Raw genomic sequence first — 501,740 nt, 5'->3', positions numbered from 1 at the left:
GGTGCATCCTCCCCCTGATTTACTGCCGACGCTGGAGGAATAATAAGGAGACTTGTGCAGCAGTCGCGCGCTATTTTGGGCGCTTTCAAAAATAACGCCTTGCACTTTTCTGGGAGGGGGAGGTCCGGTCCTCCAGGGTCCCGCCAGGTGCTGCCGAGGTTGGGTGGTGGGCGCCGGGGAACCCGGGAAAGCCTGTCTGTGGCTCTTGGCCCCATCCTCTGCGTAGAACAGACCTGGAGCAGAGGCAGAACAGCTGAGCACCAGTAAGGAAAGTGCGGGTCCTGCGGGAGAGGGGCTGCCCTTCGCCGCGGCCGGCGAGGGGATCCCCGAGGAGATGGTGAGAAGCCAGGCATCGCTGCGCCAGGCTCCTCCTGCACTCCCAAAATACGGGGTGCATTCGGTATGGACGCGTTCCTTGTGATGGGCCTCGTCTCATTTACAACCTAACCAGCTCACAAAATAAAACTAGTCTCAGATGTGCCACCTGCTTGAATACTCTCCATCAGTGCCCTGTATTCCTAAAGACAAACACCATCTTCACTTATTTCTGCCTCTGGTTCAGAAAACAGTGAAAACTGAAGGCCCTTGTTATTTCATGGGAATGCCCAGGATGGACTTCACCTGCAAGGAGATCTGTTAGCAGAAGAACATTACACAACATAGACCTGTATGAGGCCTAAGAGTACTGGGAAAGAGGGAGAATGGAGGATTGTGATCAGATGTAAATATGATACTTTTAAAACTGTATATACATATATATGTGCAGTTTGAGGCAAAGTATAAAAGAACACAGAACACAATCTTAATTATACTAATCCTAACTTCTTTTTCAGACCACACAGCATCTCCCTAAAGTCAATCTGTCCTAAAGGCAAAAACTGACAAAATAAATTCTGAATTTTTGATAGTTTGGCATATAATTAAATATCTCTTAAAATGACTCTAAAATCTCAATACATCTTTTGTTAATTCCAGTAATGATCAACGACCAAGTTTTGTCTTGCTTTTATATATACTCCCTTCTACAATTACATTTCCAACTTTGGCCCAAATTACTAGAACAGAAATGATGATATGTACTAATAGGCAGCCAGTAATAAGTATCAGTTGAATATCAATAGAAGTAAATACAAATGACAAGACTAAGTGCAACCTGTTAGGAATTATGGATGCGTACTGTATTACCCTCTGATCCCCATGATGGGGACAGCATTGCACTGGACACAAGATAGAGATGCTCCATCTCTGACAAGACTTCCTAGCTTCAGCTTCTGTTCAGTAGAGTATTTACTTCAGAATGTGTGTTAGAATATTTAAGAACCAAGCTTGACAACTCTGCTCCCTTAAACTATGCCCATGTTAAAACAGTTCAGACAATCAGGCTTTTACTATACTATCTTGACAGTTTCTGTCTATTTAAATGAATTTTTTTTTCACACAGTAAAAAGGAGCTCATAGTTAAGTATTTGCAGAATTGGTGCCTAAGCAAAATACATTATAGTTGTTTTATTATGAGCAATGATGAGACTTCTCACACCCCTTCAGCTCAAATGCATCATATAGGCTGCAGTTTTCATCAATAAGCATATGTTCATTAGAAACTAATTACAGAAAACAGTATTAACCTAATTGTAATAATTAGTGATAACATACATTTTAACTCTTCTAAAACACAGATGCAAAAAATAGTAAAGGGTGAGAAAATTCCTACTTTCCACCAGTGAACTCTTACTTGAGGAAATTTATGTGTTAGAAACAAAGAATAAACTGTAACTGAAGTAATTCAGCACTTTTTTGAAAATTATTTCCCAATGTTCCCAATGTTCAATGTTGTTGAAATGTTTCAAGTCAGACAGTTGCCAGAGAACTAGATTATTCTATTGTAGCATTAAATTAGCTGGGCTCTGCAGAAGATAGTGAAAGAATGGTGCAATTTGGTGTTCTTTCAAACTCTTTAGGATGCTTGACCTGTACTGATTATTCTCCAGATGACAGTGATGTTTTGGGGGGTGGTATAACATACCCTGTTAAGAAAATACATTTCTAACAGTACAACTGAACTAGTTATCTTCCATCATTTTATTTATGCTTGAAAGACTTTGTCCCTTTCCTCTGAAAATCTTAAAAGGAAACATAGTCATATGTGTGAATGTAAGAATGTAGCCCCTTACAGAAAATGATGACACAGGTGGAAAAGCTGCTTGAAGGATGTATATTGGAAGCAGTAACTGAAACCAAGGATTTGAAACAGCACGTAGCTGCCTTATTGGATCAAACAGATAACTCTTTGATTACAATAAAAGGACATATGAAATTAATAAAGGTACCTTCTGTTCTCTGTCTCTTCTTCGATCCTTGCCCTAATCATAGTGTGTCAGCTCCTGATGTATAATAAACCCATTATTTTGTCAATAAAAATTTATTGAGTAAAAATAGATTAAACATTATTCACATATGCTCTTTAAACATTAGTTCTGTTGCCATTTTATTTAATACTAGAATTCCATCTGTATTCCAAAGGCAGAGAATTTTAAACACTTGTTTTCTATATGTAAGTATGGCATTTAATATGATTTTGGCAGTATGTTTAATGACAGATTTTGGAGTAGCTAAATTTGGTCTCTCTCTGAGTATTCTTGTAACTCGTTGAATAGGTGTTTGTGCTGTAGCCAAACACTGATTATTTTTCTGGGAGCATGTGCATGCACATCCATATACATGGCGTCCAAAATTCAAATCTTGAGTACCATTTAAGGGGGTGAGAGTAAAGTAATGTACATTGTCCATTCAGTTTGCATATTGGGTTGTGTGATCTAGTGGCTCCTCAGCATGTATCTACATAAACCAAGAAAAAGAGAATCAGTATTTACATTTTACCAAATAATTTGACATTTCCAAGATCTTGATTTCTATGATACAGATTAACATGCCTTAAAGATGGCCTTGTTAATCAAAAATAGCCTGCATGGGATTTTTTATCACACTTCTAATAACCTGTGCAGCTCATTGTGTGACCTTTCTCACCAGTGGCAGTCATCAGTCTGTGATGTGATTCTTCCCCAACCTGGAGGGCAGGAAAAAGGGTTTGAGGGCAATCACTGGGGAAAAAAAATTGTATATGTTATGTAAAGCTCTAAGCCAGGAAAATGGAAGTCTGAAAGCTTTAAGAAGTTGGGAATGAAGAGAGAAGGTGTATGTGGCCATTTACTAATTGAAGCAAGCATACTGTGGTCCGTGGTGATTCCAGTTCCTCTCAACAGTACTGTCTCCCTGTCCAGAGAACTTGATGTCCACACTGATGTTAAGAAATAATGACTGACTTATTATCAATAGAATCAACTGGCTTTGCCACTCATCCCAGAATATTTATCAAAGTTGATTCGAATGTTGTGCTAAACAGGAGAGCCAGTAATACCTCCTAGCTTTCAGATCTGTGTGCCTGCCTGACTGCATCCCAACTCCCTACCAGAGTGAGACTTGGGTGGGCAACAGTCCTTTTTTCCTGGGAAGAAAACTTGAGCATGAGTACTTGAAAGAAACTCCAGTGTTTTCTAGAGAGGTTTCAGCCCAAAGTGCCCTGGATGTAGGTGTAGGTACAACCTGGGAGAGCTTGTTTCTGGAGACATTGATGAAGCTTTTGAAAATTACTGATTTTATAAAGCTGCAAGACTACAGAACTTTCCAGAGTTGGTCTTCATCCTAAAGAAATTCAGAGACAGATAGGGAAGTTATGGGTTTGTCAGTTCAGGAAGGAATCCAGAGTTATGTTGCATACTAAGGGTTTGGGGAGCATTGGACCAGAATAATGAGTTGTAAAAGCAGAAAAAGTAATTTGCAAGGGTGAGTCAAATGCCAATTAGGAATATTGATAAGGACTCTTGAACCAGAAGAAGGCTGAAGTTAGAAGCTTGGACATGTGAGTTGGACACTAGGGGAGGGCTTGGAACACTGACAGATCTTATAAGAGTTGAAGGAAGCAGGAGGTGGCCCCAGAGACAAGAGGTATGAAGATACAGCAGAGATTATGTGGTCTGGAATGGATGATAGGCCAAAAGAAATGGGTAAGAATAAAGGTCCTGAGGGAGAGGAAAGAAGGGGATAGTAGGAAAAGAGACACACCACAGAGAAGTAGTGTGGAAAGCGGCAGAGTGTAAGTGGATCAAGAAGGGAAAGGGGGAAGAAGGGAGGGAGCCTGTGCCAGGCAAATTGGAAGTAACAGGAGATTTGCAGTCTTTAAAAGTGGAGTTTCCTAAATGTAGTTTTAAGGGATAATAATGAGCAATATCATGGTTATGAGTGGGTAGGAGGGTAACAACCACACGGCTTTTTTTTTGGCATAGGACTGTATTCATGCATGCTCTTGCCTAAGGTATGTGGGCACACTCTGCATATGAGGGCCATTATCATTTCCCACAGTAGAAGGCTTTGACCTCAACTGCCCATAAGATTATAACAGCCTTGCAGCTGAGCATTACTTTGGACACTCTGTTCAGGCTGGATACTCCAGACCTGTCATCCAAAAGCTAGTAGTCACTCTGAGAGCTAAGGCTGTATTTTTAATATGCACAAAGAAGGCAAGTTGATGAGGCAGCACAGAATAAACATCACTCTCGGGAACAGAAGCTGAATGAGAAAGGGTTGCAATCTTCACTTCTTAGGAGGAAAACAATTCTGTTGAATAGGCAACAAAAGCAGGGGTTATTTTAATAATTGTTTGTAGAATTTTTAGATCTATAACTGCTGCTGAAAAATATCTGGAAGTGAATAAATAGCTCATCCTGTGAGTCTGCTTGGACGGCAAAGCCTGACAGCATGGGGAAAAGAGGAGGAAGTCCCATCCAAGGTCCTTAAAACACAATGGCAGGGTGAGAACTTGCTCTAACTTGCTCTCCCTGGAGAGCAATGAACAGTTTTCAGAGCAACATGTGTCAGACTCAGTGACTCACAGCCACATGTGGACATTCCTAGTAAAATATAAATTGGTCCAGCAGTAGATGAAGAGGAAAGAATCCCAAATATTGCTTGTGTTACACATAAGAGCAAATGACTCAAAGTACGCATGCAGAATCTTCTTTCTTTATTTTCAAAAGTTCTTATCTATTAGTGTGCTCAAACAAGTAAATAACACCCTTTTTTCCCTGTATGTTTTAGTATTGGTGGTGTCAGATTACATATACCAAGCAATATATGCTTGATATGTGGGATAATAGAGAGGTTTTCTCTGAACAAACAGACCTCTCCTTGTAGAGGCTAATGCAAAAACCTGATGCCAATAGTTAAAGGCAGTAGAAGGAAACCAGAAATGCAGCAAACATTGAACAAAGCTTTTTTGGACGTTGATAAGAAGTTTTCCTTACCTGAGAATTCAGAATTAGGATTGCAGCAGAACAGGTATCCACTAGGCCTGCCAAATGTGACTGCAATTAAAGCAACAGACAAAGCATCTCCTGTTTGCTGTGAGGTCCAACAACCCACATAGAACAACAAGAAGTGAGTCCTTTATAACATTTTTCCAGTGCTGTTGTGTCATGTGGACACACAGCAGCAGCATTCCCCTCTTTGACGAGCAACGGAGAATATTAATGGAGCCTGTTTCTGCAACTGACAACGAATGGACTATTCAGATTCTGAGAAATTTATATTCCATTGCCAATGATCCTGAGTCATCAGGCTTTGTGGAGTCAACTCATACATTTCCTGTGCTGGCATAGTGGGCATTGTGCTCTCATTGATCTATATATGTAAGTGAATATGTAAATGTAAATGTAAATAGTAGCTTCAGTCAGTAAAAGGGAGTTTTTGTTCTGGACTTTAAAGCTATGTGCTAACTCCTTATGCTAGAAAATCAATCTGCCAAAATCTCATTTATTATCTAGAAAATAATGAATGTGCGAACTAATATTCTTAGTAAAATAATTACAGACAATAGTAGGAGGTGGGAGTACCTGTTTGCTGTAGAATTCAAGGTTTGACAAACACGTTTCAATGGAGAACTCGGTCTCCTGGCTACCACAACAAAGCAGGCAGGATATTCTTTTTGCTTTGAGCACAGAGCTGTATACGTTAGTAGTCTGTGCAGGCTGATGCCTATTTGTGGAAGAACCAACTCATGTTGGTTTACATTTGCAGTTTTCCACAACATGATTTGATTTCAATATCCACTGATAACAGAACTGATGCATGCTCTTAAGCGTTCAAGAGGAACTGAACTTCAGAAAAGATACTTTTGCTGAAACTAGTTCATTTTCACATGTTCCAAGATAAGCTTCACGTGGCACTTTACATCAAGCCCTTCTAGCTTCTTACCCCCCAGGGAATTCTTGCAAATCGAAATCCACTGTGCCTTAAATTTTAGAAAGAAAATGATGCAACATGGGAACATCAACTGTATAATCATGAATATCATTATAGTACTGTACTGGGAAGCACATCTGCCCTTCTTTGCATAACCTCCAAATATTTAAACTGGAAAAATGGAGTTAAAACTGAAGGACTTTTAGATTTGCAGTGCACAAATGCTGCATTCGGGGGTGTTGATGAGTTCTGAGGGAACATTTAAAAGTTCTAAGAAATCACCAAATGCTTTAGGATCATTGGCTAAAAATGGATGACGGACCTTTCCAGCTCCAAAGAGAAAGTCTCTTGTCCTTTCACCACTCATCCAGGGATGCATGGATGTAAGTAGCAGTTTCATAAATATATTTGATCGTCCTGAAAGCATCATGCATATTCTCCACCTTATAGAAACAATTACAGTGATGGTGTTGTGTAAGTGCACTGCTAGGCATACATCTTTCCTGGAGCTGTTATCAGTGGCTGAATTACGGCACCTCTGTTATGTGCTGAGTTTGGAGCTAAGGCTTTATAGAAAGCCAGTGGAGTCAAGAATGGTCTTTAGAGTGGGACTCAAACATGTACATGAAAAGTTTATTGCTTTTATTAAATGTACAGTGAATTCAGATATGCACCTTACGTTACAGCCTGTGTGAATATCTGAATTGCAATTCTCAGTTCGGAAATATTGGTCAAAAACTGTCTCCTACATTATGATGATATCTTTCCATTCATAATATTTCTGATGTCTGTTTTGGATGAGATAGTTGTAAGCATCAATCCAGTGAAAAGGAGATACCACCTAAATATATCTTAATGAGCAAGAATAGTATATACTCTCTCTCTCTCTCTCTCTCTCTCTCTATATATATATATATATATATATATATATTTATATTAAACAACTTACTCTTTTGGTAACTACTAGGGTTGTTCTTCTCTATGGAATGTAAGCCAAGTTTCAGCTGGGGACAAATAATTGCATTATATAAGCACACATAAAAATAGACTGACCCACATCTACAACAATAGGATCATATTATAATAAAATGCTATTTCTTGTATCATTTCCTGAAGGCAGAAATCACCTATATAAATGGACTTGTATAAGGAAAGCCATGTTATATTTGGTTTATATGCTGGTTTACATTCACAAGAGCCAAAACATGAACTGTTTCTCTTTTGGTGCAGTTCTGCTCTGTAGTGAAGATGGGTATTCAGGCCTGAGTATCATGATTTGCATTAGTATCAGAAGATTGGTATAAGATCACATCACCTGAGAAGAAGAAGCTGCATGCAAAACATACTATGCAAAATTGAAATGATTCATTTTTTTTTTTTTTTTTTTTTTTTTTTACTTCTGGAATAGGCCACAGTTCTCTACAGTTTTGTTTAGGTTACTACAACTCATCAGAATAAGGCTCTGCTGAGCACAGTTCTGCACACATCAGGGAATCAGCAGCTGCAGATTTAAATAGGATAAGAAACATTATATAAACTTACTGCACATGCTGCTTCTCCTGTTGTAGTAGCTAATATGTCAAGACACGCTTATAGAAACAGACACATGCATATGTGCATGGCAGACAAGGTAGGTGCTCGGCTGGAATTCAAACCAATGTGTATTTACAACTGCTGTTGCCACCCCTCTCTTGCACAGCTTGCAAATTCACAAGCTGACACGGTATATTCCAAATATTTTAAGTTGTAGTTCTCTTCAAAGCTAAAAGATAGAAGCATAACATGGTAATTGTGAATATTTAATACTTTACAATTCTTACAGACTAGTTTTATCAAGCAATATCTGTTCCTAAACCAACAGACTGTGTACAACAAGAACACCTTTCTTTAACTATAGCTGGCATTACTGGTGCTCAAAGCCAGCTTATGAGTCCTTAATGCTTGGTTAACTCAGAATTATTTTTCTTCACAATATGAGCATGATATATTCCAAGGTAATGAATATTTCTATGCCAATTTCTATTTTAAATTCTTAATTTTATTGTCTATAACATTTATTTATTTATTTATTTATTTATTTATTTATTTATTTATTTATTAATGTCTCAAGAATTCTTTCATAACAGAGAAATTCTCTCCACTATTCTTTCATAACTGCTCCCTATTATTCTAACGGATGAAAAATAAATGTTGGTAGAAGCTAAGTGTGGAAAATTTCAGCCTAAAATTCTTGATTAAGTAATAAGTCACTGAAAATAGGGAATTAGAATGAAAACCATTTCTAACCTTGTTGCATTTGCCTCCTTGTATCTCAAATATAGAGTTCACAATACGAAGGGTGTGTGTGTATGTTTCTGCAGCCTAGACCTGGTTGCTTAACCAATAACACTTAAGCCTAACCAGTCAAGTAGGGCATAGAAAGAGCAAAAAACTGGGTTTTTTTTACACTGCTTAGCTTCTCTGCATTAACACAGATGTAAAAGTAGCCACTTGAGGCAAACTTAGGCTCCAGTTGCTACCTGAGCTTAGCTGAGAGAGTTTCATTTCAGCATGCATTGACTCAAACTTATTTCAGCTGACTGTTAATAACAGCCAAACCCAACAATTCTCCATGGTGCAGAACACAGATCTCTTTAAACTGACCAAGAGCACAAGGTAATATTGCACTGGCACCATCCAAACAATTTTTTTTCTTGCTTCTGTTCCAAAGTGGACTGAATTAAAAAAGAATTTTACATCAGAAATTTGCAGTAGTTCAAGATCAGTAAGATATTTAGCAGATCAGTTCTGCATAACAACTGGTGATTAGTCCTGCTAGCACATAAGATCAGATAGATTGGGAAATCACACCAATATTTCAGGGGTTTAGTGGGTTAGATAGCAATGCTGATGTTTTAAAATAAGTGCAACACTACAGTCAGTAGGGCACTGATCCCTCAAACAATGTGACTGCCTTATTCTCTATGTATCTGTGTGAGATTGCAATGGTGTGGGTTTTATATATATTTTTTCAATTAAAATAAAATTCAGAAGATAAAATGCACTTCTAAGTCCACTCAGTGACTGGTCAGTCAAAAGCCCACAGAGATCAATAGGGCAGTAATTTGCAATGTGAACTGAGCTCAAAAACCTTTATATAATTTTGAAAATTTTGCCCAAGTCTAAAATCAATAGATTTTTTCTAGAGCCAAAATGTCATGTGCTTAGTGGATCCTCCTGGAACTCCAGGAAATATCTCTGACATTGAATGTTCAGAAAAATAAAAGTCATTGTGTTTTACACAGACTTGGCATCAGGAAAGACTGATCTCTGAGACCAGAGCTATGTGAATTGAAACAATTAAACAAAGTCACTGTAGTGTTTATACAAAACTGTTGAGTGTAGCTCTCTCTACAGACCCCAGCGATCAATAGAGATTCATCTGATCTTACACAGGTCTTTCCCATTACACTTCCTATCAATAGCTTTGTGAAACCTTAACTAACAACTTCCTAAAAGGAAACATTTCAAAAACTGACCTATAAGTGAAGTAAGAATCCTGTTGACAGATTTACCTTACCAGGGCATACCATTTGCTGCACTGATTTTAAATTCACCTGCAATGAATCCCATACCTGGCAACTGGAAAACATAGGAAATCTAGTTTGAAACATAATTTTCAAATTGCAGAAAGGAAGAAATCAATTGAATCAAAGTCTCAATAGGTGTTCACATGCTTTTGGGTTTTTTAAATGTAAGGATGGCCATTTAACAGCAGGGGTATTAAGTTGCAGATCACATAACAAAAGTTTAATTTCCTTGGCTATGTTTGTTCTCAACTTCCAAATGTTCTGGGGCATCATGTCAGCTCAAATGTTCCTTTGTTGGTCATCTCTCAAAGCTCACCCAGTGTGATGCAGCATAATGTCAGCCCAGGCAACTTGCAGAGACTTTGCACAACTGTGGAGCTTGTGAGAGAGCAGCTGAATTTTACCCAGGTCAGGAATGCACAGCTGGGAGATTTCCCCAGCTCCAGTAATGCTCCCATTGCCACTCATCCACCCCAGTCACTCCAACCACATGCAACTGAAGAGCGCCTGTAGACTCAGATAGCAAATTTAAAATGTCTGTGTCATCCACGTATAAAAGCCACTGTGGGCCGGATAACCCATTGGACATGAGTAAATAAGTAGCTTGCTCTAAGACCTCACTTTTTTGACTCCTGAACCCAGACTTTGCCTGCAGTTCATCTGCTTAGTAACTATTTCCAGCAAGCAAATACAAAAGTAGTTTTTGATAAACCCATTGGCGGGAATCGCTGCTTCCTGACAAAACCAAACATCTCTCATGCCCCTCTGGCAGTCCAAACACATGCTGCCTTGAGTGTGAGGATATGATATGAATCACCTGGTCTTTTACAAGCAAAAAAAAATAAAAAATAAAGTCTTGATACCCACAGATCCAAATGCAGGAAATATTGGTGTTCTTGGACTCAGCAGAGTCTAAACAGTGAGCTCTTCACTGCTGCGGTAAGAAAATACATCAAAGGAGTCACACAGGACATTTTGTGGTGACATCCACTGTATGGCAAGTGATTAGATTCTTTGAACATTTAGATTACATCATTCAGATATCTTGAGGTAAAAAATAAAAGTCATACTGAGTCTTGTCAAGTAGCTTAAAAATCAGCAGTTCTGATCTTCAAGGTGAGAAAACATTTTGCTTTTTCAATATGATAATCATTCATTCCTATGAATAGAAGCTGAATGAAAAAAAGAGTCCACTTTGACCTGTCTGGAACAGCTATTAAGAAACCTGGATCTAAGTGAGTGAGGAGTAATCTAAATTAAAATGGATGGGAGTATGACCTCATCATTAATATGCATATAAGTATTACATATATCAAAATATGTAACAGTTTTCTTATATAGCATAAACACTGTATTTTTTTGCAAACTGCTGGAAAGGTTTGCCTTAGCCTTGAGTAATTCTGTGATGATGGTAAAAAGGTAATTGGAAGGCACTTTTTAGGCATACATTTTTGTTTTAATATTATTCATCTTTTTGAGCACATAATCTTGAAGTTGCTTTGAGGTTTGGAATCTTGGAAGTTATTCCACTGGAGACAATTAATACACAGTACTTCCAACTGTACATAGTATTACTGAATCAGATAGCACAATCTGTAGTGAAGATGTCCCAACATTTTTCACTTCTAAACAGCTCTTAGAGTTACTTTGTCAAATGAGTTTTGGGCTGAAAAAATTCTTACTAGGTGCTTTTTCTTAGATTTATTATTTTCTTTCTTGTTTCTCAATTTACAGATATAATAATGTAAGATTTTATGAGGAAGGGGGTAGACAAAAAGTGTGTCATGTTGCCCATGTTGAAAATGTTCTGGATTTTTACATTGAAAGTTTTACTCCATCCAGTTATTTAGGTAAAAATATTAAATTTGACAGGAATAGAGGGCTTTATGCTAGAGAATTATTCATGCTGCTTCTCTTTAAATCTATTCACGTTTGAAAAATTTCATTATGCAAGTGTTCAGAAAATACTAGCTAGATATTTAGCTGAAAATTCTGAAAAGCCTGTCTGCTATGGACCCATTCAAGGCTGCAGTAACTTAATTCTTCCTATGATTACAGCCAAGCTCCACAAAAATATTTGCCTCTCAGGAACCTTTCTGTTGCCAAGGTACAGAGGGGAAAACAAATTAATTTGAATGCGGTGTAGACAAAAGTGAAATTTAGGAGTTAGTGGTTATGTATGTGCAGAAAGAAATGGAAGGAGTGTGATGAGCAAGAGGGTGGAACAATGAATTGCCAAGTATATATGCAGGAGACTGGGACTGGGAGCTCGTGTGGAAGATGAGATTTAGAGGATGAGAAACAAACATGGTGCACAAAGGAAGAGAAATGAGGTTAGCTGAACAAAGGGCCAGGACAAATATGTGAAGAGAATTAGATGAAGGTTCCAAGGGAAGAGGTCAAAAATTAACACCAGTTCTACTAAGGATTAAATAGTGCAAGAGGGCTAACCTGTGGTTTGGAAGTTGGTCAATGGTTAAGTTGAACTAATTGGGTAGGTAAGAAGACAGCATTGTAAAAGGCATAAAGAATGAGATTCAAACAAAACAAAACAGCATTTAAAAGCTGCAATGCAAGGTTAAATGTAAACTTTTAAACATAAGAAATGTGGGCATTGACAGTGCTTTTGAAACTTTAATTTGAACCCTTGGGCACAAGCATAATGATACACTCTTATGGCATGATGATAGACTATTTTTTGTACAGAAACCCAGCCTTACTCAGGGAACCCCATTATAAGAAATCTCCTCTGGGTTTCCACAAGGTTATATATTGAAGGTTACAAAGCTCCTGCTTCATTGACTCTGGCAGTCAGAAGGTGCGAAATGCATTAAGCAGTGGATTGCTAGAAGGAAAGCCACCTGCATGGAGATGCTGGAAATTAGGTTCTTTCTTTGCCTCTGACAGTTTTTGTATAATACTAAACAAGTAATTTCCAGATGGTCACTAATTATTCATTTTCAGAGAGCCACCCAAAGATCTGAGAACTAGTTTCAGATTCTGTGGGCTAGTCATAGCTGAATTCTACTGGAACAATGCTTCAGACATAATGGATTGAGAAGGTGTCCTTGGCATATTGGACCTTGGATATTACAGAACAGTTTTGAGATTAAGTTTTGGCTTTCCCATTCTATGGCAGTTAATGCTTCTCACCTCAAACTGTTCTACAGGTCCAGATAACCCTCCAAATAGAGAAACATAATTTAATTTGTGCATTCCAAGATATTTCAAGTTGAATGTTTCAATAAACAAGTGTCTTATTTATGCAAAACTAAATGGATTTGTTTGCTTCAACTTGCACATCTAGTTCAGTCCTACAGGGCTTTTGGCACTTTTTTGATTAGCTTGTGATTCATCTCAAAGGGTCAACTGTGCTCTTGAATTAAATACGTAAGGAGAAAAAAAAAAACAGTTTTGGAATGAGAAAATCACTGTATGTTGGATTTACTGAATAAAAACCTATGTGGTTAAGCTTTGTAACTAAAATAGAACCTCCACTTTTGGACAGAAACCAGAGTACAGTTTGGAGTTACAGTAGAATATCATGTAGACAAATTAATTTCAACAGAACAATAGTTTGAAGCATTGTATTAATTTTATTTTCAAGCTCAAGAAACACAGATTGTGATGCTTTCATACCCAAGAAGAGTTCATTAAATGACAGATAATGTAGGAAGATACAGAGCCAAAAACGTGGGTTAGAAAAGGAATATTTTTTTGTAGTAGCATGGGAGGATGAAACTCAGAAGAGCCTTTTATATCTTTTAGTGACTCAGGTATTGCACACTCAGATGAGTGGCTAACAGCACAACAGTTTGCAGTGCAAATTCTCAGGCTAGAGGACTGAAGGCAAAGAGTTGCATGAGGGAAATCATAAGTGTGCCTGGATCAGCTGAAATCAAACTCAGGGCGCCCCTAATCCTGACGTGATGTTTACATCTCAGGATGCTGCAATTAGAAAAAACAAATACACACACACACACACACACACACACACACACACACACACACACACATACACACACACACAAAAACCCCAAAACAAAACAAACAAACAAAAAAAAAAAAAAAACCAAAACAAACCAAACACCAAAAACCAAAAAGGCAAAACAAAAAAGAAATTCACTAAGTGCATCAGAGCTGCAAATAGCACAGAAGAATTTAAATGTAATACCCACTCAGAGTATTAAATGGTGGAAACTTAATCTAGAACCTGTCATTTTCTAAAGTCTGTCTAATTATTTTTCCTTTTCCTTTTTTTTTCCCATTGTGAGCATATGCAATGTGGCACCTTGCATTAACAGGTCTCATATCACCTTCCTCTGACCCAAACATCCAAAAAACTTCATACTACAGGAAATACTATTCTTCCACATAACTGTAGACTGATGGCAGATGCATAGGAAATCTAAGGCCTCCTAAATTACACAGAGAAAGTTTAAGCTACAAATAAGAAAACTCCTGAGACCCTGCTCTGCTTCTTAATACAAATGTTAGCTTAAAAGAGACAATCCTTCCTCTTCTAAAAAGGTCACTTGAAAATAAGGATTCTTTTAATTTTAAAAGTGTATGAGAATGTATGCTTACAATCTCAAAAAAAATCCTTTTTCATCAGAAAAGTTAATAATCTGTTACAGAAAAATTACTTCAGCCTTCTATACTGTAAGAATGCCACTGCATTTGGATTGCAGATCTGAAATACTGCAGGAGTTTACTCCAAGCAATTTTCCTTTGAGCAAGACAACGTCTTCTACTGAAACAAGTTCATGAAATCTAAAAAAAATTCCAAGACACTAAATAGATTCTTAAACATTCATTTAATTTTAATTAAAACAGCCCCTTCAAACCATAAATGGGATTATTTAATGCAAGAACTGGATTCTTTTACCTTCTACATTAAAGAAAAGCCTATGAAGGGACTAAATTTTCTAGAGTAGTTCATCTGCAAGGGGAAAACTCATAACTATATATTCAGGTCAGTGGTCTGGCATTTTGGCAAAAAACTTTGGAAACATTGGTTTTGGCATTGCAATAAGGTGACGTTGCAAGTTCCAGCAGGTATGATCTTTTGTTTTCACATCCTACAGCCAGAAGGAGCCATTAGACCCTGTAGCTTTAGATCCTGTAGGACACAATTAGGTTTGTTACAGACCTGTTACTGAATTATGTTCAAAATTAAGCTATTAATTTTGGTGAATAAGGTTGCAGTGCCCAAAAGAGTAAGAGATTTGTTGGCCACAGTCAGAAAACAGGACAAGGAAGGTAACACTTGTGCCCAAGGCTGTGGCAAGATCTGAGAGTCCAATAGGTGATGTGATCTTAGAAGATGAACCACACTTTACACAACACAGGAAGAAAAAGTTTTCTGTAGTGTTTGGCAAATTTAATGTGGTGGTTACTCTTTTCCACCTCCAAGTCTGGTAAAATCTGCATATATAAGGGAGACACATTACGAAGGACAAGAAAAGTGGAGATCCTGCATACGGCCTCAAAGCATGAACTGGTTCTGCCTGAGGTCCCATATCCCAGTGTGGTTGATCTCTGGTACTTAGAGAGCTATCAAGAAATTTGGGATAGCTTGCTTGCACATTGCTAATTGTTCACGAGGCAGAAAAATGCCGTGTTGATTCTTTCTAGCTAATAACTAATGGCCCTGTGCAAGAGATCCCATTGCAATGATTGCTTTACTGCACAGTTGAAATTTAACAGGCACACAGAGGGCAATGCCTACCACATCCCTGAGGCCTGTGGAGGGTGGCAGTAAACATCACTTCACTGGACACAGACCTAGCAAAACCAGAGGGAGCTGCACACCTATTCAGTCAGCCCAGTGGACCTGCTACACTTTTTCTCAGGAACTAGATTAAAACAAATATTTTTAGAATAAGTCCTGCTTGAGGTTCTGATGTGTCCTAAACCCTCTGCATAATTTTTTTAAACTGCTGACTTGCCACACCAATAGAAATTAAATTAGAACCCAAATTTTATTTTTGATATTGTGGCACAAGAAAGCTACAGTAGCATTTAAAAGATATCCCAAGTCAGAATTACCAGCCTATTTCCTTAAGAAAGTGACAGTACCGCTGCTGATCCTTTGTTCTTAAAAATCATTAAATCTCAAATAAGCTAATCCACAAAATAATGTGTGAAAACTCAGATTACAAATAAAAACTTATCAAGGAGGGATTCCAACATCAGTTAATGGCACTGCACGAACATAATAATTAGATATACATACATATATATATATATATATATATACATCTGAATTTTAGGAAATTAAAATAGGCAAGCAAGATAGTATTTGTCTAACTCCTGCTTTTAAATGGGATCTCTGTCTCTGACAGTTGATGTCAGACCAATGAACAATAGAGAAGTATACTAACAGTCACAAGGCCTATGCCAGTTGTTTCTAATGTAAGATCACAGAATATTTATTTCCTTGCATTATGATAGCAACAGTGAAGTGTCACTGGTGTGAAATGGATATAAACAAGATCTTGAGTATGTTGATGTGTTAATGAGTTTTTATAAGTGACCACAAATAGCACTTGTGTATGGAAATGTGCAGCAGCTGCTTAGAAAAGCCATCCACTATTGCAAAATTATGAGGCAAAAGGAAAGGATAACATCATAAGAGGTCCTGCCCCTAGCTGAGACTCTGTGTGAAGTGATGGATGCAAAACTCTCCAAATCAGAGATCTGTGGCACATGAAGGATTGGGCACTGTAAAATGTGAGCATTCACACGGGTCCTGTACAGCTGGGCACATATGGAAAGTGATTTTGGTTTTCAAGTCTCTTTTGTCTCTGTTGGCATGTGCCACTCACTATCTCTTGAGTCCCATGGAACATACCTGGTACCTAAAACTGAATGATGGGCCTGAACTCTGGCATTTTTCCTGTGTGATGTGAAGTTAAAAGGTTTAGTACAACAGACTTGATTTAAACAAGCAAACAGAAACAAATATGATATTTACTTACTGTAGGCGATTTCAGTACCTAAGGTTAAAGAGCCATCTGTTTCTCTGGTGTAGTTCCACTGGCTTCAACGGAATCAGGGCAGGATAAATTTGATGCAATACGTTCACCTGGTCACCTAGCACACAGCAGAGACGTTCCCTTTGTGTGGAAGGCTGCACACTATCAGTTTGCCATCTAGTGGCAACTATTTTGAACACAGACAGCAATTTAAACCGGTATGTGATTATTTTAGATAGCGGGATCTGTTAAATCAGCTGAGGTGAATGAAAACACACATTTTCAGGTAAAAACTATTTTGAAGCCTCAAAGGGTAACTGCATGTACAGCCAACATTGTACGTTCAGACAGGAAAAATATCCTGACTCAAGTTGTTTAACAAAAGCATTTCCAGTTGTGCTAATACTTTCTGCTCAGTGTGACTAGATATACATCACCTGTAGCATTTTACATAAGAGAAGATGGGACAACATACTGATGATTAGACACCTTCTAATTCACCCGTGTCCTGCTCCTGTCAATCTCTCTTTGGGATTAAAAAAATCCTGTTGCTGAAATTTTCACACAGTCAAACTGGCCCTACCTGAGTATCTCAGTGACTGGAGCTGCAGCTGCTTATGTGGGAAAAGCAATGACATGGCCAAGTCAGACTGTTTGTATTAAGGTTATGAGTTATTAATAGAAAGACTAGTCACAGCTAGAGATCAAATGCCATACCTCCAAACCCAAAGCAGCTACCAGAGTCTGCTCAGGAAATGCAAAAAAGATGTACTTTTCGGTGGTGGGTGGCCTGGTAGTACTTATGCATTTATGTGAGTGGGTTTATTTACCCTACTTGTAATGTTAATTCAGTTGTTCTTAAAAGTGACTGGACATTTATCTGCTTGTAGTACTTAAATGACCTTTGTTACTAGACTATTCCTTGACTATTAATACCGTATGTACGGTGACATAGGAAATGTACCTGACATAGAAAAATGCTATTATCCTTTTATAATTGCTTCAAGCTCAAAGTGACAAAGACTTCTGCACAAGGATTTCCACAAATTTAATAAGAAACTTTAAAAAAACATTGAAACCAATGTCAGAATACAATGTTCCTAGACTCAATTTTAAGATAGTAAAAAGATACAAGTCCTGCATGTCTGAGTTCTATTGAGAGCCTATTCCATAATGATGGAAATTTAATAGTCAATAAGCAGCTGATGTCAGTCTGTCTAGAAGGCATGCCAATAGCTAGCAGTACTTAGCCTCAGTGACCGACAGGAACCAAAGAGTGACAAAAGGTCAGCTATGAACACAAGTCCTCCAGTTTTAGAGTATCCTGAATTGGCAAGGGAATCCCCCCAAATGCTGGAAGCTTGAGCAATGGAGTGTAAAAGTTTGATTTAGGGAAGATTTTAGGCTGCTGAAATTCATATTAGGATATCATTAGCTATTATCAAGCAGAAAACCTTTTAATAATGAATTCTCTTAAACTAGAGTTGTACTAAAGAGCTGTTGACATGCATTTTGGAGATGTCATAAATACAATTTTGTTTGTTTGTTTTCTGACAAATATCAGCTGGATTTAATGTCAGAGGAGTACTGAAATTGAGTAAAAATATTTTAGATGACAACATTTATCATGTTTTAGAACTTAATGATATGTCTGCTTACACTGTAGTCATCAAAAATATAAATATACATGGATGTTTCATTGGGTTACTGCATGCATCTGTACTCAACCTCCTATTCAGTGATCACAGACAAACGCTCAATTCATTGAAAACAGACTTTAGCCCCACTTACCAATCTAGTTGTGATAAAGCGACTTGCATTCTGTTCTGGGCCATGAATCATGGTCACAAGAGTTAATTAAAGTTCTAATGGCAGGGTCAACAAGGTCAAGTGAATGAGTTTGTCTATATGTAATTAGGGCTGAACAGATGATAATGAAATGCAACAGGTGTAACCTAACATCAGAGAGCAGAAGCTGTCTGATGTATTGAAGTGCTTGACCTGAAGATTCAAAATTGCTTTTGGAGTAAAAGGTTGGGAAAAGTACCTTTTTACTTGTAAGTGGAAGAAATTTCTCTCTAGAACGAGACAATGCCCCAGCACCATCTCTACTCTCATTTTCAAACCTGCTGAACTCAAGCGTGTGAGTAATGCAACTGTTTCAACAGCACACATTTTTATTTTCTAGGCAAATGCAATGTAAATATGACTGCAGAAAAATCAAGATAAATGAGAAAATTTTGCAGGTGGAAATTCACCCTAGATGTTGTTTATTCCACATCAGATCGGTTTTAGAATTCTTCTATTTTCTCATATTAGAAGGATGAGTTCAAACTAAAGATGGCAAATAACAAAAATCACAAATTTGTGGCATTTTCAATGTAATAAGAAAATATATCATTTATCCTTACTCCTCTGTACATCTTTCTCACAAGCTTGCTCCTTCTAAAACTATCACTTTCCCCAGGTACTGATAAACAGAAAAAACATACTTCACAAAAGGGACAAAATTCATGCAGAACAATTTACTGCATAATCCTAAGAACCTGGTGCAAAAGCACTGGGGCAGGTGTATTCAAACTGCATCTTCAGAGAGCAAAGGGAAAGGTGTGAGCATGTAAGTGTCCCAATAGCCTTTCCCCAGCAATCGCCCAGCTGCAAATTAACAGGTTTATGATAGCTATTGGCAGTGCAAATTTCTTTCTGCTACCTTGCCCATGCTGGAATTAGCCCTTCAATCAGAAGTTACACTTCTGCAAATGAAAAAAGGAGTTCCGTTTCCATGCCCAGTCAATCCCAGTATGTCTCCTAAGAGCACCAAAAAGAGCTAATTTATTAGTGCCACATATTGCTATGCTGGGGACACCTTCCAACCACCAACAAAAATGAGACAGGTCATGTTGTAGAGGCTCTACAGTTACATCTACCCCAGTAAATTAAAACAGTGACATCTGTGACAGTTACATCCACCACAGTAAATTGAATCAGTGACTGGGAACATTCCTGGGCATAGAAATGGGATGGCACATTGAATTAAATAGTAACAGGAAAGGTTCTTGTCCATGCTGGCTAGCACAGCCAGGGAGGATGGCCCAGGCCCTGGTCATGGTTCCCATGGCTTGTGGGCAGCCATTCTCTCTGCTGGAGTGAGGCCACAGCACCCATGCTTGCCTCATGGCCCAGGAGCATCCATGGCACTGGTGTGTTACCAGTGTACACAGAGTGGTGGCTACTTGCTGAGATTTTTGTAAAGTACCTAAATCATAGTTGAATCAGCCATACGGCTGGTAGTCCCATTCCAAAATGGGACCAACCATTCCAAAATCAACTGTAATATCCTGTCAGCTAGATTTTGGCTTTTTTTAATGGTAGAAACCCAGGCATGGCAGCTGTTAGATGGTAACTACCTGTTGGCATACCCGTGAGAGAGAGCAGTGAGAGACAGTGTCAGAGAGGAAGCTCAAACAGAACCATGGTGGGCTAATCCCAGGCCCATCAGAGAGAACCACTGACCCATCCCTGCAAGCCCAGGGGAGCTCTGACATTCAATGGCAGGTGGGAACACAAATTACAGCCTGTGAGGAGCAAACACCTTCCAGGTTTTTATCAGGAGAACTTCAGCCCCTTTGCCCAGGTGTGAAACCCATCAAGATGAGTCACTTGGAGCTTCTCTCTGAATCACCTTTCAGGCTAAAGGGGTGGGACAGAGTATGGGATGCAGGGGAAGGGTGTTTTTTGGGTTTGCCCAGTATTTGTAATGAGATGTTTAAGGATAGAACCAAAGGCTTTAAAAGGAGGGATTTAGGTGACTGGTGAAGGAACAAGTGTGGCAAAGTGTGTTTGAGTGTGAGAGTCTGGGCCAGAAACTGGAGTGGGGTTGCAGTCACAGGGGTGAGTATGTCCTGGTCTCAGCAAGTGGACAAACTGGGATCAAGATGCCAACTACTGGGCAGAGAGCATGCTGATCCATCTTCTGGAGCTGAGTCACAGCTGCCTTTCCATGTGTATAAGTATGTATAAATCTTCTCACTAATGGGCTTCCAACCTACTCAGACAACAACAGGAGCATAATGAGACCACAGGTGTTGTCTATGTGTGTGTGTGTGTGTGTGAGCTCTGTGGTATCCATGTATACATGTACATATATACACATGTGTGATGTGTATGCATGTATCTATATGCTCTGTGTGTGTGTGTGTGTGTGCTTACACACAGCCTGGCTACTCTTTGATCTTAGGAGCATGGAGGTGCAGCAGCCTTTCCTATCTCCAAGTGTTTGATCCCACATGACATAACCATAGCAGCAATTTCACAGCTCCTCAGTTCTTGTGGGCTTAGTCCTAAACGGATTTTTCAGTGCTTCACTGTACCTACCAAAAATTCCCACTAACACTAGTGGAAATGCCAGAATATCTTCAAAATATGGGCTTGTCAGCAGGTTTAGCTTCTCAGCAGAAAGGCCAAATATTGATTTTTTTTTTTTTTTTTTTTTTTTTTAAATACAGACAATTAAACTTTCTTCTTAGACATACAGTGGGGCCAGAGTGGAAAGTTTACATTGCTGCAATTGTGTTATAGCTTCTCTCTGGATAAACAGAAGACTTAATTTTCAGTTCTATCAATCCCACACCATTCACAAACAATAAAATTAATTTCTAGTTTGAATAAATAAAGCCTATAAATTGGTTTCTTTGCCAATACTTTCAAGCTTTATGTTGAGCTTGTTCACGAAGCCAACAGTGTCAGTTAGCAAAACAAAAGATGTTTACTATTTTTGCTATTAATTAAGTCAACTCCTTAGATACAAGTAGCTCATTGGGGTTAATTATTTCTAAAAAGAATCCAATTCCTTTTCAGTTTGCTAGCCAGAAGGAATTATATCAGTTTTTGAGTTTAATTCTTTTGGTGCTATGAACATTTTAGAATTTGTAAGCTTTAACACAGAAATTCAAGAAGACAACTTTTCAGAAGCTGAAAGTTTCTAAAACTTACCTCTTATTTAATCAGTTATATTGTAAGTTCTTTTAGATAATACTACCAGGAATAGGGGCATTGTTAAAAGCAATTCAACAAAATCTGAAAGTAAAAATAGAACATACAAAGAACATTCCTGCTTCCACCTAATTCTCAGATTTCTCACCCCTTAAAATGTATCTATCTGCAACAGAGGTTGAAGAAGGAAAGAAGCTAATTGCTTTAATCCTCATGTGGTAGTCTAGACCTCACATGATTCTGTCTCCTCCCATATGGGAGTCAAGCTGTCATAGTGAGGCTGTACGATGCATATGTGACCAGTGCCAAACTGTAGGGGCTGCCATTAATATGTTCTTTTCACATGTTCCAAGTGAACAAATGTTAGTTCCCTTCCCTGCACTGACAGATTCTGCCAGTCACTTCCAGCCACAAAAGTAGTGGCCATCATTTATTTTTCCAAGCTCTTCTATCCTCACACACAATGTAAGTGTAGTTCTTCCCTATCAGCAGATGGAGACAGAGTACACATGTTTTTATGCCATCCTCCAGTAAACTAAAAATTTCTTACCACACAGTCCAGTCTGCATCCATTTGGTTGAGTTCTCTACTTTTTAAAGATTTCAGGATAATAATCTAAACTAAACTAATCTAAAACTTGGAATTTATTAATTTCTCTGATTTTAAAACTTTTTTCAAGTTTTGGAATTACCTAAGAAATGTGATTCCTGGTCTAGCATTGCTTTTCAAGACCCAGAGCTGTAGTGCAAACAATCATCTTAACAGTAACACAAATTACCTCTTCTTTTCCGTGAGATAGTCCTGTAGTATTGCTGTATGATACAGTTCTTCAAATTGTTTTTTATTTTTTTTTTTTTTTTTTTTTTTTTTTTTTTTGCAATACTATTTGACAGCATCACAAATTGTGGGTGTAAATGGTAACATTCTTAAAAAAGCTAAAACCCAGAAAATAAGCTTAGGCAGCAAAGTTAGCTGTAAGCTTTACAAAATTTTCCTCACGGTTCATTATTACATTTGACTTCTTGTTTTGGTATAGGTAGCAGATAGGAACTAGGTACTGCCTTGGTACTATTAGGTGCCATTATCATATTCTTAAGAATTACTGCCCTATAGAAGTATCCTTAATTTTATTTTCAGAAGGTGTTCTCCATTCTGCGATTTTCTGCTGTTATGGTTTTTTGGATGTATCTTGGATATTGTCCATTACATATCACTACAAAGAGAGTATATGTGTAGAGCCAATGTCAAAAAATAGTTTTTACTAACTATTGTCAAGCATGTGAGGATCGGGTATTGATATCCTAAGGAACTGTTTCCTGTAGGTTTCCACAAAGCAAACTAGCACAAACTCCAGGGCCTCAAAAGTAATGGAGTACTATTTTTTCCTCACAGTCCTTATAAAATTCTAAAGTGTAATGACAAAAAAAACCATATGTGTTTAAAAGTAGGGCTTGTTGAAACCAGATTAGATAATTTATTTTAACTTCCATTAAAACTTCTCTTTTGTCTCTCTCTGCTGAATAGGAGTTGCCATTTTTTCCTGCAGCTGATCTGGTAGATTTTAAGAAAATAAAAAAATACAAAAAAGTCATTATTCCATTATCTCAACACGTAGCTAATAGCATATCTTTATAGTTAATGTTCACCATTCAGTGACTTAGTCAGTATTTTGGGTCACACACACTTTCTGCCACTTCCAAGTTTGATTTACTCCTGTTCCCTGGGCTACCACAATTTAAGTGTTTACAATCTTGAAGCAAAGGTGTGACAGAAATGTTATCTGTTCTTTAGGAGTATTTAAGGTTTTCAAATGTGCAATAAGAATGAGAAGAACCTCTTAGTCTGCCCAAAAAATCCATGCCTACAGCTTCAACTACATTTCAGTCAAACTTGTTGATTTTGTTTCTATCATCAATCTGGTTAAATCCCTCCTTTGTGAAGAAGTCAGTGAATGTAAACTCTTGTTATGTTTAATCTGAGTTAATGCAATCCACTACTTTTCCAATTATCTTGCTAATTATAGCTACTGAAAAAGTTTCTGCAGATTAATTTTAGGTCATGGCTGGTTTCAGCTGATTCCTTGGGGTAGATAGTATGCTCTTTGAATGAATAATTTTGTTCCTTTCCAAATATTTTTTAATTATTAAAGCAAATATTTCTTCGTTTATTTGCTACCTCTGACTATTGCAATTATTCAAGCAACTTTGTTTAGGGTTTTTTATTTTGTTCCTTTGTCATCACTTCAGCCCCCAAAATAGGACTTTACTGATGTACAGATTTTCATGCTAGCATTTTTGCACAGGAAGGAATTTCACACAATACTACCAGTAATTTCCCTGGCAGTATTCACAATCTGGAGCTATCAAATCTATGAGTGAAAGCTCTTGTTTGCCGAGTGCAGACTGCATTTTAGAGCAGATAACATTTATTTTGTATGACTAAAAAGGCATAAAAAACCCTAATGAAATTTGCACATATAATGTTAGTGTCAGCAGAAAAAGAAGTAGTTCATTCTTGGTTCAGTTTCAGAAGCATCTTCTTTTTCCAAATAATACAGCATACTGAATCATAATGTGCCTGTAAAAAGTCAAATTTGAATCCATTAAGGAGTTGCTCACTAGAAGTTGGATGTGCTGTAAAGCACACTAAATTTCATTCTACTGAAGGAACAAAATATGGTTCAGGAAAAAAAGAGTCATAACACAAGTCTGGAATTTCTTAACTTAATTATACCTAATTTAATGTGAATTATACTTGATGTATTAAAGTGATAGTCAGAACAAAAATGTTAGCAAAGAACATTGTGAAGAATGTATCACTCCACATCTATAGTCAATAGAATTAATGCTAGAAAATGTAAAAGATAATTAAAAGTAGGATGTTATACTAACCCCAAAGACCTGTGAACACATGAATGCTGAAAAAAAAGCAATTAAAAGATGGAAAAGAATAATAATGTTGTGTCTAAATAGCCAAGTTGTGTTTTAGATATGCTTTGGCTGAGTGTAGCTCCAAAAGTACGAACATTGCATGAGCAAGCAGGATTTTCTCTTTGCTCTTTAGCGGCTTACATTTAGCTCACAGATGTCTTCTGTCTCAATTCAGCTTAATCCAATCAACTCACCTCATCCACCCTGTCCTATACTTACCCATTTGAATGGTTTTTGGGGTGAAAACCAGCTGCTTCTTCCTGCTAAATCTGGCATATGGAATATAGCAAGAGCACTTCCTTTCACTCATCATGTGTCCATGGCTCTCAAGGTCAAAACTGCTGAAACCAAGGTAAAGGGAATTGAGTTTATTTAGTGTTGTATGTGTCACCAGATAGTATTAGAGAATTAGACAACTGCTGCGGGGCTGGAATGAGCTGTTGCTTTCATTGTAACAGACTGTTCTTCAATGTTCTCTTCCTAAAAAAAAACCCCAAAATTAAAAAGATACTTTATCCTATAGTGCTGGCAGCAAGTACTGCAAAGTGCATCTTATAAAAAGAATTTCAAACTATGTGATGTTGTTCCACGCGTGAGATAAAATTCTTGGAAGTGTCATAAAATTTTATATTTGATATCACCAGAGATTTCCTAAGATTCATCTTTTAAGTTGTTTTAACATATAATGGATGATCCTGTAGATTTTAACTTGTGAGTTTTTTTGCTTTGAAATACCACAAGATTTAGAAAGGGAAAAATAGATTGAAAATAAAAAGTATTCTCAGATTAAAAAAAATGTATATATAAATTTCTGTGGCAAGGTCAAATGAAAAAATGAGGTAGAATGTGATAAAACTGGAAAATATTCAGTGTTTTTATTTTTGTGTTGTGTGCATTTCCTTGGCTTACTCAAGTAAGCAAAGCGTACTATAGCTAATGCCTCACTACATCCCTAAAACAGGGACTAGGAATGTTCTGGGTACAAAGAGAAAAATACTGTGCCTTTGAGGCCAAAGAAAGTTTGTCACTGACTTCAAGGCTGGGAACTCACCTACTGTAATTACAGGTCAATAGGTCATCGTCTCACAGCCCTCCTTCAGCTCTGGGATTTTCCCTTCAGTCCTCTCTCCCCACTTTTATTACTGTACCAATCTCCATCTAGGGCAGATAAGGCTTCACAGAGGCAAGAGGAAGGGCAATGGGTAAAGGAGAATCACAGGAAAATTGCAGCTGCCCAGAGCAATGAAACAAAAGAGATTTCCATTAAAATGTGCCAGACATTAAGCTTGCAATGCTTGAAGTTATGCTCAGGGGAGTAGGAGATATTATGGCTGCCAAACTTAACATGTGACTCTGTAGTTGATTACCATTACCACAGTGGTGGTGTGCACTGTGGAAAGGAAGGAATCAAATGGGTCATTTGGACAATTTTCATTTAGAATAAGAATACAGACAGCGCAAAGGACCTGTATTTAGCCCACAAACCAATGTGGATGAAGAGATTAATAGCTCTCAGTTTTTGCTTGGCTTTGTTTTGGTGCAGGGAAAAAAAAATATTTAGACTGTCCTGGACTTTTTGTTATTGACAAATAGCAGTCTCTACAAGCATGATGGGTTTATCTCCTGTTGCATTAGAAACTAAAGCTCTTTGGTCTCTCTTCTTGTGGCAGATAGATGCAGTATTCGGTATTTAACACTTTACAACATTTAGCAATATAAAAATAGGTGGTTTGATATATTCACAGTGTTCCCACTTCTGTCAATGCTGGATGCTTCTGTAAATGCATTACCTACCACACAACCACTCAAAGAACTAAGGCCAAAAATGAATGTTAGAGTTGAAGTTTCATCCTCAGAAGCATCTACTACTGCTTAGTAGGATCTCATTTCCAGAGGGAGTTTGTTCCCTTTGCAAGTCAAGATGTCCTTCCTGCATCTTTTGAATTTGTCTAGTTAGAACTTGTAGCTGTTTACTTCTTGTGTCTTTTTTGATAGATTAAAGACCCCTTAAGTACCTGGTATTTTCTGTGAAGGTACTTATCCATCATAATGAAATCATCCCTCGGAGCTAAACAGATTGACCTCTTTAGGGCTGTAGCCCTAATGAAGAAAAACCCCAAACATTTCTAGCTACAGCTCCCTTTTGACTCTCTTTGTACCTTCTTAATTTCTTAATAACCATCAAAAAATGTCCTTCTACTTTTAAGAACACTTGTATATTATATATATAGCACTTGTAAATTGTATATATAGTAGGTATATAACAATATATGATAGAAAAAAAGCCATACATTGTAGCAACACATTAGGAGCTGAAATGTATCAAAGAGCTTTTAGCACATTTATGTAATCAGCAACAGCAAAAATTCTGCCTAAATATTTTATTTTACACCTTTTTTTTCACATTATGTTTGATAGAAATCTAGAATTATTTTCTGAGAATGCCTTTTGTTAACATGGCTTTATGTTTTACTGTTTTATGCCTTTTTGCAGGTTGTTCTGGTGAACCTGTTGATATGCATAATAGTTTTCTACACTGTGTACTATGTGGTCCTCTCTGTGTGCTTTGCAGTATTCAGGTAAGATTTCCCTGTCTTTATTCTGATATGCTGGCATACTGGAACTCATGGGTGGAGATATGCCTATTTAAAGGAAGCATCCATACTGGAGGCATCCTGTCCTGGCCTGGTTATGTTCTCTGAACATAACCAGGTTATGTTCTCTGAACATAATTTTTCAAATTCAGTTAAATTGTTGTACCTGAATCTTCTTTCAAATTGGCAAGTGGAGACTCAAAACTGATATAAAATGTTGGTTCTAATATTGGTTCTTGCAGTTACATCATGTAAATTAATGAACTTCAAAGAAAAGATGACATGAAAAAAAGGAAAATAAAGATTTTATAGTCAATGAAAAAGACAAATTATAGCTCCCCAGGAAGTTATTGATTATCATGCATAGCACCAAATATCTTAAATAGAAGTGAGCAAGGGCAAAACCAAAACTCAGAATGGGACATGGAGAGCTTGCAAAAACCCAGAGTATTCTATTTGAAATACTATTTTAAAACATTCATAGTATGTCATGTAGTCTAAACTCTAAATACTAAATACTAAAATTCCCTGTTTAAATATATTCACTTTGTTTCCATAGGATTAAAATGTTGGATGGTTTGGCACCTTTTGATTTTAAAACAAATCCCTCATGGATTAACCCATATTATTTAGGTAACTGAAGTTTCTTTATCTTTTTTTTTCCCCTCACTCAACAAAATATATTGCATATGGATGTAGACTTGTCTTCCAAGGGATAGTACTTTAAAGCTGTTTCAGTAATGGTTTCTGTATTTTAACTATGCTGCAATTAAATGTTTATGCATCTTGCCAGCTCTTCTCATTTCTGTACTGCTATTTAAAATTCAAGTGATTTTTCAGCTTTTTGTTGATTCTTCTTCTGATCTTGCATCATCAGAAGAAAATGTCCTGCTTTACCAGTAAGCTTCATTTTCATTGAAGAACAATTACCTATTCTCCATCAAGTTCCTTCACAAAGCTGTTTAATTTAATTTTCTTACTGCAGCAAATTTCTTATGAATCACTGGATTCAGATCAGAGAAATGGGTCACATTCAACTAATGGCAATTTTGCTTTGGTAATGCTTGAATACAGTGGGCATTAAAATATCAGAATTTGATTGTAGCTCAGTCCCTAAAAGTATCTTTACATAGCCTAATACAAATTCGTGCGAATTTTCTTAAGCCCTCAAAATATATTCTTTTTCCTAAACAACAATTCCTAAAACATTACATGCATACATAAAATTTTACTAGATTTGTAATCTATTTAACAAAGGCAAACCTCATAATCTGTCAGTAAAATACATAAAGCTCAAAAGTAAATTGGTTTGTAGCTTAAAAGAGTAATAAAAATGCATGGATATTTGTACAGTGTTAATACTGATTTCATATGAAGAAAGAACATTTATGCTATGCCAGTGGGAAAAAATTAAAGCATATTCCATTAGAATTACTTTTCAGGGTCAAATGTAATTACTGTATCTCAATATGATTTTTCCACAAAATTTTATGGGTTTGATGAATATGTTTGTATGTGAAAGGCAGTAGCTATTTCATACCACCAATTATTATTGCATCCTCCTTTCTGTCCATCCATGAAAATGCATAACTCTCTCAGGTATTTTATTTTCTTATTGCTATTGTTTGGAATTTAAAAAGAAGTCATTCAAACCTGTGTTTGGTGAAAACATCCTATTTTCCTTTACAGTTCTTGTGATATCCTTGGAAATAACTTTCTTCCTTTGTGGTCTGCTGTTTGCTCTGGTTGTGGAAGAATGGGTTTGGGACTATGCTGTAACAGTTACTGTTATTCATATAATCATTACTTCAGTTGGTAAGTAGGTTTACTGCTAAATAGTATCACATAGTATCACAAGTTGAAGGACAAATCCACTAGGATTCATCCAATGTATTACCAGACTAACTTAATTTTCCCTAAAGCTAAATACGTATGTATCTCTATTTTCCATCCATTTGACTCATGCCTCTATTTAAATTCTCCCATTTTAAACCTAATTTTGGATCTGTTGCAGAATTTGAAAGTATTATATTCTTATGAAAAAATCAGAGCTTTAGTTCATATTCTAACAATTCATATCAAACAGATCCAGGCTAGATACAATTTCTGCATCTGGGAGATGTGAGTTTTTTTTGAAACAAGACATTAATAGTTGTTCATGTCTGGATATTTTAAGAACTACTCATTAACACTTTAGCTCAACTTCAGAGTAAAAACTGAGTTGTTCCTCAGCAAAGTCAGTGCAAAGGTTTTAAGTCAGATCATTTGAACTAAATCTCAGTGGGAAAAATGAAGCATTTTTCCACAGAAATGCCTTTCCCCCACGAAACTCTACCCCTTAAAGCAAAGAAAAAGAAAAGAATTAGCTGCTGTAAATGAGAACCATCATCTCTTTTTGCCAACACCTAGTAATCTGCTCCCTCTTCTCATGCTGTTTAGCAGAATGCTTCTATGGCTAATTAGGAAATATATTTTAACTGCATCCTTGCCAGACCCTATGTAGGATCAGACAAGATTCTTTTATTTTAAAACAATGTGTTTATCCTAGAATGCAGAAAAAGGGAAGAATTTTTGACAAATTAGGATACCTCTCTACTCTATAGAGATTAATCTTTCATTTTCCATTGCTTTGTCCATTTGTCTTTTAGCACTTTATACAGGTGAGAGATTCCCCAGTTCCCTAACAAATTAAGCCAGAGATCAACAGAGACTTTGTCTTAAAAAATTAGGCATATTTTCTCATATACCAGGTTTGGTTTTCTGGAATTTAAACTACTGTTATTCCTCATTAATAATTTTTGCATTTAAATAAAGGAATTTACAAAAGCTACCAACCCCCCCACGCCCCCTACCCCCCCNCCCCCCCGTTTGTACATAATTTTTACAGGGAGCTAGCTTCTATCAGATGATGTGTCTTGGTTTTCCAACAGCCCCAGATTTATCATTTCTTCCTTCAGATGGCCAGCCCAACCTCTGCTGGCTGACCCTCAGCTGTCAGCATATGCAGTGTGCTTCCCAGCCCCCTTTAATGCCCCTGTCAGCTTTCATTGGGGGGAAATATGGGGTCAGAGAATGGCCCTGCAGGTATCCCACAGTGGGGATGTGGGTCAGCTTGGGGGTGGCCAGGGCAGGTGCTGGTCAAGACCTAAAGCATTTGTCATATGTAAAAAATACAATCTGTGAAACATAACTAAGCAGATCTTTGATACCAAAGTGCACTGCTTACTTGTCCCCATTCTTGCTGTTTTAAATTTACATTTCTACTTTTCTTCTTCTTGCAGTTATGTCTGAATTTCCCCTGATGTTGCACTGGTGGCTGGCATTAGGTATAATTTCATTCTTTAAAGTTTATGTTGCTAAAATATGTGTAGAAAATTAGTGTTTATAATATGAATTGTTGCCTCACTCATTTGAGAATTGTCAACATTTAAAGAAGAAGTACAGGTATTTTGTTCATACTTCTTTTAATGACACTAGTAAATAATGCTGTACTAGGATTTTCCTCATCTAAGAAAAATTATCCTTTTTAAGGCCAGAATATGCTCATCTTACACTAATCTTGCAAACAAACAGCAGACACATGACTTGAAATAAGTCATGATTGAGTCCTGACTAATCTCAATTAGTCAGGACTTAATCGAGATTATTTAACCTATAATAAGATGAAATGTATCTCAATTCAGGTGTCAGAAAGACAGTTGTCCAAAGTTGTAGCCTTTCTTGAGACCCTTTAAAATCAATGAAAAAAACCAGATACCTTCAGAGGCAAGTTTTATAAACATTATGTACAAGTACTTACAATAGATGAGATGAATTTCAGTCATCACATTTCCTCAAAGAGAATGGCAAAACTACATTTCTGAATGTTTAATTTTCTGTAAAATTAGAAGCATCGATTTTTACATTAAAAGTAGATTATCTTGAAAAACAGTAGTTAAGGGAAAAGGATTGGCTTCTGTTCTTCTTTCTTATACTATGGATAACAAGGATCAACCACTGCAATAAATTCCTAAGTGATAGGGAGAGATAAATTCCCTGTCCTACAACAGATTTTGCATTAGCTGTTGTGGAGGCTGATATCTTTGTAAGTGGTTTAAGTCTTGGGTAAAATGTTGACGTAGGAGGGCTGTTTATTTTTTTTTTTTTTTAATTGAAGATAGAATGAATGTCAGTTTAAAGTTTTATCATAAAGTTTGTATTCCACTATAAAAATTAATACCAAAAAAACCATATCTTTTCTTTCAGGATCTGGAGTAATTTCAATGATTTGTGGAGGACAGATTTTGGCATATTGCTTGTTCAAAGACAACTTCATTTACCCAATTCTAGACGACTTTTGAAAAGGAGTATTAGAACTTGCCTTTATATCTATGTGAATTCTGTTGTTTCATTAATCAATGTGATTAAAATGAAGTTAGCAACTGCCTAATTGGAAGGTTAATATTTAGCTTACCAGACCTCTTGTATCTTATGTTTTTTGGAAATTTCATCACTTTCAGCTTTTGTATGTACATTTTTCATCAATCAAGTAATTAGATACGCTGTCTCTTTTTTAAAAACCAAGAAGCCATAAGGAGGATTAGAGCAATGGTGCAACATTCCTGCAAAATCCTACAAGTAGAAGGAAAACATTTATTTGAATGTAATGCTTTCAGGGTGCCTGTTATCTGTTGTATTTTATGAAATGCTGACTCTAATTTAGGCTTCTGTCTGACCTCTCACAAGCACTGAAAAACTTTAAAGTCACCCTATCTGGCATAAATCAGTGTAGGTTTAAAGCAGTCCTTACTGATAAACTCCTGGCAAAGAAGAATGGTTGGACAGCACATATCTCTGCACCTCATTCCGTCCTAAAGCTCTCACTCAGAAGCTGCCCAAGTCAACGGGAGGCAGAGGTACAATCCCTAATATTCGGTTCACCCTTTTTGCTTCCAGGGGTGCTACAGGCAAATGTTTTTTTACAAAAGCTTCAGGCTATTCTCACTTCCACTAATGGCCCATTTACAGTCTGGCTGTGCTGAAAGAGGGAAAGGCAAATGCTACTAACACACTTTTGGACATAGCCTTCTTTCTTCCCCAGCTACTGGTGGCCAAAGTGGGAGTTTATGGGTAGTGGTAATTGAAAACAACAAACAAACTGTAGTAGTGTCTTCAATTTACTCTTTATGTCTTTAATCATAATAAAGTTGTAACAGAAAAAGTGTGAGAAGGCAACTTAATCTTAAATATGAAATCCAGTGATTGGCTTTCAACTGCAGTTTGTTCAGAAGAGGAAGACTAAATTGCTGTTTGCACAGGAGTGCTAAATGTTGCATTTGCCTTAATCTCACTCAACAGATAATGCCTCTGAAGAATCAGTCCCCTGTTGATCTAAACAAATGTCTTAATATTTATTGCAAGTTTTGACATTTTCATTTATGTCTCAGTACTGAAAGTACATGTACAGTGGGAAACACCATTCAGAAGACTCCCAAAAGAAGGAGTTTGTTTCTCATGAATGATACATATGTATGTCATTTTAGAGAGAAACTCAATATGTAAATCCATAGCACTGAACAGATGTAGACTTTAGAAGTTTTTTCAGCATAATATGCTGCATACTGAAGTCAGAAGGGATAATTCTGGAGAGTGAATAAACTGACTTGCAAATCTTCAGAAAGATGACTGTGCAGATAACTGATACTATAGTTTGGAAAATGTTTGGGCACTTCTAGATTTGTTTAATTTCAGAATTATAGAAATAGATGGGAAGGAAGTAAGGTTTACCATAAATTTGTACCCTTTTTCTCTTCCCCACAGAGTTTGTGTGTGTAGGTAGTGTGCCATGTGGCAGAACATGAGTGGATTAGATATACAGTTAATCCATGGGTGGAACATGTTTCTGTTTTTAACCTGACAGGATTTTCCTCTATGTGTGTCAGTTCAGCTGTAGCTTTTAGTAGCTCTGCTGCCCAGTCTTAACGTTTTTAACTTTTATTTTCTATTTAAAATTTTAAATCTCCAGCAAGAAATACCTTTTGACTAATATGAAGAGTGCTTTAGTCCCAGTATTTCTTCAAAGCACATACAACTAAGCCAGTGTTGGAAAATTAATCACAGCAAGACCTCTGTCAAGGATTAAAAGCATTAGACCAACTCCTAAAGGGTCCTTAGGTTTTTGCATTACTTTTGGATATGGAATTGTGAGACAATTTCAACAATATTTGTTATGAATAAAAAGTTATCTATTTTTGTTTAAGGTTACAGAGCTAAAAACCGGTGGGACTAGTTACTGTTAAATTAGCTTAATTGTTAAAGAGTTCTTTAATTGCCCGTTAATGGTTGGTGATCTAGCCATTGTCCTCCCTGGTGCTTGCCCCGGAGCTACACCTGGACACGGCAGCCCAGGAGAATAGGAGTGGCCTGAGACCACGTATGCAGATAAGAAATGCACTGCTCCAAAATTTTCTCGTTTTCTAGGAAAACCCCTAAAAACAACGAACCAATATAGAATTAGGGGACCCTAGGTCATGTCTAAGGATGGGCGTGAAGTCCAGTTCCTGCTTGGATCCTTTCTGCTTCACACCCTGACCTGAAAGGATGTTCACTAAGGAGGGGACCGAGAGCGTTGGACTGAAAAGGAGGAATCTGCGAATCTCCCGTGAGGACGCAGTCCCCAGCTCTGCCTGCAGACCAGCAGACAGAGCTGCATCACCCTCCTCCTCCGTGCCACTCTTGGGGACAGCGGCGGTGTGGGCGCGACCCGTCGATTTCTCCCCACCTGAGCTGAATCTCTTTAATAAAGGCATTGAAAAGGAGAAAGATCTCCTGCCCTATTTATGTCAGTATTTATTTCATCTTTTCCATGATTTCTATGTTGCTTCCAATGATAAATATTACACCTAATGTGAAAGTGTAGGCAAATTTCATATTGTGCAAATAAATATTAACATATGAGCAACATGAGCTGTATCTGTGTGGCCATTACCTGGTTAGAAGCCTTCAGACATAATATCTAATACTGTGTGACTCCTAACTGAGGTACCAAAATAGTACTTTTGAATATGACAGACCTGGATGTTTCTGAAACAAAAATAGTGTCCCACTTGAGCAATTTGCGTGTGACTAATTGATAACAGTCAAGACAGTCGAGGTGGCAAAGAAGAGCTGCTGGAAGGGACGAAGGGCACTGTATATGCTTCCCAGCAGACTTGCTGAAGAGAGCAAGAAAAGAGAGCTGCAGAAAGCAGAAGGAAAAGAGAGAAAACAGCAACAGTGTTTGGAAAAAAGGCACGTGAAAGCAAGAAATGAGAAGACAGAAACAGACAAGATCGGTGAAGGAAGAATAAAATCTGCAGACTGGACTTTTAGCACTGGAGTCTCATGGCATGAGACTTGTATGCCACTTCTTCTCTTTCTCTGAAATTATTCTAGAACAGGTGGTCTCCACATCCATAGTTACAAGCATAATCTGTGATCTTGTGCTTGTGGTTCCTGCCCCAGGATTTTCAGAATTCTTTGCTGCCTGACTCAGCCAGTCACAGGAATATTTCTAATGTAGTTGTTGTGGGTTTAGTGCTATTTAACCCCTTGTGATACAGTCTAGCAGTCACAAGTTTGCACATATCCAGGTATCCGTGGGGGTGTAATTAATCTAGAAAACATTACAAGCAGAAGAAGACTTCATCCATTTACAGGCAGAGTCTGCAGGGAAGACGATTAGAAATTGCAAACAGAAATCAGTGGAACACTACACAAATAGCATACTTTAATAATACCATACTTAGAGTCATTTTAAGATTTCTTTTCAGAGGCAAGAAACTTCTTTTCATCATGTCCAACCACCTGCTGAGACAGATTATAGATCTTCTTGGTTCAGCCCTCTCTCTAAAGGGCCCTGCATTCATCCTTCTTCCAAATGGTGAAGTGTCTTTCTTGTAACAAAGAATGTGAGTGAAGTGGAGGGGGGAGGCGGGGGGGTAGTTGAGCCTCTAAACATGTATCCTTAGGCTAATTCCTAGGAAAGTGGCTAATGCCAAAAAAAGCCCACAAACCTTGCTCTGGGACCAATAAACTAACTCAATCACGTAAAAAACCCAAACAAATATTAAACCACAGAGTACAGGAAACACTATGATTTTTGGTTGGCATTTTTGCAAAAATATAGGTTAAATACTTATCATTTCCTAGTGTAGCAAAGAGTTGGTTATTACAAACTAAGCCTGTCATTTTTCCAGCTCTGTAAATTGCTTGATCAACATTTCCATCTCTTTTGTATGCAAACTTTAAAAAGCGAGCAAAACAAAACCTTACACTACTCATTATTTCTGTATTCCCAAAAATACCAACAGCTGAGCCACCAATAAATACAAGAAAACACAGTATGAATAATACTGGATTACCAGCAATGTAGATGAGTCACCTGCAGTTTCCTGCATTGGAAATACATGCACAGGATTCCTGTGGCCCACAGTCTTTTGACCAAGTGAGCTTTTTAAACTGAGAAAAGATATGAAAACCTTACACATTCTTTATTTCATCATCTGGTATGTATGCTGACACACCATAAAGTTAGATCTTTGTTTATCTCCACAGGTATTTAAAGATTTATTTAATTTTTTTTTTTTTTTTAATTTTCTAAATGTGACGTACTGGGAATGTTTATTTCTTGGCTTAAGATCCTGTGTAATCATCCATCTGCTCAGTAATGTCTAATACTCTAATCTCTCCTTTTTTCTGAGCTAATCATGGCCCCAGACAGCATGCACTCTCTCATTAGATGTCAGAGAGGATAAAGGTCTTAGGAATGGTTATAAAATTTGATGGTGTAATTAATACCTTTATTATTGGCTTTAAAAATTTTAGTGTGAGGCTGTGTCCCTGCCTCTCCTCTGCTCAAGGAGATTGATATGGATGCCTTTACAGCTGCTCTTCAGTTGTACCAGGATAATTATGACTGCTTTGTAGGGCAAGCTTGCTCTGTGATAGACTTAGGTCCTACTCCATCCGTCCACCAATTCAGGGGACAAAAGGAATACCTTGCAGTCGTCCTCTCCCAGTTTCATACACTCGGTTTTCCTCTGCCAACAAGGGTGAAAGAAGGGAAAGATATGTGCCTAGGGGTTGTCCTGACATGTAGCATGGCATGGGCTTTGACTGGGGATTTAGGAAGCAACACTATGACACCAAATTCCACAATGAAACCCTGAGGAAAGGCCTTGGCCCCAATTTTTTCAGGTGGCCAACCCCTAGAAAACAGTTGCATTCAGATGGAAGGATGAATGGCTGAAACTGGAGCCTGTGAGGAAGATGCAAATTATGTTACATCCTTGCTGTCACTGTCCTAAAATCAAGTTAGTTGCACCCATTTTTGTTCCTTGCATTCCAGTGAAAATAAATCCTAATAGGAGATTATTTGCTGTGCATTTGCAAAAAGATCTGTAAACAAAGGGCTGACACTTGATTCCAAAGCAAAGATCTCTATTGGAACAATATTTTATAAAAGGACCACAGTATTGAGATGCTCTCTCAGAGTAATCTTGTCACCAGATTTTCAACACCCAAAGAAGAACTGTTTAAAAAAACCAGTGGGTTATGGCAGAATGCTCAAATACACTAAAATTTATCAATGTCTTAGCAGTCTTCAGAAACTTTTCAATACAAATTACATCTAGATCAATAGCTTTTGAAATATACTGAAAAAAGTGCTTTGATACACTTTGTAAACCTTGATGGGGTTCCACACAAAGAAGTACCATTAAAATTGACAGAAAAGATCAATGTGCTTGATATCCCATATGGTATGAACTGAAAAAAAAATTGTAGATACTAGCAAAATCACACAAGCAAATTCAACAGCAAATTATATTGACACTAATTCAAATTAGTATTTAAAAATAATGTGAATTATAAGGGAATGTTTCAACACAACTTCTCTCTAGAATTAAAGCAAATCCTACAAAAGTCAGAGTACACTCCCAGGAGACAGAAAGGCAGGCAGTGAGTGGCAAAGGCAGAGGGAAGAAGGTGTTTCAAGAATGTAGCAGCTTCAGTACTGAGGAAGAATGAAAGAGAACTCAAAGGCAATGAGCCAAGTTACCTACCTCAGAGCAATTTTCCATTCTACTGGGAGATGTGCTGGTAGCTAGTCCTGGCAAAACTTTTCAGTAAATCAGTGATACACAAAAATTCATTTCAAGACACCCAAAACCATCAGTGAACACAGCTGATTGAGTTTTGCTTGAAAAAGAAAAAAGTGAAGAGCGTCAATGTTGGTTCATTTCAGTCCCATTAGGTCTCAGTCGTTCAGGACAGACCCACAAGGGTACAAGCAATGACAGTGGAGACATTCAGATCTAAACCAGTGAACTCCCTAGATCCCCTGAATTCATCAGTCAGTTTTTGGTATGCTATGCTTTACAGCAGCTTTTTAAGCATTCAACCCTTGCTTTAGAAATATATTTTATTGCCTGAACACTTGCCACTGAAACATTTATAGAAAAATGAAAATTGTAATTGAAAAGCAACTACAGTTTTTCCATTGTCAGGAAATGAAACAACATCAGGTCTTCAAGTTTTGAGCAAATAAAGTCAATTTGGAATAAAAATAAAGTTCTGTTGAACTGAAATTTTCTCACAAAAATCTGCTTAGACCAGAAGGCAATTTTATTGAAAAAAACCTTTTTCCCCCAAATGATAATGTTTCAGACCTTATTTGTTGTATGTATTTTTAGAATGTGTTATGTATCACTAGATAACATTTGCAGACTGTTCCAGTTGCCGAGGTAACTATGTTATTTTAATGATCAGCAGAGAGGATCATTATGTAAAACATTATGTTAATTTCAAACACAGAAAATTGATGTCTTGCTGTTACCTTGAAGCTGCACTTTTTTTTTTTTCCTTAAAGTGCATTTTTCCATGAAAATTAATGGTATAGCTAAGTGCTTGAGTATCCTTTTCAGAGTGATTCAGGATGGCTTTGAAGGAAAATAAGGCAAAAAATTACACCTGACAACCAAATAATGGCAGATGAAGAAATTCAAACCACTGTATTCTTTTACAGGAAGAGTATAGGAAAAATTTTTCCATATATTCTTAATAAACGTGGACAGTGTGCAGGAATTTTAGGAGAGCACATTTATAATTTCATTTTTAACTTTGAAATATATTATTGTTTAGTTAAAGAAAGGAAATTATAAAGCATATTTGAGTTCTGTTTGTGATGAAGTGTATTATCCATCATAGGGACCATCTGATGAAAATATTAAAAACATGACGTTAAATTTTTGCTGCTTTTATTCGATTACGTATCTATAAGATTACTAGATTATACCAACAGTACAAATGCCACACATTTATGATTCTACTGCAATCACAAATGCTCTTTCTGAGCCCGCAGAGAGAACCTTGCTGGTGTGAGTAGTTCACAGTGCATGTCTGTTCTCAACCCTCCTTTCTCCATTAAAAAAAATTTCAAAATTATCCAAACTATGTCTCACATAAATTAAAGGGTTCATAATGACAATTGCTGCTGTAGTACACCAGCCTTGCGGTGGCAAATTGTCTCAGGCTAGCAAATGTAACTCAATTTTGTCACCAGAATCTTCTTTCGCCTCTTCTCTGAAGTTCTGCCTGCAGATTGTGTTAAATTATGAACGCTTCATTCTCCAGGTGGAACTGGATGCTTTTATGTATCAGAACATGATATGCACAAGACATCTGAGAGCTCCTATATTCTCCTGACACTTCATCATAATCACCTGATGCATTTTAGAGTCAGTGAACTCTTCTGACAATACTCAAAGTGCATTTTGATGGAGTCTATATTTATACGGACTGTACCTCTTCATTCCATGGAGCTTACTCGAATCCTTTCCCAAGGATTTCCTCTGCAGGCAAAGCTCTGACTTCAAAAGGTGGTAGCTCTTTTTCAGATTCTTTACCCATAATTACACCTAATACACTGCTCTGGTGTTTCAACCTCACTACCCCAACATGCTCATCCGACACACTGAGTTTTGCCAATTTGTACACATCCCAACGAGGATTGCAAGTGGAAAATGCAAGAAAGGGAAAAAAACCTTCAAGAATTGTAATAAATCAGCTAGATACTGTAAAAAGAACATATGATAATCAGCTGGGAATAAGCCATCTATTAGCTAATAGGATTAGGAACTTCTTTCCTCCTTCCAACAGCTTATGCCTCACTTGTCCACTATGGGTGACCAAATACTTTATTCTGAAAAGCTTTCTTTTCATCCTTAGTGTGGTGAGAATAGTGAGCTAAATTTTTAGTCCTTTGAATTATTTAAAATTTTCTGATGTATAGCTTTCTGCTAGAAAATGCTGATTACTCAAAATCTAAAATTATTTTTGTAGAAATCTTCTGACAGAATATAAACAAAATATATGCTACCCTCTTGACTACTGAAATACACCTGAGCATAAGGCAAAAAAAAATAAGTTAAAAAATGGTGTAAAGTGAAGTAATACTGAAACAAAACTACTGACGTGTATATTTTATTCCAAACATTTTGGAAGATCTTTTTAGAAATTGTAAAACAGACTTTTCAGAATTTTTTTTTCATGGAAAGTTTAAATTCTTGCAGGCAAAAAACAGAAAAAAAAATTGAATATCTGAGATTAATTTTTAGTCTAGAAAGATGACAAACATTTTAGGGAACAAATAATTTGAATTTCAATAGAATTTTAAAGCTACATCAGATTGTTCATCTTTCTGAAAGAAAAAAACTACTATATGGATAAATACAAGCATGGAATTAGCAAGTAAGTATTACTTAAGGAACACAACTGAGACATAGCTAATTTCAAGAAGAAATATGAAAGTGAGATTATTAAGTACAAAAAAAAAAAAAAAAATAAGCCAACTATGCTGAAGCTACTAGAGATGAAACACTACCCCTGCTTCACTCCGCTGTAAATGGTGTAGAGAGCAGCACGGAGGATGAGAACAAGCTAGCAAGTGAAGGACAAATACTTTGGATTAACATGACCTGAGAAATACAGGAAGTACAGAAAGAATTTATAGAGAGTAAAATAATGACATTGATTAAACAACAAACTTGAGGATGTGTGATATAAAAACATATATACAATAAGACAAAAATATCTAAGTTGTAGTATTTACCTGCTACCAAAAAAAAACCCCCAAACCTATTTTAACTATCTACATAATCTCCTATATATTTACAGAATCTGTATTCTGTCTTATTCATCAAATCCCCCAAAATACACTTTTCTCACAAATCTGATACTGTCAAGAATGTATAGACAGAATGGATTAGAGACAACAGGAAACAACAGAGTTAAAATTCTGACTCTCTATGGGGATTTCCAAGTAGTTCTTTCTAGAAAAACTGAAATAAAATTGCTGTAGCCAGATAACTTCAAGAGATATGTAAATATAGTGAATATGTGTATATATATATGCATATGAATATATATATTATATATATATGAATCAATAATAGCTCAGAGGTACAAACTTCTAATTTATAGCAAACATTTAAATTGCATCTTTGTGGCACTAAGCTTACTTCCAAGCTGTCCAAAGACCCCATATACTTTCTGGTGGCTGGAAACATTTCAAGTACTGTGGCTTATCTGTGTTTATAAATTTCAGTACTTTGAATCTTATTTAGACAGTGAAATCCTTCATCAGAGTAAGTAATTTAATCTAGCATTTTGAGTCAGAAAATATGACATACAGTTTCATGTGCAAGCTTTCTTCATAAAAGGTAATGTGTGCTTATGAATGTCTTTGAGTTACACGTATCACGTACAACTTTCTTCAAGAGTCTTGTCCTGTTCAGTGCCCATGGCGGATGCACAAGAAGGGGAGAATAAGGCTGAAGGGATACTCTTAATTTGAAGTGCACCAGAAACTAAGTAATTGATATTCATATATTTGAAAACGTGGATCTACTGTTCTAATCACTGGTTCTGCGATCATTTAGGTTGATCTTCACAGCAATAAAGACGCCAGAATTTTCTCCACCACCCAAATCAAACAGATGGAGAAATTACTTATATGTGGCTTGTATGAGGAACTCATCCATTGTAGAGATGAAATTTCAAGAGATTCAAGATCCAGTAGTGTTTTATATAAGTAATATCGGGTTTTCAGTACCCTTACGGTAACACCAATGTTTTATTGCTCCCAGCCTTAATTCTGCTAATTTCTGTTCCAGTTCTTTCGGTCCTTACTGGTAGATTAAAGAACTATGACAAATCCTCCTGAGTGAACGCTAACACGCCATAATCAATCCACGTCTCCATCCCCGTCCCTTGCTGAGCTGAACGGAGCGCAGACATCGGTTTCGTACGGCGGGGCAGGCTGCCCAGGCCAACAATCACCTCCCCTGCCCCTCGCTGACTCTTCTCCCCCGAGCAGCGTTTGCGAGAGGCACCGTGCAGGTCTCAGCCGAGCCTTACGCTGGGACGGGACCGGCTGTCCCCTCCCGCGGGGCACCCACGCCGCACCCCCCGGCCCGTCTTCCCGCACGCTCCCTTCCACCTGCCCCTGCTCTCGGTGTTCCCGCCGCCGGCCGGCACGGAGCGGAGCGGGGGGCAGCGGGCGGGGCCCGCCCCGACGGCGGGGACTCGCCGCGCCCCGCTGCCGAAGATGGGCCGCTGGCCGGGTGTCCGCAGCGGCGCTGGCCGGGTGTCCGCAGCGGCGCTGGCCGGGTGTCCGCAGCGGCGGCGGCGCGGGCAGGGCACGGCCGGGGGGCGAGGGCGCTGCCGCCCGAGGGCTGGGAGCGGTGAAGCAGCAGCGAGGAGCCGCTGGCCGAGGAGTCCCGGGTAGCGGCTCCCTTCCCATCGCGTGTCCCTCCCGGCCCCGAGCAGCGGCGGGGAAGGTGACCCGCGAAGATGGTGACCGTGGTGACGAAGCTGGTGCACTACCTGCACCTGAGGTAAGGGCGGGCCAGCGCGGCCGCCGCGCTGCTCCTCCCGCCGGGCCCGTCACCGGCAGGGAGCCGCGGCGCGGTGCGGAGCGAGCGGCTGTGGCGGGGCTGTCACCGCGCCTGGCACCGTGTCCTGCCCCGGCCCGGCGCTCCCGCCGCTCTCCGCTCCGCTCCGTGTTCCGCTCTTCCCCGCCGCTCCCGAAGCGCGTCTTGCGGCACCGCAGGACAGCAAGGAGCGTTTGTGGAAAACTCCCGTTATCGGTTAAAATCTGGAAATGTCCCAATGTCCCTACCCCTCGTGTAGTGGTGTAATTATACTAGCATGCATTAGACGAATTGCATATTTAGTCTTTTTTTTTTTTTTTTAATACGACTTCTCTCAGGGTGCATTACTAAGCAGTTTTCCCCAGTATCATCTATTCTAATTCGAATTTAGCCGGCAAATACAAATATTTTTGCACTGAGTGGAGGGAAGGCAAAAAAGTTTGCACTCCTGGTGGTGTTCCACTTGTGTCTTGTTGAATCACAGTTTCTCCCCTGTGTATGAACACTTGATGTACATCAAAAGAGTTGATCGAAAACTTAACATGTATCAAGAATAGGAAACAGAAATAATGATATTTTAGTGTGGCATTTTCACATAAGGCTGCTCTGAGAGTTGATTTAATTACCTAACTTTTTTCAAGTTAGCAATAGGAATGAGTGGAAAAAAGGACAATCAATTGTAGTGTAACTTTTAATTGATATGATTTAAGACTTGATTCTTAGAATACCTGCAGTCTGTAGATATATTTTCAAAAATTAATGAAATAAAACCACTTTGACATGAATTGCGTGAGAGAAGTGTGTAATATCACCAGTTTTACTTGTTTGGTTTTTTTTTTCACTGATTTGATTGCTACAATTGTTAAACTTATTCTGTAAGTCTGACCAAAATCACAGCTCTAATTTTATAAATTTGTGTGGTTTTATACTGTGTTACTTTGCTGGGCAAATAGAGAAAGGAGTCCAGAAGGAAAACCCCCTGCCAAATCCTTACTCCTGCCTTTCTTCTGTTGTTCTTCTCTAACAGTGGTTATTTGTTTAAAGGAATATTCCTGCTGATTTTGAACCAGAGCTTCATGACTCTATTTGCTTTATAAACATCAGACTAAAAAAAAAAAAAATCTCAGCCTCAAAGACCTTATAATATAAAGGGAATTAGGAAACAGCAATTAGTGCAGACAGCTGAATGAATGCAGCAAAGCAAAAAAGTTATGTTCTTTATCCAGTGGCAGCATTGTCAAGTATTTTGTAGATATCATGAGAAAAGGTGTAAAAAGGCTGGCAAGTTCAATGAACTTTAAGGATGCTCTTCTCACACTGGATGGGCATCAAGGCATTGAGAAGGAGTGAAAAGCATATCTGAAAGTTTAATAAATGCCTGGTCAGTGCCCTGGCTGAAGGCAGAATTTGAGTAGTTTAGTACTGGGTGAAAGAAGTCAATAAAATAAGGGAAGATGTTAAGAAGTCAATCAATTTGCTTTTATATGAGAAGTAGAGCTGTTGGAGATACGGCCGAAAAGGGACACAGTAAATGCAACATTTGAAAGACTGAAGGTTATTAGTGCTAAATGAACATGAGTAAGGATAAATTTCCATTTGTCAGTGCTAAACTAGAGGATAGATACTTCACTGAGTATTGCTGGAGTGGTAAATAGTGGCAGCACCTGTCAGGATATAAATGAGCACAGGAGGTTTCCTAAAACCAGTACCCATCAGCAGGACAGGGAAGATTTGCACGTTTAGTCGTCTTTAGTGAGTCTGTAGGCTTAAAGTGTGGATTGATTTCATCAAGATCACTTAATACTTTTTTTTCCCATTCATGTCACAAAATCATGATAGATAGGGGATGGATGTTTTAGTCAATATCAGTCAGACATAAACAACTATTATCATTAGGTGTTACCAGGTCCTTATTATTTGCCTCCTTTGGTAAGTGCCCAGCAAGATAAAAATGAATCCAGAAAACAGTAATGTAGAAATGGGTGCATACATATGAAATTGTCTGACATATTCTTGAAATACTGTGATTTCTAGTTAAATAATTTATTAGGCTTCTGGATAGGCACACCATATTACTTATTTTACTACTCTTGAGAATGGAAGTAGCTGAAAAACCAATTAACAGCAAGGAACCCAAAAAAATTCGCTGTCAAACTGAGCTAAGAATAGTTATGTAGCTGGTGTGATGGGAAAAATGCTTCTCATCAGCATTATGCTTTTTTCTCACCCTAGGCAGAACTGCTAAGGGTAAGTTGTAAGTCCTGTATTGCGTGTAAATTCTTAACCATTGAGTCCAAGTCCATGAATTTAATTTTAAGGTTCTGCCACAGTTAAGTGAATAAATACTATGCTAATATATATTAAGAAAAATATATTTAAATATTAAAAATTGTACTTCAGAAATTTCTAAGAATAGAGTTTATGACAAGATTAGACTATGATAGTAAAATAGTACACTGGGCAGCCCAACAATTACTATAATAAGATCCTTAGAGAATAGCAACTATGTCCTTAATTCAGGTCTTACTGAGAAGTAGATAATTAATTCAAATCACTTTAGGACTTGCACAGTTAGCAGAAATGTGGACGTCATGGGAATGTGTCTTTGAATTTGACACCTTCCAAAACTCAGGGTCCTGAAGCTACAGGAGTAATATTAAAACCTTGGGCACTATACAACTATTCCAAAAAATCCCCTTTCTGAAAATCAGAAGTAAGCACACTGAAATGCAATGCTCACGGTGGTAGAAGAAATCATGTTACAGTGCTTGATCTTTTATACTTGTCTCAGCTAATTAACCCTCATGGTTCTGTACCCTGTAAACCCATTCTGCTGAGTCATAAACTTCTGATTAGTTTCAGTCAGACAAAAAGCAGGCTCACTGAATGGAAATGGATCAGCCAAGAAACTAATTGTAAAAATACTAAATTAGGTTCTCAGCAAGGCGAGATGCTTTCATATAAATATACTTAATGTAATTAGCTCTGTATAAGTAAAGATTGTGCACCAAGTGACAGCAAAGCAGTGCACAAAATAAAAAGAAATGAGCAGTGATTCTTGAGAACAACAAACAAAGGAGATGGCAGCAGATAGAGCAGTTTGCAATGACAACACCAGGCAGCACAAGCAAGCTGAAGACAAAGATGTAGACTTATGAATGTAAGGCATTCATGAGGAGAGTGAACATTCGGTGCTACCAAGGAGAGTTCCACAGTAAATTGTATTGCAGAAATTCAAACTGAATCGTGGCTGGTATAGTTCATTTTAGGAAGTGCAAATTCTTAAGCTACACATGTGGAAAAGCGCTGTCCCAGGCCTGAAATGCTATTCTGGAAGTTCAATTTTTTTTATCAATTAATTATTAGTTTTCACAACCTGTCTCTGAAAGTGGTCACATGAAATATAATAAGAGTTTTAGTTGAAGCAGCAACTAATAAGATTATATTAGAGCTGTCATGAGATCCCTGCTTTTTTATGTGAAATTTTTATATCTTTAAAAAGTCAGCAAATAAAAATACTTCTGCTGACACTGTCAGTTACATCTGATTCCAACACCTTTACACACGCCAAAAGTTCTCTCTTAGGTTGTACATCTTTGAAATGTATGTGAACTTAACCATCTGCTTCTTAAAAATGCATGGTTTGGGTCTGCATGCTTTGAGATGTGGCTGATGGACTGAATCCTGCCTGAGAAATTTTCCTAACTGGCCTGGCACATTTTTCCTAACTGAGCTTTGGTTCAAGAAGTTTGGACACGACACTGTACTGATTCCTCTCCCAACACCTCAGCATGTGGTGGTGCATGCTTATCTTGAGGAAGGAGCATTTCCCTTATCTTCTGTCCTGAGAGGACGAAGAAGCAGAGGAAGGAACACAGCAGCCTCGTGCTTAGAGGTCCAGCAGAGATTGAAGCTGCTGGTACAAAAGCACACAGTCTGGACCTTGTGGTTCTGCATCCCTGGCTACCATACTAGGGCAAAGGGTTTCCCTGTGAAATTTTTTCAGAAGTTTCATGTTTCTCTTAGAGCATCCCAGGGAAATATGATGATTTCTGAGCTTGGTGTGGCCATTTCTGGGCTAGTGTGGCCATCTCTGCTGGTCAAATAAAGGACACAGGGTTCTGCTGAATGCTGCTCAGAATTATTTTATGGCTCCTTATGCTCTTGCAGTAGCATACAAGTGGTCTGCATGGACCATTCACTGGTCTTTTATTCTTACCAGCCCCTCCTCTCCCCTCAAGCCAAAGGTATACTTGTGAATGATTTTGTCTGATTTGTAAAATTACATTTAAAAAAATCATTTTGGGACACACAGACCTGATGTTGTTCTCTTCTGAAGTTCTTGAATTCATTTTCTTTTGGAAGCTTAATGTGTCCTTAACATAAGGGTTGTTTTTTTTAAATATCTAATGTAGCCACTCTCTATTGTTCCTTATACACTGGTGTAGGAGCACAAGGCAAGAGGATTGAAAAGAACATTTTATCTGTCAGAGTGCTACCTTGCAGCTCATAAGAAAGCTGCTGTCTTAAATTCACTTCAGAAACATACCGAGCTCTTTTAAAGATTAGGCTGTTTGTCCTCCTTGATGGCTGTGCTGGAACCACACTCCTCTTGAAATTAAGAAATTAATTTCTAATTTTCTACCTACAGTTGCCAGTGGAAAGTTTCTACATATTTCTTTTGTATTGACGTTGTCCATGAAAGGAAATTGATTTTCCCACCCAAGATATATATGTTCATGAGTACTCACAAACAGGAATTTTATTGTTGCTTTTTAGCTGCTCATGCTGAGTAGACTCTGCTCTTTTCCATGTGATTGTCCACATTTGACCACATCTTTCTCGATTATGAGTGATTGGAAGTGTCACTATAATTTACTTTATGTGTGATCAATGCCTGTGATATTAAAAGTCTGCTCTCTAGCCTGATACAGCTAGATGTACACAAAACTGCCTATACCTTTTTATTGCTGTACAACACTGTGTTTGATGGCTGCCTTATGACCAGTTAGTATCTGTCATTTCAAACTGATGAGCCCCCTGGCTTATGGCATAAAATGTAGCTATTAAGTCTATTAAATTCATGCACTTGTGCATGATTTTTTATTTTTTCAGTCCTTTCCTTAATCAATTTTCCTGTATAATATCCTGGATTTTCTCTAAATTGATATCCCTAATTTTATAATATCAGTAAATTTCACATTCTTCTTTCTGTGCAAAGTTATGAATGAAAAAATCAAATAATAAGATCATTAGTTGGAGGGAACCCAGAGAAATCTTAATAGGAAGACTCCCCCAATTAATTGGTTTGGTTTTTAATGTAATGTATTGTCTCTTTTAAGATAAGCCTTTCCCTCATTTTCAAACTTGCACTGTTCCCACTGTCCTGTTTGTTTAGCTCTGCATGTAGTTATAGTCCTTATGTGTTCCAGTGTCAAATGCAATACTGAAGGATTCATCTCCTGCAGCCTCTGCTCCTTAATACATGTTATTTTATTATTAAAATCTGTATTTACCTTGGTGGAGGTAAATAATGCCTTGTATTTTATCCCAGTTTTCCATTTACCATTGTGTCTCAAAATATGCTTTCCTTTGGAGCTCTTAAAAAAACTTGCACACTGTCAAGCTCAGAGTAACAGGTGTAAAGTTGCCAGTTTTTCACTTTTTCTCTTTCTGAATTATATTTGTTAGGTTATGTTGACATAGCATCACTTGAGCTGACAGATTATTGTAATCACTTACTGTTGAATTCTTAGGGAAATTATTTCAATATCTAGGACAGATGATTATCTGTTGTACCTGCCTTAATTTTACCAAACCTTAAAAACTTTGCTTCTTGCTTGAATACAATGTAGTGTTATCCAGAGATTTTCAGGTCTAGTCTGGCTTTTGCTGTCATTATCTTGACAGAGTATTGAGTTGGGAAGTTTTGGGATGGCCATGCCATCCCAACATTATCTTTGATCTTAACTTCATTTTTACTGTGCAGCAACTTCATTGCTATTTAATTTCACTTTTTCTCTGTACTGTCAAATAATACTATACATAATTTAATTTATATTGTTAGGTGTCAAGACCTGTCAGCTGTAAGGAGCCTGCTTGACTTTTGGCAATTTTTACTTTATCCCTACATTTCTGTCTTTTAATAAAGAGTTTTCTTGCCATCTCCTGCTGATCCTCCCTCCCCCCTCCTTTCTTGTAGACTTTTTGCTCATACCTTATGCTGTGTTTAGATAAATCCATTTATTTTCTCAACTGAAGATGCTGCATGCTTGTCAGTGATCTTTATGGAGCTCCCAACCCTTTTCCTTCAGAAGATACTGAACATCTGAGAAACCTGTGGTGAGGGTGTGGAACAGAGAATACAAGGCCTTTAGGCTTGGGAATCATCTGTGTGTATGCCTGAACTCTTATTTTTATTTAAAACTGACATGCAAAGGAAAAAGCATGCACTTAGCAAAATGCTGTTAGTAACTACATGCTATTTAAAGTTGTCAATTCAGCTTGTTTTGACTAAAAAGGATCACTAAATGATTGTATTTCCAGCTCTGCAAAGAAGTCACACTCTTCCGTCAGCACTTTTGGCTCGAGAAAAGGAGCTTTGAAATGGCTTAAACCATTTTTCTGACCAATCTATGATAACTGACAAAAGAATTCTCAGAGTGAATGAACAATTTCAACCGAGCAGTTTTCCCTCAATTGAACTTAATTAGATCTTTGAGTAAAGGCCATCACTGATGTTTTGTTATCATTTAATTTCATGGGATACCTCCTGCAAACCATACAAAGGCAGAAGGATTATCAGAGCCCAAGGAACATGCCCTGAGACACTCACCATTTCAGCTTCTCACTGATGAGAAGGCTTGCCAGGTGCAATAGAAAGAGAGACTCTGGTACTGTTTGGAGGTGGAAGGGGACCTTTGCCACCATGGGGAAGGATGGTTGGCTGATATTTTCCAGACAGCATCTCCTCTCTCTGATACTACCTGGCAAACCAGGCATGGCCTTGGCTGCGTAGCCCACACGGTGGCTTTTCCAGCACTGGAAAGGAGATGGCTGCAGTAACTTTGGGCTTGTTTTCCTCATTCTTGTAGGGAGTACAACAGTATGTGTGGCATACACATAGATCTTCATTCCTTCACAATTCCTGCTCAGACACTTATTTCCTTCAATCCTTCCTGACGTATCATCTCAGCAAAACTGACTGCAGTAAGAATTGAAAAGCCTAATACTACCTTTTTCTTTTTCCCTTGCAAGAGTGATCAGCGGAATCAATGAACGCTTGATTTCTGTAATGTAATAATTTTTTATCAGCCTCATTCCTCCACTGTACTTTCAAAAATTCTTTCATAATCTGTGGATTGAAAAAAGAAGCCAGTATGGCCATCAGAGTCCATCAGCTTAGAGGGAAGTGTTGCATCACTTCAGTAATTTTTCTTTCTGTACCATAAAGATCAAAATAAGAAACAGTGCTGTATAAAGTAAGATTTGAGATGTCAGAGATTTAAAACAAGAGCAGTGAAAATCAATAGAAATTCAACTCAAGAAAACAATATAGACAAGCACATTTTACTAACTAGAAGCCAGAAACCCAGAAGGAGCTCTTAGGCACTGTGTGACCCACTGAGCTGCAGAAATTTAAATTTGAATCTGATGGAGGAATTAGAAATCCAGACATTTTGTGGACTTACTGATATGTAAGTCAAGCAATATCCTGGCAAGAACTTGGTGACTTTGAGAAAAAACAGTATATAGTTGCATTTGTAAAAATTATTCTTCCTAGGGAGCATAGTAATAAATGGTGACAGCAAAGAAATGCATGACAATGCCATTAAAAATGTCCACCTAGATTGAAAAGCAGAAAACAAGAAAAAACAAAAAAGGGGCAAGAATGCCATTTGTAGGCAAACTCAACAGGAAAATGTCCAGCAGAAAGGAAGTAGTCATAGGTATTCAATGAACTTAATGTTTTTAAGAACAGAAATGCTAATGCTTCATGTCTGCTGAAAAATAAGCTTAAAGTCAAGACAAATATCATTTATGGAACTAAAAAATCTGTTTATTTCTTCCTTGCATCAAATCTGGACAAAGATATTTTTTCTTACTCTATTTGATTCTGCGCTCAAAGTTGGAGTGTCTGTAGGTAGTGAAGTGGTCAGTCTCCTCATACTCATGGCAAGGGCATGCATTGACATCGTGGACTTTATCACAATTTCTGAGACAAAATCAAATGGCCGAGGGATTTACACAAAGTAATGAGAGCCAGACCTACATTCCCTTGTTTACAGGTATCTTTACCTTCATTTTGTTTTGGCAGAATTGACATTTCCTTTAGCAAAATGAGAGAATCCCTGCCCCTCTCTACAGGTGCAAGCCAACCCCATTAGTCCAATCTATAATGCTATCCAATTTTTAAAGTTTTCTCCAAACCCCAGGTTTGGGGACACTACAGCAAAGGGTGGGTGCAAGAGGAGAACTGATCTATCATGTATGTTTCCTGTAGGAAATTTTAATTCTGTGAAAAGAATTTTGGTCCCCTCTGTTCTTCCCAGCAGAGAAACATATGGCCCTGCATTTGGTGGCCAGCACTAGCAACAGATTAACATCTCCCATAAATGCTACATTTTGCTATTATGACAGTAAATGCTGTTAGACCTGGGCATAATGAGACAAGAGATTTCTTAGCCACAAAAAAGCAAATATTCTTTACAAATTAGGGATATAGTATTGTTTTATAATTACATGTATAAAATAGAATGGTTTATATCTCCAATAATCTTTAAAGGCTGCCATCTGCCTCTAGACAAACTTAAGAAGGAAACCTAATTTGGATAAAAACCTGCTTGGATAGTTAATTCAGTTAAGGGATCAATTTCTAATAAAATTCAAGGATTGGGCTGTGTGGTAATCCTTTGAACTACCTGCAGCAGCAAATCTGTCCTTAGTTTTTCTTTCCCACAGTGCCACACTGGCTCTCAGCTTTCTGATAAGTGAGGTAAAGGTGATTTACCCAGTAAGGTACATAAAAACTGACTGAAACAAAATGGAAAGAATTTTAAAATTACTTCTGTTGTAATATTAATAAGAGCAGTAAAACTCATCAAAATATAGATGATAATAATAAAAGAACATTAAAATATGTAGTAGTTATATGAGGTAAGTAGATGTTTTTAAGATTTATTTGAAAGTAAGAATTATGAATGCATGCTCATGTACATGTACTCACTGGAAATGGGATCAACAAAGGCCTTCAGTGTTATGGGACAGACAGACAGGAAATGAGGACAGAACAGAGGTGTTTAAGTAAATATCACTTTGAAATGTCTTAGTCTTTCAGAACTGTGTTTCTGCTCCTAAACAAAAGCAGTTTCCATGCAATTAACTCCCTGGTATTTACTGACTCCCCCTGCACTCTGTGCCCTTAGCAATTTCCCTTGAACTCTTTTACATAGCGGAGTATAAGGTCCAGATCAATTTGATAAATGGGAAATCATAATGAGCTGTTTATGATAGATTTAAGTGCAGTAAATGGTGTTATGTTTTCTTTCAAGATGTCTTTAGAGCTAACATATAAAAACCATTTTAATGTTCTGGGCTTCATGGTGTTGTCAATTTAATGCTTTACATCAGATTTGTAAATCCTTCATGACATTTTTATTAAAGGAAATATTACTTCATCTACTATGCTGCTAACAGCAGCATTTATTTTCCCTAGGTAAGTGAGAAGTTCAGACCAGTGTCAGAGCTTAGCTGCATTAGCCATTTGTGGTGAAAGAAAAGCCTCTATTAATGCTTATGCACTAGAATTAAGATGACTAGAATGCTGTAATCCTTCCTGTTCAACTATTGGCATCATGCTGCCATCTGACAACAGCTGTTTCCTTCTTAATCTGATGGGAAAAAATGGTGGTAGATTGTTACTTGCACCATTACAAGCTCAGTTGTTCCATTTTATGTTTCAGTAAATATGAACAGCGTTTCAAACAAAACCTTGTTTCACCCTCTTTAATGTATCCATGTGTTACACATAGTATAGTCTTGTTTATTTTTGTCCTCTGCTTCAATAAGTACCCAGAGAGCTGACAGACATTGTTCTGCACCAGCATTTTACTTTCAGTTCCGTAGTTAGGAACAGCAGCATCCAAAACTTGTCATGAGGAAAAAACCCAGGCATTTGGGGCGCTAAGGAAAATGAGTAAGCATTGCATGTCATGACACTTTGTAATCACCACTCTTGGCAGAAGGCCAAGCATGGAGTTCATAGAGGCTTTTGAAGCTACTGGAGCTGGAGGGTCCTGCCTTGGAGCTGGATATCAGGCTGACATCTCTGCATTTCCTGACACCTGCTACCTTCAAGACACAAAAATACATTTGCCTCACCTATTCCCTGAGCTTCAAATTATGAAGGTACTTAGGTAAATCTCGGCGTTCCAAAACTCATCTGTGAGAATCAGGTTCGAACACTGCTGGATCACAGTCCCATCACAGGTACTGGTGTGACTGACAGCTAGTGGTATGCCCACATATATTGAATATATTTAGTATTGGAGATAAAAGCTTGCTAAATTACAAACTATTTCTTGAAAGCAGGAGACTGAGCATTTTTGTTATTTTTTTAACACAAAAATCTCCTTTTGAGCTGGTGATACACACAATAGTGACCACTGTTGGTTGTGAAGCTGGAGAACTTAACTGAAGATCCTGTCCTTTATGTGTGTTTTCTGAGTTTAGCTTGGGAACACAATGGAATTCGGACACCAATAAAGGGGAGGAAAGAAAGGGTCACACTAAAAACCAGGCAAAATTAGGCAAATAATTCTCTACCTTTCAAAATTATGAACTTTATTTTAATTTCAGGTGAAATCCTTTGAATAGAAAACACAGATGTCAATATTTACAAGCACAATGGAAGCTACAGAAGGCAGCTGGTTTGCACCCACCATTACGCAGCACTGTGTGTACGTGTGCTGTAGATCACCCCAAGGGTAAAAATCTCTCTGATACACAGGAAAGGGGGAAAGGATTATGTGAGTGTCAGATTAGGAACTATTTTTCTCTGATCCAGACAGTTATTGTAAACAATTCTAATTATTGGTGGCAGAAATACTCAGAGTTGTCCCAGAACTTCCAGCAGCAGAAATCCCAGCTTCTGGGGAAAATGGACTTATGCCCAAAGTCTCCTAAAATGCACCTTCTCTAGCCCAGTAACTGTTGAAATTAAAGCTGCCGTATGTTTTGCAAAACACAAAATATTGTGACTAACAGGATAGAAAGGAAAAATGGTCTTAATCTTCTGTCTACTCTTCCTATCAGATATGCACTCTAAGAAACAAAATTCCTTAATGTTTGCAGTTGATGGTTCCTCAGGCTGGAACACCCACCCCATGAACTGGCTACACAGAGACTGAACTTCTCACTCATTTCTCTGGAATTTGTGCAGCTATTAATTTGTAATTCAGAGGATCTTTGAACCTACTCTTGTATTAGCTAAGAGCCACGCTGAGATTATTAGCTTAGCAAATCACTTGATTCTGCAGTTCTCCTTTGTGTTAGCTCCTTCCAGTAATGAAACTTTGCATGCAGATACAAATAGTTGGAGCAAAATTAAAAACTCTAATATAAAATTAAATATTGCAAGTATTTTCATGACACTGCAGAATGTGTGAACAATGATCAAGTGTTTAGGAATGAAATGGAAGGAAACAAAATATGGAACTCTTCACTAATATCAAAGATCTGCTATGTAAGCTGCATTTAATACCATCTTCAAAGAGATGAATTCTTGGGACTATTCTCCAGGGGATTTGTTTTATTTGCTCCATCTACCTTGGTTTAATCTGAAGTAAATAAAGTTTATTTAAAATACATTCTTAGGTTTCAGTCCTACTGACTCAAACATTACACCAAAACCAAACAATCAGCAGGACAGTCCTTGGGCATCAGTATGAGCTGGATTATGAGCTCTAGAGATGCCTCCAAAAGTAATTTTTCAGAGGATGTGGATCTGATAATATATACTGACATTTTACAGTGAGAATAGATTTTTTTAAGGAAGTGTTCTAATCCAGAAGTGTTCTAAATATTTTTACTTTTTGCCATAGCAAAATGCATTTGACAGTTTTTATTCATTAACTTAAAATATCACTTAGAAATTCAGAGGGATTCAGATGTCTTTCTCTTTGTCCACTGACATTTTTGATATTTACATTTCCAATCAGGGCATAAACACAACAGTTTCGCTGACTAAAGTGCACTGTTAAAATTTAAATGCATGTTTACTTTGTGAATACATAATTCACTAATTAAGATAACACTGAACATCCACTATGAGCAGGGAACGTGGCTTGCAATTTAGAAAGGGGCCTGTGTTCTGCAGATAAGTACACTGTCAGTGTTACTCTGTGTTTAAAATGTTTCAGCTACAGGGGTTAGAGTTGAAGAATTGCTTCATTTCTGCAAAGCTGGAGCAGGCCAACCTGTACATCACAAGATCCACAGTTGGGAATGAGTTCCTGAGAATTGCTTGTGACAGCTGCATGTTAAATGTGATCCAGATTTCCTTGAAAGGTGACGGGTTTAATCCTAATCAGGAAGTTGTATCCTCAGAAAGTTCAATAAATTCAATCATAAATGAAATAGGATGTGTTACTTAAAAAAAATAAAATAATGCAGTATAAGAAAGATACTTTTTTCTAGTTCCTATATACTGAATAAAAATTTCTATTTTTTGCCATTCACATGCATTTACACTACTTTCATTGTTGCAAGGCATAAAAATTATTTTAAATTATGGCCTATTTGAACATAAAAGTAGCTCTACTGATTTGGACAGAAAGTCCATCTCCCTGGTATCTTACTTGTTTAAAATACACCAATAAAAGAGTTTTAAGGAAGGGGCAATATTCCCAGTGCTGTCACCAGCTTGTGCTGCCAGGCAATTCCTGAGGCAGATGTTCTTTCTGTGTGTTTAGTAGTCCATGGATGAATTTTCCACAAATATGTCCAGTCTTGCCGAGAACTCGTGTAAGCTTTCAGCTTCACCAGCATCCTGCAGCCAGCAATACCACTGTGTAATGGCACACGATGTGGAATGCCACCCCCTCCACTTTGTTCTGAGTCAGTTTCTTCATTGTAATTACTGCCAATTCCCCTTAGTGCTGCTGCTGGAAGAGACAGTGAACAATCCATTGATACAGCTCTTTTTTCTCCCTTGAGGTTTGTGTCTCAGTAATTTAGTTCCCTGTCTTTACCTGTAGACCACCTTCTCTGCTCTCTGTAAATGTTTGGTGGCTTTTAAAAATTGATCCTATAATTACAGTAGCCTGCAGTCAAATCACCAGGATTGTGTGTATGAGCCAGGCATATTCAACAAAGTCCTGAATTACAAATGGTATTTAATATAGTTTAAATCTGAATATTGTTTAAACATAAACACAGCTTCCATTATATTGTGTTTGGGTGTTTGGGAAAATCAGCCTCTTAATAGAAAACCTGATCTGACTGTACAATTTAGGCCAATACTTATTTTTACTTATTAATGCACATTGTTTGCTTCTGTAAGAATGCTATGCCAAAAGAGTTTGCCATGTACTTTTATGACTTAAAAGTCTTTCCGACATACACCAAGCATAGTATAGTAAATGCTATTGGGAGATTTGTAAATCTATTCCCAGTATCCTTCTTTACTTTGCAATATGCCTGTAATTTGAAGAATGGTACTTAATCATCTATCCCAACACTTCTGCACTTTCAGACTCTAAATGTGAATAATACAAAAATCCAGTACACATAGTGGGTCCTTGCAAAGCAACAGTGATGAAGCTTTATTTTAAATTTTTTTCATGCTTTTCATTAAAGTACTTATCTGCAGCCAAGAGAATAGGAAATTAGGTTGACTAAAATAGCTAAAGTAGCCTAAACTGAATAGTTAAAAGTAGGGAATTCTACTGATTAAAACAGGGTACTTGAAACACGGCAACATCCTAAAGTTATAACTATTTCACAGCTTGTTGGCAGCTAAAAAATTATGTACCTGCTTCAAGGGGAAAAACAACATTCCAGTTTTGCCCATGTGAATAATATATTAGGCAGCACTTAAGACATTTTAAACTGTTCTGATTATATATTGTAATATATATTTCTCCATAATGTTGCAGCACACATTATACATTGGGCTGATTCCTTGTAAAAATATCTTCCTGTGATTGCTGTAATGAAATGCACTCTGGATATATAATAACCTGATGTTTCCACAGATAGATAACTCTGAAACTGGGGCTAGGAAAAAGCAAAATATTCCATTTGAAAACTGCTCCTATGAGCATCTGCTCTTAGAGTAGCAATAACCTTTTATAGCAATTTTGTCTTAATTTTTAGTGATGATCCAAAACAACTGAAGGGAAAAAAATCAGGCTAAGGAAAATAATAAAAAAATAAGTATTTTGGCAGGCGTGCAGCTTTTTTCCCCTTAACTGTTTATTGATGGCCAGGATCTCCAAAACTGCCAGAGAGATGTGGTGTTTGTCCTGTTGCTTTGGTAAAACTAAAATGTCTAAAGATCAATTTTTCTAATTTTTGGAAGTGCTTTTTGGGCTTTTGTGCTCTTGAAAACCAGCCTATTTCAGTGAGAAATGTGGATTTTTAGAAATAATACTTACACTAGGAAAAGCCCTACTGTGGCTGCAATAGAAAAGCACTTTGCCCTACTACAGCCACCCAAATACCTGAACAGGTATTAAATGTTACAAGTACTCTTATATTGGTAAAATTTATCTACACTAGTATGTTTTCTCTGTACCCATTCTGGAAGGGTCTAGCTGGCAAAATTAAAGCGTAGAAGGCCATAGTGAGAAAGCTTCCATTCCAAAATTCTCCTAATTCCTTCGGGATGTGCTCAAAACTTGTGTGCTGTTGACAAGTGCTCAGCCTGAACAGTAAATATCTTTCTGACCATGGAAGAGAGAGGGAGCTGACACCTGGTAATCTCATAATTTTGGTGGGAGCTGTGCAGGGAATAATTGTACATGAGTTCTTGTGGAATTTCACATTGCTGTTTCATTCTCCTCTCTCTTCTGGGGTTTTTTACCCGAAAGAAAGAGTGCTCTAATTTTTTGCCATAGTGCTATTTCGTAAAAGATCTCTCTGGTACTAAGAATGGTGTTGAAATAAATCAGAAAGTGATCTAAGAAAAAAATGCAAAAAGAAAGGAGAATGAGGGAATAGGAATAGGTTGTCCTATAATTATCCCCCAATGAAAAAAAAAACCCAACAAGCAAACAAACCACAAGGAAAATGCAATTTAAATACTTAAAATTGAGAATCTTTTATGAATCCAAAACTCATGCAGCAAACAATTCACTCATTGGACTATTTACTTGTTCCTCAGAAGAGAATTTACAAGCCCAAAGCCAGGCTGGTGGATCATCCAGCTCCAGCAGCACCGGGCCAGACTTCAGTCTTGGTAGGAGCTACCCTGGTGCCCATCTCTCCTGCATCAACTCAGAGATGAGTGTAAAGGAGCCCAAGTGTTGCAGCAGGTGCTGAGCTCACAGGACAAGACCTAGGGGCTGAAATATTAGTCCAGGAAAGTCAGAAGAAGCTTAGTCTCTGACTTCGGTGGGGTCATCATTTTGCTTCACACGCTCTGGCAGCAGAAAAACTTCAGTATTCTACTGCCCTGTCATTTATAACCCCATTTCCCAAGTCTTTTTCAGCCTTTGATGAAGTAAGGTGACCTTCTTCACAAACACTGATTATTTCAGCTATGGAATGATAACTTCTTGTTCTACAATGTAGGCATTTACCTTATATTTTATCATTTTGCCTTTTATCTATTCATCAATCCTTATCATCCATCACCTTAAAAAGAGAACCTCAAACAATCTATGGTAATCCTATTAGACAATTAGAAAACTAGGAGTGGTGATCATTATATATGTGCACGTATGGGCAATGAGGGAGAAAAAAAATACTTGAAGTTTTCTTGTTTATGGCCTGTGTGCTGGTTTTGCCATGCTTCTTGTTTGTCCTTCACCTTGCAACTTGAGAAAAGCTGCACAACAAAACACAAAAACCAGGATTTTCATATGAGTACTACTTGATTGTTCCTAACCAGCTAAGCTAACAGAAATGTGGTTTTATTGTATTTATCAATAACACTTATAATTCTGAGAAAATTGGAAAGACTTCTGGAGTGGAGGTACTTGTGTATAGCTGAAGCTTTTGTACATCAGCCAGCAGATGATGAAAAATCCTACAGATGATTATCCCCTTGTACTTCTGTAAGATGTTCCAAAACACAGGTAAAATAATTAGGTTCTAAATCCCCTCAAGAGCAGAAGTACTTATGGTATTAGAGGCATCTTCTTTGTAATATTTTCTACCAAAATTCTTTGTTATTCACGCTTACATACAAGGTGAGTCCTCTTCTCAATGAGAATTTGTGAAATGCTCAAATTACTGAAAGTGCTCACTTCTCATATTTCAGTTTTAAAGATGGTAGAAAGTGTGCTTGGAAAAGGTGGTGAAAGCAGAAGTTTATGCAGCTGATTTACTATACTGGCATTGTTAAACTGCATAATTGATGAAGAGATGTTAGTCTGGCTGGGAATTATGTGGCCCTTTAAAAATGTTACTTTTCATTAACACAAAATGCAATCTTCATCTCTTTGCTTCTGCCTGTCTCTCATTCACAGTATAGAAAGTAGCACAGCACTGTCTTTAATGGTCAAGAAAGAATAGAAAAGAGATGCTGATGATTCTTTGATATTTTAAATAATTTGTCCCATAATAAGAGATAGATGGAGTGAGTAATCTAAATTATGAGATGGAAATATTACTGATCAGATTATAGTGCCTTCTGCCAATTTGCTTTTATAATTAATAAAAAATACTCTGCTCAAAGGAGGTGATTGTCCCACTCTGCTCTGCACTGGTGAGGCCTCACCTTGATCACTTGAAACTGTACAGTTTTGGGCACCACAATATAAAAAAGATGTTAAGCTATTAGAGAGCATCCAAAGGAGAGCCATGAGGATGGTGAGGGGCCCTGATGAAGGCTGAGGTCACTTGGTCTGTTCAGCCTGAAGAAGAGGAGACTGAGGGAAGACCTCATTGTGGTCAGCAACATCTTCATGAGGGGGAGTGGAGGGGCAGGCACTGTGATGGTCAGTGACAGGACCTGAGGGAATGGCCTGAAGCTGAATCAGGAAAGGTTTAGGTTAGGTATCAGGAAGTGTTTTTCATCCAGAGGGTGTTTGAGCACTAAACAGGCTCCCCAGGGAAGGTAGAGATAGTGTATTAGGGACCGTGTTCCCTGATTCTGGGAACTGCTTTCTGTCCCTGAGAGAAATGCATTCTTCCACTGATGCAAGTTAGTAGCACTGCTCCCATTGATTTTTCAAGTGCCAAGATGAAAGCAAGGGCAGCCAAGAGCTGCAGATGGTCTTTCTCATCAAAGACCAAACACCAATGCAGCTGTACGTTGTTACTGCTCACTCTGACCCCACTTCCCTATGGCAGCCATATGGCTTGGAAGCATTCCCTGGGTACTCTTCCCTCTTGCAGGATACACACGTGCATCGTGCTCTGCAAACCAGCCCCGCTTCCCTGGACGGTTTTGTCTTTCACCACTGTTCTGGTTTTGCTTGTGACTGTGTTAATTTCTCCCAGTGAATCTGTAATTATCTTTGTTAGATTAAAATTTCAGGACACTTGGTCATAGATGTCCCCATTATATTTATGTTTGAATATATGTAAATTTGCATTGCTTTCCACATATGCTTCCTCATTGAAAAGTTTCTTCAGCTTCCCTCTTTTTTTTTCTTTTCTGGACATATGGTGAACAGTATTGTACATAGCGTGAGTTATTAAATAGTAAGATACTACAGTAAATCAAAGTAAATCTAACCACTATAACATAAATACAGTTTTTTTGGGGGTGAATATCTTCCAAGTGAACTGCAAATATTATGTTTTTCCTGCAGAAACTACACTATAATATCTTGATGTAGGCAAATGTTCAAGTTTAGCCTTCTGTAATTCCAGCAATTGTTTCCAAAATACACAGCAGTGGCAGTATATTCTTGCCTTGTAATTCTGCAGCTCTGTCTGAACCTTGCTCTACAAAACTATCACAATTTCTTTGCAATCAAAGATGAGCAAATTAATGCAGATTTATTAAATCTAGTCACTTGTGACTGTAACAAATGTAACAAAACTGCTTAGAGAACTGAAGCCCTGAAGGCTACAGATTTGACACTTTGTTTAAAATTATTTGTGACTTGCGTGTGTGGCTATGCATCAGTCTAGAGATACTCATGAACTTGATAGTTATTGTTTGGTACATGGTACTATAGAATATCTGTAATAGTGCTGAGTTTTTATTGGGGTATGACTGGTATTTTTTCAGCTTTCTAACTGGCTTTCAGCCAAAAAGAAACATAACCTCAAATATTTATTTCTTGTACAAATTTTTGCACAAGTATTCATGTACAAGTATTCCATGTAGTTGTAATTCATGAGAATTACTTTTGAATACCTATGAAGAGTAAATAAAAAGCATCAGAAGTACTATCATAAAGGATCTGTTTTTTCTTGCAGCTTATATTTGTAAATTTTTTGGTTCAAAATTTGTCCAAGCCTTGTTACAATAATGTTTCCAATCCCAAATATCATATACTTACATTCTTTTTTTTTTTTTAATTGCAAGTGCTAAATGTCATTGTCAGCTATTTTACACAAAAGATGTAAAAAAAAAAATTGGTTGTATGAAAAGCATGAAAGCTCATTATATGGGCAAGACAAGCAAGAATGTGGGAACTTCCATTCCTTCTTTCTGATTTGTCTATGATACTTGCAGACGTGGTTTTAAAAGATATTATCTCATTAAGTAGGTATATCTTAAACTGTACTCAGGACCTGACATATGGTTAAAGTGTGGTGGCCTTCTTTTGGATTTAATATTTCTGGAAAATGCTGTTCTCAGTTGATATGAACCATTTTTAAAATCCATATTGAATTAAGAAGATTGTTTCCATTCAAAATAGCAAAAATAAGACTGACATCTTGAAATATTCTGTATTAAGAATGGCTGAATTTGATTGCAGTGTAAAATGTGAGAGAAACACATTTCTAATATTCGTTTGGGACGAAAGAAGATGATACAAAATGAATATTTTTGTCAGTAAGAAAGAACTAAGAATATTTTGCATTGTGTTAACTTGAAGTTTTACTGGGTATTCTTCAACCCTTAAAGACAAGTGGTTTTATTTCTCACAGCCCATGACTCATGCAATTGTTCCATTCTTTGTTCTGAAGCATTTCTCCTCAGTGCATAATGACATTTCTGGATAGCTCTGGCTTGCTCAGCTTAGGATTGTGTCACAATTTTCATGAGCTTTTCTAACTGACTAAACTCTCCTCCTTTGTGGCTGCTCTGTTTTATTTCACCAGATGTTTTTGTGCTACAACTTCAGCTGTGATCAAATCTGCAGGCAACAGCAAAATTAGAAGGGTAAGGAAGAGAAGAGCTCCCAGTCAATGTGCTGACTGACAGTTAACACGTGTGGGAGGGAGCATGGTTTCAACTTCCTAGCCAGATTCAGACTGAAAAAAACTATCCCAAACCCTACTGAAGCCTGATCTAAGATGGGGGGTGGGGATGCTGACACAGACCCTGAACCTGAGCAATGGATACAGCTGGTCTGTAAAGCAACAAATCATATATTTATTTCCAAGTATGTCCTGTGCATTTGCTAACACCCCCCCCCCCCCCCCCCCCCATCTTTCTTGATGAAACTGTAGCTGATGGGTTCATAAATTCATGAAAAACCATCCCAAATTCTGGATAGAGGGGTCTGTTACCTGACCTAAAGAAGAAGATAGGAGGGGGTTGTTAGCTACTGGAGTCTTCTTCACTCCTGCCTCTTCAGTGGGTTTGGTGTTGGTTGCAATGTCCAAGAGAAGAGACAAACCCAGGATTTCTGGCCTTCATGACAGCAGCCTCTCAACAAGAGAGTAAATGACCCCATCCATTCAGAAGCGTAGAACATGAGGAGACCTTTCAGAAGGAGCTTCCTCTGTGTGCTTTGATGTGCAAGCCAGTCAGCAGGTCTGCTCCAAGTGTATCAGGCAGTGCATGATGTTCAGACCAGTCTCACCAGTGTGAGAAGCAGCCATGTGAAAAGCTGGTGTTTTCCACAACACTGTGCCTATGACACAGTGAAGAAAGTATCTGTGATGTACAAGGTCCCAGTTGCTCTACAGAGTTCAGGGTCCTCATGCTTAAGAAAAATCACTTCAAATTGAAATAGATGCAGAAAGAGTCAACAAGGAGTCAGGAGGATGGAAGATCTCCCTCTGAAAGAAAACCAAAAGTGTGTTTAACACAGAAAAAAAATCTTTTTTAAGGGTGTACAGCTGCCTTGTATAAATGTAAAACATGATTGAAAAGAAAAATGAGATACCATTCTCAAAACTTTTTATTTTACCTATCTTTATTTCATTTTCACATGCTAGTAGAGTCTGTCTAACTCTGCAGTGAATCCATTCAGTGTGCACCACATTTAGGTAATACTTTGGAACAATTAAGAAGGGGCAAGGTGATTATATTCTGAAAATACAACCACCTTTTCATAATTAGTGGCATATGTTAAGTCAGGATTTATAAAATCAAAGTAGTTCAAGAAAAAGGGGTCATTCAGAGTTACCAATGATAAACCCTTAGTCTCCAACACTCATGCTGACTTCCTCTTTCCCGAAGTGGCATGAAGCATCAGTTGTGGCATTCAGTTTTCCCTGAAAGTACTATACCTCATGTGAAGATGCTGTAAAGTGCACTAGATTTATCATCTCTTCTCTATGCCTGTGGATGCACAAATCCATGCCATTTTATCCCTATTAAATCATGCACCAAATGAAAGTAAATCTAGTGATGTAACAGGAAATAATTTTCTGCATTTTTTGGTACCTTTCAATGTAATTGAACATATGGTCAATAATCCTCATAAATAGCTAGATATTATTAGCCCTCTTATATGGATTCCTTGTTACAGGGGAAGGGAAGCAAGAATTGATATGAGGGCTTGTGCAAGGTCACACTAAAAATAGATGTTACTTCTACAGAAACAGATATACCTCTCTGGATAAAATTCAGCAGCTGTCTGACCATGAGCAAAAACATAAAACAGATGAGAACCTCAGCCGTTCAATCCCTGTGCTGTGATTTACATAAGGTAAGCAGATGGGCAGCAATGGGCAAGATCTAAATTTCTCCAGAGAAAGCATTCAAGAAAAACCGAACAGGATAAAATAGACTAAATTCACATGCTCATTAATCTTCATATGGATAATCTCAAAAGCAGCACTGGTAGTTACTGTTTCACCTTTTGCGAAGTCATGGAATTAAAAATTACCAAGGCAGCCACCAGAGTGCACCAGATACATTTTAGAGCAACTCACAGGAGAAGTGAACAACCTAAGAAGTGTTACTCCCTTTTCTTGCGGTCTTTTGTTTTTGTTATGGGAAACGAATCATCAGCTCTTTAAATGTGTGTGCAGAGGGCAGTGAGGAAGAAGGTGAAGACTCAGAAAGCTAGGAAAGCATCACTGCTTTCTGGGTACACGTGTGACTTCATCCCCACCTTTGCCATTTGGGGATGTGTAAGATGATCTGAAACACCTCCTACATATCAGTACTGTACATTTTGAACTACTGAGTACTCCACGCTGTGTATGCCATATGGTGCACATTGTAACTGAACATTGCATCTTCCGTATTTTGAAGGGCAACATAAAAGCATTAAAGGTGAAGTTTACCAGACAGATGTGCACATCTGCATGTGACCTGCTCATGTAGTCAACCTTTCTAATCAGTGGAAATAAATGGACAGTTCTGGCTCAGGATTTGTCTTTATGTGCTGAAGTGGAGGTCTTACGTAGGACAGAGGATTTTACCCTCTAAAAGATAATTTCTTTCATGGATCTCTAATGGAATGTAAAATCAGTTGTACAGCTCTAGGCATCAAGAGTTAAGTACCTGTAATCTACATTTTTGTATTATTCCTAGCATTGATTATTAACAGCTGCAGAACACTCTTCATGCATGTTGTTCTTTAGGTAGTGGAGTGCAGCAATACATGAAATATGTAGCATAATAAGGGTTAGATTTCATCTTACAGTACGCAAACAACGTTCCATTTCATGTATTTTCTGGCTGCTGGCTGGAACCCTGGAAATATAATTTGGATAATGGAAGCGCTGCCATTTTATTTCAATGTGAATTAGGTGAGTGAGCTGGTGAGATCTTTTCTGCTCAGTTTAAAACCCATCTGAGCAAATGCTGGAATAGATAATAGAAGGGAAAGGTTGAAACTCCCCTGCATTAAAAATATGCTTTAAAATCCAGTTGTACTTTTACTTTAGCACTACAGTAGTTGTCAAAATGCTCTTGGACAGGGGGATTTCTAGACCTCAGCAGGAACAAATCTATCTACTGCCATTGAAGTCAGCCTGTGAATTTAAATTTGTCAGCTGACCTGTTACTATTTCCTCTAGCCAATTCTTCTCAGTGGGTTGCATTTTTATCTGCTGATAATTAACATATCATTGGGAACTGGAATGTGAAAAATCACCTAACACATACTTAAAAAGAATAATCATATATTTATACAAAATATGAAAAACAGTGTGATTTTCTTTTTATTTGGGAAAATTTAAAAAATGATAATAAATCACTATGCAGTGAAGAGTCAAAAGCACATGTTGAACACATGCCTATTCAAACCCGGTAAAGCAGCAATGAAGGATGGCACTGCTGAAAAGTTCTTTTTAGCAGTTGTTTTGTAAAGAGAGCACTAAGCATGAGAACCCTGCATGGTCTGCTTGGCTTTGGTGACTGAGTATGTTGAGTGTAAAGGCAGTGCATGACATCTTAATCTGAATACTCCTTCAAAGATTCTTGGATTCTGTAGCAAGATGGACTGATTTGAAATCTTCTTTCTCAATGATATCCTCCTTTTAGCACATAAACCTATAAGCCTCAAATGGTGCATTCTTACCTAGTTGATACAGAGTAATAGAACAGTTTGAGTTGGATGTGACCTTAGAGATGATGTAATTCCAAACTTCCTGCCATCAACAGGGATGCCACTCACTGGCATCAAGTGGAACTTGATGCCACTCACTGATCAAGTTCCTCAGGGCCCCATCCAATCTGGCCTTGAACACTTCCAGAGATGGGGCATCTACAAGCTCTCTGGGCAACATGTTCACTACCCTCTGAGTAATTATTTTCTTAACATCTAATCTAAACCTTCCTACTTTCTCTCATTTTCCCTTGTCCTGTCTCTATCTGCCTATATGAAAAGTCCCTCTCCCTATTTTTAAAAAGCCTCTTTAAGGTACTGGAAGGCTTTAATGAGGTCTCCCCAAAGCTGTCTCTTCTATATGAATGACCTTACTTTCCAAATAAGTATGTCTGGACCTTATTAAGAACAAAAATATTAACTGCAAACTCAGGAATTAATGACTATTTAGTCAGAGTTAGGCAGAAGATATACCAGTGAGAGAGAGTAGTAATATTTCTGTCAATTTACAGCAATAATACATCTGTAGATCAAAATCATCTGTCTGTGTCTAGTGTAAACTGGGAATCATTTAATCAAAGAAAACCTTGCTGGTGGTATGCTGTCGTAACAGGACTGGGTTTGATCCTATCAAGTAGAGGAAAGAATGTGTCTAGAGTTAGCTCCTAAATTAACTTCTATGTTTGAAGTGCATCATAATAAAGACAGATGGAAGAAGGGAATCAGTATCTCTTGTGGTTTTATCACTGATTTAATCCCTAGTCTCATTTTTTAATAGGACCTTTTTTTTCTTTCTAACTCCTTTTCTCACTTTCCTTGTTACATGCTTATAAAAGCGTTCTTAAGCTTTCTTACTTCTTCTGTCCAGTTGACTGGTACAAACTCATTCTGGGTTTTGCCTTTCTTAATCTCCCGCCCACTCCAAACAAGGCAGGTTCTTTCCCTTGTCCATTTGCAGCAAGATTGTCTTTTGAGCAGCCCCTAGTGACACCACATTGACTACATCTTGTTTCTGCACTCTTCTTTTTTACAGTGAGGCTGCAGCATGTTGTGGTGTGCCTTCATTATGATGTGTTCTAAGATGCTTATCAAAGAAAAAGCTGTTTACATTTTTGTTCTTATAGCACCTAATATATATATATATATATATATATAGTTTGGGCAAAGGGCTTTGGAAAGCACTCATTAAACATGGAATTCTCTAAATCTTTTACTTTTATTTCTGTTTTATTTTAGTTCTATTTTAAATGAAGTTTTATAACTAAGTGGGGTATTTGGCATGCAGCCAGTTAGCTGAAGCTTTAGACAAGGCCAGGTCCTAAGGACCCTGGTATTTATGTTTAGTTTTTCTGGTTTAGTTTAAAAGAAAAAAAACCCCAGGTCCTTCAGAAAATAATTTTGCATTCTGCCTATGCTGTTTAGCAATTAACCACATGTGCATTTAAAGTAAGAGCCAAATGCACCAGAAGATAGGAGTGCTAACATACGTTAAAAGGATGTTTTCTCACCTCATGCTGATGTATTTCCAACCTGAGCTGTGAAAACAGAAGTGTTTTTTCCATGCTGGTGTGAGAAGTTAGGCTAATTTTTGCCTTTGGGACACAGCATGAGATGTAGAGAGAATGCAATACCTTTGCAGCGGGAGTACAGCGAAATCTTTTCACAGTCCTAAGTTTTGCAGTGGTTTCATCTACTTGTTTTTCTGAGTGTGTAGGTACATGCAGACAATTTGTCTCAGTGCTTCTGGTGCATACTGCTAGTTAAACTGTTGTAACCATAGTACTAAGTTATTGCTGAAGTGGCACTGAAGCTGTGCCTTCTCTTTTACCCATTCCCTTTGCAGAAGAAGAACATCTGTGGAGGTGAGGCAGCCTCTTTCCTATGCATTGTAAATATTAAAAAATTAAAGAATCACATACTTAAAAATTGACCTGTTCCTTTTTCTAATTTTGTATGCATAGTGTATTTGTTCGTACTAATGTCTTTTTAATAAATTGCGTTTTTAAATTTCATGTGAGAATTTTGATTAAAACATAACAGTACAAAAGATATTTTAACCAAAATATCTTGGCTAGCTACCTACAGATAAAACATCCAAAAACCCATGGAAGAGACAGGCTTTATCAAAACCCACCCCCCTTTCAATAGTTTATATGATTTTAAAACTAAGGCAGCACGTCACCCTCAGGTGTGTGTGTGAGAAATGAAAAGGGAACTCTGTAGTGGTTGGCCTATTTAACGACATCCAGGTTTTCCTGTGTTTCTAATGTTGGGACTCTTCTCAAAATTTAATGGCGACTTCACCCTTTTTAAAGAAATCAGGACTTCCTGTTTGGCACTCTGTAGAAGTCCATCATAAATGGCAAAATTCTGTTTGTCTGACTCTGATCCCTCCAAAGTCACCAGCTGTAAGTATCAAGGACTCTAGAGGACAAACTGATCTTGCTCAAACCTGACCAGAGTTCTGCCTGTTTGCTTTTCTGCTGCGACCGACTTCACAGTGGCCGTAGGACAAGATTTCTGTGCTGCTCCTGCATGGCAACTCTGCACTGCAGAACAGCTGCACAGAAAACTGCGTGGTCCATCCACAACCTCGCATGCAGCATTCCAATTTAGGTACAAGGTTAAAAGAGTGAAGGTTCAGAAACTGATACCTATGCGCTTCACAATACCGCACAGAGTCCACCACCGAACTTTGCAGATTTTAACTGCAAGCAAAGCAGTTGCATGATTTATTTGTTTTAAAAGGAAAAAAAGTAAACACAATGCAAATTACACTCATCTCAACTGAAGTTGATCCATTCACTTATAGAACAAACTGATAATAATTCAGACAAATCATATGCATGTGAAAGAGGGCACAAATTCCAAACAAATAGCATATGTGCATTTACATGTTGCCATGGAAAAAAACAAACAGGTTTGGGTGTTGCATTACAAGTCTTGCCTAGCAATTCAAAACTAATACCAAGGCAGTGAGTCCCATCTCATCAGAGCCTGTGCCGAGGCACAGAGGAGGATTTGCCCACCAAAAAGTCCTACCCAATGCTGCGCTCCTCTGGCTGTCACAGTTGATAGAGTGTGACCGTGGAGCTAATGGCATCTCGTTTAAGCCCAGGAGCTCTGCGGCAACTCAGTCAGCAGTGTCCTTGCTTTACATTATCCCTGGTTGTGATTTTTGTTACGAGAGCTTGTCATTGAAAACAAATACACCTTTTTTTTTTAGTGTGTGTATGAAAAGTTAAAGCAATCACCGAATACACTTGCAATTCAGTAAAATAGATAACGTAGAAAGCAAACGCTGAACACATTATTTTTTTTGCTTATTGCCGTGCCGCACTTGCTATACGGCAGCCTCGGGGCGCAGCAGTTCGCCCGGGGCAGCTGACCCGGGGCCGAAAGGGCAGCGACTCTTCTTTAATTGACAGATTTCCCGGCGACACCTTCACACAAACTCCAGCCTGCCCGGAGGACGCTGCTTTCCCCCACCCCGCGGCGTGAGGCAGCGCCCTGAGCCGTACAGCGGGCGCGGCGCGACTCGGGCACGGCTCCCGGCGGCCGCTCGCTCCCGCCGCCCTCGCCCGCGGGGCTCCCGGGCCGGGAGGAGGCGGAAGCGCTGCCGTCACCCGGCCCTGCCCCGCTGCGCTGCCGGCGGGAGGCTGGGCCGCGCCGGGCCGTAGCCGGGCCGCCCCGCTCCGCCTCGGTGTCTCCAGAAGGGATGCGGCGGCCAGCGCCATGAGCTGGCGGTCCGGTTCCCGCGGCGTGGTCCTCACCGCCTACCACCCCAGCGGCGGGGCCGGCGACGCCCCCGGCGGGTGAGTGGAGGTGCGGGCGGGCAGCGGGGAGGGAAGGAGGGCGCTGCCCGCGGCAGGTGCGCTCGGCGGGGGCGGCTCCGGCGGAGGAGGAGCGCAGTCGGCTCAGCGGGAACCTGTTGCCGGGAGAAGGTGTTTTCTCCGGCCCCGGGGCTAAAGGGTTTGCCCGTTTTTGCGCTGTCCCGCAGCTCCCAAACGGTTTTCCCTTTCTTGGTTAGTTGGTTTGGGTTTTTTCCCCAACCCTTTCTGTAATACTTTCCGCGCGTCGAGGAAACCCCAGGAGTTGTGCTGGTCTGCCTTGAGCCGAGTGCAAAAAGCAGCCAAAGTAGCCGCTGGCTGTTGTTAAGGCGTTTGTATCCAAGAAAATCCCGTGGCCGCCCGGGTGCGTTGTCGGTGTTAAACCCGAGCTGTTCTGGCCGGGGAGGGTTTGTGGCTCGCAGCGGTGAGTGCTGTCCCGTGGCCTCGGGGGCGCTGAACGTCAGTGTTTTTGGGATCAGGGTGGGATGCTGCGCGTCGATTTTCCTATAATCTCCTAATGTTTAAACTACTTTGTATCTTTGTAACTTGCTTTTTTTTTTTTTTTTTTGTGTTTTTTTTTTTTTTTTTTTTTTTTTTTTTTTTTTTTTTTTTTTTTTAAGTGATAAGCGGGACGAAGGTGTAGGTAATAGTGAGATAAACTTTTTGAAGCGTTTGTCATTGAAACTGATGACGGGCAAGAAGCCGGTTTCACATACATGAGGGCTGAGGACCTCCTAGTGCCTCACAGCACGTCTGATCTAGACAGAAGTTACTACTGGCTTTTCCGTAGCAATGACCAGAGAGACTGCTGTGTAAAGGACTGACTTTTGTCTTTATGGCCCATTCAGTCTTGCTTTTTCTTAGCTGAAATTGTCAACAAAGGTCCCATTGATAAAGATGGGACTTTTAATGATGCTGAGAAGCCAGTTGAAAGTGGGAAGGTATTGAAACTGGCATACTGCTTCCATGTGTGCATAGGAAGAGCATGTGTCATCAAAGAGATTATAGTCTGATTAAAAGAAGATAGCAGGCAGTACAGTGGGTCACCCTGGAGAAAAGATAACATGCACTGTGACCTATCGCACCAAGAGTCCACAACAGAAGTGAACTGAGAAATACCTCCTACCCCATGTTAGAACCACAGAGTTCTCTTTTGGTTGAGGTACTTCCTTCTCCATGACTAATGTTATTTATCAGCCTCATTTAAGTCCTGATGTCATCTTAGCTACACCTATAAGGCCCCTGCAGACCTGGCCATTTCCAATGGAATAAAAAATATGTATGTTTTTTCAAGAAGTCACAGAATCCAAAACCGCCTCTGTTAATGTTAGTGGTGTTTCTTTGCCTCTTATAACTCCCATCAAACTCCCCATGGACATGGAGAGATAAGTTAAAAAAATGCTTTCCCTGCTCCTTGGAATACTTCTCAGTAAAGACCTGTGTATCTGTAGACTGTTATGATTTGTTCCCCTTTTTTTACATGTAGTTGTCTGGACACATGGCTCTAAGCAGCAGACTCAGCCTCTGGAAGCCTGGGAGACATGAGCACAGTCCCTCTCTGTGTCTTAAGAAAGTTGTCTCCTGTGCTAATGCCACACCATTGCTAATGCAATCTCATGAGATTCCAGCTCCTCTGCAGCTGCTTCTGTGGACAGCCTCCTGGGTAAGCTGGGACATTGCCAAGCAAGTAATAGCAATCCTTCACAAATTCTTCTGGTTTGGGATTAAGAGAAGGGGAAATAAATGGGAAAAGTGGTCTCATTTCCGTAATTATAGCAAACAAATGTGCATGTTTCAGCTGTGCAGAGCAGAGGATTCCCATAGTTAGTCTGCCTGAGTTCCATCACAGCAGTAGTACAGCTTTCCAGCCCATGTGCATTTGCCACTTAGCTCATTAAACTAAAATCCTAAATACCTCTCTGCCTTTCTGCTGTGCTGCTCTATATTTGAACCTCAAATCTGTTTTTCCTGTTTTTATTAAACAGGATCTCAACTCCATGGTCCTACTCCCTCCTGCTGTGCATCCCCAGTGTCTTCCCACTTCTGAAGTGAGATTGGGAGTATTTTCATGGGAACAGAGAGGGAGGGGAGTGGCCACTTTTGGTTCTCTTTTGGGTCTTTTTAGAAACAAACAAACAAAACTTTCCTGAAATGTTGTAACATTTCTGTGGGATTTCTCTCCCATCCGCTCCCTCCCTTTATTCTAACTACATTCCTTCTTTGTCAACATTCCCAAGATGTGCAGAGCTGCATGATACTAATAATGCCCAAATCCATATAATTCTGAAATATTTAATGGAAATAAGTTCTTCCATTAGGCTTTTCATAGTGTGCAAGTGGACCAGTTCTGCAGTCCAGATTTTGTATTTTGCTGCTGATGTGAAATTGAGCTTATTTTGCCTTTTAAAAAAATAAAAAAAATTAGAACAACTTTCAATATCTAGGTTAGTACATCTTGCTACTAATTTGAAAACTCTGTAAATTTTACCAGGGATCAGAATATTAGGAAGCCGATGTAATACGGTACCAGCTGTAATGAAGCAGCCGTTTTGGAAAGATTATTCGAGAAACTATGTTGAATTATTTTTTTCGTAAGCATTTAAAACAGTGCATGTTAGAAACTGCTTTATCTTTGGAGGGAAGCATGACACTGGTGCCTCCTGGAAAAAGCGATATGTTGGCTGTGCTCCAAAAAAAGTGACATCGTAGGAAAGAAAGAGCTATTCTTCCTACCCATTTTTTTTCCTTCAGGCATATGAGAACTTTTGCTTCATAAGACTTAACATTTTACTGGTCTAATAGATTGTTGAGCTACTTGTCTATTCTGGGCTTTTTTTGGCCCTTTAAAGGCACAATAAGTCTGTGAAATACTTTCTTTGCAAAGGCTTACCTTACCATTGGTTCAGTAGGCTAAAATGTCAGTGTGATTACTTCCAAGTTTGTCAGTTTAGGAATTTTGCCATAACAGCAGTGATGCATAAAATAGCATCAGAGCTACTGTCTTTGCCATAGAGAAGTTTATTCTGCTGTAATGTAGCAGTTTATTTTGCTATAGAAGTTTATTTTGCTGTAATGTAACATCTATATGGTGTAGATAATTAGTTATGGGTGATTTCTGTGGTCTACCTAAATATTTATTAATATTTATTAAGTGTAAAACTTTCTTGGAGAAATCAAAAATGCAGGGTACACCATATCAAATTCAATTTTAATAACAGCTCTCTTTTCCATATTGCCTAAATTCACTTACTTTCAAGTTTTAACCTGTTAGATTCAGTAATGCCCTCTTGACTATCAAGCTACTTGCATTTTGGTGTAATCTCATTTTCTTCATGATATCCATGCACAAAATTTTAAGTAATTTCTGTCTTTCTATGTAACTGTTTGTTATTATATGGGCTGGGGAAACCAAGAGCGAATCAGATAGGTTTCAGTCCAAAACTGTTTCAGTGACTGAGTGTGTGTTACTCTTGTACATGAAAACACCAAACCTGTAAGCATAGGTGTGCAGTGCCATTTAGGTTCCTCGGGAATTTTACCCCATCTACTTTGGCAGAAAGCACCACAAGTCCTGTGTCATACTTGCCAGCCACTTGTAGGTGTTTTAGGTAACATTCTCCTCATATGGCTGTGTGGGCTTACCCTCAGGAATCAAATGCCATCCAGAGAGTCTTCTACACGACTATTTCTGTCCTGAAAAGTGAGAGTGTGTGTGTGTGTGTGTGTGTGTTCAAACATATGTATGTAAAAGTGTGTTTTGAATGTGATTATAAGGCTGAGACCAAGCCTGGGGTATTTAGTGCATGAGGAATAGATTTATAGAAGTGAATGCATGCAGTGTGCATGCAGAAGTAACTGAACTGCACCAACACACCAGTGCATGAGGCAAATAAACTTCTGCTGCATAGCATTTTCAAGAGCCAAGCCTAAATTGCAAACAGAGTAATAGATAAATGATTCTGAAGGTGCTGGCCACTGGAGGTACAGTTGCTTTCCTCTCCATGCCTGTCTCCTATTTGGGATGCTGCTGTTCATGTTGTCTCCTGTGCTACACCAGCTTGTCATGTGGCAGCCTCCCTGTATCGGTTTCCAGTGAGTCACCTGCTTGCTCACCAGCATGTGCACTTCTGCTGCCACTTCAGTGCACTGCATTAACTTACTGTGGAAGACCAGTTTCAGTTTGGAAGCTTTGCAAGCCAGTGCCTGTTTAACTTCATATATTTCCGAAGAGCTTGTAAATCTTTGTATTGCTGATAATTTAAGAAAGACTCCAATGTTTCACAGAGCCTAGGGACATGGCTGCTCCGCCTCAGAGGCTCTGTGGTTCTATACCCTCTCCCTTCTATAACTTTTTAAAATCTTGCATTTGGTTTGCTGATGCTCACTGCAAAATGAGAACAATGAGTGAGCTGAGTTTCCCTGAGATGGAACTAAACCCCAGGCCAGTTCTGGAAAAGAGTGTTGTAAAAGAGATTGCTGCCACCTCAGGTCTCCTCTTTCGAGTGGCACCTGCTATTCAGGGCCTGCAGCCCTTGAGCTTTACCATCCTGCTTTTTTGTTACTGAATCCACCTGGCTCTGGAGATACCAGCTGAAGCTTGGGTCTGTGTGGCAGTGAAACCAGGCAGGCTCAGTTGGGTTGCGTTTGTTGTAGAGAAGTGCCCCTTTTTGTGGGTTAGTGTATAAATCTGCATAAACGAAAGTATTTAATTTTATGTCTTTGTAAATATGGGCTTTACAGACTTAGTAGTGGTAGCATGCATTCAACTTTGTGGACAAGCAAGAGACATAAAATATTTGGCGTTTTCTACAGACAGCTGTGGTCTAAATCACTCATTTGCCGTTTGATCTCTTAGTAAGAAACTCTAATTACAGATGTCCTTTGAGCATGGAGAAATAACAGACTTCTGCTGTGAATTGCCCACAAGATATGCTTTTTTCGAACATTGACCATAATAGACATTACAGATCAACCATGCAAGTGGAGTTTATTCTTTCCTTACTGGAATAATCTGCCTGATCCTTTGTTCAAATGTTTGCTCAGTTTAATCTGAAGTCTTAATAGTTGGTATCTTAAGCCAAGAAGAAATGTAGTAGTAAGCACAAAATCGTGCCTTTTTCCAAGGCCATTTTCCATCTCCTTTATTTCAGAGAAAAGTTTTCATTCCTTTCCCCTTCTTTTTCTACCAGTGACTCACTCTTGGAATTGAAAACCAGTAAGGAGTAAAGTATTGTGAGGGATGTACAAGCAGCAAACTCACAAGCTGATTACTCACAACTGCCTAAAGTTGGCAGAGCATCCTGCCATTTCATTTGTAATCTGCTTGTACAGAAGGGATTCCAGGTCCCTGCCCCTGTCATCACAGCAATTATTGTTCCTAATCCCTGTAACCTTTCATGATGCTAGTATATGGATAGCTCAGCACAGTACCTTCCACGTGTTGCCTTGCTTCTATAAAAGCAGAAAAAACTATCTGCAAAGCAAAGATCTATCCCACTACAGCTGACTTTACAAAACAACCAAAATCTTTTTGTCTGCTACAGGTTTTGCATGAGCACAGTCTTCATCTGAATGCATTAGAAAAATCTTTCCTGCCTTGGGTTTGCCTGCTACTTTGAACAAAATTCATTGTCCAATGCTTACCAACATCTTCAGGTAGAGCTGACAGGCAACAAGGCATGAAGTTGCTTTATTTAGAATTGCTTTTGTGTCTTTTGTACTTCATGCATGTATAAGTATGGACTATATGGCAGACCCTTAATGTGTTGCTTGGTTACTGATGTATTAATCCCAGTAACTTGATCTACTGACAGCAAAATGTGGTATCCCAACATTTCCTGCTTCCTTGATTCTGGATTCCTGCTTCATGGGGTTCCCCATCTTCCAGTTTGCACTTATTTCTGCTTTGAATTTATCTTGCTCCTGCATTTGGTTCTTGCTATGTCTTGCCACACATTAAAAAGCCTTCCTAGTGCCTGTTACCTGTGGTCAGCTTTCCACTCATTTTTTTCTTGATGGGTTGAGCAAATGATTCTCTTTGAGACTTTGTTTCTTCAGTCTGAAAATCTTTTTCGTGACACTTTTCTTCGTCATTTTAGCACCCATCTTTATATTTGCCCTCCTATTTTGCTTCTCCTTCACCCCCAGCAGGAATTACATGCAGTACTTCAGTGTCAGTCTCGTGAGTGTCACCAATACAGGTAAAATCACCTCCTTGCTGCAGATTACCACTTTAGCCAATTGTGTGTACTGCAGTCATGTCATCTTGTTTTTCTAAGAATCTTGGTGCATTCAATTTGCATATCATTTTTGCGCCCTGGATCTGTTGAAGCTCTTCCAGTGCAGTCCTCATTGTGCAAACATGGTCACTGTTTCTTGCACTTAGACATCCATTCAGCAGCTGTCAGGATGATAAAACGTTATTTCAACAAGCCCAGTTCTGTAGGTGACTTAGATTATTTTATGTTGTGGGTGTGGATTTGATTTAATGTCCTTCACTAGCAGGGCAAACAATCTATTGAGTTCTATTTTGTGTCAGACAGACCCTTAAATAGATACAAACAAGAGTAACTCTGCTCAATCAATAGAGTGACATATCACAAAAGAGGGAAATCAGGGCCTCTGTACAGGCTTGCTTTTTTATTTTAATAACATACAGAGTATGAGATGTCATGGTTGTCTAACTATTAGGAATGGGAAACATAAAGGCCTTTTGTATATTTTGATTATGGGCTTTCTCTTTTTTGCTTGAGTGTGTACAAATCTGGATGATACTGAGCATAATGCAATATATTACTAGATGTGCTGTTATAAACATGTAGACTGTATGCAAAACTGGAATGGAACTGGTCAACAAAGTGCCAGAAGAGCTGTGTAAATCTGAACTCCAGCGTTATAAGTGTGGCATAGTGGAATAGTTAATTGTTTCTCTAGGTTCTTTCTCTTTGATGAGCAGAATTGTTAAATTTGTTTTTGAGTAAGACTAATGGCATTTTGAATCTGCTGCTATTGGCACTAGATAAAAAAAATGTTATAAGCTCATTTAGTCCTGACTCATGCTGTTCAGTGGTTCAGTCATGTGCATGGTCTTTACCTGCAAAAGGCAGGCTGTGATGTGAGAACAGATCCTTGGAATCCAGGTGCGTTGCACTGGAGGGAGCACCTGCCCTCCTCCTGCAGAGCTGCTGCTAACCTGCGTTCCCTCCTTGGCTGCACGTGTCACGTGCATCCTGCCTCACCGAAAGAAACAAAAGCCCAGCTTGGATTCGCACAGACTCTAATGAGGTAAATAAAAATGCATTTTCTAAATTATGGTTGGTCATCCACTGATAAGCTCTTAAAAGCTTGCTGATCTGTGCTTTGTTTAAACACACCTTTCTTTGCTCTGAACTTTGCACTAGAGAGATTGCTTTGGTTTCTTAGTGCCCAAGGTAGTGCATGAAAACAGTACTGGGAATGAGAAGTATAATCAGAATAGCTTGCATGATTTCCCAGAGGAAACACAACCTAACTTTGAACTTCAGTAATATTTTCTGGTTCGAGAGTAAAAAAGACTAAGATATTAAATATCCAGGACATTTTACAAATATAAATAATTTATAATATTATGTACTAATAAAAATATCCAAACATCTCTCCAGCACCTATCTTCCCTTTTCTGAAAAGGGTATTTACAGTGTGATGCTTGTTTTCCTTTGAGGTGAAAGCTAAGAAAAGGAATGTATTTGTTTGAACTCCTTACTGTGAATGGCACATACAAGGACAAACTAACACAGAATCTTTTTTTTTTTTTCTTCTAGTAAGTAGGTGCTGCTTATGAAAGTTTATGGGAAGTGATGAGCTTCATGCTGTGAAAGCTGTTATTTGGCACTTTGGACTTGAAATTAGAAAACTGCTTATGAAGATGTATGGTATTAAAAATCATGTGATTTGTCACAGTGTTTAGGGTTTTTTGGTCTTGCTTGAGTTTTTGAAGAGATCATTTCAGAAAGGTTTGCCATCCTGTATTCGGGAATATAAAGAAAACATTAACTTACATATTTTTGCTTATGTCTGTTTGCAGAACTATTTGATATCAATCTCAGTAAACACAGACCTCAGTATAGCTTGTTAAAATTTCTCTTTATTTCAAATATATGTGTAAACTTAATCTCTGGCATTCAGATTAGGCATAAATTGAGTTTTGGTTGTATGATTTTGCAGAAGTTGCTAACTCAACTTAGATCAAATTAGTTAGCTAGGGTGAAAAAATGCATCTGGAGCCAGACTGTTGGTCAGCACAGGGCTGTGCCAGTGAGACGTGGGGCATGGGACAGGATGGAACAAGATGAAGTGGGGTGACAAAGCACCCAGCATATGCAACCTTAAATGACAGTTTTTTCAAACGGAGTTCTGTAATTTCAGTTTGTGTGTAAAAGTTTATAGGAGCCTGGAACCAGACTCTTAGCTATCTTTTAGCAACAAGAGTGTTCCTTCATTATGAATGCTGGGTTGCCTCCTGGAAAACAGATTACTGGGCTGTGCTGAGTGGTGGCATATCTCCACTGCACTGCAGACTGTGGCCCAGCACCAGCATCACTCCGTCAGACAGCTGTGTAGCTGTGTTCATATGAGTTTGAGCCTAGGCTGAGAAACCTGCCCCTCATCCTACCTTGGTCTTTAGCTTTCTGATTTCATTTTTCCTCCCTGTGTGTGGGAGGGTGTGGACACAGGTGCACAGCCTTTGATTCTGGACGAGGTTGGTACCTTTTGTATTGTGCTCTGTTATGTTAGTCTCCTGAGGTTTTTTGAGCCCCTATTTCCTTCTCACCTTCCAAGTTGTCACATAAATATAAAAATGTATAAAGTATAAAAAAATATAAAAAGCATAAAAATATAATTCAATTTTGATCCAGAGGAACTTCAACATTTAAGAAGTATTTCTTCAGGTCGATTATCTTGCACAAATCACTAGGAAGAGATACTGTTCTTATTAAATAGAAGAATGGAGGTTACATCTGCTGTCCTGGTTTCAGCTGGGAGAGAGTTAATTTTCCTCTCAGTGGCTGGCACAGTGCTGTGTTTTAGAATCAGTAGGAGAATAATGTCAATAACACACTGATGTTATAGCTGTTGCTCAGCAGTGCTTACTGTAAGTCAAGGGCTTTTCAGTTTCCTGTGCTCTGCCAATGAGCAGGTGAGTAAGAAGCTGGGAGAGAGCAAGGCCACGACAGCTGATCTGGACTGGACAAAGAGATATTCCGTACCACAGAGTGTCATGTTCAGTATATAAACTGGAAGGAGTTGGCCAGGAGGGGCTGATCATTGCTCAGGCATGGGCTGGGCATTGCTGAGTGGGTGGTGATCAGCTGTATTGTGCATCACTTGTGTTTTCCATTGTGTTTTTGCTCCATTATACCACCACACTGTTGATATGAGAAAATATTCTCTGTTTCTATTTCAGTTAACATTACCTTACTTTTGAAGGACTCTGGAATTGCTAAACATGTTTTGTACTTTTTTTTTTTTTTTTTTTGGGGGGGGGGTTTGCTTTGTTGTTTTTTTTTATGCATTACTTATTTTTTAATTGAAAGATACATTTATGCCAGTATAGTCTTTGCATCCTTATGGAATGATTTTCTGTCTGGTGTTAAGAACTTTTAGTCACTTGCCTGTATTTTAAGTTTTAGCAAGATTCCTCTGAAGACTGGTGAAATTGAGTCAAAATACTAGTATGAAGTTAGACTTTTTTTACTTAAGGTGGAAACTTGAAACTTTTTGGGTAAACATATCCTAAAAGCTTAAGATGCTTTTGTAAGTAGAATGAATACTTTGCACAGTAACTAGTAAGGGAATTGTACTATTTTAAAGCTTTGATTTTTATTATTAACTATTACTTTGGTTGTGTGCCTTGTTGTTTGCTAGCCACAGATGAACCTTTGTCCCATCTCAAGCTGCTGCTCTCACAAGAAACCATTGCTAGTACTTTAAACAAGGAAATTACTTAAAATAAGTACCAACATGCCTTGTCATCTTCAACAAAAAGACTTTAATTTAGTGATATGTGAGCTGCCCTGTAGCTGACCTCACTGACTCTGGAGGTGTAGAGTGTGAGTTTCCCAGGTTTTTTTCCTGATCCCTTTGTACGATGTATCCATCACTGATAGCAGTCTGCCTGGGTCAAACAATAGCTTGGCACTTTTACCTCAGGAAGTCCACCATCACCAAAAGCTTTTCAAGCTTTGTTAGTCCATGTGTCATCCAGTTTGCTTCCAGCTGGCTGCCATAATAGAAGAATGTGAGAGTGGAACTACAGTAAGTTGTCATGGGATGTTCAGCTGTTCCAGGCTGCTAACAGGAGATTCATATCCATTTAGTTGCTTAAGGAGGAAGCTTGTGACCTTAAGAGTGGAAGAGGATATTGCTTTGTGTTTTTCCATTATGGAGGATACCTCATGCCACAGGTTTTGCTTTCTCAGAGCATCTGCTTTGCACGTTTGTCACCAACTTACTGCTGCTGCACAGGCAGGATTTTGCTTATCTGCCTGAGTGAGCTCTTCTTAACACTGAGGAAATTGTTAAAGTTAAGGAGATATGAGGACCATGTCTTGCATGTTCCTTCAGCCAGGTGCACCAGGGTCTGCTAGCCTTTCTGGCTTGATAGTTTGGAAGAAGGGCAAGGTGCCTGGCATATCCAGTTATGGCAGGCTAGTGGGCAGATGTGACCCTGTATACTGTGGTTCCCTTAAAGGATGCCTTGCAGTAGGATGCATTAGGATACTAATTACCTCTGGGATTAACTGGGATTAAGGAAAAGCTAATTACAAGGTCCATCCCAAGTCCTTTGTACGGTTCTGGGAACTCAAGTCTTCTACTGTGTCAAGATTATTAAGCAATATTTTTTGGGAAGTAGCTTAACTACTCAAAAAATGACTGTGTTACTTTGGATGTCTGCTGGGGGAAGAAAACCTAGCTATTGGCTGGAGGTGCAGTGCTGAGGTGAAGCTGATGCTGTTTCCATGGATGTAGACCCATCACTATCTCTGAATAAGGAGTTGTTCTGTGCTGTGGCCTCACAGAGTTAACTTTTGTGCTGGGCTGGTGGCATGATTCAGTTGTACATTTAGTTGGCTGTGCTCAGTGTTACCATGTGATCCTCTGCGAGTCCTGGTAGCAATTCCCCATTTAATCTCTTAGTAAAGAGACACCTTTGCCCTTCCCCTGGATTGGACTGGATGTACAACAGGCTGGCTGCCTTACTGCTTGTGCTGACTTGGTGGAGCCTGCTGGTAAGGATGGGGAGATCTGAGGGTCTGGCATATGGTTGGTTGGGTGTGGGTTTAGGCTGCACAGAGAAGTGTTGGCCTTATGTGAGGTGAGGTGTCGTGCTTGAGGGCACCCCCTGGGGCACTCTGAGTTTGCACAGGAGTGAAGCTTGTGTGACAAAGGAGAAACCGGAGTCAAAGCAGTGCTTTGGCACTCTTGGTGAAGAGGCAGCTTCGTTACGTCATTGTTTAAAACAGCAGTGTACATACTGGTAGTAAAGGTCATATTTATTCTGAGAGGGCATTGTACTAATAATTTTGATTTACTTCCCAGTGAGGTGCCATGAGGCAACAAAAAAGGGAAAATTTAGTCAGTTGCCTAGAGGGCACAGTCAATGAAGGTATCCAGAAATTCTTCACTGGACCTTCCTGACCTTCAAAGATGAAGGAGATTAGAGTGCACGTCTAGTGCAGACACTCAGCAAGGGTGGCAGAAGCTGTAAAGTACACACACGAGTTTTGCATTTAGAGAACTGAGAATTGAGAAAATAGTATAATTTAGGCATATGGGCATTTGTCCTTCTTTGCAAGTCTTCTTTTCATCTTCATGTTAAAATGTGTTGTAAATTTCCTGTTACAGAGTTTCTACATCAACTGCTATTTCTCTGTTGACTTTCATTGTAGGTTTTAAACCATTTTAATGCTGACAAGTGTGTGATTCCATTTCTGTGTCAGTCTGTCAGCACTTTTATAGTTCTTTACAAATGACTTTGTCCAGGTGCTTTATTTTGGCAAAGGAATTATTCTTTATCGTCTGAGATAGAATTGGCTACTTATATGATCAAATATTTCTTGTATCCACATAAAATTTTAAGACTGCAAGTGTGCATTTTCAGTGCAGATGGTATTAGAAAGGAGTTTACTTTTATACCTCTGGTAGGAAGGGACTTAACTGTGTCACCCTTTCTGAGCTCTGAGGATGTATTTGTCACTCACCTCTGGCCCAGAGGTGTTCAGTCCCCTCATCACCTCCCTTCACTGTTGCTATGTACTGGTTCCCTAATTTTTACGGTGTATGGATGCTCACTTCAGTGTTGGAAAGCCATAGGATGTTGCCCAGTGTGAAGGGGTGTCATGAGGGCTGAAGACAGGACAGAGTGGTCAGCCAGTGCAGCTGGAAACAGGGAGTGAAGGACTCTTGGGCCGCCCTGCAGCTTCTGCTCTGCTTTGCCCCACACCTGGTTCCCTTTGCTGCCTGGAAATGTCTCTGCTCTGTGCACCAAGGTCAGGCCCATTCAGGGTGCCTTCCCTTCCTCCACCCACCCACACCCTGCCCTTTCCCCCAAATTGCAGGCTTCGGTCACTGTCATAATATGCTATTTTCAATTTAATTGAAATGGGGTTTTCGTATATGACTTAATATTGCAGGCAGCAAATGTTTTTTATTTCCCTGTGTATGTATTATATCGTAAAAGAACATATGGTATTCATTTGTGGATGTGTCTCATAATGGGAAGTACAGCTGTCTAGCATGAGGAGCTTGGTCCTGTAACTAAAAGTCATGGATAGCAATACTCATGAGTGCTTTAACATTGCCCTTGTTTTTCTGTACACAGTGTGTGTACACATGGCAAAAGAAAATATGAATTCGTATTTATAGAAGCATCTGCACATGGATTGTGCCTTACTTCAGGTTTAATGTGCTATATGTGAAGTATTGTATTTCATTTTCCTTGATTATTACTGGGATCTGTAATTGTAGCTACTTAGTATTACAAATAGGTGCTATTTTTGCTCTGTTTATGCAAAGGAGTTAAAGGTGGGGATAGAACCTCTGGATTCATGGGGAAAGTTAAGAGTACAATGTCATTTTTACTTGCATTTTTTTGCTGGCGGTTAGCCCTCCACTGAAGTATTTTGTTTGGGAATGCAGGTGAGAGTTACGGCTAATATTACTGATGCAATGATGTTGAAAAGCCAGATTCATGGTGTTTCACATAACGGATCAATTTCTTTCAAAATAGACTGATGTTTTTTTAGAACATTGATCATGTAAAGTATTATCAGCTGAAAAACCATGTAGGCTGCTGCATGTTCATTTAGAAACCAATATATTTCATGTTTTTAAGATGTTGGTAAATAAAGGGATATTGGTTAGGGAGGAAAACAAAGAATTTTCCTAAATAATTTGTATTAAGGGATATCAACTAGATAATTTGCAAGTCTAAACAAAGAATTTTTTTTTTTTTTTATTTTTTTTTTTTACTACCTGTGTTTAATATAGAAATACCGGAATTCTTGCAGACTCTATTTGCATCCTCTCTGATGAGTGTAATTTAAAGTAAAGTTGGTAAGAGCTCTTTTGGTTTTCTTTTTCTTTTTTTGTCATTTTACTAGCAGCACTTTTTCTTTTCAGCTGCAGAGCAAGTAGTGACTGTCATATTTCTCTTCATGACCAGACTTGTACAATCCGTCTTGCTGCCTTAAAATATGATAGCAGTCTTCCCTGACTGTATTATGTTTTCATGCACGCTCTGCCTAGGTTCCCACCTGGAATGGAGACTGCTTACACCAAAAAAAAAAAATCACATTTAAGAGTAAAGAACAAAAAAATGGAATGCTGGTAGTGGAAATGAGAAACAAGGACTACATGTGTGAAACTGTGGTCAAATAATAATAAAATACATATGAGATGGGTATTTTAGAGTTTGTTTTTAATTTTGAATGGTTGTTTCTGTTAAATGATTGGATATTTAATTTGCATGTTTTGGGGTTTTTTTTTCTTGATTTCCAGGTTTCATTTCATGTCTGTTTTCCCTCTGTTGTTTGGTTTCTATTATGTCCTTCTTCCCCCCCTGCCCTTCTTCCTGGAACAAAAAAAAAGCTCTTTCAAATCCTTTTCGTTGAAATTTTGGTTTTGTGTTCAAGCCCTGGAGCTCATGGCTTGTGGACAGGTAGCAGTGAACCCTGTGGTAGGCTGCACATGAACACATCTGTATATTCAGACTGGTAGCTCTACATCTGTATTTTTAATTTGTAGGTGAAGGTACATACCTATGCATTCAAGTACCAGCAAATCTTTGCAGAGGCCTTGGATGAAAAAAATACACATTTTTATGCCTTTTCTGCTAATGTTCAGAAAACAGATGTAGCAACAGAGGGTGAGAGAGAAAATCTGTGATCCTCAGCTGCTCCTGCTTGCTTGGTTGCCTACTGACATTTAAGAACTACCCAAGAAAAATGAGGAGGAAAGGAGTTTATAAATGCAATTTTGTTTTGTTTAATGAGTTCCTTGCTTGGTCATAGGATGAGAAGCATAGGTAACAGGGCACAGGTTGGCATGGGTCTGCAGTACTCTTCTGCAGACAGTTCAGCTGTTGCAACCCTGGAACAGGGACTTCCCAGGAATATTTGCTTAGAAGAAGGAATTTGGTAGGGAAGCAGACATTGCAGAGACTCACAGCTTTAGCGGTTGCCCTGAAAGATAAAAAGTTAGGATTTCCACTGGGTGCACTTTTCAGCCTCTTTTTCTTTTGCTGAGGTGGGAATGGGCTTCTCTGCTGCCCTCTTTGTGGGTCTGTGGGGAGGGGGTCTGGAGGAAACGGCTGGATCAGGGCACATCTGCATTGCCCTTTGCTCCTGCTGTGGCACGCCCTGTCTGCATCCTATTAAAGGAATTTCTCAGAGCAGGTTTGCCTCATGTGCAGAGGCACGTGCAGCATGTGTGTTAGCTCCTCTGGCAGTAGTTGAAATCCCAGCCACCACTTTTGAAGCTGTTTGCAAATGCCACTTTCTGTATGCTGAGCCTGAACTAAACCGAGATGGTCCATTCCTTGCTGCATCCTTGAGGCCTCTCTGTCTCCTATCCCTTTGCTGTTAAGCATCTCTGTAATGTTTTGCTTCTGAACAGACCTGTGTCCCTCAGAATCCTGGAGTGCTGGCCCACCTTGCTCATGCTGCTCTCCTCAGCCCTTCCCGCTTCCTCCTCTCCCTCTCGTCCAGATTCTCTGAGACCAGTTTTGTCTGCTTTGTCTTAGTGGGTCTTTGTTGGTGGTTTGTTTGGACAATGAAAGAGGTTTCCTTACAAAACATCTTTAGATTCCTGCATGAATTTCCTCGTTTGGGAATGCTCATAAAAAATCATTTACAATTTATTCTGAATGTAAGGATTATATTGTAATAAATTGCCTGTGAATGCTTGCCAATTCCCTTCAAGCATAAACAAAATTACTGAGTTGTGCTGTAAGCCTTATATTTGCAAGTTACAGGGTTATAGGCCTAACTAAGAGGTCCTTTAAAATGGCGAGAGCTAATGATTTTAGAGAACTAATTGCTTTTAAGGGCACAAAATTAACTCCACTATAGTTTCATGGCTATAACCGTACTTTACTAAATGGTCTTGGTATTTGCCAGGATATCTTAAATTGGGCTTTGTTGCCATGCTTATTTTTTCCAGCGTGAAAAGAAAAATAAATTATTTAAATCTTTCCTCTCTGCCTCTCAATAATGGAATTACAAATACTGTATCTGTTTCACTTCCTGGTTTATTCTCTTTGATATTTGTGGAGCCTGAAGTGGTCTCACACAGGCTTTATTCTTTTCTTTGGGGTAAGATTAGTTCCAGTGGTTCTCTTGAAGATTACAGAAAAAAGTGTAGTTTTAAAATGTGTATTATATGCTTGAATATTTTCCCAATAAGCAGCATGAGGGTAGTTACAGGGAACATATTTTGCCCACATTTTTGTCATTGATATGAATTGTAGAGAATGAAAAGAATCAAAATTACAAATGAAAACAGCTGAGCCCATATGAAGCCAGGTGATATAGAAGGCATTTGGAAGAAACGAGAAAGGTAGGTCAGTTGACCATGGGACAGAGCCAAAAATGTGGCAAAGGAGATTCATATGAGGCCCTTCTTGTTCTTATTTTCCTAGCTGTAGGCAATTTTTTTTTTAACTATAGGTTTAAACACAATTAGGGTTGAATATAAGGGAAATATAATGAGTGTTTGTTGAGTTTGGAAATTGACTTCTGTTTTCATTGCAGTGGGACTTGGGACAGGGTGAGCTGTCCCAGCTTTTCCAAAGGTGTGCATGACTTGCAAACCAGCTCCTAATGTGGTGCCACTTTTGTGATTTTACCTATACAGGTCACCCACATTCCGTTGTCCTCTTGTTTTCCCTTCTGGATTTTGCTCTCCTGTGAATAGCTAATTTTCTGAAATCAGCTATTTTCAGAAGTGTGATTTGGAACAGAAATGGATAAGTATGTGCAAAAAATAGGAATGTGAATCCTGAGCCTCTAAGAGTCGTCATTCAAATGAGAATTAAGAGGGTCAGAATCTCAGGACCTGAGACAATATGGTTGACTTAATTTTTTTCAGTACAGAAGTAAAACCAAAATCAATTTCTCCTCATACTTCTCAGTTTAGCTAGATTGTGATTATTTCATTGCAGATCTGATAATACATTATGTCGTAATGTTTTTGGGTTTTAAATAATCTCCAAATCTGAGTCCTTGAGAATCACGTTTTTCTAAAAGATACAAGCAGGCTTCTGCATATTATGGTTGTAGAATAAAGATAAAAGGGTGCACTGAGTTGAACAGCTTGGATGCTGGAATGCTGCAGTATCCCCAACACCAGGGAAACACAGCTGATGCAATCATCTTGTGGGGAGAGGCTTTATGGCTGTACTTGTCAGTCCTGAATTCTTTCTCGCTTTGTGTAGAGTGGAACAAGGTCATGTTTTTCCTAAAACAACCTGAGATGGCTTAGCAAATAACTCCTTTGGCAACTGTCCAGATGTGTGGATGTTAAAGTTCTAGCACCTCTTTTCATTCACATCATATATGGGCTGCCAGTGATCTGTAACAGAACCACAGAATCACAGGATATGCTGAGTTAGAAGGGTCCCACAAGGATCATTGAGTCCAGCTCCTGGCCCTCCACAGAACATCTCCAATAGTCACACCCTGTGCTAGGGAGCATTGTCCAAACACTTCTCAAGCTCTGTCAGGCTGGTGCTGTGACCACTTCCCTGGGGAGCCTGTTCCAGTGCCCAACCACCCTCACCACCCTGGGTGAAAAAGCTTTTCCTGATACCCAACCTAAATCCCTCCTGACACAGCTTCAGGTCATTTCCTCAGATTCTGTCACTGGTCATCCCAAAAAAGAGATCAGTGTCTGCTCTTCCTCTTCCCCTCACAAGGAAGCTGTAACTGCAGTGAGGTCCCCTTCAGTCTCCTCCAGGATGAACAGACCAAGTGACCTCAGCTGCTCCTCATGCAGCTTCCCCTCAGGGCTCTTCACCATCTTTGATGCCCTCCTTTGGATGCTCTCTAATAGTTTAATATCATTCTTGTATTCTGACTGTGAATATATTCTGATTGTGGCTGAAACTGCACACAATATTCAAGGTGAGTTTATTATTCATTTTACATAGAGTATGTAAATTTGTTAGCTTACCATATAATTGTAATTTATGTCATCCAAAGTGGAAAGCAGAGTCCAAATGTAGGAACATGAGGTCCAGTCAAAAGAAATGTCATGAAATATTTTAATCTTAGAAGTGCTGCATATAGTTCAGGCAGATTAAGTTTTGGCATCGTATCTGGAATCTGCCATTTCTGGTGCAGTGGATTAGAATGTTAAGTGTAATAGCCTGTGCCATTGCCAAAATTTCTTTCCTGTTTTCTTCAGCGACAGGCTGGGGTTGGGAAAGTAGTAAGATTATGTGCATGAAGGTAAAAAAACACAATATATAAATAGTAATGAGGGTGTGGCTGGAAGCAATCTGGTGTATATACTTAACTTTTTTGACTTAGAGTCTGGCAACCCTAACTTTGACCTGTTTTGTATTTATTATTTATGGACGGGTTTAAAATGCCAGTTGGTGGAGTTTTCTGGATTTTTGATTTTGTTTGGTTTTGGTTTTCTTTGTTGATTTGTTGTTGTTGTTAATCTCCAGAGCAGTTTTGAGCAGGTATTAACAGCAGCTGATGGTATTACAAAAAATCCTGAGAGACCTTATTCTCTTTGCTCAGCCTTTTTTATGTTAATTTAGAAATTTAGTACCGTTTTATACCTTCTCTGCAATCACTTTGTACTCTTGGGAAAAACAGAGCTTTGCCTCAGTTCCTACTTCTCTGGCTTTTCTTTGGAGCTTAAGGGGGATTTTGGGGAAGTTTGATTGCATTTGACATTCAAAACATTCCATAAGGTTACAGAGTAGCCAAAATGAAATTATTTAATGTGGGAGAGAAGGAATGCTATGTATCACTTCATGAAAAATACTGTGAAATTATGTTGCTTCCTTACTGTTATTTTTCCATGTTCTGTATATTTCTCTTGAAAAGACTGAATTGCAGGAGAGTTTGCAGTCAGTCATCGAAAGAGCATATATCACAAAAGGTAGAAAAGAAAGGATGCAGCTGTTCCAATACGTGACAAGATTTAGGAGATCAAATGAAAAGCAGCCATAGAAGCCCAGACTGAGGTTCTCTAATGCCTTGTAAAAGCTATGAAGCACTCTAAGGGTGGTAAGAAGTATTTTTGCATTGTTCTGGACACCAAATGTCCAAACTTGGTCTTGCTCAAGGTTTGCCTGTTACTTGTGAAAGGTTGTGATACTGGCTTTTGTTTGATGGGAGGTTTAAACCATCAATTAAATTAAAAAACCCTCTATTAAGATGTTAATTCTTGTAAAAAGATGATATTTTCATTTTCAAAAACCAATTTATTTTAATGTGTCACTACTCTGTGGCTTTATGTAAAATCCAGTTATTTTAGGACAACCTGCTTTGATAGCCACATCAATTCCAATTTGATTTTTTTTTTTTTTAACAGAAAAAGACTTCGAAAAGTGCTCAAAACTCCACTGCAAAATGGTGGATAGTGTATGAAGGGGTGGCATGTCAAAAGTGTCTCAAACAGTGGGTTGAAACCACTAGGATAAGTGGTTTGGTAACAACTCTGCAGCTTTTCCTAGAAATCGTGAAAAATCAGGATGCTCTTCTGGTAGGCACCATGGCTGTAGGAAAGTCTGGCAATCGCTTCCCAGGTCAGTGATCCAGCCAGGAATGGGGGAGCTGCAGCCACGCCACTGCCGTAGCCATTGGATTAGAGCTTTGTTGATTAATTCAGTTAATATGTTTTTGCATCTTGTGGTGCTGCTTGGGTTCTTGAAAGGAGGGGAGGGATGGGGAAAGCTTTGGGTTTAGGAGCTTGACTTATTCCCACACTTCTTGTAGCTCAGCATTCAGAATGAGAAGTGGGACAGGAGATCACACTGCTTTCCTCTCCTTGTCTGCTTAGTTGTTTAGATTAGACAGGATTTAAGAAGTCTTGTATTTATGTTTAAGGGCACAGCGTCTCATGGATTGCTCAGTAAATAGTTTTCAGAATGAACCAGTACTAGTACTCAAAGGCATTTTTTTGGTTGTTTTAATTTAGCTAGTCTTTGTACTAACTAAACTTAAAATTACTTACACAGATTACTGTAGTTTGTAACTCCTATGTCAACAAGATAATTGTTCTGTGAGAGTGCTGTTTTATTTATAGCCGCAGTGCTGGAGTCGATCACAAACCCACAAAAGCAAAGCTTCCTTTTATCTGTCTTGCAGTATGCCATGGGGTCAGATCTCAATCTTTAACACTCAGTGGTCCAGTGGTGAAAGGCTCCAGAGATCTGAGAATTATTCTTGTTTCTGCCACTGATTTACACCATGAGTTTGAGCAGCACGCTTCACCTCTCTGAGCAAAGCACCCACCCCTTTTTTCTCCCCCTCTCTTTGTGTCTTGTTTATCAGGTAACACATCTAAGCGTGTGTTGGTGTGATGTCCAGAATCAGTGAACCTCACTATCAGCTGCAATAATACTGCTAAATAGCTTTTATGACCCTTTTTGCATGGACATTTCAGAAGCTGCTGCAGTAATGTAGCTGTAGTCAGATATGTTGGTTGTTGTAACTCTTAAGTAAAGTGCTAGTTTATTGCAGTGCCAGAAAATGTGTGTGAAGGGCAGCAGTGCTCAAGACATTGCCTGTACAAGAATTCCAACAGCAATGGTTAATGGCTAGGATTTAAAGACACTTTTAAGGCCAAACATTGTATTTTCAGTGTACAGTTTAAGGATATGTAATAGTTCAGTTTGACAAATAATTACATCACTTGACGTTGTGGTTTAAGCCCAGCCAGCAATCAAGCACCACTCAGTCATTCCCTCACCAACAGGACTGGGGAGAGAATTGGAAGCATAAAAGCTAGAAAAGTCATGGGTTTGAGATAGACACAGTTTAATGGGGAAAGGAAAAGCCATGCACACAAGCAGAGAAAAACAAGGCATTAATTCCCTGCTTCCTATGGGCAGGCAGGTGTTCAGCCATCTCCAGGAGGGCAGGGCCCCATCACCTGCAATGGTTGCTTGGGAAGGCAAACACCAAACTCTCTTGAAAGGTTATATTCAGATCCAAAACTAGTGGTTAGCACTACAAAAATGACAAAGATTATATTTTTTCTCATCACTCACTCTTTTAGAACACAACATAGTCCTTCATTCTCAAGTGAGAAAAATGGGATTAAGGACAAAATTAGCTTTCTGCAAAGTGAATTTATCTGAAATACCAGTGGAAGTGCACCTTACAAACTGATTCATCCCTAGCTGTTGTAGTTTACACGGGACAAATGTCAATTATGAGCTGCTAAAAAGGCAGTGGAACAGATGGGAAATATAGTTTTCACAGGAAAGAAGATAAGGAATAAAGACAGCTGCACTGTTATAAAATGATTCTTGAGGAAATCAAAATCAGGGTGACAGAACTGGGAAAAAAGCACAATTTTGTTATGGCATAAGTCAATGAATAATGTAAAGAGTCATATTTTCTTAAAGGAAAGGCTGAGAAAGGACACAGTTGGTCACAAAAGGAAAGGCTGTGAAGAAAACATTTTGATGCCTGAAAGGCTGGAAATAAATCCCCATAGACTCATGTCTGTAGAGCAGGTATTTGTTTATTGCAGCACTGGTGGTGAAGGGGATTATCTCCTCTTAACTCACCCACCCTTGTCAAGTGCTGTGGTGTATTTATACAGTAGGTATTGCTTGGTTTCACTGTGTCACTGCAGCATCATCACGCATGTGTCAGAAGTAATTTACATAGTGTGATCTCATGGTTATTAGATTGTATTTTTGCACAGTGCTTGCATCTCCCCAATTCGGGGTTGCTGGGGGTCTTTGAAGTCTTCCAAGGTCTTCTGCATATCTGAACTTTTCAGCTTTGCCTTTGGAGCATGCCCAGTTGTGGTGTTCCTTGGTCTGTCTAGTCTTAACCGGCCTAAGTTCTTTGGTTTTTGGTAATTGGCTTTGTTGCCAATTTTTCATTAGTACTACACTTACCTATGTCTAAAACAATCTACCTGGTGAGTTTTTTCTTCTTTTTTTTGTCTATTCAGCGTTAAGAAACTAGTTAACTGTATACTAGCCATTACATTGTATAAAAAGTTATTTATATCAGGTTATATAGGTATCAGGTTATATAGATATATAAAAAGCCGTGATTTAGGTTATAGTGATATCAAGTTATATAGATCTATTAGGTTATACTGATATCTTATAAGATACAAGTTATATAAGCACCTTGTAACTTTGATCTAAGTTATATAGGTATCAATTTGCACACAGTTCTTCTCCTTTAAGTACTTACCACAACATGGAGCACATCAGTACTTAGTAAAATAACCCAAATCTGTTTTTTCCCTTGTTAATGTAATGAATGGTGTTCATTACAAGAATTGTTTTCAATGGCTTCCTTCTGGAAGACCTGGAGTGCTTTGTCTCGTGTCCTTGATGTTTCCAATAAAAAAAGTATCTCTGGTGAGGGGGACAAGAATATTAAATCTGGTAAAACACTGCAATATATTGAAGAATGAGTTCTATGCCTGGGGGCTCTGTTTTGTACTGAGATAAACAGGCAAAAATCTCATTGGCTGCAAAGGTCAATGTCTGAGTATCAGAGGTCAGAACTGACTGTGCCATCTGGAAATGAGAGTATTGCACTGCTCCCTGTAAAGCTATTTGAAGAGTAAACTCTTTTACAAGTAAGTGGAAATAGATGCTAATAAGATTTTAATGGAGTTTGAGTGTGTTTTTGGTTATGACCTTAATAAAAATATGAGTTTTCTGGGGGTGATGAAACTGCTGGTGAGTAAGTTTGCTACTTAGTAATCTGAAATGCCTGAAAATTGCTTCAAGTGACTGTGTGTGTTAGCAGTACCTTACATTTTCTAGGGGGGAAAAAAGAGATCTCCTTTAAGATCCTTGTGAAAAGCAGCTGCATTTTTCAAATTTTAAATGCATAAACTGGACACCTGAAAAAAACAATGTACTGGAGAACTATTTTCTTCAACTGCAGTAATAACTTGGTTGGGGTTTTTTTTGCTTTTTTTTTTTTTTTTTTTTTTTTTTTTCATGAGCCGTATTTATTTCCTACTGATAGTTTTTTGGAAATCAGTTTTCTACAAAATTTCCAAGTTTGTAACATGGGGCATTTGAATTGCTTCTAAAATAATTTTTAATGAGTCTATAAATGTGGCACTAATAATATTTAAAAATATCTCTCAGATTCTTATATTATTACTAAGACTGATTAATTTTCCCCTTTTCTCTGTTCTTCTTGGCCTTAATGTTTCCACCTCTGCGTTGCTGTTGTGCAATATACAACAAATGCTTACTGAGAATAAGTATGGAGAAGGATTGAATTTCGTGGAAGGTCACAGCAGAAAACCCATATTCTTGGTCTTGTCAGCAGATATCTAAAAACAAAAATATTAATTGGCAGCCTATTTTCCCATATGCTATGAAATTTTAAACATATTTTTCTCTTCTCATCTACACCAAGGTAGATGAGGTATGAAGACTGTCCTCATTATCTTCAGAAGATCCTGTTTGTGCCTTTTTGTACCCAAGGGAAGGTTCATAGGAGAGACAGAGATGAAGGTGCCTGGAGCCATGGCTGTGTAGATTATGCACTAAATACTGCTTCACCAATATCTTTCTCTGGTGCAGTATGCAAGGCAAGAAACCTTGAACCAAGTGGAGTGAAAAAAGGATCTGATCCAGCTCTGTCAGCTGGAGCTTTAGCAGTTGTTCACGCTGAACCTGAGCCTTTCTCTGTCCTAGCCCACAGAAATGTAATTGTGGCTATGAAAAAATGCAGATGGCTTTGAAAAGGTTTGCAGTTTGAACAGATACTGGGGATAGGGAGTTGGTTGAGTCTGATGAGGAAAGGCAAGGAATCAGTGGGTGGAGTTGGAGTGGTATGGCATTTGGCTCGTGAGGAACTCAAGCATTGCTGGAGCCGGGGCTGAAGCTGGCAGCTGAGAATGGGCCTAGAGCACAGAGATTGAAGAAGAGATTCCAAGTTCACAGCAGAGTGGTGAGGTTTTTGTATGAATATTTCTCATCAGGATCCCCTGGTCATTGATGTCAAGCTGTGTCAGAGGGCTTTCATGAGAAGGCATGGCAGTACTGCCTGCTCAAAATTAGGAGTTGCTGTATTGGTTTGTTGAGGGGTGGAAAGGTCAGGCCAGGAGGAGCCTTGCAAGAAAAGCTGCTTACTTTTGAGCAGAGGAGCAGAGCAGCCCTGTGACCAGAGCCTGAAGGCCAGGACGCTGCCTCTGAGTTAATGGAGTGTTTGTGATGTACAGCAAATGTTCATAGGACCCTGAAAATGGCCTTGAGTGCTCTCTACTGAGTGTCAGCTCTGCATTTCAGGACACAGGCTTCTCTTCTCAGAGACAGAACTTAGTCTGGAGAAGGTGACAAGCCTGGCTTTTATAGAAGGAGTAGCTCTGCGCCGTCAGTGTGGCACAGAGCCACAGTATGTTGGAGTCTATCCCACCTCAGCCTGCCAGAGCTCCTCAAAGTGCATGCTTGTAATGTATTAGTCTGTTAGTTTTATTTTGTCATGTTGTGTGGTGGTGGTTAAATTTCAGCTGAGGTGGATCAGTGAGAGCAGGTTGCTCCAAAGGTAAAAGGCCACCCAAAAGCTGCTGAGCAGCTCCACAGGGTTAAACTGAGTGACAATAAGCTGAAATTTGACCTCCTTCAGGCAGCAGTTCAAGTGTCCAGAGTGTATTTTTGGGAGAGATCCAGTCTGCTCTGAGCACCTCCTGCTGAAGGAGAAGGCAAGGCTGGTCAAGGACTGGGATGTCTGTCCTGCTTTGACCACACTCAGCACCCCAGCTGCCTGCTGGGGACACTTCTGTGACTTCATGAACATCTTTCTGCAGTGATAAGGGTTGGGTTCACAGGCAGCACAGGTCACACACTTCTCCTGTCAGGAGAAGTTCAAGAGCAGAGGTAGCTACATGGAGAAGTTGTATTTATTGGGTAACGTGCACTATGAGCCTGATGGTGTTATTGCCAGTGATGCAAAAGCTGAACAGTCCTTAATGTTTTTGTTTTTTATTTCCCCTGAGCTTTAAAGTAAGGGCAGGTTAAGCAGTGGTGTTGAGGTGCACATTAGCTTGGTGGTTAATTGTCATTTATTAACTTGCACTTGGACCAGAGAGACAGGGTGTGTAGAAACTCAGAGTCCTTCCATAAGGCTCTTTACTTTTAAAGGCAAAGTCCATATGGTTAGTATTTCTTATCAGAGAATCAAGCATGTCTGGTGTGAAAGGATTTGTGGCTTGGACACACAAGGAGCTTATCTTCAGAGAGAAAGGCATGGCTGTTTTACCTAGGGGCAGCTGAAAAGCGTCAGTTGTCCTGAGATAAAATGTAAGGACAAGAGACTTTCATTTTAATACTATATAAACTTGCCAAGTCAGCTAGATAGGAAGGTAGGATTTAATTTACTGTGTTTACATTGTGATAAATCCACAATGCTTGGTTTTGATATGTTTATTTTTCTCTAGGAATGAATGGTATTTATTACCTAATCCCAAACTGTGTCTTCTTTTTTAGAATGTGGAGACAAATTCAGATATATAAGACTCTGAAGCTCTTCCTGAAATACAAAGAAATTGCTATTTTTTAATACAAGGAAGAATTTTGATACACTGTTACAGCAGTAGTTTAGAAAAAGATTACTGAAAATAATCAATGTCCAGTCTTACCTCTACAAAAAGTAGGGATAACTCTGAAGTTAAATCAGATGCTACTCATGTAATCAACTGATAATCTGAATCAGTTTGTGGCTTTTGATTTGGTATATTTAACTGCAAGGGTGACCTGTAACTTCAATGACATCACTGCAACCTGTGTCCTTTTTAAGCTGAATGCTTTACTAGGTCAGTGGTCATTTTTGCCAGTGACTTAATGAAGTCAAAATGACACCTAGAGGTTTCAGCTTGTTGGTTTCTTTTTTGTAGCTGCAGCTATACTTAAGATGAAAGATCCTTTTGGAAGCCTTTGCATTATATGTTTGGCAGGGCGAACCAAAAACCACTAACATCAAACTATAAGCTTTCTGTCAAAGAGGCAGCAAGATAGCAATAAAGAGTTTCCATGGTCTTTATTAAACATTTGGACTCACCAGTTTACTTAACAAACTGTAACTGCAGTAATTCTACATTGTCCTTTCCCAGCTGTAATTAAGGTCATAGATACCAGAGTAAATATTAATAAAAAATAAAAGCAGAATAGCAAAGGGAGACAGTAGTTGTACTGTTAAGCTGTAAGAATTTACTCGGGCAGAAAGGCACTTTTGAAAAATTCTTTAAGTGGTGAGTCTGGGAAGACACGTGCCATGAATTTTGTGAACCTGACTGTTGAGAGTCGAATTGAAGGTATATGTAATGAGGATTACTAGAATTTGGATTCATTTTTTCCTTTTTAAGACTGACTCCCCTGCTGTTCCAGATTGGGAGGTGCATAGAGCAGAAATATTAAACTGAAAATGTATTCCAGATACTAAAAGTAATTTTTTATATCTTGGTTTGCTTGTTGACAGTGGTTTGCTTTGATACTTTGACACAATTCATGGTGCCTTCACACTTATTAATACATCCTCTATCTTAAGATGTTAACCAAAAATTTTTTTTTGATTTATATTTATAGCCGTCGGTCTGGACAGTATACAATGAACCATGACAATTCCAGGAAGATCCCTGATGGAGCATCGTTTGACCGCTCAGGATCCCAGGACTCCTTGGATGAACTGTCTATGGATGACTACTGGAAAGAACTTGAAAACATCCATGAAACCAGAGGAAATAATCACGAGGAACGAGTAGCACTTGTAGTGAAAGAGCCAGATGGTAATGAAATCTGTTCTGTCAATGTTCATCAGTTTGCTGATTTAGGGGTTTTTCTTCAAGTCTTATTTCAAGAGATGGCACCTACCTAATGCAGATCAAAAAAGGAGGTCACTTGCCTGAACATCTGCTTTGAAAATTCTGTTGCCTCTGATGCATATCACCAGAAACAGGCAGTGCCCTGAAAGACAATTTTATCAGAGACAAGTAAAAGGCTGATTTTTCTTTGAATGGTACTTGCAAAATATCAGAAAGGTGCCTGTGCTTGCAAATCACAACTGAACTATTTGCAGTTTACTATTGAACTAACTTACCCTTTCACTCTTTGTGTATGTTGTTCGTTATTGTAGCTATTGTGGATAGAAACCTCATGCTTTAGAAGACAAGCCAATGATTAACCGATTTAAGTTTAGTGAGTAACTTTCTATGCTTGTAAACTATTGTGATTGTTCAGTTGTACTGTTTGTGTTTCTCAGAAGCATGAATTATGGGCCACTCCTTGGGGTATGGTCATGGACGCTGGGCAATTTTTTTTCTTTTTTTATTTTTGTGTCCTCTCGGATAGAGGAGGAGTAATGCCCTTAATTTCAGTTTTCTCTCAAAAATTGTTTTTTAACAATGCAGTAGCTGCCTCTCTCCCATTCTTACGACACCCACACTCTCAGTAAATTAAAATGGCGAATTTTGCATTTTGGTATGGCCTCCACATGAGTGAGAAGAATGCTCCGTGAGGTTTTACAAGGATTTGCTCTTCTGCCTCCCTAAGCACTTTGAAAAGTCACTGCTCTGAAGAGCATATAACAACGTGGCCCCTGGAGATAGCAGCAAGGCTCCCAACCCTTGTGACTGGGGAGCTGTGGGATTTTCTTACAGAGCCCTGGGGCTTTCTCCAGAGCAGTAGAACCCATTGTTCTGCAGTACACGAACCTCTTCTCTTACTGCAGCTCACTGATGTGGCTGTGACTTTAGGCTCTGCACCCCCAGCCCCGCCACTTCCATTGGATTGATATGGAGCCTTCTTCCCCCTGGTTACAGCAGCTGACTCTGGCGTGAAGCGCGAGTGAGCCAGCCCAGCTGAGTTATCAGCTCGAGCACGTGTGGCTGTGCCCCACACCTTGCCTAATGTGCAGCGCCTCTCTTGGGCACGGGTACTGCTGAGCACGTGGGATGCTGCAGCTGGTTGATGGACCTGCCTGAAACTGGCCAGGCAAAGGCAAGGCAGAGGAGAGAGTTTGCTCACAGCTGCTCTGGAGCATGGGTTCATGGCCCTTCTTTCCAGCCCTGATAACAAAACCTGAGAGTTTCATCAGAGGCTCAGGATGTGGCTGCACAGCCATAGCAAAATTTATATTTAAATTTTGGTGTCTGTTTTCTGGATGCTGTTAATATTAAGGTGCCCACTTGAACATGCTCTGGGTGCAGTGGTAAAATGCAATCAATAGTGAAGTTGACATGCCAGCTTTGGAGTATTTTTAGATATCTGATAAATGGAAATGTTGCTTGAACATCTGAGAGAATTGTTGCCATTCAGCACAACCTCAACTGCTACAGACAGAACTTAGTGTTTCATAGAAAATATCATTAGGGTGATACAGATTTCAGAAGCAGAAGTTTTGCCATTGGTTACAATATTTAATAGCTTTCTCTTCTTTCATGTGCAGTGATCTGTTAATAAAGGATACCTTATCAACTCTAAGACTAAAGCAAAATTGTTCTCTGGGCTGTCAGCAGGCTGGAGACCATGTCATAAGAACTGATGAAAAAATAGCATTAAGGTGACTTGTGTAGGCTGGTTTGTCCTTCATTAAATTGAGCTAGTGGAAGGCTGTAGGATTAATGTATCAAGAAAAGAGGGCAGAACCATGTCAGTAAGAGAGCTAAAAAGATTGAGTATTGAACTAAAAATCAGTGGAGCAGCAATGATCTGGCTTTCAGGCTTCCCCATACACATTTTTATTTAGGTACATTTATAAAACGGTATATGATTTTAATGGAAGTGCTGTAGATTAATATAAAGATTGCCACATGGCAATCTGTGTTGGATTAACTACTTTAAAAGCTTTGATATCATATATTAAGCCTTTTGAGGCTCTTCAGAAACAATAGCTTTTTTCCGAGTCATGACAGTGTAAGTAATTCTTAATTGTGTATCCCCTTGGTACTTTTCTGTGAATTATATTAACTGTGTCATGTCATGAAAATCCAATGTGCTTGGCAGTACTAGAAAGCCAATGTTTATGCCTTTTTCTCTTCAAACTGCTCAGAGGGAGAACTGGAAGAAGAATGGCTGAAGGAGGCAGGTTTGTCAAATCTGTTTGGAGAGAGCTCTGGCGACTCCCTGGAAAGCATGGTGTTTTTATCCACGCTGACCCGAACCCAGAAAGCTGCGGTGGAAAAGCGAGTAGAGACCGTCACACAAACCATGAGGAAAAGAAACAAACAGCACCAGATTCCTGATGTCAGAGATATCTTCAGGCTACAAAATGACTCAAAGGGAAAAGTGAGTTCCTGTCAGTTGTTTTGTTTGATTCTGGCAGAGAGAAGAGAGGGACATGTATGGATGGGGGGAGAGCAGAGTGGCACATGAAAGGGATATTTCCAGAAGATATGTGTCTAACTTCACTGATTTCCAAGGGAATTTGTCACTAAATTTTCAGGGATGGTGTTTGTCCAGATTTGATATTGCATTAAGCAATTTTAGTATTTAGGAAGAAGTGTGTATATTGGCCTCATCTTAAAGGTGATGAATAAAACAACTGCGCATTTTAATTGGAATTATTTTTCACATGGATGCAAAACTCATCACAACAATCACCCAAAGAGCTGCCACAAGCCTACTTTTACCTTTGAGTGGTTACCTGTTCCTTACTGGTGCTTTTGTTTGTTTGTTTGTTAAAAAAGGCAGCAAATGGGGCATTAGCCTAACCTCCTTGGTTTTGGCTTTGTGCCTATCAGCTGGGGCTGTAAACCCCATACTACCTCCCAGGGCCTATGTGTGTGTTAAACTGTGTATGGGAAGTTACTCTGACAGGCCCCAAAGGGTCCCAGTTTCCCATTGTGGGATATTGAAGAGAATTCCTTTCCCATATACAGGAAAGGGGAAGGAGGGAAATGGAGGCTATGATTAGAATTCCTTTTCCATGGAGAGGCGTGTGTGTCCTCTCTGCTTCCTCAGAGCACTGAGATCTTCAGCTGTAAGAATGAGACTTTATGGCGTGCCTGGGTTACCTGACCTCAGCTCTGTCCCTTGTTCTCACTGCTGACACTGCCTTTCAGTGTGGTGGTTGTGGTGATGGAAAGCACAGTGAATTTTGAGGGGATTTAGTTTCCTCCTTCCCTCAACAGCTTCCTCTCCTTCAGCAGCTCCTCCTAAACTCCTAAGTTGAAGTGCAGTGGGGGAAGTGGTGTGTTCTGGAGGCACAACTTCCCTTTCACTGTTCTGCTTTGCCTGTGGTTGTAAAAGATATATTAACTCCATAAAAGCTCTCTGGGATCTGATTTGTAATTGACCAAAAAATTACAAGATCTAATAGCAGAGCAATTTAGGTAAAATATAATGTAGCCTAAAGCAGTATAATTTCTCTTTTTTTTCTTTTATTTCAGTAAAGCACAAGAAATATTCATGTTCCAGTATGTAAGCTACATACTGTAATGTTTGAAAATCCTGTATCAAGTGTTCAATAGATTTTTCTTCTCTTAAACTACATGTTTTGATGTTGAAGACACCACTGAGAAGACAAATTATTTTAGGCATTTAAGATGTATAAAACGAATGGTTGTTTATTAAATATAGAAATACTGGGGGAAAAAAAATCCTTCTAAACTTGTCTCCTTGACAGAAACAAAGTAATACAATATAGGTCCTCAAACTTGTAATTAATTCCTTTCTCCAAAGCAAGATAATTGTTCAGAAATCATTGCTTGTGGTTATTCACCAAATCCATCACTGAAAGGCTGTGGGAAGTAGCTTCCACTACCTCCCTAGGTAACTTGTCTCACTGCTTTGTTACTCATTCATCATTAGAAAGCTTTTTATATAACAAAGAGAGGACTGAAGCCACCTGCAGCTGTATGAAGTCATTCCAGTTTAATAATAGTCTCCGAAAATCCTGTAGCCTCCCTTCATCTGGAGGAAAGCAGGAGGAAAGGTAAAACAATAGTGTTGATGTTTTGCATCAACACAACAATTGTGTTAATGTTTCTCCTGAATTTCCTGCCCTATTCCCAAAGAGAAGTTAGACTTTTGGTACCTTGACAGCTTCCCATTCTGCTTCTGCTGCTTTGTGAAACAGAGATTTTTTGTTGGGGGGCAATCTTGCTAACTTCTTCCTCCTCTTAAGATACCTGATTTAAAAAAAAAACCAAAAAAAACAAGAGAGAGAAGTGAAAATACAGATTATGCCAGTAGGATAAGTCTTTAAAACTTGCATTTATCTTCTCAGTAAGTATGGAGTTATAAATTGCTTGAATAAAATACAATTAGAAATAGAGTGTGTTAAGCATTAATTGTTAACCTGAGTTGCCAAAAAGTAAAAATGAAATGTGGGTAAAAATGTATATGAATCTATGTATACCTATATATATGGGCATAGATTTTCTACATGTTCTGAAATATTTTGTCTATAGTTATCCAGTTCACAAAATGTCACATCTTGAGACTGGGTAGGGCAGCGTTACAGAAAGGAGAGGATGGTTCAAATCCTTTCCCGTTCTTCATCTCTTCAAAGTGTCCTGGTTTCGTTCTGGAAATCTAAGCTGTAAGCACAGATAATGTCAGGCTGCCCTGCAAAAGGGATGGGATTGATCTCTAGAGGAGGCAACCATGTAAGCTTTTTCAAGAGAAAGGAATTTGGTCTGAGTCAGTCAAAACATCTCCAGATTCCCTTTCCATATTCTTTCTAGCGCAAACTACAGCTTCAGGTCAGACTGCATTTTCTTATTCTTTGCCACTCTGGAAAATAAAGTCATTCACCCATGCAGCCTTCTAGGAAGAAGAGGAATTGATTTAATTACTACTTTCTAAAATTACCTAGGTTTTAGATCCCCTTAGACTTTAGCAAGGGGTTTTCTGTTGAAACACAGATGTGCTTTTGCACACCCCTGCATTGCAGGAGCGTGCGTTTTAATCCTGCACAGAGTCAAAGGAGTTTCTACAACCATGCACTAGGTTTTTATAGTCATGCATATTTACTGTTCCTTTCTTAGGTCTGTGATGGAAGTGAACCTTCAACTGTGAGAACAAGTGAAAACAAAAATGAAACACATGATGGAACAAAAGGTAATGTCAAATTACTCTCTTCTTTATTCTATTTGTTTTTCTTTTGGTTTGTAGGTGTTAACTACACAGGATAGTACATGGGTCCATATTTTAAGTAACTTTTCAGCAAAATAAAATTAAATTATAATGAGAAACCTCTTCTAGGCTGAATTATTGATGTGTAAAATTTTAAGTGTGCCTGTAGGTCGTGTCCTTTGAGCCACCTGAGAAACCCTGTTTATTATCAGGGATCAGCTTATAATCAATCTGTCTGGGAGAAGTCTTCTCTTGTAGCTTATGCTCAGGTTGTTTCTGATCCTTAATTTATCGCCTCTGGTTTGTCTCTGCCGTACACCGCAGGAAATGAAGGTCTGTGCATAAACTCATCAGTGCATGCAAAAGAATCAAACCAAATGGACTATAAGCAAAAAAAAAAGGAGAACTGGTTGGACTAAAGCATAACAAAACCTTTGAGAACTAGCTATGTACCTGTAGCTCAAATTAAAGGGAAAACAGGGATTAAAGAAAAAAGGTTGTTTACCTTTTCAAGGAAAATGGAAATGAAATAGCGTTCTGTGTTACCTAGGTTGTGTTCAGTGGTGTGTGCTCACAAATGAGAGGTGAAGTACCCATGGAAGACCTTTTCCTCTTTCTATCAGGATAGTACATCACAGAAGCCCTTAGCTGACTCCAAAGTTTGTGTTTTGAGAGTATGATTTCTGATGAAAGACTTTGACAGGGCTTTCTGTTCTTCTTCAGGTCCGGTAGTAAAAGGATGGCTGTCCTGCATTATGTTGGGTTTCTTCAAAGTAAGGGTTGCACTGTGTCTGTTATACCAACCTGCTTACCCTTGTAGAGATCAGGTTATTTAAGATGCAGCTATTTAAGTTTTAAGCTGGCAGCTATTTAAGTTTTAAGATGCTGCACTGTTATTTTTCTTTGTTTATATGTTGGGGTTTTTGCTTCTTCTGGAGGACTGGTTACCACGTAGGTGTTACACTGAACCCTATACCCACACTAAGCAGGCAGATCAGTTACCTATTTCAAGTTAGTTAGCTGTAATTAAGCCACCAAATAAAAGTTCTGCTTCAGTTCTAGAATACTGACCAGTAGCATTTTGAAAAAATTGTTACTTTAGAATTAGACTTGGAAGACAGCAATGGACAATACAGAATGTGCATGGCAGTGGAAGTAGGAGACACGAATATAAAAAAGCCCTGGATAACACTGAATCTGTGTGTTTCCAGAAGTGTGTATTTCCCTCCCACCCTCTCAGCAAACCTCACTCCAATAAGAACAGTAAAAAAATTGGGAGGACTGCCAGACTGCTGGTTCAGCACAAGGGAAGGAAGAGATGCCTGGTGCTTGTGTCAATAAACTTCACTGTAGGATTCAGAGCTGGAAAATTACCAAGCAATTATTACAGAGTTTTTATCACATCTGGTTCTTTCTTTCTCTGTGGCCCTGATGAACCCTTCAGAAACGGGAAGTTCTGAAAGGCAAATCCCATATGCTAGCTCTCCTCAGCACAGATTGTGATGTGGATGGCAAATGCAGCCTGCTTACATCCTGGTACACTCCTGCTCTAGTCAACGTGCTTCAGTGGGCTCTGCTCCCAAGATTGGAGCAGGAAGGAAAACTCAGTTCAATCTGCAGTCAAGCCATGCAAGTTTGGTGGTGTTAAAAGCATGCATCTGGTTCAGTGCTGTGCTATGATCTTTTCTCCAGAATAAGCGCATTAGTGTTATACAAACAGTGAACGAATTTAAGGCAAAAAGTAAACAGTGCCTGATATTTCAGAGGTATTAAATATTTATGAAATCCAAATCCAAGAGCATTATTCTAAAATGGAAACCCTCTTTGACACAGAAGTAGTCCCAGTTTTACCTGAAAAAATATGAACGTCATCTTGGACATTAAAGACAAAAAGCCTAAATTGAGACATCTTAAAATTGTTATGGTAAAAAGACTCTTTTTGGCCATACTCCAAAGGTGGTGACTGTTCCTAATGGGATATTTGAATGCTGCATTCCCAAGTGCTTCTGCCAGACTGAAGTTGTTAATGGTTTGCCTTTAGAGCATGCCTGGGCTATGTGAACCTGTTCTTGTTTCTCCTTTCTTCTCCTTTCTTCTTCTTTCTGTGTGCAACAGACCTTGTTTTTTGACTAAATAATATATGCAAACTCACAGAATAATAAGTGCCTTTGTTTTATGAAGGTATGGAGTGTTTCTACAGGAAACAAAAAGAAAATTCAGAATCATGTATTAAGCTCTCAAAAGATATTTTCATTTTAACAATCCATGACACTTACTAAAGGCCTGCAAAGATAGGAATATGTTCAATAGATACAAAAGAAAAGTAATTTTCTTTGGAATCCTGTGAAAAGGAGTAAATAACTGTGTTGGTTGAGACCTCTCACAAAATAAAAAGGAAATAATAGAACATATGAAAAGCTAAATACTTATTAGCTTAAGTAGGGGAGTAGCAAAAGTCAGTTTACTATGACTGCAGTTTTTCTCAACTTAGGATTTGTTACAGGGGAAGAATAATAGATAAAACCTCTGTGTAAGGGTAGATTCAAAGCATAACAATCTAGAGAATGGATGAACAAATCGTGTGTACCATGTGTAATACAAGGGTAAAGAGCAGTAATGTTTGTTTCTTGATAGGGAAAAATCTGTAATCTGGTGGTTTTTAATTAAAGAGTTTGGTTTTGCTTTTCATTTTACATGATAAATGAGGATCCTATTGCCAAAGTAGTGCTGTCCGTGAAATGATTACAAGGTTTTTTATTTTCAATTTATAGCCATCTATGAACTAGCATTTTAAAGAAATGCTTTTTCAGTAAAGAAAAAAAATCATTCTGTCTTTCCAGTCATAAATTAAGATCTGTCAGCTTAGCTCTGTTGGTGTATACTCAAGATTCCCTTGCAAAACTGGGATATAGCACAGTTGATACTTGCAATGCTTCCTTGTTGTATTCCTGAAGAATTCCCATCATTTTATGTAATCTTTAAATAGCTCTGTGAACTAAGGAAAGGGTACAGAACTCATGTAAAATATGGCTTCCACATCCTCATAGACAATATTTGCATTTTTCTGTATCACACTTGCATTTCTCTCATTAAATATAGCATGTGGTTGGCAGGTTGGCAGAACACCAAGGCTGCTTCCTCTTACAGCTGCTACCCAGTTCAGAAATGTACAACAATGGGAGCAAGGCTGTACAACCAAGAAAAGACTCCCCACAGCAGCAGCACTTCCAGATCTTTAAAATGTGCAGAGCATTACTGAGATACCTGCTTTACACAACACCTTCGTAAGACCAGAGGACTGAAACAGGAGCTACTGCTTTTTGTTTGTTAACATCAGATCCCTCCTAGGCTGGTGGGAGGTATGTAGGTCAGGTATAGGCCACATTAGCATGACAAAAGTTTTGGGTGGACAGGAAACTTTTTTCATTCAGTATGGATGCATTGAACAGTTTACATGATGCATATGGATATATACAGAGAGATGCCAAGGATCAGAGTCAGGGATGAATTTGGCCTTGGATATGTTTGCTTACTGAGGACTCAGATATCTCTTTACCAAAAGGAGCAGCTCTAGTTTCAAGATCAGCTTAATCTTTAGTGTATGCCCTAGGCATTTTGGGGTCTGTGGAAAGTGAGCAGAAGCCACTCTGGAAAAAACAAGGGATGAGTAACACACACAACTGGCAGAATATGGAAACGTTCTGTTCTACTTCTCACAGCATTGCTTGGTTGTAAGTAGAGTCAAAGTATTAACTCAAACTTAGGTAAGTACTTTGACGTGGGAGTTGTGTAAAAGCACTGTGCCTTACCAGAAAGTGGCTGTGGTGGCTTCAACCATTTGCCTGTCAGGTCCCCTGAGTCTGACTCTGGCTGACTGAGGTTATTTTCAGGACTTGATCTAAATAATGTCAGAGAATTGTGTTTTTTAATAAGATACAGATGTAATTTGTGAAAAATTGTCGAGTTGCTGTAATTTTTTTTTAACTTCCTGCTTCATATGTTATTTGGATTGTGTGCCTGCAGCTCAGTTCTTTTACAGCCCACTGATACCATCAGTGTAGAGCATCACTTCCCTGACTCCTTGTAATTAGCTTCTCTGCAGGCTTTCCCCTGCTGCAGAATCAGCTTTTGCTGTACCTGTAACTGGGAACATTGTTCTCTCTTGGCTTAGGGTAGTTACTCTAGGCCACACAAAAATCTCCCACAGCAGTGTAAAAAAAATTAGTTTATTATGTTGCACAACATTCTTACACCAAAACATATCCATTGCTCATGGTTCTCCTTCACAACTCGTGCCTGTTTCCATCCAGTTTTCCTACACTTGTGGTATGTTAGCTTTGAACAGGCTGCAGTCTCGTGTGAGTAGGAGCCAGTGGCAGAATCATGGTCCCAGGACTAGGAAAGTGATTCTTCTTCTGTACTTAGCACTGGAGAGGCTACACCTCAAGTTCTGTGTCCAGTTCTGAACCCCTTAATTCAGGAAGAACGCTGAGGGACTGGAGCATGGCCAGAGGAGGGTAACAGAGCTGGTGAAGGGTCTGGAGTACACATCCTGTGCGGAGCAGCTGAAGGAGCTGGGGGTGTTTAGCCTGGAGAAGAGGAGGCTCAGGGGAATCTTACGTCTCTCTACAACTGCCTGACAGGGGGCTGTAGCCAGATGGGGGTTGGTCTTTCCTCCCAGGCAGCAACAGGACAAACCTCCCAGGCTGTGCCAGGAGAGGTTTAGGTTGGACATTAGGGAGAAGTTCTTCACAAAAGGCTGATTAGATATTGGAGTGGACTGCTCAGGGAGGTTGTGTGGTCCCTGGAGGTGTTTAAGGAAAGACTGGACACACCACTTAATGCCATGATATTGTTGACATGGGGGTGTTTGGTCATAGGTGGGACTCTGTGATCTCAAAGGTCTTTTTAAACCTTATTTATTCTGTGACTTTACTCTTCTGTGGTACCTGGAAACCTTCTGTGATTCCATAATGTCTTGCAAAAGGAACCTATTCCTTGATGTATTGTTTTGGATAGATATCATGAGAAAGATGGTGGAGAGACTGAAAGCTTTCTTAGACTTCTATGCTTTGTATTAAATACCGGTTTTTACAGTAAAATTTTCTTCTTACTTCTTTCACAATATATTTTAACTTCAGACCAAAAGCAGTGTTTGATTTACTGAGAAATAGGGAAGCTTCTTTTTCTAAAAGCAGAACAGCCTCTCCCTTTTTTGATTCTTTATTTTTTTAACAAAAAATGTTCTAAATTTGTCTAGTGTTTGATTCCTTTAAGGAACAAAGAAAGAGAAGTAAGGCCATTGTTGTGTACTTAGTCCTTCCCTGTGTCATGGAAACATGTCCAAACTGTTTTGAGGAATCTAGACTCTTCAGACTGAGGTGAGAACAAGAATAATGGAACAAAGATATGATCTGTGTACTCCCTGTTATTCCCAGATATTAATGCTTTGGGTCATGGAGGACAAATTCTCTATTGCTTTTGAAATTTTAACAGCAGAAAAATGTGCTGATTTGTTTGCAGGATGTTACAGTCTTTGAAGCTAGAAAGTGTTTGATGGCAAGAAACTCCTGATGCCAAAGCTCTTTGGCTTTGCACGATTCTGGGAGTCTGCTGTTTGTTTGAGGTGGATTGCTCTATCTTTTCATAATAGATAAATAGGAGAGAAGGCCCCCATGCCTTGGCAGAATTATTGAAGAAAACCTACAAAAGTTGAACCCTTGTCAATAGCTAAATTTTCGACTGACATAAAAAATACAGGAATAGTGACTTCGCAGTCAGAAAGTCCATTGCTTGCACAGCATTAATTCCTACTGAGTTTAAAACTTACTCTCATGCACAAGTGGTGCTCAGTTGTGCTGCTGTTGATTTTTAGCTTTTTTTTAAATATGTTTTCAGGTCCAAAGTTCAGTCTTGGAACAGATGAGCAGAAGAGCCTGCTTGAAGACATGCCATCTTCAGACACTGACATCAATTTGGAGATATCATTTGCAGAACAGGCAGCTAATCTCAAAGACAGCTTAGTAGGCAAAATGTACAAAGGTGGAGGGGGTGACACTCTTCTCCCGGTAGGTGTTTCTTATTTATTCTGCTTTAGTTTGTGCTAGAGGTAATGTTTCGGTGATATTTTTCTGAGACTGAGTGAATTAGATTTAGAAGAACATTGTCAGATTTAGCTTTGTATAGATAGAGGTTCTTAAGGTAGCTGATTTTTGGGAATAGTATGCTCAATAACATGAAAATAGCTACATTTGTGCCTGTTTATGTACTTATGTGTGTGGAAAAATGTGCTCTGTGTAAGCAAAAATGAACTTCTAATATTAAGCTGGAATGGTGGCTTAGTGGTGGTTGTACCACTCTATCCTTGCTTCATTTATTTACATCCCCTTTTTCTGTTATCTGAGGTGAGATGCTTTACCTCCAATAAAAAGCTCTGCTGTAATGTGAAAAGGGTTGGTGGATGCCTGTAGAAACCTTATGCAGTTGTCTGATACAGGTGAGGGATGAGGATGAAGAACAGAATTGTCTGTAAAAGTTAGAGGTCTGAAGTCAAATGGCAGGAAATTAAAAATTAATTTGAACTCAGTTTTTCTTTCCAACTCTTAATAAAAAAAGGGTCTTTCAGAATGAATCCCTATAAAATCAAAAGAAAGTCCTCTAAGGGATTTTGTTGTCAATCCTCAGAAATCTCTTTTTGGATCTCTCTCTGCCTACCAGTTCATAAACATGTAGCATGTACATGTAACCTGTAAACTAATGACTGGTGTGAAAACTGTCTTTTTTTTCTTTTTTTTCCTAACACTGTATGCAAACATGCCTGAGTAAACACAATATCTGAAATAATGTTTCCTAGTTCTTCAAACACTTAATTTAGATAAGGACTTGTGCAGTTCTTCAAGTAGTAATTACCCCATGTATCCTAGTTTAAACATTATAAACCAGACACTAATGGATATTTAGAGATGGATTCTAAAGTGTTTGACTCATGTTTCTCTAATGCAGCCTATTACAAGGAGATAAAAGCTATGCTCTAACTTCTGTAAATATGCATAATACATACATCAGCTCTACTTCTGGCCAGGCTTGTGAAGGATTGCTCAAAGACATGGCTATGGGATTTCTTCTTCAGTTACAGAAGGAGCTGCAAAGTGATAGGAAAAGGAAGGGAGTTACCTATTTAAATCTACAATATATTGGTTGCACCTTCATCATTGGCAGCTATTTTTAAACAGACATGTTTGTGCAAGTCAGTGAAAGCTCAAGGTGGGGAACTGGCTACTCATCTACCTTTTGTAAATTATGTTTATGTTTTGGTGTGTGCCCTTGTAGTGATGTACCATAACCAGCAATTCAGCTCTGCTATTGTTGGGTTTGCACAGGGTAAGGAAATAATTCATGAGTATAATATGTCTTTCCAAGTGGAAGAAAGTCTTGTCAAGCTTCCTGCTCTGAGTCATGCATACTTAGAAGCCTGCTGGTGAGAGATGGAGTTAGAAAGTTCAGTGAGTTGGGAAGTCCCTCACCCTTTCAGTGAAATTCCTTATATTGCTCTCTGACTGCAGCCTCTGAGTATCTAGTGCAGTAGCAAGGAGCCATGATTAAGTATCCCCCTTCTCTGAGAAGATAACTCCTTTATTATTATTTATATGGCAGCCAAATATTTTATTTTGTATGCACAAATGCAGAATGATTTCTATCCTATTGCATAGGATTTCTATGCAATTGTATGTGTATAAGATTGTTCATGGAAAGCCATTTCCACTGCTATAAACTGGAAAAAGATGCAGAAGGTGGAGGGGGAGTATGTGGTTGCAAGCAGGACAAATGACAAATCCAGACTCTTCCTGGAGGTGCCAAGTAAAAGCACAACAGTTAGTGGACACAAGTGACTGATGGTGAATTTTTTTTTGCATAGTAAAGACAGTCTCCATGAGAGCATTCCGCACTGAAACAGGTTCCCACAGGGGTTATTGGGAATTTTCAAAATTAGTTTGAACAACAACAACAAGCAATCCAATCAGACTTGGAATTTAGCCTTGCTTTGAACAGCAATTGAATTAGATGACCTCCAGAAGTCACTGGGAACCTAAATCTTCCTATCATTTTAAGATATCTGCTTTTTAACCTATTTGTGGGATTCTCCTTTGATTTAGTCAGTAACAGCAGGCTTCATGATGAAAGGTTGTACCCTGAAGTGCAGCCTTTGAGCTAAGTAATTTGTCATGACTTGGATTATTTATCCTGCTGCAATTCTCTGCTTTTAGAATTTCAGACTGCCGAAGGACAAAACAGGTACCACAAAGATTGGTGACCTAGCCCCTCAGGACATGAAGAAAGTCTATTCTTTAGCACTGATTGAATTAACTGCTCTCTATGACATACTTGGGACAGAATTCAAGCAGCAGAAAGCTGTAAAAATCAAAACCAAAGGTAAGTTGGTGTATTGTATTCTGAACCAATTGCATCTGTTTAATCCAATGAAACAAATGCACCAGTTTCTTTATGATCTTCCAGCAGAAAATTTATATATAATATACAAGCAATAACATAAGCCCTGAGCAACATGTAATTTTACACCTTAAGACAAGCTCTAAACAAGTTCACTGACATAATGTCTCCAGCTCTTTGTCTAAAATTAAAACTCAAGACAGTCACTGAGAAGATAATCTAAGGAGTGAAGGGTAACTATCTTAGTAGTATGCTGTGCAGCAAGAATTGCTTCAGAAGTTTGTATGTGCTGATTTATTCCCAAAGGGCATGAGCATGTTCTCTTTGTGGGTATGCTTTTCCTGAGGGTAGGTACTGGTCTACTTTCAAAATTGGACTCAGTGATCTCAAGGGTCTTTTTCAGCCTTTGCAGTTCTGTTGTTCAGGTGAGTCTACCTGACTTTCGTGCTGTTGTTGCCGTAGGTGGGAGATGCTTGTAGCCTTTGTCACCTGTTTCCTATTCTGTCTGGCACAAATGTTCCTGTGTCATATAGGCCGTGCCCATCCAGTATTTTCTTAGGCTATAATGCAGTTGTTATGATGAATGGCATCATATAAAGTGGAAGATTTAAACTGTTTCAAAGGAGGCAGAGACAGCTGCACGTGTCACTTTCCTCTGCGAGCCATCAGAGCATATGGGTAATCACAATGCTTACCTTGAGAGCATAGAAAGCATGGAAACCAATTTCTTGATGCTAGAGGTTTTCAGTACTTTGTTTGGTTTTTGTGTTTTTGGCTTCTGCTAAATGCTTTACAAGAGCTTGAGATGTGTTACCAGTTGATCACAAGCCTGCTTTGGCCAAAACTCTGTTGTCAAGGTTCAGTGAATGTGACAGTGCAATAGCTCACTGTAAATAATTGAAAGCAACAGAGGGCATAGAGAGATGCGCAGCAAGGTACAATAGATTCTTCAGAACATGTTCTTCACTTTACAGTAGTAGTAAACAGCTTTTTTAATGCAAAAGGCATACACAGAAACATCAACAAGACCTTGTTCACTTGAATGCATTTTCTTCTTGCAGAAGTACTTGTGCTGTCACTAATAAACAGAGACAAAGCACTTTCATCTCTTGTATTTTGGGTCTTATAACTGCTTCTTTTTACAAAATTAATTGTTAATTGAATTTCACTTTCAGCATTATTATCTGAATGGCAGGCATTCATAAAATGTTGACTTGATTGAAAACTTCTTTGAAAGGTAAAAAAAGGCTAGACTCATGGCAATGTGTAGGAAATGGACAACGAAATCAGCTTTTCTGCCAAGCTAATCTGCTTTTGCAATGTACTGCCTTCAGTGCCTTGTTGCTCTGTCTGACCCTTACCTCTTCATCCTTTAAGTGTTGTTTGGCCAGTTGATTCATACAGTGGTGGATCTATTAGTTTTCTCCTTTGTGCTTGAGTATGTAAAGATGATGAAAACATCTTTCTTCTGGGGAATGCTGTGCTGTGCCCAGCACTGCTTTTTTATTGACCCCCTGGAGTTTGTTTTTTCAACTACATTTCAATGGAAACTTTTATTATTGACAAGAACTTCAAGATAATAAAGCTATGGGCTTTATAGATATTGCTGGATATGGATATTGCCTGTATGTATGAGTCCCTTGTATTTTATAGGTAGATTTTTTATGCTGACAGAGATACAAGAACTTCTGGTTTGGCACTGAAATTGATCTTTCTTTGATGTATATCATGTTTTCTCAAGAGCTGACAGTTTTTTTAGTAATTGCATCTGTTCTGTGTTCAATATTGGCATGGTATCATGCCAAGCAGCAGATTTTTGACTACTTGTATTGTTATATGCTGCTCCAGAAAACTTGCACATACAGCAATTATCAGTACTTCTGACAGAGAAGTTCTGTCTCAGCAACTTTGGGTTAGTCATTATTAGCATAGCTCTCTTTAGATGGTTATTCACTTCTATTCAACTGGGCCATAACACATATAAGTCTCATTTACATGAAGACTAAGTTTGTCATCAAGGCTAAATTAACTGTGGCTGAATTCCTTTAAAAAAAAAAAAAAGAATTGCTTTGGCCCTATTGTAAAAGTTATTTTTTAACCAAGAATTAACTGTACTTTCGCTGTTTTTGAAAATGAACTTTTAGTGAATTGGTTGTCTTGCTGTTCTACTTGTGCTGTATAATTCAAAAGCACAGGAGTTGAAAAGCTGTTATTTCCAAACCCTCACAGAGAGAAGTGTTCAGAGAAACTCTGGGTGATAATTGCATTTGTCTCATTTTAGTGACCAAGTTCTGGATATTTTACTCATGTAATTTCCATCTCAACTATAATGACTTGCATTGAGTGGTGAAGATCTGCATTGCAGGGTCATTATCACATCCATTCTGCAAACCAGAACTATGCAGATGGTTCATTTATGCAGTTTGCTTTACTGTGCTCCAGAATATGTGGATGGCAATTTGAAGTCGAAACAGAAGACTCCTGAGGAAGAGATGATGAATCCTTTTAGCCAGAATGTTTTGTGAAGTAACTTGATTGGCAAAGACATTAAAACACTTTAAACAAAAGGTCAATAGCTCTGAATGCATTGAATAGACTTACTGCTTCAGAAATGTGGGTTTATGCCAGTATCACATGTACTGGAAAAAGATGTGGATAATATCTCAGTTTCTTTTGCTTTATTCTTCAGACTCCGGCTTGTTTGGTGTCCCACTGTCACTTTTACTGGAACAGGATCAGAAGAAGGTCCCAGGAACCAAGATCCCACTGATTTTTCAGAAGGTAAATAGGCATGAAGAAGTTAACATGCAAAATGACAAAACATAACATTTTGTCCTGGATTTATTTGCTTCCTGTAGCAGTTTTCAGTATAATACTCTAATCCATCTAAGTTATTCTAACTTTTAATTGCAGCTTCACTTACTAATTCAGTAAATGTGATATTTTGCATTGTATCAGACCTATTTTGCATTCAAGAAATTAACTCACAAGGCAGGTGCTTTTCCAGAAGACTTGTTGCTTTAGTACAAAGGAGTATGCCTTTGCCCATATCGTGTCATGGTAGTGGGGGAGATAATTAGAAAGAAGATGGAGACCCTTGATTTGCTGCCCATGCATAACACATCTCATTTCATGAGAAGAAAATAAACCACTGTGTGTGGACCTGTCCTAACACCTGTGAGAAACTCAGTGCTCTATCATCACCATTTCAGCCTGTTTGTAGAGGTGCTTGTTACTTTCTGAGAAACAGAAATCTCAAAGTAGTTTTGCATCATGGTCTGAAAACTACCACTGTGTCATTCATGCCAGAAATTGCTTTCTCAGGACCATAAAAACAAACTTCTGGAAAAGTTGCTATCTATAAACTAAGAAATCAAATTGCAAACAGTGATTGATCACTCTGCTATCCTAGCAACATTGAAAATTCTACATAAACATTAATATTTTATAGATGTGGTTTGTTTTGCAAGGTGCAGACATCATTTGGAATACAGTTTTATTTCAAATGAGAATATGAAAATAAACAGTTTCCCATTTCTTCTGCTTTCTTCTCAGCAGCACGTGCTTTCCAAGAATGGGGGATTTATATAAAGTGTAAGAGAGCAATTTTGTTCATTCTTTTAAATGTATCTTGTTTATTACTGAAATGAAACAAAGCAAGCTAACAGGAAGGCTGCTTAATTAAAAATAAAAATACACCTAGTTTTATTTCACTGAGGAATTTAAATTAAAAATAATGACATAATTTTGTTGGGGGTTTTGCAACTGGAAAATCTGACAGTAATAGCAATTCATGTGTTGTCATCAGAAGTTTCTGCTGACAGTAAGTCCAATCACTGGCCTGCTAATAAACTCATGCACGACAGCCCTGATAGAGAGGAAGAGGGGATTTCCCACAGGCAGGAGATTGGTGGTGACCAGCCACCTTGCTGTGTGCCAAGGGGAGCGAGTGTTTGTGAAGAAGTTGTGGCCACCAGTCGTGCCACCAGACAGGAGTGGTGCTGATGGCAGGTCACACACTGCCCACAGCATCTTTGTGCCCAGCAGATGTGAGTGGCAGGCACTGATCTGGTGTGAGCCAGGTACAGGGTGAGCTGGATGGGGCCAGTTAGCACTTTTTTTTTTTTAAACAGTGGAAAATGAACTAGAGTGACACTTCTAGTGCTGTTTTCTAACATTGTGGGGTTTTCTGTCCAGTCTTTTTGATGGCATTTAGCTGTTACATAAATGCAGTGGTAAGTAAACTCCCTTTAATTTCTGTAACTGGAAAAAACTCTGTTGCATAATTTTTCTTACTCAAGCACTGGTGCAGGGAGGCATGTAACAAAGGCACTGCCCTAGTTAAACATTGCGGGAACTGTTTGTGCTAAAATTATGTCATCAGCTTTTGACGTTTACAGATTTGTTTTAAATACTCTTAATTCCATCCTTCAGTGACTATTTCTAGGCATATTACTTACAGAAAAATTATTATATGAGTTTTAATTACTTTTATGGTATTTCTGCAAATTTATCCATGTGAAGGGTTGCAGACTTGAGTCTGTTAGGAGAATGTCAGAATTTGCAAATCAGAGGCTTCTTTAAAGCCTAGAAGTTCTTAGTTCTCCTCTTGTGAAGTCCTAGAGTATTCATGAGAATGTTACCTTAATTATTTTGATTTATTTTGATTTGGAGACATTTTAACAAGGATAGTAATTGGGATATAATTTTGAAGCCGCAGTAATTTTTGAAAATAATTCTTCAGTCTTCACAGGAGGATTGAAGAAGATAAAAAGCATACAGGTTTCTTGTTTAATAAAATAAACAAACTCCTCTTTAATAGGACTCATAAAAAAGGGTAAGAACCACAGTGAGGTTGTCTTCTACGAGAACTGTAATCCATTTGCAAACTGTGTTTGAGCCTCTGCTTGTTACAAATCTGTGTGCACAAATGCATATGCACAGAGAGAGAGATAGAAGCATAAAGGCTTCAATATATCAGAACTGTCTGCCAGTAATTTTTAATTGGCATCTTTGCTCATGCCAGTTTGGTTTGTGTTTGACAGCTGATTGCCCAGATAGAAGAGACAACTCTGGAAACAGAGGGACTTCTTAGAATACCAGGAGTTGCGACAAGAGTAAAGGTAAAACATTGCACAGGTTATTAATATCCCCCAAAATGTATGTGTGGTTCTGAATTTATTTTGTCATACAAATTATGTTTTAGCATCCCATTGTTATCCAAATCTTCGAAAACAGAAAGCAAAGTCTCTTTACAAAGAAAACTGCATTATATTAGCCAGAGAAATGATGCTTTCACTCAGTGTAGTTTTGGAGAAAGGCTGGAGTTTAAGTTCGAAGGAGAGTCAAAGCTATGTTTCAAATTCAGTTGTGCCAAAATCTCATTAATTCTTGGCATGAGCCCTCCAAGCTCATTTTTGCTTTTTCCCTGAACCAGTTTAATCATCTGAACAGTTCACACACGGTCTTTCTACCCCAGGAGGAAGCTTTTCCCTGGCATTGAGAGCCGTTTTTAATAGCTAGACTTAACCTGTGTTACAGGGCAAGGCAGGCAGTGTGCGCTGAAGAACCTCTCACATTTATTTTTATGAACAGCAATAGAAGTGCTCGGCTCGCCGAGCGCAATCTTGTTAGGCACGTCTGTGCACAGCGACACTTCCCAGGGTGAGTGCCAGTTGCATGCAGGCTCTTCCCCAGTCTTTGCCTTAATGCAGGGAGCTAAATACACAGTGTGATTCATGCCAAGGCTCAATGTGTTAAAAAGACGGTCTGAACTGGCCTTAAATTCTAAACAGAAAGGACCATTTAAGTGGATTCAGCTGCCCAAAGACGTCTGCCAGCCTCTGTTGTGTAGAACTTGGTCCAGCTGCTGGTTCATTAGAAACAACTAAAAGAAGGGAATATTGTGGAAATTGGGTTTGTTTATTTACTGGTAACTAGGATACAGATTTTTTTCCATTTTCCTCCATTCTTTATTTTCCATAACATTGGTTCTGCAAACTGGAGTGATTTCTTAGTGATTTTGTTTGTTTGTTTGTTCTTTGATTTTATTAGCTTAATACGATTTCCCAGACAGTGGATCATTCACTATTCGGCTTTCATTTATTTTTAACCACTCTCTTTGCAGGAACTACTTCTTTAAATTAAGCAATAGTTTTGTTAGCAAATATTTTAAGTTCTTTTACTTATACTAATAGAGAATTTTTAAAAAGCAAGGAATTTATCATACTAAAGGACTGAAGTTTTCCCTTAATTTTCTTAAACAGAAAAAAAACCCCCTATTTCCCTCATTATATAGGTTTATAGAAAGACACAGAAAAATACTTTGCTATCATGTTCTGTAGATTTTAGGGTTATTAATAAGGTCAAATACATAGTCAAATACATTTACTTTAAAATGTAGGCATTGGAGCACTAGGACACATAATTGAAATTTCTGCCTTTACCTCTCATAAAATAATTGTATCTATACATTTAATACTGCATTTACTGTAGTGATTTGGTCTGAATGTGGATGGGGAAGGTGATGAGTCTCTGAGGGAGAATTTTCATCTCTGTTTCTAAAGCTTGCTCTTTTTGATGATCAGGAAATCATACCCACTTGATTTTAAGCATCTGAATTATGACTGTTGCACATTTGAACCTCCAGTCAGCGGAGACAGAAGATCTCTCTGGAGGACAGCCGAGAATATCCAACTTTTATACCAAACTAAGTGTCCACATTTCCTTTGTAAATAGATCCATTTTCCATTTGGACAAAGTTAAATTTATTGAGAAGGGTATCTTAAAAATGTATCTAATATCCTCTCTTCAATTTGCCCTTCTTGTCCAGATAAATAATTATGGCCATATTTTTCCACAGCACATATTTTACAAAACAAGCCAGTGTCTCTGTCCTCCTTTTCTGTCCAGAATAACAGAGCTAGAAGAAGGGAGGGATCTGTGAGAGGTGCCTCAGGGCCTCTGGCCCTGTACTGGGATTACTTTTCACTTTGCCAGACTTGGTCTTTGCAGTGTGTTCCCATTTGCACATCTGTGAAAGGCCAGTAGTAGCACTGCCATGGCAGCAGGGCAGGGGTATGGTGATGTCTGCTGCCAACAGTGTCCCATCCTCTCCCAGCCCGAGAGTTATGACCTTCCACTGGGACTTTCAGAGCTCTTTACTGCCTAACCTCATGATTTGCGGGACAGGCCACTTCCGCACAGGGTGTGTTTGACACCCCATGCTAGGCAAAGCTGTATGTGCCCAGCAACATGGAATTCCATGTAGGTGGCAAGACATTCAGCTATTCAGTTACACAAATCATTCCCTGTGTTTTAAAAAAAGAACTAGCCTCACCTTAGTGTATATTTTGATAAGAAGCTGTGTGTCAACACTCATAATTGCCTTATTTGTTTATGAAAATGGCCGTGTATGCACTACAGCAACACCCTTGGGTAGCAGTTCCAGAATTGCTCTGTATATCAGACAGTCTTAATATTTGGGTGGAGGGAAAGTCATGACCCTTATGTGCTTCAGTATGATATCTGTTTCTTATTGTATATTTATTCCATATGGCCCTGGCTCAGGCCATGGGATTTTTTTCCCATATGATTTGACTGCTTCCTATTAATGTGTGTTTACTTGCAGTACTTCTGATCCCTCTCACATTTATCTGTTTTGTAGCAAAAGACCAGCAGCAACTGGAGTTAAGTGATATTTCAGATGTCCTTCCCCCCTTTTCAAAGTGTGGAAAGTATTGCTGTGTGTATAACGTGTGACTTCCAGCAGCCAAATATTACTGGTGCTCTCTGTATCCATTGCATTTCAGGGTCTTTGCCAAGAACTGGAAGCAAAATTTTATGAAGGGACTTTCAACTGGGAAAATGTGAAGCAACATGATGCAGCAAGTCTTTTAAAACTCTTCATCCGTGAACTGCCTCAGCCACTCCTCACTGTACAATATCTCAAAGCTTTCCAAGATGTTCAGAGTGAGTAGTGTTCTTTTTGTCTCTGCTGAAAGAGTTGATACCCGTGCAGAGAAGTGCCTCTTTGCTGAGAAACAAATTGAATAACAACAATATGAGTTCTCCTGAGAAAAGATGGGCATAATTTTGCTACTGTGCAAATAACATCTTTCATGTAACAGCTATTTTAATAGCTTACACATACTATGAAAGCACATTTTCACTTCCTAATGTTTCTGATAGTAGTTAAGGTGTATACAAGGGTTACACAGAAAATGTATATGACAGTATCAGTTTATAAATAGTGTTTGCTTCAAAAGAAAACCGCAACAAAGATAAGCAGTTCTTCAGGAAATACAACAAATGATAATTTATACTGGTTAGGGTCTTTTATCCATTTATAAGAGGAGAAGTTAGAGCAGAATAGTCAGAGCTGCTGATAGTCTGTGGTCCCTTGAGATCAGCAAGTTCTTGTGAAAATGTCCTCTTTGGCAGCTGGTTAGAATGCAGCAAACATACTGGCTGTAACTGGAAGAGAGTGGGCTGGTGATAATGAACCCAGAGTGAGAACCTACATACATTAACTCCCCAGTCAACACAGGACTGCAAGTTCTATTTCCCTTGCCTGCAGGCAGAGCAATGGCTCATTTCTAAGAGGGGCTTTAATAGAATTACAGAATATTTTGGGTTGGAAGGAATCCACAAAGATTATCAAGTACAACTTTCTGAATAGTCTGTATGGGGATCAAACCATCAACCTTGGCATTATTAGCACCATGCTCCAACCAACTGAGCTAAACTCAGCATCAGAGAACTCACATGGACAGGCAAACTGACAAATATTCTTTAATATTCTTGACTCCTGTCAAGTCTCCCAGGTCTGAGCTGCCTTTCAATGCTGTCAGGTTGGTTGGACTAGGGGGTTGGTGCTCTGGCCTGCTACACAGTGTTGTTGATTTTGCAGCATTGAGTGTCAAATTATAACTGGCCAGAGCACTTTCAGATGGTGCTGGCAGCTCCACAAGGTTGTTTCATTTACTGGATAGTGATTGGAGCCAGGAGGGTTTCTGCTTGTGCTCCTGAGCTGTCTGAAGGCTTATGTGGTTTTACTTACCCAGAAGTACTCAGGTGCCAGGATCCAAACTACTTTCTGTATTGAACCAAAGGATTTGCTTCAAAACAGACACAGCACTTCGTAGATTCCATTGTTTAAATAGTTTTACTTGTTGGTTACATGCAATAAGGTTAGGTGGTAGAGAAAAAGGACCATCTTTGTGACAGTAGTCAGTGTTTTTCATGATACCTTGACTAAGTAGTGTGGATAGAATTAAATATTTAAAGAACAATTTGAACAATTTAATTTGCTAATTTAAATAATGTAAGCAACTAAAATTCAATTGTTACTTAGGTGAGCAGACAGAAATTCTTCATTTAAGTAACGAATTTTAATTGTTTTGCAATTGTATTTTTGCTTATTTTCCTAGGAAAAGATTGATTCTCATTGCTTTTTGAACATTGTGACATATGGTGTTTTGAAACTAAATTTAAGCCTCACTTTTAATGTGTGTATGTAGATAACATTTCTCTCACTACTTGATATTTTAAATGATTATGCAATTTGCCACTCATTTATTCAGAGCCTTAATTTTTGGCATGGTAGAAGGTAGTCAGCAAGGTGGGTTTTTTTTTTATTTCATCAATGAACTTTTATTTTTGTTTGGTGCTCTCCCCTGAGTTGATTTGGATGAAATGTATTTGAAGTGTCAATTCAGTTGGAATCCCAGCAGGATGCATGAGAACAGCCCTGTTGAATCTTGAAATCAGGTGATAAAACCATGTTGAGTGGGTACCCCCTTCTTCACTTGTTTTATGTATGGCCTGGAGATTCCTTTTCATTAGGAATCTCCTGAGAAGACTTGCCAGAGAATGTCCTCTAAAGCATGACAGGAGAAAGTTTATCACAAGTGACAAATGTGGGGCTTTCTGCACTGCCAGAACGTAGGAGCTCTTCTAGGAGATGTAGGAGTGTAGGGATGCATTCATTGTGCAGCTTGGGTGAACGATGCACCGGTGAGCAATTGGTAAAAGGCAGAAGCAACGTTGCTTTTCTTTAATTGCCTTGTTTGGTGCAGCACTCTCTGCTGTAGATACATGTTAAGCTTCTCTGCTCTTGCTTTTATCCCCACTGGTTTGCCATTGCAGCTGCTGTTGGGTATGTCGCTGCAGACCTGCCTTACTCAGTTACATGTGGTATTCCTTCTGTGTGGGTGACTTGGGAGATCGTGCGACTGTGAAGGCAACCAGAGAAACTGTGAAAGCAGTGTTGGATATACCCTTTGGTGTGTGGGGCACAGGCTCAGAAAAGGAAGAACCGTTAGCTATCCCTTCTTGTAGCATTGCAAAATAAAGAAGGAGTCACAAGGCATCTAGAAAACAGTGCCAAAAGACTGCTGAGTCACACCAACTGAATCCTAAAAGAACATTTGGAAATGAGTATCAAAACCAGGATCTGCCAGTCCTTTGTCATACTATGATAATTAGCCATGTGTATACATTCAGCATTTTGCAAGAAGTTTCAACTTGGAAATCGTGCTTTTTGAAGAGTACAGATAACAATTTCAAAATACTGAGGTCTGTGTGCTTTATTGGCAGATCTCCCAACGAGGAAACAGCAACTGCAAGCTTTGAATCTTTTGGTTATCCTTCTACCTGAAGCAAACAGAGACACCCTGAAGGTTAGAATTGTTAATACTATTTTCCTGCATAAATGTTTTGTCTATTTCTGTGAATCTACTGTAATGAATGTCGTTTTATTTTGAGCATTCTTTTTTTTTCCAGTTCAAAGTTAATGCTGAAATTACTGACTCTTTTTATTCCCCCATAGTTCACATAACTTTGGGAGAAAAAAAACCCCAACAACTTAGGGCCCTAACTCCTCTCAAATGACTTTAAAGAATGTGACTTGACATTTTTCCAGGATTGCAGTAGTAATCTCCCAGTGAGCACCCTTTTTTCTTAGAAGTTTTTCTCCCTTTTTTTTTGCATCAGTCATTATTTTCAGTGCAAAAAATAAACAGTGTTAGAATACAATGTATGTGAGTTTCCCTTTATGAAGTGGGTTTAGCTCTTCATTTTTATTCCTCACTTTTCTCTGTGCTGTTTTTTCTACTCTCAATAAAGTAGACATTTACACTTCCTGTTGCTTTTTGTAGCATGTTACATGGATTCTTCCAATTTGTGATTGTCCTTTTGTAGCAAAGCTATTAATGTTTTTATCAGAATATGCTTACTGTTAAAGCTGTTACAATCAAGAATGAATGCAGGATTTGTGTAGGATGCAGAACATCATCTATTACAGTCAAAAAATCCTACTAGGTCTTATTGTTCAAACAAGACTTTCTTTTTGAGTTTGTTTACTTTGTGGAGGCAGTCAAGAAGGCTCCTGAGTTGAGCTACAAATATCTGGAACCAAATTAATTGAAAATTGCCAGTTTCTAACTGGCTACCTGTCATTCACAATGCAGTGCTTTACTTGTGAATTGCTTACCTTACAGAATTAGCCACTCCATGTTTCCATAACTGTGACAGCTGGCACTATTGTGTTCACTTTCAGTTTAACAAATGCCAGCAGTAATGTCTTCACAAGCATCAGTGGGATGCTGCTTATACACCTACATAACAAAGGTTTTGAAACAAATCTTACTGTGTAGGGCCTCAAAGTCACATGAATGCTTTTGAAAAAGCTAGCCACAAAAACAACAATAATGTTTTACTTCATTACTTGAAGGAAACAAAACTTGCATACTGTTCTGTGAATAAATATATTCACACTTCTATTATTAATTGCTTTTAATGTGGTTTTATTAGCAATTAAGAGCTCTTTCCAAAAAATATGCAACATTGTGTTTCACTGATATGTTCATTTTGAATTCTGCACATGCTTCACTTTTCACACGCAGGGTTGAGCTGAAAGTTCTGCTCTTATTTCAGGTACTGCTTGAATTCCTCCAAAGGGTAATTGATCACCGAGACAAAAATAAGATGACGTTGAAGAATGTTGCGATGGTGATGGCCCCAAACCTTTTCACGTTTCATGGATTTGGCTCAAAGACTATTGAGCAAAGCGAGTTTGTTATGGCAGCTGGGACAGCAAATGTCATGCGCTTTATGATTCAGTACCAAACACTTCTCTGGACAGTAAGTGTATTTTTAAGCGGGGGTTGGAGGATGATAAATTTCACAACAGGGTGTCTGAATAGAGAAGTCATGTGAAGTTACATCCATGATTTAGAAAAGGATCAGACCAATCCAGCTGGGTTCTTGGTCATAGGTAACTCTTATGGGAGCAAAACAAAAATATTACATCTAATTTTAAGCTCTGGTGGTTAAGAGTTTTACTATTGTATGTACTACAGGTGAACTCAAAAATAAGTCCTTGGGGATTATGTATATTTGTCTATCAGTATATATTGCTGTGGACAATTCTTTTTGCCTTAGAAATATGAGCAAGAAACACAGTGTTTGAACTCATTGCCCTTTTGGGCCGAACTTAATATTATATAAAACATGTTTTGGTAAAGCATAAAGTTGTGTCATGGTCTTAAGCAAAGCTCTAGCTTAGACAAACTGGACAAGTTGGATGTGTGTTGTTTGTCGGCAACTGAAATAATTTTGACCTTTGCTGCATGTGAGGAAAAGTAATTAGCATTGTTTTACATACTAAGTGTCAAGTGAATGTTTTTGGCTGGCAAAAGTAAAAACCCTGTATGATTCCACCTCTCTTTCCCTGAGAAATTACTGAATGGAATATTTTATCACAAATGGAGTGGTTTTAAAACTGTTTCACAATTTCATATTATTTGAATCTGTATTTATTTTTTTATAGTTACAGTTACATCATAATCTGTACTGGAAAGAAACACTGTTTTTGAATTCTACCTGATAATCTGGCCGCTTTAAAAATTTTGGTAAGAAAATTATGTAGTTATTCCTGCTTACTCTATATTTATCTAGATTCCAAAGTTTATTGTTAATCAAGTGAGAAAACAAACCGAAAGCCAGAAGAAGGAGAAAAAGGACAAAGCTATGAAGAAACTTCTGAAAAAGATGGCATATGACCGGGAAAAGCATGAGAAACAGGAGAAGACTCCTAATGATGTAAGGAAACATACATCTGAAATGCTTTATTAATAGGATAGTAATTTTTAGTGAAAAAGTGGATAGAGCAGAGGGGATATATATATTTTTTTTTAATTGAGAATTTCAATCGATAGCAAGTCAGTGTCAATTTCACAGTTCGTGGGTTACTGGCATGACACATATAGAGGATTGTACTGTTTTTTTTTTGTTTTCTACTGATTTTTCAGAATATTTCTGTTCTGAAAAATGATAAGCGCTGAGCTCTTTTTCCAGTGGTTAGCTAGAACATGCACCACCTGCCCAACTCAAGAAACCCCAAAGGATGAAACAAACATGAAAAACTGATGAACTGCTTCTTATGCTGCTATTGTCCAAGTGGCTACTGCCAGCCTACCCCAGTGTATATAACCCACACTTCAGTATCTCTCCTTTAGCTAATTGGCTTCTGCCATACCCATCAGTGATGTCAAGGCATAAGTTTCAGCATAACACTCTTCACACTTTTAAAATACAATAATCCTGTGACAATTGTAGTGTTAATTTTTCTGGTAGTTCAGAAAGATTTTATTTGAGCTGTTCCCATTGACATCAAAACCTTAAAAATATATCTCATGCATGTTGAAATTGTTGATAATTTTTATAATTACAATTTTTTGAAACTTTTTGGCCTATACAATATACTACCTTAATTATAAAGCATTTGAAGTACATTGTTCCAAAGTTAGTTTAAATACACGAGCAGGTAATACCAAATACGTGTATTCTGATACCATAATGAAAACGTGTCAGATTTGGGTGGTGTGAGAATCTCTCATTTGGGTGGTATGAAAGTACCCCCTTGTGGGTTGAAATCACAGTGAAGATTCTGGTGAGGCAGAGTCATCTTGTGGTCGCTGGTAGAAATGCAGTCTGCTCCGAGCAGTCCGGTTTTCTCACCAAGCGTGTGTGCATGTCAGACTGTTAGCAAAAAAAGGGTTGTCATATTCGTATAAAGACATTTTTTAAACTTGTAAGCCAAAGCAAATAGAATGTGGCAAATGAATATGCTATATATCCGGGAACGGCTGGAGACTTGTATTTCAGTGTTCCTACCTCATTTTTTATGCAGTATTTGACACATATCTTAATGTCCAAAATTAATTAATTCCCCAGGCATCACTTTGCTTACTTTCATCTTTGTCTATATGCAGGAATCTTTACACAGAATGATATACGTATGATTTTAAAATAAAGCTAATTAAACACTGGAATTTGTTTTTCTTGGTCTAATAAGAAAAGAATTCTTTGAATTGAATTCACTTGAGTAGATGTGATTCACTTAATGCTGCCATCCTGTGTTCAACACTGAAATAACAGCAAATACACTGAAAAAAGTAAATGCTGTTTCAAGTTCAGATATTAGATTTTTTTTATAATTCACTGCAAAGATATGTCTTTAATCCACTGGGGAGTTAGGGCTGAGGTCTTTTAGAGTAAATTATGCCTTTCTAATCCACTGGGGATATAGAACTGAAGCCTCGTGTAATATTCTTATTCAAATGTAAATGTAAAGTTACTATTCAATGATTTTCTTTAAGCCCTAGAATTCTGTGGAGATTTTTGTCAAAATTAAATGGTACAATTTTTTTACAAATCCTTCATGCTTATTGCAAGCATTCAGTAATTTTGGGTGCTTGAGAACATATTAGTCTTAAAATCATATTCACAAATTGATAAGGCTTCATTGTGAATGACAATTTATACATTTTTCAAGTAAAGAAATGTGTCATTTTTTTCAGGAAAATTTATTAGTTTGGGTTTTCCTTCTCCCTAGTTTTCAATTCATACTGCTTTAATTTACCTATGAGGTAAATTTCCTGTGCAGTTCTTGAATTATATTTAACTATCATGCAGCAAGTGAGGCACCCATACATGTGGTGAATTTCCCGCTCCATGGAAACTTGGGAAATGTTTGAAACTCTTTGAAACCTTCACAGAATTCACAGAATCACTAGATTGGAAGAGACCTTAAAGGTCATCGAGTCCAATCCATGCCCCAGTACCTCAGCTAAACCATGGCTCCATGTGCCACATCCAGTCTTTTTTTAAAAAAAACAACTAATTACCTTGTGTGCTGCTGAATAAAAGATGAGGAAAAATTTATATTTTCTAACACTTGCTGTGGCACCCTACATGGTTCAACATAGATGGACAGAACCTGAGTCACCTCCATATTCTCCAGAAATAATTCCGTATCTGCATTCTTATTAGCAGTTAATTTGGATAAAATTTCATCTTAGCTCTGATGAGGCCTCTCTATCAATCACATTTCTCCTTTTGAGACAGAGGTTAAAAAGCATTTACTGCAAACTACAGGTGCGATCTCTGTACAGTGTTGAACGTATTAGAGGGCTTGTGAGGGTTAATTGCTTTTTGGGATACCTATGCATACCTATGGCCCCAAGTCAGTGTTGGGGATTAAGTCTTTGTGTTGGTGTTGGGCTGAATAATGCTCTAGACAGACAAAGAAAGATGCCCTCAGGACTGGAAATTTACCTACTGCCTTTAACCACATTTCTACCATCTGTCATTGTATTCCTCTGCCTGGTGCAGTTGTTCCAAAACAGGGAGCTATCATGTGAGCAGCACAACGCAATGCACTGGGCTGAGCTACTGCAGGTTATAAAACCCATTGTATCCCACAGCCCTTCTGTTTGCATGAATTTACACAGAGTAACCTTTCTGACTCCTGCTGAATATGTCACTCATTGCAGTACCAGATTATTTACTAAAAAATATTGCTACCATTAAATAATTTCTGTGTACGGTTTTCTAGTTTTTTGTCCCAAACTAGGTGCAATATTTTGCAGCCCAAAGAGAACAACTGCTTTGCATTTCTTTCAGCCTTTGCCTTTCATGTAGCAAGATCCTTTTGAAAATCAATTTTGTTCTTCATAATGTTCATGCCCTATACCTGCTTGGTATACTTTGCACCTTGAATTAGTATGCATAATATTCCTTCATTAGTGAAAATATTGCATAGTTACATTTCTCTCTGCACCTAGAGTGAAAAATATTTAAGTGGGTCATGAAAAATGGATTAGAAGAAACTGGAAAAGATCTACCCCAGATCCTATAGCCAGGCAGCTGCTCTTCTCTGTGTTATATAGATTCCAAGCCCCTCTGAAAAGCAGGGGTTTGAAGAAGATTACTACCTCACAGGTGACTGCTGTGCCTGCTGCAGAATAAATGTTGTAGGCCAATGTATTTTCCATCAAGTAAGGATGTGCTGTCTTCAGGTGTTTTTAATAATGCAAGTACCTAATTCAGCCAGGGGTTGCAGTGTTTTAAATCTGACCTGAGAGGCTCTGTGAGGCAGGGAAGGAAACTTGCAAACTGAGTAGCATTGGTGACCCACTCTTCAGTGTGTTGTCAGTCCTCTTATAGGTTCATATCTTAATATGTTGTGATATGGAGCCCCTCACCTGGAGTATTTTGGACTGTGTTGTGCAGAGAATAGGTCCTGTTGTTCAGCTCTTAGAGGTTTTAGGCCACATTTTCTTTCATTTCATTTTCTTTCCCACCAACCTGAACAGTGCATGGGCTCAGTTTCTGTTTTCTCAATAGTTTGGCAGCATGAACATATTGTGCAGCTGAGCATGATTTCTCCTGGAAATGCAGGTGGTGAAAGTGGCAAAATGCATTAATTAGCTGAGCTAATAATGATTCTCTGTGAATAAACAAAGTATTCTGTTTGATCTGTGACCATAATGTTAGAGCTCTGTGGACATTCTTGTTCTTTTTCTCAAACACTCAAAGTAGATTGCTTTATAAATAATTTATCATATGCCTGCTGTGCAGCAAAAAAAAAAAAAAAAAAAAAAAAAAAAAAAAAAAAAAAAAAAAAAAAAGTTATCCAGCTGAAAGTTGGAGAAACTCCACTAAAATCAACTGAGACGAAATGATCAAGAACTGTACACAAAAAAGAAAGCTAGTTTAAATTTGCCCATTTGAATTTGATGAAAGACCAGATAGGGACATCTATAAACAATAATTTTGTCCTTACAAATGATTTTTTTTTTTTTTTTTTTTTGCCAGGATGCCAAAAGTTTGGAAAGTGGCAAAAAATTTTTGGCAGGATTTACTACCTAGCAGATGGCTATAGACACTGTTTCCATAGGTGGAGGCCTTAGAGAACAGATGTGACAAATTTAGAGTTAATCTAGGGGAAATCTCATAGAGATCTCTTGCAATCTTACAAGTCTTTGATTCCACAATCACTACGTAGAAAATTCTCAATATGATGATTCTTACTGCTTTAGACAGAAATAGTTACGATGTCTAGTGTTTTTAAATCGATAAATAATAAGACTGGACACAAAAGGATTGTTTGGTTAAAATTGCTTACCATAACTCATCATTTTTATAGTAACGAGCCTTCAGCTTTCTCAGGAAGCCGTTCTTCTCATTCTGCTCACGTTTGTACTTGTTCTGTACTCATTTAACTCTGATGGTTTCAGAGAAGCTATTCTAGATTCACAGGTGCCCAGATTTGTTCATTGCTTATGGAAGAAAAAATGTTCAGCCTTGCAGTTGGGTAAATATGGAAGGGTGTGGGGTGGGAAAGGAGACAATGAACTGTCATAATCAACCTTGAATACAGAGACTCTTATTTTCTTTTCCTATCAAAATGAGTAGGTTTGGGTAAATGATAATGTAATAGGAATAGAAATATTTCCAGGAACAAAAATTAGGACCTTATTCACAAATAAATTACGTCTTTTGTAACTTCAGATGTCATGTACCTGCAAGTGGAACAGAAAAGCTGCCCTTTGTCCTCCTTCTCTGTAGATAAAATGATTAATATTCATCATCAAGGACTTGTGGGTTGCAATAAAATACAAATCCATTATATAGTCAGACTATTATATAGGGAAGGTTGCCTAACGGAATATATTCTGGAAAATAAGAAATAGGGACAAAAACCTGCAGTAGTGAATATCTGTTTTTAAAAAATGAAATTTACAAAAAGGAAAGAAAAATTCTTTATAGTAGACTGATCTGTGAGTACTTTGTGTTTTCTATTTTGTTTGGTTGGGGTTTTTTGGGTCAGGAAGTTCAGACTAAATGGAACTGGGCAGGTTTCTTCCAGAAGTTTTGGCAGAGGGTTGGTGTGGGGGCACTGCCTGGTTTTTGTGCCTGCAGCAAGAATTTTCCATATCGGTGTCACATGCTTTTTATCATACCAAAGTGTGTTTTTAATATAGCATAATTGTTATTGTTATTCTTAACATCTTTGAAAAATAATTAAACACTACTGTTCCTTTGTTCTGAACTTCTCTCTGTTGTTAAAAAGAGCTTTGAAGGTCGGATGTAATTTACTGAACTGCTGCGTAGGTACCACATGTTTGTAGAGAGGTGTAGTAGATAGTGAAGTGCAGAGCACTGTACTTACTTATTCCATACTGTATTTTGAGAAGCTCATCAAAGCCAGCTGCTAGCAGCTTTGTTCCACCACTCTTATTGCTTTGCAGACTGATGTTCCTCAGGGAGTGATACGGGTGCAAGCGCCTCATCTTTCCAAAGTTTCCATGGCAATACAGCTGACAGAAGAACTGAAAGCCGGTGATATAGTAGCCAGGTTTCTCAGCCAGAAAAGGTATAAACACATCTTTGTTTTGTTATCATGCTGGGAGAAGTGCCTCTTCATTTATTATATCAAGAAAAAAGTTTTAAAATACTCAAAGTCTGGGTCAGTTTATGAACTGTTTGGCTGAATTTAGCTATCAAAATACATGCTTCAGGAATTAATGCTTTTAAATGTTACTAAAGCTCAGGAAACCTTTAGGAATACATGAGTGCTGTTAGTAAAAAATTAATTGCTATTTAATCTGATAGGTCAGGAATAGTTTTGTAATTTTGTGGGGACAAGTCAGAAGGGAACTCCAAGAAAATAGAGGAATGAGGAAAGAAGAAAGATTTTTTTTTTTTTTTTTTTTTTTTTAATAATGCATTTATGTAAATATATAATGCATTTATATATATAAATGTTTAAAATACATGCATCATAAAGTCACCCCAGGACATGCATTTCTATATAACAGTATAATAAGTACTGGAGTATAGTGATGTGAAAATGTCATGCACATTAAATTATTTAAAACAAAAGCTGCATTTTAGTCATTCAAATCCATTTAGAAAGGGAGAAATTTTAATCAATCTTTTGAAAAAAAATAAAATTAATCTATGTGTTCATCATATCTAGCTATTCATCTAAAGCAATAATCTGGTACACTAGTGGAGATTAAGAAGCTACTTTTTCCTAAATGCTGTTTTTGGAGTTTTACACCATTGTCGGAAAGTTATTTTCTGGTTAGGCTTTAGCATATATTATTACAAATAAGCAGTGAGAATAATAGAATCCCTTTGTAATACAGGGACTTTATTTTTCCATTCTATGTTTTTTACTTATTTTAGTCGCAGTACAATTAATTCCAGCAAGAATGTGTTTTTTCCCACCCAACCATAAGGCGTTTTCTGAAATATGGCCTATTTGAGGGTAATACTTATTTTTGCTGCAGCAGTAAAAGAAAAATCAGAGGGTAAATATCAATCTACTTGCTAATAACAATGAAATTCTTTCCTAAAAGCTGCAGCTTCTTCATATTTTTATCTTATTTTACCTTTTCAAGTGTATTGCTCACTTGCAGGGCTGTTCATTTGCACTAGCATGCAAGGGTATTCTTGTTCACTGATTGTGTCAGTAAGGAGTGCTGATTTTAATTAGCATAATTTCTTCCATAATTCCATGTCTAGGTGGCTGATCCACAAGCACCTTTGTAATATCATCATTCATTGTGTTCTGTTCCCCACAGTGGAAATGTCCAAACACTCAAGAAAGAAGAGGTCTTTCTTTATGAAATAGGAGGAAATATTGGTAAGAATGGCTTCTGAAGAACTTATTTTGCTAGAACAGGATTCCTTGGCACATTGTCCGTGGGCTTCACTGTGGTTGCATTTTTATTCATGTCCCTGGTTCTCCCTGACACTAAGGCAGACAGCTAACCTTGCGGAGAAGGCAGCAGAGATGTTGGTGTGATCATTATATTTGTAGTATCTTACTATCTGTCCCTGAGGAAGTTGGCAGCTGTAACAGATGTTCCTGATATGTATGTACAATGAATAAGCACAGAAAGGTTGGATACAAAGGTTCTTGAAGTTCATCTTCTTCATCTCTTTGTATTGAGGCATAATAAGTGAACTTACATTCCTTCATGTTCTGCATTTGAGTGTCACTTTGGGGGGAGTTCTTTTGGGGGGGAAAAAATGCTCAGCCAGAAAGATGACCATGTAATAAAACTTTCCAACAGTTAGTCTTCCCTGGTCTGCTTATTCCAGATCCTTTTGATTAAAGTAAATAGTAGATAAGCAAAGTTAATGCCAAGGATAATTCTGAGCACAGTTCTAAAATTTTCTTCCATGAATGCAAGAATATTTTTGCATTAGAAATCAGTTTCTAATCAAAGCATTTTTCATATGCTTAGGAAAACAAAAGGAGAAGTAGAAAGCAGTAGTAGATTGTAGTAGTAGCAGTAGCAGTAGTAGTAGTACATTTACTTTTTCCTTAACTGTGACCAGTTAAACTTATTTGGCATTATAAAATTACTTGCAGCACTTCTCTTCTTTGCAATGCCATATGTAAATTGCTACTTCTAGCATTTTTGTTTTATTCTAATTGCTATTATAAATGAATTTTTTTGCACGTTTGTCTAAACCAAAAGACTTAACTAAAAATAGCACTTACCTATGTTTCCTGCAACAGGTATGTTTTAGTGTTTTTACTAAGTCTGGTAAATAAGATAGTTGGGTGCCAGATGAATGTATTATATGTTCTCTTGCAAATCCAGCGTCTATATACATTTCCTATGCCCGTTAAAGCAGGTTGCAATCCCAGATGTAAGACTTTTTTAAAGGAGAATAAATAAATATCTTGTTTATTCTACAGAGGTGTAATCATTGCAGGAAAAAAGGTTTTGTAACAGAATTCCAATGAAACTGGAATAACTTACTATTACTTTAAACATGTGACAGAAATTGCATTTCTCTTAGAGAAAGTGCAGATTTATTTTGTTTTGTTTTGACATAGATTAGAAAGCTTAAGTGTTTTCTCTGTCTGAATGGTTTACTTCCAGAGGATTTCAACTTTAATCAGTCCTTATTAGACCTTATTAATAGTCTCAGTTGAAGTAAGAGAAACTCCCTGCCTTTAACCTGCCGTACAGGTTTAAGCAAACCAGCTGTCCTGACCTTTGCCATCTGTCTCTCTTCCCAATGTGGCTGACTCATGTAGAGGGAGCCCAAAACAAGACTTGAGAGGTTCATGACACTCTCGTGTCCTTGCACTTTATGCTCATAATTGTAACAATCACAGTGCTGTCATCTTGTCCTCCGGCAGATGCAGCTGCTGAAGTCTGCAGACATTTCTTTAGTAGTCAGTACACTGTAGGACTTCAGGGCACTGAATGGGACTTCTGCCACTGATTTGTGCCCGGGACTGGCTGGATAGGGACATGGCAAAATGCTGTCCCCATGCTCTCTCTGCGTGGACATGCTGCACTGTGCAGAGGAGAAGACCTAGTTCAGCAACATGGGCAGTACTGGTCACAGAGGTTTGGATTAAAATCCTGGAGAGAGCAGATGGACACTACACCTGGTTGAGCAGGGAGTCTTGCCTTCTTGCCTGCTCTGTGCAGGGAGTCCAAAGAGCTGGCTGACAAACTCAGCTGCACCATTCCACCTGTGTTTGCCTCCTGTCTCAGGAGTGCAAGTACTGGAAATGTCTGCCTGGCACAAGCCATCTACCCCAAACAGTTGCATAGCAGAATAGAAGAGAGGAGCTGTGATGCAGAGCTGCAAATGCATGAGGTAACGCTTTGCCTGTAGGAAAATGGGAAGAATGTGCAGATCTTGATGGATCAGCATATGCTATTTTCATCATTGCTACTAGACATAAATTAATTGTCTGTAGTGCACCAAGAACAGTGTACTACTTTCCCCTCCTAGGACAGCAACTATTACAAGTGCTATGCAGAACAGCTGACTTAAGAGTAGGAGGAGAGGGAGTAACACCTTCTTAGCAAGGAAAAACCTTGCAAAAACTTAGCATTTAAAAAGAGGAAAATAACCTGAAATTTTAATGGGCTTCTATGCAAATGTGAATGTAGTTTTTGATATAATCATGAGAGGATCAGGACATTGCTCCATTTTTACTTGCAGAGGGGAGTTCTCATCTGCATGGTCTGTGTGAGGAATCTGACCTAGAAAGTGTCACAGAGGTAGAACAGCCCCTTCTCTCCTTACTTCTTCCTCTTACCCCTTTCCTCCTCAAGGCAGATTAGAAGAGTAGGAGCATCTCCAACTTTTTTGTGCATTGTGCTTTGTTAAACACCATATAGAGACTTTGAAAATGTGCATGGAGTAAAACAGTAACAGGAACTTTGGAAGTTGTTTCATTTCTCTTTTGGTACTGGTGTAACCACATGTCTTTTCTGTTTCTAGGAGAGCGCTGTCTTGATGATGATACCTACATGAAGGACCTATACCAGCTCAACCCAAATGCTGAGTGGGTTGTAAAACCTAAGCAGAGCTAAGATCACAACTAATGGCAAAACCTCCAACCTGTGGACTTACGTTGTACGGCTGAATGTTTCAAAGGGATAGTGTGTCCTTTCAACATTCAACCATTATGTATATTAATAGAACTTTATCCAATTAAAAAAAAAGAAAAAAAAAAGGCAATGGTGACCCAACAGTTATAACTAGTAAACTTTCAGTTTTACTTGCAGTAAAATTTTGGAGATAGCACAGTTTTCCCACTCGTGTTTCAAACAAGCATAAGTACCTTATATATTTTATATATAAGTACCTTAAATATTTTAATGGCACTAAGCTACCTCCATCTGGTAGGTGTTGTTTAAGAAGAATTTATTTTTCAAGCAGGTGTTTAAACTCTTTATATTAGAGACCTACAAACTGTTTCTGTAGCATTTTGTGTTCGTATAGGTCTTTTCAATGCTAGTACAATAGAGAACCAAATCCTGATCAGCACTTCTGAATGGTACAGTATTAAAAATACCTGACCGAGTCATATGAATTTCCCAAATAAGTGTGAATTTCACAGGAGAAAACTACAATGCAATGTATTTTGTTTTTGGAAGTCCTAATTTAAAGTTTGATGAAAACTATTTAAAAACAACTGTGAAAATGCTTTCTATGCAGCTTTTTTGCTAGATCTTTTAAGTAATTTTATTTTTACTCCAGTTGATTGTGCTCTTGAGATTATTACCAAAAAAAAACAAAGGAAGGAAAAAAACAAAGAAAGAATCACATGACAAAGTGAGTCTTTTTAAAGCTCACTACTCTTGGCATTGTCCTTTCTGGCATATTGTCATGCACCAGAAAAACCTTTTAGGTATTTCAGCAGTGATTACAGCCACGTTACATACACCAATTTCAGGTTTTTTGGACATCTGATAGATTGAGTTTTGTGAACTGCCAAAACTTTTCAGTTACTAGCATAATAAAAACTTTCAGGAAAAATAAAATAACTGTGGAAGGAAACTGTAGCCTAAATTTCATGGGTAGCAAACCACTAAACCTTTCACTCAAAACCAGTGTAATGTTCTACTGTCGGTGTTACCTACCATTGGCTGTATATCTGGTTTATCCTGGACAAGGCTAGAAATGAAGTTCTGATTTCCCTGATGCTGATAGATGCTGTCTAAACCACTTTAAAAATTAGTGGTCCAACAGAGAACTATTGCAAGTCTGTCCCTTTTCAGGAAAGGACTGAAAGCTTCCCGTGGAATTCCCCATGGAATTCACTGATAATGAATTCCTGACTGAGGAGGCTTGTTGCAGCACAGAGCTGTGGCCTGGAGCTCCAGAGCCCAGTTCCACAGCAACACTTTAGGCTCACTAGCTTGTGCACCACTTCACAATTTATTTGTAGACTAGCTCAGCTGTGCTCAAGTGCTTACACCTGCGTGATGACTACCTGAAGTAACTACTGTGAAATTGTATCCTTGGAATGAAATACTTTCTTTCAGTGCACACAGAGATTTAAATTGACCTCATAGGGAGTATTCCACATGCAATCAAGGACTGAATTACATTTTTTTTACATGATCAAAGCCGATTAAAGGAATAAAGGACCTTTCTGCTGAGCTTTGGATGTGGGCCCTATGTTGACAAAGGAACCACTGGAACTCTCCCTTTTACGTACAAGCAGTGAAATAGAACTCTGAAAGGTCACAGAAAAATTAGACATCTGCTGATTAGTTATCCACAGCACATGAACAATTTTGGGGCCATGTATATTTATTGTTTCTTAAAGTCAAAGGCTGTCCTCATATGAAGAGGAAGCACTGCACTGGTTGATTCTGAAAAGCAGGATGAGTAAAAGAGGACATTGTTCTAATGTGACTGTATTGCCCTCGATGGTCCATCTAGCTGGGTATTCCCACGTGGTAGAGCACTGTGCCACTATGGGCAAATCCTCTAAGACAAATTACTTTTGTCTGTAGAACAAACTCCCTGTTCTTCAAATGGAAGGAATAAAGTAGCAAAGCAGTACAATGCTTAGGTAAACATTTATGAACCTAATGTAATAAATATAATGGGGTTTTTTGGACATGTAATACAAAATGATGTGTGTTTTTGTAATAAGTTATAGTTCTGTAAAAAATTACTTGTTACTGGAACTCTAGGTGTTATTTTAATCAGGAGCAAAGTGCAGATGATAGGAACAGCTGTTTCTAACAGTTTCAGTATAAAATTACAACCACCCTGTGGTTATGATCTCTTAAATAACTTTGGTTTTGGTTTAGTGCCATTGGTTTTTTTTAATTTAAAAAAGTTTCTTTTGTAATTAAATGTTGGTTTTTTTCTGACTTTTAATGACTTTCTCATTCAAATTCTTATATTTGTGCATAAAACATACCCAAATGACGCTAAGCAATAATTATTTTGTGATTTCACACTTTACATCTTTGTAGAGAGCTAGCAGTATTGTGTATGACAAGAGACATTGATAAGTTAAAGTCCTGCAAAAATGAATGCCTGCTGGAAAAAGAAATAACAGGCTAGAAGTTTAGAACTTTGCTGCAATTGCAATACACCTTTGCTAAATCTGTAATGCAACAATTACTGGGTGCATGAAAGGAACAGGAGACTTCTCAGTGCACATTGAAAGTACCAGCTCTTAATTCTTCGTAATTAAGTAATTAAATTAGGGCACAAGTGGGAAGCCCAAAACGCATTCAGGTAAGCTGATAAGAATCTTTTATAATTAAAAAGACAGTGCTGCATTAGTTGCTTATTTGGGGTGATTTGGTAGGCCACCATTGTTTGACGGATGACTTGGGAAACGCGTTTGCAGGAGTTTTTTCACCAGTTGACAGATTAATGCTGTGTGCAGCCCTGTACAGGCAGATCAGCCAGGACTGGGGAGAGGAAGGAGTCGGGAAGCAGGTGATGGTCCCTCTTACCACTGCCTGGATGTTGTGGAGTATGTAAGGATGGTTTTGTGCTCAAAAACCCTCTGGTGAAGGACGGGGAAGGAGGGGAAAGGTTCCCAATGCTTGTATGAGGTGTAGACACCTTTCTCACACTGCCTGTTCTTCAAAGACTGCAGAGTTTGCACTCATTTTCCATAGCCTTGTGTTCTTCCCCACCTTGTGCGAAGCACATGCACCATCCCTGGATATCTGGGAGTGCCAGGAGGAAAGGTGTCATCCCCACCAACTGCACCTTGTATGAGCATCAGCGAGACAGGTTTATCTCACATTGCAAGTCAACAAACAACACCTCTGAGTGTTCCACTGAAATTTCAAGAAGACAGTAGGGAGCAGGACGATGAATGGATCTGGATATCTTGTAAATATTGGCTGAATTTCTGGCAGTGGCATGACTGAGGTGAATTTGAGGATAAGGATATGCACTTTCTGGCAAGTGAGCACCAACAAAGAAGGAAATGTTTGAGAAAGACCTGTTTGAAACTTTTCCCAGCCCATTATTTCTTCATTCTTAAAAGCAATGTAACTCTCCAATGAAACACACAGTCTTCCTAAGTATTGAGTTAAATTGTAGCAGCAATCTAACTTGGTGAAAGATTGCTAAAGAAATTATTTCCTTGGTATCACACTTAAATGCATTTTAGGATTATTTCTCTTCTGTGCTTCTATCTTTAAAAGGTTGCAGCCATTCAAAAAGTCTGAAATGTGTATGTGCTAATCTTACAGCAATATTTATAATAATATATTTTTTTTATGTAGAACAATGCTTTAAAGATATTTATACCACTGTGTTTGCACACAGACCACATCTGACGTAGGTAAGTACCTACCATCCCCATTTAACAGATAGGAAAAGTGTTCCTAAGTGGCTGGCTTCTGGCTAGAAGGGGTGAAATTAATCTGATTTGTAGAAACCAAATAATGATCCTCGAACAATTGCTTTAAAAATCTGCTGTATTGCCAATAACAGTGGTATAGCAATCACATGTATGGCTTCAGGGGATTCTTTTAATAAATACAATGCTGTAATTTTTAGCCTGGGTTCCAAAGGAAATTTATCTGGGGTAATCTTGCTACCTTGTGTGTGTCTTCCCCTAATTACTTTTCAGTCTGTTGGCAGACTTCAGTAATTTTTGGCAAATGCAGTGGGAGGGAAGGCATGTGTCAAGAAAATAATTAAGCTTCTATGAGCTTCATAAAACTAGATAGTAGGAGTCCTTTGTTCAATGGGGAGATGACAGCATAAATTCCAGTTTTATTTAGGCACCAGAACAGAAGTGTGAGAGAAATCATACGCATGCTCTGGCCATGGAGGAAAGCTGTGCTTGGAGCTCTCAGCCAGCCATCAGGATTTGTCATCAGGCCTTTGGAGGCCTGAGAAAGCACTTGCTTGTGTTGCTGCCTGCTTTCTGAATCCTCTTTGTTGATGTGATGTGCATGATTCTTGCTGAAGCTGCCGTTGTTCTCCTGGGCTGGCTTTTGGGGTGCAGCTTATCTGCAACTCCTGGTTAGTACAATTTATGCCCATACCCTCCCTCTGCAGTGAGCACCTTTCCAGCCAGAGCTGTACTGACATCTGAAGGCATAGATGCCTTCAGAGGAGGTAGAAATACCTCTCCTCTCTCTGCTTGTACGGCTGTTGTGAATTACCTTCACCCTGGGGAATAATTGGATCGAAAACCGGGCAGTATCAAAGGACAGCCTGCACTTGCAGGTTTTAAACCAGCTGGGAATACAACTTGCCATTCATGAATCATAGGAAGTGGTGGTAGTCCAAAAGATACTATTACTCCTTGATAGTCCATTCTGGGATGACTGAAAGGATCCTTCCTTCCCCCTGTGGCGCTGTAAAACCGATAACTAGTACTCATTTGCACTGAGAGCCACAGTCGCTGGATTTCACCTATGGAATGAGCTTTGCCCTCTGTGTTACCACTGCGCCTCTGTAACGCGGTTACTCTTGAGAACAAATTGTCTTGGTTCCCGTGAGCAGTCTGCTCACATGCCGTGTCGCTAGATCAGGTTGTGGCAAGTCAGCCCCTTCTGTGCTCCTTTCCCATGGGATTCCCCACGCATTCCGAGCGGTGACACAGCCACCTGGTTATCCACACGCGGGGATGTGCCTTCGCCGTCCGCTGTCATTCCCCGCCTGCCGGGGACAAGCGGAGGGTCATTCCTACGGCACTCGCTTCTCTACTCCGTGTGCGGGGGCCGCCGTCGGGGACAGAAATCCCGCCACGGGAAGCTGCCACGGGGGACAGAAATCCCGCCACGGGAAGCTGCCACGGGCGGCCGTAGCTCGGTGTCCCGCCCCGCCGCGCTTTGTCCGCGCTCTCACGGCCGGGGCGGGGCGGCGGCAGGTGGCGGTGCGGGGCCGCGCTCCGCTCCGCTCTGCGGCCAGGTGACAGCGAAAGCGACACTTTCATGTAGGCTCCAGAGCAGAAACATGTCAGAGACCGTACCCCTGTTCTGGCCGGCCAGGGAGGAAAGCTGCCCTTGGAGCTCGCAGCCAGCCGGCGGGATTTTGGTGTCAGGGCGTTTGGAGATTCCGTTTGGGAAAATGGTCACCTTGTGTGCCTGTCTGCTTTCATGCCATCCATCCTGGCAGCTGCACCACGTCGTGTATTTAGTTTAATGCATTTTTCTCATGTCTGGTGGCTGGTGATGCAGTACATAACTCATGTATCTGAGGTGGTGCATGAGGCAGGGACAGCTTTGATGTCCAGTTCTCTGGACACAGCGAAACTGAGAGTAGACAAAGCTTTGCACAGCAGAAAATCACAGGCTTGAGTGTTTTACTGGATATCCCTTGCTGGTTATCAAGGTGCAGATGTACAACACACTCCAAATGATCCAGAATAAATGGAGGAACACGTAATTTCTTGGAAACATCTGAGGTGTCAAACCCTGAGCTGTGTTGGATTAGCAACTGGATACTGGTTTTTTGGTTATTCGCTTTTCTTCCTAGTCTCAGTAGAATTTTTTGGTTTAAATCTTGCTGCCTTCTGATTTTTGGCTTAGTTAAAATTTTTACTGTGTGTTACCTGATTTAGTTGTCTTGATTATATTCTAATATGTTCTCACATTTTGCTGTGTTAGTTGTAAGGCAAATGAGCTTCTGAGCCCTTGTTCTGGATGTTCCTCCTCTGCCACAGCCTGCCAGAAGCTGTCTTTATTCATAATTCCCCTTCAGCCTGCACAAGGAGAGTTTCCTCCAGCAGGAACCTGAGTAGGTGAAGTAGTGCTGAGGCTGTCGTGGGGCTTTGCGTGGCTGTGAAAGACAGAGCAGAGGGGTGTCCACTGCCGTATTCCTGTCTGCCTGCTGTGCATCAGCCTCATTCAGTGCAGCATTTTGCTTCCATGACAGCAAAATCTTACAATGCAGCCAGGTGATATCCATTTGGATTATTGTTGATCTTGAAATAAGCAGCATTTCTTGGGTTATGATAAGGCTGAAACCTTATTGTGCAACCTTGGAGTACTGGCAAAAATGTCTGCTGGTGCTTTTAATGTGCCATTGTGAACTGAAAAAAAATTTCTTTTCTTCTCATGGTGTTTAGCAATGAAAAAACAGACAATTCTGACATAGGAGTTCAGTTATGTTTTTGAAACAAAGTAGCTCAGAAAACATGTTATGCAGTTAAATGGTTCAATTTTTTCCACCAAGATTATGTGTTCTCATCTTTTATAGATCTGTGCTGAGAGGTTATCCTGATTTTCCTTATATTTTTGCCTTGGCTAGGTGGTAGAAGGAAATGTGAGAGAATTACTTTGTTGATGCTTGGGGTTTTTACTTAATGAAAGTCTTACTGTTAAAATAATGTTAAGATAGTGATAGGTCAGTATGTGAACATGAAATGGAATCCTTCAGAAGAGGATTTTTATTTATTCAGTTTGCTAGGAGTTGAGAAAATGTGGCAGTCTGTAGACCAAATATGTCTGTCATTCCATGCAGATAAATGTGTCTGTCCTGTTTCCTGTTTCACCACAGGTCTTCTAGGAAGAATCAGAAGAAAATACCCACATTCCCCACCCTGGAATGAGGAGATGATCTGTAGGTGGTGTTAGCAGCACTTAAAGGCAAGGAGAACAGCGTGAGACTGAGTGGGGTTTTATTTCTTTCTTTATTTTCTTTTAAATTGGCTAATTTTTTCTCTTTGAATGCTGCTGTTGTTGGGAATAATGAAAATTATTGTGAAAGCTCAGCATAAATAGTTTTTTTCTGTACAACTACAATGTGGGTGTTCGGGGTTTATGAATAGAATACACAGGATTGCAATACTCTGCTCTGAATTTTTTCCAAAGAATTTCTAAGTTGCTTATAACAAATCCTCTTGCATCATTATAAAGAGGAATGTAGTGAGTACAGAAATACTTGCTCAACCAGTGATAAATCATTGGTAATGCTAGGAACAAACTATTTTTTTTCTGCCAATGCACCTGTGGCTGTGGTGCAGTAAATTCTAAAAACACTCAGTTCTAGGAAAAATAATTAGTGTATAAACTGCACTAAACTAAACTGCATAATTAGGTATGCTGATGATGACAGGAGTGGGATCCCAGGTCCATCTATTAGGCACTGTCTTACAATAAGTGTAAGACACATTTGGTGTCTGGTGAGATGTCCTTAAGCTTACAAAATAACTTCCTGAAGGTTCCTTGCAGAATGTGAGCAATCCTGTTTAGAGTAGCTGTTCTTAGCTTGTCTATACTCTTACTTTTAGGTAAATTTAGTTCTCCTACTCTTTTATAAATCCCTTTAGCATTATTTGAGCAGTCAGTAAAAAAAGTCCGCCCTTATGGTGTTTCCATCTGTGCCAGTGTGCTTCACCTACATTATGTACAGAGGAAAAGGCCAGAGATAATATTCATCCATGTAACCCCAGAAGGCATAGCTGTTCCAAATAAGTATGCTTTAAGAGGACCTGATGTTCTCAAGGGGTGCTCCAAAAGGCGTTTCTGAGCACAGGAAGTCTCAGTCTGTGTGTAGGAGTGTTTGCTGCTGGAAGTGTGTCTGTATTCTGTGTTGAAGGATGACCCACTGCTTCTCCAGCATTGTTGAGTGTGAAGTGACTGCCTATTTTTGGAGAGAAATGACCTCATCCATGCCATTAGCAGAATTGGCAGTGTGATCGGTGCTGGCTGCTTCAGCATGATGTCATTGGACTTGGAAAGCTTTGTTGAAGTTTCAGCTTGTGTGTAGGCATGCGCTTTGACTTGCCATCCCACCCTCTCATCTCTGAATCAAAGTTGCAGTTTTTCAGCAAAACGTGTGGGCTGTAAGAAAGACTGCCTTTGGCCAGTTGGAAGGTCTGATTAGTTTTGTTATCAGCATCTCTATGATAGTAGTCAACAGTGAATGCCTGAGGAAGGACTGAAGCGTTGAAGAAGAACCTGATCGTAATTCCCCAGTACAATTTCTCAGTTAGCTTGTCACTTCCCTGTGTTCCATAGCCATCACAGAATCACAGAAAATCCTGAAGGGATCCACTAGGATCATCAAAGTCTAACTCCTAGCACTGCACAGGACAGCCCCAGGAATCCAACATATGACTGAGATTTACTGAGGTAGTAAGGTTTAATGAGATTTACTTCCACTTATTTTCTTAATTGCTTTTGGATCCTTATAAATTCATGGCATTCACTACATCCTATGGGAGTAGATTTCACAGTGTAACTGAATTGTCCTTTTGGCAGGGATTTCTTTGCTCAAGGAACAACCCTACATGTTTGCCTTTGCCATGCTACTTATGGTTTCACAGATCCTCTTAATTGTCCTTGCCTCTGGTCGAAGAGTAACAGTGTTTGAAAGCCATTGCTGAACTTTGGTCATTTTTGTTTCCCTTCTTAAACCTTTTCTTACTTTTCTTGCTCTGTTCTTACTCTGTATCTTCTCAGGTAAGGGGAAATCAGAAACATATCTTGCAGTCACATCTTACCAGAAGGTGGGACAGTAATTTTGTTTTTGTCTGTACCTTGATGACTTCTGGTACTTGTTTGGTTTGGGGGACTTTTTCTGGTGGTTTTTTGTGTATGTTTGGTTTTTTTTGGGGGGTAGTTTGTTTGGTTGGTTTTGTTTTTCTCCAGTTTTAATCACTGAGTCAACGTTTTCATAGTTATTAAAGCAGTGAACTTTCATGTCCAGTGGTAGTTCAGATTCAGTGACTGTGAATGCAGTACAAGACTTCTTCTCATTTTCTCAGTTGCTGTGTACTCAACACTGAATTTAATCTGCCGTTTTTTCACCAGTCATGAGGTCACCAGTATCATGAGGTCCCTCTGAAGCTCTCTGCAGTTTGTTTCTTTAAAGCCTTCAATAATTCAGTGTCAGTAACCTACCTTATCAGTTCTTTGAGATCACTTGAGATCAGGTGTATGTTGAACTGCGTGGGCTCAAAGTGCTTCACTGGGGACCTGTCTGCAATGTGACTGCATTCTTTCCTTGTCTTTTAAACTTGCTTATCCATATGAACACCTTTTCTTATTCTTTCTTTTTTTTCTTTCTCATGGCAAGTTAATTAGGAAATTTGATGTTTATCGTTTGTGTCTTCCTTATGCACATGCTTATAAAATTCCTCAGAAACTCTCCAATAGGTTCATAAGTCATGACTTTATAAAAGAATTGTGTTATCTTCTGTAATGGGTTACTAAAGTTAACATTTCAGCTGTGTCATACTTGAGCTCTGTTTAATTTGTGGGTAAAGACCATCTGGTGCTGGTAATTAGCCAGTATTATTTTTCTAAATTTGTGTTACAATTTTTTACTGAAATTCAGTGTGAGATAATTCCTCTAGAGTCACTCCTGTAAATCCTAAAGAGGTAATATATAATCATGGAATGGCTTGGGTCAGAAGGGACCTCAAAGATCATCTAGTTCCAATCCTCCTGTCAAGGGCAGGGATGTCACAGGGATTTCCAGGGATGGGGCATCTCTGACTTCTCTGGTCAATCTGTTCCAGTGCATCCCCACCCTCACAGTAAATAATTTGTTCCTAACATCTAATCTAAACCTGCCCTCTTTCCATTTAAAGTCATTACCCTTTGTCCTATGACTGTCTGTGCATATATAAAAAGTTCCTCTACCTCCTTTTTGTAAGCCCCCTTATGTATTGGAAGGTCTCAATAGGATCTCCCTGGAGCCCCCTCTTCTTCAAGAGCAGCAGCCCAGCTCTCTCAGCCTGTCTTCATCAGAGAGGTGTTCCAGCCCCTGATCATTTATGTATCTCCTCTGGACTCAGTCCAACAGGTCCATGTCCTTCTGCTGAGGACCTCAGAGCTGGATGCAGTGTTCCAGGTGGGGTCTCACCAGAGCAGAGGAGCAGAATCCTCTTCCTTGCCCTGCTGCCCATGCTGCTTTGGATGCAGCCCAGGACACAACTGGATTTCTGGGCTGCTAGTGCACACTGTTGTAGATGATACAACTGTGTGAAAGATAGATGCAGAAAATTAATTTCATTTTTCTGTTGTGGTCTCTTCTTCAGTCACTCCATTTACATGTTAATTATTGATCCTATGAATTTGGCAGACCTCCTACTACTGAGAAAAGAGTAACTTGGTTTTATGCCAGTGTAACAAGTTGTTCCTCAAAAGCCTTTTTTGGGTCACTGTGTGCTCACTGTAATCTTACATCAAGTATGACAGTGAATGTGTGGGCTTAGTTTGATTTTTTAATTATTTTAAATGTATTTCCTAGATGGACATGTCTTTAAATTATCAATGAATTCATCCTTTTGTTAGAATGATTGAATTTAAAAAGAGTTTAATATATTAATTCATTTAGCCTTTATTATAGTGTTTTTGCCTCTTGCAGACACTTTAACTGTTGACTTATATTTTTGAAGTTCATTTTTAAAAATAGCTGTTTTTCTTTCCCTTTGCATTTAGTCTCACTTAAAGAAAATGCAGTTGTATGATATTTGAGAAGGTACTGTTGCTGCTCCTGCAGTTTGGCATATCTAGGGAATAGCAGAATGATCTCTGCAGCATTTGGAACCACATCCTGCACATTCCTTAGAACCAAGTCAGGAATTGCTTTGCCTCTTGTGCATTTTCTGAGTAATTGCTCTACAAGGCAATTATTGATGTATTTCAATGTGTAGCTTCATATCTTCCACAGCACATAAGCTTAGGAATTAATGGCACCCTGATTGTTCAGTTTGCAGCCTCTGATCTCCAAGCCTCTTTCTGGACATGCCTCTTGCTGTTCTGCTCATAGATGGTCCCACGTACCACAATCTACTTCTCTCTCTACCTAGAACTTGAGTCCAATGGAATCTGTGGATTTTATGTGGAATCTGTTGTTTCTCAGTGCATGCATGTCCCACTCCCTTGTGCATGGAATTTTCATCCATTACTGTTCTGCAGCCTATTGGTCCCTACTTTCAGGTGTTCAATATACCTGTCTTAGTAATATCCTTCATCAAATCTGTGTGTGTGTGTGTACATGTACAAGTTAAGACTTCTAGTCATCTTTATAGAGGTCATCTCTGTCCTGTGTTCCTCTCAGCCTGGTCAAAGGGATCATCTTTTTTGTCTCACTTGGCCACAGGGCAGAAAATTTTATGAGTAACAGTCATGCAGATGTCTACATGGGAAACCTTTTACCTCTGGATCGACTTCCATCTTCATTTTGTTTTGTGTGACATCCAGCAGATGTATTCAGTTTCTTCCTCTCTTTCACTGTATTGCGACTGTGGTTTATTCATGATGGGAGGGGGCTGCAATCATGGTGACTTCTTGTTTTGCTGTTAGTGTCCAGCTGAAGAACTCTCTGAGCACATCAAGTGGATTCTCAGTTTCTAGCACGTGGATAAAGCTGCTGTGACACACAGGTTGCTGTTTATCTAAATTTTTTTGACCTTGGGCAAGTTGAGCCAGGGAGGTTGCTGGTGCTGATGCTGTCGGATTGCCCTGGAGTGAAGAAAAATAGCTATTTCATGCTTAGCCCAGCCTCAGCAGAGTCCTGGTGCCCTTGAGGAATCATTGTTACTTCAGGCCTCTGAGCTGTGCCTCAGCTGCTTTTCTCTCTTTTTTGCAGTGTACGGAGTATTTTTTTTGAGGCTGATGCCATGATTGGCGTTTTGGATATTGTTTGTAGGACCAGCAGATTTGGCCTTTTCCTTTGCACTGTTCTAGCATGTAGCACACAGTGAAGGGAGTAAAAGAATGTCCAGATCCCTGTCGTGTTTGCCTTTGAATGCAAACGCTTCTACTGCTACTAAAAATATATATATGTAAATTTTGCTTCAGCAGTGTCAGTGCAGCTTTAAGACCCTTCTATTCTCTTCTGATACCTTCCCTGCACTGTGCTACTCAAAGGATCTGATTGCCACAGGTGGGCATCTCTGCTTTTCTTTGCCTTTTAACTATTTTGCTTTTTAACTTTGCTGCCAGTCTCTGTTGGGCTCCTTGATGGAGTAGCTCCCACTTCACAAAAGCACATCAATTCTCTCTTGGAATTCAGGTAAAGAGAAAATGTCTGGGACTCTGACACCGTTGCAACCTGACAGTTTAATGTCATGGTGTGCTTTGGTAAACCAAGGTGGAGCATCTGTGCTCTCTAGATAGCATTTTATAACCATTTATCATGGTTAGCAAAGTACATTTTTTTGGTTTTATTTCCCTTCCCCCTGTTGTGCAGTTACGGTGACTGTGGAAGCGGAGGATTTTCTGGCTTAAAGGCTGTATTGGAAGAGCCAGAGTGAGTTTTGAAGCACTGACTCCTCTCACTCCAGTTCACATTCAGGGCCCCGGGTTACATTTGAAACTGCAGAAAAGCTTCCCACCATCCCACAGCTTGCCCCAAGAGCTCTTGCATAAGATCCAAATGTGCATGAGTGAAGTAAATGCCCGTTTTCTGACCAATTTTTCAGAAGAGCGAGTGTCTGTGGAGGGTCAGCGGTGTGCCCAGGAGGGTCAGTACTGTCTCCCTCCAGGGTGTGTGTGTTTTGATGGGGCACCTCAGTGCAGCATTTGAGAAGCTGAGTCTCATTGGACTGTTGGCTTTCTTGTCAAGGTTTTGCTCTGACACTGGTCCTCTGCTTCTCCACAATTTAATTATTAATTACTACGTAAAACAAACCCTGTCTAGGTGGAACGCAACACTCTCTCTTGAACTCTTTGAAACCTCATGTAGTATTTCTTTGTTCCCTTCCCATTTAGAAATAATGTATTTTCTTTCCCACCTGATTCTGTTTTCTATCTTTCCACCTCTTTTGTTGTGTTCCAGTCCATCCCTGCTGTTTCAGCACCCCAGTGACCCTGAAGGCAGCCAGACCATGTGAAAGGAGGAAGAGCAGCTGTTGTAATTCCTCAGTTAAGCTGCTACAGACATTCAGTACACTCAGAGACTGCAAACCATCAGCAGTCCTTTGCCTTTAAGCTTTGTCTCTTCATTCTCCTAAACGATCATCCAAAGACCTGCTTAGAAATGTTAAACAACTGCTGTAATTACCCAGGCTGTATTGAATCCTTTTTCCTCTGTGTCCAACTTCCCACAGATGCCATTCATTTCTGAACGAAACAGCACAGGAAAAAATGATCTGTCCTTGAGCTATTAATTTATTTCTCCTCTGACCTTCTGTACTAGTTTTAAGTATTTACGGTGTCAGGAGTGCCTTGGCTCACTGGTTTCAGTGTGGCTTTTATCTGCTTTTGGCTTCGCTTAGTTTAATAGGTCCCTTATCAATGCACCACCTGTGTATCCTCTGGCAAGGGCGTGTGAGAACAAGAAAAAAGTAGTTTTTAGTGCTGGATACAGATACTAATCTCAGAAGTTATGGTAATGGCCAGGTCTTCAATACAGACCCGTAGTTTTACCCTTTAGTTTAGTGTAGAAATCTGGTTTAACTGGGAGATGTGCAGCAATTCCAGAAGACTGAGGGCAATTTGATACCAAGTTCGAAGATAACTATTAAATCTATTTAAAATGCTCTTTCTAAAGTAGAGACCTCTGCAGATTTGCTCTAATAGAGCAAATCCTTGCCATCAGAGTGTAGCCAACTGCCTGTGAAAAAAAAAAACCCAGGAAAAAAACCCCAAACCAAATCAAAACCAAAAATTAATACCCAGAAAAAGTTGTTTAATCTTATATCAGAAGAACAGAAAACATGAAGTAAGCAGAATTATTCAACCTAGTCATCTCTGGGACTTCACTGAAGTTTATTAAGGAAGGGAAGGGCCAGTTCTAACTTTATGGGTCAGATATTCTAAAAAATTTAGTATATTACTAGCTATTTTCTTAATACTGGATGTGTCACACTGGAAACCTGGTTCTGACTGTATGTTTTGTCCCTGTTTTCCCTAAAACTATGATCCCACACACTCATTAAACAGTGACATTTAAACAGTGAGAGACTGTTTAATCAATTACTCTTTGTAGCAATCAGCATATAGTAAATAGCACTTTCCTTTTTCTCTCCTTGTTTTTAGCAAATCATCTGGCATAATTTTCTATTATGCTTTCATTAAAAAAGTTCAAACTTCTTATTCATTTGCTTTTATAGTTTTCATGTGGAAAATACTTCCTTTTTGTATTGTATTGGAGTGTCTTTGGGAGCTGGAGGCAACTGACCGGTCAAGCAATTTCTAAACATAGACACCTGAGCACATTTTTAAATGGTTACTTTTTCAAAATTTCTATGCCCTTGTTTGGACTTCACATTCTCACAGAATCTATTAAAAGCCAATCAAAACAAAAACACCCACCTGTACTGAACAAATATCAACCCTGCAGTCCTGAAATATGCACTTTGAATAGCATGCATGGCAGAGTAAGCTTCTCGTTTTCTTTCCTCAGCATTGTAGCAAATGAGATTGTCTCAGTTCTGTAAATCCAGAAAAGGTTTAAACAAAGTTTTATGCTGTGAAATGTAATCCACAATGAAGTAACCCCATTCCTTGTTTTATTTCATGGGCAGAAGGGAACATTCAGTGAAACCGAACACTGTGAAATCGATATCAATCAAAATGAGAATTTGAATGTTTCTAGAAAATAACAATTTTGATGTAGCAAAGGAAGGAAAATTTGAAATTGCTTATTACATGGTTTGGACTGAATGTTGGTTTGTTCAGCTGGAAGAGACAGCAGGCGGACATTGGACCCTTTTTGCTTTGAGGTGAACAAGAACAGCTTCTCTGCATGTCTCTGAAGAGGTAGAGATTTGGTGTAGTTTGTTCTATTCAGAAGGGGCTCTCCCTGCTCTCTCTGGGCCCCACAGACATATAAGGCGCACCAGGCTGGCAGAAACAACTAAGAAGGAAGTGGTTTTGGACAAAAGCTTTGGGCATAATGAAAATAGCTTGGAAAGGTGCAGATAGGTTTTCCTCTGTTTTTGCAAACTCTCTTGTGTAATATGTCTGTCCCAATGGGAATAATCCTTTCCCTGAAAGACAAAGATTTTGTTTTTTACATAATTTCAATATCTTAGGAAAAGTGGGAGGCAGGCCAGTCTGTGAGAAATTCTGCTGTGTTGAAAGTGTGCTGTGTTGAAGCTTCAGAAGAGAGCTCCTTCTCCTTGCTCAATTGATCTGGGCCATCCTGCAGTTGCCAGAGGCAGGACTGAGTCGGGTCATCCATGGCGACCCATGAGTTCTTGTCAGCTTTGTGCAGTGTCCTTAAACCTAACATGGATATGTCAGCAGCTGCCTTCTACATCCACTTGCAGATGGAGCCTGACTGAAAGTGACAATTCCTGCGTCCTAATGAGCTGCCGATGTCTCACACGCCAAGGAGATGACAGAAATTATAAACTGCATTGGCAGTGGTGACAGGGGAAGGATTAGACCTTTTGGAGTAACATGACCCAGGTACAGCATTTGTGGGGCTCTTGAGCTGTTGGTCTTGGAGGAGTTGCAAAGGGCTGGTGGAGGCATGAGCTGCCAAAGTCTCACAATTATGGTAGAGATGGAGCCAGCATCTTCTATTCAGCACATTGCAGGACTTGCAGCTTGGGGAGAAACATTCGGCTCCCCATCCCCCACTCCGCCAGTGGTGGAGCAGTGCTATTTATCTGAATACCTCAGAAGGGAAAATCATTCCAGCCTTCTAATAATAAAAGTATCTTGTAACAACATAATCTGTCACTTCTTACTTCTGCAGACAGTAGCAGCAATATGCATGAAAGAAAAGAGATTTATGAAATGCGCACTCAATAGGACTATGCTGAATATTAGTAACACTTCCAGATCTTCTTCTTTAGGCTGGATCAAGCAATAATATAGATTATGCCATCAATAACATCCTTTCCACTAGTGACACATGGTCTTGCTGCAGTTGTAGTGCAGGGTGGGTTGAATTACAGATTTCTCATCATGAAAGTGTTGGGATGCAGATTGAGACTCAAAATCTCTTCCTGCAAAGATTCAGAGACATCAGCTTGCATAAAAATGAATACAAAAGAGTTAGAGAGTTACATTTATTCAGGCTTTTAACATTTTTCTCATGAATAGAATATTTGCCGATGTCTGCCAACCCTGTACCCTTCATGGCCCTTTCAGATCCTTAGGAAAAAAAAGTTTTCTTAAGAAGGTAAGAAAAAAAATTCTGTTCAAGTATTTGGAACTCATTCACACAAGGGTTTGCCATTGCTTTAAAGAGATGAAAGCTGTGCTAGGCTTTAATTCTGCATCTGAGATGCCCTGACTTTCAGCAGGGAACAGAGAGACTGTATAGATCCATTTTTTTTTTGTTAATATGGAGATTCTCACCTGATACCACTGAACACCAGACTGAAAATCAACCATGGAACATCTTAAAGAAGGAGTGTCAGTAAAAGATGTTTCTGATATGATATTAAGTGGAATTACTTAAATTTAAAATTATACTGTAAGTCAAAGGCATTGAGGAGCATCTGCATCATTCAAATTGTTTTTCATTCATTCTTGATGTAGTCAATACTATCCTGTCAGTCTCTGTGGGTGTGGATCTGTAGAGATCTTTGTCATAATTCTTACTTTCAGCTGACAATCTGGTATGTTTATGGTACAACACTGAAGAGAGACAGATAACCCTATTTGCTGCTCTATATGTTAATTCTATTTTAGCAATGAAATATGCAGTGTACAAGTATAAAAAGATTTCTAGGAGCATCTGGCAGTTTCCAAAAATTGGGTAGGGAGACAGTTGGAAAAGAGTATAATCAAAATGTTTGTACATCTGGAGCATTTAATCTTTTTTTACTCCACAAATATGTTCCAGTCTTTTTTATCCTGCCACATAGTTATTCCTGTAGTTAGAAATATAAAGTATACTGAAGTGAGTTTTATTTCAGTAGAGTCTGACCACTGATTTTTCATACACTTGTAATACAACTCTTTCCACAGTATCTTTATGTCATGGTAAAATGGCAAGAAGTTTTTATCTTCTTTCCATCATTCAAATGAAGTTTTCAATGTATTAAAAAATTATTTTCACTTGCTCATAGTTACTTCTAGACAAATAGTATTAGAATATATAAAAGAAACATTGAGAAGATACTGCTTGTAGACTACTTGCTAGTTTGTTTTCTGCTGGTGAAAGAGATGGATCTTGGTTTTTTTAAATGCATTTATATTGCTTTTAACAGCAGCAGCAGCAGCAGCAGCAGCAGCAGTAAAAAAAGCCACTACTAATTACTACCTTGTCAAAAAGAACAACTTTCTTTCTCATTAGAAAATAATTTAATTCTCTTTTACCTAAAATAACTGTGTGCGAGGACTAACTAATTGTTCAAAACTTTCACTCCTGCACATTCATAATCCAGAAAACAGTTTCTTATTTTTTACTATTATTTTCTTCGTTCTAAATACCCATTCCACTGGGCTTGTGAGTCTGTTTGCAGAAATATTGGAGGAATATAGCTAATATGATGGTATTAATGCAAACTGACATGCACAGAAATTTATGTCAGAAAAAAGAAGCAGGGGACCTTACTGTAGGATTATATGGCAAGCAAATCCATCTTTCAAACTGTGGCTGAATTTGCAAAGTGTGGGTGGTAATTAAACTTGGCTGACTTGGTCCCCAAAGCAGGGCACCTCAGAAGGACATGGGTTTTCAGCAAAGCAGGGCCCAGGTGTGTTTTTTCACTGTTTTTTAATTAATAACTCTTGCTGTGTCCCAAGCTAAGGATCTAGAGGCAGTCACAGTTATTAGTTATTTATGAATAGCCTTATGCAGTCTTGGATCCATGAATGAAACCATTGTAGATGTGCTGAACTATGTTTGGTGACAGAGTAGGTGGAAACAGAAATGTCAATAATTTTGATGATGAAAGATGAATCTTCTCCATAATATGCTGGAATAAAGAAGTTTAATATACCCAGAACACTGAACCATTCCCATACGACTTTTATCTCCTCCTTCTTCTAACTAACCAGGATAGATTTCAGGTGATCAGCCCAGGAGACCTACCTGGATAGCCCAGGCTTTGGGAAAGGACAGAAGTGTGCCAGTGGTAGCACCAGTAAAGGCTCTCCAGGGGAAAAGTCAACAGAAGGACGTGTTCTCCTACTTCCCCTCACACTGGTACCACCCAGTTACAAACTAGAAGAAAAAGCCTGGTCCTGAGCATCTGTGGGATGGAGGAAATGAAGTTTCAGTTCCATCTTGTTTGTTGTGGCTTCAGCTTTGTTGCAGTACACTTGGAGAAGTGCCAGAATTTCGCTTACCCCCTTTGCCCTCCATTGCTCAAAGCCTGAGCAAGTACAGACAGGCAGATAGACAAGGCTTGCATTCTGCGTATCAGACACAAGATAAATTGTCTTCTCCTTCTGAAGGGGCTAAACTGTGTCTGATTTTTTATTAATAACTAAGAAGGAGAGATTGATCTAGCAATCTCTCTTGGCAGGGGAGGGAGAAACCAGGCTGTACTTCTTGCAGGTGGGTAAGACCCAAGCTGTGCAGTGCCTGGATGCACAGTTCCATCCTAATCCAGCCTCTGATGCTTCCAGAGAAAGAAGCACTGTGACAAGTTTAACATATGCTGTACACACAGTAATTGTGCTTTAGTCAGCTGGCATTACTTTAAACAAACTCTTAGAGAAAAATAGGGGGATTGAATAGAGTGTCTGATAGTGCACGGCAAGAGGACAATTTAGAAAGGCAGTAATACAATGGTTGCTACTGACTGGAGTCTTGCTCACAGTGAATTAATTCTAATATATTTGCCTCTTTATTTGATTCCACAGTGTTTCCTCTAATTGCATCATTGCCTTGGAGGGACAGTAGTTCTTCATCAGCTCCTTCAATTGGGTCTGGAGACAATGTGAAAAAATGCTATCTCCTTTACAGTGAAAGAAGCCAACTAGAAAAAAACCCAGTCCCTTAATGCCGTTGCTCGTTAGCCGTGAAGAGAATGATTGTAGCTGTATTGCTACAATGGCTGACTCCTCCATGCCCTTGCCTCTCCAGTCACACTAAATGGGCTTCAAGGCAAGGGAGTGAGTGAGTGATGAATATTTATTCTGTTTATTACTTTGAAACAGCTCTAACCATAAGCAGATCAGCAAGAGACAGACTGACAGTGTGTGTATGTGTAACTGCTGTGAAAAATGAAGAACATGCACCATGGCCAAATAAGTTTGTTCTTGTTTGTTGCTGTAGACACGGATGTCTGATTTTGAGGGAAGGCACATGAGGAAAGAGAGGGGCTGAATTGGATTTAATTAATTTTTTAAGCCAACATCACTATATACTGTACAAGAGAATTTGCAGGGTATGTAAGCCTTCACTTGGTTGGCAGCTCCCTTCCCACAACTGGAGAGGGGAACATGAGGTTACATTTAATTTTTGTGTCATATGAGGTTACATTTTTATGTGATGTCTGTGTGCTTGAAGAGCCTATGCAGCTGATGACAGCATGGTAATCTCGATGCTGGCAGCAGTCCAGATGGAATAAACAGTATACACACACATACACACACACATGCACCCCTCACTTGCTCTCCCCCTCACTCCCACACACATCCCCCCTGGTTTCAACCTCCTGAAATCTGTAGCTATATCATCTCTTTGATGAGATGGTGATTTTGAAGATGTACTTGAGTGTCTTGTCTGATAGATGCATCGCAGCGACAGAATATGCTCCTTTAGCAATTTCCAGCCTCATGATGTACTCGTAGATCACACAGCACTTTAGCCTTTAATAGGGAAGGTAATGCCAGTGGCATACACTCTGGAGGAGAAAAGGAAGTGATTAGAACACTACAGCTCATTTTTTTTGTTTCCTAGATCTATAGCACCCTTTGTGCTTCAGGTGAGCTGGTTTTGGACAGGGGACTTCTGAGAGTGGTAACTGGTTTTCTAGGATGGAACAACAGCTGATGGATTTTGATAAACCTCTGCCTGCACAGGAATTAAGGTAGTAACACTGCTCTGCTTTCTTTTTGGTTCTGCTGGTACTTAACATCACTTATTTCCTTAGGATACAGCAACTTAATGCATGAAATTCCCCTAATGCTCAAGCTGTCCTAATTGCAAATGGCATATATCCAGAATTTAAAGTCTTTGAGATGTGGGTCCATGAAAGATGTGATTAATCCTGGATTTATTCTAGGGGGTATATTCTCGTATAGTATTTACTGGACTATGATTTCCATATAAAGACAATGAAAAATAAGAAGAAAACTCAGTATAGAAAAGTAGTACAATTTCCTAAGAAATCTTAAGTGATTAAAGATACCAGGACCTAGACCCAGGAACTTCTACTCACATTATTTAGAAATCCTGACCTCCCTCATTTACCAAGGAAGAATCTTGCTGAGTAGCCTGACTGGGAGTTGCCTGATCTGTGTGCCTTTTTTTATAGCAATTATTAACTGCAAACTTAATAAACAAAATAAACGAGGAGAAGTGCTCAAACCTCCTAATTTTAGTGTTTAGATATCTACACTTTCAGCCCAGCAGACAGAATTCCCTCAGTGGCTGCTGTTTGAAGAGATACTTTCATGATGCTTTCTCTGCTGTCACTCAGTTTCCTCCCCCATTACCTCCTGCTCTCTCACCCTCCTGCCTTTGCGGCGTCCCTTTCTTCCCGCTTTTTATCTCAGTTGTTGGGCAAGGACCTGTCATATAAAAGATTGGCCATATATACAAATCTTTATAAGAAATGCTGCCTTTTGGCAATTTTTTCTACTGCCAAGGAAGGATGTGCATTAATCCTTAACAGAAGTAATTATAAAAGTAGTAGTAGTTACAAAGCATTGCTAATTCCCAGAGCCTTCATGTTCTTGTCATCTGCACTAGGGAGAGTAGAGAACCCAAACAGTATTGAATAATTTCTGTTACAGGACACTCTTTATTATTGTTTTTTATTATTGCTGTTCAGGGCAAATCTATATGCAGCTGCACCAGAGCTACTCAGGCATGTTTCAGGAAAATCTGTCTTTGGTAGATCTGTACATAATTCTTTGACATGTTATATTGGAAATCACAGAAGAGTCTTTCATTTTGCTTTTTTGATGGAAATTAGCACAAAAGGAACTGAAGGCAAAGTTTCAAAAGACAAACAAATAAAATTGAATGATGCTGTTATTGCATTGGGTAATTTAATTTCCTGGTTTTATGGGTTTGCCATAGGTATGGTCTTTGTAGTAAGCCCAAATTATGACATTTGGTTATTACTAGAAAAACAGATCAGTTAATATTTGTAAGGCATCTTAAAGACAAGTACTTAATAAATACTGTGATTTGTTACTATTTCGTGTTAAAAACTTAGTTTTAAAAGTTGTTACCAAAGCTAGTTTGCATGTTTAAGACTTTCAGTTCTAGCTATATATTTATTTTACACATATCAGCAAACAAATGTTTCATTGTCTTACTAATTTTGGTAGGACATTTTTCTTCATGACAACTAGATACCTAAAGTTTGAATTTTAGCTCAGAATGAACTTGGATGTTTAACTTCCCTTGCAAAATAGCTTGAAGGTGTGATCATGGCAGTAACTTCTGGTGAGAATACTCAGTCTAGCTAGTACTGCCCTGAGGTAATAATTCTCCATATCAAAACAGCCATTGGTATGTGAGGTATGTTATCTGCCACTCAGTTTTCATTCCCAATACTCACAAAACTTTAAATACTTTTAATCCAACAGAGATTTTCTCAAGATGATGTAAATACCAGATGCTGCCTTCCATTATGTTCACCCCCATTATATATAAATTGCAAAGCTACTGAATAAATTTAAAATAGTGAAATACTGGGGGTAGGCACTGGTGTAGTAAATCAGAGCCTTCAATCCCTTTTGGGCACCCTTCATAAAGAGGCTGAATGCTCTCCTGCCTGACATCAGTGTGTTAATCTTTTAAATTTCACAATTGCAAATCAATATTCTTTTCTAAGTACCAAGTCAGGGTCAGATCAGTTTGACTCAACTTATTTGCCCTGCTGTATAAAACATCTGGTGACACAATGATTTTATGACCTTTTCTACAAATGGATCCCCTGTGCTAGGTGGTTGAGATCTTTGTGATTGAAACTTTTGAGGCTGAGATTTTTGGTCTAGATATACGCATTAACAGGGATATTCAAATGTATCTTTCTTCAATGGTGCCTTTTCATTACACTGGAAAATGAGCTCTAGTTGCTTTGGTTGCAGTGCTTGATAAAGCTACGAATGCCTCTTGCCCTTACATTTAGAGGGAAAAAACATTAAAGCCCTCAGACTGGCTAATGAAATAGAGGGAGAAACACAGTCATTAGCTGAAGTGGTGGTTGGCTCCTGAGCCAACTCTTCCACTGCAAGGAAGCATTTGATGCTCTTAGGAGACTTGCTTATTTCAGTGGATAATGGTTCTGGTTATTGAGTTTGCGCAAATGCATTTGATTTAGTCAATTTAGGCTCTGCATTTAAGCAAATTACAACTTAGGACTCGATCAGCAAGAGGTAAATTAGTTTGAACGCATATAAAAGGATCTTGCTGAGGGTAAATTTACAGTCAAACCATTACATGGAAATCAAAATGTGCACTACACGTCAGGTTTGATAAATGAAGCAGGACTGTAAAATTGCCTTTATCTTCAAGTGTGCTTGCATTTAGCCAGCTACAGAGTTCAAGTGCTTGTTATGTCTGCTGTCTTGAACTGGCTCAGGAGAGAGAAATCTCTCCAAAATTGGAATTACGAAACTAAAAAAAGACGAGAAGAATCCTTGCATACCCAGGTCTTCTTCCTCTGTTCCTTGGTCTCCTGCTCACTGGAACACTTGCCTAGTATGAGCATGGGGTGCTGATGCCTATTAGGGAAAGGCATTATCACGAGAGAAATCTTGTGCACAAATAAAAATGGGGAATTACTGCCTAAGCCATTGCTCTGCAAATATGAGAGAGTGAACTAGGCACCCTCTTCAAGCTCTTTCTACTGTGAGGTGGAGAATTTTGATGGTTTGGGTTTTCTTTGCTGTGAGATTGTTTACCCTAGAACTAGTACCATCTGCACATCTTTTAAGAGTATCTCCCATGGTACAGGAAAACAATTATTTTGCTTCCTTAATTGCCTCAAATCAGCCACATAATAAATGGTAGAAAAATCAGGTAGACAAACAGTTTTTGATTTTTTGAAAAGATACTATATCTGTAAAGAAAGAAACCTGTCAATATTCTTAAGGTCACTGATTATCTCATTATCAGTGCAAAATACTACCAGACAAAACTTATTTTTTATATACCAAAAGGTGGAATATTACAAAGAGAAATGGTTTACTAAAAACACCATGGAAAAGAGAAAGGCCAACAAAACAATAAAAATTTTTAGTTTCATAAACAGAGAACAGAAGACCATCCATGAACTAGGCAGCTAAATGGTAAACCTAATTCTCCATCTGTTCTAGTACTTTTAACAGTTTCTAAGCAGCAGCAACATCCAATGTCTTTTATGGAATCACATTTTGGAGACTTCACAACCCAACATGCTACTGCCAGCTGGTGTTTGAAAGCACACTCCTGCTGCAGTTCAGTTTATAAACTGGAGGCTTAAAATAACAGATACCTTATGCACAATGTGTACAACGGTGTGCTTGTGCACTATGGCCAGGCTTGTCTCAGTCTTGCACTGAATGTATTAGCTCTTCACAAACTTGGCCTAAGAGTGTGGTATGGATGAACACTGAGGTTACAGTATCGCTTTGAACCTAACTTGTCAGGTTTAATGTAGGTATGTTGGATTTTCATCAGTGATGACTGCTTAATCCTTCTTTAACTATACTAGAAAGCAACACTGCAGTCTTTACTTCATATTTTCAAGTGTAATGTCTGCGTATAGGAGTTTTTTTTCCCCTCTCCATTTTCCCTTTGTCGGATGGCCAGTAAGCAACTCAAGAACATAGGAAGCAACCTTGAATTTTCTGGCCCACAGTAATTTAGAAATACTGTTGAAAACCTACCTAGACCTATAACCATTAACTGCTTGTTGAATGGTTGTAATCTTCAGGAGAGTAAACTGTCAAAAGTATACAGAGACAATGAGTAGAACTTTTTAGGGTTTTTTTACATTCTTTCACTTACATGAGAAAAGCCAGAGGAAAACCACAGTGAGCTATTTTGTATCTGGCCCTGGTGCAGATTTGCAGATGAATTTCTCCTATCTGTAGCAACCTTTTTCTCTGCCCTGCTGTAATGACATTCCTGACCTGCTTGCTTCACTGCTGTCCCTTTTGCTGCATGAATACTACTCTTGTATGGAGAAGTGATTTCAGCGTTTTGCACATTGTAACCTTTTCCTTCAATGTGCACCAGCTGGATGAAGCATCGGGTGAAAGCTGGGTTTTACAATTTAGGGCAACCCACTGTCGCAAGTAGATTTTGTCTGGGGATTTCACTCTTCTGCTCAGCTGTCCATGGCCTGGAGGAGATACAGTAGAATATTAACAATACCCTGGCCCTTTTGACCTTGAGACTTTGCACACGGCAGTGGTTTTTTGAGAGCAGTCAAAAAGTTATTAGATTTTCCTACTTGCCTCAGTGTCAGTGAATTCTCAACCAATCTAATCAGTTATTCAAGCCAAATTCACCTCCTTTGTTAAACTTCTATTACTTTATGGGGAGATTTGTTCAGATTGTCAAAATTGACTGAATAGTAGCAATAATGCAGCTATTAACAGAAAAAAATGGGCTTAAGGGAATACATGTGCAAGGTTTATTTTTCACTTTCTAAATGCTGCAGCTCTGTGAGAAAGATGTGAGAGGTTGTACTTGTGTACTTGCAGCTTAGGTTTAGTGAGTCCAGGTGCTGGGGTTTCTTTTTCTTTTTTTCTTGAGTTATTTTTTGTTTTGTTTTGTGTTGTTTTTGGGTTTTTTAGGTGGGGGGTATTTTTTTTTAAATTTTTTTAATTTTTTTTTTTTTTGGGAAAAGGAAAGTAGCTAGTAATGTTTGATATTACCTACATCTGGAATTTTTTCCCTAAGCTGGGGTTCCGCTGTATTCAATCAAGAGTAACCCTAATGCTGGGTGCTGTAGAGGATTGCAGCAGAGCTACTAAGCCTACTTGGGAAGAAAGGTTTCAGCGGTGACATTAAGTGAAACAAAACACCCAGGGTGGCAGCAGACCTGGGTGCAGCTTCTGCAGTGAGCAAAGTTTGCTGCTTATTTGTAGCTGCTGCAGTCAGCCCATGCCGCCCTGCTGTTCAGTTGATGGATCAGACTTATAATTTGAATTATGGGGCAGTGTGGGCCAGAAGAACTTTGAAGGTGGCATTTGCAGATGCAGTAAAGGACTGTAGCTTCCTCTGGTCATTTGAAGTAGAAACTCTAGTCTGATGGGTGTCTCAGTTACACAACATCATTTGTTTCTAAGCAGCAAAATTTTTTCACAGCTGAAGGTTTACTCCCCTCTCAACATAATTGTCCACAACGCAGATAAAGAACAAGCCAAGAAAAAATATAAGGAGCAATGACTTTCCCTTAAGCAAATATAGCATAAACCCAGAATCTTTAAATAAGGAATAAAATAGAGCTGTTGATTGAACAAGGTGCTAAATAAGAAACACTAGTATAACCTGTAATATTTGCATCTTTCCTGGATCTTCAAGTGATCTGAACTGATGCAAACTGTAGATATATCATGTCTTAGGCCAGTCTACACCTCCAGACACTTCAGTACTTAAGATGACGCTAACTTCATATAATTCAAAGTTGTGGAGAAAAGGGATCTGGTTTATTCCATCTAACCCTCTGCCTCTGGGGTCATAGGAGTCCACGTCATCCTACGTACTTCATTCCCTCAATTCAGAGAGATGGGCAGTTTTTCATCTCCCAGAGAGCCATTCTGTTGACATGGAACTCAGTGAAAGAGTGAGGCCTTTGGCTGTTTAAATGAAATTCACGTTGTATTGCAGTGCAGAATGATAATGAAGAAAACCACAGGAAATGTAGCTACTCTAGGGCCTCAACTGCCAGTCATCCTTCCTTGCTCATGCCAACCAGAAGAACCAAAGTTGTCACAATAAATTATGTTTGAAAGGGTAGATTTCACAGCAGATTATTCAGCCTTGCTGAAATTTTCGTAATACTGTACATCATAAAAAATAGTCTTTGAAATTCTAGACACCTACTTTCATTATTATCCTCATTACAGAGTGATAGATAAATGCTGGACAGGAAGGAAGCACCAGTTTAATTTTGTACTCAAATGCACTTTTAAAAAGAGATGGGGTAAAAGGAGGGGACTCTAGCATTAGGAGAGTTTTGTGCAGTTCTCTTCAAAATAAGTGAAAAGTCAAGTCCACAGTCAAGTGAAAACTGGGAGATGGGTGTTAGATTTGGGCTAAACAATGTTGATCCTGTGGGAGCATTAAACATGTATGAGAGCACTGACTGCTGGAGATTTTTCCCTACCTAGGGTTTTCCTTCTTTGCTTAAATTAGGTATTTTAGTTTCTGAAGTGCTGTCATTTTATGCTATGTTGCCCACTAAACTTGAACAGGAAAGGATTTTTTTTTTTTGAGTTAAAACAGATGGATCATATCTGGAATTATCTGGGACTTTTTGAAGAAATTATTTGTACTCTTGAGTATGAAGAATAACATCACAGAAATATATAACCTGAATAATTTGGGGTTTTGTTTCAATTTCATGACATGACACATTATCAGTGTATTTAAGAAATTATTTTCAAGAAAGGTCTGTATGGTTTTGTGTCTAGGTATGAAGCATGAAATGGAGAAAGTGATAATCCCTTCTACATATTTGCAGCAGAACTTCAGCCCATGTGTATGCTCTCAGACTTGATGGATGATTGAAGAACTGGTAGACTTTTGTCATTAGGAAATGCAGATGATAAAAAGAAAAAAAGGTTAGAACCACTGAGAATATTTTCAGAAGAATTTTATGTGCCTTCATAAATCTTAGCTGAAAACTGCTAGGTCTTCTTAAAAGTTGAAAAACTGGTGTGTTTGTAGGGATTGGGAACTTTTGGTGGTCCTTCAATAAATGTGTTCCTATGAAAGCTATGGAGTACACTTTTCTTGTTGGTCAGAAACAAGTCAATGAAAAATTTTACTTGCATATACTGAGAAACCCTTCAGTAGGTATCTCAGACTGCCCAGAAGCTGAACAAGGGAAGGCCTAGAACAGACATTCCTCGTGGTTTCTGATAAAAGAGAGATGGGAGAAATGGTTTGGGTTTTTTAGCATTTTAAGTTTTTCTTGTGCATTCTAAAGAAAAATACTAAGCCAGAAACATTTTCTTTACAAGCTTCTATAAAGAGCTGGAAGAGTGATTTAATAAAATGAAAAAGGAAATTATTCTTTGCAAAGAGTTTGAGAACTGTTGCCTTTAAAATTGAAAACACAACCTTTTTCAACATAGCACTTGGCCTAAATGATGGGGGATTTGTCTCGTTCAGAGTAACTGTCCATCAAAAATATCTAAAAGTGACAACCCTCAACAAGACCAATTGTAAAACAATTTAAAAACACCTGGATGTGAGTTTTTTGTTTTGAAGTTTAGCAGCAGAGTATTTAAAGTGTGAGGGGGGGAAAATGGCAGTAAAAACATCTGTATGCAAAAAAAACCCCAGCAAAATAAGATTTTAAATACTTGTGGCTTGTAAATGTGTATGAAAAGTTTGCAGTTTTGAATTGGAAAGGTATTGCATTGTTCCCAGCACAGTCAGCAGTGGCATAATCTCCAGCAGCTGCATATGGCTCTGAAGCTCACAACCTGCTAGTTTCAGGCAATTTTAGCCTTTATCTGGAATCTGACAATCTATTAATCTCTTGTATGGCAAAAGGGAGTAAGAGGGAGCTGGGATCATTCCCAGATGCTCTGCTGAATCTTCAAAGGCAGAAACTTTACTGACAGTACTTGGTACATCTACTCACTGATCTATGAAAACAAATTAGTCAGGTTTTTCTGTTTCCTTTTAGCTTATTTGCTGAAGTAGCCATTGTTTCAGCCTACTGAGTGTATTTCCTTTAGCAGAGGACAGCAGATGGTTGACTTTTTTCCACTTGAAAGTTCAAGAAATGTAGTAACGTGCATTGTTTCATTGTTTTTGCTGTGTCCCACACATTCCTGGAAGATCATGCAAGAGAGAAATAATTCAACAGAGCTAAGAATATAAAGGCCTCTCTTTTTCTTTTTTCCCATTCCACTTCTTTTACATAGAAACTACAGTAACCGTTTTGAAGGCAAAGACATATTTATGTGAAAGACCGTTGCTGATGCAGAACTGAGCGGGCAGCGGCAATTTCCTGCCTCTGAGGCTGGGCATGGTTTAACTCATGGAGCTCTAGGCTCAGTTGTTCAAATTTCCCTTGTGTCTTCAAGTCTGCCCTCCAAAAAACCCCAAAACCAACTCCAAAACCTTTGCAAGCATGTTTGGGTTAAAAAAGAATTGAACATGTTGAATTGACTCTAGAGGCTAGGAAATGTGCCGGGGTAGTGTAGTGGGCCAACAATCGGCTGTTGTGTGTTGTGAGACATTCATAACAATAACATTGTCTTGGGGCTTCCTTTGTTTATATTTTTTAAGACTTTCGGAAATACTAAACTGTGTTTGAAGTATTATGGCCTGCTTTTTTTGAGCTGCTCAAACTACCCTGAAACATTATTGGCACGAGAATAGGTGAATACATGAGGCATAAAGAATAACCCAGAAACGCATGAATATTTTACAGTGTGCTTGTTAAAAGCACAATCATGTAGAAGTTGAAGACAGTACATGTCCAATAATCAGGCTTTTTCAGAGACAAATGCATGCTTTACTAATTCTTAGCACTTTGAACACTGAGCAGCCATTAACTGTTCCTTAACATTAAAGGCCAGTTCCAACTAAAACAAGAATGCTTCCTGAAGGCAATTACTTCAAGACTTCACAGGAGTTAGATGTTTTTTCTTCAGGTGTATCTGATTGATGTAGACTCCCCATTAGAGTGCCAGTATACATATTTATTACCATATCTTTAATGCATTTTCCCAGTGTAAAGGTTTTTTTTTTCCTCCCATGGCAGTTTAAAGAAACATTGTATGCCAAAAAGGCCTTTTGTAAAATACAAAGCACTCCTGCAGGAATGCTCGCTGGCAAGCACAAATTTTGCAGCTAGCCTATGTACAAATTTTGCAGCTGCCTTTCTTTTAGAAACGTCAGAATTTCTGAAAATGTGTATTCAAGGCTCTTTGTGGGCAGAACAAAATAATTTAAAAAACATTTTTCATTTAATTGCATGGTTGTGATACCTTACTGTCAGGATTTTTAATGTTCTTTTATATTTTGAATAGGTAGGTGTTTTTACGTTCCTACAGCAGCTGTTCTGAAGGTCCAATCACAACCTTTGCAAAACTACAGTTTAAGAACTTGAAACGATCCACAGAAAACATAACCCACACTTCACTGATGATTTTATAGCCCTCTAAAACATACAAAGCATGAGGAAAATCACTAGAATTTTGCATTTTAGTGAGAATCTAGGAAGCAACTTTCTTCTCTCCATCTACAGTTAAACTGCTATCCAGCACCATAAATTTGCACATAGCACTATACATTTCATTTAAAGAAGATTTGGGGTGGCTTCTGCATTCATATTCCTTACACACTGACAATATGAGGCAGAAGCAGCAGAGTTGAACTTTGGAAGCTGCTTTTATGGTAAGAATTTCATTAACAGATAACAGCAGAGATCAGCAGTAGGTGTTGCACTAATAATCTCTGGGACGTTCTTGCTTCACCTCCATTCTGCTCCAAGCATCAAGATTTCATCTTCCTTTAGAAAACCGGTTTGTGATTTTTTGCTATGTGTAACTTTAGTATCATGTGGGAGAGAGCAGCAATGTCAAACTTTATCAAGGATCATTTAAAACTATTTCAAGGTAAGTAATAGAACCCAGTTCTCCACCCTCCATTAGAGATTCAATGTCCCAACACCAAACAATGTAACCTCTGTTAAAATTCAATGCTGCTCAAGTGATATAGCAGGGATTTTAGGTGCAACATATTTTCATCAATAATCCCAAATAAATTAAGTACTAACATTTTCCTTCCTGCACTTTGTTCCACAGCTGTAGCATGACAGCAGCCATATGGAGCACATATAATTTCTCAGTGAAACTCCATGGGAAATACTATGATCAGAAAAGTTTTGTAAAAGCTCTTGGGTGTGACGAAAGCATAATTTTTTGAAGCAAGTTAATATGCTAAAGAAGGAAAAGGTTGTGCATGCCCACAAGTGCATTGTATTTAGACTTGTAAAGGAATACAAGTTTAGAGATCTACCTCACCAAAAGCATTTAGTGAGCTTTCAAAGAGTTGGACTCCATGATCCTGATAGTTCCCTTCCAGCTTGAGATATTTTGCGATCCTGTGTTCCATAGAAAAGAAACAACCTGCATAATGTATGGTCTCACTCATCACAAGAAAGATGAAACATTTCCATTTCAAGCTATAAGGAAAGAGATAGATAAAAATCACTGCGTTACTCCCTTAATGAATGGGATGGGGGGAAGGGAGTAGCTCATGCATTCCTGGGAGGTACACTGAAAGAGCCATTGGACTATACCACAAACACTACTCAAATACTTGCACAAAGACATTTTATTATTAATGCAATGAAGATATAGATTTTTTTTTTTTGATCTGAGGTGCTTATATAAACAGACCCATACTGGCTGAGTGACCATCAGTCTGCAGGGCACGACAGTGGCTGGACACGCTTCAGCTCCAAAGCTTTGCTAAAGTTAATCTCTTGAGGTTTAGCAGTACCCTTGGTGAGCTTTAGAAATCGAATACATCCTTTAAAACGGATATTAGTCGTCAGCCCAAACTGTGCCACGCCATCTGAAGGAAGGAAAAAAATTAGAAGGAATTATGTTAGTTTGAGTTGATACTTAATTTTGTTCTTTGAGAGTCCTGCACGAGAACAGATGTCCCCAGCAATATATGAATGTTTTGTTATATATATTCATTATAAAAAAATTACAGACATTATGAGCAAATGTAATGAATGCTTATGTTCAATAGCAATCCAGAGTTCTTTTCTTTTTCTGTCCTACTATGAAAATGGTAGAATCTGAACACATATAAACTGCCATTGTAACCCATGTATGCAGCTTGCTACCTACAAATGGTGTACAATACACACATGATGCAGATATTCAGCTTCTCAAGCAGTTTATCCACAGAATAACAGAGGGGAAAAAATACACCAAAATGGATGCAAGCAATTCTCAGTCCTAACATCACAAAGAAGCCAGTTTCTCAGGATGGATTTCAGATGTCATTTACAGAATGGTTTTGATAGTTTTAAAGTATTCTTTTTTTCCCCTTGCTGACAGTAAAGCCAGGAGTTGGAGTATATCTTTTCCACTAATGAAGAAGGGGATGGAAGTGAGGATGGTTTGATTGGGAGGCTGGAAATATTTCTCTCAACTGCTTGAAATTTGTGGCTCAACTTGTTTCTCAGTGTTCTTCCAAGTGAGTTGCAGAAGTAACTTTACACTTGCAGAGACTATCTGGCCACAGCATTATTTTGTTTCACAGAGGATAAGATGGCTGAATCCATCTGTCTCTCCTTGCACAGGGAAAAGTGATACCAGCAGATGAATGCTAGCTTTTATGGGTACCCAGGGATCTCTATTCTTGTCCATACTATGGTGGTGAAAATTTTCACTACACAGAAAATTCTCCATGAGTTAATTCTATCTGATTTACAACTGTTTTCCTCTATTTAAGCAGCTTCAAGGGGACTGGAAAATACAAATACTAATTTTACAAAATCCCATGGTACTGTGCTTCAGATTTGTGATGCGGGTGTCTAGGTATTGGGAATGTTAAAACAAATCCTGGATGAGCTAGACTAGGCAGCAAAAGAAAAGTGTTTACACATGCAGTAGGTTTGTTAAATAATTTCATAACTTGCCATGTGGCTGAACTCATGAATATCCCTTCAACATGAGGTAAGTGTAGGTTAGTTTTGTACAGATAACTGTGTTACTGTGATTTGTATATCTCCTCTTGACATGCAGTCCAGAGCGAGGTAGTAACTCCATCTGCAGTGTTTCTTCAGTGCTGGCTCCTATGCTAGAATCTTGTTTTGTTATAAAAAGGCTGCCACAAAGCTGTTCTCCTTCTGGCACAAGGTTTTTGGTCTTTATTGATAGTCATTGTGACTAAAGTTCAACTCTCATATGTCAGTACCAAGGACAATTTTTTAAATGTTCCAAAGCTTGAGAGAGAAGGCTTTTTAGATGCACATTAGAATGGGTGAAAAAACAACTTCCAGAAAATAATTAAAGAATTAACTACCTCAGAGGTGTCTTGCCATTGACCTCAGTATGCACTAGAGCTGACACATACTGTAAACACACTTTGCTTTTTTGTTTTGGTTTGCAAGCTAGAGGGACTATTTATTACAAATGCAACAAAATTGGTACTTTGCAAATATATTAACTGTAATTTCATAAAGTAAACTGCTGTTCGAGAATTTATTGACTGTCTATGAAGAGATGAATACTAGCATTTATTATCAGCTTAGTGGAAGATAAAGCCAGCTACAGACCTCAGCCCAGTTCTCGATACTCTTCAATTACCTCTGCATAAAACAAGCTCTCTTGAAGGCTTCCAGAATACTGATTAGCAAATGTACATTATGGGGTTTTTTCCTTTAAAACCCAGCAGACCACAAGCAAAGGCATTAATTAGAAAGAGATGGTCTTCTTACCTCTCTGTGCATGCTGTTGTTCTTATTCCTCAGTTCCTCAGGTCTTACAGGCTGATTTACACATACACTGCCCTGCCCCCTCAAGGGCATATATACATTCTTTGGTTAAAATTTGCTGTTTCTAAGTTAAATTTAAATATGCCAAATGCTGTTACTACTGCAACATAACTATTATGCTATTGCTAAACAGAAAGTTTTAAGAGGGAGGCTGTGTGTGCGAGCAGCAGAAGGCAGAAAATCTGCCTGATCCCCTGTGACAGTGCCTACATTTGAAATGGGGCAGGGGTATCTGCAAGAGTCTCTTGTTGCAGAACTTCTTGTTCTGAAATACAGCTGAATGCAGAAATGAGCATCCACGCCAACTGATACAAACTCAACCTGTCTTATCAATCATCTTTGGCATACTAGTCCTGCTTACATTTAAGCCATCACCAAGGCAGCATTATTGGAACCTAAGTAAAGCATAATTTTTTGTGTGTTGCATGCTCACCGGGATAGCCTCCAACAAAGAGAGGGTTGTTTGTGTCTGCCGAGGTCGAGGCCCTGTTTGGGCTGTCAGTCTCCACCTGTGTGCCATCCACAGTCAGCTCCAAGCGGTGTTTGACCTTGTTTGCAAGAACCTTGTGCCACTGCCCATCACACAAACTGCCTGGTTCATCAGGCTCATAGACAGCAGAGAACCGGCCTGCACCATTGTCAACATGAAACATCACCTGAAAAGCACAGCATGGGCATCAGCAAATTTTCAAAACAGTTCAGTTGTTTTGTTAGTTTGTTTGCTTTTTTTGAAGTCAACATGGTTTGACTGTATGCACAAAAGACTGTGGATTTCTGTCCCTCTGGGATCTGGGTTCTATCACTGAGTTAACACAAGTGGAAGTATGCAAAATTGCTGTCTAAGTTGTCATTTCCCCTTTTTTTTTGTCTTAGTTTTAGGGTGTTTCACATCCCTCTAAAATCTTTATAGTGACAGAATTTCAGACTGGTTTTCCAGACTGTGAATCAAAAGATATCCAAGAGAAACTAGTATTAATAATGACAAAGCTTTTCCTCAAAACTTCTTATATGGTCACTAATTTAAGACCTGATTGCAGTTTTAGGAGACTCAGATATTACAGAATCTTTTAAACTATATTTTATAATAGTAAGATCCTCTAGATGTATGGGAAGGTGCAAGTGTGGCTCTCCTCCTACAGCCCTGATATTGTTTGAGACATCTTAAGATTGGGATTGTGACCTTGCATTTAAACTACCTATGCTGTCTAAAACCAGTTTATGAAGAAAAAAAAGGGCTTTGCTACTCACTTTTCCACCTACTAATTCGATGCCAAGCCCATCCATTTTCTGGCTGCTGACTCCTAGGAGAACACCGTTCATTCGCGTTGTACGGAATTCAAATTCCACAAGCAGATCTGTTCCCACTCTGTATGCACCAACTTAGAGAGAAAAGGGGAAGCACAATAAAATGAATATAAGCATCTAATACATTATTCCTAATAATCATCACACAAATTGTGCTGAGTGTAAGGCAAAGTAACTAACTTGGCATTGCTAATGCACTCCATTTAATGCGAAACTGCGTAAATAACTTTTATGGCAATTGTGCTTTGTGCAAGACCTTGCTAGGAAGTCACATAGTTTTTCCTCAGGCGGGATAACTAAAAATGATCAGCAAGAGTTTCAAGTACTGTTCTCACTTTGCTTCCAGCCAACAGGAGTTAGATAACACTGTGAGTTTGTGAAAGCAGAATCTCCTCTTTCTCTGTTTTTTGACTATCACCAGAATTGTTCATTACCTGCTTTGGCAAAGCCTGTTCCATCGAAGTATGTTCCCTTCTGTGCAGTGACAAAGCATTTTCCAACGTTGAAGCTGGAAGTTGGATTATTCAGGTCAACAGGTGATTCTGTCATTTTAAAATTCCTGATGCAGCCATCAATGCTATGGAGGACCTGCAGTCAATATTTCAAACAAAATGTAAAACTATGAGAAGCAAGCTTAAAGCATGCAATCAATGAGTGCATTTTCTCTGCTTCTCTGCTGGATTTATGGAGCTGAATAAAACTTGAATTTTACATGGCTAATCCTTAATATCTGATTGTAATTGGAAAATATTCTTAATCATACTGAAGATGAATTACATTACTTCTCAGGGATGTGATCTGAGTCACATCTATTTGGCTTACTGGAAAGGACATAAAATAATACACGACATAATGAAACATAGTAAATTACATCAGCAATGCAGGAATTTAATGGCCTATATTTTGCCTTTTTAATTGACTAGGTTATGGAGTTTGCAAGTAGATGAAGATAGTGGCTATAGTTCTCTGGACTGCTGGTAATTTTACTAGATGGATTTTCTTTTTTCCCTTCCTTTAATCACTTTACTGTGGGCCTAATGTTGCATGGTAAGACAGAGGTAATGCAGGTAACATCACTACTAAAATGAACAAAGCCCCTCTGGGAATGTTGTTGACTGTACATAGTCTGATGACTGCAGTGATGAGGGTCACTCAGTTGGCCAGAGAGGCAGGTGGAGGCAGGGAAAGTGCTCATGTCCATGGAGGCTCCTGTGCAGGGTAGCAAATTGCAGCTCCAGTTTGGCTCCTGCGCTGGGAACACTGAGACCCCCAGCCAGGGGTCTGGGCACACTTAGAATAGTGGTTTGATTGCCCACGAATCTGCCTGGGCCAGGGATTTTTCTGGCTGTGAGCAGGGCATCCCAGTGGGATCTCTGAAAGCCACTGGCATCTCCTCCAGAACTCGCCCTCTCTTTTTCTCTCCAAGGTCAGCATAAGCTGCATTTTGGTTCTCAGATTCAGAGAGAGTCTTTGATCTTTAACTTAAAGACTGGAAAATCTATCCTTGATACCAGTGAGACAGAGGAAAATGATACATCATGTACTTGCAGGAAGAAAAAGAAGATCTATTCATAAGCAGTGCAGTAGAAAGGAGGAAAATAAACACCAGTGTATAAAATTCAGCCTAGAAATACATACAAATACAAAAAGGATAAAGAGGCACACCTGCAGACAGAAGTCTTGACTCTGCTCACTACCCCCTCTAACAATATTCTGACCCGTAATTGGAAAGAATTTCCAAAAATTTATTTTCTTGTAAATCAAAGCTGTATGTACTATGAAATTATATAGCTTACTATATACCTGTACAATATTTTCATGAGAACATGAGCAACACCTGTGAATAAATTCAGTTCTGAGCTGAACAATTCTTTCTGTCAGATTTTTCATAAGTAATCCTTTTTGTAATTTCTAAGTAAGTAATCTCCAGATCAACAAATCTTGTTATCAAAAAAGAGAAGTGCCAGAGAACAAAACAAACTTTCACTGCAAGAATAATTCATAGAAATGCAAGATTTTTAGATGATTTGATAACATTCTCTAACTTTACAATTTTCTCTTCTCTATGGAAAAGCGAATCTGATTAGCATGGGAACAGCAATAGGACCTCTTTTGCTGAAAGCAGAGTTTTGAGTGCTCAAAATGCGACATCTGCTGAAGCTCAGCAAGCGGATGTTGGTCTTCTACACTGAAAAGGAAGCCAACCCACCATGGTTATATAATAGATTACTGTCTAAAAGGACTAATGTGTGTACAGAAGAAAGCCCTGACTAAGGTAATGCATCCTTTCAACTAGGTTTGCTTCAGAGCCTCTACATGAAGCTACAACCCAATAGTCTTATACATTGCAGTGTATTTTACTGAGCATGACTGGAAGGCAAACATCATCTTTTACATGACATTTGAAGTCACAGTTTCATTTAAATCCAACAGCACATAAGACTGTCAGGACTTGACATGACTGTTTTTGCCAGACCTGAGCCATTTATCTGCATGGGTTCCCTCCATTACCTCTAACAAATAGCAATAGGTAAGGACACAGTGTGATCTTTCTCCTTAGATTAGTAAGTGTAAATTGCAGATATATTTCAAAGAGCATAAATTGATACTACTAGGAATTATATGTTGTGGGTAAAGTATTGCTTTTGGTTTTCAGTGCCTCAGATCTGGTTTGGTAAATCCTAATGATATAGATTTGACTCAATTTGGGCTTTCTGCAAATCAATTATTTACTAAGAAACATGATCTTACAGGTCAGTTTTCTTTATGGAATACAACTCTCAGATGTAAAGTGATTACTCATCCTCTTCATTCCCTATGCATGAGTTTATACATGGACTTAAGCAGAATCTAGGAATTTCTTTTCTGTATTTATTTTGCCCACTCAAAGAAGGGAACTCTTTCCTGTCCATAATGGTACTGGACATTGGAAAATGGTATTTTCCATTCCATAGCCATCTTGGTATAATGGTATTTACTCATGTGCAGCTTCTTTGAGAGTCTGTTTTGTTTCCTTACCAGATTTGTGCTTTTTCTGATCTTCATGGATTCTCTGTACCTACCCAGGATGAACTCAGTCATAGTTCCTACTGACATCCCCTTTTTTTGTGTGTCTGAATTGTGCTGCGCTAGATGCTGAATTTGTTGCTTACAATAATTAAATTCATTCACATTCTGGCTTCTGCTTTGAAAGAACCATCTTCACAAAGAGGAAAAGAAAGCATAGAAGAGGTTTTTCTCCCATTCTGATACTGGTGTATCTTGGGAGGTTGGAAGGGCATCAGTGAGATGACTGGCATGGAGTTGTGCAGATAGATGCAGTAGATGCATCAGGGTGACAGAATATAGTGTTCCTAGTTAACTCTACAAAATTTATGACAAAATGACATTTATTTCTCTGGGTTCTCTGTCATCTTCCATGTTAGCATGGAAGCTGGGCATATGAACCAGAATAGTGATACATTTATATATGCACATTTAATTTGGAAACAGAAAGAGGACAGCAGAATTTGCATGGCCTTCCTTCAAAACACACTCTCTCCTCTTTTAGTAATAGCAACACAAAACTGATTATTAGAGTAAGCAGCAGTATACTGGCTTCATTGTCCAGGGTAATTTTGGCTTCTGCTGCTCCTTGTAGGAGATCCTTTCACTGTTTATTAGCATTTGCTGCTAGGTTAATTACAGCCAAGAGAAAGGGCAAGTGGTACTCAGGAATCTATACTCTAGCTGTGCAGTGATCCAAGTGGATACAAGCATATGGAACTTTCTGCTTTTCCAAAACTGTAAAAAACTCTGCTATTTCAATTTTTTTTTTTTTTTGCATTAATTGGATTCTGAATCAGATCTTTCCACTGACAGAATGCTGTTTACCTCCACTAAGGTCCATTTTATCCATATCCTTGAGCAGTCTGAGAGAAAAGCAAGACAGAACAAAACTGGGAAGACATTTGCACCAATCAGGACATACTTAAAACATGTGAAATAACTTAAACAAATTTGCTTACCGGACCAATTCTCCTGGTTGTGTAGTTAATGGGCAATCCTCCCACATACAGCATTCCTACAACATCCAGTATATCAGCCTTCTTGGGGCTCACAGTCCCGTTAGAAACACCATCTACTATGAGGTTTCCTTCTTGCTTCACTCGACTTACTTTTATCTAGAAGGACACAAAAATGTGATACAATTACAGTAAGTTTTCTGACAATCAAGTACTTTCAGATTGTAACTAGTGTTACAGTCCAAAATAGATAACAATACACAAGAAAGTAGTAGGAGTGGTTACAGAAGTACCACAGCAGCAGCTATGGATAATATTTATAGAACAAAGCTTCTGAGCAAGGTTTTGTACCAACATCTGACTGTGTTTTACTTACATCTGGGTCAGGAGGCATAATGAAAATTATTTACTAGAATTAATGAAAAGACTTGAGATGTCTTTAAAACGCTTCATTGTTATGTTATAATAGGTATGACACAGTATTTTTTTTTCTGGAATCAGACAGCAATTTTAAGCACTGAGAATAGATAAGTACTTCAGAATAAATGCTGAATGTTATGGAACCAGTTGCAAATCTTTATAGCAGCACATGTTTGTAGAAAATATGGAGTTTGATTTCACTAGCTTGGGCATGCCTCAGATCATAGTTCATGCTAGAGTCAACACAATCCCGAGTATGTTCTGCTGGTATTATGGCTTCTGTTCAGACAAGTGGACTGCGAATTGTATGGAGGGAGTGCAGTTGCTGAAGAGCTGAGAAAATTCTAGGCCAATGTCTTTCTAAAAGTTTATATTGAAATTTCTACAGCTACCATAATAATGGCTCTGCATAAAACTGAATAAATGCAAAATGCATCATGCATGTTAGCAGATTCCTAAACAGTGTAGTAGTTGGCTCATCAGAATAGCAGAGAGACAAACAGCATTTTTTAGCTTTTCTTTAACATGGCTGCTTCTGCTCCAGTGTGGCAGCGTATCTGTTACGCAGTGGGAATGACAACACTGACAAGGATGGCCTGAACTTGGTGTTTACAGGCAACTGTAAATTTGAGATGGATAACTACACCTTGGGCAAAAGGAAGATTGGTGGGTGAGACAGGAACTGGGAACAGACATTCTTATAGAGAACCTAAACAGAGAGCAGGATAGCGGCAGGACCAAGTGGCTTCTGTAGGACTGATGGAGATGTTTTTAACCTAAATCATTCCCAACAGAGAAAAGGTAGTCACTAAAGGATTACTTTAAGGAAAAGCCCCTGCTTTATCAGAAACAAAGACTGTGGCCTTTTCCTAAAAGCGTTGCCTTCCCTCCCTCTCAAATTTTTTTTTTGCTTTTTGGGAACCGAGACTTTGTCTCCGTTCTCTGCTATGGAAACAGGATCTACAAAAAGGAGCACTCTCTTGTGGAGTGCATGCCCAAAGAGTACAATCTTCCATTAAGAAATATATGCTCCACTTAGTTCTCTTAGAATAAAAAGAAAATTGGCTAAAGAAGCAAAAGCATCTCTTCTGTATCCACAGAGGGAGTAGCAGAATGGGGCCTTGGTCTGCTGCCAGTGCTTGCAGGCATTATATGAAAGAGATAAATGATTACTAGAACTTCATTTTTTCCCTTAATGAAATATCTTGGTTTAGAGGAGTTGCTATCATCAAAAAGTTCATGACTGAAAACCTAGTGAAAATAAAATTCCTGGAGAACAGAGTGGAAATGAGGCAATTAAAGTGTAAGAGAAAATGCAATTTGATTTTTTTCTCATTTGGGGATGAGATGTGGATGCTGAATTTCTAAATATCTGTACAAAATTCAATGTAACTGATAGCATATAAATTCAACCCACAGTTACATGTCTGCTTTGCTTCTCTGCCTTGAATGGTGCCTTCTATCATATCACCAAGTGAATATACTATGTGTCTGTTGTCCTTGGCCAAGTAAATAGTAGATTTCATGGCTGTTATGTCATTCCTTCTCTTAGCATCCAGGCATTGCATATAATGGTCCCTCATAAAGTCACAGAAGGTGCTGCCAAGTAAATCCATGAATATCATATTTATTCCCTACTGAATTTATAATCCAGGGAAGGTTTACTTACATGTTACTTCTTTTTTTTTTTCTTCTTTGTTCTCAGCAATCTGCCTTAACAATAGCATTATTAATGTAGAAAAAACTGGTTTTAATGATGTATTCCATCATCATGAGCTGATACTCACATGAGCCCTATTAAGCAGGAAGGAACATTTTCTGTCGTTCCTTACATGGCACATATTTTAAATATGTTCAGAAATATGTGTTTCCAGAAGGATAAATTTCTGTGCACCAGTGCATCTGACAAATTTTTTTGCTAGATTATTTTCTTTTTTTCCCCAGAAAATATTAGTTGTAAAGTTTGGCTCGTGTGGATTACATTTTGCAAATATCTCAAGGCAAAACAAAGCTCACTCTTACCATTACAAAGCATAATTTAGAATTAGACACTATTATACCTGGTGCCACTGGCCATCATTTATTTTGTTGGAAATCATTGTGCTGGTGTTTCCACTCCCCAGATCATAACTGAAGTAAGGCAGACCGTTCTTTATCTGAACTGTAGCAAAATCAGCATGGTTGATGCGGGCCATATAAAACAGCAAGCCAGAATCAGCTGTTGTTCGGACTTCAAATTCAATTGTAAGCCTAGAAATCAAACAAAAAGGAAACAGTAAAAATGGAAAAGACATTTGCAGTCAAATATGCACTAGGCAAATTCATCTGCTCTAACTTTTTGGGTTTTTTCTAAAACAATTTTATACTGCTAGTGGTTAATTTTACTTTTCCATTAGAATTCAAGAAAAATAATCTGGTTTTATGCAAATTACATTTCACACCTATCTGATCCCTGACATGTGAGCATTCATTAATTCCTTTGCTGTGGAGATACAAAACTACAATCCTGGCATAGAATTTCAAGACGTAATTCTCTGTTGCAGCTGTAGCAGCTAGAAAATCCCAGCACTTGTAAAATTCCAGCAGCGTTATCCATCATCCACACACATAATGCTCACAAAGAGGAGAGAGCTGTAGTGACAGCTGGCAAATGTTGAGTTTCTAATGAGTTGTATTGCCTGAAGACAGGTTGCAAAACTTTTAAAGATGCAGACAGAAGAGTTTACAATGAGGATATAAAACACTTATTCTGATCTCTCCCAAGAGAAAATGAGGCTATGTCTGAGCAAACCTAATGACCCCTTGGACAGAATGGTAATGTTCAGAACCTCCTCTACAGCCAAGAACCTGTGAAGAAATTATTTGGATTTTCTAATGCTATTGGACTGGCAACACATCACTAACTTTGCTCAAGCTGAGCTGCAAAGTCAGTACCTGAAAGCAACTGATAATATAAATGAAAAATCATTGCATGAAAATGATCAGTCCAGGATCATTCCTAGCTTTTTACTTTTCTAAAATGAGCATATGTGGTACAACATCTTTTATAGGGATAAATAAGTGTGGGGCCAATGGATTTGGAAACTATAAGCAGCAAAATTGCTTAGTGATGTGTCATGGCACATTTGTTACTGACCAAGTGCCTGCAGAACAACAACAGCAACAAAAACCCCAACAAATTCTATCTTCACAAATCCATTTAAAAAAGGTTTTATAAACAGTTCACGGAATTCCTTTGCATGTCAACAGCTAAATGTATATAGTATTATTATATAGTATTATACTTTGGGGTAGCAACATAATTTTTCCTTTTTACTGTGCAATATTGATTTTAACTATTGGAGGAAAGGGGAAAAAATTCCTTATTAAAAGAAATTATCAAGTTACTGAACAAAAAAATCTTTCCTCTGAAAACGCCATCTTTGAAGTCAGTTGCACAACCTGATTCTATTACTCCGGTTTTTAGGAAATCAGTCTGGGATCTGTGTGTGCCCAAAACATTGCAAACAAAGAGGTAAATTGTTTTTATGAGAGCTACTTAGTTGGGCATTTCATTACCTAGATTTTATGCTTTCATGCTTTTTTAGGTTTGCTTAATAAAATTAATTAGTTATGGCATGTGATCTTTTCAGATTATGTCCACAGTTTTGGGAGATACCTTTGAGAGAATCAGGAGGGGCATTTTATTTTGACACTATTCCATCAAAACTCATTGCTGAAACAAACAACATACCTGTTTTTCACTTTAGTGTCATCGAATGCAACTGCAATGTGGCTGTTCCTTGAAAGACCAAACTGCTTGCCACCTTCTAAAATGGCTGGTTCTGTGTCAGCAGCACAGGAATCCTGCAAAATATACAGCAATCATGCAAAGTTCACATTTTGTATCTGTCTCAGCTGTGCATATGCTGGGAGTCTCCCAGCTGCTCAGGACTGAGACTATTGTACTGAGATGAGAGACTGGCCCTGCAATTTTCCAGTGGGCTGGTGTCTCATCACACCAGCTAAAGTTATAAACCAGTCTGACAAGAACTTGGTATAAAAGCAGCTCATTAAAATAGCTGTAAAAGCAAATCAAAGTAATATATGAACATTGCTGCTTTCATGCTTTCACCAGTGGACATTTACAAGAGACTTAAGTGATTTCCAGGCAGTTCAGGCAGTACTCTTAGCTCACATAACTGAGTTTTACACAGTAGGATGCCCTCTTACAGAAATGAAACAAGATTTAACTTTTAAAGGGATGCTTTGTTGTCAACTTGAAATCCAGTCACCTTAAAAATAATGAGTTAAAAGTAGTTTCAGATCCTGCAGCTGTCAATGAGTCCTTCATTTTATTTCACTATATTGTTTTACAGCTGTATTCTTTGCTTAATGTGCTGTTGCTTCCCCTGGTGCTGTTGGAAGGCCCCCACAAACAATCAGGGAATCCGAATAACTGATGGATAGATGTAACAGCTGTTGAAATCCCCCAGCTGTCTAATGCAGAGACATTACCCAGCCTGTGAAGAAACAAACCCCTCCCTGTAGTTCCACTTCTATTAATCTTGAAGTGGTGCAACAATGCAAGGTAAAATATCTTCTGCCCACTATAATTTTCTTGTTTTAATTTCACCAGGTCTTTTAATCTCTGGTCCTAAAGCTCTTGTATAGGGGTGCCTGGGGCAATGTGAGACCATGGCAATTACCAGCTTCTACTTATGTCTGGCTTTTGCCTCCCACTGAGAGTATTGTGAGGAAAATACTCAAAGGATCTAACTCAACAAAATATCAGATAATACTGCTGGGAAAAAACCAAACTTTGATAGCTGCAAGCTCTGTTTTTAAGCACTGTGGCTGCTATCATTTTGGATTGGTGACAGACTTTTATTTGAGCCCTGACTCAGCAGGGGTCTGCAAAGCACAAGGTGCAGTGCCTTGCTGACAGAGTTCCTTCTCTGAAACATTTTGAAAATGTCATGAGTGACTTAAGCCCTGAGATTTCAATGCAAAGAGGAAATTTACTTCCCTCTCCCACTTAGTTTTTCAGTAATATTTTTTGCTTTCATACATCACAAAGATCTTCACAACTGTATAGAACACCTCTAAAATATAGCTTTGCATAATAAATGCTCTGGTTTGACTATGACAGAGTAGAACACCATGCATTATGACAAGAACAATTGATACATCAATATGCAATGGAGGGAAAAAACCAGAAAATTCACCAGGACCAAGCAGGGTTATGAATGTATAATACCAGACTTCCAGTGATCATCAAAAAGGAAAAAAAAATCATATTCCCATATAGCAGGGTAAAATTTTGAATTATTTTAAGCTTTACAGGCTTAACAAGAAGTCTAACAACTAAGCTAATGATAATACCATGCATTTAATTTAATTACATTTTAGCTTGCTAAAATTTGAAGACAGGGAATAACAACTGGTACTGGAAAGAACTGGAAAATACATACAGACACCTTTCTCTGGCACATTTTTACATTTTACATGGTAAAAGGATATATTATGACAGTAAATTTAATCCTAGGCTGGTATATGTTAGTAAGGGGTCTGACGCTGACAAGCTGCTCCTCAACATCAGTAAACACTGCGGTTTTTCTTCATTGCAGCAGGGTGACTGTAAGAAAGGGCAAGGAGTGTGGGAGAGTGTACAACACACCATGGTGGCTGGAATCATAACATACACTGATTGTTTACTAATAACTAGTAATAGTAAGCATTCATTAGGAAAAGACACCAAACGGAAAAAAAACCAAACGGCAGGGCATGTTTAAAAAACATCCATATTGTATTCACAAGCCTGTGCCCACTTTTGTTTCACCTAAGGACAGCCAGCTTTACAGCTTTCACCAGACTGTGCACTAAGTGTGGGTCACCAGCCTGTATTAAAATATCTCAGCTTTGCTTTTTGAGTAATGGCCTTAATGTGTCTTGGCTGCTTAATAATCTGCCACCTTACACGAGAGACTGAACTCTTCAGCTGCTCTTCACTTCAGTCTTGTAAGATGTCAGGAACTTGACTGATAGGTCAAGAAGTTCAGTGCGTATGGCAGTGGAAATGAAGAACAGAAAAGGCCACTGGTGGACTGTCACACACTCTCCATTTTCTCATTTGCTGTATTAGTAATTACAAAGAAAGCAATTAGTAGAGAAAGCACTGAAGCAGTGCCCCCAGTTCACTGGATATTGTTCATAACACAAGGCAGAAATGCATGGACCAAAAATGGGTGGTACCGTCACGGAGTCAAAGGCAGAAGGAAGGCTGGCGCTCTTCGTTTCAGCAGCAAGCGAGCCCTGAGGAGCCGGGAACAATGTGAGGCAGAAGCAGCAGTTACCCAGTGTTGAGGAACATTATGGCATTCACAGCAAGCAGCAGCAGACTGGGGGCTGGTGTATTTCCCAACTGTCCTACTCATGGGTCTTGTCTTGCATTTAGTACAGGGTAGGTTTTTTTCCTCATTTGGGATTCAACTGCCCTCCCCTTTTACATGCAGACAGATATATGTAGATAAAAAAGGTCCTAAAAGTACTCAAATAGAGCATAAAAGTTATTTAAGCCTCCTATGTGAAAATACATTTTTCTGCTGTACATTTTCCATATGCAGTCCTTCTACACTGAGATTCTCTATAATTTACAGTAGTATGAGTGCCATTTTATATGAGTGTTACCTCGTTACCAGACTGTAGCTACTTTTTTGCAATTGACCCCTTAAAAATACTTTGAAGAACTCACTAATACGAATGTAACAACTATCCAAAAGCTTGCTTTATTTAAAATAGTTTCAAGCCTTCAGCATACTAAAACAGTTTCATTATTTCCAAGAGAGAAGGGAAGTAATGGTGTTTTATTTAGAATTCTTGTTTTAAATTATCACCACTCTAGATATGTGACATACAAAACTCACCTAGCTGGAATGGGCCTAGTTTCTGATATTAATGAGCAGATCTATTCCTCTCAATTTTGCTATTTTAAAAGTTATGTTTATAGTCTTAGGAAGTGTGCACTTGCTCTTTCATGCTCTTCTGTGGTTTGATTATTTAAGGTTTGATCAACAGATACTACAACGGCATTCCTTCACAACAGTGAACATTAAACGGGATAACCTTTTTTACCTTGTTGTCTGGTTCCTTATCCTTTCTATAGTAGCCTTACTGTACTGCAAATTTGCTTTGAACTCCAGAGCTGCATGGGAGCCCTGGTGCTACAACTACTCCACCTTGTGGGAACGAGTCACAACCGCTGTCCCAGAGCATGAGAGGCCGGTGTTTGTAACTGCGGGGCTTGGGGCACGGTAAGAACTGAGATGGAGCTCGCCTACCGTGAACCCAAGGCTCCCATTTCCATGCATGTGATGTGGAGATTTCAGTAATACCTGATAAGTCCTTTTAGATAAAGCTGTGCCATATATACTGGCCAACAAAGGTGGTCATGTATCTCAAATAGAATTTTGGCTCTTAACTTCTCAAAACCATTTAATTGTTATTGAAGTGTAAATTCCACTAATGCAAATAGGTTCCTAACTGGGGAATGTGCAGTCTTTTCATGTATTTTGAAACCTCACTCATATTAAACTATAGCCTGCATAAACCTGTCGGTTGTATTCAGGTCTAAAAAAACACAAATAATTTTCCCTTCAAAAATATCTTCTGGTGTATGTATTATTCATTTTAATATTCAGATGTGTAAACATATGTTTGTGAATAGTAAAATGTTGCATCAGCTTATAAAACTACTACACTTGTGAGAGGAGGAGTTTCTTCCTTAAATTTTGTTGTATAAGACTGCTTGCCACTATCTCACTGTCTATTTCTGGTAACAACAGTTGAGCTCAGTTTAGCAGTGACTGGGGTTTCATTTTGTAATTCTCCAGACTGAAGTTATAAAATAGCAGTGGAGGAATTGCCATATTGAATAGGCCTCCTGGTTTATCTTTTCCTTCATCACGTCACTGCCGTGACTGTTACCATGTGCATCACAGACCAGCACAAGAAATATCATAATGAAATGGATTGCCCATGGGAAAATTTCCCTTCCAGCCCCAAGCAAATATTGCTTGGCTTACACCCTGAAGTGTAAGGGTTTACAGTTAAGCATGCAATCCAAAGATATTTCTAAAGCTATATCATTCTTTAAATTACTGTTGTGATAATCCAAGCAAATGGTATCAGCCAGTTTTCTATTATGCACAAGTTTCAGTGACCTGCAACACGGTGTTCCATTTACAGTATCATGCGGAATTGTCACTATTTTTGTGGCAAAATGCTTCATTTTTCTTCATGAATAGCCTTTCAGTTTTGCCTGGAAAAAACTTTTCAAACTCTGACTGAAGTGGCTTAAACTTACAAGTGCTGACGATAGATATGGTGTTGGAGGAGTAGAAGCAGGAGGGATTCTTGGCCCTTGTTTCTCTCCATTAGTGTCTGGTTCAGGTTGGACCAGAACTGTTGCACGAGTTGGTTTATCTTCATCCTCTGTTGGCCTAACTTCTGGTTCTAGTGTGGGACATCGGCCAATATCTGCATTTTCAAAGGACACGGGCTGAGCAAAGTCCATGGGGCTGAGAACACACAAAAAGAGTGATATCTGTTATTAGTTTTTTGCCTTTTTACCACCCATTTATAAAGAATAACTACATGCTGCAGTATAATTTCACTTCGCAGACACAAAAGCCAAGACTCATCCCACCCTGTACAGGCAGGTACAGGTACAGAAGCAAGACACTTAAACTAGAAGTGATAGTGACCACTGGCTTTTCTTCCTACAGTCAGTGCAGAGAGACAGGCAACCTCTTTGGCAAACTTTACAGGCCTATGTAATTTCGATGGTATTACAGAGAAGTCATTTACTCTCATGTGGAGTAATAAAATCCTAATTTAGGTATGTCAGATATGCAGAAGAAAGATTTAGATGGAAACTTTCTACAGAGGTTTTATTTTATTCACCATCGCCTTTCCTTTTACTCAAACGTTCCTTCCAGATTACTGCACTTTCCACAAAGTAAATTGATTCCCATGGTGGTTCTCAGAATTTTGACTTCTCTTGGAAATCACCCTTACCTAAAACAAAGTGTTATAGTACACCATAAATAGCTATCACTGATGTACATCTTACTGCAGCGTTACTGCTAAATTTCTCTGATTTCATGGATAAAAATGAAATCAGAGAAATTCAGCAGTAATGCTGCTGGCCATTGGCTTGTCTGTAAAACAGCTCATTAATTGCATAGCCTATGGAGCACATACTGTAAACAGAAAAATGGAATGGCATATAAAGAAAGCAGATAATCTAGGATTTGGGGTTAGTATGATTAGTTGCAACAGTAAACTTTCTTCTGGCAACCAAGGCAGTTCAAGCAGATCTCATTAACTGGAAGTTTCTTGGCATCGTTGATACTTACGTGGCATTAATGACAAGATTCCATATACAGCCCTCAAACGGTGGTATGTTTCTGAGAGGTGCAGTCTGAAACTGAGAAGATGTACCACCCACAAAGAGTTTCTTAACAGAGATGGGCTGGTCTGATGGAAACCTCTGAGTCTGGACTTTGTCTTCATCGACTTGAACACTGAACATTCTGTGGAAAAGATTTGAAAGCAAAGAAATATATATTTTATGCTGGTTATTGCTTGTATTGAAATCACCCCTTTGCAAGCCCCATTTACTCCTACACCAGCTGTAACAACGAGCAATTCAAATTATGTAATTGGCAGCTCACATTAAATGCATATTAACCACTAGAAGGGTTTCAGCTACTGCTGTGCTTCCTTGGTAGTTGTTTGACAAAGCCTGGCAAAACTGCTGTGTAGGGGTGATAATGTCAGACTGGCTGCATAAGAAGAAGTGGTTTGTGGCAATACAGACACTGTAAGGGCTGAGCTGGCTGTACTGTGATGGTAGATATAATCATCTAGAGCTCAGCAGGATGGAAACAGCACGGGGTCACGCTTTGTTAGGACTCCCTATTTCCTTAATATCTTCTTGCTGGGGCATAACCAGACTGCTCTGACTGCAGGATCAATGGCAGACACACAGTACACTTTTTAAAGATCTTATAGCTTCTTCTGTGGGAGGTGGCAGAGGAGGAAAACTGCTGATTGTTCACAATGTACCCATACAGGTGCTATAATTCATTCCAATGGGTATTTCACATGGTACAAGCAAAAGACAAAGCAGTCCCATGGTTACTGTTAAGGCTGAAGAGAGGAAGGTAGGAGCCTCTGCAGAACCACTGGCTGACTAATCAGTCTCTGGTAAATAAATTCCCTTTTGTCAACTGCAAAATTATATTGAACTCTGATATTCTTTCTTAACTATAATTACAACTGCAAGCAACTGAATATTGCAAATGCTTATTGAAAAGAGACCTGTTTTCAAATACAAAATGCTTGGCTCTGTTATTTACACACATCCTAGACAGAAATGGACAGTGACTTAAGCACCTGTACTATGTGTAAATTGTCCAGTTTCCTCATAGTTTTGGATTAATTAATTTGTTTGGAAAGCTGCAGAGTAAGAAATTTGATTAATTTTTCAAAGGGTAAGAGAAAGCAGTTACTAAAAGACTTATCTTTCAGGACAATCCCTATGATATCTCCCAGCCCCTTCAGCAGTGGAAAGAGGAGAGAGATTTCTCTGGAGGCAATTGAGAGAAAAAGATCAATTTAGGTTCCATGAAGTATCCCAGAGACAACATTTCCCTTCTCTGCCTTCAGAGGAAGTGTAGAGAAGTCAGAGTGCCAAGACTCAAATTATCCTTTTTGGTGCTGCATTTCAGCAGTGACTAATCATTGTAAACATTTTGGGCCCAAGCTGATTGTACCCAAAATCAGCCTGCAATGATGTACATTAGTCTTCAACAATATAATTTTTCATAATTATTGGGAAATTATCTCTCCGCAGAGTTTTCACAGGGTGTTCCTCACATTTAAAAAAAACAAAACTTGAGATCATGATGAACAGAGGAAGGGTTAATTAATTTGTGTCTTTTCATATCCATTTCAGGCTACAAAAGCCTCAGAGTTCAGGCATTTGTTCTGTAACAAAGCTATTTTGAAAACACAGAGGTCTCATCTGAACAAGCACCATCACTGGATGGCTTTGTACCACAATTTTGCCTTGATGTACTCTCACATGTGCCCTCATAAGGTCAAGCTAACTGTACTTGCTAGAGCACCGCATAAAATAACTTACTTTGTTGTTTAGAGCTGTTTATTATCATCTGCATGTTTGTGTTCTGTCACAGTGACACAAAATGTATCACAAAATGCAGTCATCCATTTCCTAAAAAAACTTTTTTTTTTTTCCCAAAGCATTTACAGTTTGACTTTGACCTAGTCATCGAAGTAGAAGAGTCTTATTGACTGGAGGCATTATTTGTGAGGGTTTCTTTAACAATAGAAATTCAGTCAGAAAATTATACAGAAAGGAAAGCAAATTACAGAGAGGACAGAAGGGCACCTGGGGACTAGACAAGAATGGCTGGTCAAGAAGGCTGCAGTGTTGTGGGGGTAAAAGGGTGAAGTGGATAAGTGCCTTTTGTAACATGCTGGATGTCAAACCTTCTTTCTGATTTAACAACACAGAACACTGTGCACAGTGCACTAATCCAACAAATGTCTGTACAGAATGTACAGATGTGTATGTCCAAATGTCCACAATAAACCCTGTTTGAAACAAGGGCCATTCCAGGCCATAAATATTATTGGCTGCCTCTACAGTAGAGCTATTTCTAGTCACTTTCTGAATGGTGAAGTATAACAAGAAAGTTTTAAAATGTCTGAAAAAAATCAAAGGAATTCAAGTGAAATTCAGTGTAAAACAACATTGTCTGAGAAAGTCTGTGATGGCTTTTCCAATAAGAAAAGTGGGACTGTGCTTCCACTGTTCTGCCCTATTTAGCTGGACACCACTGTGTCCAGCACATGGCATCTCAAAAAGGCTGCTGTGCTGCTGCAGTTTGAACCCTTTGAAAATGGTGTTTTTCTGTATGTCCTGAAAAGGAGATTTATTGCACCATGGCAGAATTTCTCACCCCCAGAATCTTTTATAAAATATATTTGCGAAGAATCAGAAGGTTAAAGATGCCATTTCAGGCAAACATAAGTCTCTGGAGAAACAAGCTGCTAACCGACAAAAGCCTATAAACCCAGCTCTTCAGAACAAAAATGACCATCAAACTTATTTCTAAGAATTTCTGGATAATGAATGAAGCTATTTTTTTTTGAAGAAGAAGAATTTACATGGTTTGTCAAAGCCATTAACATATTTGCTTCATTGAATTAGCTGTGCTGTGTGGTCTGTAGCACTTGTAGGTATTTGTTACCCTCTAGCTCGTTCTATCCGGATGGAATGTGCTCTGCCGTCGTGAAACTCGCCAGCCTCTGGTCTGATGGTGATTCTGTGTGGATCCCGGATCCCAGTGGAGACGTGCACTTCCAGCCGACCTCGGTTCAGGAACACGGCATAGTAGGCCTGCAAGGTACGTGTTGGAGTGAAAAGATAAGTTGCATTTGGAAAGAAATTATTTCACTTAGTTTTACATTAATATGTATGTTTTATTGTCTTACACTGGCTGTTAATATGCTCACCGTAGACAAGATACTGCAGTTTCAGTTCTGCTGCTATGCTCAGACTCCAGCATTTTTATAATGAGGAAGAGGTAAAATGAGGTCACGCTGGAAAACGTCAACAGAAGATTTAACTCTATCTATTTACAGGGAAGGATGGAGACTTCTAACCTATAATTCTTCTGATTTTTGTTGTTACAAGACCTGCTTTTAAACTCATCAAGCTCTGAAGTGCATTGACCTCAGCTTGAGTTCTTTGTTTGGGGGGCTGACAAACCATGCCAGTAGTTACTCCAGCACCAGCATCATATTGTGGCAGATTTCAGGATCTAAACTCCAGTTAGTATAGCAATAAGAGATCATGTTCACCTCTGTGACCTGAAGAGCTGGGAAATAATGAAGGAGCCCCTAACCTGAAGATAATGTCATCCAGGTTAAGGTTAGCCTGTCCCTGGACTGAGCTCTCTGCCAGAAAGGAGAATAATGAAATACCACTTCCCAGAAGTCCTGAACAAAGAATGCATCAACACAATCCGTTTATTGCTGCTGTAGTGTGCCTTTCTGTCAGGATTTTAATCAAAATTTAATCAAGACTTCAATAATTTCTAACAATTTCTAGTAAGTAATCACACTTTTACCAGTCACTCAGAGACTGTGGACTAATACAACAAATTTGTATTTTATGAGAGAGAAGGAGAGGCCAGACCACTCAAGTCATAAATTTCACATCAGTGATGCCAAACAAGGGGCTTATCTTCACTGTGTTCACCAGCTTTTTTTTTTCTTTTGGTCTCAGGGAAATTAGAATGATACTCATTTATGTCTCTATGAACAGGATTGAGATAGTGTCCCGGTATTAATAGTGCATAAGCAGCCCTCAAAATGAGTGAAGAACAGTATTTTGTAATATTTGGGTTTGGTTAAAAAAACACAACATGGAACATAATAGAAAACCAAATCTGCTGCTTAGCAACAAGCAATGGATACATGACTATAAATCTGTATGAGAAACAATTTCTCCAAGATAAAAAAAAACAATTCTGAGTTTCTATTAGATTCTTCATCAGATAAAGGATGACACTAGAAATAATTTATTCCAAATACCTGAATTTTAACTTAAGCATAAACATCTGACAGTGTCTTGAAACAAACTTGGGCAGTTCAGAAGAATTGTGGGGTTTTTTTAAATCTTTTGCCAGGCTCCTCTTACCTGTCCTGTCTGCCTGCGCTTTCTCTTCAGAGGAGCAGCTTTCCTTGCAGAGTGCCTGCGCTTTCTCCTGGGGGGGACAATTGTGCCACCTGTGCCAAACAAGATGATCCCAGACTCATTCCTGGTGCTGAAGGAGAGATTGATTTCTGTGCCCATGTCAAAGGAGACCGGCTGCAGTTCCACAAAACCTGGCTTGGAGAAACTGACTGTGTGAATGTTCTGTAGGAAGGAGAGGACAGGAAAGTGCATTAGCAGAATTAAAAGCAAGATTATGAATGCACAGGAAGATTTCTGAACTAAAATAATAAAACATGTAAATGTAACTAGTGTGAAAAGATGGAAAGTAATAATAAACACTGAGCAATTTACTCCTCAAAGTGTTCTGCAAACACTTTTAGTTTATCTGTTTACACCTGGCATCATTTGCATTTGTGGAATCCTGTCTTACAGGAAGGCAAAGTTCCAGTTTTATTTTGATATATCCTCTTGGATTAAAAATAACTGCTCAAGGTTGTTTTTATTTTATATGTGTTTTCCATTGAGTTAATACAGTTTGAACTTGCTTTTAAATCTATACAATAGGTAATAAAACCCAATATGAACCTAAACTATTATTTGTCAGATGTGCTGGGAAAATACTTTTAATGAATCTTTATTACTTCACTAAGCACCACTGCTTTCTTGGTTACTCAGAGTCGTAAATGAAGCACTTGTTGCACATGGCCTAACTCTTCAGACATTGATAGCCATTAACACAATTTCAAGAGTAAAATACATCATCAAATAATAAGTCAGTGCATACTCCCAAAGATTTTCTGTCATCACTGCCAATTCATGTATTTTTCCTGATGTGGAAGACCAATCTATAGAAACAAAAGACTTTTTCTAAAGTAATCACCATTTGCTCAGTACAGCAGAACTGTTTCCAGGTCTAGAGACAAATTATGTCAGGTAAAATCATTCCTGATGGTGCCCACCTTTCTCTGGAATCAGAGGACATTTAAATGACTGAACACATATCCAGTCTTTACCCTTTACTTCTGCTTCACTTCTTTCTAATTTCCCTACATCTTGTTTTGTACAATTAGACAATTTTATTTATTTCTTCAATAAAAGGATTAATCCAATTAGATTTCATACTCTGAAACCCCAACCTCAAAAAAATGTGAAAGGTAAAGTACTTTATAAGATTGATAACACCAGAAGAAAATGAACACAACTATCCTTCTTTCTTATTTCAGAAAGGATATACTATAAATAAAAATAAATATGAACCTCTCTATCAAATTTTTGCTGAAGCCAAATCTGTAAGATTTAAAAGCTTTTGAACAATCTGCTTGTCTACAATTTAGCTTTACCACAAGCTTGAAAATATGAATCTCATTACAAATCTAGTCTAATATCCCATTTGAGAGTCCTACTGTTGTGTAATTTTTGCTCTGATGAAGGCCAAAGGTACAATGGATAAACACAGCAAAATAGGGCCCTTGTCTTCATTTTGGCCCAGCCAAGTTCTAGTTGCTGTTCAAAGTAAAGTTTTAATGTTTTGTAGGAAAAAAAAATAAAATTGGAGAGCATTGGATCAACAACAACTCATTTGGAGTTACTGTAATGGCATCTGATATGGAATACCAAATATATGGTGTGTATGGTATCTATCAGATATATGATATATATGGTGTCTGATAGATATCTTCCATCTGCTTGCAAAACTGTCTTATATAGTAGAGATTTCCAGGGAAGAAATACAAACTATTTATTGGGACACAAATGTCAGTGGAAGTATTTTTTTTTTGTATAAAAAGACTTTTCCATGGAAAATTACTAAATTCTCTCCCAAATTTCAGATCAGATTCCTTGAATTCTATATGCACTGAAAGGCTGTTAATTGTAAGCAGCAACAACTGAAAATAGGTGCATTTAAAGCTAAAATAACAATTTTGCATATTCTTAGTGATCAGTAAGAAATGTGCCTTCCAGCTCATCACAATAAGTATTCATACCTGAGGTTTTATGCAGTGAATGACTTTATAATAACAATTAAAAAAAACCCCTGAAATCCTTGGTTTTTTATGTTAATCACTTTTTTTTTTTTTTTTTTTTTTAGTGTTTGCAGTGTTGTCAATGCTTATCCTCATTAATGTCAATAATTACCATTTTAGTCAGCTGAAACAATGCTAAACCATTGCTAAGCAATTCAGAAAATCCTACCCTTTAGGGACAGGGATATCACAAATGGCCAGGGATACTCTCCAAGAAGTCAGGAGCTGAAAAACTGGTCTATTTGCTGATCAGTCTTACTCATGTTTCTTTTAAATGTAACTGTTTGGATTTTAAGGTTAGATTCCCATCTAAGGAACATACCATATACAATTAATCTACTATGCCATAAAATCAGAAACCAGAAAACATTTATAAACATTAAGGCCAAAATACATGGAAATCAGACTAACCTCTAGTGTGCAGCCTTTGGTTAGACCAACAAAGTCAGGACTGCTCAATATGTTATAGGGTGTCCTTGAAATTTCAATGTCTTTGAGGCAACCTGTGTATTTCTCTAAGTTCACTTCAGGCCTAAAAAACATTTAGAAGTACAATGTGTTTTCAAAAATAGAATTTAGGGAGAACAGTCAGCCAGACACACATATATACACTTTCAGTTGCACAGATGCTTGATTTTTATTTTTATTTTAACTACACACACACACTCGAATACATGTTGCCTTCTACAATCTATCAGCACACATTGCGCTCTGCCTTGCATCACTCAAAGCTGTAATAAGAGGTTCTTCTCAACTCCAACTGACAACAGACCCCTTCTCAATTTTTTCTTTTTTTAAGGGTTTTTGGTTGGTGGTTTTGTTTTCTGTGTTTTTCCTTTGATAAAGGAGAGTTGTCACCTTTGGTGTTAAAACACAGTGAGCTATGAAATAAGGAAGTTGTTGTTCCTTAGGCAAAGAAGAAAGATGCAAGCCAGGAAATCATAACAGTAAGGAGAGACTTTAACTGGAAGACATTTTCATTCCTCTTTTTGCATGCTAGATCCAATGGAAGAATAACTTTAGCAGTGTAAAAATATTTGAAAAAAGATCTTGCCCACAAACTTCAGGAACGCAATCAGGTAGATTGACATTCATTTTATATTTCCAGTATCTTTCTTATGAAAATTGTTGCATATTTTCTTAGGACACAGCAATACATCTGACTTTTTCAGGCAGTTAAACAAAACAAAGCACTCGGGTTTGTTACAGAATGTAACTATCCATCCAAAACAGGAACATATTGTAATGGAAGTTCCACATTTGACTCATCAGCTGGCTGATGAGGGGAAATAAGAAGCCCTTTGAAAGTAACACCAAAACTATCATGTTTGATTGCAAAAGTATGATTTCCCATGCCTGGGTACACCAGAGTGAGACCATAACTGTTGGTAACATCTGAACCAGGCTTGCCAGAAGAAAAGCCTTATAAAGTCACTTAAGAAAAAAACCTGCCATTGATACCATGGAGAGTAAATCCAAAAAGAAAAAAAAAAAGGCACTATTTAATTCACTAAAAAGTATTAGCCATGACTTTACTAGAGTATCTAAATAGTATGGACAGCTCAAAGAGAAGAAAATTAATTTGGGAAATACATAAGGAGTTAAAACTGGGGTAGGGTGGGGAAGCAGAGGAAGCAACAACCACTTCAGTTCTCTGGAAGGAAAGAAAATATTTTAAAGAATATAAATTACAAAATAAAACAAATTTGCAAAGATACTAATCAGCTGCACGTTTTGGCACTGAAATCCATTTTTTGCATTATAGCCAACCGAGCAAGCGTGATGTAGTCTCTGGCAAATTAGTACTCTCTGCATAAGTTGAAGCAAGCATCCGGTTTACTAAAATGATCCATATGCTGCTTTATTTACAGTCAAGTAACCATGTTCAGCTTTCAGTTTCCCTTTTTTTTTTTTTTTCCCCCCCCAGCTCTTCTCCTTTATGGATTTCTCTCCCAGTGGAAGAACAGTTTTGCTGCTATCATTGTCACTGGAGCCCATAATCTTTGCCAGCCAGAAACCATTCTTGATACTACCCTTCCTGCCTTGTCCAGTGACAGACTGTCCTCATCCTGTCCTGTTACAAAGAGCTGCTGTTATAATTCCCAACCCAATATCACAGAATCACAGAATGGGTAAGGTTGGAAGGCAGCACTGCGGGTTGTCTGGCTCAGCCTCTTCGCAAACACTGAACATTTGCTTGATGTTTTCTTAAGCCTTTTTTCCCCCCTTTTTTCCTTTTCAAAATACACCAAATAAGGTCCAAGTTCACTAACATCTTGCATAATTCTTTGTTTGTTTTTTTGGGTTTTTTTGTTAGTTCTATTTTACCAAAATAGGCCAGTTTTGAGGGAAAAAACCCAGCAATATCTGGAGCTTGAGAGGAAACAATCTTTCTAAAGTTCAGGGCAGGAGTGTGGGGGTGAAGTTGTATTTTTCCAATTCAAGCCTGAATTGGCTTGAATTGGAAAAAATACAACTTCAAATAGGCTGCAAAACACAGTGAAGATCACTTCACACCTGAGCACACCAAAGCAAGAGCAATGGATACAGATAGTTGTAAACTGAGAACGCAGCCAGAAATAGCTGACCTCCCCTCTCTCCCCTTCATACTCCTGTTCTTAACATAAGAAGCGGCAAATTTCACAACACAATCTCCACCGTGCTCTCATGCTCTCCTCAGTAACTGCTTCACTGCCTCTGAGCAGGGCGCTCCGCGCCTCCCGTGGGAGTACACTGCTCCTCAGCCGCGCGGCCGGAGCCAGAGCCGGCAAGGCAGGCGGCGGGAGCTCCGCTTCCCGGGCACCGCAGCGCCGCGAGCGGCCCCCGGCTGAAGGGAGCGGCCCCCGGCTGAAGGGAGCGGCCCCCGGCTGAAGGGAGCGGCTGCCAGAGGAGAAGAAAAGTTGCTTGTGTAGGTGTGTGCAGAGCGTGGAACGAGACGGTGGTGAGCTTTGCTGGCTGTGGCAGGAGCAGCTGGCTGAAGGAAGAGCCTTAGCGCGGCAGCTGCTCTAAGCACTGCCCGTGCTGCTGCGGCTGCGGTGCCAGCCGTGCTTTCAAGCTGCACTTCAACTAGACACATGCAAGCCATGCAAATAATCTGATTGCTTTTACCTTGCCTTCATACTGGGGCGGGAAAGAAAGGCAAAAAAAAAAAAAAAAAAAAAAAAAAAAAAGAGAAAACAACAACATGGCATTAATTGTAGCAAGTGGTACTTCTTGTTTTGTTGTTCCGTTCAGCCGTTTCACAGTGAAAGAGGTGTACACCATTTACAGACAACATATAATTAAAGGTGTGATTCTAGGTACGCTATCAGGCTGTGAAAATTAACAGGTTTACTCCGCAGACAGCTGCCTTAAAACGTAACACATCAGAGGGTTTTGGTAACTTGATACTCTATTTGGTCACGAGCAAAAGCAAACCATGTAAAAGAATTTGGGAGAACTGACACGACCTGATAATTACAAAGTCATGGATACCTCAGTGTCTATTGTTTGCAGTAGCTCAGCTTTGCCCTAATCCCCCTTTCACTACTTTTGATTCTAATTTACCATAACGTTAATCTTGCCTCAGGCGCTGACAAATCATAGCTGTAGGCAGAACGGTTACCACAGGTCAAAGTAGCTGTGGTACACTGATTTTCTGGGCAGCCACAAAGGAAGTGGAAGATAATTGCTCTAGACGTTTTGTTATGCACTGGTGTGATTTCACAATTACATAATATAATGTTTTATTTCATGAGTAAAATAGATCTTAGATCTTTTTATTGCTGGGTGATTTGACATCAGAGGTCAACGATTATCCTAATAAATTAACAAATATGTCCATTCTTTTAGTGGCAGACGAGTCTGTGGGTTAAACACAACAGTTCCTTGTGCACAAGACCACTTCAAGGCTCTCATTATGCCATTTAGCTAAAGCTGACATAGATTAATGGGCCTGTTTCTGTGTTGCTCATCTGTTCATTGTACCACAGAATTCTCTTGTTCTTGTCATTGCAAAACCGCTGAATATTCATTTAAACTTTAAATAAGTTTTTTGGTCTATTTAAAGCCATGAAAGAAAGCCACTAAATTCAAGTATGTGTTATTATCCCATTTATTTGGTTTATTTATGTTGAAGTTAACATTTGTGACTATTACTATGCAATATTTAAAAAATAATTACTGGAAATTTTATTTGTGTAGGAAATTCAGGATCAGACTTCTGAAGGGAAAATATTTAATTCTGCTTACATTAAATAAATGAAGAGTATCGTATCATATTCTTCAAGTCCTGAACACAGGAGGAATTTGATCTAAGGAGACCAGGAACTAAAATCTACAAATAATTTAAAATAATATCTAAGAAAAATATTTTAATATCTATTAAAAGTACACTGATTATACAAAAACATGGATACCCATTAAACAGTAATTCGATGTGGAATAGTCTGTAGGTCAATTTTTTTACTCACGCACAAAGTAAACTTTATCCTTAATTTTGTGAAGGTATTGAGCCAATTCTCTGAATCTGCAGTCACAAATTCTGTACATCAAATAAAAACTTAAATAAACAGCTACATCATGGTTCTTGCACAGAATCTGAAAGATGTACTGCACTGCAAGTGTCATTTCCATTGTATGTGTGTAAGGTGAGCTGTGTGAAACAAAAAACATATGCAAATAAAGCACTATTCTGCTGTGGCAGTACAGGGTACATTGGGAATTCACCATTCACTTACTGCAAATGAACTTGAGAAGCAAATGCAGAGAATAAACACATTGTATTTACATTCCCTCACCAAGACTAAAGAAATTGGTTTGAGCCACATTACCTTAGATTTCTCAGGGTTGGCAATCCCCCAAAATATATTTTCTCGTGCCCTTTTAAGTTGAGTCCAAAGTGGCTGCCTGTAGAAGTTGTTGCTACGGTCTCTTCTTCATTAGTATCTATGTCTACAATTGATATGTTGGCTAAAAGACATTTGAGATTAGTCACAAAATATCCATCATGAACAATGATGTTTTAATGTCAGAAACCAACAGAAAAACATTTGGAGGGTTAGCAAGTGAAAAAAGAAGCAAGGAGGGCTGTATTTTGCAATTAAGATACTGGATTTCCACATTATCAATTATGGACAGGGGAAGAAAGCTGCACTTTTCTGTTTCCATAACAACCTGAAAAGCTATAGCAATTCTGTACACTTTATTTTTATATATCCTCTAAACCTGTTTCAATTTGGTGCCTTCTTTATGTCACTATAATTTGGAGCTAAAACTTCAGGACATAGTCATGACAAAAGACCATTTTACATTTAATTTGGCATCTCAGTCCAAAGATTACCTCTTGAACAGGATTTTTAGTGTAAAAGTTTGTTAAGCACTGTCATTATATGCCTTAGAGATTGGTGATCAGTCACTCTAAACCACTTACAAACCCAAAGCAGTCATTTGCTGTCATGTCCAATCTCAGTCTGCAGTCAGTGATGTGCTACATACAACCATCCTATTTAGGTGTCTGTTCCATGTATATTTTTAATATATGGATTAATACAGAATATGAAGTTCAATAAAATAAATAAGGCTTGGTGAAAATGCTGAGCAGCTCTCAAGATACATAGGGATGAAAAAAAGGATTTCTTTCTTTTCTTCCTTGAGAATTGAATAGAGTTTCTGCTACGCCTTACCAAAACCAGATTAATTTTCCTTTCATTTCTATACCTGCATCTTTTTTATAAACACATGGTGTTTGAATGCTATTGATAAATTACATGACATTGTATTTTATATTAATACTTCCTGGGTTAAGTATGAACTATGATAACTGGCTAGCAATAAGACATTCCTCCTCTAAAGGTGCAGCAAATCTGCAAGTGAGATCACTGAATTTCTTTGGTCACTGTCCCAACTTCCAAGTCTACTACAGCCAGGAAGAGGGACTGTCTGTGAGGTGTGAAGGCCAGGTAGAGAGCTGGCACTGCAGGAATATGTTTAGGGGCTTGTGGTGACCCTGAAGATTCAGAATGCAGTAAAAGTTCAAACTGCAAAAGAACAGAGTATGTCACAGTAGCCACAAGTAAAATGAATTTGGCTCAGGTAAGATATAAGCCCTATAACCAGACTACAAAACAAACAAAAGGGTTTTGCCAGCATGATCCAGTAGTCTTTGTGATCTTATCAAATTCCACCACTTCATATTTTGTGCCAGTAACATGTTGAAGAATTAGTAGAACTTCTGGAGATGTTCCCAGTTGTTTCCATGCAGATTCAGTTCATGACAAAATGCACATCATTAGGGAAGATAAAGTAGTGGTGTTTATCTAGTTAGATAGGATCAATACTGAAGTCACTGCGTCTTTTTAGGCACTTTGGTATATGCTGAGCATGAGAGGACTGTACAGGATAAAAGCTGTTGCTGTCCTAACAGGAATCATGTGTGTTTCGTGATTTGAGACAACAACAGGGACCTGATGAAAAGACTTCTTTTTTCCCCAGTCAGAAGAATTTTAGAATGCAATTTATGACAGTATAAAAAAATTATGCCTGAAAAATAGGCTACCTTCATAAAGTGCTGTTTGACAGTGCAATCACTCATAGGCAACTCAACACCATTATAATCTAAACAAAAGAAGTTGCTAAATCACCAGAACTTGTAATTCCCGCAGCACCATCCCTGTGATTAGATGGTTAGGTGTACTGCACAGATAACTGGAAAAGTCATGCTGCTGACACCACAGGAACTTACCTTGCTTTTGAATTCTTGACAGGGTGAAAGATTTCCACTTGCCATCATTGTGATTTTGGTTGCTGATAACTGAAGCTGTACCTGAACCCAGGTCATAGCTGACCTTTATATGCCCACCACTGAGTTCTACACTCATGAAATCCTTCTGTTAATGAAAAGGGTTAGATACACCATTATGATTCTTGTCCATTTTGGTAAGAGGCATAAGACATTAAATAAACAGTTTTTAATCCTGGATGACTACAGACAACATCTTTCAAGCTCTAAAAAATGCCACAACTTACGTAGTTACTACCCAGGACTCTCATGAACAAAAGTCTGCTGCCAAACTCTTTTTTCCCCTTACATTCTCTTCTGGATTGCTAATTTAGTTGGAATTTTGCTGGCATCTTAGTTGCATTTTTGATGGGATAGCTGCACTTTTATTTTAGATTGAAGATAAAAATGGACATTATAATTACCTGAAACTAATACTCAGCTTTGAGTGTATGTTTGTACTATAATTAGTGTATTTATTGCATACCTCAGCTAGATTTAAACTTGCAAGGTACAAAACAAAAATAGTGAAGATGGTAAACTGGGCATGTTTCACCAGATTTCCAGAGAGTAATCTATGGAAGCAACAGAGCAACAGAGAGATGGAGACAAAAAGAGCTATGAATGCTCTTGTTTTCATAAACCACTGGCACCAGTATCCAAGCAGCAACTGGAGATGGCTGACTGGAGGAACAATATATGCTGCACTACCTCCAGAAAAAGAGCTGGCAGGATAAAAAGAGCAAAACAAATAGCCAGAGAACCAGACAGCATGAAAGCCACTAGGTAAGGAATGGTGGAACTATAATCCAGGATGTAAATGTAGCAGAGAAATTTTTGTTATCATTCTGCTCATGGCCAGCTCCACCTCTTCTCAGAGTAAAACAAACTCAGTATTCTAGATGCTTAGGCATGTCTATCCATGCATCATTAGAAAGAGCATCTTCCAAATCTTTTATGTGCTGGGACAGTAGCACAAGAAACAATATATACCAGGGACCATTTGCTTGCATTTTTGAGATTTCAATTAAATATTTTTAATAGAAAAATACATAAATCACAAATAATGATATAAAATAATCTAAAATAATGACTTTAATTATGCTTTCAATATTCAATTATAAAGGTTCATTAGAAAAGCTACATAAATATTTCATTATCATAGTAAAATTCCAGCCTTTGCTGTAGTCAGTCAGGAGGAACACCCTCCTCCTTGATAATTCCAGCTATTTTGATAATTATTTCCAAAATACAGGAATCTGAAATAAGACTGATTTACACAAACATAGTTTTTTTAAAGTAGCAAATGCTCAATAATTCTTCAAGACATCAGTGAAAACTACTGTACATAATTTCTGCCCCATTTGAAAAGGATAAGGGAAAGACTCTGGCCCTTGTCAGTCATGCAAATCAATCTGGATCAGAGATGCCAAAGATGAGTTAGACAGATCTGGACAGGTGTCTTTATAAATAATTTCTCCCTGTTATCTACACACATTTGATACTGTGTGTCAATAAAAACCTTAAACAACTTTAAAACTAATGTTTCTATTCTCTGTTTTAGCTGTAAGAGACATCATTTGTAGATATTGGAAAAACACAATCACTATTACTTCTTATTTATTGCACCAGTCCCCCTTTAAACCCACTCAATAAAACATAAAACATTCTATTTATATGAGTAGGATTTCTAGATAAGACTCATCTTTTCTCATATACCCCCTTCTGTCACATGATGATATCTTAAACTATGAATAGACAAAACCAACTGAAAATGTTCACACACATAAACATCTGGGATAAAGGAAAATTAATTAATAATTTCAGAAAAGCTGGAATTCGGCCCAGAGTAACAATGATCCCCATTCAGTACACAATAGGTAGTCAACATGCACATTATAATACTGTCTTCATTTGGCCAGCAGTGAAGCATCATACCAGGATAGTGGTTCCTTAAATTACTAATTCTTTTCATGATCTGATGAATTCAGTGACTGCAAAGATGGTGTGAAATCTGCAAGGAACGTAGAGGTTAGTTGGCTGTTCTTACCAAGTCATCAGTAGCGAGATACATCAGCAGAGCATTTGATGAGAAGGTCCTGAACTTGAACATGACTGTGGAAATATTGGGGTTCCAGCGGATCGGGCGGCTCACCATGGCATAGCTGTCACCATCAAACTGCACCGTTCCTTCACTGTCTGCCACCTGTGGGCTGTAAAGGACAATTCCAACCATTTTCTTTGGCCATGTGAAGTTGAAACAAAAAAAGTGCAAGGCTAGGAAAATGTGGGCACATCTCCTGGGAGTCTTCCTGAACTTGGTTTGATCTCTTATCAAACCTCCCACTGACAGGGACAGCATTTCCCATTCTGTTTTAAGAATGCAAATGCTTTTCTTTTGTGGGGTCTCTGCTCACTACCCTGGTGGCTGTGAAACCCACCTGGAGGCACTGGACTCTGCTCCATGCCACACAGGAGGGCAGGCACCCTCATCACAGCTGTCCATGAGCCAGACTCAGTTCACTGTGGCTCTCATGCTGTCTCTCCCTTTGACTGTTTCTGGTTACTGCTGTCAGGAGCCCTTCTGTCACAGCCCTGTCACACCAGCTCACTTCGGGTAACTCAGTGACCACACCTAAACCCAGACTGGCTGCTTCCCCTCTCAGTGGAATTGCAACCTAACTCCTGTTGCATGCACATTGGAATCTGATGGCTGCTGTGGAAATTCCTGCTCCTCACCACCGAATGTAATGCCACTGCAGGCAGGTTCCCTAAAGAAGCACTAGAAACAGTCGGTGCTTTACCTACCTGACGGAACACCCTTTGCAGTCACCTTCGATATCCCTGAAATTCCAGAGTCCTATTGGTTTGCTGTCTAGAAAGGTTTCCCCCATACAACCAGTGAAGGTGGTGACTCTTACAGCATCTGACTTCTGCAACAGGGAACACAAACCTCCTTAGAATTGAAGTGATCCATTGCATCTTAAAACATAACTGGTACAAAAATTATAAAAACAAATACCATCTAAAATTCCATATAAAATCATAAAAAACCCCCATAAGATGTTTTGTAATATTTCAAATATCAAAAGCATTATTTAATCCAAGAAGCCCTCCTACAGAGCAACTGATCAGTGAAAAAGTGAACTGAACTTTGTATCAGCCCGAACGGGAAAGACCTTTTAGATTTGAGACTCTTGGGATGGCCAAGGGAGAACAAGTCCTGAAGAACAAGGAGCTGCTTTGGCTTCCACCTTTGGTTTTCCTAGCTGTTCAGAGAGCTGGCTGCTCCCACCTGTTCAAGGCCTAGCTGGGTTTTCATTTCACACTTTCAAGAAAAGACTATGAGCAATCTTTCCCACAATACAATAAGCAAAGTGTTTATCTTGTAATGTTTGAAACCCCGGAAATTGAAGGGTTTTTTAGCCACGGTCCAAGCTAAAAGACAGACTGAGAACTCAACTGTTTCTCCTGTAACAGTTCATGCTGAATTTTGGATGCAGAAAAAGTGCAGAGGGCAAAGCAATTAAAACACATTTCCCATCAGACCTCATTAAGCTAGGGTTATGCACATAGAGTAATGCTCATTAGAATATAACATGATACCATGATGAAGGTAGTAATAGTTGACAGTATAGAAAGTACTCCACTAAACATTATGCTTCTAAAAATACCCTGATTCATTTAAATTTCAGTTCATCAATATGAGCTCATTAAAAATCTATACACTTAGCTATTTGAGATAGACAAGCACCTGCTGTTTTTACAGCAATTACAAATATTAAGATCTTGCAAGAGAACATGGAGAAGTGCAATTTGAAAATAGTCAAGGAAAAGTATGACTCAAAAGACTTAATGTGCTACTGATATTTCCAAGGGTAATTGGATAGGTTTTAATTAGCAACAAGTATGAACTTAATGTCACTTCTAAGAAATTCATGACATCTAAGCATCATAGTCTTCTACAAGTCAGATGAAAGATCTTTTTAAAAACTGAAAACGAACTTTTTGAATACCTGCAGAAACGCATGCAAAAAGGAATGTGGACAAAACCACAGGACAAGTCTAAGGGATTCCAAACCCCAATAATAAGACATAGCAGATTTCTGAGTTAGCGGCCTAAGATATACCAGTAACCTTGATTAAATGTCCAAAGGGCTGCACAGTTTTAGAAAAGTCTTGGTTAAGTCTTCATTTTGTGAGCCTTACAACTGTGTCACATGATGACAGAAATTCCCAAAAAACCTGAAGTTATATTTTAATTCAGAGACTGTACTTGAACAAAACAAATCTGACAGTGTTTAAAACTCTACATTGCAAATATACCAGCCATACCAAACTTAAAATAGACTGCCTTCCTAATGTTGCCCCTGTCTTTATTTACCTGGAGAGAAAAAAAATTTGGGAAGATTTTCCGAACTAAAATAAAAAGCTAGGGAGTTCTCCACAAAATATTTGGACAACCATTACTGAGGTTGAAAACAGCTGTTCTGACATTGAGTTTTGCACTTCAATTTTTCTGCATATTGTGTTATTTTAACACTTGAGGACATATACAACTTTGAGAGTAAAAAAGTTCAGTGAGTTCACTATTTGGGAAAGTCTTGAACTTCTTTTCAAATGCTAAGAATATTGATCAGGAACAGAATAGTTAATTTAAATTGTTTTGTAAAGAATGACATTAGAAAATAAGTGCTAATTAGCTTTTATTGGAGAACGAGTTTTTCAAAGATTTCTGTCTATTCTATTTGGCATATATGTTCTATTCATTCCATGAAGTTTAGCAAGGTAGAAGATGTCACCAGAAAAATGAACAGACAAAAAGAAGAAAAAATATATCAGGGGTATGATGCAGATACCTGTAGGGAAACAGGGAGGGAAACTGGAACAAAAATAAAGAAAATAAAGCAGAAGCACCAAAAGCAGACTGCAAAGGAGGAGGTGAGAGTGTGGATACATGACGAAGGAAAAACTGCAAATGCAAGGGGAAATATACTCTTACATGCATTGTTAGGAGACCAGAAATGTATGGAAACAGAAATAAATTCCTGTCACTCAGGAACCAAAAGCCTGTCAGGGCAGCAGTGTGTCTAAGGTAAAGCATCCATCTTCCAGCAGGAATTAGTTGTTTGGGCTAAATGCTGCATCAATACAGCCAGCTACAGGGCTTCTAATCAGAAGGTTACATCGTGCACAGTGAAACCTCACATCTGTGCACCTTGGACTAGGCTAATCCAAATAACGTTTGAAAAGTGCAAGTGTACTACCTGCAATTAAAGCATCTACTACAATGACACCAGCATATGAAAATTTACTATTTCTGTTTTAAGCAATAACAAAATTTGTCCATACAAATGGCCAGCTAACACAGAAACACCAGAAAAGGCATTACCTTAATTTTTTCTGTTAAACCACCAACAAACAGCACAGCATTAACATCCACATCCAGAATGGTGTATCCAGGTGGGGAGACTGCACTGAATGTGGCTGGCACGATGCTGGCTTTAGGACCATCCAGAGCTCGCACTGATATTGTGCCATTTTTCCCAGTCCTAGAGAATAAAAAAAATAAAAAAATTAAGCATACAAAGTCAGCAGTTACACCAAACATAGGAAAGCTCTATTTTAAATGGTGCCTTTTAACAGAAGCACACATGACTGACCTGATTATGCCTCATTTTGATACAAGTGAACAGACACTTATGCCTGCATAAGCTAAAGACAAACCAGACCTTTTCCTCACCTGAATGTCCTTTTTGAACAAAATTCACTATACACATGATGTGGACCTTGCATTGACAAAACAAAGAATGTGTATTAGATTATATTTCAACTGAAATGAAGTGTTAAATCAGTTCAGTTTCCTTCACTGTGAGAAACAGAATTCACATCTCCTGCAGTGGAGTTGTCAGGCTGCTTTTCAAACAGGTACAAACCCCATTATGTTCAAGAAGATTACTTCACTGTCCTTTATAAATTACAGCAAAACAGCAATGGACTTTGCATTTATTAACTGTTTCTGCATCAGTTTGTTTTTTAGTCCTTTGATTATATTAATGTACTAACTGGCACGGAAGGAGTTAGCTGACATATTTTTACAACAGAAGGAACACACTGCGGAGAGCTATGATTCCTGAATCCTCCTTCTGAAACTTCTTATAGATGGGTCTTGCATTTACTGGTTTGCAGCCACCTGGGATGTCCCCAGCTGAAGAGGGCTGCTGGTATATGATTGAAAGTGGCTCCCTCAGTAGTCTTGGGTGGATTCCATTCCCATGGACTTGTGTGGGTCTAAGGTGCAACTGGTTTATAGCAGAAGAGAATAACTGATGGGAAGCCCTTTAAGGGATAAAAGTAATGATTCTTGAAAAATCAAGTCACCGAGCAGACTGACACTTTTTAGGATGTCTGATAATCCACAAATAGTATGGATGTCTTTCATCTTCAAACAGACTGAAATGCTCACAATGGAGTCTCTTCTATAAATAATTCTCTCTTATTTAGGGAGGACAATGGAGCTTGAAGAAAGATCTTGGCTAACTTGACAGCAAAAAGACATTGCTACCCTGTGCATGACAAGTTATCAGGTTATGACATATTGTTCTAGTGATAGTCAGCTCTGTAAAACTGGAGGATTACAGAGGATGTATCAGCACTATGTGGCTGATATGCAGAATGACACGGAAAGGACACTAAACTGAGAGAAGCTGGCAACTCCCTTGAGGGCAGAAAGGCCCTGCAGAAGGACCTCGACAAACCAGAGAGATGGGCAATCACCAACCGTATGAAATTTAACAAGGGCAGGTGCTGTATTCTGTACCTGGGATGGGGCTGTGTGCACAGACTGGGGAGTGAGAGGCTGGAGAACACCTCCATGAAAAGGGACCTGGGGGACCTGGTCAAAGGCAAGTAGAACATGAGTCTTGGCAGCCAGGAGGGCCAACCCTGTCCTGGGGTGCATCAGGCACAGCATCACCAGCTGGGCAAGGGAGGGGATTGTCCTGCTCTGCTCTGCACTGGGGCGGCCTCACCTCGAGTGCTGGGGGCAGTTTTGGGTGCCACAATATTAAAAAACACATTAAAGTATTAGAGAAAGTCCAAAGCAGGGCCTTGTTCAAAGCAAGAACGGTGAAGAGTCTGGAGGGGAAGCCTTATGAGCAGTGGCTGAGGTCACTTGGTCTGTTCAGCCTGGAGAAGAGGAGACTGAGGGCAGACCTCTTTACAGACTTCAACATCCTCACGAGAGGAAATGGAGGGGCAGGTACTAATCTCTTTAGTCCTGTGATCAGTGATAGGACTTGAGAGAACAGCATGAAGCTGAGCTGGGGGAGGTTTAGGTTGGATATCAGAAAAAAGTTTTCCATCCTGAGGGTGGCTGAGTTCTGGAAAAGGCTCCCCATGGAAGTGGCCACAACACCAAGACTGCCTAAATTCAAGAAGTGTTTGGACAACGCTGTCAGGAGTTGGGCTTGATGATCCTGATGGGTGCCTCCAACTCAGCATCTTCTACAAAATTTTTGTGTAATGACATGCAGTGTTTGCTCCTAAGGAGAGGCATGATATTAATGAGATGACTTGAGCAAATCATCAGCATTAAAAGATAAACTACCACATAGTAAACTCTGCTCCTTGACCCCTTGAAAGCACAGAAAACCTTCACTGAAAAGCACAGCTTATATTTGCTACAGTACTTTAGGACTGAATTCTTGCTGAACTAAACTGGATATGTCTATAGTGAACTTGTAATTCAGGCATCCTTTGTCATCAAAAGAAGGGCACTGCTTGAACTCTGTCACTAACAATCAAAACAATAGTAACACTCAAATAACAGTTGATTAAAATCACAACTAATCAAGTTCTGCTCCTAATTGAGACCTACTGAAGTTAAGTAACACTGATCTAGTGAGTCTCAAAAATATTCTCTCATCCATCTGACTCACAAAATTGACATTATTTGCATGTTGTAAATCTGCTTTAAATCATTTTGTCACATACTGTTATGCTAGTTTTTCCTTTGTTAATTGATACTTGTAATGATTGCATCTTGATGCCAATCAAATTTGCTTCTGTAAGCAGGTAAGTAACTTGTAAGTGACATTTGCTAAACTCCTGTACCAGCAAAGTAGAGGGAATTCCTTTAGAAAGTCCTATAGGAATAAACAAATCCTACTTCAATTCCATTAAAAAAAAAATTCAAGGTATTTCCATCATAACATCTGAATATACAATAAAATGCAAAAGATCAGTATGCTTTAAATAAAAAAGTGATGAAAATTAAAAGTGTCCCTGGAAAAATGATGCAGTAGTTATCAATTTAGTCTAACTGGAAATTTTGGGGCATGCATAAACCAACGATCTCTGGTCATTACTCAACAGTCAGATTTTTCATATTAAGATTTAATAAGATATTTTCATATTAAGATAATAAGATTTTATTTAGAATACTAAGTGAACTTGAGAGTTTTCAAACCTCTGTGCCACATCTTTTCTTTCTCAGGCCCTTTGGGATTCAAAGGGCCTATCAACCTATGGTGGGTTTAACACCATATCATTATTACTGTTAATCCCTGTCACCACTTAATGGTAAAATTCAGTAAGGTCAGAATTTCATCTTATGTCCTCATGCTAAGCAGGTGCCCTGTGCCAGCTGCTCAGGCCATTCTGTCGGGCTGAAAAGCCTGTGGCTGGAACTGAGCAGAAATTTGGAGAAAATGTGTGAGGGAATGAAATGAATAAAACACTCCAAAAAGTTAGGGAGTTAGAGTAGAGCCATCAAATGGACTAAAATGTTCAGAGCTAAAGATTCTTCCATAGGATATGTGATTTGTGAAGTCTGCCTTAAGAATGCAAAATCGGTCCCAAGCTCTTCATCTTAATCCCACAAATCCGCCTAATGCCTCTGTAAAGTAATTCTCCTAAACTCCACTCTGTACTTCTGATTTGTGCAGCTGTAATCATTCTAAATTGCTGATCCAGCACTTTGTTTGAAACTAATGGCATGCACATCCTATACATACAGAACAACCAGCTAATAGGTAATGGGCTTTTGTAGGATGTGTGAATTTTATACCATGTTCTGGCTACATATTCTGCTGAAGCAGCTTTCTTGTAAATGAAAGCCTGGCATTAGTGTGTCATGAAGCTGCTTTGGTATGCATAATGTGAACTGGTGAAGATTTCAACAATTTGTATTGCACCCCAGTTTGTATTTTCCTAGCAGTAAGGTTTCATTAAGCCAGCTTCTGGAGACCATGCTGTAATTTTATTTAATTCTCTGCTCTGAATGGCTGATTTCTGTGATTTCATTAAATTATTTAAACTGAATGCCATTTCCTCTTCTGGGAGCTATGCGTGTTACCAGAATTAGAGTGCTTTGTTTTCTTCCTCCTCCGTTCTCTCATTTTCTATCTGTATTATCCATTCTATGTTTAATACTACGTGAAATTAACTGTAATGATGCAGGAGAAATTACTCAGCTTTCTATCAAATTGTGATACAGCTGATGTTATCTAAATTACTAAGATCTATTCAAGATAAAGGCTATAGAGTTATGCAATCCTTCTGCTGTGATTCCTACACCATATGCCATGTGTTTGCTATTTGAATGAAAAATACAAGCTTCAGCTAACAAACTTGGGATTTGAATATTTATGTATCCATATTTTTAAAGTTCAAAGGCATTAAATAGCTGATCTCAAATTACAAAATATATTTTAACTTCTCAGAATTTCTCCTCCTTCAATTTTTATGAACTGTATCTTTCATAAATATTTCCAGTCTGATGAAACATTTTGCCCATGGGAATGGCATTCTGAATAAAACTCAAGATACAGCTGTGTGACAGACCATTCACTTGCAGTACAGTATCAAGACCAAAAATTCAGAAAAGCTGCTCCTCTTTAAAATTCAGGGAGAAAAGAATAGTAGTTATTTGAGTGCCAAAACCTGTAACTGATTTTAAAAGTAAGCTAGTTGAAGAAGACAATCAATAGAGTGATAGATAAACAAAAGGGAATAAATATAAGGAGTCATAGATTGTTGATGCTGGAGGCGAAATATGTGATTAAAGTAAATTACAGAGAACAATTGACATTTCAATAGAAACTATAGTGTATACACTTCCTGTACTGTACCGGATGCAGGTCCAAAACCTTTTGTCAAACCAGACTAGAATTTCTCACAGCAGCCATTTTTCTAGAATCTTTGAAATGAAATATTTACTTACCTAGAGGCTTCAATCCGGTACCAAAACCCATCATCAATGGTCAGATCTGGATATTCTACCCGTCCAACTCCGGATCCCACATCCCATAGGAAGCTCACCTTGCCTTTGCGCATCTCTATGGCCAAGAAGTCGGTCTACACGCAAAACATGAAAACAGAAGTGATCTCACACTTTAATTAAGGAAGTTTTCCAGAACTTTTCACACTTCAGAAGGTCTAATGAGGCATCAGAAACCCACACATAGACAGTAGAGAATTAACATTAATTCTCACATTGCTCCAAAATGAGACTCTCTTTTTCCTGTTTGTATTTGTTCAAACAAGGAATCTTAAGGTAAAGACAGCAAATTATTTCTCTCAGTGATACGCAGTAAATCACTGCTAGACTTACAGAATGTTAACATTGCAGCCACCAAGAGAAGGATTTAACTCAGAGGAACACTGAAACCTTCACTGGATGGCAGAAAGACATCAAGATACATGATGCCATCTAGCCTTTTCATTTTGCATTAGGAAAATAAAATACATGTTGGAAATGTTGAAAAATAGAATACTTTTTCCATTTACTGAATTATTATTGGTTGTTCTAGAAGTCTGTCTGCTATAGGCCTCATGGGAAACTGAATCATTCACCATAATTATGCTTGAAATTGTAGTCTTGACTTAAAATTACAATAAATAGGAGCTTTGACAGATGCAATATGATTAGCTACTTCATTCCCTATGGAAAACCCACAACCAACTCCAAAATTACTTTGGTTGCACTGTGAATTTTAAAGCTCTAATGTAGTTAATATACAAGCCTGCTATTTCATATCTAGTTAAAATAAAGATACATGTAAAAAATTTGCTGGTCATATTTTAGAAATCTCTGTATTAATACCAAAGACAGTAAATGTCTAGATTATTTTAGACTCTCTACTACTGCTTTGAAGCCTCTGGGTGAAAAGAAAGCCCTTCTCATCTGCTTTATTTGTCAGTAGTATGATTTGATCGAGCAACTCTGACATGAAAGGCAGGAGACAGACTCACAAACTTGGCACTTCCAAGGTAAAAAAGCAGATTGTCAGCAACTACAGTCTTCACATTGACAATGATGGTGTTGTATGTTCCCTTCTTTATTTCTGGTCTGTACGTGCGAATACAATTGCCTCCAGAGGACACGGACACTTTGATCTTCAAAAAAAAGCATAACAGAAAGAATGCAGTTAACTGATTATTATTCCAGAATTAACCATAGATGCTTCCAAATAATTATAAGACTATTACATTTTTTTCCTTCATATTTTTCTGTTACGTGTACCAGGGAGTTACTTGGATATGTGAAGAAGGTAGAAATCGATTTTTCTTTCTGGGATTGTTTAGTAAAAGGAAAGAAAATCTATTTTTAGAACTCACATTTAAAGGACAAACTGTGTAGATTAAAAATACATAGAAGATATACTGGTCTAATGCTAATAACAGTGGAATTCTATCAGTACAGATAGTCTGTACTTATGGCTGCCAGCCAGGAAAATAAGCAGTGCTCCTGAAGGAATTACAGCATATTGCTGTTTGGTAGTCATAATGATCTATTTTTCCCTTGTAATAGCTTTGATTGTGCCAATTTAAGACACCTTTTCAAAATTTTTAAAAACCAACAGTTATGTCTATCACTGCTTTTGCATAGTCCCTAATGGAGCTGGCATTCATAACTAAGTTTCATTTCCACAGCTGAGTGACACATGCATTTGGATTCATGAATTGGTTTCCTCAGGCTCTGAGCACAAATAAAAACACTTTACTGTTTGCTTTCATAATGCCAGCACAGACATAATGACAGTACAATGGTGTTTCAATCCCAGCTAGATATGTTTAAGCATTAGAGGAAATGTACATAATGGTATCACCTTATGCTTACGGCAAACTCTGCTAAAAAGGAAATCCATTATAGGACCAAACTCTTAATTTCCTTATCTCAGAAACGCTGAGAAGTTAAATACTTCAAAGCCCTCATACAGAAGATGAATATAACAGAACATATCATTACTGTGGCCTTTCTGTTCTGTACAGATTTCATCACATATGTGCTGAAAACTTCTTTCACCAGCATCCCACTATTTATCCTATCACTTCCTTCCCAGTATCCTATTATTGTGTTGATTATCTTTTTAAACTATTTTTCAACCATTTTTGAGGGAGATTTCTCAAGTACCATCTACAAGCTTCTTTTTCCCTTGCTATTTAAATCACAAGCTGAATCATCTCAGTATTAACCAGATGATCCTAGAGTTGACAACATTACTGAATCAGGGAGATGGACTCCAAACTCATTAACTGGACTAGAAATATATTCTTAAGCTCAGTGCTGCTACTGGACAGAGAAAAATAAAAAATATGGGAAAAGGAGATATACTCAGCAATTTCAGTGAATTTGAGATAGTGTCACTCTTGAGTAATGTAAATTCTATGAAATGAAATCAGGGGCTTAATATCACTGCTGAAGCAGAAAAACACATTTTTGTTTTCACAAAAAATCAATGATATTGTGACTCTTCTGTACTATCACCCACAATAGTTCTAAAAATAACCTTTTGAGATCCATTCCTACAGACATTATTCATTTAACAAGTGCATGTTTTAAATGAAGAAACAATTCACAGAGTGAGAATCATCAGAATATTCTCTTATTTTCTGAGAAATTATACTCCATTATTTGCTCTCTTTATGCATGTTTAGAATTAGGAAAGATTCACACTGTAGAAAAGAAATAAAAAGTAGAAAATAAAATCCCATCAATACTCAAAAGGTTGTTTTTGTTTTTTTTTTTGAGAAATGGGACTTACCGAATTGGCTTGTTTCCGAGCTTGGTTTATCAGCTCTTTTATCTGAGAAATGTTCTTCCCTAAGTTATCCTGGAGTTCTTTGATTGGCTTGATTTTATCTAGCAGGCGATCTGCTTCCTTTTCTAGGTTTTTAATACTGGAATCTGCATCAGCAACTTCATAAGAAAGAACAAGATAGAGCTTTAAAGAATAGTATCAGAGATGAATTAAACATTGCAATAACAAAATTCAAGAAAATTCTGCATACACAATGCTCAGGAGATTGTATATGCAACTACGAGCTACACACAGGCCAGGATGATACCTGAACAGAATAAGGCAATTTCAGAATGTTTAGAATCAAGTTAAAGTAGCAATAGCAGCAAACACTGGTGTTAAAGCAGGATTTTTAAGATGTAACTATGGTTCAGGTCAGGATGATATTTATGGAAAACATTTCCTGTAGCAAAGTACATTTATGAATGAAGTATTTGCTCTCTGCTTTAAAAAAACCCACAAATTCTGAAGAAAAATCCTGGATTAATGAAAACTGGTTGGTTTCCATAAGTAATTTCTGAAATTACTGGATTAAAATTAACTTGAAATGAATTCTTGAACTAACTGTAATGGACAAAATACGAAAAGGCTTTATTCTGGTCATAAGCTTAAAATTCTGTATGTGTACTGAAAGCAGATTTAAAAACTGACAGTAAACGACAAATTATTTTCTTTTTGTTTTTCAGGTGAAGTAAATAATTTTACCAAAATATTTTTGCCTCTCTTTTTCATTAAGCCTCAAATTCCTTTTTTGCCCCTCAACATACAACTAGTGAATATTACCCTCTCTTTGATAACTCATGAGCAGATCTGAGGATTGCAACCCTTGGCTTGCAAGAGGGTGTGGGTTTTTGTGGATGACGCTGAGAGGGACAAACACGCGTTTACCAGAAAGATGCATATTACATGAAAGTAATAGTAAGAGCAATAAAAATAATGCTTAGACAAAGTATTAAAAACTGCATATCAAATTTTTTTACCCAAATACTCATACCAAAACCTTCCAGATGCTTCTTAAGGTTTCATGTGAGTTAAACTAGCTGCCAAGTCACTTTATCTAAAAGTTCTCAAAAGGAACTATTTAGCTATTTCAATGAATGAGAAACATAGAGGACCATGCAGAGGCTTTGGTGGTAAGCAGTGAGCAATTGTTTACTGGAAAATGCACACTATAAGCTGCAAGTAAGAAAAACATACGTACAGATTTCTGCAGGCAAGATATGGAGACAAAGGAAAGAGAGATAACAGAGGATAACATAAGAGAGAGAAGATAGCATAAGATAATGTTTTGAAGATCTAAACAGAAATGTAAAGTAGAGACAGGATGAGTCTATAAATAACTTTTTACCTTTTAAATATTTCATATCTATCAAAATAAGAATTCAGCACCTGAATTTTGACATAGAGAGGCTATGTCTACTTTTGCATTTAGCCATGAGTGCCAGCCTACTCACTTCATACATCTGGAATGGTTCACCCTACATTACTTTAATCTCATTCTGTAATCTGAGTATCCATTAACATTTGGAGAATGACAGACGTGTACCTCTGGAGAACATCCCACAGTTCAGTTTTATCTGACATGAAACAGTTTGCAAGTGTTAAGACCACTCTTCAATGCAAACAAAATAATGGTGACTGGGGACAATCAAGAGATGAAATTTTAAATTCTCACTTCTAATCCCAACTAAAATGCTAATGTACACACAGGCTCAGAATACTTGAGCTGAGACAGGTGGCCTAGTCTAGATTCAGCAGTGCCAAGAAACAACTGCTTTAAGACTGCTTCTCAGTTGTTTCCCACTCCCCTGCAAGAGACCTTACAGATCTGGTTCTACAGCCTGCTGTAATCTAACCACGCCATTTCAATCAACAAGTCTTTTTCATATTGTCTAAACTTGTATGCACCCAATGGGAATTGTACTGGGGCTCACACATGTATCCCAGCTGATGAGCAACGGGGAACTTGCAATAGGCAGGCAGGGACAAATGGCCATTGGGATTAACTACTTTCACTTGTACAGCAACATTGTACAGCAAAAATTGGCAGAGGATTTTTGTCCACAGAATGACAGCCTCCTAAACTATATGTTTTTAGGTGTCCAGCTTCATCAAGATGACAACAATCTGGGGAGCCCAGAATAGCTGAGGAATTAGCTCTTCAGTCATTTCCTAAAGACACTCCAGTTTTGTGGCTGTACACCCCTATATGAGAGATGGTCTAGCAATCTACCATAAAATGTATTGTAATACAGAATTCATTTTTATCCATCCTAACCAAAGTGAAAATGCTAAAGTAATTGCCACATTTGATAACAGAATTCAAGGAAAAAAAAAAGAAAGAAAAAGAAAAAAAGCAGATAAAACCCCATTCCCAGAATCTTCTTTCTTTTTTTAAGTGTCTTCAGTATTCCACCAAAAATAGTAATGTTCATGAAAGAAGCCATGCATTTCTCCCAGGACTGATTATCTGATTGACTGAAGACAGATTTAGTGTGGGGTATTTTTCTTGAATCAGACAGTGAATTGCCAGTCAGAATCTTTGATTAGTCACCTCCTAAATACTTTAGAAAACAATCTGAGGAACAAATCTATCCATTACACATGCATCCTGCTGATATTAGCTTTTCTTGCAACTACTAGCACTAGTCTTTAAGATTTAAAATTCTTTTCACAGAATTGTTAGCGTTCAAAGGGAGGACCTCTGGTCCCTTTTCACATATAAGAACTCCAGAAAATAGAAGTTGATAGAGAGTCCTTTTATCCCAGCATACTGTAGTAATGCTATGTAAGTGAAATTATGGAGTGTCTCTGTTGCATTTTGAGATATGAAACGAAAAGCACAAACTGAAAAAAACCACCACCAAACAACCCAAAAAAGATCTTACTGTTCTTGACTGGATCCTTCACAACTGCATTTGTTTTGGCCACATCATCTGTAAGTTTACTGTAGTTTTTTCTCAAGCCCAGGAGATTCCGATTGAGGTCTTTAATCTGGGCCAGGACGTCATTTGCAGTATCGTTGGCTTGTCTTGCTTTGTCTTTGGCTGCCTGTACCTTTATAGCTGTATCTGCAGGAAGAAAGTGATAACAAAGTGATTGCCCAGAGTGCAGATGTAACTTTTTTGAACAAAGATATATGCCTGTGCTCCAAAAAACTCCACCTTTATTTCTGCAGTTTTGGCTCTGAAAAACCCCTCAAATACAACAGCATCTTAGAAATATGTCAGAATATTTAATAAACCATTATAACTGTCAGTGCTGACAAGAGACAGAAAAGAGAACCCTGACTGCCTTTCTTCACCATATCTAAGTAGCTCCTTTTGGGTCATTATTAGAGGTCATGCACCTTTCTGATTGAGTGAAAGTTGGAGTTACTGTGTTACTTCCCTCTATTAGTCCCACAAATTATTTTCAGCCGCACCTTAAATTATGCCACCCCTGCACATGTTTGTTCTTGTCCCACATGAGCTCTGTCAATCTCATTCTGAATTTTTCTGCTTTTATCTGACTATTAGTATAGCAGGGATGGAAAAATTATTAGTTTAAGCTGCTCTCTGCTCTCTCTCAAGTCCTTGAACAAGATATATGACAGGGTCATTTTCTCTCCCTTCCTCATTTGATAATTTTCCTGTTGGACAACTAATTTACTCCATTTTCTTATCCATGCCATTTATTTGCTCTGAATTTCATTCTTAATACTCATCTGCTTGTTTTTATGAGTGTCCTTGTGCCAAGAGTAAGCATCCTGTAATTTTAATCTGCCAAAAGTTTATTAGATTGCTAATGATTGCATAATTCAAATTACTTTTACTTGTTCCATATTTAGTATTCTATGTCCTAAGGTTAACAGGCCTTGGTTGACTGAGACATCTATCTGTGCTCAAGACAAATAACCATGTCGGTATCTTGACCAAAACCCAAGAAATGGCACATGATGAGCATGAAATATTAATCTATTTATTTTGTGAGTGCTTGAATCAAGGTTTCAATCCTTGAAACCAAAACTTTTCAGTTAGCTGGAGTCTTAAAGCCACAAAAATGTACAAGATGAATAGTAAATTGTTTTTTATGCTAAGGGATTACTAGCAATCTGAACCTTTTAAACCATCAGAAATCAGACAGAATACAGATTTTCTTCAGAGACTTTTCTTAAGGTAAAACATCAATTTATAAAGTGCTCCTTGGAAAAAAATTCATAACAAAATAGATTGATTTAAAACATTTAATTTTTTATAACATTCACTATTCATTATAATGAAAGTGAGATATAGCTCCCTGTCCCTTGCTATCACAATGGAATGTACCTAACATCCCAGGACTTTGGGATTTTAATGACTATTATGTTTAAAAATAAAAGTCGCCAGGGAATGACAAATGTGCATATGTGAGACACTGAAATGTTGAAGGCCAATGGCTCAAGCAATGGTCCATTGGTAAAAGCAGCAGGTTGCTATGCTGAGGTCAGATAACTCCTAAACTAAGGGGAACAGCAGAGTTTTTGGGTGTGTGGTGATGAAACCTCTGATTTGCATAAGAACAGCCCAGGTGTCTCACCCATCACCAGAGGATACCCAAAATAAAGCGACCTTTGTTTAGCAAGGAGTTTTTTTTTTGAGCGAGATTAGGAAAAAGGTCGATAAGAAGCAAATCCTGTGGAGCTGGGATAATGCTTGTTATCATGCCAATATCCTCCCTTACCCCACTGCCTGTGGTGTAAAACTCACCTGCCTGAGGGCATATGTTGGGACATTCACACACAGGTCTGAAGGTGTTCATCCCTTCTGAGAAGATGTCACTGGCCCAACTACACCGGTTTAGAAGGGGTCATAAAGCACCAAAAACCCCAGACTAATTTTGGGGCCTTCTGCCAGAGGACAGCACATCAGCCACAGTGTTGCATCAAGCAGTGCAGAACTCCCCTCCAGGGGAGGTACCTGGGAGTTCCCACCTGAACCTGAAGGTACCTTAACCCACTGAACTTTATGTTGTGTGGGGTTTCCCCCACCCTGGATGGATCAAGACTGTGACCATCACTTTGACCAAGTGACAGATAAATTGCAACAACCATGTCTTGTTGATGGATCCATATGTGTGGTATCTTTCCTCTCCACTAACTTTCTCTTCTCTCTTCCTTTTTTCCTCTCCTCTCCATACTTTTTATTTTGTCAGATTTCTATAGTTAATAACTGAAATGGCTACATACCTCCTTTCTACTGCAACCAAATTTTTCTAAAGTTAACCTGCCATATTTATATGTATATATATATGTACATATACATCTATCTATCTATCTACACTGGTCATTCAGTGTCATTTCACTCTAATCCACCCCAAAGGATCTATTAACAAGAAGCTCAGTCACTCTTGCCTTCAGGGTGGGTCACAAGAGCGCAGCACTTCCAAGTCCATTGAGGAAAACTTGTACCAGTTCTAAGCAATTTACAGGTGAAAAAAGATGTACAACACGAATAGTGGCTGGAAATGTTGAGAGTAGGGTGGAAAGGTAAAACAAAACCCAGCAAATTTTACCCTGCTTTTTCTGTAAAGTCAGTAAAGACTTATTCTTCTTGGGTTAAACTATACTGGTAAAATTATAGTGTTCCATTAAAGATTACCTTCAAAAAGACTTTTCACATATAAACAAAAACTATTTGTTTTGGAGTATATAATAATTTCTGATATCACAATTAATTTCTTTCAGAAACCTTCTGCAAACTGCAGATGCATGGTACCTTTTACCATCCCAAAATTCTAACTGATGTAAATATTTTCAGTTCAGTTTTCTCTCTCGCATTGCTCATCTTTGTCTTATAACAGCCAGTGGTCAAAGCAGACCCAGTGTGACACAGGCAAAAATTTATGAGACAAATGTTAAGTGATGGAAAAAGAGACAAAAGAGCATGACTAAGTCAAATGCTGCAACACTTTTCCAACTTACCGTTAGGAATGGCTGACAGCTTTCCTAAGGTTTCATTCAAACCTCTCAAGAGAATGGAATTCTTCTCATCAGCATCTTTCAGCCTGTTCTGTGTGCTGTTCAGATCATCACCCTTTTCTATGAAAAATGCATATGAAACAGATGCTTTAGCTCTTTACTTTCACTATCCTTTCTTTGCATATAATTTAAAATGAATAGTAACAAGCAAGCCATTTTTCATTAAGATATCGAATTGTGTAAATAAGGAAGTCCAGCAGAACTTGTGGGGTTCACTGATCATCTTCTCCAGTTTCTTTAAGTTCCCTACTTCCACAGTATCTAAATGCTTGAGTTCCTTGTACTGTTGTACATACTTAATATGGGTTTTCCAAAGGTGCGCTGAGGAAAGAACTTGTTATGATGTTATGGTTTAGGCAAGTTTACACGATGATCCACTGATAGATTCAAGAACTGTGATGTTAGCCATAGTTTTGATTCCTAGATTAAGCTAATGCCTTTTTTCTTAAGGTGATTGCCTGAGCTGAATGAGTCAAATATGGTGTGAAAGAACCAAGACCCATGAGGCCAGCTTGCTGTTGCAATTAGAGTGGTCAGCGCCTAGTTCTCTTGGATTTTCTCAAAGATGTTGACATAACATCCAAGGAAAATAAAAATCACTAATTGTCAATAAGAGAAGAATACAGTAACATATTTATTATTATGAAATAAACATTCTAAATTCTTGGGAAAACACCCACCTAGTAAAAAACATTCATAGTTAAGAATTGGTTCAAATCAAAGGACCAGTACAAATCAAAGGCACAGGTGTTTCATATTTAGTACCTCACAGTTGAAACGGATGTCCTGATTTAAAAGCAAGTTCCTATTTTTTTAGCATTTACTTTGAATAAAAATTATGCAGGGTCTTTTGAACTGTATCTGGCAGAGCAATGCAACAACTGTAAAACTGAGATCCCAGCTAAGCTTTATGGCTATGGAAACAGACAATATCCCGAAATTCAGAAGTAAAGTTTGACACAAAGAAATGTAGTTACTGCTTAAACTACTATTGTAGTGGACATTTCTCATTATTTCTCTGTATCAATATGAAACTCCTTGGAACAGACAGCTGGTAATTTCTTACCTTAAAGGCATATCCTACTGGGAAACTAATTTAACATCACTGAGCTTGATAGCCAGAAGAGAAGAATAATTTGTAGAAAAGGAGTTCAGGATGACAAGCTATGACTGTGACCTTCAGGTATGTGACAGGTTATTGAAAATAAACAGCTATGTGGTTCACATTCCAAAAATTCTAAAAAAAGTATGGTTTCTTAAAATCAGATGTGCAAGAAGCAATTTGTAAGGATAAAAATCAAACAAAATTCATATTGCCTACAAGAAATTATTAATTAAATTTTACAAGGCTAGAGCAAGGCTGAAACAGCACATGGAATTTAAATGAGAACTATACTTTTGTTGTTAGACCTTTTGAAATGTCATTGAGGAAGAAATCTGTTTGCTTTATTTAAATTAGAGCAACATGCAGGATTGTAGGAGTGCCTGGAGATAAGCCTTCACTCCTGCAAAATGCTCTGCAGAAGAACAGGACATTTGTGTGAACTGTGAGAGGCACAGTTAACACTAGAATAAAGGTTGGAAGAATGTAATATATTATATGATCACTCGTCTCCTTAAAAACAGCTTTATTTTTAAATGACAGGTTATGTCCCCACTGCTGAAGGAGGCTACTGGTAACATGATATTGTTAAACCAGGATGAATTAATGAGATTCTGGCCTTGTATGCCTTGAGATTTTATCCGAGTTATTTTCCCTTAAATAATAACACCAAAAACAAACAAACAAACAAAAAACAACAACAATAAAAAAACCTTTAATTTCCACCATTTAATTCTGAAATTATGGTCTGCCTGATAAAGTCTTGGTGTTTCTAGTGGAATGTTTGTGTTCATAAAGTGTGTTAGTATTTCTGAGAAGTTTGACTCACTTATGGTGGTGGTGTTCTATGGTATGGTGTAACTTTACAACATACTTTTAAATAATCTTTTTCTCCTCTCTAATCTGCCTATCCAGCATGCTAATTAACTCCTAGTTATATTTCTGAAGAATCATGTTTCCAGATTTCTGTTTTCAGCTTTGGAACCATAGCAGCAAACTGGTTTTTATGGAATTTAACAAAGAGATGTTTCCCTAGAAATTCTGAAATTGAATCCTGAAAGTCTACCTGTTTAATATTGTTTCTTTTAATTCCTCAAATACAGTTTTACTGTGGGTAGGGGTTTTTTTTTTAGTTACAATAATAAATAATAAATAAGTGCTCCTAGGGAGGCTCTTACACAAGGGGAAGTGTGGAGATTCTATGCCCCATGTCACCTTTTTAAGGAATTTGTTCATTTTTCACAGAGATATTAAGTTTTGTTTTAAAGTAATTTCTTATCTTGTAATCCAGATGGCATCTTCACTAAGCACTGGACTAATCTCTTGCATCAATCAAACTGAATTGACTTCATGTCAGCTTTCCCATATCCTTTAATTATTAGCATTTATAAAAAAAACTGTGGCAATGATTTGAAGGCCCAAGATCCTCCAACTGAGCGCTGAAGTTTGTAAAAATACAGGCAGCTACAATCTAAGTTTTTCCAAACTACAGAGCCTATCTGACTTGGAAGAGGTTAGTAGGTCTGCACTGACACATGCCAGGCACTGTCAACTGTCATTAAATACAGGTTGAGCAGTATCATGAGGAATTTATCTCAACCCTGTTTTTTTACTAGATCAGCTCTGCACAGAGATGGCACAAGATGCCAATAAATGCACTGTTGTTCAAGTCAGCAAAACTAGTCATGCATTGCTGAAACTAAACCCTAAAGAGTAAGCAGGAACCTGAAGGACTTTGCATGTATTGGCCTTTGCACTTGCTGGCTTGGTTAACATGAAGAAAGATATTCAATTTCTGTTTATATTAAACAAAGCATTACAGGATAAAGCATCACCCCTTATTCCTCTGCATGAATGGAGTAGTATGAAAACAATGCTGTGCACATATATTTAATCTTAAGATGAACTCAGGAATTTAGTTACTTACTGTTTATACAGAGTCATTTACAAAAGACACATGGTTTTACAAGTCTCTGCAAATCACATAAACAGGTGACAGTGGTTAATTGCTGATAGTGTGCCACCATCATGGTGGAACAAACATATAGAGAAACATTGTGGAAACAAGTACCTTTTGGCAGTATGGATAAATGCAGTTTTTCCACATGAAACTGTCCAAGAAAACATCAATAAGGCTATGCTACTAAATTCGTGTATCCCAAAACCAGACTAAAGTTGGAAATCTACCAAGGAGCCACAAATGCATCTGTTCTTATTGACTGGAGACTACAGAAATGAACTGTTACACACATCTCTTTCTGTTATCTTTGTGTTATTTCCAAATAGCATTCCTGCTCCCCACAGTCTCATCCTATAAAGAGGAACATGGATCACAAGCTGATTCTTTCTTTCCTAAACCAAGCAAGACTTAGAAACTGCCAGTAGGAACAAACAGGAGAAAGAGATGTAACTAGAGAAATGCAGCTAATTAAGTTTAACTTTTAAAAAAGAGTACCTTCAGCACTGACTGCCATAATCTGGTGAATACAATATGCCAGGTCAGCAGAAAGACCACTCAGAGGAGAATACACAAACAAGGGATCTATCAGCTGGATATGTTGCCTATCAGCTGGAAAATGTTTTAGCTAAAAATATTCACGTGTTGTCTGACAAGACACATCCCCTTCAAGTTGGCAATTCTTAAGCAGAAGAAATTACATGAGCAGAATTTCAGTAGCCACCTGACAGCAATCTCTAGCTGAAGATGAGTTTATGTATCTTATTTTCACTTTTCATTAATCAGCAGCATTTATACACTGGTAGGCCAAATTTCAAAATTCCTTCCTAGCCACAGTACTTCATACATATTTTTCTTCTCCCACCAGGGTTATTCTTTCTGACTCCTAACCCTACAGAGAAAGAAATGACTAAATCTTCATTTTAATAGCTTCTGCCACAAGCTTTGCTTTGTAAGGACTGTTTCAGCAGTCTTTGGTGGTAATATAAAACATTTTCATGATTAACAGCCATTTTATAACTCAGGTAATTGGCCACAAATCAGGGGAATGTCATAATGTAGGAACAAAACACTCCCATCTCTATCACGGCTCAGGCTGGATTTTTGGAGTGTATATTAGTTGAGTGGCTTATGGGTCTTCATTACTTTAACTAATGTACTTCCTGTAGTGCAGACAGAGAAATTTTAAGCTAGTGATTAATTCTGTCTACCAGATCTTTATAGAGTGCCCATTAGCCATCCTGCACTTCCAGCTGAGCCTCTAAAAGGGTGGCTTTATAAGGATTCTAAAAAAATATCTTTCTATTAGTTTGACACTGAACTCTCAATTTATCTCGTGGGAAAATCAAGACATCCAGAAGGAATTAGTTCATAATACTAATAACACATGTTCTATGTTATTCACAATACTAATAATATCACCACTTCGGTGCAGAGTGGGGAATAGAAGTCTGTCATTGCATTTTCTTCTTACACATCTGCATTCTGGGCACAAAAAACATGTTAACTGATCTCCATGGGTCTAGCTGTGGAGCATGAACATGTTTTATTAGATGTAAAAAGGCATACTGTTCAAGTTCAGAATGTTTGTCTTTATGAAGCACTTTAAGATGCATTAAAGAAAGCTCCATCTCATTACCCTTCAGTTTGGGGCAAAAAACATAGACAAAGATCTAGTATGTGCATTTTAAGCATGGCTGCCTGCTTGCATTAAGTTTGCTTTATGAATCTTTAGGCTGTCTGGACATTTTCTTCTGAATTATGAAACTTAAATTTTCACTGGTACAAGCTGGTACAATGGGAAAATAACTTTCTTCAAAATTCTCTGCAGTAATGGTTGTAATATATCTTGTCTCAGGGTTAAATGGAACAGTCACGTGGACACAGGGAATTCACGTCCATCCTTGTAGAGACACCATTTTAATTTGTCCTTGAAAACAGGGCACTGTGCTTTACTCCACTACTCCCGCCTGGGGGCACAGAGAGCTGTGGACTCCACTCTGAGGTGCTGAGTGTGCTCACTGGAGAGCTGTGGCAGGGGAGAGGTGGCACAGCCATTTTAGTGTCTCTTATACACCAGCCATGGCAAGCTGCAGCAGTTTGCATTCCAGAAAGCATCACTATTTTTTTCCGCTTCAGCCATGCTACTGAAATTGCACACTGGCCTCTTCCAATAGTCTTGTGATTTTTTAGAACATATTTCCTGAAATATGTTCCTCTGGTGCTAAATCCATACTGAATCTGGAAGCAGAGAGTTGCAATAAAGAAGACCCTAAATACACACCCAAGATTTACTAGTAACTCAGACACATTTCTTTCTCCTAGTTCACTACAAGAAAATAGTCACGTTTTTCACTTTCAAACAGTGTATGAGAATGAAATGCAATTAATGACCTTACAAAACGTTATGCTTTATGACCTTATTAAACATTGTGTTTACTTGTTAATGAGTTCTGCAGTTGGAAATCACAGAGCTGCCAACACTAAATTAAAGTGCAGTAATAGCCAAAAGATGACAAAGGTGTATGGATCACCTCCTTTATGCTGTATGTTCTTTTCAATGTATCTCCCAGGAGGAAAAGAGAATTTTGTATGCAAAAACATGGAAGATGGGGCTCTATTATGAAAATCTATCTTGATTCTAATAAGAAACAAGTTTCTTATTAGTTTCTTAGTTTAACTGAGCTAGCAGGATGGGGAAGATTCATGCATCATCTCTGTGACAAGTTTAAAACTCAGCCTTCAATACTTACTGTGTGCAATTTTTCTTGCCCTTACTCTTGCCCTTATTGCAGCTAGCAAGAGAAGACCTAAATTCCCTCCTCCTCAGCCCTCTTGTCCAAGAAATGGACAGAGGAGACAGGAATTCTTGTACAATGCCTGTCATAAAACAGGAGAATCTTCTTCACTGATACACTGTCCAATTTCAAATGAGGCAATGAATGTTTTCCTATAGGAATTCTTCATAACAGAAGCACAGCAGTCTCACAACATCATCTTCCTCTGTTTAGTGGGTCTGAATGCCATATACTGCACATACCTTTAACATCACTTTCCAACATCTTGGCTTCGTTAAGAACCCTGAAGCTTTTCTTAAGAGAGCTCTTGGCGCCATCCTTCAGTGATCCTTGAGGACCAGATGTCTGTAGACAGAGAAAAACAAAGTGTCAAACAGACAGGAAAGTCTGAGGTTATAAAAGACGTGATCATGATCTAAGTGAACAGTCATCTATACGTTCTACGTGCACATCAGTGGTCTCTGAATTACATCCCACAGCCATAATATTAGTCTAACAGAACCAAATAAAAAAATTCTAAAATTTTCTAAAAATATTTTAAAATGGAATGTCAGATTCCCTTTGGAATATGGAGATTACTTCAATAAAGAGAGACAATGCTTACAGTATTAAAGAAACAGATTTGACTCTAAGAGCAAAACTGTCCAAAACCAACAAACAAAACATATTTCAACTTAAAGATGTATTTAAGTTACTTAATACCCTTCCAGCTATGGACAGAACACCATGAAATACAGTATTTCTTTCTAACTGTAGCTACAGCAACTTTAGAAGCCAGACTGGATCCGATGACTCTAATAATGACAACTGAGATTCATTTGTGGTTAAATTAAGGAATTATAATTGCTAGGTGAGTAAAGAAATAAGAAATAGAGTTTTAAAAGAAGGGCAAACTGCAGTTAATCTGAAAGAATTTTATTACTAAGTAACCAGCCTTCATCATATCATGCTACTTAAATATCTTTCTCCTGAAAAACATCCATCTCTACCTTCAGTGCAGAGACTGATCAATAGATGGAATGATTTTTCTAAATTAGATTAGTGTTTTCAATCAGTAGGAAATGCTCCAGGTTCTGAACCACTTACTGTTCAGTTTGTAAGACTGAACTCAGGTCACACATCATACTGAATACATTTCTTTGAGAATACTCCTGACAGCCAGATAACATTCTGTATTAGTCATGGGTCATAGCCTTGTAACTGGGATGTAATTAAGAAGCAGCTACTTTTCATTTTCCAGGGCAGATACATATACTCAAAAATTAATTGTGTGTCAATTAAATGACACAATTATTATTGCTATTCATTATTTTTTATAATGAGCAAGCCCAGAAGTGACATTTCACATATTGCTGAAGCTCTGATGTTTTTCAACTACACTGTAAAAAACATGTAGTGAACTTGCTGTTTCTCTTCCTTTAAAAAAATCTTAGCAAATGCTTTGGATGCCTTCAAAATGCAAACCCAAGCTTTTTGCTATGTGATATCTCACAGTATGGATGTTGCCATGTCACAGGGATATAGCTATTAAAGAATTTCTTGTATTTAGATGGGATGTAAATATAAGCTTTTATGTGATTTTAAGAACTAAGGCACACATCACTGCCATTTTCCAAGCTCACCTGAAATATCAAGCTGTGTACACATTCCTTTCAACAACAAAAACATACACATTCAAAAGATGAAAAAAATGTTTCTTACAGATTTTCTCTACTACGTAATAACAAGCAGCACTGGTAACAAAAATACAGAAAAGAAAACAGGAAAAAATAAAAAAAACTACCCAGTGAAGCAAAAGACTTCTCCTGAAGGAAGAATATTTGGCCAGATTTTGTGACAGATGCACCTGTCAAATCAGATAGTACTTTTACATTTCTTTTCCTACTAGAAACAGAACACAGGGTGTGACCACTCTGTGACCACAGACTTAAAAAATAATGATTGTTGTTGTTGTTTTTATTGTTCTTATTATTTGTATATAACTAGGCATTGCTGACTGGCTGTTGAAGCAGCTTATAGTCAATAAATCTGGAAGGCCAGATTTACAGTGCAATACCAAGAAGTTCATCAAATCAGGGACAGTAATTGGGCAAGTGCTGACAATTAGTCAGAAACAGATTTCAGCATAAAGTTAATACTAGCAGAGCCCTTGCAGAGAGAAATAAACTTGTACTTATTAAAAACTTTATTTTATATTTTTTCAAAACAATCTTGAAAATGAGGATTAATTAAGACATCTCATAGAAAATGTACTTTTTTGCTAGTTTTTTTATGATATGTCAAGTTATGAAGCAGTCAGTAATTAAAACCCAAACATTTTATGACTTTGTGTAAAGTGAGTCTGTATGCTTGTGGCAAGCCTGGGGCATGGTGAACTATTTTATATTTTAGGAGGATTTACAGCCAACAGACTTTGACATTGTTTTCTAAATTGGGACACATACTGTTTAAAAAAAAAAAGGACAACAAAAAGAAAAGAAAAAAATTTGTGATTCAAAATAAAAGTGAAAATTGCAGGGTCTCTAGAATTTAATTTATTCTAATTCTGTCTCTTCCAAAATGTCAATAATCTGCAGACAGTACCTTCCTCTCCTTGCACCTTTCTTCATGACCCCTACCCTCCCCTTGCAAACCCTGTGCAGTTTGAATCTCTGCTTCATCTTCTGGCAGAAGTAGGACCATGTTATGTACCCAAACTGCGCTCTCTCAGTCATGCTTTAGAGGCATAAACGCACTGGGGCAGTGTTGAGGATCATGTGAACTTCCACAGGAACAAGGTTTTTATAGGCATCAGTGCTAATTCAAATCAGTTAAAAATAGTTCTGCCTTGTTCTTAATTTTTTTTTCTTTTCATATACACTTACATTGTGAAGTTTTCTCTTATGCAAGAGATAGGGCTACTCTCATTTCTACCAGTCCCAAAGATGGATACTAAAAATGATTTGCACCTCAGGGCATCCTCACAAGGATGTCTAGGCAGCTTTGTGTTAGGAAATCTAGACACCCAGTAGAACTGCTGGGGCACCACCTAAAAAGAAAGTCAAAATCAAAGAAGAAAGCAGGACTCTAAACACTCAATGTGTCCCCTGTGCTTCCTACAGTCCCCAGCCTCTAAGTCCTTTCTAAAAAGCCTAAGAATAATCCACTTTTATAATATATAGTGTACAACTATGATTCTGATCTATGAGATATGACCAGAATATGTTAACCTGACTCCTATCAGTTACTACATAAGTAATGGAATGCTGAAACTCCCTGAATGCTAAAGATTTCCCATTTCTGATAAATTTATTTTGCTTTCAAAGGGGAAAGCAAATCCATCATAAAAACCTCAGGAGGAATTTTTGTCATATTTTTAATATATTTTTCCAGTCATTTATCAGGTCTTCCTGTAATCACGATGGATTTTGACTATCTTTCCATTCATGCTTTAGCAACATTAGATTAATTTGAAAATTAAGTCATTTTCCCATTACAAACCAAAAACCCCTTGCGATATCACTAAGGTTCTTGTAAATAATTTGACCCAGTGATGTAGAGGATAGAACCTAAACCTAAAACCTGTCCCTATGGTCTCTGATTCATACACAGCTTGTTGCTCTTGGGAAACCTTCATCCCCCTGCCCCAACATTATCCTGGTGAATAGGAAAGGTGAGTATCAGGGATGCAAAGTGAGCTACAGCACTTTTCTCTGTTATCTGTTCACAGCTGGAACTCTGACTCTTTTACAGAAGACAGGCATCCACAGCAGCTCTCATACAGAAGAGAACATGGCTCCATCTTTCAAAAGGAGGGGAAAGACACGAACTCCATTGTGTCACAGGGTCCCCAGAGCAAGTTCTCAGAAAGCTGGCATCACACTTTCTAGGGGCTTATGCTGTCTTCTAGGAGCAAATTCACCCATGCTGCCTTCTATGAGACTTTTTGAGCCATTGTGCTCTAGACAGCCCTGACTGAGGGTACATTCCTGGTGTTGTGCTGAAACTCAGCTGAAAGCTCCTTGAGACCTCCAGAAAGTGGGACCCTGATTTACCTGGTTACCAGTGAAACTCTTCACCTAGGCTGAGCAACCATTCAACAGTCTTTAAATACAAACAAGGAAATAGAATAAACAAATGATGACTGTAGTTCACTACTGACATATTTTTAAAATCTGGCTCAAAACCCTCAAATGATAATTTAAAAAATAGCAGCTAAATCTATTGCTCTGCAGCAATTTGACAGCAAAACACCAATGGCCTCTATATCAAGTCAATTACATTTAAAAGGCATCAGCTGCCTCAATTTTCTTCCTCATCAACTAGATCTCCATTTCACATACACTGCTCATAAAAAAAACAAGCTCCTTCTAATGAATACATGCAAAGGAGATGCTGAAAACATCACCTTAATATTTTCATCTCTGTCCTTGCTACTCACTTGCTTCTATTTACATCGTATTGTCCATCTTGACGTCCATCACTCAAATTATCAATCCCCATTCTCTCTATGCTATAAATCACCCAGTGATATATACACTTTTGTCACTATCCTGTAATTGCTAGCTTTGTTTCTTTATTGCTCTACGTGTCTTTTTTGCCCCTTTTCAATCCCTGAAACAGCTGCCTGTTTCACTCATTCCAAGTAGTCAAAGGAGAAAAAGACACACATTAAACCTTAATGAGAAGGATAAAACAAAAAGGGCCAGGCTCTTATTTACTTCTGTGGTGTAATTAGGCATTCTAGTGAAACAAATAATTATTTATGGAGAACTAGCATATACTAATGTGTGAGGTGAATTTTTTTCATCAAGAGAGAAATACAGTAGTTAGTGTTATTTGAAAAAACACTGAAAATGTAAACAGCCTACAAATATTAAAACTTTTGTGCAGTGGCTAGTTCACTTTATCCCTCTGAGGAATACAGACCTTCACAGCATGTGATTGATTTTGCTATTCTCAAAATCCATTTGACTGAAGTAGTTCTCTGTAAGCTACCTTCTATTCATCTGCAAGTGCTGTAACTACAAGTTGTTTCTGCTCAGCTACACGTTTCTATATCAAATATAAGTTCTGGCAATCTCATATTATACTGTTGTTGCCTCACATTTCTGTATGCATGTGAAGTGCATGTCTGTTGGTCTCTGACTGACTCCCACAAATTAGCCATTAACTCCTTTGTTATCTCACCTAAAAGATAATTTTGGCTATGCTCAGAATGTTTTCTGCTCACAGTATACGCATCAAAGAGCCAAGATCTTCATTGTAACCCAGAGTGGAGAGCTCACTTTACCTTACAATACTATTTTTAAAAGTTCTCTTCATTTTCTCTGGAAATCTACCTGTGCTACCTCATAGTGAGAATAAAATTTCTCTGCAAAAACTAGTAGAGGTCACAAAGCTAATAAAATTTCTATTCCACTCCTACAATTCTGCATTTCTAGAATTCTGCCAGGTGCATGCACTTCATCTGATGTGCAGAGAAGTGCCTCCAAGCATTTTCAGGGAATGAAGTTGAAGGGTTAATTAAGGTATGGAGCTCTTAATATTTAATGAATGTATTACCCACATCTAAAATAGCACTACTGAATATCAAATGGCTCCTGACTCAAAGCTGTTGGCTTGAGCCATACACAGGGACCAAAACGTGGAAGATAGAAGGAGGAAGGATAACAAATAAAACGGGGAACAAAAGTAAGGATCATGAGTAAGGAACAAATAGAGACTGTCTGAAGGTACATATAGCTCTGACAGAGGCATATCCTTCTGATCACAAAAACAAGAATGTTTGATGGCAAAGGTCTTCACATAATGTTTTAAGATGGCAAAACATGGATCTGAGATCAGATGTAGCACATTCCACAAAAAATCTAAAGCTTCCTCTCAATTTACTCATTTTCCTTACCTCTTGCATAGCTTCATTTGCAAGAGCCTTGGCTTCCTTGGCAACTCTTTCAGCTTCGTCTGTGTAATCCTTGATGTTAGTATAAGCATTGAAAGCACGTGTGGCATTGAAAGAGAGGTTTTTTGCTTCAGTAAGGATTCTGTTGGGATGAGGAAAGTAAACACACCATTAAACCTGCTGCCAGAGCTCAACAGAATAGAGTATCCTACATTTTGAAACCCAACAGACTGTATTTCTAAGGCTATTTCTAAGGTGTTTAGAGAGCAATGCTACATTTGAGACTTCAGAAGATCTGGCATCATGTGTTTAATGGAATTCATATTTCATCTGGGCAGAAAGACATAGAACAATGTTTGCTAAAAGATGAAATTCTGTGAGATAAAACCAGATCAGACACTGAGAAAAGATAGCATTGTGCTTAATACTCTAATACAAGTAACATATTCATCATGTGGGTTTTTAGGCTATGTGCTGAGCTAGGCAACTTGAGGAAACTTGCACTGTATGAACATGAAGGATCATCACTGACATGTTTTAAAGTAGAATCTATGAAAAATTATTTTCTTGGTCTGGCTGCCAAATACAGAATTGCAAGTTTTGAAGGAGATCTTACAGTCTAAACCAAATCATAAATGTTAATTTTGCTGACCAAAATGAAAAACATAGGCAGTAATGCTTCATATTGAATGCGATGTTCAATTTACAGGAAATACTCCATTCTAATAGCTATAGATTAAATACAGTTAGTATTTGCTGGTGCAGAGACAGTGTTCAGCTAGCCTCCCTCCTAGGGGAATTTCTAGTCAGCCGGCTGGGGAAATAACTTTTCTTGCACTCTCTCTGTAGGATATATTAAAATATTTTCTATAAAGAATTGCTGCACCTACAGAATGAACTCAGACAACCATCTCAGTAGCTATTATGACCAATGCCTATGTTGATTTTAGTGAATAAAGTGTAAATGGACTAAAATCCCCACTTGATAAGAATGAATCTGAACTTGGATTTTTGCCTCTCTGAGAAATTCTCTAGCCATACAGGTGTATGGCAATATGAGAGAGACAGAGATTGCTCCTGTTGGACCTGTCCCAGCTTGTATAAACTACTCATTGAGAGAGTGTGTGTGTAAGAAAGGAAAATTCATCCCAGTAATTTATCTGTTCTCTGATGAACTGTGACAGCTGGGCTCTGATCCTTGCATCAATTACTTGCTGAGTTCCACAAAATGCCAGAGAAAAGACAAAGAGGACAGAAAGCATAGTCCCTGGACTTGATATGTACCTAATAGAGGGAGAGAGATTCCCTTTAGGTTACTGCATGACTGAGCTGCCTCTGCATCACCCTTAGAAAAGTGAATCTCTTTCCTAAACTATGGCTAGAGCTCACTTGGCTACTCTAAGTTTGTGGGATGTTCTGTTAGACAAAAGTGGAGCCCAGAAGAGCTACCTGGCAAGTAGGTCAAGAGCTGCCTAGAAAACATGGTTCAAATCCTTTCTGGTTAGGAAAAACCTAAACTGAATTTGCCAAATAACAATGGTGTTTACTCACAGGCAGGCAATTAGCCATAAGGGAGAAGCCTATACTGATGCTTCCTTGTACACAGCAGAAATATCAATTTTTCCCTAGTTTACATTCATGAAAATGGTTCCATGTTCTAACATGCAAGAGAACATCCTCATTTTCAACCAATATATTATTCCAGTCCTTAGAGGGTGAGAGACACAGGGCTCTCCCTCTATTTCTCCTGTAAGAAGAAACAGTAATCTACACCAAATTTAGAACTGTCTAAAAGACACTCAAGTGCCAGTTGTGAAGATAGATACACTTTTTAATTTCTCAAACTGAGAGCCTGTATATGCCTATAAAGTATAGCTATTTATTGTCAGTGCATGAAGTAAAGTTTTATTCTGATTATACAGCACCATGGTATTTCTTTGTCCTTTGAAGATATGTATCCATCTGACCACATCAGAAATTTTAACTTGGAACAATCTGCCTTTAGACATAGTTTTTCATGTCCTTGATTCTGCGGAGTTTATTGCCTTTCTTGAGAAACTGAGGTTGATATCTGGATCAGACATAGGTATGCATGGTGCTGTTCTAATGTCTTAAAACACTACCCTAAGCTCCTTTAGGCCAAGCTGTCACCTACATTAAGACAGAAGCACATATGAACACCCATAAAAGGTCTCTTTTGAATAGTTAAAAAGTTATATCTCAAAGCATGTCTTGCCAACTTTTGACTAGAAGCAAAATCTTTTTTGTCTACATTTTCTCTCTTTCTTAGTTCCTTCATGACAACCTTCTGTGTACTCAGATATTTATGTGTGGTTGGGTGTGACACTAAAGTCACTCATTTTCAAATGCATTTTTACCCAGGAAACCACTGCTATGATTATTTTACACACCTTAAAACATGCAATACACTGGGTATCTAGAGTAGGGCAACTACACTGTAAATGAAGCCAGTAATTTTGCAACTATCAGAGCTAATTTCCTGTCTTTTCCTCAAAATTACAGATGCTGGTAAGAAAAAACTGTGTTAAGCATCTGCTCACAAGTCTTTGAGATATTCAGGTCGTCAGGTAGAGCTAAAAGATATAAGCAGCAAAAAAGTAGCATATTGTTGATGTTTAAATACTAATATTTTTTTTTTAAACACAGTGCGTTTATAAAACAATGAAGCTCTGAAGCTGATGCTGGGGACAGGTCCAACAGGCAGAATAGCCATAGTCTTTTTCTGGGTATTACTATTGAAAATTACACTTAATATTTATGGCTTGCTTTTTTAAGTGTATAGAATGGAATAAAACAAAAGACACCCCTCTCTTTTCCCCCCAAAATTCCAAAAAACCCAATAAAACCTAATTTTATATTCTTTCCAGGAAACTGTTTTCATGATGAGTTATATAGTATCATTCTTCTGAAAGAGCAGTCATATATGGTCATATCAATGATGGGCATTGCACTTGTTATATTTAGGAATGTGATAGTGGTAACCAGAAACTGAAGTTTCTGTTCTTGGGTTTAAGCATTTTGGTCCAGGACACTTACTTTCTTTGGGAGAGTGTTTTGAAACTGGTAGAGAAAGTACTGTCCATCACTAAGGGGGACTTCTGACAGTAAACAATTTAGTATCAAAATAATAGTCTCCTACAAAAATGGTCATCTTAAAAAGGAAAATACTACTTGCTTTTAACAAATGCACATGAAAACATGCAGTGATCTCTTTAAGAAGAATTTATATTTTTTTTCACAACGTAGCAGTAAGCATATGATAAGTTAAACTGTGTTATTAGTGCATCTGAGGGCACTGTTTGCTGTCCATGCAGCCTATAAGAATTACAATGTAGGACACTGCTTACCAGAGATACGTAAATTAACTTAATACTTGTATACTTGTACATGCCACTGGTTATTTGTACACTCCCAGTGACAGATGTCAAAGAAGAAGAATGCCCTTCAAGTTCTGTGAAGTAATTTTGCAAACCTGCTTCATGATTTTAGCATTACCAGTGAATGTCTGCCTTACCCATCCAGCACTGCAGATGATTCATTCAGCTGGCCCGCATGGTTCTCAGCTTGCAACACCTTTTCTGGAAGCATCCTGTCACGAATTTCTTGTGATAAGTCATCTATTTTGTCTTTCAGCTGATCAGACAATGGCTGTATCTTATTTGCAACACCTTCTACATACTGAAAATGGCAAAAGAAAAGCCTTTAAATTTCTGATTGTAAGCATTCTGTAGCCTTATCTATATATAAGGGTGTTTCTTCTTTCCTTGTGGGCTATTATCTCAACTTACCCATGCATTAAAATTTCAGAGAACTAGTATAGAAAGAGTAACAGGAATGGTTGGACTGGAAAGCAGAGAGGAGATAAACAATATTCCAAGAGCTACCTGTCTCTCTTGAGCTTAGTAGAAGCTTTTCTTTTACAATTATAAGTTTAAAAGCTTATAAACTAATTAGCATTTGTTTCCTAAACATAGATACATGCATAGCTATATTAAATGGTTGCTGTGCTCCACAGTAATAACCAATAAGGGGCAGAAGTTTCATGTTTCAGGACCCTTTGAGTGGCTACAGTGTCTTTTTGCTTATTACAGCTTCTCAGTAAGAACCATGCTTTTTGAAGACTTGCCATTCCCATTTCAAAAAGCTGTCTCACTGTGTCTCCTTTTCCATTTTTCCAAAGAGCATTTTCCCATTTATTACAGCAAGCTGTGATGCATGCTGGAAATATCTTCAGAACCAATGATACTTCAAGTTGCCTTTTTTTTTTTTTTTGTAGCTATGACAACATTGAACTCAAACTTTGTTGATAAAACTTCTAAGGCAGAATTTTCAAAATTATTATGCAAAATGAGACTTCAATCATCTCCCTGATCTGTCTAGACTTAAAATTGTGGCCACAGGCAACAAATTTTTTCTGAAGCTTCCTTCTGACATACACACCATTTTTGTGCAGATAAATCTATACCTAGATTACAGAGTTGCAGTGAGACTGTGAATTGGTCTGCTGCATCTGTAATTCTTAAGATAAAGTTAGTACCACAATCAGAACACCACATTTATAAATGGCAGAGTCCCTAAACCTTATGAGGTAGCTCACATGTAATCCAATGAAGCACTTAAAACTCCAAATTATTAATTTTTATACACCAGCTTTTCTGCTATACAGCAACGGAAAAAAGAATTGTCCCAAGTAAAATATTTCAATATTGATAAATACAATGAAAAATTAGGTGTTACTTTATTTATCTATTTTGCTTCTAGAATGATATTTTGTTGTACTAATCCTCAGATAAGGACGATAAAATACTTACCTCTACAGCTATGCTGATGTTATTTGCAAGTTTATCGGCTTCATTAAGGACATCATTCCCTTCCTGAAGGGTCTTTTCAACATCTTGTCTGCCATCTTCTACAGCTTGCTTCCTTTTCTATAGGGTGAGTTCACACAAAGAAAAAGATGAGTTGTTTACTAGAACAGTTCAAATGCCAGCACCTCAGTATAAGAATGCATTTTGCCACCATGCCACAATGCCCCTTCTGCAACTCTCTGCGCTCTCAGAGCTGAGACAGTGACAAGAATAAAGCACATGTGAGGTGTCTTTCCTTTGTCCTCCTATTCCCAGCTCTGTATTGTCCTCCCATGGGGCAGGGTTTTTGTTGCTTTCTAACAGAGGTCATTGGCTGAAGTACTACTGCAAAATGAATCAGAAAGTTACCAATCCTAATTGTTACCCAGATGTGTAAGTTGGTCATGTTGTAAATCACCTCTGATGATGAAGCAAAAATTTATACAAATATTCTGCTGCTTTCCTACTTCCATCCACTGTACTTTATCAACTGCTGAATGCAAAACAAAACTTTTGGAACACCCTACAGATTTCTGTTTTTCCAACTAGTAAAACTACTGCATACTGTGTGGTAAGAATGGGCTTCTGAATAAAAAGTTGGCAATTTCCTGTGCAAGACCCACTGAGTGCCACAGATTAGTCTGATAGGAGGCCATGGCAGCCTTGTGGGCAGGACTGCTGGAAAGGCACTCTGCTACAGCGATGCAGAGAATATTTTTAAAACTGAAATAGCAGATAATTTCTCCAACCTTTATCCATTCACCTTTGGGAAGAAAATGCACAGAACAGAGATCACCTAAATTTGTCAGATCACAGTATTTCCTTAATTCAAACAAGCGCAGAAGTCTCTGCTGAGAATGGAGGTCTCAGAACTCTAACCTCATATCGTACTTGAGGTGAAAGCTCACCGAGATACAGAGCTGAAACATTTATCTTCATTAGGTTGACTCTGCTCTTTATGTCTTGGTTAAATGCTTGTTAATGTACAGTATAATATGCTCTTTAAGTCTCTGCAATTTAAATTAAATCACAAGCAGACCCCTCTACTGTGAGAGAGATCATTCATAACAGCTACTAACTACTGAGGATAGAGTTTGATTTATTACTCTGTAATATCCACACACCCCCTTCAAGTCTTCTTCCCAGGGGCTGGAGAGGGAGATGAAAGTGTACATTTTCCAGAAGCAAATATATGGCAGCAAAGATTTTAACAGACCTCCTATTTAAATAGTGAGCACATGCTTTGAATTTTACATGACTGTTTATACTGGGATGAATTTAATTTCCCACAGAATAATAAATCCAGTGTAGCTTCCACAAAGCAGATAGTATTATTTCAATAAAGCAGGGAAGTAATTCTACTTTTAAAAGCCAGTGCACTTCCTCATTCTGAGGAACATGTTCCCTTTAAATTACATTAGATATAGTTATGTTTTTATCATACTTTTTTTTTGTTGCTTATATTTTTGTTTTAATATTTAATCATGCCAAGGTTCCATCTTTAATCAGAATCAAAGTAATCGAGGGTAAAACTTGTCAGCACTCACCTCCAGCATGGTCATATTTTTTTGATTGACTGCAGATAAACGATCGGCCTCCCAAATTTTACTTGCAGCTTCTTTTAGCAGATCTTGAGCATCAGCAACTTTGCTCTGGTAGTCTGCTAGCTTGTCCCGGACCTCCTTTTTGAGATCCTCATTTTTCTCACTGGGCTCACCAAATAATCTCTTCACCTTGTTCAGAAGATCTTCTGCATTCCTGAAATACATTGCCACCTATGAAGACACTGAGTTCACATTCCTTACACCAAATAATCTGAATAGTCTCAATAATATGCAAATTAAATTGAAAAACTTCAAAGTCTCAAAGAAAATTAAATTAAATTAAGTCTCAAAGTAATTTTTGAGATGACACATGCTTAATAAAGTGAAAGGACAGTTTTTTCTAAGCCCTTTCTTAAAAGAGGTTTTTAAATTCCACTAAGGTCCTATTTATGAAGCAGAATATACTCAAATATTCCCCACTGAAGACTACTTTTTTTAAAAAAAATTTTGCTTAATTTCCATTCTTGAGATCTGACTGGCAAGCTGAGGTTTTCTGAAACATTTCAAATTGTCTAAAAGATTTCCTTCCCTCCCATTGATGTGACATATGACACAAAGTGGTTTCCTCTCTCAAACTGAGGAGGATTTGTAGATATGGCCAATTTCAAGCTGTCTTGAAGCAGACAACTGCTTTAGACTAGACAGTCAAAAATCATAAATGCTTTCTGGTGAAATAAAAAAAACCCAAACCTAGATCCTTGGATTTATGACTTCCAGTAGTCAAAAAATTCTGCTTATCTAAAAAACACTCTGGAATATTTTTAATGGATTTTGCTGACCCCAGTATTAAGGGACTGGAGCACTGTCATCTGCCTGCCTCAAACCAGTTTCACCCAAGGCAACACCAGTGTGTTAAGCCAATAATATGTCAAGGGCAGGAAAGAAAATAAAAAAAAAAAGTGGCACTTCAGGCACTTCCAAAATGATGCTTTAGAGATAAGAAAAATCCTAGAGTAAACAGGAATATGTAGGATAGATAATAACTACAGAAGAAATTTATCACTCTTCCACTTAGGACAGATTAAGATTTTCTTCCTGTTTCACTATGCCAAAGTGTGGAAAGCAAGAACTGTATTTTCTGAAAAAACACTGCAATTTGGCCTGCCTGTAGTCAGTTCCATTAAGAATCTTCTAAAAATATAAAAAATGCACACCAAAAAGATATAGGAAAGGAGAAACAGATATGCTGACACTGGACATAATTTAGATGAAGGGTCTGAAGCGGAGCCAAGGAAAGTCAAATTGTTATCTTAGTTTTGGGATTTTCTGAGATGGATTTGAGTTCTTTTTCCCATCCATTCTGCCTTTGGTTTTGATAAAAAAATATTCACATATTGAATTCACAACTTCTAAGGACAAAATATTTAATCAAAAACTAAATCCCAATATTGACACCTTGTCACAGAAGTGTAGAAAGGAATTCAGGATTTCTCTCATACCTCCTCCATTATTCTTCTATAAGAAGCTCCTGACTTACACTTCTGGCAAATTCTGACACCCTTATGACACTGCAATACTGGAGAAACAGTACAAAACAGATGGATTTTTGTTTTATTCCCTTGCCTCACAGCACAGTTCAAACTACTTATCCATCCAGTAGTCTACCCCAAAACTCTTCCTTGGTGCTCCTAAGATAGCACTTCCATATTGATCTGTTGTGCATTGTCCCTCTGCTCTTTCTAATGAAGTACGGGGCAATCTGTTCCATGCAATCCCTTGCTTTAGAATTTTTTTGTGACTGGACTGTGCCACATTTCTTGTAATACTCTCTTGTACACTTAAGCTGTGCTACTTTCACTGGATACCATCCTAGAAAAAGGATAAAACTACGCAAAAGTCTTGAAGTTTTGGAAGAAACAATCACAGATCTGGCCTAACACATGGAATGCTGAATGGTCTGGATGCTCAAAATGAGTGCAAGAGAACAAACAAGATTAGAAACTCATGATAAAATGATTATAATCCATCAACTGCATATGAGTCTAAAAATATTAGAATTGCCCTACCAGGAGAAGAAATAAGGATTGTAACATCATGAATAGCATGTATAAGGTGATCAACTGCCCAACGTCTCTTCAAAAACAAAAACTGAATATCAGGAAGCAATGTCAAAACGTAGGAGGCATATCTTCCAACACTGTATGGCTGAGTTATGCAACTCCTTCTCCCAGGAAAGTGGATGATAGAAATTCAGAGAGGTTCAGAAGCCACCAGACAAATTAGAGGAAGAAAAAGTCACACCAAAATAGAGCTACTCAGCATACTAAACAGAAAGAAAAAAATCTGGCTCACAGCATCCCTTGATAGCAACTCAGTGGCATCTGAGAAAACATGAAGGAATGTCATAAAACAGTGAAAGATATACTTCATAAATATTAAAAACATGGCACATCAGAATAGCAACTGGTGTATTTCTCTATATGCTCTTTTTAGAGAGAAATTACTGACTATTATGCCATTTCAGTACACTAAGGCAATAAGAGCCTGGATTTGAAAAATTTGAAGAAAAATAAGAGAAAAAACTGCATATGTAAGAGAAGCTTTGCCATCTATGAAAACAAGAAAACTTTACTTCATTTGTCTTCTTCTTTAAGTTTTGAGAATTCCCTGAAAACACAGGAGAGAATCCACTGAATCCTGTCATTCTTTTCTTGGACAAAATTCTGAAAACAGAATATAATCACTGACAGAAGACCACTCACCAAAGAGTAAGCAAGATTAACTACTTCAAAGTGATCATGAGGCTTGCAAGAGCCTTACTTTATTCAAAAGTAAATATTTCAAATGGGTCTGTAGAGAATACATACATGTGTGGAGCACAGTGATCCACACCCATGCACCTGTACCTCCAGAGTTCGAAGAATCATTAATTTTTCTTCATTCTTCTTCCTTGCAGAGTGTATCCTATCCACTGTCTTACTACAATATTTAAAGGGTTTTATAACATTTTCCTTCAAGAGGCATTTTCAGAAAACAACATCTCTAGGGTCCTTTCCTCCCTACCCTGTAAAGCACCGAGACTAATTTCCCTTCTGTTGAGCTGACTGCCAAAATTTCTTGGATCTCAGTGACTGCCTATAAAGAGGTAACCCTATCCTTAAGATAAACCACAAAACTTTATTTGAAATCAATGAACGTATCATGTATCTCTTAGTATAAAATGTATTCCTATATCGAGAAATTAAAAACTCACTTTGTACATTTCAGGAAGAATGGAAGGAGGAGAGAAGTTCTGTCCCTCAAAAAAAAAAATAAAAACCTACTGCATTTTCTACTCTAGCTGTTGGGCTAGTGTAGGAAATGATTTCATTGTAGTCTGACAGTTTCATGTTGGCTATAGCATTTGAGGACTAATAACACCTTGTTTGAAAGGCCCTTCTCCAGCCAGTCCTAAATTAGCAGGCAGCACTTTCAAATGTTTGGCAAAATTTTTCTCATCTCTTTTTCCTGGTTTATTTCTGTGTGTGAGTAGAGAAGGCATAGAAGAGACTCAGTGGAATCAGATGAAAAAGCAATAAAACATTGCTCACAAATAAGTTTGCAATATATTCTTTCTCAAGAGAACAGAAAGCAGAGCTATCAGTTATGGGAAGAAATACTGCACTAGCAGGATTTCCAGAAAATGATCTGGTTTATGAAGTCTAAGGCATCGCAAATCTGATTCTAAACTGCTTGGAACTCTCAGCTAATTTTGTATTCCATTTACGTCTCGTTACAGTAAGCATGCATCTGATAACTGACATTTTCAGGCCTGCATAACTCTATCCCAGACAGTTTTTTGATCCATCACAAATTCAATGGACCATGTCACTGCTCAGATGGATTCCCTGCTAGTTGTTTGCACTGGTGAAGAGCTAAGCAAAGTCTAACTCTAGAAATATGCCTGGTCATACTCATACAGATGTAACAAACTACCAGAATTTTTAACTTCAAGCCAAGTATTTCTCTCAATCAGGTAAGTTTTCAGCATTTGGCATATTGCTTTATAAACAGCTGCCAACATAATTATATATGTACATTTATTTACAGATAATTAAATAACCAAACAGCAGGCTTCTGAACTATGCCACAAAAATGGTTTATTCTGACCTACATCATTCTAAACATGGTAGAATATATTCTTTATAATGTCCACACTATTGAATGAACGTTTCAGACAGTTATTATTTTTATTAGACCAACTAGCTTTCCAGGAAAAAACCCCAAGCTTCCAGATGAAATTTTTAGTGCAAAAGCCATTCACCAGGTCTGAAGTAGAAACTAAAAACAGAGAAAAATTAGAATTCAATTAAAAATGTTGCTGGTACTGTGGAGCAGGGAAATAATTTCCTAGGGATTGCTTTCCACATAGGTAAGCATTTTCAAAAATGCACATGCTATATCAACAGATATAAAGTATTAGACTTTGCTTTCTTTCACATTTCTGTAAGCCTCAGATAGAAAACTTGACTGGCAAACATGACAATCACATTTACAAGAGTCAGACATTGTCACTAGGAGGTTGAAGACTGGGGTCTCTCTACTCACTTCAACTCATCTTGAGATATTTTTTCTTGCACACTGAGGTCTCTGTTTCTCATCTCTATGACCATTCCTTCAGCCTCACTCTGCAGTTCTGGAAGACTCTTCTCCAAAGTCTTGTCTTGAGTTCTGAGTGTCTCATTCAATTTTACAGCATCTTCTTTTGCAGCTGCAGGAGACCAAAATACATTTATGTAAGGAGCTAGCAATTAAAAACAACAGAGAAGCTGTCAACTCTATCAGCAAATGGAACACAACTTGCACTGGTTACTTCTGCTGTGAAATATACAGGATGGTTAATCCAATGGTCAGTCACAAATGAGAAAGTAATGTATGTTTCATCAAACCTTTTATTATAGTTCACTTTTCAACACAATAATTAAAGAAGTTTTTATATCCAGGATAATAAATACATTGTTCCCTTGCTCCTCCCCCTGAAAGAATTTGCACTGAACCTTCAAAACAGGCAGAAGATACTTTGTTATATTGCTTGTAGAATTAAGGAGCAGGGAGGACAAGCAGTGAAAACTAGGCTTAAATTACTTTTGGAGAACCTCAAAATATGTCATTTTTAGCATTCAGACTTAACAGTGCTAGGAAGAATAAACAATTGTGAAATTCTAGAAAATTAAGTAGAAGAGGAGTGAAAGACACCCACAGATATCTAAGCCCACTCAAGATAGAAGATACCCAGAAATGGAAAAGAAAAATATGAAGGTTGGAGTATATGAAAGTTACTGTAAGTGTGTTTGGAACAGCTGAATTATTCCAAACAGATCAAGCTGTACACACGGCATCATACTAAAGGGTGGACTAAAATCTTTCTGCCATAGCACACCACAACGTATTAGAATACCCAGTTTCAGAAGCAACCAGGTAATTGACGGCAATCAGCTCCATCTTCAATTTTAGAAAGTACTGCTGTCCTTCCACAGGTACAGAGTTCCCAAGTAACTGATTTCTCTGAAATGGCACTGTTCCTGGTCACAGGGGTACTTATGAGTACTCAAAATTAAATCTTTAATTAAAGACATTAAAATCAGTCTTGCAAACTTCTGTAAATTACTATTTCATCTACACATTGTATAGGTTTAGAGCAAATTATTAAGAAATTTCTAATCTAATGATGTCTTTGATTAGCTGGTGAGAACTGAGATTCGTATCTTTAATAATGAGTGGTTTTGTGAGGTCTGGAAAAAGACTACACTTTCCTCAAATGGATCATGGATGATTCCTATATGTACTACATTATGTATCATTACTAAGGTACCTCAGGCCAGGAATAAGTCTATATTAATTTTTAAAAATTCTATCAAACAAATAGTGAGTAACCTCCCTGAATATTTACCTTAAAAGAGAAAATGAATATGTTAGCTAAGCTTTCCTTTGGTTCAGAAAAACTTATATTCAGTTTTATCCTTCTAACTGTGTTTTGTTTTGCATCTTGGTAGAATGCAAATCTCAGAGTCCAGTGGTGGTAAAAGGTCTGGGTGCACTGACATAGACAAAGGCTAGGAACTGCAAAGAAGGGAAATTCCATAGCTAAGAAGGAAAATTAGTCAGAAGTTCATAAAGTCAACAATCAGCTCAGTAGAAGTGGATAAGCAGTCAGAGTATGGTCATTAGAACCAATCCCTACAAACTTCTCACTTTTAATGAGGAGTTTTGTCAGTGAGGTGAAAGGTACGAATGAGAAGGATGTAGCTGTGTTATGAACCACCAGTGGCACCCAGCTGTAAAAAAAAGCTATTAGGACATTATTAGGAGAGCTGACATAGGCAAGTTTTACTCCTCCTGAAGAGCAACACACTGAAGAATCCTCATATCATGCTTTTTACCTGGGGCTCAGAAACACGGATAATTTTCAGCAGATGAAGAGAAATTACATTAAAATGAGTAGGAGATTTGGGGAGAACACTCTTTCATGTGATTCAGTCTAGAAAAAAAGGGCCAAAGTGGAATACGATTTCTCTCTACAAATGTATCTGGTGTTGGGGGAAGGAGGAGATGTACTAGGGAATGGAAAAAACCTCCGTTTGAGCTGAAGAACAGGGTTTGCAAGGGAACACGATGATAAAGTAAACATGAATATTCTTTGCTAGAAATGTGAACTATGGCAATTATGAAGAGTACTGAAACTGTCTCCTATCCAGATCATGTGTATTTGTAGAAATTACTTTGAAGATGAGCTTTAGAAGGTTTTTGATAGTAGGAGAGTGGATACCTTAACCCACAAGATATCTCTCAATCCCATGTATGTAATGCATTCCTAAAATGTTAACTTGGCCACTAGGCAAACACATTGATTTTAAAGTTTTTGTCTACTTCTAAGGTACTGCATAAATTTATTTCACCCCCTCAATGTTTTCTAACTCTGTATTTCCTACTGCTATACCTGCTGGAGGAAATTTTACAAACACTGGGCCTAAACTTAGTAGAGTCAAAGACTTGGTTTTGCCCATCATCCCAAATTCATCCTGAAAAAAATTCTCAAAAAATTGCTCAGTTTTTCTTGTTGCTTTTCCCACAGTTTTTTTCTTGTCAAAGCTACAAGTCCTAAGGATATCCTTAAGTGCTGTTCAGTTCACTTCCAAAGTACATACAGGGATGTGTTACACAAAACGCAATATAAAATGTATTTTATAGCACTTGAACAAAAGTGGAAGCTTTCCCTTTCAATGACATAGGTCTTCAGAAGAATAGCTACTAAAGCCACTACTACAGTGGGTATTTGGAGGAGGGAAGAACTGAAAAGTATTTTTCAAGTAAAAAAACCCATTTGTATTTGTCAATTATTTTAATATTTTCAGCCATTATCTTATGTAATAGCTTTATATATAAATATAAATAGGTCTTGATTGAAATATATAGGTCTTGCTTCTCAAGGCAAGAGTAGATTCTTAGAATCTCCTTTTCTCATAAGTATTTACTGCAGTGTAAGTGCAGAGAAGTCTGTGGAAGACAGAGCGTTGACTTTGGCTCCGTGCTTAGGTAGGGGTAGGAGTCACTTGCAAATTCCAAGCAGCAGATGTTCATTAACAGCAAGAAGTAAATGCATTTTTGAAGTAAAGCTGGAGAATTAAGATGAAGTGTTAATATACCAAGTGCTAAAATTACATCAAACTTTTTATCCATACATATTTTTAACTACTTTGAAAATAAACAAAAGCTAAGCCCTGCTTGTTACTTTATCATTACAGGTTTTCAGATAACTGCAAAAATCCTGAAGGAATATGCTCAGTTTTCTTCTAGTCTTTGTTCATAATTACCAATACACTGTTTATATAAACTCTATACACAGATTTGAAGACCATTTACTGCCTTTTCTTCAATCAACATTTTAAGCACATGAAATTTCTCAGCAAGTACAGTTTTCCTCACAGTCTCTCTGACCCTCTTCCCCTACCATCCTCCAGTTTTCCTGAGAAATAACTCAAGTATTTTAATTTTTTCCAATACCTTCAGAAGCTTGGAGAATGCCTTTGACGAACTGTCCAAGAGATTTCGCTCTGTCATTAGTCCTCTCAGCATCCTGCCTGGTCTGCTCACCATCTGCTGTCACCTTGGTAGCCTGGTGATACAAAATCAGGGAAAATATAATTAATGAACAGGCCAAAGCTGCACTATGTTATATTCCTACAGGCTGAATACATGTACAAAACTTTCCTGAGGCCAGAGGCAATCAATGAATTATTGATCAGATGCATGGGAAATGAAATGCTCTGTTCAAGTACACAATTAAATTTTATTACCTTTTCCTTTAAATGGAAATTGGAAGGCTTTATTTTAGGTTCTTAGAAACCCTACTTGTGTGCAGCAGCACATCAGTGGAGACAGGATGAAATTATCCACTGACTAACAATATCTTTGCTTAAAGAAATGCTGTTTGGAACCTTTTAATAGATTCTTCAGGGAATACTTTCCATAGCTTCACAATTGTGTACTTCCCGATTGACAAAGTGCAGCAGGTATTGTGACCTCTTTCCTTCTTCCCTGGAGGTGTTCTCAAAGAGACAGTTCATTCCAACAAGCAAGAAGAACTTGAAATCAATACATTAATTTGACCAAGAGAGAGAGAGAAGAATAAAGAGTAGTTTTATTCAGCTCTGATGCCTGAAGTTGTTAGTTTATAACATATTGGGGTGCTCAGTAAAATTTAAGCTTTCTGTTAGTAAATGCTTTATAATTGTACTGAATCACAGCAGCAGCAGAAAGGGAGACATCTGCTGCAGACCTGAAAAACATGCTGAGGAAAGGAATCATCTTAGGATATTCTACTTAGCTCTTGAGGTCCCTATTTAAAAATGGACCCTTTTTAATTGAAAAGAAGCTAAACATTTCAAGACACAAAACTTGTTGAGCTGTACTGTAAAGCAAAAAAGAAAAAAAAAAAAACAACCAAAACCAACAAACAAACAAACAAAAAAAAACCCCCCAAAATGGCACAAAACTAAAATAAACCATCAAAACCCAAAAAATCCCCCAACAAATAAAACCATAGAAACCATAGTTTTTTTCCTTTAGGCTTTACATTCCCAAAAAAATCATGAAATAGGGCATTATGAATTTCCCAGTCTCTGTGAAATGGCTAGTTCAATAATTCAAAATGAGTTTAGGTTTTCCCTGACTTGAACTGCACAAATTGTTTCTCCCTTACAAAAAACCCCACACTTTTCAGTAATAGTCAGAGAAATAGTAGCACTTAAACACGTTTATTTTTGCCTCATTAGCTTCTAGATGGCAGCCCTCAAGGTACTTTACATCTGGGTTTCTGAAATGAAATCCCTGGCATTATCATTCCACTTACAATTTTGGGCTACTTCAGAGTAGTTACACTGAAAGTAATTTACGCTGGAAGTAATTTATATGAAAACAGTTCAGGTAAATAGAAATATACAGGAAGAATTAAGAACCCATAAAGACTGGGGGGAGTTTGTTCTATTCCATCCCTCTATCAGTAGAACATGTCTTTTCACACTTACACAGCTTTCATCTTACTATTGGTTACTTCCTCTAAGACTTACAAACCCTTTTTACCTGCCTGGATACAGAACTAAAATATTGCTACAGTGAGCTGTAAGAGGCAATTGGGTTAGAAAAAAGGCAAAAATTTCTAAATGGTCTTGATGGACCACTGCTTTAACTCTCCTTGGCATTTCTGATGTAATTTAATTCTTCATGTAATTGAGAAAAACTTATTATTTATTGTCAAACTTCCAGAAGAAACTTTTCATTCTTTGGTTTTATTTGTTTGGAATACTCACATTCAGTTTTATTATACTCTATAATATTTCTAGTCCTTTGCTAGAACTGGTGTTTTATAACTTTCATATTCCTTTCTTAGTTTTGATTACTTTTTCCACATTTATGCTAATTCACGTTGGCCACTTTAACCTCTCTATTTATGACTGAATAGCATGTACCACATTTTTGTGAAAATTAATCTGTCATTGAACAATTTTCATTTCCTTTCAGTGACAGCTCTCTTTAGTACTTAAATCCCATTCAGGTCCATTGAAGGCCTTCTGTATTTTGACAGAATTTCCTTTGCTGAAAAATAGGCTTTTGCTTCACTCTGAAAAATAGGCTTTTGCTTCACTATATAGTCAAGCTGTAATCTCTAAAGCATATTAAATGGCGAACATCCTTCATCGTGTAGCTAGCCATTCCATGGCTAATTAAATGTTTTCATTTGTTAATAAGGTCCTACATATCCAACTTATTACAGCTCACCATTTCTAAAAGGTCAGTTTTCAGCATCTTCTAACAGTTTAAACAGGCCCAGCAAAATCTTGCTGTGGGAGCAACAAGGGTGAGGCAGATTGGAGCCAGAGCAAGAGTTTGGAATGAGTCTTGAAGAAGTTATTTGGACACAAATAAAATGTTTGGGCATAAAGAAGATCCCTACCACAGAAATCAATAAAGAAAGTATTTGAGGTCAGTGAACATGCTTTGGTGATGTCCACAGCTTATACTTAGTGATGGAGGTTCCACAAAAGTCTTTGCTCCACTCTGGAGTAGCCAGTTAGCAATTTAAACTATAAGCAAGTATTAGCAGCTATGCACACTTCTTTTGTTTTGGTTTTGTTTCCATGTTTATTTAGTCTGAGGACTTAATCAAGCCTTGAAGAACTCCTTTAGATAGAGCGGAGTGTCCTACAGGAATTTCTCCAGCTAGTGAGCTGCAGACCACAGACATATACAGATGGAAGTTCTTGGCTCTCTCTCAAAATAGTCTCAGCTATTGCAAACTAAGTTGCTTCTGTTACTACTTCCAGAAATTTTCGAGTTAGAGAAATTCAGTACTTTGGGAGAAAGGCAAAAGTTGACAAGGACAAAAGCATTTAAATCAAGACGAGTGATTCTGATCCCTGTCTTTCTTGAACACTTTGAAGGTACCTAATTAAAAGGGAAGTGGGGGTTTTGATGAAATACAGTGAATTGAAAGGAACTGAAGATATCAGGCCTTCCTCTGGTGGTAGGTGTGGGAATGTGCATGCAAACATAATTAGTGCAAGAAAGACATGAGGATCTTCTATATGACAAAGTAAATGAAGCACAAAGCAATGTAAAACAAGGGAAAGGAGTGCTGCACTGAAGTAAGACATCATTGGTTGAACAGAGACCACAGGGAAGCAAAATCCCCGAAAGTTTTGTAGTGACTAAATACTATTGTCTTCTATATTTTATTGTAAAATGATTAAATTTTTTTTTCATGGAAATAGTTTCCCCACCAATCCTCACCAGCTTTTTTCTTCATCAGTACTCGTTTCACTTTGAAAATATAGTGAGCCTGCAAATATCAGATACAGGGAAAGACTTTGGTATCTGTGGTGGTACTCTGTACTCCAAGTGCCAGCCATTATATAGCTACCAGCTCCATCTCCATTTGGAAATGAGCCTTGAACACCTGACATCAGGACTCATTCTTATTTTTGGAACACTATTCTTATTTACAAATACAGAAGGAGAAAGGTAGGACCTGACACCAGTTTCCAGTCCCTAAATTAAAAAACAAAACAAAACAAAAAACCCACCCCACAAACTGCTCCAAGAAACTCTGTAAGGATAACTGGAAATCATAAGGCTGCTTAGTCATCACAATGACGAAAAACTGCAAAAAGGGAGTGGTGATAGGGGAGTTATTGTGGTGGCCACATTAAGATGACAGTTTTGATATGTTTTTCCTTCCAAGAGTTGTCTACAGAAGGTCATAATCTGCATTATTTTAGGTCATCTCTATGGATGAAATTGGAAAAGGATTATTCAAAAGAGCAACTTCACAAGAGGAAAAAACCCCTGCCTTAGCCTAAGATTGAGAAATATTAATAGAAGAAATATAATCTTCCCTGCTTGTAGAATTGACATGGGTTAAAATTCCAGCTAGACTTAAAGCTACTGCAGTTGTTCTTGCAGAAAAATAAAAGATCAAACAGAAATGGAAAAGCAAGCTTTCTCAAAATGTCAGTACTGGTGTATGCATGCACATGTGGGTGCCTACATATGCAAACACACTTCAGATGATTTCTTACCCACTACTAATTTCAAAATTGTATAAAAACCACACAAAGATAACAGTTTTTCTGAGAATTTTAGTTCCTTAAGCCATGTACAATTTAGAGACATGATTCTAAAACTGCCTAGATCTTATGTGATTCTCTGTGGCATATATTGATCAGTACAGTACTCCACATCTTTCTTATTTTGTTCTTTCAGCTCACAATCGTGACTTTTGGTAGTTCTTCACATCAATGTACTTTGGACAGCTTTATTTATACCGAGGCTGGTTCATTTCCCTATTTTTTCTCCACTAGGTGGCACAATTTATATTATTTTCTTAGACATTGTCTTTACTGACCAAAATGAGGTCTATTTTGAAATAAAACTTTTGTAATAAAAAGAGTACAAAGCACATCTATTGAAATCCAGAAGTTGCTAACTATGCTCATAAATGAAATCTAGAGGACATATATTTAACCGAAATCACACACCTCCTCTTTAGTGTCATTTTTTCCAGGTAAGATCATTATTGGGTCAGCCGTATGGAAGTGAAAAAGCTTTCTTACCTTATTAGGAAGTTTTGCAGAAAATATGTGTCAATATATTGGCCCACAAAAAGAGATTTTTAGAGTACTTCCTGTCATTTTAGACACTGAGACTGAGAAACATCTTATAATTCATCTGTTCATTCATGTTTAATGCATATTCAGGAGATTTCTGTCACTATGCAGCCTCAACCAAACCCATAGACCTCAATGTGATCACAGACATACTCTTGTCAGTAGTTCATCCATTTCTGTCACCAAGGTATCCAGATTTTCTCGTGCTAGCTGAAGAAATCTCTCTGGTGCTCTCTGAGGTGAAAGCAAATGCTGTTGGGAAAGAGACGGGAGAGTGAAAAATCTGTATGTGATGAATGTCAGTGCTTCCAAATATTGAAGAGAAGAAGCATCGAACATTTCATTACAATATGCAATCCCTTTTGTCACTGACTCGTGTCACATTCATCCAACAGGCTTTTTTCAGGAATCTTGACAACTTTATACAACTTGAAAGTATGGTAGGGAACATACAATATATAAAATACCTAACCATTTTATAGACCATCAGCATGAAAACTATTCTATTTGTATGCAACATTGCTTTTCTATGCCTGAAGTATAATTCCTTGCACATATGTTCAGAAATTACTGTTGCAAGATTTATTTATTAATGTAAGTAAAGATAAATAACTGTAACACTTAGTTATCAACCAAACCAAGCCTGAAATAATTAAATCTTGAATTTTTCTTCTTCCCCGAAACTCACAGCTGTGAGGTTGAACAGAATCAAGTGTAGTTGTACGGAAACTCTGTTATTTATATATGTGAATACTGCCAACATACCTTTAATTCCTGTGTCGTGTTCTCAAAACCATGTAACATTTTATATGGAGCTGGCAGTGGACCACTAAGGTTAACACTCAGGATCATCTGGTTTAGCCTATCCAGGTCATTGAGAAGGAGTCCTGTGCATTCATCATCACAAGCTGGGGAAAGAACAACAAAGCTGCTAAACATTTCTTCCTGGTAAACATTCAAGACATTTGATTTAGATATTGTATGGCACACATGCAATTCTGTGGGAGGTAACACTGATTTCATACATAGTACCCCAAATGTGTGGTGTGAGAAAAAATGGAAACAACAACTAGGGAGTAGGAAAGACATTATTGCTTAGGATTTAGTAATGCACAGTTTAATATAAAACACAAAGACCAAAATTGAGAGGTTTGGGAAAAGCAGGGCAATTTGGAGATAAGATGGGCAATTTGGAGCATCTAAGGAGCTCGATAAAGAACATAGTACGCTTATGGATTTGAATGCAAGAAAAAACCACAAAAATCTCCATATAACAGCATGGCCAAGCATACTAAACCTGTAATGCAGACAGCTGAAAGCATCTAGGTAAAAATTCTAATAGTTTTCTTTAAAAAAAAAAATGCTTTTTCCTACCTCTTTTCACTAACCAGCTTATAAGCTTTTCATGTATGCTTCTTTTCTTGCAAATATCCTTCAGGATGAAAAATATTGTTGTGTGCTGCATGTATCAAAAGAAGTTTGCATTTCCTTCCCCCCTTACTTTCTTGTGATTAACTATCACAAGAAATTCTCATCTTGTATCATTTATGCAGCAGACAGGAGAATTCTTCATCCTCTAGAACAGAGTTGTGGGAATACTTTTCTGTTTCTCTGCATAAAGAGCTAGCAAACCCAAACATCTCAGGAGATGAAGCACAGTGTGAAACAATGAATTCACTGGTGATGTTAAGAGACATGGAGAGTTGTACCTAAAATTTTACAAGCGTGTAATTATTTATTTCAGCAAAGCTAGGCAGTCTAATAAACGCACTAAGCAATGTGTATGTTTTTGTAGAAAAGAGAAGTAATTTTCAAAACAGAATTCCTTCTTTTTTCCTGACATCTGTTCTTCATGTAGATTAAATCTTTTCTGTTCATTAAAGTTTTCATGGTTACCTAAATATGGTTATTACTCTGTTAGCTGTTCAATATACCAAAGACAAAGAGTAGAGTCAAATGCAGAGGAAAAAAAAAAGTAAACTATTTCAATACACCATGAAACTCAAGTAGTGATTGAAAAGGAGACAAGGTAGATGCTGGATTATCGTAGTAAGAAGTTGGTGCAGAAGGCTAGATACTACTGTTATTTTAAGACTTCCTTTTGCATTTTCAGTGCTTCCATTTGCAGACTTTTCCCTCCTCTTTCACAGCATTTTGTTACATAAACTGAACCACACTGGAACAGCAGTCAATAACTGTGAGCATGATACATTCTGATTTATGCTCCTACATGAAATTTTAACTCCCCCCCAACTTATTATCATCCCTGTTCTTGCCATCTGTGTGCTTGCCTTTAGAAGCCTGAGAGAATTAAAGGAAAAGCAGGTTTTACAGCAAATAATGTTTTATATAACAAACACCTATTCTGTAACTGATCAAGAAGGTAAGGAGACCTTATAATCATTTTGCAGGATGAAAATAAATGATCTTGAACCTGAAAAGAGTTGGCCTTTATAGTTTAGTTTTTGCCATGATTTTTTTTTCCCCATATATTATTTCACTCATGAAACAAGTGAAATCTATTCACCTTCAAAATTTTCCTAGTGGTTGGTAATAAATTGCTAAAAATTTGTATTGTGTTGAAGACAAACTCAATTCACACCAATAAGAAAAAAAATGAACAACGCATGAACAGATGAAGTATTCTCAATGAGTGGGCAATCAATAAGTGAGTGCTCAGTATAAATTAACACCTCTTGCAAAATAATCAGGTTGAAAAGAGGAACTGCATCGAGTGAGACCACAGCTGAGTAGATGAGACAGGACTAAGCTACTCCAGTATGCAGTCTGTAATGTACTGTAGCCATGGGAAATATTTCAAGAGCATGATTATATTTTGCAAGACTAAATACTTCTGTGTCTATCTATAAAGCTGTCAGGATAAATTTGTGTCTAATATTAACAAATACAGCACTAAATTCAGATTATTACAGCAGTGCAAGCATGTCAGAGGCAAATCATGCAATCAATATTACAATAGTTCAACAAGCAATTAATGCAAATCACTGCATTTTCCATTTTCACCACACTTTTCCATGCACACTAAGTCTCTAAGGGTTTTCACTTACCTCTTGTGAGAAACATACCCAAAGTATGCATGCTAAAAGAAATTCTTTTAAGTTTATTCCATCTTACGAAGAAACAATGCGTAATAAAAGAAACACATCCGAGTCACAATGTGTTCCTCAAGTGATTATCTGACACAATTTTGCTTTAATACATTAATTTCTGTGAAGATTCAGAAGATTGTGTTATGACTAGGAAATTTTTTTGTCTAAGGGAAACCATGCAATCTCTAATGGGAAGCGGTATCCGATGATAGTCGGGACTCTTTAGTATCAGCTTCCTGTTGTTTCAAACAAAGTGTTGAACTATGGTTAGCTCAATAATCTCTTGGCTATTCCCTAATTTTTCCCATTTTGGCACTAGTCTCACATCAAATAATAAAACAGCCTTCCTGTGCCTTCCAAAACAGAACCCCAGTAGAGAGCTGAAAGCTTTATCTTCCTTGCCACTGCTGCTGGTTTCATGCAGCTTACGTGATCAATATGTCTCCAAAATATGGGAAAATTCATACCCAGATCAGGATCTAAAACAGCTACTCAGGTTTATTTCTCATTTTCATAATCTAGAAATCCTTATCTTCTGGTTCTGATACATACCAGTAGTAGCTGAGCTTAAAGATTGCTTGAGTTGGGTGAAAGACAGGAGTGTGGATCTAAACTCAACAGGAGCTCATTTTCTCACAAAAATGGAGAAAAAGTGATAGCTTATCAGCTTCTAGGCCAAGCAGGGGTGGCCTAATTGAACCTATGCAGCCCGAGAAGCAGTTGCCCAACACAGACGTAAATTTAATTCTAACAGCTGAGACACACAGAGCAAAACTCAGAACACTGAAGAAGTTAGTCCAAGGCTTCATAGATGTAGTGTTACACACAGGATCTTTCTTTTCAGCTCACTCTGTAAAGGTTCCCAGCTCCTGCTGAATTAAGCATTGTGTAAGAGCTGGGAGAGGCTTCGTTTCACAGATTCTACAAGATCTACCTTTGACAGAGACAGCACCTCTGCCTAGTTCTGAATTTGGAATGGCTGACATCATGGAGCTCCTCATTGGTTTAAAGGGAAAACCTTGATTCTGCCAGGACTGGTGGCTGAGAACTCCCTTGTTCTCCTTGGTGTTGGGCTATGATGAAGCAGAGGTTGACCAAAAAAAAAACAACAAACAACCTCTCACTGCAAGCATCAGTCTTGAGTGCAAATACTTAAATGCCCAAGACCTGGTATTAAAGGAATCTCATGATATAATTTTCTTCTTCTACCAATATTGAATATTTAAATATATAAAGAGGAAAATTTGTTGACTGCAGCAAGGCTGAGGATCTTTTTCTTTTTTTTACCTCACAAGACTGAGTTAAGGAAAAATTCCTAACAATGAAATATCTGTTTGATCTCCCTGTGTCATGATTGCTTCCTGTTCAGTCACATCAACTGCTTTTCATTTAGGCTTTTGCTCGACCCCAAGGAACATTTGTGACAGAAGCACACATTCAAGGAAAGGTTTTGTAGTTTGTGTTGCAACACAGCTCAAAACATAGAAGACCTTTTTTCTGAAGTCTCCGTTGTAGTTACAACACATACCCTGAAAGCATTCAGAAGGCGAGTTCTGACTTGCCATCTAATATATAGAGGCACACAACAATAAAGCCTTGAAGTTCTCACCAGGATTGTTTTGTTCCATAAATATGGCACAGCAGTGAGCAGAGTCACAGTTCCCATAACATTGCCATCTAGGCTTCTTCATTTTATGTACTACAAACTCAACAACTGAAGTGAAGTGCAGTGTCACAAGGTATAACAAAAAATACACAAGAGCATTACTATTTCTAAGGAAATGCATGATTGCTACAGGCTTGATTCAAAATCTGAGAGAAGATTTGGGAAAACTTTTGTCATACTTGGCAGCACACAAGAATGCTGGCAGCATTATTAAAATTAGTTTCCAACCATCACTATTTATTCTTTGGGTACTGACTTTTTCAAAAGAGAAGGGAAAGTGAACCTACAAAGTTATTTGTTTGAGTCCAAAATTTTTAAGAAAGTATTCCTCAGCAAAGTGTTGTGAATATCTGTATAGGACAACCTAGGTGGTTAATTTAGCAGGGGAAATAATCCAGCCACTAGCCGTTAGAAATTTTTATGATGTGTGCTAAACCATACTTTTGTATTACTTATTTTTAAAAAAATCTACTTTTCGGATGTAACTTTTCATTCCCTGATGGAATCTTAGAAAAAACAGAATTGTTCTGTTCTAAGAATATAATGGGAATGGAATCCTGTCTGTGCCATGCACCTATAATTATCTAACCATTGTTATTTATCTTTAAGTGGAATCTTCCCTATTTAAGCAGCAGCTTTCAAAATAAATACATATAGTATTTTACCTGTAGCTCTCTAAAATACAACTGGTATAACACATCACTGAACAGTGACATGCACTAAGCAACTGAAAAAAGACACATTATTGAAAAAAAAAAAGTAAAAACTCAGTAAAACAGATTTTCAGCTAGATCAGAAACAGATCACTTTAGTGAACATGCATGTTTCTTTGCTTCCCCTCCACCTTTTCACTGAAAATATTAACTTAAAAAATCTTTAGAATACTTATGATAAGGGGTATGTTAAATTATAAACATTATATTTAATGAAGAATCATCACAATATTTTGGCTAAAATACCCCTCTGATCTGATTTTATTATTATTTTTGCATTATTTGGTTTTTCAGGTCACACTGTGTGGTGACCTTTTATGGAATTTGCCAAGCGTTCATTATTTAAATGGTTATTCTTTTTTAATTATTCAAAATAAAATTTCACTTTCTTTATCATTAACTATACCATACTAACAGAACAGCTCAATCACTTTGTCTTATACTACTTACAAATACTTTTTCAAACACAGCTGACTGTATTTGAATGTATTTTCTTTAGGTAAGTCCACTTTACCACCTCACTAGGGGTTCTCCACACTTCTGACTGGTACCATGCAATTGCAGCAGTCGAAATGGAACTGCAAATGAGCAAGAGCAGGTACACACATCCAGCTCATTTTAACTACTGAACATAAACAGGATTCTGCTCTTGACACTAATTAATTTTCTGTACATCAAGAGTACCATTTTTTTTTTTTACTTTTAAGGTTTTGTTACAACTGAAGCTGGTCAGAAGGGAATTTACTGAGTATTTCACAACTGGTTGATACATGAAAGCAAATAAATACATTGTATACAGAACCAAATTCTCAGTTGCATTAAACTCGCATTGGAACAGCTCAGTATTCTGGAAACAAGGAAGGAAAACTTCAAGGTTGCCCCAAAGGTGTTTCTAATGGTTCTTTGACAGGACAAGGACTATTAAAGCACATTAGGGGCTGCAGCAATGAATCCCTACCAACAGCTGCACTCTGAAGCCTGTGACACGCCAGACACTGTTTACCATGGGCAGATTCCCACAAAATCCAGTCTTGCCACACTCTCTTTGCCACAGACCTGTGGCCACCACAGGCTACAAAGGTTATTACCAGGCTTATTTTCTACCATGTCAGGGGAATTGTACTGCATTAGCAAAGGCAGGTGTGGAGTAATATGGGTGTCAAGGAACCTTTAAACAAGAGGAAGATCATACAGTAAGACCTAATAGGCACTACTGAAATATTAAACTGCAGTTTTTGAAATTTATGATATGGTTATTATTGATGTGGTATCAACAGTAAAAAACTATTTCCTGTGATAGGGAGATTTAAAGTACATCCCATCTATTCCTTTAGGTTGTTCTTATCTTTGTGACTAAAGAAAAGAAGCCTTTGCATTTGATTCCTCACTTATAGTGGTCAAATGCAATGTCCATATGCATATACAAAGAACTGTTTTTATGGTGAAAACTGACTACTTAGTTAAAGTAAAAATGTCACTAAAGATACTGTAGGTATATTTCAACACTCGAATTTAAATATGTTGCAGTTAAATCAGAGATTGTAGCAAATAACATATTTCAGAACAAAAAGGTGGAAAATTTCATTTGCCTGCAAACAGCTTTTTCCATTCACAAATAGGATTTTTAACCTTATTATCCACACAATGAAATAGCCTGATTAACAAATTGGAAAACCATTATAAATGATAACTTGCACTTAGGCTGTTTTGTACAATGAAACTCTGTCATCCTGGATACCCAAAAGAGTTTTCAGAATACTGATAAGGTAAAAGACTAATAAAAAAACATACTAAGTCATGTCTGTGATTGGAAAAAGAGGATAATACTGGCAATAATTTAAGAGCTATTCAGGATATTGAAAAATGAAGTAATTTTCATGCAGATGGCACTCTGTAGAACAGAGTCCTTATTTTAAAATTTTGTAGCTGTAACACTTATGAACTTAACTTGCAATTACAATTCTCCTTGACACATAGACCACAAAATGGAACTCAAACAGTATTTATGTCAGCAAAGGGACTACTTACTCCAGTTGCACTCATTTTGATGTTCAAAATAAAGCTTAAGATAGTAAGTTCAGAATTAAGTCCTAAACTACATCACACTGCAGGACATTAGAAATTTATTTCTCTTAAGTACACTACTTTTTTAATCAATGAATTAATGCCATGTTGTTAACAGTAACTATATTCCCAGTAAACTATAAATTTCTACCTGAGCTTCAGGACTGATGCAAAAGCACCTACTTCAGTGGACTTAGGGGCTTAGTTTTGCTAAGTCCTGGTGACTGTCAGAGAACTGATCACAGTCATTAGGCTGAGTGAAAAAATGCTCTGCATTGTGTAGTTCCTGACTCTATGTGCCTAATGTCTCTTCTTTAAGCACTCCTAGAAGCCATGCATTCCATTCTTGAATTATATAATGCCTTCAGACATTTTAAGCACTTCTTTGTTTATTTTCTAACTGTTTTCATCTTTTAAATATTTGCATTTTGTTTTTACAATTTCATTTTAATACTAGAGAGGTGTGCACCTCTGTGTATCGAGGAACAAAATAATTGAACTCTTTGGAGAAGTGGAAAAAAACCGTAGACAGTACCTACTTTTCTTGATGTTACATGTCCCTCTCATAGATACTCCACTCTCCATCAAAAAGCTCCAGTTACATATAAAACATTTAAACCAGCTCACTGTGCCTTGCCAATACTCCAATACTTTCAAATATGCACAGGTTAATAATTATTACATACTGTGGACTTATTGGAACTCTACCATTATTCTACTTTAAATTTAACAATCATGGCATCAAAAGAAAAAAAATCACAATAAAGTTAGTTCCTCTGTACCCTGGGGGAGATGAGGAAGAGAAACATTCCTTATCTCAGTCAGGGCTGATCAAGAGTTCTAGAAAGATTTTGCTACTTTTTTTAATAAGATGTAAGCATGCAGCATTACGTGATATGAGACTGTAGGCTCAAAACAAGCACTATCCAATATAATGAAGAAAATCCAAACAAAAATACAAGATAATCACTTGGTATGTATCAAAATTGAGGGTAGGAGAAAGATAGCAGTACTGGAAAATATAAATTGGTGTTTTAGGCTATTAGTTCTCTATTAAAAAAAAAAAAGTTCTTTGCTGGATATAGCGTACTGTCATTGCTTACATCTTTTAAATTCCAATGGATGGTTGTTGAATCAGCATGATCAAGTAAACCTTAGTAAAAATTTTGTGTGTGCCTCATGGCACAGAGTATTGCAATTGCTGGTTAAACAATTAGGACAACACTAAAAAATTCACCAAGAGAAAATATTGTCACAACAGTAGCAACAACCTTTGGCAAAATTACAGACTCTAAAAAGCCAAAAAGAATTCCTTCAAAGTTTTTTTGTCAGTTGTCAGTGATAACAGAAATTTTTCAGAGTTTTCTTGACATCTCAAGGCTTGTGAACACAAAACGGACCAGATGCCAACGTAGTAAGAAACCTGGCAATTATTTTCAAAGAAAGCCACACAACTCAACATTACACAAGCAAGTCTTAATCTCTGACACATGAAAAACACAATCAGAAGTTATGCAAAATCTCATTAGTATACGTACAAATGCATTTGGTGCCATGGCGCGCATGCCGATGCTCACAGCCAGCACACTTCCACCCTGTGAATCCAGGCTTGCAAGTGCACTGCTCAGTGACAGGGTCACAGGGGACAGGCACAGAACCATACGGATCACACTCACATGCTTGGCAGGACCCTCCTGGAATCTGTGGGTTTCCTGTGTAGCCAGAAGAACATCTAGACATTGCAAATATAAAATAAGATTTGTCCAACTGAGATGTGGTGCACAAAGAATACTTGGCAGTATTTTAAACATAATTTAAACACCCGTGAACCATTAAAAAAATCTTTGTAGCTTCATGATCAAGACAGAAATATTGCAAACTGTCCAACAAAGTGACTTCTAATCAGGACACAGAACAGCCTGGATGGAGGAGGTATGCAAAACTGATTCCACATCCTTAACAATTTTCAGTTAAATTTCTATTAAACTACAACAAAAGAAAACCCACCGCTATCAATGTGTGGCTTATAGACCCAGCCACTTGTGTTTTGTGTCAGGATCTCCTGGTAGACATTTGCCACTTGTGATCATCTTAGTCCCTCAGTGTTTTGATGAATGGGACAACAGAGACTGTTTAGGTTATTAATTCACAATTCAGCATTAAAATGTTTATATGTAACTGTCTTTCACAGCCAATGCCTAGGAGGGCACCACAGTCACTAAAACAAATGGTATGAGTGACATCAAGATACACTACTAGCAAGGCATCTAATTTTAGACAAATTTTTTTAACTTGTGAGCCCTGGATGAAAAAAATCCTCACACATCAAAAAGTAAGACTAGGACAATATCTGTAATATAAATAACATTGATTATCAATTTACAGTGGTGTATATAAAAATTGTCTACTTTGGCTGAGTTTTAACAGCATATAAAGGAGAAATAAATTATCCAAAGGCACGTATTTAAACAGTAGTAAATATATGCTTGTAATATTGAAAAGTATTTATCTCCTTCATGCCTTTTCCTCATTTAATTGTCCCTCTTTCTGCTTTTTTCATTCATCCTACCTTTGGCAGTACTGGCCTTCATATCCAGGTGGGCAGGCAGTACACCGGTAGTCACTAGGTCCTTCAGCAATGCAAGTAGGGCTAAAACTAAAACAAAAGTAAATGAAGAATTTTTTTCTACTCTCTTGCATCATTTCACTTTGGTCAGCAGTGCAGAAGGGCGCAAGAAGTTCCCATCTTAATGTAAATGGCAGCATTTTCCTACCTGTTTATAAAAACCTGTGAGAGATCTCTCCTTTCTATTAATATTTTTGGAATGCCTTGCTGTGACACTTGCACAGTTTGGACAAGGGCTCTAAGGACTGTATCCAAGGGGATGGAGTTAGCAATGCCCACGCTGTAGGCTTGTGTGATTGAATGGTGCTGCCACTCACAGTGAGCACTGGGAAGGATGTGAAACAAAAGATTTAGAAACTGAGCTAAGGAACATTCAGCCTTTCCTGTCTGATTTCAACTTATTTTGAATGAAATGAGATAAACTGGGAAGAGTTTACTCGAAGGTAAGACATCAAGAGGGAAAAGGAACCAAAGTCATAGCTGTGTGCAATCTTCCAAAAAGGCAGCATCAAATAATCTTCTTAAAGAGGCATGAGAAAAGCCCAGTCTACAGAGAAAAAAAAAACCAAAAAACAACCTAAAAACTACCTCCTTCATGATCAGGGAGAGGTCTTATTTTAATCATTGAAGACACTAGATTATCTTTCCTAAGTCAGTTTACTACTGACTGTAGAGTGTACCTGTGGGCACTGTGCAAAGCAGCACTTAGTTGGAATGTTAGTGTATTAAGGGCCTGCACAGGCAGTCAAAACAAACAAAAAGGGCAGTTAGGGTGAAAGAACAGAACTAAATATTAAGATGGTGTAAAACCATGAAACTCTTCCAGCTCTTTGTGGAAGAAGAACTGGAAAAGCACAGAGGTGGCTAGCAGTGAGCCTAGGGCTCCTTCTTGGTACAGTGCAGTCAGCATCTTCATCTAACTTCCTTATAATGCATTAAATCAATAGTGCTTGAACAAGTATATAAAATTATGTCTTTGCAAAAAATGTAAACAAATTGATCTATTACTCACAAGCTCATTATCCAACACATTTTCAACTCCATAAAAATAGATCCATACTAAGAAAAATTCACTCTGTTCTTTTTTTTTCCCCCAGCTCATCATGTTTGAAGCTGACTGCTGATTATATAGCAGTATAAACACAGTATTTAGAACTTTAGTGGAGTTTTATACAATTTCATAAATAAAAATAATTGCACTGTACAATTTACAAATACTATCGTATCAGTCATGACAGAGCAAGCTAATGAGGTAGCTCATTAGCTATCTGTATTTCATCTAGACTATGATTACTTGACTACCATAAAATAGCTGCAGGTGGACCTTTTCCTTAATAGCATCCTGAAGAGCTTTAACTGATCTGCAGAAGATACAAATCTAGGGTCTGATACTCTAATTTCCCACCTAATACTCTAGCTTTATGGAATAAATCTATGCCACTAAATCTACATCCATCTGAAAGTCAGGTATTTAGTCTAAACCAGTTGTTCAGGCATCCTCTATCAGCACTGGAAAATGGACATGCACAGACTTATACAGACTTTTGAAACATCTCCTTCCCTGCTCTCTCTCCAATGGTGTTTTCCTTTAGGTTTAACATGAGTGAGATGTACAGTTGTCAGTCTATATTTACTATACAGCTACCAAAGTTGTTGATGGTTGTGCATAACAGAAATAGAAATCCCTTCCATGATGTCTAGAGACAGCTGAGTTAAGCTCTATAAAACACAAGCAGTTCTGTTCCTGGACATGCTCAGATCTGACCCTTTTCTCAACAGCACGAAGAATTGGATGACTATCTCATGACTGTTTTTATTAAATTCAGACCAGATGTTATTCTCTTATCTCCTGTGAAGGTGTATGAAACCAGAGAGTCTCATGATCACTTTCAGGTAAGCAAGACACAAAAGGCTGTGACAGCACCCACAGCCATGCAGGCTATGTGACTAAATGAGATACGAGCACTTTGCTTGCTCTCCCTCAGGCAGCTCAGCAATTTCAGCATGCACTTAAGACACCTAAAGGGAGCTTTAAAAAAAATAGAGATAAGACAACAGGGAATGGTTTTAAACTAATGGAGGGGAAACTGCAGATTAGATGTTAGAAGGAAATTCTTTACTCAGAGGGTGGTGAGACACTGGAACAGCCTGCCCAATGAAGAGGCAGATGCCCCAGTCCCTTGAAGTCTTCATGGCCAGGTTGGATGGGGCTTTGAGAAACCTGGTCTAGTGGAAGGTGCCCCTCCCTATGGCAGGAGAGCTGGAGTTAAGGATTTTTAAGGCCTCTTCCAGCCCAAACCATTCCATGATTCTGTGTTACACATACTACCCACAGTCCACACATTTCTCAACTGTAGAGCGCTTCAGCTGCACCCACTTCCTGAGTTTATGTTAGGTTTTAAATAAGATATTGAAATGATCTCGGGAACACAGTGTGGAGAATATGTCTAAATTCTTGTAGCATGGTGCCATAAACACAAGGTGAAGAGCCCTGCTCATTTTCTGATCTGATACATGTATTTCTAGGCAACCAAAGGCTCCTAAGCCCCACAGGAAGACAGGATGAAGTATTTGCAGCCTTTCATACTGCCAGTTAGTAACATAAAGAAGTTTTTTCCAATATTTGCTGATTTGAAAAACCCAGAAGCTTGGTTGATCTTGTTCTTTCCAACTTCTATGTCTTTTTCTGATACCAATAGACAGAACACATAATCAAGTTGTTATAGAAAACACTCATGAAATGGGCAAACCTCAAAAACTTGTAGTTAGGAATGCATTATAACTTCTGAGAAAAAGGGTATTTCTTTAAATACCTGAGACTTGGAAGTATTTTAAAAAACTCATGCTGTGGATGAGTTTTTAAAGATTATGATGTCTTTATCTAATAATATTGGAAAAAGGACTTCCCTCCTTCAAACCAAACCCAAGACCAAACCAAAATGATAAAATGAAGTAAAAAGAAAAAGAAACCCCATAAATTCTCAGCTATACTGACTGAAATCCTCACTAAAACGTCCTAAAGGCCAGACAAAGCACAGAAAAATGGTTTTTACGGAACATTTCCAGCTTTTCAAAAGCACAATCATGAAACACAAACCTGTTCATTGCACTACTACAGTATGATGCCAAATATCATTAAGAGCTTTCTCAGCAAAACAAGAAACAAATCTCAAGTGCTAAAATATCATCTGTTGGGAACACATGCAGAAGCATCGTGGAAAGGCTCATTAGCATAAAGCAACCAATAAAATTTATGCTGCAATAACTATAATGCTTTTAAATTATTCTATATTTCACAAATGGCCTAAAACTCATGTAACATTAAATAAGGAATCAATAAATTCCATAGTGGAGCAAGAAAGGCACTGTAACACATTATACCAACACAATATATAAGAATTTTTGCAGCTCCCTCGCGGCTACATTGTACTTGGGTTCTGCTCTAGCTCCATTTATGAGAATACCTTTAAAGACATGCTCATTATCTTGAGTACTGTATTTTCTAGCACTTATTAATTTATTCATCACAAATTAGCAAGGGAGCAATTTCTGACTTTTAAAGGAAGATCAATTAGCAGAAGTAGATAAGTTTTTATTTTAGCTTCCATGAGGCAATTCTCCTGTAGCCAGCCATCTGAAAAAGGACACAGGGAGCCCAGGAAGAAGCTCTGGCTTGCTGGAAAGACAACTCTGTACCATGAGTTTGCTGACTTACTTGTTACTAGGAATGGATAGGGGACAAGCACAAGGCTGACAGTCATCTGGAGAGCCTTGGACAGTGCCGTAAAATCCCGGAGCACACCTCTCACAGTGGTGACCAGCAGTATTGTGCTGGCAGTCCTGCCAAGGAAGGAGGTAGAATGAAAGCTGCATTCGGTAATTGCATGAAAGCAGACAACATTCTGCTCCCAGCTTTAGGGATTCAAACCCACTTCAATACGTAATTTCCCTGATATGATTCTCAGTGGGAATGCTTGCTTTGAGCTTCTATCAAATGCCTGCTGAGCAATATACGAGCTTAAAAGGAGAAAGAATACAGGTCTGTTTCTGCCCAGATGTATCCTACAGAATTTCTTATCCCGTTCATCCTTTCTTTCCTCCTTTATTCCAGCCTCTCCTTTATTGGAGAAGGAGCAATAATTAAAATTCGGTCTTATTGTTTCAGGTCATGTGTATTACTGCCTGTAAGAGCAGAATTGTGTTTACTGTATGACACATGGTACACTGTTTCTTTGTTCTGCAGGTGTCTAGTTTTTCTTTTTACACAGGTAGTAACTCAGGGGTGAGAAAGCACTGCATAATCTGAACTCTAGAAAACTAGAACAGAAAACTTCAAAAGTTTGCTTTTATGCCTCTTCCTGGACTTTGATACTTAAGCTATTTAGGCAAAATCATATTAAAATATTGTCTCCTGTTTTTTTATATTAGTAGCACAACTTAGGAACAACATTAGGATTAACTTGGTGCAAAGGTTTAGAAGTGTAATACCTGACAAACTGATGTTTCAGAGTCACACATAGTGCTGTGCCCATGACACTGACATACAGTACAGGTGCCTAAGGACGGAGCAGGTGTCCTTCCCGCAGGTGGAGATGGAAGCCTATAAAATCCTGGAGAGCACGACTGCAATAAAAAAGATGCGGAAGAAAACAGATCATTACAGAGTGGACTGTGTGTGGGGAGCATTGCAGGCTCATCTTTCCAATCACCAGTTTTTGCAAGTTGAGAAAAAAATCTGACAGGCTTCCAGCCGTGTTACAAACAATACACAGTACTTTACAGATAACAAGAGCCAGCTCTAATTGGAAACATGGCTGAAAAATCCCTGGAGCACTCTACTGGCATCAAGCTTTTACACTACAGCTTGAGAGATCTTTCATTCAGATGCAGAACACCTTTCTGTTCTCACTGTGCATCAAGCATCATTCCTTTCATTACTTAAGAGTTTGTTTTTGAAATAATTTTTTTGCGTGGACTGTGGAGAGCAAGCGTGATGATTCTGTTTCCTTCATCCCTGCTATGTTTTTCAGGTTCGACAAGCTAGTATCTGCCTACACACTACCTAATGGATAACAAGCAAAAGCCGAATCATAAACAAGAAAATGGCAGTATGGCTGCATTATTTATAGCTGTATAATTTAAGCACCATAAAAGTACAGAATTCAAAATGTTAAAGGTTTTCCATGTCTTGAGCCTATCAGCCCCAAACTAAGTTTATCCATCACTAAGTCTCCTCTACTGCAGCTTGGCAATAAAATTCCAAGAATAACTCAAAAATTGCTAACAAAGCTGACACATGCAAAAATCAAACATTTGATTTTTATTTCAGGTTTATTACACAGTTCTGTGGAAGCCCTAACACAGCTCTCAGAAAGCACACAGCTATGGCAGCATAAAAACACAAACAGGAACATTCTGACAGTTGAGACCATTAGGAGCAAGTGCCTACTTGTCCTACGTATAAATCCTACCACCTAGTGGTGCCAGGAGCCTGTGGAAGCTGGCTGATGAGGTCATTTCCTACCGACGACCACAATTTCTGCTTTTTAGAAATGAGTGGCACACTTTTCACACAGCAATAAAATGGATGCAAAATAAACCAGAAAAGAATCTGGAGTAAGTAACTGTTGTGACCAAAAGTAGGATTCTTTAATGAAGCACTAGCTGACATGCTAGATTTATTCATATACCACCATTCTGACAGTTTTATAATCATTGCTAAAACCTCCAGGAGTCTAAGTTATGGAAAAAGTATAAAAACAATTATTTTCTTTAGAATCACAAAGAAATTAATCTTAACTCATTTCTGCTTTCCCCTTCTGTTTTGACTTAGACCACATTAAGTTCCCTGAAGCATAGAAACAGTCTATCTTCTTTTTCATGGTTTGTGAAGAATTCTAACCTACATAAATAATCTCAAATGAAAGCAGTTCTGTTTCTTACCCTTTTTTTCCCCTCCCTCTCTATCCCCACAAGTGCACTTGTTCAAACAAGGTACAAAACACATAGTTACAAGTTCTGAATGATTTCAGAATCAAATTATAAAACACATGGTACATCCTCAAACTCAACTAATATCTGTGGTTTTTTTTCTGATATGCCATTGACAGTCTTACCACCTATTTTGATCGAAGCATTTCTGAGATGAAATAAAACACAGACAAAAGATAAAACAGACTATATTTTTAATTGCTAGTTTGGAAGCTTTTCAGAAGCAGCCATTAGGAAAATTCTTACCACTGCTTCTGCAGCCTAAAACTAGACGTGGAAAAAAAAGGAAGAAAAAAAGGGGGGGGGGGGGGAGGGGGGGGGGGGGGGGGGGGGGAAATACAAATTTCACTTCTAGTAAAAACTGCTGTGCATATACTTTTCACAATGTTATTATATGGATAAAGCATGCACAGACACATACACCCTACTAATGCCTGCTTAAAAAATGCTAGGGTGTCAGATATTTTTTTTCCTGCTAAAATTAAATAAACCTTCACAGAATGCACCATAACCTTCACTGAGCACACTAAAAATAAACTGAGTTATAAGTATGTGAAGATCACACAATTAAGAAGGAAGTATGAAGGTTGCAACTGAGACATTTATTGAGCCTCTGGTGGGTGTGAATTGAAAAAAAGCTCTAATTAGATTGTCATATATTTTTCTTCAGAAATCCAATTTGCTACAGTAATTAAAAAAAAAAATCTGTACTTCTAAGCAAATGTTGGAGTCCATTAGTTTTTCATGTATTTACACAAGTTCAGGTGTATTCTCTTATTGAAATAGTGTGCAAAGAAAATTACTTCATTCACTTTCTTTCACACCTTTCCTATGAACTTACTGTTTCTGTTGACTTATTTGCTGCATAACACAATCATGTATGACATCCAAAGGGATCAGAGTTGTCACAGATAACAAGGTATCTCTCTTCCTTTACTTCAATTTTCCTCCCATTGCTAGCTTGGGGCAAACCCTTACAAGATCCCACTTAGAATGTTTGAGGCATTTGCAAAATGCTCAAGGTGCTGTTCCCTGCTACCTCCACCTAATAATTGCAAACAGTGAATTCAGAATTGCTGTGCTGAACAAAAATGAAAATATGGTATTCTGCACACAGAAAGATTGGCAGTCTCATCATCAAGAGCACAGACGGTCAGAAATATTAACTTAAATTCTGCAGCCAAATTTCTCTGGTACCTATCACGAAATCTATTTTACAAAAGCATATACAAGTCAGCTGATTCACTAGAACACTTGGGTACTTTTGAAATATGCCATCTTCAGCATGAAATTGTAAGTAAAAAATAAATACAGTGCACGTATAAGGAGCACCCAGGTCACCTAGTTGACCAACACTTTTCTCCTGGTGTTCAGTGAGTTAGCATTTTACTATTACAAGAGTATTATACCCTTGTCTGTTCAAAAAGCCTTGATCTGTTAGTACCAGTTACATGATTGAGCCACAGAGATGCTGTCCCATTAAAGCTCACTTTCCTGTATTCTAAGTATTTGAGTCATCGCCATGGTTTCAGTGGCATATTTACCTACAGCAATAAAAAAAAAAAAAAGAGCTGAAATTCCCTGTGAGAGAAATACCTGTGAGAGGAAATAAATAATTAAATTAAGGGAGAGTTGCTGCCAGTTAAATGAATTCACACCCAATACTATTCACACTTTGCCAATGAATGGAGCAGAGAAAGTACAAAGTCTTTTCCTGGGAGTTAGGTTGGTACTGTACCTCACAGGACAAACCAGAATAACCCAATGGGCAGTCACATTTCTCTATCAAGTAAGCCTGAGGAGCCACCCCAGACACAGGGCCGTCTTCAGCAACTTCCAAAGAGATCTCAGAAATCCTGGAAAAAAGGACCAAACATCTCCAATGAGATGAGTCAAGCACTCAAACCCAGCCAGCTGGCACAGGAGGAAACAGTCTCATTTGGCTGTTCATAGGATTCTTATCTACAGCAGACAAACAACACTGGTTTTTTGCATGTCCCAAGAAACTCCAAAGTTAACACCACCTCTGGTCTCATCTTATAGTTGTAGGCAACAGGATAACTAACTAAATCTCCAGCTTGATTCTATCTCTTTAATCTGTTTTTAGCCAAACTAGTAGAAGTTAAGATACAAAAATTCATATTTGTTTCTTCATTTGGAGGGACTCATTAAGAAATTGATGACTCTCAGGGGCATGGCAGTAAAATTGTCCTCTTAATGAGCTTTTAATGAGGCAACTGTTTAAAAAATAAAATAAAATAAAATCTATCCTAATAATATCTCCCAACCACTCCTGGTCTTTCCAGCATGAATGCTGACCTGTTAAATAGGGTTGAGTACATCATGGACAAAGACAACAAATATAAAATCTAATGAAATACACTTAATCCTAGTGTATCAGAATGCTGTACTTTCAGCTTACTTCTTTATTTTGGGGATTTGTTAGTTTGCTTAAATGAATGCTATGATCTGGAACACCTATTGCCTCAGAGAAACAAAATGTGCAGAATAGTGTAAATTTTAAAGCTTCAAATATAATGCTAACCTAAGCTAAAATGTCAAAGTTTGTCTGACTAACTAGCCGAATAAATGTCAATAATGTGGGTAGAGTATTCAGTAAGTGTCTGAGCACAGTGCTAATGGAGAGGAGCTCACAGAGCTGCTCACCTCTCCTCATGCTCACAGCCTCTTCAACTTTTCCCAGACCTTGATTCCTGAGGGACTGAGTGGTGCTGTTCTGCTCATTGGCATATAGGTACCAACGTCAGGATGAATGGAGGAAGAGCAAATTCCCACCAATGAACGAGATGAGAGTTTTGTGACTGAGCTTACAGGACCAGAGCCGCACAAGTTGGTTACCTTGTGTCAATATAAAAATCCCCAAAGCAATCTAGTGACTTAAAGCCTATGCTCTTACTACCTGAAGAAAGGGGTTCAGTCCAACAGGGAAACTGAACAAAAAAAACCCAACCAAAACCAAGCAAACAAAGCCAGGTCAAAACAGAAGACTGAAAATAAAGAGAGCTAAACCATCCAGATCTGATATGTCAACGTCAAGTTACATTAAAACCTGTTTACATTTAATGGGAAAAGAAAATTAAATCTGCCTCTCCATCACCCTCAAAAGTGAGGGTACAGTTGAAAAACTGTTTGCTGTCATAAAGCTGTATTTAGATAACGATACACTCTAGGGTGACAAAAACTGCCTATTGTTTGTGTGAAAATGTTACTTAAGGAAGGTCAGGCTTGACTGACTTTTGGAAACTGTCTATTAGGCAGCAGCCAAACAACTGCTACCTGATCACTGTTGGGAATATTGAAATAATTTGCAGTGAAATTGAAAGCATACTTCAATTCAAGAAATTTATTATCACAGCCCTGTTGCAAAACAAAATCTAATAAAAGCAATGTTTCCATTTAGAGTGTTGAATGTGAAAATGAGGGCAACAAAATGAACAATACAGGAGAAAAATGTTTGGATTGGGATTCTGAGCAGAAACCTCTAAATCACTAATAATGCTACAGCTTGGAAGCAGAAACAGCATTAGCATTGCTACTAAACTGTTTAGCTAATAGAGTGCTAACACTAGAATGAAGCTATTTTTATGTTCCCAATTACTGCTGCTACTTTGACTTTATTTTAAAGTGTTTTTCCTGTAGCTGATCACATACCTGCAGCTTTTAAACTTTGCAATTGAAATTAAAGCACTATTAAAACCCAAAAAAATGTAAAAATACTTCATATATATCTTTTTCTCCTCCCATCCACAGATTCTTTAGCTTTATATATCTTTTTCTACTAGGCACAGTCAAGTGGAAAGAGAAGCTTTACTAGTTCAGAAAAGGGCCCTTATTTGGAAAGTACAACACACGCTATTTAAACAAATGTTTTATTGTCACTTAATTCAAACATATACTTAATTTTGAGTGCAAATATTGTTCTTTAGTGGGTCTCAGCTTATTTTTAATGAAAGCCTTATGCAAGGTAATATTCCACTAACCTTTAAAAATATTTTTTGGGATTTATATTTTAGTCTTATGCAAAATTTCCAATCATTCAAAGTGCTAACTTGAAAAAAGAAATGTATTCCTGCTATATTCTACCTAAAGTCTCAGATGCCATGTGATAAATGTTTGCTTTGTAACAAGACAGACCATAAAAATCCATTGTAACATAACCTCCTCCAAAATCAAACACAGAATTATATGCACCAGAAAGACCAGATGAATTATTTGCTAAGCTCTGCTGTCACAAAATGTCACAATCTGAAATGCCATGCTGTAAAAATATATTCTGGTTCTTTAAGTGACACCTTGCAAACCTGCCTTGGAACTGAAAAGTCCTCGCCTGTTGTGACTGCCTCGTGACTGGGCAGCCTGGATAAAATGCTGGTGTGCAGCGCAGGCCTAGCGCAGTCACAGGAGGCACACACACCTCAGAACAACAGCAGCTTCGCTGTCATGACTTTCCTTTGGATGCTCCAGCTGAGATAGTACTCAGTTTTTGCTTCCACAGCTGAACTAAGATCTGTCCTGCTCAGAGGGAAGGGAGAAACATACATGAAACATGAGTATGCTTCTCAAATTTTCCACATTGCATTGGGGTTACCTTCATAACTCTTTTCCTGGGAATCCCCTTGCTTGTAACACAATATCCTAAATGGACTATGCCAAAAATAAATCAAACCAATGTTAAACACTTATGGCATCTGTTACTAATATTTAGCATCTAGCCAGTGCAAGCTACATGAATATTTTTCCATAAATTATATACTTTAAAGAGAAACAACAGCAGCAACAATGACAACGTTTTCTGTCATACAGTGCTGTTAAGTCCCATGGCATCTGCCCCTACTATTCACCCTCAAACTCCAAAGGCAAGTGTCTTGAAGACCTTTTTGTACCTTAGAGACCTAGAAATAATTTTAGCTTTTCATTTCTATGACAAAATCATAAAAAGGACTTCTGGATACCTTTGGAGTTCATCTGATTATTCCCATCCCCTTGCCAATAAAATTTGATTGCAAAGGATATTGTGTATTAATTATTAAAAATCTTGTGCAATAGTCTATGCAAGCTATTCTAGAACATCTCTACCCCCAGCATTTTATCTTTCATGTCTGATGTGGATTTTTCCTGCTGATATTTAAATTCATGTTTGTTTTTGATTTACCCACCATGGCAACAGAGAACTCATTCTTTCCTTTTTCGCTGTGACAACATTTTGAGCATCTTAAAGCAATTTCTAGTTTCTAAATATATCTAGTTCTTTATGTCTTCTTTCACATGTCATATTTTCTAGCCTGCCATGATGGTCACTGATATCCTCCAAGCACTTTAGTAACTATTTTCTTGAATTCCATTAACCAGAACTTCACATTTAGGCTTTACTAGTGTTGGGTGGAAATAAAAGAGGCTGTTTTTTTCACTTTGCAGGCCATATCTATTTATACACACAGATAGAGAATTAGCATTTCTCAACAAGAATATTGTTACTGAATCATGTTCACCTGGTGATATGCTGTAAACAACAGACTCCTCTTTGAAGAATAGATAACTAAGCAGTTGTTCCTTGTTTGTTCAAATGACTGCTACTTTCAGTATAAATCTTACAGCTGACCTTTAGATTGCAGAGATTTTTGTACTGTTCTTATCATGTTGTTGCCTGATGTCTACTTCAAATTTAGTGTTAATTTCCTTGAATAACTGATTCATTAATGGATTGAATAGAAGATTTGAATCTGACCATAATATATTTAATTTCCCACTTTCAGGAGAAAATTCCCTCATGTGCTAACATCTATATTTAATTACAGCATCATGCTTTCATAAAGTCGACCTTTATTCAAAAAATACATTAGGTTTGTTTCAGAATGTGTGTATCTACATGTGTTTTCTCTTCTAGGATCCTGAAAATAGAGATTCTACTTGCATAGTGTGATTTAAATCTTCTAGTGCATAAAACTTCCCTCTTCTGCGTCTTCCACTATGCCAAACACAAATTCCAATGGTTCTTTCTTCTCAGCACTGGCTTATAGGTGGTGTCATAAATACAAATTCTGTTGAATTTGTATGTATGACACTGGGAGGTCTATGAGATTTATGAAGCTGGGAGGTCTATGAGATTATCTGACTACTGCACCATTTCAGATCACTGCATGAAAGAGTTACCTGCTCTGCCTCATGATATTGCCATGAGTCGCCTTGATAAGAATGTAATGAACATCATACAACACGTTCATGAAGTCTCCCCGGGATACAGTTCTACTTGGTCTTGAGTCATCTCCATAATGTTTCCAGGTGAAATCTCCCTGAGACATTGTCCTGTTGAGACCTGGGTTACCATGATAATATTCCCAGGGTCCAGGGTTTCTGCCTCTTTGGTCATCACCATAATATTCCCACTCATGCTGAAAGACAGAAACCCAAAAGACAGATTATTAACGATATTCAAAAGACCCATGTGCTTAAGTTTTTGGGCTAAAAAAGCAGATGGAAATGTTACCTCTGTCATCTCTATCTCATGCCTTGTCAGCTGGCCAATCAGAGGGGCAGCCATATGCCGGACAATAATTCTTGTATTTGTGGGAGGCCCACCTCTTATGATGACTTGTGGGGAGTAAGTAGTAAAACCTGTCTCTTCTCGTGCTTCAAAGTAGATGGCATATTTCAGTTTCCCTCCATAAGCGGTCAGCTAGCAAAGCACAAAAAGAAATCTCATTTTCAGTTAGCTAAAAATAAATTCCTGGGAAGGAGCTAGATGTGCTCTGCACCTATGCGCAGCCTGATGAATGCATGCGTGGTAGAAAATAGCAATATGTACTTGTGGAACTATCTGGGGACAAGGGCTGTGTTCAAAAACACTCATCCACAATGTGTCATTATATTACACTAAAACCAGTATGTCATCTATTTCCTCAAATGTGCCTTGGTCTTCCACCAAACTAAGAAATATCAAAAGTGCAAAATAAATTGTCACAGAGGTGCATAACATCCAAAAGGATGGTTCTTTCAATCATTTTCTCCCATGTAATCTACAAATATCACATATTTTTTGCTTAAAAATGAGAGAAACAGAAAATTGCGAGTGTTATATTAAATTTGTGTAGCTTAATTTTTTAAACAACATTTTTATGAGAACATTTATCCTGTGGAAAACCAGAACATAGATATTTACAGATATTAACAAGTAAAATATTATTTGTGTTACTTTATGAATTTACATAATAACAGAGCAAATAATTTTTAATAATGGAATAGCATTTACTTTCTTTTGAAGTACCTTCCACTGTGTGAAGACATGCTTCCTGGGAAGGAAAAAAGGCACAGTAAAATAATAAAATAAGATTAAAAGAAAATAAAAAAAAGCCATGTTGGTATTCAGTGAAGTTTTAGGTTTACCTTTCGCCCCTCAAACTGCTCTGGAAGTCTCCAGTAAACAGGTTCTGACCGAAGATCCTGCATCACCTGTTCTATATTTGCTACTATTTCAGGAGGCTGGAATGCAATCCCTGAAAGAGTGCTACGCTGAAGCTTTTCATCTACCAGTGGCAGAATCATTTGCTCCGGTTTCAAGGTCACCTATGCATATTTGAAAAAATTGAGAAGAAAATTAACTCTGTTTTTTCCCCATGAAGTGTTAGTCTTTAAATTCTAGCTCTTTAAAAAATTACTTCTAGGTAATTTCCTTTCACATCATGAGCAATTTGTCACAAAGCAGTCTTGCTACTCCTTCAGGTATGAACAGTGCTAATAATGCCTTTCCCCTTGAGCCTTTTGCACCTTGTCCTCATGTTAACAAAGAATGTAGCAGCACTGGTTAAAATACTTTAATCAGCAAGTGATTCCATGAATTTTATTGAAGTGATTTTCATAGTGCTATTTTAGTCCCAGGCCTCTTTTTTCAGATTGTGAGAAATGTTACCTTACAAAGAAGAACTTTCTCACCACTTATAGATCACTGGAGCTGTAAAACATGGTGTTCGATGCCTTGATACCTCTATGCAATATTTAACTAAATGTTCTCCAGGCAATTTGCAGAGAGTGAGGCTTCAGTGAAGGTTTCTGTAACTCTAAATTCAGCTTTACTAAAAAAATACAAGGATGCCACTTATGTGCTTGTCATTTTCTTAGACTGGTTGACAAAGTCTCATTAGCATTATACTGAAATAATTATTATGATCAAAAACTGTAGTAAGAGTCTTAGTAATTCTGTGCCAATGGAAGTATCTCGGGGAGTGTGTGAACAGATGCAAAAGGTTGGTAACAATACTGCTTTCTCCCAAAGAGTGAGGAAGACAAAGAAAACAAATGCAGGTAACAGTCAACAAACAGTAAAATCAATAAACTGGTCAAAAGATATGAGTCAGGTAATGAGGAATCAACCAAACCCTGGACTGTACATTCAGTATCCTGGTACTTCCATTTATAGCAGCATCTATGGACTGATCAGACAAGGAAGCACTCCTAACATTGCCAGCCCTAAGTGAGATTCAGTGATTTTGTATCACAACTTTATTTTACTGTTTAATACTTTAGATACCAAGAAAAGTGTAAACAGATTTGAATTTCAGGTCATTCATCAGCCATGCCTTATTGTCATTTAAATTGGGATTTGCTTGTTTAAACAAGTCTAATGTCATTTGAAGCACCTGAGAGTATCCAAAATAGCCACTAGCAGCTGGCAGAACACTGTCTCACTTACTTTACAGTTCTGTATCAATTCTGAAATGGATGAGAGTACCAAATACTAGACGTGACATGGACACACACTTTTTTTAGATATGAGCATAAATACAAAAGGAAATTAATTAAGAGAAACAAAATAATCAGGAGGTTTAAATTTTTTCTGTGTTGTGCTGCCACAAAGGTCAAAGCAAAATTATCCAGAACTGTTGTTGTTACGGAACTTGATTAAATTTTATAAATTGTCAGCCTTCTACAGCCTTTCATCTCCAGCCTAGCAGCATATGATGGGCAAAACTGAAATAATGAGAAAAACTGGGTCAGATCATAATAAATCACTTCATCCACTGGGAAGGGAAAGAGGTGCTACAGGACTGAACAGTGAACAGGAGAATAAATGCTATCCATATTATATTAAGCCAGAGAGATTAACTTGATTTCAGCCTAAAGTATCCTTATCTAACTGATGGTTGTACATGACTAGTCTGGGGTTTTGTATGATTTGCATTAGGCAGACATTCCTTCTATGGTTGGCATTCTTTCAAGCAGAGATATGACTGACCATACATGGGGACAGAATGAATATTTTTCCATTAGAAATCTCTCCTCCAGAATGCAACTGAGGGGCTAGCATGGCAGCAGTCTCAATGTGTATTTTGTGCTTGCTGTACAGATAAATGGAGACATCCAGTGTGCCTTATTTATGAGTCCAGCATAGGTCTCAAGGCCCTCTTCCACAAACAGGTGTAGAGCTCTTTGTTTGCTCTGATGGATTATACCTTTCCGTGCTTGAATTTAAATATAGCTTCAATAAGATCTTTTTTAAAAATGAAAGAAAACCTCACCAAAACAACAAAACCAACAAGGAAAATAAAAAGATTAACTGAACTATGGGAAATTTATGCTGGACAACACGCATCTGTGACCCTCGAATACACCTGGGTAAACTGTGTATCATGTACCAGGGATTATGTTGCAATGCATTAGACTGCATAATTTCTCCACATGACCAGCTTGCCCTTTCTTGGGATTTAATAGCTCTACTTTGGCTGGATGTCAGTTATCCTATCACTCATTTTCTTACCTATTTATTCCCTTTTAATGTCTTGACCCTGATTGTCTAATGGAACATACCGCTCTCACCACTCCTCAAAGCATAAAGAGGAAAGTGATTGCTTAAATGTTTGGCCATTTTCTAGCTGCCTCTCAGTGCCTGACTAAAAGATGCCAGCAGGAAACAACATTATCGCATTACATGGCTCAGCAGTTTCCTACTCACCCACACGCGGATCAGCCCCCTTGCCTCGCTGCACTGTGTAGTCAGGCCAAAGCAATAGCAACTGCTGCAGCCAAGTGGGTTTCTGGCAGAGAGACCAAATGTACCAGACTTGCACCTGTCACAGTGGACACCTTCCACATTAACCTGGAAGAGAGAGAGAATTTTTAAAAGGGAAAAAACCAAAAGTTTTATTTCAAGGTAGCGAAACAGAAAATCCTACTGTAATGATAATAACAGGGTGCAGCAAGAAATAATTATCAGCTTTAGGAAATATTCATGGAACTCTCCAGGTTCTTATCACGTGTGTATGCAAACATATGTAATTAATGTAATTAAGGCATTTGCATTTGTATCCACTGAGTAGCTCTGAGCAATAGATGCTGGCTTCATACTGAAAGTTGTAAGCACAGAAAAATTAAATGGCACTTTGGGCATGACATGCTCAATAACTGATTGATAAGATAAGAAAACTAAGTTGTTCTGAAATTGCCCATGTTAATCAAGCCTTCTGTTTAATAGGAATTAGCATTGACATGTTCAGATATTTAAGGTACAGCACTAAATGTTCTTGCTGAGAAATGTATTTTAATGGAAATTCTGAAGAGAAAAGCTTTCCCCTCTTCATGATTGTTTTCCACATCATTGCACAGTATTAACAAGGCTGAAATGTTTCACTGTTGTAATGTCAAGGCTTTTATTTTCATTTTTCAATTAGTCTAAATAAAAAGCTATTCGAGATAGGGCAGATACACAATAATTTATGCAGAGCCTTTTAAAACCATTTTCATACTGAGACCAAGGTATTAAAAAGAAAAATAGTCACCAATATGAAAACACTTGGTTGGCTTTTTCTCCCCACACACCCTTTTTGCTCTCTTGAGACTAGTGTGAAGAAGCCAATCTACAAAAAAAACCAAAAAACTTTCTAAAGCTTATACAAGAAACCAACATTATCCCTCAGGATTTACCAGTTTTAACCCTCATTTCCATATGTTCTATCAACAAATGTGTGTACACTGCATTTAGCTTCGATTTTGCTGCTTTTTATCAGGGCTGACAATGAGGCTCCTGAGCCTTTGAGAGCTCATTTCTGCAGCTGTAGCGATAGGTTTAAATGGGAATGGTTATAATTTTATAAAAATCTAGTTTCTTCAACATACAACTCTTTCAAAAAAAAGTTACACAAAAGATTAATCAACCCTACACTTAAATTTAACCTTAGATTAAAATTCTGGGGGGAAAATGTTTACTTAATTCAGTATTATTTGTCCATTTTCTCTCATAAATGATGATTTTTACTTGCTTTGAATTTTGCTTCATGTCAATTGCACTTCCTTATCATTAATCATCAGCTAAATACACACTGTTCATTTGCACTCAGAGAAGCATAGAAGCAGCTATGTTATTAGCCTTAAAAGAATCAACAAAGAAACACTTCTATTTTAAAATGCCATAAACCCCCACTCTTTCTACTTAGTGCTTACAAGAACTACAGGAAAAACAATGACCCAGAGAAGTTGTGGAGTCTCCTTTTCTGGAGATAGCAGGCTGGACAAAACCCTGAGCCACATGCTCAAGGGGACCCTGCTTGAGCAGGGGAGTTGGACTAAATGACCTCCAGTGATCCCTTCCAACCTGACCAATTCTGTGACATGCTGGAGCTAATCCAGAAATGGGGCATCGAGATAGTTAGAGGGGCTGCTGCTTATCAAGTATCAAGAGAGGCTGAAAGAACTGAGATATTTCCATTTCTGCATTTTAGAGGCTGGCACAGGGTAAATAGCACTGAATTTTATTCAGACAGTCCATGTGGTCAACTCACTTCCATTTTCTTATGGGGTCATCATCAAATGAATCAGTACTTGTGAAATAGAACATAATGCTTCCTGTACAAATATACCAGAAAATGGGAGGGAGGTCAAGCAGTTTGCACAAGGAGGTTGTGAAATCTCTCCCCATGCTTGGAAGTACTGCCTCAGCAGTGTCTTTCAGACAAGGTGCTGGACTAGATGACCGCCATAGGTCACTTCCAACCTAATTTGTTCTACAGTTCTGTGTCTTGAAACTCAGAATTAAGTAACTGTTGCCCATTTAACAAAATAATTACCTGACAATTCAATTATTTGAATTCACCCTTCCATTTTACTATCTCTTTGTGCAAATACAGACCTAAAGAAGAAGAAGAATGAATCTAAATCGCAGAAAGAATCTCTAGGGGTCACTTTTAAAAACCTCCCCCTAGAAGTACAACTATCACCAATACTAAGTCACATTACCCATGCCTCTTTCTAGCCAGTTCTCAAAAATCTCCTAGAATGGACATTTCACATGTTTCTGGATAATGTGTACCACTGCTGCATAATTGATTTTTTTTTTTCCCCCTAATGTCCAACCCAAAATTCTAAAGCTCCCTTTGGCAGCTGTTGTCCCTTTTTACATCTCTGCCATCATCAGAAAGGACTTTATTCCATCAACTACTCTTTGAAGTGGCTAATAGGCTATAATTGCATTTCCTCTTTTTAGCCTCTTTTATCAGCCCAAGAGAGAGTCCAGCTCTCTCAGTACATCCCCACAGATCATCTGCTGTGAGACTCTTCTCTGGATCCTCTTCAATTTCTCAACGACATTTTTGAATCAAGCTCTAAAACTGGACACCAGTTCCAAGTGTAGTCTTACCAGCACCAGTTACAGTAAGAGTAGAGCACTGAGCAGATGAAGCCTTTTCCCTGCTCACCAAGCTCTTTGTGATGTTCTACCTTGCAGCTGCATTGGCCACTGTGCTCACTGCATCCAGATCAGAGTTTGCAGTTTGCCTTATTTAGCATGAGATTATACGGTTGCTTTATATTGTCTTTTCCAGGAGAATTGCCACTCAGGCTTCTTCCTCCCAAACTGTACTGATTATTGAGGTCATTCCATTCAAATTAATGACCTTTCTATTTTCCCAGTCATCAGGCTTTTCAAGAACTCTCTAGACAGTAATTCTACTGTTCAGCATGTCAACTTTGACTACCTCCAAGTCAGCAGTATTTTCAAATGTGCTGATCATAAATTCTGTCATCTGTGTCGCTGATGAAGATTCTGGCTCTGGGATAATCTGGTTGCTGGCTACCAACTGCATATCAGATCACCAATTAGTGCGCTGTAAGCTGTTCTACCAAGCACAATTCAAAATAAGAAAGTTGCAGATGATGCCAAAAGTCTTTCCTTTAATGATCCTGAATTGGATGAAGTCTACTCTGAACAGATACTATTGCAGTGAATCTACTCAGGAAATGATGAATATTGACTCCATCTAAGTCAATGCACTTTGAATTAGCACTGTGGCATACTGTGGTTACTGATGTGTTTGCTTTTATTGTGCCCAGAATCTGAACAAGAATTGTATTATGCGGATGAACTGGAAACAGTTCTGGAAGAATAGACAGAAATAAAAATTGGGGAAAAAAGAGAACGCTAAGGATCCTTGTAAGAGGATGCTATACTGGCAAGTGTCAGTATGTGGAAAATCAACTGATAAACCCTGAAGTCTTTCTTTATGTTGGACTCCTCCCACATCAGTGTGCAAATGCACTATGAAAACTAGGGAGATTGTTCTGCATATACTGTTTGAACAAGTAAGGGCAAGTGCCAATGAAATCTGAAATAGATTTCTCAGCAGTTACAAGATCAGTTTACAACCTTCATTGTCCTACCTTGCAGCTGCATTGGCCAGAATGATCAACGCACGAGCACTTTCCCTCTGCATCACAGCTCTGTGGATCTGTCCCAGCCAGGAAGCACTGACAAGCCACACAATGTGGATAATTCCAGTAGCCCAACCTGCACTCAGTGCATTTCTCCCCAGAGAATTCAGGGCGGCAGAAGCAACAGCCTGTATTTAAGTCACACTGAGAACTTAGGGCTCCAATGAGGCTGCACTCACAGGGCTGAAAAGGAGAGAAACAAGGTAATTGTAACTGGACTTCTGAAAAAAAACAAAACCAAAACCCAACCAAAAAGCAATTCACCTCTTTTAAGTATCAATAAATAAAATAGAGCAGTGAATTTCCACTGTTTAAAAATAACATATTTAAATAATAAGGCCAGTAATGTATTTTCATTCAACCTGGGTCAAGCATTTACACTAAATACATTTACAACACTGGTGGGATTTTTTTCCCATAAATATTACTTACCATATATAAGTTAGGCATTGAAAACAAATAAACCCAAAAGGGTCAAGGATATTGGAATACTTTGTGGACAAAATTAACTGAGAAACTACAAGCACCCTCTAAGAAATATTTTGTATGTAAATTCTCTGTAGGCATGTTCAGAACACTTTCCTAAAATTGGAATTGCTCAGGAGCAATGGGTTTAGTGGTTCCAGAGGAATCTGTTTCAATGTCTATCCATCAGACAGGTAACTATCCTCTTTGTACAAACAAGACTCCTAGATGACAGTAATTTACACAGTAAGGGCTACAGATTTAGTCATGTGACATATTTGGAAGTAAACTTCCTCACAGAATAAGACTTGCACAGGCAAGTGAGGATAGAAGTAGGTGACTTTCCAGGGTGTCTAGATATTGAATACAAAAGCAGCAGGGAAAACTGCAAGTTTTCAAAGAACAGAAGAATCCCTCAGTGCTATTACAGTGGTAGCACTGCACAGTTAATACAAGACATTGGCTGTAATCACTGGTGTGACGAGAATATCATATGGAGAAGTTCAGCTTACAGCAAAAAACTCAGTACCAGCAGTACAGGTTACCACAGTAACTGACATGGATAGACTTGCTAAAATTACAGACACAAAGCTGAAAAAGAGAGGAAGAAAATATGGATTCAGTTTCTAAGCAAAACTGTTTATTAGATGACTACTTAGAGCACCTTTCCTCTGATCTGAAAACACCATATATAAAGAAGGTGTTTTATATACAGGAAATATATAGTCTGCAAGATGACTACCTAACCTAAAAAATAAAACTTTCTGACAGAAAGAACTTTATTGTACAAGATACATTTGAACACAAAGCTGAGAAAGCACATTGTTCACCATTCTCTGAAGTATCTTGGTGTGCAATATCAAAATCTAGATTACAATCAGATGCTATGTGTGGTTTATGCAGTTTTCTACAATGTTCTCTATCCCAGACTTACAACAGCCTTGTTGAAATCTTCTACAAAAACTGCAAAGCAGGAGATTCACATCTCACTTTGCAGAAACTAGCAGCAACATACTAGAGATGTGGACTGATAGATCATCATTAATTTAGGTGGTGCTAGGGAACTGTCATACTAAGGTGCTCACATAAAAGACAATCAGAGAATATACTCCAGAGCTCAAACAGAGGTCTTCAACCTCATTAGGCTGGTTTCAGAAATCAAGAGTCTGTATCACAGCAGAACTGCAGAGGTTTCACAGGCGTTTTACATACATACAAAAAAAGAAATCATTCTTGTCAATTGCTTTGCAGCCTGAGCTACATGACTTGCAGCCTTTTAAGAACAAGTATTAATGGTGTATGACTATGTTCCAAAAGGATATCGCTTTATGGAGTAATTGTAGCAGTATTATTAAATCCCTTATCATCAACGACCACAGCAGAGAGGAAGAAGGTATTTTAACTTTCCATGATGCCTACTGTCACCAGTTTTCAACCTTAACTGAATACTGTGCCACTCAACTCAAGGTCATTAACAATAGTTTTCATGGCCTCCTCGATATTCTGTCATTGTTTTCCTATTTCTTCTCCCTTCAGATATTTTAACTCTATGCCAAATATTGGAATAAGAAGGATTTAAAAGGCTAATGATAAGATTATTATGTGCTTTATTCCCTTTAAGAACAGGAGAACAAAGCACAATTTACAACTAAGGTGGCTGTTTCTTTTCTTTTCTTGCTGTCTTTTATGCACAAATTGAAGCCTTTCTCAAGCAAACTTTGAGTACAAATTCCCAGTGGTGTCACCAATAAGGCCAAAGTAAATTTGTTCCCCAAAGGCACAATTTGCTGATTACCTGTAAATACACATCTACATACATCATTCAATACTGTGGTAATCTCCTCAATCATGTTATATGATAATAAACATATAAACATATATAACTATAATAAAATCAGGCTCAAGCAGGACCCTGACTCATGTGACAGCAGAACCAACAGGGTGTTTTGTGTTACAGGCTGCATACCTGACACAGAGGATCTGCGGTGCAGTAACAATAACAGATTGCCAACATTTACACCACAGTCTTGCACCAAAACTTGCAATATGGAGACAAACCAAAAACTCTGTTCCGGCTATAAATTACAGTGAAAGAGGTAACACACATGGAGAAAACAGAAATCCACTCACCTTGCAGCCACTGACAATGTTGTGGCCCCAGTGATTTGGTGCACATTTGTCACACATCTCTCCAACAGTATTGGGAGGGCAGATACAGCGCCCACTGACGGGATCGCAGTTATTGCCAAAACGTGAACACTCACAGGCTTCATGGGAGACAGAAAAAAAATAAAGCAGAGGAAAAGTTATCCCTTTGTGTGACACCCGGAGAACAGATTCTGATGGGGTTAGGATCATTCCTTTACTGTACAGTGAACTCAGTTATCTGTGAACACAATGGGGCAGAAAACATAAAGAAACCCTGAGAAACCAAAACTAGTAGTAGTGAAAGACAGGTTAACTGTGGTTGAAGTAGCTGCAATGAGAATAGAATGGGAAAAATAAAGTCACCAACTGCAGAAGCACAGAGACTTCTGAGATGGTGCACTCTTGTGACATAACTGCAGAAGAGCAGCTATACAATTTCTGGGCCCATGCTGCCTCCTTTAAGAGGCCAGTTGAGGACCTCTGAGCCATCTATGCAGGGAACTTGCAGTCTATTTAACCTCGTATACCAAATTGAGAAATACCTTCTGAAATTTCTGCTGCCTTAAAGAGACTTTCCTTAAAGGGCAAAAAAGGTGTTTTAGGTTTCTTCTTCCCTTTCTATTCCTTCTTTTTCAGCTTATCCTCTGCCTTGGGAGGATATCAACAAACTGATGTTTCCTCTCCATGGGAAACTGGAATTCTTTGCAGATTGTACCAAATTAAAAATACTTTAGAAGTGTTTCCAGAAGTGGTCTTTGCTCTTAAGGGATTATTAAGTGAACAATTCACTGGTGGCAAACACAGATTCAAGGTATGTAAGTGATAAGTAGTTAAGGGGCACAAGACACACAGGTGATTGAAAGAGCAGAACTGGTGTGTGGCTGTTTTCACACCCAACATCCACATAACCCATGCTGTCAGAGAAAAGCATCATAAGCAAACTGATTCTCTGCATGATAACCTGTTCCTTGGGGTGCTTAAAGGGCAATGTAACTTTTTTACTGAGGGCTTCATTTATGTTCATTGCCTTTACTGTGAAATACTTCAATTCCAATTGAATTAGAAAACAAGGGATGTACAAAGATAGAGCTCCTATCTATAGGTCAAATAAGAAGTGACCTTTATTTTTCCCCACCAATGCCTTCAAGACAAGGCAACTGATGCAAAGAAGATAGCAAGTTTTGCCTCCATCATGGCAGGAACACAATGTGTTGCATACTATTTAAAATATTTTCACACACTGTAGCTTGAAGTTTCAGAATACATCTCATTAGGATACTAAGGCTTTCTGTTCTGACAGCTCATCTATGGGCTTCCACCAAATTGGCTAAAAAGACATGGAGGGGAAAAAGATACTCAAATGTTTTTTCTATTTTTACTTTTGTAACTATTTTTCAAAATAAGAGGGAAAAAACACAACACAATTGTTGCAAGCAATAGTGAAATAGAAACCTCTTTTGTATTTTTGCTGCTAGAATGTCAACACTGACGGTGCTTTAGGGTTTTTTTAGGATTTATGGATTTATATTGCACACGAAAAAATCAAATTATATTCCTTTTGGATAAATGCTAGATAAAAGAAGTCCAATATTTTATTTGATACTTAACTGTCACAATAAAATTAATTTTTCTGTACTTTTCCTTCCAGCATGATTTGATATACTTCAATTAAATTTCTGATTTTCTTTGTGATCCATAATTTAATTTTTTTTTTTTTGTCATTTGAAGGAATACATAAGAAGCCTACTAAAAATAAATGTGGAAAAACGAGCACATTGAAAACAGAATTTTTCTCCACCTGTTCCATTAACTTTGGAACTTTCAAAATTCTGAGTTTTCTCAACATCTATAGCTGCTGCTGTTGCTTTAAACATTTGATGACCACAGGCCAATAGACTTATATTTAAAATGCTATTTGGATCTACAGTATTTTACCATTTCATCGCTGTTTCTTAAACTCTGTCATTTTAAAGTTTGCCAAGAGAGCAATTAAAATTTTAATGTGCAATTTCATTAATAGCCCTCTCATTTTTCTTTCCCAACTGTAGTTATCAACATTTTCTTGTGTTTCACAACAGTGATGTGCTTTTAACCTGTGGAATGCTAGAATAAGATGCTAATCATAAACAATAGAATTTTTTGCCCTTCATTTAATTGCTAAAGGCTTTAGGACTGCAGTTACCATTTGCATTTTATGTCAAGCTCTCTCATCAGTGAGCCTGGGAACAATTCTCCCTTTCCAAGGTGCCACTGTATGTGAACTTTTCAAACCTGTAGGTGTTTTTGAACCCTTCGTTCCTGTGGGAGACAACACCATAGAGCAACATTTTCAAACATAATCTATAACCCAGCCTGTGTCATGGTTTATCCACACTACAGGTAAAATTGAATTTTGCTGCACAAATATGGGTCTTGAGGCCTTGATGCTCCTTCCATTAAAAAAAAAAAAAAAAAAAAAGGAGTAAGAAAAGGCAGAGAGCTAAACTTGTTCCTTGTGCTGCCATTCTGGATAGGAAAGGAGCAAAAATGGATTACGAGACATTGTGATTCCTGCTTCTGGAAGGAATATACTTTATACCTAAAGAATAATAATGGCATTCTGGCATCCCAGCAGTCAGTCACACTAGCCAACTATCTATGTGTCCTGTGATCACAACTAAATGAGTCTCTGAGACTTGAAAAACCCAGTTCTATCAGGAAAGATGGATATTTCCCTGTGAAGAAATCTATTGATTGGGTTCTTTTTGATATAGCAGTCTGCACTACTTCAAGGATAGGAAGCATTCATTTTAGTCTTTGACCTGATTTCCAAAAGGAAAAAAAATAAAGGTAAAGAGGTGGCTGGATATATTAATGTCTAACGCCAGAGTTCCAGCATCTAGAGGAGGAGATTTTTCATGTGTTTACACATGGCATATAGCAGATATTTTTACTTAAAGATCTTTTTGTACACAAAAAGTTCAAGTAAGCAACAAAATATTACTGTACAGGAAAGGACTGTGATAATGAAAGAGGATCAACCATATAAGAACAATGAAAAGGCTGAGGATAAAACTAGAAGCAAAGGGAGTCTGTGTTTTTGTTGTTTTCCTTTCACACCCCTACAAGCTGATTTGATTTGGCAAAAATTTTAATCAGAGTTCTGTGATACTCTCAACTAAATTATAGGAACTTCAGGGAAATTTTTTTGGCAGACACTACATAGAGTAAATGACATTCCTGTTCCTCCTAAATAAAATAAAATTCATAAAATCTTCATAAAATAGCAGAAATGGCTTGTGTCTTTCATTCTTGCTAATCACCACCCTTGTCAAGTGAATGATGCACAAGGCTGTCTATGAAACTTGTTATGCAATCCAAAATTAGCCAAACTAGAATATTATCAATAAATAAATAAAAAAACAATCTCTGCTTGGGTGGAAAACATTTACATACGGGTACAGCCTCCTTCTTCAAAGTTGTAAAACCCATGTGCACAGCGGTCACACTTCTTTCCTGCCACTCCAGGCTGGCAATAGCACTGTCCGTCTCCATCACAATCGAAGGACTTGGAACCAAAAGAGTTGCAATTGCAGGGAACACATCCTCTGGAAGACTGTAAGCCAAATGTTCCAGGCTGCCAGAGAGTGAGGAAGAGCAGTTAGGACATGGAATGATTACCAGGAGAAAAGAGGAAAAGCTGAGAATGTAGGCAGATCAGGGCTGTTCTTTCCTGTTCATCACTGAAATACTGCTTTTAACAGGTTAAATTGTAGTGGTAAAACCCTGGAGCAAGAACACTAAATGCCCTACACTGCTGAGAAAGAATAAAGAGTTCAGAACGTTACCTGATGCTATAATGAACGTTCTGCAATGTAACACATTTCTTATGAGGTTGTTTCCCTAAGTACAATTCTCACTCGGAATGGAAGATATGTCAACACAACATACATACCCCATCTCTGGTTGCCAGGCTATGTCAGCCAGGGTTTTTTGTCATGAGAGTGAATTCAAATTCTTAGCTATGAATGGAGATTGATTCAACTGGAAAGCCTTTGTATTACATTTTATCTCCTCTGAGCAAGGCAATATCTGTATACAGTATTTTAAGGGCAATTCTTTAGAATGATGTATAGGAATAACTTCAGAAGAACATAGCGATAGTGTATTTGAGTATAATACAAACATATAATGGTGATTTTTTAAACGATAATAAACTCTGTCTTTGGATTAAGCCTCTTTCTCTTCTATTTTCTTCCTTTTCTTTGTTTTTTGCAGTGATCAATATAAAGTTTCTACAGAACCAGAGTAGATGTTATCAACTGTAGTAATAAATTTCTTCCTTAACTTCACTAGTGGAGTGGAAAAAGTAAAGAAGGGAAGACACACACTCATTTGTATACTGTGGTACAGAGTTCTGCACAAAGTTTTCAACCAAAAGACCTTGTGAGTTTTACTGCATCAACCAACAGAGGCTCTTTGGAACAAACCATTGATATTCAAATGACAAACTCAGTCTTGAACTAGAGTGCTTTGAAATGGGAGTATTTCTCCACCTGTTTTTCAGGCATGATGATTTTCAGTGTATACTGAAATCCAAGTCAGATTAATAACTTCACTTGAAATTGATATTACCACATTAATAATAAAATCTATCAGCAAGTTTGATAGGAAAGAATAATGTTAAAAATGAGATATTAAAAAGATCACTGCTAATGAATATAAATGGAAAAAAGTGAAAAACATTCAATTTATAATGCATTACTTTGTGATCCAGGCATGAGGTGTAAGATTTTTACCAACTATAAATCAGCAGATCTTCAGATCAATGGAGCTGTACTGGCTTTGACCATGGCAGTGATTGTCCCTTGGTACTAAGCAGTAGTGCTGTGTCCAGTTCTGGGCCACTTACAAGAAGAAAAGACACTGAAGTGCTGGGGCATGCCCAGAGAAGGGCAATGGAGCTGATGAAGGGTCTGGAGTACAAGTTCAATGAGGAATGGCTGAGGGAACCGGGGGTGTTTAGCGTGGAGAAGAGGAGGCTCAGGGGGAAACTTTGCTCTCCACAAATCCTTGAAAGGAGCTGTAGCCAGGTGAGAATTGGCCTCTCCTCACAGGGAACCAGGAACAGGACAAGAGGACATGGCCTCAAGCAGTGCCAGGGGATGCTCAGGTTGGAAAAAAGGAAGAATTTCTTCACTGAAAGGGTGGTCAGCCATTGGAGCAGGCTGCCCGGGGCAGTGGTGAAGTCATTCAAGAAATGACTGGACATGGCACTTAGTACCATGGTCTAGCTGAAAAAGTGGTGATCAAAGGTTGGACTCTATGAACTTGGAGGTCCTTCTCAACCTTAATGATTCTATGACTACTATTTTATATGGATTTGTTCCGGAGTAGAACTCCTAACTAACCTTTTGTATTGGTGAATTCTCTGAAATTTTAGAAGCTTTCCATGGAAAAGTCCTGAAATCTGATCTCTGAGGTTAATACAGAAGTTCTCCACTCACACAGAGAATCTGCTGATAGGTGTCACAATACAGGACAACATCTATAGTCAGAATTTGGCCTGAAAATCATACGAACCTAAGCAAATGCTTGATTATACATGTAATAAAAAATTACACTGATTTTAATTTCCAAACTCTATATTGAAATGTTTTGAAAATTTCGTACTTCTACCTGACAAAACATGGCATATCAGAGAGAACGTTGTAGACAAACTCATTTAGTTAAACTCAAGGTTCAATAAAATACTTGACTATCTCTAAAGATTTCTTTTACACAGGAAGAAACATAGAAATGTGAATACACACAATCTCAGGACAGACATTCAGATTCATGCAGTGAAATAACCAAGGCACAGCATGCATCTCAGTTCTCAAGATAAAGTTTGCTAGGATCTAATAAATTCTGTTTATATGGGTAACAGTCAGAAAAAGTCTGATATCAGCACTCCACACTGCGTTAAGCTGGAAAAGACCACCACCATGCTGGGTTTCATTCTGTGAAAATGGGCTGCACACAAAGTCATTTTGGTCAGTCATGCAAACTTTAACCCCAAGTTAAAGCTCTCAGCAAAGTTTGTTTACACACAGAAATTCTAAGAATCACATTTACTAAACAAGAGATAAGATCCTAGACTACAATTATGAAATACACTGAACTTTCTGAATATGTCATTATATCATGTCTCCATCAGTGTACTGATGTGTGGGCAACACAGTAACCTAATACGTTTAATTGGAAAAAGCTAATTTCTCCAAGGAAGTCTATATGAACAAATACAGCATGTGTCCCACAGTCAAGATTAGGATGAAAAACACTGCCAGTATTTTTCAAACACGGTATGGTAAACGTGGGGATTTTGAGTTGCAGGGAGAGCAAACAACATTCCTAAAATACTGCTCTGTTAGAAGCAGTTGTATCATAATTGCTTAATTTTAGGAAATAAGTTGCTTTGTTGGTCTGTGATCGGGAATGAACACTTCTATTATTTTGGGCATTACATTCACATAAGTGGCACTGCACCGAGTTAAAATAGCTCAGATAACTGAGAACTTTTTGCTAATACTTGCTAATGAGAAGTTTTAACACCAGTTATGTTCAATATTTTAAAATTAGATTTTAACTCTTTGCCTCTGGGGTAGATCCTTCTTGCAATCTCCTTAAGCTATTGATTCTTGAATTGTTAGAGAGCAAGTCTTATGCTGCAAAGTCCAAGAAAATCCCACCAATTCCATTGATTTATGCACATCTCCCATGCATTTTGTGCACACTGCTGTTGATGACGCTGTTTTGGGACTTAGTCTGGTATTTGATTTCTCGCTGATATCACCACTTGCAAGATGAAGCCCTTAGGATTGGGGAAGCATCCCAAAACGGTGCTTGTCTTCCGAGCCTGCCAGTTTCTTGAGAATTTCTCACACTGTAACACTGGTATTAAAAATGACAAACCCAAGCAATCTGTGTGAGCTCCAGACACAAGCGAGCAGGAAACTTCAGCCCATGCAAAGCAGAGTTTCCCATTACCAGAGCTGTGGGCCGGTAAGCACCTCGTGGGCACCCACTGGCACTGCTGGTGCCCCACCGCCGCGGGGGAACTCGGATCTGCTGACTGATTCCCGCATTTTCTTGCAATTTAGGCACCTGTCTGCTGATTTCACAGTGTCTGCCCATGAATCCCGATTTGCAGATACATCTTCCCAACATATCACACTGCAGTGATACAGATCCTAAAGCACTGCAGCCACAGGGTATACAAAACACCTTTTCTGGGGCCCAGAAGTAGTTGGGCTTGAAGAATGAAAAGTAAACACTGTTAGAAAGTGAAGAAAAGAAAACTACACCACATAAAAGGGTATAGAAACAAAGACAGGAGTAAGCACTGAAGTAAACAAAGATTAATTCCAATTAACCACCAGTACTGTATTAATGAGCTTGACATGTTTGCTGGGTACCTTGTGCAATCTGCAAATTCCACTGATACCAGCAATTTTTCTTTGAACGGACTCTTTAAATACCATTTAAAATGGAGTGTCAGCAAACCACCTCAGAAATTGCATAATTTTAAAGGGTGAAAATGATCCTTTTGATTTGTGCAGAATTATTTACGCTCCTTAAATTACACACAGGTGAAGGCGTTCTGAGGACATAGGCCTAACTCATGAGTCCTTATGTTGAACTAGAGAAATGTGCAGCCAACTACAGCATATTCCTTAGCTGCCTGAAGACAACTCCATGGAAGTTTATGAAACAATATTTCTCTGCAGTGATTTATGAGACAGGAAAACAATGTCAAGGCAAAAAACACTTTCACCAAAAAATAATACATTGTTTAGACAATACAAGAAGAAACCCTAAGAAAACAATATAAAGGCAGAACATTCCAGCAAAACTAAACTAGCACCCTGCTTTTAAAAAAAAAATAAACATCAGATGCTATCAGACATTTTGCATCTTTCTTCATAGAGGGTTATCTCCCAAAGCTGCAATATTTTTAACTAATTTTTTTACATCAAACATTCAAAATATAAAGTGCAGATAGTATGTATGCACATATAGATACAGAGGGGCTTAAAATAAATTAATTGCATGTAAATGCTATGTCTTGCATTCTGTTCCAGAAAACTATTAGAAAATGTTGAAAAATCAATCATTTTACCTTTCTCTCCATAAGAGCAATCCACATATGTTCTTTAAGTGAAAATCAAACAACAGAAAAAGCCTATCCAGAACCAAATGATATTTAGTAGAGACAAACAGTGAAGAAAGCTAAAAGGAAACCCCATTTCTGGTCACTCACTTTGCAGATGTCACAGCGGCGCCCGATGATGTTGGGTTTACACTCGCACTGGCCCGTCCGAGAGTCACAGATCTCTGAGAAGGAGCCATTCACGTGACAGTGACAGGCTGCAGAGGAAGACGAAGGAGATGTCAGTGCGTTCCCTGAAGCTAAATCTAATAGCCAAATGTTTACAGTGCAGCTTTTGCCACCCTGAGAAATGCCCAGCCTGGGTTAAGCAGAAAGGCATCACTCCCCTGCACTGACATATTAACCTGCCCATGTCAATACAGAATTTTTCTCCAAATTATTGCAGTCAGAAATTTTGCCTCAAGTTCATTAACAACTTGTTTCAGATGTTCCTCTTAGATCAAAGCAGGATGTGGAGGGCAGATTACTAAGTACATGCCCAGAGACTCAGATTGGGAAGGGCAGTGCTGAGAGAAAAACACAAAAAGGGTACAGACCCTTACACAGGGTGTGCACAGGATGTAGCTCCAACCAGTGGGAGTGTTACTGCTCCATGAGCTGGTTCTGCTGTCCTGGAGTTCACTCCCTGTTCATGTAGCTGTCAGGAAATGTTGGCAGGCTGCAAACCCAGTACAAGTTTGACACTATACAGGGGCAGTAATGCTCTCATGCCCCAAGCTGCACTGAAAAACATACCAAGGATTATCTGCTACCATGACTCTCCAGGATTTCTGTCTCAGCAATAGCATTACACTTCCCAGAGGAAATGTAAGCCAACTGACCAACCTAACTCATTGCAGTTCTCCCCTGAAGATTTAAAAAGGCAGTGAAAAAGCGGTTTCTTGAGGAAAACAGCAACGCTTCTGGCTCTTAAATTCTTGTGTTTTAGGAGAAGACAAATTTTGGGGAACAGGTCTATCACCTTTTATGTTCTTCAACCACAAGAACCTTTGTGTTCTTCAATCCTTTTGGCATGCAGAGATTTGGAAAAAACCCCTTAGCATTCGCTATAGAGTACAGGGATGTGATTGTTGCCACAGGGACTATAACCATGCAGTCACTGATCAGCATGAGCTGGTTTCTACACATACTTTTTTCCCCCCCTCATAGGGGAATGAATCCACATCTCTATACCAATTATCAAACTGCTCTCTAAACTTGGGCTCCAGTCCACATTTTGCCTTCCTGCAGTGCCCTATCTGCATGTGTTGCTTTTTTTCCTCAACCTGACACCTTCATTTTAAAAAACACTTAAGAGTCCCAGCAGTGAACACATGGCAGTCGCATACTTGCACGTCAGAAGGTGCTATGTGAGACAAGGCAGTTCTATTTTTCCTATATATAGATTATTACAACAGGACCTTCCTCATTGCTTCATTGGACTTGCTAACTTAAAATTTCCAATTATAAATTGAAAGGATTGGTGTGGGGGTTTTCTCCCTGCTCTTGAGGTATTCTGCAGAAGTTGCTTCTTTTAATGAAAGCAACTTTATGACTTGTCATTCTGTTCATGGCATTGTTTCTCAAATGTTTGCAAAAATTCTGGAACAAAAATAACAAAAGTAACAAAAATGTGCTGGTTCTGCTGTTCATAGCAGTTATGTAACACCTTCAGAGATTTCTACCTCCTTCTGTTTTGCAATATATTTTTAAAAAATAAAAATTAAAAAGAACACTTCTGATGCAATTAACATTGCTTATCTTTTTTTCAGCTTTTGATACTAAACAAGTATATAATTTACCTCTTTTGTTCTGTATGCAGCCCTCTTTAACCTGATGTTTTAAAACTGTTGACACTCCAAACTGTACATGGTGACAAGTATCACATACATATATGTTTTGAGTATATATTTAATTAAATTGGTCAGTGGGGAAAGAAAATGCTAAAGCTCAGATTCAACAAACTACAATCCTCAATGCAAATTAAAAGTGTTTCACCAACCTTTTTATACAGACCTCAAAACCCAAGCTCAGTCTGATTTGAATTGTTTTGCTTTTCAGGCATATGACAACACAAGAATCAAAAAGAAAACTTACAATGATTTTATAAACAGATGAGTTTTTTCCTATTTATATTACAACAAGCAGCACACCATGGTGTCTTAACTCAGTCACAGATGACTGAGTGCAATGCAGTGGTAAGGGAGAATTTGGAATACCCGGACTTTGATTGTTTTTCTTGGCTCTGGCAGTACATACATAGAGAAGAAACATACAGTCAGGGCTATTCATCTAATAAACTGTTACTCAATCTGATAAATTGCACTTATCGCACCTAGAGCCTTCCCATTCATTCACCTCTACTGGGAAAATTAGCTCTTGTCCAAACCTCCAAATGGTTGTTATAATACAATGTAGCCTGTTGGAGAAATTTGTCATACTTTCTTCCTGAAAGACACTGGTCAAGACCTTTCATTCTCTCTAGATTTTCTATAAATATTTATGAGCTTGTATTTATGATCAAGCTACACACTTATTCTCCCACAAATAGTACCTACACACTGGAACACAGGCAGACTTGATTATTTGCTTTAATTCATCTTGTGACACTGAGCTTTATTACCATCAGCTCAACCTCTGGGTATTTGCTTCAGCATACTGCGCTGTTTCACTCCAAAAATCAACCTACTAGAATCAAATCAAATAAACTTAGGACATTTGCTCGTTGTTCTTAGATTTAAGGTTTTGTATAGATACACCAAAAAATTCAGAGATACTATGATGATATAAAGCTGTACTGTCATTTGAAATGGTTAATGCACACAACAGAACTGTACTGAGAAAGAGCAAGAGACATTTCAAACAGTAATTTGAAAGCAAATTCATGCTTTGCAATACTCTTGGATTTGGCTTTTTAATAAGGAACAAAATTGAAAACAACAAAGTAAAGGCACAGTCCCTCTGATATTGTTGCTGCAGGGCAAACTTCATGGAAGTCTGCAAAGGAAATAAAAAATCATATGCAAAGAAGAAAATCCACATGAGAGGCAGAGAGTAGATGAATACAAGGTAACTGCAAGCACAAGGATATGAATACATTAGGGGGCTCTCCTTGTCAATGATATGAACAACAAAAGCAAATCTCATAATTCAACATTAAACATGCATTTCATTGAAATATTTTTTTTAGTTGTATGTTTTCCAAACTCTCCTCTTATAAAATCTCTTTCTCATGGACCCGTCACTACTGTGGAAATCGTCAGAGCACCAGGCATACTGATGACTCAAAAATAGTGACAAGGTACTGGAAGCTGTAATTTTGGATATACATTTCTTCTTAAATCACTTTACACACTTAACATTGCAACTTATATGACATCATTCATCATGACCTGTTAAGTTATCAAGAGAATATATAGGATTGTCCAATTTTTTTCTGGCATTGTGTAAAGTAGCTACAGAAAGCATTTACACAGGTATGTCTTCAGGGTTATCTATGACTTTGTGTCCATCAATGTTTATTGCACTTAGCTGAGAAACATGGTGATGCTCTGCATCTTTTTATCTCCCATACACTCTCTGGAGGTCCAGCATAAGCTAGGATTTTCACTTTTAGACTGCAAGTTGTTAATAGGGCAAGTCCTGGAAATGGATGCCAGTGCCTCGGACTTCTCTGCTCACAACGCATACTGCAGACACGGTCTCCATGTTTCCTCACACAGAGCAGTAAGACAATGCCCCAGCTCTTTTACTTGCATAATTTTATCCTGCTATAACACCTTTGTACTCAGTGAGGTTACTCTTGTCTTTATTATAATGGATCAAACAGGAATAAATCCTCGTGACAGTGAAATAAAATGCTCGGCTCTTTCAGGACAGTTTGCAACCTGTTTTATTTTGCTTCTCAGAATGTGAAGGAAGAGTACATGAAGAATGTTTGAAGTTAAAAGCACTTGTTCTGCATTCTGAATTGTGCCAGCAACAGCTCAGAGAGAGCCACTGCCTCCTAGAGAAAGAAAAACTCCTGTTTCTACCAAATCTTTCATCTCCACTGAATAATTTTTTTGCAATCGCTATGGGGAAAGATGTTCTGGGGCTTGTAGTTGAAAAACATGCCACCACTCAGCTGAGAACTGGTAGCTTGCTGCAGTGCCAGGTGTCTTCCTCCAGAGCATTTTAGAAAAATTGTCTGGAGATTTTAGGATCTGATTGGCAGGTGGGAGAATCTTGACCTGCAAGCAGCAGCACCTCCCAACTTTCCCCACTTGTATATAAGTGGGAAACAGGTTACAAATGCTCTCAGAGCGGGACCCTGAAACTGAAACATCACTACCTCCTTTCAATCTTACAAGAGAACAGGATTTTTCTGGGTAGCTTATAGCATTTTTTAATGAATAGTTTACATTTATTTGTATTTATTTTTGTAGATCTGACATTTAGTATAACCTTTGCACCCCCACAATGCTCCATTTTTTCCTTCCCGTGTCTGCTTCAACCAGAGCTTTTTTAATAAGTTTTACTTTCTATTTAGTTTAAAGACTCCCTTTCTAGATGCAGATGCACAGTGTTATTATTAGAGCTGTATCATTCTCTTGCTCACACATACAGAGGCACCGTCTTCCTCTCAGGAACAAAGTTATAAGATAGATCAATACTGTCAGGAGCTGTAAAAGTTCGTGACTTACGTTGACAGTTCCTTGCATGAAGAGCATCACCAAAATATCCATCAGCACACCTCTCACAATATTGGCCTGTTGTACCTGGCTTACATATCAGACAAGCACCAGACAAGCTGTCACAGCTGCCAGGAATGGAGAAGTCAAGGTTGTCATTACACTGGCATGGTTGGCATGATCCTCCTGGAATTAAAGGTTGTCCAAAATAGCCTTCTGCACACCTACGGTATAAAACATCATCAGTTAGGACCCTTAAATAATCCTCTCATCAGAAATATTTAATTCTGTTGCCTCCCTAATCACCAAAAATGATTTGATCTTCTCTCAGGTCTGTCTTAAGCATCTTTTTTCTTTCTCTCTCCTTCTCTTTTTTAACAACACTGTAGATACAGTACCAGCTGATATCCTGCCAGTTCTGCTAGCAATTAGACTTCAGTGGGAGAAAAATCTTGTCACTGGCACTGAAGGTGACACAAAGCATAGCAAGAAATCTTAGTAGCACTCTGGAGGAGGGGGGGTTGGACTAGATGACCTTGAAAGGTCCCTTTCAATCCAAACTATTCTATGACTATATGTTAGATATACTTTGATACATAATGTGCTAAAATACAATGTTCTGTACTCAATCACCAGCAAGACTGATGTTTTTTCCCTCTACCTTAAAAACTTCTTTAGTTTAGAAAAATACCTTTAGAATGTAATACAGACATATATTTGTTTACCTGACAAGATCCATCCCCTGCCTTAGACTTCCCCTGATCTACTGCATGGTGAGATTTGCTTAATTAATGGATTTCTAATCTCTGTGTATGGGCAATCTAACAAAAAGATTGCTCTATAGCACAAATACTATGCTGTTGCATACTACAGCTTTCATATTTTAAGATAGTTGTTTGAAAATATCACATCCTTTTCTACCTTGCCCACCTGCAATTTTCTGTGAGTACCAAGTAAAGCAGGTTAGTGAATCTGACCTTACATGAGTCTGTATTTAAGGCAAATTTCTACTAATCTCACAGCCTATTTCCTATTTATATTCTGGTCTGGTTTCCTTTTCTGTTGTATTTGCTCACACTTCATAGTAAGAGCAACTTGTAGATAGCAAAGAAAAAGAAAAAGAAAAATTGCACAGTTTGGCTAATGAATTTATTCACGTGCATCTCAGATGAGCTCCAATTAGTAAAAGGAAAACAGAAAGTATATAAAACACATTGCATAAAATTTTTCCTACTATTTTAAAGTCAGTTTGAATACAGTTTTAAGGTACACAGATATCCTCTCTACTTTCTAGTAGTACTGCAGAGCACGGTTGAGGAAATATTTTTTGTATCATCATAATGCAGGAATGCAGAGCACCACTATGCTGTCACTCTTGTGTGCATCAAGTTCATCCTTTTCCTTGCTTCCAGAATATCTCATAATGCTTTTAACTGGATCTTAAGCAAAGCTGTCTAAACATGTAATAAATATTATTCAATATAATCAGCAAAGATAATAAAGATTATAAAAACTGGATAACTGAGAGCAGGGAGGAAAAAATAGCGGGAACTAATTGAGCAGCTTTTTGTAATTTTACACAGAACAGGATTTTTTTCCATTCTCTCAAGGTATCCATTGTACAGCCCACAAAACAAAAATATGTACAAACAGTCCAGTGGTTTGGATGCATGTAAGCACTCAGTACCACAAGTAAAATTTCCACAATCTAGCCCACTCCTGTAGCACAGTCATCTCTCAAAATTACCTCTTCATAGCAACAAGACATCAAAATCTTGTCATTAGAATAATTCAGGTATTTTATTTTCAGAACCTGTCATAAAGGAAGCAATTGTATTTCCTGCAAAGGAAGAGATTATTTTTCCTTGATGGAGGATATCTCAGCAACGACAAAAGACTGATTTTTAGCTTAATTTTACCAAAATAAATAATTTTTTTTCAGTGACATTATCTCAGTTACAAAGGCTAAGAATGTATCTTAACATGTAACAATTAATAGCCACATTTTATCAAAACCAGAGAGTATCTGGATAATTTATGCAGTTACCTTAATTTACCTAAAGTGGATTACATCTGAAGTTAACTCATGCTTTGCTAGCATACTGCTGGTGTGCTTACCATAAATCTGTACCTCTTTGTCCTACTAATCTATTTGACTTCACTTAATGTGTGTTTGTTTTCTTCTTTTACTCTCATTTAGGGGTTATTTCTGTATATGACAACATTCACAGAAACCAAGCAGTTCACAGAAAGAATACTCCAATGATTTATGTGAAATACACTGCTAATAATTTCCTCCTATTAACAGCAGGAGACCTCAATAACTCTTTGTATTCTCATCAGTTTACGTGTTAATAATTAAAATTAGAAAAACCCACTACCATCACACAGCCATATTTTACTTATGCACATACATAATCTCGAATACAACTGAAGATGATCCTGAAAGTAGGGGTAGACCAGTTAAAGCTGAAAAGAGAACTGTGTACATGTATCTATGTAAATTCTTCCTCTTTTTCTACCACTTCTCCTGAACTTGCAGGGGAAGATGAAAAAAATCCACTTTGCTTAGTTCCATCTTTATTTCCTTAAGGACATTGCTACTTCAGCTTCTTTTTTCAGCTTCAAAGCATTATATATTTGGGAAGGTTTAGATTAAAAAACACCAATAAGTATGTAGCATGGAAAATTGCTTTTATGCATTGCACAAAATACATGTAAAAAAATTACTTCTAATTACAACATAACACCTCTGAGATTACAAAACAAACAAAAACAGGAGGAAAAGCAGCAAAAAAAGATTGTGTTCATATATTCGTTTTCTATTCTCAAATGCAGGTGCGTCTGTGAGTGACACTGCTTTAATTTATCATAAATGGTGCCAAAAACAGGGCTACTACTAAAAAATATGGATGAATGTGTACTAGTCCTGGTCAGTATGGAGTTAATATTCCTCATAGGAGTCTGTATGGTGCTGTGTATATACACATATATGCACAGAAATGCAGGCCTATTTTATACATTTCTTTATATTTACTGGGAAAAAAACCCTTGATACAGAGTTAATTAAGCCTACAAATCCAAACACTTTAAAGCCTGGAAATACTATTTTTACAAAGCTTTTGAAATTTATGTGCATTCAACCTGTGCACAAAATCAGGCAAAAGCCCTGTGGAGAAATGGCTTGTGAGCACGCAGTGAGGTATCTTAACTCAGGTGCACAGCACAGATGTTATTGTTGTGTGACCAACTATAAATCTTGCATTTTCTAATGTCAGAATGCCTACCTTTGCAAGCTACAAACAATCCTGCATAACGCGTTTGTTGTACCAAATCTCCTGAAATGTTTGACCCTTTTCCCATCAGTACTGCAACACAGACTCGCTGTTCCAGCACAAGTGGAAGAATTATATTTGCTACAGTGAGCAGCAGTTTGAAGCCACAGCTCTCATGAGAGGCTGTGGCTGGTGGCACTCTGTACTAGACCTCAGGAATGGGGGAGGTGGGGGCAGGGAAGGACATGGGTCAACTCACCCTTCTCCTCACACATGAGGGACCCTCTAGGGAGGGTCATGCACATGTATCCATGCACATAAATCATGGAGTCCTACAGGAAAAACCACTCTCACCTATTTTGCTTCTTTCCCCTAGCAAGACTGTATTTGGAAAACGGATATCACGATCCAATAAATGTGCTGGGCTAAAAAGATAACCTTTTGTCATTTTCATACATCCTTTCTATGAAGTTAAGAGAATGTCCAGCCTACTTCATATGCCTTTGGAAAAGTGAGCAGTGAGCAAAGGAAAGAAAACTTACGTCTAATTTTTTTGGGAAAAACATTACATGGGAAAGCTCAGCTCCCTCTATAATTACAGATATATGGTAATTCCCAACACAGTTTATATCTGCAATTATTCTGATGGTGTTATGATCTGGACCCCTCAGAATATTGAACAATTATGACACCATTTTCCTGAGAGTTCCAGTAACAGAAGTAGTGATTTTTTCTTGACATTTTACAAATCAGACAGATATACATATCGCCCTATGGGACAGAGTATATATTTTTAGGCCAAGTAAGTACAGTGCTGCACACTCTCACCTCGTGATACTTATTATGTCATGGTAATATAGGATTGTTCAGCTAATGAATCACGTGGCTCAGATCACTTGTCACTTTCTAGTTGCTAAAATGAAAGAGAATTTAATGCAAACTCTCTTAGCAATTATACAACCACTGCTAATAGGAAAATGTAACATGCTTTCTCCTGATCATTATTATTGACAGCTGCAAACATTTTAAAACTTGTTACAATTAAAAGCAAATAGTCCTGTGAGCTTTGGAATTAATGGCCTACTTTCCAGTGGATTTATATCTCACGTTACAAGGCTAAGGGCTGATTACTTGCTGCAGGATGTTGCTACTCAGCAGGGAGTAATCCCTCGGGCTACAGCAGCACTTTTTCCTTGTCCTGTGAAAGTTTTCTTATGGGCAGAACATTTAGCAATCCCACTTGTTTGCTCTCTATCTGTTTAATCAGGTGTGAGATCGCACAGTATTCCCCCCCTTAGCTATGACATGTCCTGATTTATTAACCTCTATTCAGCCACTTCTTTTCGTAAAGCCTTCGGGAACAATTATCATCTTTGAACCCTCCTACCTTCTGCCAAATTTAGTTGAAATTGACCTACAAGTGCAGATGACTTTGCAAGCAGCCAGAGAGACATGCACAAAAAGATCGCAGTAGCCTTATTTCCTTATGAGATCAGGCTAAAATCCAATTTAGCCATTTATTCAGACTCTGTCCTACTGCATCTACAGCCTGTGCTCCTCTCAGGAACAGCACTTGTTGCTAATGGAAGCTGTCAATGACCCTGCATTGACAAACTGCCACCAAAGTGCTCTTGATGTGATTTATTCCTGCCGTCATTAACTTCACAGCCCACTAGCTGAAAGAAGGTGATGACTTCCCAGACAGACAGGAAAAGACAGGCAGAAATAGCAGCAGCAGGAACAGACTCGGTGATGATGGGTGGAAACAGGTGACAGCCTGCACTCTCACTTCAGGACAGATATAGCACAACAGGGGATTTAAAAGGAAGTAGTTGTAAATTGGAAAGAGGGGACTATAGGGAGATTCACAGCGTATGGTCAGGTTTCTGCTTTTCTGGTTGTCTCTTACTCTTGCTTTATTCCTACTTCTTCTCATCCCAGCCTGAATATTTTAAGGTTTCATTCAGAAGCCTTACCTTTTTTTAGGGTTTGCCTTGAAAAATCCTTCAGGCAGCTCATGCAAGTGTCAAATGGCAAGAGCCTACTAAGAAACGCAAGGGCCACGTTTCCATGCCCCTTAGCTGTCTAGCTAGGTGTTCCACAGTTCTCTGGCTCCCCAAGCCCCTCTTAAAAAGGTGTCACTGGCAGGGTCACAGGGGACTGAGATCATGCAGACAAAGCCAACACTGATTCATCATGACCTCCAAACAGCTAGCAGAGGTCTCTGGCACACTAGCTGCTCTTGAAATCTGTTCCATCCATGTGAAATCCCAAGGGACCAAAGGCATGTAGACACAGTGGTGATATCCCTTGCCTATGTGGTCTCACCTCCTGTGGAAGGGGGTTCCTGGGAGCTTAGCACTGGAACTCACACCAGCTCCTTGTTTCATTTAAATTCTCCACATGATCCTTTCAGCATAATGCCTTTGTAAAGCTAGCAATAGGTGTAGGAAATACATATTGAACTTCTCTATTTGACCAAGAAGAATTATCTTTTTTGTCATTAAAGCCTACTTGTTCTACCTGCTAAATAAAGACCACAAGAGAAAATGAGAAGCAACAAAAATGTAAAATATTCTTTAAAAAAATAATTAAGATCTACAAGTAACTTATTAGAGGAACTGTATTTTCATGGTATATTAACTTCTCTAAGTGAAGCATAAGAATTTACTGCATATTTGAATCACCACGTCCTAAACATTCAAATGACAAAAGAGACAAAAGGTTTATAAAAATCTCAGAAGAGTGACAGAAAGGCTAGAAGCAACTTTTTTAACAAAGACTCAGTTATCAGCAAATGCTTCTTTGAAACCTTACATTTTACCATAAAACGCTGAAACAAGCATAAGAAAAACATACATTCAGGGATCCAATATCAGGAAAATGCACAGGAATTTTTTCAGTGTGTTTCAGAACAGGAACAGGGATGAGAAGGGGAGGTAATAAAAGGTAGAACAGTTCCATGTGATCAATACTTTTGTTTCAGGTCTCATATGACTAAAAGCATGGTGCCTGCTTACCTTTCACAGCGTGGTCCCACGTAGCCAGCTGGGCATTCATCACACATTAATCCACGATGTCGGTCAAAATGACACGTTGGGCTAAAGCTGCGTTGTTGATTTTGAGAAAGAAGAGGGACAAGGAAGAAATATAAAGAAAACACAGTTAGCAGCATAGCTCTCTTCCCACTTCAAAGATTGTTAATTTGCAAAACAGTGCCCAGGAAAAGTGATTCTGCTCTAGGACATGGGGCTTAAGTTTGACTCCAGCAAATTGAATTTGGAATGACTCTGCTATTTCTGTGACACTGAATATAGAGCAGTGGATGGCAGCATCCCAATAGCCTGTTATTACAGGACTTGAGCCTGCCAGTGAGTAGTCTGGATACCATTAAAAAGGCAGGAATGTACAGCTGCTTGTTTGTGCCCCCGAGGGCCTGGCAAAACAATCTGTGCCATAACGTGGCCCCTATATAAATCTTTCTGAAGGACAACCGATTAAAAGCTCAGTTAACTTTGTGTATAGTCAGATGTGAAAGGAACCCAGTGAACAAGAAAGGGGAGGGGCAAAATGGGAAATATCTGGTACAGCTTCCCAGAGAGTGTATTTGAGTTAATCGAGTGCCAATGACCTCAAGCAACAGGCTACACAGGCATGTTGAAGTTTAAGAATAGTTTGCAGACTAGAAAGCTTTACCTCTTTGTTATGCTCTAATTATTTTTGGCTTGTTTTTTTCCCCCTCTTCTTTTTTTTATAAATAAGGATACTGTAGCCATTTGCAATCATGGCATCTCAATGCCTGTGTTTAACTCCGAACAGTGTTCCTTCACTATCAGCATCTTGCTTTCCATAATCTTTCTCCCTTAACCCACTTTTCTGAAGAAACCTCCTGACACACTGAAAGATACTACACAGAAGAGGCAATCTGTTCTTCTGTAACGATTATTAGAGACACAGACATATGAGCATCTTTATAAAGCCTCGTCTAAATAATGGCAATCAATTCCGGTCAACTAAATAGAAAAACAGAAAATGGAAAAAAAAAAGAAATAAAAGACCAGGTATAGGTGCATAGCAGGATCATTATTCAAAGGGGAAAAACAAAGTACCTATGTGAAAAAAAGATACTAAATTACCTTTTATAACCTAGGAAAAGAGAATTTGAGAAGCAATAGAATTGCTCCAACAGAGACAGCAGAAAGAAGGTATATTCAAGGTAACAGTGCATGCCACAATAATAACAAATAGACATAATCTGACCTTGGATATATTAAAGGATATACCATGACAGTTCCTTGAAAGTAATAGACCCAGGGAGGACAGAAATCCTTAATTAGCACCATTTAATGTGATTGGCTGCTGGTGACTGGACCCCGCTTCTCAGGAGTCATCCATCCTGTGATCTGTCCTCAGTTATTCTGTGTTATCCCACAAATATAAGAGACCAGTAAGAAAAATGTGGGATGGGTCAGGTCCAACAAATAAAGACAGGTGCTGGGATTTTTCTCTTTCCAATAAGGATTATGCTTGTGAGACTTTTCAATGCCATTTACTCAATAGATTCACAAATGGATGAAGAGTCAGTTGAAGAAACAATAATTGTTCATTCTATTCTTTAATAGCAATGAAAGCACACATTATCACTGGATATAATCAGCAGCACCTGACTACTTCAAATAAGTTCTGCTTGTCAGTCCCAACCTCACTCTTTCCAAGAGCTTCATGGGAAACTTTGTAGAGACGCTATCACAGTTCATTATAGCATTGTACAAAGTTGACTGCACCAAAGTTCCACAAAGAGCTCTGAATTTAACTGCATAAATTTTAAATATAATAATGATAGTAATTGCAAGGATAATGACGATAATAATAACGATAATGTACTTATTATTACTAAGCAATAATGATGAACAGTAGAATTTCTATGTTTTAAGGGTTATGCTCAGACCTTGCCTCCTTGATTCTTTCTGTGACTTAATAGTTGGACCTCATTTCAACAAAAAACATTAGTATATTGAGAAATTCCCATCTGCGTGCTGTAAAGGAAATACATGATAGCAGGCAGTGAAGAGTTTATCTTCCTGATTATTGAGAATCTCATTACTCAATAGTGCTAAACACTAATGAACTGTGAGTATTGATTTGTCAAAACAAGCTTCAAAAAATTGTAGTCCCCCTCTTGATTCATCATTGCTCTTTATGGTTTTCCCATATGGCAACAACACTAATAAGAGTCAGGACACAGGACAAGTATGCGTATACAGTATGGGTATGTATGTGCTAAGTCTGTGCTGGGAGACAGGGCATCTTAAAAGCTTCCTAGTGTGTTATAGAAAACACCCCCTGACAACATGTTTGTGATTTTATCTAATTCTCCAATAAAAAAATTAAAATTCTGAGACCAACCCGAATTCTCAGTTCACATGCTATGAATTTACTCCTGACCTTTCCAGGCTGAGTGAGAGATCTTCTATCTCCCATTTCCAGTGATAAAGCATTCCTGTCAAAGTCTTTGCTACACATATTAAATTTATGCCTACATCAAGGGAAGAGCAGTAATTATCCCAAACATCTATATTTGTTAGAAGTTATGGGGAAAAAAATAATTTCCTTTGCTTGAGGACTAAGAATGTTAAAATGTTTTCTAAGAGTGGTATGTTTACAACCAGAAATAGGATGAAGGAGTTGTGTTCATTGCACAGACCATTTATAACATGGGTATTGATTTCATCTACATCACAAGCACATACATGAAGATATATGCAAAAAGAAGAAAATAGAACCCAGCATATAGAAGATAAGCTTAGACAACTTAATTTTAGTTTCCTGGTTTGGCCAAGTGCTCTTTTCTGACATACAGCAAGTCATTTATGACTGCTGTGCTTCAGAAGGCACATGATTGGCTTCAGTGTCTGCATATGGAAACTCCTGCCATTAGGACACAGGAAAAGGATTTAGCAGCAGCTAACCCCACAGAAGTCAATGCAGCACAACACAATCACCACATAATTTCTACAACTGTTAGAACAGTTCTCCACTTTATGTGGCATTACAAAGGTACTGTGAGAACAGTGAAGGGAACCATGATAAACATCATAAATAAATGAGACTCTGCTATAAAATATAAAACTTATTTCTTAATAGAAATGTATCTCACAGGCTCATTACATGTACAATATTCTCTATGCAGTGGGAACTTAGTATTAAGATTAGAAACCTACATATGTCCTGTCATATCACGTTAGGAATTAAATATTTCAGGATTTAAAATCTATACACAGCTATTTATAACAATTTGAACATACAATTAGACACTTCTTCAGTTACTCAGAAAGAACATGACACGTCCTCCATCTGCACAGTAACATGAACTTGGTAAAACTTTGTTTTTCACACTAAGGTATCTGACTTTTTTGAAAATATTATCCCTAGCATAACAAAATCATTGGCAACTAAGAAAGCAAAGAAGTATTTTAATAGCATTCAGATAACACATTAAATCTTTAAAACCTCTTTTTTCCTCATAAATTTAAAAATTTATCTAGACTGTAACATCATGAGAGCTTGAACCTTACAGTGAGTTCTACAAAGCTAAACTTTGTAGACTTCAGGACTCACACAGTTTCACAGTTCAAAGAACATTTATATTGTGTTTTTGTTCTGTACCTATTATATTTTTCAAGAAAACTAAATATTGGAAAGGAGGCTGTTAACTCACAAAAGGAAAGTAAAGCACCCAGAAGTATGATGACAATGTAATGGAGGTCTCCAGGCATTTTGCCAATCATAACCTAAATTCAATCTATTTGACTTGGTTTGCTGCACATCTGTGCAAGACAGAAACGTGATAGTGTTTTTCCTTCTTTGTCAGCACAGTGTTCTCAAACAAGAGACAGATAATTGACTACTGAGGCAAGGAAATACAAAGTAATGAGAATGTCAGAGGAACCATGCCCGAGCAGCAGATATAATAAACCCATATATATGTATCTAATAAAACCAACTCAAGAGCTGTGTAACAAGAAGGCAGGCTCCCATTCTACAATCCCCTGGAATTTCCGCTTGTAAGTGTTTAGACTATTCCTGCTCTGATCAGTGCAATTTTATGATGCAATGCCACAGACAAGAGTCAGAACAGTTTTATTCTGGTACATCATGTAAAACGCTTTTGGTACTATTGTTTTCCAGGTAGCGTCTGTGACAAAACCAATGAAGTATCTTCAAGCCACTTTGTCTATCTATTAAGTTAAGTGATAGAGTAGCATAGACAAGCTTTTGTAATGAAGGAAACTTTGGTTCTTAGGTCAGAATTTGGAATAACTTTTCACTTGTATTTTTGTTTAATTAAACAAACTTACAGTATTTTTTCTGAGATACGCTGACAAAATATTTTCACTTATGAGATCTAAGGATGAATTCAAATTCCAAACAAATCACACAATGTAGACTAAGAGAAAAGGAAAAGTAAAAGCAGAAAAAACTTACACTTAAAATCTGCAAATTCAGCTTTAAAACTAGAAACAACTACTCTTAAGGAGGACAGAAAAAACAAATGCTAGTTATTAATTTGATAAAGCAATCGTCCAAATTCTGTGTTGTTCTTTCTGCCTTAGTCTCATCCAGCTTTTGTCTTCATCTGCCTAGTTAAGCACTCTGTACAATCATAAAAATAAAAGTTTACCTTACAGATTATATTATTTGATTGAAAGAAAAAAAATATCTCAAGCATACATGTAAAAATATAAATTAAGAAATAATGTAATTTACTAAGGGGAAAAGTGCAATGTGCAATAAATGCACAACTTACTTGTTAGAAGGTATATTTAGGGGGCAAGCACACAACTGACAATCTTCAGCTGTCCCTTTAGTTGCATCACCATAGAAGCCAGGCAGGCATCTATCACAATATGAACCACCTGTGTGGTGTTTGCAGTCCTAAAGAGAAGATGTAAGTACAAATTGAAAATTAGACAACTTGCATATGGAAAAAGGTCTGCAACATTTATTCTTATTTTCTTCTGCTTGTTGAGAAATAGTTCTATATGTCAGCTGTCAAAATCAGAGCTTCATACGTTCTTGTGGATAACTTTTTTCCATGTAAAACAAAAAGAATATTTGACAGAAAATTTTAAATTTACACCAAACAACAGCCATATTATTGTTTTAGTTTGCTAAAACCAACTTTCAAAGCAGCATAAGACAGGTTTAGTATTGCAGTCTTGCAACAGGCCATATTTTGTGACAAACTGTCTTCAGATGTTGATTCCAAAAATACAGCCTAGATGACATAATTTATAAAAATGAATATTACTTTTGACATGCGTGTGCATTAGTTAATTTTACAAGGTATATGGCTAGCAGTATTTGCAAACTGTAGCAAAGCCTGAATTACTTAATTCTTATTTGCTAGAAGAGAATCCAGCCTCTATTTCATGAGTAGAAGGAAGGACAAGTATATCATGTATAGGGTGCTATCCAACACTTTGTGTTCATCTCTGTGACTGCATAATAGGAGAGAAATTAAGCTGAGCATAAGAAACATGCAGTATAAAATGGCAGTACTACATTTGCATTTTTGTATATAGCTTTTGGCTGATCTCAAATTAAACAATCTTTTAGTAGAATGGAAATCAGTCCTGTGAGAAAAAGCTTCTCATGATGACTTGTAAGAACCAAGTTTTAAAGAGTAATTACCCTTTCTATTCTTTTTCCCTCTCATCATATAGATTTAGAAACTCTAAGTAATTTCACTGAATCCATAATAGAATCAGAAAAATTACTTTTCTGGCTTAATATGTTTCCTTGCTTCACACCACATTACTAGCACACCACAATTTTCCTTTCACTGCTATTTCACACAAGATACCCAAGTGTAGCCCTTTCACAATGCAGAAACAGAGAAAACAGAATAGTCTGGGACATTAAATGCCATATTGATGTGTTCGGTATGAACTGAAAAAAGGATTAAAAGAGCATATGTCAACTTCAAAAGGCCAAAATGAAAGCAATGAGAGATTTTTGTTAATAGGGCATGTTCTGCTGTGTTTAAGACTATGGGCCAGATCAAATCTAGAATGTTTCCTCCAAGCTGCAGCTTAAGAACTATGAAGGTTTGTTTTCATTTGGATTTTTGTTTATTTGTGGGGTTTTTTTGTTTGTTTTAATTTTTTTTCCTTTAAGTGTGGGCACTTTCAAATTTAAGATTTAATTTAAAATTGTATTTTAGGAACACTTTAAAATTGTTTTATCATTTTAGTAAGTAATGCATATGGTACTGATTGCTATTTAACAGCCTTACTGTCTGGAAGACATAATTTATCCTCAATAAGGAAACAGACAATATTCTAAGGAACACTAATTCCTTCCTCACAGTTTTCCAGTTTTGCAATGATTTGTACAAAGCTTTTTTGCATTGCGCTCTGCACCTGGGCAGCTGAAAAAGCACAATATCCTTTTTAGTCTCATGGGCATTGGTGTCAAAAGCATTTTTTGCCTTCAGAAACACTGTTTGCTGTTTTAAAGGGTGCTTTCTTATTGCTAGTGCATACAATCAGCATATATTTGAAATGAAAGCCTCAATCACAATACTGTATTTTAACATAATTTGGAGATTGTGAGCTAATACCAAATTATTGAAACACTTAATCAATTAAAATTATGGCTTTAGAACAACCAGCTGGGTTAAAATCAACTTCCCTAAGTTAACTAATCCATTTGATTGGTATTTCAAGCATTGACATTCAAAAAGAATCTACCAGTCATACCAAAAAAGTAGCCAGGAACAATATGCTTTTTAAAGAAGATGTGACAAAAATAATTTAAGTGTTTCAAAAGAAAAATCCTCTGCAATTCAACTTTTTAAAGACATCATGTCAAATTATTTGTACTTTTTCTGAAAAATAATGGATTCCTCTTTTGTGATAAGTTTAGCTTTATATATCCTCAGACATATCTTAACGTTTTTGAAGAATATGAACAGCTTATATGTCAAGGATGTTATTAAAGTGAGAGAAGCTAATACACTACTTTAAAGCTTCACGTCTCTTACTGAGTGGTACTTGCAGGTTCTGCTTTTTTAAAGTAAAACACCTGAAACCTTCCATTTTGTAGGAAAACATTTCTTGTTACAAAAACATGACCACGTTCACTTTGATGAAGTACTTTCTGGCACGTTAACATCAGTGTTTTCCACATACTGTGTCTAATCCTACTCAATTCAGACCCCTGTGTCTAATTCCTCACAATCACAGAACAATAGAATATCCACAACTGGTAGGACCATTGTGTCTAATTCCTGTCCCTGTGCAGGACTCCCCAGGAGTCACACCATGTGCCTGAGAGCATTGTCCAAACACCTCTTGAGCTCTGTCAAGGCTGCTGTAACCACTGCTCTGGGGAGCCTGTTCCAGTACCCAACCATCCTTTGGGTTAAGAACCTTTTCCTAATATCCAAACTAAATCTCTCCTGAAACAACTCCAAGCCTTTCATTCAAGTCCTGTCACCAGTCACCACAGAGAAGAGATCAGTGCCTGCCCCTCCTCTTACCCTGATGAGGAAGTTGTACCGGCAATGAGGTCTGCCCTCAGTCCCCTCCAGGCTGAACAGATCAAGTGACTTCAGCCACTCATCATACGGCTTCACCTCAAGGCCCTTAACTGTCCTCATAGCCCTCCTTTGGACATTCTCTAACAGCTTAATGTATTTTTTTATGGTAGCACCCCAAACTGCACACAGTATCCAAGGTGAGGCTGCCCCCGTGCAGAGCAGGACGATCCCTTGCTCATCTGATATTGTCTTGCCATCTTGTTGTAAAAGCTTCATACCTTCTTGGTGATTTCTCATGGGCAGCTCCTCACAGCACTGACGCCAACTCCTCCTCCGCACAGCCAACAAACTCCATCTTACATCTCAACCAGCCAACCTACTCTTTTACAATTCCCTCTTAACTGGATCCAGCTGTGGCCTGTTAAGGGCAGGCTTGTTCTTAATGCTTGATAGCTAGCACAGCTGTAACCCCTTGGGGTGAGATTACCTTCACCACTATCTCTATTCTCCTACATTCTATCTATCCACAATATTGCACTATTCACTACAACTCCCTGCATCCAACCCATGAGCCAGCTGCTCACCCATTGCATGATGTGTTTATCCAGCTCTGTGCTGAACATTTTTTCCAGAAGGATCCTGTGAGAGACAGTGTGAAAAGCTTTACTGAAATCCAGAATGATTACATCAACTTGCTGCCCTTGATCACCTAAGTGGGTTACCTTGTCATAAAAGAAAATTAAATTTGATAAGCCGGATTCGCCCCTCAGGAAGCCATTCTGGCTGTGATTGATGACTGCACCATCCTCTACATGTTTTTCAGTACCTCCCAAAAAAATCTTCTCCGTAATTTTACCAGACACTGAAATGAGATTGACAGGCCTACAGTTTCCGTGCTATCCTTCTCAACCTTTTTGAAAATTCAAATGTTAGCCAGGTTCCTCTTAACTAGGGTCCTTCCATATTTCCAAGGCTGTTCAAAAATGTTAGAGAGAGGCCTCAGGATGACATCAGCCAGCTCTTGGGGTATTCTTGGATGAATCCCTTCAGACCCCATAGACTTATATCCATATCCAGTATATATCCAGGCTCCATATCCAGTAGATGCCACACTAGTTCAGGGTACACGGAGAGTTTATCATGCTCACAGCCAGGGTCCTTCAGCTCAAGGCACTGGAACCCCTTCAGTCCATCATCAATGTTGGAGACTGTCCTGGTTTAGGACAAATTAGGGGAAATCTCCAAAAGGGAGCTCCCTAAAAAAAAAAAAAACATTCAACAAACAATGACATTCATATATGAGTCTTATTCCACAATCAGGTCTCCCTGAGGTACACACCGTGTTGTTATATCTTTCTGCATTATCTACCATGTATAACCTGGTTCTTGAGCAAAGACAATCCCACGGATGGGTTTGTCTGTACTCGAGGCAGGGTTGATCTATATTGTCTTTCTCAACAAACCTTTGACATGGGCTACTGGGGCTTTATTTTCATCTACTATGTTAAGAAGCTCAGACTGAGCAGGACCCGCTCGGTTGGTGGAACTTCGAGTGTTAACTAACCAGGTAGCCTTTGCCAAATGCTGCTCCCAGTTTTTTAAAGACCCCCCACCCAATGCTTTTAAGGTGGTTTTTAACAATCCATTGTACCTTTCTACTTTCTCTGCAGCTGGTGCATGATAGGGGATATGGTACACCCACTCGATGCTATGTTCTCTAGCCCAAGTATTAATAAGATTGTTTTTAAAATGAGTTCTATTATCTGACTTAATTCTCTCGGGAGTACTCTTCCTTATGCTCCCAGTCGAGATCTATTTTTAACTTCCCTATCTTTGCAGTCTGATGTACTTGCTGGTTGTTTTGCTGCTCTTCATTAGCTCTACTTCTGGGGACATGGGCATCTACATGGCGAACTTTCACAGGTAACTTTTCTAACTGAGTAGCGATATCTTTCTACTCTTCCGCAGCCCAAATTGGTTTTCCTCTGCGCTGCCAGTTCGCTTTTTTCCATCTCTTCAGCCATCCCCATAGAGCATTTATTAACAAATAACAAAAGAACACTCCCCAACACAAAAAAAGAAAAGAAAACCAGGCAGTGCTGTGAAGAGTGCTGGGCTTCTCCCGCAGACTCCGGGGATCCTGGACGTCCCAGGTCAGGTCCGGAGCCAGTCCAATATCTTCGGGAGAAAGTAAGAAAGAAGGAACGAAAGAAAAAGGAAAAAAAACAGCGTAGAAAGCAGAAAGCGGCAAAAAAGCAGCTAGCAGCCGAGGCAAGAGCAAGCAAGCAAGCAAGCCAGCCAAGCCAAGCAGCCAAAAGCAAAAGCCAAGGTGCCTAGTCACATTCACACCCCTCCCTCCCCGCCCCGCTGCGGCAAGACGGCTGGGCCAGGGGAGGAGAAGGCGCAGCTGCCAGACACAACACACGATATTGGGATAAAGGCTGTCACCCCACAACAGAGACAAAGGCAAAGAAAGAATTAAACATCTCTTGCCTATATCCCTGTTTGTGAGGGGACCATCTACATCCTCTAGTGGACCGATGTTATTTCTGCACTACCTCTTGCTATTAACTTATTTAAAATACTCTTATTATTGCTCTCCATATTCCCATCCAGCTTCAACTCCAGTTGAGCTTTGACCACATCACTTTTTCTCCTAAAGCAGCAAGTAGCACTTCTGTATTCCTCCCACATCACTTGATCTTGCTTCCACCGTGTGCACCTTCCTTTTTTGCCATATCTCCAAAAGAAGGTCCCTGCTCAACTAAGCTGGCCTTCTGCCTGTTTGACTTCTGACATTTTGTAATTGCCTGCTCCTGTGCCCTTAGGAGGCAGTGCTTAAAAAGTGACTAGTACTGATGGTCCTCAGCATGCTCAAAAGCAATGAATCAATATTTAAATCTAAAAACAAACCAAAAAACAGAACCCCACATATATAGGACCAAAATCTGAGCATCCCATACCGTGTATGTTAGTTTATCTGAGAAATAATGATCTTGTGTATCCTACACTTTCTCCCAGTTTGGACCTTACAGGACAAAGATTATGTAGATGTGACCTGATCTGCCTGTTCTCTTCAGTGATGCATTAAACTTCTTACTAATCTGCCACATTTACAGATCAATACTATAAGTACTGAAGTAGACAAGTCCTTCTAAAAATATTATCAACACTCATGAAAGATTTGTGCTTTCTTGATATCAATTGGCTGAATCTCAGTTTGAAACTTGCCAAATGTACAGCAATGGTTTGGAACATCATCTGGTTTGAGCAATGTCTAATTATACTGAGATTATTTCTATAAAGCATGCTTAAACTGATGCATCTGATGTCTTAATTTCATGTTCATAGTAAAACTGTACAGGTTTTTTTCGTGTCATGAGACTGGGTATAAAACAGATTGTGATCAAATTTTCTAACCTGCCCAGTACAATATATGTACTTTCTTTTTATTCCCACGTAAATAGAGGTTGTTCCAACACACTGATCTAGTGGTTTGGTAAAATCCATAGGGTTTTTTCACAGATCCATAGATTTTGTGGCCAGGAACAATTTTATGTCCAAATATCTATGCTCTCAATTCCAAAATAATTTCAATACAATGATTTCAATTGTGTCTCACACTATTTTAAATGCTTTAATTTTCTGTACCTCTTTTACCTCTGAACATCTTTAAACTTCAGCTAGACAATCTCTGTGCAATTAAAACTGGGATTTATTTTTGTCCAAAAGTTTATGTATGACTCAGACCTTGTTCCCTACGAATTTCCCTGCTGATTTCTCTCCCAGCTCTCCCTTTTTGGAAGAAACCAAATGAACTTTATGCCAAATATCAGGGAACCCTAAATTCACACTGAAAACCACTCCGGCATATGCAGCTTAGTGTATATGAACACGGAAAGAAACATTTAGAATAGAATGCTAGTGATGAAAATAAAACCTCATACAGGGATTATGACAGAGTCCAACATAGCACATTTAGCATGCTGCTGCCCTTCCTCAGGATACCTGTCACAGAGACAACCAGGGAAGCTGTTAAAGCCAGCTAAAGAAAGTAAGTCTGGGTGCCTATTTTAGTATATTCCCAAGCTGTCTAGACCAGACAATGGTATTCTACCTTTGGAAGCATGAATAAGCTCATCTAGCATTTTCAAACTACTGTAATGTCAAGATGAACAGAAAATTCCCTTTCCTGGTCTAACAATATAAATGCAATCAGGATGTTGCAGAGGCTTTACTTGAGCAAGAGCCTGTACTGCATTTAGCTAGGACATATAATTTTGTTTTGGTGGATATGAAGATGGGTAAAGACATTTTGTTGCTCTGGTGATGAACACTGTCTAAAGCACAGGTCCACCAGCATTGACACCGGCCTCATTCTACATGCTATATGCTGTTTATACAAAGAGGTATACAATATGAAAAGGAGGCCACTGGGGACTGCCCACTTAGGGCAATTTGACCATATCTTTGGGGAGAAAGATCTACTTTCTCTGGGTTCACTAACAGGAACATAGTATCCGGCAATGAACAAAAAACCTTGAAATGTTCTTGCTTTTCGCCAGGTTTACGTTTAACCAACCTACTAAAGCTACTGTAAACGTGTCTGTGTGTAATAGTACAAAAGAATATTTCTGAATGTTCCAAATTGCCCTATGTACCAAAGCAGTTATGTATATTACAATGGTAACGAGAACGAGGTATTGTGCAGCTCTCTATGGCTGCTCTGGGGATCAAAGGGCTTTGCAGGTAACTGTAAGATATACGTTAAAATGAGCTTTCTATACAGGCCTGTGTCAAAGCAGATGATTTGAGCTTTTATCATGAGTCAAAAACACATTTCAGCTTCTTTTCAACTACATTTCAAAGCTAAGGAAGAGCTAAAAGAAGTATCATATCAGTAAATTAGATGCCTAAATTGTCTGTTGTATTACTGAGAAAACACCATGAATAATAATAAGGAGGGCAAAAGGCTGTGTAAACCTCAATAGAAAGAATGCCTTTGATGAGAAACATTTCTCTTTTTCAGCACTCAGACTTCTCTCTCTCTCACTTCAAAAGGCTTATGATCCAAATTGAATAGCAGCATTTAATAGCCTGCATGGATACTAACCGATCTGACTTACAGTGCTTTCAAAGTTGTAAGAAAATCCAGAACTGATTTTAAGCTCCCTGTGCACCTCTTCTCTATAGCCTGATCTAGTATAAGCTACAGAACACATGAAATGCAGAGAGCTTGATAACGTGTATAGATGAAAGTGCGTCTTCAGCTGGTTATTTTCCACTTCCTTGTCAGTGCTGTGTTCTCTTGCACCAGCACACTTGAAACATCAGAAGGGGGAGCTCCGCTGCCTGAGTCAACAGCTCACAACAGCCAAAAAGCACAAAAAGCAATATGCAGCCTACGTGGCCTTCTCTTTTATCCAGGCTGGTGCTACAGACAAACATAAAGAGGGAAGCTGTGCAGGGGCTAAAACATGAAAACACAGAAGCCAACAACCTCAGAACTTACATCTGGCTATGGACCCCTAAGCAAAAGAGTCAACAGTTTTGGGATACCTTAAACAAGATTCCTCCTTTCTTTTCTCTCCTGTTAATTGATTTTATCCCACACAGATATAAACATTGTAGCTGAAGAATATGGTCATTAACACAAAAAAAAAAAAAAATTGTCAGGAAACACAAATCCATATTGCCCTGGTGATAAACATTTTCACTGAGTATTAAGCGAAAGATTCAAAACATGACTGTCACGCCAAACATGTTTTTCATTCTAGGTACTTCTTTTGAGACTTACAGTATAATTAAATTGAGAATAATTTTAAGCTTCTATTCATGAAAAAGCAATTTGAAAAATCCACTGATCCACACATTAAGGATATCTTGTTTTGCACTGCAATGCAATTAAACATCTATGAGCAAAACAGGAAGAACAGTAATAATTCTAAGTGCCAAATTATATTGGAAAAAGCTTGAATTTTCATTTTGGCATTTTCCCAGCAGGTTTTTCTTAAGGAAATAAAAGGGAACATTTAGAAACATGCACATTACAGAGTCTGCTTGAAATTCTGCAGGGACATGAGAGTATATCCCACTAAACTGGCACTGGCTTAAATTGTGCTTCTGCAAGACTAATGAAATTAGACATGTTGTTTCAAGCTTTATGCCATGTCAGACAATATAAAACTAAAAATGCCCTTGAGTCAATCAGAAAAGTATATTCAGCATAATTCACCCATTCCAAAAGGCTACTGAACAGGCGGGAAACAGTGGTGTGCTGGTAGGCTTACTATGGAAAATATCACAGATTTAATTGCTGAATTAGTAGGTAAAATCTCCGTAGTCTACAAGAAAAAAAAAATCTGATTTAACTGAGATCATATTGTTTTATTATTTTTCTGAAGTACAATTCATTAAGTATTCCTTCAAGGTTTACTATGAATTTAGAAGAAGGAAGGCATTAACAATATCTTCTCATTAAACTAGAACAGAATTTACAAAGTTACCTGCTACATATTATAAAGTGAATGTACTGCAGGGGAAGATAAATCTTGCACAAAAAAAGCACTCATACATTTGCTGCTTTCTGCATGCCATACCTAAAATTATTGTATTTTAAAACATAGATCCTATGTGATAAATAAAATCTTTTATTTTCTTAACTGTTCAAGACACTGTATCTTGGTGTGAGGGGATCCTTAACCTCAACAAAAAGATCTCCTTATTACTCACTGGTTTTTTTCTTCCTGATTATTCCAGGTCTCAGAGATGACTAATTCAGTTGCAGAGGGTATATTGGGTCGATGGTGGCCATGTCCATTGTTTCCTGTAGGGACACTTACCAGGCACACTCCTGTCATGTCATCACACACATCTGCATGACCAAAGCACGTACAGGGTGCACAGACTCCACCAAAGATTGTGCCATTCACACGCCTGTGTCGAGGCCAGCACGACTGCAAGAAAAGTTAGATAAAAAGTTAAACGCTTCTTTGAACAGAGGAAGGAACGGGATTTGAAATTTTTTTGTTGGATTTGATGATTGCACACACAACAAACATACTTGCCAAATGAATAAAAATACCAACATTTCTCTAGAAAATTCTTCTTTCTGGTGCTGTGGCTTTGCACTGACCTTAGCCTTAGCGGCAGGTGTGAGATTAGAGGAAGCTTTAACTTGATCATTCTTCTGAAATGGTAAAATAAAGCAGAGAAAGGAAGAACTGAAATATGACAGCATGAAAGCAAGAGGTACAGACTGAAAAACAGCCAGAAGGTGAAATATTGAAGGAGAGAGAATGAGGAAAAAACCTCAAAACAACAAAAATGTTGTCTGAGAAGTTCAGGCACAAAGGGCAATTAAAATACCATTTAGTCTTGTTAGGACTCAAGCAAAATGCTACACTGAAATAAAGCACAGGCTGAAAACTAGGCTGTCCTTTTATTTACAAATTGTGCTCCTTAAAGGATAGTAATTTCCCTTCAAGAAACTGCTCTGATATTTTAAATTTCTTTTTTTAAATGCAAAATTCAAATCAATATTAAATGCATGGCCAGTAATTTTGCAGGAAAGGTGACACCATACAATTGTGATTCATCAGTGAAAATTCAGCGACTCAATTTGCTCATAATAAGATGTCAAGCAGCAGACTTCCTTACTACAAATCTCACAACTGGGTTTATAGTTTGTTTTTTTTTTTTTTTTTTTTAATGGCTTTATAGCAAACTATCCTTCCATGGTAGGACTGCTCATGTGATCCAATAATTTTCCACAAGACAAAAAATGTGCATGACAGATTTATGACCTTCAAAAGCATCTGGATAATACAAAGTTTTGCATTGACAGAATACTAAAAGTATCATTTAATAAACAAAATCCTTTCCCCTTCACATACACTCTCCCGAAAGATAACAGACTCTTCTTTGTATAAATAAAGATGCCCCTTTTTGTCTTACTCTTGAAAAATTGAAAGTAATCTAAAGATTAACTGAAATTATTCTTTAAAAAAAAATTCCAAAACCTGAGATATTACCCTTTTTTTTCATTCTTTATATTCTTGGTTACACATTCCTAAAAAAACCCTGTAAATATAAAAAAATAAAAATCTAAAGTTATAAAATCCAAACCCTAAAAAGAGATTAAAAGAAATTGCTGTATTTTTCTTTCTGTGGCACGAGATGCAAGTGGTTTCTACATAAGTCTATAAATCTTTTCCCTCTTTTGGTGACTGAAAATAATCTGTTGTACACAGATACAAATGATATTGCTCAAGACAAGGCTCCAGAAGTCACTAATTTAAAGAGCTTAGACATGAAATATCAATAGCAGGGCTCAGAAAAATACTAAAAGATTACAGATTGAGGTCTTAAGAAAAGAAAAGAAATTATGTAACTGGCAACAGTTGGGAAAGTTCTTGACCATTATAGTGATGCAAGTTAAACACAACTCCTTTTGGAGTAGAAGTCAAGGAGTACAGAGAATGGGAACAAATCTGAGGAAAAAAAGCAATTAGATGTGAAGATGTTGACAAAGGCAAGAAAATTCATGAGTGGAGCAAAGTAACTATCACAAAGGGGTCCAATTGGTATTAGAAATCTAAAATTCCATCTGCTTTACCCATCCTTATGGTGTTCCTACACACACAAAAATGTACAGAATTTCATTTGGCCAGAGTTGCATAAAAAACGAATTCTGAATTAATATAATGGAAAAACTTAAAAGAGACACCATAATTCAAATGGGGTTGGTTGTCTTTGGAAGACTGATCATGTCAAAACATTCATAGAATGAAAATAAGAAAATAATAGTTGTTTTTAGTGCGGCAGCATCTATGCCAGGTACCATATCATCATTATGCAGGAGACAAATACATACATTAAATCAAATAATGAAGAGAAAATAGAACTGAAAAACCGCACAAAATCAATAAAATATGACACTCCACTTGGTTGAAATTGGCAGAAGTAAAATGAACAAGGCTGAAAGTATACAGAAGAAGAAAAAAAAATGGTAACTGGGAAAAAAAAAAAGGGATTTTCACCTTCTCTTTCTATACTTTCTTAACTACTGTCTGTCTGGAATTTTTAAACTTCACCTTTTTTTTTTTTTTCTATGCCCACTAGCATGTATACAAACTTTAAATTTGCAGCTATATATATGGGCTTTCTCTTGTGCAGTACGATCTTAAGTATATATCACATTTCAGGGACTGTTTATGATTGAAGAGAAGGTCTAGCACTGAGGGACATAATGTTGGACAGAATTTCAGAAACACCAAGACAGGAATTCTACCCAAGCCCTTCAGCCTCTGCAACAAAAGCAGATACTGAAATATCTGCATTCAGGGCTTTTCCAATTACTCTCTTGGACATCAGGCTTAAATCTGCACTGGGAGAATAAATGGACAAGTGAAAAAAAGTGTGAAACACGGTGATACTGCATCTAGCATTTTTCTTAAAATAATTGAACAGACAGACAATGGCCAAACTTTAAAATTACTTCTCAGCTGAGGTAAAAAATATTCTTCTCCACTTATTTTTCCATCTGTACCATTTTGGAAGTGATAGGAATATTCATTAATTCCTTCAGGCCTTCTTTCTATGTTAGTTCATCTAGCCCCAGCAACAAACAACCACGCTTGGCATTAGACTAGACTCTAAACCCTAAATATCACATATAAGCATGAAAATTTTTAAAGAAAAGGAGAGTTGACAAGCAAATGCCTAGAGTGCCTGTGTAAATGGCATACTGTTTGTAGTTTTGTGAAGCAGAGCATCTTGGTGTTTGAAACTATTTCCTTAGAGGCAAAGCTTTTGAAGAATGTTTTTTGGCTTCTGTTCTCCCCAAGTGATGCCCACGTGAGGTAGTTAATCATACGTATACTTGTACGAACACAGTCTGTGTGAACTAATCACTTAGTTAGCAAAGTGGGTATTTTTCTGAGCACGTGTCTACATTATTATCTGTTACAGGAGCAAAACAACGTGACACAATCCTCAGAAGAACATATGCAATTCTCAACAACTCCAAGGCAAATGGCAAAGCCCTGGGAAAACAAAAGAAGTTCAACCCGATTAACTCAAATAAATTGATCCGTCTTTGTTGTGCACAGGTCAGATAAATGCTATTTTCCTTCTAATTGTGTTCATCCATTTGTATTATCAAATGGTTAAAGAGTACAAATATTGTTTCCACTTCCTTTTTATGAACCAAAATGTCTTTTTGTAAGTTAGAAATCATCACAGAGGTGTAGAACTTCAGATTTTAAATATTATCTCATATAATGAACCATCACCTGGAAATAAAGGTAACTAGCCAAGCCATGGCAAATTCCTAACAAGAAGGGACAACTGTACTATTATTTCCTACCAACACAGGTCCACTGTCTGCTTCCACCTATCACAGTGTTAGCAACATTGAACTAGACTGCATCATGATACTCACCTCACAGGAGGTACCATCGTAGCCTGGAGGACACTCACACAGCTCCACTGCAGGTGCTACCCTTCTGCCCCGTGAAGTGTGGTCAGCAGATTCCATAACAACACTTCTTAGTCTGGATGTCACAGAAATTAAACGGGCAAAACAGCAAATTAGATGGATATGTGCAGCTGAATGCAAAAAACACTTTATAGGGACATGCAGTGGCTTGTTTCTGTTTTCCTCCTTAAGAAGAAGGAGGTTTTCATATTCATCTATTTCTTTCTAAACCATATGTCTGTAGGCATGTTATTATTTTTGTTCATCATGTGAGAGAGACTATGGTCAGATACCCACTGATAAAAATAGATTCAAAAAGTCTTGCAGCACTGTACCAGGCTATTCCTGGCCTGCAAGCCACATATGCCAACTTGCATTGCAGCTGCATATAGAGCAAATTGACACTAAGCAGCGTCTTCAAAATTTATGAACCACTAGTCCAGCTTTCTAAAATATTCCATTACTAAGTTTTGGATAGAAGGTATTTTTACTCTGGAGATTTGACCTCTAGAAAAGATGTCAGCCCTGTCCAGAAGAATTGAGGATCTAAGTATTATGTATATGAAAGAATAATGTATGTACGTGAAACAAAAAAGAAATCTTCTGCCATATGCCCTGGTCTCCCCAGTGCCAGAGAAAAAAGTACTAAACACCTGTTGTTTAGGTGAACACTGACCATGATTTTTGTTTCAAGAGCACGGAAGTATGATGAGAGAAACAACAGAAGCCTTTTGATAGTCTTATAGCTATCATCAGAAACAGATGTAATTTACCTCAAGAGTATCTTTCTGTGGAGAAAAATTGGGATTTGGGAGTTTAATTCTTATGAGAATTTGAAGGAACATTAATGTATTACAGAGGCTAAATTACTTCTATTTTCACCCAGTAATCTTAACAGAGTGTTTGATAACTAAAGATACTTGAAGAACTTGTTTTGAAGTTGTCTTCAGCAGAAAATACCTTTTATTCATGACATACATTTTATTAAAAAGGGTTTTTTTCCCTTCATAACAGGGCATTTATCTTTTGGCTGCAAAAAAATTCTGAAAATTATTTGGATGACCTTGGACAAGAAAACATCCAAGAAAAATATTTTGTTGTTGGTACAGTGGTTGGAGGAAAGCTTAAGACAGAATATTTTCCCACTCGATTTTAAGACTACTCCAAACAAGTTAAACATGAAAGGTAATGGGGGGACAAGAGGGAAGATTTCTTCAATTAAGGTAGAAGCTTCAGAAAAACGGAAATTTTACCACCACTAAGAATATGACTGGACTTTGGAGGGACTATCATTGTGTATAATGCAGTTCAAAACTTCAATCTAATTAGGTGATACTAGAACCTCTGTAAAAAGTTCTTGATACTGTTTTAAGAGAAGGATGCTTATTCCCATCCATATCTTCAGTAAATTCTCTCTGACTTTTCAGTATACACCCTTTGCTCCATTGCTGTACATTTATTGCTGTACATTTATTTTGCAATCATTCATTTGAATTTTCTTTATGATAAGATAACCAATCTCTAGGATATCAGACATCAAATAGTGATTACTTTACCAGTAAAAAAAAATAACATTTTAAAGAAAAAAGCCTGTAAATGAAGAAATAATTTTTTAATAAAAGGTCAAATTTTATTTCTCCTTTGAACTACATCTAGCTCCCTCTAAGCATTGATCTTGGAACAAAGAGAAGCACTAACACAGAAACAATCCACCCAGTATTATCCCACATTTGTATTCACTGAATTGCTCCAATTTTCATTACATTCTGCTATTTGCTAAATGGGATTTTAATGTGTTTAACAGTTTTTAGCATTAACAGTTACTCAGTGAAGAAAGCTGCAGTGATTTTCTTTTCTCCCATTTTGAGGTTGCAATTTTGATTCCTCGATGCCATTCTGCATTCATTAAAATACATAATGCGGGCAGTAATGGGGAACTGGATCCTAGAGATGCATGAACAATTTAAGGTTAGACATCAAGACCAAATATTTAAGCTGACTGTTACTGTCAGCAGGCAACTGTTGACTTCTAAAAACAAACAAGATTAAAAGGGAAGGGGATGTTTCAGGCAGTATCAGCACAGTTTACTGTCTGCTGTGCCAGGCATCTGAATCACACTGGCTACGTAAGGCACATGAAGTAGTGACCCAATCTTTGCTCATTTGTCTTGGAGCCAATTTTGCATACGGAAAAAAACCCTTGGCCTCTTCCCTCTTTCTCCTTGTGTCTGGAACTGACTCCTTTCTATGTGGTTGCAAGCAATCTATTCTCTTTAGCACTCCAATTTCCAATGCCTATCTGCATGTTTGCAACACTTACCATCAGTGACCACTCTGAATATTGAAACTGAATAAACAGTGCTACTAAACTTTCTTTGAAGCACAAGCTAACAGTATTAGATCAAACAAAACAGTAAGAGAGAGTCATCTTTTCTTGGCCTGTTGCTTCTACCACAGATGGACTTAAGTGCAAGATCTTTCAAGATCTTGGAAGACCTTCCAAGTTAGAACGGGATTAGGTTTTAAACCCAGAAGCTGGGTTCACTTTCATATTGATTGCTACATTTCTGTATTCTCAATTTTTATCTGACTTGATCATCTAATTGCCCACTCATACAAGAAAGCTTCCTAATGATGCCATAGAGCAACAAGAACACTGCAAGCTTAAAACTACCTAAAAAATGTACACAAAACCATCCTTAAGTCAAACCCCATTCATATTGTTTAGTGGATACTTGAAAGCATAACAGATTAACTAATCTGTTTCTAGTAGGTTAAACTAAACAAGGATAAAAATAGAATCTTTAAATTAAAGCTCTTGCCAACTGGAGACAGCTCCATTGAATTTTTAAGTCTCTTTCTACATGACTGCAATAAAGTTACTTTATGCCTCCATTCTGGTCTCTTTTTAAGCACAGATTATAATAGCAACTTTGGAATCCTTACACATGTGGTGACATCCATTTTGAAAACTTTCAGTACTTAAATGAACAGGTTGCCTAATATAGCAATCTCTAATTAGTGTGTTGCATAATTCTGCTGGTGCTTCGAGGCAGAAATTGTCATTCATGATGGATCTAATAACCCTGTAATATTTCTGTCTCTCTGCCAGACCCTCTTAACCCTCTCAGAGGAATATCCATCTGTCCACTGTACGTACCTGTTTAAAGACAATAAAAGCCTTTTAGTTCATATCTACTTATCTATTAAGGCTTAGCTCTCAGTATTTCTTTTCAAAAAAGTTTTCCTTTGGAGACCATCCTTTGGAGTTGTCGTGGGGTGACAGCCTTTATCCCAATATCGTGTGTTGTGTCTGGCAGCTGCGCCTTTTCCTCCCCCGGCCGTCTTGCCGCGGCGGGGCGGGGAGGGAGGGGTGTGAGTGTGACCAGGCACCTTGGCTTTTGCTTTTGGCTGCTTGGCTTGGCTGGCTTGCTTGCTTGCTTGCTCCTGCCTCGGCTGCTAGCTGCTTTTTTGCCGCTTTCTGCTTTCTACGCTGTTTTTTTTCTTTTTCTTTCGTTCCCTCTTCCTTACCCTCTCCCGAAGATATTGGACCGGCTCCGGACCTGACCTGGGACGTCCAGGACCCCCGGAGTCTGCGAGAGAAGCTCAGCGCCCTCCACAGCACTGCCTGGTTTTCTTTTCTTGTGTTGGGGAGTGTTCTTTTGTTATTTGTTAATAAATAGGTTTTGTTTTCCACTGTGCTCCTCCGAGGAATTCCTTCCTGAACCCGGTATTGGGGGAGGGGTGGTTGGAGGTTTTTTTTTTTAGGGAGCTCCCTTTTGGAGATTTCCCCTAATTTGTCCTAAACCAGGACAGGAGTCCTTAATCAGCCCTAGATATCACAAAGAATATCTTCTTCATTGGATCTACATTTTCCCTGAAAAACTAAATGGACAGAATACGGAGAAAAGGGTTATTTTGCATGACCTTAAGAATGACGAGCACAGCTCTGCACCTAGTATGTTTCAGCACAAGTGAAAGTCAAAGAGAATATAAAACAATTGGTAATGAGGCACATCCTGAAAATTAGCAATATCCCTACACAGCAGATCATAAGTTGGGCTGGATGGCAGTAGATGCTGTTGCTAGTGCCTGGAAGCATGAACTGTTCTGAGGAGACTTCACATTGCAAATCCCACCCTAACAGGTGAAACTATCATTGCTACACTTAAAGATGAAAAACTGAATTTGTTTAATTGCAACTGAAATTGCACATGCTCTCTTCTGTCATGCTAAACCACAATGAGCACTCTGAGAGCACTCAGTAAAATTGTTTACTTTATTACACAGTAATACAGCAACCACCATGCTAAACCACAATGAGCACTCTGAGAGCACTCAGTAAAATTGTTTATTACACAGTAATACAGCAACCATTGCATTCTTTGGTAAGAGACATCAGAGGGACAACCAGAAATGTACCAGCAATATAAGACCATTTATAGCAAAAAAAGATACTCTTCAAAATCACTTCAGTTCCTTCCCCTAACCCCATTTTAACTCATTGTCTTTAAGGGACCAATCTTCACAACTGTAATGTCACTACACCTAGAAGCTGATGGCTACCAGCATGCAAAGTCTAAATTTTATGTGTGTTGCAGAGCTCTTCTCACAGAGCATTTTAAAAAAGTGCTTTCAGAAAATTATCTTTAACACACCACTAAACTGTTCCCAAAGGCTGAATATGAACGAGACTGTGAAACGGTGAGGCACCACACATGACCAAATGGCTAAAGGAGTAGTCAGGGATGCAGGCAGTGATATATAGTCTTCCAAATTTGCCAGACAGCTCTGCATTACTTACAAGGCACATTCTATAGATTGTGCCAGTTCTATGTGTGTGTTCTTACCTGAGCTCTACACTGCTGTCCAGAGGGGAGTCTCATCCATCCCACCCACACTGTTCCACAGTATGGGCAGGATGGAGCCCTTACACATCCAGCAAGGCACTTTCTTCACAACTGCCCAGCCAAAGTGCATTTTGAAGGAGAGCCCCCCTTCTCCTACTAGCACAAATATCAGCACTCAAATATATGTAAACCTCTGACAACTGAAGTTTGCATTTCCCATAATACTCAGTAACACCTTTGGCCTCAGGAAAGTCAATCATACATATCTCCTTTAAAAGTTTGCATTTCCCCTACTACTCAGTAAGACCTCTGGCCAAAAGGAAGTCAACCTTACATATCTGCTTTAAAAGTAGCATTAAAGCCCCTATTGTTCATCCCAAAATTGCTCCTGCCTTTAGCTTGGAAAATTCTGAGTGATGGTTTGGGGTTTTCTTATTTGAATGAGAAGAGAGCAGAAGATCATCTCTCCCTGAGCTCCCACTAGTCTCAGCTCTAAGTTGTGAATTAACAGCTCATGGTCTGCTCATAGTACATAAGAGGTGAGCTCTGGTCAGGTGTTTTGGCTCTCCTCAAAAACATCGGTGGGAAGCTGAGGGATCATGAAAGGCTTTCAAACTGGATGCAGGGAGATGCAAAAGAATGCAAGGTTGACGACTGAATGAGCAAATTAGGAAGCAGTTTGGCCCAAACTCAAGCTAGTTATGATTCACAAACTTACTTACAGAGATGTAATACATACTAATTAACCACAGGAAAAGACAGAGACTGAAGAGATACGAATTCTTTTGCAGGGAAAAAATTTACACTGCTGAAGCTCAAATCAGAAAACTGCATGCTGTTGACACAACCTGCCTTTCAATTTAGGATATATTTTAATTACCTAAGTATTCAAATGATGATTAGATTGCTGAAGAAATTTCACAGCAGCAAAAACTCTGTCTGAGCTCTTGGCAAATAATCACTAAATGTGCTATCAGCTCCTCCATTCTAAATTGGCTTATGCCACTGAATCAACTGATGTGCAGATTAGAGAGCATTTCAGGTTTCCTGCCTTGTGAGTAAAAACCTACTATGCAATCAATTCCATTACACATTTTAAAAATATTACTTATGCTACCTAACTATTAATGTTAATCACACAGTATCAGGAGAGATGTTTTCTTCACCCCATCTGGAGTATTTCTTCATGCACTTAGAAAAATTTGAAATGCAAGATGAGCTTTACAGTTTCAAACACACTGCAGCAACTGAAATAGAACAGTATCATCTCATATGTCTTTAATTTTATCAGAGGACTCAGAAGAGTTCACATCAAATCAGTGAATCTGAGCAGTCCATGCAGCATCCTGACATAAATCAAGGGAAAGGCTTTGGGATTAGCCAGTTCTGTGTGTGGTACTGATTAAAAATATAGAAAATTCCCCTTGAGGCACTTTTCCAGCTTGGAGACTCAGGATATTATTCTCTGGTTCACTGTTAATGTGGCCCTGTATGGTCATTAAATGGGAAAAACGATATATAAGCAATATATCATTTCCTATTTCAACATGTTATTACTGCTCTCCATGATTTACCATGTACATGGGAATTACTGTGTTCACAGAATAAACATATTTATAGAACTGTCATTCATGCCTTAATAGTCCATGTAATTTCATTTTCTTAAAAGGCTGCTTCTTTCTGTTGCCTTCCTCCTCCTGTCTACCCAAAATGAAAAACATACTAACAGAAGTTTGAAAGTGTAAATGAATGCTATGGATTTCATCATAATAAATTAGAGTGTTTTAAATTACATCAGCCTTGAGAGAAAGAGAGAAAACAACTCTTTTGAGAAGCTGCCTGTAGCAAAAGCACCCATTCCTCACATTCACCTGTAGATGGCATTCACCCCATTGCTGTATGTGGCTCTTATGAGGATCCTCTTCACGTTTGCCAGGATAGTCATGAACTCCCTCCTGCTGACTGGAACATCAGTGCCATGCACTGAGAAAGATTCTGGCTTCAGCACAATTTCTTCAGTGTGCTCTTCAGAAGGCTGCTGGTGAATTATCCCTTTTGGAGTGCTGATTTTCAAGTCACCTCCCTAGAGAGAGCCATGAAAGAGAGAGATTTAAACATGAAAAAAGTCTTGCAAAAAGCCCATTGGGGTACATGATTTATTGAATAATATATTTTACAAGAATAACAAATATCAGGAATAATATTCACTTTTCATAAACCTGAAATGGGCTTTTGCCTGATATAATTGAAAAGCAGTGGAAAAGAAAGTTTGAGTTTTTCAGATAAAACCTACTGTCATGGTGCGTGGCTCTACATCAGCAAAAGCAAATTCATATAATGCTGAGGTGCAAAAGAAGAGATCTACTGAAAGAATGTCAAAGTGTAACCTCAAATGACCAACTATTTTATTTCTTCATGGATGAACAGGAAGCATTATAATTTTCTAAGCTACTTACAATAGCTGCAATAATACCAGAGACTCCTTGAGATATTGAAGCTTTTAGTTTTCTGAAGTATATCCATTTTCTCACACTAGAAATTAGCTGAAAGTATGTGCACCCTTCTGTTTTGTGTCCTCAATCACCAGACTTCACACTGAACATCTGAAAAACCACATCATTTTCTCTTTCTCACGTTGTCTTCTTCTTTCATTTTATTTCTTTTCTTTTTCTTTATTTCTGGCTTTGGCTGAAAATACTTTACCTCTATGATGACATCAGATTGAACCATCAATTTAGCTGTTTCATCCTCTTCTGTGACATCATAGGAGACTGTAAATTTCAGATGTCCTCCAGCAGCTGCTACCTGGGGAAAAAAAAGACAGAAAAAAAATCTAATTAAATAAAAGAAAATGGGCCTTAACCACTTGGGGGCAGTTTTCTTGAGCATCAGTAGATTTCTAGTGTTGCAAAACCACATGCAGATCCCTGAGGATTACAGCTGTTGAAGTCTGCGAATTCCTTAAACCCACAGACTAACAAAAAAATCAGAAACAGATATGAAATCTGTGCAAATTTCCACTAGATACTTGCATTAGACTTTTCAGTGTATTTGTTCAGTTATATGGTCTTTATTTAGACTAGCCTCTGTATCAGCAGCCTTAGCAACCTACAGAAAATTCAGTAACTTCAGTTTCATTGATGGAGCAAACTACCAAAAGAGAAAAAAAAAGGCTGTGTTTTGGGTTTTTTTTTAGAATGAACCACAACCTAAAGTAAGAATTTTCCCTGATGGAGTCAAATAAATTTACTTTAAAAGAACGTTTCAGCCTTTTCACTCAGTTTGACCCAGCCTACAATGTAAGAAGTCAATGACCAGGCTCTTGTGTCATGGCAATATATTTTTTCCATGCTCTTTTAGCCCCCAGGATCATGGCATTGACATAAGCTATTCCATTATAAATGGAATGTAGTATGATGCAAATCAGAAGTTGCAGACTTGAATGACAGGGTTCAGCAGAGAAATAATGCTTTCTGTTAATTGATTGGAAGCAGCATAAGTAAATCAAATCCTGCAAGAGCTACATTTTGGGTTTTAAATGTGTCTGCCTCATACTTCATTGCAATGTGAGCCTCCTCTCTGAGAATATTAAAATCACAGGGATACTTCTGCCTTTCCAATGCCTACTGCTGAGCACAGAGCAAATTTGTGCATCTTTTACAAAGAGAATAATCTGATTATTCTCAAAGTCATATTTGTTCATCATACTGGATGGTTTTGCAGACAGTAAAAAAAAGCAGTGAAAGTCAACATCTTCATTATTTTAGGATGAATTTACTTCAAGGGGTGAAAAAACAAACCAAAACAAAACAAAAAACATTCCAGCATTTAAGGCCTGGAAATCAACTGATTTTGAATTAGTGATAAAGGTATATAAAAAGCCCATATTGGAGGCTGTAGAGCTAGTTGTTGGGTTAAAGCCAGAAAATTCCCTCCAATTCATAACCTGGATCTTGGACCAGTAGAATTGTAGCATCATAGATTCATAGAATATGTCAAGCTGGAAGGCACTCCTACTAACTAGGTCACTCTTCTCTTGACATACTTCAATAGTCTGATGTCCTTGAGGTACCCAAAAGTACACACACTGCTTGAGATGAGGCCACCCAAGTGCAGAGAAGAGCAGGACAATCCCCTCCCTTGCCCAGCTGGTGATGCTGTCCCTGATGCCCCCCAGGACACTCTTGGCCCTCCTGGCTGCCAAGGCACTGCTGGTTTATGTTCAACTTGCCATCAACCCAAACTCCATGATCTCTTTCCACAGTGCTGCTCTCCAGTCTCTCACCTCACAATTTGTGTGTATAAGTAGGAGAACCCAATCCCAGGGACAAAATCCAGCACTTGCTTCTGTTAGCTTTTGCTGGTGATGGCCCAGCTCTCTAGCCTGCCCAGGTCTCTCTGTAAGGCCTCCCTCTTCACCCCTGACGGAGTCTGCATCTCCTCCTAGTTCAGTCACTAGCAAACAGTGGCATCACTTGTTTATCTACATAGTGTCCAAACCTGCTGGGACCAATGCAACTACTTAAAAGCCTCGATCATAAAAACATGAAAAGACTTTTTTATTCCTTGGATGCAGCTGTTACAGCATTTTTGTTTTGCCTGTGGTCAAGTCTAAGCACTGGTTTGTAACTGCTAGAGGAATGTAGAAAATTTAGATATCTGAAATGCTGCAAGAAGTACCCAGAATTGCTTTCAGCTATAGACAAATATTTTAGAAGAGTAACTTTTGCAGAATTTTATAATTTCTATTTCAAGTTCAGACTAAGGACAAAGATTCAAGAAAGTGAAAATAATGGAAAAACAAGATTTGGCAGTTTCGGGCAACCCATAAAAATTATGTATCAAGACAGGTTTCACTTTTTCCCAGCTACATAACCTTTCCGGTGCTATATAAAAATCCAAAGCAGGGGAAAAAAAAAAAAAAAAAGAAAAAGGAAAAACCCTAAAGGAAAGGCAGCTAGACTGGATTACAGACTCCTAATACATAACCAACAGGAAACACAAGAGGAAAGGGGTGGGTTGCCTAGTCCAAAAAAGAGAACAGTCAGAAGAAAAAGGAAAATAATTTACTAAAATGTAGAAGTCTGGAAAGATGTAGTGGCCATTTTTATTTACCTGTGGCAACTGCAGGGAAGGCATGAAAAAGATTCAGCTTGATTATACAGAAAGCTGATTGTAAGGATGGTCAAAACAGTACCAAATTACTTGAAAATGCTATTGATGTATTTCCTTAATTAGCAGCAATTCAGCATGTCGGAGATACTCTGGATATGATGCCTAAGAGTTGGAATATGACTAAGAAGTCTCTTGAGGTCTCTGCTAGCCACGGCAGTCTGAGTTTCAGTCCTGCAACTGGCAAGATTTTCATATCATGAACAGGATCACACACTGAAGACAAGATCCCCAAAAGACATTTGTAGAGAATACCTCACAGTTCAGAGTATGTATTTACCTTGTATGCTGTATAATACCAATACAGATTAGAAAAAACCTTGAACTTACATAAACCAAAAAGTACTACTTCCTTTTGTCATTGTTTGCAATGGTAATTTCCTTCCTCTGCATATCTGAAGTACAAGTTCATTCACAGGCAAAGAAATTCAGAGGTCAATCCATGTGCTGCATGTCATCTGGTGCAAAAAGTACTTTTCACGGAATTTTAAATATAACTGCAATACAGAAATTGGGCACCCATGAGATCCCTCAACTTTCACATTTTCTTCTGTATCACCCAAAGATTCAGAGTTCTGCTTCGAGGACTGCCATCTGAGACCATCAACACCAAAGGGAACAGAGCATAAAAGTTTGCCTGGCTGGTGACAAAGGCATGTATTGTTGAGATAACAGCAGTTGTACAAAAATGTCAAGAAAATTCCACAGAAGTTCTGTTGTCTCTCCCACCTGTTTTTAGATTAATGCATCATATATTTCTTTCCAGCTTTGGAGGCAGAATCTGCGTGCTCAAGAAAAGTTGCAGACTCCCTAAGAAATAACAAGCATAGGAGAGAGAAAACACAGCTATCTTAGCTGTAATCCAAGAAGTTTCTGACACATAAGTTTTCGGGGCTTTTTGCAATTGTTCACTGCTAACTTTATTATTATGTTACATGCTCTTAAGAGAGCCCTTAAGAGAGCAGACAAGACTTTTTAACAACACCCTAACAGAGGGTCAACAAAAACTGAAGCAGAAAATATGTTTCCTTTCCTGTGAACAAATGCCCACACTCAAGAGCAAAAGAGCTGGGGGGTAGGAGGAAGAACCCAGTACTACCCTGTGTAAAGCATGTTTTGATGTTATATGCTTGTCCCACTAAAATTACTTTTAAGTCAATATAAGTGATAGTAGATCACAAATACAACACTGAAGACAAACAACATTTCTACAAATATTAGCAAGGCTAGAGATGAGGAAAGCTTGCATCTCTTCATGTGGAAATCAACCTTTACAAGTCTTTCTCTTCCTGCATTTAGTGAATGTGCTGCTTTCCCAAGGCAAGCTGTCAGGATCTCTCCTGCTAATGTCCTTGGAGAATATCTCCTTCCCATACAGATGTATATTCCATCTTGTTGTTGAGTTACTACATGAAGATTCACACTCTGCCTCTCCAATGTCTCTTGTAACTCTGCCTGTAAAGCTTTAGCACTTAGGCAGCACTGCACTGCAGGCTGCCTCATTTCTTCTGAACATCTGCCAAATGTAACTTCAGATTAGGAGCTATCTCCATTAAAAAGGGTGCTGATTACAATCCCTTATCTCATTAAGCAGTAAAATGCTCTTCTGTCAGTTAAGAAGAGTCTCAGTTTGTGATTAAAGCATCTAAATATGAACTGGAGCATCTGTTATGGCACTAAGCGGTTATGTGTAGGCAACTGGAAGAAATCCTTTGTAGAGTCAAAGGAAAGTGGCTGGTCAGTGATCCCACCAAAGGATGACCTTCAAATCATTCCACTTTGTATTTATATTCAAAAAGCAACTTGGAAGACATAAAATTTCACAACTGAATAAATAATTATGCACTAAGTGTATTATTGAAATAGAACAAACACACGTTGCTCAGATATTTCATAGTAAAATCTACGCAACAATGGATTTAACCAATAAGGGCTTGGATTTCAGGCCTAATCCAAGAGAACACAAAACCTTCAAAACTAAAATTATATTACTGCATTAAACTAGGTTTAGACCAATACTCATACAACATCAGATTTCCAAACTGATAAAAATAAATAAAAAGCATCATAGAATATTAAGACTCATTTATGTTGGAAAAGAACTCTAAGACCCTCAAGTCCAATCATTAATACAACAAGGCCAAGTCCACTAGTATACCCCATCCTTAAGCATCAACAAATATCAATAAGTTGAACTATCTTTTCCCTCTTCACTGTTAGTGGTTGTGGCAGAAATATAGTCAGTGACATATTGTACTAGAGAGACAAGCATTATAGAGTGTTCATATTTTTATTAGACCAATATAGCTACAACTATAGTAAGGTAAAAGGACTTGGAAAAACATGAATTCTTCTTTCTATTATATAATTATATACATGGTCATACAATTAGAACTACACCAAATGCTACCAGAAAATTTAAAATGGGGAAGAAAAAGTGCAAAGGCTACAAACATGAATGGGCAGAACATTTCTGTGGAGAATATTAACACACATATAGTTGAATAAAATACCCAAGGAGTCTCACAGCAAGTTGCTAATAGTAACTTAAAGTTGTAAGAGATAGTAATGTTTTCTTATTCTGGAAGACATCCAAAAAAACCAAACACCCCACTTGTTTCCTGATACACCTGTGAATGTTATTTGCTTGCTGCCATGATTATGAGAAATTACACAGATATTCACCCAGTCTTCCAGTGGCTTGATCATGTTCCTATGGCACTATCTAAAAACCATGCTTGAAGGTACTGGAATGATAACATACACAGCTTAACATTCCCTGCTAGCCTTCTTGAATTTCCATGAAATAGAGCTGCAATGAAAGGTTGATGTAGATTTGGACTCTTTCACCTTCACAAACTCTCTAGGTACATATTTATTTTATGACACGGATTTCAGCAAATGTAGAGATATCTGCCACCAGAATATCAGCACTACCCATGTGAAGGAAATCGTTTAAATAAAGTAAGATTTTTCCTAGTTTATTTGTGGTGACAAAGTTGGTCCATAATTCATCAGCACCTAAACAGCTGTGATATGGTTTGATGAGCCACTGAACAATGTACCACCTTAACTGATGGCTAAGTGCAGCCCACTCAGTGCAGAAGGGAATGGACCAAGGGCCACTTTTTCTCCCTTAATTTACTTGTGTTGAAGGAAATATTTCACTGGTAATTCAGCTCTCATCTGGGTTATTATCTTCTTTATGAAAAAGTACCAGCTGTAAATTTATGATATTTAATTGGATTTTGCTGATCCAGTCTTCAAGCTAGTTGTAGTGTGAGGAAAGGCAGGGACTAGAAAAGAATTCTGATAGAACCATCACCAAGAAGACGTCAAACCTTTCTTCATTTAGTAATAGCTCTCAGTAAAGATTGCATGTGTTAGTTCTACTCCAGATCCAATTAGAGATTAAATAGACTCTCCTCTCTTAGACAGATTGAATTTAGATAGGATATAAAAGCTCTTCTGAGGCATTAGAGCAATATTTCAGATAAAGCAGGGAGCAGAATAATCATGTGTTATTTGAATGACAGTATAGTTCTGACTAGCTTAAAAAAAAGTCATTTTTCATTATAGGGAAGTTAAACTTTTCCTCTGAAAGAATGGACTCTTTCCCCAAACTTTCTGCCATCTAGAGTTCCCCCAGCTCTATGCCAGCTGGTTCACAATCCTAGTTTCCCTGCTCAAGTACACTCAAAATTCTTCTGTATAATTTGATACTACATTATACTTATTTTCACTTTTTCGGAACACTGCTTCCAGAGAAGTAGAGCAAGTAAGGGAGTAAGTTTAAATAAAGTAGCCTGTCTACTTATCAGTGGTTGGTTCAATCGCTTTCCATGAGAATGTCTCTACAATATTGAACCATTCAAAGAGAAAACTTAGAATTTCAAACTATTCACTGTCATCCTCAGTTTCTTCAAACAGACCACTCCAAAAGCCAAGATTTCAAAGTCATTCTTTCCTGGAATCTTATCCAGAATGTTATGATACAGATTCTTTAATTTTTACTATTTCCTCTGCTGATCCTACATTAAGGCAGACATGAGTAAAAGAAAAAGGGGTTTTATTCAAATTCCTATTCAAAGGAGTTTTATTCACAAATATTGTGAATATGTTGTTTCATTAGACAATGGAGCAACATATTCACAATAAATCTTAATATTTAAAATTTTCCCAGCAATGCAAAGAATCATGAAATCTGTGGGTTCACTTTTTTTCTTTTTTTTCCCTAAGTGAATATTTTTTGTTTAGGAGACAAATAAAACTTGTCCAAAGAGTAGCACAATTCATAAGGAGCAATGAAAACTCTACTAAATTGAATTTCTTATGTACCTTGACCATGTTTCTTCCCTATTTTATGCTCAATACCTGAGAAACTGGGACCCTTCCAGAACACTTATTAGTCTTAACTAAGCAGTCTTTCACAGCACCTGATCACTTGGCCATAAAAAAATACCCTGCACCTATCAGAGATATACCATGTATTCAGATTCAAATGCAATGGAAACATGAGGCAAGAAAGAACGCAAACAGGATAAGACATTAAAATCAAGTGAGTTTCTCCTTAATCATCCCTTGAAAGTATCCCTTGCTTTTACTAGAATATCAGTAGATCAAATGTAACCAGACAACTTAAGCTTTTTTGATTTTTGGTGCTGGTGCCTTTTCCTTCTTTATTCAGAAGTTCAAGGCATAATTTTGGTCTAGTAGTTGATAATGTCTGCCATCCTAAACATGACAATCTGATGAGTATTTCCAGGCCTTCCATATTTAAAACAGTTTGTCACAAACAATTTAGACCAATTAAAATATTGCACAATTCCTTTGATTCAATATATCTGCTAAGAAGCATTTAAATGGTAAATATTTTTTAAAAATCAATAAGAAACTTCTTATATTTTTCAAAATTATATCCATAAACTCAGCCCAGTCTCACTCTTACTGAGATACTGTATTAAAGTTATCATTTCAAAACCCTAATTCTCTTCCTCCTTGGATGAACTGGACTGTATTATTTGGATGTCTAAATAAAATACAACTGCTCATTGTATTTAATATATTATGTTGAAACATTCAATTATGTCATAGAACACTAAAATGAAAAATGGAATAAATCTCAGTTCCTAAGGAAGATGGGAACTGAATAACATCAGCTCTCCTGTGAGCCCTCTGCTGCCACTCCTACTTACATGGAGCAGTTGCTCCTACTGAACTTAGCACTGAAGAAATTAATGTAATCAGTGATGGATTGAAAAATTTGCACAGTAAGATTATATGCTGTCTCCGGAAATGTAGTTATGAATGTTGACATTTACTCTACAAATTCTCAAATCTCTACCATAATTCCCAGTTGTCATTTCCTCTCACTCAAGAAGATAAACAGAACTCTCTGGTCAACCACTCCTGAAGTATAAAATTGACTTTTCTAATGATAAACTGTTACAAAATTTAAAATATTTGATTACTTTGTTACAGTTACTTAACCACAGTAACCAAAGCACATAACCTTAAAATGGTTACTCACTTTGTCTAACATTTTTTGCTTTCCACATGATCTTTACTGTGCCTTCCCAACCGCTGTTTCCCAAGCTGCTGTAACTAGATAAAGGATTCAAAAATACAAACCAGAGGCATATTCTTCCAGTAGTGGTGTGATAACTGAATTAATGTACAATTATTGCCCATGTATATTATTGTGGTGGCAGGTAAATCTCAATCTTTGGAAGTCCACCAATCTGGAAAAAAATACACCAGAAGCTGTGACCCTGTAGCATAGTATGTCAAGTACACATCATAGAAGGATATTTAAAGAAATTAACCTTGTATGTCATCACAGCTGCAGACATTTTTCCCTGACTGAATACAGTTAAACTGAAGGAAAAGAAAAAACCAAAACCAAACAAACCAGTTAATATAAAATCAACAGCTGCTGCAACTGCTGCTCTGATCACTATAAGCACCAATTTAGCAGGCCAGAGTGGCTAAATTGTGTAGGTCTGGGTAAAAATACCGCTTTTTAATCAACTGTGAAGATGTTTCGGACTACTAGTGATTTTGTAATCAAATTCAGTATTTGAGCATCAGCTCTGAGACATGTTTCTAAGTAACATATCCTCATCAAAAGTTTCTAAATAAAAGCTGTTTACTGCTGGTCTTGTAGCTGTCAACAATCTCCTAATTGAAAGTAATTCTTAATTTTACTGATTAAATGTTATTCTCCCAGTTCCATGGTCTGTGGTTCCAAAGGGGCAAACTGTAATTGCAGTAGTCATATCAATAAATGCCTTCCTGTAATATTAGAATGAATGACTAATTAGAACATTTATGTCAAAGTCCAGTTCCATTACTGCCCAAGAACCGACTCCTCCCCTCCCTTCTCTGCCTGTACTCCTTCATGAATATTTTAACAAGAAGAAAAATTTGCATAATTTTGCAAAACTAAAAGCTGATATTTCTATGGCAACAAAATCCCAGCATGCAAGGACTACTAAACACAAAAATGCAGGACTATAAAACAAGAGCAACTGTTCAGGTCCAAATTAAAAGCTGTTCTTCTTAAAAATATCTTCTTCAGCTTTGCAACGGCATTTAGGGCTGTTCAGTACTTTGCTTGTGATATTGCTGAGGTCATCTCACTGTGTGATGATCTCTAAATGAAAATCTACAGATGCCTCCAAAAGTGTTTACTTTCCACTGAAAAAGCTTACACAGCGTATGTGAAAGCAAGAAACAGTTAAATTCTGTGTCTTTGTTAGAACCCAGAATCATTACAGTTGAAAAAGAACTTGAATATAATTGAGTCGAACCATTAACACAGCCCACCCTGTTCACCACTAAAATATAACTCCAGGTGCCATCAAGTGGTACAATCAACTGCTGTTAGTACAGTTCACCAAGTTAGACTGTTAGTATTCTTGATTTCAGGCTTCCTTTTGTTTCCATGTTCGTAAAGCACCAAGCAAAACAGCCCAGGGATGTTATTTCTCAAGTTTGTCACAAAAGAAAATTGAAAAAAAAAACCCTTTCACTTCTAGGCAGCCAAGGGTTATTTTCCTATCTCCTTCTACTTAACTGGCTTGCAACATTACTATTGACAATACTGTACCACAACGATGGCTGCACTAGTAATTCAAAGCAAAGTATGACATAAGAAGCACTTTGGGATCCTTCAGAAAACTGAAATACATCATAATGTTTCAAGCTTGAAGGAGTTTTGTAACTGGAGTATCTATTGGGCAAAATTATTCTGACAGGAAGGATATATTGCTTTTAATAACTGCCAGTGTTTCTAAGTGGGATATTTTGAATGAAATAAAATGTAAAGAAATCAATATTTTGAAAAAAAATTTATTTATTTTCTAAGAAAAATGCAAGGCTTTGCAAAGCCAAATATCTGCTCTTCAGAGGTGGCTTGTCATTTGATATAATAAATGCAACAATAATATATTCTTATTTGGTATTTTGCTGCATATCATGGAGACCTCTAAGGATGACATATCAAAACAAAAGCAGTAAGAATAAACATTTGAGTATTAAAAAAAGATATAGATGTGTATAAACTTGTCTCTGTGCACTACAATTCACCAACACTAATGATAGAAAAAAACCCCAACAACTCCTTGCATTTTGCTTTCATTTTTCAGGTAAAGGGAAAAACAAAATGATGAATCAGAACCCTGTGATTTTTGTCTATTTTCAGTCAGTAAAAACCATATTTTGAATTACTTTGCCTCTGGAGCCCATGATTTCTCATGATTAAATTCCTGGCTGCTTTCCTGGCTTGCTAGTTTTGCAGCCTTTCTTCTGCTAACCCTACTCATGACAAACTAACATAGTTTTGAAAAATACCTATGTTTTCTTTTAGAGAAAGAAATTTGTGTTTGATGTTAATTTAAATATATGCTAGTTAGCAGTAACTGAATGTATGTATGTATCACACAAACACTGAATTTTAATACTGTTTTACTCAAGGAACAAAGATATTTCAGAACAGTACAGACAGCACTTAATTAACAAATATGCTTTAAGACAGAGTTTTTTTTAAAAAACAGTGTAGATAAAAATCTATCATGCCATTCTTTATTGCACCCATGAAAGCAATTCTGCACTTGTTATCACCATCATGTTCATCCACAGATGATTATTACTTGAGGCAATGTGCTCATATATAGGAACAGTACTGATGTGCAGGCACACACACACACAGTATATCATATGCACACTGTGAAAATAAAACTTGATATGAACTCGTCTCCAAAAACTACAAAACTGTGCGGTTGTTTTAAAGGGTAAGAAAAAAAAAAACCCCAAGCTTGTTTTAAATAATCTTAAAAAAAAGGTCCTTTCTGAAAATCTTTTCATGTTTTTTTTTTCCTTCAAGTTCAAAGTCTTTATCTTTCTTAGATATGATTTTCCATGCAAAAAACCCACACATTTCTTCTTAGAAGGCTGAAGGAAAGATGAGTAATCAAGCTAATAAGATTGGAGGGCAAAGGAAAGACAGAACGCATGAGCTGATGCCCAAGACTGAGAAAGCAGAAAGGGCATACACAGCTTTATAAGTCCTCCACAAAAGAATTTATTCTTTCAACTTCAATTTGCTCTAATGGGAGGTGAGAAAAAAATCCTTTAGCCATACTGAGGATAATGCACGTGTATGAACTTTGTGGTTGCTACAATCATGTGTACTATTTTTATAATGACTTCATAATTTTTTTCCCCTTAAATGAAAAATATTAAAAAAATGTTCTCCATGTATAAGACTGATTAGAAAAAATACATTATTTTACAGCAGATTATATAGGTTTCCACTTCTTATTTGCTCCTACAAGTACAGTGCCTTCTGTTTACAGACTTGAAGCAGTATCTTTTCTACCAATTATTAATTTATATACTGTACCTTTTATCGGAAGGAAAAAATAAAAAGGACCCTTGTATTCATAAGCTATCTCTGCTTTAAAGTTAGAATGATGGAGAAAATTTGCTTTGGATGAATTAACAACTTGCCAAAAAAAGAGGGCAAGTCTACTGCCCGAGGGTTACATGTGCTGAAAGAATCAACATCAATCTTACACTGGCATAAGCTCTATGACTGTCATATAGAGAGTCCCATTTGAAGGATTCATCATCAAAAAACATTGCAGTTCCATGAGGCATGTTAACATAGAGAGTGTGATTAATATAACATGAATTTGAATTCATAAATGTAGGGAAAATTTCTACTGAGATTAAATGTTCTCAGGCCTGTCGACTTCAGACACTTAATCATGTAGATATTTTGCAATTCTTTTTTTTTTTACAGAAAGTGCTATGTGAATATAGGTGAAAGTCACATATTTCAAAGGAAGCCTCCTATTCCCTTCACAAATCCACTTTTTGAAATGTCAGAAATTCCTTTATCTTTGGCTATAAAATATAGTGCACAACAAATTGAGCATGAAATCCATGTGATAATATTGTCCTATACACACTTCATTTTAATGTTCTGAAAAATAAGAGGCACCTAAAAAGTAATACAACACTCACAAGCTTGGGGAATAAATACATTAAGTCAAGCTATAAAATGATATCCAATGTGATCACAATGAAGGCACATGATGAACATAGAGTAAGTGTCTACAGATAGTAATAAAAGAATGTGGAAAAATCCCAAAACTATTTTTACTGAATAATTCTTCATGTCCATGTTAGTCACCTAACTCATCTAACTGTATATTTTGTACCTTTCCAGAGGATATACTTGACCTTACTAGCTAAAAGAGATCCCCTTTTTTTTTGTTGCTTTCCCTACAAATACTGTCACTTTTCAATTCAATGGAGACTTTCCTTACCTTACAGGACATGGGCACTGTGTATGTTATATCTGGTTGCTATTACAGGAGTGAATACTACTCACCTTTGATGACTGGCAGTGCCCTTTCTTAAAAAAGATTTATTTCAAACTTCACTCTTTCTGAGTATGAAAGATGGAAGGATAGATCCATTATCTTTCAGATAGTTCCCTGAATAAAATTCAGCTCATATTTTTAGGACTGAAAAATCATTAGGATGCAGAAAAAGGCCATTGGCATAGTTACGAGGGAGAAAAAATCTACACAGAGATCATCAAAGAGCAACCAAGTTAAAGGATGGGTACACTGATGTTTCAACAGATCACTAATTGAAAACCAAAAGTTTAGTAATGGACTGCAGTCTTTTTCTTGACTCAACCTAAAAGATTGAGTCCAGCCATTAACCCAGCACCATATCTATCCTTCACAGAGCTGCTGCCTTTTAGATAGCTTGAAACATCTGTTTCAGTTCCTATAATTTTATTCATACCCATTTGTCATTAAATAAAGTCAGTTCTTCTTGTTTTTCTTTTCTTACTCTCAAAAGAGAGAAGTCTTACTCTCTTTTGGACTGTCTCCAGTTGGCAATAGAGCCCTGGACACATCAATTTCCTTTTATGAGGGCAAAAGAGCCTTTATAAAAAGTTGGAATTGCAAGTGTCTTTTGTAGAGAGAAAAGTTTAGATATAGAACACTGAACAAGATTTGGCAGACCAACAGTTTCACCTCGAGAGAAGGAGTCTGCGTTTATGTGTGTGCAGGCAAATGTATGTGTTTCTATGTATACAGCAAGCACCCTGTATTTCAAATAGCCTAAATGGAGAAGGTACACAAACCCGCATTCCAGGTGCTACAGAATCTCTCAGGAAATATCCCACTTGATTGCAGTAAAAATTCTCATATGTCAATTTTCTAAAATAAGAAACTACTCCTTACTCTAATGTTAGGATAAACATATGTAAAGTCAAACAGCTATAATACTCAAATAATGAAATATTATTTACAAAAAACACTAAAAATCAGTTTAGGCTGGTAATCTATTTCTCTCAACATAAGTTCAGTTTCTTGCAACTGATTTATTCACGTTTCCTCATTTTTATCCTTGGAGAATGCAGAATGACATTATCTATGTGCACCAAAGCCCAGAAGAAGAATGAGAAAATCATGCTGAGTTTTGGTGTTGCAAGTAATGTTTGAAAAATAATTGTAATTTTACAACCTTAAACAGTAAAATCTCAGAATTTCATCATGTGCTCTAGGATCTTTAAACATTATTAGCAGCACACAAATCTTTAATCTAATAGAATCTAGGATTTTGTTATTCATTACTGACTTGGTTTCAATGGCTTTTCAAAAGTTATTCTGAATTTCAACAGAGGTTGGAAAACCTCAACTTAATTTTATATTTTATCGAGGATATCAACTTTTAACTTCCCTGAAATGTTTTTTGAATTCTTGGTGTAACAAAAAGCTATAAAACTCAGAAAGAATCAACCCCTGTAAGTAGTTAATATATAACAGATAAATGCAAGGTCTTCTGAGTGTGATTAATGTGATTTATATACCTGCATAAATTTCCTTTAATTGAATGTGTTCCTTACTTCCCTGTTTCTGTTGGCAATGTATATTTTCTCCCCATTTCTAACATAAGGCAGGCTGCTAGGTCCTAATAAACCAAGTTTTGACTAACAGTTTAAATTTTCTGCTTCCATCTCAAACTCTTTAATATGTAGCAGGGTTTCATGCTGCCTTAGATTTAATGCAAATGGTGTAGTATGAAGCAGCGATTAACTTTATAGCTCTAAGATAAAATATGAAAAAAAGCTATCACTTCACAATAGCTTTAGGAGAAAAAAATATTAAAAATGTTGACCTTAACTTAGTGCTCTTTAAAACGTATCTTAAATGAAGACTTTGACCGACACAAAGTTATGCATGTTTCCAGACACAGCAAGAACACATCATGAAATCCTTTAAAAATGCTAATCTATATTTAAATAATACTCATGTATCAAGTTAATCACACACAATCAGGGAGTGGGGTTTTTTGCCATAGCATCTCTCAACAGGTTGCAAGTCATTGCTTTGACTCAGCAGTGTGTTTAAGACTCTGTTGCATTTGGTCATATGAAAAATTAGCCTCTCCACTGTTGCAAAATTTCTTAGATCTACAATTGTTTGAAACTTGGAATGGACAGAGATTAGATCCAACACTATCTTTCAGTCCTCCACTGTCACTATGTCCTTCACGGATGTATGAATTCTGGTTTTTCATCTGTCTCTTCCCACCCTCACCCTAGCTGTATTAGCCTATTTATTATTGTTTCACAATCTCTTGCATTAACTACCAATTATGGTTTAATTATATAAGTAAATCACCTTTTATTTAAAACTGTCTATTTTCTAATCCATTCAACATTTCATTCTCTTACCTCGACTGTAACAGAGACATTCCCTAGCTCAGGAAATGAGTGCACATTGCAGTATACTGGGTTGGTGGGCAGGACAGCATAGATGTGTGCCTGCATTCTTACACTAATCCGTATGCATGTGGCATTGGCCACAGCTGGAGACGCACAGACCTTTCCTCAGACTAACTGCTGCTGCTCTCGCTTTCTCATAGCTGTTTCAGAACTGATCTCCTGCTGACAGAAGCTGCTGTAGCTCCATGAACTTAATTGATTTCTGAAAATTTCTGCTAACAGGGCATCTGTCTTTTCCTGCTGCACCAAGTGCCAGCTAAGGTGTTGATACCTCACTTCTGAAGAACTAAAGATAGTTAACAGTCTCTGGGGAGTGAATGAATGTCCAAGGTCATTCAGCAAGAATTACCATTACTTAACAGTTGAAACAAGTCTCTTTTCACTACTTTTCACAGCGAATCCACTGCTGTATCCACTTAAGCCTACTAAGAATTTCATAGTCAATATATTTTATTAACCAATTTCTGAATGTCAAGCAGAAAGCAGGTAGCTAAGGTTCACATCAAAACATTAAAACTTCTTATATTAGGTAAAAGGAAGAATAGAGTGTCAGTGTCTCTCTCAGCAGAGAACATATTGCTACATATTAAACCTGTCCAAATCCATAGAGACCATCAGGTTTTATTTTTAAAATGTAAGTGTGCTGTGCTTGGGAAAAAAAACTTTAAAAAAAGCATGCAGCCCTTATGTGGCATATGTAACACACAACCTGTGTACTCACACATCAGCCTGTCTCATGTCTGTGTCACTTTTCTGCCCTGGCAATGAATTGTGTGCATAAAACTGTGCACCTTCTTGTACACCATTAAACAAGCCATTAATAGGAAAAAGAAATAAATTATGCATATTTAGGAAGATTGTAATATTTCACAGTCCTGCGCAACGTGCATGGAATTCCAGTGCATTCTCAACATGATTCTAAAATATTTTAGCTTAAATTAGGAACTGGGTTGTTTTCAAATGCTTTTTCATAGTGAAGTGTAACTTCAGGTGCACAAGCCTTCTGTGCAAATAACAGTGATCAGAGAGACACATCAGGACCTGTCGTTTGCAATATGTAGAAGCGAGCTGGGTTGGTCTTAGTACATCTTTCAAGAACTACTGAAATTGTAAACGGTAAAAGGTTCTTATAAATCTTGCACTTAGTTGGTAATAAAAATTTAAGATTCTCAGATTCCTTTAGCACTTGAGACACTAGTAAGTGGTCCTCATAAAATTTTTAGTTTATATGGACTGCAGCCTGACTAAGCCTCAGTTAGTCACACTTTTCAGATCCTTCTGCAGAGAATCTGAAATCTCATATTATTTCCTGTTTATAGTTTCCTTTAAATATACTTCAGGATAAATGGCATCAAAGATAATATCAGTTACTTTAGTATTATTGTGCAAAAACCTGAAAGATTTTCCGCCTCACTTTTGACTTTATATTTAATTCTTCAATGTTTCTGTAATACAGTGCATTTTAGGCTATTGGGTATAAGTGGTGAGATTTTGGTAACAGGTGGATTGCAAGAATGACCCCTCTGGAAAGTGGTCAGGGGCTCCCACGAGCAAGGCACAGCATGGTCCAGCTGGCTCTGCAGTGGACCCACCACAGCCCATCAACACATCAACCAAGCTAGTGATGCTTCTGCAGAAACATGGAAGAAAGGGGGGAAAAAAAATGGAATGAGCAGAGAAGGACAGAACAAAAACAATGAGAAACATCAGAGAGAACACTTAGATCAGAAAAGGAGGAGGTGCTTCATGGCACAGCAAATATTCCTGCAGCCAATGAAAAACCTATGCTGAACAGGTTCTCCTGACAGGAACTGCAGCCTGTGCAGAGCCCAAACTAGAGAGAATTCTTCCTGAAGAACATGCCAGAGCAGGGGAAAAGTGTGAGAGAGGAGTGGCAGAGTGGCACTGTTATGTGACCACACCCTCTACTTTCTCTCATGCACTCAGATAGTGATAGAGGAGTCAGAAGTGAAGGACTAAAGTTGAGCCTAGGAAAGGAAAAGTATTTAAAAAGTTTTTTTCTTTATTTCTCACTATTTTAATAGGCAATAAATTAAATGAATTTTCTCCAAGATGAGTCTGTTTTGCCAATGGCAGTGATTGGTGAGTAATCTCCCTTTCTTAACCTCTATGCATGGGTTTCCTTATCCTATTTTCTCCTCCTGCCCTACTGAGAAGAGGGAGAGATTGAGCACCTTGTTGGGAGTTTGGCCATTAACCACAGTTAACCCACCACACCACCTAATTTTCATTCTGGAGCAGTTGAGATTATTATGTGAAGTGTGCAAACATCAAGAAATGCCTACTAGAAACAGAAGAAAATGTCTCAGTGATATTTTTTGTTATAGTTTGTGGAAAACATCCAGTATTTTTATGAATACCTAAAGGCAAGGAATACAATCCATTTAAACTCCAAGATATCTAAAGTATCACTGAAGTCAATACAGGGAGCTAGATTTCAATAATCTGAATTGATGCTATGGTGTCTAAGGTTGGCTAGCACTTCACAGATGTACCACAAAAAATTTAATTAGAAAAGGTCAAAATATGATGCACCACAACAAGCTTTTCAAAGACTTTAACTTGCAGCTAATTCAAATTCTTAAAATAGTTTACTCATATTAATACATTACACCTAACAAGCTACATTAAGCTCAGTTTATTTAGATACTGGTTGAATTGATTAAAATGAACAGTAAATGAACAGTTCTGCAACTTAAAGAACTCCTAACTTGCAGTGTGTCAAGCCACAAGTCTTTAAAGAAAAACTAGACTTACATTAAGTCCACATGCCAGATATGGTAGATAATGTTTCTTACTGTGTTTTAGACTCTGTGGGTCTGTCTAGTCTCATTTAACTACTGTGAACACAGGCACTCATTAAAGGCATTTAAGATTTCTAGTATGATCCTTAATCTCTGGGAAAGGTCACAGCACTGTATTTCACCAGAGAGTAAGAGGAATGTCTGAGATTAAAAAACAAAAGCGTAACACAATAGTTTACATTACAGTGATTTCCAAATAGTCAACTGTATCTCTGTGATATAAAGTAAGTTGCAAAGAAATTTTATTTCTATAATTTTAAAGTAATTACTAGTACTTAACTGCTTGTGGGTTTGTAACTAATACAGAATCATAAAATGGTTGAGTTTGGGAGGAACCTCTGGAGATAATCTCATTTTCAATCCCTAAATCCAACCAAAAGTTTAGATGAAATTTAATTGATACCTATGTATTTTATTTAGCTTAGCCTTATCTGGAAAGAAAGGAGTCCAACTGTGAGTATGCAAGACCTAGGAAAAGGGTTCTATTTTTACGATTCTGACCTTGAAGAGTTTAGCATTCTAACTTCAGTTCATGAGAATGCAAAAAAAAAGAGGAAAAAGATGCCAATATAACTAGATGAATAGAAGAGGCTTTCAAAAAATATTCCCTATGGCTTCAATTATTCCTGAAAAGAAGGAAGAAAAATGAACACATAAAGAATGGCACATTGATACCACAAAACTACTTAAAACAAGAGTTAAATTGAGCTGAGGAATCTTCTTACCTTTTAATAATTAAGCAATTTCACTTTTGAAATGTTTTTTTGTTTGTTCTGGAACTGTTCAGAAAATCTGAAGAAGTTTGCCCGATAGTTTAATCTAAAAAGTATTTCAGAGTCTAAACTTTCAAAACAGAATTTACTAATCATCTACAGATGCACTGTTAATTCTCTTTATTTTAATAAATACCTGCCAGACAAAAATATCTGCTCCAGGTCAAATGAAACCTCTGATCTGTAGTGAAATCCTTCAGTTTTCCATTTTAACTAGACCAATACAAGTTTTTATCATGAGTTGATTCCAATAAATTCCCACTACTCTTCTCCCAGACTTTTTAATGGGAGACTTTTTATGAAAGACGGATTATCCACCCAGACACACTTGAGAATGATTTCCATATTGCCAGAATCCCTGCTCTCCATTCATGGTTATATCTTCTCACCCTTAAAATGAATGCACATGAATTATTTGCAGTACTAATTACAACTACCCTTTTTCAGATTAAAAATCTAGCTGCAGTAGGGAAGAAGCAACTGTGAGAACATCAAGGTGAAGAATAAATATTTGAGCTAGGTAATTTAAGTGGGTCTACAACTGACTGCTAGTTGGCTTCTTACCGAAAATCACAGGTGTCTACACAGTGCCTTTTCATTTGCTGTTTTATGAGAAAACAGGAGTTTCTGCTTGGTAAGGGCAGGCCCCCAGGACACTGCAGAGTTTATGCTAAAGTTCAAAGGAGGGTATGAAAGCATTGACTATGCATCAGGACATGAACTGCTATCACAACCACACTCTTCTGGGTGGCACAAATATTTATGCAGCTTTCAGCACATTTAATTTAAATTAAATCCCACAGAAGTTAAGTAACTGCTTTCCTGGAAATCTACCTAGGCACAGGATTACCTTGTTTTTACTCAGGGTTCTTCTCATGTGTTTCCATTCAATTAAAACTACTTCTCAACTCACTTAATTATCTCCTTATTTGGATATTCTGACTCTCTATATCACTTTTGTCTATTACACAAATGCTTTCATCAGATTTATTCAATTGATGTACCAGCACTAAGTTAGTCCAAAATTGTACAAAAGTTAGTGAATTATTGCATTGATTTTTTTTTTATATTCAGGGTGCAAGGACTGGAAGCAGTCTGAACTAGAGAGGCTGGGAATTCAGTAATTAATACCTGACCTAGATTATTAAAAGTTGTCTCAGAACATTTAAAACACCCTGCTGGTAGCAGCAGAGCTAAGGCAATTATTTAATAAACACTGCTTTGGTCTGCTGAGGATCTACAAATAACTGACTGGTCATGTGCTGCTGAGAGGTTTCCATTTACTTCATCTTATGCAGAAAGCTAAAATATACAAATATTTCTTAATAGTAATTATATTATCCACTGGAACAATGTGCAGCTATGACTGCATGGAGCAGTGACCTTTGCAATCATGAGCTGATTCTAACAATGTATATAAATTATGTGTTTTGACTTAAAGATTATAGTTTGGAAAGCTGAAGTTTTATAACCTGCCACATCAAGCATTTTAATTACTTACACATAAACATTTCTGTCATGTGTAAACCCTTATTTACAAATTATATTGACTGTAGTTTCCTTATAGTTATGTTACACACAGGACACTGTATCTCAGTTTCATTTGTAATTGAGAAAAATTACAAGCTACTATTTTTGAGAGCTGTCTCCCTGACTGGAGATCTGGGAGTTATTGCACAGGATATCTAACTTGTCTGTACAGGCCTCTATCATAAATCTAATACCAGAGGGACAATGAGATTTCCTGTGTTTAAGCTTCCTTTGTATTGTAAAATTAAAAAAAGTTTAACTGCCCAGTAAACTGTCCAGCGCCGACTTTTAAAGAGATTTCCAACATAAATTACAGCCTAAAGTACTTCTCATGAATGGGGCAGGATTTGGTCCCTTTTATCAAGCTTTTGTCAGCATTTTAAAGCATTTTTCTAAGCTGAATATTTTCAGGTTAAACTGGGAGGTGCAGGGACCCTAGCCCCTAATGTTATATACCTATCTATGTATCTAATGTTATATACCTTATTTCACTTTAGGGATGATATTCCCAGAGTTCCTCCACTGTCAGTGCAGAAGCAGAGGGTATCCCTAAATTTAGGTAGAGCATAAGTTAATGCTATGAATTGTCCTCTGTGGGAACTTGCCTCTCCTCTGGCTACACAGGGAGTCATCAAAATTGCCTTGTGAACTTAACACACCAGACCTAACTATTTGGCAAGACTTCTGCATTTCCCATTTAGGAAGTTGATTTCATAAAGTGCGTGGTGAGCCAGAAAATCACAACTGTTTAAATTGTTTACAACAGCTTTCTCTAGTGACTCTCATCCTGCCAAACAATTAGCGTGGTTCGAAGTCTCTGCACACTCACCTAGATGTATGTAGACTGAAATGAGGACTTTGCTCACTCTCCTCTTATCCAGACTGACCAAACTGAGTGACCTCAGCTGCTCTTCATCTCTCTTCCCCTCAAAGCCCTTCACCACCTTCACTGCTCTCCTCAAGATGCTTTCTAGTAAATTTATATCCTCCTTATATTGTGGCATCCAAAACTGCACACTACTTGAGTACTCTTTAATAGTTCCTCTTAATTCAACAGCATGGTGTTTCAATAATATGGCAATACCAGTGGCCTCAAAACTAGAGAACAGAGCAATTCCTAGATTACGAAAACAGACAGGTCTTTAAAGTACCCATGTGAACAATAACTGACAGCATAGCTCAAAAACTACTTCACAGACTTGTTTTCTTTTTTAGTCATCTGTGTATCTAAAACTCATTCAATCCAAGTGCCATCCTATGGGTGAATAAAAAATTTTGTAGTTGAGTTTTGGCCCAAGCACCATTTTATTACCTCAGTTTCAGCCTACTGGAATGAGGAGTTCATGAAAATTATTAAGTGCTTAGGCCCTCATTTCAGTATAGGTAAAGCTCTTGACTCAATAGAATATCATTTTACAGGAAAACGAGGAAGTATATTATCATTTAAGAGCATTTAAAATTGTCTGAAGTAATAGTTGTAAGTCCTAATACACTGTGCAAGACTTTCACCAAACTAAGAAACAGACATAAATTAGTACCATATTGTACACATGTTGATGAAGATAATATCCTGCCAAGTATGAAAATGTCATCCTAAAATAGAAAGCCACATTTCCTCAGGATATTGATCTAGCTTAGCTAGACCCCATAAAAGACGGAAAAGTGGATAATGTAACTTCAGACATGTGAAGTTATTAAGTGAACTGACTGCTGGAGCAGGACCTAGTCCCTACAGCATGAGAACTTCTCAGATCAGATTGTTTTTACAGCTCTAATCTAATGCAGTGCACTCTTGGGAAGAAGGAGGATCTCTGAAGTGAGCAACTTGCTGTGGTACCTGTGTCATGTATGTTTGCACTATTATTTGCTTACTTGCCTCACAAAATCATACCTTATTTTTTTTTTTTTTCTGAAACTCCACAATACCCTTTGAGCATTTTTGTAAAGACTTTATTTCTAGTCAAAGTGGTCTAGCAGTAATTTCTGCTATGAAGGGGTTAGTTTTCAAGTTCATGGTGTTTTAATACCTAAAAGGCTTAATCAGCAACTTAACAGACATGTGAAAAAAGATACAATTAACAACATTTAAAAATTTTATTAATTGTTAGATATTTATATACTGGATCACATTACAAGAAGCAGCAACAGTTGCTCAGTGGAAGTGTGTTCAGCGATCAAAAATTGGCCATCTGCAACTTGTGATGTCTACAGGAATACACAAGACAACACCAATGCAGACCTGCTACTGAACCAGTATGCAGTTTAGAACAAAAATCACAATTCCACTTTGAGGACATGCACTGTCATTCTGATGGCCCAGAGAAAAATGTTTAAACTTTAGGACAAGACATTAGAAAATGAAGTACATCTTCTCTGCCTCATAACTTATGACGCAAAATGCACATTAATTGGTGCATTTTTAAAGGAATATGGTCAGTATTAGTCACCAGCTCTACCACAGCTGAGGAGCTGGTGACTAAAAAGGATGAGGGCATGATCACATACAATTTTCTACCATATAGAATGAAGTATTGACTTCATTCCTGCAATAAAACTGAGACACCATCAGCTGGGAAAGGCATTTTTTGTACCACTATTTTTCTTGTATGGGTGCACTCAAGAGAAACCAGAATATGCCTTGAAAAGTAGTTACACTAATTCTTTTTTCTGTATCCTCCTATGATGCTACTTGATCTGATTTATTGCTTCCCCTTCTTCAACCCTATTTAGCTATTTTAGTACTGGCTCAGATCACTTTCCAAGGCTCACTGCTTTTGATATACTCCAGTACAAAAACGGAGTGTGTGATGCAATCACATAAATTAGAAGTTTGATAACAATATGTTGTCCATTTATTTTCATACTAACCTGAATCAAAAATATGTTTAAAAATTCTTAAATTGTTAATACCAAGGACATATAGATTCTAATCACTGCTAACATAATTGTTTTAAACAATTAGCAGATTATAATGTGAAGACAGAAATAACCCTGAAAAACAGACATTTAAAAGGATTTTCCTATGATATAATCACAAAATATCTTCCATCTTTCTGATGAGTGTCAAATGCAATAGACAGGAATTTACAGCATAGACTGACAGATGAGAAGAAAAAATAGTTTGTACCTGCAGTTCTTTTATGAAGTACAGATCATTTTGCCTCCAGGCCACTTATCCAAATTGCCAGTGTAAATTTTGATTTTCCTAAATTTTCCCACACAAACCATTTTTTAGGGACTTCTCAAAATCAAATAAAAATGGTAGAGGGCACGACACAGAGTGGGCTGCCACAGAACCAGACATGGTGTCTCAAACAAAATCTTCCTTTATTTATTTATCATGTGATAAAAATTTTAAAGTGCATTTAGGATGAATAAAAGCCATTATATCCAAAGACACCTTCATGAATTCAGAGGTACCCAAGCTACAGGCTTGAGGTTAGGAAAGTATGTGATGAAGTATCACTATATCCTTACCAGCTTACACTCTTCCCTTGCCACTTACTGGCCATTGTAGATTATAAAGAGGCTGCTGGGCTGGTTGGACTTTCCTCTGGTGCTGTTTAGATACTCTTACATCCTTAAACTTTGTCTTTTCCTAAGAAATATACTAATGGTTTATGATTCTACGTAAAGAGCTGAGAAGTATAAACCTTTGTTTTGGTGACTTACAAATGTAATAGCTACATACTCAGAAGGTAATGTATTAACTTGTATCTCTCTGTTTCTCTGAGGAAAAAAAAAACCTACTTGGTAGACCTTGCTCTAAACCTGAATCTGTGATCTTCCCTCTCTGAGGACAAACTCTTCTTGAGATCTGCAGAGTGAATCCTGTTTGCAGGATTTAATGGTTTATTACAGATTGTGCTTCCACTTCTTTCATTATTGCAAGTGAAAGTTCTACAGAGTCACTGCAGAATACTTTGTACTGATTCACAGAATACCTAATACAGATCCAGATCAAAGATCTGTAAGAAAATAACAACTGTGTGTAAGTATGCCCAATACTGATTGAGATCCAATGGGAGAATTTTTGCCTTAGCATTCTTAAGATACAAAAAATTGCCCACAAAAATTACACGTACTTAAAACTACTTTTCATTTCCTTGCTAGTTGGCCACACGAGAATTAGATCACATGTAAGCATGGATTTACACTCTTCCTAGTTAGAATCCCCTTCTGAATTCCACCTTTTCCTTTCTTCCCTCCCTAAGAACAAAGAACTCAGTGGGCTTACATGATATTTTTAGACCACTTCTTAACAACATAATTGTCTCTAAAGCTTGCAGCAATTTGAATTTCCCTGTGGTGAGCTGACACAAAAACTAACAAGGAAAAAATAAATAAGTTAACTTATTAATTAATAAAGAGAAGCTAGTAAAAGCCCATAGAGCTTACAATTCCAAAGCTGCCCTATGGCCAACTGTAAGAACCTTGGGAAGTTTGAGATCAGTGAACATGGCATGTACTTGTAGCAGGAGCTACCTGCCTGATGGGGTGGTTTTATGGGCTGGCTCCTGATGGGATGCTGCATGGTATCCCAAGCAGATGTACTCATCAGGGTAGCTCAAGTCACTGAGTATTCCCATTTCTGTTCACACAGTCAGGAAAATAAAGTGCACCAATTAAAAAATGTTTGCTTAATTGTTATTGCCATTCAGCTGGGATTTCTCTTTCAGATTCTTGGTACACAGAAGAAAAGAGACTATTTATGACCTTTTGGGCAGTATTCAGGCTTTTTTTTTCCCCCTACTTGCAGTATTTTACATAAATCTTATATATGTATTTCTAGTGAAGTGGTTAAGAATGCTTTTGCCAGTCTGGTCAAATTTTCCTGAGGGTCCCAGACTGTCCAAAGCATGTGTGCAGTTAACTAGGATGTGCACATAAATCTGTGGTACTGATTACACATTTTTACCGATGAATTAATGAATAAAATTTAGCTTTAGTGTCCCTCCTATTACTCATTCATCTGGTATTCATTGTTTTAACAGTGACCATAATGATACCCATTAGGTTTTAAAATGGACGTCATTTATCCTTCCGTAAGAGCTCCATCATAATTCAGCAAGACAGCAATATACTCATTATGATGGATCTTTTCATTAATAAGGTGAATTTTTGTCCACATTATCCAATATAATATCTGTTGCATTTGAGCATTAATTAACATCCACTTATTTTAAAGTGGTAGTCACTACCTGCCTAGAGCAAAATACATCCTGAATTGTAAGCTGAAATTCACCACATTCTTCAAGCAAGGTGAAGACATTTCAGCAACTACCCAGTGTTTTCAGTGCTTTATGAAATGCTGCAGCAATAGCATACGTGCCCTAGTATTTATGAAAACTGGGCTTTCCCATGTTAGAAAGCAGCATGCTGTTAACAGGCAAGAAACCCTGGGACATAATTTTCAAAGACATGGTTGACTGTAGCCACTTAGCAGTTATTTCTGCTGCTGTTCTGAGCATTGCAGAACAATCTCAGGTTTCTAAAAAGTGAATGAGAGAGTGGGTTTTCAGCTCTCTGAAGATTTTCATATTTGAATATGAAACTAAATTCATATTAAGAAATGTCAGAAGGACTTCAATAGGTCAGATCAAAATCTCTTTAGACTAAGGCTTTCTCTCCAAACATAAGAAAAATTTCATAATGTTACTAAGGAAATAATCTGTCATCTTCAATTCAAATTATTCAAACTGGCCCAAATTTCTGTATTTGAAAAATACTGTCTTCTGCTGTGTGGCAGCGCAGAATATCACAACATGTTCTAAATATCTTTAATGCATAAATGGATGTAAATTAGCAAATTTTAAATGGAAATCAAAAATAAAACATGCAAAATACATAAAGGAAAGCTACATAAGATTTTAAATTAGATTTTCTTGGTTAAAAACAGCAGGAATCTTTTGAAGAAAACAAAGGAATACTTTTTTATGGATCTACCATAAGATTTACTTTAGCTACTTGTCATGAAACATTTAATAGATCTATAGAACAACCATTTTCTAAATGCAGCCATACAAAATACCAAAAGACAGCCTGAGAGAGCTATCATGTAAAAATCTCAAGAGGAAGTCAAAGGTGCATTATATTTTGGAACATAAAATGTGATCAGAGTAAAATTACTTCTCTGTACAATACATCTACAGATAATTGCCCAAAATTATGTCACTTCTCAGAAACAACTATATAAAAAAAACCTTCACAGTACTGAGAAACAAAGTAGACAAATAATCTAAATAATGATTTACAGGAAAAATAGCTCAATCTAAGTTATTCATATTTGCTTAGAATAATGCTCTCATAGACAGACAAGTATATAAATGGTAGACTGAAAGCTCACTGTAGTCAGTAATAATATTTATAAATACATATAAATTAGGTGAAAAGCTGCTGCTTTCATTATTTTAAATAAAGAACCTCATAACTTTTGTTTGCCACCACAAAAACTTGCATTGAAAGTTGGGAAGCTTTTTTCTTATGTAATTTCAATTTTGCCTGTAACTTTCAGGAAAACATTAGATTCGTAACTCAGTAAATTGAATTAAGAACTTTGTTGTGTCATACACTTTCAAACAGGCTTCAGAGATTGATGAAGCCACCCCTGAATAGTGAATGCACTTCTATTTGATTCAAAATTGAGACAGCGCAGGGACAGACAAGAGTGACTCTGAGATTTGGAGAGCTCTTTTGCCTATCCTAAATCTTTTCAGCTATCATTTATTTTCCTTGACTATTGCAAGCAAAATCATGTTCTGTTTCATGCAGCTCTGGGAAGGCCTGGTAATGAGTGTGGTCATTTACTGACAGAATCATCTATTTGATCATACTTATGGTAGGATAAGAGATTCTGAGTTATCCTGGAACCATTAAGATTCGAAAAGCCCTCTTGATTGATATCATTTATCAATGTAATGCTACCGGATCCACCAATAAACCATGTCTCTAATCACCCTATCTACACATTTTTAAACATTTCCATGGATGGTGATTCCACTGCTTCCCTGGGCAGTTTGTTCCAATGCTAGACCACTCTTTCAGTGAAGAAATATTTCCAAATATCTAATCTACACCTCCTCTGGCACAACTTGATGCTATTTCCTCTTGTCCTGTCATGTGTTACCTGAGAGAAAAGACCCATGGCCAGCTGTTTATATTCTCCTTTGAGGTAGTTATAGAGTGTAGTAAGGTCCCTTGAGCTTTTTCTCCAGGATAAACAACTCCAATTTGTTACCAAATGTTAGGATTTTTCCACTACTGCAAGTGTCTTTTCAGAAACAAAGAAAATTGCAGTGACATTTCCCTCAAAGGCACACTGCAGTTACTCAGCCAACTCCATTAACACCAAAGAGAATCACACTTTCCAAATTCAGAAACAAAATATCTCTCTGTGATGTTTCTAATATAAAATTTGAGAATGTTTAGTGAAAAAACCCTAAGAAGTTTTTTAATGAACCATTGCCAGCTAGCTCTAACATAAAAGCTTGAGAGCTTTTTGAAAAAAATTGCCCTGATCATTCCTCTATTTAATTTTCTGCAATTTTTAATCTCATGTGGCAGTTTTTATTCTCTTTCATCCTTTGTGTTACACATTCATATTTTTGTTCAACAGATGAGATGCATGTATAAAGTGATTTTTATTAAAATGTATAGGCATTATCACGTATTTGATACAAAACAAAAGACACAGAACAGTGAAAAAACTGGATTTTGTGCATCTACCTAACTGAGCTAATACATCACCTATGAAAGAGAGGAAAAATTCACAGGGCCTCATAGCACTGAAGCTGAAACTCGGCAAAAAAAACTGTAGAAAGTTCTTTCTCAAAAAGAACTTTTCATCACAGCAGACTAAACAGAATTAGCTCACACATTTAAGTAATAAGACACAGCTGACCAAACAATGCATCTATTTATTTGATTATCTTTAAAGGCATTTGTTGTTACAAATCTACTTTCTAAGTTAAAAAATGTGGCTTTGGTCCACCAGTTTTATTACTTTGGAGTGCTTAGGTTTATTAAGCTAGGAAATCTTTCCATACCTAATAAGAACAGAATACTGATCTATTATTTCCGTTTCATTTCATTTTTTTAACTTTTCCATCTGTTTTTTTTTATTGCCTTTTTTTTTTTAACTTGGCAAACATTTACAATTACTAGATATGTGTACAGCTCTGTATTGTTGCACTTAATTTAAAATATGTAAGAAGAAAAAGTCCTTCTCTAATATGACAGACTTTGATCACCTAAGCTTCAAATAACTTCAAAGTAAATGAAATACTGTGTTGTGGTTTTTCTGGAGCACAGAAGATACAATATTGATGGAAAACTACGGATTACTATTCACTGTATTTATATCCATTAATATTTCTGCAAACAAGCTACCTAACTCATGGCAAAGCAAACTTAGAATTGTGTGAAGTTTTGCCTCAGTAACTGCATGGTCAATTATGTGCTGCAGTGAGAGCTCACCAGGACACGTGCCAGGAAACATTCTGGTAGGAAGAGATGCACGGCCATAGAGAGGATTGCTGCACTGACTGGCTAATTGCAAAGCCTAAAATATCTTGTTTGAAGGACTGTTCCCTCCAGGTCACACCTTCAGAGCATGCCAGAGTGATCTTACAGATAACCGAGATGTGGTTTAGGAATATATAGAGCCATTTCTCTTCAATTTAATTTTAAAAACTTAGTCATAACCAAAATAATCCTTTAAGATGTTAAACTGAAGGGATGTATCTCTGGCACTGGTATTTTTAATTAATAAAACACACTTGAAATCCTCAACATAACAAAGAAAGCCTAGAAGAAAACTGACACAGAAAGTTGTTAAAATGACTGCCTTCACTGTGAAAAATTTTTCTGCCTCTAAAATGAATTAAACTAGCCCAGGAATTGATCCAGAAGTGTCAAGTGTTTAATGATATTTGATACTTGCAGCTTCAAAAACTTGTAATAAAATAATGAAAAATATTGATAATGTTACAGTTCTTCTATCTTGAACATTTTTCTGAGGAAGTCAGCTCTGGAAAATAAAGTGATAGAGCTAAGAGGGCCAAACATACATCACTCTCTGCAATCAGGAAAAAAAAAAAAAGGATTAACCTGTATCACAAGAGAGAGTGCCTGTGAACTGAAAAGGTATGTAGATACCAATCACAAATTCATCCAGCCACCTCAGGAGACAGGGGTGGTGCTGCATGTTTTGTCAGAAACATTCTAGCAAAATATGGTACATTAAGGCAGGCTCATGAAAAAACCCACAAAAACACAAAACAACCTCGGCAAAAATAAGTCCAAATCCATTCATTTGGGTGAAACAATCATCTGTCTCTACTCATGCATGCCATCTGCTCTTGCTGCTGCCACTCCTGTCAATCTGAAGTTGATAGGTAATGGCCCTATGATTCAGGGAAACTGCTGAAGTGTGTACTCAGGCTTCAGTTTGAGAGATGGGTTCATTTATCATCACAATAAGCTATTACCATTGATAGGTTACAACACATTGAAGAGACAGCCAGCCTAATTGGCTCATCTCAGTTAGCTCTGGATGTGCCTCTAGGAGACCAGCGCTGCTTTGCAGGTAATATTCCATCATCCAACAAACCACTCGTTTAATAATTCATTGCAGTTCAGCTTAGGGTTTTAGCACACGATTATCCCTTCCATATGCCAAATATTGAGGTCTTAGGCCTTTTGTGTCTTGGATGCAAGAAGACAAATACAAATTCATTTTACAGTTATGGCAATCCACACTTCTAAAAACTTACTGAATATTTTAAATTCCCACTTTCTAAAGAAATATATTGTATAAGGCTAGGGTCTCTTTCTGGAAAATAAAATCTCTTCTGCCATCATTCTCTTCTATTAAAGATCATACAGTACGCAAACTAACTAGAAATGTTAAGCAATGGATCTCATTTTGCTTTCTAGAAATTTCACAAAGCAGTATGAGTCCATTCAGAGTAGTTAGGGTAGAGACACGGGATAGTGTACCTGAGACACAGGATCTACTGGATTTAAAGGATGCTTCATACTCTGTTCAGGTATTAGATCAAAGCATGATACTCAGTATTAATATGCTTAGGATGATGACTCTGAAAACACAAGTTAAAACTAAGTAAATAATTCAAGCTTCTGATCACTACTGTGCTACTTACTTATTAGTTCTGGTTACCATTTCATTATTCAATTCCTTGGCTGTTTATAACAGGAATAATGATTACTACTTCTCATAAACTAACACAAAATAAATTTAAAAAGCATTACTTTGTGCACACTTTGAATATCAGTTTGGGTTTTCTTTCACTAATGATGTCTTAATTGAATTTGTATGATTTTCAACCATTTATACCACCTTTACATCTTCTGTACTCTTGTTAGTAACACTGCTCTGTGTTTTAAAAATCAACAACTCCTGCCAATATTTTGTTTTACAAACACACAACCTTTTTGTTAATGACAATAGATGTAAAATGTTGTTTACCGAGTTAGTTGGATTAGGTCTGCCAGATCTGCCAATTGATTAAAAATTTCCATAACACCCATACAATAAAATATGAGTCCCATAAATCCACACACACAGACTTCCTAATTGCATGAGTATACGGATGATTAGCGCTTGGATTTGGGCACTGGTGCTACACCTGTTTGGTTTTAAAATTTCTCAATGACACAAGGCAGTGTGTCAATCCAGTTCAGGCACCTAAACTTAGTTTCTAATGGCAGACATAGAATAGCAAGACTAATTCCTATATGTAAAATGAAAACAACAGAATTTACCCATCTTGTAGAGAAGCTGCATGTAAGGACAATCTTGAGATTGTCAGATGCTACCGAGCACGTCAGACTTCAAAGACAACATAACACAGATTGAAAATACAACAAATGGTTTGTGCTAAAGGCTGTTTCCCTTGTGCAACATCAGAAATTCTCGGTATTTCTGTCCTGCTGCATACTGCCTTTTTGATATGGAGAGCAAAATGGAACACCACAAAATTACAAAACTAAAGCTCAGTGGCATCATGCAGTGTTACTAATGCATTATATAAATGCAACAATTTCAATTACATTCTATTTCAAGATTTTGTAAATCATTTAAATTTGAAATAAATTATGGGGGGCAGGTAAATCAAACAGAAATTGCAGTTCATTAATTCATAAAGGGAAATCTGGAAACTAAACATAAAACTAACTCTTTATGGCTCTCAATATTTTGAGAATGACTTTTCAGAAGTTCTCAAGTATACCCTTTTGGTGATGGGCATAAATTCCTTCATCACATCCTGTGTAACCCAATATGAACTAGATGTTTGGACTATAAATTCTCTCTGATTAATCTAAGTGAGTAAAACTTGATTAAACACTTTACTTACAGGTACCCTGTGATGAGCAAGGAACTCTAAATATAGTTTTCAAAGCAAACACTTATTTGCTGATGAAGTACTTAGCATGCAGAGGAATGTATGTAAGAGGAATGAAATATAAGAGCAAAATCCTTATGTATCCTCCCTTTCATAAATTTCAGTTTTCCTTTGCAGTGGTTAAGTAACCACTATTCAAATTAGCTATCTCTAGCATGGGAATCATCATCACCATGTAACTTTGCCTGCAGTTCATGATGATAAGCCCGCAGTACAAACTCCAGATATATAAATTCTTCCCAAGTCAAAGCCTTTTTTTCTTTTTCTTCTGCTTCTTCAGAGCCTTCATTATTTTAGTATTTGGGATCAAAGAAATCAGAGAGTAAGACTTGGCAAGCTGGAAAGCATATTCCCCCAATTTACTTCCTTCTTCATTATTTCCTATCACCCTTCAGTGTTCTCTCTCTAGCATTCACTTCCCTTCTTTTGTGAAACTGCTTTCTTTTCTGCTTGTTTCTCCATTTTTCAGCTGCCTCTATTGATTGAAACTCTTGCCTTCAAGGCAGACTCGGGTAAGCAGGTAAAACAAAGGACACTTGAGATTTATTAAATAATTTCACCAGCAGTAAATTTTTTCTTTTATCTAGGGTAGTGTAAGATGATTTTAGCACTAAGAAATTAAATGTAACATGGAATACATGAAAGACTGCAGTCAGTGCTCTCAGCTAGGCAGAGTCTGAGCCCTGTTTCAACCCATTTCCAAGGCTGTAACAGTCTACTGGGCATCCTTAGCTTCCTTGTAATCACAATAATGGCTGTACTTGAACCGTCCCAACAGGCTACCCAAGCATCATTAAAAGCATTAACGAGGAACAAAGTGTGCAAAATTTACTTATCTCTTGGTGGTTCTTGACAGTCATGGGTAGCTGAGCCCCAAGTAGGACGCTACTAACACTGTTGCACTTTTTACTGGGGATCAAGCCAAATTTGGCAAGCCACAGCTGTGAAAGAATGCAGAGACCTACTCCTGTCCATTTCATGGTGCTAAACTTAAAGAATAATTCAAGAAAAATAAAGAATCTAAACCAAATAATAAAATACAAATTAAGTAAACTTAAAAAAAGCATCAGGTATGGTTCAAATCCTTAAAATGTTTTGTTCTTCCCTTGGATATCTGCTCTGTTTGTCTCATCTTTTCCATATCTGACTCTGCCTATTACCTAATTTTTAGAAGTTATATTGAAATAAGTGCTAATAAAATAAATGGCACATTTGTATAAATTGAAGACAACTTCATACTGTTGACTGAGTCTGATTACCATGGTGACTTGGTTTCGGTCAGGTCAGTCCAGATTGTGATAAAAAATAAAACAGCATTATTTAAATCAGTTTAATGTTACTTATTATAAAACAAAAACATCAATAAACTAAACCATCTTTTTCTTAGAAGAATGCATTCCAATATGAAAGACAAAAGATACTGAAGTAGCTGTATTTACAAAATTTATTTTTAATTTAGGTTTCACTGAATCGCTTTAATTTTCTGCCACAACTGAAATAGGCTGTTGACTATTTAAAAACACCTGAAATTTGCAGCAACTCTGAATATTATGGGGTGTTGAAGGACATTTCTTGCATTCTACATACTGCTGATGCCTATTACTGTTTCTTTTATAGATATGGATAACGTGCATATAACACAACTATTTAGTCCTACTCATACTTACAATATATTAAGAATCATTAAATGTCCCTACAAAATTGGTTTTGTTGTGTTATGCCTTATACTTGAGGATCACATTATTCCCTACTCCATTCCCAATTTACTGTTGCAAGCTTGGAGATGTGCTTTGCTACACATTCAAATCTGGTGCTGACACTTTCATGTGTAGAGGGTATAAAAAAGGCAAATTCATCATGAAATCCTGGCCTTACCATCACACAGTGAGCAGATACTTCATGCACTAAAGGGTGACCTGCTTGAATTTGGACAACCTATATTCATTAGGGAACAAAATCTTCTACTGATGGCCTAAACTCTCCATACAACCTGAAATAATGGGTTTTCATACAAAGGTGCACAAATGGAGATCCCACCAGCCCACCTATGCTGCAATACTTTGCTTCCCTGACAATAAAAGCAATACATCCACATGCTTAAAAAAATCAGTCTGTTGGCTGGATTTGACACAGATGAGTGTTGGAATTCTCTAGGCTAGATTACTTTCATCTGGCCAAATAATTTCAAAACCAACTGATGGTAAAAATAGTAGCTTCCAACTACAAATTAACTTGTATTTCATCCATTTATACCAAAAAGTATTATATTAAATTGCTTTCCTTTTTGAGGCTGGCACTAAAAGTAAAGGAGTTGTGGGTCTTTTTAACTGCATCATGTCCTATGAACAAGAAAATCTTGAGATCTGAAACCATTACAATACTAGATGAAGCTTTCTGGGCTTAGATGTATTCATAATTCAGGACAATTGATCCCAGCATTTCAGTTCCAGCTGATTATTGTATTATTTACGCTTCTTTATGTTTTGGGTCTCAACTCCATCCCTTCCCCCCTGGGAGCCACAGACTGCAATTTGCTTACATTATTCTGCCTTTTGTATCAGAATTGGCTAAGAAATGAAAACAAATGGAAGGAAATAAACATAAAAGCTATGAGGACCTAGTTTATGATTATTTTATAATTCAATTTTTAATCCTATGAGGTATTCTAGGCAGTCTGTAATAGATAATATGTCACAAAACAAAATGCTCATTCTATCCCAATCTAGTTTTCCACAAGTGAAGTACTTTTAAAAGGCTGACAGAATTTTAAAATTTGTATGAATTGACTACAGGCTTATTACAGTGTCTTCATTTCTGGACTCAAAGAAACAAAGCCTTAGTGAAGTCAGCAAATAGGTTATTAGCAAATAGCTAATTATAAAATAACAGGAAAATAAATAAAGGGACAGGGTCAAAAAGTCCCTTTCCTGTTCTGCATACATAGACTCTACATAAAACTTTCAGCTGCTGTCTTGGTTTTAATGAGAAGTCAGAGAAAAAACAGTATCTATCATATGGCTGCTTTAGGTCTACGGAGTTGACAAACAGGATCTGCAAGAACTTTTCCAAGAGATAACAAAGCTTAACATTTAAACATCTTTTGCTTTAATTCTCAACATGCTCTGGCTTCATGAAGGATCAGCTTAAATTAACCTTACTTATAGTGAATGGAATTACGCTGTACAACTAATTTAAATGATTCCTGTAAAACTGGGTTGGATTCAAGACATGTCTCAATGCAAGTCTGTCAGTATGCATATAGTGGTCTGGAGAAAAAGTGGTTTAGAGTTTCCATCATGCTGTTTGGAGTTTGAGTAATGGCAGCATTAGTGTCTGCTCAAAATGCAGATGGAATAGTGGGAGGGGAGGTATTACATGATGTGTGTTGAGACCTAACAATGTCCACAGATTTGAATTCTAAGACAAACTCCACCTAAGGACTGAATTAACCTGCAACTGCTGACCAAAGGCAGTGCTCTAATCATCTGAAAAAGGCAAGGTAAATCTCCACCTTCACATTACAGCTCGCCTTGGCAGAGAAAGGAAGATAAAACATGCAGCTGCAGAAAAAAAATAAAGCATGTACCCAAAGATGGAAGTTCCTTCATGGAATTTCAAGTGGCCTCAGCCACCTCTCATGTTTGTGTCATGGAGGGGAGGGAACAGGTGTCATATGTTTGGATATGTTGAATATCATGTTTACTTTTGTCTAATTATAAGGTGCTTCTAGTCATCATACAAATTATCAAATTGCTTTTAGATGAGGCATCAAAGAGGCAGAGTGTATACATAATGTTAGACTTCCAAAATACTGCACACACCTAACCCTTCCGCACTGATTTTAAAGAAACAAGTGTTTCACATTATCCTGCTGAGTTGGGTATCCAATTTTTTATTTATTTTATACTTTCTTTTCAGTGCTCTGATCAAATGTTATCATACTATAACTCATTACACTTTCAGACAAATTAATAAAATATTTTAGCGTGCACAGATGTTTAAAAGAAACTATAGATCCATTGTCAAAACAATTTAAGAAACTGCTAACTGAAAGAAAATGTGGTTTTCAAATACCTAAAATGTAATTAGAGTTTCTAAAAAATGTAATTTTTCAGATTCTAGAAGGTCTAACACAGCACAAGTCCTCATGATTGCTGCAATCCTTAGTTCAGTAGGCTATGAGAAGGTAGGCAGGCAAGAATATAAACTGCTTTATGATACCTACTAAAACCTTAATAGTAACCATTTTAAATCTGTTCTCTCAAATTATTCACTAGGTATTTTATTTCTAGAAATTAAATTCCTCCAGATTACTCCCGAACGTATTCTGCATCAAAAACACTGTTCTATTTCTCAGTTCAAATGCATATTATACAGGTTTTTAAAAAATTACCTGAATTTATAAAACAAAGTGTAAGTTCTGGTAGCAGCACATATATTCAGGAGACTAAAGTGCATGGTAATGTTAAATTAATTTGCCCATATTTTTGTCCCACTCTGACATAAAGAAGAATCCTGTGCCATCTACAGCTTCTTGTTATTTAGAATGTCTCCTTCGAGACACAAAAACCAGTATCACATAGCCTAGTATCACACAGATTGAGATGAAAAAGAAAAAGCTGAAGGCTGCACAGGGGCATCCTATTTATACTGGTTTTTTCCTTCCAAAGAGGCAATTGGAGATGGATGTAAAACAATCAGATAGCACACATATGTCAATCAACACTGTGGAGGCACACACAGGACATGACAACTTCATAATAAAAGAATTATTTGATGTAAGTTTTTTGAGCTATATTTGCAAACTAGGAAATGCAGGATCGTTACTACCTCCCTTTGTTCAATTTTATTTTGGGAAATATTATTTAAGAGCAATAATTTTAGCAATTAGAGGAGAAGCAGCTTTCTGTGAAACAAGATTCACAAATTACAAGAGAAGTATATATCTTGATAAAAGAATTCTTAAATTTTTCTCTATGTTTCTTGAGACAAAATTCTTAAAGGGTTTGCATGCTTTGAAATACCAATTATTCTACAGCTAGCAGTTATTCTCAAGAAAGGGTGTTTTTATCTAGATTCAGCTATTTCGTTTTATTCAGTTTCAGCTATTTAGAGAAATGTTTTATTGAATTTACAAATAAGGACTCTCAATATTCTATTTCCATTTCCCTTTCCATAAAATAAATCATCTGGCCCAGGCATGCCATTACAACTATAGTTTACTTGATGCAACACGACAGTTAAGATGTACTGTGGTAATTTGAGTGCTTTCACTGTTATTGTAGTATCAAAAATTTATATGGTTCAGTTATTAAGGCAAATTGCTTCATTCATACAGTGATATCTGACAGTAACCACAAAGGACCTCCAAATTACACTGAAAAAATATCTTCCACATTCAAATAATGTGTGCATATTCCTACCATTATTTCGCTCACTGACTAGAAGCAAGAGGGAATTCTGTAAGGAAAAGTATCAGTTCACATTTCAGGGTAAGTTCACCAGACATGCAATATCATTGAAGAAACTCCCTCTTGCCCAGCTAAGTGAGCCTGACTCTCTTTAACAATTTATAGGCCATGAACAGGATGCCCAATTCCTCGGAATGATGTTATTTAGTTTCAATGTGCTCACTTACCTTCTGTCATGTTGATTTTCAGCCAACAGGAAGAAAGAAATAAATAAGAGGTTGACTAGCCTGAAGAGACTACAGAGGAAAACGTGCTCAAATACATCAGTGTTAGCATTTCTTATAAGTTTTAGCATAATCAGGGTTACAGAAAATGGAAAGCTGTTAAGCTTTCTTCGCATTTAAGACTCATTCAGTCTTCAACTCTACTCTCTAGAAAGAAATGAGATTTTCATGAAAGTATTTTGGATTTGGTATTAACCTGTGAGATGTGAATATGTGTGTACAAACACACTTACATACACACAGACTTAAATACACACATTAGAACTATCACAAAACTCACAACAGCATTTTCTGAGTTCCAGGGCAGAGAGCTCCCCACACACAAGTTTCCTGAAAAGCATTAAACACCCCCACAACATCTGATACACAACCTGCATCTCTGAAAAGCAGAAGAGGGAACTGGTTTTCAAAGCACAGTACAAGGTGGGAAGAGAACAGGCCAAGCTGAACCACACACCAGCTAGTTGATTCAAAAACCAATGCTGTGAACTAGTTGCTCTTCTCTGACACCTGACCGCAGGATACCAAAGAGGGCTCAAGATTAAAGATGTTTACTTAATTTTGTCTACCTAACTTTTTGCCACAAAGGGATACTCCACACAGGTGATTCCTTTCTGCTTGCAATTTTGCCAGTCAAATAGCTAACCAATTTTATCCTCCCTCAGTCTCACTCCCCCTTCAAAGCCTTACCATTTTTCTCAATAAATCAAATTAGTGTTTAGGCAAGTACCACCTGCACTTACTTTGTTGCCCAAATAAGAACTCGGTGCGCTCCAATAGTAAATCTGTGGTAGTACTTTTTGTGCAGCCACGTTGCTGATGCTTAGCTGCTGATGCCCATCAAATCTCTTTTGTGTGGGGACAACTCTGATGAGACCTGGTAAGTCAGTCAGATACCAACCATTCATGTCTTCTATCTAAAATGATAGGAAAATAAATAAGTAAATAAAACCCACATTACAATAATAATCAGAACATTGATCATTTCAACAACAGCCACAGCCTCGCATCCTTCCATTTGAAAAAAAAAACTGATTAGGTTTAATAGCAGTGTAGGAACCAAGGAAAACACAAAGTAAAAACAGCAAACATTTCGTATTGCATATGACTGGGAATGATAACTTCTCAGTTTGAAAGAACAGCAAGTATTTGCATTCTGTGCTTCATGGTCCAGAGCAAGAAAGAAATTCCATCACACAAACATATGTGCAAGATTATGGATAAATATTTTGCAAGTTTTCAGTAAATAATATCAGTCAACAGATTGTACAGAAAATGAACTGACAAATGGATATACATTTTCTAATTGCTGTAGGCATCGTAATTTGTAATATTTTTCCATTATAAAACCTTACAAGGCCAAATATACTTTTTATACTTTTACACCTTTTTGGTGCTGGAAAGCACCAGAATTTGAATTTCTGAAATCCCATAATTAGTAATGAATCATCAGAGAAGAGCACACTTTGTACAAAGATGGCTTCTGGAGCCCAGATACAAGCAGAACAATAAATGAGCTCAGCCATGGAATGGAAAATTTCCCAGTTTCTGGCATGTAAATGAGAACATTAGACATATATGGTGTTACTTGCAGACTTCCAGCATAACAATATGGCCAAAATCAAGATCTAGTAGACCTAGAACACATTTCCCAAACTCAATCTACAGGCATGAATATGTAGCAAACATTCATTTCAGTGGCATCAGTGTCTGAGCTTTGAGAACTAATTTACAGTTCAGAGTATATTTGCAGGCTAAAGACATTTTTCTACAGTATAAATAAGAACAGCAGGTTCATCTTCCTCTCACATCCTTTCCTAGGAAGGCAGCATACAAAAGAAATGCATTCAAAATCCTGCAAGGCATTCCTTTTTCTTACTTAAGCTGTGTGTTGCACATTTACTGTTTCTAAATTCTTAATTACTTCAGGTCTAGAAATTTAATAATTACCTGGAAAAGAGGCTGCCCTGTGGATATGGAGCATTTAATTCAGGAGTGGTTATGTATGCACATTCCAGGACTGTGTTTATGCATATGGCTTCAATTTATATTGTTATAGCTTCTTTTGTGTTTTTCACTGTTCTAATTGCTCTATTTCAGAACTTCCTCACAAGGAATGACAAAGCTTAAAAGCATTTTCTTCCAGATAAATGAAAAATAAAGGACATGCATGATTTTCTAATAAGAAAAAACCTAGTGACAATGGTTACTGATAACACAAAAAACACAAAGCAAAGACATGTACTGGTATGCTATGATTTTTCTTACACTTCTGTAGGTAAAGGGAGAGTGTCTGCAGATGTTTGTTTTTCCAGAGCAGAAACATTCCTCACAGCCTTCGGGATTATTTTGCTGAAGATTGAAGAAACCTGGTTTACAACGGTCACAGTTTTCTCCTTCAACATGCTCCTGGAAAGGCACATTAGAGTATTACTTTAGTTGTCATAGATGAGAATAAGAGATCACTGGCTTTTTATTCCTCAGGAGGACTCTAAAGACATTTATAGGAAAGACTTTCTTGTTTGTGAATGTTAGTAGCAAATCCTTTACACAGTAAAAGGCACAATGTGGCTGCATGTAAATAATAGGACATGGAATTTGGACATTAAAAGAGTTGTAATTTCTCATCTCTATCAATGGACATATTTTATGTCAGGTAATAATCTAATTCATATACTTTACACTGACAGTCTCAGAGGGAAAGGTAGTATGGCACAATGTTACAACCTCAACAACTGTAGTATGTAGGTAGGACTGACAAAATCCATGCACATCCAGCTGATGGAAACTACAGGTACGTGGTAGTAGTCACACTAATCACTCTGAGCATCAGTTTTTCAGAGATCTGTCATTAATAAATGAATTCAGGATAAATACAAGTAGTAAATGAGCTGCAGTTCTTCTTTCCATAACTACATGTGTTTGCCAGCCATGCAGCCAGGTTTGGAAACTCTTCCCCTGCAGGAAGACAGGCACTAAATATACATGAGCTATTCTAAACTTAGCATTTTGTACTTATATTTTTCATAGAAAGCTTACGTTGTGCATTAAATCCTACTATCTTACAGTATACATCAATTTGCCCTATAGGCAAAATTAAAGCTAGGTTTTCTACACAGTGTGGCAGGATGCTTATGATATGGTGCTGGTTCAGTAATTCAGTATTTTCCCCAACAGAGCTCAGAAAATTCTTCCCCTTTCAGAGGTATTATGCACAGTCTCTTTAACCTGGAGACAGCACTCTGTGGAATGCATACGGGGCTGAACTGTTGGCTCTACGTCAGCAGAGAATGAACACATTCTAAAAACCCTGCCTACACTGCGCAGTCTAGGATAGCTCAAAATACACAGCTCCAAAGTAAATTCACTGAAAGCCATTTGATAGCCTCCTGGTTAAGATGTAGCAAACCTGGCAAAAATGGGGCAAGGCAGGTGGATGTATGGGGAGAAAGGATAGCACACATGAATGAAGAGAAAATAGAGACATCATGCAGCAAGGGGCAATGACCTGCAAAAAGGAAGATACAGGGAAAATTTAATAATGTTTTCACCACTAATAATACAGTAAAAATATGCGTAAAAAAGTATCTTTGCTCTGTCTCTACTGCTGTGCTCTATGCTCCTCTTCAGTAATATCATACAGACTATTAAACAAACCACAAACATCTTTAATAAAACTCAAGGTTATAAGTAAATTAAATTTAACTTCAAAATCCCACTAATCTTAAGACTGGCATTTTTACATTTTCACCAGAAATCTTGGGATTAATCAATGCCTATTACTGCCATGGGTATGTGAAAAATCAACTGGTTACTCGTGCTTCATGTGAATAATAACGTGGGCATCATCTGGACACAGATACTCTCACCCTTTATTTAAGAAACTACAGTTCTGAACACTGGTCCCAAAAGTTTCATACTGCGTTGATGTACTCAGTGTGTGCAGAGAGGGAAGAGGAAAATAAAAAGAGAGCTGCAAACCAAACGTGTTTAAATGCAAAGTTGCCTGCTCTGCAGTCACAAACGTCATCTGTGATAAAACTTGCAGAACTCCATTGAGTAGGCATGGAATTCAGTGAATAATAGGTATAATAAAATTTAGAGTTGGAAAGGAGATCTAACCTATCCCTCAGCAAATAAAGCAATGTTTCTGTAACCCCATGTATTTCTCAATACTTTTCAGTGAAGTATTAAGCTATCCAAAGATGAAACTTTGACCACATACCGTCATAAAGTTCCAAAGCCTATTCAGTTAGGACCGTTTTTCAGCAATTTCTTTTACAAGAAAACTATCTTTAGCAAATTTAAAGCTCATCATAGGTAATTGAAAAATGTGGTTAAAATAAGGGAAACATTTCCCAAGCCCTGCTATTAACCAGACATTCCATTTTATTCTTCACATGGAGCATAACTAATCTGATGATTTCAGTGTCCCTTTGACCATATTCTGCTTTGATTTGAATTTGAAGATTGCTAGTGAAATTAAATGTGCATGTATCTGTATCTCAGCTATGTACAAAAGATATCATTTTTCTCCCACAAGCACTTAAAAAGGGATTGGAGGAGCACAAAGAAAACAAAAGATAAACACTGAGAGAAAAGAGCATATAATGAGAACTCTCTGGGACAGGAACAATTATTTCTATTCTTTATTTGTTCATTTTTGTCTGCGTGCACTAACAGGTCAGTTTGGCTTTACATGAATAACATCATAAGAATTATTAAGCAATATTCATCTGGTATTTAGCATAATACATCTTCATCAAAGCTCCATTCCAAGCCAGAACATAGCAAAATCACCCTCTTATGATCTTCTAAACTTGATGGCTAAGTAATTAGAAATATGATGTGGATGATTTTATTTCTGAGAGAGATCATGTGGCTGTTACATAAAGTGAGGATAAAGTTAATTCTCTGAGTAGATTTCAGTGCTATTCAGCTGTCAAACCAGAGCTTTGTGTGAATCTGCAGCACGAGATTGAAGCATTTTTTATACATTCCTGTATTTAAGAATGCCATGTAAGTATTTCTAAATTCTCATTTGTGACTAATTCTGTTAACTAAATTTTGGAAGGGAATTCCCACAAATACAGTACAGAAAAAGTGATCCACAGTACAGTGAGCAGTCCTTTGGGCATATTCACAGTCACTTACTAGACTGTGACTTAGAAAGCACAACCATTTCTAAAGCCTTTCTGATAGCTAGGCATTTTATAAGTGGATGTGTCTGCTTTAAGTGTTTTTAATTTCAATATAATATCAAGATATAGTTGGAGGGAGATACCCAATGGCACACAGAGAAAAGCCTTCTTAAATTTTCTTCCCAGAAATTAAGAAATTCATCCTACAGAAAGGATATATTTTGTTTTTTAGAACTCATTAGAGATTTCTCAACAAACAACCATCCCAAGGCAGGAAAGAATGACTACTCCTAAAAGGCAACCTTCCTGTTTTAATAGATCATCAGTTCACTTCATTTTCTCTTTTTGAAATTGCATTTACAGATTAGTTTTAGAATCTACAATACTGTAAACATATACTTTTTGAGTAGATGAGGATGGGGTTTGAAACAAATGATTCACAGTGTCCCTTCATTACAGAATTCTAAGGACTTGTATGACTGGCAGCATACAAAGCTCCTATGTAAATATGTTGATTGAAGTGAGTTCTGAGATGACACAAGACTGTGTAGGATTTTGTAGGACCAAGACCAAGTGTTCTGTGAGAAGTGGCTAACACAGATACTAACACAGCTAGGTAGAACAGCGGGATACTCTGGCATAATAAAAGGGCATTAATGCAATCTTTCAGTACCATTGGTATCTTTCTATGGCTCAGAAGAATTCGACATCCATACCTTGCAGATGCAGGGACCTATGCAGGGGTCATCATTTTCACTGCCCTCAAGGGAGCAGTTGCAGGGCAGGCACTCAGGATATCCTGTATAACCCAAGGCACATTGATTGCAGCTTTCTCCTGCATAGCCAGTCTTGCAGTGACAGAAACCAGGCAACAAATCTACAGGAAGAGGGAAAAAACATGAGATATATTTCATTTGTCATTATTATTGTCAGATATGTGTGTTAGAGCACTCAAAGCAACACCTCTGGTGGGTTTAACATAAGGGGGTGTTTACTGTTGCTCACAGCACCATCTGTAACTCAGAGTCATCTGAGAGAGGCTAGAATGAACAATGTAAGAATAGGGCAAGTATACAGTGATTTGAATTCTGAGTTTCCAGAAATTTGCATATTAAGAAATCTTGAAAATCCAAACATATCCCTACTTCTTTGCATCTAACAGTCCCTGAAAACCTTCTCTTCCATTAATTAATCCAAAGACCTTTCAACACGCTTTTATGTTCAGAATCTGTAAGGCACCCCAGCAGGGAATTTTTCACATTTAGCCTTGTATAGTGTGAAAGAAAACAGTGATGTGTGATAAATCTCTATTTATTGCCATCTAATTGTTATATCATAGAAAAGAGAACGTAACCATTCACTTTATCCATGCCATCTGTGATTTCAATATACATCTATCATATCCTACCTGACATTTTTAATTCATATGCCACAATCTCCTACACCTACTCAGTATCTCTAGACAGAAACTGCTTGGTATGTCCAAAAACCTCTGCCGTCCTTCTCTGCACTGTTTCCAATTCTAATAAATTATTTAAAGAGGGTGTGCATACTGTAAATTGGTTTGATTGGTTTTTCTGATGATTTTTTTCAGTTATTTTTTAAAAAACAGTAGTATTTCCTAAGGACCTGTTGATGTTTTTGATTACTGCCAAGACAGAACAGAGATGGCAGACCTGAGGCACAGTCCAAGGAAATTCCCAGAGCTGTTTCACAACTGATAGTGCTTAATTCAGAAATCACTGTAATCACTGTACAAGTAGAACTACTTTTCTCAGTGTTCTACTTTTCCTGTAATTGCTACAAAAAAGTCATAATTTATTTTACTACCCAGACACTATCTTGAGATCCTTCTCAACATTTTGCAGTTCTTTCATTTTTCTATGCTGAAAGATTTTGTACTTGCTAACTTTGTCACCTTCCTACTCATCCCTTCTCCAGGTTAAATATGAATATTTTCAACAGTTCATATTGATCATCACTGTGAAAATGGTCCATTAATTCTTTTAACCAAGTACTAAACCATGAAAGAACCTTTTCTCCTTATCCTATTACACTTTCTTTTGTGGATTTTGGCAAAAGATCTTGTCAAAACCTTTTGAAAATCAAAATACAATATTAATCAAATGAGCCTTTGTTCACATATACATTTAATCCTTCAAACAGATTCATAAGGCAGACTGTCCTTTACATAAAACCCCTAGTCTTGATTTTTGCCCATTTTTGCCACATTTCAGAAATAGTATAAATCCTTTATTATAGTTCTAGTGATTTCCATGGAACAGAAACCAGACCTTTTGATTCTAGTTTCCTGGAACACCCTGTCTCTCTTTTGGATAAACAGAGTCTATTTAATATTAATGTCTGTTTTGAAAATTATTGTAAGCTATATTTAATGCCTCAAGCAACTCAATTTTCAACTACTCAACTCATCTTGAAGCCATGGATAAATATGCTTTATGCCTAACAAATTTTGATTCTTTATTTATCAGTTCACTTCAAACCTGACACTTCTGGTTGAGGCAGTTCTCTTCTGACTTGTCCCCATGAATGAAGACTCCCAAGTGGGAAATTCCCTGCGCTGTTTTAGTTACTGTTTAAAAGAATTAATATAGTTTTTCTGCTGTGTCCCTTTCTTTCTTGAGATGTCCATTTATAACTTAATTACACATAAACCATATTTAACTCCTACTGCATTTGAATCTCTAGCACTCTGTTTGATTCTGAATTATCTGAAAAAGTACCTCTTAGCAACATCTAACTATTCAGAAAATGATTCCTTAAAATATGTGTATTTATTATTAAGAGCATGCCTTTCTGGAATCTGTCACAATTTATATTCTTTTCTATTATCCTAGTTAGGAATAACTTCTGATTTTCAGTGGGTTTCTTTCTGTTGTTTAAATAGATGTATCTTTTTGTTGTTGTTGTTGTTGTTAGCTTAATTGCATTGCTTGAATAATTTTGAACCAGAGAAATGCATCTTCTCTGAATGTCTAATATGCAGTCTATAAACCCTAAGCTTGCCATTAGCAGTCTTGGATTGTTCATTTTTATTTTCCTTTTATAGATTTCCTTGTTTTGATTAAGTTGTTTTTCAGGGAGGCTTTCTCATTCCTACAAATGTTGAATTTGACTGTCCTTCAGGAGGAGAGTTTTAAAACAGTCCCCCATGCATAAATCCAGAGGTGCTTCTCCTTTTTATGGCTTCTCTAACTAGCTATTTGAAGAAGCAGCCACCTACAGGAGTTTTAAATTATATCATCTGTTAATCTACACAGAGGTGAAATTCAATCTGTCTACTCTAACCTTGAAGCCTCTTTGATCTGCTGTAACACATCATGCCGACTGTCACCTTCTTGATCTGACCTAATTATACACAGAATTTCAATGCATGAAATTTCTGTTACTTACTATCTCAAAGTGATGTGCCCCATGGGTTTTGCTGCCTTTGGCTCAGCTGATTCTCAAATTTCTGAGTTATTCTCCTCTCAAAGAAGCTACCATCAAGGCCCCACAGCACAGCAGGACACAAGCTCTTGTAATCTGGGTCAATGCATCCTAACTGCACAATCTGGAACAGAGAAACTTTTGTTCCTTCCAGATGAAAATAGCTGGCTATACTCCAGGGTTCAGCAGTAAAAGACATAGGTAAGCCTACTCTTCAGAAGTGAGCCCACCTCATTTGAAAGCTTCAGGAACTCGTATCTCACAAATGAAGTCTCAGCTCAAATCCAACTATATGTTTCAGTATGGAGCACCCAAATACTCATTTATATCTACAGTCTCTCCTCCATTGCCCACTCCATTCATTTTATTTTTTTTTTTTTTTTAGTTCCCCAACAAGAACCATCCCTTCTGCTCTGCCTTTCTATGCAGTTATTGAAAACTTTACTGTCACGAGCCCAGCTTGCCCCATTCTTATACAGCACACACAGATAACCTCAGCACACCACTTATCAAGAGACCTCATACTCCACGTGAGAGAGAGGAAGGCAGGAGGTTGCTACCTGTCATACATTCTTCCAGCTCTCACACTTGTTGATACAGTTAGTCTGTGTGCTTGATTTGGCTCCATGCCTTCTTCCATTTACAGCTCTTGTGAGATCTCAGCTCTCCCTGTGTTACACAGCGTGTAAATTCCTCTCAGTGCCCCACTGGTTGTTTTTGATGAGGCTGCTGTACTACATATACAATGTACAACATGTCAGCAGTCTAATTACATTTCAATTTAAGGCATATGTACCAGGCTGTCTCTTGTTGCTGTTGCAATGAACTGATATTTCAAAAGGACGTATTTTGTTTTGGTCTATGACTTCATAGGTCTTGTTTGAATGGGGCTTTATTTGATGAATCTGTTATTCCATTTTCTCCCTGCATATTATCAGTTTCTGTCCTGTCTTCCAGCTTGCAGGGGCTTTGAAAATGCACCCTAGAGGATGAGTCATCTTGAAATATGAGTTTTGCCTGTTAGTTTTTCCTAGCCTAGCAAGTCTTTCAAAACTGCACAAAAATAATGCATGCAGAAGCATGAACCAGACCCTTAAAAAGCCTGCAATCCTAGGAAAGGCCTCTTGTCATTTTCTCTCCTGTTCAACAGCGTATAAATTTCAAAAATAATTTCATAGAAGTCAGTGGGACCGCTTGCTGAGCAAAGTAGTACAAAGCCTGAATAAAGATCAAGATGTCTGGATCTTACTTATCCTAAAATGTCTGAGGACCTTCCCAGCAAAAACAAACATCTGTCATTGGGATTATATTGTACATAAAGAGGCAATAGGGGAAAAAAAGATAGCATGTCCTGAAGATTGACTCATAAAACTCTGCCGAGTTCCAAACCTGTCAGTTCTTGCAGGTGATAAGGGCCAAGTAAAATGGCTATTTGTTAAAATCTAGCCATTAGAGCTTAAAAAAAGCATACCAATTCATGGAGAAAGCCTTAATTACTGGAGTACAGAGTACTTCTAGATGGCTGGACCTTCGCTTCTATATGGAACACTGCAATATCAGCAATGGTTAAGTTTAGGTATTATCAGGATGAACTGAACACAGATGGAAAAATTCAGTTGTAGAATTATTGCCTTTCAGTTACAAAACCTAGAGGAAACTTCATCAGCTTATTTTATGATTGATCTTAAGTTTCTCTTTTTTATATTTCTCACTAACATAAGATACAGGATTGCCATGAAAGAATATTTAAAAAGCATCCTTGAAGATTCAAAAGCAAAAATACACTTTACAAGCAATAATAATATTTGATTTAGACTATTGACTGAGACACGTGAGGACAAAGAGATCAAAATGGAAATTATACATAAAATACAGCAATACTTCTTTCTTTCCTGAAACAATGAATACTATATTATAAGGCAGCTTCTCTATGCCCTTCTCTTATCTAGCAAAAACTGATTATGACTACAGAATGTAGTCATTTAAATCCTCTTGATGCATTTCATCAATGCACCAGCTATTATAGTTTTGCTACAATTTTCCATTTTAATTGCTGCTTACCTACTGTATTCAAGAACAGAGAATGTACAGCCTCCAGCTTTATTTTACTTGAGAACTCTTCACAGTGACTCTATATTCCCAGTGATGTTCCTTACTATCTTATTTCCATTCTAGTTTAATGTCTTTTACTTGCTCAAAGCATTTACTTAGCACGCTTTTAAGAAGCATATTCCCATTCTACACCAAGCAAACAATTTACCCCCATACAACCAGCCAGCGACTCTTTAAGATGTATTTCAACCCACCCAGAGTGCTCATTCTGGTTCACTGGTGAATAGATAGATTCCTTCAAACAGATCATGCTTTCCAGCTTTTCCTTTATGAACACTCACCAGTGCTTCAAACCAAATTGCTGCCCAGGGTGAGCAGTATGCAGTAAAAAGAATTTTATCAGTGTACTGAATACAGATGTCAAGAGGGTAAAAAAGGGATGAAGTGATCTTTCAGGATAGTTTTACGCAAAAAATTATATCCAGACTCGCTCTTGATTCTAAAACAACATCTTCTGTTACCACAGAAATCTTTTCTTAAAAGAAATAATAGAAATGCTTTTCCTCTCAACCATTATTACTGTGTTTTTTTGTTGAATAAGGCATTACAGTCAAAAATATGTGACTGGTTCAAGAACTATAAAATTAATGAGCAAGAAGTAAACATTTTTCCTAATGTGTTGGAAACTTATCTAGTACAAGTGAAAAAAAAAGGCAAATAAACAATAAGAACAAAGAGCAAAGAGCAAGTCCATTGTAGGCAGAATAACTTTGATGCCCAGATATATGTAGAGCTGGCTTGTTTTTGTTGTTGTAGTCTTAAACCAGAAAAATAATAGGATAGATATCAAAACTATCCTTTGGCCATTGTTCAGACAGAGCAACCATGTCTCACTAGACTTCCAAGACTGGGCAGGACACAGACAACTGGACCCAAGAACAAATGCATGGACTACTTTAGGGAGGGAATTTCATACATGATGGCAGTTATCTAAACAACAATTGTGCTTGTCACATATGAGAATAAATAGTTTAAACACACAGAATAAACTCCACAGTAAATAACTTGGAAACAGAAGGCATCAATGAGTTTAGAAAGGAATAAAGGGAAAAAATATTTATGTGTTGCAAGTAGCACATTCAACAAAGATTACGAGAACTCTAACATGCTCAAAAGCAACAGGCCTCCAAACAACTGCAGCAGCATGAGATAAATTTCAGGTAGATGAGAAAAAGCTGGTTACAGTCAAGACAGAAAAAGATGAGAGTTTTCATTTTGTGACGAGAACAAAAGAACTCTGGTTCTTGGGATTGGAGAAACTAGAGCATTCAACAGCTTCTTTGAATGCCTGGGGCCAGATGAGCAGGACTGGCTACCTGCAATAAAAGTAAAAGGTGGAAAAGCATAAAAAAATAATCCAAGATGTTATCTTGAACATGTTAGTATGACATGCTTATTGATTTTCCATAAAGACACAGTTAATGATCCAAACAAGAGCTTAATTCTCTTCCTAGAGATATTCACTAATGAGGCAAGAGAAGAATTTGCCAGAAAGAAGATCAGAGCACTAAAAGGGCAGAAGGAGACATAGCAAGGTGTCAAAGTACAGTACCACCTTGTCAGATTCAGAAAGTATAAGCAGATTTAAAAAGCAACTATGAGATGGTTTAGATCTGCTGCATGCTCAGAGGCATAAGACATTTTGAGAGCTCCTAAGGACACCACTACTGACAAACATGACGGAAAAATGTCTCTATCCTTTTGCTTTCCTCTTCTTGTGAGAGAGGAGCTGTCAGCCTGTTAAGTGCTGATCAGCTGCCAGGCCCCAGGAGGATGACCCACACCAGGGGCCAGAAAAGAAGGTGTGAAAAGAGAGACTGCAGCAGTGACAGGAGTCAGAGACCAAGCAGATGTGTAACATGCAAGAGGGACATTGCATTTTTTTGAATTAATCATTCCCCATCTCAGAATCACAGTCTGAGAGGTTCCTTTGTTGCACTGTCTGTCATCTGTAACCTGTTTTACTCTCATCCACAGGTTTGGTACAGGCATTGGAGAGTCTTGCTGTGTTTTTGCCAGCTTTGGGATTCATCCTCCCTTCTGCTCATCCTGTCTCTCATATAACTCCACATAATACACTGCACTGGGTATCCATTCCCACACCCTGGCAGCAGGGAGGGGGCTGCCAGGGCAGCCTCTGTGAAGAAAAGGCCGTGCCAGACACAGCCAGCTCCCAGCAGGGCACACAGCCCCTCAGCCAGCCAGGTCAGAGAATGGAGAAGGGGAAGGAGTGGAAGGAGAAGCTCCTGGTCCAGAGTAGACACACCCTTAGAGTCCCTGGAGAAAACCAGGCTGCAAAACCAGCAGATATCCACGCTGCATTTCCAAGAAGGAAATGTTGGCTATTTCTTGAAGGAACTACATCCCATGGAGAACTGCTGGTAGGGAAAATTTTTTTTTGTGAAGGATGTAGGCCCATGGGGAGCACCCACACTGGAGCTGGAGAAAAGTGTGAGGAGGAAGGACTGTCAAAAAGGAACTGTTATAACCACTGCTATGACTCCTGCTTGCCATCACCCTGCATCACCTGTGGTAGTGGGGGAGAAGGTAAAGGAGCAGTGTGGAATGAAGAAGGTTGAGTCTGGGAAAAAAAATGAAGGTGGAGGAAGAGGTGTATTCTTAATATTTTTCTTTGCTTATGAAACCTGTCTTTGCTTATGCTACCTGAAACTATTCAAATTGACAATAACTTAATTTTCCCCAAATAAAATCTGTTTTGCCCAGGATGATAATTGGAAAATGATTTCCTGATTGTTACTTAGGCCCATGAGCTGCTTCATCTTTTGCTCTGCCCCTGGCCTGCTGAGAAGAGCAGTGAGAGAGTGGCTGGGTGGGCAGCTTCAGCTAGCCAAGACTAACCCACCAGAGACAGCACTGGGACATTAAATCAGTATAATTTTATTGAACTGGTGCAATCAGTACATGGTTATTACAGTAGGTTATGGGTCCTGTCTTTGCATCTCTGACATGTTGCTTTTATGTTCTATTGATCTCTATTTTAAAGGATGGCTACATTTCATCAACAGTTTGTAATTAGCCCAATTTATAAATCTCTTAAGAACCGACCTTGAGTTTTGTTGTCTTCCTACAGTATTTTCAGATGTTTTACAATGAAAGAACCAAAAAAATGACCATTCATTGTTTCCAAAGCCTAACAAACAGTTCATTGTCTATGTGAAGATAGCTTTTACAGGGCTATGTTAAGCATCTTGTAATTCTACATGAATAACACAGAAAGCAAATAAATACCTTTCAAGAATAATTTTTAGATTTCAAATGGAAATATGCTTAGATAGGAAAAGATATTATAGCATTGCTGTTGTATGAGTTTTAATCTCTGTGGTAAAAGAAGAAAGCTCTTTAATGCCAAAATTCTTCAGTATTTTCCACTGGGAATATTCTTCCAAACATACACAAGGTTCCCAGCCATGAATCTGAAAGTAGCCTCAACAAATTGGTAATACAAGTTTAAAAAAAGAAAAGAAAAAAAAAGAAAAAAAAATCAAAACATTGGAGCTAGATTACTGCTTGCATGAGTAAAAAAAAAAAAAAACAAAAAAAAAAAACAAAAAAAAAAAAAAAAAAAAAAAAAAAAAAAAAAAAAAAAAAAAAAAAAAAAAAAAAAAAAAAAAAAAAAAAACCACAAACAACCAAACAAACCACAACAAACCAAACCCCAAACTTTCTGGGGACTTTTTTGGTTAAAGATACCAAAAATGTGATTCAGCACTTCTTTGACCATTGCTGAACCTCATCTTTAACATCCCTATATTTGAGGGAGCTTACCTCCTTCTGTATGTTTCTCATCCTTGACACAGGTATCATTCAAAGACCCATTTGGATCACAGGAACATGGCTGGCATGGATCTGGGTTATCTGGCAATACCTATAAAAATAAAGACATTAGAAGTAAAAAAACTTACTTTCAGTAATTGGAAACTTTTATTTACATCTTGAAAACTAGGAGAGAAGACTTCTGTAGAGATGGTTTACACTCGAAGATAAATGAAACAGCGGATAAACTTAGTCCATGCAGACTACTACAAGAAGAAAATGCCTCAAATTGCACCAGAGATTGGATATTATGAAAAATTTCTTCAAAAAAGGTTTGTCTAACACTGGAATGGACTGCCCCAAAAAGTGGTGGAGTCACCATCCCAGGAGGCATCTAAAAGATGTTTAGATGTGGCATCCAAAGACATTGCTTAGTGTTAGGTTAAGGGTTGGACTCAATGTTAGAGGTCCTTTCAACATAAATGATTCCAGGTTCTGTGATTCTATTAAAATTACATTTGGGATTTTTATTTAGAAATATGTAGTGACTTAGATGCAAATATATCTTCAACTAAAAAATACCAGGTGTACAGATAGCAGAACCATATATAATTAAAATCAATAAATGCAATGAAGTAGATTACCTAAAGTAATATTGACAAGATCAGTTGTTCTGGTCAACATGATTTGAAAAACTAACTCATGTTAGTTAATAAGAGAGAAAAAAAGATAAGTGAAGAAAAGTGAACATTAAGCAATGGAACAATTTCATTTTGTTCTTGAGAGGTTACCTCAGCCTAACTTAAACCTTGGTCTAATATCAAAGTAGGGATATAAATTAGAAGTTCTGCACAAACTAGATACATACACACAGTATGGATATACTATACAAACACACACAAATATATCAAATCCCTTTTAGCTGGATGATAACTTAAAACAGAGGAAAAAATCAAATAAGTGCCCTGCTGTTGAAGAAATTGTTTCTCAGTGCTCCTTTTCTCAAGTTGTAAGGCTAAATCTAGTCTATCAGGGAAAATGTAATTACTGCTATTTGCTGATGTTTTCTCTTTAAGGATTGAACACCAATCAGACTAAAGGCCATTATTTACCCATCTGAAAATATACAGATGAAATAGAAGCAATTCAAGCACACACTAATAGTGTAGCTGTCTAAAGCACATGAATGGCCCATATTGACAATACAACCTAATATAAGATTCATCTTTTGACAGCTTCAGTTTCCACTTAGATGAAAATACAGTCTTATACGATGAAATACAAAAAGCAATTTCCACTGCACTGAAATTTAAAGACATTCATGAAACGCTATGGAATTTCAGTGGTTATTAATTCTACATCTCATTTAAAAAACAGAAATTACAGTCTCTCTTTCATCAATACCAAATATAGCAATATTTCTTTGAACTTTGATAACAAAAGTTGAAATTCATTACTGAGGCAGAAGTTCTGTTTACAGGACCACATCCTCTTCTAAATTAAATTGAAATACTAGCTGGAGGCCCTGACCTCAAGTGCATTCCTTCATATCAACACAATTCACTTTCCTATTTCTCCGAGCATTAACTTTATACATTCCCAGCTGTGAAAAGCAACCGCTGCACTGTCAGATTTGGAAGCTAACCTTCACAAAATGGCAGCCCAAACTCTGTTTAGTAACACAAGCCGATGAAAGGATGGTTTGAACAGCGAGCTTTGCAGCGAAGGGAGGCGGGAGCCGGCGCTTACCCCTTTTGGCCTGAAGTAGCCGTCCAGGCAGGTCTCGCAGTTGATGCCGCTGGTGTAGCCTGAGCAATTCACGCACACTCCGCCCCCCAGGTACTCCCCATGGATGTTCAAACTCTGATTTCTGGCTGCCACGTCCTGATCGTAGTAACACTCCTCAGTCTTCCCGTGACAGTTGCATGCTAAAAGGGAAGGAGAGCGTTAGCAAATACTTTCCCGCTGGGGATGCCACACTGTTACTGAGGTATTCAATATTTTATCATTGGTTCTGTGTATATCGTAAAAGCACATTCTAACATTCATTTACTACTTCGTTTGTGAAAGGCAACGTGGTCCCAAGCACAGTCTGAAATTCTATTGAATTAAATAAAGTTGTATTTTTTTCTCCTCAATATTTCGTCTTGGGGAGTACAGAAGCTGACAGACACAGTCTAATTATGATGCTCCTGGTTTATTTCAGTTTGTTTGATTTTTTTTTCTTGCTTAAATTGATAGCTGAGAAACCTTTTGGTGGTTGCATACACATACAGTTCATGAAAGGGTCATCTAAATTAAAATATAAGAGGAGTTGCAAGGAAAGCAGCACAATGGTATCAGTAAATTAAAATTATTCAAATAAAATCTGAAAGACATCCTAAAAATACCTCACTTGCACATATGCATATAAGAACTGGGGCAGAACAAAGGGATTCGCAATCTTAAATCTTCTTTTGACATTTGTATCTGAACTCTAGACTTCAGGTCCAAATACAGGAAAGATAATCTAATAATCTGTTGCAATGAAAACAAGGTAGCTCACTGTCCCTTTCCCCACAGTATTAAAACATTCATTTCATAATAAAGAGAAAGTCAAAGCTTGTCAACATTGTGGAAAGGCAGGAAACAGGGAACTGTTTCCGCCAAGACAGTACAACAATTCACTGAGAGTCAAACAGGGTGTGTTTCTTAAAAATTAAACATGAAATTAAAGGTACCCTGCTTTCATTCCATAATGCATTCCCAGTGCAGACACAGTCCCAACTAAAACAAAGACCTCTGTGACCAAAGTTTACAGGACATAAACAAGCAATGGCTACTCTAAATATGGGCATATCTGTTCCTTTTTATTTATTTTTAATCACTCATGACAAAAATTATACCTGAAATCCTACAAAAGAATAAATACTTGGTATAATGGAACATTAGATTTTATTATGTTCAGAAATATAAGTGGTATGTGACCTTTGAAAGCAAGATGTTAAAGTTCAGTTATAACTACCCTTACTACAATAAATCTGAAAATTAAATTTCCACCCTGTGGGAAGTTGATATCTCAAAGTATGTTTTCATTCCATGTTGGAAAACTAGATACGTTGTATTTTCTGTTTAAAAACATCAGACATAAACTTGCATTTTGATCATACAAAAATATTTTGTTTCAGCAAAGATGAACATTATAACATATCAAAGTGCCATTTATACAGAAATCACACAGGTAAAGTTTCATACAATGAAAAACCTGTGAAGAATTTTATTTTACTCATCAGGATATAGCCCTGTTATTTTATCAAAAAAACCCCATCATGATTATAAAAACTACACAAGACAATTTTCTTTACATAGCATTCCCCAAATATCACCATGTTAGAATAAAATTCTGAGTTCAATAAAACCACAAATCTTCATGTAATTTTTCTGCAAAGTCTTTTGAGTCAGTCTAATTCAGTAAATAACATCAAATCAAATGCTATTCAAAAACCAGTGTGGTTAGAAACCAAATTAACTGCAAAATCACGTCGGACCCAATTTCAGTTTTCAGTAGCAGTTGCAAGAAATTCTCTCCTCTGTACTGCTTTCAACTTACGTTCACATTCATGCTTATGCAGGAGAGTGCCAGCATGCCAAGGCTTTTGATGGAAACCAGGACAACACTGATCACATGTCTCTCCGCATGTGTTGTGCTCACACTGACAGACGGATTTCTAATTTAAAAGAGAAACAAATATTTACACAACGTGATGATTTGAAAAATATGTCCATGTACATAATATGCATTCCAGTTCAAATTATGAAAACATTAAGGATGGCTCTACTCTGTAATTCCTTTGTTTATTGATTTGTATTCGTTTATGCATCCTGCATTCACCAAGTGTGTTTAACTTCTATAGCTCTATTTGAATAAAACAGCCACAAAGCAAAGGAAGATATCTGGCCAGGTATCTAAGGAGAATCTAAGAATGCAGGAAAATTTAATTCCAACTGGATAAAGAAAGCATGATGGGAAAATTCCCCCGTAAAACAAACAAGCCGAAGTACAGGTAGGCCTTGGATACAAGAAAACTGATCTGACCCCTAAGGAGCAGGCCATTCTCCACCCCTCCCTTTGATGCAGCAATTCTGCTGCTGCAGAATGAAATCAATTCTATTAGCTGATCCAATACAAATTGTCCTTTTTTTATACTTTGGTATTATTTTTTGACTGGATAAGTGAAATTATCATGTAACCTTCCAATTCTGTAACTAATAGGAGGGATAGCAGGAGTGTTTAAAGTAATAATAGATGAGCACAAGTCCAGCCTTTCAGTCACTTTACAGTTCCCCACAAGACCACCTCAGACTCGGCATGAAAATATTACGGTAAGAAACACCAAAACTCCCTGAGCCACAGAGGCAGCTTGAAGAAGGAAAAAAAAATCGTGAAGTTTGGAGAAATGAGAACTAAAAATTGCCTTCCTGATAGTTATTTAGTGAAGGAGATTCTCTGTGGTCCTTGTGAGGCCATACAAGGTCAAAACAGCACGCCAGAGAAACTCCATGGCTCACAGGACAAAGCATAAATCTTGCAAAACACGGCTAACTCAAGGACTGCTTCAAAAAAGCATGGCAGCAAATTCCAGCAAGTTTATTCCAGCAAGTTATTCCTAGCAAGGAATACTAAGGGAAAGATTCTTTCTACTAACAAGCACAGTCATAATGTTTATAAGCCTATTTTGGCATGGCTCAGTCTAAAGACTATCCCTGGACAGCTAAACCTCCAAATCTGTTCTGGCTTGAGCTGTTTCACTTATGCTTTTTTTAATACTGGTCAGACAAAAAATATGCATTTGATGTCCTGCAAAACAGGATATCACACTTGTCAAAATGGCTTTATTTTATCTAGCAGCCAAATTATCTGAAGTATGTATTAATCTCAGTAGCAGCACTTATTTTCTGAGGCAGGCCTGATCTTAACAGATGGCACAGAGACAATGCTGCAGCTTCATCACTAAGGGCATCTGAAACAATAGTTCAACACTTGCTGTACATATCATTACAGAATATTCTCTGAAGGGTTAAACCAAGGAATTGCTCAATTTTCACAAGGATCCATAGCACTTGCTTCAAACTCTAAATGTATTCTCTATAAACGTTTGTCATTTCTTTAAATGATTTCGTACATAATGGCTTAATGCCACATACAAACAAGACTTTCAGTTAAATCCTATAAAGGTCCTACTTAAGCGAATAGTACATGAAGAGAATCCACACTGCGGCATATTAGTAAACAGGAAATTCAGTATTAGTGATAATGGACACATAGAGTTGGACAATCAGTAAAAAATTATATTTCTATATTAATTATATTGGTTATGTTTTTATTATATTGGTTATCTGCAAAAGAAGAGAGCTGCAAGTTGAAAGATAATATAAACAGCCCATGATTTTCTAGATTAGCTTAACTGATCATTCAATTGATACTCCCTACATAGCCAATGCACCATTCTAAAGCCATCATTTGTTTGCAAGCATCAATTAAATATTTGAAAATCATTTAGGAAATATCTTGATTAACATCAAGAAGGAAAATAAAGACTGACTGTTAGTGCTCATTTCTACAGCTACATAGTGTAACCCAGATTTCTGTTTTTCCTAGGAAACTTCCAGTATGAATTATCTGAAACCTACTCTTTCATTTCAGGAAAGTCTCTGCTGACACTGTATGAATGTTTATTATTCTGGCTGCTAGCACTGTTTCATTCTGGCACTGCTTCTGACTGTTCTTCTAGGTGAAAAACAGACACAAATTCACAGAACTCTGAAGAATATCAATATCAGGGGATTTTCCTCATGTTCCACCTATAAATAAGGCACATTAAAAAAAAATACGTACATTGGTCACTGGATCCAGTGGACAAGCCTTTGCATGGCCTGAACATATACACATGCCTCCAACGGAGATGTCTTTTATAGAATAGTAATACTGTAAGACAAAACAAAAATTGAATTGCTAAGTGGATTCTAAAATGCAGGTGCCATATTGCAGAATTCATTTCTTGTGACAAAACTGTCAGGTCCTGTTTTATTTCTTTTTTGATCTATTACAAATATAGCAGACAGGGTAATCCAAGCCGTGTCTTGATCAACAGATTCAGGCTGAGTGAAAGAAAGGGTGTAAATTGGCACAGTTCCATTTGTTTGAAGTCACAAAAGCCATGTCAATTTATACACAGCATACAAAAACATGAGAATAGAAAAAGGCTATATGCACACTGGATAATGAAAAGTCAAACTAGAGCATTTAGAAGCTAAAGAATTTATTCCCTTCAGAAAATATGAAAAGGAAAAGACATGATGATGGGAAGAGGAGAAAATCTAGGAAAAATCCCATGAAACACCTTTGTTCACCTTAGCTGGGTCTAATTTGGGCATTCACTGAACTGTGGAAAGAAGAATAGTTTTTCACTATTGGCTTTTGAATGATCCTGAAAGTCTTTATTACTGAGATTTAGGTACTTTTGACCTGTTTTTCTACCATTTGGCCATTTCTCTTTTTTTCTTTGGGGATGATTAAGAGCCCTAAAAAGAAAGAAGGATACAAAGATATTCGTAATCTTATATTACAAAACCTGTGAAAAGTGAACCTCATTCATTGTCTTCTGTTACGGCAAGGGTCCTGCAACATGTTCATAGCTGGCTAATCAAACAACACATATGCTATTTGCAAATTTTGCTGTTACAGTGTTCAACCTCTTTATCAGGTCATAAATAAATATATCAAACAAAATGAGAACCCTTATCACTCCTAGTTGAACTTCCAACACAAAGAAAATGTATAATTTGTTGCTACCCTTTGTTTCCTGACAAGGGTGGCAAGTTTCAGTTACTCCTTGATCTTTTGAGGATGGCATCCTGGAGAGATCCCACACAGATGTTACAGTTCTTTGCTGGCTTGAGAAACCAGTGTATTGTCCTACACTCAGGTTTTGTAAGTTTAGAGTAATTTTCTAAGTGCTAATTCAATTTTGTATTTCTACTACTGGCTTAGAATCAGATTATCAAATGTCCACTTTTACACAGTATTCATGATTAGTGAGATTGCAATAACTGTACTCAACTGGAAGGGATTCTAGGTTTGTAATTCAAATCAAAATGCCTTGTTCCAAACTTTCAGAAATAGCCAGCACTCTATTTAGACAAGGAAATGGAAACCAGAAATGGGAACAGAAGATGCAAATTTTCTTAGCACTTAGCCATCACTGACAAATTATATTAACAAAAGAATAATGATATACACCATAACAGGACTTATTTTTGTTTTGGAAAGTTAGGTTACCAGTTATGATGACCAACAGGAAGGGAAGTGGTTAAAAAAAAAAAAAAAAAGGAATATTATATATCCCCCAAACCAGTTTTTGAGAATGCTTAGTAGAAAAAAACAGAGGAAAACAAGAACAGCACACATTATTGTGTGTCCCTGTGCAGGACAACAGGGCTTAGAAAGGAAGTAAAGACTGCAGAAAGAAGAGACAGAGATGTGCACACACAAAGCAGTGGAGAAGACCAGAGTATGGGTATAGTATGAGTTTAAATCCATTGTACCCATTCTTTTAAGCTAAAGCAAAGCACAAAATGTTTACTGCTACCCTCATATCATACGAAAAGTGTTGCATTCAGACCGTATTACTACTTATAGTACAATTACAAATTCTACTCAAAGGGAGTGTTCCAGGCATGTTAAAGGTAGCAAAGGATTGAGTAGCAGAAGAGGCAAGAGATAGTAACAGCAAACACTTGCCAAATATACATCCAAATGTCTGCAGCCAAAGGAGGTGGGTGTTTATGCTAATAACATCATTAAGCAGAAAATGTAAAATTGCTAATTCTACTCTAGAGGAGATAAGAAATAGAGTGCACAAGGAATTCTCCAACACCAGGATTTTGAAAGACAATAGCAGGTAATCATCAACTCCCAAAATTTCCTACAGCAAACAAAGGCAGGTACAGCACTTACAAGTGTAAGATAACTTCTACACGTGTCTTTCTATTGCCTTGCCAGAACTCACCCTCCTTGTAACAATGGGATCAATTTCAGCTGGATCTTTGTGTGCAAACATCATTAAATCAGCATTTAGTGTCCTAATCCTCTGGAATCTCAGGCGAATAAAGCGAGCAGAGGTGAACTCCAGTAATTCACGTGACGGATCATCAGCACTAGGTCGTCCATTAATTAGAGAAGTGTGAATCTGAAAAATTGTAAAAGCAGTAAGGAATTACATTACATCAATTTTGTCATGATTAGGCCAAAAAATATCATTACAGGCATTGTGTTAATGCATTTGTACATGCAGAATAAATTCTTTCCGTATAAAGTAGATTTTCTCCAAAATATTCCAAGTGTCCACAGACCTCAGCTATGAAAATCTTTATATTAAAAACATTTAGAGCAAAGGAAAGTCATCAGCTACAAAAAGACAGCATCACACACTGCATATGTGTACCCAGTCCCTAAACCAAGCGTCCATGCTGCAGGCAATTCATTTGTCCTCCCCCCAGTCTGAAATTAGGTAATCATACAATCAAATGGGCTCCCAAATTTTGAGTTAAGGGAATGTATACTTGCAATGGGATTCAGAATTCAACAGGGGTCAGTTTGCACCTCTTAGAGCGATCATCATCAAAAGGCTTTTCAACTTTTGAAATACTGAAAACTACAACAGCTAGATGAGACAAAATCAGCATTCATAAGCACCTCTCCTTTCCCACTGTCTCTTTACACATCTTTTCCTTTGAATCCTGTTCTCAGCAAGGTGAAACAATTTCCTGGGTTGCAACTGTTTTCACCTGGTCCCAGAGGAAAGTCTTTATCACTTCTGAGAACTTTGTTTAGCATTTGTTTTTCCAAAGACACTACCACTCTCTGCCTACACTACAGTTTCTGTAAAGATTACCTCCCCCTTTCTCTGCCTAAAGTCTAGAAATCTAGGTAAGACTGTGGCTCCTTCAGAGAGGCTCTCTGATCCCAACTGAAGCATCAAGGGCAAGGCAACAAAAAATAGGACATCTTCCCCTCCTGCCTTTGTAGCTGATCATGGCACATTAGCTCCGAATCAACTAAATAAAGCAGATGGGCTGGTACAGAACTGTTCTTGGAAAAGGCCTACAAGAAGAAGCATGTCAAGTATAGCAAAATACTGTTAATGAGCACCTAGAGGGAGAGAGGAAAGAAACCATTAATTTTCCTGTATTCTCAAGTGTTAAATTTTAATTGGGGCATTTTTATTACAGGCTGGTACACTGAAAGAATGTTCAGATGCTAAGCCAAATGTGCATAACATTGGAATGAGTAAGAGAATTATTTATTCTTTGCAATGAACATGTGTTGCCTCATACCTCAATGCTCTGAGTAAGAGGTCAGGCCACACAGCCATTTTCTGTCATTGAACATGGTCGTATCACTGCTGGTTTAGGCAAACAGCTGCACTCCAAACACCAGCTGGCACTCACTCAGCAGTGGCTGCCTCACACTGAGGAAAGAGACTAAATCTACTGCTCCCAGGAAAGCAGCAGCTCTTGGTTCCTGCAGTTTTTGGAGGTGCTGGATAGACGTACTGAACAACTACTGTCTTGCATTGCGTTTGTGATACTATCAACTCATTTATCTCAAAGGCAGGGGGCAAGAGGATGGTGCCAGACTCTTCAGTGGTGGTAGGATGAGGAGCAAGGTCTCTAAACACAAGAAGTTTCACCTCAGCATTGAGGAAGAACTTCTTTACATTGGCAATGACAGAGCAAGGAGGTAATGGAATCTCCCTCTCCAGAGACATTTAAAACTCACCTGGATGCACTTCTGTGTAACCTGCTCTAGGTGACTGAGCTTTGGCAAAAGGCTTGGACCAGATGCTCTTCAGAGGTCCCTTCCAACCCTAACAATTCTGTGATACTGAGATTTTTACTGCCATGAGGGAAACCGTATCCCTCATCATGTCCAGCATTCTGCTCCACTGTATCTACAGGTACACCAAATCACTGGGAACCACTCTGGCTGGCTGCCAGGAGCAGCCATCAATTATATCTTGCCTGTGTATGAATCAGCGCCTCTGGGTTTCTGCCATATTACTTCCAGGAACAGGTGATATCACTACCTCCTACTCAGATCACAACAATACAGTCACTGAGCTCTGACTCAGTTCTGCTCCTGACTACAAGTAACTAAAGGACACGGCTTGAAACAAACAGAATAAAATGCTGTGAAAAAGACATGGTGCAAACAAAAGGTTATAAAAAAACCCCAGAGGAAGCAAGGAGGAGGTCCGGAATGGGAAATGTCTGGCTACAAATAGGACAAAAGCACATGACCAGAGAACTGCTCAAATCCCTGGTGAAGAGAGAGAACATGTGTGGAGAGAAAACTTCAAAGGAAGCCTGAAGAAGGTGGCAACAAGTCAAGTGGAAATTGAGAGATCTTTCCAAATAAAGGAGAATTTTAGCAAAAACACATGCCTAAAGACTTTTTGCATAATATTTGCTTGTGAGCAAGGAAACATATTTCTTCAGAGTATTTTTTCACACCATCACTGCCTTCCTTTAAAACAGGATCCAAGAGATTTCTCTTCTACTGCCAACAAACATACATGGGGTATGGTTTAAAGCAACAGAATACTAAACACTGAACTTTGATATTCCAGAGATAAAGAAATAAATCTAAAGTAGTACCTTGCTCAGTCTGATAGAAAACCATGACACCATGGCAGTAATAAGCAGCATGGCAATCTGATTATCGCTTCAAAAAGACAAAAATAAAGATTTTGCAGGTGGGAGGAGAAAGATGCGGGTGAAATCCCATGTATCAATAGAAGTAAGTACCCACAGAGTAATTACGTAAAAGTACTAATCCCAGACACAGCTTGACCACAAATGACACAGCTGACAATCAGCAGTCATACCTTTTGATTATTTTAGAAACAACAAATTTAGTCTTCAGACACTGATGGGGGAAAAAAACACCTCCTTGGAATGATAGTTTTACAGAACTAAAATGTAAGTTAACAAAATAAAACCAGAGGTATTCATTTTAGAACAGACCCTATTTTTGAAAGGATTATCTGCCAGCAGTTCATCTATTTGGCAAGGCTAATCTAGTAAAATGATGACTTCCATTTATATTATTTTTAAGCTTTGTCTTTAAATGTTTCACCATTTAATTTTAAACCAACAAACAACTAAGTTGACATAATCCCTGAAATGCAGTTATGTCCTGCATGAAATACGGCACCTGCTCAGGTATGTACAGCAAAATGACACTGTGACTAAAAAAATTCAGAACTAGATAGTTTTATCAAAATGAATATGAAGTGAAAATTTTAAATTGGCAAAATTAATTACGCTAAATTATTTCTCCTCCTATAAACATCTGTGATGAAATCATTCATTTCTTCCTAGAAACATTTAGAATCAACTTGAAAACTGTCCAAGTTGTTCCTACTCCTTGAAAAGAGAATAAGGAAGAAATTAAGAATACCTTAGGAACATCTGTCATTAATCAGAGAAAGACCCAGTAAGAACCCGAATTTAAAGAAGTTTAAATAGGTTTAGATTTACAATGTTTTCAATATGGCTCTCCCAATGAGACATCACTGAGTTTTTCCAGAGCACACTTACTCTTTTCATCTCCCTCCACTATCTTGCACCTGTTTGAAAGACACTGTTTGCAGGACAGCGCACTTTCAGTCAAGACTCTAATGTGGCCCCTGCCCTCCAAGTATGTTTGAATTGGACTTGAAAACTGTCCCAGTGAATACAATCCTCACTAAGCACCTACCCCTCTGCCATATAAGATCATCACAGTACTCCACACCCAGGCCCAGCGAAGATTTGCCCCCCTTGCACACATCAGCTACAGCCTGTGCTGGCTGTGCCCACACTGCATTGTGAGCCACTCCACAATTCTACAGCAGAGATTCTACAGCAGAGATTCTACAGCAATTCTACACGGATCCAAAGCTCAGTCTTCCAGGAAAATATTAATACTTTAATCCACCCACTCGGCTGCTACAACTTGGATAATCTAAGTTCCCATGAGGGAGCAATGTCAAGTTTTGTTCAGGTTTTATGGACAACTTTTATTTACCATTTCCAAGACTGAAGTAATAATCATAATTTTGGTTCTAAATGAAAGATACTCCAATTTCCACTAAAGAATACCTTTCCTTAACAAAGCATCTGTCCATGACTATATTCCAACAAATGGAATCCTTAGGAATCTCCAACATAGGCCAGAAGAAAACAGTTATGAAAGACTGTAAGAAACAGAGCATTTCAACACTGACCCCTCTAATACAATATGATCCCTTCCTCTGACTAATCAGTGTAAAGGTTTCCTGAGCTACAGCGTGAATCTGAGTCATAGTGCTTAATATCTACCAACTGCCCTTTTCTGTATTAGAGTTCTACTCTCTTTTTCAACCTTTATGTTCTTCATCACTATATGTCCTTCTCCCAGTGTGAAGAAATTCACTTCTTAAAAAAACCAACATAACTGTCCCTGGCAGGGTTGTTCTTTCTTTGTTTGTTTCCTTTTTCCTTTTAAGCCTTGAACTCATAATTATTTAATTGAAAGTGTTCTAATTTTTCATTTGAGAAAATTGTGAGCAGTCAAAATATTTTAATTTTTAAAATTAAGTATGATGATAAATACACTTTTTCTTATCTGAGAACTGTGGAGGATGTTATAAGTTCTCTCCTCTGAAGAGAATTTGGTCTAAGACAAGCCCATCAGCATTCATGCATAATTCTTTTTAAATTCTTACATTTATTACTCTGCTTTTAGCAACACTCATTTTCATATAGTATTTTTCATGTAGTATCATAAGCTGCTAATAGAACAAATTATCTTAAATTTCGCATTACCAACAAATGCTGCTATTACACAGTTTTCTGATTTTTTAGATTGCCTGCAAGAATGCTGAACAACAGGGACACTACCAAATACATTCAAAGGACATCTCAAGTACATTAGAATCTCTGGACCATGTCAGAACCAAAAGACCTATCCAGCTTGGCAGTCTGCCCCGTACAGCATCCAAGCCAGCATGTTAACAGTAAGATGAAGGCAAGCATACATAATACTTCCTCGGGGATTTGCTGAGCTATAGGTAGTTTCTATACATCTGGTAAGCCTCAAAGTATTTTCCATGAACTCCATCTCACCTTAATCCAAGTCCCCTTTCAATATCTACACCACCACTTAATTAGGATTTTCTCATCTCATTTACATGTTGTAGGGAAAGAGATACTTCCTTTGCTGGTTTTACATCTGCCTCATACTAAGCTCACTTAATACTTCCAGTTCTGAAATTGGAACAAAGAAATGCATCTTTCTACCAGCTCTATTCTTCATTTCATTTCTTTACTACTAATTAGCTTTGCACAGGTATCAGGCTTCAAGATCTGTAGTTTCCTTGAACGACTAAGTAATGCTACTAAAAAAATAGTGTTTCATTTGACGATCCATGCTCCTTAGTTACTGAGAATATCTGACAGTGAGGAGTTAAATAATAACTGTTATAATTCACCTATTTTAGCCTTGAGTTCCTTTTCACTGCTCAACTTGTCCATTTTTTTTCTGCACCTCTTCAGTTAACAATCTAGTTTGCAACTGCTTCTCCAACTCCTCTCCTGTAAATAATGTTTCCAGTGCAGAAACCCTCCTGACAGTCTATAGAAAAAACTGATTCAAATCATTAATTTAGTTTTTCAGCGATGACCTTATCTTTCTTGAACGTTCTTTGATCATCTCTCAGCCCACCAATTCTCTGGCAGATTTCTTGAATCTGATGCATCTGAAAAAAGGTTTACTTCAACTCAGTCACTCAGAATTTTTTTTCACATCTTTATTGCAGTTTAACATTTCATTTGCTGGAACTTACTTTCTTACTTCTTTGCCTCATTTGCAGGAAAAGATACAAATTACACCAGTTAATTTTGATATCTATTATCTTTCCTTGTTTTACACTTTAAACATGATGTACGATTTCTGGGACCATTCTAAAATGCAGCCTGCATGTGTGTGTAATTACATAGTTATTTGACAGTTAATTATTTGGACCAGGATCTGTGCTCTGTTTTCAACTAAACCATCTCAGCTGCACTGATAACATTCAGGTTTTTAAGAAATACTCTTTTGCACTACATTTTATTGTAACACCCAGAGAGTCTGCCAAAGGGCTGTAGAAGGTTGATATTATATTCTTAGCCTTCCTTCAACAAGAACAGCTCAGTTCCACACCTCTGGGCAATTGTTGATACAACATTAAAGAGGTGCTGTCCCAGTTTAGGTGCTGAAGTTTAGTTCACAGAGATCTCATACGCCATTTTATTTCTGCTGACTTTCTTATGTTTTTAAATCTACAGTGCCTCTCCTCTATAAGCCACTCAGTCATTCCTAAACAGCTCCTTGTTTCTGTCATGCCTTTAGTGTCATGTTTTTCTAACACCCTTTAAAGGCTGGTAGTAATTATCCAGGTAACATTTCTAAGCTGCTGGGTCTGGATACTGGGAAATACCTGGATCCATCCAATCCTAGCTTCTGTAACAAGGACACCTGAAAGAGCTTGAAATGTGCTCCAGCCAGGTGACAATGAGACCTATGACAAGAATTTCACAACACATTTCACTGGTTTTCTGTCAATGAAGAAGTGACAAACAGCCTAAGAAACTTTTTGCTATTTCTGGCAGTAGACAAGTCCTATATACTGATGAACAAGGACTTATTTAGACTTTACTTGTAATAGGCCTTCAGGACAGAGAAAAGTATTAACCTGCACCCCATCAAATACTTTTTTAATGTTAACAAAATCTCCCTGGGACTTCTCAAGTCTAAGCAAACCCTGCCCCTCTCAGCCTCTACTTACAGGACTTACAGGACTGACTCTCCAAGTCCTTATTTGTCTTCCCAAACATTTCCTTGGACTTGTTCCAATATGTCCATGTCTATCTATTACTGAGGACCCCAGAACAGGACTCATTTCTTCATGTGTGCTCTCATCACCTCCCTCAACCTCCTGACTAATGTAGCCCAGGGTAGTCTTGTCTTTCATTGCTTGCAAGGGCACCTTGCTGGCTTCTGTACCACTTAGTGTACACCCCTACTCTCACTCAGCTTCCTCCCAGTGCTCCTGGGTTGAGTAGGCACAGCTGGCTCACATCTCATTGAACTGAGCTCTCAGCCCACTGCTGCTAGCCTGCATGCTACCAGGCACTGAATTGTCATGTAGCTGCCCATCTGCAGGCAAAGAAGGGGCCTCTCTCCTGGTGTCAGCAAGCACTAGTTTGCAGACTTCACCATCATGGGAATCTCCATTTCTGAACCAACAGGCACAGAGTCTGCCTGCCTCTCTCTTGTACAGTTGTGGCTTCAGGCCGCAGAGTGCCAGATAAAACTTAGTTACTCACTTCTGTCACCTCTGATGCTGTGCAATCTAATGGAAGTCTACTGACATCCTTCTCCAGTCCTTTACATGGTGACACAAATACCCAAACCATTCTGAAGGCAAGGACACTCTTTCTCCCTCAGCCTCAGCAAGGTCCAGACAGTCTTGCAGTCTCAGAGGTTAAAATCTGCATCCTGGCTCTGGAACTCAGGCTGTGCTGAGGGCTCTGCTGTACTGGGGCAATCGTGGCAGCCAGTGCTGAGGACTGTGCCCAGACTGTGCCTCACCACCACAGCTGAGCACCTAAAACCACTCATTCCACCCCTCCTTCTGTGTGTGTTTCTGGCACAAACTGATATCCAAACCTGCACCATGTTAGCTTCCTCTGTTGTTAATGCAACAGCGAAAATGCTGCCATTTGGCACTAATGTATATTATCAACTGCTGAGTTACTTAAAATTAACATACTTTAACAAAGTTTTTAAGAATTTTAAGTATGTACCATGCTCTCATACAAATTTAAAATACCCATGTATGAATCCAAGTGGTGTATTTTTCTACTTAAAGCTTTGGTATTTGAAGCCCATTACTTTGCCAAGCAATTTGAGTGCAATCAATCTCAAGCTGTTTGTAGGATATAAAAAACTCCAGCTGTGTGGCTGTGTGACATGGAGGTTTTTTTCTCACTTTCTTTTCAAGAAAGCAGCACTACTAACCAGTATGCTTCTCACTGATGATAAACTGGAAGACTTAATTCTTTCATAAAAAGAGAAAGCTACTTAGTGTAATTTGTTACAAGGATGGACTGGGATCATCATCCTACAATCATTTTTGGCTAGTAGTGTTGAAGAACTCCCTTTGTTCAAGTACTCAGATTATTTTGTACACTATATCCAGGCTTCAACCTTGGCACTCTGTGTAAGGCAGTGGTCTGACCCTAAACTACTGTCAAGAAAGGTCAGTGTTTCACTAAAGTCTGATCTCTGACAGCAGCATACAGGAAAGAAAAGTTTCTGTCCTGCACAAAAGGTCTTGCAACTTGATAATCAGGAGTGGGGAAGACAAAAATGTCAGCATTAAAATGATCTAATGGGAAAAGTACCCCATGATTTACATTCTCAAGTTATGCAAGCACATCAATATAAAGATGAACAACGTTGAAAATAAATTTTTCAACAGGTGATTCAGTAGCTCTTGTAATTCTCCTAAGCAATACCATCTTTAATTATCTGTTGCAAATAGCTCATTTGCAGTAGATGGAAAATTACTGCTGATTAATTAATCTCTTGGTATCTCATATTTAATCCCTGAAGACAAAATTTCAGTGAGTTTTCTTACTGAAAGACCTAATCTATCATTAGGGCTGATTTCACAACCAGAATAGTAGATGGAAGCATATGCCAGAACTCAGCATCCAATTTTTCTTCATAAATACATATTTATAATAACAGTGTATAAGAAATGGTATATTTGGCAAATTTTGCTATATTTCTAATAAACATCTCACTATCTTAATAAATTAGTGGTTTAGTAAGTGAAAGCACAACTCCCTTCTGTGCCTCACTAATGATTACAAGAGCTGCTTGAAATGCAATGCTTAAACTTGCATTAAAATGTCAAGGGCTATGCATGTCAGATTGTATCTCAACTAATTCATTCCCCCTAAGAATACAGGCAAATGCCAGTTTAACAAACTGTTTAGCAAATACTATTGTGTCATTGACAACTATACCCTACAGCTTAAGCTAAATAGGGCTTCATTGCTTCAGTTTTGATTAACTTGCTTTTGTCATTTTTTCCTTTCCAATTTCACTTGCCTCTGTTTTTTTATGGCTCCTGAAATTCTCATGCTTGTCACTTTTGGACAAAAAACAATTTGTCAAAGACATCATCTCGCATACTTGTAAACAGACTGCTCATTGTCAGAGCAATAGTTATTAATAAACCACAGAATAATAAGAAATTTGATTGCCTTGAAAGTGTATTTATATAATGTCAAGTTTTTATTTTCTTGTTGTAACTGTCTTACTTAAGCAGAAACATTGCATCAAGCCATAGTTTCAGCAACAGTTATGCCTACCACAGTTTATGAGGGACTCAGACAAGATGCAAGCCTGGAATACTGTACATACCATGATGGTTTGTGCCCTACTGGCTCTTCTAACTGAACTTAGAAGTGAGACTTCATCTCTGAAGACAGCAAAAAAGTATTTTGTGATGATGCCAATGGCAACTCAAGCTGCAAAGCATTAAAGTTATGTTAGTCTGAGTTCTGATCAAGCAGAGCTGAAATACCGAGGCATTACTGAGTTAAACATGATCACCTCTCTGCTTAAAGGATGAAATGTAGTGGTCTGTTAAACACATTCTCCAAAATTACTCAAAAAGCACAACATTAAAATTCAAATGATGCTATTTTTTAAGAAAGCACTAAAGTAAGATCACATTACAAAAAAAGTGTATTTTTCCTACTCCTCAAAGTAGTACACTTCTTCTTGGACAATGATCATAAATAAGACAAGTAATTTCAAATAAATAAAAAAAGAAGGTTATGTTTTCTTGGACATAATAATAAAAAGCATTCTGATCCTCAGATTTAACTAAAAGGCATATAAGTATGCCAAACCAAACAATATTAACAAAAAAATCACCCAAACAACACCCATCCCCACTTTTCTATGAAGATTTTTTTATTTCCCTTATTCATTGTATGATTATGAAAAAAACTCATGGCACTTCACACTACATTTTCCCCCCTGAATGTGATACACTGTGGAGTCCACCGTGGAATTACAGACAAATTGCAGCCAGTACAGTATTGTGACCAGTAGAAAGAAAATCCACAGGAACTTTTAACAGCTGTAAGCAGTTGCAAACTGCTGCCAAAAACAACTGCTGATGTAAAAGAGGGAGAATGTGAGGATTTAAGCTGTTCAAACAGTAAACAAGTACATCTGCTCCTGAATGTTATCATTAAATAAACTGTGGTAATATGCTTTACATTGATGCAACATTCTTCTTTTGAACCACAACTCTGAAGAATTTTAGACTAAAGCAATTCTAACAAAACTTTTTTGAGGTTTTTTGTGATGGAAAAGTTCATTACAATTACTGTATAGTGTTGGACTCAAAGTTCTAGTAAAACCTGTGTCATGTCATTTGGAACATAAACTGATGAATGCTTTTGAAAACCAGATGGGATCCCTCTGAATGGTAAGCATTTGTTTCCTTTAAAACCATTTACAATGACTAAAAAGAAAGAATAAATAGGACATTCAGTTGTAGAATGCAACAAACTTTGATACCTCTCCAACTGTGAACCTGACCTGTTCAGACTTCAAAGATATTTTACAGCAGCTACTAGAAGAAAAGTCAGGGGAGGGAAAAAATCCATTTCTGAGTAGCAGAGAATGAACAGTCCAGGCCAGGAATGTAATCAGAAATCTTCTGTAAAACACAGGAGATTAAAGAATTATGTGCATGAAATGTGCTTTTTGTTCTTTGCTCCCATCATGATTAATTGTTGGAAAGTTACAAAAATAGTAGTGCTTACTTTAATTACAAAAAACTACACTTGGCAGGGTTTTGTCAAACCCTCAAATGCCCGGATTTTTCAGATTTCAGTTATGATACATTATATAAAATTACTCATATAGCAAATTACTGTGCTGTTTTTTGCTGGGACAGAGTTGGTTTTCTTCACAGTATCTTGTGTGCGGCTGTGCTTTAGATCTGTGACAAAAACAGCATTGATAACACAGAGATATTCCAGCTGCTTCTCACCCTGCCTCCCTTGGTGAGGAGCATGGGGGTGCTTATGGGGTCAGCCGGGGACACAGCTGGGACAGCTGACCCCAACTGACCACAGGGATATCCCCCACAACATGATCAGCAATAAAAGTTGGGGAACAAATCTGCCATGGCCTTTAAACTGTTCTTTTGAATCTGTTCTTCCTTCAGAAGATCCTCCAACTTCTAAAACAAAGAAAAGCTCTACTGTGGCTACTTTGTTATGTCCCTCCGTAGGAAGCTCAAGCCACACAATCCACCTGCTATGGATTTGCTGTCCTTGGCAGTCTTCTTGTATCTCACTTGGCTATCAGCTTTATTATTCTGATGTGCTTGAAAACACTTCTCTTTGGAGATTTTAGGCCTCCTGCACAGACATTTTTTGGTAGGAAAAGACAGTAGTTTGGTTCTTGACTCTTCTTTTGCCTTACCGAGATTTTATGTTCATTTGCAAAATTCCTATTTTCCTTGCTTTGATATGATGTCTTTCCATTTCTAATGCCTATTAACACTCAGGTATTTTATACTGCTACCTTTTTGGATACTCTAAAATCTATTCTTTTTTTGCAAATAGCATGCATAACCTCCTGCATATTTAAAAAGAGAACATATAAAAATGTATTTCTACCCTCAGAGATTACTTTATAGTTTTTTATTCTCTTTCAAAATTTGCTTAACATTAAACAGTGATAATATTATTGCCATTTTACAGAACAATCTTTAAATAACAGTATTTTGAGCCATCCTGCCTTGCGCCTTTTCTCACAACATTCTGAGTTGCATCCCATAATCTTAGTTGTACCATTACATTGCTACTTGAAAGAACTTTCAAAGGGATTTAAAAATCAGTCTTTGTGAGAGTGAGCCAGCCTATGGAAAGCTAAGAATAGTTTAATTTTTAACTATAGTGGGTTTTTTGCCCTTTTTTTTTTGCTTCAGAGCCTCCTTATGTGTTCTCACCACCTTGACTAAGTACTGCAATCCTAACTTTTCCTACTTTTCTTCAGGCATGATATACCAATTTTATTTGACAGAGAGTTGTTTGCTGAGACTGTCTGTCTACTTAGTCTGCTTACCCAGACTGTCTCTCTGCTTTCTTCATTTAAAAATTCTTAACTCCAGACCTCAATCAAATAATTTTAATTTTTGGATCCATTGGTCCACGGTGTTTAATTGACTAACTTTCCTTCTATTGAATTTCTGTAACATTTACCATTTAAACTGAAAATTCCAGGTAAACTATGCTGCTTGGTTTCTCTTCTCTTCTCTTCTCTTCTCTTCTCTTCTCTTCTCTTCTCTTCTCTTCTCTTCTCTTCTCTTCCCTTCCCTTCCCTTCCCTTCTCTTTTTTCTCCTTTGCACTGACATGAAAGCATACCTACATTTGGCCCCAGGCTGATATATTCATATCTTCCTGCTTCAATGAGATTTTAGTGATTAAAGTTATTCCTTCACGTAGCCCACCTGGCTTTTAATGAATTCATCCTTAAAAAAAAAAAAAATCATTTTTTGACAATTAAGCTATTCTTTCGCCCAGTAATTTTCCATGGCAATATCTAATTAAAAAAAAAAGAAAAAAAAAAAAAAAAAGAAAAACCAACCAACAAACTAAAAAAACAACCAACCAAACAAAAACAAACAAAAAGAACTGAACCAAACAAAAAAAAAAAAAAGAAAGAAAAAAAAGACAAATAAAAAGAAAAAAATCCCCACCCACAATGGATCTTCAGTTCCTCTAATCAAACAGAAGACAAAATACCCCTCACCAAATACCCCCCACTACTCTTGTTTTGCTGTCAGAATGAAATCTATTACTGTACAAAACTCAGCTACCAATCCCAACAAGAAAAATTTGGGTCATTCAAGTAAATACCAACACTTAAGCATACCAGTTCCCTTTAGAATGCTGAAAGAGTATGTTGAATTATAAACTACATTTACAGGCATAAATCCTCCTTTCAAAATTTGGAAAATCTGCTACAGATCTACATAAAGACATGTAACACTTCTCTTTTCAGTAAGCATTGTGGTCAATTAACAATGGATGCTACAGAAAAAGTGCAAATATTCTAATCAATTTGATTTCAAACTGAAAGGCTGCTCTGTATAGTATGTTTTTATGATTCATATGATTAATCAGTTTTCCTTTCTTTCAAGAAATGGTAGAAACTACAAAATCAGTTTCTGCTCAGAGAGAGAAGATGTGCCAAGATAGAAAAGTGGGCTAACTACACAAAAGAAACCTTCATTCCAACTTGGCCCACACAGATGTAGCAGTAAGTATCCTGTCTCTTGTTTACACATTAATAGGAGACTGCAGTAATACTTATACTCAGCTTTCCACAATTTTTTCCTCTTTGCAGCATAATTTAGAAGTACATTTCATATTTTCATATTTTTTTTTCTATAGTATTAAATATCAGAAACTCAAGTTCAGTATGAACTATCAACTTGAAAATATTACTTAAGTTTCCTTTTTCTTAGGCAAAAAATAGCAGTGAATATTGCTATAATGTAAGTATTAAACTATCAACTTGCAAAATTAATTGTAGAAGTTTTAAATAAATTATTTCAAAGACAATTCTCATTGTGCATAACAAAATCATTTAAAATTCTGTTTTCAATACTTTCCTATGATACTGAGCACATGTGTCAAATGTTTGTCTCTTCCTTTCACATATCTTTCCATATCTATTAGAAAAACAGGAAATGTTAATTTTACATTAGTGAAGCAATATACCATTGAGTAAACAGAATATTTAAGATGCATCCATTTATTTGGCAGTCATTGTTAAAGGTCTTTTTTTTTTTTCTCAGATCAGATACTCAAGTTTAGTTGTACTAAGCCAAATAACCAATTTTTTTAAAAAAGACAAAACCCCAAAAGCAACAAAATTAAGTAGACCCGAATCTTTGTCCAAACCTCTAATCTGTTTTATTTCTTTTTGTAAACCATTTCTTTTGAAGTTATTCTAACTGGAATGTTTGGAGCAGCTGAAAGCTTATGTGCCAAAATTCTGGAAGAAAATCAGTATTCTATCACTTCTTGGTAGACACAAGTAACTTTCTAGGCTGCTACATCCTTTGAAAGCACTTGAAAAAGAAGACTTACAAGTAAAAGTTATCACAGTCATTTCACTGAGACCAATCATATACAAACAGTATTCAAAAAAAAGGTATTCAAAAAAATGGTATCCAGGAAAATGGCTTGTGCAGAAGTCTTCCTGAAGCTGCTGTAGCCAGAAGGTGAGGGTAGGAGGGGACGCAAAGAAAATGTAAACCGAAATCAATAGCAAGTATTAGTAATCCCAGAGTGTTAAGCAGGGACTGTTCAACCTCTGAAGTGATGCAACACAGAATAAAATGAGATTAGCAGCCTTCATGGCAGACCTGAGCCGAGGGTTACTGTGGACTTCACTGGAAAGATCTTTAATAACAAGCACCACTTACATACAGATCCTGTAGGCTGTCCCTACTCCTAGTCACTACAAAAAACTAACTGTGCACTGTAAGATGGAAAAGCAGGAGGAAGATCCTAAACTGACAGGACACTTGGATTTCAGTCCAGAGAAAACTGAACTCATTATTTCTTAGAAAATTAAGCTGTGCCACCTAGCTAGACAGCATGACTCAAAGTATGTTAAAATCCTGGAAAGCAGAACATCTTCAATACAAGGATTGCATCTGGTAAGATCTCTATTTGCTGAAGTTTTCTTTTGCATTCTAAGCAAAAGACTGTCACATGTCCTCCATTCACAGTTTTTTGACATTTGTTTTCATTGTCTTCGCATTGAAAAAAAAATTAAATTACCAAATAAAATGTTTTCATTTTGCATCACATGGAACAGTTCATGTCAATCAAAATAAAAATTTGCCTTTCACTGTTTGGGAAAAAAAAATAATTATTTAAAATTATTGTTATTCTCCCTCTTCAGATGTCAAGCTGAAAAAAGCTGTTCACAGATCCCTATTTTGGATTCTGAGTCAGACTGCATTCATTAGTCTCTGCCTAATGTCTTTGTCTAAACTGTGATGCTGCAAGTAGAATCCACTTAAATTTCTGAACAGTTTCATTCATTAATAATAGACTGTTACCTATTTTTTTATATAGTGCTTTTTGGTTTTTTTCTCCAGTGAAAATATAGCAACACAATGTATTGTGTTGCTATATTTTCACTGGAGAAAAAAGAGTACAAGACAACATATGCCATATGTTGGTACAAGACAACATATGCCATAACCACAAGTACTGTACTGAGGTGTAAAGAAATGCAAGTCAAATATATGGAAATTTAGCATACTCATGAGAAATGCCTAGGGTGATTGCAATTGAGGGCATGGCCAAAGATATTACTGGCATTACTTTTTACCATTGATGCCTTTTCTACATCTTATGCATTTGAAAATACACCTATCACTGTTACTCAAGGGGAAATAAGAGTTCAGACTTTAGAAAATTATTTTGCAATAAAGACATGATACTGAGTACAAGTTAGGAGCTGAGAGGCTCAATCTAAAAATAGGAACTATAAAGGCAGCATCAACACTGTAATTCATAAACTCTTAAGCAATTTTTTTAGAAACTGTGTAGCATCTGTATCATTAATAAGTAAGAAAAAAAAAATTTTTAGTCTGCAACTGAATACATTTCAATTTTGAGTACTTCCAAAATTCGCACACTCTGTCCTCTTAGCATTGACATTCTCAGTCTAAATTTAGCTATGAGAAGAACACACTTTAAAGTCCATTTCTAAGTCTCTTTTTCTTCCTTTTCTTCTCTGTGAACCACTGAGACTGCACCAAACAGGACAAGTACTATGGTATGAAGAGGAGAAAACTACCATGCAAACATTGGGAAATACTAGAGTTCAATGTCCATGGTATCACTGGCCTGAGGCAAGCTCAGCAAAGTACTGGGACACTGGGGGAGGTTCCAAGGGACCTGAGGCATGCATTTAAAAAGGGACACAGCACAAGCATTCAAGTGCTATGACAACAAGTGAACAAAATTAAAAAAATACTGTCAAGGCACTTGTTTCTGTTTATTTTTCTTCTTTACTTGGTAAGTACACACTTTGAACTTCCACTTGACTGAAGAATATAAAGACTAATGAACATGCTTATACAAGGCCTGTCTTTACTACCACAGAGTATTTTTTTTTTACATTACAGTTACATTGCTACAATCACAAGAAAGGTATGAGATTAAGCCTTTAAAGGAGCAGAACTGAAGCATCACCTTCATTGCAGTATCATTCTCACCACTGTACTAGCAGTGACAGAAAGACTTATTGCAGAATATGAAGGAGATAGGTTACTTAATTCCACCATAATTCTCCTCCCTGTCAGTCCCCTGCTTCAGCCTTAGACATGGAGGAGACAGAAAGAATTTTCCTGTTGAAGGACATCAGACCTGAGAGAACCTTTGACTCCATTGTTCACACAGACAGCTTTTGCCAGTCTTTGTCTCCAATTTTCACCTTTGAACACAGAAGTACCATGGTATTTCATGTACAGTACTTCATGTACTACACGTACGTGGTACTGCCATGGTACAGTTTTCAATGGAACATAGCAGATATGCAACTATATTACCTCCTTAATAATAAACCAATAGTCATTACCAATATTGTTTTATCATCCATCTGGTCACACTGATTGCTTCACAAATGCTTCCTGATGAAAAGAATCAAGCAACACCAAGGACTGTGTTTGATATGGGGAATCCAGATAAATGTTTCGGAAATTTGGTCCACTTGGTATACTGCTATTAGGTGTCATTTTCATTTCTACAATAAGATTACTTCCCTTCAAATACAGGGCTTCCTGCATTCTTCAACTTTTCTATATTTAAATGCCAAGGTAGAGCGTTCTCAACAAATGAAAATAACATATGAAAGGCATCTCACAGAGGACAATCAGTGACTATTTCTCTTACTCTCTACAAGGAAATATTTACTGAATCCTGAGACTTAATCTCTCCATTGTCACTGTATAACCCAAACTCTACTCACCCACAGAAATATCCTTTGAGGCAGCATCTTCTGACAACGGATTCTGCGAGGGAATTATTTATTTTCCTTGAAAGTTTACCTACCTTCCATACCACAAGAAATAATTATAATTAAAAAAAAAAAAACAAACTTTGACAGAATAACCCTATTTGATGACTGACAGGGGAGACAATTAGGTATTTCAATTAGGATTTTAAAATGTGGGAATTAAATTCACCACCTTACTCTCAATTTTTAAACTTTCAGAAAGCCTTATTTTAGAGAAACTCAGTATTTCCCAGAATATTGGTGGGAGGGTGAGGCAGGAGGGGGGAGGGTGTTTTTGCCTTCTTAGTAAAATGAAGTGCTTTCCTATCAGATTAATTAAGCTTTTCTTCCACTGTCTTCATTGCATGTGACTTTCAATATCTGCTTGCACAAAGAACCACTTGATACTGAAAAAAAACCCAATTTTTTAAAACTTAAATATTTATTTTCTCCTAGTCTAAACAAAACACTCTAAATCCATGTATGTTTGAAGAAAGCTGTTTCCAACTGTAACCTCCAATTTTACTTCATACAAAAGTATGTGTCCTTTTTCTATGAAAAGATACACATTTTCCCAACATGTTATAGTGACGATCTGTTGCACCTGAAGTTTTCAGATGGTCCAGCTTTGAAACAACTGCAAGCAAGAGGGAAGATTCCAATGTATCAAAATACAAATAACCTACATGTGCTAATTCAAGCAAGCATTTGCTAAGAGAAATCTTTCAGCACCTCACAGAAAATTACGACATTGAAGGCTAATGTTCAGAGCCTTACATTCACCTAGTCATCAAGGTAAAGAGGCCGTGAAACAAATTTCAGTCTAGCAGAAGAAGAAATATTTCAATAAAATGGTGCAAACATCAGAGGCTCCTGTGTAAGCAGAATGAAGTAAAAATCACTATGGTAACCCACTAACTTTTAGTTCTCAAACTAATGATCATCTGAGGAAATAAAGAAACAAAGAAATGACACTCTTATACAGTGTTTAAGTAAAGATGAAAACAAAATAAGTATTCTTATTTACCTGAAAATACCAGACTCACATCACCAGCTATTATTCCTTACATAAATGGGTCTTTCTTACTCAGTGTAAAAAATATTATAAAATACCATTAAAGCAAGAAACATCAGTTCCGTAAAAGGTAATGAATAACTCATTAAGTGAACTAATCATTTCCCTGTATTTTTCTGGCATAGGGAGACAAAGGAACATTACATTTTGTTTTGAAATAGTGTTTTGGGAAGCTTTAGCTCTTATATTTATTTGGGAACTGAAGCATTTCTCTTAGGAGGATAAGCTGAAGGAGTTGGGCCTGTTCAGCCTCAAGAAGAGATGACATAGAGGGGTCCTCATCCATGTATGTAAGTATCTGAAATAGAGCTGGTGAGAGGATGAGCCAGGCTATTCTCAGTGGTGCTGACCATCAGGACTAGAGGAAACAAGCAGAAACTGATGCACAGGAGATTCTACCCAAACACAAGAAAGAATTTCTTTACTGTGCAGTGACTGTGCACTGGAACAAATTGCCCAGAGATGTTGCAGTCTACCTTACTGGGGATATTCAAAAACTCTCTGGACACAATTCTGTGCCATGACCTCTAGGATGACCCTGCTTCTACAAAGAGTTTGGACCAGACGACCCACTGTGCTCCCCTCCATTCTTACCCATTCCATGATGCTGTGAAACAGCTTTGCTAACAGTATACCTTAGCCAGTATGATGTAGAGACACACTGTTTTTCTAGCTATCACTCATAGCTTAGTATGGACACCAGAATGCTAGGGATCTTTCTGCATTCAGGTCTTCATTTTTAGAGAAATTTCTTTGAGAGTTTCTTACTTTTGTTCTTTTGGAAGTTGTCAATATGCAATTTTCCATTAACTCATTTAATAAAATTACTTTTTGTATATAATCCCTGGCCTATAGATTGCTTGTTCCCATTTGACTTAAACTTGTGCTAATTACAAAGACCTGACGACAAATCACATGGGGTTTTTTGTTTATTTGTTGTTGCTTTGTTGGCTTTGTTGTTCTGGCTGTTGGTTCTAATTCTGTGACTGGCCATGACAATATTACTGGTGCAAATAGGAATAGTACTAAAAGACAAAAAATATTTGGCTTAGAATGAACATTTCTGGAAATATCCTAATGAATCAAGTCATTGACTAAAATGTTCATTGAAAGCATACATAAGGAGAATATTTTCTGATTTTTCTAAGATGACAGACAACTTTTAACTTCAGACAGTATTGTAGATGTGTATTTGACACTGGCACTGGCTTGCCAAGCATGTTCCTTGTGTACCTCATCAGGTTTCCTGGGTGTACACCAGAATGGTGTGCCTAAGCAACTCATGGGGGTTGAAGCAAGGTACTTTATTGACATTTCATAACCCTATCAGTCTTACAAGATGACTATAATATCTGATTCACATAACATAATTATTCTCCTGGAACGAACAGAAATTATATGCAGATGTAGTTCCACTGAAAGACCAGGAGCCAAATACCACCAGCAACACAACAGCAAGTAAATATGATATTGGTAGAAATTATATTTTTCATGTTATGTATTTTACAAAATATGAAAATGAATTAACCTGGGTTAATTCTCTGTAAATGCTACTTCATAATGCAGCCTTTAGCTACTCAGACAGCTGAAACTTGCAGTTTACTTATGAAAAGAGTATTGTTAAAAATGTAAGATAATTAGTTCAAGTGGAATAATACTTCACTCTTCCAATCACTATAAAGGTTAATACTTAGGCTTTCCATTTCAAGCTGTTCTCTCTCTATCAGAGCCACATCTCAGATTAATAACTACCTACAGGAGGTAAGATTAACTTAGGGTTTATCCCATGCCTTTCATGAGTATACCTGTATCTAACAACTCCCATTTGCCAAGCGGAATAGAATACATTACATACAGATACATTCTTCCCTTCAAGGTCATCTTTGTCTTCAAAGAAACCACATACCAGATGTAGGCAATTTACTAAGGATAGAGGACATCAGACCTGGTTAAAAATTGTTAATTGCACACTTAAGATCAGAATTACGTTGAACTCAATTCAGCAGGCTTTAAGCCAATGTTTCGGTCATGGACATATACCAGTGTGCTGAATAAAGTTCTTTGCTGTTTAGCTAAGCCAGTGAAGAACACAGAGCCTCACTGGTTTAACCAAGAAGACTGCAGACTGCTGGAATCAATCTATCTCATTGCCTGTGAGAGAACTGGATAACCAAATAAATGGAACAATGTGAATAAAATTAATTACTGGAAGAATTACTTTTGCATTATATTTTCTGAGCAGACATGTTCTCCCAAAGAAACAGTATAAAATCTCTTTGCAAGTGATAAATTGCTAACTCATGTTCTGTTTGCCCCTCAAAAAGCACCCAGTTAGAATCAGTTTAGAAATACAGCACATGTATATGCACTATTTCTTTTAATATCACTTTATCTGCTCCTGCTAGATTTTACAAGAACAAATACCCATGCAAATGGTACAGCACTTATGATACAAGCATAACTACAAATACAAAATACTTGCAATTTTTCCTAGAACTGAAAATGATTTCCCATCTGATAACTCTTGATAAATCTGAGACTCTCTTAGATTCAAGGTTATATCTTTCTAAAGTGCATCTACAGGATAATTTCACTGAAAACTGATTTTTAAAATTTTTGCAACTGGCACTGGAAATTTTCTGAGAACAGAAACAAACTATATACATATCTATATCCAGGACTCAAAAACAACCGTATTAACAATTTTGCATGTGAACATTGCTTTGTGTTTAGGGGAACAGAAGAAAGTAATTTTGTATTTATTTATATGAAAATAAATCATTAAAAAGTGGAACAGAAAAAATAACAGAGGGATAAATATTGAGGCTAAAATTTCATTTGCAGACCAAGTGTTGGAAAAATGAATGCAGTTGGAATGTGTTACACATGGCTGTCCCTCTCATCATTTTAAGTGACTGAAAAGGCTGCATTTTCACAGCTACAGGTGTTACATTTGCCTTGATCATTCAAGTACAGATTCTCATTCTCAAGTCCACCACATCTTTTCCACACACTCAATTAGAACAAATGACTGGTCCATGATTCATGTGCCTGGACTTAGAGTAAAATAGTAGAGATCGCTGAAAGAAGAAGAAATAGGCATAAACAGGGGCAGAGGGTCAGCTCTGAAGGCATTAAATTAAATTCTGGCTAAAATCATTATCATTTGACATCCTGGCCTATACACAGGGACTAAAAATGCATCTAAAAGAAAAGTATCTTATGACTTCACTCAGTCTGTGATTTTTCCAAGTATTCTCCCCTTTGTTCACAAGTGACATGGGAACAGATTTCAAGCACATAAAGTTGTCTGAAAGTACTAAGTGCCTACCTGATAAACTCTTCTACTTCTTGGCTTACCTAGTAGAATGTTCTTATTAGAGTGAACCTTGTGTGCATTTATACAGGACCATGTAAGAAGACCTTTTAAAATTTGCAAATAGGTTCTGTTCACATTTTTCAATTGTACCAAAACACTCTGTCTATTGAAGGCAGATTAGCCAATTAACCAAAGGGGTTTTTTTTCTGCTGTGTTACATACGGAACACCATCTGATCTTACCTCTCCATTTTCCAGAGGGTGGATTTTGGAATAATAAGAAGTGCATATGACTTCATCATCTTTTATGTAGGACGGAGTTCCAGGCCGGGGATGAATGTTGTAGCGTGTCAGGCACTCGCTGTCTGTGATGGCATAGTACTGCCACGGCTGATAGTCCACACCGTCCAGCGAGCGCTCCAATATCCAGTTCCCAGGACGAGGGGAGTTAGCTGCTTTCACGATAACATACGCGATCTGGAAAACCTGAAAAATACAAGAATTGTTAAAATACAACTAATTACACAATGACAAATTCATTCCAATTTCTTCACAGCTGCCAAAATAAGTACAGTAAAAACGCTAATGCTTGACTGGTTTTCTTTCCCCTAGAAATGCAATATGGCTTTGGATTACATGGAAACGTAAAACTACAGAAACAAATTCTCCACTGACATTTTTGGGAAAAAAATATTAATTGCATTAGGCCAATAGAGACTTTGAAAATAGAATTACAAAGCACTCTACAAAGTTTCACATAGCTTAGTAGGTAATTGCTAAACTGCCATTTCAGCCAAATGTTTGCAAAGTTTGTTTTCAAGTATTTTCAATTTGTAAGAGTGGCATTGTTTCTTTATTTGTATTTATAGACATACACTTTCCACAATGTTTAAGAGTTGCGGAACTATTACAACTCTATCTCTGTGAAAGAAAAACATAGTTTTAAGCTATTGAAAGATAATCACATCATGCTGAAATCATTCTATAAAATAAGCTTGTTTCAATCATTCTATAAAACATTCACCCAACTCAGCACTGTGACCATGAATAAGCTTCACAGGACAGAGACACATCAAATATCACTATAAACAGAATGCAAGCAGATAATCAATGCTCATTATAGTCCATTTTACCTGCCTATTCAATTGACTTATCAAGGTTTATTTCTGTGTACACCCTTGCTGGAATGCAAACCATAAATACATTTGCAATTGCAGAATGACACACATTAGTGATGCAGGTCTGGTTTGGTTTGGTTTTTAACCTGCTAACAGCCATATGCTACAGAGATAGAACTGAAGCCAAGGAAAAGAAGCAGCTATTTCTATTAGAAAAGCAGAACTCATATAAAGTTACTATTTTTAAGATGCAGTGCTGTGAGTCTGCACATGATGATGCCAGAGGGTATCATGGCAGTGTTGATTTAATACTTAAACCTTTTTGTATTGGACAGTCACTGTAAAGAAGCTGCAAGATTCAGACTTAGTCCACACAAAATCTCTTGTGAATGCTTAGATGATCAGTAAAGTTACTGAAAGAATATCCAACAGTAAACAATGAAAGAAACAGTAAGATTTGATTGGTGTTTACTATCCACCAGTATTACTGTAAAATACAAAATGTGTTAAGTGGCAGAGTATTCCCGAACACTTTATGATGGAGACAAAGAAAATTTTTATCTCCAATTATCATTCCTGCCTTCTGTGCAGATGCTGAAAATGTGGTAAGACTCAAAGTCACTTCAGCCAGGAAAATAAACAACTAGCAACCAAAGTTTTTCACCAGAATAAGAAGTGAGTGAGGCTGTGTTTGCTTCAGTCTGAAGAACATGGATGCATGTAGTTCTTGGATGACTGTCTCAATATCTTTTTTTCAATAGCATTAAATAAACACTCCCGAGAATGAAAAAACCTATGTTTCATTCCATTGTTCCAACAGGAATCATACAATCACTTGCCCCCTTTCATAAATCCCCTTTCCTCTCTTAAACTCATTTACAGCCATATTCCCTTGTGGCCACAAACAATTATAGTTTTAACTATCCTGGATCAGTGTCACTAATACTCTTCACAATAAATCAAGCAAAACATTAACAAATCTCTCCAAACTGCTCACCACCCCCAGTTAAGCTCTTAGAAATGTAAGAAATAAGAAATACAGAACAGAGATTTCATTCCAGAGTACTTTTAAATACTTATTTTTTTTTTTTAATTTTACATAAGCAATTTACCTCAAGTTCTCAGAACAAGACTGTTCCTTATACGTTGAATGGGTAACAACTGAGGTTAAACACATTGCTAGGGCTTCTAGCATGGAAGATCTGTGGTTTAGGACATATCTCACAATAAATTCATAACCCCAGGTGTGTGTATATATAGTTTCTTTTTTGGAAGTCCTAAAATTTGCAAAATTTCATGAAAGATTCATTGTTAAATACAGCCAAAAACACATTTAGCTCTGCAAACATCTTGGATGCACTGACTCTGAGGGGCCAAGAGGTGTAATCAACAGGAAGTCTTTTTTCTGTTTGCTTGCTTCAAAATACTGGGCTGTGTGGGAGAGTGAAACTTTCTACAGTGATTTTTCAAATTGAATCCCTCTTCCAATAACATTTCCTGCATATTTTCCTGAGAATGTGTTTCAAGTCTTGTTTCTTGCCTTCAGATAGTGCATTGCTTGACTGAAATTTAATATACACCTTTGGCTTTCCTTATTTTTAGCATGCTCTGTAAATGAAACTGCAAAAAAAACACAAAAAATAAGCAGTGGAGAGTAAACAGCATATTGCACATCACAGAGGAATGGATGTAATTTCTCTTAATCTAAACCTGACAAGAAAGAAAACTACTTAATGTAAATAAAAGAATACACATAAAGAGCTGGTGGTTGTAACTATTATTCAGCTACAGTTTTCAACCAGATTGAGACTACTACTGTCCCAGCCTCTAAGAGTTCCTTTTGTCACAGCACTGAGCTATCTGCAACCCACTAACTTCCTGGACAGAGAAACAGAGCTGGAACTACCAGTATTTTTAAAAATTGGTAAACTGTTAATGCTAACTGCAGACAAAGGAAGATGTACCAAAAGCATCATGCATCAAAAACATGGCCTGGTTGATATTATTCCTGATCTTTCTAAGGCTAGGCTGAAGACAGCACAGGATGTTAATCCATGCTTCTTAAAAATACCTTTCTTTTGGGGAACAGCTAAAGCTTCAGCATGACACAAGATTGTTGCCCCAGCTCAGTCAGCTACACCAGGCACTACCAGCTCACCACAATGCTGTGAGGCAGGGAGCAATCATGTTGCATGCCATGTTTTACTGCACTTACTCAGCAAGCTGGCAACGACAACAAAAATACTGAAATTAATAGCAGCTGTATGATTATTCACCAAGCAAATCAATGTAATGGAAGCAATGCTGACTTTCCAATCAGCTGGAAAACTGTCCTTCTCAAGGAGTTTTTTACCAAATACAAAACCAGCAAGTTTTCTTACTGGCATGAGAAAACTAATTAAGTCTAATGTATCATTGAGTTTTGTTGCATTTGTTTCCACAATCAAAAAAAAGTGGTTCAGTTTCTGAAGCCAACCTTCCTAGTACATTGTAACACCAAGCTTCTACTCACGGGGGGCAATCCATGGAGCAGCTTGGTTCACTTTTTCAGATAGCATCAATAAACTGACACATGTCAATTGACAGAGTAACTGCACCATCTTCGAGCACATCTGGATTTGTACAAGAGCAATAGAATGCAACCTATACACCCAAGTTGGCTTATACAAATGGGAAAATGGAGCAATACCAAGCTGCCTGGTAGCATGCATTAGATCATTAACACAGCTGCCAAAGCACAGCTGGTGCTTTTTTCTACTTGTTCCTACTCATGTGACCATAGCAGTACAAATATAGGGAGTGGGAGGGAAACAGTATAAATACTCCTTTAAACCTTTCCCAAATTATAGGCAACATAAGCCTCAAGATGAAAAACAAAATGAGTCTTGGGTCTCATTTTCACTGGTAATTGTCTCAGCACTGAGAACTATGAAGCACATATTGTAGGAATGCTTCCATAAGTTATAGCACTGTACCTTCTTGTGAATGCCTCATAAGACACAGAAAAGTGCATCCTACTATAAAGGGTAATTTGCTATACTAATATTATTCAGATAGAGCTGAAGTGAATCATTAATCTATATAGGGTTAACTACTGAAGCAGGAAATCTCATTGTGTCCGACTCCCACTTGTGCTTCTATTTAAAAAATAAATCCTTCAGTTAGAAAAAGTTCATGTAAATCAGAATATCAGCAGAGAAAAAAAATGGTACCACACAATTCTACAGAAGTATTTCCATTTCATTTTCTCAACAGAAAAATTTATTTGCCCTAATGGAGGCTTCCATCAACAATCTGGTGTAAACTCTGTATCTACTTGTTTACTGTAGTTATGTTGCTGATTATTATTGCAGTTCAGTGTCAGGACTTAAGCAAGGACTAGTTTCCTTACAGGCTGGTATAAATACTGTCACACCTTATGACCTTTATCATGACACAGATTTATTTAGGCAGTTATTTAAAAGTGCTGATAGGGGTAGATACTGCAGACACCCCTTGTCCCAGTGTGAAATCCACCCAGAGGATTTGAGGCTACCTCAAAACGCCCTGAGGTTAAAGGGGGTTATTAGCTACAGGGGGATCCCCCTCATTAAGAGAAGCTGGAGAAAGTCTATGCAGAATTCATTATGGGATGTGTTAAGGGGATTGAATAAATGGATGAGACTTACAATGGAACCGTTTAGGGAAAGGAATAGAGGAATAGAGGTAGAGAAAAGGAGGAATCAAGGTGGATCAAGAAGGAACAAGTGTAAGATAGAGGGAAAAGGAGATGAAAGGAACCAGTTGACTACAACTACCTGGCTGATCAGCATGTTAATCCTGACCTCAATCACTGAAGTCTATCCTATTTTCTCACTAAATCCTGTTTCTAAATATCTTCTTTGGGTGTGCTCGCTCTTTCTAGTGGGTATGTGTGAATAAGATTTAACTTCAAGCTCAGCAAACAGAAGAGATCTAAATACCAGCAACTGGAGTGGGGCTGTGAATCTCCAAGATCTTCAAAAGATTATCCAAGGTTAGCTACCGAAGCACTGGATGCCTTGGTTACATCCATAGATGCATACACCCATTAATCCTGATCAGCTGGAGAGGAAGAAGAGGGTGAAGCAGGCTGTGCTGTGTTTGTGTTCATGTGGGTGCTGACAGGGCACTGTGGTGTGTTTATGTTTCTCTGTGCAGCAATGTGTGTGTTTCACCCTCTCAGGAGTATGAGCCCTGCCTTGCTACAGTCTGAATGTGAAAACACACATAGGTCTGAACTTCTAATACCACAGGCAACCAAGAATCAGAAATTACAGACAAACAGATTGTCAATGCAAAAGTGTTCCTCAATCATTAACTTCTATCTTGATACTCACATATAGAAACAATTGTTATATATGCAGCACATCATGCATCTTAAATACCACATTTTCACTGTTTCTCATTTTGGATTGGCCTCTCCTAAAGGTTTAAGACATGAAACAGACTAAATTCAACTAGTCATGAATTGAAGAAGAGATTGTGTAAGTTCTGTGAAACAGTTCCTTGTGCTCTCAGAGGCCAATTTATGAGCTCAGTAATATTTCAATTCACAGATACTGTTATGGATTATTGTTTGGGTTTATTATGTATGAAAGAGAGTAGACAGTTCTCATTTTAGTCTCACATCCAACTCAGACAGAGAAAAAGCTTTCTTTAGAAATTGAATGGCTTTCCAGATTCCTCAAATGGCCATCGAGCACGTATTTTTTCTATCACTGTCCTTAGAGACAGTGGCCATGATTTCAAATATTCTGCTCACAGTTAGAACTTCTGTAACTGAAAATGTTGTCATGGGTGGAAAAAAAATATACTGAGCAGGATTCCACTAATATCAGCTTAGAGAGCTGAACACCTCCCACTATGCCGCAGTTTGCCTTTAATAACAATGTCGCTCCTGTACCTCTCAGCTGCTTCCAACTGAAATTCTGCTACCAGATGAGGAATTTGGGCTGAAAGAAACACACACTTTATTCCAATATTGATTTTTTCCAGTGTTGAAAGGAATTTTAACAGGGCATCACCGGTCCAGAAAAAATTGTAATGACAATTAACATGTAAAATGTTGCAGCTACAAATGTCATGCAAATTAAGATGTCCACAGCACTTCATGGGAAAAACAGAAAGATTTATCATAGCCAGTCTTGAAAAGCTCTAAGGTGGGTGCCTCCAAGCTAGTTACAAATTAATCTTTTCTAGTTAGGCAAAAATTCACTTTTGTACACTGCTCAGTCCCATTCAATTAATGCCCGAAGAATATTAATTTTAAAAATCTATAAAAATACCTGAACTTAGAATAAGCTCAGCTTTCTCCCTTCCATGCATGTAACTGCTGGAGAGGCACAAGTTCTTTTAAGAACACTTTCTTCTCTGTGACAAAAAACACATTGTACTAATACTTCTCTTTTGTTCATGTTATAAGATGTCAATAAAAAAAAAAAAAAAAAAAAAGAAGAAAGCAAAGTCTATCGAAAGAATGCATTTTATACAATGTCAAACTGTAAAGGACTCAAGTTGTCCAGCTACTGAATATCTGAGACATATTAAACCAAATGGAAGGAGACAGAACCTATAAATTTCTGTCAATGTCAACTTTTTTCTTTGTAATACTTTCAGTTGATTTTCTCCATTATCAACTGTTCAGCCGTTTCTGAAGACCTCAAAAAGAAGAGCTGCTTTCTCGTGACTGTTTTTGCTGCTCATCATTAGCCTGGTGTGTACCAGAATAGAGGGCTGAAGCTAATAATCTCTTTTCACAATACTTTCAAATAATAGCAGAAAGCAATTTCTCTTTATTTTCTAAAGTTTATCACTTCTTTCCATGGAGAAAGACTATTTTGAGAAAAGGGGAATTGATGGAAATGCCAATATCCAAACTCTTCTTCTTAAAACCTTCACAAGAGGGGAGGACAGTTGTGCTGTTGTTCCTCTCTTTTGGTACTTAAAACACCAAAACAAAAAAAAATAATCCTTCTTTAAAAATTTTCTAGATCCAAGAACTGATGCTCAGCTTGGGTCTATGAGCATTGAGATTACTCAGAGTGAAGTGTTCTTATTTCCTTCAGCGATGTTTCCATGCAGTGTCCTCTCACGAGCTCTCACTTACTCATACCAAATCTGTACATTTTAATGTGCCTATCACAACAGAAGCACTATTTCACAACTATCATCAGCTGCAAAACTTATTTTTTCAAGTAAGGCTCTTATTCATCATAAACTATTTAAAGACAATATATTTCTTCAATATCAATAACAAAATCTGCTCAAGACTGAGAATCCTAGGGACCCCTCACTTATCACCATTCTCCTAGGCTGCACAATTTTCTTTAGAACCAAGACAGCTAACAGCACAAAATCAGAACACAACCTCATATTCATGTCAGAATGTATGTGTCACTATTTTCAAAGGAAAATAGCTCTCTTCCTTAAAGCCGAAATTAGCAAAGTGGAGTGTATATGTATTACAAACATTCAGGGAGAATATAAGGCATGTAACCTCAAAAAGAAAATGTATAGATTCTCAACACTGTTCAAAATCTTTGTTACTGTGTATTGTGAACTGAAGCTGAAAGGATTTGCTCACTTAGAAATCTTTCTGTCTGAGCAAAAAGCAATAAATTTATGGTCTGATTTAGCGGTGAGCATAAAAAAATGGGCAAAATAAACCTGTGGATATTTATTGTTAATACAACTCTTCAACCCAGCTTACAGCACTTTGGTGGGTATTACAATTTGTCTTTCAATACAATGATGGGTTCTTAGCATTTCAGAATGCATTTGAGACAATTGCCTCCATGTACTATTGAATGACTCATGAAAAACTTTCTCTTTTTTAATGCTATGGGAAAGTCAGCTTGAGCATCTTCACTAACATTTGTTTTTTAGAACATATAAAAAAGCAGCAGCCTCTTCAGGAATTGTGGCTCGCATAAAAGTGCAGTCTCAGTCTTTAACTGGGGAAAAAGACATTTTATTTTCCTTAGGCTTTTGTCTGAGTGACATCAGTGGGGAAAACTTTATTCTGAGACAAGAAAGGACCCCTGGGTAAAATCTGTTACTTATTAGTGTGCACATATTCTCTCCTTCCTGCAAACAGAAATCAAGGTGGAAAGATACATAATCTAAAGTAAATTTGCTAATAGTAAATAAAACAGGTAGTTCTTAAAAACATTTACTGTACTGTCAAAATATTTACTAACGTTCTGTTTGTTTTCATGATAAATAATTTTTTTCTAGGTATGTTTGCTATCCTTACTGGTATATTTATATGCATTTTTTTCTTGTTTTTCTTTTTGAGTTTTTCAAACGTTTTCATTATAAGCTCACTTCAAGTCCAACAGTCTAACTTTTAAAAGATTTAAAAATTATATACTAATCAATAATGTAAAATAATTAAAAAGTAATAATAATGTAAAAGAATATCAGAAAGGTAAATTACTCCTTTTTTCACCCTATCAATATCTATTTAGTTGATTACCAGCAAACTGTAAATCTAAAGAACATAAGGGATTCACTAAAATGTTAAGATTCCAGCCTATGAAGGTAATGAAAAAAATAAATAAGAAATTAATGAGTATTGCAACTAACATACCTGTCTAAAAGTTTGTCACCCTGTTCTTCTAAGTTCTTCTAAGCCTTCTGATGTTTACACTTTTGTAATGGAGTTTCTCATGCACTTTTCATGTAAATAATGATTGTTTTGCATTCTTTTTTGGAGGAGGAGAGAATTTATAGACTATTGGTTTGACCAGTGTCGTTGGAGGTGGCAATCTCATCCTCCAATCCAGGGTCACTTTTGGAATTCTATACATATCGAGGCAGAGAAATAAACTACCCCTTTTTTACCTTGGACATCTCAGTGTATGCATGCCGTTCATTTCGTGTCATATTGCAACAAAAGTTGGCTGTGGACTTTATTAAAACAGAACACCTAATTACTTTTCCCTTTTTTAACTGATTCAACAGTCATTTTCATGGTTTTAGTTGCATCTCTTTTGGGTTCACTTCAACAGTTCCTTTACCGCTTAGGTATAACTGAGCCAGAAAACTGGCTTAGTTTTGAGAGAATTTGTTTTCTGAATTCTCAAATGTCTACATAACTACAAAACAGAATGATTCATGAGCAAGAAGTAGTAAAAACAAATATTGAGGATGACAGCTCTATGTTTCAGGCTTGGACTGTAGCTCACAGATCAGTACCGTACTCTTTGAGGTTTCATAGTGTTGAAGCCAACATGGAATGTTGGCTGCCCCCTCCCCCAAGCTGGCAATAAAATCTCACACAAGCAAGCCAAATCAGAAAACTGATCTGGCAGAAACCATACCCCAAAAAACAAAACAAGACATAGTTTTCAGTACCAAGGTACATCTGGTTTCCTGCATGGCAACACAAATGCTAGTGCCAGAACAAGAAGTACAGAAACATCTCCCTTTCAGCAGGGAGGGGAAGAGGGGCAATCAGGGAATTGCAGCGTGATTGTCTCAACAGACTTTCAGTTTTTCCACTTTTTTCTCTTTAGACAAACATTTTTGAGGATGAATAAAACTGACTATCTGTTGGAGGAAACTCCAAGTTTGGACTAAACTTCATTTCTGTCAAACTACTTTCTGGTTTAGGAATGAAGAGAAGCTATAAGCCTTACCTTTACAAAAGCAGTTTTGAAAGCATCTTAAGCCCACAGTTATTAGAAGGTAAAAGAGATAAGGAAAATATTAATTGAACACCTGAACAAAATGTTTCACATATATAGAAATTTAACACTTAAATACCAAATGGAACTTCATTTTACTACATCAGTTCTTATATCCCAAGACTAAACAGTATAGTTAACTTCCTCTTCATTCCTTTAGCTGTTCTGATATTTGATATCAGAAGGTATACAACAGAAAGCTAGCTGTAATATTTTTTCCCCAGTAGAAAATGTATTTGATATTCCAGAGAAGAGAAAATATAACATTAAACCAAATATTGCCCAGTGATATGCTTATTCCTATACGACTATGGAGCTAATGTGTGAAGGCTATTTTAATATGGCTTTGTTTCTCAACACGCTTTGATTCCTTAGCCACTGTCTGGTCAACTGTCATAAGTTAAAATAAAAACCTACAGTTTTGTGTTAAAAGAATCAAGGCTGTCAAATATCATCCGATTTACTTACATCTTATTTCACTACGGCTGTAAGATTACCTTTAGTCAATTCTTAAAGGATTAGGTGAACTGGACCTTATTATGGGGTTCAACTGTGTAAACACCCAAACAATGGATTCCACTAGTAATTTGAAACCAGATAACAGGGAGATTGTTCCAGAATCCAAAAATCATGCAACAACTTTGAAATGGTCAAGACTCAAATGCCTGGTTATTTCTTCTTTAAGAAAAAAAAAATAAGCAGGGATGTAGATTTAGTTAATTTATGGGTCTCTACCACCAGTTTGCTGTATGACATCATTCCTATAATAAGTGTTGTGCGACTGCCTTTGGAAGGGATGGTGACTGCAGTGATTTCTATCCACACAGAGCCAGAATAAGATTTTTAAGACTCCTTCTTCCCTTCCTACAGAAGAAGGGTAGGGGAGAGGATGAAAAAAGAAGGGGAAAGAGCTGGATGCTGTCAGAGCTTAGGGAACTTACAGCTGATGAAGTACAAGTGTTTTAGAGAGAAACAGCTACATAGCTTAATCAGTTATTCTTGCTCTTGCAGCTTACAAGGCTCTGTAGAGAGTACTTTCTTCAGATATGTATTCCTGGAAAGTATCATCTGGACACTGAACTGATCCTCCACAGTCTCAAGCAATTAAGACATAATTATTAAATCCAGAAATTTCTGCCAGAATATTAACTCTGGTCCACCTGCATTCTACACATGTACAATTCACATGAAATATTCCCGCATAATTTAAAAAATATGAAGTGCACAGCAAAAAAGTCTAAATCCACATAAATATGCTCCTGGCACAAGTATCTGAGCAGTATCAAGGATATTGCCAATGTCCTTGTTCCCTAGAGTAGTTGAGAATTTGTTAAAAAAAGCGTCCTGATGTGTGTAGAAATCAGAAACAGATGGGCTGATCACTTCACCTCAAAATGCCAACTGGTTTTCCTGTGAATTTGCCAATTTTCTTTAAAGATACTCTACTAATCTTCCACATAACTGTGAAATTAAGACCAACTGAGGATTTAGAAATACCACAACTACAGGGAACATGTTCTCCCTGGATGTCTAAGCATTTCTGTTTTGCCAGCTCCCTGCTCTGAAATCCTCGAAGAGAAGGCCTGTTTTCAGTCCTGCTGAACGCTGCACTCGTGGGACCTGAAGTACCTCTGTTGCACTTGAATCACCCAACACTCTCAAGGCAGAGCAGACAGACCCTCCCCAACCAGCAGGACTAAGAGCTGCAGAACAGCAGACAGCTTCTCTTGGCACCCAGCCCATCTGTGAACCACCCCTTGCAAACTTGGATCCACCAAGGTAGCTCAACCTGTCGCTCTAACCTCCATTTAAATTCATGCGTGAAAATCCCAAATAAATCTGTGTTTTTGACCTCCTATGCACTTTCTGGAAGAAAACCACTGTAAAAAATAATGTCACATTTACAGGCATGAATGGAGTTCCATAATTTTCTTGTGATATAGATGAGACTTGTTACAATATCTAAAGAGTGGAAACGTGAAGGGTTACGAGCAAATTATCAAAGATGCTCAGAACCAAATGGTTCCAGTTTCAACTCATATTTTAAAAATATATGGAGAAAAATTTCAAGCATACTTCAATGATTTAGAAACCTAGCCTCCTGTATCGATAAAACCTCTTTGTAAGTACTGAGAGACAACAAGAAAATATACTACATTTTCCCCAACAGGACTGATAATATTTCGGCTTGTTCTAACATTAAGTAAATGTTACTTCCTCTAGTTTATTAGCTATTGCTAAACAGTATACATTATTTTTATATGACTTCCCAGCACAACAAAGAAAAAAAAAAGAAAAAAAAGTCACTGCCCAAAAAGGCCAAGCAGTATATAAATGAGGAAATTGTAATTATTTTTCTGATTTTTTCATGAAATTGGGATTGCTAAAAGCATTCCATGTACTATCATAATTACTAGTAATAACATAAGAACTAATGCATTCCTGCAATTTTCAGTCCATTACTTGTGGATTTGTCATTTGTTATTTCTATCGCACAAAAGGAAGTTAAGTATTTTTATACTTAAAGCAAGAATTCATCAACACAAACATAGCAATTACTGAATCTCCTAAAAGCCAAAGGTAAAGAATGGAATTTCTTTTAAGTGAGATCCCAGAGTTATCTGGTGACCTTCACCATTCATAGTGACTCCTACACAAAACAAAAGCTGAAAGAGAAATTTAATATTCCTCCAGTTACTTTAATAGTCTGTAATGCTCTGACTATGAAATTCCTGGATAAGCAAACAAAAACTCCTAATACTTCTCAAGACACAAACAACACTTATTCCTTACTGAGCAGTCCAAAAGCCATGCAAATCGCAGAAGATTTTTTAGTACATTTTGGGGAACAATACTCGCTCTGTTCCTGTATGGTGGTGAGTAAAATCACATGCATTCCTAACTAGATGGGTTACTCAGCTCATAAAGGGTGTGCCAGATAGCATTAGTGACACTGGGTCTTATCCCACCTCTCTGACATCCACAGAAAACACTTCTTCTATTCCAGCCAATAACAAATGAATGGGCTTAAGAGAAGGTATCAGCTTTAGAGCTGCAGAAGGACTGCCAAGTTTCCTCTGAACAGTTAGTAATAGGACATGGGAAAGAAACAGGGTCAGACTTGATCCTTGTCTCATTTTAAAAAAATAGTAACAAAAAACCCCCAAACCCACGCCACACACAGTGAAGCATTCTCAGACCGCTGTCAGCTGGCACATGGAGAAGCCTTTTAAATACATTAGAACAACCCAAACATTTTCTCCAGTATCCTCACTGACCCTTTAATTACTAAATTTTAATACATAAGAAAACTTAAAACTTTCAGAAATTCATAAATTTTCTAATTTCTTATGATAATCTAGATAATGAAATAGCAGGGGAAAAAACAGGATTTGTAAAGCCCTAGTTTAAAAGGGCTTTAAACCTTACCTAAACAACCACACAACTAAAATTTCTAGGGTGATGGAAAACAAGGATGGGAATTTACTTCTAATGCCCAAGAGCTACTTGCATATTAACAGATCACAACCAACAAGAGGCACAATTCCTTGCTGTAAAAGCAAACCAGAAAATAACTCTGAAAACTTAAAAGACATGTCAAAAAACCCAACAAGCCTCTTTAACGCACAGGATCCTACACTCAAACTTCTATAAAAGTTTTACCTCTCCTGTTTGAAAGAGAAATGCACAATGCTTTTGCATATATAAGGCCAAAAAAGGAGATGTAGGATTGTTTCTGCCATTAGCAATGAAGGTTCCAAAGCCAGAATGCTAATAATACTTCCAGGATTCAAAGGCTCCTCCACGTATAAAAATCCCTACCCTGTAAGTACTTCAGTTTCACAGATGAAAGGTAATTAAATCTGCATGACTTCCTAAAAATATATATGAAATAACTTTTTTTAAAATTTGGCACATTATGTTACAATGAATGGGTCAGTCATATCCATATAAACAACAGAAAATTATAGGAGAAATTGGTCATGTCTTCATATAGGAACGTAACATAAAGCAAAAATTGAGATAATCCAGGTGATCTATCATGAGAGAAAGCTAGCCCAGAAACAAACAAATACAAGCCTACCTGTTGAAGGTCCAATGTAATGGTCACATAATGATACTCAATTCCATTCTGGATACTAGGGCTTTGCCACCAAGTGTTCTTGCCATCAATTGCATTTGCTATCGGGTGTCTTTCTGTTAGAACAGCAGAAACATATAAATAAATTTCAAAACTTCGAAGATTTAATTATTTTTAGACCTGAAATCTAGATTTTAAGGCAATTACAGAACTAATAAGGCAGAACTTCAAAAAGAAAAAAGAATAAATTAATTTTTCTTGTACTCTTGAGCCACCAGTCATGCTTATTATTATTGGAATAATGATCTAATATTAGTTGTTTCATTTTGGTTATGATCACAAGGTCATTCAGAACATCTAATTGCAGCAGGTCCTCTTTATGCTACAGAAAATGCAGGCATTTAAATCAAGTAAACATTCCCTGCACTCTTCCAAAGTTTCAAGTACTGCAAAGTCATGGAATGTTGCAACAGAAACAACAAATCAGAAATCTAAGACATGGTGTGCAAGAAAAGCAGAGATTAAAGTAATACTGGCAATAGTGGCATTTCTAAGACATTTCTAAGCACACCTGGAAATAATTCAGGAAATAACTCACAAATCATTACAGAGGAAATGATTCAGGAATCATTATAGAATATATTCCTCAACTGGAAAATTTTCTGACTCACACGCATATAAAGGTTTGTCTGGTTATAATCCATATCAAAGTCCAAGATGCATTATTTTTCATGTCTATTTTTACTCTGCTGCATTGTCCCAAATGAACCCTAAATAAGAGGGATACAAATTTATTTACAGAATTGAATTTTTCCTGAATTTCAAGATCTTCTGCATTATCCAAGTTTGCATACTTAGTACTTTAATGTTATTTAGACTGAGAAAAATCACACTCAACATTTCCAGATTAATGTTTTTGTGTTTGTTTCCTGTACAAAATGGAGAATAACAAAATCAAAATTTTAAAAGGTACAAGGATCTATATTTTGAAGTCCCTCATTTTCCAGAGCAAGCCTGTACATGATGAGGAAAATAACCCAAAGGAAATTCATATATGGTAAGCTTCTTCTATGAAAGTTCTGTCTGCAAGAACATGAATTAGGAGAAAACTCTACCCCTCTTATTAAGAATGACTTTCTAAACTCTCAGGTTTCCTTGGTATAAAACTGGAATATGATTCATTACTAACTGGACCTAGAATTGCAAGTACAATTACTTTATGAACTGATTAATTTACTTATTATTTTAATTATTACTTAAATCAACCAGCCAGATTGACAGTCTTTGTATCTCTGCTTTTTTGCTATATCAACCACCTGTGGAGGACAGGAGTCCTAGCTCATTAAGGGAAGCCAGAATGCCTGAACATATTTAAGGATACAATTAAAGGGCTTTGTGGGAGTGCGTGAAGGCATAAATGTTCAATACTGAAAATGCCAAAAATTTCATTTAAGTATTATTCAATTATATCAGTGGGCAGCAACATTTTCAAGTTAGAATTCTGGTACTACAACTGATAAAGATATGGGTAGCTTTATATTGAAAAGACAAAACACAGCAGTTCCCATGCTTTACACGCTGTCAGTTCCCACAGCTCTGATAATTTTTTCAAATTTTGGCTTTAAATGAGTGGCAGCAAAAATCAGCTGCAAATCAAATTCAGGACTTTTCAGTGATTGTGACAGAAGTTATCTAATTGGAAGTTTTGATCTATCAATTTGATCTCCAGATCAAATTGATATAAACGTAAATCATCAGAAGGAGGATTGGGAGATGAATCAACAATTAACTGTAATCACCATTATGAAAGTTTAATCATAATTAATTTGAAAATTGATTAACTGCTGGCATATTTAGCTTATTTAAAAGACAAGGAGGAAAATACAATATTTGTAAAAAGGACTGAATTGCAAATACAATTCAAGAACCAATCTTCCTGACGGATGGCAAGACGGAGAACTTAGAGAGTGAGCCCGTCAAACTGTGCACTTTAATTTGGACTTACATGTGATTAACCAGGGAATTTGTGTTCCTTTCCTACTACAGTAATTAAGGGGAGGCACTCACACATTCCAGGGGGATCATTTAAAGTCTGGTTATATTACATGGTTCTCCTATTAACAAGCCATCTCTATTTAAACAAGGCACTTCTCTTTGCCAAATGAACATTTGAAGACCTTAAAATGAGATATGATTGTCACGAAAGACCAGATATTATGAAGCTGGACTGATTCAAGTTTAGAAGAGAGTAGGAACAAGGGGAAACATATATATAAATCATTCAGATGGGTTTTTTTTTTACATACAGACATACATGTCTGTGTGTATACACATATTTTAGTGTACACTGCCTGACATCATAGACAAGACATAGCAATATCTCTGGTTTAGCTTTGATTTTTGAAATAAGCAAGCTTCATATAGGAAAAAACTGTGGGTAATGTGCATATGTCTCTAAATTCCCATCTGTAAAGTCTTTTGCACAGTCTCTCTGCCAGTCGGAATGTTTCCAAAATCAAAATTCTTCTCTGAGTGAAACACACTGCTATTATGTGATTGGATGTATCTATTGCTAAAGAATCATATGACCTTCCCTCAGAAGGTGGCATTTTCTGTAGTTAAAGAAGACATTAAAACTTGGAAAACAATCTGGAAAAAAAATAGGTTGCAACTGTCTTCAGATAAATTAAGTAGTCTACACTGGGACAATTACAAATAGCTTTGCAAATATAAGATGAGGAGTAATTTAGCAGGAAAAGAAAGCATCTGACGTCTGCAATGGACAACTAACTGTCCTCTCAGTGGTGTTTCACCATTAGCAATAGAAAATGCCAAAGTAAAACATGTGAACAGGAATATATGGTTATGCTGAAGCAGACCTAGATGTCTGTGTAGTGCTAGTAAGAGCTCAGGTGAACTTTAACAGATATTAAAGCCTCTAAAGAGAATTCAGAGAATTGCAATTCATGCAGTTAGAGTTCTAGAAGACAAAACCTATGAGGAGAATGAAAGAAAAGATAGCTTAGAGTAGAAACTAGACAGAACAACACCATGACACCTCAATTAATTAAAATACTTTTTTTAAGAAAAGGGGAGTAATAATCCATTCCTTGTATTGACTGAACTTAGGTAACATGAATTTCTGCAAGGGGATGCAAATTAGCTATTAGAAAAACACTTTGTTTTGAGCGATGTAATGAGTAAGCCACACTAGAAAGTGTGGCCATGGGCAGAAGTTCCTAAGGAGAATCCAAACAAGCTTCTGTCTGGAAAGCCACAGCTACAGACAGCTCATCCTGTCTAGAACTAGCAGACAGATTAAATGTCATCTTTTATTTTATCCTGTGGTTTTAAGCACATGCTTAAATGCCATGAGGTACAAATATATCTGAGCTAAGTTTTATTGGAACACAATTGGTAAAAGATAATTGTCTTCATATTCTGTGTCTGTGCTGCTTCCAGTATTTTATCTATTCCACTAAAAGCTGTCTTAAGTATCCCTACATCCTCTACCATCTACAGTACCAATATACCCATGAAAATCTAATAATGTTAAAGCTGTTTATGTCTTTCACTGCAAGGTTACATGAAATTAAACTTGTATGACTTGACTGGGGAATTTTCTTAGTTCTAATCTTCCAACTACCAGAAATAGGCATATCTGAAGTAGATGATGACAAATTATTATTTGAAAACTGATTTTGCTTCCAGGTAATCTTTAAGAAAGCAGTCTTAGCAAAAATAATTTTTAATATTAAAAACTAAGCATTAAAACAAGCAGTGCTCCATTACTTTATCTTATTTTTTCTGGCTCACTGAAAACGAATTTACTGAAATTTCAGATATTGCTTAGATTGGCCAAAATGTTCAAATTCCACAAGTAGGTATGCAGGTAAAAGTCATTTATCTGGTTTTTATTCATGGTTAGTGTATATTAGAAGAATTCAGTAACAGCTGTAGATACTTAATTTTTTTAACTCTGAATTTAGGTGCTCTGCTTTCCAGTACCTGAATCAGAAAGTTATGTGGGAGGAGTACCGATATCAGATACAGATTTTTAAATACCTTTGGAAGAGATGGTTAACCTGATTTAAAAAGAGACACACATTTCACAGTAATCAGGCTGGTGAACTACTGTTTTGTTTCCTGAGTATCTACACTCTCTGGAAAAAAATCTTTTTAAAGGAACAAAATGAAAGTGGCACACATACGATGTGGAACTCGGCTCCTCTGATCACAAATGCGGCACTGAGGGTTCCTTGCAGGCTGTCCAGGTACATGTTCAACGAGTTTGCAGTACATTTCCCGCCCCTTTTCGCCACAGGTAGCATTCGTTGTGATGAGAGCATTACTAGCCAGGTTCAGCACTGCAGGAAACAGTCCTGAAAACAAAATAAAATAAAATAAAATCATAAACAAAAGCAATAGAGGCAAAACCAAGGTGAATTTAGCAGAATAATCACAAATTAATGTAACACCTGTTACAACATTAAAGCAAAAGCCTTCATTTTTAACAGCTATGGAATTAAAATAACCAAAACTTTGATGTGTATCCAGAATCATCAGAACAAAGCCATTATATTGATGGGTTTCTCCCCATTCTTCTAAAATTCAAATTGCTACCTTCTGGTTATATCATGAAAAACAGCAGGATGCCAAAGGAGAAAGTACAGAAACACACAAAGCATCATAAAATTTTATGTTTCACAATCAAACCTTGTGTTCCTACGCAATTGGCCACTGCTACATTGTACACAATGTACCTATGAAAACTCTTTAACATTCTTTTCTGCTGACATCTCCATGGAAAAGCTTTTCCTCCACAGACTGCAGCACTTGCATTACGCTGTATTACTCTTCTGCTTAGGACTTCATAGACACCTTTGTCATCAGAGCAGCTGGGTAATTCATCCAGCAACATGAATAGCATATGTCATACTTCCCTTTCCTCAAGAAGAAAATACGACATCATATATTTTATGGTAGTGCTGTTGTTATTTTTCCAGGTGCACATGCTGAGTGATGTATTATAATTCTCATTCAGCACAGCATTTAAGCACGTCTGAGTGCTCTGCTGAGCAAAGTTGTATGTAGCAGTGAGCTATAAAGATTATAAACCATATGAAGAACATTCATTAAGGTAGGTTACCCTCCTTCCCACTAAGTACTGATCAAAACCTTCAAGCCGTAATAAAATTGATCCAGAGAGACACACTGTATGTGTTAAACATATATATTAGTACCCCTCTCATTAAATCAACCAGTTTTGTATCTTCAAAAGCAAATTTGCCATGGCTACAGGTTAAAACAAAAAAGCCCAACCGAAACCAACCAACCAATCAAAAAAAAAAAAAAATAGGCTGATATATGAACTCTTGGAATCACTTTTAGATTCATTTTACAACAATTTCAAGTGGCCCAAAAGTCACTCTTTTGCAATTCATTCAGCTCCAACCCTATTATACTATTAAAACCTTAAAATAAGGTTTTAATAAAAACTGAATTGGTCATTATTGAACTCTGAAAGCTCCCTTTATAATGGCATTTCTTTTTGTCCTCCTCAAATGGACAACACTCTGCAACTGACTCCTTTCAGTCCTTTAACACCAGTCTCCTGCTTGTCTCTGCAATTAACCTGTGTGCCATTTAATTACCAAGCTTGGCTGGACATGGTACAGCAGTCCTTTGACATTGTCAGTTAGTGACTCTTACGCTCACTTTAAAACCATGTGTAAATATACTCCTTGAGCAAGAGAGCCAATTAGTTACTAGCCCGTCCAATTTGTGCAGTCAGTCAATACTTGAGATTTTATTGATCATATAGCTTGCCCCTTCTGTATAGATTAAAGCTTATTTTCATCACCTTTTAAAATCTATGCAGTTGTTCTTGTATTTTTATTCACTGCATTCAGTGGTATTTTCTGCCTTCTGCGATGTGGCTACATGGCATAAATCTGTATAAGGATTAACAGAGTAGATGAATTATCAGCTGTGGAACTTCCTAAGTTGACTGACAGCCTCATTATTCTCTTTTTAGGCTGTACAAAGTTAATAGTCCAGAAGCCAGTAATCATTTAGTGTTAAAAAAGAGTCTGGCTTTAGTTCAGAGCTAAGTATTTTAAGCCCTCAAAAGTGAACCTCGTACAAAGGACAGAATGATCCTACATGCAAAGAATTGCAGTACATGGCATCGGGAGAATAAATCCTTCAAGAAAGAGCTGAAAGAGAGCAACCAAAAAGCCTCCAGATTCATACAGCTGTAAAAATATTACCTGATCTATGTGTATCACAAATCATACCATTATTCTAAGTTTTAACACAAACTTTAAATGTAAGATACGTAAATAAATGAAGAGTGCTTAAGAAACCTCCTTATTAGAACATCAATTCACCCTTGGGTCACCTCTTTAATGCGCAGAGCACCTCACAGTAAAGCTACCAAAAGAGCCTTATCCATAATCAGTACAAGCACAGGCAACAAAACCACTATTGGGAGTTTCACTGAAGAGCCCATGTCAAGATGCCAGCACCTCACAGAGGTGCTCCACACTGAATTCCCCAGAGGCTCGGAGTGACAAGGAGAGAAGAAAAGATGCACATTACAGCCAGCACTTCACCTTTGCTATTCATTAATTCCTCAGCCCTGGGGTTTTAACAAGTAATAATTAACATCTACATATTTGAACTTTTAAAAAAAATCTTTATTTCCAGGGACCAAGGGACTGGGCTCAAAAGGCCTTAGGAGTCCCTTCCAACTCAAGATATTATATGATTCTATATTATTTCTTTATACAGCCCAAAAGAAGGCTTTGCTTTAAAAGAACATTTGATGTGCAAGCCTGATAGTATGGAGGAAGCAATATTATTCATATTGATTTCTAGCAGTTACATGTAAATATATATATTTTCACAACAGAGGCATGACATTCTATCAATACAGAAGATTAAACAATTTTCTTGAAAATTTTAGCTAGGACTTTTGAATATGAACTAAAAATGTGAATGTTTATGATGCTAACATATCTGGTCACATTTTCTGAGATTCACATGTTAAAAATTCATCTTCCAATCACAAATCCACAGGAAAAAAATGTCAAGAGAGCTCTAGATAGCACAGTTAATTTCTTTTTGCCTTGTTTTTCATTACAATAATCATACACAAAAAATATTCAAAAATTGGTGCACTAATTTAGTACATCTTCAATTCAATTTCCCAATGAATTTTAAAGTCTTCTGTTATCAATCCCACCTTGAATTCTATGGGCATCCTCTCATCAAACACTTCCAAAAATATGATCTGCTAAAATTATTACAAATACTTTTTCTTTCTTTATTGCCAAATGACTTTTGTAAACCTTTGCTCCAGTGAAAAGACTGGGTAAAATGCCTCTGAGCCACAAACATATCATCTTTATTTTGTGTAGCTCAAGTGCAAGCAGAAAAATTCTCCCTTCAACTGACAGCAACATCAGTCTTTTCTCTCCTTTGTGTCACTGGCATAAATCATATTAGCAATCATTTCTATCTGTTAAAAGAACGAAAATTTTTTTGAAATTGCATGAAGGAGACAGGGGGAAAAGATTGGCTTTTAATTAGGTAGCGGTTTTAGCAAATCGGGATCAGTTTCTGGTTTTCAAAAGACTGCTGCTGCATGAAGAGAATGAGTATCAGATTCTCCCCTGTGAAATGGGCAGTCATCTTTCTGCTCAACACTTTGGTTTTTAAGCATGGAACATATTCCATGAAGGTTTTAGTGCATGGAAACCTAATAGAAAGTTTGTTTAGTGCTGACAGGTGATTAAACTATGAAAGGCAAATAACACAGAAATTAATCAAATTATTTAAAGTGGTGTACAATGCACAGGTAATCAAGCATGCTGCTCAAGTCACTAGAGAATTAATGATGATGTGTTTAGCATACATTTTGAATAGAAACAGTTCTAGAAAAAAAAACTGTAAAAAGGAAAAGCATCAAATCAGCAGGACTTTCTTGCCTACAAACCCCTACACACGCAAGTTTTACATTGCCACTGTTCTAGTTAAGTAGGTGTGGTATCAAGGTACTAGCTACATTCTCTTTTTTTATAATGGGCCCTGGATCAAAGCACATCTAGATACCAATCTTAAAGATAAAAATAGGGACTGCTTGGGATCTGTGGTTTTTCTTACAGATGCTTCAAAAGCCATCCTTTATTAATACTAAAATTTTCTGGAGACACTGGCAAGCATGTCAGTGATTTAGTGAGTTCAACACATTTAGACTAGTAAACAGACTTTTACAAGATTCCACAAAGGCCATTAAAGGAAGTAAGCCATCATAACACATGAAGGAATGACCTCTCATGAGGTCAGATTTAAAAAATGGAGAAAAGCAGTGGAAAACCACAACAATCTTTGCTGAATCATATTCTGTTCCAACAGCAACTTAAGAAACTTAGAAAAGAGGATAAAAATTAAGATGACTGCTTGTTGATTATAAAAATTACTCACAAAAATTAAAATAAGCATAGATCACAGAATGGTAGAAAAATTCCACAGAATGGTTTGTCTAGGCAATAAAATGGCATATGAAATCAAGGAATGGAAATTGATACACAGGGGAAAATATGATTGCTTCTGCATTAGCTATTTTCAGTCCTGAAAGAGTTATTATTGATATTTCAATTAAAACATTAACTCGAGGAATAGAAACAAAATGCCATTACAGTATTGCATAAATCCATTTGTACTGACAATTCAAATACTGTATGGTATCCTTCACCTCCCATCTCCAAAAGATATGGTAGAGCTAAAAAAAATGAAGAACAGTGTGACAAGATCACAGCTGAGAACAGCTCCTGAATGTGAATAGGAATAGGCTATGAGTTTTCTACCAGAAAACAAAAAGATTGGGAGATGTAGAAAATTATGTAACTACATACAAAATCATAAATGGCTTGAGTAAGTAAATCTTTGCAGTGAACATGGTAAGTTTATTTATCCTTCTACCACAAATTGAAGGTGCTGAGTCAAATTATCAGACAGGAGTTTTCTTCACTGACTGGGACATTTTTCCTGTTTATAAATGAAACTGCTTTTCAGCATGATACCAGTTAAATTCTAGAACAGATAAATAAGTTATATAATAAAATATTTTTATTCCAAAGGCAAGAATGGATAAAAACCCAATTAGATTAATACACAGAACAAGGGTTCATCCAGAGCTGTTAAACACAAATGGCTTCAATTGCCAGTTCAGAACATCCCTAAATCACTAGCTGATGCAGGGTTTTACCCAGGGAGACATCCCTGTACTCCTTAATATTTTTCCTCAATATTGCTGCTGATAGGTATCTGTAGTTTTTTTTTTTCTTACTAAGGCTGGTAGCACATACATCCCAACATCAAGGTTCATCCAAAATGAAAGAGAAATTATAATCTTAATTTTGTGTGGAATTCTAATGAAACTGTAATATTTTTGCCAATATTCAATTCTATCACCAGCCATGGTTCCCTGTACTACTTCCCATTATTACCTTGTACCCAGAGAGGTTTTCTCAATGGCTACTTATTCTATGGAATAGTTCTTGTTCTGCGGATCCTCTACAGAACATTCTTTTGATCCTGGCAATTTCCTTGCAGTTTTCTGCAAAGCAGTATTACCTAATTAATTCTCTTATGCTTTCCTTATTTTCAGCGCATAAAATGAAATAACAGCCCTGCTTCATGTGTTTTCTTTTATCTACTTTTCATGAGTTCCCACCAACCTTCAGCTTGTATAAGCTCCACAAGTATCAGTGGAATAAAACCTACCAATCTGATGCCTGGCACCCTGCCTCATTTTGTCATGCCCTATTACCTACTCCCCTGCCAAACTAACAGATTTTCCACATGCCTTATTGCAATAGTGGAGATCAGCAGAAGCAGATGAGCTGCACAAGTAGCAGGTACAAGACATTTTCATAAAGCCTGTCAGCTGCTGAATTCAGTCTCATTCTCACTCCCTTCTGGAACAGCACTCTTTGATTGACCTTCAGAGCCCACTGAGTTGATTTCCTTAGCTGAGAGAGGATGGAGGGATTCTAGAGGGAAATCAAAGATATTAACTGCATCTCCAGCTGCTGAATGGTGATTACAGGTTCATTATGAAGTGGGGATAGTCACTGGGGTAACCTACTTTTAAAATGTGTCAAGAAGCAGCTACAGCAAAGGAGGCGTACTAGAAACAGGTATGAATGTAAACAAAATAATTACCTTGCACATTAGTGTTCCTACCGCTCACCAGTTCTGACACATTTTTATTTCCTTCCCTTCATATAACTCATGGAAATTGTAAATCCTGTTTCAATCACATCAGTATGCCACACCTACAGAGCAACTGGTGGGGTAAGTCTCACTAGAATTACACTCCAGAACTCCAGTGGAAGCCCAAGCAAGGAACCAAGACCAAGATTATAATCTCTGTTAGACTTCTGCTACTGCACAGAGGAAAGAGCAGACATCTTAAATGACAAAGAAAGAATCACCATAGGTGGTTGATAGGAGATGGAAGACAGGAGCAGAGATGAAGGAAGGAGCTCTCTGAGTGGTAGAGACTGGAAGAAAGAAGAAAATTGAAAGAAAGACCACTGCAAAGATACTCATAAAGCCTGTAATCCTTATTTTTTACAGAATATTACTGGCACATTGAAATTTGCATTCACTATTATTTAATGTCTATATTATGGTTTGATTACACAGCAATAAGATCAGCATCACATTTCACCGAGGGTAAAATTAATATAAATAATTGCAGTGTCTGCACATACAAGCAAAATGTTACTTTAAAAAATCAGTATTGATTTTTAACAGCTTTATTTAAGTACTTCCAAGATAGAAGACAAACTTTGGTTTACTAACTCTGGGATTTCTTTGTGTCTTATTAAAGCATTAGAACAGAGAAAATGTTTTTTCTCCTTCAAAGAAAGCTCTGTTAAGACCTGCATATTCCTCTTCTCTCTTCTAAACAGACCAGTATTTGGCACTGCACACTTCCTTCAATCTTCTCAAAATATCTAGTCTCTTCAAAGAAGCAAATAAAACAGCCTGCCTAAATATGTCTAACTTTTCAAGCCAATCTTCCTAGTCTATAGAGCACTTTGAAATGTTCATGGAGTCAAGCAGAGCTGTTTGCCACTGAATTTGTACTAAAAAGACAAAAGAGAATATGTCAATTTCCGATGTTCTAAGAAGTGTCACTGGAAAAAGAGAGAGTTGTCTGCTGCAGCGCAGAGCTATGCTAGGCTGTGGGAACACAGTGGGGAGAAAAAACTGGGACAAAACAAAACAAAATGTTGCAGCATTGAATTGCTTCCAGCTGTGCACGACAGGGAGTAACTTAATGCACTCTATCCACAATGTAGATGAATACTTTTATACAACTGGAAAATAAACCCAATTTGAAGAAATAGCTGTCCAGACACAACAGAGCATGCAGACTGGAAAAAAACAAAAATTGACACCAGGTTCATTTGTCCAGAGCAAAACAAAATGGAAAACAAATGTTTCAGTACCCATTTATGTCAGTTGCCCCAAATCACTGTGCATTACAGTACTGTTCAGCAGTCAGCCTTTTTTCCTTCCAAAGGAAGTGGAAAAATAGTTGTTGATGTTTGGTGGTAGAGATGGCTTGCTTTTACTTAGAGGTGATTTACTCTATTCTTTCTAATCAACATTACATACAGCCTCTTGCATATTTATCTTCTACACAAAAAAAAGAGTAGGAAACACTAACCTGAAGAAGCCTGAGAGCAAATCTAACTATACACCTTACATAGTACCAGACACATCTGAAAGAGGGTATATTGATTATCTAGTAATATTACTTCGCCTCTCCACAACTCACAGCATTGAAAATCTGTAGGGACTTTGCTTGATTTAACAGCAAAACTCTGTCTGTTTTATAGATTGTAGACTGAGTGAAAAAATCACTACTGGCTCACCCCAATATTCTATTATATTAAATACATAAGCATCCTCCTTGCTTTGTAATGAATTTCCTTTTTTCCCAGACCTGTCACAAAAGGTTGTTTTGCAAAGGAGAACAGGAAAAACACAGGTGAAGATGAAATCCCGTCTCCTTGACATCTGTGGCAGAACTCCCACTGAATCAAAAATCCAAGCACAAATACTTAATGGACATCTCATTTTCAAAGGTATTTACATGCCCAGCCTGAGTCAGACACCCACTGACTTTCAAATGTATTCTGTCTGTATTCTGACAAAAAATTTGAAGGGCAAAATCCCAGTTGTACAAATACCTTATCTGTAAAAAGGGTACACTATGCATGAAGAAGCAAGCAGCAGTGCACTCTTTACAGTTATTTCCTTTTATTTTTTAATGACCACATGATCTTCATTAAAACCTTTGCAATGCTGTAGTACGGTTCTGGGCAGTCAAGCAGGTCTAAGAAGAAAAAGTAAAACAACCTCTGAAAGACAACAGTTTTCTGTAAACAGGAATTTTCCCAAATCATGCATCTTCTGCTCTTAGATAACATACACCAATTTACAACTTCCCCAAACTGCAGGACATGGCTAAAAATGTCCAATTTTATTCCATCCCCATGACTGAATACCAGAGTCTCCATACTAAGAAGACATACTCATGTACTTCTCTCATTTGCAAACAGAGAGCAAGACACAGACCTGTGTGATTCGTCTATTCCATCACTGAAGGAGAAAAGAAAAAAAACCATGAAAAATTGAGAAAATTAAATCAGAATTTCTCAAAGGTAGGATAGAGCCTGGGAAAATCAGAGCCTCCAGATGCAATTCACTGATGATTTGTCTTGACAAATTATTTGCTTCATGAAAAAAGGCTCTGCTATGCATTGTCTCAGACACTAAAGAATATGAAGAATATGACTATTTTTGCAATAACTTCAAAATCAACGTCCATTGAAACCACACAGAAAAGTCAGAATTAGTTACTGCGCTCTTGAGTCTCCAACACTGTCAACTTAAACAGAAAGACTGAGATGTATACTGTGTTCTTGTACCAGAAGTAACAAAAGGCAAGTTATGGGGGCTAATAAAAGACATCCATCTATTCACTATCATCAAACTGACAAAAATCCAAACAGAATCTAACTTCATGAAACCAAAGAGCAAAGGGAAAAACTGATCTTACCATATGTAAGAGATTTTGTGCATTTACATTTACCCTGAGGATTCAGATTAAAATAGTTTGAAGTGTTTCAACTGATGAGCTTGAATAAACATGAAGAACAATTCATTCTTTGAACTGATTTACTTCTCACTATTCTGCTGTAATGCTTTACTAATACATACTGATAAGGATTATAAATTTTTAACATATTCTGGTAAAAATGTGAAATCACCAATTAGAAATTTCTATGCAGAGTTCTTAAGAACTGTCTTCAGAGGATTAGAGAATCACTGAGGTGGAAAGGGACCTCATATCTAGCCCAAACCCTGCTCAAGTAGGGTCATGGGAGCAGGTGGCCCAGGACTGTGGAGCAGAGTTTTTAGTATCCCTAAGGATGCAGACTCCACAGCTCCTCTGGGCAATATATTCCACTGTTTGACTACAGTTAGAGTAAAAAAAATGTTCTCTTCTCTTTAAATGGAATTTCCTGTATACTGATTTGTGTCCATTACCTTTCGTCCTGCCACTGGGCACCACTGAAAAAAGTCTGGATATGTCTTCTGTATCACCTCCTGACACATATTGATAGACACACTGAGAAAATCTCCTTGACACATCTCAAAACTAAGCAACCCCAGCCCTCTCAGCCTCTACTTAAAGACAGATTTACTCCAATTCCTTACTCATCTTCCCAGCCATTGCCTGGACTTGTTCCAACATGCCCATGTCTCTCTTGTATTGAGAAGCCCAGAACAGGACACAACTCTTCCAATGTGCTCTCATTACCGCTGAGCTGACAGGGAATGATCACCTCCCTCAATTGGCTGTGGACACCCTAACTAATGCACCGCATTTGCCACATTGCTGCTCATGCTCAGCTTACCCACCAGGACACCCAGGTCCTCCTCTGCAAAGCTGTTTTCCAGCCATTTGGCCCCAGGTTGTACTGGTGCATGGGCTCTCCCTCCCCATATGCCAGACTTCACACTTCCTTTTGCTAAGGTCAGTCTGTTTCTTCAGCCTGCCAGTGCCCTTCTGGCACAGCCTTCTGGCGTATCAACCAGTCTGTTCAATTCTACATTGTCTGCAAACCTCCCAATGGCGCACTCTGCCCCATCATCCAGGTCATTAATGAAGATGTGACACAGTATTGGCCCCAGTACTGACTGCTAGTGGCCGCCTAGTGATCACTGATGACCTGCCTCCAGGTGAACTTTGTGCTACTGATCCAACCATTCAGACCTACCCATTCAGTTTTGAATCTACCTACCTCTCATCTGACCTGTACTCAATCAGCTTTTCTGTGAGGATGTTACTGAGACAGCATCAAAAGCCTTAATAAAGCTAAGATAAATAACATCCACTCTTCTCCATTCATCCACCAAGTCTGTTACCTCATCACAGAAGTCTATCAGGTTTGCTAATGACAAACTGTCCTCCAAAAATCCATGTGGTTCTAAAACCATTTTAGCTATGCATACCATTCACATTTACCATTTTATGTGTATGTGTTACTTAAACCTGTGCTACACAAAATGTTAAATTAAATTAAATTAAAATGAGAACTAATTTGCCCTTCTCAGATTATACTGTAAGGCCACACACCTTTGATCTGTTCAGTTTCAATGCATATAAAGCAAAATTAGCAAGATCAAGGAGTGATTCAGCATCAAGGCAAAATGCAAAATATATTTTTCATGTCTTAGACTCCCAGCTTTTCATAGAACAGGTTGCCTGTTTCATTTTCACATATATTCTGAGGCATGAATTAGCTGACTAATTGAGAAATACTGCAAATAACAAAAACAGCACAATAAACTGAAAAATTAAATTGTATATTTGTGTACTAATAGTACTACTATGCATTGAATCAAGAAATGTCCAGTTACACATGAAAATATGAAAGAATATTGTGAACAGTCTTTGTCAGTTTTACGGTATTCTTTTGTTCTAGCACATTGAAATAATTCTTGTGTGTCACCTAAATCTGTTCACCAGAGACTTTGCTACAAAAGGGCTCCTAAATACATGTAAGAGCTATAGTATCGTATTCATATATTTGTAAATTATACATATGTAATATATACAGACACGAAAATACAACAGATAGTGCATCAGTATCTGCAGCCACAGTAGTAAATTTTAAATTTTTCCTATTTCATAAAGAGAACAGAATATGTGCATGATATATATTTCAATATATTTTAATATCTATTTTGTGAGAAAAAAATATTTAATAATATTATCTCCATGAGATAATTTCCCTGCCTTCCACATATTTTGTGCCCTTACTTGAACTGTGACTGAATGGAAAAATCAAATGAGGTCTGAGCAGATGGCTATCAGCAAACCAGTAACAATATACCATGGTTTAGAATTAGACAGAAAATGTGCAACATGGCATATAATTTCTGCTTGTAACTGCCAAAGGCATCTGGCTTGAATATGAGCCAGCTTGAACATCCCTATACATACTTTACCATTCATGAAAATTGAATTATATCAGTATCTCTTAATACTCCTCTGTTAAAGCTGTGCCTATCTGTATTAGTGGAAACCCTCCTTTTCTTCCTTATAAAAGTAGATTCAGAGACTTCACAGGTGTCACATCTTTACAATCCATTAAAATCAGTCAGAACTGCATGCAGATGAATCCCTGCGCATTGCTTTAAAAATGCATGGGATGACACATCAAGAAAAGGAATTTTTCAGGTCTTCCAACAAGATGTTAACAAGTTTCAGTGGTACTACTGTTACTAATATGACATTTATTTGCATAACTAAAGGTTTTAGCAATGGACTCAGCTGGAAACAAACGGTTTCTTTTTCAGAAGTATGAATCAAATTCACATCTCTTGGGTTTTCCTTTGGCTGTTCTCACTGTTCAGAAAGCTAGCAAAATACCTCCCCTCCCCCCCCAGTTTTCATGTTCCCTGCATTTATGCATAGCTGCAGCTTTTTGTGCAGCTTTTTCTAATTAACGGAAGTTGCTTTTAGTCATTCAGGGAAGAGACTGCTCCATTCATGGAGACCTTTGGTACTTTTTGATTCTGCAAGTGTCCCCTGAAACACACTGAGAAAGTGTCCTCTGAAAGTTCCACATTACACAATGAGACTTCTAGCAATAGTATTGACAAGACACAGCTGATCGGCTTCCATACAAAAAATGCATTTGAAATGTTAAGGTCTTCGCAGACTTAGCAAGTCAATAACACTCACAAGCACAGCTGTGATTATTGGCTGTAATATTTAAAACTAATTCTAAAACTTAAGTGCTCTCTGAATCAGCTGGCCTAGGAAAGAGGAAGGGAAGGAGAGGCCCAAAAAATCAGAGCTAGATAGGTTAGAAGAGTGACAGGTTTAACTGCTTGTAATTGTATAAATTCACAACCACCAGAGCTGGATGATAAAGGCTCCTATTAATGCTTTCCAAGTAACAGTGATACACTTGATTATCCTTTCCATGAAATCTAGTTACTAAGACATAGAATTGAAGAGAATTGATTTCTTGATCAGTGAAAATCCAGAAACAGGGAAGAATTTAGAATCGGTACTGAGAGTTAAAACAGGCAGGAAACCTAATACTGCAGATAGGTAGCAATGAAATGCAGCACTCCTTTTATGCAAAACTGGGGGGATTTTGATATATGAGCTGGAGCAAATGGTAGAGCAGGAGAAGGTCCTTTTACATACAAAGATAAACACAGACATTGTCAAGAGTGCAACGGTTAAAATCAGGAAGTTCCTGAAAGGAAGAAGTGAGATACACTTTTATAAGGCAAAAGGATAAAAGAATACTCAGCAGATGTATCTAAGCCCTAAATGCAAAGGAAAGGGTGATCAAGAGACCACAATTTTAGCACCCCTTCTGCGTTTGAAACCTACAACACCTGAAGAGGAGAAGCGGGAAGACAAGGAGAGGACTACTAGAGTGCAGGCAGTGACACATGGATGTACACTGTATTTCTCACATCAGGGCACAGAGTAAGAAAGGCAATAGGTGAAGTGAGAGCAGTAGAGCACCGAGGGATTTCGGGCTGAAAACAGAACATCAATAAGCACATTTAGCAGTGAGAGACAAGAAGTTGTGTAACAGAGAAAACTCGTAAGAAACAAGTCAAAGGCTGCTCCCAAAGAGAGGAAAGATGATTGGAAACTTTTGCACAATAAATTTGGGTGGGAACACATAACTCTGGTTACTAAGAATACAAAGACTGTAATCTTCTCTTTACACCCTGGGGAAAAAAAAAAAAAGTCTCCTTTTATGAAGGACAACAGAAGCCATCACCCCAATGTCAAAAAAAAAAAATTGCAAGATAGATGTGGTATCATTTCTACAGGCACAGTGGGAGAGACTGAGAATTTTCTTCAGAGTAATTTGCTGTAGGCTTCCAACTGTGCAATGGCCACTGTAGAATCAGCAAAGAACAAAATGCCTGAAGCCACATCTCCTCATTTCAAAGTTTTAATTCTAAAGTTTTGTTTGCATTTTCTAATAAAGAAAGAATATTGCTTCTTATGTATTTTTTCTCTAACTAGTGCAGTTGTATCTACTAACATAGTTCAGCTTTTGTTATCCAGTAATAGTGTACCCCCTCCTTAAAATCCCATGCCTAATTTTGAGTCTAAGAGAACTCCTTTTACATTTCTATCATAAATCCTGAGACTGAAATTCCTAAAAAAAGTCAGCAATCAGTACCAAGTCTCTTCATTCTTCTACGATAAACTAATAATACAAGTACTGTCTTTGAACCTTCATGAAATCTAACAGTACAATAATTATTAATTAGACTCTGCATCTTTTGAGTGTCACAAAAAGAAGCTGAAAAAAGATTCTGAAAAGAATATACAAATTAATTCCCTCTGAAAGATTAATGTTTGAAATATTTCCAGTATGGGACCCTTATCACAAAGATAAGACTATTAGAAAGTAATTAAAGGTGAGAAATAATAACTATATTCTTATTTTAATCCACATTTTACCTGTTTCCCATTATTTTATTTCATAGGGAATCTTAAAAGTTTGGTTGGGTGTGAAGTAGCTGTTCATGCACTTATGTCCTAACTGCAAAATTCAAGTACTGATTCTTACAGCTACTTAGTGTCTTTCCATACAACTATTCCTTTAAGGCAGCAGGCAATTCCACCCAGCATTACCTAGCATAAAATGTATTTTTTTCTACTCCAAACAGATTAACCATAATCTTGTCATTTTTGCAGTGCATTCAGGTGTTCTTAGACTAGGACCAAGGCAAAGCCACTTGAAATTTACTAGAGTTCTCAGGCAGCATACCAGCAGGAACCAGGGAGACTTTGAATAACACCAGGGAGAAGCACCATATTTTCTACCATTTAAATCTTACAGCATGCCCAAACGTGTCCTTATTGATAAGTTTTTATCCATTTGTTGAAAAAATTAAATTTGTAAGACTGTGGAGATCAGTTTAATATCCTGTGGCAGGAAATTTTCTTTCATTAAAAACAGAGAAGCTATCCAGTTATTGGAAAGATAACAGAAATACACATTTCAATTAATTCTTCATATTACAAAAGAACCCCTAGGGTCATCTTTAGCCAACTACTCAACTCAAATTAGAACTATTCACAAATATTTCTCACAGATTTCTACTCAACTGCATGCCTACCTCTCGTAGAATCAATGAGAGACATAGCGCACATGGGTTGGTAGATGGGTTTTCTGTGGTAGTGGTTTTCTCTCTGTAAAATGATATTGCTGGTCTTTATCCTTTCTTAAATAATGGTTCAATTGTACTGTCAATGCAGTTGAGACCAAATAAGAGTACCCCTGCTGTCATGTAGCACAATTCCATTTTCTGCTGATTCTTGTGGGATGCTCATACTTGATTCATCTTGCTCCAAGCCTTGACAAAAACATGTAATATGTTACTATTTTATCATCTTAGTTTTCTGTTCTTTTAATCAATATGCATTCTAATCCTTCTTCCCTATTTTACTTGGATTCTACTGACTATTTTTATCACACAGTTGATCTCCAGCAAGCAATTGTACTGTATCATATGGGATTATAATCTCTACACACAGGCTAGACTTGAGTTCTTGGGCTCTCATCTGAAAGAAACTTAATGGAGTAATCTGAAGGAAAAATAGTGTAGTTCCTGCAGAGTGACAAGTCTCCAAAGACGGTCCTGCAGGAACCTTAATCTCTCATTTAAAGGAGACCTGGTATTAAAAAGTCAAGGCTATTTTTTTTAAGTATGGCTCCCTCTCCTCAGACAGCTCTATGAGATTTTATTTATAACATTCTCCTTGAAATACACAAGGAAAGGCATTGGAATTCCCACTTTATATGCACATTCATGACACTGATTGTGTACAGTACAATTTATCTTTAATACCCTGATTTTACATGATTGTTAAGCTGATGAGGCTACATAAAAAGTAACTTCCAAAACAGTGTTACTAAAGAAGTTGACAACTGTACAAGTTCCTAGCAGTGTATTTTGAAAATCTTTCCTACTGGGATTCTAATGGCCGAAGGCAGCTTCTCGCGATAGAATCACTCTGCAATTGGATGGGAAGTAAAACTGGAACAGACTGTTTTAAAACAAATTCCTATGACACTTAGCCTCAAGCACCACTTCCTTAAGCTTTTTTTCACTTCTTACCAGACTATAAACCAATACGGGAATTCTTTTCCGCATTATAATTGCACCTTCTCTCTTTTTTAATGCTACAAACTACTATGCTCTCAGTCTTTTTGGTTCTAAAAAATTACATATCTGAATGACCAGATGGCTTTCCCATGGACAGGACACTTAAGTAACATAGGCATAAAAATATAAAATAAAACAACCATTTATGAGAAGGGAAAATTTGGCAAGCAGAATTATTTATGAAAATGTGAAAATGTAATTATGAAGAGATATAAATAATACAAATGAACCAAAAATCTGTAAGATAAAACTCTGATCTGCCAATACCTAGAGAAAGAGGCTCTGAAGTTAGGGAAGCTGAGGGGTGTTCCTTCAGGTCAAAAAGATCCATTGGTTTTAATTGGAAGAACTCATAACCACCTGACTTAGATAACACAAGTTACTGGCAATGTAACAGCAAAAACTTCATATATGGTTTTCTTATACAATTACCATGTTACTGTTTTATTCATTTTCATTTTTACTATAAGCCTGCTTTTAAGAGCATAACATTTTTTTCCCATTAGAGCATTGTGCTTGTAAACAAAGACAAAAACAAAACCCATGAATTTCTTTCATGTGGCACTCTATAAAGAATGGGATTTGCTTCTCTCTATTTCTGTCACTTTTGTGAGGTTTAAGTTAAAAGAAATGGAAATAGCTTTTAAAATTCCTCTGCCATGAAGTATACACATATGAATCAATCACAGTAATGTCTGGAAGGCAAAATATCAAAGTTCTGCTTCAAACTCTACCACTGATTTATTCTGAGACCCACATTAAACCTTTCTCCACATCTGTAAAATGGAGATAATATCTGCCCTGCTTCATAAAAGATATGGAAATTATGTTGGAAGAAAAAGGAAGAAAAAGTCTAGAGGTAAAAAAAAAAAAAAAAAAAAAAAAAGAGAAATATATTTACATATGTACTTTTCTTATCCTGAGGTTGCAACATCTAAATGTATATTTTATCTAATAAACAGGACAAAAATGTACCTTTTTTGACATAGGAGATTAAGGGAGGTCAAAGGGCACCTTTCATTCTGGAAATACACAACCTACTTGGTTAGGGAAGAACAAACACATATGTGACATATATATATACACATAAGTGTATATATAAATTAGGGTAGGCCACTCCAAGATACTTCTCATTAACCATTTATTTAAACATAATGTTCAAACATTAAAATCTGACAATGTCTTTCCTCTTCTTTTAAACATAGGGAATCCTCTCTGTATGTCTCAAGCGTTAACACCAAAAAAAGATAATACTGATTCTGACTCTCTTTGTAAAGGAACTTTAAGATCTACAGAATAATTTATTAGATACTTTAGAATTCTCTTGAATTCCATTTGTGGGGAAATTCCCATTCCAGCAGTTACACAGTTCAATAGACAGACATCATGGCAATGAGTGCAGAAAAAAAAAGACTAGAAAATTTCAGTACAAACTGTTAAATTAAGACAGCAATGAAAAATTAATGATAATTAATCATTACTTTAATGCAATTCAATTAAGACAGCAATGAAAACCAATATGAGGCTCTTGCATAGTTCTCCAATCTTTCACACTTCTTTTCTGTTAAGCACCAGGGACAAAGGTCTCTTTTTGCCCCTCATCACAGAACCAACTTAAATCTACATATACAGTTCCACAATCTATTTTGATATAACAATGATCTGTGTGTGCTGGGGAAAGCATCAGCTACTTAACAGAGTCAATCTAATAAATTAGTAACTCCAAGTATCAGGAGACAGAAGCTGACAGACCAACTGAGTACAATGTTGATAACTCCATGTTTACTCAACACAGTTAAGTAGCAATATATTTATTTAATTCTACATAAATAAATCTAACATAAATCCACTAAGAATATGTAGGTTCTGCTGTCCATTTTTAAATCTCTTACATGACAGAGAAGCAGTAACCTCTGTGAGTAGCTATCTTAAAATATGAAAAATATGACTTTGTGTAAATCACTTTAACCATGAGTTAAAGAAAAAATCCACAAGGAAGTCAGACTGTGGACATCCAGAAACCTGAAAGATATGCAACTGAAACCAAATTCAGCTGAAACAGAAATATGAAGAAAATAATGCATTTTGATGATTTTTCATTTTCATACAGTCTAATGAAGTACACATTTTAAGCTGGAAGAACGGGTTAGGTGTTAGAAGTTAGGTGTTATGGGTAAGAATTCAGGTGCTGTGTCTTAACTGGGCCTTGTTTAAAATTGGTAGAATTCTTAGGCAAAGTCTGAGTTCTTTGTCTCTTGGTGACAAAAATGTTCTGATGCCAGCTACCAGAAGTGAGATGAAGTCAGACAAAGAGAAACATATTAATTCCTTCATTTGATCAGAACTGCCTAGTCCAGCTACTATTGGACCATTCATACTATGGCTTACTTCTGCAAGTTTATTGTGCTTTTTTCTGCAAGGCACACACTGAGGGCATAATTAGTGAATCTTCTTGTAATGGCCTTGGCTAGTCCTCACTGCTCTGCTGACTTCTTTATTAACACTCATATTATGTGGTTATGTATATTGTGCTGACATAAGCATTTATGTCACACAGGTAAAGAATACCTGGGATGCTTTCTGACTATAGAATTAATTATTTCCTCCTAATGAAGTAAATTCTTCTCAGCAAAGTGGTAAATCCCACAACTTTCTCCTTAAAGACACTATCTGCTGCCACTTTATTTCATGTATGTGGATGTGTAAAGAATGGAAACAGAAATCAAATCAGTGCTAAAGCCTGGATGATATATTAATATAATGAGCTACAGAAAGGCACAGAAAAACTACTGTGATGTAAATTATTTTGGAAGCTACTGAGAATCCTCTCAAAATGAACTTCAGACTAGCTGTGTGAAAATTTGAAGAGCTTCATCAATATGTAGTTAGAATACTATGCTATGTCTGTTTATGGGAAACAACATAGCATTTGTATCAGAAATTAGTTATATAAAATATAGTTAATACATACTAACAGAGAATAGTTAATGTAGATATATTCATATCCAAATATACATCATTATAAATAACACTGCTAATTTGAAAACAGTGTTGTTAATAACAGTATAGATCAGCATATCTGGTAAACACTCCAGATTCAAAGCCAGCCTAGGATGACAATTTATTAGAGTCTGTGGTATTTATGTGAAGTAAATGTGAATTCCTTATGACATGAAAGATGTCAAAGACAAATATTTGCATTAAAGTTAGAACAGAAAGATCCTCCCATGATCAAGAAAAAAGAAAAAAATATTTAGCAAAAGACATCAGGAAAACAAGTCTAAGGTAAACAAGGAGTCATGAATACTCTAAGCCACAAGAACACAAGAAGGGGCAAAGGCCATAGATTTCATTTTCAGATGTTCAGACTGGAGACCAGGAAAAACTGCTCTTGATGAGTAGTATAGCCCTGAAATAGTTTTCTAGAAAAACTGTGAAATCTCTGTCATGGCTGATTTTTAAGATTTGACTAGACGAAGTCACAGCTAAAACTATTATTTGAACAACATTCTATTCTAATAAACTAATTATATGCAGGCCATATTATGGTTTTTGAACCACAGAAGGTTAGATTCCAGTGGTCCTTTCCCAGCAGTATTTCTATGGTTAATATGCGATAGAGAAAACAGACAAACAAAGGGGCAGTATTCAAAATGGCTGAGGTTAAAAAAACAACCAACCAACCAACCAACCAACCAACCAACAACAATCCAAAACCAAAAGAAAAACCCTTCCAGATCCACCTACTATTTTTTAGCTTATTTTTAATGTCTATCTTTAGCTATTTTTAATGTCCTATTTTTAGTAAACACGACATAAAACAAATACATGAGGATCCATCAATCCACACCTCTTTTATACAGATCATACATTTGGATCATTTGGACTTCAATTCTGCTCTTTTGGGGAGGTTTTTTTTTGTTGTTGAGAAAACATCAGTTTATCTCCTAAGCAGATGACCTTCTGTGAACATCAGAAAGGATACAAAATAATAGGGAAACCTCTTCTTTCTGTTTCTTCTTAGAAAGAAATGCAAGAGTATTTACTTATTGACTGAAGTTGAAGTGCTTTTTCAAAACATCTTGTTTCAAATAACGTATTTCCTTCAAAAACTTTATTTTAGGATTACTGTTTTATTCTATGGTTCAAAAAACTTTATTTTAGGATTACTGTTTTATTCTATGGTTTCCAAGACTCTCCCTCATTATGTAGCCTATATCCACCACAAACAAAATGGTCAGCTTTATGTCAATATCAGTAATGTTTCACTTAACTGAGAAAAAGGAAAGTGGCAGCTTTGTCTCGGTGATCTTTTATTTTGCACGTTTCATGTTTCTACTTAGGTTAGCAAAGTTTCACGGCTGCCTTAAATCAATCTTGAGCATGCCCTGCCACTGAAAATTTCAGATTCCCCTTCTGCCTGTATCCACACGTTTTTACCATACTTCTGACAACTGTGGAAATCATTTGGCTGCACATTAAGCTGGAATTGCATATGCACCTGAAGAAAAAATTAGTATCTGATAAGAACAGTGACCTAACTCACAATAGGACCACAAAATCTGTAACAACCACATGAAAGAACTAGGAGAAACTCTTGTGGGAAATCCATAGGAAGGGGTAGGGTCATCCCTTTCTGTAATTGCACCCTGCTACAGGCACATCAGAACAACTATGGAGCCACAGGTGTTTTCCACCTCCATTTGTTTAATTATATAGTTGCAAACCCATATAGTCACAGACCCACTGTGGGCACTTACTGCTAAAAAATGCAACCACCAGATCTTCAGAGGGTAAAAGCCCAAAACTTGAAAAACTACTGAATTAAATTTGGCTTTCCTTGGGCACAACTCCACTAGGACAACAATTCAACTGCCTGGCACACTCCCATCTGTGCTTAAGCACACTCTTCAGAAATTCATCCATGCCAGAAGCCTTGCAGTTTACAAACACATTTGCTGTCAGGAGTGGCATGTCATTTACCTCGGGTGGCTGGCACTACCACCCAAGTAGTGCAGCCTTGCACTCTTTCCTGTTCCTGGCTGTGACTACAGACTTAAATTTATGGAGTTTTTTGTAAAAATTGAGCAAGAGAAGACCACCCTTAAAACTGAGATGCAATTCCAGACTGATAAAAATTTACTGGTTCCAAACAACTCTCTGTAGTCTGTCTGTAACCCCTCTACCCAAAAATCTCCAGCTTCCTTCCATTCTGTGGAAATCCTTGCAATACTCAACCACATCAATAGGAATTCAGTTAAAACTGAAGGTCTAAAAGCTGCAGAACATTATTTTGGTTCCTAGTGAGACTTTTTTCTTGCTTAAAGGCGGTAGTGCAAAATGTTTTAAGAGACTTGACTGGTGAACTTGACACGGTACAAAAGAACTTTTCTTCATTTACATACAGAATAGCTACCAGATAAAGACTAATCATATAAAAGCTGGCTAAGTCAAGGGAGTAAAAATATACAATTACTTTGAAGGAATACAAAAGGGGCATGGGAATAAAAGGCAACTAAAATATAAAAAAAAATTCTAAGATTATTTTTCCCACTTGAGATCTTTTCAAACATTCCCAGGGACAAGTGACAAGGGTGAAGACCTTTAAATAAGTAACAGAGATTTAGAGAGTTGATTGTCATTAAAATGATGAATGAAGTTAGTTAAAGTTATTCTTAAGGAAGAGACATTTTATGCCTTAGGATTTCTAGATTGGCTAATAAGAGAACAATTTAGTGGCAGAAGAATAAGCTATTCAAGAAGGATGTAAAATGGGCAAGAACAGATGTGGTCTTGCAGAAAACTAAATAGGCATTCCTCAACTTCTAGCAGCACAAAAATATCACCTTCCACAAAAAAAAAAAAAAAAAAAAAAAAAAAAAAAAAAAAAAAAAAAAAAAGCTAATAAAAAAGAAAACCTGTTACAATTTTATTCAGTCATGAGATGTGGGGCTTTTTCTACATTCTATGAACATATCACACTATTAGCCATTTCAAAATGCATAGTACGAAAACTGGCTTTGGAGTACACTCCAGGCAAAGAGGCTTGATTTCCATTCTTGAAACAATGTAGCAGAACCAGCTCTTACTCAACAACATTTCTTTTTCAGTTCCTGCAAACATACAAAGACTCCATCAGAACCATAACAGTTCTGACTTCATCTGTGACCTTCTAGCAGTAACACTCATATTCAAAACAGAAAAGAGAGATATGGTGCCTGGTTATTCTCCAAGCTTCTGAAAACATCTCTGAAATTGCTCCATGAAGACTAACTCTAATACACAAATTATTGACCAAATAAAATTCTGATGCACTCAAAGCATAGATATGGTAAGGAATAACACAAAGCAATTGTTTTTCACTTCCATCTAGGCTGAGGACTTGGATGCCAGAAAAATATTTCTTCTGTTTTTTTTCCTTAGTGAATTCTGATTTTTCCTCACTCCCATGTGATATAGCCTAAAAAAGATTTTGGTATGTGCATGAAGACTGCATGTATTTACCTAGATATCTTCATCCATGGCTGTATGTTGTTTCTAATTTAACATTAAAAATCACCCAGATACAACAAGACTTACATGTTTTAGACAAAATTCCCAAGTCGCTACTTGAAAACTTATTTGCTGTTATTGTTATCTTGCTCATGACTGAAAAACCTGGAATAATCCTGAACAGCTGTCAGCCAACAGGTGCTGCTGAGTAACACTGGAAAACCGTGCCATGAACTGGAATCAATTTTGTCTCCTTCATCATTGCAATCAGGCAGGCAGAACAACTGCAGCATTTTTAATATTATTTTTAATATCCTGCAGAAACTTAGTTGGGAGATGAAAGCTTACTGTAAAATTAACAAAGCACGTCCTACCATAATTACAATTATTACAGCTACACATTATATGAGATTTGTAGGGAAGCTACAGCAAAGGTCTTCCTCTGCTGCTGAATCCAACTGATAGGCATTGAGATGAACAAAGAATATGCAAAACATTCTTGAAAATGGTGTACTGAGTTTCATTAAGCCCTAGATCATGCAATCCAAAGCCAGCTACAAATGACTCATAACTTACCATCAAAATTATTTTTTAAAGTTAACTGTTTTTGTGCTTCAAGGTTTTCCTTGAACTGCACTGACACTGAGAAATCAAAACCCATATAAATACTGATTCTGTATCTAACAAAGAGATTTTTCACAATATTAAAATTCTAATAATGCAAGACTGATGTAAATTTCTCTGAACTTCACTCTAAAATTGTTCTAATTATTCTAATTCAATAAGAAATGTTGTAAACAAAAATTGGAACTCTAGCACTATTAATAGAAAGTACTTTCATGAAGGAATCTATCTTTGACCTCATGTGGAAGTTTAGAGTACAACCCTATTATAGCAGCTGACACACATAATTTCCATACTAGAAGAGAGAAAAAAATTGATTTCTGAAAGTTAGGTATTCTCCTGAAACCAAAATCAGCTGTAAACAACTCTTTATTTATTTAATTGGTGCTATGATCTTGCAAATTAAACACATTAAAATAGCAATTGTTATATTCCTGACAATAAAATACTATGATTAATAGAAAGTTCTGAAGATTTTCATAGAATGACCTGATTTGTAATGCTAATATGCAATGCATTACGTGGTCAGAGTTGTTAAGGGGTGTTACACAGCCTTGTTACATCTTCACTCTTCCCAGTTAGGCAGTCTTTCAAAGGCCTTCAACCTTGTTAGCAATCAGACTTTATTGTTCAGCTTGTCAGGCATGAACTCTGTGGGGACCCAAAAACCAGTCAGTCAAGACAGCGTTATAAATATGCAAATCTAAACAAACCAACAACCCACAAAATTTTCACCCTTTTTTTTTCCCTAAAGCTCTAGCATTATTTTGATGAAAGGCATAGTTCAAGGAGACTAGAAATCAACTCTTCAACTGACACAATCTCCCTTCTCTCATTAGAACTAAGAACCACATAATCAAATATATATTTATCTTATAATTTTTTCAATATTCCAATAGGCCCAATACTACTTGTCAGTTAGTGCAATTTTGCAAGTTCTGTGTGACACTTTCCATCACACAATTGTACAGCTGAAAAAGCAACATCAAAGTGACTTTCCTGAACAGTCAAAAAGCAAATGATGTATCTATTATATTTAAATATTTTTTTTAATTTCTCAGTTCTAGCATAATTTTAATGGATGACTATCCATTTTTTAAGTGCTCTCTGTCTAAATCTAATTAAAATATCCTCTCTCCAGATGCAGAGTGATCCAAGAGGACAGCATTTTCAAATTTCCATTCTTTGTTTCCTGCAGAAATCAACTTTTCAAAACTAAATTTCCACAGAAGACAGACAAGTAGAGTTATCTGCACAAATATTATGTCTTTTTCAGTTAAGCTCTGTCAATAGGTAGAATGAAATTATGCCCCTCAAGAGATACCTCCTAAGTAGGTAATACAAGCAGGCTGAATCATACTATGCAGATGTCTAATTCTTGCCTAAGTTAGATGAGAAAAATACTACCATAATTCTTACAGTAGAATTTCCTTCTGGGATTGAACAGTAAGTGCATTAACAAGTCTCACACTCTTTATGTACAAGTGTATGGCTAATCCTAATAAAACCAGAGTGGGTAAACTGCAACACACACAAGCAGTCTATATTCAGTGCTGCCTGAATATTTATTTTAAATATCAAATTACTTCAAGAAGTCTAAAAATTTCAAAAAGCTAGTGAAGTGAGATTCACTTTGAAAAAAAATCTGAGATTTCATATCCTGGGCCACAATATCCTAACATCAGAGCAGGCCGGTCACCAGGGGCTCTCCTGACTGGCAGCTGAAATGTTTCCACATCCCTTGCAGCTCTCCTGGGGATAGGGATCAGATGATTATCTCTGTCCCTGCCTATTCCTCCTGCTCTGAGAGCCCCACTTCCTCTTCATCCCTCACTAGATGAACTGATTTCGTCTCAGATTTTTTCTTCTGTGTAGGGGCAACTGCTACCAGCATGTGCTGTTCCCTTGGTTCAGCTGCAGTTTGAGCTGCAGGCCACAGTGCCTGTTCACGTGCTTCCCTCCTCTTCACCTGAAGGTGCTCTCCAGTGATGAGTGACGTCTGACAAACAGCAGCCAGGACCCAGTGTAACTTTGCACCACCACAGCAATTTTCTTTCAAATAATCTGACACTTTATCAGGGTCCTGTACATGTCCAGGGGTAAACCTCCAAACTATTGGAGCAGAATAATCCTTCATTAGCAGTCACACTTTCCATAACACTCCTGACTGGCGCCTCTTGGGGAAGATTTCTGAAAGAGCCTCCTAAAAATCTCCTTTGCAACTCTAAACATGGTGTAGATCACACTGAGGAGACCTGGCAGACCTAGTAACAAGAACACACTTTCCTTAACATCCAAGGGAAATTCAAAATCCTCAGAAGTTGTTGTAATGGGCCTGAAAGAGGAAAATGGTGTGAAAGCCTGAGGAAAATGATCATCTCCTGTTCCCCCTCAGACTATGGGTATGATTAATAGTGATGTCCCACACATAGCACCTGAGATAAAGGTAGGACAGCAACACTGAATACACATCCCAAATGATCCTCACTGCCCTTGAGGTTACCCTATCATAAACTGATATCCCACAGTATAGTATTCCTGATCCCTCTCCCTGCTCCGAAAAAGAGCACTGAGATGGGCACATAGTGCATATACAGAAATATACAGAGGGTTATGTGCCACACCCACATGAACAGACCAACCAACACAGCGACCAGTGGTTTCCCACCTACTTCAACAAATGGTTAAATCAAATTTGTTTCTCACACATTCTGGGCAGATCTGTTGTTATCTCAACCCTTTGAGCCCTACACTGGGCACCAAATAAGGCTGTCGTAGTATTCACCAACTTAGTGCTCTCACAGTGCCACTCAGTGCCCCTTCCCCGTCTCTCAGGCAGGTGGCTTGAGAGAATTGGAGGCACAAAAGGCAAAGATTACAGGTTAAGAAAAATTTACTAGCAACAGCAATGAGACAAGAAAGCAAATGACAGCATTGACAATAATAATGACAGACGGTACAAGAAAGGAAACGAGTCACATGGGGAACAAAAACACCAAAAAAATACCAATAATAAACAATACCAGATGGCTTCCCTCACCATGTTTTCTCAACCAGCAGGAAACCCTTCACCCTGGTAGAGTCCCTTTCTCCTGCCCCCAGCAATGACTTGAGGTGTTACAGAATAACCTCTGGGGTCTAGCCATATCTCCTCCTATTACCACAAAAAAAATTAACCTCCCTGTCCCAGCCAGAACCAAGGGACACTTGGCTGTCACATTTGCAACTTGTCCACTGGGCCTCCCTGAAGTTCATAAGGCTCTTGTAAGTCCATCTCCCCAGCTTGTTGAGGTCAGCCTGTCTCTCTGAATGGCTGCACAACCTCTGTATCATCCACTCTGTCCAGTCTTGTAACTTGCTGAGGGTAATCTCTACTCCATCATACAGGTCATTAGCAAAGAGTTCACAGCACTGGCTCCAACACTGATCCTTCACCAACAACCTGCCTACAGCTGTTCTTTGAGCCCAACAGTTCAATCTGTTTTCAGTCTACCTCACTGCCACTTAGAAAGCCTGTATTTCATCTGCCTATAAAAGAAGATCTTAGAGAAGACACTGAAGAAAATCTTGTTTAAATTAAGACAATATCAACTGCAGTCTCTTCATCCACTGAAGCAGATAATCTATTGCACTATCAGACTGGTTATGCACTTCTCCTTCACAAATCCATGCTGACCACTCCCAACTACTTTCTTGTTCTTTAGATGCTAAAAAATGGCTTCCAGTCTGGGAAATGGTTTTAGCCTCAACTTCCCAGGGATTCATGTGAGACTCAACAGCCTGTAGTTTCCAAGATCCTCCTTCTCATTCCTCCTGAAGACAGAAATGGCAACCAGATCAGTGGAGTATCTAATTTTTAAGGGGAGGGGAAGTGTAGTACTTGATCAAAATACATGGCCCAGACTAGATATGCAGTCTAAAAAGACAGCTCAAATCTAGCACAGTAATACAGGAGTAATAAATTAACAGTACAGAAGATCACTTCTCTAGAAGTTTTCAAGAAAATTGACCAGCTTGTTTTCCATCTTCAAAATCATTCATCATAAGTAACCAAAATGATGCTGACCATGTAAGTCGACCAGTGCCTGAGCATCTCCACTTACCTGTGGTCACTGCAGCAGCAGACTCTAATTAGCCCTCCATAGCAGGTGATATGCCAGTAACACACTACAAATATTTCAGCTGACACAAATGCGCCTCACGCAACCCAAGAAGTATGCAATCATATTCAGCTTTACTTTTAATCTTCAGCCATCTTGTATATTCTTGCCTGACATGTACCTTTTATACAGAAGTTTGGATTCCTGAAAAAAGTTTCTAGAAAATGTGTTTTAAGCAGCTTCATAATTTTCCATGAGGCCTGAAAACTTCATCACTGTCTGCTAAGAGGTGAATAAAACCCACATAGTGAAATACGTTACATTTAAATTCCATCATCCTATCCTCTTGACAAAAAAACATCAACTAATTATCACAGCCAATTTCTCTGCCAATCTTACCTGCTCTTGTAGGAAAAGAAGGAACTGACTGGATAGTGCTGAAGTATTAACTCTGTGGATAAGTGATATTCAAAGGCAAAACTACAGAGATTTGTATTGTAAACTGATCACATTACACTGAGCTCTGTAACAGACATGTAAAACTCCTATTTGTGCAGTTACATGTTAGATATTCAAAGCAGACACCGGACACTAGGAATCATTCTACTTCTTAGTTTACAGAAAAAGCAAAAATTTCACGTCATGCCCTTTACTTTGTGCTTTCATTGCAGCAGATGAGAAATAAACAATAGATATTAACGGTGACTCCACAGATTCCACAATTATTTCCACAGTTAGCTGTACCAAGGTACCTGTGAGTTTGTGCCTGTCAAATTCTCAGGAAAGAGCCTAGAGAGCATACTGCTTTTTCCAAATGGCAGTTTCTTCCACTGCAGACACACATATGCCCTAGAAAGACTAATATCTATCCTTTCAGTCATCCATTTGTGATAGCTGTCAAGGGTTGCCACTCTCAAAATCCTACATGCTATTTATGAATCCCAAATGCCATAAGAAAAAAATTCCAATTTGTAATGTTGAGGCAATACCTCATCCTCAAGAATTACAAAAAAAAGTTTTCATATATATATATATATATATATATATATATATATATATATGTATATATTTTAGAAATCTGCCTTGTTAGTAATGAGCTGCTAATCTCATAATTTCTCACATGCAAAACAATAAAAAAAGAAACAAATTTTTTTTAACCAAGGAGAAATTACTAGATGCATTTTAGTGCTCCTTTTATCACCCTAAATTCATCTTCATGAGAAACAGTCAATGCCAGGGCATCGTTACCCTAACCTAACCATCTTGATATTCTAGTGTTAGATATTTCACACAGTACCTCCTACATTACAAACACATTTGGTAACTTCTGTTAGGCAGTCAAGAAACACAGTTCATCCCCAGAAAAGGGCACCAGTACTTATAATTATTCTTGTTTGATTCTGATAGCCACTGTCACTGATTTCAATTTGAAATACAATATAAGGTACATATATTATGCATAAATACAATCTTAACTACTAGTGGATTACTGGGCAATGATACTTTTTCAACATATGGTAAGCATTACAACTTTTAAGATGAGGAAGAAAGCAGAAATAAAACCTGAAGATCTCTAAAGAATTATGAACTGTTAGGTTGATGAGAGGAGTAGAGCAATTATTTGCTTTGTTTTGTTTTCAGTCAAGATATGTCCTTTGCCATCAAGACAGCCAGAAAGTTCTTTTGCACCAAGAGACAAGAAGACAGGATAAGCCTAACCACATGTTATCCCATTTAATATTTGAACTAAATATCTAAAGCACTTTTTGCCATGATTTTTCTAGATTTTTCCTGAAGGAAAAAAAACAGTACTTCTGTAATGAAAGATATTTACATCAAATCCACAGAGCTGATACATGATGAAGATTCTGTTTAGACTTGCAACTTTTGGCAGATGTGGCTAAAAATTTTATTACTTAAGGTGGCCAAGATTCTCAGTTTTAGAGAGAGGCTTACATTTACTGTATGTGTTTGTAAAACATTTTTTAAAATCTAAAGTGAATAAATTTACCCAATAATTTATTTTCAAAATAGAAAAATCTTCCATGTTATACCAAAAGAAGACAATCATGAGACAGTTGTGACTCAATTTCCAAATTGATCTGGCAGCACCATGGGAATCTGAGCTACTATAAGTGCATGGAAGAAACAAAGGGAAAAAAATGTTTCAAAAGCAATAGGGAGCAAACAGCAGCAATTGCACTTGTATTTATTCATGCCAACAGAAAACACAATTCTGGATAATAGGCAGCATCTTTTAAAACAGCTGTGACTTTTGAATTATTAAATTCAGATAAAACCATTAGTTATTTATTAATAATTAAATTTATAGAAAATATGTTTTATATATTTAAATAAATGAATTTATTTTATTTCTTTATGATTTATTATTTTATTTATTTTATTATTGAAAAACTGAGGAATTCACCTCCTTGTTTACCCTAGGATTGCAACTGTGCTGAACTTTGACTCCTTTGAGATCAATTTCCCACTAACTTCAGAGATGCCAGGACTTTTTCCCATTTGTTTGCCTTTCATAATATACATGCTATGTTAAATAATATCTCCTGAAATAATTCTGAGAGTAAATCAGGGGCCTGGTGTTGCCCTGCTGAGAGGAAGAGAAATCTGTGTATTTTAGGAAATGTTGGATTATTTTAAATACAAGTGCCCTTGTTCACATAGCCTCAGAGTTCAGCTAACCAGCAGGAAATGATGAACCCTTCTCAATCCAATTAAGTCATTCCTGAAAGGTCTATTACCACTCTGTAGCATTTCCATCAGGCCTTTTCCTCAGACTGGTACCAAAAAGGAGCTCCTCTTCCAAATTTAAAAGAAGCAGCAGGACACACTGACAATTCCCAGACTCACCAGCTTCTTCACATCAGTGTATCCCAAAACATACAAAAATATCATCTCTATCAAAATATTCCCACAGGATGTTAAAATGAAAGGCATCCAAGAAGGTCCATAGCAGGTCATTATAAAGTCTAGAAGGGCTGTATTGCCATGTGTGCCTCAGGCATTCAGTCACTTTTTTCTGAACAGGTTTTGATGTAGCTAGTGACTATGGGGAAGATATATTCCACAGCTCACAGCACCACAGGAAATAAACAGGTCCTGCAGTTGAGCCAGGATTGCATTTTAAGTTCACAGTTGGCAGCTGAATGCCCTAATTCATCAGCACTGTTCCTGGTGACAGGATGTATTCAGAGAAGCAGTATGCTTACCTTGCTGGAATCAAGGAATACTGGTGCAAAGGTGACACCTACCACGAAGTACAGCAGGCCAAAAATACATCTTACAATATACCCTCACAGTGGCATCCTGTGAGAGCTAAGGATACAGACAGATACCACAGAGCAGCACCACAGAGCTCCAGAAATCTTCATATTCTCATACAATATCCAATATCTGTTACTTGAAATAAGCAACAAATTTATGGCTGTGTTTCAATCCAAAGATCCCTTACAACTCTCCTTACTTGGTATGTGTCTGCTGTGTGACACACCTCCTGTAGTTATCTTCTTCACCTTGAATTTTTTACAGCATTGTTTGCTAGTCTTTTCCCAGTGGCATTTAAAAGTTTAGAAATATTCTGATGTTCTGATGATTCTCCAACTAGAGAAATTGCACAGATGATATCACCAGTCACTTCCCTGAGACCATGATTTTTGAGACCATGATCAGCATTTCAACTGATTTTTTTAACAGACTGAAATCAAAGTAATCAAACCAAAAAAAAAAGTAATATGGTTAAAGTTCAACATGACAACAGAAGGCATGGTAGAATTTTCAAGAAGGAAAGTATTTTCCAACTAGAAGGGTGGAAGAATGAAGAATAAGCAAGCTGCTGTTCTGAAAATTATGAACAGCACTGAGGCACAGAAATCTACTTCACTGTACTGCAGAAGAATTTAAGAGCCCTCTGTTAGCACAGTTACTTTAGATGTATGTGCTAGAAAATCTTGTTAATTGAGTTGTCCACTCATTGATTTAGGTCTTAATGGGACTGTAAATGATTTAGGGAAGAGCTTAAGGCTTAGAAAGACTGCTTTGAGAATAAAACACGGTAAATGGAGACAGCCCTTTGAAACAGCACAGTTTCTCCAAACGAAATGGCTAGTGTAGAAATATCACAGCAGAAGCTTAGTCACCCAGCTCCTGGAAAAGTAATTTATCAGTCTGTCTCCTGAGGTAAGCAAGAGTTCCTTGAAGGCTCAGTGGTTACAGCAGGTTTACACAGCACATTTGCAGACACTAACATCATCCCAGGTGTCAATTCACAACGCGAATCCCACCTTCTGTATTAGTACAGTTCTACAATAAAAAAGCAACTAACAAGTAAAAAACCAAAACCCCAAAATAGAATATTTATTTACCAAACATACAGTTTCCATTAATCTCAGATATAAATCACTCTTAGACTTCTAATGTGGTCTATGTGTCTCTTGGAAATCACTTCCTGAAGTCAGAAACCTAGAAACATTCAAATATCACTGAAAAGATATCTACATTGAACAGATTTCTGAGCTAAAGATGAATTTGAATTCCTTAACTTCAGCTGCCTCTTTAGAGGAAGGCTTCTTCAAAAATACAGTGTCTCAAAATGCTATTTATTATTATCCAGAATCATGATCATTTGTCATCTGTGACAGACCAAAGCAACACATTTCTGAGCCCTATTGCTCAAGAACTGCAAACTGCACATGCAAATGACACAGCACTTGAGTCCTTGAAGACAGAGAACAGTGAACACATAAAGGTGGTCTTGAACACCAAAAGCATCCTCCCACTGCATATATCCAATATATGTTCAGGAATGCGTGAGACTACATAACAATGTTTCTCAGCTGACCTCCTACAGTATGAATTTCTAACCTTATTTTTCATACAGTTTTAGGTTTTAGTGTTGTTTGATAATAGAGTTACTCTCAGAAGTTTACTTTGCAAGTGACATATCTACAACTACAAATTCATTTACTAATAGCATACAAAGAAATTATAGGGAAGCTATTTTACTTTCAGTAATCAAAAGGGAAATATGAAATGATAAGGGAAGTAACACTTACACAGGCTCAGCATACCTCTGAATAAGAATATTGACTATGTGTAAATGCACTTAAATTTAAAAAATAATAATAAAAAAAGCCATTATCTGCTCACCACTCCCAACATCTTTAAAACATAACTCTCATGAGAAAGGACTTGGTCCTGACCATGAAAGTGGAGAATCTGCAGAGCCTTCAAGGCCTTTCACCCAAGAGAAATACTGTCACTTTTGGTGGGTCTATATTTTACATCTGATTTCTACAAGCAAGAATCTAAAAAGGTATAAATTTTTTTAACTAAATCTGCACAAGCAATTGACCTATTTACATTCATATGGATTCATTTTGTATTCATGGCCATACACATGTAACAGACATAAATCAAAAAAGGATTAAATAGGTTATGAATAAATGGGGTTGGTGAGGGAGGAATGAACAGTGAGATACTTACAGGTATTGCTCTGTAATATACTTCAAAAGAATAAAATGCAATATTCTGTCTTTGAATGCCTAATAAAAACAGATATTTCAGACCTGCCAAGTAATTAATTTGTAGAATATGCTACACAGATGAGGCAGTGATACAGCATCTCAACAACAGTGAAATATTAATACTTTGACATTTAAAATTCTGTAGTGCTTCGAACTGTACTAAAGCAAGTCCCAAAGTTCAGGAAAGCAATTTATGCTCTGTAACAGTAACATGGGCACCCCCAGCTAGACCCGCAGAAAACTGGAACGTAACAGAAAACTCATCTAAAACATGACTGGCTGCAGCAAGCGACTGGTTCTTGTGATTAAACTACAGTGCAATTTGGAAAAGGAATCCAATAGCTCCAGGTTAAAACATCATGCCCACACCACAAGTCTGCTTAATTTTAACTGACATGAAATACAAAAACCTGTTCAGGTCTTTCCTCACAGAGCTGCTTTAATGCTTACATCCCAAGGGCTGGAGGAAGGCTCTCATGTCAGAATACATTCTCTTTGGACAAACAGTATAAAATAAAAAGTTACAAGAAATAAACCCATGTTCAATTTATGAAGCAGGCCTTTCTGCTGAACAAATAAAAAAGGAGGGAGCACTGCTGAAAATGATTCTTCACTGATCTAACAGGTAAGCTCAAAAGCAAATTGTAAGACCTAAGCCCCACTATTCTACTGAACAAGAGGAAAATCCTATAGACAAGAAGGAAATGTAGGCGTTATGTCAGACTACAGAGAAAGTGAAATTAGAATTTCCTGTGTACGTTTGCAGATGTTTAGTAGACAGAAGAGCACCTAGTATCTTTCCCCTTTGCAGCTGATTCATTCAAGAGGCTTTCCCTTTCCTTTTTGTAAGAACTGTAGAAACTTTGGAGTCAAAATCAATTCAGAGCAGCCTGAAATTTCATTTTGTATATTTTCATGTACTATGAACATGAATCAAGAAACTGAAGAATGAATGGTCCTATCCCCCTTAAACAACAGTTGTCTCCCAGTAGAGCTGAAAGACATTTTGTTAATTTTGTTTTATTGCAAAACAATTTGCAATAAAACAAAATTAACAAAATGAAGAGCTAGGTCCCCAATTTGGAGACCTAGCTCTTAATTTTCTTTCTAGAGGAGAAAGACCTTGCAAGACCTTGCAAGAAACAGACTTACGTTGTCAATTAAAAGTGTGTTTCACCATTTATTCAGTAATGAGTATCCAAATGTGATTCTTAGCTCCAGTAATTATGAATCTAGAATTCGGTCAGAGCATTATTTACTGAATTCGAAATGACTTTCAATATTCAGAAGTTCTTTGCATTGCACTAGCACTGATCTGTTGAATAGGAAGACAAGTTTTAGTGTATAAGAACAGACTTGTACTAATCTAATATTAGCTGAACAAACATGATTAAAGAAAATTCTCTATATTTTTCAGCAGCATATAGAACCTACAAAATCAATAACAACTCAGCATTTAATTTAACAAGGGAATTATTTTTAAGCAAAAAAACCAAAAAAAGTCATTTCCATTAAATCTTGCTAGAGGACAATTATTTTATTGAAAGAGAGATAGTTCTTGAAAATAAGAGCATCAAAAGAACTCAAAGTAAGGACAAGGTAAAGCCTTTTCAAAGGCAAAATATTTCACAGTGAAGGACAGAGAAACCTCTAGAAACATGGAGTTTCCTGCTCCCCTGCAATAGTTTATTGTGCTCCCAATCAAACTGAAAATTTACAAAATGCCCCAGTACCAAATGATCTCATTTAGAATGTGAACAGTACAAAAAATTAACAAAATTATTTTCTTTTCAGGAAGCACATGAACACAAATTTAGGATTTCATGCTCAGATTGGATGAGATTACACACCCAGGAAAACAAAACAAAACAAAACAACTTCTTTGATTACAAATAGTCACCAGGAAGCCAAAATGGACACAGAAATTGAACAAAGGACAGATATAGGCAGAGTTTCTCAGGTTCAGAAACACATAATCCTAATCACTTTTGCTTTTACCTCAGGTCACCCTATTTTATTGATACAAGGACTTGCTCACATTGCTTACTTCCTTACTTAATTAGTAACTTGATAATTGAAATATACTATGCATTTTGAATTCAAAGAAGTAATGTGCAATTCCATCCACATCTTTCAGGTTTCCGTTCTCTTTAGAACCAGTGGAAAAAAACAGTCTCTGATCCAGCATCTGTTCAAAAAACCTACAGCATGCAGTCTGGAGAGGAGCCTGGTGGATATTCAGTCATAGCAATTACCCATCCCTTAAGAATTTATTCATGTTGACAAAAGAACGTGGTTATCTCTCCCATTCTTCAATACATTCCATTATTTTTGCCTTCTAACAACAGAATTTCAATTCTCATCCACAGAACTTTAACTCTCAAAGTATTGCCAAATCTACATGGAAAACACGAGTAAAATGCACCAAAAAACCCCAACCAACCAAACAAAAAAACCCCCAACCAACCAAACAAAAAAAACCCAATATCCACAAGTGTTTTTTAAAATAGTCACTGAAACCAAAATGCCTTGAGATCAGACCAGTGTAGTGGATGATCACAATGGGCATCATAAAACCTAATTCCAAAGCTCCTTTAAATGTGCAACAGCCTTTGGATCAGACCTAGTTAGCAGCAATTAATTACCACAGCCATCAGTTTAAAATCTTCCACTAATATTACATTCATGTTAATTAAAAAATAAAAAAAAAAAGTTTAAGAGTGAATTTCTCTTTCACATTTGTGTCCTTGGAGCCCTAGAAACATCCCCTACAGCCCTGAAAACAGAAAAGTTGTGGTCTTGCAGGTGCATGAAAACTCAGTTTAACATCCTTAGAGGTAACTGGGGATGCAAGGAAAAACGTGGGTTTTTTAAACAGGAAGACTGAAGTGACTGTCTAAAGCAAAGCACGTGTGCAATAACCAGAGAGGGATACTGCAGATGGCTGTGACACTGTTTACGTGAAATCTGATTACTTCCCTGATTTTTGGCACAGCGTATAAAGCAGATTATTTTTCCCCTGTATGTGTAATGCCTTTACCAGATACATTGCAGAGCTCAACAAACATACGCTTCCTGTGCTTCACCTAATACAACCCACTGTCCCTTGGGATAAGGTCCTGCCGGGAAACGAAAAGTCAAGAAACATTCAAATGGAGGAAGTCATTCAAAATACAGGTGCTAATGGTGTAACAATGCTCCTTCAGTCTGCAGGCTTCAGAAAGAAACCACAGAAGCATTCAGCACAACATGAGGGTTATTAAGACAACATCAGCTGGAACAGCATTTCTAGGCAAACATTTGCTATGAGTGAAATTAAATTATTTTCCTTATTTTTCCAAATTTATTCATTATTATACAGAGTAGTAAAAGTAACTACTCTGTTACTGTTCTTTGTTATTTTTTCCTGGAAAATGGTGTGGGCCAGTACACAGTTATTTTAATTAAAAAAAAAAAGAGAGAAAATAAACAGTACAGTCATATTAGTTGCTTTAAATAACTATTTTATGAATTATTATATGTTCAAGTAGACTGATAATAACTACTAGAGCTCATAATTGCTTGTAAGGCTTACCCTTTGTTCAAGAAAATTATGAAGTATTATCTGGAAGGCTGCTTTTCATTTTTGTTATTTTTGTTTCTTGTTGATATTCTAAGGTTTGTACTAGAAAATGGAAAAACTGTTGTGGTCTAAAGAATCAACATACAGGCAGTCAAAAGGCAGAAGCATAGAAAGTAATTAAAAAGTTGAAGAACAAGACTTTTTGCTAAAGCCTACAGCTCAGAGAAAAGTTGAGCTGTGGGAAGAAACACCACCACATAAGCTGAAGGACGGAAAGTGTCAATACTCAAATAAGCATTCCTGGTTTTGAACCACATGGAGCAGGAATAATTTGCTTATTCCAGTGACAGAGAGTACTGCTCCTAAACACATACACTAGCTTAAAACCCAGGGTTGAAATTTTATTAGAGCACCTTGGCTTTGACCAGATTTGCTGCAGGCAGGCTCTGAATCATGTGAGATGACATTCATTATTCTGCAGTGAAGCAGAACTGCAGCATAAGGGCAGTTTCTCACATTTGGCACACCCTGGACATCATTAAAAGACACTAACAATAAAAAGGGAAGTAAAGTAAAAGAGTTTTCTCTTGTGTCACTGCGTCTCCCATGGGTGCAACAGAACAGGCTGCACCAGAGCAGAACACATGCTACAGGCTATTCATGGCTACTAACAGAGTAAAACAAAATACTTATGTCTTTTGCCACCCACCAGAGAGCCCAGATGTTTTCCGTCAAGCTAGCTGGACAACAGCCTTCTAATGTAACTTTCTCTAACAAGAAGAAAGTTAATGCCTCCTTTGAAAAAGTTCATCTCTCCAGGGACCTGTGATTTGAGAGGCATCTTCTTAGTAATTGTTTTGGTACTCATACCCCCTGGTAATATGCAGATTTATTACTTCCTTTCACCTTAGAGGAGGATTCTCCAGGATGATCCTTCAGAACACCATGCAGATTTCTTTTCATGCTGTGCAAGAAGGACCTCACTCGCCTCCACATCAACTTCACCTGCTTCTAATTATATGGAAAGGCGCTCATGAGCATACGCTGGTGGTCAAAATTATAAGAACACGCAAATGGATACACCTGGGAAAGTCAGAAAATTTTGGAGTTTCAAATTTAATGTAAATCTGGCATGAAAATGGAAAGGCTTTCTTCATCTTACAGCATTGTAAAACTCATCTTAGACCTTCATGGTAGTAGACATTTCATGTCTACTGTGTCATGTTATGTCTCTATGTATTAGAGACAGGAGATTCAATGTCAAGATGGAAGGTGAACACCATGCCCCATTCTAGATGAATCTCTAACTTGTTTCCTCACCTTGCTGCTTGGATAGTCCATCCAAAACAAGATGTTAGAATTATTTACATCATGCTCACTAATTTTCCTGAAGTTTTTTGAGAGCCTGAATGCTCTGAAGTTGTATGTCGTACATTATCAGCAACTCCTGGAATCTTTCTAAATGCATAATCATTGCAGATAAACAACAGAGCACTCCACCAGTATGTATTAAAGAAAAAAAAACAACTCACCAAATCAAAGTCCAACTGTGTACCTAGCACCACCACCATATTCACCACCAAGATATGCACTCCAAACACAATCCTGATCAGATCTCAAATGCATACACAGCTGAACCATGAATTTGGAGACAGAAAAATCTTCATCAGGTCCTCAGGCAGATGAAAATATGAATATGTAATTCATAAAATTACAATGGAAGGTTTCACAGAATTACATCTTAAGCTATGAATCGCTGGCTATGATTTAAAAACCCTTATGGATATGGCATAGAAACAGAGGAGTAAATACTTGCCATGACTAGATCACTACATGATATGCAGCATATCGAAGAAAAATGATGAACAAAAGAAATCACGCAGCTCAGCTCTATAGAAAAACTCGACAACTCCACAGAACAATTCAAAGACCACAGGTCAAACACGGTGCTCACATGTTGCAGCACCAGCATTCAAAGACCCAGGGGGAGATTCTGACCTCAGAAGCAGTGTGGACTCAGTCCACTCAGGGGCTGTTATGACGTGACATAATCATTCTGCTTTTTTATTCTGACCTATTACTTACTCTGGGCACAAAATCTTGCCCCTGCCACAGAAGTTAAAATTTCAGTCTTCCACATATCTTTCATATCTATGGCTCTGTTCTTCATATATTGAGGTGTTTTTTATGTTCTGTACTGCAGGGATTGCAAACAGCTGAGTATCCAGTAGAGAACTGATTCTGAACACCTATTTTGAGACAATAATTTTGTCATACATTAAAATAACAAGCTCTATGACATTTAGTCCCTTTTGAAGCCAACCTTGAGCATTAACAAAAAAAAATGCTCCGAAGTAGGAGATGTCACTATGAAAAAAATAAAACCAAAGATTTTTCCAGATGAAGAAAGGACATAGGAATAGTCTTCTAGGACTGCATATGACTATTAATGAGTTTTCAGTGTGCATATGTAGTCCTCAGAGAACCTTTCATAAGCTGTTCCCCAGCTGGGGAATGCTTGACAGTGCAGCTCCACAGGGAGCCTCTATAAATACTCCAAGGCCAAAAGAAACAGTGAGGATGAATAGCTTGCCCTTCATATAATTTACATGCTCAAAGTCACAAAACACTTTGCATATATCAGTAAGGCTCATGGCCTTAACTTACCATTTCCTATGCAATAAGGAACAGCATCTCTTTTCCTGAATTTGAATCAAGGAAAATAAAAACAAAGTGTAAGGTAATTTATGGCATGCCTGCACGCACAAGGCCACTGAGGACTACCAGAGCTTAAACTACCTCAGTTATCAGTAGTGCTGCAGTTCTACTGAGTTGTCTCATAATCTGAAAACGTGGCTGCCAACACCTGAGCTGTTTTTTTTTTTCTCTATACTAAACAGCTGTTTAGTTGTTTCAACAACATAGAACTATACCAAGCCTGTAACAGCTAATTAAAACATCCTGTGTTCCTCAGAGGCTTTGGCTGAAATTCACTGCTGAAAAGTAAATAAAACACTAACTTACTGTCCCAAGAATTTGCCAACAAATAAATAGAGACAATAGATTTAGATTATAAATAACTACTAGAAGCATCAGAATCAATCAAAGTATAAGAAAACAGAAAATGTAGGAATTGGGAAAGATAAAAGCTTAACCCTACAAAGGCTGACAGAATCACCATCAGGGATTTCTGAAACCTCTTTTTCGTAAGGTTCCTGTCACAAATGAGGATAATTTATCTGGGTAACAGTAGTGCCTTACATTTTTCATAAGTGTAAACCAGGAAACATTAATACATAATTAATGGCACATTTTTATTTATTTATGCAGCCATGAACCTAAGAGAAACATGTAGAATCTATGATTCAGTCTTAAATATAGCTTTTGGAAGGCACCTAAATTTCCCAAGAGACTGAAGTCTTACAGCAGAAATCTGATCGCTATTGCTTCTGGTCCCAGCGTGAGGCATAAAGGGTCTATACCTCATTCACATGCTTAGTACTACTGTGACCTTAAATGAATGTTTAGAAAACTTCTGGAGATCAACTAGAACAAAATAAACTACTAAGAGCTACATAGCATTTACGTAGACTATACAATAATGCTTAAACATAGGCTAGCTTATCTGTGTCTAAAGATGGACCTTTAATTACATGAAATGTTTCCTGTATAGACAAGATCTTATTTCAAATAAGATGATGCATTATGAGAATCGCAAAATGATAAAAAAATAATAAAACAATTGACACTGCAACTGATTTTTAAAAGAGAGGGAACTGTCAGCTTTAAGCTACATTTAAGATTTGAGACTAGTTTAAAACCAGAATAGATGAGTATAAGCCTGTTTTATTGCTTACAGAAAGAGTTGTATGCACTTAGACACTGTGTAGAACTCGATCTTGAAAAAAGCAACAAGTGGAAAAAATAAATTTCATGCAACTGTTTTATGGGACTTAGAGAGAACAAAGTCTACTACAGAGTCAGTTTTATCCTTTAATGTCTTTTTTTAAAGAGTAATTAGAAATTACTAACTCAAAGAACATTGCATGACAGGATCCTAACTCAAATTTGCTAGACAAAAAGTGGTACCAGTGGACAGCAAAAGTACTCACAGGACAACCATTTGTCAGCATTTATCAGTTCACCTGGAATCAGCAATGATAATTTCTTTTTTATGGATATTTTTGTTTCTGGGGCTCAATAAGAGGAAGGAGCCTATACACAGGAAGCAACATGGTCAGACACTGACTCAGGTACAGCCTGTAGTTATTTCAGTGCTGTCTTCAATCAGACATATTTAACTATCACCTACTAACAGTATTAATAAGTAAAAACTGTGGTTTGCAATGAGACTGCAAACCAAATGAATTCCTGATGCAGCATGACTGATAACAGCCTAGTTCTATCAGGATTACTGCACAGCCACAGCTAGTTTTTCACTTCTGTAGTTTATCAGCAGTGTACATGAATTGGCTTTAAATCCAAAGAACACTTAATGCTTGCTTCAGTTCCACTGAAGGCAATGAAATTAAGCCTATGTCTAAAGCAAAGTGTACACTTGGATACAGTGATGAAAAGTGACCTAAGTCACTTTATTGCTGTAATTGGATCAGTATCTGAAAAGTCTTCAACTAATGTCAAGCTATGATCATAGCTTCTTCTTTCCTCAGATCCTAGCAAGTCATTTCTTTATATACTCAACAAGAGCAGCTGGAGGCTTTCACTCCAGGAAAGCCTTTGTTTAAGGTGGTCTGTGTAAAACAAAACAGCAGTCACCACTGCATTTCGGCATGAGAAAGTACACACTGAGGTGATTATGGAGTACATGTAAAATAAAGCAAGAATGCCCAACTTCTGCATCTTTGCTCTAGGTGTAGCCTGTTTGCAAGATCAGGATTAATGGAGCTTAGAGCAAAAAGAAAAGCAAAGATCTTAGAGTTAAAAAGTAACATGTGTATGAGTTATATGAAGGCTACAAGAGCATCTAAGTAATTTTATAACATCTGATTTGCTATATGTACGAAAAAGGAAAAAAAGTGCAGTTCATCCAATTGCATGGCAACATCATATGCATTAGCCAAAAAAAAAAAAAAAAAAAAAAAAAAAGGCAGCTCCAGAGTAGTTCCCTTACCATTTCACACTAGGTCTCAAACTGCACCTATGAATAAGAGCAAACCAACTTAACTATTCTCGTCCAATAAAACAACTGTTAATATTAAGGGCTGATTTAAAAAAAATGTTAAATCTTACTTTTATATTGAATTTAATTCTTTGGCATATTCATCTAACAAGGGGTTCATTTGAACCCTAATATAGCTATATTAATTGGAAGAGAAGTTTCTTGCCCCAAAAATGCCACAAGGACAACAGACCTCCAAATTCCGCAAATACATAAAAATAACACCAATCAAGTCCGTATTTATGATTCTTACATCATCTGGTGTAAGAATCATAAATAAGGGATCACAATGTTTCATTTGGAAAGAGCATTTGCTTTTGTGCTTGATAGGTAAGAACATCTTAAATTATTAATAACATAGAATAGTTTTTGCAAATGTTTAGTTTTTCAAACAATATCCATGTTAACTAGACAAACCCCTGCTGACCTTAGTGCAGACTATCAAAATATTAGGAGGCTGAACAGAATTCTTTTTTTAGTTATGCTTAATCTCCACAAGCATTACATTTTTCTCAAGAAAAGAATATTCTTGCCTTTCATCAAGCTCTAAGGTTCTCAGTTTCTCATACCCAAGATTATAAATAATCTCTCTAATATCTCAGTAGTCAAATACCCCTACAGCTTTTTGGGAAGTGCTCTTCCATGTCAGCATACAGTCTTGCCCTTTTCTTACGATGGAGAGACTTAAATGATTTCACACTTCCTCCCCTTGGACTAGTAACTGACTGTCTTCTAACTAAAGGTCACCACAATGCCATGAGGGAAAAGGAAGGTGGATGAAGTTTAGAAGCTATATGTTTGCAAGTATTTCTTGCTAAATGAAGAAAATTAACTTAAGAGTACGTTTGTTACCGTAGCACTGTCTGGAAAACAGGTTCAGAAGCTCTCCAGCAGCTAGAGAAGTCTGAAAAGCCGAGCTTGAAATCCAGAAAATTCAAAAACTTACACAAGAGGAATAAGCAGCTCCACAGACATTGGAATGGGTACAATTACTGAGCAGCAGTTCTGTAGAAATTATATAGGAGCTGCAATGGACCTCAGATCACGAGACCCCATGTAACATGGTTACAGAAAGGGTGATCCTCTTTCCATGGCACCTAATCAGAGGCACAGAATGTCCAGCTTTGAGGTCTCCATAATTTGTATCAGAAATTTTAGTAATAGCTAAAAGTTAGAAACGACACTAAAAACAATGAAATATTTTCCAAGATGAGATCTAAGGAATAGTTTCATTTTAACACTACACTTTAGGAAAAAAGATCTGGTTTTCAGAAGACAAGCAAAATTATTAGAAGTCCAGGTAACATTGAGTAGAAAAACTCAAGATGTTCTGCTCAGACCCAAAGTACTCCAGAGCCTACAAAGAGCCAAAAAAATAGTGGAATTTTGCAATAGTTTTTTTACATTTTTCACTCCATTAGGACAATGACTTGAGAAATTCTATAAAGGAGCAAAAAATATGCATAAAAGAACAAAACTAAACACATACCATTAAGAAGCTAAGTGATACTATTTCACAAACTTCTTATTTTAGCTAAGAAGATACCTAAGAAAATGTTTAAGTAATTAAAACTCATATCTGAAACAAACAGAGATTCTTATGCTTTGGATTAAAATTTTAGTAGAAATTTCTGTGTGTCAGAACACTTCTGTGGATACCCAAGACAAGTTTGGCAAAGATAAATGGTTTTGTCAGTGTTAATGATTACTTTCCCAAAGTATAACTATTTTAACGCACACCCATAAAGGACATGCCTTTATGCTATATTGAAAAGATAACCTGAAATGCTATCACCCTGCTCATGTGCATTCCCTCTTTATCTGGCCATGCCTTAATAAGCAGAAAAGAGAGCAGTTAAAGTTTGGCAGCAAAAATTTCTGAAGGTTCCAGTTGTGGTTTCCCATATTTGGAGAAAATATTGTACTCCAAATGTCTCATGGGCACAGAATGTTAATGGAAAATTTTTGCTTAAAACCTCTTTGTAACTCCATTTACTGGCTGGAGGTAATACCTTTCGCAGCCTGACTTGGTAGGGGTTTCTCACTGCCTTTGATTATATAATACTTTAGTACTAAATACTATTATAGAGGTCATTATCAAGAGAACACAAAATCATGAAGAAGGAAAATAGCCGCTTTTTCTGTTCAAGACAGGGTACAAATGGAAAGCAGTAATAGAAAAGACCACATCTTAGGATTAAAAGAAGACTGGAAAAATCTTACACTTTCGTAATACCCAGTAATAAAAAACAAACAGGATGTGACAAAGAAACAGAAGATTGTATTGCAAACAGATGAATGTGGTTAATTCATAACACTTTTCTGAAGATCAAAACTCTAGTTTCCAGCTTTAAATGCTCATTTCCAGTGTTGCACATTCTATATGCTGTGGAAGGGACCTGGTTTTGATGGGAGAAAGCCATAGTAGAAAAATGGCTACAGGGACTACAGAGAGATTATATAACTGATGTGTTTCACGGTACATGAAAGTTCAACTTGAATACTTCAAAAATACTTTAAAGGGGCTAATTGGAAAGCCTTTACCAGTTTTGGCTCATGCAAGTATTCTGAAGATTCATATTTATACTTCCTTTGCTTATTTATTATAATAACACATACATGTGATTTAGTGACTCCAGTGAAAACTTGGATTTGGCATTCCCTTAGAAGGGAAGAAATTTTCAAGGGGCATTTACTCATATTAGAGGGAAATAATAATCTGTATACAATAATTCATCTTTTAAATGTAATTTATCAAAAATTGGAACAAAACAAATATATTAAAAACAGCTGTGAACTGAACCACCCTAATTTCCCTGTTAGTGATCTAAAATCCTTACATGCCCAAAACAAAAACCTGAAGAACATGTTGCTTCTTTATTCCTTCCTATTTCTCTGACACCCACCTAAAAGCTAAAAATACCTCAGGTTTACCTAAATTAAGCCAATAGGATGTTGAACTTAAACCATCCCAGTGGATTGCGGTCTGTCAGCTCTGTACCATGATATATTCATTATTCTAATAATGAACTTTCTAAAACCTCATACTGATAGCATTCCAATGAATGTTTCATAAAACAAAATATAATAATTTAACTATTATTTTTATTCTTGCCTTCAAGACAATGGCTGCTAAAAATCTGCAGACTTCTCAGCAACACTGAAAGCATAACTGGATTAAACAGGCAAGCATTATGACCCTACTGAACTGCAGAAGTGACACATAAGTTGCTGCTTTACTGATGCTCTGAAGAGATATTACTTTGTTGTCATTATCAAAATTTATTTGATATGTTCTACAAACAGATTAAAATATTTCTATCAGTGTCTCCTTGAAAATCCTATCCAGTTGAAAGAGTGAGCAAGAGACACTCAAGATTAAGCAGTTTTAGCCTTTAATCTTCAGTGATCCATTGCATGGCCTCGAACAACTGACAAAGTATAATCTTCAAAACTGACCAAGTAATTTAACTTCTCTTGCAGAATTTTGCTATCTAAAGAAAATAATTTCATAATTCATACGGGATTCTGCAAAATACAAAATGAGTAACATTTTGTGACTTTGAATAGAGAAGCTGGAGGTACTCACACATTCTGGATATCTTACTGTCTAGACTTTCTGTAAAATACATTTGAAAGAAGATATTTTAATGTAACAATTCAAACGTAAGATTACTTTTTAAGAGTTCAGATATTAAGCCAGAAAGTTTTTCCTGATGCAACATGGGATTTCTCCAGACTCCCAAAGTATAATTAGCAGACCTCCTACTTAACAGCATACTTTTAAGTGGTGCAAGTTTGTCTTTGCTCCAGCAGGAGCCACAGTGACATGAATGGGAAAACTTCATTTTTGTAAAGCTGTCAGGTCATTTTGTGCAACTTATCTCCCCTCCATCATTTGCACTGTATGAAGAAACTTAAACCAGAGGCTCTTCCTCCTCACTATTCTTTTACCTTCTTTGGAAGATCATTATTTTTTCATTCAAAGCCTAGTTTGACAGAATCAGTAGATATTTTGAACGTGGTGCTGTGCACTTTTGCAATGGTATCCAAATTTCATATTGCATTTAACCATGGCATCTCATGCACATATAAATTCATAATTTTCTTTTGTTATGGTATTTATGCTTTGTTTGCCTTTCAGCAGTCACTGGAGCTGAGATGACTTCTGCAGCATTGCAACATTAGCAAATGCATACATAATTATTTTTCCTTTATTTGCCTCATATGAAATACAGTGGCAGTCTGGCTAACAAAGGGAAAAAAAATAAACAACTGAAGAAGTATGAGGCAGACAAAGGAGTAACTTTAAAAATTAATTACGTGAATGACACTTCTCTTCCACCTTTTAAATAAGAAACAACCAAAAGTCAAATTATGCTATCAATCAAAAACTAGTTAATCAATACACTACTTCCACCACTTCATCAATTAAGTAGGAAAATTAGAATAAAGAAGGAAGAGAGGTTGTCTATAATTTCAGTGTGATACCTGTAAAATCACAGGAAACAATTGAAAGGGAAGTAGGTTAAGAAGAGTCCAAATTAAAAGGTTAGAAGTACCTTGATCTATAACCAAACCACAGAATCACAGAATATCCTAAATTGGAAGACACCCACAAGGATCACCAGGTCCAGCTCCTGATTACACACAGGGCAAACTAGAAGCAAACTAAGAGCATTTCCCAAACACTTCTTGAACTCTCAGGCTCCAGACAATGACCTAGGGAGCTTGTTCCAGTGCTTGCCCAACCTCTCTGTGAAGAACTCTCTTAATACCCAATCAGAACTTCCCCTAACACAGCTTTAAGCCATATTCTTATGGTCTAAGCCATTCCCTTTTTTCTTAACTAAAAGAATGGGCAGTTTTCCAGGATGCATTTGAGAGAGAAGGTAGTGACACTCATCCTCACACCAAATGAGTAGTCCCACCTCAAAGGCATAGGTAGATTTGCAAGTATTTTAAGTAAGCAGCACATGCTTCACTTGAAAGGTTTGTATAACTGGTTCAAAAAATGAATTGGGATAAATTAAGAAGCCAGATTAAAAATACAGCATTTTCTCTAGAATTAGAAAAAATATTTAAGAATATACAAAGATCACAGATATCTCCCTATGTCTAGTTTACTGTACCATGTGCTTCATAGACGACAACAGATATCCTTCCTGTAACCATCTGTCTGCCTTACTGAACATAAACAAGGGAATTCAGGGGAAAAAATCTATTCAATTCTGACTTAGGGAAAATAAAAAAACCTGCACAACATGCTATTGTTATAGAATACATATCCCACTGAGTTAATCTAACTCAAGTTTCTATTTGCATAAATACACTTGCATTTCACCAGCAATTTTCCTGCATATCAGAAAAAGAACAGAGATATCAGAATAATAAATAATTCATAGTAAATTGCTAAACAACAGATGAATGACAGATTCACCATCTTTCAGCTTCAATACAAATAACTAGTATTTGTATAAAAGCTCTAAGTTTGATTCAATTCAGCTTAGGCTCCTGCTTACAAGAATTTCTGGCACAGTAGGATTGTTTTGCAGGAGGACAAGCAGCAGATCAAATTCCATAAAGACACTCTCATAACCTGCTACAACAAACACCCTAGATTAATTCAGCTTCCTTTGGCCCTTACCATTTACCAATCATCACAGAACCACAGAGTATGTTGAATTGGAAGGGACCCATCGGAATCATTGAATCAAACTCCTGGCCCTGCACAGGACACCCCCAAGAGTCACACCACATGCCTGAGAACATTGTCCAAACACACCCTGAACTCTGGCAGGCTTGGTGCTGTGACCACTTTCCTAGGGAGCCTGTTCCAGGGCTCAAACACCCTCTGGGTGAAGAACCTTTTTGCTAATACTCAACCTAAACCTCCCCTGACACAACTTCAGGCCATTCCCTGAGGTCCTGCCACTGGGCACCAGAGAGGAGAGATCAGTGTCTGCTCGTTCTCTTCCCCCCACAAGGAAGCTGTAACTGCAGTGAGGTCCCCTTCAGTCTCCCCCAGGCTGAATAGACCAAGTGACCTCAGCTGCTCCTCATGCAGCTTTCCCTCAGGGCCCTTCACCATCTTTGTTGCCCTCCTTTGGACACTCTCTAATAGTTTAGTATCTTTCTTATATTGTGTCATCCAAAACTGCCCCCAACACTCAAGGTGAGACTGCCCCAGCGCAGAGCAGAGCAGGACAATCCCCTCCCTTGCCCGGCTGCAATGCTGTGCCTGATGTCCCCCAGGACACCGCTGACCTGGCTCCAGGACACTGCTGACTCATATTCAACTTGCCATTGACCAGAACACCCAGGTCCCTTTCCAAAGCTCTGCTTTCCAGCTTCTAGTTTCCCAGCCTGTACATACATTCAGGGCTGTCCCACTCCAGGTGTGTAATCCAGCACTTTCCTTTGTTGAATTTCATTTGGTTGCTCAGTCCTCTCTAATTTGTCTGGCTCTCTCTGCAGGGTCTCTTTGCCCTCAAGGGAGTCAACTGCCCTCACAATTCAGTATCATCAGCAAATTTGCTTAGAATCCCTCCCAGTCCTGTGCTCCAGTCATTTATGAAGATGTTGAAGTGCACAAAGCCGAGGATGGAGCCCTGTGGAACCCCACTGGTGACACATTGCCAGTCTGATGTCACCCCATTCACTACAACCGTCTGTGCCCAACCCATGAGCCAATTGCTCACCCACTTCATGATGTGTTTATCCAGCTGTGTGCTGGACATTTTGTTCAAAAGGTTCCTGTGAGAGACAGTATGAAAAGCTTTACTGAAATCCAGAAAGATTACATCAACTGGCCACCCTTGATCACCTTGGTCACCTAGGTGGCTTACCTTATCATAAAAGGAAATCAGGCTTGATAAGCAGAACTTTCCTCTCATTATCATCTCTCTTACTGGAATTTTGTGTTGTATAAATTTCATGAGAAACAAATGCAACTATTTTTAAATTATTTTGACAGCTCGCTTGAAAACAACAACAAGAAGAAAAAAGTACATTTTCAAAATCTCTAATGTTTTCCTAAAGACAGCACTTTCAAACTTGTGTATGCCTGACTTAGAAAAACAAATCCTAAACGCATATCCAAATTCCATGAACAAAAACAGTCTGGCTGAAATTTTTCTGACTTAACTTATTCAATGTTCTTTTTTCTTAAGAATATTGGAAAAATTCTGCAGAATTGAACATTTCTTGCAAATTCTGTTCCCATGTTACAGGCACAAGGTATTCTTTTAAAAGTTTTCCCAAAAAGTCTGAAAGGAGAGTGAGATTACTTTCATAAGTAAATAAAATGCATATATATATGTATATTTACACACAGAGTAAAAAACACTTATGAAGATCAAAGAATCTCATAAAGACAGACTAAAAAAAATCAATATTTATGTAACAGGGGGAAAAAGAACCTTTCAGAATTATCTCTTGCCTGTGTCCTCAGAAGCAATGCAATTTCCACTAACTGTTCTAGACAATACCAAAATTAGATGATTGACTAATAGAAAGTCCTAAAATTTAAAGCACAGAAAACCCATTTTCATCTAGTGCAGCTACATGCAGTGCCCCGCCTAAGAATTTTCACAAAGAGATTCCTGTATTATATTACCTAGATGAGCTAGTGGAATGTTTGCAAGAAAAATCTACAGTCATGACTAGTCTCTTGCCTTGTGCTAAAATATTTCAAAACTATGACCTTATGTCTGCTGAACTAACTCTTAGCAGTGTCATTTTGATATTTGATTAATTGTTTTACTTTAAAATGCTGTAAATATTAAAATTCTGCAAAGAAATTAAAAACCTTTAGAACAAAAGTCAGGTAAAACTTTTATTTTAGCCAGATACAAGGATGAACTTTTAATGTGGAAAAAAGTCACTGAAAAATCAATTCACACAATTTAAGTAAAAAATCTTTTGAAGATGTCGTAATTAGAATAAAACAACATCTTTTTCAAAAAAACCCCATGCTAATGCCAGTGCAGTAACAGCTGCCTACTCTTCCTCTGTTTTTTCCCCTGAAGTACTGCAGAAGCACTACTGCTCCTGTAGCCACCAATGTTCATTATGGACACACAGCCATACATAGCACTTAAATTCTTTGCTGCTTGAATTCAGTTCTCTGAAGGTGTCTGCATAGTACATATGTGTGTATGGTTTATACTATTTGGTCATAAATGCATACCTATTCAAGTAAGATTATGATACCATGCAACCTGTACTGTGCTGTAAAGCTCTGTCCGATTTTGATTATTTTAATGATTGCTTAACCAGTATTTATGATATCTGTAATATTTACGGGAAACAAATCCAGGTGTTCATGCAGATATGTAATACTGATGACAAACAGCCCCAGAACAAGAAAAGATCTTTTGGACCTGGCTGTAACCTCATTACCTGATTTTCTGTTTACCATCTCTCTGGGTTATCAGTTATCATTAAAATTGTGATACACTGGCTTTTGAAGAGTACCAGTTTTAATGAGATTTGATTGATCAAAGAAAGCTAAATAATTTAAAGCACTAAACATGTCAACGTTTTTAAAATGTATCACCTAATAAACATTTTATTACAGTTGTTTCATTAATCTATTTTCCAGCACTGGATTTCTTGTTGGCCAATTTCTTCCTAACTAATCCTAAAAGTATCATGCTTCTTGATTGTCTCTGGTTATCACTCTTCTCCAGGACTTTTCTTTGGATTAGTGTAATGCTAATCTGCCTATCACTATCTGAAGCATCTTACTTCTACTTTCCAAATGTTGCTTTTTCCCTTTTAAAGACCTTTAAGCTTGTCTAGTAATGCAGTGTTCTGAAAATAATTTTATCATTTCCTATCCAGTGGTTCTGTGGATGCTTTACTGTCTCAAAAAATTTTTATTGTCCTTATCCAAAATACCAAAAGTTTGATAGTTTCTCCACAGATTTATTTAGCTTTCAGATATCTACTCATAAATTTTAATTACTACCAGTTATCCTCTTTTTTTTATTTATTATCTATTCTTTTGTTTATATTGCCATTTTAATTTCTCTTAACCAGGTTTTTTTACAAACTTTGAGATTAGCTTTTCCATTTAGAGAACTATGCCTTTTCAAGTATCTAATTAAGTTTTCTTTGAAATAATGCCCAGTCATATACATTGCGGTGGTGTTTTCTCAGCATTTTCTTCCTATATAATTTCACAAGGAAAAAATCTGAATGCATTAGAACAATTTATTTCACAGTTGTGACACATTGGTAGTGAGAAATGCTTATTTTTCTATTAGAAATAGTGACTGTGCAGTGTATCTTTGTAAAGTAGCACTAGACAAATCAGGCAAGGTGAAGCTTTTTTGAAACTGATTCTAAGATTCTGGCATCACTAAAATGAAGGAAAGCACAGGTGCCTCCTACATGAAAATATGAGCTTGGGATTTTGTTTTCACTGGATTCTGAATCCAGGGGAAAATAAACATATAGTAGGAATATGTAAGAAGGAGACAAAACTGTTTTTAGAAAGGGAAATCTGAGAAGTGACAACAATAAGGAGAGACAAATATTCTGAAGTCTCACTACTAGATGTTTTCCCTCACATTACTTATTCAGTATGTTCATATCCCCTATTACTTTATATATCGGGTGAAAACTTTGCCATGTCTTTTAATACCAAAAAAAAAAAAAAAAGAAAAAAAAAAACCCAACAAACAAATTCCATGTGCTGAAGTGGTCTTCTGACCACTTGTGTATATTGATCATGAAGCATGTAGTTCTTTTTGAACGGAGCTAATTCTTGGAGTCAACTAGGCATAGAAGGCATCCCCAAACACTTTGTGGTGATTACCTAACTTTGCCACTTGTAAGTTTACCAGCAAAATGGGATGTCTGGATATCAGCCATAGTAATGGTAATTCAGAGTAAGCAGATTCCTATCCTAAAACTGAAGTTGGTAAAAAATAGAGTATCTGAGCTGCCTACTTACTTAGTATTTGTTCCATATATCATGTTTACTTTTAAGATTTTATTGTTTTGCTTTTTTGTTGAGATGCACTGAGCAAAACATATTCCCCTCAAGTTCAGCCCTGCTGACTCCTTCTGGATATACACAGAAGATTATGCATCCATAAAGTCCCAAAGTTGCTTTCTTCTGCATAGAAGGAATTAGCACATAATTTAGGATTTTTTTCTCCAAGCTATACAGTACACAAGAACTCCAAAGTGTAATGGAAGCATGCACAATCACATACTAATGTTCATGTCTTCACATCCCTTAGCTGTATATTAGAATAAGTGCTGATATTATTTTAATGTTCATTGATGCCTTTATTTTCTAACAGCAAAAATGACAGCCATTTTTCACCATGACAATTAGGCAAAATTGTCACTCCAAAGCACAAGTCTTCTTTCCAAATTAAGCTTTTGATGTCTTCTACGGTTATTTTTGCCAATATAAGATTGCTTCAAAAATACTTCTTTAACACAATTCTTTGTTCTTGAGTAATTAGAATACATTACTATGGTGGCCAGTGGGACAAGTTCTTAAATTGAGAGGAATGGTAACACTACTGCTTTATGCATTAATGAACTCTTCAAATTAGCAAATGCAATACAAAATTAGGAATTAAGCCTGAAAGAATCACATAGTTTAAGAGCCCACTCAATGTAATATTACAAATATACTACCTTAAAGGAGGAAAACAATCAAAATTGGCATGGACAAGAAACCTTATAAACTCTTGAACTGTTGAAGTTTTTAGAGAGTTGCATTATTTTGTTACGGTTTTGCACTTCTACCCAGCTATAACTGAAAAAAATACACACGACAAGAGTGTCCATTAAGCTTTTAAAGTGGAGTAAATAAAAGTACTCTGCACTACAAAAGCACTTTTATAAGAGTTACAAGGCAAAAATAATTTAGTCTGATGGATACTCAGAAAAGAGAGTATAGCTAAAAGAGATGCAATAAGAAACTTAGATGAATGTGTTTAATAGGAGTGTTTTTAAAAATTAAAACTGTAACAAAATGTTAATGGGTATATGATAGTGGTACTCAGAGTAAATATTTTGGGAAAAAATCTGACTTTCATATGCCTAAAATTTAATGAAGCAACAATAAAGCAGAGAACTGAGTTCCAGACCCCTAAGAAGTGGAAGCCCACTGATGGTCCAACCATTATCACAACTCAGGCCCAAAACCAGTCATCTATAGCACTTTCCTTTTTGGTTTTTTATTAGTAAAATTAGTCAGCTAAAACTTTGACAGATCTGCATTTCCTCCAGAAGCAGAAGCTGAGGAGCACAGCATCGTGGTATCTTTTTTGTCTAAGGCTCCATTGCTCCTTGGAAAGCTGAGAAAGCTAAAGCAAGGGTGGCCATCAAGATGAACAAAATGACTACAAGAGACTGCAGACTGTAAAAGTACTTCCCAAAGATAAGAAAGGCATGAAGATGCCTTTCTGAAGATCTGCCTTCCCTGTGAGCCTTCCTCTATAAAGAGTTAAGGGAGACTGGAAATTCCCCCTCCCACAGCCTTATCCTACATAGGTATGAAACCAAAAAGGAGATGGGTATGATGGATCTCATTAGAGTCCAGAATCCCTTCTGTCCCAGAGAAGTGTAGAAGGAGCTGCTGTGGGATACGTTACAAAAGGATGAACTGATTGTATCCCACAGTATGGTTTATTCCACAGAAGAATCTGAAAATGAAGCAACTAAAAGCTTACCTTGCTTCAGGATTCACCTGTAGCAGCTGCTGTGTGTCTCATCCTTTGATGCAGAAAGTACTCCACAGGCTAACTGGAATGCTTAGAGATCTAACTTAATCATGCATCCTTTCACAGCATCCTGAAGGCACCCAGAAACATTTGATTCTGTAAATTACCAGCCACACTATTTTTCACTTTAAACCACGATTTGAGTGGTTTAAATCCCTATGGCCCTGAGCTAGTAACCAGGCCAAATTTTAAAAAGAAACTTCCAATTTATAAATAAACCGATTTCATTAGCAATCAATGTTTGTCTGCTTATTCAGGCTTGTAAATATATTTTCACTGCATTTTTAAATAGAGTAAACAGAAGTGGAACTTCAACTGGCAACTTCCAAGCAGCTGATTTTCTCAACCTTAAAGCACCTAATTCAAATTACAAATTTTTATGGGTAAATGAGAATTAATTAAGAGTAACAGTAACATTGTACTTCATGTTAACAACATCACAAAGAAAACTCTCTGCATCCATTTTATAAACAAAAAAAAATCCTTCCCTCCCATGTCTAGCTAATGCAGGAATAAATGTAATAAATACCACAAGACAGTCAATCTTTAGTACACCATTGCCTCAAATGATTGGCAAGTGAATGCAAACATTCTCATTTAGGCTTTTGACCTCTCCTGTGTGAAAAGTAGAGGCAGTTTTTTATGTCTAAACAGTGACTGGAGAAAAACCTAGACCCATGAGTTAAGATGCATGTGTATGTGTAAGTGTGTGTCTGCACATTTATTAATTTACACATTATCCATCCTTCAGGAGTTATAATCATTGTTATCACCCTCACTGTGGCTACAAATGACCTTGCCTTCTGCTCTGCCTCTCCAAACTCAGATGTCCTAGCATTACAACAGCTTCCAGCTAGGAAAAGGTATTTAAAATATACAATGAAACTATGCCTCAGACAATTAAAAAAATGTGTAAGATTATCCCCAAAAGGAAATCAGAATGTTGGCGAAAACAAGAACAGTCAGAAACACCCAGATACCCATATTAATTCTAGCTTTTTCATAAACAAGTTCACCAGCGATATCTAAAACTGATAATGACTTTTTAATACCTTTTTAAAAGCTCACACATGATAAAAAATAATGTTCTCTTTGGAAAATTATTACCTTTTATTGCTGCTTGTTGTTATATGTGATTTTGTGTTTTCATATGGAAGAAAGATCTGAACAGCTCATTCGAAGAAAAATTATTACCAGAATTTAAAAAGGAGGTGTACTTTATTCTGTCAAAACCAACATAAATCAATTTAGCTTTGAATATTGATAGTGACATGGACTCATACTGAACAAGAGTTATTTTTAATGCAGCTGCAGGAGAAATGCAGCTCTGCTACAGATCATTACTGCACACCTCATATGCCTCATTCATTAGCCCAGTCAGAGGCAATTACAAGAAAGCCATTCAAATGCAAAAGGCCTCTTTAAGAAGGCTGTCATGTACAGTTTCTCTGCCATAAGGGAGAATTCAAATACTGATACATGGCACCAGGACTATCTCATTTCTCAGTTATGATATTTCTTCCTATTTAATTTTAGAGCACTGTTCATTTGCATGAAGCACACAATAGTAATCAAAAATAGCACCCAGGTTAAGAATAGAATGTGACCTTCAGGTCACTGAGTTCTAAGACAAAAGAAATATAAAAACTTCCCTTGATAAGACTGCACCATAGACTGTCACATGTCTTCCTTCCTCTGCCTTCTAGTTCCAGTCAAAAACAAGGTTTCAATTCCCTTTTCCTCTAGAAGTCCTATCAAACTCCTTCCAACCTCTAACAGCCCTTGCTGAAACCCTTAATTTTTTTTGTTTTATATTTCAGCTGTGGAACAGTCAGAGCACTACAATTTTTCATTATTAAAGGAATCTTCTTAACCCCAGTGCTATGACAGGCTCCTAATACAGACTTATGATTTCACACTAAGAGGGCCACAAGAAGGTGTTAAGGCAGTTATATCAGTTATATCAAACTGTGCTAACAGAATGCCACCCACAACTCCACATTGTATTTTTCATCTTCAAATTCAAATTTTATTTTCTTTATAGGCTATACTTATACATTTTTTGAACTTCAGATAAACTGTTGGATGGATGGAGAGTAGGGAAAACAGATGACAAAAACTCAGACTGTAGAATATTCTCAAGGCAGGTATAAAGGCTCTTTGAAGTACATGCTGCTGAAGCTTCAGAAGCTTCTATTATTGCATCTTCTCCATTGACACAATCTGACACAATAATCCACATAGCTAAATCATCCTGAATCAGCTAAGTTGGCTCAAATTCACAATTTAAGAAAAATAGGAAAAACACTCTAGCACAAGAGAAAGAAAGGCTGGCAGTTCAAAAAGTAACAACATTTCTCTATGAGTCCCTATCCCTATCTGGAATGGGTCAGTATAACTGTGCAGAATGAAATTCACACTATCATGTAACAATTTGTCTCTGATTCAAGCCTATAACAGTATCTGAAAAAGACATAAAAAACCAAACCAAACCAAACCAAACAAAAAAAAAAAAAAAAAACCCAAAAAAAACCCAAAGAAAAACCAAACAAACCCCCCCAAAAACAACAACAAAAAACAAAACAAAAAAAAAAACAAAAAAACCTCAACCTAAAAACATGGGGGAAAAAACCTGTTGCAAAAAATGAATAGTGTACACAGTGTACACAAGATTGGTCATAAAATGAACCAATGAAGCTCTCCACAGAGTTTGCAAAGAGGGGAGTTTGGGATCCCCTGGGATCTCAGCATCCTCACAAGATAACAAGCTTTGAGAGAACATCTGTTTTTTTCATATGTACAAACTAGTAATAAAAAAAAAAGAATGGCAACTGGTACAATATATACATATCAAGACAAGTGAAAATTTACTTTCTTGCTGTATTGCAAAAGGGTATTTCATGACACTTCAGGATTTCATAACCATAGATCTACTGACTCTGAGTAACCATTAATTATGCAAAATTAATAATTAATATTATTCAAAGTTAAATTCAATAAAATATGGCAGATAGCTTCCTTGAAGGTAGAATGGCTGATATTATCTAAAAACTGGGTAGACAACTTGCAATTGCCAGAAATTAATTTCTGTACCAGAGTATTGACTTTTACTGTACCGCTTTATAGATCAATTCTTCTTCCTAGGGAAAGAATTCTGTTGCCTTCTTGTCTGAATAACATATTCATCTGTCTATTTTTCTCACTTTACATTTAAAATTACAAAGAGTTTCCCTATTAGCTTTTAGGTGTGTGCTGTTGGTTTGGGTTCCTAAAGAATTCTACAGAACTTACTTATTAAATGTAGAATTAATTTATCACATTTCATTTAAAGAAGAAACAGTGTATTCCTCCATTTTTCAGGTTCAATTCATTTTTTCCTTTTATTCACCCCTTTCCTTCTTCCTGCCTACCTTCCTTATAACATTTTTTCTGACACAAGTTACTTCAGACATTTTGTCTAGATTGCTCAATCAGTACTGTCCACTTTTCATGGTCTTTTTTAGGCTTCACAAGCTCTATTAATTTACAGTTCACACCTAAAGGTGGCATTTCCAAGACACACTTAATATAAAGCTGAAGAATACCTTAATTTCCAAGACAAATCAGATGAGAAGAATATTGACAGAAAATCATTATTTTTTGAGAGCTTGCCTGTGGAGTTGTGCAACAAAAAGACAGCTGATTTGCAATCTTCCATCATGCCTCTCTTCTAGTAATTTATGAAGCAAAAAGAGGTATTGCTATTCAGATATAAAGTGCCTTAAAACACAGACTCGTCTCTTTTCAGTATATATAAAATCCACTGAATGAGAGACAAGGATTATATATGGACTGGCAGAGATCCAAGGATAAGAAAAGAAAAAAATCTTTATAGGAATCATGCACATCTTCATAGTAGGATGACCAGGATCTTTGAAAGGCACATTAGAACTCTTCATGTTTACATTACCACAGATCACACTAAAATATCACATGGGGGAAAAAAAGTATGTTAACAGAATTGGAAAGAAACATAAATCATTACCATTAAATCTGGAAAAATGTGAGACTTTTTGTCAATACAATCTTCCTAAATATACTTTGATAGAATTCAATCAATAATGAGTCTACTTTCTTTCTTCATTACATTGATTCTTAAATAATACTTCTTTTCTGTCATCCAAATGACTGCATGGAATCTGATAGTAAGATGTTCTTCATTTAGGCATTTTTCTTCTGCTGCTTAGCAATTGATTCCTGCTTTTCAGTAGCAGACCAACAATATTGACAATTATAATAAGCTTTAGCAAAGACTTAGACATAAGGTAGCACACAAATCTTTCCAACCTATTTGCAATACTCGAGCTTTGCACATTTCAGCAGCTTTGCCAACCATTTATCAACATTCTTGTAATCATTACTACTCTTGATTTATTTCACAGAAATTAGTTAATTTATGATCAAAGATTTATTTCTGTTCTTCTTTCTTTTGCACTATACAAATATACAATGTGTAACACAGCAGACTCTGAATACCTCTGTCTGTTCAGGAATGTCTCTGTCTGTAGACATTCTCTGTGTCCAAAGGAAAGGTTTCATTTGCCATCTGTGAGCTTGCCACGTGCATAGCACCAGCTTGACAACAGAAATTTGCACTCAAAAACATTGGTACAGTTGTGGTGACCATCTTTTCCATTCCACAATGCAAGCCTGAAGTCTTGTAAATCCAGGAAAAGGAAAATCAAAACTGTCTTTCATCATGTTCATCAGGCCTAAAAGGATGATTTGTGTGAATTCTGCTGTCCGACTCCCTGTAAAGGCACATGGAGTGCTATGGGATGTTAAAGTAGAAGGCAAGTCTAAAGGAAATTTTAAGGTCCTGTTCTCATTGTAGTGAGCATCCCTATATTCTTCACTACAGAATCAGTGAATAAAATATACAAAATATGTAACTGTATTTAAAAAGTATGGCAACAAAGAAATAGATGTGAGATACAGTCTGTCTGCCAAATGAAGTGCATTACCACTAGAGACATCATCCAGTTTTCCCAAAAAACTTTGTACTCTTTACCTGACTGGTAATCTGGCTTTAACAGGAAAGGTAAACCCCAACATACTGTCTGTATATTAATGCATAGAACATCCTCTTTTGAGCTGAAACATCTCCGACTGAACAGAAATAAAAGCTCAGGTCTCATGAGAAATGAGAGACCTATATCATAAAAAACCAGACACTGTCAGACACCTCCTCTAACACCTGACATTTGGAAGAAAGGCTGCATATGGTAACTTCAACCTGAAGAACAATACAGACACAACAAATCGAGCACTATGCCAGGAATCTTTAGATTTGGACTGCAAGTCAGCACCTACATGTGCTAAAAAGATACTGAATCTCATTTTTCAGCACTGTACCTTTTCCTATTCATTCAGGATTCTCTCTTCCACTCTCACATTTTTCCCTTGTATCTTTCCTGTACTACAAAGTAGTCAACCTTCAAGGCAGTGGTGGGAAAGATTGTTTGGATTGCACAAGAGGATGCAGAATGATCACTCTCCTTCATCCATCTCTGGAAGAAGTTACTATCAATCATTACATTTAAACCAAATTTAAACAAAAAACAGTCTTATTCTTGATAGTATTAAAGTGCTTAAGGTGTCTGGTGAATACTTAGTGTGTTCTAGTTACCTGAAGCCTGGAGGTTTTTATATTATGATATTGAACATAGCAGGGTAGTTTGAAGATTAAAATTATGCTTGTCGTTTGCTCAACGATGTTATATGTACAGCTCTTCACCATGAAAAATTGGAATCATTTTGGTTTCTATTCTTTTGTAATTTTCCATCTCTTCCCCTAAATACGTCATCCCCCATACAATAACGATTTTCTCTGTGTAACGTTTCTAAACACCAGCAGATCCCTCAGTAATTGCATGAAGCCAAACAACTGACATTTCAGAGCAGTTCAAACTAGAAGGCTTTTTCACAGCAAGGCCACTGATTGTGATATGAAAATCTCAAGTACAAATCACTTGAAATGCTTCCAAACAGTAAATGAAATATTTTACTCAGGTGGCATTTGATCGAAATTTGCACTTACAGATATCACAATATAGTTTGATGCCTTCAATGCTTCATTTGTGCCTTTAAGTTATACTGGATAAGCAAAACCACAGCTTGTAATCTACACAGACATGGCACAATCCTTACACATACATTTCATTATGCACAGCAGTTCCGTGGGGTTGGTGAAGGCAGAAAGAAAAATGGGAGTTAAAATGAATAATACATCAGTCCTCCGGCATATGTGAGTGACATTTTGAGTCAAGGTGAAGTCAGGAGGTGAGCAAAGTGAAATACAGACACTTGGCTTGTTTGCTGCAAAGTTTCAATCATTCCACTTGCACATTTAAGTAAGTTACATCATCTACAAGATGTGACAAACTCTACAACTGCAGAACAGAAAGACCTTATATAACACTGAAAAGCTGTTAGAAACATTTTCCTTCCAACAGCAAGTGTACTACTTTGTTTTAAAAAAATCATTAAAAGAAAGTGACACAATGACAGTCTTGTAGAAACATATGGAAAAATTATTTTACTCAAAACTTCTGAAATTAAAAAAAACTACATAGAGCATATTCTAATATAAATGGCATGAAATTATAGATTAGATGGCAGGTAGATGATAATATGGACTACTAGCCCTGAGAAATTGACCATAACCTCAAAATATGTATATACTTCTTCAGCTGAATTGCATTTCAGAGTAACTGCATTACCTCTTGATTATAACCATCCAAAGGCACAATCTGGCAGTGAACAGAAACACTGCAGCTTCAAAAATTTCTGTACTCCGCACATAAAGTACAATATATCATAGAAATATAACAGTATTAGAGAACAATTATATTGTTCCAAGGTGTGAATACATTCTGCAAGGTAACAGGATTTAAGAAAAAATAGGTTAAAATTACAAACTTCAAAATTACAACCTTTTGATTAAAGCTATTCAAAATCAAGAATAAAATATTTTAAAAACTGAAGGGAAAAACTAAGGACATATCTGTCTGTGAAAACTAAGTGTTGTTCAAAATATCTTCCAAGTAAACTGTAATTTACTTCTGTACTAAAAACACTGGAAAATGGCAGAAAGGGAATTTATATGTTTGTGATCTGGGCCATGCAGAGGCTTGAGTCCTTCCATTCATCCTGCCCCTACTTCTCAGGGAACAAAAGCTTTTCAACTCTGTATGTGACTATCATCATCTTCTGTGTCAGGCAGTAAAATAAATTCAAGTTCCCCCTTTTCTAGGAGCTCCTAAAATTTAAAATACAATTGTTCTTACTTGCTCATTTATTCTGTGAAGAGTTAACAGTCAGACAAACTACCCAGCATTTGTGTCTGTTTCTCTCACAACTGAATGGCATACCCCTTCTGCTGACTCTATTTCCATTCCAAAAAGCACACAATATTTAGCAGGTCAGATTTCATTTTTTTGCATAGATAAAAATGTTCTAGCATACTAAGGAAGACCCATATGCTGATATGTAAGTCCTCCAATTTAATTTAAATAAACTATTGTGTACTTAAATGGGGTTTAGGCAGTCAAATGATCAGTTTTGATTCTGAAACCAGCAAAATGGCACCTTGACACTGGTCTGGATGCCCCCAGTTGCTGGTCAAAGCAATCAGCATTTCAAACAGCACCACAAACAGAACTGAAAAATGTATGATATTTTAAGCATGCCTGCTTTGAGCTCCTTACCTGGCTGCTAGGTACTGAATAACACAGCCTCAATGCACTTTATAACAAGCCAAGCACAAAAATCACAGGTCTTGGATTTCAGCCTTTTAACTGCTCAGGAGTTTTCTTCCCCTACACCTTCACAATCTAAGTAATACTGGCATGCAATTGTCAGTCTTTTAAAATAATGTCACTATTACTTAATGTAAACTACAGTAATTCTCTGAGTACTTGACACTCACAGGAACTGCTCAAGAAATAGATTAGGCTTTAATTACCACAGATTCTCTTTTAATTTAGTTTGCTTAATATATAAAATATCTCCACTATTCCTTGAATACAGTGCTTAATAAATACATTATACTTGAGCAGATATTGAATCTCTGTACAGATTAATACATAATTATATAAATATACATTTATACACTTACTTAAAATTAACATCTTTTTATAAAACACCACAACTTTTAAGACAATATATAGACAGTGAATCCATTGCCATGAATACTGCTTGTGCATGCATCCTGTTACAAATGAACACACATAGTTTAAGCCAGAGCTGTCATGTATCAGCCAAGTTATCTTTCATACAGGAGTACCACTGAGATCACATGCAGAGAAGTACACTTTATCTGCACTTTCACAACATGCCTGCACTTACCACCACTCAAATACAGGAAGGAAGGAAAGAGTTATCTGTACTCTATTGAATTGTTGATTTTGTCAAATGCAGTTTAACTTCAGCAGAGTTCAGCTATAATGTTCAATACTTCATTGACTGTAATTGCAGTCATTCCATGCTCCCAAAAAGACAGTTTATGTAACATCACACATCGCTCAATATTCTCCATGACAAAGTCTAGCTATCCTAATCTAAATTATTATGTGAGTTTTAAAGCCTGAATATTTTTTACTTTATGAATATATATGTCTTTGCAGAGATCACAGAAAAACAGTTATCCTGGCTTTTTTAATATGGAATTGAGTGTCTTATATTTTTTTTAAAAGCTTGTTAGAGTACCTTAGATACAGACAAAATATATGGGACATCCCAGACAGCACACATAGCAATAGCACCCAGAGGAAAAATAATCACATATACCTGATACTTAAATGTCGAGACAGATCTACAGCATGCAATAAAGGTAACTTCTGTCCATAATACACCTGTGTCATTATTCACAAACCTTTAAGAAGATTTCTAAGTTCATGTTCCTGAAATTTTTACTTCTCCACCAAACTACTGCCATTCATCTCTTTAAAGGTCTTGCCTCCCCTATATGCCTCACAAACCCAAGCTGTAAGTAATTTCTCGTGTTTTCCTGAATCGAGTTCTGCATCAAAGGAAAGTGGCTATTAGCAAGTTCTGTACCAAGGGAAGGTGGCTATTAGCAGATCACAAATGTCACTTCATGAGAATTTACTGGGGTTTCAAAAAATTTCTCTTTAAAGACTGCAGAAACTTAAAACTTGTTTCCCTGAGTCTTTTGATGAGATAAAGGTATTATTAAGGAACCTTCTTTCCATATCTAAACAAAGAGTTGGACACCCATAAAGCTCACTCATTTTTCCCTATGTAAACTAGTTGGTCTGTTAAATGATCTCATCCCTCTATATCTGACAGAGCCCAGCAAAACAGAAAACTTGAAACCAGACCCACAGTTATAGGGATTTGCCTTATAACATCATCTTGAAAAATCTTGCCCAATTCACTAGCTAATCACTTGCCTAATTTGCAGGCAAGGCAGTATAACATCCTAGTTGCTTCTACTGTCTCGCTGTTTCACACTTGTTTTCAAGGAATGAAATATCTAGCCTAGTCAACATTCTGGACTTAAAAAGTAAGATTTATGGTTTCTCAGACCTCATCTTTGAATATATAATGTCGGATTTCTATAAAAAATAATTTGCAAGTCAATTTCAGATAGTAGAGATGGGGAAAAGATCATCATGGGGAAAAGAGAGAGAAAATTACAGAAATATAAAAAATATGTAAGCAGCATTAGTTTTTCATACTTTGGTGTTAGAAAATAAGTTGCCAGGCCAAAATCTAATAGCTTTTTAGAAAGTACAACAAAATCAAAGGATTAAGGGTAAAATCCTGTTGAGTTTGATTTTCAATGTGAGTATAACAGACAGACTATCTTCATCTGTTATTTCGTTCATGCCAAATGCTGAAACACCACAATGGACCAGCGCCCGAAGGACTCCAAGACCACCACTGTTGCATCTAAGCCTGAATTTTTCTTCTTTGCTGAAGAAAACCATACCTGCTTCAAAATTCTAAGCCTAACGACATTTATATGTAAGCCAAGGCTTCCCTCATTCATAGAAAGAGATCACATTAGAAAGTCAGATCCAGAAAATGCTGCAGGCTTCCAAAATCTTGAAACAGTATTCAAGCTCTCAGGAGCGCAAACAGTAAATCAATGTCCACAATGGCTCATCATGCCCACTAGAGCCTAGATATTCTTTTAAAATAGAGCTGTGGCTCTTTCATCTAATTAAAAATTATTAAATTCTAATAAAAGGCTTTCAAAAAAAAAAAAAAACCTGGCATTCACGTGGCTTTAATACATTCATTAAAAATGTTCACAGTTCTCTGCTGCTCAGATAACGTTATATAACTTCGATACGCTTCAAGTTTAAGGAAAGGCACCACAAATACTGCCTCTCCCAGTTTTCAACATCTTCCTCAAACCCCTACAAGCCAAATATTGAGGTATGCTATGAAGGCATTTAAATTGTGCTAGCCTGCTTGCCACATGTACTGAAAGAACCCTCTGCAGTTTATGTAATGTCAACATTTATCTCCAGGTCATGAATAATTGCAATTCATACACTCAAAAGGATAGGCAGACTTCCCAGCAACAGTTGTTTGTCATGTCTGATTCTATTGAGGGAAAGAATCTTCTGTTGGCTCAGCTTTGGGTTAAAAAGTACAAAAAAATCTCAAAGGAAAACAGCTACATTATATTTGATTTATTGAAGTTTCAGTGACAAGACTGCCAAGTTGCTTTCAAATAGAAGTACACAAATCTAGTGAGGTAGTAAGCATGAACCACACCTATTCTCTGAAGGTAATGGAGATCACACACAGCTGCTCCTTTCACAATATTTGGGGTTTGTCATGCTACGCAAATTGTTGTATAAAAATTTCCATTTTACAACATAAACTCATGTTTTCAAAAATCCTGATCATATCCCGTGCCCTTTGAAAAAAAAGAAAAGAACTGAAGAAACTCAAGAAACTTTAGCACTTTTCTTCAGCAAGCTTTATGACACATGGCAACTTGTTAAAACACAGTCTTTAAAAGGAACCTATTTTAGATCTTACATACCATCCCTGCTCCCCAAAAAAACTACGAAGGGAAGACTACACTGAGAGAGAGAGGAAAAGTGTGGAAATAACCACGGAAAGTTGTGCACTGATGATGTGTGTGCTAGGAGATTTGGTTTATATCCCTGTTTTTGCAAATTCAGATGCCTTAAGGCTGGTCTCATAATACAGAAAATCTCAATTTTAAGACATCATTGCCTGGCATTAGGTACTATCTTGGCCTTATAAATACAGAAGCCAGGTTCCAGATATAATTCTGATTTCTTGGGCTATTTATTTTTCAGAAAGGTAGAAATTAAATTAACTGGAAAAAAAACTAATCAGCAACTTTACACAATAACATTGGAAAATCTTTCTGCTGTTGTGAGTTTCTAGGCATGTGGTTCTCTCTACATCAAATCTGCCATGTTCTTACGCTTTCTTCCCTGACATTGTAATCCTGATATAGGGAATATTTTACAGACTTCAATTTCCTGACAGGCATGCAGAATTCTCTGCACTATCTAGACAGGTCAAAGTAAATTATTATAGGATGAAAAATATCATTTTTGACACTGTTGCACTATGAGAGGAACAAGGGTTTCCTGCTCTTTTCTTCTCATGGGTTTACAAAAGTCACAATCATACCTATTTCTTGAATTTGGCTTACATGTATTTCAAATTGAAAGCTGGAAATATGCTTCCTTTTCCTTTCATAATAGCAATCTTTAACTACTATCACTAAACCATAACTACAGCTACAAGTAGTAGTTTACAGATACAATTTCTTCACAGAAAAACTGAGTTATACAGCAAATTAAAGCCATGTCTTTTTAACTCTCAGTGAATGTAGCTGTGTAATAAAATGCCTATGGAAGACATTGGTAGTTGGTTTCTATTGGCACTGAAAACTTTAGTTCAGTGTCTTTGTACATTGTATAAACTCTGTTTGCCTGTGGCATTTATAGCAAGCTATAGACAAACTATGGTCAACATGTAGCACTCAAAAATGACAGCACAAAAGAGAAAAAGCAAGTTTTGACATTTTCAGAGTAGGTCTCAGCTTGTGACTTATTCTAGTTCTGGCTATTTCAACTTCACTCCTAGTGATACCGCAAGTATTGCTCATTTTCTAAGACTTCAGTTACTGTCACTTTCACCAAGTAGTACATGATTTGTAAATTTTTACACTCTTGCACATCTAATAAGGCATCAAAAATATAATTTTTGAAATAAACCAATAGCTCCAGTACAGAGGACTGATCCATAATTGTCCAAAAGGATTTAAATACATGCTTTTCAGCTCCTAGGACACTGGCCAAATTCCACACTACTTGAGGAGAGGGAAGGAGTAGGCATTTTCACACTTTTTACTCAATCTGTTCTCCTGAATTCTTGAATATTAATTTGATCCAGAACACAAAAGGAAGCATTTCTCAGTTAGGGAAATTAGTCTAGTCTAGTCATTCAACATGAAAAGTATATTGTAATATCACCAGTATTTTTGTCATTACTATTCTTTCTTTGCCCTTCTATCTAAAGAATGTTGGTCTCAACTGCTAATTATATAACCCACTACTTAGTTCTTTCTTCATGATCTCCCTTTTTTCTAACAGTATCAGGGCATAAGGCAAGAAAGCAAAGCCCCTAAATTTGGGACAGTTAATCTCTCTATTTAGATCTGAGCAAGCCTCCTTCAGAAGAAAACTAAGAGTACCCCAAACTTGTACTCTGAAGTTCTGTATGAACTGTTAATGACTGACAGAACACCTCCCTAATCAAGCTACATGCTGATGTCAACTTCCCCCAGCAGTTCATGTCTCAGTGGCTCGGGTTTCTGAGGTAGCTTTCTTTTCTTGGTTATGTTCTTGAAATGCCATATTGAGTTAGAGAAATACAATGTAAGAAACTTCTAGCATAAGAGAGCAGCAAAACTTGCTTGTCTCTTTACAAATGTGAAAATCCTTAAGTGAAATGGGGAGGACTACTGTGTAATACTAAATATTTTGGAGCACAAACCCGCCAAAACTCTCTCAGTGTAATTAGGAAATGTGAATATTGGAATTCATGTCTAAACATCTGATTGAAATCTGCCCAGACAGGGAAAAAGGAATGAAAGGGACCAACTCTTAGTATTTTTATTTATAAATTCTACTTAGCCCTCAGAAAGAGCAAAATAATTAATTTTATTTGTTCATACTAAATTTTGCTGTTGGAGTTTAATCCTTCATAAGCAATCTATTGTATATAATTTCAACTAAATTTTTAAAGGCTTACTTTGAAGAAGCCAAATCATGATAATTTCATCACCATGGTAAAAAGTTTTACAGCCATTGAAGAAACATGAAAGCAGTTGGTTACCCTGAAGATGCTGTTTTGAATAAAAGTACTTCTGCACATAAATAACTGCACTTGAACTAAACAGTAATGTAAACAGCAATTGCTTACCATTTGGAAACAAGTCTACACACAAAACTGAATATAGAAATGCTTTCCCTTTTGTGATAGGGAACAGTTAATCACAGATTACAGGACAAACAGGGGTAATAGAGAGCATCCATTTATAACAGAGGTTGATTTTGGATCCAAGCTTGTTTTATCTGGCATATCAGCAATACTACAGGAAACCACACTCAGATTAGAATGCATAAGGTTGAAAGATTCACAACGTTATCAGATTTCCCATGCAGTATGCTGTTGCTCTGGGCAGCGTTCTAAGACTGGTAACAAAAGCCAGATGCAAATCTAGGGCATTATTTTTTAACCTTTATTTAAATTTAAGTCTTCCTATTTATGTTGTTCAAATATCCAGTTTACAAGAGTTTGTTATGAAAGGCAAAAACATAGGCTGTGACCTGATTTGGAAGGCCACTAAACTTCTATGTCCTTCATGCATTACTTGTCCTTCTGGGGCCTGACTCTGCAAACACTAAGCATTTCTCTAAAACAAAAACTGGATAATTTTCAAAAATCCCATACTGAGCATGTAGAACAAGAACACTGAAAGTGTACCACTCTTAAATAAAGGACAGTATTTCTATTTACACAACTTTTTCTAGGGCCTGCTTCACCATTCTCTCCACACCACGGAGGATGGCCTCACACATTTTAAACAAATACCACATTAACACAAATACCACATTTTAAAAACACAGCTTCACCATGTTGCTATTTTTCTAGTCAGCTGATACACGTGGGGCTAATCATCCATATTCACCAGGACTGGAGTAAGAGAATATGTGTGAGATATATATATATATATATGTGTGTGTGTGTGTGTGTGTGTGTGTGTGTGTGTGTGTATATGTGCATCATGGCATGCAATGCTTAAAAACCGTCAGGCACAAGAGTTCCCAGGAACAGCGTGCTTGAATACTCCTATCTGGAAAGGAAACCTGACTCCAGATTCTCTCAAGCAGATTAATTACAGATTTTAAGGAAAACAATCCCTCATCACACATTTCAAATAACTGAATGCAACAATATCCTGACAAGAGAGCCTCTTGCTATGCAACAACATATTTCTAGAACTACTTCTGTTTCCAGGCCTATTAAAACAATCCTCTTGAGCCTTTCTTAGGAGGCTGAAGACTGACACACAAATTATTCAAGGTGTGTGCACCTAGTTTTCCCTTTCAGGTCTTGTACCAAGTAAGCTGCCAGATCTAAGGATAAGTTTGTGGGGAGAGGACATAAACCTGCTAGATTTAATAATATTATTAGAATACTAAAATTAATTCAGTATTCCATTATACATCTGTATCAAAACCACAATGTACTTATCTAAACAGCAGTTTACAGACTTCATTTATGAATGTGGAAAGAACAGCTTAGCTCACCTTTCAAGTACACATCTATTCTAGACAGATACAAAAATTTCAATTGAAGTTATGCAGAAACATTCACTAGCGAAAGGGGATGAAGTGTAACAATAATATTGGAACACAAAGGGTTTGTTCCAAGAGTGGGAAATATGATCTGTCTCAAGTCAAGGATGTTCTTAAGAACACTATTTTTAAAAGCAAAGTGCCTCAGAATAGCTACAATCTCCTTACTTGTTTCTCCTTACAGTCTCTATTGCCATAGCTAGGTCATGTCTAAGGGCCATCTGTTGGCTTTAAGCCACATGCTCTTTATCTCAGTCCTACAACCACAGTCTAGTATGAACAACACAGATTTACCCAAAATTGTTGCCAAATTCTGAAAGCCCTAGATAATTAATTTGGTTGGAATTTTAATGCATCTCAGCAGTATGCAGTAATTCTAACCATTATATATGTTGCATCTTAGCTAGAGCAACATGCATTGTGGTGAAGCTTAAGTTCTCTGATGTATAGTAGAGCACACCAGGTAAAAAAATTCAGTTAAGATTTTAGTAAGAGAGAACATCCATTAACTAGAGATAAAATAGGTCAAAATGTCTCGGTTTTTTAAAGAAGAAAGCTACAAAGATATTCAGAAAGAAAACAGCTTGTGTGTGCTTGCCAATTTAAAAACAAATAAATACATGTAAAACAAATATACTAATTCACTTTCATGCTAATTATATTTCCTAGTGGAAACTAAGGATGAGAAGTATCATATCTTAAAATCTCTTTAGGTCCAATACACTAAATACACTCTTACACATTAAATCCACCTTAAAATCTAATAAGGTGTCAGATACAATTAGCTCTGCTAAAAAAAATTAATCAGAATTCTTTTAGAATAAGCCTTTAAAACCTTGAGCTTACTTCTTAAGACACTTTATCCAATAAAGGCTGAATCCTTTGCTGAAGTTTCTCAGCAGTGGTAAAAATTACAAGAATTATTTGTACATAAAGAATTATATTACTGTTTGGCATTACTCCTCGTCAGGTTTTTCATGAAACATAGATACACTCATAAGTGCATATGTAGGAGTGATTAATGTTTATGAAACAGAACAGTGGGATTCCAGAAGTACCATATGATGACATGTCAATATTTTGATCCTCACAGACTTAGAACAGCTGTTTTTTCAGCCCAGCTGATACAGTGAAAACATCTCAAATTTGACACGGATAAGTTTGATTCCTAACAAAAGATACTACTATGGATCTGTATATGTAATTTTAAAGAACATACCATTTCCAGGATTAGTTTATCTTAAATTTTTGGTTTACTGTTAAGGTATTGCTGTAGAGTCAAAGGAGCTGATACAAAGATAGAAACACATCCTCATTTAAACAGGAAACAACATTAAATACTTCTTAATAGCTCTATGTAGCCACTCACTCCCTAGTTTTCAACTACAGCTAATGCCTCAGTTTAACAATACATTCTGACACCCCTGGGACCCTCTGGCCCCTCTTGTTCTTCCAGACATTGCAGAAATAAATGGCTTGCACACAAAAACGTTCAGCAGAACAGTAAGACAGAACAAAATATTATGTTCTGTGTTGTATACTTCTTCCATAATGACTTGGAGTTGAATTCTTGCCACGAGGAAGCCAGTAAGAATTTCACAGTAATTTCAAACAAACCTAACTTTCCTCTAAAATGAGTACATATCACACAATTTTACTTAGATTATTTCAACCAACAGCCGTAAAGGAAAACCAGGTAGTGATTGAGAGAAAATTGTTTCATTGGACTCTCTGTGGATTTGGTTTAACAGGGAATACATAAGTTTCACTTCCAGAAAATAATTGTAGAGGAACTGTCATACTGTAGACAGATCCTACATTTTTTAACTAATTCCAGAAGTGTTTTAAAGGTCTGCCAGGCAGAATATAGTGGCTTTTTAATACAAAATTTAATAATTACTTAAGTTTATTAAACTGATTGAATAAATTAATTTAATCTCATTCTAGATTGTCTTAAGAATGTTGATTCACTTTGAAACTAATGCTGTATTACAAAGATATTTCAGTCAATGAATGGATTCATTCGTCAATAGATTTTGAGATAGTTAGAAGTATTTATTTTCATATCTTTCACCTAAATTTCCTTTTAATTCCCAGGAATTAAAAGGACAAGAGTACTCTACAGGACACAAGTAGCTTAAGAGAGTGCTCACTTTTTACGGACCATGTGTGAAGTCATGCACCTGAGCAGTACAAAGGCTCCTACAGGCACCGTTTACCCTGGGGGTCTGTCAGGTTATCTTAGGCACACACTGCTCAGCCACTCAGCTTCTCGGGCACGAAACTGATTGAGAAGAAAAGTCTCTGTTGTCACAACAGCAACATCAGAGCTGTTCAGTCTAGAGCAGAGAAGCTTGCGTGAAGACCTCATAGAAACCTTCCAGGATCTGAAAGGGACCTACAGGGAAGCCAGGGATGGACTCTTCATCAGGAAGTGTAGTGACAGGACAAGGAGTAATGGGTTCATACAAAGCAGACAAATTTGGTTTAGATAAACTTCTTTACTGTGAGGATGGTGAGGCACTGGAACAGGTTGTCCAAAGATGTTCCATATCCCTGTCAGTGTTCAATTCCAGTCTGGATGGAGCATTGAATAACCTGGTCCAATGTCCCTGCCCCTGGAATAGGCGTTGGAACAAGATGATTTTAAAAGTCCCTTCCAATCCAAGTCATTCTGTGATTGTTACAGCAGAGGAAGAGACGCAGTAGCTGAAAGCCATATTATGCGTGTTACAGCAGGAGTTATTTTCACTTTGCAACAACTCATACAAACCTGTATTTATATAAACTATAAATCTATTTAGGCCTTACTTTTCCTAACTTATTCAAACTGCCTGTTCAGTGACACTTTCTGTGCTGTGCTTCTTAATGCTTCCAGGCATAAGTCTTCCCATGAAAATACTTACAAATAAAATTAAGGAAAAGTGAGACTGAGAATTTCTTGCATGAGAAATGTGAAACAGGTTTACTTCACAAATACACATAAGTGAGGTGGATGATTCAAGCACAGTCTACATTCAAGCAACAACACATTTCACCATTTTTTAAGCAGACTGCCTACTAATTATCCCATCTTCCTCAGAGATTGTGAGATACACATGAAAATAGATGGTCTATAAATGATTGTGTGTAAAACTGGAATCCTTGATCAGTCATGGCAGCTTAGATAAGGCAGAACACTTTCTACTTACTGGATCTTTAGTAACTGATTTGTAAGAAACTAGCTGAACCCTGTTTAGCTGAATGCTGCATTTTCTCATGTCAAGTGAAGAAGAGCAGACCACTATAACAATTACAGAAAATTAATTAATAGCTTCCAATGTAACTAATGTTCACATCTATCAATTCAATTTAAGACTAATTCCAATCCAGACAGGCATACAGCTTGTCAAAACCTTTATGAATTTTTCCATAAACTGAGTTCTTTCCTTTTTCTCTGTGAAATCATAGTTTATGACACTCAGACATATTCTCAACTGCTCTCCTGAAAACCCAGGTCTACTATTATAGTCCTTATTAATATGTCTAATACACATTCCTTGACAGTTTTTTCCTACATAGAATATAACAAAAACCACTCTGGATCTTGCAAACACAACATATTTATCCATGTCTTTACTAATTGTATACTTTAATATGCCTACAAATGTGTTCAGTTCTAACTCTGCAGTTACTAAGTTTACCATGGGACGCCTTTTTAAATATCAGCAATATATTTGCTGCCTCCTAGTTCTCCTCTAATGAGGCTGTTCATATAACCTGTTAAACAATCAGTTGTATAATGACATTACTTTATCAGCATTTTCACACCAAATTCTTTACAACCTCCCCTAAACCTTGAATTCAAATATCTATCTCTCCTAGAGCTGTTGAGCTGAAAGCACTCCTCAGCTTTACTTTCTGTCAAAGTTGATTTCACAAACACTTTCATGCTAACAACAAATTCTATACCCAGAGCTGATAACTTCATAAATCAGCTTTTCTATCCTCCTGTATCTGCTGTTTAGATCAAAACCCCAAGGATACTATCTACATTTTCTATAATGCTACACACAATCAGAAATTACTGTGTACCTTTCATTAGTTTGCTCATCACCACAATTTTTCTCATCAACTATTTCATACATGTTATTCAGCACCCTGTGACCTCTGCCTATATGGCACTTCTTTCTTAGCCCCAAAGAGCCTGGAATATGAAGACAAGGTTCCATGTCAGTAAAGGTTAATTCCTGAAGCAAAAAGCTTCATTTCTTAGCAGTAATCTCACAGAATATCTAATTATTTTTTAATTTTTCTTCTTACAGACAGGCATAAATATTCTTGCCTCCCAAATTTTTACCCTCAAAAAGTACACTGTGTTCCTCAACATTTTTTAAAATGAGCATTGACAAGCTATGTAAATTTCTGTAATCTCGCATGTATCTGTAAGCTATGTGTTCAAATGAAAAGTCACTAATTACTAAAATAAAACCCAGATTTTATAGATAATGAAAACAGAAACACTGTGCAAAAACTATAAACACAGTTTTGTGCTCTGTCCAAAGTCAAGCACTGATCTCTCTCTTTCTTGTGGCACAAATGTGATATTATTATTTTGAATGACATTATGGGGCTTAACCGAGGTGCAGGCCAAAAGCAGACTGGCAGAACAAGTAGCTACATAAAAACCTCTTTATAAGAGAAGTTTTAAATAGATCTTTTGGGACAAATATATACTGCAAGTGGAAGCAAAGTACTGTACAAACACTCTTCAGACGTATCATGAAGAACCCAGACATAAGAACGAGGTGCATACATTGATTCCTTTAGATATTATTCTCCAAGAAATACAGCCAAATTTGAAATCATGAGTTTACTAACCCTGACCAAAGGATAAGGCTTATCCTCAATGAATAGACAAATGACTCAGTCTAACAGCTTGAGTTCCACTTTATTCTTGTGAGACAGTGCCTCATTTCACCAAGAACTGACTCAACCTCTTGATGCACATGATGATGATTCTGGTTATTGTTGCTTTCCCCATCGCTTTTATATGCCATAAAAGTTCTTTCACTAATTAAACTATGAGCTTCAAAGTCACTTTTAAATAACTCCTACCAATATGGCAGGCACATTCAGTTTTTTTTTTTTTTCTCCAGTTAGCAAGCTATGAAGTTGATACTATTCAGGCATTTAACTATTAATTTTTCTGGCAAATGACTGTCTTACTCTCTATGTCAAAGCTCCAGTGGGGCGAAGAAGCTGAAGCTGCATGCATAATCAATGATTATAGGGCATGCACGTAAAGGCTTCCCACTTACTCTGAATTTAGAAAATATTTCTCATATTTACTACATAAGCATACCAAAAGTGACACTTACAGACCCTAATTCCACACAGTGCACAACCTTAATGCAATGGAACTAATTTAGAAGGCTGTATCCAGCTGTAGAAAGACATTGTGCTTAAGGGAATAACTCAGTGTGAATATTACAAATATATTTTTCAATTAAATGTGTGGGTGTTTTTCCCATGGTAAAGAAAACCTTTTTGTGTGAGGACTCAATCATCTTTAAGAAGGAATGACTAATATAAAATAATCTCCAATTGAACCAAAATCAAACATCAATGATAAATATACTCTGGTTTATGTCATGAACTACACACATGTGGGAATCCCTATATTCACAATTGGGGTGTTGCCACAATTGTCATAAAAGTTGACTAAAAAAGTGATCCACAGGGATGAAATAGTATCAAGAATAGCTTTTTTCTTGTAAAATTACCTACTTCAGCAGTGTCAATGATGGCTAAAAGTTAAACCTAAGAAATGTGGTGGTCTGCAACCTTTTTGTTAACATGACAAAAATGTATGCATAATTTGCACGGTCAAATTAGATGTGCAAGTGCACCACATCCAAATCACCAGCTCTGGGATTTGCACAAACATACTTGTTCCACTCCTGGTGGTTCCACATACCAAATTCAAAAGCCCTGTATTTTTTTGCCATGTTACTTTGTCCTTTTTGAAAGGCATGGATTTCTTCTTGTTCCATAGAGCTGTGTGGCTTTCAGAGGAATCCAGACTACTCCCATTATCACCATTACAAAAGTGCTCAGAAAATGCACAAAACAGTTATCACTGCCACACAGCATTTTATCACACATATTTAGAAACAGAGTGATATGTAAAAATAATGCTATTTGTTCCTTCTCCCAGTCTAAAAGTTATTCAGCAGCAAATGTATAGCAGTAGCTCTGCATTGCCCATGCAGGATAAATGCCAGGAAAGTTAATATATAATGCAATTCTTTACAGTAGTGATTACCCAGACATTTCTGTGGAGCAGGATTACAGGCTGTTGAGCATAAAGAGAGTAATGAAGTGCCACATTCAGCATCTCACATCAAAACCTAAAGGTAGCCTGAGTGAAAGTGGCATCAAAAATTCTCAGGGTTCATCTAAGAAGCAGGTGTGTATGTAGAAAACCAAATTAAATCCTAAATAAACTCTCACTATCACTGGAAGTGTGCAGAAAAACAGGGGTTCTGATTTGTTTGTCTTGCACCTCCAAACTCCTGATTGCCAATCCCCAGCAATGGCGTTGCGCCATTTTCCAGTAGCAGTGGGAAATACATTACAGTATGTTTAGAGGCATTCTTCTAATTCTTTCTAATTGACCTTGAAGAACACCCCCACTTATTGGGTTAGGTGAATAATGAGAAGATATAGTAATGTGCCATTAAAAACAATTGATATAGCTATAAAAATAAATTTTATATAAAATTTTGTTCACTTTTAGGTAACCCTCTTTTTTATTTCATCTTAAGTCCATGAATCATGACAGTCGTACATACACGTCAGTTGGGACAGAACAAGGCATTGTAATGGTATTTGGATAATCCACTCTGCAGGAATGTTCATTATTCTTCCTGAGCTTTCACAAGAGCTCCCTGGCACAATGCTGCTACAGCTGCTTTACAGTCTAATGTTATTACAAGGTCTGATTCAAAGATAATGTCTGCTAGAGGAATCTGGCAGGGTGCAAGAGTCCTATGAAAATCCTTGTGATTTTCATAGGTGTAAGTAATTGAGACTGAACTGCTGAAAAAACATGTGAGGAATAACAGTTATTTGTTTTGAGTATTGCAAGAATCCTGAGCGATCTTTGTTATTTGTCAGCACAAAAATCACACAAATCCAAGTTATTTTTTTCTGGAAATCTTATAATTTTTCTAATAAAATAAATAATAAAAAAGTCTAATCTCAACCTTACTCACAGTACAGAAGTGGTGCAAAATACCATTTTCTTCAGAACCTCTCTTATCTACATGTTTGGATTGAAGAAAACACGAAAACTGCAGAAAAACACAAACTAGGAATTGGCTATCAACTACAGTAGCTGGTAAAAGAGAATAAATAACATGTAGTTATCAGCAAGAGCCAGCTCACGAAATAGCTTTATTGGCAAACACAAGGAATTCCCCTTCCTATTTTAAACACATGGATGAAATCAATATAAAGTTTAACAAACATAACATTTTGGTCTGTATTTTACATCTGCAAGCAAGATTTGGCCTGTATGATTGCTAGCACAGCCTGAGTTGCTAGCATGTGACATATGAGCGCACATATTCTAGACAGAACACTTGGTTAGGAGAAAAATATCCAGTAATTAGGGATTATTATGTATGAGAAGAAGTTGGGGGGAAAAGGAGATCATTAGGTATGCACACTGGTTCACATTTGCATGTATTTGTGCCCACAAGGCATCATCACCATTCCCGACCTGTAAATATGAGGAGTCTGGACTTTAGGGCTGGGGGGGGAGGAAGAAAATTAAAACAAAAAGAAAAGGAAAGAAAAATACACCCTGCACCAGGAATTCATGCTGCCTCTTATTCCAAAGTACTATAATCTCAAAAAACTGTCAGTCCAAGTAGCTGGATAAGAAATTAGAACATGTGTGGGTGGATTCCTTCCTCCAGCCTGAATTAATTAAAAATGATTGTTTGCTGTATTATTTTAAAGCGGATTTTTGGAACAGGTTAAAGAACCACTGTTCTGACTTTAGCATTTCAAGCCTAATAAGAATGACTCATTTAAGAAAACTCGGAGGAAAAATTAATAATAAGGAGGTTATGTATAAAGTGCGTCTTACCATCTTATGTTCTTATTTGTTGCTTGGAGAAATTCACACATTCATGTACAAGACCTACCTCATACGCTTTGGCTGTGGTTATTTCTAGTTAAAGCAAGTACACAAAAAGCTCATGTCTCCAGTCAGTCTGGGCAATTCTACCTATTTCTAACACCTTAGGCTGGCCCTTTACTATTTCTCACATTCTAAACCTTAAACACATATTAATTCTCTCTGCTTTCATTTTCTCAGCCAGTTATTGAACTATAAAAAAGTGATATGGACAACAGCTTTGAAGTAAAAAGTTAAAAGCAATTAAAATGTATATTTGAGAGCAGCATTTTGGGGTAGTTAATCCCTGAATAACTGATCAGACAGCAGTAAATACTGCTAAAAGAGTTGATAGAACTGATTATGATCTTGTACACAAACACTTAAATAAATAATAATAAAAAAGGAAATCATAATTTCCAGATCACAAAAAAATTTATCTACCAAAACATTAAACAGCATACAGACTGTGAAAAGGAAACATACAGAATGTACTTTACTGCAGTACACCTTTAGCGAACAAGGCTTGTTACCTGTTACAAAATCCTGAACCTGGATTAAGTAAATCCTAAAATTACACAGAATTTTATGCATTCTAAGATGCCAGCCCTCCACAACAGACATATCCTCCTTCATATTTTTCTAGCCAGAGCTCTACACATGTTGACTTACAAGGACTACATGGGTTAGATAATGGCTAAATTCTACCTTTCTTCTTGCAGAAGATAAAGTATTTTGGGACTCTTTCTCTTGAACAGCCATTGACTTTCAGTCATCATATCTTAAAGACTTTTGCACTGTTTTTATATTTGCTGATATTGGGTAACAGACTCAAAATTTATTCTGTTGAGAACAAGCTGATAAACAATCATCTAAGCCTTGTTTTCTCAGAAAAGTAGAAAGCAAGTTTACCAAGTAAATCTCTTACAAGCTCTGTTCTCCAAATACAGCCAGCAGAGTGCTCTGAATCTTTAAATGCTATCAGCCATGATGGAGATGCTCTCCATTACAAGATTAGAGCTGGGTGGTGTTGGTGAGTTTTGAAATTGACCTTACTCCAAAGAAATTCCAAAGAAAGAGGAAACTTGACTTCTGCTTTTGCAGATTACAAAAACAAAGCATCTGGGGTGTTTTTTGTCTCAGGAAAGACAGAATCTAAGTCTACACACATTCTTCATTCTTAAATCTGAAATACTAAACTGATGTCCTATTAGCCTTGTCTCTTGACTTTTCAGTGTATAGGGTACAATATACACACAGGTTTGTATGTGGGAAGGAATCTTATAAATCCTAGTTGCAATGACATAACACAGAGAACACAGTTTTAAACTAAACTCTCCAGAAACTTGTTTAAAAAATGTACACCTACAGAGAGACTTAAAAATATTGACCTGCCTGACACCATCCACTGCCTAACAGACAGGCACTAGTCATATCCTGCTGATGTTCACCCCTCATTTCTCTTTCGAGTGGGAAATCTCACTTTGACTTTACAAGCATCCTATATACATCACCACTTGGAGTCAACTTACACTTCCTTCCACACATGCTAAAAGCACCTGTACTCCATGAATTATCTCCACCGATGTCAGCAGCTGACATTACAGATCAAGTTACTGTGCAGTGTATGTTCCTTAGCCCTGTCCCTTCTATTGACACCTTTCACAGACACATAGCTTCCGCTCTCTCTCATAACAGATACAGAGATCCTTTCAAAAATGCATGAATTCAAGATCAAAAGAAATTTTACGTTACCTTCTAAATTACTACTATTTTGGTTCTCTGCCATTCCACACCAAATAGGATTAACCAAGGTTCAAGATTCAAAGGAACATTGCACTTCGGTCAGTTTACCTTAACTGCAAGTTATGCACACCTTTAAGAAACACTGCTGAAGAATGCACATGCCTTTCTGGTTCTGATTCTTCCATTTTCTGAGAAACTGCACTGATTTCAGCTTAGGTAGAGTTAATTTTCCTCACAGTGGCTCATATGGGGCTGTGTTTTAGATTTGTGTTGAACACAGTGATGATAATACAGGGATGTTTTTCTTATTGCTTAGCAGGCCTTACACAGAGCCAAGGCTTTTTCTGCTTTTTGTACTGCCACGCTCGTGAGGAGGCCAGAGGTGTAGAGGAAACTGGGAGGAGACACAGCTGGGACAGATGACCCTAAATAACCAAAAGGATATTCCATACCATATGACATGATGCTCAGTATATAAAGTGGGAGGAAGAAGCATGAGATGTTTGGAATGATGGTGTTTGTCTTCCCAAGTAACTGTTATGTGTGATGAGACCCTGCTCTCCTGGGGATGGCTGAACACCTGCCTGCCCATGGGAAGCAGGGAATTAATTCCTTGTTTTGCTTTGTTTGCCTGCAGAGCTTTTACTTTACCTACTAATCTGCCTTTATATCAATCCATGAGTGTTCCAGCTTTTTTTCAGTCTGATTTTCTCTCCAATCCTGCTGGGACTTGAAGGAGTGTGTAAGGGGCTGTGTGGTATATGGTCATTGGCTGGGGTTAAAGCATGACAGAAATGCTGCATGACTATTTAGTGTTCAAAACACAAAAAAAATTATAATATGTGTAGCTAAAAAAAAAAAAAATCTCAACAATAAGAAAAAAAACAAAAACAGCTTGAAATTAACTCCAGGTTTCTGACCACATTAAGTCTTCTAACAATTTAAAAAGAAAAAAAAATTAACCACAAGAACAGAAACAAAAAAAGAAATACAGACTGTTCCCATCTTTGAGGTGCAAAATGTTCTTGAAATGTTCTGTTCTATAAAACAACATGGGAATTCATTGTGATGTCTCAAAGGCTGTTTTTCAAAGCGTTGCAGCTCTGTTACATAATTTTGTCCACAGACGTCCAACTGGTGCTAACAATTAGTAAGCATCCAACATTATGGTTATTACCAAATAACATTTAAGTCAAAAAACAAAAGCTGTAAGTCTAAAGATACAAACCACTGGTGCAGTAACATTCTTGTACATGTTAAAAATCCCCCAGGACTTTGGTGAAGTTAGACTTTCCTAACTTTTTGCATTACAGAGGAGTTCATTACCTCTTTGTCTGTAGTGGGCAACACAGTGACATCTACATAGTGCTAGCACCTCCTAGCAGCTGCAGCAGATCTTAAAAAGAAATTTAGAAGACAGTAAATGGCATAAAAATTTGGCAGTCCAGGACTTGAATTCAACTGTTAAGTTTAGAAGGTCCCATCTCACACCAATATTTAATTAGAAGTCCTAGGATTCTTCATGGAATTACCAGAACTCACTTACAATATAAGTGATGCAGCAGATGAACACCAAACACACCCACTTCTAATTTAAAAGGGAAATAATTAACATATCCCTTCACTGTTGAGGTTAAAGAAAACCATGATCCTGCATAAACAAAAGGGCATTCTCTAAAAGTGTCTCTGTGTATATGTGTGCGTGAGAGAGAGAGAATACTAAAAGAAATGCCACATCAATATTGGCAAAAAAAAAAATTAATTAGAAAAAAAAAAGAAGAAAAAATCAGCAAGAAGAAAATGCATTATGTACTGCATTTTAAATGCTCTACTTTTGAAATCCCAGTCTTCAGTGTTTACCAGTAAGCCGTCATCCAAACACTGTCTAATTTTGGATGAGTTTTTATCCACACAGACATTTGATCAACTTTCATTTATTCTCACACAGCAAAATTCATATTAAGGAGTCAGCGCATCATGTTTTCCAAAGTAAATCCTAAATCGTAAAAATTCTCAATCCATAATGTTCACCCTATTATGTGACATCAGGGTCAAAGGAAAGACAGCTGTCAATCCAGAGGCTTGAATTAATTTTATTTTGACACACCCACAGTATCTTCTAACTGAATTCATTTCAGCAAGGCTAAAAATGTTAAGAGCATGAATGTAAGCACCAGAAGGAATATTGTGGGCTGAAGACTGGTTTTAAGGATTTCCTATGAGAGCTGAGAAATTGACTAAAGTTTATTTCTCCCATACCTGTACAACACTCTTTTCGATCTTTCCACAGAACACTAACTGAAAAAGCAAACAAAAAACCACCCTTGTAGTGTCAACACACCTAAACACTGTATAATGCACGATAATGGTATGTCTAAGACATTTACTACCCATGCAGAATAAAATTGATTCCGTTCCCATTCCCGTCGTGGTTAGTTTTTAACAGAAAAGCTTTGTGACGGGCTAAGTGCATCAAATTGCCACCTGAACTAAAAGCAGTACAGGCAGCCCACACGTGTTTTAACACAGCCTATCAAGCCTCCCCTGTCACAGAGATGCCAGCAGACGGGCACATCCCGGCTGCAGGAGCGATGCCAGCAGATCAGCCCGTAACTCTTGTGTGACACTCGGGGAACGGGGTCACGTCCTCCAGCGCTCCCTCACCTACACGAGTTTCCCCTGCCCGTCCAGCCACAGCGCTGCCCATCTGCGCTGCTGCGAACCGGGTCATTAGCGCTTGTGTGAGGGAGCGGGAATTGCGGCGGGAGGCGGGATGTGCCGGCCCCGCAGCGCAGCCCCCGCAGCAGCCCCTGCTCGGCCCGGCCACCGAGGTACCCGCGGTGGTGCCGCCCGCCGAGTCCCCTCTCTGCAGCCTGGGGGTCACTTGTCACGCTCGGTCCCTGTCCCCTCGTCCCTCCCGTCACACAAGGACTCCCGAGCTGGTGGCGGGGTTCCCCTCCGCCGGTCTCGGCCGGGCGGGCGAGGCGCGGGCTCCCCGCTCCCCTGTACCTCTTTGCGGCGGCGGCGGCGGCGACGGCGACTGGCCTCGGCTGCCGAGCGCCGCCAGCAGCAGGAGCAGCGGCAAACTTTCCGGAGCCATGGCTCCCGGGCAGCCCACACGTCCCGCCGCGGGACGGCCAGCCGAGTGAGCCGCAGACGCCGGGAGAGGAGAGGAGACCCCGGTGCCCCGGGCAGGGAGCAGGAGAGCAGGACACACCCCTGCCCCCCCGCACCCACTCCCCGCCCCGCCGCCGGCCCGCGGAGCAGCGAGCGGCGCCGGTGGGCAGCGAGGGGTCGGAGCGCGGCCCGGGAGGAGCCCCCGAGCCCCGCGCCGCGGGAACAGCGCGGCTCCAGCATCCAGGATCCAGGCGCCGGGCGGGCACGAGGCGCCGCGCGAGGCGGGCCGCACGTGCTTGCCCGACGGGCGCTCCCCGGAGCCGGGAAGCGTTCTCGCCTAGAAGTGTGCTCGCCATTTAAATTAGCCTTTGTCGGGTTGTCCGACAGAGGAAAAAAATACCTGCTCTATGGCGGGGGAAAAAAAATAGCTTTCTGAGAAGGCGCTTGAGAAACGAGGGTTGCGATGGAATCAAGGGCATTTTTCCTACCGTGCCCGGGAGTGGTGTATCAGTGCTAGCCAGGTATGACAGGGGAAAAAATCCATATTACTGCATAAAGGAAAAATTAACCTTGAACTAAAATAAAATTTGGATTAAAAACTATTGCATAGTTCTTCTGAAAAAAAAAATGCTTTTAAAAAATCCATAAAAACCAGGTTTTGTCATGGAACAGCAAGGCTCCCCGCCTGTGTGTGAGCACACAGAGAAAGGACGTCATGAGCTGTTAGAAAGAGTGACCTGGGCTCAAATCACAGTATATCTGTGCTGTAAAACCAAGATGGTGCTGGCAGCCCAGTTCTGACTTGAATAGTCATCTTCACAAGTCTTGTACCACTGCACTTCAAATTGAGCTTCCCTTGTAATTGACATCAAAATTAAGCAATTCTATGTACTTCCCAACATAAATTCTTCAGTATCT

General features: G+C 37.5%; 3 protein-coding genes across 11 annotated transcripts; 2 read left to right on the top strand and 1 right to left on the bottom strand.

The window, feature by feature from the left end:
* The first annotated feature begins 25,084 nt into the window (after positions 1 to 25,084).
* TMEM244 (transmembrane protein 244) lies at positions 25,085 to 31,699 on the top strand. The gene is made up of 6 exons (XM_041424047.1): positions 25,085 to 25,117; positions 27,259 to 27,344; positions 27,919 to 27,992; positions 29,049 to 29,174; positions 30,641 to 30,685; positions 31,605 to 31,699. Exons 1-6 carry the CDS (start codon positions 25,085 to 25,087, stop codon positions 31,697 to 31,699), a joined length of 459 nt encoding a protein of 152 aa, XP_041279981.1.
* Positions 31,700 to 42,027: 10,328 nt separating this feature from the next.
* Positions 42,028 to 134,558, top strand: ARHGAP18 (Rho GTPase activating protein 18). Of its 4 annotated transcripts, XM_041423932.1 has the most exons (16): positions 69,084 to 69,209; positions 70,711 to 70,887; positions 95,527 to 95,726; positions 97,988 to 98,223; positions 100,929 to 101,001; positions 106,915 to 107,084; positions 109,281 to 109,446; positions 112,154 to 112,245; positions 114,510 to 114,587; positions 117,276 to 117,435; positions 120,064 to 120,146; positions 121,402 to 121,608; positions 122,425 to 122,568; positions 128,064 to 128,188; positions 129,405 to 129,466; positions 132,088 to 134,558. In XM_041423932.1, the coding sequence occupies exons 2-16, from the start codon at positions 70,841 to 70,843 to the stop codon at positions 132,177 to 132,179; spliced, it is 1,935 nt and encodes a 644-aa protein (XP_041279866.1). In that variant the 5' UTR covers positions 69,084 to 69,209; positions 70,711 to 70,840; the 3' UTR covers positions 132,180 to 134,558. The 4 variants fall into 4 exon arrangements, with proteins under 4 accessions (XP_041279867.1, XP_041279865.1, XP_041279866.1 ...); XM_041423933.1 differs by lacking the exons at positions 69,084 to 69,209; positions 70,711 to 70,887 and adding an exon at positions 42,028 to 42,274 and having other exon boundaries at positions 132,088 to 134,557; XM_041423931.1 differs by lacking the exon at positions 70,711 to 70,887 and having other exon boundaries at positions 69,026 to 69,209; positions 132,088 to 134,557.
* Positions 134,559 to 163,089: 28,531 nt separating this feature from the next.
* Positions 163,090 to 501,003, bottom strand: LAMA2 (laminin subunit alpha 2). 6 transcript variants are annotated; one of them, XM_041423610.1, is made up of 66 exons: positions 500,715 to 501,002; positions 419,988 to 420,158; positions 415,780 to 415,892; positions 402,110 to 402,352; positions 380,281 to 380,460; positions 378,108 to 378,197; positions 375,822 to 375,939; positions 373,982 to 374,160; positions 372,245 to 372,344; positions 363,613 to 363,773; positions 360,024 to 360,164; positions 358,499 to 358,672; positions 320,719 to 320,820; positions 319,887 to 320,098; positions 313,130 to 313,241; positions 309,528 to 309,641; positions 299,947 to 300,074; positions 295,160 to 295,246; positions 288,877 to 289,088; positions 284,303 to 284,409; positions 283,030 to 283,293; positions 279,457 to 279,637; positions 276,004 to 276,140; positions 273,358 to 273,591; positions 269,663 to 269,806; positions 267,100 to 267,279; positions 266,204 to 266,392; positions 265,870 to 266,108; positions 261,437 to 261,554; positions 258,196 to 258,330; positions 257,423 to 257,547; positions 253,651 to 253,737; positions 252,620 to 252,813; positions 244,294 to 244,436; positions 243,682 to 243,780; positions 238,868 to 238,979; positions 235,415 to 235,577; positions 230,831 to 231,041; positions 229,248 to 229,364; positions 227,951 to 228,114; positions 224,419 to 224,557; positions 218,777 to 218,879; positions 212,621 to 212,737; positions 209,568 to 209,750; positions 207,881 to 207,886; positions 206,644 to 206,798; positions 204,851 to 204,994; positions 203,820 to 203,953; positions 198,987 to 199,146; positions 196,403 to 196,527; positions 195,645 to 195,807; positions 193,559 to 193,703; positions 191,649 to 191,787; positions 189,946 to 189,957; positions 187,249 to 187,369; positions 184,796 to 185,014; positions 183,342 to 183,490; positions 180,417 to 180,593; positions 179,363 to 179,576; positions 174,752 to 174,864; positions 173,079 to 173,268; positions 170,602 to 170,757; positions 167,029 to 167,182; positions 166,538 to 166,668; positions 165,723 to 165,945; positions 163,090 to 163,350 (listed from the first exon to the last, which is right to left on the bottom strand). In XM_041423610.1, exons 1-66 carry the CDS (start codon positions 500,803 to 500,805, stop codon positions 163,193 to 163,195), a joined length of 9,801 nt encoding a protein of 3,266 aa, XP_041279544.1. In that variant the 5' UTR covers positions 500,806 to 501,002; the 3' UTR covers positions 163,090 to 163,192. The 6 variants fall into 6 exon arrangements, with proteins under 6 accessions (XP_041279544.1, XP_041279548.1, XP_041279546.1 ...); XM_041423614.1 differs by having other exon boundaries at positions 252,758 to 252,813; XM_041423612.1 differs by lacking the exon at positions 189,946 to 189,957 and having other exon boundaries at positions 500,715 to 501,003.
* Positions 501,004 to 501,740: the final 737 nt, after the last annotated feature.

The sequence above is a fragment of the Onychostruthus taczanowskii genome, unplaced genomic scaffold, assembly GCF_017590055.1.
Source record: "Onychostruthus taczanowskii isolate IOZ18803 unplaced genomic scaffold, ASM1759005v1 scaffold8, whole genome shotgun sequence".
NCBI lineage: Eukaryota > Metazoa > Chordata > Aves > Passeriformes > Passeridae > Onychostruthus > Onychostruthus taczanowskii.
This window is presented reverse-complemented; position numbering and strand designations above follow the sequence as displayed.

What these genes read in the sequence shown, in the direction of transcription:
- TMEM244 (XM_041424047.1), top strand. Translation starts at nt 25,085, where the DNA reads ATGGCTCTCAAGGTCAAAACTGCTGAAACCAAG. An exon ending in TCAAAACTGCTGAAACCAAG is followed by an intron (nt 25,118 to 27,258) that starts GTAAAGGGAATT and finishes GCCTTTTTGCAG; the next exon opens with GTTGTTCTGGTGAACCTGTT. An exon ending in TATAATCATTACTTCAGTTG is followed by an intron (nt 29,175 to 30,640) that starts GTAAGTAGGTTT and finishes TTCTTCTTGCAG; the next exon opens with TTATGTCTGAATTTCCCCTG.
- ARHGAP18 (XM_041423931.1), top strand. Translation starts at nt 69,130, where the DNA reads ATGAGCTGGCGGTCCGGTTCCCGCGGCGTGGTCCTCACCGCCTACCAC. An exon ending in AACACATGATGGAACAAAAG is followed by an intron (nt 101,002 to 106,914) that starts GTAATGTCAAAT and finishes ATATGTTTTCAG; the next exon opens with GTCCAAAGTTCAGTCTTGGA. An exon ending in TGTAAAAATCAAAACCAAAG is followed by an intron (nt 109,447 to 112,153) that starts GTAAGTTGGTGT and finishes TTTATTCTTCAG; the next exon opens with ACTCCGGCTTGTTTGGTGTC.
- LAMA2 (XM_041423610.1), bottom strand. Translation starts at nt 500,805, where the DNA reads ATGGCTCCGGAAAGTTTGCCGCTGCTCCTGCTGCTGGCGGCGCTCGGC. An exon ending in ATCCCATTGTTACAAGGAGG is followed by an intron (nt 378,198 to 380,280) that starts GTGAGTTCTGGC and finishes TTTGTCTTACAG; the next exon opens with TATTACTATTCTATAAAAGA. An exon ending in AGCGCAGGCAGACAGGACAG is followed by an intron (nt 183,491 to 184,795) that starts GTAAGAGGAGCC and finishes CGTACCTTGCAG; the next exon opens with GCCTACTATGCCGTGTTCCT.